General features: G+C 54.8%; 17 protein-coding genes across 40 annotated transcripts; 9 read left to right on the top strand and 8 right to left on the bottom strand.

Moving 5' to 3' along the window:
* The first annotated feature begins 5,629 nt into the window (after positions 1 to 5,629).
* DNAJB2 (DnaJ heat shock protein family (Hsp40) member B2) lies at positions 5,630 to 11,362 on the top strand. 6 transcript variants are annotated; one of them, XM_075756887.1, is made up of 10 exons: positions 6,135 to 6,244; positions 7,246 to 7,335; positions 8,314 to 8,423; positions 8,812 to 8,886; positions 9,042 to 9,158; positions 9,341 to 9,430; positions 9,512 to 9,617; positions 9,748 to 9,818; positions 10,083 to 10,304; positions 11,220 to 11,362. In XM_075756887.1, exons 2-10 carry the CDS (start codon positions 7,271 to 7,273, stop codon positions 11,228 to 11,230), a joined length of 867 nt encoding a protein of 288 aa, XP_075613002.1. In that variant the 5' UTR covers positions 6,135 to 6,244; positions 7,246 to 7,270; the 3' UTR covers positions 11,231 to 11,362. The 6 variants fall into 6 exon arrangements, with proteins under 6 accessions (XP_075612998.1, XP_075613004.1, XP_075613002.1 ...); XM_075756886.1 differs by having other exon boundaries at positions 9,039 to 9,158; XM_075756883.1 differs by lacking the exons at positions 6,135 to 6,244; positions 11,220 to 11,362 and adding an exon at positions 5,630 to 5,704 and having other exon boundaries at positions 8,833 to 8,886; positions 9,039 to 9,158; positions 10,083 to 10,526.
* Positions 11,363 to 11,844: 482 nt separating this feature from the next.
* Positions 11,845 to 24,164, bottom strand: PTPRN (protein tyrosine phosphatase receptor type N). The gene is made up of 22 exons (XM_075756882.1): positions 24,001 to 24,164; positions 22,234 to 22,284; positions 21,939 to 22,052; positions 21,570 to 21,675; positions 21,239 to 21,437; positions 20,772 to 21,096; positions 20,269 to 20,576; positions 19,905 to 20,191; positions 19,334 to 19,420; positions 19,104 to 19,183; positions 18,804 to 18,868; positions 15,622 to 15,834; positions 15,285 to 15,494; positions 15,048 to 15,195; positions 14,858 to 14,931; positions 14,493 to 14,570; positions 14,240 to 14,359; positions 13,965 to 14,131; positions 12,930 to 12,983; positions 12,750 to 12,814; positions 12,574 to 12,647; positions 11,845 to 12,476 (listed from the first exon to the last, which is right to left on the bottom strand). The coding sequence occupies exons 1-22, from the start codon at positions 24,101 to 24,103 to the stop codon at positions 12,405 to 12,407; spliced, it is 3,000 nt and encodes a 999-aa protein (XP_075612997.1). The 5' UTR covers positions 24,104 to 24,164; the 3' UTR covers positions 11,845 to 12,404.
* Positions 24,165 to 24,977: 813 nt separating this feature from the next.
* DNPEP (aspartyl aminopeptidase) lies at positions 24,978 to 30,210 on the bottom strand. Its single transcript, XM_075756881.1, has 15 exons — positions 30,153 to 30,210; positions 29,933 to 30,020; positions 29,758 to 29,846; positions 29,568 to 29,681; positions 29,122 to 29,247; positions 28,855 to 28,985; positions 28,432 to 28,516; positions 27,852 to 27,959; positions 27,535 to 27,612; positions 27,128 to 27,211; positions 26,686 to 26,846; positions 26,492 to 26,531; positions 26,003 to 26,104; positions 25,500 to 25,667; positions 24,978 to 25,093 (listed from the first exon to the last, which is right to left on the bottom strand). The coding sequence occupies exons 1-15, from the start codon at positions 30,156 to 30,158 to the stop codon at positions 25,043 to 25,045; spliced, it is 1,431 nt and encodes a 476-aa protein (XP_075612996.1). The 5' UTR covers positions 30,159 to 30,210; the 3' UTR covers positions 24,978 to 25,042.
* A 6,384-nt stretch (positions 30,211 to 36,594) lies between these two features.
* DES (desmin) lies at positions 36,595 to 42,339 on the top strand. The gene is made up of 9 exons (XM_075756880.1): positions 36,595 to 37,237; positions 38,949 to 39,009; positions 39,200 to 39,295; positions 39,385 to 39,546; positions 39,636 to 39,761; positions 40,475 to 40,695; positions 40,835 to 40,884; positions 41,134 to 41,216; positions 41,350 to 42,339. Exons 1-9 carry the CDS (start codon positions 36,684 to 36,686, stop codon positions 41,389 to 41,391), a joined length of 1,395 nt encoding a protein of 464 aa, XP_075612995.1. The 5' UTR covers positions 36,595 to 36,683; the 3' UTR covers positions 41,392 to 42,339.
* Positions 42,340 to 44,438: 2,099 nt separating this feature from the next.
* Positions 44,439 to 84,158, top strand: SPEG (striated muscle enriched protein kinase). Of its 5 annotated transcripts, none has more exons than XM_075756875.1 (43): positions 44,439 to 45,268; positions 56,320 to 56,359; positions 57,686 to 57,720; positions 58,098 to 58,187; positions 58,451 to 58,646; positions 59,936 to 61,461; positions 62,451 to 62,594; positions 63,279 to 63,461; positions 65,105 to 65,316; positions 65,593 to 65,681; positions 65,882 to 66,063; positions 68,164 to 68,424; positions 69,696 to 69,854; positions 69,998 to 70,187; positions 70,334 to 70,563; positions 70,744 to 70,863; positions 71,292 to 71,396; positions 71,490 to 71,696; positions 71,824 to 71,947; positions 72,351 to 72,523; positions 73,342 to 73,454; positions 73,661 to 73,829; positions 73,912 to 74,005; positions 74,367 to 74,567; positions 74,728 to 74,788; positions 74,987 to 75,064; positions 75,226 to 75,398; positions 75,503 to 75,529; positions 75,771 to 75,923; positions 76,107 to 76,149; positions 76,245 to 76,313; positions 76,447 to 78,631; positions 78,743 to 78,895; positions 78,975 to 79,091; positions 79,178 to 79,345; positions 79,620 to 79,742; positions 79,941 to 80,105; positions 80,297 to 80,987; positions 81,086 to 81,325; positions 81,398 to 81,621; positions 82,001 to 82,076; positions 82,327 to 82,476; positions 82,773 to 84,158. In XM_075756875.1, the coding sequence occupies exons 1-43, from the start codon at positions 44,860 to 44,862 to the stop codon at positions 82,978 to 82,980; spliced, it is 10,356 nt and encodes a 3,451-aa protein (XP_075612990.1). In that variant the 5' UTR covers positions 44,439 to 44,859; the 3' UTR covers positions 82,981 to 84,158. The 5 variants fall into 5 exon arrangements, with proteins under 5 accessions (XP_075612990.1, XP_075612989.1, XP_075612991.1 ...); XM_075756876.1 differs by lacking the exon at positions 44,439 to 45,268 and adding an exon at positions 49,808 to 53,055 and having other exon boundaries at positions 57,691 to 57,720; positions 58,451 to 58,832; XM_075756877.1 differs by lacking the exons at positions 44,439 to 45,268; positions 57,686 to 57,720 and adding an exon at positions 49,808 to 53,055 and having other exon boundaries at positions 58,451 to 58,832.
* A 1,110-nt stretch (positions 84,159 to 85,268) lies between these two features.
* On the top strand, positions 85,269 to 90,118 carry GMPPA (GDP-mannose pyrophosphorylase A). 2 transcript variants are annotated; one of them, XM_075756872.1, is made up of 13 exons: positions 85,269 to 85,404; positions 85,473 to 85,570; positions 85,645 to 85,748; positions 86,137 to 86,329; positions 86,500 to 86,559; positions 86,709 to 86,839; positions 87,579 to 87,713; positions 87,888 to 87,985; positions 88,122 to 88,168; positions 88,259 to 88,351; positions 88,445 to 88,613; positions 88,706 to 88,802; positions 89,024 to 90,118. In XM_075756872.1, exons 1-13 carry the CDS (start codon positions 85,362 to 85,364, stop codon positions 89,049 to 89,051), a joined length of 1,296 nt encoding a protein of 431 aa, XP_075612987.1. In that variant the 5' UTR covers positions 85,269 to 85,361; the 3' UTR covers positions 89,052 to 90,118. The 2 variants fall into 2 exon arrangements, with proteins under 2 accessions (XP_075612987.1, XP_075612988.1); XM_075756873.1 differs by lacking the exon at positions 89,024 to 90,118 and having other exon boundaries at positions 88,706 to 88,998.
* Positions 90,119 to 91,039: 921 nt separating this feature from the next.
* On the bottom strand, positions 91,040 to 95,730 carry LOC104643322 (rac GTPase-activating protein 1-like). Its single transcript, XM_075755758.1, has 16 exons — positions 95,646 to 95,730; positions 95,318 to 95,520; positions 95,097 to 95,233; positions 94,792 to 94,870; positions 94,533 to 94,586; positions 93,830 to 93,907; positions 93,361 to 93,481; positions 92,932 to 93,092; positions 92,551 to 92,712; positions 92,316 to 92,411; positions 92,042 to 92,243; positions 91,859 to 91,964; positions 91,576 to 91,708; positions 91,401 to 91,500; positions 91,167 to 91,284; positions 91,040 to 91,091 (listed from the first exon to the last, which is right to left on the bottom strand). Exons 1-16 carry the CDS (start codon positions 95,728 to 95,730, stop codon positions 91,040 to 91,042), a joined length of 1,887 nt encoding a protein of 628 aa, XP_075611873.1.
* Positions 95,731 to 103,828: 8,098 nt separating this feature from the next.
* On the top strand, positions 103,829 to 168,971 carry ASIC4 (acid sensing ion channel subunit family member 4). Of its 2 annotated transcripts, none has more exons than XM_075755756.1 (10): positions 103,829 to 104,482; positions 163,793 to 163,937; positions 164,116 to 164,243; positions 164,334 to 164,493; positions 164,838 to 164,894; positions 165,000 to 165,153; positions 165,564 to 165,655; positions 165,969 to 166,048; positions 166,415 to 166,519; positions 166,802 to 168,971. In XM_075755756.1, the coding sequence occupies exons 1-10, from the start codon at positions 103,829 to 103,831 to the stop codon at positions 166,919 to 166,921; spliced, it is 1,695 nt and encodes a 564-aa protein (XP_075611871.1). In that variant the 3' UTR covers positions 166,922 to 168,971. The 2 variants fall into 2 exon arrangements, with proteins under 2 accessions (XP_075611871.1, XP_075611872.1); XM_075755757.1 differs by lacking the exon at positions 103,829 to 104,482 and adding an exon at positions 138,814 to 140,089.
* A 4,775-nt stretch (positions 168,972 to 173,746) lies between these two features.
* On the bottom strand, positions 173,747 to 179,048 carry CHPF (chondroitin polymerizing factor). The gene is made up of 4 exons (XM_075756868.1): positions 178,638 to 179,048; positions 176,809 to 177,373; positions 176,430 to 176,612; positions 173,747 to 175,949 (listed from the first exon to the last, which is right to left on the bottom strand). The coding sequence occupies exons 1-4, from the start codon at positions 178,946 to 178,948 to the stop codon at positions 174,687 to 174,689; spliced, it is 2,322 nt and encodes a 773-aa protein (XP_075612983.1). The 5' UTR covers positions 178,949 to 179,048; the 3' UTR covers positions 173,747 to 174,686.
* A 3,077-nt stretch (positions 179,049 to 182,125) lies between these two features.
* On the top strand, positions 182,126 to 187,475 carry TMEM198 (transmembrane protein 198). 2 transcript variants are annotated; one of them, XM_075756871.1, is made up of 5 exons: positions 182,126 to 182,282; positions 184,329 to 184,579; positions 184,687 to 185,262; positions 185,485 to 185,675; positions 186,127 to 187,475. In XM_075756871.1, the coding sequence occupies exons 2-5, from the start codon at positions 184,390 to 184,392 to the stop codon at positions 186,271 to 186,273; spliced, it is 1,104 nt and encodes a 367-aa protein (XP_075612986.1). In that variant the 5' UTR covers positions 182,126 to 182,282; positions 184,329 to 184,389; the 3' UTR covers positions 186,274 to 187,475. The 2 variants fall into 2 exon arrangements, with proteins under 2 accessions (XP_075612986.1, XP_075612985.1); XM_075756870.1 differs by having other exon boundaries at positions 185,485 to 185,693.
* Positions 187,476 to 187,517: 42 nt separating this feature from the next.
* OBSL1 (obscurin like cytoskeletal adaptor 1) lies at positions 187,518 to 204,284 on the bottom strand. 5 transcript variants are annotated; one of them, XM_075756863.1, is made up of 27 exons: positions 204,191 to 204,284; positions 201,873 to 202,970; positions 200,871 to 201,140; positions 200,399 to 200,659; positions 199,735 to 200,040; positions 199,340 to 199,621; positions 198,982 to 199,257; positions 198,573 to 198,845; positions 195,839 to 196,111; positions 195,175 to 195,450; positions 194,820 to 195,092; positions 194,204 to 194,479; positions 193,700 to 193,975; positions 193,335 to 193,610; positions 192,785 to 193,066; positions 191,719 to 191,994; positions 191,303 to 191,578; positions 190,948 to 191,214; positions 190,520 to 190,789; positions 190,171 to 190,437; positions 189,656 to 189,922; positions 189,220 to 189,332; positions 188,901 to 189,054; positions 188,638 to 188,799; positions 188,381 to 188,485; positions 187,985 to 188,251; positions 187,518 to 187,793 (listed from the first exon to the last, which is right to left on the bottom strand). In XM_075756863.1, the coding sequence occupies exons 2-27, from the start codon at positions 202,909 to 202,911 to the stop codon at positions 187,786 to 187,788; spliced, it is 7,071 nt and encodes a 2,356-aa protein (XP_075612978.1). In that variant the 5' UTR covers positions 202,912 to 202,970; positions 204,191 to 204,284; the 3' UTR covers positions 187,518 to 187,785. The 5 variants fall into 5 exon arrangements, with proteins under 5 accessions (XP_075612978.1, XP_075612981.1, XP_075612980.1 ...); XM_075756866.1 differs by lacking the exon at positions 192,785 to 193,066; XM_075756865.1 differs by lacking the exon at positions 193,335 to 193,610.
* Positions 204,285 to 205,720: 1,436 nt separating this feature from the next.
* INHA (inhibin subunit alpha) lies at positions 205,721 to 207,786 on the top strand. Its single transcript, XM_075755755.1, has 2 exons — positions 205,721 to 206,054; positions 206,741 to 207,786. Exons 1-2 carry the CDS (start codon positions 205,790 to 205,792, stop codon positions 207,472 to 207,474), a joined length of 999 nt encoding a protein of 332 aa, XP_075611870.1. The 5' UTR covers positions 205,721 to 205,789; the 3' UTR covers positions 207,475 to 207,786.
* A 764-nt stretch (positions 207,787 to 208,550) lies between these two features.
* On the bottom strand, positions 208,551 to 213,298 carry LOC142602373 (gap junction gamma-1 protein-like). The gene is made up of 3 exons (XM_075756862.1): positions 213,161 to 213,298; positions 209,680 to 210,887; positions 208,551 to 209,560 (listed from the first exon to the last, which is right to left on the bottom strand). Exons 2-3 carry the CDS (start codon positions 210,860 to 210,862, stop codon positions 209,553 to 209,555), a joined length of 1,191 nt encoding a protein of 396 aa, XP_075612977.1. The 5' UTR covers positions 210,863 to 210,887; positions 213,161 to 213,298; the 3' UTR covers positions 208,551 to 209,552.
* A 6,619-nt stretch (positions 213,299 to 219,917) lies between these two features.
* STK11IP (serine/threonine kinase 11 interacting protein) lies at positions 219,918 to 240,047 on the bottom strand. Its single transcript, XM_075756861.1, is given in 26 exon segments — positions 219,918 to 220,885; positions 221,209 to 221,435; positions 222,923 to 222,999; positions 223,476 to 223,560; positions 223,815 to 223,993; positions 224,185 to 224,282; positions 224,474 to 224,589; positions 226,010 to 226,504; positions 227,985 to 228,180; positions 228,963 to 229,073; positions 230,388 to 230,578; positions 230,760 to 231,125; positions 231,234 to 231,315; positions 231,618 to 231,785; positions 232,292 to 232,333; positions 233,443 to 233,532; positions 234,165 to 234,268; positions 234,453 to 234,582; positions 235,548 to 235,619; positions 235,821 to 235,928; positions 236,878 to 236,973; positions 237,280 to 237,354; positions 239,451 to 239,653; positions 239,763 to 239,830; positions 239,832 to 239,905; positions 239,907 to 240,047. Coding segments are annotated over 26 exon segments (3,720 nt in total). The 5' UTR covers positions 240,033 to 240,047; the 3' UTR covers positions 219,918 to 220,744.
* On the top strand, positions 240,047 to 273,957 carry SLC4A3 (solute carrier family 4 member 3). 4 transcript variants are annotated; one of them, XM_075756857.1, is made up of 23 exons: positions 240,047 to 240,147; positions 245,589 to 245,729; positions 246,972 to 247,128; positions 250,574 to 250,908; positions 251,368 to 251,510; positions 252,090 to 252,301; positions 257,632 to 257,783; positions 258,422 to 258,602; positions 259,162 to 259,297; positions 259,401 to 259,575; positions 260,000 to 260,099; positions 261,866 to 262,050; positions 264,171 to 264,384; positions 264,711 to 264,932; positions 265,263 to 265,411; positions 266,725 to 266,919; positions 267,367 to 267,573; positions 268,172 to 268,261; positions 269,850 to 270,016; positions 270,402 to 270,655; positions 270,971 to 271,140; positions 271,263 to 271,436; positions 272,212 to 273,957. In XM_075756857.1, the coding sequence occupies exons 2-23, from the start codon at positions 245,676 to 245,678 to the stop codon at positions 272,287 to 272,289; spliced, it is 3,750 nt and encodes a 1,249-aa protein (XP_075612972.1). In that variant the 5' UTR covers positions 240,047 to 240,147; positions 245,589 to 245,675; the 3' UTR covers positions 272,290 to 273,957. The 4 variants fall into 4 exon arrangements, with proteins under 4 accessions (XP_075612972.1, XP_075612973.1, XP_075612974.1 ...); XM_075756858.1 differs by lacking the exon at positions 240,047 to 240,147 and adding an exon at positions 240,247 to 240,337 and having other exon boundaries at positions 260,003 to 260,099; XM_075756859.1 differs by lacking the exon at positions 240,047 to 240,147 and adding an exon at positions 240,247 to 240,337 and having other exon boundaries at positions 265,323 to 265,411.
* A 10,286-nt stretch (positions 273,958 to 284,243) lies between these two features.
* On the top strand, positions 284,244 to 381,548 carry LOC104633459 (unconventional myosin-X-like). 5 transcript variants are annotated; one of them, XM_075756851.1, is made up of 40 exons: positions 284,244 to 284,395; positions 298,317 to 298,415; positions 303,067 to 303,225; positions 308,545 to 308,732; positions 308,976 to 309,110; positions 313,875 to 313,993; positions 315,964 to 316,068; positions 317,704 to 317,807; positions 318,724 to 318,853; positions 319,709 to 319,827; positions 323,538 to 323,684; positions 324,410 to 324,510; positions 327,403 to 327,469; positions 327,930 to 328,022; positions 331,643 to 331,711; positions 332,616 to 332,698; positions 334,257 to 334,365; positions 335,043 to 335,123; positions 336,143 to 336,267; positions 337,074 to 337,188; positions 343,080 to 343,186; positions 347,489 to 347,794; positions 355,562 to 355,601; positions 357,105 to 357,896; positions 359,979 to 360,102; positions 360,602 to 360,845; positions 361,684 to 361,779; positions 363,406 to 363,499; positions 364,141 to 364,196; positions 365,876 to 366,018; positions 367,597 to 367,791; positions 368,475 to 368,632; positions 369,873 to 369,996; positions 371,927 to 372,224; positions 373,464 to 373,671; positions 374,479 to 374,615; positions 375,504 to 375,627; positions 377,177 to 377,626; positions 378,460 to 378,651; positions 379,219 to 381,548. In XM_075756851.1, the coding sequence occupies exons 1-40, from the start codon at positions 284,375 to 284,377 to the stop codon at positions 379,330 to 379,332; spliced, it is 6,171 nt and encodes a 2,056-aa protein (XP_075612966.1). In that variant the 5' UTR covers positions 284,244 to 284,374; the 3' UTR covers positions 379,333 to 381,548. The 5 variants fall into 5 exon arrangements, with proteins under 5 accessions (XP_075612966.1, XP_075612969.1, XP_075612967.1 ...); XM_075756854.1 differs by lacking the exon at positions 323,538 to 323,684; XM_075756852.1 differs by lacking the exon at positions 298,317 to 298,415 and having other exon boundaries at positions 284,290 to 284,395.
* Positions 381,549 to 386,932: 5,384 nt separating this feature from the next.
* On the bottom strand, positions 386,933 to 434,992 carry LY75 (lymphocyte antigen 75). Its single transcript, XM_075756849.1, has 35 exons — positions 434,810 to 434,992; positions 432,136 to 432,510; positions 430,979 to 431,152; positions 430,541 to 430,705; positions 429,828 to 429,938; positions 427,828 to 427,968; positions 426,461 to 426,649; positions 425,664 to 425,821; positions 424,697 to 424,807; positions 423,394 to 423,482; positions 422,866 to 423,038; positions 422,487 to 422,683; positions 420,945 to 421,087; positions 414,297 to 414,378; positions 413,643 to 413,714; positions 412,108 to 412,231; positions 411,191 to 411,226; positions 410,752 to 410,927; positions 409,596 to 409,660; positions 408,450 to 408,526; positions 407,214 to 407,350; positions 406,051 to 406,156; positions 403,920 to 404,080; positions 403,131 to 403,260; positions 400,403 to 400,635; positions 398,404 to 398,572; positions 397,012 to 397,173; positions 395,927 to 396,049; positions 395,300 to 395,494; positions 394,687 to 394,907; positions 393,404 to 393,578; positions 392,742 to 392,909; positions 391,366 to 391,488; positions 390,737 to 390,904; positions 386,933 to 389,750 (listed from the first exon to the last, which is right to left on the bottom strand). Exons 1-35 carry the CDS (start codon positions 434,892 to 434,894, stop codon positions 389,575 to 389,577), a joined length of 5,190 nt encoding a protein of 1,729 aa, XP_075612964.1. The 5' UTR covers positions 434,895 to 434,992; the 3' UTR covers positions 386,933 to 389,574.
* Positions 434,993 to 449,789: the final 14,797 nt, after the last annotated feature.

The raw sequence follows: 449,789 nt of genomic DNA, 5'->3' as shown, positions 1-449,789 counted from the left end.
CTACCATGGAAAACGCACCTTCCCAAACAAGCCTGGTTACATTTCTTGAGATGACAAGCCTGCTCAAGGGAAAGGCAGAGATGTAACCCACTTGTAGTGCAGAGGGTGCCCCAGGGAATGAGCAGCAGTGTCAGTGTGGTGCCTGGCGAGGCAGCCTGGGGTACCCAAGTGCTGGTTGGCGATGGTGAATCAGTCATCAGCAAGGGGCTGCCAGGCTTCCGCAGGATCCCTGCCAGGTTCCGCCAGCTTCAGCGCTTTAATCAATGGTCTTGAAATCAATCCCTGATTACTGCTGATGAAGTTTGAGAGTAGCAAGTGGATGTGCAGAGTAATAAGTGACAAGACTGCTCCTTCCTCCCAATTCCCAAATGAATTACTTTGCATTTCACCATGCTAAAGCAAATTTTGCTGCATTAAAGCAAATTTTGCTGCAATGTGGCCTTTTAATCAGGCAATTCTGACCATCCTAATAGTTAATTGTCCCCTTCACTAGCTACTACCCCATCAAGCTTAGCATTATCCCAAATTTTTCTTAGTAAACATTTCTTAGCACTGTGGGCCTTGCACCCACCCCTGGGGATCCCTGCCACAAAGGCCCTCGGCAGTAAGTATAGCTCCTGGCTAACAAGCGCACCTTTGCTGTTGGTGCATCTGGTGTGTCCTTAGCAATGCAGGAACATAAACAGGCTGGCTTGGCATGCTGAGATAAATATTCTGGGGCAACACAAAAAGTAGATCTGGCAAGACCTTTGGCAGCAGCTATGAGCCTCCTTCTTCCATGGTGTGCTGGTTTTTGGCTGGGATAGAGTCAATTTTCTTCATAGTAGCTAGTATGGGGCTGTGTTTTGGATTTGTGCTGAAAACAGTGTTGATAATATAGAGATGTTTTCATTATTGCTGAGCAGTGCTTACACAGAGTCAAGGCCATTTCTGCTTCTCACCCCACCCCACCAGTGAGTAGGCTGGGGGTGCACAAGGAATTGGGAGGGGACACAGCCAACATGGCTGACCCAGGGTGGCTAAAGGGATATTCCATACCATATGACATCATGCTTTGTATGTAAGTGGGGAAGCTAGCCGAGAGGCGGGATTGTGGCTTGGGAACTAACTGAGCATTGGCTTCAGTTGGTGAGAAATTGTGCTGTGATCACTTGTATATTATTATTATTATTATTATTATTATTATCGTCACATCATCATTATCCTCTTCCTTTTCTGTCCTATTAAACTGTCTTTATCTCAACCCATGAGTTTTAATTTTTTTTTTCCTTTTTGATTCCCTGCCCCATCCCACTACCAGGGTGGGGGGAAGGAGTGAGCGAACGGCTGTGTGGTTGTTTTAGCTGCCTGCTGGGTTAAACCACAACACGTGGACACAGAAAACAGATTATTCCATCCCTCTTTGCGGCAATATCATGATTTATGCAAATGCTGTTATCATTATCTCCTGCCAGCTTCCAAGTAAGGATGTCATGCCAGCGGTGTCGATCTGAATCAGCCAGACATGTAATCGTGCTGAAAGGTGTCAACAAGTTTGCATAACAATACCTGCCTTCTCTGAGACAAGGCTGATCAGTACTAAATGCATTTTTCAGTCTTTAGTTCTCTGCTAACAGAATCAAAAATAATTCTGGGGGCTTTTTTCTGGTATTATCAGTAATCTAGATTTTTCTGGGTCAACCAGTTTATTTTCTTAACAACTGGAGTGATTTCTGTCCTTCCGTCCTTTGGAATTACCCCAGTTTTCCTAGCTCTGTTAAAAATTACCATCAGCAGCTCAGTAAGACCCTAAGTTAGGTCCATTAATACTCTTAGTGTGGGCTTGTTGAGTTGAAAATGTCAGTTTTAGCAGGTGATGCTTTATACTCCGGTTTGTTACAGATGGCATCCAAATTACAGCCTTCTCCATTGCATTTACAGAGTTGCACTGGTATTTAGACACCAACGGCTATGGAAAACAGCAGAAGGCTGCTTGCAGGCATCCTTTTGTGCTTTTTTCTTGTTTTCTTCTAATGCAAATATATTCACCCCATCTCCTTTTTTATTTCACCCTGCTTGGCTTGGTTTTTGCCTTTGAGCCATGCCTAGCATGAAGGCAGTGGGCCAAGGTTGGGCACATAGCTGGAGGGCACGGTGAGGACCAGACAGCCGGCGACCCCAGTCCTACCAGGCATTGCCAAGCCAGCTGGACACGAGGGTCTCGGTGCTAGGGAGCGCGTGGGCATGAGCATGTTGGTGTGCGTAAGTGAAATCAGGTTTTGCTGCACAGTAAAATCCCTTCCTGTCCTGTGTCAGCCGCAGCTTCTGCTCCCCTCCGCGGCTGAAGGGTTGCCCAGCATTTGGAGGGGGTGTGTGGTATCAGTCTTTTCATCGCCCCCAATCTCCCTTCCCTTGGGGTCAGATGCAGACCATGCAGCCCCCAGCCTCCCCTGTGGGTGGGTGTGGGGTGCCCACCTCCTGTCCATCACAGGATTATCCAGGCTCTGTAGCCCACCCTGTTCCCAACCACATGCCGGGGCCAGGAGCGAAACCCCATGCCGCCGTGAAGCTCAGCTGCTCCCTGAGCCCATGCATGTGCTTGTCATGGATAACCTTTTTAGTCATGGGCTCCTGCCACCTCCGCCAGCTTCTGACTCTGTTGATATAAAATCTGCAAGCACCTCGGTTTTGCCTGGGTTTCGGCTGGGGCAGCAGCCCCCGCGTCAGCGCAGGCGAGCACTCCCGTGGGTGGTGCCCAGGATGCACAGCCTGTGTCTGTCACATCACTAAATCTGACCCAAAGTCATTGCCCTGCTTGAATGAAAGTCACTCTGACTTTGCTGGTTTTCACTTCTCTGTCCTGCTACGCTGACTTCTCCTAAAAGCACCCAGATGACTTTGCCACCCTGGATACCCCCCAGCTCCTAGAAGGTGCGATTCTAGAAAAGCCAGCAGGGATGAGAACAGAGTGGGTTAGGAAAGAGACAAGCAGGTGGCTGAGAGCACAGCCGTCGAGACAAACACAAGAAGCATCAAAAACATGAGGGTGTGGAGAAACTGGTTGTGCAGGGAAGCCAGGGTTGCTGGGCAGGGCTGTTGGGATGAGGCAGCAGTACTGGGGATGAAAGAATGAACGTGGGTTTTAAAAATTGATGCCCCTCTTAAGTGATGTCCCCAGCTGTCACCAGCCCTCTGCACTTGGGGGTCCCCACCCTGGCATATCCTTTCCAGGGGTGACCAAACCCACCAGTGCCCCCTTTTCAGGAGGCTGCTCCAAGCTGGTCGCTGTGCCCAGAGATGGGGAGCATGGCCATGGCCGCTGCCGTTGTCTCTCCTGGGAGCGGGCAGGCAGAGGAAAGTGACATGGAAATGGCACCCAGAAGCCTGCCCTTGCTCTGCTCAACCACTTCTCACCCCATCCCACTGGCTCCGGCTCCCGCTCCCTCCCTGCTGCATCTCCACACAGCTGCCCCGGAGCAGGGACTTTCCCTCGGGGAGGGGGAGAAGGGGAGGGGAGGCGGCTGTGTGCGACAAGAGGAGCAGTGGGCACAAGACTCACCGAGCACATCACTCCACAGCTCAAAAATTGCCAAGAATATGATATTTCAGTGTGTAATTGCCAGTTTTGATGAGGCTGTGAAAGGGTTTGTGTTCTCTTGAGGAAATCTAAAGCTGAAATGTGGCACAGCACTGAAAAAAAATCTCTCTTAATATGTGGTTTGCATAATAATATAGCATGAGTTTATGATGCAATTCAGTTGGCTTCCTAAATGGTGGGGTCCTGCTTGGCTCACCCAAAAGCTCTTTTCTCAGAAAGCCTTGAGAATATTTCATGAGCATTTGTGCGACCCTGGAAAGTTAAAATCAGGGTTGCAACACAGCAGTCCCCAGAATCTGTAAAGAAATTAGGATCTTCTTGAGACACACTCAAGATGCCTGTGCTGGGTTCAAAGCTGGTGTGAGCCAGGCTGGCAGGTACGTGCATCAGGACTTCAGACAGACCTAGGAAGACAGGGCAGGGAAAAGGGAGTGCTGTAGCTGAAGGCGTGCACCATGTGAGGCACCAGCGGGTGATGGGCTGCTTCTCTTCGGCTGCTGCGACATGGCTGGCTTTGCTGGTGGGAGTAGGGGAGTGATTGTGGCAGCTCTGGGGCATGGTGTGGTTGGCACAGCATCCTCTCTCCCACCAGCACCGTGGTGGGCTAGTGCTCAATTCCGCATGGCCTCCCTAAGGACATCAGGGAGGTGTACGTCCTTCTTACTGCACATCCTGATCTTGTAGGTGAGGGACATATGTGCCATGAAGGCAGCACCGATGTGTTCCCCTGACTCCAGAGGTACCAGCATGCAGGTTCCTCTCCTTTCCCAGCACGGAGGCCTCCCTGTCCGACGGGCACAGAGTAGGCTGAGACCTGGCAGCTTTGGGGCCTCCTTGTCCCCACATCAGCTGCAAAAGCCCTGGAAAGGAAAGCAAGGTGCTGAGACACAGCTAGGTCCTGGTGGCATCTTCACTTCCTAGCCAGCAGGATGGGGTCCCTGTGAAGCAGCCTGTGGCTCCATCTAGTGCCTGTGCCAGCCCGGCCCGGGCCAGCCCTGCACCCATTGCTGGGCAGATGGGTCAAATCCGAGCCCCTGGCAGCCAGTGAGGGTACCCTGGCCAGGGGCAGCCACCCCGGAGAGCCCGCTCCCTGCTCCTGGGCAGGCAGGTACAGGATGGCAGCACCGCAATGGCATCCAGGAAAAAAATCCCCAACAACAGGGAATACTCCAAGCAGTCACTCAAGGAAATCATCAAGTGCTGTCTGATGGACAGGTCTTCCATCCCCTGGAGAGGAGATGCTCCTTGGCACAGGAGATGCCCTTGGCATTTCACCCGTCCCAGTGCTCACTCAGGCCCACTGCTCATCACTGAGGAGGGCTCTTCATGGGGATGGCTGTACTGAAACTGGTCCCTGAGGAGTACTGGGAATGGCCTGTCTCAACGCCTGGGCCTCCCCAGCCTGCCAGGTAAAGCAGCACTGGGAAAGTTTGCCAGACTTCCCAGCTAGGGGTTTACAGGAGGTGAGGAAGATATCCCAGCTGCAGTGCAGGGGTGGCAGGGGGGTCCAAAAGGCTGCAGAGAGACCAGATCTCTCCTTCTCCCATCCAGGCAGCAAGAGGAAATAGTATGACCTCTGTGGCCAGGACAGGTATCACGGGTACAGGTGAGTGGCTTTGAGTCTGTCCACGACCCTCAGGATGGGTGGAGAGAAGCCCCTCTGCAGGGGGGCTGCCCAGGCAGGGGCCATGCAGAAGAAAAGTCCTCATCAAAGCCCCCAGTGTGTGGCTGTCCCCCAAGCCTTGGTGATCCAGGCGCCTGGTCACCCTGGTGCTCGGGGTGGCTCGCTGCTCCTGGCTCCCCTCTGCCTGAGCAAGGCTGGGGAAGGGCGCAGGGCTGGTGATGCTCTGCCGGAGCCATAGCGGGGCCAGGCAGCCCGGGTTCCTGGCAGGGACCTGTGCCCGCCAGCCTGGCAGGCTGCACCCCTTCATCCTCTCCACCGGCAGCACTGCCTGGGCAAAGCGCTGAGTCACCCCAGCTGTCCCCTCCCGCTGTCCCCTCCCGCCGGCCTTTCCGGCAGGGACCGGCCAGGCAGCTGACTCTGCAGCGGGCCAGGGGCAAGCGGAGCCCGCGGGCTGCCCGGGCGTGTTCGCAGCACTGGCTTCACCACGGGGGCCAGCGAGCGAGGTCAGTGCCCCCCCCCCCCTTGCCGGTGCTGTCCCCGGGCACACACACAGCCCCTGGGAGCGGGGGGAGCCGGAGCCGAGCTCTGGGTCCCAGCGCGCAGCCAGAGGCACGCAGACCCTGCCGGGCGCTCCCACCGCAGCCTGGTTTCCCGCAGCGCCCTGGTGGGACCCCACGCAACCCACCCAAGCCCGCCCCCCCGCCCCCGGGAGGCTGCACGGCATGGCGGGGGTTGGCGGGGCGCAGGGGGGCCAGACACCCCGGCCGGTTCTCTCCCGGGCTGCGGGGACGGGGACTGGGAACAGGGCCGAGTAACAACGAAACCCCGCTCTGCGCTCAAACACACCTCCCTATGACCTCACCCGCCTGAAAGGCGAGCGCGTGACGTCACAAGGCGACGGCGCCGCGGTTGGCTGTCACCGCCGTTCGTCAGCTAGCGGAGCCCGCCTCCAGGCCCCGCGGCGTCCCGGGCGGGGGGGGTACGCGCGACGCCGGCCGCGGGCGGCCCGGGGCGGGCGGGGAGGGCTCGGCTGCGGCACTCAGGTGGGCACCGGATCGGGGGGGTGTGAGGGGGGCAGCTTGCGGGGGAGCGCATCGCACGGGAGCACCGGGGGACCGTGGCGCACCGGCGGAAGCGGCGCGCACAGGGGGAGCGGAGCGCACGGGGGGGGGGGGGAGCGGGGCCGGTCCAGTGCGGTCCTTCCCGTGCTGCCGCCCCCGCCCCTCCCGGTGGCCTAGATCCGCTGGCCGCAGCCCAGGGCTGCCCGCCGTCGGCGGCGGAGGTGTGTGGGGGGGAACAGAAACTTCCAGCAGCCGTGCCGAGCAGTCCCGGGAACGCCGTGTTTACAGCCGGGCCGAGGGGGGGGGGGCGGTCCCCGGCGGCGCCGCCCCGCCGCGCTCCCAGTGCCGTACTGGTGCCGGTGCCAGCGCCGCCCTCCCCGTCAGCTGATGCGCCCGGGCAACGCGGGCGGGGGGCGAGTACGGGGGGTTTGGGGGTTCGGCACCCCGGGGGCGGGGGGTGCCGGAGCGGCAGCATCCCGCTCCCGTCCCCGATCGGAGCGGGGCGGTCGGCTGAAGTGCCCCGGGGTGCCCGGGGTCGGGGAGGGTCCCCGCTGAGCCCTTAATCCGCTCCGGCCGCTAAGCACCTTAGCGGGCTGCTCCCACTGCCTCCCCCCCTGCTCCAGGACAGAGCCCCCCGGGGGGGGACGGGAGGGGAGCTGGGGGAGAGAGCGGGGCAGACCGGCGGGGCCGGCAGCGGGGATCCCCGTCCCCTTGCTTGGGCAAGTTGGGGTGATGCATGTGGGGGGTGGCGCGGCAGCACGAGGGGTCCCCGGCTGGGGCTGTGCGTGCGTCCAGGTGGCCGAGGCGCAGGCAGGGTGCTGGGGAGCCGGGTGTGGTGCTGAGCCATTTTCGGGGGGACCTGTGGGGTGGCCGGGGCGCCGGGGGAGGGCAAGGCAGCCCGCCCGTGCTCTCTCGCACCCGGCGCTGCCAGGCTGTGCCTGCGGACCCCCTGATGTTGTCTCCCTCCCCCCCCCCCCCCGCAGTGACCCATCGGGACAGCCGCACGTCATGGTGGACTACTACGAAGCTCTGGGGGTGAGCCGCAATGCCACCGCCGAGGACATCAAGAAGGCGTAAGTGCGTGGCAGGTGTCCCCCCGCCCGCTGGGCAGAGCAGCCCAAGCCACCCCCACCCCCATCCGTCCCCCCCCTCCCCCGGCGCCAGCGAGGCGAGGGCTCCCTGCAGGGCCGGTGGGGACAGAGCCCAGCTCCAGAGGTGACAATCCAGCCTTTGTTTCCTTTGTGCGGAGGCCAGAGCGGGGCCGGGCTTCGCTGCCGCACAAAGGCGTCTCTTGGTGGGGTTTGGTCCCTTTGTCCGCGCTCTCAGCCCGGGGCTGGGGATGGAGGCGGGAGGTGGGTCGCGCTGGTGTTTGGGGACATCCCCTCTCTCTGCCCGAGGGCGCGGGCATGGCAGAGGGCCTGGCGTCTCTGCTGCCATCAGGGTCAGGGGGCTGGAGCTCCCGGGGTGGGGACGAGCAGCGTGTCCCCTGTCACGGGGACCGGGCCCGTGTGCGGGTCCCGTGCTGTGCCCCGGGCACCGCGGGGGGAGCTCCGGGGGCAGAGAGAGCCTCTCGAATCTCCTGCCTGGCAGACCCTGGGGAGAGGCATCCCCCCGGGGGGAATAGGTGCGGACTGGCGGCCTGCCCCAGGGACGGAGGTTCCTAATACAGTGGGTGAGAGAAGCTGGGCAGCCTGGGTTAAGCCCAGCTAGCTGCGGGTGGGAGGAATGGGCTGCTTGTGCTCACCTGGCCCTAGGAGCACCCCAGCAACCAGAGCAAACCTGTGAGCGTTGTCCAGAGCCTCTGCTGAGGGCAGCTGGGGTGGGCACAGGCTGCGCTGCTGGGATCATGCTGCAAATATTTGCTTGGGAAGCAGAACAAGTCCAGGAAGCTCCCGTTTGATGCCTGAGGCTGTAGGGCACTGAGTGAAGTGGGCTTGGGGTGCCCTTGCCATAGGGTCGGAGGTGTGCACTTGGGGGGGGGGGCTGTCACTGGTGCAGGAGCCCCCACTGCCCGAGGGCTGCTGCGCACCCATTGTTGCCCGTCTGTGCAGGTACAGGAAGGCCGCGCTGAAATGGCACCCGGATAAAAACCCAGACAACAAGGAATACGCTGAGCAGAGGTTCAAGGAGATTGCCGAGGCATACGAAGTGCTGTCAGACAGTAAGAGGCCATGGTGCTGTTTCCTAGGTCCCCCCTGCCCTTGGGTCTGCTCACCCTGGGGTGTCCTGCTGCTGAGCTCACCCAGGTGGCATCCCTGGGTCCCTCCAGGTTTACCGCCCGTCTTGTGGGACTTGGTTACCCTCCCAAGTATCCCCTGAAACAGCTATTGGGAGAGATGCTGGGGTGCTGGTGTCTGGGATGAGGTCCCCCCAGCAGGGCTGAGCCTTGCACATCCTCACCTGATGCCCCAACTTGAGTTTGGGAGTGGTGCTGGTGCAGCTGGGGCTTGGGCCACCCCCCTCCTCTTGCTCCCTGCTGTTCTGCACCTCCCTTGGCCGGGGAAGGAGTCGGTGATCCTGCCCACGCCTGGTGACTGGCTTCCCCGCAGCCCCCTCTCTTCTCCTTCCAGAGCAGAAGCGTGATGTCTACGACCGTTATGGCAAGGATGGACTCATGGGGGCAGGTGAGTGGGCGAGCGAGGCCATGGGGGTTTAGTGCAGCTCTGGATATGGCCCCATCTGAAGACCCAGTGTGGGTCTGCACTCACTGGTTCTCCCTGCCCTTTGGGGGGTTCCCACCCAGGGCTCCACTTAACTCTGAGCCTCTTCCCTCCAGCAGGACCAGGGGGCTCCAGGGCCGATGCCGGGGCCCCCGAATTCACCTTCACCTTCCGCAGTGCTCACGACGTCTTCCGGGAGTTCTTTGGCGGGCGAGACCCCTTTGCTGACTTCTTTGGTGGGTGTGGGGCATTGGAGGGCTGGGGGCCAGCTCTGGGGCACCTCTCTGACCCTGGGGCAGCCACTGGGCTTGGGGACGGGGTGCACGGCCAGCCCTGGGGGGGGTCACCATGGCAGTGCCCTGCTCCTGGCTCGCCAAGCTGCGGGGACAATAGTGACGGGGGGCTCCCTGCTTTCCAGACGAGATGCTGCCCTTCTCTGAGCTGCGAGGACCTGGTCCACGGCACCATGGAGGGGGGCACTTCTTTTCCCCCTTCCCAGGATCCTCAGGTAGGAGACACTGCCAGGCCCTACCCCCTGCCTTCCTCATGTCCTCCACCCTGGCACCAATCTTGTCGCTCCCTTCTCCAGATTTCTTCGCCTCATCCTTCAGCTCCGGCGCCGATGCAGGGCTGGGCTTCCGCTCCGTCTCCACCTCCACCACCTTCGTTAACGGCAGGCGCATCACCACCAAGCGGTGAGGGCAGTGCCGGTCCCCCTCGCCCCCGGGGGGACCCCCCCCCTCATCGGCGGTCCTTGGACCCTGCAGCTTGCCACTGCGATGCTCTGGCTGCCTGGCCCTTGACCATCCGTCCGTCTGTCTGCAGGATTATCGAGAATGGGCGGGAGCGGGTGGAAGTGGAGGAGGACGGGGAGCTGAAGTCAATCCACATTGATGGTGAGAAGTGGCACCGCAAACCAACTTGTTGGGGACTGGCAGTGACAGCTCCCAGCGCCCTTTCCCTTTGGGGACCCCTCTCCTCCTTTGGGGCGGCTGGGGGATGCTGCACACAGGCTTGGTTTTGGGCTGAGCCCTGATCAGCCCTGGTTTGGGGCTCTGCTACGGAGGACTGGTGGGGTGGGCAGGAGCTGCTCGGGCCCCATGCCAGCTCTGGGGAGCTGGAGCGGACACGACCCCCGTCCCCTGCCCCTGTCCCCACAGGTGTCCCTGATGACATGGCGCTGGGGCTGGAGCTGAGCCGACGGGAGCAGCAAGCCTTCCCCAGCCCACGGCCCCCTTCGCCCCCACCGCCTGCCCCGCACCGGCCCCCGAGCTCCTCGCCCGTCTGCCTCTACACAGACAGCGAGGACGAGGACGAGGACTTGCAGCTGGCCATGGCCTACAGCCTCTCCGAGATGGAGGCCGCAGGGCACCACCGAGCAGGTGGGCATGGCCCTGGCACCCCGCCGGCACCGGGGGGCAGCCCCAGCACCCCATCCTCTGCCCGCAGAGCCCGTGGTCCCCGGGGGGGGCCGGAGCGGGAGCCGCTGGGGGCTGGCAGCCCCGACACAGTGGGGCACGAGCCTGCCCCCAAAGCAAAGCAGTGGCACTGCCCCCTGCTCTGAGTGTGGGGTTGGGGTTGTGTGTCCCTGTGGGGCACGGGGAGGAAAGAGGGGCTGGGGGCTCGCTGCCTGGGGCTTGGCCCCTGCGTCCCCCAGCAAGGGAGGGGGTCTCTCCTGCCCTGCCTTGCTGTTCCTCATGTGGGTGGGTGGCTGGAGGGGCCTCGGTGTTGGGGGGCTGCCTGGGTTGGGAGATCTTGGCTAGAAGAGGGGCCCTTGGTGGGGTACCAGGAAGAGGGGCAGCTCCCTGCCCCGGCTCCTGGGGGCACAGGGTACCTGCAGGCTCTGCCTGCTCCTCTCTCCTTGCTTGCCCTGCAGACGGGCAGGGACTCCAACCGGTGCCTCCCTGATTGCTGCCTGCCCCTGCCCAGGCTGGGGGTCCTGGGTCGGGCTTTCCCTCCTTGCAAAGAGGGGGTGGGTGCCTGGGATCTGCTTGGTGCCTTGTGTGTCTCTTCCCCTCTGGATGCTGTCGCTCCTGCCTGTACCCCCTCCTCCTCCATCCCCACCACCGCAGACCCTGCCTGCCCCCTTTCCCCCGCAGGGCACCATCCCTCCATGCTTCCTGCAGCAGCAGTGACCCTCAGTGATGCTCACAGGCATTCCCACCCTTGCCATTGCCAGTGGTCCTGCCTTGGCTCTCCTCCTTCTCCTGGGACCTTCCTCCCTGCCCCTCCCCAGCCCTGGGCCGAGGAGGGTTTCACGGGTGCTGTTGTGTCCCCCCCTCCGCTTGTCTCCCCAGGTGTGTTCTGAGGCTGCTGCGCCCAGGGACCGTGCACACCCGCTCGCCCACGGAGGCTCTCCCAGTCAGGACTCCGCTTTGTCCCTGCACGGCCACCCCCTGCCACCCCCTTCCCCAGCACCCTCTGGCTCCATGGGATGTGGTGGGGGACACAACAGGGCTTATGGCCAAGCAATACCTGGTGGCTGAGGGGGTGCCCAGAGGGAGATGCCCCGGGCAGCATGAGGTGGTAGGGAGGGTGATGATGATGGGGGGGGGGGGGGAAGCGGGCTGGAGGGGGGCTACCTTAGATTAGGCTGCTGGAGGGGGGTGCTGGCAGCAGGCAGCAGCAGGGCCAAGCTCTGCCCCCTCCTTGCTGCAGCCCCCCCTCCTCCCTGACCCCCCTTCTGCTAACAGCGTCAATAAACCTGTTTGCAGTAGCTGCTGCCTGCAGGGTGTCTCTGGGCTGGGGGCTGCAGGGTCGCCCCCAATCCTTGCCTGCAGGTGGTGGTGGGGGGTGTGCTCAGTCCCAGTTGCACTTGTCTGGTGGTTGTGGGGTACAGGCTGTGCTCCTGCAAGAATGGGGAGGGTTGGGGGAGACCCTGTGCCCCCCCCCACACACACACAGTCAGAGGCCAGGCCTGGCTGCAGCTGCACGAACGCGACACGAGAACTTTATTCACATCAAAATACAAAATTATATTTCTCTAGAAATTTCTCTTCTGCTCAAGTGACGAGGCGGGGAGCACACAGAGGGGACCCAGGGCTGGGCCAGGCCCCCCTGCACCCAGTGCTCCCCCACTGTAGTGGGCCCCTGCCTGCTCCCACCCCCTGCTCTGGTGCAGAGAGGGAAGGGGCTGGTGCAGGACCACCAGGCTGGGGTGCAGGAGGGGCTGGGGGAGCCCCACAGCCAACTCCCAACAGCATCACCTGGTCCCCTCTTGCACAGGGGATGGGGGACACAAGCCCAGTCCCCTCTGTGGTGGCAGCAGATGTGACAGGGCTCTGTGCCCTGCACACAGAGGGGCTGAGCAGTGTATCCTCAGGGAGATGGGGAGAGCGAGGGGAGGGGGCTGAAGAGGGGACAAAACAGAGCCAGCAGCACAGACAGCATTTTACGGGGGAAGCAGCCCCATGGGCAGGGCAAGGAGAGCGCGCGAAGCTGGGAGGGCATGGAGGGAGACGAGAGGGAAGGGCTCCTTGCCATCACTGCGGCAGCGCCTTCAGGATGGCGTTCACTTCCTCGGCCACGGCTGTCAGTGCAAACTCAAACTGGTCCTAGGGAAGGCAGAGGAGGAGGCATGTGGGTCACTCCCAGCCCTGGGGGCTGCGTGCACTCAGGGAGGGAGGGAATCCCCAGTTTGGGGGGGGGTACCTTGGTTTGCACCATGCCAGGTCGCTGGTCTCGGATGTGCTCCAGGGTAGCAGCTATGTCTATTTCCTTCACCCCTAGGGCAGAGGGGGAGGAGGGCACTGAGAGAGGGTCCACAGGCCGAGCACAGCACCCTGCATCCCCCAGCCAGGGGAGAAGCAGTGCTGCCCCATGCCTACCTTTGGCCATTCGGTTCAGGACCATGTCGATGAGGATGTACGTCCCAGTCCTGCCTGCACCATCGCTGCAAGATGCAGATGGTTGGACCAGGGGGATAGGCTCCAGGGCCTGGGCTTGGCCAGCAGGTCCCAGCCTTGCAGCCATCCCAGCCTGTCCCCCCCTTCCACCCCCAGCAGTACCTGCAGTGCACGATAATAGGGCAGGAGCGACCCCGGTAGCACTTGTTCACCTTCCTGCAAGGACAAGAGGGAGCAGGTCAATGCCCCGCCATGCCGAGGACAAGGCTGCGATAGGTGCCCCTTGTTGTGCCAAGCGGGGGGGGGCAGTCGGCACCCCCCACAATGTGGTCCTAGGGGGTCTGGCACACAGCTCCTCCTGCCTCTGCAGCAGTGCCGGGCACAGGACAGGGACCACAGGTGGGAAGGGGCCAGGGCAGGGAGAGGAGACTGGCTCCCTGGGTGCCCAACCCGGGGAGGGGAGCAGCAGCAGGACCCCCGAGGGAGCAGCTCTGGTCCGGTGGGGCGCGAAGCTGGGGGCCAGGTGCCAGCGGGGCTCCCGGCATGCTCCATGCAGCAGGCACGGCTGCCAACGATCACTTTTGTGACTATGCAACTGGAGCCAGATTACTAGCTGCAAATCACAAAAATGACGCCGGCAGCTGCGAGAGGGAGACAGAGACAGACAGAGAGACAGAGAGAGCGTGAGCGGGCTGGTGAGGAGGGCGATGTGCTTAGGGACCCCCTGCTGCCCTAAGCAGGGTCACTGGCCCCACACAGCCCTGGCCCCTCTCCCCGGAGCTAACTGGGGACCTGCTGCTGGCTATAGGGCATGGGGAGCAACGGGCCACTGCTGTTCAAGGCTGGCTCCGGGGTTTCTTCTTGCACCCATGGCTGAGGAGGGTACCAGGCGACGCCATCCCCCATCCCAGCTCCCACGAGGAGCACTTTCCCACCCTCCCCATGAAGGCTGGAGAGCCCTGGCAACCTCAACTGGAGGCTTCTTGCCCACCGTGCTCCACCAAGCCTCATCCCAAGCCGGCCAGAGCCTGGTGGTTCTGCTCCTCCCAAGCACGGCACCCCCCTGTTCCCTCAGCCAGTCCATGCCACGGCCCTGACCCTCGTCACACCAGCACTGATGTCCTCACCCATCACTCCCCTGCGGTCGGGGGCCACCGCCGGCTCCCGAGGGCTGGCACAGCACCGGTGGGCGCTCACCTGCGAAAGTCGAGGAGGGGCCGGGTGGTGGTGGGGATGCCCTCGGCCGGCCAGCTGAGGAAGTGGAACTGCGTCAGGGTGCGGGTCTCCTGTGACTGCACGTTCTTCAGGTAGAAGCTGCGCACCAGGAAATCCTCACACCAGATGTGCTCCGACACCAAGTTCACCTGCCCGAGAGAGGCAGCTGGTGGCATCAGCGCTGGGCAGGGGGGCTGCTCTCACAGGGGATGGGGGCTGGAGGATGCTCCGTGCCACAGGCTACCAGCCACACTTGCCTCATAGATGTGGTAGAGAGAGGAGCCTTCATCCGGCCAGTAGCGGTCACACTGCTTGATGCTGTCCTCAGCCAGTGGGCTCAGCATGACGATGACGGTACAGCCGTGCTCCCACACCATCTGCAGGCAAAGCATGGTGGGTGTCACCCCCAAGTGACAGCCCAGGCAGGAGGGCGGCTGAGCCGCTGCGACCCATCTGGTGAGCAGTACCCGGAGGGACCCCAACACGCTGGCACAGCCGGGTGACGCTCACCTGCCAGAAGTCAGCGATGGTGTGGGACAGCGGCCCCTGTGTGGCAATGTATGCTGGCATCCGTGGGTCATGCTCGATCTGGAGTGGGAAAGGGGGTGTCAGACTGCGAGCTCTCAGGGCAGAGGTTGGTGATGCTGGGAGGAAAAGGGGGATACTCCAGGGGGGTGGGAGGGCTGGGGAAAGAGCTTCAGGTGCCACAGACAGGAGGAACATGGATTTTAACCACGTCTGAGCAATGGGGCAGGCACATCGCTCACATCCATAGCCCACAGGGATGCGAGTTCCATCTGGCTTCACCCCAGAGAGGGAGCCTCGCCCGGGCTGAGCACACCATGGAGGGGGTGGCAGGGCAGGTGATCACTCACAATCGGACTGGCGTTGATGAAGTCACTGCGGGATGGGTTGCTCTCGGCTTTCAGTTTGATCCGCGCATGGTCATCTGGGGAAACAGAGACCAGGGGAGACAGTCAGCATCTGGGGAAGCTGGGGGCAGAGCTGCACCACAGCCCGCCTTGGCCCCAAGCATCCCTGTGCCCCAGGGGCTGGGATGCTCACAGGGCACATAGTCAGGGTTGCGGTTCTTCTTCAGGTTGGCTTCGCTCTGGGCAATAGAGCAGATGCTGGGCTCAGCCTGGTAGGTGCAGAGAGCCTGCCACTCCTTGGCCAGCCGGTCCCGGTTGCGGAGATGGTCCTCCATGTAGGCCTGGGGCAGAGAGGTGGGGGTCAGCCTGGCAGCCAGGGGGTACATGGGGGGCTGGGTCGGGGGGCTGCCACCCTACCAGGCTGGCTCACCAGGATCATGTGTCCAGTGGAGATGTCCATGTTGGACTGGACAGGCTCCTCGCACCAGGAGGGTGTGCTGCTGTGGGAGCTGGGGCTGGGCTGCGGGGCATCGCTGAACTGGGACGAGACACTGCTGACCCGTGAGGTCTCTGCCGGAGCCACCGGTGCCTCGGCGCGGCCGAAGAGCGACTTGGCAGCCATGTGCTGGCGGCACAGCTCCTGGGGGACCCCAGCAAGAGCCCTGTCCCGAGGCTGCAGCACTACCAGGGGCAGCCCTGTGCACCCCGAGTAATGCCAATGTGGTGGTGCCTCATCCCGCAGGGTCCCACATCCCACGGGATCCTACCTGGTACTCAAAGGTGGTGTCAGCAGCACCCTCCGGCCCCAGGGCAGCCAGGCGCTCCTTCTCCCGCTGCTTGGCATGGCGCCGGAGGCAGAAGGCTGCAGCAGCCGCGATGGCAATGCCTGCCACGCAGGCCAGCGCGATGAAGGTCAGCAGCACCGAGTGGAAGCCATCCCCGAAGCGGGATGGGCGCGAGTAGGCAGCAGCCTCATTTCGCTGGGGGCAAAGCCAAGCAAGGGTTAGCGGGGGACATCTGCATGGGGCTGGTGGAGCAGAGAACCCATTCACAGAATCACAAATTGTTTAGGCTGGCAAAAGACCTTTAAGATCATCAAGTTCAACCATTAACCTAGCACTACCAAGTCCACCATTAAACCATGTCCCTAAGCACCACATCGACACATCTTTTAAATACCTCCAGGGATGGTGACTCAATCACTTCCCTGGGCAGCCTGTTCCAGTGCTTGACAACCCTTTCGGTGAAGAAATTTTTCCTAATACTCAATCTAAACCTCCCCTGGCACAACTTGAGGCCATTTCCTCTTGTCCTATCACTTGTTACTTCAGAGAAGAGACCAACCCCCACCTGGCTACAACCTCCTTTCAGGTAGTTGTAGACAGAGAGGTCTCCCCTCAGCCTCCTTTTCTCCAGGCTAAACAATCCCAGTTCCCATAAGAGTCTTCTCATAAGACTTGTGCTCTAGACTCTTCACCAGCTTCATTGCCCTTCTCTGGACACACTCCAGCGCCTCAACGTCTTTCCTGTAGTGAGGGGCCCAAAACTGAACACAGTACTTGAGGTGCACCCTCACCAGTGCCGAGTAGAGGGGGACGATCACTTCCCTAGTCCTGCTGTGCCACATTTGTGGTTGTTGGGGGCTAAAACAGAGCAAGGGCACTCAGTGCTGTGCTGATTCTCCCAGCTCCCTGAGATGGGGCAGAGCTGGTGTCACTGGGGTGCTGGGTGTCACTGGGGTGAGGCTCGGTGCACCCACCTGCACATCATGTGGGGCATCGCTCACACTGGTGTCCCAGGGGCTGCAGGATGGGGCAGAGCCTGGCCAAGCCCAGGCAGCAACAACCTGCTGCTCCCCTGTTCCCAGTAGCCAGGGCCGCTTGCCAGGGCACCCCCAGCCCAGACTGCCCTCCTCCAGGGCAGGCAGTAGTCCCTTGGAACCCAGGTTCAATGAGCTCCTGCTCAGCTGGAGGTCAACAAGGGCCAGATTCAGCCCAAGGGGTTAATGGCAAAGGATGGGCCACTGCAACACTGGGTCCAGGGCAACAGTTGCTGCTCCCAGGGGACTTCCCCAAAGGGGGCTTCGCTCTCCCCTGTGGTCACTGCTCCATGGCAGGACACCGGGGGATGTGCTGGCACTACCAAAGGGCTGATGCTATCCCAGCTTCAGTGGCTGGGGGACAGGTCGTCCCCGTCACTCTCCTTGAGGACACAGGGCAGCCCCTGCCACGCTGCAGGCAGTGCCTCTGGGGCTCCTTCTCTATGGCTGGGGCAGGATGGCCAAATCCATGCCAATCCCATGCTGGGACGGGAAGGTGCTGAGCCCTTGCTGGATGAGACCCCCTCAAGGCCAACCCCCCCCCCCCAGGGCCCTGTCCCAGAGCCACTGGTGATCAGGAGGCTGCAACCCCGACAGCCAGGTCCTGGGACAGCACCGGGATGGTGGAGCATCACCACCACCAACTACGCTGTACCCAATGAGGTGCCAGAGCCAGCATTACCTCACTGCCACAGCCTCCCATTGGCCATGAGCCTGATGAGGTTACCGAGGGAACACTGCGTCATCATCACCTACGTTGTCAGCATCATTGCCTGGCAATCCTGGAGATACCCCAGCCCCACTGGCCCCCCAGCCTTGTCAGCCCCAGCACCTGGGGCTCAGCCTGACTGCTGCCAGGGCTCAGCTAGCCCTGCAGCCAGGGGTACCCGCCATGGCCAGCACCTCCCAGCTCCCCAGGGCACCCAAGCAGGAGCAGCCCTGCAGCCTCTGGAGGTGCCAGAAGGTCTGGAGACATCAGCAGGGCTGGTGGGGACAGAAGGGACCTCTCTCCCAAGGCCTGCCTGGGCCCTGCTGTCCCCCCACCTCTCTACATCCCTCCGTCCTCAAATCTTGCACAGTCCCTCTGAGTTCAGAGCCTGAAGAAGGGGGATGAAGGAAAACCACAAGCTGATCTGGACCGGGGAGGTCCATGCAGAAGAGGGCTGGCAAAGCTGTTTCAGCCTCCTCTGAGCTCAAGCTCCGTCATCTCTGCCATCTCTCCCAGCTCCTGCCACTTGTCACATCAAAAGACATTGCCATAGCGACACTCCACATGTTGCTGATGGAGACAGGTTGCCTCCGTGGCCAGGCCACCCCTTCTCCATGGTCTCTTCCTCCAAGGTCCTCCCTTCCTTCCTCCCTGCCCACAGCTACAGCCACAGGGACCCCGGGTTGAGGACATGCTGTACCACTTCCCCTTCCCAGGCTGTAAACATGGGAGCCAGGCTCAGTCCTACTTCTCCAGCCCCTGCCCCCCCCCCCAGGAGACTGTTCCTGGGAGTCCCCAGGGGAGCACGGGGAGGGGGTGTGCCCCTCCAAGCAGATGGCTCCTGCTCCATCCCTGTCTTCAGCTGCTCTGTTGCTCCCTGGGGGCACAATGGCATTTTGCCTGCCTAGCTGCGGTCTCTGGGGCTCTCAGGGAACAGCCTGGCACTGGGGTACTCAAGCCACAGCCAGGATGGGGTGTGTAGGCTGGAGGGAGGCAAGGGTGGGGATGAGCCCTGAGGGGTGCAGCCTGCAGCCCCCCTGTCTTGGACGGAGAGGGAAAAGCCTCTGGGAGACCCTCTAAAATTGCCTTCAAACCCTGCTGAGCTTTTGTTTTAGAAAGAGCCGAGCACACTGGGAGTGCAGGCAGCTGAGCAGCATCACGCTGCCAGGTGGAAGGGGGTCACCAGAGCTCTGACCCATCCCAGATAACCCAGGTCCATCCCCAGCACAGCAGCCTGAACGCTGCCTAGATCCCTCTGCTCCCCAGCTGCCCCACAGACTCATGGGGATGGCTTGCTCATGAAGACCCCCACCCCTGGGCAGGGGCACAACGTGCTTCCCAGCTTGTACCCAGCAGCAGCACCCCCACTGCCCTGTCCCCAGCCGCCCCAGCCCCACAGGACAGGCACGCCTTGCTCCTACCTCTCCCACTCCTGTTTGCACAATCTTCAGGCCCAGCTCTGCCTCCAGCTCTGCCTTCGCTTGCTCTGTGGATGGAGAGGAGATGGTCAGAAGGGTGCTCTCCCTCCACCCAAGAGACGCCCGCCAGAGACAGAGCCAAGGGATAGCCCCCACAGCTGCCCACCCCATGCCAGATCTCCAGTTCAGCCAGCGACACTGGGATGTATGGTGGGAGCCCACTCTTCCCAGCTATGGAGCCCACCCCCCAGCTAGAGAGGGAAGAAAGGGGGACAGGACCAGGGGGACCCCTGCCCAACTCACCAGCCTGGCTGGCCACATCCGCCAGCGAGAGGTTCTGGGGGTTCTGCTGGATACGGAAGGTAAGTGCGGGGCCCACGACACTGCCGGGGAGGGGGACACAGCGTGAGACCAGGGAATGCAGACCCCCTCCCCATCCCTGCAGCTGCTCGGTTCCTCCTGGCCCCCCAGCCTGCGTAGCTGCACATGGCCGGGGCTGCGACCGCAGCACCCCGTGGCCCCGCTCCCCTCACCTGATGTTGATGAAGCTAGCTGTGGAGAGGTGGAGGCGCTTGGCGAGGAGCTCCAACAGCCGCACGCCGGCGGCCAGCCCCAGGGGCCTGCGGGGACAGTGGCAGGGTGAGGAGCAAGCAGCGGGGGCGAGGGGAGAGCCCACGCTCCCCATGGCTGAGGAAGGGGGAACAGGCAGGCTTGGGGAGTCCCACACACGGAATGAGGGCTGTGCCGGCTGCAGGGGTGTCAGGGTGAGCAGGAGGTAAAGCAGAGCACAGGGACGCATGGTGACGGGGATGAGCTGACACACACCCGCCTGCACGTGAGCATGCACGGAGGCAGTTGCGCGCACACACTTGGCTGAGCCCGTCCCACCCTCCCGTCCTGCAGCAGTGAGCTCTAGCCTTGGCATGGGCTGAGAGGAATGTTTTGGAGTGGGACAAGGGTTGCAGGTGGAGAGGGGATGGGGGAGCTGACCCCACCAGAGACCCAAAGAAGCTCAGCTGAGCACGTGGAGCCGTGACAGCCAGTGGGGGTGGGATACAGCCCCTCCACACATGCACACCCCCTCACCCATCCCCCAGCTCTCACTTCTGGTCCGTGATGATGTAGCTATACTCATCCGGCGGCTGCGTGCCCCGCTGCGACCCACCATCCTTTGCTTCCATGTAGCTCTTCTTCTCCACTGTGATCTGCTTCCCGGGGCTGAGCGTGTCCCCACCACGTCCCTGCTGTGGCTCAGCCTGGGGGGCTGGTAAAGATACTGCCCTGCCCCTCAGCCCGTCCCCTGGGGAGCTGCTGGATAGGATTTTGGCGGGTGGCACTGTGGAGGAAGGGGGCACTGGCTCCTCTCCGTGCTGCATGTCTCCCTCCGTTGCCTGGAGGGAGGGAAAGGAGGAGCTGGAACCCCCAAGGAGAGCCCTGGGGGGCTGCCCCCCCTCCACACACACCCCACCTGTGGTGTGGCATGTCCTCCAGCACCACCCTGCTGCAAACCCACACGTTTCACTGTTGCTGGCCCTGAAGGAGAGAGACAGAGGTCCTGCGGCACCTGCCCCAAAAACCAACAGCCCCTACCCCAAAGCAGGGTGTGCTGGCACCCATCGCTGCCAGTCCCTGCCTGCCCTGTCCCTGCGCCCTGCTCACCAGAGCTCTGGAGCAGCTGGAGGAGGGTGGAGAGGCTGCTCAGCTGCTGGGGGCTCAGCTCTGGCAGCCCCAGGCCGTAGCTGGCCAGGAGGGAGGCCAGTCTCTTCAGGGCAGCGTCTGCAAGAGGATGCAGCATCGGGCCAGATGCCCTGCATCTGCATGGGGACCGCAGGCCAGGGATGCAGCGGGTGGGGCAGGTGGGGTCAGAGGGATATGCTGGCCACAGGCATGAGGCCAAAGAGGAGGAGGTCTGAGCTGTGAGGAACACGGCTGTGGGGATGAGGGCTGGTGCCTGGCTGGAGGACACGGTACCTGTCTGTGCAGGGGGTGGCTGGGCGGTCAGGGGCACTGGCTTCTCCCTCTCTTCCATGTCCCTGTGGTCACTGGGGAGCCGTAAGCTGTGCTGGAGCCTGGTGCCAGCAGGGTCCAGGCGGCCAGCTTTCTCTCTTGGCAGGGAAAGCATGCCCAAGTCCTGGAAGAGATGCCCCCCATCCGTTCCTGGCTGCCCGCCATAGGAGGGCACAGGGCCAGCCCCAAAAAGGGCCTGGGCAGGGACCCGGCCCAGCAGCGAGGAGGTCTCAGGGTTCTGCCTGGCTGAGCTGCTGGGGAGCTGGTGAGCACCATCCTGGTAGCCGAACTGCAACCAAAACACAGAGCCGCCACGGTCAAACCTCACAGGGCCCCTGCTACCCCATGGCAGGGCACCCCAAGCCTGGGACACCCTACCCATCTCTACCTTTCTGCCCAGAAGAGGGGGGGGCCTCGCCCTTGTCATTTACCTTGTGGTAGGAGTAGGGGTTGAGCAGAGCCTCCTCGTAGCCCAGCTGGGGCAGGGTGGGCAGCAGGAGATGCTCCAGGTACCGCTGCACCAGGGGGGAGGGCAGCAGCGGCGGGGGCTGCCCCAGATGCTGAGCCACTGGCAGGCCGGGGTCCGCAGGGAGTGTGGCTCGCCGGGAGGAGCTGCGGAGGGGCAGGAACCTCGGAGGCAAACAGTGCTGCGGTGACTCACCTGGGTATGGGGGATGTACCCCCCAAAATCCCATTTTGGGAGCAAAGTCCTCACTGCCCTGCCAGGCTTGGCTCGCAGGCTGGCAGCTGGCACTGTCCTACCTGTCCCGGGCCGCCGGCTCCAGTGAGGGCAGCGGGCGGAGGCGGGGGATGCGCTCCATCTCCTGCGAGATCACATACTGGGTGATGCCGTCCTGCCACGAAAGCCCTGCCACGGAAAGAGGGCTGTGAGACACAGAAGAGGCCTGGAGACCACGGGGTGAGTGCACAGGAGGCCGCCCTGCTGTCCTGACCCTGTGTCCCATGGCCTGGGTTTGGCCCCGCTCCTCCCAAAATCAGCTGCATCCCTCCTCAGCCCACCCTGGCCCCTGCACCAGCAGGATCTCAGACAGCCCTGGTGCCACTAGGCAATGCTGCCTCACACACTCTCCCCCCCAGGCCACAGTGACTCCCATGTGGTCCCCCCTTCACCTTGTGCCATGAGATGCCGCAAGACATCCTGCAGGCGCTGGAGCACAGGAGAGGTGACCTGGAAGTAGGGTCTGTCCTGCACGGAGCCCACCTGGCACTGCCCAAACAGCCCATCTGCAAGAGAGGGGAGGCGGCAGGGTGGGACAGATGAATGCCCTGAGGTGAGGGTCTCTGGGCACAGCCCCACATTTTTCCCCCCACACCACACCCCAAGTTCCCCTGCAAGGCAGCCCTACACCCTCCACACCCCCTTGGGAAGGAAGAAGGGATGCCCGCACCCCCTCTAGCCACTTACCTTGCACACACACCTCCTGGGGGGAGCACAGCCTCCGGTCAAACAGGCAGCCTGGGATGGACAGACAGACAGAGCCAGGCCAGTCAGCACAGCTTCCAAGTGGGGGGCCCAGCTGCTTGGGGACCCCCACTCTCCAGGAAAGCACCACAGGGGTGCAATATGGTGATAGGGACGGGGGGGGTGGGGGGGGTGGCACAGACTATTAGCCCAGGGCAGACCCTCAGTGCAAGCCTTTGGCCCCTCAAAGGCAAGACCTGGACTGTGTACAGAGCCTGCCCCAGGCTCTGGGGAGCAGGTGGAGGCCTGGAGCTTTTTGGGGTGCTGCAACTAGGAAGGGAAGGCTGAGGGAAGAAGATACCTGGAAGACCATGTCTGTTGCCCTCCCACACGTGGCACTACGAGGCAGGGACACGGCCCTGCACCCTCTGACACCGGGAACCCACTCTCCTGGCGAGGGGGACCCCAAAGCACGCATGCAGCAGGGGGCGGGGGGGGGGGGGGGAAGAGCGTTGTGCCTCTCTCCACCCCTTCGGGGGGCAGCACTTGGGCAGGGGGTAGCTTCCCCCTTCCTCTGCCCCCCCATCTCGGTCCAAGACCGTCAGCAGCGAGACGGCAGCAGGCGATGACTCAGCCCCGGATGGCGAGGAAGGAACGAGAAAACAACCGGGGGGAGGGGAGGGAGGGGCCCGCCGAGCCCGCCGCGGGGGAAAGGGGCAAGTGGGAATGGGGGTCTCCGAAACCCGGGCACCCACGGGCCCGCTCCTCCCGGGGCGGGGGCCAGCGCAGGTGCGGGGCACAGGACCCCGCTGCCGAGGGGCGACAGCCGAGGGGCGGCGGGAGCGGGGGGGGCCGGGCCAGGGCGGCGGGGCCGGCCGGGCGCTGTCCGCGGTGCTGAACCGGCGCGACCGCCTCCCGCCGGGACTCCCCGATCAGCCGGGAGGGGCAGCGGCACCGGCCCCGGGAGCCTTCCCCCGGGCAGGATGGAGCTCGGCCTCAGCCGCTCCGGCACTGTCCCCGCCTGCTCCGAGAGACGGCGGGGCCCCCGAGGTGCGGCCGGACCCGTCCCGGCGCTCCCGGGATCACCGGAGGACGAGGGACGCAGCAGCCTCGGGCACCCGGTAGTGAGTCAGCGGCCGCCAGGGCCGTCCCATGCGGGGGGCGGGGGGGGGGGGGGGGGACGGGGGACTGCAGCCCCGCTACCGGCAGCGGCACCCGGGTCCCCGAGAGCCCCGGGCAGGGGCCACACGGACCGAGCTAGAGAAAAGCAGGTGCACCGGCCAGCCTTCCCGTCCCGGGCCGCGCTTACCAGCAGAGCACGGCTAAAAAGGGTCCCGGGGTCCCGGAGGGAGCCGCCACTCAGGGCCGCTGCCCCGGACTCCCCATCCCTGCAGCAGCCCCAAGCACCGGCTTTGCCCCGGGCAGGGTCTCTGAACGAGCGCCGTGTTGCTGCCGTCCCATCCAAGCGGCCCCGGGGGAGGCAGCAACTCTCCAGCCGGCGGGGTGCCCCGAGGCCAGCACCACCGGCAGCCCCAGGAGAGAGGCGCCCCCCGGTGCCAGCGACGCACCCGCAGTACCGGTACCAGGCTGCCCTCTCCCGCTCTCCGCCGGGGGCCAAGCCTGCCGCTGCGCACCGTGACAGCGCCCACGGCGACGCTGATAGCGCCGGCCGCAGAGCCCCCTACCCTGCCGCTCCCCGGGAAAGCACAGCGCCGCCCCCAGCCCCCGCGCTGCCCAGGGCGCCGCCCTGCCCCGGGGGCCCAGTCTCACCGTGCGCGGCGGTAGCCGTAGCGGAGGCGCCGCCGTCCCGCAGCAGCCCGCGGCCGGCCAGGAGGAGGAGGCAGAGGAGCGCCCGGAGGAGCCGCCGCCCCATGCTCCGCTCACGGCCGCACCATGGCGCACCCGCCGGCCGCGCCCCCGCCGCCGCCGCCAACCCGCGCCCCGCCGCGCCGCGCGCCCCGCCCACCATCGCCTACCCGCCAATGGCGCACGGCTCACTGCTGCCGCGCCACGCCCCCTTGCGCCGCAGCCAATCAGAAATCCGTGCTTCTTTCCCCCCACGTCGGGCTCACGCCCCCCTGTTATCGAGCGAGGCCAATTACGTCGAGCCCCCGGGGGGAAGACGGCCGAGCACCGCGCCAATCGCAGCCTCCCTGGAGGCGAGCCACGCCCCCGGGGGTGTGACACCGCGCCGGCAGCGCCTCCGCCTATCACCGCCTGCCCCTTCCCAGCCCTGCGGCCCTACTGGCTCCCGCGCGGGCCACACCCCTGAGAAGAGCCCAATGAGCGGCGAGCGCTGGGCCACACCCTCACGCCTCCACACCGGCACCGGCAGCGCTGCGGGACGGGCGCGGCAGCCCCTGGTGCGGGCAGGGGACACCCCCACCCCGAGCAGCTTTGGGGCTTGTAGGGGGCTGGCAGAGCCAGGCAGGACCCAACAGCACGCCCCTGGCCGTGGCAGGGTGGGCTCAGGCCCCCCCCCTCGCTCCCCTGGGGACAGGGGCAGCCCCAGCGCTGCAGGGGACATCCTCCCCCTGGCTCTCCCTGCGGGGGGAGGGAGCTGCATCCTGCCCGTTAGCTGGGACCCCCGGCACCCCCCACCCAACACAGCACTGAAGGGGCTGCTGTGAGTGGGTGAACAGGTCCCACTCCTGACGCAGGGGAAAGCACGGGTGGGAGCCACAGGGAGTCCCCAGGGGGCCCCGAGTCTGTCACCCCCACCCCAGCCCCACTCATGGACCACTCGCTGGTGAGACAGAGATGCTTTAATGGCCCCAGGGCTGAACCCACAGCTGCTCACTCCCCGCCGCGCTCAGTCGACCACCAGGCTGCTGCTGACCGCTGGCAGGAGCTCGAAGAAGGCCTGGAAGGAGACAGGCCATCAGGGTGGGCCAGGAAAGGCAGCGTGGGGTGGGGGGACAGGCAGCGGGGGCTGGCAGCGGCTCCCCGTTGGGTTACGCACAAGGCGTCATAGCAGGCAGCCACTCGCAGAGAGCAGGACCACGTCGCCATAGTAACCCACCACTGACTCAAGGCTAGTACTGGTTGCCATAGGAACCATTTGGGGATGGCAGTCACCGGGGAAGGCTGGGATGTGAGGGGGCACCTCCGGAAGCAGCCGGTACCTGCGCTGCTCCAGACGGGCGGGGAGCCCAGGGGGATGGGCAGGCTCAGCCCCAGGGCGGGGGCTCGATGGGGACATGGGGACGCGGGAGATGTGGAGCAGCAGGGAGAGGGCTATGGCACAGGACGGGGGACACGGGGCTCACCTTGAAGAGGGTGATGCTCTGGAGCACCCCCGAGGTGCAGCACATCTCCCGGATGGAGTGCATGGCTAGCTGCGGGCAGCCGATGTCCAGCACGCGCAGCCCCAGGCGGGAAGCCAGAATAGGACCGATGGTGGTGCCGCAGGGTGTGTCATTACGCACCATGAACTCCTGAACGGGGACACGGCCTCAGCAGCTCCCTACGCTGCCCCATGGCCTCCCACACGGGCCCCAGGGCCTCAAAGGAGGCAACCTGAGATGAGGAAGCAGCACCATCCCCAAGCCAGCGTGCAAAATGCCCCCAAGATGCGACATTCTCAGCCAGGTCCTCCCTCCTGTTCCAGAGCTGGAACCCCAGAGCAGCAGGCAGCCCAGACCCCAGCAGGGATGGACACTGTAACTGAGGGGTGGGGGGTGTCTGGCACAGGCCCCCTCTCCTGAACACAGACACAGGGCTGCAGCCCAAGCTGGTAACGTTCACCAAGGGCTTGCCCAGCCCTGCTCACCTGCAGAGGGACACCCACACGGGCGGCAATGTCCCGGATGACTGCCTCGGTGACAGCCGTGGAGGCATAGCGCTGGTTGCTGTTCACTTTGATGACGGGGCCCTGCACAAGGGAAGGCACCACGGGTCCCGCTATTGGCACCAGGGATAGATGGTGGGTCTGGAAACACCCGTGCCCAGGCAGAGACCCACAGGATTCAACGCTGTCCTGTCCCAACCCACTGGTCCTTTCTCCCCTTCCTGGGCAATCCATGGGGATGGGGACAGCCCCAGCTCAGAGCAGGGAAGGGCTCCAGGGCTAAGGCTGTGGTCCCAAATGATTAATGCCAGACATGTGCACAGCCAAATCACACTAGGGACAATGTCCCCTGTTTGAGTGCTGTTGAGCTGCACCCCAGGACTGTGCTCCAGGGATCGGCTGGGCGTTTCACAGCACCGCAGGACAGATGGACAGTGCCCATCCCAGCACAAAGCAGAGGGCTGCCCTCACCTTGTGGAAGGCAGGTCGATGATTCTCCTCATGCTTGTCCCTGTAAAAGAGAAGCAGAAGTTTCATGCTACAGCCCTCCCTCCCTGCTGCAACAAGGACTGTCCTGCCTGTTCTCCCTGGGGAATGACGGGGCTGCATCCCCCCAGCCAGCAGGGCAGGCTGCCCCGGCCTGCGGCACTGCTCAGACTACTCACACGTAGTTAGGGTGCACAGCGTGGGCCATATCGGCGCTGATCATGTAGGACTTGGCCACGGCCTCCTCGAAAGCTGTCAGGTTTTGTGGCGATGCCGAAATCCGGCGCAGCACCAGCTCCGTCAGCAAGGACTCTGCGCCCTGCGCGCTCTCCGACCCTACCTGCCAGGGACCACCATCAGCACGGCCCACACGGCGCAACCTTCCAGCACCCCAGGGGCTGGCTGAGTGACAGGCGGCTCCCCAAAGCCAGCGGAGCAGCTTCCAACTACACCAGTGCTTCCCAGCCCCTGCCTGGGCCATCCTCCACAGGGGGATAAGCAAACCTTCCCTTGCCCCACTAGGGCCTGGGATCCATCTCCTGCTAGGCACGGCTGGGGGACAGCAAAGAACATGGAGCCCCTCCCTGTGCCAGGCACCCCACAGTTGTGCCCCTCACTCACCTCCTCATTGTCGTAGAGTGCGATGAGACGCACGTTGGGCTCCTGGGAGAGTGATGAGGGTGCTGCACATGAGTCAATCAAGGCCTGCAGGGATAGAGGAGAAAGGACACCAGCCTGAGTGCCACCCCGTCCCAGGAAGCTCAGCACAGAGCTGGCAGGAATTTCCCCAGGAGAGCCCAAAGCACCGAGGAAGGGAGCTGTGGGGACACACATTGCCCAGCGAGAGCAGGAGTCACCCCTGGGAGCTGCTGGGAACCCCACATGCCCAGCAAAGGGAGCAGCCCCCATCCAACCCCAGATCCTCCAACCACCCAGACCCATGCCATAGGAACACGGTGCCACTAAGCCAAGCCGGGGCTCACAGGGACCATGCAGTGACCCAAGGCTTCTTTCCCCCTCCCACTCACCTGCAGGGCACAGTAGCAGCTGTGCAGGTTGTCCAGGCGTGGGGAGAAGATGAACTCGTCGAAGGCACCACCCAACGTCTGCAGGCAGAGAGCCAGGAGGAGCAGGACACAGGCTTTGGGTCACCAAAAAGTACGTGCCACTGGGTCCCCATCCCAGTCCCCTCACCTCTGCCCCTCAGGAGCTGCTTCCTCTCATTCTGCTCAGCTCCCAGCCCTGGCACGCCCCAGGCAGAAAAAGCGTGCCGAGCAAAACCTGCGCAGTGCCAGCCCGCAGGCATGCTGCGTGCAGGCAGAGGCAGGTTCCTGCCCTTACTTACCGCTGGCTGTGTATCCGCCAGGCATAGTTCCAGCTCCACAATCTGCTCCGGTTTCACCCCCAGCTGGGGGCAAAGCAGGGAAAGCAGGACAGGGCTGTGCCGCTCTGCCTGGGAAGAAAGCAGAGCTGCGGGTAGGGTAGGCGGTGGATGACAGTGGAAACTCCCCGCTCCCCCTTGCAGAGCCATCCCACACCCCACTCACCTTTGCACAGTCCCCCCTTCTTCTAACACATGCTGTGTCCAAGCCCCCACCCCACACAGGACACTAGGGCTGTTCACAGGGCCCAGCAAGGGGGTCTCTGCCCCTGTGCAACCTCCCCTCCCTGCCCTGCCTCTCCAGGGAGACTGTGACGGCTCTATGGGGGCTGCACTCCTTTCTTTGTGATGGCTGCAGGCTAGGGTCGGAACACAGCAACACCTGAATACAGGTGTTATGTACACAGCTCTGGAGTGGAAGGTTACCAGCAGTAAACAGGAAGGAAAAAGGGAACCTGCTGGCAGGCCCCTGAGGACTGGAGATCAAAGGTGATAAGTGTGAGGCCCTAGCAAGTGCCCTGCTAGTCCTTGCCACTCAGCTCACCTGGGCCGCAGCATCACAAGGAGGGGCCTCCATAAGGACCTCCTTTTCCAGCTCCTCCTGCACAGCAGTGGCCAGAATGGGAACCCTGTGGGGAGATGATGCCATTAGCTCCCAGGGCTTTGCTCACCTCTCCTGCTTTGGTCACACAGAACCAACCCTTCCTGGGGTGCCTGCCTTGCTCCTCCAGGGAGTGATTGCCATGAGGAATGGAGCAAGGACACACAACACTTTAACACAGATCTGTTGTGCCACTCAGTGCCCAGCATCTCCTGGAGGACTCTATGGGGCTGAGAAAAGCCTTTGCAGACCACCCCACCATGATGAGGTGCTGCCAAAGGGAGTGAGCTGAGGCTGGGCACCGCTCCAGCTGGGTCCTAGCCCTCCCAAGGGCTGGCCAGCAGTCAGGGCCGAGCCAGGCCTTACAGGTGGTGCTCGGTGTTGGGTCCGAAGTTCTCATTGATGCTGCGCTGCAGATGGATGGCCAGGTGGGGAATGCGGAGGACGGGTCGCTCCACACGTACCAGGTGCTGCTCCAGGCGCCCTGTGGCCGGGTCCTGAAACACAAGAAGGACTGCTGGGGCCAGGCCTGCAGGGCTGAGACTGCAGTAGGTGCCACTCTGGGTGGGAGTCACAGACCCAAAGCAGGGGGCACACAGCTAGGTCACCGTGCCCGTCCCAAGCCAAGCTCACCTTTATGATCACCCTCCCGGCCACAGTCAGGTCACGGTCAAACCAGGTGTTCCAGATGCCCCCTCCGTAGGTCTCCACGCCGACCTGCACCATGCCCACCTGCCCCCGCTTAGAGCGCCGCTTCACCTGGGCGAGAGCAGAGGTGTCACGGCTGGCACCGCAAAGCCCCAGGGACTGGGTAACTGGTGGGGACTGGGCAGAGCACCCCCAGAGTCTCATCGCTGATCCTGTCAGCGCAGGGTGCTGTGAGGTGCTTTGTGGGACAGGGGACACAGAGGCGGTAACAGCAGGTGGAGCAATGCAGGGGGTCAGCATGGGCTGCTCTGGGTGGCAGGTTTGGGAGGTGCAGAGACCCAGCTGTGGGGCACTGGGGGAGTCAGGGCAGTTTTTGCTTGTGGAGTGAAACTGGAGGGCACCAGAGAAGGCGCCAGGCCGGCAGGCCTTACCCTGAGGCAGGGGCTGTCGGTGTGGGCCCCCAGCAGGCTGAACCCATTCCCGGGCTGGAACTGGCCGCCGACGGCGAAGGCGATGAGGGTGGAATAGTTCCTGGTGACGAAGTACTGGGGGCAGAGGGGCCGGGGTGAGGGCCGGCCACCGCCACCGCCTCCCCGCCGCCCTGCCCCCGGCCGGGCCCACCTTCTGCGCCGGCCGCACTTCCCAGTGCTCCGACTCCTTCAGCTCCTGGAACCCGGCCTGCAGCAGCCGGCTGCGGCACTCGGCCACCACTGCGGGGGAGAAGAGCCATCAGGGGGGCCGCACCGAGGGGAGGGGAGGGGAAGGGGAAGGGGAAGGGGGCCGGGCGGCTCCTCACCGTGGTAGGGCGAAGGACTCCGGTTCACGAACTTCACCAGCTCCTGCGCCGCCGCCTGCGCGGCCTGCTTCGAGCCCTGCGCCGCCGCCTGCGGGCACCGCCATCACCGGAGAGGGCCGACACCATCCCCACCCCAGGCCGGGACCCCCCGAGGGCCCGAGGACGCCCCCCAGCCCCGAGCAAGACCCGACCCCGGCCCCGCTCCCCGCCCGCCCGGTACCTGCATGGCCGCCGCCGCCCCGCCGCCCCGCCCCGCGCGCCCCCTGCTGGCGCGGAGGAACACGCCCCGGCGGCCGGAGAGCGCGCGCCCCGCAGCCTGCACCCCACCATCTGCACCCTGCACCCTGCAAATCCACACCCGCAATCCACGCCCTGCACCCTGCAAATCCACACCCTGCAACCCACACCGTGCACCCTGTACCACTGCACCCCACACCATGCAATCCGTACCATGCAGTATGTACCCTGCACCCCGCACCCTGCACCCTGGCCCGGGGCCAGGCAAACCCGGCATCTGCCAAAGCCAAGGCAGAGCTGGGAGCTGGGTGGGTGGAAGCTGGGCACAGCCAGGAGGGGCTGGGATGGGAGCCAAGGGGCAGGGGTGGGCTCCCCAGGGATGGTCACCCAGCACTGCCCCCAGGGCACTGGGTGAGTAGTGGCCACCCCAAAACAGAGCTTGGCCTGCCTGCAGCTGTCCCTGCAGTGCCCAGGGGTGCTCAGGGGAACACACACATCCTGAAGGCTGGGTGTCTTTGGGGTGAGTCACTAGTGCAAGCCAAGCTGCAGCCCCCCCCCCCCCCCCCCCCCCCCCAGTCATTGCTGCTCCCCTGCCTTGGCACTGCCTGGCCCTCTCAGAAAACAAGGCACAAGCCCTTGGTGCCATGTTGGGGACTGACGCCCCCGAGTGACAGCGATGCACAGGGGTGCTGGCAGGTGGCATGGTGGTAGGATGGGCCCCAGTTGCCTGCCAGCCCCAGGAGGGGCACAGCCTGAGCGCATCCAGGGCATGGGATCCCTGGGCCTGCCACGGATTGGGGTGGCTCGTGCCCTTGGCAGTGACCCTGCATGGGCTGGGTGTAGCAGTGGGGTTTTGGGTTTCCATCAGTGCTTGTGCATAATTTCCCAGCAGGCCTATGCCTTTCCAGCAACGGGTGTGTGGCCTTAGGAGGGATGTGGCAGCCCGTGAGCAGTGCATGGGGCCCAGGTGCTCAGCGCCAGCCGGATTCCCAGCTCCTGAGTCACAAGTGTGGGCACCCTCTTAGCCAGAGACGCTGTCCTTGTCCTGGGGACTGGAAACTGGTGGTCCTGCTGCCCCTGACCCCGGGACCTGCCGTGCCGGGAGCTCACGACAACCCTGGATTTATGCTCTCAGCCCCCAGCACCTGCTGCTCCCCCCCTAAAAGGGAACAAGCACCCCCACCGCCTGGCACCCCGCAAGCAGACAGCTGGAGGGTCTCCATGTCAACCAAAGCCACCACAGAAAAACAGAGGGCCAGCACCCCACCAAGACAGGACCAAGCTGGGAGCAGGCAGCCAGCACCCCGGCTCAGAGCTGGGTCACATGCACCCCCTGCCCTGCACCCTCCTGCTGAAGGGACATGGGTGCCAGGCAGCCGTCGCCCTGCTCCTCCTGACAGCATCACCCCCCCAACTGCTGCAGGCACCCAGCCCAGGACTGGGTGCTGCCGGGTGGTCCCCAGGACATGCCTGGGGGACATCTGGGGACACTTGCAGCACGGGTGCCTGGATCCCATGGCCCTCCCCCCAGCCGGTGGCTGCCCGGAGTGCATGGGTGCCTAGAGGATGCGGGTGCCTGGGGCAGATGGGTCCCAGGGGGTGTGGGTGCAGGAGAGGGGGGTGCCCGGATCTGGGGTGGCCGGAGCAGGAGCTGGGGGTGAGTGGCAGGGCCGGGTGTGGCCCTTGCCCAGCCCTGCAGGCGCGAGCAAAGGGCAGTGCCTTGGCATGCCGCAGCTATTCCCGGAGCAGCGGGGCTTCCAGAAAAAGCTCCCGCTGGCTATTTCCGGGTGGGCTCTGACTCACCCCTGGCTGGATGCCGGGGGCTGCACAGCACCTGCCACGGCCGCCCCCCACCCCGTCACCGTGCTCCTGGGAAGGCACTGCTCCTGTCCCCATCCCTCTCTGCCCCATGGACCCCCTGCTGCAGCAGGGAGCCCCAGGCAACTCCACTACCCCCCCCCCCCCCCGCCAGCTCCTCCTTGTGGTGCTTACACCCCACTGCTGAACTCACGCCTGTGCCATGGGGCGCCTTGCCGGGGCAGGACCGGTGGGAACCGGGCACCGTGCCCCTTTCCACATCACCCGGCAGCCCAGGGTGGAGTGCCGTGCAGGCTTCACTCCGGGAGCGTTCCCTGGGACGGTGGGTGGTTCTAGGGATGGGCAGCTGGAGCTGAGCCCCACTGGAAGCGGTTAACAGAGACATGGCCCAGGACAGAGCCTGTAAACACAGCTGGAGGTCCAAGGAGGTGCCGCCCCCTTCTCTCGAAGCCTGCCAGGCTGCCTGTATCCCCTCCCTGCCCGCCCTTGCAGGATGAGCGCAGGGATGGCACCCATCGAGGCAGTCCCCCCCATTCCGACCCACGTGTCTGAGCATGGGAAAGTGAAATCACTGCCTGGGCATTGCTGGAGGCTGAGCGAATGGCCACCATGCCTTACATAAGCCGCCAATGACGCAGAGGGTAACTGCTACCTCATCTCACTGGCATGGGTGATGCTATTGAGGCCTGCAGGAGGGCAGACAGACACCCCAGCATCCTCATGGACCACAAGGGCAGCCAGTAATCCCTACACCCACACTGGATTGTGGGGGCAGCTGGGCACCTCCAGCATCCCCATGGCCACAGGGCAGGTGAATGTACCCGTGGATCATGAGGGCAAGTGGACATCCACAACCGGCTCATGGGCTGTGGGATGGGTGAACACTCCCAGCATCCCCACAGATCGCAGGGCTAGCTGGAGATGAGTGATGGGAGCAGGCATATGCCTCAAGCATCTGCAGAGACATGGAGGTAGCTGGTCTCCAGCGTCTACATGGCACTGGGGGCAACAGGTCACCCCCAGCATCCTCGTGGACCACGGAGGCAACAACTCACCCCAAGGACCTACATAGACCCAGAGGGGCAAGCAAACACCCCCCAGCATCCATACAGGTTGCAGGGGATAGCTGGACACCCCCAGCATCCACGCATGCTGCAGGGCAAGCCACATGCTCCCAGTATCCCTGTGCCACTCGGAGACAGGCCATCGTCCCCAGCATTCCCATCACCTGGGGACACAGGGGTGGGGACCATGGGCAGCCAGATGGGCTGTGCGCCCACTCTGCTGGCCCCAAGCCCTGGCGGGGGGTGAAGGTATGGGGGCAGCTGGGGTGAGCAGCAGGTGGGGGGCTGCAGCCTACAGGGCACCCACCACCTCCTGGGACCCCGATGGGCCAGGGTGGACTGTGGTCCAGGCAGGGAAGGAGAACCATCTCCTATTTAGACAATAGCACGCGCTCTGGGTCCGTCAGCGCCGGGGAATGGGCCGCACGGTCCTTCCCTCTTAGGGTAAAGGCGCCTGGGAGGCTCATGGCTGTAAAAGGAGCGGGACGGAGGGAGACAGCCAGGGGCCAGGAGGGAGGGGGATGGATGCCCTCGCTGCTTCATTCCCATCCCTCTGCTCACCCCTGAGCCAGGGCCAGGCATGAGGAGGGTGCGGGGGCCCCGGTTGGCAGGGTATGGGGCCGAGGAGAGGCCGGAACCCCATCCCCGCATCCTCCCCAGCTCCAAGCCCTGAGATGCCCACAGCCCGGGGAGGCTGTACCCGGCTCCCCAGGCGGCTTAAATCCTGGGGGAGCAGCGGGGAGGGAGGGCCAGGGAGGAGGGGCAGCTGCGGGATGCAGCTGGCTTCACTCACAGGGATGTCATGACCAGAGGGAGTTGTTTGACATTCCAGCTCCCGACGCCTTCCTGGCAGCAGCCTTCTCCGAGGGCCTGGCGGGAGCTGGGTCCAGGCCAGCGCGGAGGCTTGGGGGCTGCTTCCCAGGCTCTGGCGGTCTGGGTCAGCCCGGCCTGGAATGGAGCTGCGGGGAGGCTGAACAGCGCTTTACAGGACAGGAGGCAGCATCCCTTCTGTTGCCTCCCCGCACTGCACCCCTGCACCAGTGCTCTATGGTTTTCCAAGTTCCTAAGGATTCAGCTGGCACGGAGTGCTTGGGGCCATGTCCTTGGGAAGGGACTTTGGCAGGGTCCCCAGATCCTGCTCCTCGCCCCCTGCTTCCCGTGCTGCCGGGTCCCGTGTGCGAACAGGGGCTTTCCTAAGAGGCTGTGGAAAGTCCGAGGCGTCTGTCTGCCCTCTGCCAGCCGTGGGGCCCCTGCCTGCACGGAGTCATTCCGGAAGGCTGTCATGGCAGCCGAGGAAAGGCCACTTCAAACAGTTTGTCCTAGAGCGGGGTCAGGAGGATGCTCCTGGTTAACTGCTCTGAGCCACTTGCAGCGCCCAAGAATGCATTTCCCCTCCCCGGGGCACCCCAACCCTGCAAGACCCCTGTTCTATGGGATGGGGATGGGGACAAGGGCTCTCCGGGCCTGGGGAGGGCTCTGCAGTGGGGTCATGGGAAGGGACAGGCTGAACACTACAGCTAGCACAGTCCTGGCCCAGACCCCTGGGGTCCCCCGTGCTGGTGTGGGCACCCACCTGCCCCCCTGCACCCCAGCCAAGGGCTGGCATGCCACCCTGCTGGCACTCAAGGCGGCATGGGGCAGGCAGGGCGTGCGTGGCTCAGGGATGTGCAGGGCACGCTCGGAGCAGGGCCAGGAGGAGGAAGGATGCTGTCTGTTTTTCCATCTTCTTTCCCCCACCCCCCAAACCCCCCCTTCCCTCCATCCTCCCCCCTGCGCTGGGATGAAACAACTACATTTGGAAATACCTTCCCTTTTAAAGGCAGTCTCCGCCAGGCAGCGCGCACCCTCCGGGAAGCCGCCGCATTACGCTGCATCTAGGCAGTCAGGAGGGGATCAGAGGATGGAAGGCTCGGGGGGGGGGGCAGCCTGGATGCAGGGCCCAGACCTTTGCTGGCCCCCCAGGTGGCAGAGGGCTGGCAGGGAGCAGACGGGAGTGCCTGCTGGAGCCAGAGCAGTTGAGGATGCTGCTGAGACCAAGCCCAAGCCTTTGCCATGCCGATGCCGCCACGGGCGAGCGCTGGCACTGCTTGGCATCTGCGTTGCAGCCGGGACGGGGGGCCGGGAGATGCGAGGCTGGGCAGGGCTGAGCGCTGCTCCTGCTGCTGAGTCACCCGGTGGCCGGTGGCACAGCAGTCCCCTCTGCCAGGGCCTCTGGGGACAGAGGCGCTGGGGCCGTGCCAGCTGATGTCAGCCAAAACACCCCAGCTTGGGCAAGGTTGGGGGTCACCAGGTGTTCTGGGGGGGGCCTGGGGAGGAGGGGGTGCTGCCCAGGCACAGCCCCCCTCAGTGAGAATGTCCTTTTTAACTGGCATGGGTTTGTGCATGGCCCCAGGAGTCCCTGCCCTGACCCACCACCTGTCCAGGAGGTGGGAAGCTGCAGTGGGGTGAACCGGGTTATTCCCCATTCTGGGAAGATTTGGGGAGCTGGGCTGGGCTTTCTGTTCCCCAAAGCACTGCCAGGCCAAGGGAGAGGCTGAGGAGACAGGGCAGAGCTTGCAACACCCTGGGATGACCTGGGGACCTTGTCCTGCTCTCCGGGTGACAGAGACCAGGGAGGGGCTGGGGCTGCTCCAGGCAGGGTCCCCATCCAGCCATGCTCTCCATACACCTGGCGCAAGAAGGGTTAACAGGGTACCTCCCCTGGCTATAAATACCACGTATGTCCCACGGGTATGAGCTCGGGAGGCTATTTTGGTTGGGTGCTTGCTGCTTCGGGAATGTACCAGAGTGAGAACCCAGGGAGGGGGGTGACATCATTGGGGCAGCTTGGACCCAGCACCTGCTCGGGGTCACTCAGCAGCACCCTGAAAGCGCCCAGCCCTGGACCAGTGCTCAGCCCCCCGTATCAGAAAGGTGGGGTTTGGGTGGTGGGTCAGCACAAGCATGCTCAGGGCAGGGGTCCCCCCACATGACCCCCTCCCCAAGGCCCTCCCTTGCCCTCTCTCTCGGGGGGGGTGGCTGGAGTCTGGCCCCACATGGAGAGCTGAGCCTGGTGCTTTTGCTGTGGGGTGGGTCAGGGCACTGTCAGGGGCATTCTGGGGTGCTCAAGGCCAATTTGGGGAATGGGGCCACCAGGGCATGGGGTCTGGCTCAAGCTGGGGCAAGCGATAGCATTTCAGGGCTGATTCCCCTTCTTTGCCCCCCAGCCCAGCCCATCCATCTGTCCAGGCCCCACCGTGGATGGCTCTGTGCCGCAGTGGGGGTCTGGGCAGTGCTGGGGGGCTCACCCCCCGTACCCCCAGGGACAGGGCAGCGCAGTGGGGGACAGAGGGGAGGCTGATACACTGGTGGGGTCTGGGCGTGCCCAGGGGTCTACGAGCATCGTCGTGTCCACCCAGGGGTGCGCAGCCCGGTGGTGTGGGCAGGTGAGGGGCGGTGGGCGGGGGCTGGCAGCCATCCACCCCCCCGCAGCAGCATCCCCCAGCTGCCCGGCAGCAGGAGGGGCGGGTGATGTCAGCAGGATACAAATAGCGGCGCCGCGGGTCCCCTCCCAACGCCTCGCTGAGCTGCCGGCCGCTCGCCAGTCCCGCTGCCTGCTCCCTGCTCCGGCCTCGCTGCCCCACGCCGCCACCATGAGCCAGTCCTACTCCTCCAGCCAGCGGGTCTCTTCCTACCGCCGCACCTTCGGCGGTGGCTCCCCGGTCTTCTCCCGCGCCTCTTTTGGGGGCAAGGGCAGCAGCGGCAGCTCCGTCACCTCCCGTGTCTACCAGGTGTCCCGCACCTCGGCCGTCCCCAGCCTGTCCAGCTTCCGCACCACCCGCGTGACGCCCCTGCGCTCCTACCAAAGTGCCTACCAAGGTGCCGGCGAGCTGCTGGACTTCAGCCTGGCCGATGCCATGAACCAGGAGTTCCTCCAGACCCGCACCAACGAGAAGGTGGAACTGCAGGAGCTCAATGACCGCTTCGCCAACTACATTGAGAAGGTGCGTTTCTTGGAGCAGCAGAATGCCCTCATGGTGGCCGAGGTGAACCGCCTGCGGGGCAAGGAGCCCACCCGCGTGGCCGAGATGTACGAGGAGGAGCTGCGGGAGCTCCGGCGCCAGGTGGACCTGCTCACCAGCCAGCGGGCCCGCGTCGAGGTTGAGCGTGACAACCTGCTCGATGACCTGCAGAAGCTCAAGCAGAGGTGAGAGGGGGGCCCTGGCGTGTCTTTGTGGGCGTCCATCCCTAGGGATCGGCGGTGGCAGAGCTCACCCTGGCAGCCCCTCAGGTACTCACTGCTGTCCTTGTGCCCCATGCCCAGAGCCTGTCGCTCCTCTGTTCCCTTCACCCCGGCCATGCCTCTCGCTGGCTGCACCTACCTGTGGGGCACTTTGCAGGGTGCCAGGACCTGGCATGTGGGCTGTGAGTTTTGGGAGGGAGAAGGGCACCCATGACCCACTACACCAGTGCTGGGTGCTCCCTGTCCCACGGCGTGGGGCAGGCATGGGGGAGCTGGCCCAGAAGCGTGGGGCAGGGCAAAGGAGGTGCCCACAGCCTGGGCATTGCAGCAGGGCACTCTGGATGGTTGCTGCCAGTCCTCTCCAGGCACCCAGGCAGCACCCAGCAGGCAGGACGGCTCCGGCAGCAGGGGTGTCCTCTGCACCCTCCCTTGCAGTGGTGCTGAGGCCGGGCTGTGATGCCATGGGACCTCCAAAGCTGGGGGATCAGAGTGCCCCCATCCCCACTCAGACCAGGGAGGGCTGGCCAGCCCATGGGTGCACTGAGCCCTGCTGGATGAACAGACAGACAGAGCCAGCCAGGCAGGCGGAAGCGGGGGTTGAGGATGACCTGGGGGGGGGGGTGCTCCGCCAGCTCCGGAGGCGAAGGAGGGAGGGGAGGAAGCGGACGCACTTCTGCAGGCCAGGGATGCTCCAGGCCTGTCGTGGGTGTTCACAGTGCCCTGGAAGCAGCGGGGACCCCCCAAGGATGCCATGGGCCTGGGTGGTGCTGGGGACGGGGCTGTAGCCACGGGGGGAATAGCCACAGGGGTGGCTGGGCTGAGTGACACCCCAGGGATCGACCAGTGCGGGGGCACCTGGCAGCAGAGGTGGATGCTCTGTGGGACCTGCTTGTTCTGATGCTGGTTTGTGCCTTCCCTCCTGGCCTCTGTGCCCCAGGGAAGCCGAGTCCCCATCTCCTAGGGGTGACACAGCCTGCTGCCTCCCCCTCACAGCCACAGCCTCCGCTCCAGACGGCCAGCGCTGGGGTGCTGGTGGGGCAGACCCCCCGATGCTGGGAGGCTGGGGGTGGCGCATGGAGGAGCTCTGAATGTCAGGGGAGGAGCAGGGCCAGGAACAAACAGGTGTCAGGTTCCTGCCACCCCATTTGCCAGCACCACCCGGGCACCTCCATCTCCTCCCTGCTGCCTTCCCCCTGACCGGCAGCCTATGGCACTGCCCCCTCCCCGGCACACCCCGGCTCCCCAGCCCTGACCTTGGGCTCACACCCCAGCAGTCCCCACTCCATACCCCCGTCCCACAGCATCGCTGAGACCCGCCTGTCCTCCTGCTCTCCCTGGGACGGCTCAGCCGGTGGCCATCCCTTGGGCACCCCGCGCCAGATCCTGCACCCCGTCCCCCCGGCTGCCGGCCACTCTCCCCTATAAGGGCCGGGGCAGCGCGCGTGGCACCGAGCTGACCTCATGCCTTTGTGCTCTCTCCGGCATTGACTATAATAGGGAATGGGAGGAAGAGCCTCTGGCCCCCCGCCAGCCCTCCCGCCGCCCGCCGGGAATGCAGGACAATCCACCGTCTTCCCACTGGGCCACGCTGGGCTCAGGGACAGCTCAGGGGGACATTGCCACCTGGGGACAGGGCTTCCTCCGGGTCCCCCTGACCTCCCCTCTCTGTCCCCAGGCTGCAAGAGGAGATCCAGCTGAAGGAGGAGGCTGAGAACAACCTGGCTGCTTTCAGAGCCGTGAGTACTGTCCCCTTCATGTGGCATGGGAGCTCGCCTCCCCCTCCCACTCCCATCTCCCCCCAGCAGCCCAGTCCCAGCACCAGAGCATGACCCTGGGTGCAGCTTTGCACCTTCCAGCCCCCTGTGCATGGTCTCCACGCTCCCTCTGCACCCATCCTGCTAACCCTTCCTCTCCGTGTTCCCCCAGGACGTGGACGCAGCCACGCTGGCACGCATCGACCTGGAAAGACGCATCGAATCCCTGCAGGAGGAGATCGCCTTCCTCAAGAAGGTGCACGAAGAGGTAGGTCAGGAGTGGTCCCCTTTCCCATGGGCACCCATGGGGCCAGGGGATGGAGTGGGTGCCCTGAGGTGTCACCTTGCCCCCCCCAGGAAATCCGGGAGCTGCAGGCTCAGCTGCAGGAGCAGCACATCCAGGTGGAGATGGACATCTCCAAGCCCGACCTGACGGCTGCACTGCGGGACATCCGTGCCCAGTACGAGAGCATCGCTGCCAAGAACATCGCCGAGGCTGAGGAGTGGTACAAGTCCAAGGTGCAGGAGGTGGCGGGCTCCAGGCTGGCCCTGGCGTGGTAGGTCACCCATCCCGGTGGCCATTCCCGCTGACCCTGCTCTCTCCCCAGGTGTCTGACCTGACACAGGCGGCCAACAAGAACAACGATGCGCTACGGCAGGCAAAACAGGAGATGCTGGAGTACCGGCACCAGATCCAGTCCTACACCTGCGAGATCGATGCCCTCAAGGGCACGGTGAGCTGCGGGCAGTATTGGGGTGGCCCCCAGATTTTCCTGCAGGGACCTGCTGCTCTAGGACCTCTCTGGGATGTGGGGCTCTTCCCAGCTCTCGGAGTTGCTGCCATGGGGGGACTCATACCCCTAATTTGGGCTGCGCCTCCCCCGGTGGCAGTCTGGGCCTCCGTGAGGTTTTGGCAGGGCCCTGGGGTCAAAGCGCAGATTGCAAAAGGTGCTCCAGCATGGGAGGCTCCAGGCAGGCGGGCGCAGGGCTCGGGGTGTCTGGTTGCAGGCTGGGAAGGTGGTTGCAAACAATCAGGGCACAACAGTCCTGCTTTGGCACGGTCACGGTCACATGAGCCAGCCAGCAGCCACCAGCATGGCAGTGCCACCCCGGGGCAGCCATCTAGTGCTCCTGCACCTCTCCGTGCCCTCCTGCCGGCGTAGGATGGCTTTGCTGGGCAGCCTGGGCACCCGGGCAGAGGGTGCTGGGGTTGCCCAGCACCTGCCCAGCTTGCCCCTTGCCAGACCCTTCTGCCCAGCACTGGGTAGATGGAGAGTGCCAGGCACCTATCACAGTCCCACATCAGCTGGACCCAGCCCAGGGCTGACCGCAGCTCTCCTCAGGTCCCTGGCTCTCCCCTAGGACTCCCCAGCATCCCGAGCTCCCACTCCAGGTGACCCCTGATCCCTCCGGGTCCCCCGTTTGCTGAGCTCCCCTGTCCCCCCAGAACGACTCGCTGATGCGCCAGATGCGGGAGATGGAGGAGCGCTTCGCGGGGGAGGCAGGTGGGTACCAGGACACCATTGCCCGTCTGGAGGAGGAGATCCGGCACCTGAAGGACGAGATGGCCCGGCACCTGCGTGAGTACCAGGACCTGCTCAACGTCAAGATGGCCCTGGACGTGGAGATCGCTACATACCGCAAGCTGCTGGAGGGCGAGGAGAACCGGTGAGGGGGGGGGGGGGGGGGGCAGGACAAGGTGGGGGGACCAGCAGGATCAGCTGTTTTTTGGGGCTCCCACCCTGTGAGCAGCTGCCCGAGGGCTGGGGCTGGCTGGCGCTGAGCTCTGCCCTCTGTGTCCCTACAGGATCAGCATCCCCATGCACCAGACCTTCGCCTCTGCACTCAATTTCCGAGGTGAGCATCACCCTGTGAGGAGGGGGATCTGTGACGAGTCCCCGAGGGTCCCCAGTGTGGGGGCAAATCTCCCTCCTGTGGGGCTGCAGCTAGGCTGGCAGGTTGGGTAGCCACGGGTGTGGGTGCACTCGGTTGGGTGCTGCCATGACCTGAGGGGGGGGTTAAGCCAGGGCTCCTGAAGCCCCTCCGTGGCCCCAGCCCCATCTACACGTTCCCGCGGTCCCACACCCTGTGTCCTCCCACCCGCAGAGACCAGCCCAGAGCAGCGCGGCTCCGAGGTGCACACCAAAAAGACCGTGATGATCAAAACCATCGAAACCCGCGACGGGGAGGTGAGCGCAAGGAGACACCGGGGGGTGGTGGGGTGCCGGGGGGGTTGGGGGGGGGAGGCCGAGCACGGTGCCTGTCCCCGCGGTGGGGGCTCCGGTCCCGGCACGGCGTCTCACGGTGCCTCTCTCCCGGCAGGTGGTGAGCGAGGCGACCCAGCAGCAGCATGAAGTGCTGTAGAGGAGCCCGCCCCGGCTGCCCAACGGCACCTTCTGTCCCTGACTCCGTCCCGCCGCCAAGCCCCCCTCCTGCCCCCCCACCTCGCCCCCCCGGCGCTCCCCCGGCACTGCCCGAGGGGTCTCCCCCGCGCAGCCGCCTCCGGGCCCCCCGCACCCCCCGGGCTCTCTCCTTCGGCTTCGAAAGGCTCGCTCTGCTTTCGCAGCTTCGCAGCAGCAACGCCAGCGTCAGGATCAGGCCCGGGCCGGGGCCGGGGGCGGGGGGGCGGCAGGAAGGAGGGAGGGAGGGAGGGAGGAAGGGGACAGGCAGGAGGGGCTGGGGGGAGCAGGTGGTGGCCTGGCACAGCTCCCTGGAGAGCCGGACGGTCCCAGCAGCGGGTTCTGGATCCCCCCGCAGCCCCCTCCCCGCGCTGGGCACGGGCTCGGGGTTCGTCCCGCTGGAGCGGGGACCCGCCCCCGCCCCCGCCGGCACCGCCGGCCTCCCCGGAGCTGGCACTTCTCCGGGTGCGTGGTGGCGATGCCAGGGATGGGGAGAAGCGGGGTCCGGGCCGATCCCCCCGTTCTCCACCCGGCTCGGAGCCAGGGTGCTCCCAACCTGCGTGTCCCCCCCCGACCCCGGCCCTGGGGGGCTGGGGACCCTGCGCTCCCTCCGGCCCGAGAGGCAGCCCTGTGGGGCAGAGGAGGGCAGCGCCCGCCCCCCCCCCCCCCCATCGCGGGGACCCCCAGCAGCAGGAGGCTGCGCGGGGCCAGGCTTATGAGCTGAGAGGGTACCGGTAGGTGGACACAGGAGAGAGGAGGAGTGAGTGAGTGGGAGAGAGGGGGGAGAGAAGGAGAGGAGCCGGAGAGAGGCCTGGGGGCCAGGGCAGGCGCCCCCACCCCTCACCCCACTGCACCCCCACCCCACCGCGTCTACGTGTCTCTTCAGGCGGCTGAAATAAACAGTGGAGCATCACCCCTTCCTCCCAGTGCATCTCTGGGGCAGAGATGGGATGGGGTGGTGGGAGGCAACACCTGGGGGGGAATCATACGGGCCCCCAGGGCTGGGCTGGATGGGGTGGCCAGCATGCCCCCAAGATGTCTCTTCCCTAGGCTGCTGGTCCCCCCAAAACTTGTGTCTCTCACACTGAAGGTGCCCCAGAGCATTTTGCTGTCTGTGGTGATGTGTTTCCCAGTTGCACTGGATGGGGGAGCCCTGCTGAGTCTGGGGCCAGTGGCAGATGAGGCTTGAGCAGGTTTGGAGCGGCTCTGTGTGACCGTCCCCTGTCCCCTCCATACACTTAGGGCCTCACACCATGGCCCTGTGGCTCTCAGCCCCACAGCTGCCCCCTTTCTGCCCTCACCCGGGCCAGACCTGCCCAGACCCACACCTGCCCAGGACCTCTCCTAGCCCCCCCCATTGCTACCAACCTGCAAGCAGAGCCCCCTTCATCCCAAATCTACCTCCTCCCCGGCACCCCATGGGCATCAGCCCCACCACCCCATGGCTCAACCTGCCCTATGCCCTCACCCCTCCAACACATGTGCCCCCCTCCCCAGAGTCAGGCTGTGGGTGTCTTGGCTTCAGCTCCTTCATCCCAGCGATGGGGGATGCAGCAGGGGAACCCGGGGTCAAGCATCCCACAGAGAGAGATTCAGGGTCGCTCTGCCCCAGGAGGTGTAGGAGGGTCTGCCCCCCCTGCCAGGCAGCAGAGTCGTGGGAGGGCAGTGGGCTGGGGAGGTGATGGTGTTTTAGGGACAAGGCAGGTGCTGCTGCCAGCAGTGGGGATGGGGCTGGTGGGTCTCTGCTGGAGAGGCCAGCATGGTGAACCCCAGTTTTGGCTGTGTGGCCGGCAAGGGCTGGGGGGGGGATGTCTGATCTCAAGGGCTGTCTCCAGCAGGTGGCCCTGTGACATCGAGGACAGTCCCCAGGGCTGCCTGGAGGGAGGGGGGATGACACCTCCCTCCCTGCCCAGCCCAGGTTGGGGCTCCCCTGGGGCTGGGGGGGACAGGCAGGGAACAGAGCAGCCCTTTGCCCACAGGGCAGCACAGGCAGAGAAGAGCCCCCCAAGCCTCTCGCAGGCTTCTCCTCCAGCCCCCAGAGACCCTGGGGCTTACTCAGCTGCTCTGCAGCCGGGCCATGGGTCTAGCAGGGCATCCCGCTCCAGCGTGCCGCAGCCACCCAAGCCGGGGGGGGGGATCCTGGGATCTTCTCCTTGCCGGTGATGCTCCACTGATGCTGGCGCTCTTGGACTGGTGGCAACGGGCTGTGGCAAAGCCAGTGGGACTGGTCCGCAGCAGGGAAGCAGCATGCCGTGTCGCTCGTATCCTGCTCACCCAGATTTATAGCCCCCCGCGAGGGCGGCCGGGGCCGGGTGCCGAGATGTATGCCATTGCGCCAGGAGCCGGGGAAGCCCTGCCTTGCCCGGGGGTGGCAAGGCAGCGTGCGGCACAGGCAGTCCCTGGTCACTTGCTGCCTGGAGCGCAGCATGTGGAAGCTCTCATGGGGCACCCCAAGCTTGAACAGCGGGGTGCTCCTTCTCTGAGCAAGGCTTGAATGGGGGGCTGGCTGGGACTGACACTGCCCAGGGCAGCAAGGCAGGGGCTTGGTGAGAGAAATGGGGTTTTGTTGTGTTTGCAGCCTCTCGGCAGTGTGGATTTGGGGCGAGCAGGGATGTAGGGATTCCCCCTCTCAGCTGCCTGCTGGGGATGGGGCAAAGGGGCCCCACGCGGCTGGGTCCTGCCCAAGGTCTCGCGTTGCAGGAAGCATGAGGGTGTCCTTTCCCTCCACATGCCACCAGGGTCTCTCTGTCCCGATTCGGTGACACCGCCAGAGAAGGGGAAGGGGGGGGGAGGAAGGCTGGATCCCTCCGAGCCTCACTGCTAATATGGAAAGGCGCTGGCCCCTTTCTATCTTTGCAAGCGGAGCTGGGCTGCAGGGCCGGGGTGGCGGGTGCTGAGAGGGGGAGCCCGGCCAAGGAATGTGACATATCAGAGGCAGCTGCCACTTCGGGAGAGGGGGCAGAGGGAGCGCAGCTCGCCGGAGGCCGTGCGGGACGGGACGGGCGAGGGGGGGGACGCCACGGCCCCAGCGCCAGGACGGCTCAGCGAGCGGCCGGCAACCGTGGGACTCACACCCAGGCCGGCGGAGGAGCAGGTGCCGAGGCGCTGGGCAGGCTCGGGGTCGCAGCGGAGCATGGGCTGTGGATGCCACACTGCACCGGGCGCTCGGTGAGTGGTGGCTTGGAGAGCAGCAACCTGAGCCCCTGCCTAAAAATAGCCCCTCGCTTGCCCACGGCCCTGCGACCTTCGGGGCTGCGGCCGGCGGGGGGGAGGCACCGAACCAGACAGCACCTGAACCGGGGGGCTGCCTCTGCCTCGGCACCCCTGGCAGGCACCCAGCACCCCCGGGCTGCAGGCAGGGGAAGAAGACGGGCACGGCGCTGCCGGCTCAGGGCAGTGGGGGTCGCGGGAGTGGGCAGGAGAGCTGCAGACCATGCACAGAGCGCAGGGACGCGACAGCACGACTAGGGCCGGTGGGGAGCCCCGGGCGGCCCCGCCGAGCCCCGGCATTCCCCCAAAGCGTGCCAAGGTCACGGCAGAGCCAGGGGCACCTGAGGAGGGCCCAGCTCGCCTGGCGGCACCATTTTTTGCACGGAAGCTGAAGAATGCAGCGATCGGCACCGGCTGCGACATCCGGCTGCGGGTGGTGGCGGTGGGCAACCCCCAGCCCAGCCTCCGCTGGTACCGAAATGAGGAACTGCTGGCCCCACGCGAGGAGGAGTACGGCACCCTATGGATCCGGGACAGCAAAAAAGAAGATGCCGGTGTATACACCTGCATTGCCGAGAATGAGCGGGGAGAGGCCATGACCAGCGCCGTGCTGGCCATCATTGACATGGAAGGTAAGGGCGGCATGGCTGCTCGCACCACCGTGCTGGCACAGCTGTGGGCACGGGTTTGCTGAGGGTGACAGCTGTGCTTTGCAGGATCATGCTGCCGTGCATGCCTGGGGTTAGCCAGGGTTGAGCTTCACTGTGCCCACCCTGCTGCAGGCTGGGGTGCCCGGGTACCGGCAGCACCGGGGCAGCTCTCTGGGCTGGAGCGAGCATGTGGCTGCGGTACCTGCTGCCAGGCCGGGCAGGGTGCCAGGGCCGGGCACGGACGTGTTGGGAGCATGTGATGCCAGGCCTGATCGGGGCAGGAGGAGAGAGAGAGAGAGAGACGACTCGGGTGCACGGCACCGGTGGTGCCACCCTCTGCAGCCGCTAGCAGGGTCCCTGGCACCCCGCGGCGCCCCTGCGCGAGTCACCCCCGTGCACCAGCTGCCCGCGGGCAGAGCTGCCTGTGGCATCACCATCACAGCTGTACCAGGCACTGGGGCTGCACTGGGAGCACTGGGACCCTCTGTGGGGCCGGGGGAGGGGCCTAACGCTGCAGGAGGTGGGGCTGTTGAGTGGGTGGAGCCTGTGCCATGTAGTGGGCGGGGCCTGATGGTTAATTAGCAGGGGTGGAGGTGGTTTTTGCTGGCTCCCTAGAGCCCTGTGGCAGTTCCTCTGCTTGTCATCTCTAGACACAGGGCATGCTCCTCTGGTGCACAGGGAGTGCATGGGGGTTGGTGTGGGCCCTTGCACGGGTGGGCCTCATCCTGCAAAGAGGCTGAGCAGGTTTGGGGCTCAGCCCCCTCTGCCCCAGGATGGATGTCACCTCTCTGGGACATTGCAGATCTGGGTATTGGGGAGTGTGCGGTGCTGGCCAGTGTGTGTTGCTCTGAGATGTGAGCTGTGCTGTCTGCACGGGGACAGCAAGGGCAGGGAGCAAGGGAAGTGGTGCTGAGCCCCAAGGCTCTGGAAAAGGAGCTGCACCTGGGGCTTTTCAGCAAGGGACGTGTGCTGGAAATGCTGCACCTTGGGGGACACACCGGGTGACAGTGGGAAGGCAGAAGGAGCATTCACAGTGCTGAAGGGGAGCAATGGGGGAAGAGGAGGAGTTGTTCTGTTTGGGCTGGGGAGCTGGAGGAGCGGTGTTTGGAGGAAGGTGTACGTGCTGCTTGTGGGCCTGGTGGGGGAACAGGGGGAGCACAGAAGTGTGCAGGAGGGGTCCTGCCCTGCAGTGGGTCTGTGTGGGGTCACTGTGCATTGCACCTTTGGGGGCTGTGGCACTGCGTGGTCAGATGTGTGGTGCTGTGTGTGCAGACAGAATGGGAGATGTGCACTCTCCCACAGGGCAGGAGCAGCCTGTCCCGGGGGGACAAAGGAGGGGGTGTCACCCTGTTCTTACACTCTGGTGTACATTTGCACCTCTCCACGGCACCCCTGGCCCAGGTTCCCCTGCCTCTGCCCAGCAGCACGGCACCGCCTGATTTCCCCAGGTGCCCGTTCCCGTTGTGCTGACGCACTCGTCCCTGCTCCCGATTCCCAGCCGCTGGCCCTTGCTGCCGCCTTTCTGGAGCAGCTGAGGGAGGGACGGAGCAGCCAAGATGATTGCCTAATGCATGGGGTGAATGTCACCCTGCCCTGGGCGCTTGGCTGTGGGTGCGCTGCCTTCAAGCAAACAGCCGGCCCCGGGGGCAGAGACGCCTCTGGAGCCGTGCAGGCTTCGGGGCATCGGGCTGGGCCATAAGCGTGGCAGCCCCCAGTGTGGCTTTGTCCCTTCCCTGGGGCAGAATGGTCTCCGCGGTGTGCTGCAGCAGTGCCCAAGGAGCACCGTGTCCTGATGAGTGCTGGTGTCGAGGTGATGGGGGGGTCCAGCCTGGTCCCCTCGCAGGGCACTGGCACCGAGCGCATTGTTCCCTCGAGGCCATTTTCTCCATGCCGGGAGCCGAGGGGTGAGACAGGTCACCATGTGAAATGGAGGAGCCGTGCCACTGCTCTGCACCCACGTGTCCTGACACCCTGCCAGGAGGTGTGCTGTGGCTTGACAGCCTCTGGCATGGAGGACCCGGCTGCTCAGAGGCTCTCCATGCTCCTTGCCGAGACCCAGCTCTCTGGGGACTGTGGAAGTTCCACTGGCGGCTGCACCGTCCCTGTGCTGGGCAGGGACACCCAGTCCTTGTTACCTGGGGGCGCTGTGAGCTGGGTCATCAGCGAGTTACAGGGCAAAGGGCAGGATGATGTCTTTGAGCTTGGGGTCCTGGCCCCATCATGTATGGAGGTATTGGGGTGCCCTTGCTCCATTCACCCCTGCTGGGTCATGGTCTCCGGTGAGCGCAGAGCCTTGTCCTTTACTTTCTCTCCCTGGTGTGCTGGCCAGGCTGCAGCTCTCTGCAGGGTCAGCATCAGCTCTCCCCAAGGTGGCTCAGGTCACTGCTGGTGGTGTGGGGGGGCTCTGTGCTGCCCAGCTCCGCACTCTGCCCCAGCAGTTTCTTCTGCACCAGCTCAGCATTCTCCCTTGCTCACACAAGCCTGATTTAGCTCCTCTAATCCCTTGCCCTGAATCTGTCGCTCCACCCCACTAATGATTTTCTCCTGCTCTTCTCCCAGGTCCCCTGAGTGCGTCAGTGCCCAGCATGGGGAGCGGGAAGCACACATGTGGGGGTGGCTGGACAGCCAGGCATGGGGGCTCCTGGGGGCACACCATTCCTGCTGTGTCCCGCTGCTCTGCCCCTCTCCTGCTGCAGGTTCTCCCTCGTGCCCCAGCTGCAGGAGTGCATGTGGGGTGTGTTGACCCTTCTCACACCACCACCAGCCCCTGGTCAAGGGGCTTCCCAGGTCCATCCAGGGACCCTCTAGACCCTTCCAGCCAGCCCTGGTCCCCACCGTAACTCCATCACCCCCAGGCTCACTGAAGCCTATATCACCTCTCAGCTGCATCTCCTGAATTTTTTCCCCCGTAAACTGGATTAAATCACCTCTTAATAAGCAGACCTAATCTTTTAGAGCCCAGCCCTCCCTTGCGGTGCCAGCGCTGCCTGATCCTCCCCACCGGGGCTGTTTCAAGGTTGGATGTGTCTGTCTTGGGCTCTCAGTGCAAGGGTCTTGCTCCACTCGCCTCCACCTGCACTCAGCAATCAAACCGCCTTGGAACCTTTCCTCTGCCCAGGGAACAGCCTGCACCCGCCTGGATTTGGGGGCAGGGAAGGGGGCAGGACCTGCCTGTGTGCAGTAGCCCTGCTTGGCCCATTCCTGTCCATCCCAGAGTTACAGTGGGGCAGCGTGGGCATGCTTTTGTGTCTGGTGGTGCATGGCAATGGGACCCTGGTGGGGATGGCAGCACTGACAGTGTCCCTGGTGGTTCAGCACCTCTGGCCATTTATGTCAGTGCCTAACTTTAGTCCCTTTGCAGTGCTGTGCCCATGTTTAATGCCAACTGCCCCTTCCCTCTGGAGCCCCTGCCAGCCCTGACCAGGGACCAAAACAGGACCTAAAGCCTTCCTTTGCCATCTTCCTCTCATGGGACTCTCTGGGGCTGCCTCAGTTTCCCCTTGCTCTCCCCCCCAGCCCCAGGGCACAGCAGCATATTGGAGGAGCCCGGGATGCAGCCGGGCTCCAGCCCAGGCTGCTGTGCCCTGCTGTGGGGTGGGCACCATGCCCGGCTGTGCCAGTGCAGGGGCTGCCTCTCCAGAACTGCTTGGCTGGTGTCACCCCGGGGTGCTGGTCTCAGCTGGTGCAGGGACAGGTCCCCAGGATTGGGCAGTGCAGGGGGGATGGGGCTGGACCTGGCCCTCGGGATGCCCACAGCCAGCAGGGCCGGCGGGTGGACCGGCTGTGCAGCTGCCAGTCCCCAAGTACAGCCACGCGCCCTGGGGCTGTGCCCGTTCCTTGGCCCCAGGGGTGGCACCGGGACCAGCCCACGGGCAGCTCCCGGAGACCCACCTGGGCAGGGGGCTGGAATGGTGGCCACACATGCCGTGGGATGCACGCCATCCAGGGGCGCTGCGGACCAGGAGGGCTGCTCCTCGGCGAGCAGAGCGGTGGGTACAGCTGTCCAGTCAGTCACCTCCACCCCTGCCCTCTTGCCTGCTGCCGGGGGGTTATTTTTGCTGAGGAATGTGCCGTCCCCTTGGATTCTGGCGGGCTGCAGGGCTTGTGTTACAGGCGAGAGGCTGAGACCCGGGCCTGCAGGCGAGTAAATATAGCACTGCTGCTCAGGGCTGCATGATGGAGCGACAACCTCTTCCTCCTCCCGGGGCTGCCCAGCGCTCCCTGTGCGCCTCCTGCCTCCCCACACCGGGTTGCTGGCTTGTGCCCTGGCACGGTGGCACTGGGAAGGGGCTAGCTGCTTCTACCCTGCTGCCTGCTCGCAGCCCCTCAGCCCCAAGCAGGGGGGATGTCAGGAGTGGGGCTGGCAGGGCAGGGACAAAATGCCTCCTGCCATCCCACTCTGTGCCCAGGCGCTCAGAGCCAAGGTTGTGTTGCTGTCCTGTGGCCCCGTGTCCTCTGCCTGCAGCGGGCACCGTGTGCTTGGGCATCCTTCTAGCAGCAGCAAGGGGAGGTGATGCTGGGGAGGGCACCTGGGGTGTCCCTAGCTCTTGGGAGAGGTGTCACAGCAGAAAACTGCTCTTCCATAGGGCTAGAAAGCTGCTGCAGTGCTGCCCTGCCCCATGATGAGGGCCATCCCGCTGCATTTATTTCCCCCTGGGGACAGGGCTGGGGACGGTCCCCACCTCTCCAGTCTCCCAGCACATCCACATCTCCCGCAGACTGTCCCCAGCAGCTCTGGGAGGCACAAACACATGAAAGATTCATGCCCAGACCTCCTACCCGAGACGGCTGCATGCACCCGCCACCATCAATTATTCAAGCACCGAGACAAGGGGGCTGATGGCCAGGGCTGGGCGGCTGGTGCCCGGCCGGTGCTGAGGTGCAGGAGTAGGGTCTGTGCAGAGCTGCTGGGGAGGCCCAGCGAGGCGTGGGGAGCCGCAGCTCTGAGCCGCATAATTAATGCTGCATTTTGAGTAAGCGTTTGCTATCTGCTTTGCTCGGGGCTGGTGTGTGTCCAGCAGGAGAAGCTGGAGCTGGGTGGCAATGGGGCCACCTGCTCCAGATCTGCCCCTTGGCCATGCCATGACCGCACTGGCCCCTGGCCCCTGCCCCATGTCCCTGTCCTGCAGAGGAGCAGGGCAGTGCCAGGGCTACACCTTCCGCAGGTACTCCAGCTTTGCCCTTGCAGGGGGATCTGCAGGTGCTGCTGCCTCTGGAAAGGACTTTGGGACCCCACAGCAGGCACAGCCCCTCAGAGGTGACCCAGCAGCTCTCAGGGGTGCAGCATCCCTGGGCAGCCCAGAGCCGCTCATGGGGCTTTTGCTGAGGGATGGCGGAGGGGCAGAGACGCAGTCGCAGGGAAGGGCTGCGTGCCTGGCCAGCCGGGAGCCGTGGCAAATGGGACAGCGGACGTGGCAGTCGGAGGATACTCGAATGACTGTGTTTTGGCTGGGCACATGTGGTGCCTCCCTGGGGCTGTCCCTGCAGTGCTGTGGTGGCAGCACCCTTGCCTTGACACTGCCGTGTGCCAAGCCCAAGCCTTGGTGCTCCTTGCTGGCATCCCTGACCAGGGTTTTACCCCACCTTGAGTGTGAAAAAAAGCACAGGCTGGTGCAGGTCTGTGACAGGACCACAGGCATGCACAGCCTGGGTGAGAGCACCTTGCAGAGAGACCTTGGCTACAGGGACCCTGCTGGACATGAGCCCCACAGGCCACCCCTTTACCCAGCCCTGGCTCAGGGGTACCCATCTCTGCCCCCACCCAGGGCTGGGGGGCCCAGCAGAGTCCTCTGGCTCCAACAGGAGATTCCCTTAGTGCCAGCTCTGGCATTCGTGGGACTCGCCTGACGTGCGGGGTCTCCACGGAAACCCCGCAGCATCATTCGAATTGTGGGACTGTCAGAAATGTTGTATAAACAGCTCCTTTTGTACTGGGTAATTTGCAAGTTATTATGGAGCCATGAAAAGCCTCACGTTGGGAGTCATAGGCTGGGAGGGGAAGCAGAGAAAAGCTGCCAGAGCTGCCAGGCGTCGTGGGGAGCGTGATGCCTGTGTGCAGCCCTGCGTGGGGCAGCCGGCTCCCCAGGGGACAGGTGAGCAGCACGGGGACAAGTGCTGGGTGGGGAGGCCTCCAGCAGCATCTCCATGGATGCTCTGCAGTGGGAGGGGGCAGTGCGGACAGCCGGTGGGGCTGGGACCTCAGCAGCCTCTTGAAGAGCCTGAAAAGGGGGCTGGTGGGTGCTGCGGGGCTCAACGGCTTGGTGAGCTGATGATGCAGGGCACCGAGAGCTGTGGGGGACACAGCAGGCAGGAAAGGCCCCGCTGAGGCTGTGGGGCTGGGACTGCCCCTCTGGCTTATTTGCAGTGTCACCCAGAGAAGAGGCCAGCAGAGCTGGGGAGGCTCAGCTGGGGAAGGCATGCCGGGGTTGTGCCAGCACCCCAGGAACACTAAGAGGTCTTAATGGCCCTGGCCAGCCTTGCCAGGGACCCCCACACACAGCTTCTGCCCACACCCCGGGATCTACATTGCAGCTCAGTCCTGGGCACTCAGTCGTGCCCTGAGCTGTGCCATGGGTCCTCACCCCAGCAGGAGGGGAGGTCTCATGTGGACAGGGCCAACAGCCTACCTCACTGTGTCAAGCTTGCATCCCCACCAGCCATAAAGCAGTGATGCAAGCCCTGGGGTGAGCAGTCCAGCCCTGCCATCCTGCGTGGGTCCTGAAGCACCCGGGGGGGCAGGGTGCAAGGTCTGCCTTAAGAGCGCTGGGTGCCTGGGGATGGAGGCCGTGTGGTTTGCAAGGGGGGACTCGTACTGTGGTGTGGGCAGTGCCGGGCCAGGGGGGTTGCTGTGAAGGACCGTGGCCATATTAGCTCTCGTTCATGTGCTAGCAGGTCAGCAGTGCTGGGACCCACGCACATGTCTTGTTAAGGGGACCTTTCTGTATCGCCAGTGGCTGGAGGATGTGGAGGACTGAGCAGAGGCTGGCAGAGTGATGGTGAGCCTGGATCTTGGCTGGGCAGTGCTGTGGCACACTGTGGTTGTGCTGCTGTGCGCAGGGTTGTGGCAGCTGTGGCAGAGGAGCTGCCCTGTTTGGGGGCACTTTGGGGGCAGCACGGGGAGAGCTGTCGCGTGTAGCGCTGGCACAGTGTCTTGTGTTATTCTCGTGTGTTGTGTTATTCTTGTCCCCGTCGGGGGGTGTGTGGGAGCTGTGGTGGTGCGCTGTGCCCCATGGTGCTGAGCACAGAAAAGAAGAGCAGCCCCTGCCCCGGGTGGTGGGGCAGGATGGACCGATGGCAGGGGACAGTGGTACAGCCGCATGGCTCGGCAGGGGGCTCGGACCCCTGGGTGCCGTGGAGCCAAAGCCAGCGGGGGGTAGGACGTGTGGCCCCGCGGCTACGCTCGCCCCCCCCTCCCCCGCCACCTGTGCCCTGCCTGTCCCCCGCCACTGTCACTGTGTGCCAGGGCTGGCGGGGAGGCGGAGGCGGAGGCAGGCGGGGGAAGGATGGAGGGAGGAGCACTCCAGTGATGCTTCATGCTCACAGCTCCAGCCCTCCCGAGAGCCCAACCTGGCGAGCCCCTTTCTCTCCCTCCGCCGTCCCCGGCTGCCGGCGGTGGAGGATGCTCGGAGCATCGCTTGCCCTCCCGGCGTGCTGACAGCGGGGACCCCGCCGGGAGCGGGCTGGCATCCTGCCGGGCCTGAGCCGGTGTTACCGGGCCAGCCGGGCTCTGCAGAAGCATGAAGAAGATCTGGGTGAAGAAGCGTTTCCAGGTAAGGGCTCCGGGCTGCCGCGCCGGCGGGTGCCGGGAGGAGGGAGCAGTACAGGGGAGCGGGAGCGTATCGGGATGGGGATGGGGGTGTCCCTCCGGCCCTGCCGCTGCCACCCGAGGCACCCCAGGGCTTCGCCCATCACCGGCTCTAATCCTGGTTGCAGAGCTGCCAGCTGCCCGCCTGTCCTCGCCAGCCCGGGCAGGAGGAGCAGAGGGCAGGTGCTCAGCACCGCCTGTGCCGGCAGTGGGGCTGGGACCCCCGCTGAGGGTTCCCCCCCCCCCCCCCTTTCCCCTCTCTGCCCTCCGGAGCCGGGGCAGCAAATGGAGGCTGGTTCATGGCTCCCCCCAGCCCTGCTGCCGGTGGTCACGGAGCTGGAGACGAGGCTTTGCATGCGTCATCCCCTCCGCGTCAGGAGCATGCCTGGCACAGGCAAGGCTCCTCCGCGGGCCCCGCCGCACGCTCTGCTGCCGAGCAAGGAACAAGGACGTCACTTGGCCTCGGTGGGGGGTGGAAGATGGAGGGCATTCTTCCAGGAAGCCCCCTCGCCCCCGGCTCCCCCGGGGCACACAAGCCCACCCCGCTGCTCCACCCAACGCAGGCGTGTGGCCTCCCCGCTGTCACCCTGCCTGGTGGCCCAGCAGCAGCTGGGGAGGGGCTGTCACCCACAGCCCCTTCCCAGGGGTGCGGGATGTGCCGTGGGACACAGGTACCCAGGGATGGTGGGAACCAGGTGGATTGGTCCCTCTGGCATAGGGTGGCTGGCACTGCCCGGCTGCCCCAGCTGTCCTTGGGGGCAACAAGCCCAGGGGCTTGCCTGTATGGCGGGGCAGGGTCCTGCTCTACTAGCTGAGCATGGGGGGTATCGGGACACCCACAGTGGCTGTCCCTCCGCACCAGGCAAGCCACCCACTGCCTCCCCACCTCACCCCATCCCTGCTCCCCATCTGCCTGTCTTGCACCAGTGGCACCAGTGCTGTGTCGTGCTGGGCTCCACATGCCAGGCGGTGTCAGGCTGCACGGGCTGTACTCCATGGCTCCAGCAGCCCCTTCTCCCCGCTGACTCCCCTTGGCCCATGGCTAGGGATGCCCCATGCCAGAGCCAAGGCAGGACCCCATTTGCCTGGATGGGGGAAGGAGGCAACGCCAGGTCTCACCCAGCTGCCCTGTGGAGCAGGGCTGAAGCCAGGTGCTGATCCCAGCCAGTCCTTTTCCCCAGCCTGGGCTGGGTGGGCACAGAGCAGGCTCCTGGGGCTCCCCCTCCCCTTTTCCCAGGGTGCAAATGAAATCCCAGGCAGGGAGCACACCCCTCAATCTCTGGCTGGTCCCTTTGCCCAGGTCCCAGCCCCACAGCGAGCTCTGAGCTGCTCTTGCCCCCTTTCCAGCTCCTTGCTCAGAGGTGACCCTGCATCACCCAGCACTCGCTCTCTGCCGAGCTGCGGGTGGGTCCTGTGCCCGAGGAGGGTCCAGGCTGCAGGGGTGGACCTGTTGCGGGGCAGAGGGGAGGGGGCTCAGCCACCCCGTAGCTCTGGGCGATGGAGCCCAGCCCGGGCCCTCTGGGGATGGGGAGCTGATGGCGCCAGTCCCTGGGGAAGCCACAAGAGCACCCGATAATGGCATTCAATTGCATTTTCATTTTTTAATGGGGGAATTATCCGCCGATGGTGCAGTTAATCACTCATCTATCTTTCCCTGGCCTGGAAGACGGGCTGCCAGCCAGAACCAGCACAGTCAGACGAGGAGGGGAGGTGAAGCCTGGCTCAGCCTGAATACAAATGTGTCTCGTGCAGCCGCTGCCCTCTGGCCAGCACCACATGCAGGCAGGGGGCTGGTGGGAGCCCCCAAGTCCTGCCCATGAGCAGAGGCTGCTGCTGCAGTGGCAGCAGCTTTGGGGTGTGCAAAATTAGCCTGCTGCCCTTCCAAGGGCAACTAGCTGCTGGCCATGCTTGGCTAGCTGCCCCGGGGGTTGTCTGTCCCTGGGGGCCGTCTGTCCCTGACCCTGCTTGGGAGCTGTGGGGAGGCAGGAGGGGCTGGCAGAGCAAAGGGCTTCAAGAAAGCTGGGTGTCCAGCCCTGGGTTCCGTGCTGGAGAGACAGGTCACGGGGCGTCAGTGTCCTGGGGAGACCCCGTCACCCAGACTGGCTGGGAAGGATGCTCAGTCCTGGCAGCCCAACCCTGCCTGTCTGCACGCCACATCCCCACTCCAGCCTACCTTGGAGATCACCCCATCCCTCTGCTTCCCTGGGAGACAGTGTTGGTGCACGTTGGGCCTGGCAGCTGGGTCACCCTCGGCTAGTCCCTCCCTTGGCAAACGGGTGCCTGGCCCTGGGCTGTGGCGCAGAGGGCGGCCGAGCTGGCAGGGAGCTCCTGGCACCTCCACCCCGTGCTCGGATCCCGCCTGCCAGCCCAGACGGTGCGGGCGAGCGTGGCTCCCACGCCTCCAGCCCCACGCAGACGGACCGGTCCCATGTCACTTGTGCCAGGCAGCCTCTCTCACAGCTGGCACGGCCTCTGCTGGGGATGGAGGGTGCTGTCCCACCGCGCTGGGCCAGTGCCCGTGGTGGCGTCTGGGCCAGCGCCTGAAAGACACTTTGCTGGACCAGTCCCCACACTGGCGGTGCCTTCAAAGGGTCTGCGGAGCATTTGGGCACCCACCCAGGCAAAGACCTTGCTGCAGGTGGTGCTGGCTGCAGGCAGTGGTGCTGGGGCAGCTGTGCTGCCCAGGTCTGGTGCTGCCCAGGTCCAGGCCACGGCGCAGGGCTGGGGTGCACAGTGTCACCCCACCACGCACAGGCAGCAGTGCAGGGCTGGGTGTGCTTGTCACCCCCTGGACACGAGCAGTGGTGCAGAGCTGGGGTGCACAGTGCCATCAACAAGGGATATGTGTGTGTGTTTGTGTGTGTGTGCGTGTGTGTGTGCATGGCTGGGCATGCTTTACACATGTCCACCTACACCCATCCATGGCTGTGAGTGCGGGGGTGTGTGCCTGGGGGTGCGTGCCTGTGGGTACCCTGTGGGCGTGCAGCCGGGGCTGTGTGCGTGAGTGTGCGAGCAGTGCCTGGTGTGCCCTGCCAGTGGGAGGGTGAGTGGCACCACGTTTGCTGTGCCAGCGTGTGTGTGTGTGAGCGATTGTGGGTGTGAGTGGTGCCGCATGTGCTATGATGAGGTGTGCGCATGCGGGTGTGCCGTGCCAGCAGTATGCGTGCATGCGTGAGCAGGTACGTGGCACTGTGCCATGGGTAACGCTCTCTTCTCTTTTCCTTTGCAGAAGACCGGCCACTCGCGGCGCTTCGGGCGCTTCACGCATGGTGCGTTGAGTTACCAGGACCCGGCTCCCCCCACCACCCTGAGTGTGCCTGGATGGGGTCCAGCCCCACCTCCATGCTGCAGGGGGGCAGCAAGCGGAGGCTGGGCAGGGATGGGCTGCAGCTCGCCAGTCCCAAAACAGGGTCCTGGTCAGCCGGGGCTTCCTGGTGCCCTCCACAAGGCCAGGCTGCTCCTGGCTCCACAGCTCCGGTTCCTTGGGGGCTGCCAGGCTGTTGTGGCTGGGCTGGGGAGCCTGGTCCAGTGGCAGCACACGGGGCAGCTGGCGATGTGCCGGGCTGCAGAGGGATGGCTTGGAGTGGGGGAGCAGCGTGGCCCCCCTACTGTGCTGTGGCAGTGCAGTGGAGGGAAGCGGTGGTGGGGCAAGGGAGATGTCCCTTGCCACCGGGGGTCTGTTGCGGCAGCTGGTGAGGTCTCGGGCAGTGGTGGGGAGGAAAGGCTGGCCCTCCCTGGCTGCAAGGTGTCGGCTTTCCTGGGACAGGACGTTAGAGTGGCGCTGATCTGGCTTGGCTGCATCTTACCCATGGGGAGGCTGTCGCTGATGCTCCACCCCGAGCATCCCTGCTTTATCAACCCAGGGCCGTACTGTGGAGCATTGGCCGTATTGTGCAGCACTTGCCACTGGTGGGGCAGGGGATGCAGATGTATGTGCCAGAGGGAGGGTGCTTGCACATGGACACACATGTCCGTGTGCCCCAGCACCCCTGGGAGTGCCCAGCTAGGGCACGGGCTGGGGGTCTGGCCTGAAGGTGTGGTGGCCTGCAGGGCACAGGGATGTGCAGGTGCTGCGGTGGCGAGGCCAGCCCACAGGGCAGCTCCAGCAGCTCCGGACACAGGAGGTGGCTGTCCTGCCATGCAGGACGTGGCCGTGGCATGGGGATGGGATGGTGCCGTGCACTGCGCAAGCAGGGTCTGTGTGCAAGCAGGGTCTGTGTGTGAGGAGGGTCTGTGTGCAGTGCCGGAGCGGCGTGCAGTGAACGTGGGTGGAGAGTGGAGACATGGAGGGGAAGTCTGGGGGAGCCAGACCTGTTTCCATGCCCCATGGGCATCTGGCCTCTGCCATAGGGCCAGGCAGGGCACAGGGTGCTCCTTGTGGGATCCTGAGACGGGCAAATGCCCAGTCCTGGCACCATCCCCGGACCTTTGACCTGGGATGGCCCATCCAGGCACTGCCCCGGCAGGTCACTGCCCCACGGCAGCATGGGGAGATGCTGGGGACAAGGTCCCTCCCCGCTGCCCCCCGCGTCTCCGCAGGCTGGGCCGATAACCGGGTGTTGATGTCTCTCTCTCTCTTGCTGCCCCTATGGAAGCGAAGTTTTCCGCTCCTGCAGGAAACAAAGCTACGGTAGGAAGACCCCTGCCCGATGCCAGCCCTGCCCCATTACTGCCACTTGTGCCCCTGCCCTGCCTCCCTGTCCCCACGCTGCCTTCAGCAGCCCCATTCCCACCGCTGGCACGGTCTCCCTTCCTCCCATCATCTAACGCTGCTCCTGCTCGCTTTGCCTGCCCTCCCCTGCCCTGATGGACTTTCCCACCCCTGGTCCTGCCTTTCCCTGCTGGCAGCTTGTCCTTGAAGGTCACAGTCATGCCCCCTGCCCTGGAACTGCCCAGGCACTGCTTTCCTGCCCCTGGAGCCGGTGGGTCTGCAAGGGACAGCACCAGCCTGGCCTGCTGTCCCTGTGTCCCCTCACCCCATGTTCTCTCCCCACCCCCCCCCCCCAGACTCGGAGACGGGTGAGGATGAGCCCAGCGACCCCCAGGTGACGCAGCGCAGTGAGCTCCAGGATGAGACGGCCTTCAGCACCCCCACGGGTGAGCAGGGGGCACCCGACTGGCACCGAGCCTCGACACTGGCTGCCGGGCATGGCCCCCCCACAAGGGGTCTACTGGCCCAGCTTTGGGGGGGTCTCCATGGGGGTGGAGCTGTGGTCCACCCATGCAAAGGGGAGAGAGAGGGCTTGGGGCAGCCTGCTTGGGACACCCTGGGACACCCCGTGGCAGGTCAGCCCTCTCTGAGCAGGGTGCTGGGCTCATCCCCACGGGCACCTGGTGTCGGCTCACTCCTCTCCTTCCAGGTGGGTCCGACACCCTTGTGGACGCCTCCATGAACACGACGCCGACCTCAGTGCTGGCCCTGTCGCAAGCGGAGGAACGCTCCAGCTGGTCGGGCAGCCAGCAGACCGTGGTGGAGAAGGAGACGGATGCCAACCTCCCCGTGCGGGGACCCTACCTCCGCCCCGCTGCCTGGCAGCAGCCGCAGGGAACCCCAAGGCAAGCAAACGCGCCGGCCCCGCGCGGCGCCGAGGTCCGGCACCTGGGCGTGGAGCCGCTGGTGCGGGCATCACGGGCTAATCTGGTGGGCACGAGCTGGGGGTCGGAGGATAGCCTTTCGGTGGCCAGCGACCCGTACGGCAGCGCCTTCAGCCTGTACCGAGGACGGGCGCTCTCACTCCACGTGTAAGTAGTCAGGGGATGCACGCGGAGGGGACATCGCGCTGGGGCCATCTCCTTCCAACCCCTGCAGCCATCTCCTCCCCTCCGCCTGGGCTTTCTTTGCCTTCACCATGCCCGAATGAGGAACGGGGGCTCTGAGCGGTAGGCAGCCTGTTCCTGGTGAGGAGGTGGGAGCAACCTGGGCTAGGGGGGTACAGGCCCCTGGGTGAGGATGGGAGATGTGGGGGGTCCCTTTCTGCTGTGGCCAGGTTGGGGCTGGGGGTAAGCCCTGCGCTGCTGCACAAGCCGCAGCATCCCACCCGCAGGCTGTGCCGTGGGTGTCCCCCCGTCCTGCCCAGCCGCAGAGGCTCTGCGCAGTCTGGGGTGCAGGGACCTGGGGTGCTCGGCAGCCTGGGACACTCACCAGCAAGGCTGTGTCACCTGCAGTCCCCACCCCACAGGTGTGGCAGCAGGGGCCAGGGACATGCTGCCTCCGCAGGACCTGCTGACGTGCTCAGAGCCCCCCTCCCTCCCTGCCGCCTTTGGTCCCCATCCCTGCAGGCCTGCTACATCCTACCCCTTTTTTTGTTCAAGGCTGCTTCTTCTACCAGAACCTCATCTCCACCTTATGATTTCTGCACCACAATCGCCAAGCCCACTCAGGGGCAGTGGGGTGGGGGGATGTGCCCGCAGCAGCATGTGTGTGGGTGGGGGGCTTGTAGCCTTGGGGATCCCCTCTGCCTCGCAGAAGAGCTGTCCTGTGCCGCACTGCCCCAGCAAGCCGGGGCACCCCAGCCAGGGCACCCCCTGGCCCTCTCTGCACGGTGGCCCTGGGGAAGGGGACTTGCTGGGTATCCCAACATCACCCCATGGGTACCCCTGGGCAAGGGGACACTGCTGTGTCACAGCAGCCCAGGACTGCAATCCAACCCAGCCAGCTCCCAGTGGTCTCGGTGGCCGGATTCACTTGCTGGGGCCCCTCAAGGCTCCCCGGTCCGGGGGCTGCCCTGGCCACCTGCTCCCCTTGCCGTGCCCCATTGGGCACTGTGGTGCGGGCTGGGAGCGGGGATGCAGCCAGGCGGTGAGGGTGGGCTCTGAACCGTACTCCTCTGTCTCTCCCCTTGCAGCAGCATCCCCCAAGGGGGCTACCGGAGAGATGATCCCCACAGCGGCCCTGTCTCTCCAAAGCCTGGTGCTGAGCCTCCGAGGTCCCCCGCTGCCCTGCCGCTGACTGCCAAACCACCCATCCTCCGCTCGCCGTCTCCCCGTGCCGGCCCGTGCCTGCCGCCGCCCACCGGCACTGCATCCCAGCCTGCCACCCGTGGCCCTGGCGTCCCCTCCTTCACGCCCGTCACCCCCCGCAAGAAGTCCACGGTGCCAGCCGAGTACCAGGACACCGTCCCTGAGGAGTATGAGGAGAAGATCAAGAAGCCCAAGTCCTCGGGGTACTCGCAGGGCAGCACACAAGAGTCCCGTCCCCAGACACCCATGAGCGACGCCTCCGGTCGTGTCTCTGTCCGGGCATCCCCCAAGCTGGTGCGTGCCGGCTCCAAGATCTTCGAGAGGCTGCAGTACTTTGAGGAGCGGCGGAGGAGCCTGGAGCAGGCAGATAGCCCCTTCCCCGCACACCTGCCCCTGCGCAAGACACGTTCCTTCGACCAGCCTGGCTCCGGCTCGCGCCGTGCCGGCACGCTGGGTGGCTCGCGGGAGGACATGAGGGAAGGTGGCCAATGGGAGCCAGGCAGCACGGCGGCGTGCCGGCGTTTGGCCTTCCGACAGAAAGCTGCATCTTTCGATGAGCGGGGCAAGTTCGCCGGCCGTGTCTATGCCATCGAGCACAAATTTGCGGAGGAGCTGACCCGTATCAAGCGGACGGTCTCTAAGCAGCAGCTGCGGCGCTCCCAGGAGCTGTGCAAAGCTGGGCTGCCCCCAGCACCCTCACCCCCTGCGGCCGGCGAGCCCTCCACCCCACGCGCCCCCCGCACCCCCTCCTCACAGGGCACCAGTGGGCGCAAGGCATTGCCACCAAAGACCTTCCCACCGGTGGAGAGCACACACGTCATCCAGCACCTGGCACTTTCCAGTGTGGCGCTGGTGGGACCTGATGCGGAGCCGGAGCCGGGGGGGCAGCGCGGGAGGAAAGCCCTGGTACGGGGCGGCGCAGCGGCCCGTCAGCCCACCGAGGCGGAGGATGCGGGTGCCAGGAAGGGTCTGCAGCAAGAAGGCACTGGGGAAGTGAAGAAGAAGGAGCAGTGGCCGTTAGCGCAAGCCACCCCCCAGGGACGGGCGGCCCTTTTGCAGGCGGGTCCCGCCGAAGGCAGCCTGTGCCCGGACGGGGGCCCTGCCAGTGGAGCCCGTGCCCCCGGGGTGGTGAGCGAAGCCCTGGCTGCCCGGCTGGCCGTGCCCCACGGGCTGTACCGGCGGCCAGAGGCGCCCGTGGAAGTGCGGTTCCTGCCCTGGGCAAAGCCGGGGATGGAGCAGGAGGCTCGCCTGGAGAGAAGCTGGGCAGGGCAGCACGGCACAGGCAGGGAGGTGGAGAGAAGGCAAATGAAAGTGTCAGAGAAGAAAGAGAGTGGCCGGATGGCTCAAGAAGGCAGGAGCACGCGGAGCAAGGGGAAGGGGCGCCGAGCCAGGCCCACCTCTCCGGAGCTAGGTAGGCACATGGCTTTCTGCCCTCCTGTGGGCACAGAGGTGGCCCAGACAGCCCCTGAGCAGGATGGGGGACCCCCAGCTAGCCCCTGGGAGGTGTGGGGAGCCCAGGCTGTGCCAGAGAGAACGGGTGGGGCAGGGGGACATGGCTTTGCAGTTTGGGATATTGGCACCAACCAGTGCCATAAGACAGACCAGCCTGGGTACCAGTTTGCTGGGTCTTGAGGGCATGACACTTGCTGACATCTCCATCCCTCCTGCCTGGCATGGGAAGGACGCAGGGTGCTGACCTCTGGCACTCAGCCCTGGGCTGCTCCAGCCTCCCGGGGCACAGGGCACCCATTGCAACTCGTCCTGGCTGGACTGTGCTCGGTGCTCCAGGCAGGGCGTGCAGCCCAAGCATCCCCAGGGGATGTTGTGGTGGCTTGGCTGGGGCAGAGGCGCCCTGCCTGTCCCAGCACACAGGGGTGAGACCAGACTGCACCCGGGCCAGGAGCTCCTTCCAGGCTCTGCTCTGGGTCCTGGCACAGCCCCAGGACCTTTGCCTGCATGCTGGGGCCATGGGAGGGGAGGGAATCGGGAGGCTGATGCTGATGTGGTGGGGACAGAGCAGTCAGCACCCTGTGGGGGGCTGGGGAGGGCATGGAGCGGAGACTGCAGTGGCTGTACAACCCTCCTCCTTCCACACCGCACTGTCGCCTCACATCCCTTATGCTGTATGGGGATGTACAGCAGGCTGTACACTCCCTGCCCCTTGGTCCCCTGCCTCATCCCACTGCAGGCACTGTGTCATGGTGGCCTCTGATGTGGCCCTTTCCTCCACTGCGTGGCCCAGGGACCTGCTAATGCCCCAGTGAGAGTGTGGGGCACATGGTGGCAGGGATGAGTGGGGGGTTGCAAGGCTCCTGCTCTGCCTGCACGCAGCCTGGTGCAGCACAGGACCCACTTGCTCCACCCCACTGACAGCCACAGTGCTCATTTCTCCCTGTCCAGAGTCCTCTGACGACTCCTACGTCTCAGCGGGTGAAGACCCCCTGGAAGCCCCCATCTTTGAGATCCCCATCCAGGACATGGCAGTGGCGGTGGGGGCAGAGGTGCTGCTCAAGTGCATTGTCACAGCCAACCCCCAGCCAGAAGGTGAGTGACTGTGGAGTTGGAGGGGCTGGGGGTGTGAGCGCGGCAGAGGGGCTCTCTGCATGTCCACGTCCCACCCACCGAACTGTCCCTTGGGGCCACCTGAGCTGTGCTGAGTGGGACATGCAGCCCTGAGCTGGGTATCTCAGGGAGGTGATGTGCCCACCCCGGCAGCACCCCTTTTGCGTGAAGTGCACTTGCCAGGGCAGGATGCAGAGGGCAGGGTGCAGGCAGCGTGTCTGCTGTTCCCGCCATGGCCTGGGCTGTTGGGGGAGCGGGAGAAGGGCCGCTGAGCACTGCGTGGGCAGGGACGGGTGATGCTCTGGGCTGCTGTTGGGACAGCTCAGGTGGTTTCCCGGGGGCAGAGCCCGGCTGCCCGGCTCAGGGCTGATGGGTTCCGGGCACGCTGTAACCAGGACGTGGGCAGGGGCAGCTGGGCAGCCAGAGCCGGTACCAGCTGACAGAGCCGGGCAGAAGCGAAGCGGCTTTGATTCCCTCCTCCAGCCTCCACTGGAGGGCAGGAGGGTGCCAGGAATCAGGGGCCGTGGGAACCCGGGGCTGCTCCCCACACCACCAAGGGGTCCCCAGGCCAGGCAGGGGAGCGCCTGGCCTCACCGGCACCCTGCACAGACCCCCGGGGGAGCCTGGGCTCTCCTGCCCGCGACTGACCCTCGCCTCTGCCGGCAGTGTCCTGGAGGAAGGACGGGGTGCCGCTGCGGAGCAGCACGACGCGGCCCATCAAGGCGGAGGGCGAGCGTCATACCCTGCTGGTCAGGAGCGCCCGGGTAGCCGACGCCGGCCTCTACACCGTCACCGCGGCCAACGAGGTGGGGGCGACCTGCTGCAGTGCCATCCTCAGCGTGCGGCCCGGTGAGTGCCGGCGGCCGGGCGGCGGGAGGGCGGCCGGCGGTGGGAGGGCCGGCGCCGCGGCAGGCTGGCTGCCAGCTCGGCCGCTGCTGTCACTGGGAAGAAACCGGCTTCCTTACCCTACAAGGCTCGGTCTGAACCAAAGCAGCTGACGTGCTCCCGGCAAGCACGGAGGGATCCTGCCGTGGGGGGGAGCGGGGTCAGGCTGTGAGCATCTCCTGGCGCCCAGCGAGCAGCCCAGTGTCCGGCCTCCCCCATACCTGCCCTGCGCCCCGCTAGCCATGGGGGTACCCCAGCCCGCCCTCCAACCTGCAAATTGTGGGGATACCCCTGCCTCCAACCTGCAAACCATGGGGATACCGCTGCCCCACAAGCTGTTAGCTGTGGATATACCCGGCCTGCCACCAAGCTGCCAGCCCAGGGCGTACCCAGCCTGCCCTCCACCCCGCTAGCTGGGGGGTACCCAGCCTGCTGCAGCCCCAAGGTGCTCCCCATCCCGAGAGTGTCCCTGGGGAGCGTGTAGAGGCTCAGAGCTGCCCAGGGGGCTGGAAGCGCCCGGAAAACCACCCGCTCCATGGCGCAGTGGGGCTGTACACCCAGGAGCAGCACCGGCCGGGCAGGGCCAGCCGGGGGCACAGCGGCGGGGGGGCGGGAAGGGGCCCGGCAGCCCCGGGCCCCGCGGCGGGCCCTCCCCCGCGCTGGTGGCCCAGCCCCGGGGGCCGGGCGGCGCTGGGGCGGGGAGGGCTGAGCGGCCCGGCGGCGCTGCGGGCTGGAGGCGCGCCCGGCACCGCCGCACCGGCCCCGGCCCCGGCAGCGGCGGCTCGGCGGCCCGGCCCGACGCGGCTCGGCTCGGGGCGGGGGCTGCCGGGGCCGCGCCCTCCCGGTGAGTGCGAGGACCGGCGGGGTCTGCGGGAGGGCCGGCGGGGGGGAGCCGAGGGTCGGGGCCCCCGAGCTCTTCGCCTTGGGGCTGTCCGCGGGCATCGCGGCGGGGGGGGGGGGGGGCACAGCCCTCGCCCTGCACAGGGCAGCCCGCCCGCCTGCCCCCGGTAAGGGGCGGGAGGGTGAGAGCGCTCCGGCAGCCGGGCTGGAGAGGGGCCAGCACCCCCGGCGCAGCGGTCGGGCTTTGCCAGCACCCCGCGCCGGTCGCTGGTCCCCACCCCGCGCCCCCCTCCCCCGGCCCCCGCACGCACCCCGCACCTCGCGGGTCCCCCATCCGATCCCGGCCCCGGGTGGGCTCCCCACGCAGGCTGCTCCGGCCCCACGGGGAGCGGGCGGGCGGGCGGGCTGCTGGGGGAGCGCAGCTGCCAATGTCACCTTCAGCCCTCGCCGGCTCGGGGCCGGGACAGCCATCCCGGGAATCCGGGCGGCTTAAGGATGAGAGCGCGGGCTGCTGCGTAAGAGCCACTTGAGCCCTGCTGTCGCCTTGCGGGATATCGCGTCCCCTTATCGTCCCGTGGAGTGCTTCTCACTCCCTCCCCCTGGGCGGCCCCGCACCCCTTCGCTGCTGGCTGCGGCCGAGCTGGGATGTGCCGTGGGATGAGTGTCCCCGGGCACCCCTGGGGTGCAGGGTGGTGGAAATGGGTGCCCTGACCCTCCTGCCCGGCTCTGGCTGCTCCCAGCTCCTTATGCGGCCTCTCCTGTGCTAGCCCCCGCCGTGGAGCGGCATGGGAACTTGGCACCCCCCCTCGGCCAGGCCAGCCCCATCACCTCGGATGAGGAGTACCTGAGCCCCCTGGAAGAGTTCCCCGAGTCCGGCACCCCCCAGCATCGACCGGCCATGAAGCTGCAGCCTAGAGCTGAGCATGGGGCTGCCCACGGCTCCCCGGAGAGCACCTTCAAGGCTGCACCCACTTTTGAGGTGAGCCGACAACCCCCCCCCGGGACCTGGCTGAGGAGGAGCAGTGCCCTGTGACCGCAGCCCTGTGGTCCCCAGTGCCAGGAGGTGCCCGGTCAGGCCTTCCTGCCCCCTGATCTGGGGTGCTCCTGGCACCTGGACAGCCTCCACTCCACCAGCTCCCTGGTTCACCAGGGCTGCTGTTGTGATGGGGAATACATAGCCCTGGGTGCAGTGGTGGGGATGCACAGCCCTGGGTGCAGGTGGGTGCTTGCTGCTCTCTGATCCCTACTTCCCCAGGTGTCCCTGTTGGACCAGTCGGTGCTGGAGGGGCAGGATGTCAGCATGAGCGTCCGCGTCCGCGGGGAGCCCAAGCCCATCATTTACTGGTGAGTCCCGGTGCATGAGGGGTCACGGCTGGGCAGGGAAGGAGGGAACAGACATGGTGACCTCCCCATTTGGGGACAGCCAGCTCAGAACTCTGGTCCCGAGCAGGGTTGGGGGTGGAGGAGGGTGGTCTTTTGGGGACAGCCAGGCTGGGCATGCAGGGCCAAGCGTGACTGTGCCGCTCTGCCCGTGTCCCGAGCAGGCTGAGGAACCGGCAGCCGGTGAAGTACGGCCGCCGGCACCATGCAGAGGAAGTGGAGGGGGCGCGGGGGCTCTTCACGCTGCACATCCTGGCGGCAGAGCGCACTGACACCGGCTTCTACACCTGCAAGGCCGTCAACGAGTATGGCACCAAGCAGTGCGAGGCCAAGCTGGAGGTCAGAGGTAAAGCTCCCTGAGCATTTTCCCCCCGGCCCCAAGGGGCCAGCTGGCTCCAGTGCCCTGCATGAGCTGTGTGAGGAAAGGGCCATTGCAGACCCCCCCCCTTGGTGGTGCTGCAGGAGAAGGGGATGAGCCAGCCTGCCCTTCCCTGCCGCAGCACAGGCAGGTGCAAGCTGGGAGCAGGAAAGTGGAGCTGCGTGCCTGGGGCTGCCCACAGCGGCTGGCCCTGCAGCAGAGGGCAGGCTGTCCTGCTGCCCCATCCAGATGTGCGGCCCCATGGCCCTGGGTCGCACTGCTCAGCTGTGCCAGCTGTGCCCACCCAGAGCCCGCTGTTCCCCACAGCCCAGCTTCACTCCCGTATCCCCCACATACCCACTGCTGGGGCTGGGTGCTGCCCTCAGCTACACAGGGAGGGCTTTTGCCCTTGGTGGCCCTGCAGGGGACGTCTCCCCCAGCCCTGCCGTGCTGACAGCTCCCGCCGTCCCTGCCCCGGGCAGTCTGTGAGCTGTGTGCCAGGCACAGGGCAGCTTGGAGAGGTTTCCCCCTGCCCGTTTCCAGCAATAGCCTGTATGCACAGGACTGGGCTGTCCAGCCCCCTTCCCTTGCTGTCCCTCCTCAGCCCTGCTGTGGTCCTCCTAGGATCCGAATATATGTACGCAAATGGGGTGGGGGGTGCTTGGGACTGAGGGCCAGGCTCTGCCTGGCATCCCCCGAGGCCAGGGAAGGAGCCTGCGGGGACGAGTGATGCTGCCTCCCTCCTCTTGCCCTTTGCTGTGTGTGCCTTGCTCCCCCCAGCCCTCCCTGCTGACGGCTGCCTGAGCCCCCCGGGCTGCGCCCATCCCACCCCGGCCTTGGCTGCACTGCTTGTACCCTGCCGGGACCCCGCTCCCAGCCTCCGGCAAAGCGCAGCGGCACCGGGGTGGGAGCGGGAGCCAGCCCCGTGCCCCACGGCTGGCATGAGCCAGGCTGTGGGGGTGACGGCCCAAGGCCCGGCCCCTCGTGGGGGGCTCAGCGGGTGGCTCCACGTGCTCGCACCCCTCGTGCCGGTGGTGGCATGTGTGTGCGTGCGTGCTGGCCCCGTTGCTGCTGCACTAACCCTTCCGCTTGCTGACTGCGGTTTTTGTCTGTACGCAGGGGGAGTACGATAAGGGGGTGCATCTCTCAGAGCCGCGGCCGCGGGGCTCTTAGTTGGACACCTCTTAGGCAGTGGACCTCACCTTGTGTTATTACCTTCTGCTCCATCCGCCGCCTCGTCCTGGACGCACCGCGGGGATGCGCGGGCCGTCGACCGTGGGCAGGGGCTCGCAGGATGGCTGGGGGAGGCGTAACCGAGGCGGGGTGGGGGAGCGGCGGGGGAGCACCAGGCACCCCCTCAGCTGGGCCAGGGCGGCTGTATGATGCTGTCTTGTCTCTTGCTCCGTCCATTTGTCCCTGTCTGCGTGTCCTGCCACTCCTCGCTGCCCAGGGAAGGGGAGCAGGGAGCTGAGCCCACAGTAGCCACCGTGCCGGCCAGGGCTGTAGGGAAGGGGCTGCGGCACAGTGGCAGGTCTGTAACGGTAACCTTGGAGCGTGGGGGACAGGAGACCCTGGGGACCCCCACAGGGGAGCACCCTGCCCCAGCCGCAGTGGGGAGGGAGAGCATTGGCCCCTTTGGCTTCGCGGTGGACACCCAGGCACCTACCTGGCCACCACAAGACATCCCTCACAGCCCCAGGGCTTGGGGTCTGCCCAGAGCACCCTCTGGCTCTGGGTTTCTTCTCCCCGGGGAGGGGGCTCGGTGGGGTGGGGGCGGGCTGCGAGGCCGTGACCCTTTTTTTTGTAGCTCTAATAAAATCTGTTTGGTAAAGCGCTGTGTGGTGTGTTCCTGGCACGGACACCTCCCCTCACCCCCAGCCCCCTCCCCAGCTCAGCTCCGCTTTCCACATCTTGCCCCCTCCTCCCACCCTTCCCCGCTGCACCCCCTGCCCACCACGCTGGGCCCCCTCCCCGCATGCTCCCCCCTGCCCTGCACGTTCCCCTCCATCCCCGCCACCTCTCATGGTTGCTTTTCAGTTGCTGAGACGCGTCTTTCTTTCTTTCTCTCTCTCCCCCCTTCCTGGGCAGCTCGCCCTGAGTGCCAGTCCCTGGCCATCGTGGTTCCCCTGCAGGACGTGGTGGTCGGGGCGGGGGAGCTGGCGCTCTTTGAGTGCCTGGTGGCTGGCCCGCCAGACATGGACGTGGACTGGCTGTCCCGGGGCCGGCTGCTCCAGCCCGCCCTGCTCAAATGCAAGATGCATTTTGATGGGCGCAAGTGCAAGCTGCTGCTCACCTCCGTGCACGAGGACGACAGCGGGATCTACACCTGCAAGCTCAGCACCGCCAAAGGTAAGCGGCGGTCATGCAACTCAACGAGGGGAGGTGGGGGGGGGGTCTCGCTCGGGGCTTGGTTCTGGAGGGGTGCTGGGGGTGGACAACCCCCCCTCACCCCTGGGTTTGGGGCTCTGGTCTCCCTGGCATGTAGCTATGAGTGCTGGAGGTGGGGGACAGGGGGACAGGGAGTGGTCCAGCACCCAGAGCCCTGCAGCCCCCGTCCCACCCGACTCAGCTCCTCTCTGGTGTTTGTGCAGCGTCCCGGAAACACAGGGAGGTGCATTTGCAGCTTGGCTGTACTGGCTGGGTGCAGCCCTGGTGCCCGGCTGTCCCCATCCCCTGGCTCCAGAGCCTCTGGGTACCTGGCTGCAGTACCAACCTGGCTCTGCTGGCCTGGGAGGTGGCAGAGGGACAGGGGGTCAGGGCCGCCCAGCCTTTCCCACCAAGCTGTCACTGGTGGCAGCTGAGGAAGAGCTGCAGGACCCAGCTTCTGTCCCATGGCTCCAACATCCCCTGTGCCTGTGCGTGCTGCACAGAGCCGCTGTCCCCTGCAGTGGGGCAGGGACAAGGGTCCCTTTCCCATTCCCCAGCCTGCCCAGCAGCCCCTCAGCAGTAACACAGGCTGTGGGGGGTGCAGGGTGCAGCTCCAGTCCCAGCCCCCTGCGGCTGGTGCCCGTGCATCCATCCCTCCATGGAGGAGGCTGTATGCCTGCAGGGATTTGAGGGCAGCAGCAGTTTTGGGTGCAGGGAGTTGAGGCTGTGCCTGAGTATGGTGTCAGTCCCAGCCCAGGGGGAGCAACACCACCATCATTGCAAAGTGGTCCCTGCTGCAAACCCCCTCATCTGGATCATCCAGCCTGTGCCCATCCCCATGCTGCCCCCGGGCACTGCCTGTGCTGGCGCTGCCTGCTTCAGCATCACCACCCTGTCCCTAAGGGACTAGGCCAGCTGTGACCCCCTGCCCCATGGGGACGATAGGGTAACCTCCCACCTCACCTTGCTGCTGGCATCTGTACTGCTGTGAGGGGAGGAAAGAGGCGCCCTGCTGCCGGCAGAGCCCCAGCCCTGGGCACGGGGACCTTGCACACACTTGTACACCTGCTGCCCCATGCAAAGACAGAGCCTGGCACCCAGCACACCCGGGCTGAGCCCCCACTGGGCATGGGGTGCACTCAGCTACAACCGCGTTAGCTGCTGGGGCTGCAGCTGGGGGGGGTCGCAGGCTCCCTCCTGCCCTGCACACACGTGTGCAGCATGGGGTTCACCCCTACCTGCTCTCCTTGCAGATGAGCTTACCTGCAGCGCCCGGCTGACGGTGCAGCCCTCCGTGCAGCCGCTCTTCACCCGCAAGCTGGAGGATGTGGACGTGGTGGAAGGGCGGACGGCGCGTTTCGACTGCATGATCAGTGGGACTCCCCCCCCAGCAGTCACCTGGACCCATTTTGGTAACTCCCAAGCCCAGAGAGCTTGCCCAGGGCCCTGCAGGGACACCTCTCCCCATCCCCTTGGGGGCCGCACCCAGGGCTTGTTCCCAGCTGGGGTTGTGAGGGGTGCTGGTGCTGGTGCTGATGCTGGTGTCTCCATGCAGGCCAGCCGGTGCAGGAGGGTGAGAACGTGCGGATTCAGCGGGACGGGGGGCTGCACTCGCTGGTCATCGTGCACGTGGGCAGCGAGGATGAGGGGCAGTATGCGGTGACCGCCAGGAATGCCCATGGCCATGTGGAGTGCTCTGCTGAGCTCTACGTGGAGGAGCCACGACCGTCTGCTGCCTCCCAGATGTAAGAGTCGGGAGTCTCCGGGACCTGCATCCCCCCTGCTTGCTTTCCCCTGGGATTTGGTGGACAATGACCTTGTGCAAAGCCGGGGGTCAGGGCTGGGCTGGGGGCACTGTGTTCCAGCTGTGAATGTGTGGGGGCTCTTGCAGCTCCAAGCTGGAGAAGATGCCATCTATCCCGGAGGAGCCAGAACAGGCGGAGACGGAGGCAGAGTGCTTCACCATGCCTGATTTCCTGAAGCCACTGCACAACCTGGATGTGGTGGAGTCGAAGGAGGCTGTGCTGGAGTGCCAGGTGGCCGGGTTGCCCTACCCCTCCATCACCTGGTTCCACAATGGCACCCGCATCGACAGCACTGACGACCGCAAGATGATGCAGTGTAGGGCTCCCCGCTGCCCTTCCAGCCCCCTTGGGGTCCCTCTGCCCAGGGCAGAGGAAGCGCGGACACCCCGGGAGGAGGCATCACCCCCCAGACCTTCACGCCCCATGAGGCAGGGAGGGGAGCTCTGCGCTGCTTGGCTGGCAGGGTCTTACCTGTATCCTCCTGTTTCCCCCCCAGATAAGGATGTCCATCGCCTGGTGTTCACAGCTGTCAGCCACGCGCATGCCGGTGTCTATAAAAGCGTCATCGCCAACAAAGTGGGGAAAGCCACATGTTACGCGCACCTCTACGTCACCGGTAAGCAGCAGTGGGCACCACCGGGGATGTGCGGCCACTCACTGCCACCCTGTCAGGCTGTGCCCTGGGGTTGGGGGTCGGTGGCCCTGTAGCGAGGTCCTGGGGTGATAGGATCACAGGGTAGTTCAAGTTGGAGGGGACCTCAGGAGGTCTCTAATCCAACCTAAAAGTGTGGTCAGCTGTGCAGTCCTCACCTTGTGGGGTCAGGACCCATCCCTGGACCCCCAGGTCCCACACGGGACTTGCTGGCAGCACCAGTCCCACAGGGTTGCCAGGCTGAGCCCCTGACAGGGACCAGTGAGGGTCACTGGCCCCATCTGTCCCCTCCAGCCTGCGTCTCCCCAGCCCATAAGGCAGATGCCCCAAGGAGCTGTGGCAGTGGCCGTGCTCACACCCCTGCTCACATCTCTGCCTGACTCCCCATGCAGACATAGTGCCGACCCCCCCGGATGGGCCCCCCACCGTGGCCTCAGTGACCGGCAGAGCCATCACGCTCATCTGGAACAAGCCCAAGTGGCTGGACACCGCCATAGGTGAGGGTGCCGGGGCTGGGCAGGGGGTGGGCAATGCCATGATGGGGTGCACGGGCTAGCCAAGGGCTCTGTGCTGACCCTTTCCCCTTGCAGATCCCAACTCGGTGACCTACGTGGTGCAAATGCAAGTGCTGGGCACGATTCAGTGGCTGGTGCTGGTGTCTGGCGTGCGGGACACCACCTACACGGTGCACAGGCTGACCAAGGGTGCCCAGTACCTCTTCCGTGTCATCACAGCCACCCCCAAGACCAACAGCAAGCCCTCCCCGCCTGTGGGGCCCGTGCAGCTCCTGGACCGGGGTGAGAGGGGCAGTGGGGAGGAGATGGGTGGCTGGGGTGGAGGGGTCTCTGTCCTTGGTGGGGTGGTAAGCTGGCCAGGCCTGGGCAATGTGGGGTCCAGAGGTGATGGTGATGATGCATGTGGCAGGTCCCTACCTGGAAGAGGCCCCGGTCATCCTGGACAAGCCAGATGTGGTGTACGTGGTGGAGGGTCAGCCAGCCTCCATCACCATCACTATCAACCACGTGGAGGCCACTGTCACCTGGAAGAGGTAGGACATGGTGCTGTGCCTGTTGCCTGCCCTATGCCCAGCATGGGGTGTACAATATGGGGCTCCCGCACCAGCTCCCCGCGCAGCCCGTGGTGGATTGGGGGTCCTTCCCTGGGGCTGGGCTGGGCGTGCACCCAAGGGTGATGTCCAGGGCTGTGCAGAGCTGCATGGGGGGTGGCTTTTTTTGGGGGGGATGGTGTCTGTGGGGTGCTAAGGGTTGAGAGCCATTCAGGAGGCAGAGCTAACAACAGGGTGCGAGCTGTTTGTGGGCCCTGCGGGGTGGGAGCCAGGGCTGTCTGTGGGTCAGGAGGTGGCCATGGAGCTGTGGGGTGGGAGCTATTGATGGGCCAGTGGGTCTAGGGCTGCCTGTGGGGCTGTGATGTGGCAGCTGGTGTGTCTGCAGGGGTGAGCAGGTGCTGGTGGAGCAGGAGGGCACATGCGAGGTGATGATGCCAGACGACGACCAGCACTGCCTGCGGCTCCTGTGTGTGGGCCGGGGGGCTGCGGGGCCACTGACCTGCGAGGTGAGCAACCGCCACGGCACTGCCTGCTGCACCCTCCGCCTCTGCCTCGCAGGTAGGTGCCCCTGTGCCAGGGGGCATTGCCCCTCTGCCGGGGGGGTGGCATCGCCCTATGGTGCTCCAAACCCATGTGCCATGGGCAGGGGGGTCATTGCCCCGCAGGGTGGCACTGCTCCATGCCCATGTGCCATGAGGGCACTGCTCCATAGCGTGAAACTGCTCCTCAGTGCTCCATGCTCATATGCCATGGGGATGCTGCTCTACAGGGTGGCAATGCCCCATGGGGCTGAAAATCCTTGAACCATGTGTCGGTACTGCTGCCCAGTGTCCTATACCCGTATCTGACTTGGGTAGAAGTGTCCCATGTGCCCCATGACCATGTGCACGGGGTGGCAGTGCTCCATGGTGTCCCATGGCCATGTGCCATGGGTGGCACCACTGCAGGGTGTCTCATACCTGTGTATAATGGGGTGGCACCACCCCCTGATGCCCTATAGCCAAGAGCTATAGGGGACATATCCACAATGCCCCACAGAGGTGTCACGAGTGGCACTGCACCACAGTACTCCACATCCATATGTAATGGGAGATGCAGTACCACGGTGTCCCATGCCCACATGCCATGAGTGGCACTGCCTCATGGTGCCTCACACTGATGGGTGACTGCCCCACGGAGCTGAAGGCAGATGCTATTGGTGGCCTGCCCCATAGTGTCCCACTCCTGTTTGCATTTGGGTGGTACTGCCCCATGGTGCTCCATGCCCCTACACCATGGGCTGGTGCTTCCTTGCAGTGCCCAGCAAGCGTACACCCCATGCCAGTGGCAAGGGAGTGGCACTGCTCCGTGGTGCCCCATGCCCCGTCTCTCGGCAGAGGCACCGCGCTTTGAGTCCATCACGGAGGACATCGATGCCCAGGAAGGGGAGACGCCGCGCTTCGCCGTGGTGGTGGAGGGGAAACCACTGCCAGACATTATGTGGTACAAGGTGAGCTGGGACCCCACCACCTCCTTCCTCATCCACAGCTACCCCCAGACCCACACTCTCCACTGCCTTACCTGGGTCGCTGTGCTGGGGCTTTGGGGTTGTGTTCACCCCTGGTGATGCAGGATGTGGCCCATGCCCCATCCATGGGGAAAGGGTGGTGGGAGCTGTTTGGGGATGGAACCCCCTGATGCCCCTGCCACCCCCAGGATGGGGAGCTGTTGGAAGAGAGCAGCCACCTGAGCTTCGTGTACGAAGACAATGAGTGCTCGCTGGTGGTGCTGGGTGCCGCTGAGCCTGACAGCGGTGTCTACACCTGCACGGCAAAGAACCTGGCTGGGGAGGTCTCCTGCAAGGCGGAGCTGGTGGTGCGGGCAGGTATGGCCAGTTGTCTCCCGGCCCTGGGGGGCAGAGCCTGGGTGCCTGGCTTGCCCCCCACCAGTGCCTTTCCTTCCCCCAGCCCAGCCTGCTGCTGATGCCACCATGGAGGAGGATGCACTGCACAAGGCACGACGCCTCACTGACTACTACGACGTGCACGAGGAGATCGGGAGGTACAGGGCCACTGCCATGGGGTGGAGCGGGACACCAGGGCACCACAGGGTCAGGGGTGCTGGAGCCAAGCTGCATGCTGGGGCTCTGTCCCCAGGGACTGAGCTCCATGGTACACCAGATCCCTGATGTGCTGGGGCAGCTCTCAGCCACCAGTGGGTGCCCGGGTGCTGGCTCAGGGTGGGGAGCTGGGGTAGCTGGAGCGAAGCCAAGCCTGGGGTCTCTCCATGGGTGGTCCTGGAGGGCTGCTGGGGCTGTGGGCAGCTCCCTGCAGAGTGGGCACATGCTCCAGCTTCTTGGGGAAGGGGAGGTCTGCTGCTCCCCCATTTTCTTATCCCCCTTGCCCCCATTGCCACGTTACAGGGGAGCTTTCTCCTACCTGCGGAGGGTGACGGAAAAAAGCAGCCGTCTGGACTTTGCCGCCAAGTTCGTCCCTGGGAGGACCAAGGCCAAGCAGTCGGCACGCCGGGAGCTGCACATCCTTTCGCAGCTGGACCATGAGCGCATTGTCTTCTTCCATGACGCCTTCGAGAAGAAGAATGCCGTCATCATGGTCATGGAACTGTATCCTCTGAGCACTGCTCCAGGACTGCGTAGCGTGGGGGATGAGGGGAGGCTTTTGGGGAAGGCAGGTGGGCAGAGGGGGTGTGGAGGAGCTGGGTGCCTAGGATGGTGGAGGGCACGGTGGGGCACGGTGTTTCTGTGCTCCTTGACCAGGACCCAGCTGCGCTGAGGAAGAGCTGTTGGACAGGATGGCAAGGAAGCCCTCAGTGTGCGAGTCCGAGGTGGGCGAACCCTGGGGGAAAAAGGCGATGGGGGCGGGAGGGAGCCTGGGAACACTGGGGTCTGTCCCAGCCCAGGGACGTGCAACGCTCATTATATCAGGCTACAAAAGGGGCTACAGCCCACACCCTCCCCTGCACAGGGCCAGCGTGGGGCCGACCCATGCTCAGGGCGCCTGCCCTCCCCCTGCTCTCTCACAGGTCCGGTCCTACATGCGGCAGGTCCTGGAGGGGATCTGCTACCTGCACCAGCACCACGTCCTGCACCTGGACATCAAAGTGAGTGTGGGGCTCTCCCACTCCCTCCCGCCCTGCATCTGCACAGACGGGCTCGCGCCACGCTGCGGGAGGGCTCGGTCCTGCTGATGGGGGACATCCCTTCCCTTGGGGGGAGCCCCTGCCTCCTACCAAGCTCCCCTCTGCCCTGCGCCGTCTTGTAGCCAGAAAACCTACTGATGGCGGATTCAAGCAGCGAGCAGGTCCGGATCTGCGACTTCGGCAACGCGCAGGAGCTGATGCCTGATGAGCCGCAGTACTGCAAGTATGGCACCCCCGAGTTTGTGGGCCCCGAGATCGTCAACCAGAGCCCTGTCTCCAGCGTCACCGACATCTGGTAAGGGTGGCCCTGGGGTGGACAGTGGGCTCCCTGCTGTGCCGGAGGGACTGGGTGCCCCAGAGGGCTCGTGCTGTGCAGTAATCGCACTCTCCTCTCCGCAGGCCCGTGGGAGTCATCGCCTACCTCTGGTAAGTGCCTCGGTGGGCCCCCACGGGAGGGACCCCCTTCCTGCCCCCTTGCCAGTTGTGGTTCTGGGGCCGTGACCATGCACATCGCTCCTTGCAGACTTAGCCTCCTCCTGCTGCTCCTGCCTCTGCCCTCCCCATGGCACCAGGGCTGGGGATCGGGGTCCCGTCCTCTGTCTCCCTGTACTTGCCATGCTGTTCCCCATGTCCCCCCAGCCCAATGACAGTGTCCCCTCCTCGGCAGCCTGACAGGGATCTCCCCCTTTGTGGGGGAGAATGACAAGACGACGCTGATGAACATCCGCAACTACAACGTGGCCTTTGAGGAGAGGATGTTCCAGGGGCTCACCCGGGAAGCCAAGGGCTTCGTCATCAAAGTGCTGGTCAATGACAGGCTGTGAGTGCTGCGGCGTCACTGGCCCCCACCCCTCTGGCGTGAGCCTTGTGCTCAAGGGAGGGTGGGGACCTCCATGCATCGGGGTGCTCGAGGGCAGGCTTTGGCCAGACCCTCCTGCCCTTCCCTGGGCTGGCCAAACCCCCCCGGCCTGGGGGGTTCTCACCTGGTGGTGTTGGTTCACAGGAGACCCAATGCAGAGCAGACCCTGGAGCATCCCTGGTTCAAGGTGAGCCTGGACAGGGAGCCAGCACCTGGCGGCAGCGGGGTTCCCCTGAGCCTGCTGTAGGCTCTGTGGGACACTGCTGTCCCCTCGCCCTGCAGACGCTGGCCAAGGGGAAGGTCATCAGCACCGACCACCTGAAGCTCTTCCTCTCCCGTCGGAAATGGCAGGTGAAGGCAGGAGCTGGGGCAGGAGGGGGGCAGGCAGAGCTGTGTGCTGGGCAGAATGGAGTGATGTGTGCTGGGCAGGATGATGCCATGCCACCTGCCTGGGTCTGATCCAGCCCTCTCCCGCCGGCTGCAGCGCTCGCAGATCAGCTACAAGTGCAACATGGTGCTGCGGCCAATCCCAGAGCTACTGGAGGACACGTCCAACCACCTCTCCATCGCCGTGCCCCGGCACCTCAAGGAGTCACCAGCACTGTCGTCCTCCTCAGACTCGGATGACCTGGACGAGCTGCCCTTTATCCCCATGCCACACCAGGTGGAGTTCTCTGGCTCCCGCATGTCGCTCAATGAGATCCCCACGGATGACGAGGCCATTGGGCCATCTGAGGGGCCATGGCTGGAGGGGGTCACGCCGGGGGATGTCTCCGCCATGGAGTGGCAGAGCCAGAGTGTGGGGAAGCCCGGAGTGGCCCTGGGAAAGCGGCCGAGGGGTGTCGGGCCGTGGCGGCCATGCACAGAGGCGGAGGCGCCCGGCTCCTCTGACGAAGAAGCTCCTGAAGCCCAGAAGCGGCCAGAGTACCCCCGCAAAGCCATGAGAAAGGGCTCCAGCCTGGAGTCCCCAGGGAGTGCCCGGCGGGGAGAGCTGAAGAGGGGCGGCTCTGCCGACAGTGCCCTGCTGCTCCATCAGCCCCTGGGGACCGAGGAAGGGGCTGAGGTGGGCCGGGACACCCGCCGGGCCTTGGCTAAGGCGGCCTCCATGGAGCTGCCATGGCGGAAGGGGACCTGGGGGGAGGACGATCATGCCCAGCGCCTGGAGCTGATGCGCCAGTGGCTTCTGCGGGGCGGCCCTGGGGACGGCAAGGTCAGTGGCCTGCGGGGTCCCCTCTTGGAGACCCTGGGGGTCGGCCCTGACAAGAAGGTCCCACGGCCGACCCGGTTGGAGCCACCGGCGCCAGTGGTGCCGCGGCTGGTGCGGGCAGCCTCCAGCGAGGCCACCTCACCACGCCTCCTCCCTCCTGAGCATCGGCTGCAGAAGAGCAGTTCTTTCAGCCATGGGGACACCGAGCCCGTTGTCCGGCACCGCCGTTCCGGCGCACCCCTGGAGATCCCAGTGGCCTGCCTGGAGGCCCAGCGGCTTAAGGAGTCCCCATCACTCTCAGCCCTCTCTGATGCCCGGCCCCCAGCGCCGCCAGATGCCCCTGGCCTGCCGACACTCCCCATGGTGGAGACCGCCATACCCCCAGCCCCCGCCACCAAGGCTGCCCTGGGGATGAGGAGCATCCCCGAGAAGCGCAGCCAGTCCGGGGCCAGCCCGGCTGCCACCACCACGGGGAAGAAGCCCACGGCCAGAGGGCAGGAGGAGACAACACCCACCAAGGCCCCTGGAGCCAGCAGGGAGGGGGCTGCCAGGATGGGAACGCCCACCCCACCACAACCCCCTACTCCCGACACCCAAGCCCCCAAAACATCTTCCTATGCGAAGGTCATGCAAGCCATGGGAGCCGTGCGAGGTGGGGAGCCAGCCACTGAAGAAGTCCCCCAGCCCCCACCGGCCACCCCTGCCGAGCCCCCCGCGCCAGCACCAGCACCGGCATCGAGGAGGGAGGCGAAGCCCACTGGCTCCTCCAACTCCCTGCTCATCCAGGACATCGACTCGGAGGAGGTCTTCGAGGCCAAGTTCAAACGGGGCCGGGAGTCATCGCTCAGCCGGGGGCTGAAGCTCCTCACTCGCTCCCGCTCCGAGGACCGGCACCTGGCTGGTCCCCCAGCCCCTGACGAGGGCATCTACCGTCCCACACCGGCCGGCGTGCCCCTGGAGCTGCGCAGGGACCGGCCCACCGGGCTGGCAGCCAAGTCCAAGTCAGTGCAGGACCTGCATGAGGTGGAGAAGGACAGGAGCTTCCTCCGGAGGATGTCCGTGCTCCTCAAGCGGACCCCGCCTGCCGAACGAAAGAAGAGCAGGGGGGAAGATGGGGGCGGCGAGACCCCATCCAGCGGGCGCCGCTTCTCCTGGAGCCTGTCCCTGGGTGGCTCCAAGGAGCGGAGGGACTCGGAGAGCCTCAGGTCTGAGCCGGGGGGCGGCGGGGAGAGCGAGTCGCCGGCGGGGGCCGTGCGGAGGAAGATCAGCACCACGGTGGAGCGGGTCTCGGCGCGGCTGCGCAGCCTCTCGGACGAGCGGCCGGAGGGCGAGGGGCCCGGGGGGCTCCGCCGCGCCAGCTCCGAGGGGGAGAGCCTGCGGCCGGGGCCCCCCCCGGCACCCGCACCCTCCTCCGAGTCACTGCGCTCGGAGGGCAGCACCCGCTCCTCCGCCTCCGCCAAAGGTGAGCGGCGAGGGGGGGTCCCGCCGGCACCCCCTGCCCCGGCCGTCCTGGGTGCGGCGGGCACGGCCGCCCCGGCTCGGCCCCGCTCTGAGCCGCCCCGGGTGTCCGCAGGTGGGGGTGAGAGCCAGAAGCGGTCCCGCTGGGAGCGCTGGGGGCTCTCGCGGGGCAAGAAGGAGAAGGTGGCCTCGCAGCCCAGCATCCCCTCCATCCTGCTGCGGGAGGAGGGACCCGCCGCCGGCCGGCCGCACGCACCCAGCGAGTCGGGTAGGTGCAGCCCCCGGACGGGATGGCGGGTGCCCATCGCTGCCCCCCGGCCCGGCCTGACACCCCTTCTGCTTTCCAGATTTCCCCCCCGTTTTCCACATCAAGCTGAAGGACCAGGTGCTGCTGGAGGGCGAGGCGCTGACCCTCTGCTGCCTGCCCGCCGGCAGCCCGACCCCCAGGATCGTCTGGATGAAAGGTGGGGGCTGCCTGCGCTGCCTCGGTGGGCGGGCGCCAGGGTGGGGGGCACTGTAGCATCACTCCCCTCTGCTTCCCCCCCTGCAGACAAGAGGTCCCTGCAGCCGGACAACACACTGAATGTCGTCTCCTGCAAGGATGGCCGGCAGATGCTCACCATCACCAAGGTCTCCAGGAAGGATGCGGGGCTGTATGAGTGTGCAGCCGCCAATGCCCTGGGCACGGCCATCAGCTCCTGCACGCTGGCTGTGGCACGTAAGGATGCGAGGGGTGACCTCAGGGGACAGAGTTGCTGCCCCATGGGGAGAGAGCACGTGCCAGGCACGCATCCTGTGGCTGGGGACCGGTCAGAGCAGCCCACTTGAGCTCCCCTCTGCATCTGTGAAAGAGACTTTTGAGGAGGGACAGGCTGGTTTTGCGCGGGCATCTCCAGCATCTCTGAGCCCACATGTTGTGCTGCCCTCACCTCGCAGCAGCTCTGCCCTACCCCTGGCTGGGCACCTGGCCCACCCTGTCTGTCCCCTCGCAGGGCTCCCTGGGAGGCCGGGCACCCCGGAGATCCCCCAGAAGTACAAGAACACGGTGCTGGTGCTGTGGAAGCCTGCAGAGAGCAAAGCCCCCTGCACCTACACACTGGAGCGCAGGCTGGAAGGTACGGGGGGGCTCCCTCTCGTTCCCTAGGGATGCAGCCGGAAAAACGGGCTCACATGGGAGCACCAAGCCAGGACAAAAGCGCCCAATGTCCTTGCTGTCCCCTGGCACTTGGCAGGGTTCTGGGTTAGGGATGAGGGACAGGAAGCTGCCCCTGCCTCCAGTCTGCCCCCACCTCACCTTGCCCCCATGCCGGCAGGGGAGCACGAGTGGAAGATCATCAGCACAGGCATCGCTGACTGCTACTTCAATGTGACGGAGCTGCCTCCTGGGAGCGCTGCCAAATTTCGGGTGGCCTGTGTCAACAAGGCCGGGCAAGGGCCCTACAGCACCCCCTCAGGGAAGGTGCACCTTGAGGCAGCAGGTGAGCCAGCCCTGTCCCACAGGGCATGGGGCAGCCATGGGGCCTGCTGTGGGGCTGTGGCATCTGGGATGCTCTGGGGGCCCTTGAGTCCCAGGAGATCTTCTCCCCAGGGTTTTGGGGAATGGGGCACTGCTTGCACCCCGCTTCTGGCTTACCCCTGCCTGGCTCATACCTCCCTTTGCTCCCCGCAGATGCCCAAGCTGCCCCAGCCAAGGACATTGCCATCCCTGTCCCTGTCCCCGAGAAGGTGGCTTCCAGCCGGTCGACCCAGACACCTGTGGGACAGCTGGAGCCACCGGCCACAGGGGCCCCCCCTATCACGCCACCCCGCAAGCACAAAGGAGCGGTGCAGAAGGCAGATGGGGCAGCACAGGCGGATGTCTCGCCAGGGGTCCTCCAGCCCCCTGCGCCCCACGAGGAGGGGCTGCGGCCGGACCCCGAGCTCCCACCCGACATCACGATCTGTGTGCCCCCAGAGCTGATGTTCACCCCCCCTCGGACTGTCACCTCACCCCATACAGACACCCCCACCCAGGGGTCCCCCACGCCCCCCACGGACATGTCCCCCCCACCTCAGGCTCCATCCCCTTCCAAGTTGTCCCCCATTTCCCCAGTGTCGACGACCCCCAGCTCAGCTCCCACGCCATCTCCCACGCTGTCTCCCACCCCCAACGCTGTGCCCGTGCGAAAGATGCCCCCCTACATGGTCACGTCCTTCGTCTCCATGCCCCCCACGTCACCCCCAACGCAGGAACCCTCCCCCACTGCCCTGTCCTCCAAGGAGCCCCCAGCCGAGAGCGGGGTCTTGGGGGCTAAGGACGGCACGGCGCTGCGGCAGGGCGTCCCCCAGAAGCCATACACCTTTCTGGATGAGAAGGCGAGGTGAGTGGCACCTAGTGGGTCAGGATGCTCTGCAGGGGATGTCCCCCACCCCCCCAGCACCCCACACGGGGGATGCTGAATACCACTCTGTGCCACAGGGGCCGTTTCGGGGTGATCCGGCTGTGCAAGGAAAACGCCACGGGGAAGCACTTCATGGCCAAGATTGTGCCCTATGAGGCAGAGAGGAAGCAGAGTGTGCTGCAGGAGTATGAGATCCTCAAGGCCCTGCACCATGAGCGCATCATGGCCCTGCACGAGGCGTACATCACCCCCCGCTACCTGGTGCTCATCTGTGAGAACTGTGCTGGCAAGGAGATCCTCTACAGCATCGTGGACAGGTACGGGTGGGCACCGGGCTGCCTGCAACAGCCGCTGGCACGGGGCCACCTGCTGATGCCACTTGCCCCCAGGTTTCGCTACTCAGAGGACGACGTGGTGAGCTACGTGCTGCAGCTCCTGCAGGGCCTCGAGTACCTGCACAGCCGCCGCATCGTGCACCTCGACATCAAGCCGGACAACATCGTCATCTCGGGGATGAATGCCCTCAAGATCATTGATTTTGGCAGCGCCCAGACCTACAATCCCCTCGTGCTGCGGCAGCTGGGGCGGCGTGTTGGCACCCTGGAGTACATGTGTGAGTGGGGCACCGAGGGTGCGGTGGCATTGAGATGGGGGTGGGTGCCCGAGGTGTGCATGTGTGCCCATGTACTGGGGTGGCTCGGGACTGGGGGCAGCGGAGGTGTTCTTGGGTAAGTTGGGGAGTCTTTGGGGTGCTGGGGGTGTCTACTGAGGGATTCTGCAGGGTTGCTGGGCTCAGTGGGAGAGTTTGCATGCTGTGGGGCTGTTGGGGTATCCTTGGAGGTGCTGGGCTCTGTCAGGGCATTGCGGTGTCAGGGAGGAGTGTAGGAGGGTGTCATGGTGGGGTGCTGTGGGTGTTGGGGATGCTGTGGGTGCTGCAGGTGCCGGGGCTGGCCCCCTTGGTGCGTATGACAGTCCTTCTCCCCTGCCTGCAGCGCCGGAGGTGGTAAAGGGTGACCCGGTGGGCTCCGCAGCAGATGTCTGGGGTGTTGGCGTCCTCACCTACATCATGTAAGAGAAGAGGCTGGGGGGGGCGAGCACCCTGAGGTGTAGTCAGCCCCACCCAGGGCTCAGTGCCATGGGGCATACCAGGCTGGTGGGCTGGAGGATGCTGTAGCCCTGCAGACCCTTCCCAGCTGGACACAGGGACTGAGACCCGGGGCAGCTGTGGCTGTTCCAAACCAGGGATGGGTGGGTAGGGGGTCCTGGGTGCCCTCCCATCACTGCCCCCCAGCCTGTGACACCCCCTTCACCCTCGCAGGCTCAGCGGGCGGTCGCCATTCTTCGAACTGGACCCCATTGAGACGGAGAACCGCATCCTGGCAGGGCGCTTTGATGCCTTCAAGCTGTACCCCAACGTCTCGCAGAGCGCTGCCCTCTTCATCCGGAAGGTCCTCACTGTCCACCCCTGGTGAGTCCCCAGCCCAGTCAGCGGGGACACGTGGCCCCAGACTGCGTCCATGGCCAGGGGCAGCTTCCTGCCCCACAGAGACCCTCCAGACCTCATCAGTGGGACCCTGGGGTCCATCCCTGTTCCTGGAGAGGGCTGGGATCTCCTGAGTCCAGGACCCTGGGGTCAATCCCTGCTCTTGGAAAGGGCTGGGATCCCCTGGGTGTTGCAGGGCATGGGTGGTGGCTGGGTTTGGGGGCGGGGGGAGCGGCAGTGAACACCTCATGGCCCCTGACTCAGTGTCACCCCTGCCCCAGGAGCCGCCCCACAGTGAAGGACTGCTTTGCCAATGCCTGGCTCCAGGATGCATACCTGATGAAGCTGCGCCGCCAGACCCTGACCTTCACCACCAACCGCCTCAAGGAGTTCCTGGTGGAGCACCAGCGGCGCCGCGGCGAGGCTGTCACCAAGCACAAGGTCTTACTCCGCTCTTACCAGGGTGGCCAGCCGCCAGGGCCGCAGTAGCCAGCGCCTCAGCCGCGGCCACGAGGGGCCGGGGAGCCAGAGGAACATTCCAGGGGCCGCGGGATGAGGCGGCCGAGAAGGAGCCAGGACGTGCCAGGATGAGCCCACGGACTTCACGTGCCAGCGCCGGGGATGCTGGCGGCCAGCATCATTTTGGTGGTGCCAAGGGAAAGGGGAGGTGCTGCACCAGCCAGCCCAGTGGTGGGGTCTGGCAGCAGGCAGGCAGCGGGAAGCTTTGCTGGGAGGAACGGAGAATGTGGCAGAGGGTTGGGGGAAGGATGGGATGGGGGCCAAGGGAAGCCCCGGGCGGGAGCGGGAGAGCCATCACCATGCCAGCCAGCCCTGGCCCCGCGGGTCCCGTCAGCCGTGTGCCTTATGTTGCAGCGTGCAGCTGCCCCCGGCCACGGCGCAGGAGTCCCTGCGCTCCCCCTGGTTTGCACGCCAGCGCCCGAGGACTGAGGCTGCTCCAGTGGTTCCTGCAGAGAGGGGCCCACTTGCAGCCCCCCACTCCCCTGCAGCCCCCCGCCAGCAGCCACAGTCTGGGTCCTCATGGCTGGGAGTGGGGGCTGCCAGCCCCCCACCTTCTGCTCCTCCCAGCCCCGGTCCTGGTAAGTGGGTTTGCAGCCCCAGGACCGATGCCGGTGCCTTCCCCAGGGCTGTCGGCTGCACCCCACACCAGGGGGGGCCTGGCCGGGCAGCCCCCCTCCTTTGCAAGGGGGCACCCACATGCCACACACACCTCCTGCACCTGCTCAGGCCCATGCTGCTCACGCTCTGCCTGCCCAGCTCCGGCCCTCGCCCTGTGCCCGGCCGCCAGTCCGCCTGCCTGTCCCCAGACCCCTCCATGCACCCCTCCGTGCCAACTCCATCCCCGACCCCCCGGTGCCACGGCACAGCCCCGAAGGTGCCTTGCTGAGCCCCACGCCCCTTCCCCGGCTGGCGGCAGGATGCTCCAGCATGGCCGGGATGCCCTGGGCAGGGAGATGGGGGCAGCGGTTGGGCGCCCACCTTCCAGATGCTGCTGTAGCGATAGAGCTTTATTTATTGACTTTGGGGAGAAGGCGTCTGCCCCATCCCTGTCCCTGTCCCCTCCTCTCTGCTGGGCTCCGGAGCTGCCAAAGTCCCCGTGGTTTGGAGCAAGCAACGTGCCAGAGCAGCAATAAAGATCCTGAGCAGCCGGTCCAGTCTCCTGCCTTGCTGGGAGGGGACGGGGGGGTGTGGGCAGAGCAGCCCCCGGCACCTCGGGAGGGGGACCCAAAGCCAGGAAGGCTTCCAGGTGGGGCCGGGCTGGGAAGGGTGTCGGAAACTTGGGGAAGGAGCCAGGAAAGCAGCGAAGCGCCTGGGCAGGCATGGAAGGGTTGGCGGGTGCGGGGCGGGGGGGTGCACTGGCTCACGGGGCGCTCGCGTCATGGAGCGAAAATACCGGGTGCCGGAGGGCCCGGCGGCGGCACAGCCAGACCCGGGCTCCTGCTGCGGGCACGGCGGGTGCAGGTGAGGGGCGCCCCGCCGCAGGGACCCGCCGCCCCGCTATAAATACCCACTGCCCATATGAGGCCGGGCCGGCTGCGCCAGCTGCTCCCGTTACAGCCCGGCCTGACACCCCCCCCACCCCGACGGCACCCACCGGCCCCTCGGTGCACACGCACACCCACTCGTGTGTCCCCCGCGCCTGTCACTCATACACGTCTGCATTTGTGGGCGTGGGCACACAGGTAAGGGCTTGTGCCGACGGACTGTCACACTCTGACCCTGACACGCACGCATACACATGCTCACGCGCCCATGCACGCACACAGGCCCACGGCACCGTGCCGCCCGTCACGCATCCCTGTGCCCAAGCACGTACGACAGTGGGTGGTGTCCCCACCCTGCACACCAACGCACACTGCCTCTCTGGCACACTCGTGCTTGCACTCCCCAGGGCACACACACATACATGGCGGTTGTCTTGTACGCTCGCATTGACCCCTCCATGTGCACGCCCGGGTACGCAGCCGCTCCCTTGCACCTGCACGTGTAAAGCCAGTCCCTTGCACACGCGCTGCTGCTCCCTGGCGCGCGCGCAGCTGCCGCTGTACACGCGCACAGCCGCTCGGCTGCCCACGCACAAAGCCGTCCCCCCGCACACGCGCAGCGCTCCCTCCCACGCCCACGGCCCACCCCCTTGCACACACGCGCAGGCGCAGCTCCCTCCTCCTACCGCCGCGGCGCCCCCTGGCGGTCGGCGGGGCGTCCTCGGCAGCACCGCCCAGCGCAGTGACGCAAGGCGAGGGCCGGGGCCCTGCGCGCTGACGTGTCACAGCCACGTGTGCGGAAGCGGCGGGCGGGCCGGGGGGAGGCGGGAGCGGCGGTGTTGCGGGGGCCGCCGGAGCGGAGCGGAGATGCCGTTGAAGGCGGTGATCCTCATCGGGGGCCCGCAGAAGGGTAAGTGCGCCGGGCCCGCGGGGCGTCCCGCCGGCTCGGGGCCCCGCCGATCCCTCTCTGCTCCGCAGGGACCCGGTTCCGGCCGCTGTCCTTCGAGGTGCCCAAGCCGCTCTTCCCTGTGGCCGGTGTGCCCATGGTGCAGCACCACATCGAGGCCTGCGCCAAGGTACGGGGCGGGGGCACCGGGGCTGGGGTGCCGGGGCCGGAGCTGCCCTCCCCACTCTGCCCCCGCCCCCCCAGGTGCCCGGCATGAAGGAGATCCTGCTGATGGGCTTCTACCAGCCCCACGAGGCCCTCAGCCGCTTCCTGGTGTCAGCACAGCAGGAGTTCAAGATCCCCATCAGGTGGGCAGGAGCCTTCCCGGGGTACCCATGGTGGCACAGCCCGGCTCGGCCCCTCACCCGCCTCCCCCGGGATGGCAGCCCCCAGCCAGCGCCCGGACATTGGGCAAGCGGGCAGTGGCCCGGTGTGGGTGGGCACAGCTGGCCTCCCTTGTTAGTTCTGCCAAATCTCCCTCGTCCTGGGCTCTGCCCTGGCGGGTTCCTGCTCCAAAGCTGCCTCTCCAGCACAGGTCCAAGCTGCCGCTGCCTCCTTCCCATGGCCAAGGTCCACGTGAGCCCAGTCGTTGCATGGCAGGATTATGTCCATCCAGCCCTTCCCTGCCTCGCTGCTGGGCTGTGCCACCTGACCCCCACTTCCCTAAGCCCTCGCTTTTCCCTGCTTGGCTCGCAGGTATCTCCAGGAGTACGCGGCGCTGGGCACGGGTGGTGGCATCTATCACTTCCGAGACCAGATCCTGTCGGGTGGTGCTGAGGCCTTCTTTGTCCTCAACGCGGATGTGTGCTCAGAGTTCCCCTTGCAGGAGATGCTGGAGTTCCGGCAGCAGCACGGGGATGCGCACAGCTTTGTCATTCTGGGTACCACAGTGAGTGGCAGTGCTGGGGAGCAGAGGAGCAGCAGTTCTCTGCTGTGGGCTTGTCTAGAAGCTAGTGGCTCCTGCAGTAGATGGGTCCCTGGGTGTGAGCTCCAGGTCTCATCTGCTCTGCGTCTGCATGCCCACTACTCCACCACTGTTGACATGTCCTTGCCCCACAGGCCAACAGGACGCAGGCGCTGAATTACGGCTGTATTGTGGCAAACACGGACACGCAGGAGGTACCGGAGGGCCTCGGGGAGCCACGCACAGCCTGGGCAGTGGGTGCTGCGCTGTCCCCGTGGGCATGTGTTCCTGGTGTGCCAGAGCGGGTGTGATGCCAGGCACAGGGGCTGCCTCCTGAGACTCATGTCTCTTCCCTCCCCTCCAGGTCCAGCACTACGTGGAGAAGCCCAGCACGTTTGTCAGTGAGATCATTAACTGTGGCATCTACCTGTTCACACCTGCCATCTTCCAGCACATTGGCGAGGTCTTCCAGAGGAACCAGCAGGAGCTAATGCTGTGAGTGCCCCTCTCTGCCCCATGTCCCTCCCACCCTACTGCTTCCCAGGGCTGCAGCAGCACGCTCATCTTCCATTCTTTGTCTATCTTCTCTCCTCCTCTGCCATCACTCACTTGTTTCCTGGTCCTGCACCAGCTGTCCTTACCTTGGGTAAGTCTCCCTTTGTGTCCGCACTGGCTGCTCTCTGGGCTGGATCGTCCTTAGCAATAACGCATGCTTTCCTCCCTGCTCTAGGCTGCTCTGCAAGGCTTTGCTCCCTCTGCTCCCTTTCTGGCCAGCTTGAGACTCCCTCTCTCACATCCTCTCTTCCCACCCCATCCTCATCCAGCTCCGGACAAGGGGCTGAGCGAGCCTTTCACCTGGGAACGCTCTGCTCCTGCCTCCAGCTCTCTACACCAGCCAGACTGTCACCTGGCATCTCTGCCACCACCCAAGCAAAAACCCAGCTGCGCAGGGCTCTGGAGCAGGGGCAGGATCCATCGTGTACACCTGCCTGGACTGGGTGGGGCTCTTGCACCATCACCTGTCTGAGAGCTTGTTTCAGCTGGCAGAGCCCCCTCCCTCTGCTGCTCTGGGGCTCAGCCTGACAGCTGGGGCTGTCCCCACCTTTGGGGAGAAATGCATGGCTAGGAAGGAGTCCAGGGTCACTGGAGCCCCCAGATTTGGGGAGGGTAGCTGCTGGGGTCACTGGCTGAGACTGTGACTGGGGTGGGTGTCTAATGGGCATCTCACTTGCAGAGAGGAGAGCTCCAATGGCTGGCAGCGTGCAGAAGTGATCCGGCTAGAGCAGGATGTTTTCACGGCGTTGGCTGGGAGCGGCAAACTCTACGTCTACAAAACCGATGGCTTCTGGAGCCAGATCAAATCAGCTGGGTAAGTGCTGGAGCTAGAGCTGGCACAGCAGGAGCATCGGGCAGTCCGTACTAGAGCTGGGAGAGGAGGGTACCCAAGCAGAGCCTTGGAGGCGGGTGGGGATTGCTGAATTCAGACCTTCCTCTAGCCTGATAGTGCCAGAGGCGTAATAATCGTTTGCTTTTCCTCCCCCAGCTCTGCTATCTATGCTAGCCGCCTTTACCTGAACCAGTATAGCAAAAGCCACCCAGAGAGGCTGGCCCAGAACAAGCCTGGAGGCCCAATCATCCGAGGTACTCCTCCAACACCCTCTGCTGCTTTGGGGGCTGCCTGGGGAGGCAGTGGGACCTGCAGGCAGGACCTCCCCTGCTCTGAGAGGCAGGTGCTCCTGCGAGCTGCCTCCCCTGACGCAGCTGCCTTGTTTTGCAGGGAACGTGTACATCCACCCAACGGCCTCCATTGATAGCACTGCGGTGGTGAGTGCATGCCTGGGGGGCCCTGCAGCAGGGTGGTGCTTGGGGTGGGGTTGTTGTCCTCAATCTCATCACCTCCCTCTGTCCTCACAGCTGGGCCCCAACGTCTCCATTGGGGAGGGGGTAACAGTGGGAGCTGGTGTGCGTGTGCGTGAGTCCATCGTCCTGCACGGCGCCTCACTCCATGTAAGTAGGGTTTGCCCCAGGGTGTGGGTGTCAGCCCCTACCCCTTGCAGGGAGGCAGCAGCGCCCTTCATCCCCTTTTCTGCTTCACCCCAGGACCACACCTGTGTTCTCAATACCATTGTGGGCTGGGACAGCACCATTGGGCGCTGGGCCCGGGTTGAAGGAACACCCAGTGACCCCAACCCCAATGATCCCTATGCCAAGATTGACAGCGAGACCCTCTTCCGGGATGGGCGCCTCACACCATCCATCACAATCCTAGGTACATCCCACCCACACCCAGCCCCCCCCCAGCCCTATGCAGTGGGGCAGAGCCTCTCCCCTCTTGCTAACCCCCTCATGTTCTCCCCGCAGGCTGCAGTGTCACCATCCCTGCTGAGGTGGTTATTCTCAACTCCATTGTCCTTCCTCACAAGGAGCTGAGCCGCAGCTACAAGAACCAGATTATCCTGTGAGTCAGCTGCTTGCTGGGTTGGGGGGGGCCCAGTGCCAGCCCCCCACTCCCTGCTGTGCCCCACAGTAAGAGCCTGTGCTGGGACTTTATGTCCTGGGAGGTTCCCAGCACCCCCAGAGGGGTAGGTGCAGGTCAGGAGCCCTGCAAGTGCCTGATTCCTACTCCAGACAGACATTAAAGCCAGTGAGCATCAGCTTCGTGTGCTGCTTCTCTTGCAGCCCAGGGACCAGCCCTGGGGCAGGGTGAAGGCTTCAGGGACAGCACGTGGCCCTGGCACCAGGCTGCATGTGTCTGCAGAGAGCCCTGGGCTGAGGCTGTTGAAGGAGCACTTGCTGCCTGCAGCGTCTCAGGTCCTGAGCTGTGGGCGTTTCTCCACCCAAGGGCACCACCAGCACAGTCTTGTTATCCCTCACCAGGCTCTCCCCGCAGCAGTTGCTGTCTGCAACTCCCTGGAAGGTCTTGGCCCCTCTCAGAGTCTGGGGAGCTTTGAATGTGCCTGTCCTGTGTAGGCAGCTCACCCTGCAGGAGCTGGCTGTGAGGATCCTAATTTCAGCAGCATGATTGCAACAGCCTGAGCTGGGAAGACAGCAGCACCAGGCTGGCCTAAGGCACTGGCATGCAAAGCCTGGGTTGGACAAGCACGCTGCTGGCCATGGAGGGAGCTGCCAAGAGCACCCCCTCCCCCAGTACCACCTCCACTCCCCAGGGCTCCATATGGGCCAGGAGAGCTGCCAGCCCTGCCGAGCTTGCTCCTGTCAGGCTGAGGCCTGCGCAGGCTGCCTAGGCAGGGCTCAGGGGGATGGCAGCAGGCCCCTGCCGCCCCGGTGGGCCAACAGCCTCTGCACCAGCATGGGCGTAGCTTGGGGGGCTTGCTGCATGTCTCCCCTCGCACCAGCCACGTCCACAGGGCACCAGAGCAATCAAACTTACACATGGGCAGGTGGCAGAGACCTACCGCCTTGCTCTGTCTCAAAAAAACCTGTTTTTATTGAAGGCAGCTCCCTGCTGGTCCTGGCACAGTCTGTCTGCAGTAATCAACACTGCATTTATCCACTTAGCTCCCTGTCTTTGGTTCTGGAGTTCTGTGCTAAAGCCCTGCGCTCTGCTGAGGGCCCCATCACACCCCTTGCCTTCAGTGAGGCACTGCATTAGGGATTCTCCATCCATCCAGTACCACCCCAGCTCAATGGATTTGCAGTAAATCCTTGCTCCCAGCCCTGTGCCTTCCCATGCCAGTTCTCCCATAGTCCTGGGTGGAGGATTAGCTGTTCCCTGGCTTTAAGCACATTAAACTCCTTCAGTTTTGCCTCTGCCTTGGATGTGCTAATTTCCTTGCCCACTGGTGAACACCCCTGCGCTGGGGGAAACTGAGCCAAAAGTACTTACTTTTAGGATCGTACATGAATTTTCTACTGTGTCCTACATCTGGCCTGGCTTTCAGTAGTGACAAAGGTTGTTCAGCTGCTGGATGTGGCCCTAGGGCAGTTCTCAGCCCAGTTGTGTAATGCCCCTTTTCTTTAAGCTCCCCCTGGAGTGGCTGTTCCTTGTGCAGAGTGATCTGGGGACAAGTTCTTCCTGGGCCCTTGCCCCATTACAGCCTCATCCAGCTTCCCCTTCTTGGGGAGGAGAGCACAGTTGCAACCCAGCCCTGCTTGGGCTTTGCAGCTCCAGTGCCGGGGCTGGAGGGGAAGAAGGAGTTAAAGAGGCCTCCGCTGAGGTGCCAGGAAGTCTGGAAACGCTTTAAGATTGTCCTGCCCTGAGCAGCAGCAGCTCTGATTACTTGAGGCCAACATCTGGGCTCAAGAAGGGGCCTCCCACATCCTGGGCTCCAGGGCAGGGAGAGGAGGGCTTCAACTAGGGCAGGAGGGGGCTCTGCCTGCCCTCCCACCCAGTAAAAGCAGGGGTTTTGGGGAGCACTGCTCACCCTTGCTGCCCAGCCAGGCTCCATCATACCAGTGAGCCCCAAACCCTGGTAGCTGCAAGGAGGGACAGACAGCAGCCACAGCCAGGCTTGTTTTGCTGCAAAAATTTAATACAAATCAGGTCCTAAGTACAGCACTGGGGCAGCGTCCCCACCACCGTGGCTGGGCAGAGCCAGCCCTGGGATCCCAATCCCTGGGGAGGCAGAGCAGGGCTTGGAGCTGGGCACCACCAGCCCACAGGCAGCTGCCTGGTCCTGCAGGCTTCACTCCTCTGGTGCCAGCTCCGTGCCCCCAGGGAGCCACTGCTGTCTGCTACACAGGAGAAGGGAAGAACCGTCCCACCTTCCTCGGGGCCGGTCCCTGCCTGTGTGGGGAGAGATGAGTCAGGGGTGCAAAGTAAGCTCCCTTGGGCCCCCCCCCCACCCCCAGCAGCACTCACAGGGGCCGGGCAGCCGTGCCCACGCAGCTCCGCAGGGTGCTGGGGAGGCAGCAGGTGCCGGCTGGGCTGAGCTGGCCTGGTTTGGGCTCCGGGGAGGTGATGGGGTGGAAGAACAGCTCTGCAGGACAGATGGGAGGGACAGCTATTGCACCCCAGCCCAGCTGCAGGCAACCCAGGACCCTTCAGCAGCCACAGGGCAAGGGCAGGGAGGGGCCCGGGACTCCTGTGCCTCACCGCGTTCACCCCCCAGGGCTGGCGTTGGCACCAGGTTCTGCTCCTTCCCCACGAAGCCTCTCCAGAAGTCAGGTGGCAGTGAGAGGAGCCGAGCCACCACCTGGGTAGGGAGGGATAGAAGATGGGGATGCTGGCAGCGCCCAGGGTACATCCTGTGCCTCAGGCATCCCCTCACCTTGCACTGCCGTGGTGTGTCCTCCATGATGGCAAGGGGTGTGGGGTTGGCTGAGCCATGTCCCACCAGTGTGGGACCAAACACACGGGACAGGTTGAGCACATCCATCTTGCAGTCGGGGCTGTGTGACACCCTGCGAGGGGGGATGGACAGTGTGAGCATGCTGCCCAGCCAAGGCACTCCTCAAGAGGCATGCTCCAAGGGGCATGGAGGGGGGGGTGGGGGGAGAGAGCCAGGAGATGGGGACAGACCCACAGGAGCCGTACCAGGATGAGCCCCTCACCTAAGTAGGTGCAGCATGAGGAAGGCCAGGGTGTCCCTGTTGGCTGGGGGCAGCTTGCTCACCACATGGCGCAGGGCCGTGCCGCAGGCAGCATCATCCGGGATGTCTGTGGTGGCACCGGGGACCAGTGTTAGGGGAGGAGCAGCCCCTTTCCCCCCCCACACTTCAGGGCCCCCCGCTCACCGGCAGCCTGCAGGAAGGCAGGGTGAAGGCTGAAGGTGACCAGCGGCTCCTTGAGCCCCCGCAGAAAGTCCTTGAGCACACCACACACCACATGGATGTCAGCCACACTGCCAAGGGTGGGCAGCACACCTCCAGCCCGCAGCAGCCTCCGCTTCCACTCCCGCACCAGCTGCTCTGCGCCTGGCACCCGGTACAGCCCTGTCTGGGGTGCAGGGAGAGGGGCTCAGCCCCATGGGGACCGCAGCATTGCCACCCCCACCACCCCGGCCCCTACCTCTGTCAAGCCTCGCGTCTCCACCTCAGTCACACACTGCACCACCAGTGCGGGTACCAGGGGCGGCGTGGGGGGGGCGAAGTCAGCCAGCACGCCCTGGGGAGGACAATGCCGACCAGCTCTGTGCCAGCTCTACAGCCGGGGCAGGCAGAGCCCCAGCATCCCAGGGCCAACAGCCTGGCAGCCCCACGGGGACACGGAGCAGCCCCCAAGCACGGCCGTGCACCCCCCTCACCTCATGGGGCCAGGCGTGGTGGTGAGGCTGGGGCGCACAGGGGCTGGGGCACTGCTCCCGGCACTTGGGGTGCAGCAGCAGCTGGCACTGGCGGCACTTGACAGCAGCCTTCCCAAAACGGATGCGCGAGCCGCAGACACTGCACGGCTCAGGGCGGATCACCTGGTAAGGGGGAGCAGAGTCAGGACTCCCCTTCTTGCATGTACCCAGTACCACACCTCCATTCCCCCCTAGACCAGCCCCCACCACCTCCATCCATCCCCTGTGCAGGCAGAGCTGGGGGGGGATGGAAGACAGCTTTGCCCCCTCCAGACCCGCTCGCTCTGTCCAGCTCCCTTCTCCATAGCGGCCAAGAGGAGGGAGAGAGGCTGGGGCACACACCGTTTTGGAGGTGAACTGGTGCTGGAGCGGTGGGAGGCCCTGTGGAGGCAAGGGGAATGGGGCTGGCGCTGGCTGCCCTGCAGAGCTGCCCTTGGTGTGGTTCTCCTGCCCCGGGGCATGGCAGCCTGGATCCTCGCTGGTGCCCCACACTGTGGTCAGCTCTGCAAAGAGAGAAGGCAGTGGAGGGGTCCCCAAAAGGCAAACCACCCCAGCTCCAGCTGGGATGTGGGGAGGCTTCCCACTTCCCAGAGAGCCCCTGCAGCATCCCAGCTGCTCTGGGACAGTGGCATTTGGCACATCTAGAGGATGCCAGTACCCCGCTATGGGGACAAGCATCCCCCAGAAGATCCCCTCCCTCCCCTGTGATAGCAGGACCCCGAGGCTGGTCCCGCAACACCCATGAACCCCCTTCCCAGCCCCTCCCATGACCTGCACGCATGGAGACACAGTGTCCCTGGCGAGAGCGGCGTCGTGGCACCAGAGCAGCAGGCAGGAGGCTGCTGGCAGGGCCTGGGACCTCAGCAGGAGGGGGCACCGGGGGGACACTCACCTGCCGAGATAAGGGCAGTGAGAATGTGCCTGGCTGCAGCCCCATGGTACTCCAACATCTCCCCATGAGCTCTGCTCCACCTGCTCCCCATCCCTGCGGTCCTGCACAGCCCAGGATGCTGTCACCGTGGGTACTGGGGGATACAGGCTGCAGAGCACTGGTCTAGCACAGCCAGGGATGCTGTCCCCACTGGGACCAGGGAGATATAGGCTGCAGGGCACAGGCACCCAGAGGGGACAGCTGAGCACCCACAGGCCTGCAGGACTGAAGGTTTCAGTGTTGCCTTCTGGCACCAGGGCAGCCCACGCACCCTATCCTTGCCCACAGCACACCAGGGTCCGTACTCACAGTGTTGTGGGGTGCCACAGAAGACCGGTGCCGCTTTGCCACCACCACAGGGCCGATCTGAGGAGCCAGGGACACACGCTGGGGACAGAGCAGATGGGGTGAAGGGTAGGCAGGGACTCCCTCCTGACTCTGCCCCCCCCCCCTCCCCCCAGGCACCCAAGCCAAATGGTCTCAGCCCCACTAAAAGTCTTGGTCTCACCCTGTCCCTGGGCATTGCCTGCCCCACACCAGGCACCACGGGGACCCAGGCCCCCCACCTGGGTCGGAGCCATCCCTGGGGCTGAAGGAGCCAGGCCAGGCCTGCAATGCAGAGGTGTGAGTGGAGCGGGGTGTGGGATACCCGCACGTGGGGATGAATTATTGAGGAGCCCGGCTGGGCCACGGTGGAGGGTAATGGAGTTTCTATTGATTGCAGGAGGCTTGCTGAGACACAACACTCCCAACCCAGCATCAATAAATTAAACCCCCTGCCAGGCTCCTTGCAGCCTACTGTGCTGGGATGGAGAAGCACCTGGGTGCCCTAACAGTGAGTGGCCCAGGGCCAGCACCCCAGCCTGGGCTGCTGACCTGTGTGGGCAGAGGGTCCCAGGGGCACGGCACAGGAGAGCAGATCAGACCCAGGAGATCCTCACCCATGCAGGGTGCAGACTGCACCTCAGCACCAGCCCCCACAGACTGCTGCATCCCTGCATTTCCCTCGTACCTGTCTCTCCTGTGCTTTGCGCTTCAGGGTCCGCACGACCGTCATATCAACATCCTGAAAGGCAACGGGGAGGCTGGCAGGGCTGCATGGCACCAGGGGCACCCCCAGCATTCATGCTCCGACTCCAATGGCAGCCCAGGGCAGCCTGCCCCTAACCACTGCTAATGCAAAGTGGCTGCCCCACTGTGGGAGTGGGGCAAAACCACCCCCTCACTGCTGGGGAGGTGAATCCTGGGACTCACAGCAGGTCACTCCTTACCACATCATCCTCAGTGCGGTCATAGCTGATGTCCGAATGGGACAGGAGGGACTGGCATGACTCGTCCACTGCAGATGACCTACAGAGTGAGTTGGGGGTCAGCCCAGCCTGGGCACACCCCCCCCCCCCAGCCAGCACCTACTTGTACAGCCATTCCTGGGAGCCCAGAGCTGACACCTCTGCAGAGCCTGAGTGTCCCTGTGCCCACCCAGCCCTTCAAGCCCAGCAGAGGTGAGGGGGAGAGGGGCACAGCCAAGCCCAGGGCTGCCTGGGGGGCTGGGGCAAGGGGCCCCAGCTCTGCTCACCTCTTGCCTGGCACCAGGGCCACCCCGAGGCGCCGGCCAGCCAGGGCACTGAGGACAGAGCACTGCTCCCCACTCAGCACCCCGCTGCCCCATGGCTCCCGCATCAGGGACTCAAACACCAGCTGAAGTTTGCGCTCCTGCAAGTGAAACAGGGCGACAGTGAGCAGGCTGGGGTCCCCACAGCCAGCACTACAGGGTACCCCTGCAGCCAGCCCCCCAACCTGCTTTTCCAACTCAGCCTCCGCCCGATGCCGCTTCTTCATCTCCACCTCCACCTGGTTGCGGGCGTGCTTGAGCTTCACCTCCAGCGCTGCCCGCTCAGCCTCCACACGGGCCAGTTGCTCCCGGGCCTGCCGCCCATCCTGCTCCAGACGGCAGCATCTCTGGCGTGTCGCCTCGAAGCACTGAGCAATCTGGATGTAGTCTGGGGATAACACAAAAGGGCGGCCAGCCGGGATGGGGGGGGCGGCTCCCAGCTCCCCCAGCCCCCACTGGCAGCAGAGCCAGGGGTCCCGGGGAGCCCCGGCCCGAGGGGCTGCATACACCCACCTTCCTCCACGCTGCCGCCGAGCTCCAGCAGCTGCAGCGCCCGCTCCAGACGGGCCAGGAGCCGCCCGCAGCGCTGCCGCAGCATCCCGCCACCCTGGGACGGGACGGGACCGGACCCCCCGCAGCCAGGCAGCACGGCCCTCCCTTCCCACCCCTCCTGGGGGTCCCCCCACAACTCCTGCCCCACGCTCTCCACGAACCGCCGGGGTCCACCGTGCGCCCCCGAGACGGCGCAAGCTCCGGGGCGAGGGGCCCTCTCGGCCGGCCTATGTGGGCCGGGGGCCGGGGTGGAGCCCGTCCCGGCTCCGCCTCCGCCTCCCGCCACCACCGGGGCCCGACCCGCCGCCCCGACGGCTCCCGGCGCGGGGGAGCCCTCCCGGGAGGGCGTGGGGTGCCCCGGGGTGCGGGGCGGCGGCGGTGCTGGCTGCAGCGGTGCAGGGCAGGAGCCCGGGGCAGGATGAGGATGCTAGGTGGGGGTCGCCTTTGGGGGTAGGGTGCTCAGACACCCGGGGTACCTGATAAGAGCAGTTGAGGGGGGGCGGGCACAGTGGGTGCGGGGTGCTCTGGGGGTGCAGGGGCGTCGGGCGGGAGGACCGGGCGCAGGGTACGGCTGGGGGGGTGAAGAGGTGCGGGAGAGGGGCTGGCTGCCGGCACCGCTTCCCCCAGCTCCGCTTCCCGGGAGCAGCGTGGGTGGGAGCCGGAGGAGCCGGTGTCCTTGTCCGCTGTCCCCCACCGCTGTGCCCCGCATGCAAAGCGGCTGGCGGCGGGCGGGGGCGGCGGAGACCCCCAGCACCGGGGCTCCCGGCCGGGGCCGTGTCCTGCAGATGGAGCCACCTCCCCGCCTCAAAGCCCAGCCGCTGCCCGGCGCTGTGAGGGTGCTGTGCCCCCCGGGGTCCCCTGCCCAGGGGCTCCCCGGCGCAGCGCGCAGCCCCGAGCCGCTTCCCTGCCGCAGCCCCCAGGTCCTGTGGCCCTGCGTTCCCGCGGGGGCTCCGGGCGATGTTGCGGGGCGGGAGGGGGGGGCGGTGAACGGCAGCTCCCCCTCCTCTGTGCCTGTCCCGACCTGCTGCGAATACCGGGAATAGCAGTGGGGCTGGCAGCAGGGCTGGGCGTGCAAGCCCTTGCACGCACACAGACGCGCGCAGGCCCTTCACCTGCCTTCACATCTCCCCAGCTGCCTCTGACCTGGAGAAGGGGTTTTGCACCCCGTGGGCACACGGCAGTGGGTCCCCCCTGCGCCCCGGTGCCTCTCGGGGACACCCATGGGTTCAACAGGCTCCTCTCCCGGTGCCAGTCCTGCACGGGGCCCAGGCAGTGACAAGCGAGGGACATGGGTGAGCACCCCCAAATCCTAGGGACATGTCTGAGGCACGTGGTGAGAAAATAGCCTGGGTTCATCCTGGGCTATAGGGTCCAGGCGGCACAGACCCCACCCCAAGGACTGAACCTCATCAGGGTCACTGGGGACACCAGTGGGGACGCTGCCTGACGGGGGGCTGCTGCCCCGAGCCCCAGGCAGTCCCAGGGCAGGGTGCCCCTTGGGGACAGAGCCTGGCAGGGGGCTGGGCAGGTCTGGCAGCACCCCGGCAGGGCTGAGCTCCACACTGTGCGTGTGCACGGGGAGCAGAGGGTGTTTCTCAGAGAAGCTCCTTCCTCCCAAGGTTGAATATGAGTCAGGTTTTGGAGCGACTTTAATTACTGCTGGATCGATAGGCTCGGCACGGCCAAGCAAAATCCAATCGTAGCCCCGGGGGCCTGCCTGCTTGGCCCTCCGCTGCCGGCTCAGCCCTCCGCTGCCTGCTCAGCCCTTCCTGCCTGCTCAGCCCTCCCTGCCTGCCTTCAAGAAGGAATGTGCTCCCCAGCTGCGGGTGCTCCCCAGCACCTGCCAGCCCAGCACCCAGCCCCAGGAGGTGGGACCCCATCCCGCATACAGAGCCAGCACCCCGCTTGCTCAGCCCTAGCAGGGGACACACGTCCCCCGGGGCAGGGCGGCAGATAGAGATGCCCCAGCCCTGCAGGGGATGGCCAGCGCTGCCCCGGGGACCCCACGTGCCCCTGAGCCCCTTCCCTCACCCAGTGCATGGAGCAGGTCTGTGGTCCCCAGACCTGCCCTGCACCCTGGGCACAAGCCCAGGAGCCCCCAGGAGGGCAGAGCGGCTCTGGCAGCATGCAGGCAGCCCCTCTCATGCCCAGGGACGGGAGGGGGGCACTTGCCACCCACCCTGTGGCCCCCCCCATCTGCTCCCCCCCCTCAAGTCACCCTGGCTTGGCCAGGCACTGCATAAATAGCTGTTTGTGTCTCAGCTCGGCCCCTGCATGGGAAATAATATCGGCTGATGGAACATAATGCCCTGCTTCACATGTTCAATTTTATCATTTTCCGAGGCAGGCAATCTTCGTTTAAAGCTGAATGGGCTGGGGAATGTTAATGAAGCGCCGGCGCTGCTCTGCACCGCGCTTTATCTCTTGGAGAATAATTTGGGTGAGCTCGGAAATAGAGTTCCCAGTCCCAATTCAAGCGGCGGCAGCACCGCGTGCCGATAAAAGTGTAATTCCTGGCCAGCGCGTGGCCCTGAATACATGACAACTTAACCCTTTGGGCCCTGCCATGATGGTGCTTCCCGCAGCTGCCTGCCTGCCTGCCTGCCTGCATCGGGCCCAGCTGCCCTGTGTGCCCAGCACTCAGCCCAGGCAGGATGGGGTCTATCGCTCCCTCTTACCAGGGCCACGGACTGAGGTGTGCAAGCCAGGGAGGAGAGATAAGAGGGCAGGAGCAGAGCTGGAGGAAATCAGTCTCCCTGGACAGACAGGACCCCACAGGCAGATCTGCAGCAGCACTAGCCTGCAGGGTGCCCAGGAATGGAGGCTCTCCTGGGAAAGGGATGCCCCAGGTCCAGGGATGCTCAGACACTGGATTCAGGGAGGGATAGGGAGCGGTGAGGAGCCGGGGAAGGGGTTAGAGGCTGGGGGAGCAGGCTGGAGGGAGAGGGCAGGGGAGATGGGCTCAAGGGAGCAGCCCCACGTGTGAGCATCCCATCCTGGAGAGACTGGCAGAGCAGGGCGGGCACTCACAGGCCGAGGGCACACGCCTGCTCTGACAGCTGGGTGAGGGGCTCCCCCAGGAAGGGCCCTGGGCTCTGGTGCTGACAGAGGGTAGCGAGATGAATTTGCAGGAGGTGTTTGCTGGTCCACAGAAGGAGAAGTGCAGGTTAGCAGGAGCAGGCAGCTTGGACCCCAAGGAGAAAGCCTTTGGTGGTCTGCCTGGTCCTGCCCTGAGCCTGGCCACAGGGTTGGCTCCAGCTCCCACCAGCCATGCTCTGGCAGCACGTCCCTGCACAGGGTGACCCTGGGGATCTGCCCTCCCCATCCTCTGTGCAGCTCCCTTGGGCTCCACATCCAGCAGATCACTGTGCCTGGGACAGCACAGCACCCTCCAAGTGACAATCCCCACATCCTGGGCCATCCCACCCTGAAGATGCTGGGCAAGGGATGCCTTGGCCCAGCAAGGGGTCAGCAGAGCTCCTCAGGCACCAGCCTGGGCCACCTCTGGTGGGACAGCAAGTGGGTGCTGGGATGGACCTTCCCCTGGGAACGAGCGGGGCAGGCAGATTTCCAGCACCGTTAATCAGGGCTGCGAGAGCCGGGATTAATGCGCACTCCAAGGCTCTCCAGTCCCAGCTGTGATCCAGCCCTCTGCTCTCAGCCAGAGCCGCCTCCACGCACTGAATTATCAGCCTGAGTAATTAAGTGGAGAGCTTTGTTTTAATGCAGACATCTGATGCCTTCGCACCAAGGAGCACAACAACTGTCGCGGGTGTTTATGCTCCATGCAACACATCTGGCTCACAGGGAGAAAATCCATCTCCACCGCTGTGTGAGATTAAAGGGAACGCAGCCTGGGTGTGGAGAGAGGAGAGACGGCTCGGCAGCCAGCATGGCGGGCAGGATTTGTCCCAGAGCATCGCCCCACCACCTTCTTGAACCCCACCAACACAAGGCTGTGGCCCAGGGCTGCCCAGCAAAGCACGCGTCCCCTCCGTCTCTCAGTGCGCAAGGCAGCACAACGTGTTGTGAGATGAGAGATAATTATGGGCTCAGAGATAAATGGAAATAGGACAAAATAAAACATGGGTTTATCGGAGGTAGATGGTGCCTGCCTCACCTGCTACCTGCTGCTGATAAGAGAGCTGGCTTTCAGGTAGGAGGGATGCAGATCTCAAACCAGCCGCTGTGCCATGCAGAAAATTGTTGCTTTGCACAGATTAAGGGATTAGCAGCAGCGCAAGGAGCTGGAAAGAGGCTGGTGCAGGAAGAAGCCAGGCTGCAGGGAAAGAGGAGATACCAGGAAGGGGAGAGGCTCCTGCTGGGATTGCTGCAGACACACCTCATTTAGTAGCTTCCTCTGTCACCCCAAAAGTGGGTGGTGCAGGGGGACTCTGCTGATGCCACAAAAACATAGGTCTTTACTCTCTGCCTGGCCCCTGAAGCACTGGTGCTTTGCCCATCACACCCACTTGGGATGTCTGAATGGTCTCGTGGATATTTAGTGCCTTTCTTATGGAGCAGCTTGGCTGGCCAGGCACCGGGGTGAGCTGTGCCTTCGCAAGCCCCTTCTCCGCCAGCTTCCCCCAGCATCTCGTGGCTCCCAGGGACCCCATCACTTTGTGGGCACCGGCAGAAGGACTCCCTCGCTCGCTGCCCCTAGGCAGAGCTGTTTCCATGAGAGAGCCTGCCATCGCCTCCGGCACCGCCAGCCCCCGGCCCCTTGGCATGGCTGGGATAGGGGAAGGGGCTGTCAGGGCTGAAGGGGACTCCTTGGTGAGGGGAAAGGAGGCTCCAGCCAGGAGTGTAACTAACTGCTGTGTGTGGTGCTCCCAGTGTGAGCATCAAAAGAACCCCATCAGGAGAAACTCGGAGAAACGCTCCAGGTGGTTTCCAGCAAAACCCACACTCTGGGCTGCTCCCCCGCTGAGAAAAACATGTCAAAATTTGGCCTGGGACCTCTGACCCTGTGCTGATCTGGCTGAGGAGCAAATGCCGTTGCGCTTGAGCGAAATTGCCTTGCCGAGGCTCGTCTGGCTCCCTGTGGCGTCAAGCAGCCGGGGCTGGCACAGCTCTGCTCCCCGGCAGGGCCGCCCGCGGGGACCGGGCGCTGGGAGATGCCGCTCTGGGACACGGGGACGCTTTGGTAAAATCTGGCAACAGAAACGGAGCTGGGGGAGTTCAGATGAGCGGCACAAAACCAGCCGGCTCTCAGGCAGCGCGGGGTAATTTGAGACTGGGAAATTTGAGCTGAAGCAGCAGGGGCCACACAGCCACCTCCGGGCAAGCAGGCTGATTTATTGCCTGTACGAGCTGAAATTGCCGCCCATGCTGGGCAGAGAGGCAGGACCAGATCCCCCGCCTGGAGACGCTCATGGCAGAAGATCAGAAATGCCGTGCAAAGGAGACACACGGGAACGGCTTGAGACATCCCAGCCAGTCGCGCCTGGCTGGGCATGACCGCTGCCCACGCTCAATGCCGCTTCCCAGCCAGAGCGCTACAGGCAGAGCCCATGGCCGGAGCAGAAGAGTCCTGAGGCTGCAGGACAGCCCTGGGTATGCAGAGGTGGTGGCCCCGAATGAGTGCAGTGGGGGTACTGGGCTGGCTAAGGGCACTGCCCCATGGGGACTGGGCATGGGATGCAGCTTGTCCGGATGCAGCTCTGGTGCTCTTGGCACAGCCACCCCGGGAGCCAGGTCACAGAGCTGAAGCATGTTCACCCGGGGTGGGAGAAGAGGGGCTGTCCTCGCAAGCGCTGCGTACACCGGTGTCACAGGATGCCACCACGGGGCCGCCCCCATCACCCTCACCTCCTCGGCTGCACCCAGCCCAGGCTGTCCCCACCAACTGAAATTAATTCCCTGAGATGTTATATCAAATGCTTTAATAAAAGCCTGATATATCACACCTCTTGTCTCCTCTCCATCGATTCATTTAGCAATTTTACCCAAAAAAGGCAATGAAGTTGGACTGGGCAGATTTATTCTGTGTGAGCTCCAAGCACATCTTTATTGTTCCCCATTCCCCTGCCCTCGAGGTCCTCAGAAGCATTTTTCTCATAATATTTGTTCTATTATTTTACTAGGGATGAAGTTGTGTTGATAGGCAGTAATTGCCTGGACTGCCCTGCCTTCCTGTGATGAAGATTGGTACCTTACCAGCAGCTGCCTCCTGCTATCCTGCTCTTCTATCCTTCCTCAGCAACATTATTGACTAGCAAAGTTCATTAACAAGCCCCTTAATGACTGCAGCTGGTCCAACCCATCCCACAACACTAACCTGTCCCATGGTTTTGCTTGGTAGCTGCTTGCAGGAGGAGACTTCTCAGGATGTTTTCTGTATCTCCAGCACAGTGTGGGTGCCTGAGCTGCTTCTAAAACCCTGCTGGCTCCCCTCACCGGTGGATGCTGTCCCTGCACGGGCTCTCATCCCCACCCCACCCCCGTTTTTGGGGACCAACCCCTGTGGGCAGGCTGTGTTGGGCAGGCAGTGCAGGCGAGGTCTAGGTCACCAGTGGTGGAAAGCTTTTAAGGGTTCCTGGCAGGGCTCCCCTGTGCCGGTGTTTGCTCTGCTGCCTGCCGTCCCAGCGCCGACAGCCTTACATGAGCCAGGCTGGCGCCGAGCCAAGCGCGATGCCGGGATTAGGCACTGCCTCCTACAAATGAGCTGTTAATTATCATAATCTGGTAATTGAGAAAAATCTAATTATGCAAAGCTAATGGATTTAGAGCTGTGCTGGGGAGCACAGGCCAGGGGAGTGCAGGTGGGCAGGGCCAGCATCACCGGCCCGTGGCTGCAGACACTGTGGGACCTTGCAGTGCCTTTCACTCCACTCCAGGCCCCGCTGGGTGCCCGGCCAGGTCTGAGCATCTGCAGGACAGAGCCCGTCCCTCTCGCCCTCCTCCAGCCCCACTGGACCTGGGGGTCACCTCCTCCCTCTGCCTGGGCATCCTCACCTCTTGTTTCCCCATCTTCCCTCCCAGAAGGCTCCTGTGCCTGGTGTGGGCAGCAGGGTGGGGGAATGCAGCCCCCCCTCCCAGCTCGGGCATCCTCCCCAGTCCCAACCTGGCCCCACAGACATGGCTCTGCTCTGCGTGTCCACTCTGCTCCCACTGCCAGCAAAACACCTACGTGGGTGCATGCATGGTGAGCCCAGTAGGGAAAGGCGGTATCTTCTACTAGACCAACTGAGATAGTTCAGAAAGGGAGATGAGCTTTTGGGCACACTGATGCTTCTCAGCTATATCACTGACCTCATAAAAGATTTTACCTCTTCCTGCACATCTCGAGGGCAAGGGATGCTGAGCCATGCTGGCCCCAGCACCACGCCAGAGGTCCCAGCCTCAAGGTAGTGCCACGCCAGAGAGCCTGGCAGCATTCCCGTGATGGCATGCAGGTGGTACCAACGCCCCATGCTCCCCTGGGACCTGTGTCACTGCTCCCCCAAGTGCCCTGACACCCCACACCCTTGCCCTGTGCTTGCAGGAGCCTGACCCTTCGCAGCTTTTGGGGAGCCCAGAGGAGGTGCTCGAGCCCAAGGGTGCAGGACCTGCGACAAAAGTAGCACTCAGCATCTCGGCTCCTTGGCCAGCCCGATGTCTCAGAGCTGTGCTCCTGCAAGGCTGGTGCAGAGGTTGAGGTCCTCTCACATCCCCACGGCCAAAGAACTGTTGCCCCCAAGACACGCTTGCCCATGCACCTCTCCTGACCTGGGGCCTGGGCGGCTCTTACATGTCCTGGCAGGGGAGTGTGAGGAGTTTGCCTGCCTCTCCCTCCACGGGGAGCCCACGCTAAGTGCATGGAGATGCTGTAAGTGAGCAGGACTCCAGCTAATTGCCTGCACCCCCAAGGGACAGGTGGTGAGAGCGGCCCGAGCTTTCCAGGACGTTTCAGCCTCTGGCTCCGGTTCCTGCAGGATGAGTCGATTGCTAAGTATGTCTGTGGTCTCGGCACTCAGCGAGCTTCCGGCTCAGGGCAGGGTGCAGGCAGCACCACGCCGCACCGGTCCCACCCCGGCACTGGCGCATGCTGCCTGCTGCACAGCCCAGACCGACCGACTGCCCGTCGCCGTGCTGGTCATCCACTCCTCAAACCTCCTCCAGCACCTGGGGCTCAGCGGGGAGAGGCAGAGCTGGGTGGGAGGATGTGGCTGGAGGAAGCCCAAAGGCCCCCCCCACGCCCCTGGGGTCCCCCCCAGCCCTCGGCAGCCCTTCCCATGGGGGGCTGCCCCACCAGGCACCCGGCATGCGACGCCCCAGCCCCGCAGCAGCGCCCGTGCAGCCTGGAGGAGTTTGCCGGCCGCTCCACCCTCCACGGCATCCAGCACATCTTCCGGCACCAGCGCTACACCACCCGCAACCTGCTGTGGCTGCTGGCTTTCCTGGGCTCGCTGGGCCTCCTTGTCCATGCCTACGCCAAGTGTGTGGGCTTGTACTTCCAGTACCCCCACAGCACCCAGCTGGAAGAGGAGACGGCGCGCAACAAGACCTTCCCCGCTGTCACGCTCTGCAACCTCAACTCTGCCCGCTTCTCGCAGCTCTCTGGCCATGACCTGTACTGGGCAGGGGAGATGCTGGGTCTCTTGGATGGGGCTGGCCGGCCCCTGGTGCTGGAGAGTGCAGAGAGGAGCAGGCTGGAAGCTCTGCTGGGGACACTGGCCATAAGCGAGGAGGAGAAGAACCACCCCTTCGACCTGGAGGAGTTTTATGGGCGTGTGGGCCACCAGCTGGACCTGGGCGAGATGCTTGTCCACTGCACGTTCGGCAGTGAGGAGTGCAATGGCAGCGACTTCCAGACAGTGAGTGCTTGGTGGCAGGACGTCCCGGGGGGCAGGGAGGGCTGGGCATGACCCCTGTGCCAGCACCCACAACCTAGGGCACTGCTGGGGCACTGACGAGGGGATCCTGGCCCTCCGTGACTGGGGATCGGGGAAAGGGAAAGCTGCCAGGGGCCAGTTTTTGCAGGCTGTAAGGCTGCCTGGTTTGATGAGGGGTTTGTCGGGGCTGGGGCAGAGCCCTGTGCAGAGCGGGGCTGCGCTGGGCTGGGGATGCTCCGGCAGGGCTTGTGCCGTGAAGCCAAGCTGAGAGGCACAGGAAAAGGACAGGATGGGGAGCCCAGCCCTGGGACTCGCCCAGCTAAGGCAGGCTGTGACCCGCAGCCTTGCTCCAGGCAGACCGGGAAGCCTGGCTTCTTACCCCGGGACAGCCTGGGAAGGAGGGAAGGCAAATCCCTGCCTGGAGGGCTGTGGAAGGGCACACCCCGTCCTAGCAGAGCAGGGTCCGGTGGATGGGCTGCATCCAAGCAGTAGCATAAGTGGGCAGAGGGAGGCACAATCCTGCCCTCCCAGCCAGTGTGGGGATATATATGGCTGCGGGCATTGGCACAGGGAGGTGGCTGAGCTCTAGTGTTATGAGAGCTGGAAGAATTAAAAAAGCTCAGGAAAAGTCCCGGTGATGGATGCCACACAAGCCCTCTTGCCTCAGATGCTCGGCCCATGATTTGCATGATCCCAGCTCGGACAAGGGTGAGGGAGAGCTGCAGCCCTGGCACAGGGGTCCCGGGAACCACCCATGCCCCACTGCGGGGGGGAGAGCCAACGCACAGGGGCAGGGGCAGGCAGGGCCGTGCAAGGGGAGCACCCCACAACAGGAGCCAGCACCCCAGCCCTGCCATGCCGCTGGCTGGTGGGCAGCCTGGGGGGCTGCCTATCCCTTTCTGCAGCCTCCCTGGGGCACTGAGCGGGTGCCCACCACCACTGTGCCGGGCTCTCCTGGCTGGCAGCCACTGCTGGCTTGGCAGATGCAGAGCTGCGAATGGGGAGGGTCCCTAATTTAGCGTGACGGCTCCGCTCATCGCACTAATGAGAAGGAAACGGGGCTGCTGCATGGAGCCCTGCGACCAGGTGTCAGGCAGCTGGCGGGAGGCACAGCCGCGCTGGGAGAGCACCGCCAGTGAGGGGGAACCCGCATCCGCCTGTGTGGGCCAGCTCATGCAGGGCGGTGGCCGCTGCCACAGTCAGGCTTGGGCCACTGTGCCACCCTCCATCATCTCCCCACCGGCCACAGAGACGCCAGTGCCCAGCCGGGTGCTGCAGGGCTTGGGTATGTGTCAGCCCGGTGAGCTGGAGCCAGGCGGGCATTGTGCGGGGATGCAGGCAGGGCAGAGGCGATGCCTGGGGTTGCAGGCAGGGCAGAAGCGATGGCCAAGAGGGATCCACCTTTTCCCTCCTCTCATCTTTGCTCCTGAGTCAACAGCTGAGGATTACGGGGCTGTAAACAAGGGGATCAATGGTGCTGATGGGAACATTTCCTGGTAATAGCTCTGGCCTGTAAAACACAGTGCAGGGGGAGGAAGGGGAGGCTCTGCTCTCACAGCTGTTAACCCTTTCCAGCCACAGCCGTGTGCTGGCCTCTTGGTGCTGATGGCTTGGGCTCAGGCTGGCTGGGGCCAGGCTGGGTGCCCCAGGCCAGGTGAGGGCTGGGTGCAGCTGTGCCCCAGGGACAGAAGTGCCAGCAGGGCTATTGCAGCACTGGGGACCTGGGCGACCGGCTGTGGGCCAGACCGCTGTGCCCCAGCTTGGGCAGGCACCCTGAGCTGTTGGGCACCCAGCAACGTCAAGAGGTGCTCAGTGGTGAGATGCCAAGCCATTGATGCCGGAGGAGGTGTCCTGACCTCTGTGGCTGCAGAGCGGCTGGCCTGTGCTTCTTGGAGATGGCTGTGAAGAGGCAAGTGTCGTCCCAAGGAGGAGTTGCCAGCACTGATGGGAAATGTTAATGCCATCGTAGAAGGATGCTCAGCCCTGGCCCATGATGTATTGGAAGACAGAGGCTGCTGTGGGCAGACAGAGAGGTGGGAGGAGCTGCTGTGGCATCCCCTGGCTCCTGAGCAGAGCAGAGCGTGCCTCCAGCCTTTCTCAGCAGCCCAGGCTGCAGGGCATCTCCCAGGGCACCTCTGCCAGGGATCCCAGCCCTGCCTGTTCTTGTCACTACCATGTCCCTAGGAGGAACAAGTACTGCAGCAGGCTCCAGGCTCAGGCACCAGTTCTGTCCCGAGCTTACCCCCTGCCCATGCCACAGCTGCCCACCTCTCTGCCAGCCACCTTGCTGCCCACATCCACGCACAGGCAGCCCTGAGCACACCACAGCCCTGGCACACATGTCTGGCTATCCCACCGCCCCACCATCGATGCCTGTGTGTGCTGTGCACGTGTCCCTGCTTCGGCAGGGCTCCCGATCACTGGTGCTGCCCCAGGGCACTGCCCTGCACATGCACAGCCACACCGACACATGCTGTACACTGTCCCTACAGCCTGAGCAGGAGAGCCGGGCTGTGAGTGCCTGGCACTCGAGCAGATGCCTGCATCCCTCGGTGGACACAGCCTGGCCACGGTGCCCTCCACCCGCCCTGCTTGGGGCTGGCAGGTGAATGTCAGCCTATTTTTATCTGCTCCCCCACGGGGCGGCTGTTCCTTCCATTCGGATGAAGAGATGTACCTCCATTTCCCAACCTGCTGGGGACCAGAGTTAATCTCCCTGAAATTCACCTTCCCTGCTTCCCAGAGCTGCCCTCCCCAGGGCTGGGCAGCAGGGGATCATAGACTAATCCTCCCGAAATGAGCCGGGCTGCATCGGGCTCTCGGTGTCACAGTGTGGCGGCTCCTGAGAGCATCACCTGCGGCTGGGGGAGGTCAGCTCCCCGCTGCAGTCTGGCAGGGGCTGCCTCCTGCCCGCAGCTGAGCCAGGCTGGCTGCGGAGGATGGAGAAGGCACTGGGGTGGAGCGGGGATGTGCCACGGGTGCTGGCTCACTGTGGGGCTTGAGACACGGGGCTCGGAGTATGACCCAGGCAGCACTGAACAGCACCAGTGCAATGTGTAGCCAGCAGCACAGGTAACGGGGCTGCAGCCGAAACATCCCCAGTGGGCCCTGTGTTATGTAATTATACCTGTTTCCAGTGGTTTTCCCGGCCGGCGCAGTCCAAGGCACTGCCGAGGGGCTGGCGTGGCAGCCGCGGCCAGGTGCTGAGTGACAGTGTGTGTAATAGCAGGGCTGGCAGGTAATAGCAGCCTTGGAGTCCATCAATAACCCCGCTCCCTGATGGATGCTGCCCTCCCCTCTCCTGGCACAGCTGGCGATTAGTTACAGCAACGCCTGCCACTCTCCCCACCACACCAGCACCGGTAGCACTGGGGTTTTTGGCAGGACTGGGGGTTGCTGTGCAGGTCATCCAGGCACCCTCACCTTCACTTCCACCTTCGCACCTCAGGCGAGAGCGGATATTTTAATGTCCTATTAATAGTATTACCTCCTTAAATTATTGATCCAAATTTACAGCCAGAGCTGCCAGCTTAACAACAGGCTTTCTCAGGAATCAATCTGGGATCTGGCACAGGAGATTGGGGGGGGCAGAGGGGAGCGTGGGGGGAGAGCTGGGCAGGCTGGGTGCACGGCGCAGGGCTGGGTGCGGGGGGTTCGTGGTCCAGGGCTCCCTGGGTACCCTGCTTACCTCCCACCTCTGCTGAGTTGTCTCAGAACGATGCTCTCAGTGCTTTTCCTCCATGAACGCCAAGCCCAGGTCCTTCCTTCTTGGCTAGCAGGTGGCAGCGGGCCCTGGGCAGCCGGCAGGGACGGCACTGCTATCTCTGCCACCCAGCCGCTGCCTGGCTGCTCGCACCCAGCTGCCTGCGGGAGCATCTGTGCTCAAGCTCACCTCTGTGAATTATTTAAAGCTTCCTCGGGTGCCATGGGAAGATGATAACGTCGGAACTGGGGACGGATGGGGAGCTGGGCATGCAGGGCAGCTGGTGGGGAGCTGTGCCTGCCTGCGCTCGGGGTCTGTGCCACCCACCGGACGGGTCCCTCTGCAGGCGGGCTGGCTTTTGGGACAGGGCTGACCACTCCAGAGGAGCTGGCATCAGGCTGCATCCCTGGAGCTAGCAGGGGAGATGTCCCCAACACAGGAGAGGAGTGTGTTACCCCTCCTGCAAGCATCCAGGATTGTCCCCAAGGGTGCAAGCAGGCGGGTCGCTCCGGCGGGCAGGGAGCTGAGGCAGGCAGAGGCGGCAGGGCCAGGCAAGGTGCCCCAGCGTGGGGGTGGCATGATGGCAGGGAGGTCGGGAGGGGGGCACGCAGGTGGGGGAGCTCCGGGCCCTCTCAAGGCTGATTGCGGATCCGCCTGGCAGGGGATGCGGAACCTGCCGAAATAGCGGATTTAATTATCTCCGCGGAGCAGCGGGAAACCAGCAAGCAGGGAGGGGGCGCGGGTACATGGGGATGGGGCGTCTTGGAGAGGGGGGCAGCGAGGGCTTGACCTAGCAGGGCTGTGCCCCCCACAGCCTCCAGCCCTATGGCAGCCACCCTCCCACCTCCGCTCCAGGAGAGGCACAGCCACATGCTGAGGAGCAGCCCCCACAGTCAGGGTCCTCATGCGGTGCTGCAGATCCCCTCGGCCATGCACCCCCCGGCAGCCCCCTCCCCAGCCCCAGCCCCTGCTCAGTATGCTGCACACTCCCTCTGGGCACTGGGCAGGAACTCTTCATTTCACACATCGTTTCCTGCTGCTGCTGCAGAGCCACGCGCAGTCCCTGTCCCCCCTCGGCTGCCCCTGTCCCCATCCCCTCTGCACCAGTCCCTTGGCTGGCCCCGGACTGCTGTGCATGTGCCCTTGGCACTGCCTGTGGCCATCACACGCTGTCCCCTGGGCACCGTCCCCGTGTCACCACCTGCCATCCCTGTACACTCAGCACTAATCCCTGGCGCCGTGCCCCATCGCCTCTGCGCTGTCACCTTATCACTGTCTGCCACCACGTCCCCTTGGCCACACCAGCCACCTCCCTGCCCACAGCTCTTCTCCTCCCGCCTCCCCCTGCCCCCTTGGCCCCTCTCCTTGCCAAGGGGTGCTCCCCACTGCCAACCCAGCCAAACCACCCCTGCTTTGCTCTGAGCCTCGGCTGAGGAAAACACTGCTCTTTTCCTAAGAGATGGACCCTAGCATCCTGCGTTCTCTGGTCTCCGCTCATTCCTCATCAGAGGGGTTTCTGGTGTCCCAGGTCCCACCTGCCAGATCCCAGCCTTGGCGTTTTACAGCGCCCACCAACACTGGCGCTGGCCTGGCCCAGCTCCGGTCCCCCTGCTCCGCTGCCAGCCTTGCCCCGGTGCCCAGGTCCTTCCCACAGAGCCCTCCCTGCGAGGGAGCCTGGCGAGAGGAGTCCCTACCAGCCAGCCTGGACCTGGGGTGCTCCTTATTGCCCCGGCTGCTGCAGCACAGAGGGGTACCCAGCCCCAGGGGACCCCAGGTCTGGAAGAGTTAACAAGCAGGGCTGGCTTGCCCGCCTCGCCAGGAGGGGCTGGGAGGTGAGGGAGCAGCAGGAGGAGTGATCAATACTGTGTGCTGGAGCCTCGCACAAATCGCAGCTCGGAGCCATAAATCTCCCTCCGTCACACGTGATGAGGATGAGCGGGGAGCTTATCTCCCGGCTGCGGCGCTGCCAGCCGCTCCTCCCACACGCACCCAGCCGCACGACGCCGTGGGACCGTGCCAAACCCGGCTGGGAGCTGCAGCCTCCCACCTCACTGGGCACCCCACAGCCTCCGCAGGGCGGGTGGTGGGTCAGCGATGGGGAGGCCGGCAGCTCCTGGGCACAGCTATGGCCAGGCTGTGCCCATGGGGAGTGCCTTCGTGAGAGCAGGCATGTTGTTCAGCCAAGGGCTGGTGGCCAGGGTGATGGGCTGGCTCCAGGCGAGGCATCCCGGCATGGCTGAATCCACCTTGGCTCTCTGGCAGCTCCTGCCAGCCGCCTGGGATGAATCATCCAGGGCGAGTGAGTCACCTGCAGCTCCCCCCGCACGCCCCCCCCCCGCCTTGGTGGCAGGGCTCCGCAGCAGCATCTGTTGCTTTTCCTCAGCCATCCCTCGGCACAGCAGTAGGGCTGTCGTTGCTCAGCTTTCTGCAAGGGAAGAGCAGCATGCGGAATGTCCAAGGGCTTGGGGAGGCACAGACAGCACCGGGGGCTCAGCAGGGTCCCCAAGAGTGACTCCAGTGCTCTGTGTGTCCCTTCCCAAGCCAGATGCTGGCTGACCCCTGTCCAAGCATCAAATGCTCTGGGCAGGCTTGAACCACAGGCACGTGGCAAGCTGCCTGCTGCTGGTGTCTGGCTGGGATCAGTTTAATCTGCCCAGCCTGAGGAAATCCAGCTCATCCACTTCTGGAGAGCACCAGCACCCAGAGCAGCAGGCAGGCAGGCAGGCAGGCCCGGTACAGCATGGCTGGTCGTTCACAGGAGTTGAGGTGAGGCCAGGGCTGCTCTGGCTGCATCCAGTTCACCGCCGGCTCTGTGCCACCGGACTGCTACCCAGAGCATCCCCAAACTGAGCCAGCCAACGTCCCTGCACCCAGAGGAGGGCACACGCGCTCCTGCTTGCACTGCTGCATGTGAGCTCGGGGGCTCCTGCCAGACAAAAGCCAGCCCTGCGCAGGCACAGCTGGGCAGCGGTGCCTCGGCCAGAGGAGAATCAGGACACGTCGCTGGGCACTGCCCAGACCCAAGCAGGAGGCTGTCCTGGCTGCCAAGGGCTGGCAACTGCCGCCATCGTGCCCAAGAGCTTGGGCTGGTATTAGTGACATGTCACTAGCATGGCATCAACCATGAGCTGAGCCCCCAAAGCAGGCAGGGGTGGATGTGGGGACCCTGTGCCTCCTCAGGATCTCCCAACCAAACCTGCTCCGGAGCAAAGGGCTGTGCAGTCAGCAGCTGAGCCGGGATTGATTTTATTGATCCAGCATCCATAGGGGTGGAAGCTGGGAGGGGCTTGGGCTTTGATCAGCCTCCCGCAGATGAGGCAGACATCAAAGGCTGGTGCGTGGGCAGCGGTGGCCTCTTTCCGGGACAGTGAGGAAATCCAGCTGCTGTCCTGCTGGGCATGGCCTGGGCTGGGGGCCAGGCTGCCCACGGGGACATGGGGCTGGGCTTGGGCAGTCAGAAATGGCACCTCCACCCTTTCTTGTGGTTCTGGGGTGGGGGGAAAGGGCTGGCAGGGGCTGGGGAATCCCTGGATGAAACTTATCCCTAGGAAGGATGGGCAGCCAGGCTCCATCTCTGTGCTGCTAGCACTGGGGCATCCGCCATCCCTGGGAGAAGCAGCAGACTGGGCTGCAGCTGTGTCCCAGGGGGTGAGGGGCAGTGGCATGGGGCAGCGTGGGCCCCACAGCTGTGCCCAGCTCTGCCCCGAAGGTGGAGGAACGGGAGAGGTGAAGGGAGCAGGGCAGATGTTAGTGCAGCTGCTAAGCAGGGGTGACAGGTGGGATAAACGAGCCCGGGCTCTCCAGGGGCCAGTAAATTAGAATCAATAGGAAGCAGGAATAATTTATTTGTTTGATATCACCTGTTAATTAACTGGGCTGATGTGTGTGATGGGGAGTGGCAGGAACCCCTCCACCTGCTCAGCTGGTGCCTCTCTGTGGGGGCTGGGAATGGCGTGGGGGAGTCCCGTCCCCACCAGCGCAGCATCTGTCCCCACTCTCAGGAGCAGGGCAGGAGAGGGACAGGAGAGGATGGCATGCGAGAGCTCCCCGCAGGGCACAAGGCGGGGAAGGGGCATGCACGGGGACAACGAGTGGCCAGAGGGCCAGCAGTGTGCACAGTCCCCTGGCTCAGCATCTCCTTCCTGCCCGGGGAGGCTGCGGGGAGCAGGGGCTTGGGGCTGTGGGCACTGCCAGACCTTGGCTCCTGCACCTCCCTGGCTGCTGCGGCACCGGTGTGGGCCATGTGCCCACTCTGCCAGCCGAATGTGCCTCCGACCAGGGCCACCTCTGCAGGCTGCCTCCACTCCTCCCGCATCTGCTCTGTCCCCAGAGCAGCCGGTGGCCGCCTCGGCAGGGCAGCTGGCTGGACGCTCGCGCACGTGTCGCCCACGCTCCCAGCACACGTCCTTGGCCCTGCTGTGGCTGCATCCTGCCGGGCTCGCACGCATCCTTGGCAGCTCCAGCAGGACGGCTGCAGGTGAAGAGCCATCCCCAGGCCCCCGCTGGTGGGGTGCTGTGCTGACCCTGCTGCACAGCCCTGCCTCAGCCCCCCAGCCCCAGGCAGCACCATCACCTCCCTCTGTTTTTTTTTTAAAGAATAACATTTCTGCTAAATACTTTAATCAGATTAGTAGCAGTGTGTCTGCAGTGCTGTTAAATCAATGCTCCCCAACACATCTCGGCGGCTAGAAATCAATTACTGTTTAAGCCGTGCCTTGGTCCCTGGCCTGCGATCAATATGGGAGATGTATTACTCTCCCGGAGTCTTTCCCACTAAAAACCTCTCATTTGTATAACACAGGAGCTCAGGAGAAGTGTCGGTGCCCTCCCCTCCTGCCTGCTCCCCAGGAATTAGACAGCCCCATCCCAGTCCCACGCTGGGATTAGCTTGACTCAGGGGCTGCATGCCAGCCAGGTTAGGATAGTCCCTGCTCCATTGGGAGACATGCAAAGTCGGGCCAGAACAAAGGGGTCCCACACACACTGGGGTGGCAGGTTAGAGACCCATGGGCAGGGGTGCCTGGAGCCCCCGGGGCTGCCTGGCCCCTGCTCCCGCATGGCTGGATCCCGTGCCTGCCCCAGTGCTCGCTGCCCCGGCTCCTGCCCATCACTGCATCCCCTACCAGGGCACTGCCAGGGCCAGGTACCCTGCATGGAGGGTACCACTGCCCCCACTTGTGCCCCTGCCCCAGAGCTTTCCCCCTCTGCAGCCCCCTCTCCCCAGAGCTTTTTCCCCCCCTCCTCCATCCTTGTCCCATAATTTGGAGAGTGAGCAGCATTATTCATGATAAGGATCTTTAATTAGCTGTGAATATTAATGATTTACTCTGTAATTAATCATGCTTTGCATGCTGGGGAGGGGGTAGCTCCCACCACCACTGTGGCTAAACACGAGTGGGGAGACCCGCTCCGGCAGTGGGGGCGGCCCTGGGGTCTCACCCCTTCCTGGGTGAGATGCGGGGCTGGGGAGAGGCTGCATGGGGGGCTGAGCTGAGACCCTGCGTGTGAGACAGGTGCTGCCAGCCTGTCCTACTGCTTTGGGCTCAGCACCCCTACCTACTCCATGTGATGATGGGGAGAAACTGTCTGGCTCTCCATAAACATGTTGGCAGCTTCCCAGATGGGGGTCCAACCTCCTGCCCCCAGGCTGGGGCTGAGGGGTGCTGCGAGGCACAGCGGGGTGCTGCTCTCCCCCTGCTCCCTGCCCCAGTCCTGCTTCAGGAGCTGAGCCTGGGCTGTGCTGGGATCATATGCCCCCCATACCCAGCTCCTGGGGGTGCCTAGCGAGGGATTAAAAGTGCCTTTCAAGGCATCACATCCTCTTCTGCCCCATGCAATGGGCTCTGGGCTGGGTCCTGCCTGGGGGCTGCCAGGCCAAAGCACCTGCCTGTGCAGGGCAGGTCTGCATTAGCCACATCCCAGTCTTGCCCTTACGCAGCTGCGGGTGCCCTGCCTGAACCAGGTAGAGCATCATCCTGCCCGCAGCTCCCTGTGCTCTCTGCCCACCTGCCTGCACATCAGCTCTCGGGTCCTGCTGGCAGAGACTTTGCACAGTCCCAAATCCCGCCTGGTCACTCCAAATGTGGCTCTCACCTTCCCTGTGCCAAGGGGAAACTGAGGCACTGGGGACAGCAGTGCAGGGAGAGCCCCCATGCTGGTGTCACATGCCCGTCCCCATCCTGGCACGACGGGGACCTCCTGGTGCCGGGCGGGTGTGCCAGGGCCAGGTGCCACAGCTGTCCCGGTGGTGGGTGGCAAGCGGAGGCACCCGCTGCCCGCCAGAGTCCCTTGCCTGCCCGCGCCAAGTGCTCCCGTGAGGGCAGAGTTTGCTTAAACAGAGACAGATTTAACTATTTCCATTACAGCTAAATGATGAGGCCCATAAACTTTATGGCTCCGTGCGCGCAAGAGCGGCTCTAATGGCCTTCGCCATCTGGAGGAGACGGCTCCATGGGGGACCTGCCGCCTGCCCGCCTGCCCGCCCGCTGCCAGGACCGCCCGCCGAGCCAGCACCTTCCCGGCACCAGCACCGGCGCGGGGCTGCCAGCTCTCTGTGCGCCGGCTGTGTTTGAGCCCAGCGTCATCCTGCCATGGAGCAGATGAGCTGGACATGGAGGTGGCCCGGCTAACACTGGTGCTTGCAGGGGTCCACAGCCCTGCCTGCACCCACATTGCAGCAGGGTGATGGGAGGGCACCCCTGGGTGCCTCTTCCCCTGCCCCCTGCTCTACTGCTCCTCAGGAGTGGGCTGGGGGTAGGTACTCGCTTTGGTCCTGCCTGCGCCTCCAAACGCCATGGCCTCCAGCACGCTCCCCACCACTTCTCTGCCAGTGCCGTGCTGCAGGATCCGTCCCTGGCGGGAGCAGGCAGGCTGCCCAGTGAGGCCGTGCTCTGCACGCCTGACCGCCCCTGAATAGCCCCTGCCTGATGCCTGCTGGTTGCTGATTGTGGCTGAGACGCGGGGGGGCCATGGGGCGCAGGCACCAATTAGCCCCTACAATGGGCTGTTGGTGGTATCACTGCGATCCGTGCAGGGATGCTGCTGGGCTGGCGGTCCGGGCAGGATGCTGCAGGCACAGCCCTCTCCTCTGGATAGGTGGAGGGACGGATGGGTGCAGGTGAGGATGCACAAGCCATCACCTCCACGCTGCTAACCCCTGCTCTTTTGTGGCTCCCATGGTGCAGAGCATCCCCCGCCATGGGCCAGGCTTGCCATGGGGAAGCAGGAGCAGTGGGCGTGTGGCTGCGTGGCCACTGCTGGCCAGGGCAGGAGGGCTCTGGGGTTGCCAGCTGCGGGCCTCGTGCTGCGAGTGAGGGCTGCCGGCAGGGTGCTGCAGCAGAGGATTAGGTTTGGTGCAGGGGAGCCAGGCGAGATGCTTTGAAGTCTCATGAATATGAATCAGTGGCTTGGGGCAGGAGTGGAAGGTCTATGGCTAATCTCTCCTTTGCCATGGTGACAGGTGTGACAAACAGCGTGGGGGCCGGGAGGAGAGGGCAGGGAGCAGGCTGGGCACAGGGGATGGGGTTGCCCTGCTGACATGAAGGGCAGCCCTGGCGAACGGGGGCAGGTGGCTGGAGCGTGCTGGGGTGCTGCACCCAGGGGTCTGCAGTGCACCCCGAGACTCTCCCCCATCCTTGCGCCCACCTCAGCTCCTCACGACCCTACCCCAGCAGGGTGCTGTCCCCGTGGCTGCTGGCACCCCGGCGGGCTGGCCCCAGGGCAGAGGTGGCGGCACAGCCACTGGCAGTGCCCGGCTGCCATGGCACTGAGGGGGACTGAGCTCGCTGCCAGAGGCAGAGCCAGGAGTGCAACATGGGCAGGATGTGGCCCCTCAGGGCCAGTCATGTGGGCAGCGTGCAGCTGCCTCCGCTCAACCCGGCTGGGTGCTGGGGCAGGGGTGCAGGCACAGCTGGGGCCAGGGGACCACAGCTGGAGAAGGCACCCACCCCTGTCCCCAGCTCATCCCACCGCCAGCCCAGCCCCTGTACGAGCTGTTAGAGCCCCTGCAGGGCCCGGCTGAGTCCCATCGATCCAGGCCCTAGTGCCATCTGCTCGGTGGCACTGTGGCCCTGCCTGCCGTACCCCGGGCTCCATGGAGATGTCATGTTTGGGTCTGCTCCTCCTGTGACAGCCTGAAGCCCTCGGTGCTCTCCTAGGAGACAGTAACTAGAGCGGACGCTTGCTCCTAGCAGGACGTGACTGGGGCTTGCAGAAGAGTCTCTGAGATCAATTTGGAGGTTGTTTTGATGTTCTCCTGGTTGCAGGATGGCGATGGCAGCTGCTTGCTCAGCCCAGGGGACTGCGCATGGACAAGCACTGGCTGGCAATATACAGTGCGGCTCAGCAAAACTGTTTGGGCTCGTATGAGCCACAGGGCAAGCTGTCAGGTTTGCAGCCCCACGAAGGCTGTAGGTGCTGGCAGTGAAGGTGCTGTTCGTTCTGAGGGGTGCCTGGAGCTGTCTCTCCCAGCACTCATGGCCTGGGATGCTGTGCCTCTGGGCTGGGGCGGCAGTGAGCAGGGGATGCCATCCCGGTCCCGAGTGCTTTGTGGCAGGAAGACAGACAAATGCAGAGCAGATGTTTAATTATCAGCACAGTGTTCTCAGATCCCTGGAAATCTCTGCATCCAAATGTAGATATTTTACGAGAGCATAGGATTCTGCTGAGAGCTGGAGCTGTAACACAGTGCCCACAAGCCGGTGGCTCCACCTTCCCATGGACGATGTATCTGTGGGGCCAGCACAGTTTGCCTCTGCTGTGGATGGGGCACCCATGGGGCTGGAGCTGGGCAGGGGAGAGCCACCGGGAACTGTGTGCAGTTCTTAGGAACGTAACTCTGCTGCAGGCTCGCAGCCCCAGAGGCATGGGTCTCTGTCCATCCTGCTGCATCCCGCGCTGCAGGGACACCCTGGGACGCAGTGGCTGGCCCCAGTGCCCAGCTGGGAGCCTGGCCAAGCACAGGGGCTGGAAACTGCCTTCTCCTTACATCCACCGCCTCTCACGGCTGGTCCCTACTGGCCCAGGCAACTTGTAGATATTTCTTAAAGTCCTTTGAGACCCTTGAGATCTCTGTTTTATACTGTAAGAATTGTTGGGTGTAGGCGTGTGCGTCATCCCTGCAGACAGGCTGTCTCTCCCATATCTTATATCCTTCTCGTGGCCCTTGCCTGTTCTCCAGCACGCCTGGGGCAGGTGGAGGGCTCTGCCATTGGCAGAGTGGGAGTTGGGGGAGGCACAGGCAGGGCAGGCAGCGGAGCCACCCAGGGCTCTGAGCTGGCCCGATCTTTGCGCACCGCTTGCCTCTGGGCTGCTGGAGGAGTGGGAGAGACAGCCTTCCCTGCCACAGGCCATGTGCCGCTGTAGGTCACTCAAGACAGGGATGTGTTGTAGGTCCCTTGATACACCCCAGCTTGAGGCTGCAGCCAGATACGGGGCTTGTGTCCAGCACAGGACCCAATGCCGTGTCTCTGTAGTAGCATCATCCGGGCAGGGGCTGAGGGCAGCCCCAGTGCCCCTGCCTGGGCACGTGGCCACGGCAAACCCACCTGTGCTGAATAAAGGAGTCAGCAAGAAGAAACGTGTACAGGCTGGTCCTCACCCACAGGCAGGAGTGAGGGCCACTGGGGCAGAAAGCACTGAAGCCCCTTCGCTGGCATCACTGCGGGACACCTCTGCAGCCCGGGGGAGCCCCCACGCCAGGGCTTTGCCGCAGGACCGGGTTTGGCACGGGGGCACTGGGCTTCCCTGAGTCTCCCCCGCCAGTCCCGCAGAGCTGCTGGGGAGATGCCTGCGCCGAGGGAGGGATTTCCAACAGTATATCAGGGATGTCAGCGGTCTCTCTCGCCGGTGTGGCCGGCTCATCCCAGGCAGCCCAGCCTGCCTTCCCTGCTCTGCAGTCGCCGCGTCCCCTGAGGCTGTAAACATTTTGGATTCCCTGCCTCGCCTGCTCAGGCACCTTGCAGATTCAGGGCATGTTGCTGTCTTAAAACCTATCAGGTTTCCTGTCACCTCCCGGGGCCCACGAATCTGCGGTTAGTGGCAGAGCTGGGACTGAAATGACCCTGCAGGGGAACTGCTCTGCGCACCCCCCTGCACCACCTCCAGTGCCCCTCAGCCTGCAGATTTATAATTGTCCCCAACCCATGGGAAACAGCTCCAGCCCTGCAGAGGGGAGAGCAGTCCCTGGTACGCTGGAACTGGCTGCTTTTCCCTGGCTCAGCCAGAGCTCCCAGGGACATCCCAGGCATCGGGTACCACCTCCAGCCATGCCTGGTGCCATGCCCTGGCTGCCAGCTCTGCCCGCGGGCTCAGAGCTGGGGCAGGCAAAGGACCTGTCACTCCTGCCAGCCTAATAAGCCAGGACTTAGAGGCCGGGACGTTTTTCTTGCCGCTGTCACACTGCTTGGACATGCTGGCTGTATCCCTGCCCCCGGGGAGGGGGGAATTAGCGATGCTGTGAGTGCCGGAGCCCCACTGGGCAGTGGTGAACACGGGCTACACGCGCAACCGACAGTCCCAAACCCTCATAAATCTCTCTCGCATGGCCCGTGGCTCACCTAAGTAGATTTGATTTGTCAAATATTAAAATTAATTTAGGATTGAGTGGTGGCCTGTGTGCGTGCCGTGCTCTCCCGCCTTCCCCCTGCCGCCACCTCTGCTCCTGCCCAATGCATCATCCCCGGCCCCGCGCTCTCGCCCCAGCTGGGGTGCCAGGAGCCGGGATAAATCATCCTGCTGCCGTGCTCAAAGACGAGCCGATTGCTTGCTCGGCGGCAGGGGATCACAGGGGAAATCACACCGCGTGCCGCCCGCTCCGTGCCGGGGGCGGGGGAGACGCCACGCTTAGGCAGAGATTTATTTATTTGATTTTACTGGGCTGGGATTTTTTTTTTTTTTTCATCTCTCAAACGCCCGCCAGGGAATTGCAGCCCCTGGAATATTAATGCCACGCAGGACGCCGGCTCGTTAAAATGTCACCTGGCTGTAATTTCTCCTGTGCTTATTATTCCCCAGGGAGCACGAGCTCCCATCCCTCCCTACCCGTGGCGGTCCCAGCACACGGGGCAGCCCTGCCCGTCCCCTTTGCTGCAGCACGAGCGCTGCTCCATCACATCGCCCGAAATGTTCCTGGCCCTCTTCCACCACCGCAGCAGTGGGCTGCACCGCCTCCAGCATCTCCTGCTGAGCTGAACCCCCGGGACCGACGCTGGGAGAGCCCCGTGCCACCAGCCAGCACCAGCGTGGTGCAAACCCAGCCTGGCCAGCACGAGGGACGAGGGGTGCCGGCGTGGGCAGGGGTGGGCCGGGCAGGGGGTTGGCCAGCGGGCAGTGCCGGCACGGGCTGGGGGCAGGGTGGCACAGGGAACAGCTGCCTTAAGGAAACTTTGGCTCAGTTCCTGCAAATTAATGTTTTTTTCCCAAACAGTTTCCCGGCGCTAAGCGCGACGCGGGGAGCAATTATCTTTAGTGTCGATGTTATTACCATAAAAATTGCATTGAGGACTTTTCTCCTCCGATTAGAAAGTTAACGATCATCACTGCCTTCATTGTTCCCCGCACCGTGCTCGCTCTAATAAAGAGTCTGTGCACTTTACTTTTCACTTAGCATGAAAATTACCCAGCTGCTGCTGTGTGCGGCTGTGCAGCCCCCGCGCTCGCCTCCTGGTGACGGGCCCCTGGCAGGTACCGGTGGGGACCAGCCGCTGGCACACCAGGGACGAACGGGCAGACCTATGGGCTTCCCTGCGCGGCGTGTGCCGGGGGTCAGCTCAGGGCAGGAGACGCCGGCATCGGGGTTGCCCGCCCCACGTGTGTGCCGTGGGAATACCTGAGGGAAGCTTTTCCAGGTGCTCACCTCCAGGGATGTGCCATCAGAGGTCCCTGCCCATCCACTGGACATCCCCAGCCCCCCAAAACCCACATCCATGGGGGATTGCCCCTGGTCACCTCGCCGAGAGCTTGGGGTGGCTGGGATGGGTCCAGCCTCGCCGTGGCAGCTGTACACCCGGAGTGAGCCTCTACCACATCTCTCCATCTGTGGCCGAGCTGGGGGTCCCTCCTGGCCACACTCCCGTTACGTCTCGTGAGCAGGGGAGGAGGGGTGAGCCCTGCCGCTGCCAGCTGTTTGCCTGCCCCAGCGCGCAGGCAGCGCAGCATCACTGCTCACAGCGAGCCGGCGCTGTGCCTGCCTGCGGACATCCAGGCTCCCGCACTCGCTGTCGGTCCCAATGCCTGTGATTTTCACAGGGAATATTTTTATTGTTTCGCTTGATACCAGCATAGCTCTTTAAATTCTCCAAGTGCTGTAAAAATCTTAGCTAATCTTCAGAGAGCTTTTTTTTTTCCAAAGCTCTTCATTACTCCCTAATTGTTCAAACTTCTCTTCTTTTCCTTCTGATTAAAAGCAGATTTTAAAAGTGCAGTTCAGTTTCTCAGCTATTTTCAAGTCAAATGGATTCCATCCCCCTCTCCATGTATTAATAACCTGTTCTCGTGCATCCCCCAGTGAGCCAGTAAAAGCCCTTCTGAGCAGAGACAAGGTGACAGCAGCGCTCCGGAGGGAGCGATTGGAAGGGGGTTACAGCTTAGAGGGAGAGAGATCCATCCATCCAGCTATCTATCATCCACCCCACTATCATCCATCTACCGGAGAAATAACATTTGCAATTCCGCTTTAGCTCTTCCTAATAATCATTAATTTTTTTATTTTTTTTTTTACCTTCCCAATCAGTAGCAGGAGACGCAGGGGTTTGGGGTGCGGGCAGTGCCGCCAGGTTTGGGAGGTGTGGGTGGGAGGGGGGGTACGGTGGGGTAGTAGGATGGGGTGCGGAGGTTGGCGTGTCTGTGTCCTGGTGTGCGGGATGGCTGCGCTGCCGAGGAGCTGGATGAGGGGAAAGCGGGAAACCCGGTGCTGGTGCCCGCCATACCCTGCAGCAGGAGGAAGCGTGTGCTGGGCTGGAGAAGCGTCTTTCCAAGGGGATTGGGGGATGCGGGGACTCTGGGGGTGAAAAGCAGGCATGGTGCGGTTCTGTGCTCTGCCCCTGCCTGGCGGGGTGAGACTGGCACCAACCCCGGGTGCAAATGGTGCAGCGTGGTCACAGATGGCACCCAAGGGTGCAGCGTGCATCTCCCTCTCACCATCCGCTGGGACCCGCCCTGAGGAGCCCCGCTCCCTCTGGCTGCTAACACCAGACCCCCCCGCAGAGCCCTGTCCCCCAGCTCGGCTGGGCTGCCGCGGGAGACAGGACAGTGATGGATTGCAGCACTTACACATCTTCCCAGGGAGGAAATGCCAGGTACTGCAGGGCTCTGTCAGCTGTTGGCTGCGGGCAGGGCAGGACCACGGCCGTGCTGGGAAGCGGGTGCCGATTTCAATGAGTGATGCAGAGGGCAGGAGGGGGAATCCCTGGTGCCACCGCCCAGCCCAAGCACTTTTTTCCTCTCTTGGGCACCTTCCCTCCTTTTAGTTACCACCACCACACAACCCGCCTTGGCCAGGGGCAATGGCCCTGTGAAGCACTGGTGCTTGTCTGGAGGTGCCTGGAGGAGACCCCAGCACAGCTCAGGGGATGAGCCACTGCAAGTAATGGTCCCGCTCTCCAGGAGGCTTCAGACCTATCCCTAGGTTGGTTTGCACCATCTTCAAGCCACTTGCTACTCTTAGACATCACCTGCCAGTGCCAGTGATGAGAAAAGTTTCAGAGCTTGTGAGCCATCTCTTCGGTCACCAGGGATCCTCAGACCCAGGCTAAGACACTCCTCTGCAGCTCTGAGCTTCGGTGCCCTCCTGCAGCAGCCCTGGACTCCTGGGCATATCCATGGCAAGTTCAAGATGTCCTCTGTGCCTCACTGGAGGGATCTCTTCTTAAAAGGTCTCCTCATTCCTCTGGATGGCTCAAGACACCCATCACGCTTCCCATGGAGCATCATAGGGCAACAACAGGGAGCTGATAGGGCTGGGAGGTGGGAGAGCCAGGAGAGGTACCAGCTGCGGGCACCTGGGAGAGATCACAGGGAGGGTCCCCCACACCAGGTTCAAACCTTCAGGAGATGCCGGCAGGCTCATGGCTGTGGCCATGCCATGGGTGGAGGGATGCTGGTAGCCCACGCACGGGGAGAGCACTGTGTGCCAGGGTGGCGGCGTCCCCTCGGCCGGCCTGTCCCGGCAGATGGCAGCAGGGACACGCCGCAGCCTGGCAGCGTGTGGGGACCTGCCTTGGGCCCCGACCTTGGAATAATCTTCAGTAGGATTAAGAGCTTAAACGTATCCGTGTAATTGCCAGGCCCCTGCTGAGCTGAGAGAGTGTGAGTGCCAGCACAGGGAGGCAGTGCCCAGGTGTGCCTAGCTCCCTCCTGCTGCCTGCTGCTGCCTGCTGCCACCGCCACTGGGAGCCACCGGCACCACCAGGAGCCACCACCCTGAGCATGGATGGCTGGATGCAGGTGGCCAGAGAGGAGAGGGTGCTCAGCATGGAAAGGACTGGTGCCCAGGCACCGCCAGGGAATGGGCCCTGCAGTGGGCTCCTGCCCCGGGGGGAGCAGGGTGTGTGGCTGGCAGTGTCTGGATCTGTGGGGTGCTCGGTGTGGGTTTTCAGCACCCATCAGCAATCAGAAGATATTCAGGGTTGGCAGAGGTGCCAGGGGGTGTCAGACACCCCCAAGGAGCACCCAGGCACTGGGCTAGGGGCACCCAAAGCACCAGCATGGCCCCTGCCCAGCCATGCCAGGGGGGTGCTAACACCCTGGTCCTGGCCCGTCCGGCTGGCGTAGGGCTTGGCACGGAGCGGGGAGCTGCCGTCCCAGCCCCCTCCCTGTCTGCCTAATGGTCCCTGACATTTAAATGAGATTTAGTGCTCAGCCCGATGCTGAATATTCATGAGCCCATGCGGCCCTGACAGCCCGGCTGGGGCTGCTCTCATGATTAATAATTTGTTTTTCCCTTTACTGTAAACCTCACCTGCACTCGCTGCTTGCTCTGGCACCACCAGCCCTGTCGCTGCCAGGGACCACCCATGCCCTCACCCAGCGGGCCCTTCACCTCCCTGCCTGCTGTGGGGCACCCACTGCAGGGCCGGGCAGCCCCCCAGAGACCCAGCCAGGGGTGAGTGGCATCTGCCAAGAACCAGGAACCTCTTCATTGCTCCGAGTGGGCCAAGCCCTGTGCAAGCGGATCGAGCATCCTGCCTGCTCCTGATGCAAAGGCCGTCCTGGATGCCCGGCCTCTGCAAAGGAGACCGGGGGATCCTGCGTGGGCCACCCCAGGGAAGGGTCTGCAGCCCACAGCACTGCTGTCCCTTGCCCCTCCCTGTGCCCCAGGTTGGGTGCTGGCACAAGCCCGTGGCGGTGGGTCCAATTCCAGTTGTCCCCAGACAGAGACACCCTGGAGAGATGTGACCAAGTCCTCCTGCTGCTTGTGTGCTGGGCTCCATGTCTGTTGGCACCAGCCCAGGCGGTGTCGGGGCTGCCGGGCTCTCCCAGGTGGACAGGCAGCGGGCAGGCAGCCTCCAGCTGTAGCACGGCCAGCAGCCCACGAGCCCAGCATCTGGGACCTGCTTCTGGTGTTATTTGCGTGGTTGGTGGCTGGTGCAGATGTTCCCACTGCAAACCCAGCACAGCGGTGCCCAGCCCCACCTTGGACACCCTGCCCTGCCTTGCATCCATCCCCAAGGTCGCTGCTCCCAGGACACTCGTTTCCCATCTCGCTGCCTGCCGGCTGCGGTATGGAGGTGTGTGCAGCGGCACAGCCAAGCAGGACCAGCCCTGGGGAGGTCCCATGGGACCTGGGGGGAGCCAGGGGGCCAGGCTGCCGTCTCCCCTCAGGCTTGGCAGCTTGGCTCCGGCAGCTCTGCACAAATTGCATAAATATTCATGGCAAACCAAGGGAAATGTGACTGTCCCGGCTGATTACACGCGCCCATCCTGAAGGCTGAGGCTGCTCCCCAGGTACTGCTGGCCGAGAGCTTGCCTCATGGTGAGAGGCGGTGAGGGCATCCCGTGCTGCCCACCTGCAGCGTGGCGTGGGGCACAAACATGCTGGGACCCCGCACAGGGCTGGAACAAGGGCTGCGGGTTTGGGACACACTTGTCCTCAGCCCTTCTGCAAGCTCAAGGCAAGGATGAGGCTTTTCCAGAGAAGATCCCAAGACACCCGGGGCTTTTCACCACTGGGCTTAGAGACTGTCCTGAGTGCAGTCATGGGATGCCTGCTCCCCAGTGATGTCACAGCCACTTTGGTGACCCTGGCATGTTCTGCACTGCCTCTGTTCCCCAGTGCTTTGGGCAGACGTGGGCAGGGAGTGGGACAGAGCTCTCGGGAGGAGCCCAGGGAGGCAACCCGGCTGGGATCCCCGCACGCTGCAGAGATTAATCCCCTGCAGACCTGAGCAAGGTGCTGGGCTAATAGCCTGATTTATTCCTTCCCGTCTCTCCGGAGCACGCGAGGTTCCCCACTGTGTCCTGAACGACCTCATGCATAATACCATGCACAATCCTATTAACGCCGCCCCGCCACGCGCTCCCTGCTTAGCGCCGCCACTCGCCAATGCAATTTCCCCATGATATATGGGAAAAATAATTGAACTATATTTGAAAATATATTGAGAATTATGGCTCGCACCCGGCGGGATTTATAGGGGCCATATTTCACAAAACCACAGCCCTGCACACCAAGGCGCCCGGTGCTCCCGGGGAGAGACCCGTGGTCACGGTGGGTGTGTGCCCAGGGCAGGCAGTGGGAGAACGGGTCCTACTGCCTTCGTGGGGCTCAGTGTGTGCCCATGGGAGTCAGCGCAGGGCACAAGGGGGTCAGGGCAAAGAGCTGGTGGTGGGTGCAGCAGGCACAGAGCACCCAGCTGTGCAAGGAGCTGAGGCAGCAGCTGCAGCTGTGGGTGCAGCCGTGTGGGCATGGCCGCTGCCAGCCAGAGCCGGGCTGAGCTTAATCCCCTCACGGCAGGCGGGAGGAAACGCTCCTGGCATCACTGCTGCCTGCTCAGCTGTACAGCTCTGCTCACCGTGCCAGGCAGCCAGTTAGCCAGGCGCTGGTGTCCCCTGCCCTGCCGTGGGGTGTCCCCTCCAGGGGCTGGTGGCTCCCTGGCCAGGCCAGCCCCCATGCTGAAGGAGGCAGGGAAGGGGCTGGGGGCTCTGTGCAGAGCTTCAAGAGCTATGACCCTCAGCAGCCACCTCTCTAGCCCCTTCGGCCCGGCGCTGCCCTGCCTGCTGGGTGGCATTTCCCTGCCTGGCTCTGGATGCCCAATGCTGTGACGGTGGCTCAGTGCCCAGGGGACACGTCTCTTCCCTGCTCATCCCCACCTCTGCCTCCCACACAGCTCCCCTGGGCACCCCCATGCCCCGGGCACCCCTGCCCCAGCTCCCCCAGCCTGGGTTGCCATGCTGGGCACGTCCTCGGCACCGTGGGTGCTGCTGGCACAGGTGCCGCAGGGAACATTAATCTTTAATTTCCTGTCAAAGCCTTTTGCCGGAGAGAGCAGTGCCTGGCACGGGGGTGCAGCAGTTGCCCACTGCGATGGGGGGGGGGGGGGGCGGGGAGGCAGGCTGCCCTGGGGCATGGGGGACTCAGCTGGGGCACCCAGCCCTCCGCTGCATCCTCCAGCTGCGCAGCCCTGTGCCTGAGGTGGGCAGGACAGCAGCGGCAGCAGATGTGCGCCTGCCTGTGGGGAGGAAGAGGAGGGAGGCAGCGATGCTGCCCAGATGGAGAAGCTCCCCCAGGGCCACCGGCTGCCTGGGCTGGGCAGGGACCTGACCCCGGGGCAGGGGGATCCCACCCTGGGAGCCCACCATGTCCCCAGCCCTGGCTGAGCCGGCTGCCCTCATAGCTGCCCCTGCAAGGGGAGCAACGCAGGGATGGGGCATCTTTGCAAGCAGCTCCCAGGGCCGCGGGGCCAGAGAGCCTTCATCCCTGCATCCCGTTGGAGGGATCCCAGGGCATCTCTGTCTGGAGGAAACTCCCGGCGTGCCCTGGGAAGGAGAGCTATAAATAGCCACCCAGTGCAGGGTGGAGGGGCGGAGGGGGACTGTTTGGGAAGCCGCTTTGTGATCAGGACAAAGAAGAGGCGTCTTTGCACTTGCTCTTCATTAGCTGCCTTCCTCTGGCTGGCCGGGCCAGGATGCGCTCGCATCGAACGACAGCAGGATGTAGCTGCCGGTGTCAAGGACGCGAACAATAAGGGCTTTAAATAGCAGCGCTGCCTTTGAAACCCACTCGCCTGCGCCGCAGACAGAGCCCGGGAAAATTGTGCGGTGCGAGAAACCGGGGGACATGAGAGCGGGGGTGCCCTCGCCCCCAGGAAGAGCCCCCCCCAGTGCCACAGCTGCTGCCCGTGGGCAGGCAGTGCTGTGGCTGCGACATGTGGACTCTTGCCCAGGAGCGGTCCGGGATGCCCGCACGGATCCATCCCAGCCCCTCTGGCAGCTCCCGGAGCGGCAGAGTTCAAAGCTCCCCCTGCACGTTTCCCTGCAGCCCTGGGCGTGCGGTTAATTAGCAGCACCTCCCCACACTGCCAGAAAGGTGCCCCTCGGTTGCCTACTGCTTTCCTCTCCCTCTGGCTCCAGGGCTCTGATCTCCTCCCGCCTTCCTCCAGGAGATGAAAGAGCCCAGTGGGGGCCGCCAGCAGTCCCCCCACCATGCCGGGTGTGGAGGCACCTCTTCACCCCAGCCAGGATGAGCCAAACAGCCGAGCGGTGTCCGGCGGTGCCAGCAGGAATTTGGTGGCACGTGAGATGGAGAAATAAGGTGCTCTGCTGTCTCAGTGAGCCCAGCTCCATGCTGTGCCGGTGCAGGACGGCCCCGGCCCCGGGCTGGACGTGGGGTTGGGCGTCCAGGAGTTGCACATCAGGCTGATGGAGAGAGATCGGAGCCGGCGAGCCACGTGCAGGCACGTGCATGTGCACGGGGGGGCCCGGTTGCGCGTATTAGCAGGCCCTTAAATCAACACAGCACTTCAGACAGGAAGGAAATAGGCTTTGCCGACGGCAGGAGCGGCACTTGCTTTGTGCACATTACAGAACATCAGGAAAATGTCAAATTTACATAAAAATGATACAAACTCATTGGAAGAAACATGCATCCAATTATCGGCCCCAGCGCTGGCACGGCTCCGCAGCCAGAGGCTGGCCAGCCGGCTGGCTGCAAGGGACCCAGCCCCGGGGCAAGCATTTCATCTCTGAGTGTTTAACATCAAACCAACAAACAGCCTGGGCTCTGCCGGCTGCCCTGCTCGCCTGCTCCCTCCTGCCAGCTGCCCGCCGCACCTCTGCTGCTGCCGCACAGCCCGGGTACCGGGTGGCAGTGCCCGACTGCGCCTGGGTGGGAGTTTGGTCCTGCTCCTGCCAGGGCACGGTGGGGAAAGGACCGTGCAGCTGCAGCACCCCAGTATGGCAGGGGCATTGGGGAAAGGTGGGGGCACTGCTGAGCAGCCTGGAGCAGCAGGGATGGAGAGCTTGCTTGTGCACAACCCCTTGGAGATTTTGCCGGTGCTAGGTTGGGACCCCGTTCCTGGCTCTGCGCCAGGCTGTCCCAGTGGTCCCTTCCTTCCTTCCTGGTCTCGACTTTCTCAGAGAATGGCCACCAGCATCCCCAGGGCTGGGAGAAGCCACATCTGACATGTCCCTCCTGCCGTGGCCACACAGCCGGGCAGCGTGGGCTGGGCACAACAGCCTGTGTGTGCCCTGTGGCTCGGGGCACCCAGGGAGACAGGGGCTGGACACGGGGGCATGGGCAGGGGTGTCCCCAGTGCGTGCCCTCCAGCTGTGCCCGCTCCCTGCCCGTGCTGGCATCCCATGCCTCTGCCCAGGATTGATGGCCCGTCCTGCATCCCCTTCCCGGCACGCTGAACACTACGTTTCTATCCCTGCCGCCCGCCGGGATTGATGTCTCACTGAGCACAGGCAGCAGCCGTAACTCACGCCCAGGAGCCGGGCTCCTGGCTCGTTACTCACTGGGCACCGTCACCCCATGAGTTACGGCTCTACCTCGCACCGGGACACCTCAGCAGCGAGGGATCAGGATGGGGGCGGACATGGCTGAGGCTGGGCTGGGACAGGGGACAAAGCTCTCTCTCCAAGCATCCCGTGGGCTGGCGACCCTGGCGCACCCATGTGCCACCCGCCGGCTGCCTCCATTCCCGGCAGCAGGGTGGGAGGTGGGCACACGCGGGCCCCGAGGAGGGGTGCTGGGGTTCCGGGCGGGGGCGGAGGGTGGCACCGCAGCTGGGATTCCCCGCGTCGCACCCGCGGCTGGTGCCCAGGCTGCAGCGCGTGGGGGAGGCTGACGAGCTGTTAATTACAGGTGCTGCTTGGCTGGTGCAGCGCGTCTCTGCTGCTCGGCTGGCAGAGCCGTGCGGCGGGTGACACACTCCATGATAAATTGATATCCCGTTTAGCATCAATTTTCCCTTCTCTGGTGGCAGACAGCTGTGCTAATGGGATGGGACAAGTGAAAATGAAATAACAGGCCCTGAGCACACCGGCACGCGCCGCACCACCAGCCCTCCTGCATGGCTGTCGCTCTGGGAGAGACAGGCAGGACCCCACACACCCTGGGGTGGGGGAGCCGTGGGGCCGGCAGCCTGCGGGCAGGGCTGCCTTCATCCCCCCGGCAGCACGCTCAGCACCAGCTGCAAGCTGCTTGCTGGGTTGCTGTTGCACACCCAGGGCAGGTTTGTGACACGCGGTGTGCTAGCGCTTGGTGCCGTCGCCGAGTCTGGTGTTTGCAGAGCGCGTGGTGCCTGGGGGGAGCTGCTCTTTGCAGCGGGCTTTGAGGCGGGCGTTGGAAGAAGACTGGTTGCAGCGTGCCCAGCTGTCGGTGGTCAGCATGGGGGTGCCTGCATCTGCTTGGTGTTTGCAATGCATTTAGGTGGTGCCTTGGCACGTTTCCTATTTATAGCACAGCATGTAACAGGGAGCCAGAAAAGCGTTTGGTGGGCATTCAGTGCCCACGCTATGTTGGGTGTTTGCAACACACACATTGCCCGAGCTGATGTACGCAGCATCCCCAGTGCCCGTGCCAGGTTTGGTGTGTGCTGTGGCCCATGGCACTCTGTACCCACACTCGCACAGCTCTTTTCAGCGTGCTCAGCACCAGCCGCATGCTTGTTATCAGGAGTGTATTTGTCAAATTGGTGCCTGCAGTGTGTTTGCGGTCATGGTGTATGCAGCGCTCGATGCCCACGGTTTGCTTGATAATTGCTGAGTGCTCAGCACTTAATACCTGTGGTATCGTTGTTATTTGCACAGTGCTCGTACTCAGTGTCTGCAGCGCTCGGCACACGCGGTGTGCTCGGGGTGTGGGACCCGCCGCTGCTGATGTTTGCAGCGCCTTCAGCCTTTGGTGTCAGCTGTGGTTTCATGTTTGCCAAGCACTCAGCAATCCCCACAGGCAGCATTTCGTATTCAAGGTGTGCCCGGTGCCTGTTAGATTTGGCATTCGCAAGGTAGTCAGTGCTCACACCGGCCTGCTCTCTGCGGTGTGCTCAGTGTTTTAGTCCTCGTGGTGCGATCAGTGTTCACAGCAGACTTCTGGCACTGTGGCCGGTGCTCAGCGCCAGTGCTGCGTGCAGTGCTTGCAGTGGGCTCCCACTGCCCGCACACTCCCCGCTCACTCTCACAGGTGTGCGTGCTCGCTGCTTGCCCTGCATCCAGCCCCCAGTGCCTGACGTGCTGCTCGCTTGCTGCATGCTCTGTGATCGCAGCCCATGGTGTGGTTGGTACAAGCTTCCTGTTGCTTTTTCTATTTACAGAGCTTGCTGCACAGCACTAGTGTTTCTGCTATTTAGCCTGTGCTTGGTGCCAGATGCCAGCCCGCTTCGGAGTGGCAGCATGCTCTGTGCGCGCTGCTAGTGCCAGCTCTCGCATTAGCACTGCCATCAGCCCATGCTTTCCCTGCTGAGGCTTGCTCTGCAGCGTACTCAGCGCTCACAGCCCGCCGTGCAGCCCGTGTTCACAGCGCGGTTTTCAGTGACCGTGGCACACGTGGCACCAGTAGTGCCCTCAGCGCTCGGCATCAGCCCCCTGTTTGCGGGGAGCTGGAGCCTGGTGCCTGAAGGCGTCGCGTTTGCAATGGTCCGACTCACGTTTGGGGTTGATTTCCAGGATGGAAATCATTTCCAGGATGCTCGGCGGTTGGATGCTTTCCCTATTTGCAGCACGCTCAGGATGAAGCCCAACGAGGTTTTTGGCATTTGCGGTGTGCTCCACACTTGGTGCCAGCAGCGTGCCCAGGGTTTGCAGCACATGGGGTGCTGAGGGCGCCCAGCTCCGCAGTGCCTGGCACAGCACACATGGCGTGTTTGCTGTTAGCCATGTGCTTCGCAGCAGGCGGTACCCGCCGTGCCATCAATGCTCACAGCCCATGCTGGGGCTGATTGATGCGGTGTGCTCGGCGGCCAGCAGCACACTGTGCCCATGGTGTGCCCACCTTTGGGGCCTGCTCCGAGCCAAATCCCAGCCCCAGGAGCTGGGCTGTGGAGCTCAGAGCATCGGGACTTCCCGGCGGCCTCCTCCGAATTACTGCTCCCCCCTGCAGACCCGGTTTGGCCACCGCCTCTCCATCAGCCAGCGAGACGCAGGGGCAGTCCCGGGCTTGGCTCCCAGCCTCTTCGCCCGGCAGCCCGGGGGGGGCGCAGGCAGGGTGCCCCCACCGCACATGCTGTTGGTGGGGCCGTGGCATTAAGGTTGAGGTTTTAATCACACAGATGTCAGGAAAAGGGGAGCGATGGTTCCCATGGTAACGCTAACTCTGCCCCTTGCCCGCGGCACAGCGGCTGTGCACGCACCGGGCTATCATGGGCACCACGCTGCTGAGCTACGGCTGCTTGGGGACCCATAACTTCCAATCTCCTGACTTGGGTGCATTTAAAACCTCAGCCCTATTGCTGCGCTGAGGCAGCTCTGCTGGAGGTTTATGGCTCTGTTGTTTTTAGGAAAGGCAAGCTGGAGGCAGCAGCCGCCTGGGCGAAGTGCTGCGGATGGGGCAGGAGGCACGGTCCAGGGCCGGGAGGAGCAGGAGGGTGCTGCCCTGGCACTGGGTGCCAGTGGATGCAGGGGACGGGGCAGGACAGGGCCTGCGGGCACAGCCAAGCATGAGGCAGCAGCTGAGCGATGTCTCTTGGAGCATGAAGAGTGGATCCGCACGCTCCGCTGGCTGGGTACACTCCCATCCGGCTCCTCGCATCCCTTGGGGCCAGGGCCGAGACGGAGGAGCTGCGGTGGGTGGATACCAGCCCTGCTGCCCAGTGCAGGTGCTGCTGGAGTGCCAGCATTACCTGTGCCCTGCACTGGGGCTACTCACAGGCTGCACCTCTCCAGAGGTGCCTAGACAGCCTGGCAATGGGCTCCCTGCCGCTGCTATGCTGGGCTCCAGCCCTGCAGCATCCATCACCCTTCTGCTTCCATGACAGTGCAGGAGAGACCTGCTCCCTAGAGCAGGATCGTGGCTGTTCGGGGTGGGATGGGGCTCTCATCCTCCCTGCGCACCACAGCAAGGCTGCACCCATCTGCACCCTGCCCCTCTGGCGTGGCATAGCTCTGGGCATGCCCCTTTGACTATGAGATGCCCTCGCAGCTGTGCCAGCTGTGCCCATACAGCTGTGTTCAGCAGCTCCCTTACCTATGCGTGCAGCTGTGTGCGCTGGCATGCCAGCCCTGATGGGTTGAGGCAGGACACGGATGCCCAGTGCTTGGGGCTGCACACGGTGGCCAGGGCTCACCCCAGCAAGGAGCCCAGTGCTGTGGGGGCCTCCCATTGCTAGAAGCAGGGTGGTCCCTCAGGCTCAGCCCAGTTCATCCGTCTGAGTGTCCTCTGCCCATTAGACAGAACCTGCTGGTAGGCTGCCATAGGGGCTCAGGCTCCCCCCAACTCCTTTTCCCCTGGAGGTCTCCTGGCCTGGCTTATGATCAGGGAGGGCTGTGACCAAGGTGGGCTGCCCGCCCTCCAGTCACCTTTGCTCAGTTGTCACTTGGGAGGGAGCGAAGCAGGGGGTGCCCCGCTCATGGCAGGGCCAGGGGAGGCTTGACTGTCCCAGCATTTCCCAGCCCCGATGCTGCCCTCCCTGCCTAACTGCTGCAACTCCCATAATGTATTCATCCCAGGGTGCCTCGGTGCAGCTGCAATATCATTATTGGAGTTTATTACACCATTAGCTTTAAAGTTTTATAAACCACCAGGCAGGTGACAAGTGGTGTGGGCGGGGGGGTTTCACGCTGCGGGCAGAGGGGCTGTGCAGGGACAGCACTGGGGACCGTCCCAGCAGGGTGCTGAACCCAGTTTCCCTGCCGTGCTGGTGCTTTCACTAGCGGTGCGAGCCCAGCGGCACCCCAGGCACGTGCCTTGCTGCTGAGCTGCTCGGCACAGCGCAGCCACGTGCCAGCCTGCCCGGCTGCCCTCCTCAAGATGGCAGAGACCAGGGAGGATCAACCAGCTGCAGCAATAAAAGGCTATAAAACCGAACGAGTGTCTCTGCACGCTGTAGCGATGGCTCCCAGGACGCCTTCCCCTTCCTAACAGTGCCGAGGGCAGGAGGAACCGTGCTCACCCCAGCGCCCCGTGCTCAGAGCCGGGGCTCCTGCTGCCACGCAACCACTCTCTGGTCACGTCTGCGACGCCTTTCCAGCCGCGGGGGATGCTCTGAGGGCAGTGAGGCCGTTTCCTCCACTCCTCCTGCTCGGGACTGGAGGGCAGCATTAGCTGAGCCTGACCTCCTGCCGGTCACGGGGCAGCGAGCACCGCCAGACCTGCAGCCTGGAGATAGGTGCTGGGCTGAGCATCCTCCTGGGGATGCTGAACACCCTCTGTGCTGAAACGTGTGTTCATCCTGCTGGGAAGGGGGCTCTGCTTTGCTCTTCCCCATGGGATTGGGAGGCTTTTAGGTGTGTTTTTTCTCAGTGAGGATGTTTGTGTGGTGCGATGAAGTGGCTGGCTCAGTTTGGGGGTGGTTCGTACTGATGGGGTCAGAGCAGAACACGGATATGGGATGCTGGTCGCTGCGGCTCCTCGTCCTTTCTGTGCAGGACTGTGGCATGTCGGGTGTCTCAGATGGAGACCAGGAGCGGGGGCTGCTGTGCATGGGTGGGCAGTCCACAGCAGCCGCTGCCTGCTGCCTCTCCCCAGGCATGGGGGCAGGGGCTGGCTGGGATGGGGGCACGGCTGAGCATCTCTGGGTGGAGGAAGTCAGGAGGGCAATCAGCAAGATCTTAGCAGCTCCCCAGGGTTAAATACCATGGAGTCAGCCTGGGCCCAGCACAGACCCTTTTCTCCTATGCGCCGGGCTGGGATTTGACCCATTATCCCATTGAGAATCCATGGGATCTGCCCCAGCTCTGATGTGCGCAGACATCGTCCTCTCAGCCATGGCGGATGCTCCTACACCCAGATCCTACTGAAACCCATTCCTTAAAGTCCTGGAGGCAGGACCCCAAAAGCCACATAAACCCAGTGTTGTTTTTCTGGCAACGGCAAAAGATGTCCAGGGCACCTTGTGCAAGCTCATGCTCACAGCTTATAAAGGAGACTTTGTAATTGAGGTTTTACGCCTAATGAAGGAATAAATTGAATGGGAGTGTTGTCCTTAATTGGGGTGTTGCATTAATTAACGTATTGCACTTAATTGGGGTAAAGCATTTAATAAGGTATTGTGTTTAATGGGGGTAGTTTATGTAAATGGGGTCGGTGCGTTAATGGGGTGCTGCATCGCCAATGCATCTGCCGGCCCTGGCAGGCATGTCATCTGCCACTGTGGGCTAAACCGAGGAGCGGTTCCTTGCACGTGGGAGAGCCCAGCCCAGCCACCACCTGCCCAGGGGACTGGGACCACCAGTGAGGCTGGTCTGCAACGCCGGAGCCATCCTCCCCATCCCAGCACCACGCGGCTGATAACGGTGTTCGTAGTGATGGCTCTGCTCCCCACTCTGGTACGTACAGCTCCCTCCCACCGTTCCCAGCCCTGCTGCTCCCCACAGGCACAGGAGGATGGTGTGGAGGTTTTGGTGAGTGGGGTGCAAGCAGCATTACTGCTCCTGTGGCTACCCCACGGTCGGCTCCACGGCAGGCGGTGATGCCTGACATGCTCATCACACCGTCACCAGCCCTGCTCTCCTGTAATTGGAGTGGACATCTTGTCATCCCACATCTCCCCACAGCTGAGGTGCTCGCCGCAGAGCCCGACCTGCCGGGCGGTCGCCGGCAGTGTGCCGGGGAGGCCGGGGGAGGAGGCTGTGCTTGTTAAGCCGACGTGTTTGCAAGGGTCTCGGAGGATCTGACCGGCGCGAGGCAGAGCCGAGCGCTGTGGCCAGCTGGGCTCTGCAGTCACGTTTCCTTCAATTAGATCAAAATTAATGATCGCCCCAGATCCACTTCCCTCAGGGCGCAGGGCTGCGGCCAGTGCTGGCTCTGGAGCGTGTGGAGCTGGCAAGGAGGACATGGCAGCCGGCTCACGGGCTTGGGCTGGTGGCAGAAGTGCCCAGCAAGCAGGATCCGCATCCCAGCCAGCTCAGACTAGCAGGGTATCAGGAGGGGGCTGCCTGCTGGGGGTCTCCCCTGCAGCAGGTGCCCACTGCCTGTCACCTGTGTCCCCCACCCACCCTTCGGTCCCCCGGGCTGATCCCCTGTGCCGGTGCTGAGGAGGGTGGCCAGGAGGGTGGGCTCACTGCAGTGGAACAGCACCAGTGCCGGAGTGTGGTGGGAGGTCGGGTGCTGGTACAGCAAAAAGTCAATCCGTTGGCTCGGTGACAAGACAGGGAAATCACAGCCCAGCCCTCATTCAGGTTGGCCTAAGAATAGAAACGGACAGTGTCTGTGTCTTGGGGGGGGGGATGAATCATCACGAGGGTGCTGGAGGGCACCACAGCAGGATCAGTCCCACCAAGCACCCCTCCAGGCCGTGGGCCAGCTTCTCCCATGTGGAGACTCCACCTAACTCCTGTTACCTTCTATGGTGTGTCAGGGCCCCGATGCTCAAGAAAGCCCCCTCCTTCTGTGCTCACAGCAGTTACTTTATCTATGGATGCCTCCTCTGCCCTCACCCAAACCCCCAGTGCCTCCAGCTGGTCTCCAGTGCTTCTCTCTGTTATTGCCATCCTCTCTGCTCTTTGCAATTATTTTGGATTTTTGTTGACGTGTGGTCCTGGACCAGGCACAGGGCCTTGCCGCCAGCAAGTGCTTCAGATGCCTTGCAAATGATGCTCTTTCTCACACAGCCCTAAGCAACACCCTCCCTTCCACTGAGCTCAGTGCAGTTGCAGGGCAGCCAGACATCCCATATTAAACTGGCAGATCCCATATCCCAAATGAACAAGGCTTCTCCTGGTTTTTTTCCCAGCTCTCGGCTGCTTTTCCAAGCAGCTGCCTGACTGCTGGGCATCTGGAAACACAGCTTCTGCATGCACAGATAACTGCACCTGCACTGTGCGTCCTGCCTGGGGGTCCAACCCTCTGCACGCCTTGTTTATCCACCTTGGACTGTCCTGGGTGTCAGTGTTAAACTTGGACAAGCCAACACTGCTGCCCGGTGCCAAGCTGGGGCTCTGCCCTGCCCTCCTGCCCGCTCAGCAGCCCTGTCCTCCGGCTGCTCGTCCTCCGCTCACTGGGCAGATTTGCTTCCCGCCCCAGCCCAGCTCTTGGCGCTTGTCCTTTTGAATTGTATCTGATTGTTTTCAGGCCATTTCTCCGATTTGTCAACATCATTTCGAATTCCAGTCCTGTCTTCCCCGGCGCTCGCAGCCTCCCCCCCGTCATCTGAGCGCAGAGCGTGGGCCCTGCGCCAAGCCCCCGCCGCTCAGCATTCCCCCGGGCTGGGGGGCGCAGGGGCCGGCAGGGGGGACCCCCCTTTCCCAATCTGCCTTTGAGCCCTCAGCTGGCTTTCACATCCTGTCGGCTCACTTGCACGGTGGCTAGTGAAGTCGGCACTTCAGAGCCCGGGGCATTGGTGTCCTCCCGGCTGTTAGCATCAAACCTAAGGGCTGGATATGGGAGCATCAGTGGGCAGACAGGCTCTGCAGCTGCTCGTGGCCGGGTGGAGGGACAGACGAGCCCTGCTGCACACCGCAGAGTCCCTCCTCATGGCCTCATGCCCCCCACGCACGGGTGTGCGGTGCTCAGCCACAGGTGGGTGGCTCTGGTGCAGAACCGTGAGCTGCAGACACGCTGCCAAGTGCAGCACCGACCGTTCCCAGCGGGTGCTGTGCTCGCTGCCTTGTCTGGTCCCAGGAGAAAGCAGTCCCTGAGCCCTGCTGCCTCCCCTCTCAGCTGTGCTGCTTGCCCGTGCCCTGCCCCTCATCTCTCCTGGCGTGCCCTCTCCACGAGTGCTGGTGACCGCAAAGCCACAGCCCTCCCCACAGCCTGGAGCCGCAGCTGGGGACGGGACCTGTGCCTGGGTGCCACTCACTTGGGCACAGCTTGATCCCGACCCAGCCTGGCTGCACTTCAGCCCCGTGCCTTGGGTCATCCCATTTGCCCCTGCCAGGTGGCCAGGCAGGACCAGGACACAGCAGAAGAGGAGAGGCAGGAGAGGAGGGAGCAGAGGACACATCTCTTTGGCCACACAGGAGGGGATTATGCTGTGGGGAGCATGTTGAAAGGTGTCCCCAGCCCAGGTGGCAGTTGCTAATGGACCAGAAGATGCCCAGAGAGAGCAGGGGTCTGTGGTGCCCATGGTGTCAGGGCCGGGGCTATGCAGGGAGCTGAGACACAGTCCTGCTCCCATGTCATGGCTGTCCAGCACACAGAGGACGCCGGGCTCCTGCCGGTCTCACACTCACGAACCTCCCCTGTACCTCAGGATCTGTGCTTACGGGGTGGATCTGCCTGGCAGATCCACCATGCCATTGTGCCCCTCGCCACCATGGCACTGAGAGACGCAGGCAGGGACTCCACAGTGGACTTTGCAGACCAAAAAGCCAATGCTGGCCGTTGCCTTGCATGGCAGAATCTCCTCACCACAGGAACAGACCTTTGCTGCCCGCAGTCTTTGCAGGGCCAAGCATCCCCCCAGCCCTGCGGAAGCAGCGTGAGACTTGCGGTTGTGTGGCTGGGGCCACCTGTGGCGGTGGCAGTGCTCGGGCCGCCTGCCCAGCCCAATCCCCACCGTGCGTCTCCGAGCTGGGGACGCGGGGCTGGCATGTGCGTGCTGCATCCCCTGGGCAGGGTGAAGTGGGCGGCTGGGGCTGTGCGTGCTCCCTGCCGGAGGCAGCCTATCATGCCGTATTGACCCGCACAGAGGCAGGAACATGTGTGCCATGCACAGATCGATGGGAAGATTGAAGATGTGTGTGCGCTTGCCGGACGACTGGGGAAAGCTTTGCCGTTGGCATCAGCAGCACAGTGAAGGTCATGCTGACCTGCGGCGCAGTCCCTGAGGAGAGGCGAGGCGTCTTGTCGAGCTCATGGGCGGCTGTCTCATCGCTTGTCCTCCAGGGACCCCAGCTTCTCAGCCAGGCATGCACGTCCCCAGCAGAGCTATGTCTCCTGAGGAGGGTACCCAGTGCTGGGCTGCTTCTGGAGGCAGGGAGCTGGTGTTTCCCTCACCACTGTGCTGCTAGGCAGTCACAGAGGGTTGCTTGACTTGTGGGTAAGGGGTCCAGCTCAGCCTTTCTAGCAGAGCTAACTTTCCATCACCAGCTGGGGAAACTGAGGCAGGAAGCTGGGCGAGATTGTGACTTGCTGGCAGAAGGTGCTGTGCATTGGGAGCAGCCAGATCCAGGCACCATGTGGCTCTCTGGTTGGTGCTGCTGAGTGAATCCATAACCTCATCACAGCTCTGACCTCACTGAGCGATGCAGGCTGAGCCCCACTGCTGTGGGCAGGATGGAGCAGGAGCACACCGTTTCCCCCGCGTGTGGGGCAGTGCTGCCACGGGAGCTGGGTCCTACGTGGGGCTCTGCATGGGGGTGGACGATAGTGTGCCATGGAGGGAGCAGAACCAGACCTGAGGAAGGACAGGGGCTCAGCAGAGCAGGGGAGGGGGAGGGCGACCCCGGCTCAGCCTTTCTAACAGACCCGGTCACTGACTGCCGTACCCCCCCCCCCCCCCTTCTTGTGCACTGCTGTGGGGAAATGGGGAGCCCAGCGTGCAGCACGAAGAGGGGTGGGGGGCAGAAATGAAGTTGGGGGAGCCCAGCAAGCGCAGTGGGGAAGGGGGTGGCAGACATGGGGGGTGGGTGACGGTGTTGCCGCCCGCCCGGCTCCGGGGCACCGAGGAGCACGGGTGGGGGTGGGTGTGGGGGGGTGTGGGTGTGGGGGGGGTGTGTGTGCATCCCCGGCGCCCCGTCTTCTGTCCCGCTTCGGCGGCGGCTTGCCGGCCGGATCTCGGTGGGGCCGGGGCCGGGACCAGAACCGACGGGGCTCGGCGCCCGCCGACTTGGGGCGCGGCGGGCCGTGGCAGGGAGGCGGTTAACGGCCAGGGAGCCGCCGAGGCAGGAGGAGTCCGCAAGCGGGCGAGCAGGAGGGGGCCGCCGGGCGAGCTGCCCGCAGGCTGCCCGCCCCCGCCGAGCCGCGCCGAGCCGAGCCGCGCCGCGCTCTGCCCCGGGGCGCACGGGCCGGCGGGGCACGGCGGGGCGAGGCGGCGAGCGCGGCGGCGGCGGCGGCGGCGGCGGCGGGGGGCAGGCTCCGTGCCCCGCCCGCCTCGGCACGGCACGGCACGGCTCGGCATCGCACGGCGCGGAGCGGCGCGGCTCGGCATCGCACGGCACGGCGCGGCATCGCACGGCTCGGTTCCGCTCGGCACGGCTCGGCACGGCACGGCTCGGCACGGCTCCGGCAGCTCCCGAGCCATTCAAACAAGTGGCTCCGGCAGCACTTCGGAGCCGGGGCTGGGGAGAGGGCGCAGAGCGGCTCCCTGCCCCGGAGGCGCCGGGCCCTTCACACTGCCTCTTTTCTCTGGCGCTCGCTCTTTATTTGACGATGAAATAATGTTGACATGTCTTGAATTATTAAGTATTCCCTGGATTTTATTAGCACATGATGCCTAAATGCTGCCTGTATCTGCTGGGGTCTTAACCAGAGAGGAGCGAAGGAGAGAGGCAGAGAGACAGAGCGAGGGAGAGGAGAGAGAGGGGTTTTTGACAGCTGTATTTGTGCTGATAAGCGAAGGCACAAGGAGACGATCGACTAGTGAGACAAGAGGGAAGCGGCGGCTCGGAGCTGCTGAGAGGGGCTGCACTTCCCTCCCGAGACGGCTCGGCCCTCCCGGCACCGTGCTGGGGCTTGGGGGGGACCCGAGCCCCCTCCCAGTGCCTGGCCGGGCTCTCGGCCGGTGCCCGTGCCGGGGGGCAGCTCGCTGGCTGGGCACGCCGCCCGCACGGGGCAGATGCCGATTGAGATCGTGTGTAAAATCAAATTTGCCGAGGAGGATGAGAAGCAGAAGGAGAAAGAAGAAGGGGATAAGGAGAGCCTGATTGAGGAGCCCGCCCGGCCCCGCTCCCGGGACCTGGCCACCTTCGCCAGCGCCAGCACGCTGCATGGCCTGGGACACATCTGCCGGTCGGGGCAGCTGGGTGTGCGCCAGACCCTCTGGGCATTCGCCTTTCTGGCCTCGCTCGCCTTCTTCCTCTACCAGGCGGCCAAGTCAGCGCTGCTCTACCTGGAGCACCCCCACGTCATGGCCCTGGACGAGGAGGCCATCCGCGAGATGGTCTTCCCTGCCATCACCATCTGCAACATCAACCGCTACCGCCACTCGGCGCTCACCGACGCTGACATCTTCCACTTGGCTAACATGACCGGGCTACCGCCCAAAGACCGGGATGGCCACAAGGCCACAGACCTGCTCTACCCCGACCCTGACATGGCTGACATCGTCAACCGCACCGGCCACCAGCTTGACGACATGCTCAAGAGCTGCAACTTCAGCGGTGAGAACTGCTCATCCCGCGATTTCACTGTGGTGAGTGCACATCTGGCTCAGCTTCCCTGGGGTCCCCCACCGGCATGGGGGGCACCCACCCATCCGCAGCTCACCAGAACAGGGCTCCCTGGCTTGTTCTGGCTGCTGAAGTTTCCATCTCTCTCTGTTTGAGTTTCCCTCCAAGTTTCTCATAGAGAGAAAGAGAGGATCCTGCATGGGAGTTCTTGGTAGGGCTCTGCACCGCAGGACTGGACTGCTGGCAGGTCCGTGCCAGAGGGGCTCACAGGCAGGAGCCGCGGTGGGCGGGAGCGGGGCTCAGCGGTCCCCAGGGTGAGCGTACAGTGGGCAGGGGGAAAGCTGTGGTGTAGAGCCCCACTCCAGCCTCCGCTTCCCCGGGGTTGAAGTGCTCTGCCGCAGGGTGCTTTGCACAGCGAGAGTGGTCGGGGCGCGGGCAGAGACCCCTTTGCACACAGGGGAGCCTTCCTGCGTTTTGGCAGGGTGGGGGGGGAATTGCACTGTGCTGTGTGCGAATCTTGAGACTACCAGCATTGCACACGCACGTGTGCGCACACACACACACACACACACGCACGCCGAGCAGCTCCGCTCCGGAGGCACGGCTACAGCTGGGCGAGCGGGGGGCTGCCCGGGGTTGCCCACTCTCTGCCCGGGGCTTGCCGGCAGGGCCTCCACCCGGCAGTGCCCTGCCTGCCCAGGCAGCGAGCTCCCGGCCGGGAGCCGCCAGCCTGCAGCTCTCGCTAATATTGAGCCTGGAATCGCAAATCCCCGCTGTGGTTTGGGAAAATAAATGTGCTGAACGGGCGGAATACCTGATGGGACCCTTTTCAGATCGTAATGACTCTGGAAATGAGCCGCCTCTCCCCCACGGCTGCCAGGGGCTACTGCTCGGCTGGCTTGCTGCGCTCCCGGGAGCAGCGCTGCCAGCCGGAGCCCGCTCCGAGCCGGGGAGGGGGATGCGATGCCACGGGCTGTGCGGGATGCTGGGTGGGGGAGAGGAGGCTCCGTGGGGCTGGAAATAGCTGATGCAGCATGTCCTGTTTCACTTCGTGCCCGTCGGTACAACGCCTGCTCGCTGCGCGGGGTGATGCTGTTCCCCAGGAAAGCGCCGTTTCGGGGCGAGGGGGCTGCACTGTGTGTGTGGGGGGGTGGCATGGGGTACTGCAGTGGAGTGGGAAGGAGCAGAGGGCAGCGGGGGGGCAGCCTCACTCCTCCCGGGGTTTTGCTGGGCTCTGTGCCTGCTCTACCCCAGCTGCCTGAGTTTGCCGGGGAGAAGTGCGGTTCAGCGGGGCTGGGAGCAGGGAGCTCTGGTGCTGGCCGGTCCTGCACAGGGCTCGGCCATGCTGGCTCCAGCCCCGGGGTCCTCCTGGGGGATCCTGCACAGCTTTGGCTTGTGGGGCAGGCAGCGAGCCCAGCCTTGTGCCGGGCAGTTGCACGGCGTGGCAATGGGATTTGGCGTGTGCTGAACCGCGCTGTAAGGCTGGCAGGACAGAGCTCAGGCGGATGGGGCTGGGTACAAGCTTCCCACGGTGTGGACATGGTGCGTGGTGTGTGTAGTGCTGCGTGGCAGCAGAGGGTGACCGCCAGGACAGTAACTGGGGCACGGTTTCTCAGCTGGTGGCCGTGCAAGACCAGCTGGCTTGCCTGTCTCACCTGCTTACGGGTCTGCCCTGGGGATGCCCGGGCAGCCAGGCTCTGGTGTGCCAGCACCTTGCACTGGAGCAGGCTTCAGGCATGAGGACAGTTAGTGCCAGCCGACTAAAGAAGGGGAGCCCAGGGCTCCCACAGCCTCCACCTGCATGTCCCCAGCTCAGCCCTCCTGCCCAGCCTTTGAGACATCAGGTCTGTCAGCAGAAAGGGGTGTCCCTGTCACCTCTCACTTGCCTGGAGCAAAGAGGTGAACCTGGGGCAGGAGAGGCTGCAGGGCATGGACGTGAGAAGGGATGGGGGAAGACGTGACCTCTCTCTGCCATATACCGTGTCCCACAGCCTTGCCAGGCAGCAGTGGGACCTGTCGAGGCATCACACCATTTGCAGCTGGAGCCTCCTACTCCCGTTCCCCAAGCCGAATCAGTCCCTCGTGCCTCCTGGGAATGACTGAAACACAGCATGAGCTGCTTGGCAGGAATGGTGAGTCCCAGCTGTGATGTGTGGGCTTGGGCGCTCCCATGCCTCCCAGCTGTGGCCCTGACACGGGGGCACCCGGGCTGCCCTGCACCCAGCCATCATGCAGCAGGGAGCTCCAGGCTTCATCGGTCCCGGTCCTGGGTCCTCATGTGTGCCTTTATGTTCGGAAAGCTCTTGTACCCCCGCTGCAGTGGGCGGATACGTGAGTCACAGCATGTCCCAGCAGTGATGGAGGGCGCTCAGACTGCAGTGCATTCAAGTGGGGCAAACGGCCTCGGGTCCCAGGGTGCCCAGTCCATGGCAAGCAGCCCCCAGAGCAGAGGTCGCATCCCCAGGGATGCTGGAGAAGGGAAGGAGCTTTTCCTGCAGCCATGCTTGCAGGAGTGCTGGAGTCCTTCCTTCCCTCTGGGCATGAGGTGGACTTCATCCAGAGGCTGGAAGTTTTACAGCACGAGGGTGGCCAAGCCGTGGGGCCGCCGCCGGCTGGCTGCCTGTTCGGGAGCAGGAGCAGCGCTGAGGCTGGAGCGTGTCCCCTTGTGCTGCCGCTTGCAGCCTGTGCTCACACAATAAATAACTCGTGCGGATCCTTTAAGTAAGAGCCGTGAGTGGTAAATGATCTTCCCCTATTTAACGTCACAAATCCACATTCTTTATGGGATAGCAAATTAAGAAACTATGGGGAAAAAAAAAAAAAATCCCCAGCGTAAGCATCTTCCGTGTAATAAAGCCCGGCTGGGCTGTAAATCTCCCCAGGCGGCAGGGACAGCCCTGAGCCGCATCAAGGCTCCCCTGCAGCCCCGCTGACAAATGTGCCCCCTGCGTCTGCTGCCAGAGTGCTGTGCCAGAACCCTGGCAAAACCTCCTCCGACCCCCCCCGAGCCATGTGATGCTCTGCAGCCCCCCGATCCTCGCTCTGCCCAGGGGTGTGGGGCTGGGCTGCCCCTGCCACTGCCCAGTGCCCGCTGGCACGCTGCCCGGTGCCTTGGTGAGGGCAGTGGGTGCGGAGCACTGCCGGCTGGGTGAACGCAGCTGCGGTGCCGAGGGTGCAAAGCGTGCAGCGCCAGAAATCAATAGCGCTCTTTACGTGCCATTAAGCAGGAGGTTGGGAAGCGTCCCCATGGGGCTGGGGCTCAGCTGCGGCAGGTGGCCCGCTCCTGCCCTCATCCCCGTGCCTGGCACCCCGGTACGGCCACAGCCCAAGGCCGGTGCTGGCCATGTTGGGGGGCACTGTGGGAAGGGAGAGCCCTCCCAGCGGTGCTTTGGGGATGGGGGGACAGGCAGTGGGGGTGGGCAGGGGCCTGGGGGCTGGGGGAGGAGGTGTGTGGAGGTGGGTTCCCCCCGGCTGGCAGCAGCGGCTGCGGCAGGAGGCTCTGCTCGTGGCCAGGCGGGAGCCCGGTGCCTTTCTCAAAACCACATCCTTTGTCAAAAGCCTTTTGTTTCTGATCTGTAGCTGCCGAAGCCAACCTTGCCAGGGCTGGAGGTGGGGGGGAGTGAGGAGGTTGCCGAGAGCTGGCAGCGACTCTCAGGGCTGGCACGGGCCCCAGGTCTCCAGGCAAGGCCTCCTGCCTGCCTGGGACATGGGTGGTGCGGGGGTCTCCCCAGCCCTCTGTGCGGACCCCAGCAGGGAAGCCCCTGTGCCAAGACAAGGGGAGCATCCTTGGTTGCACCCCATGTGCACCCTGAGAGATCCCAGCTGGGGCCGTGGGATGGGCAGGGGGCAGCAGGCTGTCACCCCTGCCTCCTCCCAGCAAGGCTCTGCCACCCTCCCCTCTGCAACCATGCTGCTCCCAACGCAGGGACTCTTCTCTGACCTTTCCGCCAGAATCACACTTAATGTCACATTTTCAGCCTATTTTTACGCTGGGTAAAAGAGCTGAACTCATTGCGCCTCACCTGCCCTGCCCTGCCTGGTGCCTGCTCAGTTCCTGGTGTTCTCCCACCCCGTTCTCCCTCTCCCCATGCGCAGGGCTGAGTGTGCCCCGGGGTGCAGGGGGGCTCACCAAGGGCCCCTCAGCCGCTCGCTGGGCTCCAGGCACTGCAGGACCTGCCCTGGCCGGGGCACAGGGGGGCTCTGGGGCCAGGCAGTGCCATGCGGGTCCCAACACAGCGTCATCCCCCACTGGAGGGTGGCGTGGCTGAGGCTGTGGTGGGTGTCCTGCCGTGCCCAGGCTGGGCTGGCAGCGTCGATACTCGAGACAGTCTGCAACATCCCTCGCCGATCCCGTGCCTGTGAGCTGCTCAGCCGAGCCCAGCCATGCCCATCTGGGTCACCACGCTCCGCTCACCAGATCCACATCCTGCAGCCCCAGCCCAGTGCCTGAGCCACCTCCCTGGGCTCCACAGTGGGCTGTGCACCACCTCGCAGCCCATCCGGAGCCCGCTGTCCTCACAGCCTGACCACCGTGCTTCTGCATCCCCAGGTCTGTGTCCTGGGTGGTGCAGACATGCCGCGGGTTGGTTGCGCTCCTGTCCGGAGCGGCAGCCTCTCCAGCACTGTTACACATGAGCCACCCAGGCACGGCTCGAGGCGCTGCTTGTGCCAGAAAACGGGGGACTTTTTAATGCAATTCGTTGCCATTTAATTTTACACAATTCCTGCTGCTTAATCCACTGAGAAATGCTAATTTATACAATTCACGTCTAAAAATAAATGTCAGTCCAGCAGCTCCCAGCAGCGGGTAACTGCTCCCACCAGCCCTTGCCGGAGCCTTGTGTGGGGACCCCATCCCGGAGCCCACCCCACTCCCTGCCAGCCAGGCTGCTGCTCCTTGCCCCGCAGTGCCTGGGCTGTGGCAGCACAAGGGTGGATACAGGGCTGATGAAGATTTGGGGTACGGAGGTGGGACAGCTGGCTGAACCTAGGGGTGTCACCACAGAGCCCCTCAGCACAGCGAATCTTGGGGCAGCATGGCAAAGCGACACCGGGTGTCCTAGCTATCCAGCTCTCTTTTGGATAGCTGAGGAGGTGTGAGGGACATGGGGCTCCCACAGTGTCTTTTGGGATCCCCGCTGCCCCATGGTTTCCCCCAGGGAAGACAGGCTCAGCCTCACGTGCAGCTGTACCCTGGGCTGCGGCTGGGGGTGCACGGGGAGAGCAGGGGTGCCCTGGTGCAAAGGGCTGGTGTGGGGCCACCTGGGCTGCGTGTGAGGGGTCCGGCTGTGGGCTGGGGCAGCCTGACTGGCAGGTATTAATTGGTTGCAAAGCAGCATTAATGAATGTGGGAGAAGAGGGAAGCGCACACCCCGCCTGCCTGGGGAGCGGGGATGCATCATTAGGTCCCTAAGGAGACTGCTCTGCAGGGGACAGGGAGGGGGTCGGACCCTGCAGGGAAGTGAACCCATGGCTGAAACAGCCCATGCTCAGCTCCCCAGCCCCCCTGGCTCTTGCCCCAGAACATCTCCATACCTCGCTCCCCTCCTCCCCAACCCCACCAGCCCTTACAGCTCGCCCCCATCACCTCCCCTCTCCCACCCCTTTGCTGGGCAGACCCCCATGCCACCCCCATTCGAGTGGGCTGGCGCTGGCACCAGTAGCGACTCCAGGAGGGGGTGCTGGAGCAGCGGGGCGGGCAGCGAGGGCCGTGGCCATGGGTGCCGGCTCCCTGCGGGTGGGGGCCAAGGCGGGGGAGCAGGGGGGTGCGGAGGCGACGCGGCGGGGGAGCGGAGATGCTGGAGGAGCCGGCGGCTTTCCCACCGTCTCCCTGATTGAGATCGGATCACTGTGAGCATAAAAAAGCTCTCTTCATAATTATATTTAATGAATTGACTTTAAAAGCTCTTACGCTCTTATCTGGGTAATTTAATATCACACACTTAATAAGCCTGTCTCCGATACAGGGGGGAGCCAGCGGCCAGGACGCCCGCGCCTGGTGTGGCTCCCCGGGGATGCGGGACGTGCCACAAGGCCAGTCCCACGTGCTGGGCTGGGCGGATCGGGGGCACTGCCGTCCCCTGGGACCAGGCCACCCGTGGGAGTCTGTGAGGCAGTGCCCCCCCAGCACTGCTGGCTGCAGAGAGGGGTGGGCACCTTGGGCAGCTGTGGGAAGGATGAGGCCGGGGCACCCACAGGGGCTTGGCCCCGGGAGCGGGTGCTTGCTGGTGCATGGGACCACAGGCTGTGGGTCAATGGGGCAGTGGGGACACAGTGCTGTGGGGCTGACAGGGTGCAGGGTGACTGGCTGGGGGGCAGGGGGTGTTCATGGAGTGCAGTGTGGCTTGCTGGGCATGGGGGCTCTGGGCATGGGGCAAGGTTGGCTGGGGTGCAGGTGCCCTGTGCCAGCGGTGTGGTTAGATGCCACGTGCACCGTGGCTGGCAGGGCATTGCTGTGACCCCGTCCTTGGTGCCAGTGGCACCTGTGGCGGGGGTCCCATGGCCAGGGGGCACTGGGGGCAGCCACTGGTCAGGGCGCGCCGCAGGTCCCAGTGCCACAACGCTGGTGGCTCCCTGTGTCCCTCTGGCTCTGGCCACCTGCCCACCTGGGGTAGTCAGCTGGGGTGGCACAGGGGCAAATGAAGGCTTGTCACCACAGTCTCTGCACTTTTCCCCCCCCAGCTCCTGCACTGCCAGCCAGGGTGCCAGCTGCCTCCCTGCAGGCAGGCATTGCTGCAGCCCCAGCAGGAATCCCCAGCCCCCCCCCCCCGACCCATCGGTGCATGCATGCGGGAGCCTGCGGCAAGCTGGAGGGGCAGGCTCTGCCATATGGAGCCAGGGCCCTGGGGACCGTGGGAGCCTGTGCGTGGGCTGGGACCTGTGCCCCTTGGCTGCGGGGGCAGCCCCTGGCGTCCTTCACACCAGGCGCTCACCGGACAGTGGGGTGGAAAGCCACTGGCCGGGCTCATGTCCCCTGCATGTCAGAGCCAGAGCTGCTGGGAGCCGCAGACTGGCACCACGTCCCCGGTCACCCTGTGTCCTTGGATCCCTGATTCCCAAGTGATGGAGGATGGAGTGGCACCTCCCAGCATCCCTGCCTGCGCTGCCCCAGGACCCATGGCAGGGACAGGGAGGGTGACAAGGGCAGAGTGCATGGTGCTGACCCGCAGGCGGCCATCCCCAGGCACCGGGGTGCCTGGCAGTGCCGGCTGCCGTGCCGGTGCTCTGTGCCAAGGCTGGATTGATGGGAGGCGCGTGCCAAGGCGGAGGGGCGGGCAGACGAGGACACAGCTGCCACCTGGCCCTGTAGAGGGGGGAGCAGCCCCGGGTGGAGCGGGGACCCCGGGCTCCCCGCCGGCAGTGCAGGGCACAGGGCAGCCGTGTCGGGTCTCCCTCTGCGGGGGAGCGGCTGGAGCAGGAGGTTTACGGAGCTGCACTAAGTGACGCAAATGGTTTGAAGCCCATAAAGAGAGACGGTTTTATGTAAGACGACTATATAAAGCTCTGCTGTTCTGCCATTGATGAGATATAGGCCTTTATTTATAGAAGGCAATGTTTGCGGTGCGAGCACTGAAAGCCAGCCAGGGACCCGCAGATAGTGCGTCGAGTCATTTCACATGCAGCTGCCGTCGACACTGTTCACACATTAAAGAAAAAAATTAACAAGTTTGCAGCCAGTCAGGTGGAAAAAACAATAATTGTCGAAAACCGTATTTCCCCCTTTTTCCAATAACAAATAGCTGGAACACTGCTGGAGAGGCTTGGGCTTGCTCTGGGAAAGGATGGGCTGAGGCTCCAGCCAGACTGGGGGATGGAGCGGGCAGGGGGAGGCAGCCAGGGGCAGGAGGAGAGCTCAGGCGGGGGATGCAGGGCTGCTGCCAGCATCCAGGCAGCTGGCAGGGAGCGGACACCCCTGTCTGGGCATTTATATGGCCGGTAGGCAGGGGTGATGGTGCTGGCAGAGCGGCAGGGTAGTGTGCGTGCTGCAGGGCGGGGGGGCGGGGGGCAGCAAACAGCAAGAGCATATGGCTGAAGGTGCTCGCTGCACGGGGGGCTGTGGACCAAGCCCCGCCGGGGTTTCCTGCCTGGCCCGGCGTTGCCTCCCCACCTGCGCACACAGGGATGCTCTGAGGTTATTTCTTTGCCAGATGTGGCTGCGATTTTACTGGAGAGCAAGCAGTGAGTCCCTGTGGTCAGAGCGCCCTGCCAAATTTTGTTTCATGCACGAAAGGAGGAAAAACTTCTCATGATTAATTGCGCAGTAGGGGAGAACATGCATCTCTCTAACCTGCTCCTTGCCGATCGCTGGCCTTTTTGTCCAGGCGCTGCCCCGACATGCAGCCAGGGAAGAGGTGGTGAGCTCGTCCCCAGAGCACGCTCCCTGCGCGGGCTGTGAGGTGAGGGTGTGAGGGCAGGAGGGTGCTGACACCTGTGCCACATCCTAACTCTGCAAGGGGCTGTGAAGGGGAGGAAAGTCAGCCAGGGCTTGACAGCAGGGGAGCAGAGTCAGCCTTGTGCTTGAGCAGCTTACCTGCAGCTCCTCGGGCAGTTCTGCGGGCGGCTGTCCCCTGCTTACACTGCAAAACCTTCCCTCTGTGCTCTGAGCTGTGCCCCAGTATGCTGCACCAGCAGCACTTACAGGCAGGGCGCTGCCAGCCCTGTCCGCCCACAGCTCCATGGCCATGCCGGCAGCAAGCGGGAGGTGAGGACGCCCCGCCACTGAGCCAGAGTACATCGCACCATGCTGCTGGCCTTGGGTGGGGGGGTTGGACCTGCACCCCAAGCTGCTGGGACTTGGGGCTCCAGCATGTGCCTGCCCTGTCCCTGGGAGACATCGCTGCCTGCACACCCAGTCTTCCCCAGCCACCCTCGCACAGGTGGGGAAGACCCCTTGGCAGAGGCACCCCCAGCTCGCCGTGCCCCTCTCTGGGCGCAGATGCAAGCGGGAGCACACTTTGCACCTGAACAGCTGTTAAGCACTGGCTAAGCTCGGCTGTACTCAACAGGTTTTCTTCCAGCAGAACAAAAGGTTCCCTCCTGACTGCAGCCTGGGAAAGGCGAGCACAGGAGGAGGGGGTAGGTAGGAAAGCCAGAGGCTGGGAGGACCTGCGGGTGCTGTGTTCCAGTGGCACGAGGGTTGGGGACCCCTATCTGTGTCAGGGAGCTCAACTGGGCTGGAGACCTGGGCTGGCCCCTGCCCACAGTGGCTGGGCAGGCAGGGAGCAGGGGCTGGGGGGACCCATTGGCCCGCTGCTGGCCACCAGCCCCTGGGATGTGCAGAGCGGGAGGGGAGAGGAGGCACACACCTCATCAGAGCAGAGCCCCTGATTAATCACTAACTGCCGGCCTCCCAGCCAGCAGCTCATTAGCAGTTTAATTCCTGGTGCCCGGTGCACTGGAGGGCCACGTGGCTCTGATTGAGCTGGCCGCACTCATCTGGGCAGCTGCAATCAGGCCAGGGCCCCCCCACCCCGGTCACAGGCACAATTAGTAGCCATGTCCGCCATGCCCCCGGGGTGGGCTGGGCAGCACCCGGGTGCTGCAGGTACTGTGGGTGCTGCAAGTGCTGCAGATGCTGCAAGTACTGTGGGTGATGCAGGCACTGTGGATACTGCGGTCAAGCACGGGTGAGACACATCGGTGACAGTGGCTGTGGAGGGCTGGCGGGCATCCCCGGGGCAGGAGATGTGCCCGTGTCTCCTCCTGTATCCGGCTGTACCCTGGCTGTGCCTGGAGCGTCACGGTCCCCGCAGCGTCACAGGGCCAGGAGCAGCTGTCAGCGGTGTCAGCAGCCATGGCGAGGTGCTGCACTTGGCTGCACAGAGGTATCTCACCAGTCTGTCATCCTCAGGGGGCAGTGGCACCCTGCACATCCCCATGCTGTCCCATCCCTCCATCGCTTGCACCTGCACCCACAGAGCGGCAAAGAAAGCGGCACCCATGTCCCTGCCTGCGCCCCAGTGTCCCAGCCACCATCCCAGGTTCTTTCCTGCCCTGGCTCTTCTTCCTCCCAGGCTGGGGCTCAGCCTGGGAGACCCCTCCAGGGATGGGCTGGGGGTGCTCACCTGGGCCAGGGGAGCAGGGCAGGGGCAGGAGGGAGCTGGGTGCCCCAGGAGAGCAGGCACCAGCCGTGGATGCTGCCCATGGACCTCGTACCCCATCCTGGGCATGCAGAGGTGGGCACCAACATGCCTCCCAGTTGCAAGGGAGTGTTTGCAGCTCGGCTGCCCCCCTTTGCCCTCCAAATCCTGCTGTGCCCTTCACTCCTGAGCTGCTATCCCCGCAATTTCTTTGTAGCACAAGGAGGGAGAGAGGGAGGGACCGTGCGACAGAGGGAAGCATCTCCATCTGTCTTCAACGCTCCAGTGGCTGGAGCAGGCAGGGCAGGGGCCTTCGGGTGTCCCTGCTGAGGGGGGCGGTGGGGCGAGCTGGGATGGGGTGCACGTGGGGGAAAGCCAGGGGCCATGCTGGGGCTGTGACCCCTGTGGAGGAGGCAGGGCCAACATGGCTTCTGCTGCTGCTGCCCCCAGGAAGGGCACGGAGCATCCCACCTTCCTGGGCACCATGGGACAGAGGGCACTATGCAAATCCAGCCTAGATTGATGCAAGTATTAATTATGTCCTAGCAGCTTAGCTCCCACCCGGTCAAGCAGGGTGCCGGGTGCCGCGGCTGCTCGCACAGGAGAGATGGGTTTGCACTGGCAGTGTGTCCCCTACGCCTGTCCCCCCATCCCCAGCCTGCTCACACCGCCCCGCTGCACACCGTGCTGTGCTGTACCAGGCCAGCCCTTCTCGCCCAGCCCCGTGGCACTGCCTGGCCCAGGGGGAAAAGCCGTCACCGAGCAGGGAGGTGAACAGTCTGAGGCAGGAGCAGTGCAAGTGCTGTCAAGAAACCTGGCATGCCCAACTCTGAGGTCCTGCTAATCAGAGAGTGTCTGCAATTACATGTGCTAATTACGGGCAGAGGTTCACAGCGATTCCTGCCCTGCCGGCACGGTGCTGGTCTCACTGGGGTGCGCTGCTCCTGCGCAAGGACAGGAGCAGATAACCAGGGCTGCTCAGCCGGCTCTCCCTGCCCAGGCACAGTGTATCACAGCCAGGCCCCCTGCCCAGCCCTATCCCACCCCCATTCCCATCCCCATCCCCATCCCGACTGGACATAGGTCCAGCATGTGCGGTGCTGTCCTTGGAGCCCCTGCGCATGTGGCTGTGACAGCCGCTCCATCCCCGGGTCCTGACTGATCAAATCTCAGTGGAGTTGCTTTTCAGAGGGAGTTTTTCAGGCTCTGACCCCCCTGCGCTGCTGCAGCTCTGACATCCTGTTTCCTTATCGCCTGACATGACCTTAATTAACTCCCGGGGCTGATAACACTCTGGGCTTCTCCTCCAGGAGCTGTATCGCGGCATCATGTCCTGCCTCACCTGCTCAGAGACCGCTGCAGAGACTGCACAGGCAGCCTGGAGCGAGGGAGAGGGGGGGCTGCGTGGTGCAGGCAGGGCAGGGCAGTGATAGCTGGGGACACTGGGGTGACAGGGAGGGGATGGGTCGGTACTGGAGGGGGTGGGTTGGTGCTGCACTGAAAGTTGCAGGGGAGGTGCTGGTCGGGTGGAGATGGCTGTCCTGGTGCAGAGGTGGGGGTGAGGGCAGGAGGGGGGGCTGTGCTGATGCCTGGGGCACGGTGGCGAGGGCAGCCATGCCAGGCAGGCAGAGGTGCTGTGCAGCAGCACGGAGAGGTCCTGACTCTCCTCGCACTGCTGCAGGCAGGGCACAGGGGCTGCTTGGTCAGAAGCCGGGGTGGGGGGGGCTTGGGGGGCTGAGCTGTCTGGGCCCTGCCACCTCGGGGGGCTGCCAGCCTGCCTGGCTGGTCCTCCGCTGCCAGCCTGGGTGGATTGAAATGCTGGCACTGATGACTTTTGTAGCCACTTTATCTCCCGCACTCGGCAAATATTGGCGGAGGGGAGATGATTCAATAGCAAGGTTTGCAGATGGGAATCTCGGTGTGTGATCCCGCCAGCTCTGTGCCGTGCAGCTGCAGCAGCTGCCGCTAGCCGGGGGGCCGAGCCTGGCAGGGGCACAGCCCGGGGCCTGCAGGGCTACTCCCAGGACCTTCTTCCCACAGAAGTTCCCACAGACTGGTTCCCAGCAAGGCAGCGGTCTGAGCTTCACTGTGTTGCAGCTTGTGTTGTCTGTTCCGGCACAGGCAGCTCAGGCCCTGGAGCAGGGTCCCCGCTCGGGGGTCCTGTCACTCAAATGCCCCCAGACCTGTAGGCAGCTCTGCCCTGGCAGCATCCGGGATGATGCTGTGAGCCCTGCAGAAAGCAAAGGGTGCAAAATGCTCTCAGCCGGCCTCCTCCTGGCTTGCAGCCACAGAACCCTCCCCTCCTCCCCACAGCTCCTAGTCCCCCAAACCCTGCACATCTCAGGTGCTCAGCTCCCATCCCCAGGTCCCAGCCCAGGCAGCGGGTAGGGTGGGGAGCCAGCTGTTCCTGAGGCATCTGTGGGCAGGGTGAGGTTGTCCCCTCTGCTAATGCCTGCAGACGCGGCGGGAATTACATTTTCCTGAAGCTGGGCATGCAGTGGAGACCACGGGCATTATGAAAAGTGTGTACAGATACTGCTGCTCACAGCACGTGATGTATGGGCTGCTGCAGGCAGCATACAGTCCTGGGAACGCGGCACTGGCTCCGAGCAAGGGGAAGGGGAGACGGTCTGAAGGACAGAGGAGGTGGGAGCTGCCAGTGCTGCTCCTCAGTGTGTGGAAGGCAAAGGGGGCATGCTGAGGTGCTGCAGGGGCAGGTTGTCCCATCCCATCCCTGCCAGCACATGTCCCTGCTCCCATAGCAAGCCCTGGGAACCAGGAGGAGCTGGGGAAGGACGGACCGGGAAGCTCCTGCAGACGCCGAGGACCAACACAAAGTCAATGTGGCCCAAGTGTCCAGGAGGGGCAGACACCCTGGGAGTCCTGAGACCCCTCAGCCCATCACTGCCTGCATGGCGAGCAGAGGATGGGGATGCAGGGATACAGGGATGCAGGGATATGGGCTGCGGGGTTGTCTGTGCTCACTGGTGCCCGCGCCTCCTCCCCTGCCTGGCAGCCCCAAGGAGGGAGCCCCTGCCAGCGCCGGGGTGCGGGGGCTCTGTCGATCAGCCCCTCCGCCCGGGAGCGCGCAGGCTGGGGAAAGCCAACCCCTATCATGTTTGTTCCATTGATTTAGTGCCGCGGAGAGGGTTTAATCAGCCTTTAGCCTGCACGCTCCAGCATTAAGAACAAATCCATTAGCCACGAGATAACCACAAAGGGTTGCGCTGAGGCTGGATGAGGTCCCAGCGCCTTCAAGATGCAAATTGGCAATCAAAGATCAAAGCTGCGCAGCTCCCTAATCTCTACTAAAAGGGCTCAGCTATTAACGAGCCCTTTCCTGCTGGGCTGTGATCACCCCACTTCACTCGGGCTCCCGATGTGCTGGTGGGTTACACCATCACCCCGACCGGCCCCCCTGGCCCCCGTGGCCCCCCGAGCTGGCCCTGGGGAGGAGGGTGCAGCCAGGGCTTGGGCTGGTTGCATGTTGTTTCCTTCAGTTCTGGCATGCTGGGGTCAAATTCGTGTTGGTGGAGAGCCCAGAGCCCCCAGCATCATCGGGGAGTCAGCAGCTGGAGGGGAGGAGAAGGGGAAGAGGCAGGAGCCAAGATGGAGCAGGGTGGTGGGGTAGCCGTGTAGGGCTTATGCGGTGACTTTGGGGGGGGGGGGGGGATGCTGGCAGGCAGCTGCCCCTCCTGCTGCTTGGGGATTTAGCCTGGTTCAGCCCCTGCCTCGCTGCACCAGGTGGCTCAGGGCAATCCCTGCTGGCCCCAGGGAAATCAGTGCTGGGGACTGCAGCGGGGGGGTCGGGGGGGTAGGCAGCAGTGTGTGGGTGAGGGACCAGGTCTGAGCAGGGTGCCTTGGAGCCAATTTCCCCTTTTTGGGGTATTCCTGCCCACCCCATGTCGCCCTGGGGCAGGGGGTACACAAGGGCCTGGCTCCCACAGCCACCCTGCTGGCTCCTGTGTGGTGCTGGGGTCAGGCTGCAGGCTGGGGGGCTTCCCCCTGCTCCCTGCCCAGGCCATCCTGCCTGCAGTGGCTCCTTGCACGGCTGCCCCAGCAGCCCCGCGAGTCCCGGCTGCCCACACAGGAGAACTGTGAAGCCACCGAGCTGTGACAGGAGCAGTGCTGCCAGCACTGTCAGCAAATCTCTGGCAGCACAGATGTGTTCTTTGCTCAGCCTGGTCGAGCTCAGGGACCCGCATTCCCCCGCATCCCACTGTGTTGGTGGGAGGTGGGGTGAGGCACTCTGGGATGGACAGGCAGGGGACCCATCAGCCCTGGCAGTGGGGAGCAGAGGGTCATGCTTGGCTCTCCTGCATCTGTGGACCCGTTCTACCGGCGGCCGCTTGGCGAGCTGCCACTCGTGACTCTCACGGCACCCCCAGGCAGACAGCACAGCCTTGCAAGATGAGCAGGCAGTGAGGCACTGGCAGCACCTCAGCCAGGGTGACAATAAATCTTATCAGTGTAAACCCATCCGTAGGCAGCAGGATAACCCCTGTGACAACCCGGCTAGTGCAGAGGCTTCATCTGCACGGTGTCAGTGCTGTGGATTTACAGATAAATGCCACGGCTGGAGGGACCGTGTTGGTGCCAGCACCTGACGGCTCCTGGGAGGTGACACCCCCCCCCGCCCACCCCTGCCCTGCAGCGGCAGGAGCTGCCATGGCCAGGACGGGGGCGACCCAACGACACTGGCCATGGTGTACCTGGTGCGACAAGTAGAGCAGGACTGGTCTGACACCCGGCAGGGGAGCACCTGGATAGGTGAGGATGGAGGGAGCGGGACACGCAGAACAAAGCGGCATTGCCCTGCCTGCTGTCCTGGCCCTGCTGTGTCCTCCGTACACCATCCCACAGAGTCCTGCATCCTCCATCCGCCCATGGGGGCACGGGCATCGCGCAGGCTGGACCACCAGCGCACGGTGTGCACGGTCAAAGACCAGGAAATATGTGTGTGTGCGGTGTGACACTGGCAGCGTGTCCCCTAGGCTGTGTGACAGCGCCAGGCGTGAGCGGCACCACGTGTGAGACAGCACGCTCCGCGGGTTCAGTCTGTGCGCACATCCCTCTGTGTGCGTGCGTGTGTGTGTGTGTGGATGCGTGTCCCCGTGTGGCCGCCCCGCTCCGGCTGGGCAGCGGGGGGGGATGCGTGTGTGCCAGGCGTGGGGTGCGGGCGTGTGCCCGCCAGCGCAGCGGGCCCGGCGGAGGCTGCCGAGCGAGGCGGGCTGGCAGCAGCCGCTGCCCCCGGCCGGCGCGCCCCGGCTCAGCTCTTACATCTCCTGGCGGCGCAGCCGCGGGAGCAGTAATGAGATGGAGCAGCAGAAGGACGGCGAGATAAGGCTGCCTGCGCTGCCCCAGCAGATTAAACGCTGGGATTAAGCAGGCGGTGCCAGCTCTGCTGCCTTTTTATCTCGCTGCTTCTCCCCTCTTATTCTCCCGCAGTCGATAGTGAACGGTCTCCGAGCTGTCAGCAAAGGAAATTGCTTGTTAACCCTTTGGGGACGGGAGACGCAGCACTCCCTGCACGGCTGCTTTCAAAGGGAAGCGGTCCCCAGGGACGGCGCTGCCTGGAGAGCTCTGCCTGCGCCGGGCGGGAGAGCAGCGGGGACTGCGGTGCTGCGCGCTGCCCCCCCGCAGTGCCCCGGCACGGGAAGGGGGGCAAGGCAGGGCCCGCGGCACCCAGGATCTGCCGCCGTCTCTCAGCCAAAAGCCACCAGCATCCAACCGGCACCGTGCAGAGGCACTGGTGTACCTGCAGGGCGGGGGACGTTCTGCAGCGCTGCGGTCCCTTCGGGGTGACAGCAGCCAGAGAGCAGAGGCTGCCTGAGCTCTGCAAAGGAGCCCCGGGGACACTGCGTACCCCACTTTCGGGTATCCTTAGTGTTCCCTGCTTCCTCCAGCCTGCAGGATGGATGGGCTCGGCACTACGTCTCTGCGTGAAACTACAGCACTGGGGATCCTTCCCTGGTCCTGGGGCCAAGTGACACAGACGAGCCGTGTTTGCACAGCACTGTGCACGGTGCTGGGTCTCCTCCAGCTGCCGAGAGGAACCTGCTACCCAAAACCATAATTATTGCTCTCTGTTTATGTGTGTGTTTTGTTGGGTTTGCAGCAGCGAGACTGAGCTGCAGCCTATCCCAGAGCTTATCCGTAGCATGCTGTGCTGTGCTGTGCGCCTGGGGGTGGCGAGCCAGACGTGGGGGTGTCTGAGGATGGAAGCTGGCTGGAGAGTGCCAGAGGATGCATAGAGTGATGACAGGATTGCTGCTCCAAACCCAGGCCAGGGAGCATGTTAGCAGCTCGGCAAGCTCACTCTGGCATGTTTGGGGGTGCAGCTTTGGTGCACCTTTCCCATGGGGACACTGAGTGCCTCCTGGCTCTGCCCCACGGCTTTCCCCATCTCTGTCCCAGGGGACGCAGGAGGCAGAAACATCCTGCAGCCCCTGACCCACGTGCTTAGGGCAAGACCAGGGTAAGTAGGTGGCATGCTCAGCATCTCAGAGAGGATTGCTGGCTGCCAGCAGCCTGAAGTGGGCTTCTCCAGCTCCCGCTCCTCTGCCTCTCTGCACCCCTGTCCTGCCCGGCAGCACACCTCCTCCCTCTGCTAGCAGCCCCAGCACCTCATCTTCTGCAATTCCCTTGGTGTTGGCTCCTTCACCTGCCCAGGTGACCCTTTTGGTGGATGCTTTAAAGTGCTTAGTGTAAGCAAATCATATGAAAGCACAAGCCACTGCGAGATCTGCAAGGGAGCATGTTGGCCCCGGCCAGGGCAGTGGTCCCGACCTGGGTGGGATGCTGCCCCACGGCCACTGTGGGATGGAGAAGGCAGAGTCATGCATTTGCATGAGCCGGGGACCTTGCCGGAGCAGCATACTAGCCCTGGGTAGCCGGAGCTGAGGAAGCTGCTGGGGAGCTGGAGCAGATGCCGTGCCAGGCAGCCGGGCTGAGCAGACGAGCAGAGCCTGAATTGGGAGAGGAAACCAGGAACGATTGGCACGTGCGGGCTGGCAGGCTGGAGGCTGCGAGGGAATGGGATTGCTGTTTATAAATACATCAAGGGAGTAAACACAAGGGAGGGAAGAGAGCTATTTAAGCTAAGGGACAATGCTGGCATGAGAACAAATGGTACAAACTGGCCATGAATAAATTTAGGTTGGAAATGAGGAGCTGAGTGAGATTCTGGGATGAATTCCCCCCAGGAGCAGCAGGAGGGGAAAGCACAACTTTGTGATGGCACTTGCTCTGCTACCAGAGACAGCTGTGTGCTGCCATGCCTGCACAGCGGGGTCAAGATACGAGCACCTGGGGTCCCCAGCCTCTCGCCTCTGTGTCACGGCCACCCTGGCTCCGTGTGGCACTGGCAGCAGTGACCCCTCCAGCTCCTGGCTTGGCTGGTGCAGGACTCCTGGGGCAATGGCTTGCAGGGAGAGCTCCTTCCCTGGCGCATGAGTTTGGGTGTGCCATCATAGATGCTGTTCCTGAAAGCGGGATGGTGCCAATGTCCTCCTGCTTTACTGATGTCACTGGCAGCACTGGGGCAGATGTGCAAGCTGTCATTGCCTGTGTGTGCGGTGCATCCCTCTGCCATACGTTGCATCCCTGTGCTCCTTACCCACCAGGAGCAGGGAGCCCTGGCCTGGATCCTGCCTGTTCCTGGGAGGCACTGGGCTGCATGCTGGCCCTGATGCAGCAGCTTGGCAGTGACCTGTTCACCCTGCCTGTCGCTGGGGCTCGGGTGCCTCCTGCCGCTCTGCCCGGCTGGCGGTGCAGCCCACGGCACAGCTGAACACTTGGTATTCCGGCAGCGAGCCTGCTTGGCATGAGAGGGGCTCTGCCAGCCCCACACACCCATGTCTCTGCTGCTGGCTCAGGCCCCCCCAGGGGGGCTCAGCTGGCACAGGCTGGCCTGTGGCACAGAGAGAGGAACATCTGTGGTGGCAGGAGGGGTCCCAGCCCCTCCGGGATGTGCCTGCAGCATCCCCCAGCCCCTCTGCCACCAGCTGCTCTCCCTCCTCCCAGGGAAGCGGATCGGGGTGCTGCAGAGGATGCTCCAGAGCTTGACCCTTCACAGGACAAGGGGAAGCAAGGAGCCCGGCCCAGTGCTGGTGTGCCCTGCTGGGGGCCGAAGGTGCCCTGCTCTGCCAGGACGGAGGCTGCAGAGCCCAGTGCCCCATGGAGGTGGGAGCCCTGGCCCCACAAGCAGGGCTGCAACCTGCAGAAGCCATCCCGACTGCTCTGCGTGGGGCAGGGGGCTGCGCTGAGAGGCTGCCAGTGTGGGGGATGGTGGTGCTGCCACCGAGCTGGGGTCAAACCAAACTGGCACCGTTCCCCAACCCCTCCTGGGAGCAGGGAAGGGAAATGGTGCAACTGTGCGTGAGAGGGGGGACGTTTGCAGAGGCGAAAACATCCCACTGGCTCAGAAAATTGCTGCAGAATCGGGCTTGAAATGAGTTGAAATTGCTGAATCCAAGCGGATCTCATATCCCGGGCAGTTGCAATGCTGGCGTCAGCGCTGCAGCTTCCCTCCCGGGGCACCCAGGCGGGGCCTGGCCGTGCTATGTGGGGGGAGCGGGCTGCTGGGGATGCAGTGGGGGGCTGCCATGGGGAGACTGGGGATATGGTGAGGGGCTCTGGCAGAGCTGGGATGGCTGCAGTGGGGGGCAGGAGCAGAGCAGAATGGGGCAGCATGTGTGGGTGTGTCTTTGCCCCAGCTCTACCGGTGTCACCCCAGTTTGGCTGCAGCTCCTGTGCCATGTCTCCTGGCCAGGGGCATCCCTGTTCCTCCAGCTGCCTGCGCTCACTCAGAAAGCAGCATTTCCAGTTTTGGAGGCTGCTTTTCTTTACACCACAGCCCATGCTGATTTGCTCTCTGGGCTGGGGTACCTGGAGATGACCCTCAGGTTTACCCCTGTCTGGCATCCCACCAAGCCCAGGGTGGGCAGCACTCCCATGTCTTCACATCCCTGTCCCCATCCCTATCATGCCCCAGTGATGACTGTTCTCAGGGGTGTCTCTGTGTTGGGGTGCTTGGTCCTGCATGGTGTTGCCCACACCCAGGGCCTGCCTGCCATCTGCGTGTCCCAGCAGGGATGTGGGAGCAGGGCTGTGTGTCCCAGTGGGGATGTGGGAGCAGGGCTGGGTGCCGCAGGCATGCAGGAGCAGGACCCACCAGTACTGCACGTGCTGCAGCTCGTTTCCCTCGCACGAAAACATTTGGCTGGAAGCTTAGTGCGGCCTCTTGTCTCCTCGGAGCAATCAGGATTTGTCGCTGCTTGCAATGTTTAACGTTGTCTTCCAGAGGCTAAATACTGTGGGGAGCCGTGTAAGCCGCAGAAATACCTGCATGAGCTGGGATCAGCTGGAGGCTGGCACAATGGGCTGAGAGCAGCAGGGATGGGGGACTGGGAGTGCATGGGGCTGGTCCTTGTACCCCCCAGTGCTCACGGGTGGGCTGGCGTAAGCTGGGTTGAGGATGCTGGGGGCCAGCACCTTGTTCCCGTGGGGCTCCTTGCAGCGGGGGGGCAAGACAGTGAGACCCAGGAGGGTGGAGGGGAATGGGGGGCTGGAGCTGTGTTGGGTGGGGAGGAGGATTCCAGGACCCTCAGCGATCTCTGGCTGGGATCCGCCTGCTGAGGCACAAGCAGCTATTTCTGTCAAGGTCAGCATGTCTCCACAGCAGAGAGCAGGGAAATGAGGAATCGTGTCGAGAAATTACCTCCCTAATGGGGTCTCCCCTGCACGTGAGCGCAGCATGGGGATGCCAGCATGCAGCAACTGAGTAGGGACACTGGCACACAGCGCAGAAATCCTGCTGCCCCAGCCCGGAGGCTGCAGCACCCATGGGTGCCCAGCAAGCGGAGCAGGGTGCCTGGGGCATGGCAGCGTCCCCAGCTGGACATGTGTGCTCCAGCCCTGCAAGGCACTTTTCTGGGTCAGCTGCGGGGAGGAAATCATGTTCCCGGTGCAGGCAGGCTCTCCTCTACCCTTCCTCGTCCGCCTCCTCCTCCTCCTCACATGCTCCCTGTTATCTAATTGGGTTTGTCATGCTGGAAAGGCAAAGCCCTTCAGGACTGTGCTGTGCTCTCGCCAGTGCAATTTCACAGCTGGCCTCGGCACCCTGGCAGCCGACAAGTGAGTAACTCAGCTGGGCGCCATGGGCACCCTTGCCCTCCCCACGCGCCCCTGAAGCTCTGCCTGCCTGCCTGGGGCTGCAGGGGACAGGCAACAAGGCCACCACCACTGTTGGACCTTCTCCTCCAGCCCAGCCCAACAGCGGTCCCCAGGCGGCCTGTCCCCACACGCCCCAGTCTCTGCATCCTGTCCCCATCCCTCGCCCCGCTCCAGGGTGATTGCGATGCTGCCTGGAGATGTCTGAACCAACACGAGATGGAAGCGTTCAGAGAAATGACATTTCCTCCAGCCTGGGAAGCTCATCCTCCGTTTAAAGAAAACTAATATAAAAGCTGCCCTGGTGTGCAAGGGGCTGATGGTATCAGGCTGGCAGCCTCCGGCTCTCAGAGCCACAATAAATCTCAGCAAGGAGCCGAGCCAGCTCGAGTAGTCCCACGCAGATGCGGCGGCACGGGGGGAGGGGGAGGGTGCTGAGCCGTGTGCCAGGGCTGGTGCAGGGACGCACAGGCTGGAAGGGACAGCTCAGTGTGGGGTGGGGTGACCCACGGGGCTGGTCCCGAGAGCGCACGGAGCCCGCGCAGTGCTCCTGCTCACCCCCGGCACTGTGCCGTGGCGGGGACGGTGTCAGGACCGGTGACAGCTCTGGGGCGTGGGGCCATGTGGGTGGCGAGGGCTGCTCCACAGCCTTGCCTCTGTGTCCCCGGGGAGCTGAGCTCTGTCCCAGGGAAGCACTGCGGCCCCGCAAGAGCGTTTGCTCCTCCGGCAAAGCAACCAGCAGCGCTGGCATCCCGTGGCGGGTGGGATGGGGACCGTCCTTCCCCCGGGCACGCCGTGCCGTGGGGTCGGCTGCTCCCCACCGCTGCCTGCCCAGCGCTGCCTTGGCGGGGCTGGGATGCTGCCCTCCCCTGCCCTGCGCCGTGCCGCGGCAGCACCCGAAGCCGGGATTACGATGGGAACCAGGGAGCGCAGCGGGGAGCGGGGGGGCGGCTAATCCTGCCTGGCCTGGCTCTGCCCCCGGGACGGCGGTGCCAGGCCAGGCCGGGCTGGGCCGGGCGAAGGGGTGCTGGGCGGGGGGGGGGTGCCCGGCGGGGCCGGCGCTGCCCACCCGCTGCAGCCCAAATGTGGGGCCCTGCTGCCCCCTGCCGGAGCCCGGCCCCTCCGGGCCGCGCACCCACCGCCCGCCCTGCGGCTGCCGGGGGCCGGGGGGCCGGGGAGCCGGGGGGCCGGGGAGCTGGGGAGCCGGGGTGCCGGGGTGCCAGGGAGCCGGGTCCTGGCCCTGGCCAGAGCCAGCAAGGGCCAGAGCTGGCACACTGGGTGCCCTTTGGGCTGGACTGGATGTGCAATAGAAGTGGGGTGGGACGGAAGTGCCCTGCCACCCCTGGGAACCAGAGATGCTGCCCGCTGCCTCTGCTCACCTCCCTCAGCCCCCGAGGCCAAACACTGTCCCTGACCTGGTGTCCTCCTGTGCCTGTCACCAAGTTGACAGCTTGGATCCTGGCCGGGTCCCCGGGATGGCTATGGAGTCACGCCTTGCTCATGCAGCCAGGCTGGCAGCATGGATCGTGCTGGGAGTCACTGCTGAGGCGAGAAGGAACGCCCCTCTTTCCAGTCCCCTCTTTTACCGCTGCCCTCCTCCTGCCCAGCTGCCATAGAACAGCAGGGATGCTGCCCTTCACGGGCGGCACGGCAGCCCTGGCTCATCCCAGGGCTGTGGAGGCTGCAGGAACCCCCCCAGGGCCAGCCCACACCTCGGCAGGGCCGGTGCCCAAGGTGGGTGCCTGGGAGCGGTGGCAGCGGGAGATGAGAGGCTGCTGGGGAACGTGGTGCTGAGCTTTGAAGCACCCTGACAAGCTGTCGGGGCCCTGCCAGCCACACTGACAGCCTGGTGCAGAGACACCCCCCCCCGCTGCCGCTGCCATGCTCTGATCACAGCCTTGCCGTCACTTCAAAGCGCCCGCTGGGCTCAGGTGGGTTCCCACGCAGCATCCTGCCGCACAACTCTACTTCTTCTGCCCCACAGCCCCGCTTCTCCCACCCCACAGGTCCCAGATCCACTGGGATCCCCAGCTCCAGGGTGGGGGGATACTAGGGTACAGCTTCGGGGACCAAGGTACACATGTGGTCCCGAGCAGCGTTGCAGGAGGCAATGGCCCCCCAGACCTGGCACTGTCCTGCCTCTGTGGGGCAGGGCCCCCAGCCCCAGAGCAGACATGGGTGGAGACCCTGAGGGTCTACGCAGGGATCCAGGAGGGGCTGCAGTGCCAGGGCAGGGGACGATGGGGATGAGCTGGGGAGCAGCATCCCTAGGTACAGGGCTCACACAGCATAGCTGGGACAGGGCATGACTGTCCAGACGTGGGTGCCCACCATGCTGGGTCACTGGGTGCTGCCAGGTCACCCTGCCTGAGGTAACGCAACACACCTCTCCCCGTCCCAGCCTGGCTCGGGGAGGAATTTTCCATTCCCGAATGGAGGTTGGGGGAAGGCGTGTGTTTGCAGCAGCCCCCTCCTCTCCCTCCCCTCGCCCGTCACCTGAGCAGCTTGGGAAGGCGCCTGCCACGTTTGTCTCCAGGAAGGTACAGAGCAAAAGCCTCCCGGGAGGGAGAGCTCCCTGGAGGGGACCAGGGACCCCGGGCAGCCTCAGTGGCAGCCTGCACCCCACTTTCCAGAGGAGCCACCCTGCTTGCAGCCATGCCGCTGCCCTTTGCCTGCTGCCAGGATGGGGAAGCCCTGGCAGCAGCTCAGGATGGCGATGCTGCCCAGCTCACCGTCGGCATCCTGCGAGCCACCAGGATCCCTGGGCTGCACTACATGTGCACCCGGCCGCAGTCCCGCCTGCGCCGCCTGCTCTGGAGCCTGGCCTTCCTGGCCTCCGCCGGGCTGCTGGCCACCGGCACAGCCGACCGCCTGCACCACCTGCTGTCACACCCCGTGCACACCCGGGCACGCCTCGCCTGGGCCCCCCAGCTCCGCTTCCCAGCCGTCACCCTCTGCAACCCCAACCGGGCACGCTTCCTGCGCCTCACCAAGCCCGACCTCTATTCGGTGGGGCAGTGGCTGGGGCTGGCCCAGGAGAATCGCTCGCTGGTGCCCGAGGTGCTGGCCGTGCTGGGGGAGGACCGGCGCGCGTGGCTGATGCGTCTCGCCAACTACTCACGCTTCTTGCCGCCCCGCCGCTCAGAACGCACCATGCAGAGCTTCTTCCACCGCCTGGGCCACCAGATTGAGGACATGCTGGTGGAGTGCCGCTTTCAGGGAGAACGCTGCGGCCCTCAGCACTTCACCCCCGTGAGTCCCCTCCTGGCAGGGGCAGGACAGCTGGGCTGCCCCATGGATGCTGCGAGTGATGCTTCATCCCTCCTAGCAAGGGCGGAGGGATAGCAAGACTGTTACCCCCCCTTTCAGCACCTCCATGGGATTTGAAAGGGGTCCCTGGACCTCATCCTGCTTGCAGAACACCCTGCCAGATACCTGCCTGCTCCCTCACTCTCTCCCTTTTGCCATCCCTAGGTCTACACACGCTACGGTAAGTGCTACACCTTCAATGGGGACCGGAGGAACCCGCGAGTGACCCGCCAGGGTGGCATGGGCAACGGGCTGGAGATCATGCTGGACATCCAGCAGGAAGAATACCTGCCCATCTGGAGAGAGACCAGTGAGTGGGACTGAGGCACGGCCAGGGCATGGGTGAGGGGTGCTGGGAGGAAGGGCTGCTGGGCAAGCAGGGCACCCCAGGGGGCATGGAGCAAGCAGGACACCGGAGGGGTGCTGGGCCCCAGCGTGCAGGTGCTGGGTGGGTGCAGACATGCAGACACTCTGTCCTTCTCCCACAGATGAGACGTCATTTGAAGCTGGCATCCGGGTCCAGATCCACAGCCAGGATGAGCCACCCTACATCCATCAGCTGGGCTTCGGTGTCTCACCCGGCTTCCAGACCTTCGTGTCCTGCCAGGAGCAGCGGGTAAGGCAGGATGCCCCACACTCCCTGGGAGGTGCCGGCGGGCACCCAGCCCGACGCAGCCCTGCAGCGATGCCCCTTTCTCCCCTGTAGCTCACGTACCTGCCGCAGCCCTGGGGGAACTGCCGGGCCAGCGTGCAGGGGGAGCAGATGCTGCCCGGCTATGACACCTACAGCATCGCTGCCTGCCGCCTGCAGTGCGAGAAGGAGGCTGTGGTGCGGAGCTGCCACTGCCGCATGGTCCACATGCCAGGTGAGGGGCACGCGTGATGGTATAGGGACACCCCGCTGCCCTGACGGTCCCGCCTGGGGCTGCCCCGGCCCCCTACAGCCTGCACACAAAGATCACCCCTGTCCCATCCCTCTGCACGCAGGGACCACCCTGTCCTCTCCGCACGCTGGGTCAGCCCCTGTCCTACCCTCCTTACACCCCAGGTCAGCCCCTTCCCTGTCTGCCTTGTACCTGGAGGCCACCCCTGCCCCAATTAACTTGCACCCAAGGGCCACTCCTGCCCCACTGCCTTTAGGCGAGCGAGTCGAGGGTGGGGGGCAGAAGCGGGCCAGACTCCCACCCCCCAAACAGCTGCTTTTCCACAGGCAATGAGTCCATCTGCTCCCCCAACGTGTACATCGAGTGTGCTGACCACACGCTGGGTAGGTGCAGCGGCAGGCGGGTGGCTGGGACCCAGATGGGTCTCCCCAGGGAGGGGGGGCGGGGGGGGTTGCAGCCACGCCATGCCGACGGGTGCGTGCCCCCAGATGCGGCAGTGGAGGACAGCCAGGAGCGCTGCAGCTGCCCCACGCCATGCAACCTGACACGCTACGGCAAGGAGATCTCCATGGTGCGCATCCCCAACAAGGGCTCGGCGCGCTACCTCGCCCGCAAGTACAACAAGAACGAGACCTACATCCGGTGAGCTGCCAGTGCCAGGGTGTACTGGGGGGGTGGGCAGGGGCTGGGGACACTGGGAACCTGGGGGATCCCCACCCCACTCCTGGCAGTGTGTGGGGAGCGGGTCCTGGCACATGTGGTCCCTGCTCAGGGGTGGCTGTGACTAGAGCATCTCCCAGACCCATCTGTGTCCTCCCAGCCCTCCTGCAGGCATCTCCACACCTCACGGTCCCTCCCGACCTGGGACATGTCCCTTCCATGTCCCCACTGCACCAGCCCGAACAACGCACCAGGGCCCTGGGAGCACCTGGGAGCACCTGGGAGCACCTGGGAGCACCTGGAAGCTGGGGTCTGGGGGATAGGGTTGTGAGGTTTGGGGCGCAGTGGGGGTGGGAAGGTTGGTGATCAGCCCCCCTACGGTGTCCCCACAGGGAGAACTTCCTGGTGCTGGACATCTTCTTTGAGGCACTCAACTACGAAGCCATTGAGCAGAAGAAAGCCTACGACCTTGCCGGGCTTCTCGGTGACTCCCCCCACTTTCCCCTGAGACCCTGAGGCGCGGAGCTCTGGGTCCCAGCCCAGAAGAGTATAAGGCTGGTTGGGGAGGGACTGCATGGGGCGGGAGCTGGCCACAGCTTGGCGGAGGGGTGGCATGCTGCTGGCCGTGCCCTGTCCTACGTGTCCCCTGCTCCCTCTGTCCTGCTGCCCCTGTCCCCGTCACAGTGCTGTCCCCCTTGTCCAGCAGCCCTGGCACTGCCCGCAGCTCCGCTGGCCCACTCTGGGGTCCCAGCAGACTGCACAGCAGCTCCCGGTGACCTCCTCCTCCTCCATCCCAGGGGACATCGGGGGACAGATGGGCCTGTTCATCGGTGCCAGCATCCTCACCGTCCTGGAGATCCTGGACTATGTCTACGAGGTGCACTGAGCCCTCGGGGCTGTGGCTTGGTGGTGGGAGAGGGGCCATTGCATGCAGGCGAGGTGCAGAGTGGGGACTGGCCACCCCAGGGAGGGGGTGCTGTGTGTGGCCACCCCAGAGGGCTACCTACAGCCCCCAAATTGGGGAACTCCCAGCAGGAGGCAGTGGGAGGAGGACGGGTCCCCCAGCACCCCTCTGTGGCCTGGGGACTGGGGCAGGCAGCGGGCAGAGGTGCTGTCCCCACTGTCACCCCCGTGTCCCCCAGGCAGGCAGGGGAGTGGGAGGCAGGTCCGTGCAGACCGGAGCGCCCACAAACAGGGTGCTGTCTGCATGTGGGTTTAGAGGTGACCCCCCATCTGCATCCAGGTGATCCGGGACAGGGTGAGCCGGGTCCTGCGCCGCTCCAAACCGCCCCTGAAGAAGCCCTCAGGCAGCATCGCCACACTGGGACTGGAGGAGCTTAAGGACCAGGTACCCCCGGGGAGGGGGTGGTGGGCAGCTGCCTGGGGGGCTGTAAGGGCAGTGGGCAGTGTCCGCCCTCGCCCCAGGAGGAAGGGATATCATCCCAAGAGCGAGGGACAGCACTGCTCTGTGTTTGGTGACCTCAGGCTGCAGAGCCAGGGCAGCCCCGGGGTGGCAGGGAGCTGGGTGGCTCTGTGGGGAGGGCTCCTGGGACAGGCTGTGCTGGGTGGATCTGGGGGAGGACAGGGTGCATGGGGTCAGCACCCACCCCACTGACTGCCATCCCCGCAGAGCCCCTGTGAGACGCTGGGTCGGCATGTGGAGGGCGCCTACAACGCAGGCATCCTGCCCAACCACCACCACCGCCACCACTACCCTCACCAGGGCGTCTTTGAGGACTTCGCCTGCTAGGCCAGCTCGGGACCGGGGGGGGGCAGGCCCCTGCCACCCCCCTCCCCACCATCCGCATGGAGAGGAACTGCAGCACCGGGTGCAGCGGTCACAGGTCCCCGCCTCCCCCACCCCACCACAGGGACGGGCCGCATGGTTCACCCCCAGCGATGCTGCTGGAGCTGCCTCGGCACCGGCACCGGAGCAGCCCCCCAGCCCTTTTGCCCGTCCCCTCCGCTTGCCCCCAGCACGTGGGCTCAGCCTCATCTCAAGCACACAGTGTGGAGGGGGATGGGCACACTGGGGGGGCTTGGGGGAGCAGTGGGGTGCAGGGCAGAGGGGCCCTGGCAATGCAGAGCATGCAGGGGGTAAGCTGGGGTTTCTGCGAGCCCCTCCAAGCCCTCCCCTGCTGACCACTCCTGGGTGGGGGTCTCTGCCCTGTATGGTCCCCCTCCAGGAGAGAGACGTGTCTGGAACAGCTTCTGCCCACCCCAGGGACCACCCCCCCCACACCTTCCTGCTGTGGGGCAGGGCAGCGTTGCAGGGCACCCCTCTGAGCAGCACGGCCCCCCGGCCAGCCCAGGGACACCCCACCTGCAGCCACACCTGCATGGCACCACCCTGACCCCTGGCACCACCACCACTGTGACACCCCTCTAAACATCTGCCCACCCTTCCCCGGCCTCATGCAGCCTGTCAGGGCTGCAGCCCCCCCATTGCTGTTCCCAGCCAGACCCCTGCACTGTGACTCCCCTCCACTCCAGCGTTGGCCCTCGATAGCCCCCAGTCATTGCAGCACTGCAAACCTACTGCCTTCCCCCTCTCCTCCCCCCAGTCCACCATGCCCCCCCCCCATCCTCTCCTTGCCCCAGGTACTGCCCAAAGTGGCTCGTTCCTTGGTGCACCGGCCCGGCACAGCCCAGGCGGCACGAGGAGGTCCTGCCCTCGTTCCCCTGCCTGTCACCGCTCTTTTGCACCGTGCACGTACCCCTTGCCACACTCCCACCCCCAGGTGCTGAGCACCCGCTGTGCCTCCCCCAGACTGTACACGGTTAGGAGGGTGCCCCGTGCCCAGCACTGCCCGGACAGCCACAGCCCGACCCGCCAGCCGGAGCCTTGGCCAGGACCGGCACCCACAGCCCTCCTGCCTGCCCTGCGATGGCAGGACCCACGGCAGGACCCACGGCAGGACCCACAGCGCTCCCCCTGTCCTGTCGGACATTGCCTCCTCCCCCTCCACTGTAGCAGACACCAGCGCAGGGCAAACTGCCCCAAAATATCTCAGGAGGGGGGGTGGGCTGGCAAAGCCCCCCTCGACACACACGCGCAGTAGAGAGGGGGACCCCGGAGCAGGAATTTGGGACCTCTGGAGAAGGCTGGGGTGGAGCCAGGTGGCCTCTGGCCCTGCCAGTTTGGTGCCCGCCCCCGGTGCCCGCAGACAGAACATGGCCGTTCCGCGCCGTGGCCAAAGCCATAGATGCAGGAGGAGCCATCATCCTTGCAGCCCCCCAGGCCCCACACATGGGAGGCGCAGGGCAGAGACTGGAGCACTGGTGACATGCTTGGCAGCCCTGGCTCTGGGTACCCACAGCCCAACAGTCGCCCAAAATATGCACCTGCATGGAAATGTATTCCCCATCAGTGCAAGCAGCTGGCTGCACAGTGTCCCGTGTACCCCAGCATGGGGGGGGACACAGCAAGCATACCAGTGGGGCAGGCACAGTGCTGCTCCCCGGGGAGCCCCTCCAGAGCACCCCATGCCAGCTCCCCACAGGGTCCCCGCACACCCACCACCCAGGCGCAAGCAGGGGTGCCCCTGGAGGGGTGCCAGGCGTTAGCCCGGGGCCGTGCCACGGCCGTGCCAGCCAGCCCTACACCAAGGTCTCCTGCAGTGGGTGGGGCGCGTAGGATGTGGCCCCCTCCTTGCCAGTGGGAGCAATGAGGCCTGAGTGGTGTGGGCACGGGCACCGTGGCGGGAGGGCCGGCACGAATGCCCTCGTGCTGGTTAACGTGAGAGATGTGTGTCACTGTTTTATAAATGTACAAATGCTCCCTAATAAAGAGGCACAAGTAGGTCTGGAGTTGCCTCTGAGGGGCTGGGGGCAGCGGGCAGGGTTGGGGGGGGCAGAGAGGTGAAGGAGCCAGTCCCACCCAGGGAGGAGGTGGCAATGGGACACAGGGAGCACTTTACAGCCCTGCAGCCATGTGCTGGAAACCGCAAGAGCCAGCATGCCGGGTTGCCTGAAGGCGAGCATCTCTGCATCGCTGCCCACGGAGAGCCTTGCCTGCTGCCCGGCTCTCTGAGCCCCAGCTTGTGCAGAGGTACGGCAGTTGCTGGCTGGGAGCCAGCTGTAGGAAGTTCCAGAGCTGTACCCCGGCCCTCAAATCACTCCCCGGGGCAGGGCGGGCACCCCACCAGCGCCCCGCTGGGCTCTATCAGCCCCAGGCAGGCAGTGCGGTGGGGAGGATGGGCTCCTGCCCCCCCAGGGGGCTGCTGCAGGGCGGGGGGCAGATGTGAGGGCAGAAACATGGGCTGGGGGTGCTTTGGGAGGTGGTCCATGGACACCCCATCCTAGAGTGGCACCCTGCACCCCTGCAAACACCCAGACCCCATGCAGGACCCACTTGCCCGGGGGGTTCCCCCCTGTGGTAGCCATGGCCCCCCTGCTTCCACGCCTGTTACCAGCGCCAGGCACAGCCCCTGTTGGTTTCAGGCTGGTGCTTACCCTGGCACTGCCGGCACACTGGATCGCCAGCACGGTGCTGGCTCCTCCGGCACCTGCTGCGGGCCACAGGTCCTGTCCCCTCAGCAGGGGGGCACAACGCAGGTGAGAAGCCATGGTCACCATCGGCTGTCCCACGGTGGGACCTCCTGCAGGAGCCCTATGGGTGCTGTGGGCAAGGAGTGTGGGGTGAAACCGAAACGGGGGAGGCGGAGGATGGGGACAACCCAGATTTAGCAGCCCAGGGCCAGCCCCAAACCCCAGCGCTGTGGCCCCCAGGTGCCCCCTCCCATGCTGTGCCTGTCCAAGGGCCACCAGGGGTCTGGTCCTCCCAGGGACGGGGCCACTGCCACTCGGGGCTCACCAGGCTGCAAAGCACCATCAGCCCAGCTCAGCGCTGCTTGAATTGCCTGTAATGAGGCACATGAAATAGCTGGGGCATAATTAGAAGGGGATCCACTATAGTGAAACAGGCCCTTAATCTTAATGAGTGCAGCCCTCTGGACAAACGCCAGGCACCTGATCGCGGCAGGACTGGCTGCACTGGCGACGGCTCCTGTCGCTGTGGAGGTGACAACCTCGGCAGACTCAGCTCCTGCAGGATACGGTGCTGGCCTGAGGGAGCGGGCGAGGAGCCCTTCTGCCCACGGGATGGGCATCTACTTGGGCACTTCCCACCATGCTTCTACTGCCATGCACCACAATTACAGCTGTTCCCAGAGAAAAGCCACATTTCAAAGAAAACAAACCACTGGCTTGGGAGCGGAAGGGCTGGAAGTGAGCCTCAGAGTACAACGGGGCACACGGCCTCCCTGCTGTCACCTCCTCCCCATCGCCTCCTGCCCGCAGGTGCTGGTGGTGACAGGCAACACCTGGAGAAAGCAGAGACCCTCAGCATCTCCTGATGACCTGAGCGTGCCAAACTTACCGCTTTGCTCCTGGCCATTTCCCCATGACCAACTTGCTGGGAAAATGCAGTGGTGGTGCCTGTCGGCAGGGCCAGGCAGGGGACACATGGGCACCGCTTTCCTGACACTGCGCACAGCACAGCTTTCCAGCGCTTGGCCCCTGCAGCGGGCACGCAGGCTGGAAAAACCAAGGAGGCAATTCAAACCTAAATCCAACGGAGCCGCCTGCCTCTCCCTCCACCCCTGAAGCTTCGGGCTCCTGCAGTCTGCCCATGCCAGGGCTGTGTGTCCCTGGAGGGGACATCCCCAGGCACAGCTGGGGTGTGCTGACACCCCGGTGCAGGGAAAGCCCTGCGGGCAGGCACATCCCCGCAGCAGCCCTGCCTGCACTTACAGCTAACAGCTGTTTCCTCTTCATCTAAAGGCTCTGATTTCCCCGAGCTTGGCTAGTAAAGCCCCTAGCCGAACCCCCCGGCTCCCCACACCCTCTGGAGCAGCACGTCAGGCTGTGATCCGGGGCATCGGGCGCAGGCAAAGCCCAACATCTCCCTGCCTGCTCCTCCTTAAGCAGCACGGCTTCTCCTGCCTTTGCTTGCAGCCAGCCGGAAATGTTTGCCAGGGTTGGGTCCTGCTCTACGGCTCGTAGAGCTGCTCCTGCGGGACAGGCAGCAAAGGCACGGCTGGCCCCTTCCCAAGGCAAGCACAGGGATGAAAGGGCACTGTGCTACCCATTGCCCTCCAGCCCTCCCCTGGCACAGCCTCGCTTCCTACCTCCTCCCGACGGTCACTATCGAGCAGATTAACATTGCCGGAGCTGAAGTAACTCTGCCGCAGGGTTTAGCGCAGCCAGAAGTGACCCAAGCAGGACTAGAGAAGCAGACTTTGCCTTCCCCGCTTGCAGGCTCATGGAGGCATTTGCAAAGAGGCACCTGCATGACCGCACTGGGGGACCAAATCTGGGGGTGGGGAGCAGCAGCAGCAGCTTGGGTTTTCCCCAGTTTAAGTCCTTGCCATGGTGCAGGAAGGAGAGGGGAGGCAGGTGCCTGCCCAGCCCGGGTGTGCCCAGCCGGTCCCTCTTGTGCTTCAGAGTGCTTTGCTCCCAATCGGCCCTTCACACCCTCTTCCAAAAAGCTCCCCAAGGGGAACTTGCGTTGCTCTTCTCAAAGGCTGTGGTGAGCCAGTAACACTTCTAGATAATTTTCTTGAGGTAAGCAGAAGTCTACAGGCAGCAGACACGTTTTCTCCTGCCCTGTTGGGAAAATTGCCCTTTCACCGCTCTGCCTCTGCAAACACGTCTGTGCAAACATCTGCACATTGTACAGAAGTACCGGTCAAACCTGAACAGGCATTGCAGAAAGTCCCTGTCTGCTCAGCTGCCCCTATCAGCACCCGGGGCCGCTCCTCCCTGCCTCTTTCAAGGGTGTCACCGTCCCGGTCTAGCGCCCTGCCCGCACCTGCCAGCCCTGAGCAACCGGGAGCGGGGTTTCAGCACGCTGCAACGCTGCATGTAACTTGGCAAACACCGAAGCAGCTTCAAACACTGCCAGCTCCCTTTGAAAAGGGAGCAATAACTGTGCTGGGAGTGCCCCGGGGACTGTCATTTGCTCGTAGGTAGGCTGGCGCGGGGCAGGCTTCGCTGGTGTCGATAGTGCAGAGCAAATAGCTCTAACTCCATCTGGGCAAACAGTAAAGAGGAGACGAGAAACTCTAGACCATCTTGCGACAATCAAATGACAATTCAGCATTTCTTTTTGCAGCCCACTTGATTTGAAGACAGTTTGCTTTATTACCATTTGGATACTCTTCTTACACCTAATCACATCCAACTCCTAGGTCTGCTTTTCAAAGCAGAAATGTATCCGTAACGCACCAGCATTCACCTCGCTTCCTTCTGTCCCAGATTCACATTTAAAGGGAATTAAGGATGCGCTCAGGGAAGATCAAAAATAGAAAAATTCAGAGCAAGCTAACGGTTATCGTCTGAAATATAATAAAATTATATTTAAACATATACACTCCTACGCTGTGGATATGAAGACTGGTGCAGGAATATATGAGGCATCTTTGCGGAAGGCATGCCACGCAGCCCAGGGCCTTTCCATGAGTTTCGCTGGGCACCAACAGCCTGGTTAACTAACAGCAAGTAGGTTCAGTTAATTTTCTTGGGGATGTCTCTTTGATACGGGTGTTTAATGAACAAGTAAAATGTGATGACCAGAGGACTGGTGGGAAGGGCATGCGGAGCCAGGAAAATCATGCCTGGAGCAGGCAGCACGGGCAGGGGACACAGTCCCCAGTCCGGGGCAGGACCACGGTCCTCTGCTCAACTCAGCATCATGGCAGCAGAGATCTGGAAACCACAAGATGCTGAGAAGCCCTGAGATGCAAAACAGCCCGTAAAAGGGTAAAACCAACGCAGAGAGGGCAGGTCCAGCCCTAATGATTCAACACAGTGCTCGGGTGCAGTTTCTAGCCCAGGAATTTTCCTTCAGAGCTGATCCCAGATTCTGGAGGGCAGAACTCACCCTGCTTGGGCACCTGGCCTCTGCTCTGATGTGGGCCAGGGGTCCCCCATTACTCACCTACAGCCCACACAGGCTGTTATGGGGACAGCGCATGTGGGAGGACACACGGCCGCACCAGCCCCTCACCACAGTGCTTTTCCACCCGCAGTCGGGGCCGAGGAGGGCTGGAACCCTGATCAGCAGGATCATGAATTTGCAGCACCAGGAAAGACAGGGCATTGCCCAGAGCTCCGTATGCTGCACCAGGGCTTCCCGTGGCAATGGGCTCCGTATCCTGCTGCACCACCAGCGAGTGGTAGCACATGGCAACAGCAGGGTGGATGGCCCTGCAGACGGTGGGCATCTGAGGAGGTACAGGACTCCTGCTGTGAGCCCCCAGGGTTTTCAAGCTGGTATTTCCAAGTGTCTGTCAGCCTGTCCCTAAGCCGACAGACTCCCCCTGGCCTCACTAAGGAGAGGCAGCCATCTCCCAGCTCAGGCAGAGGATGCTGCAGGCGGCTTGGGAAAAGCAGCATCTCTGCGAGGAAGCAGTCCAGCCAGCTGCAGCCAGGTTTTATACAAGCAGCCAGCACCTACCACCATGCAGACCCCCGCCATGGGACACCCAGAGATGCCCTGGGGAAGAATCAGCCAGACTCACCGGTTCATCTCTCTGTTTTATTAGTGTAAACGCACCCCACCCTCCCACCCCTCCCCACTATTAAATACAAACCAGGAGCAGAGAGCGGCTCCTCAGTCGCTTTCTCCTTAGGAGATGCGCAGCCAAACCCTCTGCCGTGCCCACCAAGCTGGGCACCAGGTCCCCCGCCCCCGAGGGCGGTCCCGCGGCAGGGAGGGCTCCCACCTCTGTCGGGAGGCTTTCGTCTGAGGGCTGCAACCTCCGACGTCCTATTGATACTGCGAAGGCCAAAGCGGCCTGGGTCACGGTTCCCATGGGGAGCAGCTCACGGTACGTGAATACAGCAGGATCCCCTCTGGCACCCCCTGTGCCCACTGGCCTCGGGGGCCAGGACCCCCCACCCCGACCCACCGGGAGTGCTCCAGCTCATTGCCAAGTGGCAAAACCCTGAAACCAACCTCTTTATTGCTTTTTTTGGAGTGGGACATGCCCCATCCTGCTGTCCCTGCACAACCAGGCTGATGCACCAAAGGAGCAGGGGGCACAGGCCTGTCCCGGGGCGCTGGGGGAACTGCGCGGGATCACCCCCAGCCCCACATCAGTCACAGCCCTGCAGCAAGGGGGGCCTTGGGCTCTGTGTGCCCCTGGTTAAGGGGACAGCAAGGGACAAGGTAGCCCATTGCCTACCTGCTGGGCAGCGATGCCAGGACAGAGGGATGGGGCCGGTGGCCAGCAGCTCTGGGGTGAGGAGCCAGGCGTTCCAGCTCACAACTCAGCGACTCCGACCCCACCTCACCCCGGGGTCTGCACAGCCACGGCTGCTCCGGAAGGACCCGGGCATCCCGGGCTAGCAGACCCCAGCCCGGGCAGCCCCAGTGGGGCAAGTCACGAGCTCGGGCACTGGCGATCCCTGCAGACGCCAGGAGGAGGAAGACAGATTTGGGCAGCAGAAGAGTTGGGGTGGGCAGGCAGGCACAGCAGGGCAGGGCCAGCCCCTCCGCATCCTGGGGTTCAGGTGCTGTTCCCCTGCTCTTGCTCAAAAAGCACCATGGCCAGCTGGGAGCGAGAGCCTACACCCTCCAGGCTGCTCTGCACGCAGCGGTGGTAGATCTCCTCGCTGAGCCGGGGGTTGCAGGCCTGGTGCCGGTAGCGCTGCAGCAGGGCAGGCTCCACGGCCCGGAAGACATGGAGGTTGGAGTACTTGATGAACATGTCATAGATGTCCAGGGTCTCCAGGATGTCCTCGTTCTCCTGCACATCACTTGCCATGCGGGTGCGTGCTGCCATATAGTCGGCATTGTAGAAGCAGGCTTCATGGAAGACGTTGCGGTCGAAGCGCCCTGCATCCCGCAGCAGGTCCAGCATGGTGGGCGGCACCTGGTTGTGGTAAGCGATAGCGGGGTTGTAGCCCTGGAAGTGAATGGGGAAGAAGACCTGCCAGTTGTTGATGGTGTTCATCCGGCAGCGGTTCAGGAAGTCAACAGTGACCTCCGTCCCCACGCCGGCCACAAAGAAAAGTGTGTCCACGGGGTGCTTCTTGGAGATGATGTCCATGACCTTGATTTGGGATGGTGCATCTGTCTTAACACTGATCCATGGGATCTTCACCTCTGCATACTTGCGCTCATACTCGGTGATCTGGGCCTTCACGGGGGCGAAGATGTCATTCTGGGTGACCTGCTGGGCCTCGAAGGGATCATAGATGAAGAGGAAGGTGAGCACTGCGTTCTCACTGCTCTCAAAGGCAGTCGCTGCATAAGCCTCCAAAAAGCGGGCAGCGTGGTCCCGGTCATGGGCTGTCAGCGGCAGGATGACATTGATGCGGCTGGCCTCTGTCACGTAGGGCATGGGGATGATCTCCACCTCGCTGAGGGGCCGCACCAGGTGCACGCGCTTGGTGACGGAGCGGCTGTGCCCCTTCTGGGTGACCACCTCCACCTGGAGGTCCAGTGTGTACTCCATGCCACGTGTGGGATCGAAGCGCCGGTAGCCGTTCACCAGCTGCTGCTTGCGGACGTGGAGCACCGGCTGGTATTTGCGGTTCAGCTCCTCCATGGCTGTAGCCACCACGTCGGCCATGTCCGCCAGATCCGCACCGCGCAGCTCGCACTTGGGGGAGCCATCCACACAGGCGTAGACCTGCTCCTCTGTGAAGTAGTCCCAGCGCAGCACCTCGAAGCGGGTTTTGGGCTGGAAGGGGGGCGGGATGCCAATGGGCCATGTGGCACCGTGGTCCCCGTCAATGGACAGGCTGCTGGCATTCTGGATCTCCAGCTGCAAGAGGAGAGATGGAGGAGTTAGAGCCAAGGCGGACACAAGTAGGTCTTCCAGCTTTGGCTGCAGGCCAGCTGACTCCCGATACTCAGATCAACCACTCCTGGCCAAAAGAGCAGTGCCAGAGCAACTCTGCCTTCAGCCTGACTCCTGAACAGCACCCCGAATATGGCACGCCACCTCCATTGGCAGGATCCATGTCCTCTCTCTCCCTGCCTGGCCTTTGCTGGTGGACCTCAGCACCCTTCTGGCTCCATCACCCTGAACCACGACCACAGCTCCAGGACCCATCTGGGTCTAAAGATGCTCTCCAGCCAGCACCGCTGCCCTTGCAACCACAGGGGCTCAGTTGATCCCATCCCACAGCAGGTTTAGGTGAAAAAGCCTCATATTAGAGTGGAGAGGTGACACAGAGCAACGAGAAAGCCCACAGGGATGACAAAAGGAGCCCAGACTCTCCCAGTCAAGGCCAGGTCTCACCTGAAGCTGCTGGATCTCCTGGTAGGTCCTCTCAAGCTCCACCTGCGCAAAATACTTGTGCAGCCGGTACATCTGGACGGGATCCAGCACAGGGTGGACAGTGAAGGCGCTCTGGAAACGGAGGTCGGTCTCCCGCTCGGGGTCTGCATTCTTCCCCAGCTCAAAATAGTGGTAACGCAGGCCCTGCACCAGCCAGAGGAGACGGGTCACAGCCCGCCCCAACTCGCACTCCCACCCCACCGGCCGCCAGCACAGCAAGCTCAAAAGGTGACAGAGTGCAAGGGCTGGTCCCCCCAGGACCTGGGAGCCCACGGGAAGGCAGGAAAACACCCCAGGCCAGGATCAGGCTCTCAGAGACCATCTCTGCTGCAGGACCTACCTCATGCTCCTCAACACAGTTGATGGCTGTGTAGTCAATGATGCAGCGGCCCAGCCACTCGTCAGGCCGGGCACTGAGGATGTCATTGCGGCAGCTCTCCAGGTGCTGCTGCAGGAGCAGGAGGAGGCTGCGGGACAGCAGGTAGCCAAACCCCCCATAGCAGTAGCGTCCCTCGGTGTCCCCACCGATGAACTCTTCAGGACGGCCCAGGTAGAGGTGGGTGTCAATGCTGAGGTGGGCAACCAGGCGACTGATGCGGTGTGCCTCCGTGTAGGTATCATCTTGCACCAGGAAGAACCAGTCGAAGTCGTTCACGTAGTGGTCCAGAAGGTACCTGACAGTCTGGTACATGTTCCAGATGGGCCGCTCGTCACTGTGCGTCACCACTGTCATGCCGTGGGGCACCTTGCGGCCCCGTGTGCCTGTGAAGTACACCAGGCGCTCCAGGCGGTGGGCCAGCGTGCGGTTGACAGCCACCCCCAGCGTGTTCAGCGTGCTCTTGGAGGTCAGCACACCCACGAAGAGCCGCTGCCGCATCCCCAGCTCTGTACTGATGTACCGGGTCCTGCAGGAGGGAGAGAACATCTGGCCCTGGGGCACTGCACCCACCTTGCCCTGCACCTTCCCTGTCCCCCCCAACGGCACCAACCTCAATTCCTCTGCAGGAACTGCTCCCAGGCTTCAGCCACACGCACAAGACACGACCCCAGTGGCACTGGCTGCCACTACGCCTGGGCCAGAGGCTCAGCAGAGCACTCTGCTGAGCTCCCCCTCAACCTGAGACCACAGGGGACCCTCCCTTCCCGTGAGCTGGCCAGCCTGGCTCAAAGCAGAAGTTTGCAAAAGGCTGAGCACAGCTAAGAGAGGGAAAGAGGGGTGCACGCCCCAGCTCTAGCGTGGATGCGACCCACCAGGCACCCCACCTTCACGCCACCCCTGCCAGACACATTGCTCTTGAGCAGGCAGGCAGGCGAGCCCGTGCTGCCCTCCCTGGGGAACCCAGGCCCCGCTGGGGTGGCTGAAGCCAGCATGGGGCCGGCTGCATCCCCCTCTGCACCACAGCCCCCAGCTGCCCCACTCACAATGACTTTCAGGTTCAATTCTCCCAGCCCACTGCAGCAGCAGGAAGCGACCCCCCCTCGGCCCCCAGCCACGGCCTGGCACACACTGGCTCCATTCAGCCCCCTCCATCCGCCCACCGCCTCGCTGGGACAAGGAGGCCCTTTCACTGCCTGCTCCCTGTCATCCCAGGGCTGCCAGGACACGCTGCAGCCGGCCCTGGAGCAGGCTGGAGTTCGCACTGTTCGGTGGGATGTGCCACCGCAGGAGGGGTCCCTGCTAGGGCAGGGCCGGAGAGTGGCCGGGGCAGGGTGCCTGGCAGCACGTGCTGCAGCAGGCAGCCTTTGCACAGCGGGCAGCAGCGAGGGCACGGGGCTCTTCCGGGCACCACCGAAGCAGGCAGGGGGGTAGAGATGAGGGGGAAGGCAGAGGGGAGGAAAGGGAGCAGCAGAGAAAGGCGCCTGCAGTGAGAAAAATCCATCCGCAGCCCTGGGTGGCTGCAGGGGGACAGAAGCACGACACCGGGTCACCCGTAAAGCCCCCCAGCACCAGCCCAGCAGACGGACAGCCCCCCCCAGCACCGGCCCGGCAGGCAGGGGCAGGCAGGCAGCCCCCCAGCACCGGCCCGGCAGACACACACCCACACCCGGGCAGCCCGGGCTCGGCCGCAGCTACTCCCATCTAAAGCCCGGTTCGTGCCGGCAGCCCGTCCTCCGCCGGTGCCGCGGGGGCCCAGCTCCCCTAGCCCGTCCCGGCCCGGCCCCCCGCACCTGACGGCCTTCTTGGCGGCCCTGCCGGGGCTGGGCGGGCGGTAGGGCACGACGCGGGGCTCCCAGCTGTCGGCGCCCAGCCCGGCGGGCACGGCGTTGGGCTTGCGCGCCGCGTTGCCGTTGGTGTTACCGGGGCCGGGGGGCGGCGCGGGGCCGCCGTCGGGGCGCGGACGGACGGCGGGGTGCGGCGGCGGCCCGCAGGGCTCCTCCACCCAGGTGACGCTGAGCAGGCTGAGGGTGAAGCCCAGCGAGACGCCGATGGCCACCGGCCCGGCGGGCCGCAGCACCGACAGCACCAGCGACAGCCGCATGGCCGGGACGGGACCGAGGACGGGGGGACGGGACCCGGGGGCGGCTCCGGCTGCCGCTCCCGCTGGCGGCGCCGCCGTCCGACGTGTCACCCCCTGGCCCCGCCCCGCCGCGCGTCACCGCGGGCGGCCCGACTCGGCCAATGGGCCGCGCTCCCACCGTCGCGTCACGGGGCGGTGCGGGGAGAAGCCGGGGGGGAGCAGGGGGCGGCGTGGAGGCGGGGCGAGGTTGCTAGGAGACCGCGCGGCCGGCTCTCCCTCTCCTCCCCCCCCTCCACACACCCCCTGGCCGACCCTTCCCTGTGGGGCCGGGGCCGGGCCCGGGCCCGGGCCGTGGGGCGGGCAGGGGAGCGGGACCCCCCGCGCCGCTCCCCTCCGAGGCCCAGGAGACGTCGCTGCGGGGCTGCCCGGTGCCCGGCGCCCAGTACCTGGCACCGGCCGGGCCACGGCGTTCGCCCCCGACAGCCGGCGCTGCGGGGCGGCAGGGCAGCGCCCCCGGCCCCGGCTGCCCGCTCAGAAAGCGCCCTCCGGCTCAGAAAGCACATCTGCCCGGGCCGCGGCCTGGCTGGCGCCGGGACACGGCGCCTGAGCCGGCTTAAGGCGGATTTCCCCCGGCGGGTGCCGCGGGGCTGGGCCACAGCCGGCCCTTTGTTCCCGGGGCTGGGGGGGACGCCGCAGGGCCGGCCGGGCAGAGCCGTAGCGTCCCCTCCCCGGGACAGCCCCTCCCGCCAGGCTGGTGAACTTGTGGTGGTCTTGAAGCGCCACGTTCCCCTTCTCAAATCGCTGCCTGGCGCCTTCCTGAAAGCACGGGCAGCAGCACTGGATGCTACCTGGGCATCCCCGGGAGGTGGCCGGTGGCCACGGGTGGGTGTGGTGGACGGGTCCGAGGCCAGGAGGAGCAAAGCACGGAGCAGGGGCTGCAGAAGGCAGCTGGGCATGCCACGTGCCTGGGGAGCAGGCGTGCAGGAGGGCAAGCGGCGGCTGGGAGACCTTTGGACGCAGAGCAGCAAACCGTGCCGGGGCAGAAGGAGCGCAGGCAGAGCAGCAGGAGATCTCAGCGGCAGCACCAGGGACCCCTCGGTGGCTGCGAGTGAAAATGGGACCAAAGAGGTGGGCTCCCTCAGCTGGGGCCAGGCCACTGTCCCTGCGAGTGAAAACGGGACCAAAGAGGTGGGCTCCCTCAGCTGGGGCCAGGCCACTGTCCCACTACGAGCTGTCTGCAGTGCAGAGCCACCATCCCGCCGGCCGCCGGAGAGGGTCCCCGGGCAGACAGAGCTGGAGGAACCGGCTGGGGGCAGAGTTTGCCACATACACGCAGCCTCCGGCACGGGAATAATCCAAGCCAGAAGCTGCAAGGCCAGCAGCCCTACACGGCCACTCGGCGCCAGGCATTACTGAATAAGGACAAGGAGGAGGATCCAGCCTTTCTGCCCATTCACCGCCCGTGGCTCCACTTCCAGCAGCCTCGCAGCCATTGAGGCTCCCAAATGCCCCTGGATTTACGCTGGCTGGTGGGGAGTCCATCCCGCCCTCCCCAGGAAACACATCCCGCCTGCCCCAGGGAGCGCTGGCGGCCGCAGAGTGCGGCGGGGCACCGAGGGCAGGCGGGAACCCGCTTGGCTCAAGGGTCTCTTTCATTTTCTGGAACAAAGCAGCCTGTTTTCATCAGGAAGCGGTTGGCAGCATCCCCCCCCCCCCCCCCCGAGATACAGGACCATCATCCAAGCTCGGCTCATTTTCATAGGCCTTTTTCTCCTGAATAGGCCAAGAGAAGCAATAAGCAATAAGGGTGGTCACGTGGACGGCAGTTTAATGAAGAACATATAAAAACTAGAAACAGAGGGAAACGCAATGGGACAAGGAGATGCCAGAAGGGAAAAGATGCAGAAGTAAGAAATGAGCAGAGATTTTCCATGGACGAAGGCCAAGGAACAGGCGTGATCATAAACAACCAAAGTTGCCTGTTTTCAGCACAAAGAGAAACGTGTTAGATATATTTGATTTCCTTCACTGGTTGGAATATTTAGTTTTGGTCACCTTATACAAACCCAGATGATTTTACATGTGTTACAAGAGAGATTTCATCTGAAATGACCCTGTCGATCTGAGCTTGTATTTAGACAGAGGTGCAAATTGGAGAAAGCACTGACGTTTTCAGAAATAAGACTCTGAACTCAGGAAAACTGCATGGAGATGAAGCTGTGGGCAGAGCAAATGTCTTCCAAGGCTCACTGGGGCAGTGGCCGAGCCCAGGGCCCCCGTGCCCACCCCCGGAGGATCCCGCGGGGGAAGCAGCCAGCGGGCACAGCGCCGTTCCTCCGGCAGCCCCTTCGCAGCCCCCCGCCAGCTGCAGCTCCCGCCTTTGTCTCCCCGTGCTGGCATGGGGCTGGGAAGGGGCTGCCAGGGGAACGGCCGCCGCTGCCAAGAGACTTTTCCCTGCCAGGATTTCCCGGGGGTCTCTGGGCACTGCAGCCAGGAGGTGCCAGTTCCAGAGAGCTCTGCCTCTGCAGAGCTCCATGTCCTCCCACCTCCTGCCATGCCTGCAGCTCCCGGCCGCTTGCAGGGGGATGGCTGAGTGGCCTCTATAGCTGCCCGCTACGTGCACACCTGCCCCCTCCAAAGGCAGGCGCTGCAGAGCCCACGGCCCTGGCACAGGCCCCTTGCAAAGCCCGTGGCCCTCTGCGTGCTGTCAGGTGTGCACCAGCAGCACGACCCTGCGCGCACCCGATACGAGGCTCTCCTGCCGTTTTCACACCCGCACCCCTGCGCCCAACAACACTCTGTCCCCTTTGCACTGTGCCTCGGGGCCTGCAGCCCTTGCAGCCACTGCACGCCAAGCGCACCCCACGCACGGCACGTGCTGTGCCATGCCGTGCACACACACACACACACACACACACACACACAGAGAGCCTTGTTCAGACACCCCATTGCATGGTGTGGTGCACGCCACGCTGCCCTGGTGCGCGCACCTCAGTTGCACGCGCCATTGCACGGCCTGGCGCACCCCCCAATGCACACGGTGGCGCACACCCCAGTGCGCAAACCACTGCACGGTCTGGTGCACGCGCCGGCACACACCCCGTGCCCTGGGTACACACCTAGTGCACCCGACGGCCCGGTGCAGGCCACGCCCCCGAGAAGCCACGCCCCCTCACACAGAGAGACCCCGCCCCCGGCCGGCGCGGTGACGCAGCGCGGTGACGTCAGGCGGAGCTGTCCGCTCAGCACCGCGCGGCGGGCCGTGCCGCCAGCATGCGCGGGGGCCGGGGCCGGGGCCGGGGCCGGGAGCGCCGGGCGCCGCGGGGCCGCCGCCGCTGCGGGGCCGGGAGCGCAGGTGGGAGCGGGCGGGGCGGCGGTGCAGGGGGTGAGGGCAGCACATGGGGGGTCCGGCAGGCGGGGGGCGCTCCAGGCCCCTCGGGGGAAGGGCTCGGGCACCAGGGTCCCGGCCCCCCCGTCCCGGGGAGAGAGCGCGGTGCCCGGGATGGGCGTGCGGGGCCCGGCGGGGCGCCCCCGGGACCCCCGCCCCGAACAAAGAGAGGGGCGGAGCGGCCCCGCGCCCCGGCGGCCATTGCGGCCGTCGCTTAGCAACGCCGCGCCCGCCCCGCCGGCCCGGGGCCCGGCAGTACGGCGGGGGGCAGCGGGGGCCGGCCGGGGGGGGGGCGCGCCGCGGCCGGGCCGGGCCGGGCTGGGCCCCGAACGCTGTTCCCGGGCCCCCGGCACGCTGTGCTCGGGAGGGCAGGGAGGGGAGGGCGGGGGGCCCGGGGCAAGCCGCGGCGGGGAGCCCGGGGCTGCGGGGAGGGCGGCAGCAGGTGGGTAAGTCCCGGCGCCAATGAGCAGGCGCTGGGCTCCCCTAGCAACAGTGCCCGCGCCAATGGGCGCCGGGAGCTGCCTGCAACGCTGCCTGCAACCCTGCCTGCAACCCTGTCGGAGACGGGTTTTCCCCGGCGACCCTTCCCCGCTGCCCTGGCCCCGGCCTGGCGTGGGTTGAGGGGCAGAGAGCAGCGCCTCGCTGCCCTCCCTCTGCCCTGCCAGCTGTGCCGTGCCGTGCCCCATCCCCGGGCCCCTGGGCACAGCCGGCCGGCGGAGCCCTGCTTTCACCCCGCACGGCATCGCCCATCCCCGCCGAGGCAGCGGGGGCCGGCGCGTTGCTCCCGGGCTCCGCGGTTAAAGTCCAATCCTGCTTAGCATCCCCCGGGGGCTCAGGCGGGGCGGGCAGGGGCCCAGCGCTCCGCTGCCTGCTCCGTGCCCGCCTGCTGCCCCGGGATTAGGCGCCGCACTCGGCTTCTCTGGGGGGATTTGCCCTGGCCGGTGTTCCCCTCTCCAGCCGGAGGGAGGGAGGGAGGAGGCCGGCGGTGGGGGAAGAGGTGCCGGTGGAGCCCGGCCCGGGCAGCAGCGAGCTGCTGGGCAATAGAGAGGCGTGACTGCAGCCTCTGCCCTCTCCCCTGGGCCTTCTCGGTGCTCTGGTTTTGTGAGGCATCCTGAGCCAGCTGCCTGAACGTGGCACTTGGAAGGACCGGTGCTGGTGGGGGGACAACCGGTGACAATAAACCCATCCTAAACCAGCTGAGCCCGGAAAGGTGCCAGGGGAGCAAAGGGATGCTGGAACTGGCTCCAGGTGGGAGTGGGCAGACGGACACCGTAATTAGGTTTAAGCTGGAGCTGGATCAGTCTTCGCGGGGGATTATGACCCCTCCGTCTGCGTAGGCACTGCGGGGGGCCCGGTGACAGCTTGCTCAGCGTCCCAGCACGGCCACGGCATTATGGGCGAGCCCTCGGGTAAGGGGCAGCGCCAGCCAGGGTCAGGCCCCCTCCGGCCCTGGGGGTCAGCGTGGGAGGGCTGGATCCAGCACGGGGGGCTGCTTTGTTTTTACAAGGACACTAGGAGCTGGAGTAGGGATGAAAAATAGCCAGAAATATGATTAGAGGATTGGAGAAAATGCCTTGGAGTACAAGCTTTAAGAGCTCAATCTGTTTAGCCTATAAAAATAGAAGACTGAGGGGTGACTTAATTACCAAGCATAATTACTTCACAGGCAGAAAATACCAGGTAGTGGAAGTCTCCCTTTAATCGAGCAGGGAAAGGGCGCCGGAGAGCCAGGGGCAGGAAATTGAAGCCGCAGACAAATTATAAAGTGCCACATCCTGGCAGCCAAACTCACTGGGGGTGCGGACAGGCTCCCAAGGACAGCGCATCCCTGCAGCCATGCTGTGGGTGATGGCCTGTGTCCCCGCTGACCCCCAGGCCGGGGCAGATCAGGCTGTTCCCCCATTCCCTTCCTTCCCACCTGGGTAGCGAGGGGCCAGAGCGGGTTTTTCAGCAGCTGGGTGCCTTGGGGTGGGCATCACCAATGGTGCCTCCATCCCTCTTCTCTCTCACCAGCTGAAGCGGGTGCGGTGGCGCAGCTTTGCCAGCGAGCCATGGGGCAGGAGCGCAGATTTTGATGCCTCTCCCGGGAGTCCCCAGAGCCATGACTGCAACTGTGCAGACACTGCGGTTCAAACTGCTGCCGCACGAGCCGGGCCAGGAGTGGGGGCACAGCTGCCAGCAGGAAATCGAGCGTCGCTACCAGGTGGTGCCCTCAGTGGTGTGCGCCATGTGCTGCCTCTTCGGCATCATCTACTGCTTCTTTGGTGAGCCAGGCCAGCCTGGCGGCTGGCGGGGCAAGCAGGGAGAAGGGCAGGGGGGAGCTAGGGGAATGCTGGCCATCCACCCCCTGACTGCGGTGGTCTCTCTGCAGGCTACCGCTGCTTCAAGGCCGTCATGTTCCTGACAGGGCTGATGTTCGGCTCCATCATCATCTTCATGTTGTGCTACAAGGAGCGGGTGCTGGACACGCAGCTGAGCGTGGAGGCCTCGGTGGGCATCGGGCTGGGCATCGGGGTCCTGTGTGGGCTGGTCACCATGCTGGTGCGCAGCGTTGGCCTCTTCATGGTGGGGCTGCTCCTGGGGCTGCTGCTGGCAGTGGCCACGCTGGTGGTGATGGAGCAGTTCTACCACCCGCCAACGGTGTGGATCCCCATCGCGCTGCTACTGGGCGTGGGGATGCTCTTCGCCGTCCTCACCCTGCAGTGGCAGCGCTTCTTCACCACACTCTCCACCGCCGTTTTCGGCAGCGCCATCATGACCGTCACCATTGACTACTTCATCGAGCTCTTCCTCCTGGTGCAGTACATCTACGAGCGCATCAAGGTGGCCCCTGCTCGCCCTGTGTGCTGGTACAGCTGGGTCATCCTGGGCGTTTGGCCACTCCTCACCACGCTGGGTGTCCTGGTCCAGTGGAAGGTCACGGCCGAGGGCTACTCCCACACCGAAGGTGTGTGGGGGCTGGGGGAGATGGGCGTGGGGTGAGTGCAGGAGTTGGGGGGCTGGGGTGGGGGTTCCCATTGCCGGGTTTGCATGCACAGATAAGGGGTTTGGGACTCTGCGGGGACATGCCATGGCAAGGGGAGGTCTGGGTGTGCAAAGCCAGGGTTGGTTTGGGTGCAGGGAGGATTTTGGGGTGCTCACAGTGCTCACAGGCCCCTCTGCCCCACAGTGATCATCAGCCGGCAGCAGCGCCGCGTGCAGCTGATGCGCATCAAGCAGCGGGAGGACCGAAAGGAGAAGAAGAAGAAGCGGAGACCACACCACCCGCCTCCCCACCAGCACAAAGCCCACCCACCCGAGCCCGCCTACCGCCGCAAGCCCAACCCTGTGCGCCGCTTCGACGGGGACGTGCTCTCCCCCGTGAGTCCCACACCCAGGGTAGAGATCTCCCCTGGCCTCTGTGGCCCTTCCTTCTCCAACCGGGTGGGCTGGGGCGCGGGGAGGGGAGAGGTGCCTGAGTGCCAGCCTGAGGGACGAGGGATCCCCGGGGGCTGGGCAGCTCAGGAAGGGCTGGGCTGGGACATGCCCACCACGGAGCACTTCAGCCTTTGCAAGCAAATGTAAACGGGTGGCCAAAAGCGCTGTGGCCGCAGTAGAAACAGGCAGTGGGCAAGGTGTGAAGCGTGTGTCCAAGGAATGGACGGGGCTGTGCAGCCTGCTGCGGCCAGCCCCCGGAGGGCCCGACTACTGGGGTGGGTGGGATTACACAGGGCAGTTTCTGGGGGGGCGGCTGCAGAGCTTAGGGTGGGGTGGGATGGAGTGGGCCAGGAGCAGAGCCCCCCTCACTTCCTGTCCACCCTTTCTCGAGCAGAGCTACATCCAGAGTTTCCGAGAGCGGCAGACAGGGCCATCTCTGAACAGCCTCATCGCCAGCTCCCACGCCGTGGTGGACCTGGACTATGACTGCAGCTCCACTGTGCCCCTCACCACGGGCTCCGGCCCCGCCGTGCGGGTATAAGCCAACCCAGTGACCTCAAGCGACACCAGCATCCCAGCCTGCTCCGACAGACCCCCTGGGACAGGCGGGGCTGTGCCCTTGGCCCCGGGCGGCCACGCGCGCCCTGGGGCTGCGGATGGACACCCTGGGGACACGTGGGACTTGGCTGGGTGAGCCCCAGCTGCCCATGGGGCCCGGAGGCACTGGGGGAGCCCTCCGGCAGGGACTTGGCCCAAGGACCGGGGACACCAGCACCCATGGACTCATGGTGCAAGCGGCTCTGCGTGTTTCTCCATGGCCTGGGCACGCTCATCCTGCATCCCAACATCTCACTCTCCGTGTTTGAGCCCCCCTTTCTCAAGAGCAGCTCCCCATGCCTGCCCCCACCCCATCGCTCCCCCAGCAACTCCCCAAGTGCCTGTACCCCACATCCCTTCCTCAAAGAGCAGGTCCACCAGCCCTCGCCCTCCCAGGGACTCCCCCAAGCATGTGTGCCCCATCCCACCCTGGCCCCAAGAGCAGCTCCCAGGCAGCGCTTCCCAAACCCTGTCTCCTCAGAAGGTCCCCTTGCCCTAGACACCCTCCCTGCCCCCCAGAGCAGTTTGCTTCCCCCCCCTTTTCCTGAGCTGGACCCAGGGTGGTCCTAGGGCAGAGGCTGCCAGGGCCAGGCAGTTTCTCTGAGGATGCTGCCCTGGGGTGATGCCACGTGCACCCCCCAAAATGTTTCGATGGGAGACAGGACACTGAATCCAGCCTTTGGGCAGAGGCTGGGCTGCCTCAGGGACGTGGGGACCCCCACGGCGTCAGAGGCCGTCGCTGTTTTGCTGGCGACTGGATTTTATAGTGGCCGGGGGGGCCCTGGGGTCGGGCCGAGCCTCCGGCTGGGGCAGGGCAGGAGCCCCAGAGCACCGCTGCTGGCAGAGGCTCCCGCCTTGTATATATTTCTCTTGCTGTGATTTGTATTAATTTATTACGGAGCGAGCCAGGACTTCCCCATGGCCAGGCAGGCAGGATGGCGGGCAAGACTGGACTGGGGCACCCCCCCTGCTTTGGGAGCCCCCCCCCCAGCCCAGCCCAGCTGGCCCCGCTGCCCCAGGAACTGCATGTTTCTGCCAGGCACCCCCATTCCCACAGCGCCGTGCCACCGTCCCCCTTTTCAGTCTCTTTTGTAAATGTGCCAAACGCTGCTGAGGCCATGGCCGCACAGTAAAGAGCCTTTCGGAGCTGTTGTGTGGGGCCGGGGGCTATGCCGGGGGGCAGGGGCGAGGGGGGGGCCCCGAGGGCCGGGTTCCCCAGGGCTGATGGGCAGGATTCAGGGTGGTGCCACCACCCCTTCTCCTAATTAGGACCGGGGCTCGCTGGGGGAGAAGAAGCCATGTCAGAAAAAAATGCCGTTTAATGCAGAACCCTGAGACCCGAGCAGGCTGGGGATAGTGTCTGTGTGTCCGTACATCCCAGGGGAAGCATGACCTCATCTCCCAGCAGCAAGGTCCCTCTGTCTGTGTGCAGCCCTTGGGTGCCACATCCTGGGTCCTAGCTCCCTGCGGGGACAATGGGAGTCAACGGGAGAGCTGCAGCATCCCCAGAGCTGGTGGGGCACCCAAAAGGGGTGTCCCAGCAAAGGGGGGCACAAAACCCTTCCACCCCAGCGCACAGACCCCTGGTGTCCCTCTGCTGCGAGGCACAGTGGCACCACCAGCCCCCAGTGGTGCCCCCCCGGGTGCCCCCTCACCCTCCACAAGGAGCCGGGCAGTGGAGCGGTCGTCGAAGGCGTCGCAGGTGTACGAGTCCTCATCCTCGGGGCCCACGCAGTGGATGATGAGCGTGCGGTAGCAGTCCAGGTTGCAAATCTCGTACTTGTCACCAGCGAAGATCTCGGTTTCCCCGCGGAGCCAGCGCACCCGGCCCCGGGCATGGGACACGGTGCACTCCAGCGTCGCCTTGTGCCGCGCCAGCACCGTCTTGTCCCGCAGCGGCTTCACGATCCGGATGGGCAGCACTGGCGGGCGGGGGAGAGCTGTCAGCATCGTGGGGCGAGCGGGCTCCCGTGGGGACCCCACGAGCTGGCCCTGGTGCGCCCCAGCCCCGGTGCTGGAGCTCGGCCAGCCCTCGCACCCCACGCCAGTACCTTCCACCCGCAGGCTGGCCTCCGAGACGACCATCCCGGCCACGAAGCGGATGAGTCCCGCGTCCTCAGGGCGCACACCACAGAGCAGCAGGAAATGCCGGGTCCCTGGGGAGGGAGAGGCCGGCTCAAGGGGATGGTGACGGGCACCCACGGCAGGCGGGAGGCATGGTCCCCCCCCTTTGTCCAGACAAACTCCCCTTGCTTGAATTCGCTCCCTCCCAGCCCCAAAGTGGGCATGGGGCTGCCTGCACCCCCACCTTCTTGCCGTATCTTCACCATACTGGAGACCTTGATTTTCTCCCCATCCCGGAACCACTCGCCCTTCACGTCCCCGTGTGAAGCCTCGCAGGTGAAGACGGCATTGTCACCCTCCCGCACCTGGGCGTCCTGCAGTTCCTGCACGATGCGGACCTGGCGCTCTGTGGGCGAGGGGCAGGGTGCCAGGGCAGCCAAGGGCCAGGGGGTGCGGGTGGCGCAGGGTTTGGGGGTGCGCGTGCTCCCAAATGAGAGGTGGCCGTACCCTGGACGTGCAGCGTGGCAGAGGCCTGGCAGTCACCTGCATCGCAGGTGTAGATGCCGGCGTCGGCCAGCTCACAGCGGTTCAGCTGCAGGACACGGCGCCGACCCGCGGAGTAGATGCGACATTTGGGCCCCGGCCGCAGCTCCTGCCCGTCCTGCCCAGGGAGCGTGTGCTCAGGGGTGCAAGCAGGCAGCACTCCACTGCTTCACACCCCCCCTCCCCTGCCCGCAGCCCTGGCAGGGAGGGCAGCAGCCAGGGGGCAAAGCAGGGGGGAGGATGCGGCCAGGCACTGCTGGAGGGGATCAAGGCAAACCCTCACCTTGAACCACTTCACCTCCATGCTGGGGCGAGATAGCTCACACTCGAAGCTGGCGACCCCTGTCTCCGGGACCCCCAGGTCCCGTGGGACCCTCACCATAGTGACTGGAGGCTCTGAGGGGAGAGAACACAGGGCGGGAAGGTTTGGTAGGGGAAAGACATGCCCAGAGCATCTCAGCATGGTGTGATGGTGGCGCTTCCTGGGGCACCGCCATGGGCGAACACTCATCGCCGGTGTCCCAGATGGGTCTAGACCCAAACCCTGGCCAGGGGGTCCCCACTGCTGAGCTCGCATCTCCCTGGAGACAGGGGGACACCTGCCAGATTATGCCTGGAGAGGCCCAGCTCAGCCCTGGCATCTCCCCCAGCACGGAACGGCTGCAGGATGGGCAGCGCCGGTGCCACGTGCTCCCCGGTGCCTGCCCCAGTGACTGTACCGCGCACAAGCAGGCGGGCACTGCAACGCAGCATGTCAGCAGTGAAGGTGACGGTGCCCGAGTCCTCCAGCGCCAGCCCCTCCAGCGTCAGGCTGTGCCCGCAGCCTGTGGCACTGATCCGGCACGTGCTGCTGGGCTTCACCCGGATGCCATCCCGTGTCCAGACCCCAGGCACGTCAGGGTGAGACAGCTCCAGGTGGAATGTGGCCGTCTCCTTCTCAAAGGTCTCCACATCTGCCAGTGGCGTCCGGATCGACACCTTCCGGGCTGCAAGGGACCTGTGTCCACAAGCGGGTGCCGCTCCATCCCAGACCCCACCTCCCCAGTCTGTGCTTGACGGACCAATCCCCTAAATCCTGTCCTTTTTACTAAACACCCACCTCTGCCCATCCGTGATGCCCACGCTCACCTCCCTGCTTGACCATTCCTTCCAGCTCTGCCCACACTCCCTCCTCCAGCCTGCAGCATCCTTGCAGCAGGCTGGTGCTCTGCCCATTCCCGTGAGCAGTACTCACGCTCCACGCAGAGCCTGGCCTGCGTGCGGTCATGCAGGCTCTCACAGCGGTAGGTGCCACGGTCGGCAGGGACAAGGCAGCGGATGGTGAGGATGCGCCGGCGCCCCAACTCCTGCAGCTGGTACTTGCTGCCCGGCTGGAGGAGGACGCCCTGCTTCAGCCACTGCACCTCGGCAGCCTCGTGGCTCACCTCCACCTCCAGGCACGCGTCCCCCTGCTCCTCTGCCACCACATCCCGCAGCTTCCGCACGAACAGCACCTGTGCCTCTGCACGGCCCAAGCGCCGAGTCAGCGTCCAGCGCCAGGGCTGTGCCCAGGGCTGTGCCCCAGCCGGCTCCTTCCCCCTCACCTTGCACGCTCAGCCGGGCCATGCTCACCAGCCCCTCGGCATTGGCCGTCACGGTGGCCGCGTTGCCTGGCTGGCAGTGCCGGAGGGTGAGGCTGTGGCACAGCCCACTCCTTGTCACCAGCAGCTGCTCGCTGGGGACCACGGGCTGGCCGTTCAGCTGCCAAGTCACGGCCACGTCCTCGGGGGACACCAGGCATTTGAAGGTGGCATCCTCCCCCTCCAGCACCGTCAGGCTCTGCAGCTCCGTGATGATCTCCACCACCCTGGGGACTACAGCTGGGGCATCAGGGCACGGCACCGGGAACCCCCCGTCCTGCAGAGCCACCGAGTATCCCCACACCCCCTGTGCCATTGCCATGTCCAGCTTCCCCATCGCCCCATGGCACCAGAGTCCGCGGGTTGGTGGCCAAGCCTCGGGCACAGCTCACCCTGCACTGTCAGCGTCGCCAGCGTACGGTCGTCGTTGGACTCGCAGCAGTACTCGCCCGCGTCCTCAGGCTCCACAGGGCTCAGCACCAGCGAGCGCTCTCGCCCCTCCGCCATGATCTGCTGGCGGGGGCCAGGTGCCAGCGCCCGCCCGTCCTTCCGCCACACCACGTCACCCCGCGCCTTGCAGAGCTCACACCACAGCACCGCCCGCTCGCCCTGCCGGGCACGCACGTCCGACAGCCCACGCAGGAACTTCACCTGCAGCTCTGCACGGCCAAACCCCCCCGCGTTGGCACCTGCTGCTGTCGCCGCAGGGGGGTCCCCGGGCACCCCCACCGCCCCACCACCGCCCACCTCGGACGCTCACGTCGAACTGCATCTGGTCATGAGGGGAGAGGCAGGTGTAGACGCCGGCGTCCTCCTTGGCCACGTTGCAGAGGACGAGGCTGTGCACGCGGCCATCCTGCCGCAGCTCGCAGCGCTCGCCAGCCACCGCCGCCTGCCGCGGGCCCAGCCAGGTGACGTCAGCTCGCTCCGTAGAGGCGATGGCAGAGAGCACGGCGCTGCCACCTTCCAGCACCAGCAGCTTCTCCCGCTCCTCCCGTTTGTTCACGAACAGCACGGGTGCCTCTGTGCCGGGGGAGCATCGGGCTTAGCCGTGTCCCCACTGGCGGCACCGGCGTGGGATGGGGGCATAAAGCGTCCCGGTGCGGGGCAGGGGACTGCTGCTGCCCCCTGGCATGGGTGAAGAGGGACACCTCCAGGCTCACCTTTCACATGCAGCGTGAAATTCACCTCGTCATCACCGGCATCGCAGAGGAAGATGCCACTGTCACCCAGCTCCACTTGCTTGATGGTGAGGCTGCGCGCGGGGCCCTCGCTGCACACCAGCAGCCGCCCACCTGAGCGCAGCATCTGTCCGTCTTTCTGCCACTGTGCCGCCGCTGTCTCCGGAGACAGCCGGGCCACCAGCGTCACACTGTCCCCTTCCAGCACCTCCAGTGGGCTCTGCACCTCCTCCTTGTTGACAATGCGCACGGGCTGGGCTGGGGGGCACAGGGGACAAGGTAGGGATCAGTCCCCGTGGCGTGGGGCAGTGCAGGCATGGGACTGCTGTGAGCGGAGAGGCAGCGATGCCCACAGCGAGTCACTGTGGGGCCAGAGGGCTGTGGGGCTGACAGGGGTCATGGTGCATCCAGCTGTGGGATGCTGTGAGTGGCTGGGGGTTGCTGTGGGGCTTGGCTGGGGGGCACAGTGGGACCAGCCAGGGGTCCTGGTGGGGCAGATGTGCAGGCTGGCAGGGCCTGGCAGCTCAGGGTCCCCTCAGGGAAGGGGCCCCAGGCAGGGACCACAGCAGACCCCATCGCTCCTGCATCCCTCCCTGCACAGGCAGCTCAGCTGCCAGGTTGGGGCCATTAATTTCAGTGTGTCCCCCATCCCGAGGGCCTTGCTGGGGCACCGGGACACCTGCCTGTGCCAGGCCTTCTCCCATCCTGCCCAGCCCTCCATCTCCTGCTGATAAGGGTCAGGGCTGAGCTCAGCCCTTGGCAGCCAAAGCAGGAGGAGCGGCGCCTGGGAGCCGGCCAAGGCTAAATTTAACCAGCCCCTGGCTGCTGGAGGCGGGAGGGACGTGTCTCGCCGCGACCCTGACATGCCCCTTCCTGGCCGACAGATCCTGCAGGGTTGGGGACAGGGCTTTTGCCCTCCCTTGCCACGCTGCTGCACTGGTCCCCCCCATCAGTGGAGTCACAGAGGCTTCCCCTCCCCTCGCCCAGGGCTGCAGCATGATCCCACCGTGCTGGGGGTCCCCAGGGCGCTGAGCTCCTGCCGGCTCACCTGACACCTCCACACTCATCACTGCACGGTCACTGGCAACGTCGCAGATGTAGCACCCTGCGTCGCCGGGCTGCACCCCATGGATGGTGAGCTGCCGCAGCACCCCACGGACCTCAACCTGCACCCGCTCACCTGGCTGCACCTCCTGGCCATCCCGGAGCCAGCGCACGGTGGCGTCAGGCTGGGAGAGCTCATAAGCCAGCACCAGGTCCTCCCCGGCCACCAGGCAGCAACGTTCTACAGCACCTGTGCTGCCCACAATGGTCACCGGTGGCTCTGGGACTGGAGAGATGGGCTGTCACCATGGGAGCAGCAGCCTGTGCCGGGTGCTGCAATGGTTGGATCCTCTCCAGACCTCCTCTGGCTGCAGCTGGGCAGCACAAGGGGTTCCACAGAGCCCCTGCGTGGGTACAGCCCACTCCCTGTGTCCCCCCCACCAGCCTACTCATGCTTGTTGCCACCCAGCCCAGCCCCACACCAGTCTGGCAGCAGCCAGGGACCCACCTCGGTCCTTGCCCCACTGGCCATCCCCTCGAGACCTCCCTCTCACCTTCCACAGTGACAAAGAAAACGATGCTGTCATCCCCAGTGTCGCAGAGATACTCCCCCGCATCGCTGCCCGTGGTGCCCAGGATGACTAGTGAGCGGCGTGCCCCATCCTCCTCCAGCCGCACGCGCCCCGTGTCCTGCAGCTTCTCCCCATCCTTGTACCACTTCACCTCCCCATGGGCATGCGACAGGTGCACCTCCAGCACCAGGTCCTCCATGGCCCGGCAGTGCTGGCGGGTCGGCAGGACATCCCTCTCCAGGATCCTGACCAGTGGGTCTGCAGCACCCAACACCAACAGAGCTGGGGTCTCCGTGGTCCATGCACCCAGCACATCCCGCCAGGCTCTCCCCTAGCCTCTTGCTCACCTGAAACTTGGACAGTGAAGGTCACTGTGTCATCGGCAGCGTCACAGACATATTTTCCAGAGTGCTCCGCTCGGGCCGCAGGGATGAGCAGGCGGCGGTGGGCACCCTCCTCCTCCAGCACCAGGCTGCCCCCAGCCTCCAGCCTGACGCCCTCCTTGGCCCAGTGCACGAGCGCATCCGCACGGGACAGCTCACAGCCCAGCGTCACCGTTTCCCCTGGGGCCACCGTCACGACAGGGGGAGGTCTGCGGGGCTGCAGGATCCTCACTGGTGGCTCTGCAAGGGTGGCGTGGCCATGATGCAAAGCAGTGCAGGGACCACGCAGTCCTGGGGATGCCTCTGCTGCCAGCCCCAGGCGAGCACCCATGCTGGGTAGACCAGCACCCAGGTGGGCATCCACTGGCTCCATCACTACAGAGGAGCTGGTCTCCCTCACCCAGGCTGGTAAAGACCCTGCGGGCTGGAGTCCCATCAGCACCTCCCTGGTCCCGGGTCCCCACTGACCTGACACCTTGACATCGAAGGAGACAGCCTCATCCTTGCTCTCACAGATGTACTCGCCCGCATCCTCTGTGCTGCTCCTGGGGATGAGGAGGCAGCGCCAGGCCCCCTCCACCAGCAGCAGCAGGTTGTCAGTCTCGTCCACCTCCAGCCCATCCTTGAACCAGCACACGGGAGCGTCCGGCACAGAGAGCTCGCACCGCAGCTCCACACGCCCCGGCGCCTGCACTGGCAGCTCCAGTGAGCGCTGTGGAGGGTGCAGGATCCTCACTGGCGGCTCTGCCGGGGACGCAGAGGAAGGGTGTGAGACCCGCTCTCTGCACCGCATCTGGCTCCGCCATCCCTACTTACTGTCACTTGCGTCCCTGTCCCCATGGGGCTGCGCAGATGCTACAGCCTCTCGCCCCAATGCAAAGGGGCAGGAGCTGCTCCAGGGCAGAGGCGGCTGGCATGCCATGCCAGCCCAGCACGGCTGCAGGGGGGCACCCACCAGCCCCTAGATGATGCAGCTGCATCCCCCCCTCTGCGATGCTGAGGGCAGGCAGCAGCACTGCAGACCCCACAGCACAGAGCCGGGGCAGCGCTGCCCTTCCCAGGACATCCCTGCTGTGCCACCAACCTGCCACTGAGATGTGGTAGGAGACAGACACGTCCCCGACATCACAGATGAACTCCCCCGTGTCCTGCGGCCGGGCACAGGGCAGCACCAGCCGGCGCCGCGGCCCCTCCTGCTCCAGCACCAGGCTCTCGCCCTCCTCCACCTCCTCCCCATCCTTGTACCAGCGCACCAGGGCCGCCGGACGGGACAGCTGGCACCACAGCTCCACGCGTTGCCCAGCTGTGTAGGTGTGGGGGGCCTCCTCGTTGGAGCTGACAATCCTCACTGGTGCCTCTGCCGGGGAGCACATGGTGGGGGCTCAGCCATGGTGGCAGGTGAGCCCCACAGGAGGACGGGCACCCCCAGGGCATCTCACCGCTCACGGTCACCGTGAAGCTGGTGGCATCGTCCCCAGCATTGCAGGTGTACATCCCAGAGTCAGACAGCACGGCTGCAGGGATGTGTAGCTTCCGCGAGCATCCCTCTGAGCAAATGGCCAGGACCTCGGTTGGGACCACAGCCTCGCCATCCTTCAGCCAGCGGACGGGGGCATCCGGAGGGGACACCTGGCACTTCAGCACCACGGGCAGCCCTGCCAGCACCTCCTGGAGCTGCTGTGCCTTGGGGACCGGGGTGATGCGGACCTGGGGGGCTGAGAGGACCAAGACCCTGTGTCACTTGGCCTCCATCCTACCTGCCCTGGGGCCAGCAGCCAGGGCTGTCCCAGCCCTGTGGCACTGGCAGCTGAAGGCGGAAGGAGCACCAGGGCTGGGGTGCAAGGTGGGAAAACCCACGGGCAGGCGGCACGGCTGTGCCCTGGGGTGCGGAGAGACAGTGTGGCACAGGGCTCTGGGAGGAGACAGAGCAGCCCACTTGCCCCTGCTCACATCCCCATCCAGCCCAGGGGCATGGGCAAGGAGCTGCTCACGAGGAGCCGAGGGGCAGCCGAGATGCTGCAGCTCCCGTGGGACAACAGCATGAGCAGGGAGCCGGGGCAGAGGGAGGAGAGGGAGAGGGCTGTAGCTGTGCATCACACCGACCTGCCACAGTGATGGTGTAGAAGACGGAGTCCCCGCCGGCATCACAGACAAACTCCCCCGTGTCCTGCAGCCGGGCACAGGGCAGCACCAGCCGGTGCCACGGCCCCTCCTGCTCCAGCACCAGGCTCTCGCCCTCCTCCACCTCCTCCCCGTCCTTGTACCAGCGCACCGGGGCCGCCGGACGGGACAGCTGACACCACAGCTCCACGCGCTGCCCAGCTGTGTAGGTGTGGGGGGCCTCCTCGTTGGAGCCAACGATCCTCACTGGTGCCTCTGCCGGGGAGAGACATGGGGCTTGGCTGGGATATAAAGACCAGAGGGGGTGATGGTGGCAGTCATGGCCCTGCGTGGAGCAGTGGCTTCACCAGCTCATTGGGTTTAAGGCTGGAACGGCATCCTGCATAGCACAAGCAGCTGGGCTGCCCTGCCCAGAGCTCCTTCTGCTCCGCACCAAGGAGGAGCACCCAGCTTCCAGCCTGGCTGTAAATCACTGCCGTGCCCTGGCTCCTGTGGTATCTGCCCTGCTCTGCCCAGAGACAGAGCTGAGGGACAGGGAGGGGAAATGTAGATAGGCAAGTGCCTCCTTAGCAAGCCCCAGCACTGCTAATTGCCGTCTGTGGTACCAGCATCAACCCCTGTGGCTGCCCTGCCGGCGGCTGCCCACCCCTTCACCTCTCTCCCTATTTTGGAGGCCACCAGCTCCTGCCTGGTGTTTCTGTCTCAGCTCAGCCCTTGGCATTTGCTCACACCGCAGCACAGGCGTGTGGCTCACTTGCAGCCAGAATCCCCATCCCTCTGGCTCACCAGGACCTGGGACACCATGCCAGATGGCAGTGCTCGCTGAACGCCACCATTAATGGGTTACACATGAAATGTGTGCCACTGCTCACATCTCCCCGCTGACTTGAGCCAGACCTCTAAAGCCAGAGAGTCCCCAGTACAAGCATGAAGTGACCAGCCCCCCTCCCTCCTGGGAGGAGGTCAGGATGTGGCCCCTGCCTGCAGCAGCCAACACCACCTGCCCGGCCACTGTAGCTGGTCCAGACTGTGCCGTGGTGCTCAGCCAGCCCACAGTTCCGTGCGGGCGCAGGGCACAGCCAACACCAGAGCACGCTGGCAGCCAAGCAGTGACCTGCCCCGTGCTGGGCATCCGGGCTGCAAACTTCCCAGACAGTTTCCAGCTGCGAGGCCCAGGCTCAGCAGCGCACCGCAGCCCCGCAGCGCGTGAGAACGTCGCGGCGCCGGTTTGCAGCATTCAACCTGCACCACGCTGAGCCTGCATCCGCCCGGCTCCCTGATCAAACAGTCAGCTGCTGCCTGTCTCCCTGGGCCTGCTAAAAGCAATCACATCGCTGAAGTGCAGCTGGAGAAGTTGAACAGCACCGAAATGAGGAAGGGGCGATGTGCCAGCCCTCGGGGGGCAGCACTGCTCTGGCCCCAGCCCCGCCGCCAGCTCTCAGGGAACCCCGGCGCTCGGCAGCTGCTGGAAAACCAGGAGGCATGCAGGGGTGGCTGGGCTTGAGGCAGGCGGGCTCTGTGCCACAGCAGCCCCTGGGGGATAGCTGGGATGCCTCGGGGAAACCCAAGCGTGCCACAGCAATGCTGACTGTAGCAGCCAGCCTGGCACTCGTGCCAGTGGGGTGCTAGCCTGAGCCTCCTGGCACACGCACCGAGCCCCACTGATGACACCGATGGCCAAATCCTGATCAAACCGAGCCAACCTCTCTAAGAGCCTTCCATCTAAGTTATGCAAAGCTGCTCAGCTGAAAGGCTGAGCCTCAGCAGACGGTGTTTCCCCCTCCCACCCTGGGGAAGCTGAGCTCTCCATGCCCCACACCCCTGCGGGGTGGACAATGCCTTCTGCCTCTGCCCAGAGCACACGCTGCCTGTCCTTCCTGCTGGTGATTTTGCCTAAACCCCTCATTTCTTCACCCTCCTGGTGGTCACTTTACTGACTCTTCCAGCATTTCTCATCACTCATCCCATCTTCACTCCTACATCCTCTGCCACCAGCTTCGGCACTTTGCCACGCATTAACACCATGGAGAGGTTTTACTGCTGCGATCACGGAGCCTTTTAACCAGGCTTTAGTTCTGCTCCCGGTCACCTTCCTGTGGTTGCGAGATTGTGGGTTTCGGGGCCAGCAAGGGGAAGTCTTTCACTCGCTTTCAGCTTTCATTATCCTCCACCAGCCGGCGACGCCAGCAGCCGCTCCATGGCCGGGGCAGCCGCCGCAGGATTCTGCCCCCAGCTCGCACCCAGCAAACACCACCCAATCATCGGTATCCAGGCAACCTCTAATTTTCAGGTCAGCAATTAACACTGTCTGTCAGAGCGATGTCCAACCAGGAGTCACCCCACACCAGGTGTCGAGTGCTTGTACCCACTATTTTTAGGACCTGGGAGGAGGGCTTGGTTACTGGCCATGGGAGAGGTCCGGCAAACACCCCAGCCTGAGGGTCCTGGGCACCAGCCCTTGGGCACCCAAGCGTTTTGGACTGGCAGAGCAAGATGTCCCCTTTGCCAGTCAGTCTCATTGATTTTACACACCAAAGCTGCCGCAAAGACCCCTGCCCAACAAACGAACTGACCTGCTGGTGAGGACCTGGCAAGAGCATCGCTGATGAGCATCCCCAGAGCAGCAAGTGACAGGGACGCCAGCAGCAACCTGTGCTGCAGCACCCTGCAGCCCCCCTGAGAGGTGACCCCGCCAGCCCGCCTGCATCGCACTGACCTGCCACGGTGACGGTGTAGAAGACGGAGTCCCCGCCAGCATCACAGACAAACTCCCCCGTGTCCTGCGGCCGGGCACAGGGCAGCACCAGCCGGCGCCGCGGCCCCTCCTGCTCCAGCACCAGGCTCTCGCCCTCCTCCACCTCCTCCCCGTCCTTGTACCAGCGCACCGGGGCTGCCGGACGGGACAGCTGGCACCACAGCTCCACGCGCTGCCCGGCCGTGTAGGCGTGGGGGGCCTCCTCGTTGGAGCTGACAATCCTCACTGGTGCCTCTGCCGGGGATGACGTGGGGTTCAGCACAGGCACCCAACTGATGGCAGCTTTCAGCCCCATCGTGGGGGCAAGAAGAAGGGCAGGAGCACCGTCAAAAGGTGGGGTCCAGGCTCCCACATGTGGTCCCCAGCTCACCGGTCACGGTCACCACAAAGCTCACAGCATCGTCCCCGGCGTCGCAGGTATACACGCCGGTGTCTGAGGGACCTGCTGAGCGGAGGAGCAGCCTCCGCACGCAGCCCTCCACCTGCACTGCAATAACGTCGTCCAAGGGCACGGCCTCGCCGTCCTTCAGCCAGCGAACAGGGGCAGCCGGGGGGGACACCTGGCACTCCAGCAGCACAGGGAGCCCTGCTGGCACCTCCCTGAGCCGCTCAGCTTCAGGAACCAGAGTGATGCGGACCTGCGGGGCTGAGAGACATCGCGGAGGGGTGAGCAGTATCCTCCAGCATGAGAGCTGCTGCTGCTCTTCCCCCAGGCCAATGCTGCTCACCTTGCACATGCAGCATGGCCGAGTTCTGCACGCTACCAGACACAAAGGTCACCTGGGCACCGCTGTCGGCCAGCCGCACTTCCCGGATCAGCAACGAGTGCTCCGTCCCACGGTGCTGCACACAGCACCGGCCACTCGCAGCCTCCCCCTCCTCGCCCAGCCTAGCGCCATTGAAGAACCAGGTGCCATGCACTGCCGCTGACAGCTCCAGGGAGAACCGTGCATCCTCGCCATCCCGCACCTGCACGTCCTGCAGACCCCTCTCCAGGCGAGCTGCCGGAGCTGAAGCATAGCTAGACTCAGCCCTGGCACTGGCCAGCAGCACCGCAACATCCTGGCTGGCCCCTGGGGAGAGCAGGGTCCTGGGGGGGGGGTCCCCAGCTCGGCACACTCACCGAGGTGCACAGAGCCAGGGAACTCCACGGGGCTGCTCCTGCCGTGCTCATTGGTGGCACAGATGCGGAAGCAGTAGTCGGCCTCACGGGGCACGCTGTCGCCCAGCACCCGCACACAACCGGGCAGGTCAGTGGTGAGGCACTGCACCCACTCACCCCCCGCTGCCTCCCGCCGCTCCAGCAGGTAGCAGCCGGGGGGGCGGAGGTGGGCGTCGGGTGCAGGGCACCACGTCAGTAAGGCCACGTTGCTCTCTGCCGCGCTCATCTCAGCCGCCACCGGCGCACTCGGGGGGTCACGCTTCACACCTGTAAGTCACAGCATGTGTTGCCTGCTTGGGGACGGGCAGCAAGGCTCCTGGTGGGGTGGCAGAAGGGCTGAGTGGGGCTACACAGCCTGTTTCTCTGGGAATCCTCTCTCTGATGGAGAGGATGGAGAACATGGAGAGGATCGTCTTGCTCCCATGTAGCACGGTGCTGGTTACAAAGGTTTGTGAGTGCCAGAGAGACTGGGGCCCTGGAACCCTGCTAAAAGCCCCCTTCCCCAAAAAGCCATCACAGCATCATGTCCCCAGCACAGTGGGTGCCCAACCTGTCTCTTCCCCATGTCACCCACTGTGAATGGGCAGGATGGAGGACCTGGGGCACCTCCGAGCCTGGGGCTTACACTTGACCCGGAGCTGGGAGGATGTCTGTGACTCCCCGACGGCGAAGGAGATGATGCCCGCATCCTGGCGAGTGACGTGCACCAGTACCAGGAGGTGCGTCCTGCCGAAGCTCTTCAGCACTGTGCGGGGTGACTCCCGCAGCTCCAGCCCATCCCGGCTCCAGCAGATCCCCTCCAATGCCTCCCGCGTCTCCACGCAGAAAACCGCGTTCTCCCCCTCCATCACATCCAGCTTCCGTGGCAGCCGCTTTGTGATCACCCCTACGGGAAGAGATGCGTGAGGGCTGGGGAGGGATGCTGAAGAGTGGGCTGGGCTCCCCAGGGTGGGACAGAGGAGGAGGAGAAGGTCCAGGAGAGGCAGCAGCAGGCACCACAGCCAAATAGTGGGAAGGTAGATGCAGGGGCAGTGGGGACCCTGGCAAGGAGGAGGATAGGAAGGCAAAGCCATACTGCTGGAGATTTGCCCCCGCACCTCGGACAGAAACTTCGGCAATGCTGCGCCCCTTGTCCTTCATCTGGCAGAGGTAGATGCCGTCGTCATCGGTGCGGGCATCACGGATGGTCAGGCGCCGCAGCACGCCTTGCTCCTCCATCACGTACTTGTGGCTGGGCTGCAGCTCCCTGTCCTCCAGGTACCAGGCGGTGGGGATGGTCTCCAGCGGCACCTGGCACTCCAGCACAGCGTCCTCCCGCTCTGCCACTTCCACATCTGCCAGCTGCACCTGGAACCGCAGCCGGTGCTCTGCCACCAGGAGAGACAGACGCTGAGGGGGTGCGGAGGGCACGGCACCCACTGACAGCCCTTTGGCTCTCCCAGTTCACAAATGGTGCCAAGCTCTTGGCCCTTCTCTGCTGCTCCCATCTTCGGCCAGCGTGCGATGGGCACTGCCCTGGGAAGCACATCCCCCAGAGCAGGGGGAACCAGGGCACGGGCTGGGGACACCCAGCGATGCCCCAGCCCCTCAGCAGGGAGTTTTGGGGGGCACAGGAGCTTGCGCACCAGCAGACCAAAGCAGACGTCTCAGCGGAGGGGAGCAGCAGGGTGCAGGCAGGAGATGCACCAGGTGCCAGGTCACCCCAGCTGTGGGCTGTCCCCAGCTGGTAGGGCGGCACCGGGGGATGGGGCTGCCGCCGGTGCAGATGCTTGGAGCCGTGCCCTGCAGGGCTGCCTGCCAAAACCACTCAGGACTTCCAAAGGAATTTGTCACCAAGGCACTGTCCCCCGTCCCCGCAGGGGACACACGCAGCCCTCCAGAGACACCACCTCCGTGCTTGCAAGGAGAGAGGGGCACAGAGGGTGAGACAGCTCCCCGGGGGAGCCCAGCATCCCCTGCTTCCAACCCGGAGGACTCTGGGGTGACGCTGGCTGCACAGGGCAGGAGGGAGCCCAGGGATGCTGGGCTCACACAGACACATCCCTGCCAGACCCCCACAGTGCCTGGCCGCCCCTGGCAGCGCTTGGCCACACTCCTACCTTTCACCTGGAGCTGAACCGCGCTGAGGGTCTGGCCAGCGCTGTTGGACGCGGTGCAGACATACAGCCCCTGGTCCTGGGGTTTGCAGTACAGCACCTTGAGGATGAAGTAGCCCTCCCGGTCCTCGTAGACGAGGTGCCTGCGGCCAAGGACGAGGGGCTCACCGTCCTTCTGCCAGATGATCTCCGGTTTGGGCTTGCCGGTGACATAGCAGCGAAATTTGGCATGCTTTCCCGCACTCACGGCGAATGCCTTGGCCCCTGGCACTGTGGCCGGCACCATGCCGTTGGGCACCTGGGGGTCCAGTCCTGCATGCCGTCCCGCCATGTGCCGCCGCCGCCGCCGTTGCCGCTCTGCCAGCAGCTCGGGGCCATCAGCAGGAGAGCCATTAGGGAGCCTGTCCGGCAGCGCCCGGGGTTCGACCAGGAGCACGGCAGCAGCCAGGGCCTCCTGGGAGCCACTGCGTGCCCGGCACACGTACACCCCCCCGTCTGGGGGTCGGGCGCCAAATAGCTTCAGAAAATGCCAGTCCTCTGGCTCCTGCCCCACCGCGAAGTGGCTGCTCTCAAAGATGTCGGAGAGCTTGCGTCCATCCTTCTCCCACTCCAGCACAGGGCAGGGCTGCCCGAACACCCTGCAGGCGAACATCACGTCCTCCCCCCGGCACACCCGTGTGGATGAGGGGGCAACAAGGAAGGTGGGCACCTCACCACCTGAGCATCCCTCTTCCTGGGGCTCCCCCACCTCCACCTTGAGCGTGGCAGCAGCATAGGTCTCACCAACACTGTTCTTGGCCTTGCAGACATAGAGCCCGCTGTCCTGGGGAGTGGCACAGGACACCAGCAGGCTGTACAGGTCCCCCTTGGCCTCCACGTGGAAGCGGTCTGAAGGCTCGATCGGGGTCTTGTCTTTCTCCCAGAGGATGCTTGGCCGGGGGTTGCCCGTGATCTGGCAGCTCAGGACTGCGTCAGCGCCACTTTGCACCATGAAGGCACGTGGGTAGGCCAGGAACCTGGGGGCTCCCCCAAACCCCTCCATCGCTACCTTCCTGGGGTCACGGCAGGTGGCTGGCCAGGGCAGCAGCGGGGATCATCAGCCTGGGGGGATGTACAGACCAACAGTGGCGGGGGCTCAGGCTTCAGCAAAGGGACTGGTGTGGAGCACCACCAGGAGGGACCCCCGCCCGGAGTGAAGCCCCCAACACCGAGCCTGTGCCACAGGAGCATCACCCTTGCTCTGAGCACCTCAGTCCTGCTGGATGTGTTCCTGCCCCGAATCACCCATTTCCCAGCCCAGCGGCAACAGAAGAGGTGACAAGAGGGGCTCTTTGCACCCCAAGAGGCCAGCGTGCCCACAGCCCAGGCTGCCTGCCCCAGGGTCTCAGACGGGACCCCAGCTCCAGGGGTGGGGGACCCCTGCCTAGACGGGGAGCGCAGGCAGCTGCTGGCTGGGTGCTGGGGACGGGGATGGCAGAGGCAAGACGGCCCCAGCCCGCCCCTTCCCCACCCGCCGGGCATTCCTGCAGTATCGGGTGGTGGCAGGGCCGCATTCCTGCAGCATCTGGGCTGGCTCAGCAGGCAGGTGCTGATACGGGGCTGTCGCGGGCGGGCGGGAGGCCCCCGGCCGGATCCGGGCGCTTCCTCCCGGGCTCGGAGGGGCAAGGGACCCCCCTGCACCCGGCAGTCCCCCAGGGACCTGCCCCGGGGAAAAGGGGGGCTCCCCCGGGCGCAGATTCCCCTCCAGAGATCCAGCCCTTTGGTATCGAAAGCCCCGGTTAGAAAGAATCGGTCGCTCAAGCCCCAGGGGGCAGAGGGGGGGTCTGGGGGACGGGTCCTGCCGTCGGAGGGCACTGCCTGCAGCCCAGCGCTGCGGGTAACCCTGCCCATCGTCAGGGACGGGAGTGGGGCAGGGTGCTCCGTGCCTCCCCTGGGTGAGCGCACCCCAGCCTCTGCCCACACCATGGCCGGGGCTGGGACAGAGGCGTCTCTGCCTCCCTTGGGTGGGGGGAAGAGAAACCAAAATACTCCCTGAATGAGCCAGAGGGAGCGGTGGGAGAGGGCAGGTGCCCAAGTAGTGGCAGGGACCAAGGCCAACTTCTCCTCCCAGACCCCTACCCCTGGGATGGTACATCCATTAAGAGCCACCTCCCCGGCCACACACTTCCCAGACCCACAGGCCACCCCACAGCAGCTTCTGCAGACGCACACACACATAGCCTCAATGGCTCAGCTGCCCTACTGCCCGTTCAACCACCCCCTTCCCCAATCACGCTGCCCCATGCAACCCCACAGCCCAGTCCCCTGCCCCATGCACACACCTCACTCTGCCACCTCTCCCCCGTGTCTCCCAGTGCCGGCAGCAGATCCTGCTGCTTGCCCCAGCTCCACTCCCGGGTGTCAGCACACAGGGACCAAACGTTACAAATGCCTGCAGCTGCTGTCCCCAAAAATACCCTCTGATGACACACTGGGTTGATAAGACTGAGCCTGCTCCATTCAGCGCCTCGCTGGGGCAGGGCTGGCCTATGTATAGCATCCCGATGGGACAGCCACCCGGCCCAGAGCGGGCAGGCAGCGCTCCACCTCCGGGGTCCTGGTGCGCTGCAAACCCAGCCGTGCCTTGGTGCTGGGTCAGCCTGCGGCAGGAGGCAACACACTGTGTGGGGCGCATGGCATAGGGTGCATGGCGTGGGGTGCATGGTGTGGGATGCACAGTTTGGCACGCACAGCATGGGGTGCATGTCATGGGACACCAGGCTGCAGCGGGATGAGACGTGCCACGCAGGACATGCTGCATGGGGTGGGACGTGCCACACTGGATGCCGCACAAGATGCTAGGCTGCGCAGGATGGGACGTGCTGCACAGCCATGCTGTGTGGGGCACTGGGCTGTAGGAGTGGTGGGCATGCAAAGGCTGCCCATGCCCCTGCAGACAGGGCTGCTGGATAGGGGGCACATGGCGCTGTCCCCATTAGGCAGGGGCAGGAGGAATGGCAGGACATGTTGGGTTCCCTCACAGCCTGCGCCCCTCCTGTAGCTCCTGCCCCAGGAGCTAGCCCACAGCCAGCCAATCCAAAGGGCACCATGGGATCCTTCTCCCAGCACTGCTGTGGGGTCTCCAACTGCCCTGGCTCTGCCTTGCCTCTTCCTTCTCCTCCCCCTGAGGCTGGACCAGCCTTCCCCAGCCCCAGGCAGTGAGAGGACCTCTTGACATCCTTGCTTCAGGTCCCCAGGACCTCACCAGCCTCCAGGATGCCCTGGAGGTGCCACAGCTCCCCCACCTCAGCCTGCCCTCCCCAGGGCCCTCTCCTCATGACCTGGCTCCCCTGTGAACTTGGGGCATCCCAGCCATCCCTGGCATGAAAGGGCCCAGCCTGTCACCCCCCAACATACCCCCCCACCCTGGGGCCTTGCAGGGCTCTGGTCCCCATTAGGCCCTGCCCAGATGCCCCTGCTGTGCACAGCCACTGCTATCTCCCACTGTCCCCCCCAGAAGCCCCAAATCTGCAGCTCCTCCAGCACAGGGGGCACCCAGCTCTGGCAGCTGCAAAGCTTGCCCAGGGTACCCCCTCTATCCCTGACAGCGCAGGAAAGCCTTCATGGCAGCACCCTGCCTGCAGCCCGGTCTCCCCAGCCCCACGCACCCACTGTCCTGGCAGCATCCATCCCCACCCCCCCCACCCCGCCCAGGCGCCGTCCCCCCCCAGACCACACTGTCCTTGCAGTCCTCACATTCCAGACGTCTCAGCGCTTTCGCTGCCCAGAGATAATATTCACTACGAGCAGACATTTGCGTCAGTGTCAGATAGGTCTCAATGCCACCCTGCCCTGGGGGGAGCACAGTGGGCAGACGGGCTGGGCAGGCAGGCAGGAGCCCGTGGCAGAGCTCCCCAAGCCGCCGGCCTGCTGTGTCCCCCATGGTCATGCTGCTCCTCCTGCACCTGCTGCCTGCCATGCTGCCCACCGCTGCCCTGGCCAGCTGCACCGGCGCTGGTGCCGACCGGCAGCTCATCCTGGCCAAGGTGCGGACGCGGGTGCTGGAGCATCTGAGCCCCCCGCTTCTCCAGGAGGAGCCCCAGAAGGACGCGAGGAGGGTGCACCGGAGAGATGTCCTTGAAAACACTGAAGTTGAGCCCGAGGAGCTGGAGGACACCTCCCAGGTGATCCTCTTCCCTTCCACAGGTGAGAACGTCCTGGTGGGATGGAGAGGGGGGAGAGGTGAAGCAGGGTGAGGGCTTGGACAGTGGGAATGTGACAGGATAGAGGAGCTGCTGTGGGGTTCTGCAGGAGAAGAGAAAGAGGGTACGCCAGGCTGGGGTACAGGTGAGGTATGATGGAGAGTCAGGAGGTGGAAAGGGATGGCAGGCAGGGACAGGCAGAGCAGCCTAGGACACAGGCAGGGAGAGGGGCCAGCAGCACAAGAGAGTGCCCAGAGGCTGGGCCAGGTGTGATGTGGAGGGATGGGGAGGGCTGAGGAGCAGGCACGGTGGAATAGGGTGGGATGCTAGGGAATGGGGCAGGGTGCTGGAGGATGGGATGCTAAGGGACAGGGCAGGATGCTGGGGGAATGGAGCAGGATGCCCAGCTATGGGGCAGGACATTTGGAGATGGGGCAGGATGCTGGGGGATGGGGGCAGCAGTAACAGACCAGCCTAGGGCACAGCGGGGCTCGGCTGCAGGCACAGTGCGGTGGCTGCTGCATAGCACCAGTCATCAGCTCCCCCGCACCGTGCCGCAGCCTGCACCGGCAGCCGGGCACCCTGCCAGCACCCTGGGGACCCTCTGCAACGTCCCACCTCCCATCCAGCATCAGGAACCCTCCCTGAGTTTGGGTGTGCACCCTGAGCATCTTTCCCCCCTCCCCACAGATGTGCCCTGCGAGCCCATGCAGCCGGACAAGCTGCTGGAGGAAGAAGGGATTTTCACCTACCTCTTCCAGCCCTCGGCGCACACCCTGAGCCGTGTGATGACCTCTGCCCAGCTCTGGTTTTACACCGGTCCCTCGGCTGCCCCAAACCACTCGGCCCCTGACGTGCTGACCCTGTCGCCGCAGGGCCGCGTGCCGGTGGCAGCCACGGTGGTCCAGACACCCGAGCACTGGACAGTGTTTCACTTCGCCTCAGCATTGCTGCCCCAGCTCTCGCAGCCACTCTTTGTGCTCCTCGTGCGCTGCCCCAGCTGCCCCTGCCTCGCCGAGGCGGACAAGATGCCCTTCTTAGTGGCCACCACCCGTGCCAAGGGCAGTGAGAGGGCTCGCCGCTCCGCCGTGCCCTGGTCCCCGGCTGCCCTGAGCCTGCTGCAGCGCCCGTCCGAGGACCTGGCCGCCCACACCAACTGCCGCCGAGCTTCCCTCAACATCACCTTCGAGGAGCTGGGCTGGGACAAGTGGATCGTGCATCCCAGCAGCTTCGTTTTCCACTACTGCCACGGGAGCTGCGCCGAGGGCCACGGGCTGAGCCATCGCCTGGGCGTGCAGCTCTGCTGTGCCGCTCTGCCCGGCACCATGCGCTCCCTGCGCGTCCGCACCACCTCTGATGGTGGGTACTCCTTCAAATACGAGACAGTGCCCAATATCCTGGCCCAGGATTGCACCTGTGTCTAGGACATCCTGCAGCCTGGCCCTGGATCGTGATCCCACCCAGGAGCAGTCGCTTGCCCAGGGGAACCCCAGCCCTGCGCTGCAGGGACCAAAGAGAGGGACCCAGCGGGGAGGTCTGGGCTGTGCCACCCTCTCCTGCACAAGCTGGAGTTTTGGGCTGCCCTGGGTACAGTCACGCTGTCAGACCTGCCCCGGGGCCGTCCCCAGCCCAGAACGAGCCAGGCACGGCGGGGCTGGGGCAGGCACAGCCTCCGGTGGAGGTACCAACTCCCTCCCGAAGCCAGCCTGCTGTCTGCAACCAGCTCAGCCCCCGTTTCTCCCCACCCGCTCCCCCTCAAGCATTTTTTCCCCCCCATAAAAAGGCTGGGGTCCCACTCCTGCTCAGAGTTCAACAGCCTCCTGGTGCACCCAGGCAGGGCCAGGCTGCCGTGGCAGGGATCGGTACGTGCCAGGGCGAGCCCACGCCAGGACCTCGCACTGGTGGCGCGGCTGGCGGCACAGCCTCTTGGAAAGTTTAACGGGAGGAGTGAAATAAACCTGTTCCCTTTACCAAAACAGCCTGGAAACACCAGCTTCCATCAGAGGCAGCCATGGAGGTGGAACGTGGTTGTACAGCGGGGTGCAAGCTCCATGGGGACTTTTGGCTGGAGGAGGGAGGGGACGGGTGAGCACTGCGAGAGGTGTCTGGCTACGACCCGGGATCCCAGAGAGGGGACTGGGGTGTGCTGGCCAAAATGGGGGCATGGTGTAGCTGGGTTTGATCCAGCCACGGGGCAGGGGAGCGTCGGGCAGGACAGCATCCCTTCAGCTCCTGGCTGCAGCGGGATGGGGAGGTGTGGGGAAGCCCTTCGCAGGGCCTCTCGCCGGCGACGGAACCGCGCTGGAATGCGGCCGGAGCAATCCCACTCGAGGGCTGATGCAGGCTGCCCCGGCCGCAGCCGCCTCCGCGCCACAGGAACGACTGAGTCAGCCCGGGGCAGCGGGGAGGGCCCAAGGCAGGCGGGAGGTGCTGCCCGCCCCAGCCCATCTGCGCAGGATTCCCTTCCCACCCCTTCCTCCCAAAGGACCGGATGCAGCAGTTCAGTACAAAACGTCTCCAGGCTTTACTAATATAGATATTAAAAAAAAAAAAAAAAAAAAAGAAGAAGAAAAAACAGAGTGACAATCATTTCTGAGTAAAAAGTAACGCTACAAAAATCCCCGTGTGACCCAGGCTGAGATGATCAGAAACACCCTGCTGGCGCCTGGCTGAGCCTGGCTCAGGGCACCACATCCCCCCGCCATGGGACCCAGGTCTGGCCCTGCGCAGGGGGTCCCAGCCCCACGACCAGAGCAGGAGGGGATGGGCTTTGGTCCGAGGGCGGCCGGCCAGGAGCGAGGCGGAGGTGGCGGGAAGGACAGCCCCTGCCCTCTGCACAGACATTTCTGAGCAGGCCAGCCCCGCAGCTCACAACCCCGTGCCAGGGCACTGCACAGCATGGCCCCCCGGCCATATCGGCACTTTCCAGCAGCGGTGCCGCCAGGACCCCTTCTGTCCCCTCCGCTTCAAGCATAATGCCAGCCCAGCACCCTGCCCCATGGTTTGGCCCAGCCAGCCGGACCCCAGGCTCGGCTCCCCAAAACCCCCACACCACGGGGGCAATGCCAGCATCACCAGCATGGCTTGCACGTGCACAGCACCAGCCGGCACAGCGGTGGGTGGCAGCGGGCATGGGAGGGCACGGGGAGGTGTGAGGAAAAGATGCTGTGGGAAATGGGTGTGGGTGACGAAAAGGGGGTGAAACACGAGACAGAGGGGCACCGGGCCAGAGCAGAGATCGGGAGCAGAGTATAAAAATGCCAGGGTGCACACGCTGACGAGTTTATAAAAATGTATAAAAATAAGATTCCCTTTTTGAAAATTAAGTAGGAATGTCACCCAAGGCCCCCTGGCCCACTGCTGCCCAGTGGGTCAGGGCTGCCTGGCCAGCCCTGCCGGGCAGGCGCGTGTCACCCTTCACCCCGAGCTCCTGGCAGGCTGGCTGTCCTGTAGTGGCGGTGGCAGCCGTTCCGGCAGACACCGCTGTCGTCCCTGATGGCATTCACAGCCCTGCAGAGAACAAGAGGCAGGTTAGCACTCATACCAGGGGAATGGCATCCCCTCCCTGGGGGCAGCTCCCCATAGCCCCCCACCCCAGTCAGCCAGACCCATCCCCCTCCCAGGCTCACCCGTGGTCCTCTCGCAGGCAGTGGTCCCCTTCTCGTGGGCGAGGTTGAGGCGGTTCTGCTCAACGGCAATGCCGTTGGCCTCGGGGCTGCTGCTGCGGGCAGGGCTGGGGGGCCGTGGGGGGGGCTGGAGGTGGAAGGCCACCTCCAGGTGCTCCTGGGCCAGGCGCAGGTGCTCACGCAGCCGGTCCAGCTCATGCGCCGGGGGAGCCCCGGCCAAGGCGAAGCGCCCCGCTGCCGCTGCCTGGGCCAGGCTCTCCCGGTAGTCCAGCTTGCCGTCGGGCAGCGGGGTTCGCAGCGGCTCCTTCTTCAGCGAGTGGTAGGTGGGGGGTGCGCTGGGGGCTTTCTTGGGGTACTGTGGCGCAGGGCTGCCACCAGCCGGGACCGGGGGGCCATCAGGCTGGCTCAGGGCGTCGCGGATGCGCCCCACGCCAAGGTGCACGAGCTCACAGAGGTTGAGGAAGAGGCAGAGCCCGCTCACGGCATACATGACAAGGAGGAAGATGGTCTTCTCGGTGGGGCGGGAGACAAAGCAGTCGACGGTATGCGGGCAGGGGCTGCGGCTGCAGACGTAGGAGGGGCTCACCTCGAAGCGGTACAGCAGGTACTGCCCGAAGAGGAAAGCCATCTCCAGCAGCGAGCGGCACAGCAAGTGCAGGACGTAGGCGCGCATCAGCCCGTCCTGCTTGATGCGGCGCCGGCCATCATGCTTCTCTCCACCCTCCGGGCTCTTCTCCTTCTCCACCTCAATCTCCTCAAAGATCATGGGGTCTTCTTCGTTATCATCCTCCGCCTCCTCGTAGTCCCGCCCGGCTCCCCGGCGCACCACTGGCATGCGTGCCCGCCGGGCTGCCGGCGCCCGGCGCCGCAAGGACTCAGGCATGCGGGCGATGCGGTGCATGGCAAAGCCCAGGTAGAGCACCGATGGCGTGGCCACCATGATGATCTGGAAGATCCAGAAGCGGACGTGGGAGAGTGGGGCAAAGGCATCGTAGCAGACGTTCTCACAGCCGGGCTGCTGCGTGTTGCAGACAAACTTGCTCTGCTCATCGTAGTAGATGGACTCACCCCCCACGGCTGTCAGCACAATGCGGAAGACAATGAGGACGGTCAGCCAAATCTTGCCCACGAAGGTTGAGTGGTTGTTGATCTCCTCCAGGAGCCGTGTCAGGAAACTCCAGCTCATCCTGGCCAGGCAGTGAGCTCAGATCCTGCAGGGAAGGGGCAGGCAATCAGGCACTGAGCAAACTCGCGTGTGTCTCACCAAGCCCCCCCAAACCACCACTTGGCACCCTGCCCTGCCCCTCTCCCAGCAATGACATCTCTTCCCTTACCCACCAGACCCATAAACACAGCCCTGCGTGGGCATCCATCTCCCCAAAACTGCGTCCCCCTCCCAGTGCCTCCTCCCTGCATTCCCATTCACATCCTGCTCCCGCCCCACCGCCAGCCAGGTGGGCAAAGGGGACCTGGGGAGCAGGGGAAAGGCTGTGATGTTCACCCGTTCCCTGCAGGACACATCTGGGGGAAGAGTCAGCGCAGCCGCAGCCAGGCTAAACACGGCAGCACTGGGCAGCGCCAGCTGGGGATTGTCAGGGAACAGGCAGGGGTCAGACACAGCGTCCTCTGCCCCAGTGCCACAGCACCCGTCTGCCACCTGGTCCTGGGCAGCTCCCCAACCAGTGCCGTACCCTGCGCCAGCACCCACACCCTCCCATGGGGGTCCACAGGCCCCTGGAGGAAGACAACAGGCAGGCAGCACAGCAGGGTCCGCTGCAGCTGCCAGCCCCGAGCCCCAGCCAAGGGGGGCTCCTCCAAACAATGTCCCCCTCCACATGCCCGTGAGCCAGGTCCTCTGCACCCCGCAGAGCTCTCCCTCAAGGGCTGGCTGTGACACAGCATCACTTTGCCCCACCAAATCTCCACATTGTGCCCTCCCTCCTGCAGGACCCCAAGCCCCAATCCTTACGAGCCCTCGAAGCCTGTGGTGGCTGGTGCTCAGAACACCCCCCAGCAGAGCAGGAGGCAGGAGAGCAATGGCGGGGGGCAGCATGGGGCAGCCAAGAAATCGCACAAAGTCCTGGTGAAGCAGCTGACACCGGAGGTCGGGGAGGAAATTACAAGGACTGTGCTGCAGCTCCCAGCCAAAGGAGAAGACACAAGGGGAGGCACGCCCCACCACCCTCAGTTTCGGCAGCTTGCTCATGAGCTGATGCCAGGGCAGCAGGTGGCAGGGCTGCCCGGGATAAGCAGAGGGGATGTGTCCCCACAGAGCCCCCAGCCTTCCCCACACCTCGCCTACTCTCCGGCCAGCCCCATCCCGTTGCCTCCAGCCAGGACACATCCCTGCGGATGACGGCTCCCACTGCACTCACGCCACTATTGTCCAGAGTAAGAGGATCTTTTGGGCTTAGCTCAGCCTGCTTCCCAGCAACCTCATCTAAACAGAAAGGCCCCTCCAAGCACAAGCACCTGCACCCAGGACATGCTCTCGCTGACAGCCTGATGCTCAGCGGAGCCTGCTGAGCCGCAGGAGGTGGCACGAGCTGGCAGCAGGGACCACAACCCAACCCATTAGGGCCACCATCCTCCTGTGGCTGGGCACCCCACAAGGTCTCGCTGGTGCTCCATCTCCCCAGCGTGAGGCCTTATCCCCCAGGACCCCATGGGAAGGGGGATGCTTTTTGTCAGCCTGTAGCCCTTGTCTGGCAGCAGCACACCACCCTGGCCCCAGGGTGAGGGGCTGGAGCAGGGGACAAGACAAGGGGACCGGGCAGGAGGGCAGCCCTGGGAGCTGGCAAGCCCAGGGAAAGCAAAAGCACACACGTGGGCACTGCCGTGGTGGCCAAGAAGGGGTGACACAGGGACGGACCACAGCGTGAGTCAGGAGCTGCAGTGGGCACAGCACAGAGCTCCCTGCACCCTCTCCCCCCGCCCAGGGCAGGTAGCCAGAGCCCAGCTCTCTGCGGCAGGGGCCAAGCCACCCGCTGCCTCATGGCCATGCCGTGAGTCAGGACCAACGCCACGTGCCTTGGCCAGGCCCTACACCTACAGCCCCAGCCCTACCGGCCCCCAGTGCCCCTGCCCGGGGCCCCCCGTCCTCTCCGCCCCAACCTGCCCTGTCTAGAGACCCCACCTCTCCACCCACATCGGGGCCTCCTGCACCCCAGCACTGGGCAGCCCACCCCGGGGCTCGCCAGCCTCTACCCGCCCAGGGGCCCCCGTCCCGCTGACCCCGTCCCGCTCACGCTGGGACCTACTGACCCCTGCCAGCCTGGAGACACAGCCCCCCCGACCCCAGCCTTCCCGGGGTTCCCAGCCCACCGGCAGCCTCCAGCCCTGCTGACCCTAGCCCCCCCGATCCCCCCTGCCCGCGGCCCCAGCCTCCCTGCCCGCAGCTCCCGCCCCCAGCCCTCCCGGGGAACCGACGCCTGCCCCACCTGCCTACCTCAGCCCCCCCGCCCCGTTCCCCGGCCCCACTCACGGCGCGCCGGGACGAGCGGCTCCCGCCGGCGGCGGCGGACAAAGCGGCGGGGCGGCGCGCCGCCGCCTCCCGCCGAACAAAGGGGCCCGGGGCCGCCCCGCCCCGCCCCGCTCCCGCCCGCCGGTGCGCACCGACCACCCCGCACCGAGCCGTGCCACTTGCCGCGGAGCTACCGCCCCGCTCCGACCCGTCCCGCGCCCTCTGGGTGACTCAGCCGCTGGGCGGGGCGCTGCCGCCCCCGGCCCCCGACCCCGGCCCCGGCCCCGGCCGCGGCTCGGGAGGCCGCGCAGCGCTGCGGGCAGGGGCCGACCCCGGCCGAAACTCAGCCGAGCATCGTGTCTGTCGGCGACATCAGCCGCGGCACACCCCGCTTTACAGGCAGCCGCCGAAACCCACCCATCGCCCGGAGGCTGCTCCCGGCCCACGGTGGACTGGCTCTGCCCCTCCGCCCTTTGCCTCCGGGGAGCTCGCTGGCTCCTGGGATGCCGCCACCGCCGAGGTGCGAAGCTGAGGCTTCCTGCTCGCCGTAGGGAAACGCTCCGGACCCCGTTGGTGCAGCAGCAGCTCCGGGGCCCCTGGCTCAGCCTGCAGGATGAGCAACACCTTCCGAAGGAGCACTGGGAAGCCTGGCCGCAGGGGGAGAGGAGGGAGCCAGCGCTCCAGCTGTGAGACTCTCCTGCACAATAACCTCCTGCACCCCGTAACACCAAATTCTTCCTCTCCCAGTGAAGAGAATGAGAGAGGATGGAAGAAAGGAGGGACCTGGTGGCACCATAGGACAGGCAGTCCCAGGCACATTGGGAACGTGGAGCAAAATGTGCCTGTATGGTGGGAATGTGCTTCAAATCTTTTGAAGCCTGCGCTGCTTCAGGGACCCCAGGTCAGGTCCCTGTAGCAGGACCAGGGCTGAGCACGCAGCGTCCCTAGTGCCCTTAGAGAGTCACCACTGCTCTTCCTGGGCAAAATCACCGCTCTCCCAAGGCCAGAGCAATGGCAGCAGTGGCTTTGAGCCACCACCAGCCATGGGCAGTCCCTCTGCCAGAACATCCTGGCCAGTCGCTTTCTGCGCTGCTAAAATTGGCTCTGAAGGTTTTTGTCGGGGCTGAGTCCCTGTGCTGGGCCAACCATGCCCATGATGTCCTGGGCAGAGCACCTTGCCCTCATGCCCTTGTGTGGGGACGGGGAGGGACGTTGGGCTCCCTTGTGCAATGCAAATAGCTGGGGGGAAGCTGGTGTCTGCGTAAGGTCGTGAAACGCTGCTTCTCCCCACTGAAGCACGTGCTCCCTCCTGCAATAGCGTTTCCATGAACAGGCACTGATGGGTGCAGCACCTCCACCCACTTCTTCCCTCCACCTCCCTGGGTCAGCTGCCGGAGAGCTGAGGCCAGGCGGCTGGGGCAAGGAGCAGGGTGGGAAGCGTGGCCACTGTGTCCAGCGTGGGTTTTTGGTTACTCTGGGCACACTGAGTAACGGCAGCCCTGCGGCTTCCTCATGTCAGTAAGAGCCGCCATGGCGCTGTCCCAGCACCCGCCTTGGGGCTCTCATGCAAGAGGATGACTGGAGCTCCCCTGGAGTGGCATGCTGCACCCCAACATGGGCACAGGTGTGTGCACAAGGGGAAAAGGGCCCTACTTTGGGCTCTTTTGTTCAATCCTTCCTCCCTCCGTGCTCATGGATGGGCCCTTTCCAGGTGACAGCTTCAGCTGTATGGAGGGAAGGCTGTGGTGGAAGGAACGGGTCTAACCTGGCCATAAAGAAACACCTTTTGTTGAATCCCCCATGCACACGACTGTGGCATTAATGTTTCTGGAAAGGCAAATGCCTGTTGCAGATACAGCAACAGACGCTCTAGGAGCAACCCCTGGGCACAGTCTCCATCCCAGGCCAGGAGCCACAGGTGGAGGTGGGTATGGGGAGGCAGCACACCAAGCACAGAAATTCAAGCTTTTGGAAGGATGCAGGGAAGCATTCAGGGTCAAGGAGGGGGCCAGGGGCTGCAGCCTGGCATAGAGGGTGGGAGTGGGGTCTGCAGAACGGGGAACTGCCAGCACGAGGGCCACATCCCAGTGGGCTGAGGAGGACGTTCCGGGAGGGCAGCATGCAGCCTATGTTGAAACTCCTGCTCTTGCCAGGTGGTTGAAGTGGCTTCAGGTTTTCTTTCCCCACAGTCACCACTAGTTTTCAAGCGCTCCCAGGTCTCGCCTCCAGCCTGGCTTCACCCCCAGGCAGCTGAGCAGTTTGCCAGGGGTAAGGGACCTACATGACCCTTTGACTCAGGTGCTCAGCGTGTTAAGAACAAGCCCCTGTAGCATCAGCATCACATTAAGCTGAGGAGCTTGACCCGCTGAGGCAACTGCAAACTGAGGCTGTTGCACCCAGAACGAAGCTGCTTGTTGGGCTGGGGCCAGGTACAGCTGCTGCAGCAGCAGCATTTTCGCACAGCACAGCTCAGCTCGTGCCTGGGCTGCAGGGCAGACCTTGCTTTGGGAGGCCAGGCCCAGGAGCTGGTGTTGAAGGTGCCCCGTGGACAGGCGTTACTGCGCTTGCCAGCATCCGGCATTGGCGTCAGAGCCCTCCGGTTTCCCTCGCAACAGTGCCCCGTGTGTTCCTGGGCTTTACCCTCATCTTGAGCTTGCGACATCCCAGTGCCTGCAGAGGCATCGCCCTTTCAGCCTGGGGCAAAGGGCAAACCCGCAACAGCCAGGAAAGGAAGGCGGTGGGCGAAGGGTGTTGCCCACCCTCATCCCTTCCCACATCAGCTGAGGCTGACGGAGCTCCAGCCCACTGTGGGCAGGAAGGATATGCAAGACCAGCAGCTTTGCGGGGTCTGGCTCAGAGGCGAACTTTGTAGAGGAAACAGGGCCATCGTCACCAACCGCAAAACCCAGCATCAGCCCCAAACCACGAAGTCTGTGGGGCATAGCCCAGAGCTGGAGCAAGTGTGTGGAGCATGGCAGGCGGCTGCATGGCCTGGCAAGAGCAAGGGGAGCGTGTAATTGAGGAGATAGTGGCTGAGGGGGAGTTAAGCACAGGGAAAAGGAGAACATCCATTTCTGGGACAAGCACTACAGCTCAGTAGGGACACGGCGAGAGCTCCCGCAAGCAGTCCTTCCTTGTTGCTCAGCCACGGTGCCATGATGGAGGCACCCTCTGGGACTCCACCACCAGATCCTACCTTGGCTGCCAGACACAGGGTGCCATGGTCAGCATAGGGCCCAGCACAGCTCTCGATAGCAGCCTCAGTTCCTGCTCTGATCAATAGGGCAGGACGGGCTGGGCCCTGCTACGGCTGCCTCTGCCTCTGGGGATGGTGTCAGTGCAGCAAATGGTGGGGCTGGGTGTCCCAAGCGTGTTTGCTCCGTAGTGGGGCAAGGAAGGGGCAAGGAAGCCACCTCCACCCTCCTGGAGCAGGGCCACAGGCGGGCAGCACTGCAGGTGGGCAGTGCACGTCCTCAGCAGCAAACATGCTTTGCCCAGATTAAACAACTTGGCTGGCATGGGGACAGGGAGCAGATGGCTCTGTTAAGGACTGTTTGTCCTGATACAGGACAGCTCCACGACTAGCTTACTAACCTTCTGACAACAGGCGGAGGCACGCTTCGTCACAGGACCGCAAAGGGCAATGACCCTCCCCAATAACAGGCCGAGAGAAGGCTGTGACGGCTTCAAAATAAAGTCCCCTTCCCTTTCACCCCCCTGCTTGATTATACAGCACAGTGGGGGTACACTGCACAGCCCCTGCCCACCTCCCTCCTGCTAGGCTCTCCTTCCCTGTTCGTGGGTGCTGACTTCTGCTGGCACCCCAGTACCGCACGTGGCACTCAAGCCCAGCCTGCGTTGGCTGCTGGAGGGCAGCCCGCGGAGAAGGGCTTTACACGGCCCCGGGCCGTTGCTCTGTAAACTGGGTAAGGAGCGTTGGCACCTGCAGGAGGGATGAAGCTGGCCAGGCAGGTCCGTGTGCCCTTTGCTGCTACATCTCCAGTCCCCTAGAGATGAGGCCAGCAGGCATATTCTGCTAGAAGTAAACAACCAGTCCCTCCATTCACCCAGTCTGATTAGAAACAAGGCTTCGTTAGTTAGACATAGTGCAAGGGGACTGACAGCTAACCCACAGGCTACGTATGCTCAAGGCAGTACTGCTTTAGAGGGCAGAGACACACAGCAGGAAGCACTGAAATAGCCAAACCCGTGACTGAGGCGTTATTTTCATCAATGAGTTGAACAGCAAAGTAAGGCAGGGCTGGTATGTGCCTGTGGAAGAGTGGTGGTAGCTTCAGGCTTATGGCAATGGCCAGCCTGAAGCCTGAGCCCACGGCTGCCTGCTGCCTATCTCCAGAGCCCTGTGGCCACCCCAGGACTGGGCATGCCTCCAGCTACATGCACCTCAAGAAGAGCCTGCTCCAGGCAGATGCAGGCAGGGAAATGCTGAGATTCAGACCAGCCTTGCTGCGTGCTAGCAACTGAGTGCACCCAGAAAAGGAAACGGGAAGAAGGGGGAAAGTCGAGAGTGTCTAAGAGCACAGCTGGGGGACTGCATACTCAAAACTGTGACAGGCAGAAGACATCTGCAGCTGGTTCAACAGATGTCACACCTTTTTGGAAATCCTGGCTCTCCTACGCAGCCCCTGTTCCTGCACAGCCATCAGTCAGGGCTGCCTGCAGTGCTGGAGTGGAGAGGCGTGTCAGGGAAGCCCTTGCACACACCCAGCTGATGCAATGAGGCCAGTTAATCCTATCGCTGCGCCTAGTGCAAGGAGCCCCACAGCAAAGCATTCATGATCACGAATTAACCACAAAAGGGTTAACCTGGTAACAACCAGGACAAAACCCTAAGGGAAAACAAAGCAAGTGGTTCATGAAGAGACAGGAGACAGGCTGTGGCAGTGCGTGTGAGCTTCCCTGCCAGTGGTCAGAGGAAGGCAGAAGAGCAGGGAGCTGTTAATGGGACCAAGAGGCTAGTGCTGAGCTGAGGGCACAGACCTGCAGAGATGCGGCAAGGAGCAGAAGCAAATGAGTAGTCACTTCTGCAGTAAAAACGGGGAAGAGCTTGAGAAGGGCTATGGCCAGGCACACAGCTGAAACCTTTGGTTCTGGCAGTCCACACTTTGTCAGGCCTCTCAACACATACACAGACAATGGCACAGCAGAGCAAAGGTGCAGCTCAGACAAGATGGAAAAAACAACCTCCAGGCATGGGCTTTCTCAACGCATCAGCTTATGCAGAAGAGACATCAATGAGCTGATCCTTTGACTCCAATTTTGACTCTTGCCCTTTGTGAAAAACACAGCTATAGAAGGTGAAGACAGAACTTATGCAAGCTCCTTAAATGGCAAGATGAAGACAAAAAAGCCTTACTGGTCTTTACTGGCTCAGCTCTCTCCAACTCCCTCCCCCGGACAGAGCGCTAGGTGCTGGCAGCGCTTCCACTGAGCTCACTCCTGTTTGCGATCTGAGATCACTCCAAAGAAATGGAGAGCAGTGGCCATATGCCCATTTAGGAAAAGGGGAGAAAGTGAAATATGTTGTGACATCTGCTTCAAGACAGTATAGATCTTGTCAATCAAGTCTCTAGAAGGGTAGATAAAAATATCGGCCACTGCAGGCCTTCAGCAACTCAGCTGCTTCTGGAAGTGACAGGAGAAAGTCTAATAGCACTGTGATTCCAAGAAGGTGTCCAATGTGCTGCAAAGTGGCCTTCAGACTACTACAAAGTATGGAAACTGAACTTCCCGCTCTCCTAAGGCTATAGGGATGGCATAGCTGGGTTTGAGCAGGGAGGGAAACTATTTTATCTGCCCAGGTGAGACTGGAGCAGGGGGACACTGTGGAACCCAGTCACCGCTGTTTTCCAGATGACAGAAACAGAAGACACAGACACCAACTTTAGGTTTGTGGAAAATTTGGGTGTTGTAGAGACTGTTACAAAGAGCTGCTGTACTCAGTATCCAAAGAAAAATGGGCATCAGGTCACTGAATGACAAATACATGTCTGTAAAGAAATCAAGATCACCTCGACATAAGATGGAGGTTTTGTCCCTGAGGATTCAGCAGTGGGAAAACTTGCCCTGAAACCATGGGTTGAACACTCGTAGCAAGACAGAGACACTGCTTTGGGAAAAGCAGCCATCAGCAAAGGTCCCTGCTTGGGGTATCAGATCCCACCTGGTAGCACCTTAATCTAACAGGTCCATTTCTGCTCACCCCACATGGAGCTGCGACTGCATCAAAACACCACACGCAGCACCTCCACTTGCTCTTCCCTGGACAGGTGACACAGCAAGCCCAGGCCAGGCAGCAGCATTTTTTTGAGCTGTAATTAACTCTGTGCAGGAGAAGCTGAGACAAGGCATAGCCTGGTACAGGGAAGAACCTGGGGTCAGGTACTCCTGCAGCCACAGCAGCAACAGCTCCTGAGGCGTGCCTCTGAGGGCCGGTACAGCCAGTAAGCGACTTGCTAGGGCTGGAAGCCCACAGGACGCTCACCTGAAGGCAACTGTCACAGGAGAACAACACAACTAGTACCTGCTGTGAGTCTAATCCTGTTTGGACTTTGTTCCTTGGTTGCTGCTTGGGAACCAGGCAGGTGGAGAAGATTGGTCTAGCAGCCCATCAGCACCCACCCTGAACAGGAGAGGGAAAACGGCTCAAACCCTGCGAGATGTTGGGGAACCCTTGAGGGTGCTGCAAAGCTAGTATGTGAGACCTTACAAAGACATTACAGCAGTGCAAGAGGATGAAACAAAGAAAATGTGACAATTCAATAAATATAAGCTTTTATTACAATAGAAAATAGTAAAACTCATGTTAAAATAGACTCTTGCTTTTGGACTGCTCAGAAAAGCCTAAGCCTCACTTTTACCTGCCAGTGCCCACCAGGGTCCTGACCCCTAAGCGATGAGCAACGGATTTCTGTGCTAAGAGCCTCACAGCTCCTCCCTCCCCAGTGATAGCGAAAGACTACAGCAGCAGAGCCGTGCCCCACCAGGCAGGTGGGTAAGGGCTCTCTGTGGGGTTATTAGTGCAACACGCCTCGTCCCCTTGTGCAATTGGGCTCCTGTATGAAGCAGGCAGCTTTAGGGAAGCCGTGGACAAGAGGGAGGGGGAAGAAAAAAAAAAAAAAATCAGCAGCAGATAACAGCAGCTGTTCTGAGACAGCTAGGAAGGCAGCAAATACACCTCCTAGAAAGACCGCAGCACCCAGCTGGCCTGCTGTTTGCCTAGTACCACTGCATGTCCCACTAAACATGCCCTGGCCTGGCTTCCCTTTTCCTTCAGTGACATTCCATAGGACCCCGAAGGAGACTAGCAGACACTGCCAAGTTAAAACTCTGTGTACCTTATGCAGTATTACAGGAAACACCCTCCACCTCCTCCCTCGGCCAGCCCAGTGAAAGTGAGTGACTGTTCAGTCTGGACCATTGTGTGCTTCCCTCCTCCTCACCAAAAAGGGCCAGGGCAAGAGCAGAGTAGAAAGCAGAGGCCACAGGACAGCAAGGTCAGATGGGAGTGAGAGACACTTGTGCACCATTGCCAGCACATCAGCACTCTTGACTCCGAGTCCTGCCTGCCTATAGCTGGCAAGCTCACTCCATTCCCTCATACACAGCCTTGCGTAGCTCAATGGAGAACATCTCCTCCCAGGGCCTGCGGATCCACTCCACCAGCTCTGCCAGGAGCTCAGGGCACTCTGTGCGGATGTGCCAAGTGCTCTCCACCTTCAGCACCTGGGAGGGAGGAAAGAGAGGGAGGTGGATGAGCAGGTCTAACCTCAAAGGCACTGATCAGCCCGGCGCCGCTATTCCCCAGGGCAGCTGCCGGCTTCTCCCAATTCCTAAGTGACATCCTCCTCCCCCTCTGCTGCCAGCCCTGGAAGTGTCCCTGCGTGACTTTCGTACAGCAGCAATTTGCTGTGCTCCCCAGCCTCCGTGGAGCAAGGCCCTAGGTTAGGATGGGAGGTGACAGCCCCAAGACACTCTTGGCAGGAACAGGATCTGAGCATAATCCAGCCCCCAGCATCTGGTGTGCCCCATGACCACCTCCTGGTTACCTCATCATAAAGCATCAGCTTGATATCACAAGGACAGAGGCGATAGGTTATGACATTGCTAATACTGCTGATCGGCTGCTTCTCCTTCAACTGGACATTGCTCCTAGGAGGTGTTTCTGCCTCATGGTCTTCATCCAAGGAGGGATGCACCTGCCACTGGTGATTCTCCTCCAGCAGAAACAGCATGCTTCGGGTGCTCAGCAGGGTCACAGGGAAAGCAGATGCCCCTAAAAGGGATACAAGGGAATATGAGAGGCTTTGCTGTCAGCCTGAGTCACCACAGAATCAGCTTTGCTTTCCATTCCTCCCCTAGGGAAATCCTTTCCAGCAACAGTAACTCGGTGAACAGCCTTATCCAGCCTCCTGGCTGAAGAGGGGGAGCAGGGTAGCTAAATGTGTCTGGGCTTAACCAGCTTATCCAAGCTTGTTGCAAGAACACACATAGGAAAGACCACTGCCCAGCAAGCCTTGTCCAGCCTATGTCCTCATGTGAGGCAGGAAAAGACACTTGAGTTCTTTGACCTCTTAAATATCACTTGACTACTTAAAAGTCAGCAGCTCCAGCTAAAATGATGCTGTTTTCTGGCCTGAATTAATGTGGCTGCAGATATCTGATGGTTGGAACAGAGAGCACGCACCTAAGTTCAATACCAAGTTGTGATGCATCATAAGTATGGCAGGAAGCAAAGTAGTTTTGATAAACAGCTGATTTCAGTGGATGCAAATGAAAAGCACTACAGCTTGGGAATAAGTCAGATGTGCAGAAATAGGGAACCACTAGCAGAACTGGCTGAGGTCATAGGGGATTACAAGCTGCTACAGCAACATGTTGCTTTTCTCGTCACATGTCACTCTTGGGAATTAGCAGGAATGTCAGAAATGGAATGTATAATTAGTCCTGTCTTTTTGGCAATGAGGCCTCAGTTGGAACTGTGTCCAGTTTTGGGCAGCATAGTCTAAAAAAGCAGAAAACTGTAGAGTAAGAAAAATGCACTTCACATTCTCCCTCCACAGGCTATATGTTCAGCTTGAGGAGACCAATAAACATCCTTCCCACAGATTCCTTCTGATTCTCATTCCCTCATACCTCCCCAATGGTGAACAAGGGTGCAGGAGCAGTAACAAATTGGTCAGAATGTGATTAAAAGCTAGGTTGCTTTTTACAGCGTCCCAAGCTAAGACGACACTGGAATTGTTCAGTGAAGACTCAAATCCCAGGTTTAGCACATTTGGCCCTCAGCAAGCGCTGCAACAGAACTTGATGGGCTCCAGCAGTCTGCTCCTGTCCCACCATCTCAGGTTTCGGACACCTGCTTCTGTTGTCCCAAACAGAGGAGCCTTTCAGCTCCTCACACAAGCCAGCTGTGTGTATGACCCCTCAGCTTTCCCTCAGCTCTGGGCAATGATCCAGCCCTTAGAATGGCTTCTGAGAAGCTGGAGATTATCTGAGTTGTCACCAAGCCTGGTGTGCAAGACCAGCTGGTGCCTAGAGCCTGGACTTCCATGCAAGAAAAGGGCTGGGAGGCTCACTGGATATACAGGAAGAAGGATGCTGCTGTCCTACACAACACTAAAAAAAGAGCCCTCACCCCAACCCCATCTCGCTGCTGGAGCAATGGCCCAGCTGTTTTCCCACAGACTGTACACTAAAAACACAAGCATGTAAGCAGACGGCTCAAGGTGTGGGACACCTGGCCATTGAGATCTCCTGTACCTTGGATCAGGTAGGCCAGCAGGTAGAAGAAACAAGTGTCATCTGCAGAATCTGTGGTCTTGGAGTCCAGCAGAGGCCTGGAGGAGATACAACAGCAGGCTGATCAAGGAAGCACTGATTCCAGTCTAGGCTTGCTGTGAGCTAGCTTCTGTTCACTGTCCCCTTGGGAGAGGGAGGGACCCATCTCTTCCAGATGTTGCAAAATTCCTCTCTCTCTCCTGTTACTCTGCCTACCACATTGTCACCCAGGAACCAAACACTCCGTGCGAGGGAGGAGGCTGCCCTATGCCTCCCCCTTTTCCCCCCTCCATCATCTTCTGCTCAGGCTCCTCCAGGAGAGCCAGAGTTGCTCTGCCTGGCTCAGTCCATGACACCCCTTTGCCTGCTCAGTCCCTGTGCAGCAGGCACCTGAGCCAGCTGCCTTAAACCTGTAACGTAGGCCTGGCTGCCACTCCAGTGGGACGTCCTCCTGTGCTGCCCTCTTTTGAGGGCCACTGGACAAGTGGACACCCTCTTCTATCCGAACCCCCAACCTCTCAGAAGCTGTTCTTACCATAGCCAATGTTGTGGATTCATTTCCACAGTGGAGATTTCCTTCACCTTACTCCTGTGCTTAGCAGGCAGCTCTTGCATGAGATCTAAAGAGGGGAAGAAGGCAGGCATCTTTTATTGCAAGCCCAAGGGCAGTACATAACTGCTCAGAATGGTTCTTTAGTCTACAGAGAGGCACTGAAAGTTATGATGCCATTGGGGTTCCCCGCACAACTTTTTTCTGAGCTGGCAGGAAGTGAATTTCCAACATACATCCAACTACAGCTTGCCTGGTAGCTGTCCAAGAGCAAATCCTTGATATCCTCTCCCCTCCCCACCCCCACTACAGCTCTACTCTTACATGTCAGGGTCTGCAGAAACTGGTCGCAGCAGCTTTGGTTCCGGATCAGCAGATTGTAGGAGGCTTTTGGGTTCTCAAACTCCATTCGCAAACTCTGGTGGCAGAGTCCCACTTCCAGATGGGAAATATCAGCCAGGTAGTGAGAGTCATTCTTCTTCAGCCAGTCTGCAGGTTGTCCCCTAATCACAAAGCACAGCCCTCAGCTGCAGCAGGCTGCCCCATCTCCTCTCCCACATCAGATTACAGCAGGGGGTTTTGCCAGAAGAGCCTTTGCATGTCACCACACCTCCAGGGTAAGGCTAGCACAGGCTGGCACTACCCAGCACTCACAGCCTTGCTGCAGGGTCTCACTTGCCACCATTCTCCTCACCTGATAACACCAGTGACTTCCAGCACATAAATCTTGAGATCAGAGGCAACCAGGATTGAGAGAAACTCTCCTTGTCGGCCAAACTTCACCATGACCACCTAGAGCACAGAGATGGCGGGTCACAGCACTGGCCTGCCCCTTGCCAGCCCACCCATGGAAAGGACTGACTCAAACACACTTCAGCTCCCTTCACACCTCACAGTCTCTGGGATGCCACCCCAGAGCAAAACTTGCGGGGTGGCTAGAAGGATAGCCAAGGAGCTGTAGAGGTGGTGCTGCAGGAGCTCACCTTGAGGAAGCACTGGAACTCCTCAGCATTCTCCTCAAAAACCTCCATATCCAAGTACAGCTTCAGGCGATGATCCACAGAACGGAAGTCCCTTGTGTTCAGGATGCCATTTACAGCTGAGGAGAACAAAGGGTAGGATTGACACTCTGCCCACTGACCAGGGGTTGCCCAAGTATGCAGACTGGCACCAAGGCAGCATTGTCACCCCCTCTGCACACCTGCTTCCACCAGGTCTCTTCTCAAGACAAAGGGCCAAAGCGAGGGCTTTTCCAGGCACAGGTCTCAATGTGGAGACACGAGGGGACTCCATTACTCCAACACTTGCTTTTTCAGATATACAAAGCTTTGGTCTAACCCATCTTCAACCTACGCTCAGCTTAGTCGCTAGAGGACACTTTGCTGTCAGAGCTAGAAAGACATTTCTCATTTCAGCTAATGTCAGCTCAGGTCAACTTTCTAAACTCTGACTTTGACTGTAGTAAGGCTAAAGGGGACTGAGGAAGACACCAATAAAACTGCATAAGAACATAAGTAGGTTTGTCATGCAATTGTATGACCAAATAATTTATACAATAGCTAGAGAGTACACACTTCCCAGTGGAGCCTGTTCTCCACCAGAAACACTAATCAACTTCTCCTCAGCAGGAACTTTTTAATGGGCTTAGTTTTAAATTGGGACCTTGTGAATTGACCCAAAACAAGAGACTGCTTTACTTCTCACACTTCAAGTGTACAAGATTGAAAATGGCAATCATAAACACTGGTCCTATACCAAGTCATCTTCAGAGGCACAGCAGTCTTGAAAGGCTGGGGGAGATCTCTATCAAGAAGCTGATGGGTTTGAAAATGAAGACTAGACTGCAGTTGCAGTAGTCATTTGGTGGGCTGGACCATATAACCTCCATAGCTCCTTTCCAACTTCAGTTACTCTGTAAATTGCAAGCTGATGCCCAAGCAAAAGCAGCCCGCTACATCAGAAATCCAAGGCCCTTGTGGATCTCCCAGTAACTGCTATCTTGCACAATAGCACTCACGCAGCCAGCACGCAGTCTCTTTTTTTGGACAGGCTTTGTCATCTGAAGCTCACAAAGACTACTGAGGAAACCACAAGTAACTGTGGATCCACTAACCAGAAACACCAGCCTCACACTGCACTTCAGTCAGAGGATAAGACAGAGAAATTGTGCATGCTGTTTCTCCAAAGGTAATGCTCTAGTTGGTAGCTCACTGGTGCCACAGGAAGCCAGTATGTCTGTAACTGAGCAGTGCAGCTCCCAGAACAAGACCCTGTTACTCAGAGTCTGAGCAATACCGGGGATTAGGAGCTAACTCAGTTTTTCCTCCCTTCAGGCATGAAGATTGAACAGAGAGGGGCATGAAAAACTCTCCTCACAAGAACCATGGTCACTGCTGCTTGTGCTTGATGATCCCCCTTCCCCATTAAACAGGAAGCAGAGCACCCTGCGAGCACCAGTGATGAAGTCCCACACCAAGGTGTGCACACCTCTAAATCCTGCACAGCTCCTACATACTCACAGGGACTGAGATTCCACGTTTCCTCAGACTCGGAGTTCAAAGAAAGCTGGGAAGGAGTAGGCCCACGAGAACCACTGTAACGGTAGCTCCCCATCAAGCTGCCCCCATTGATGTCTGTGTGGCTGAGGGACAAGTACTGGCTCTTTGTGCTCAGCTCCTTCTTCCCGCAACCCCCATCTGAGCTGCGGGAGCTGGAATGGAGAGTGCCGTCATGCTCGCCACTCAGCTCCGGGGTCCTGGTGCTATTGCTGGTATCCATCTCTGAGCTGTCCTCCCCGCCGATGTAGAACTTCCCACTCTCACTGGCCAGGGCAGGTGCTTCCTCTGGGCCCTCTTGCTGGCTGCCTCCCTCCAGGACAGAGTCTGACAGGTCCTCACTCATGCTGTCAGGGCCAGCTGGCAAAGGTGTGCTGAAGCACACCTCTGAGGGCAGAATGACCACATGGTCACTGGAACAACTGGGACAGGCTATGGGCTCACCGGCTGCTGCAGCACCTGTAGGAGATTTTATCAGGGATAAAGAAAAAGCAGAACAGCTCTCTCCCAACAAGATTTTACCTTCCCCCCGCCTCCCACAAACCGGGAACCATCCCTTTCAAAGTAGGCCATAGTTATAGCCCAACTCGAGCAGCTTGTTGAGCAACTCTGTTCAGAATCACATCCTACACACCTCCCCTCCCACATCAACAAGAAATTCTGGATCAGTGCCAACATCCACCTAAAATAGCTCTGTTCAGATTTAGGGTGACCAGTGCATGCTGTAGTTGCAACTGAAACTGCATCAGGGCTTTGGCTCATGCCTTTCCTGCACTTCATGTCCACAAGTGCTCACATAGTCTTCGAGGCCCAAACTCATGACCAATCAATCCAACCTTCCTTAGCCACCTCCATCCCCAGCTTCGTTTATCCTCCAGCCAGCCAAACCACAAGCATGCTGTGCCCCTTCTCCAGCTGTCCTCATCCCTCCTGACCCCAATTCCTGATGCTTCACACACACCACAGCAGACTTCTGGCTGGATCTTGGGACTCCTACTACCCTTGCAGGGGAGAGAAAGTCTCCCAGGGTGGAAGAAAGTGCTGCAGCCAGGATAGCACCTCTGCCCTCACTACAGTTCTTCCATCCCAGGATGCTTCGTCAAATAAGCAGCATCTTCCAAGCTAAGGCTGGGCGCTCCCCAGATATAAATTGATCTTTGAAAAATTCAGTAATCAGGAGATGCCTATTTAGTACTAGCCATGCCTCAGCCAAAATACCACATCTAGTTTCAGACACCCAAAGAAAAATGTGGACAAAAAAGGGAAAGAGTACAAAGGAGACCAGCAAGAATAACTGCATTGTATGAGATGACTGACAAGCAAATTATCTAGGGAGTTGAGCTTATTAGTCTAGAGGACAGAAGACAGGACTAGTTGCAGGGGGAGAACAATGGCCCTCAAGTACAAGGAAAGGAATAAATCATTCCCCATAAGGGAAGCAAGAGTGGGCTTAAGATCACAGCCAGGGAGACTTAGGTTAGGGTTGTGGTTGTTTTTCTGATGTCTGACAGCCAAAGTTTTACCTGAGATACCGGAGAAGATTCCCCAGAAATCTCTGTTAGCAAATATGCTTTAGAACAAAGCGGTCTCTGTGGCAGAACTGACCACAGTTTCAACAGGATGAGAGACTATATGACCTTTAAGGCCTCTCCCAGACCAGATTTCTGTAGACTGTCTGCACCCCTATGTTCTCCCAAACCCCAGGCCACCCACAACAGGGGTGCTGTTTGCTTAACCTTAACACAGTGGCTTATTCCTGCTAGTGAACAAGGCAGGCTCGTCCCGGTCCAAGTGAGAGTACACCTCACAACAGGTTTTAATTCCAGTACAGCCAAGGCATCACCCTCTCCTATACTTTCCATGCTCTGCACCACAGCTGCCATCCTGGCAGTCTGCCTGGGCCTTAGCAAGCATCCTTTTTCCGGACACTACGTCCTACCTTGATTTGAGGCAACTAGGGTTTCCAGGATTTTGGCATCTCCAACCTCTGAAGGATAGGGGTCTTGCTGCCAGGGAGCCAGGGACTGTGAGAACTCCTGCTTACATTTCAGGCACTGGAGCTTTGTGGATCCCTTCTCCTGGTCCTTATTTTGCCGATTCTCCTCAACAGCTGGGGTCAACACTTCAAGGACACACTAAAAGTAGAAGCACAGGGAAAAGAGTGCTAGCAGGCAGCTATAACCATCCTAATAAAAGCAAGCCTCTGACATCAGCAAGTCTCCTCACATGCCTCATTACAGCATTTCAGAGTGCATGGCATGCAGGGCCATCCCCCAGCTAACAGAGTACAACAGCCAGTCTATGCAAGACTTCTCAAGGGCATGGAGCTTCACTGCAGAAGACACAGAGAACCTGTTTTTGCAGGTCTGTGCCTCATATCTACATATTGACAGGCTCTCCCTGGAACTCTGGTCTCAAAGGTCCCATCTATTTGTGCCTTCTCTGTAAAAACTTGTTTAAATCTACTTAAACAACAATACCTCCAGAAAAATACTTGGATTTGAGACCAGAGTCCCTACAGGAGCTGTGTAGACCAGAGCTGGTATAGCACTGATAGGGCAGTACAGGCTAGTGCATTGCTTGGCACCCAGGAAACATTATGTTGCACAACACGTAAGGATCACTAACGTTACTAACTTTTCTCCCCAAGAGGGAGAAAACAGCAAGGTTTTTTCTGTGAGAGTACCCTTTACGCTCCAGGAGCTCCACAGCCCATGGCCATCCTCACAGGGCGCTCCACAGGTCATTTGTGCAGCAGGAGAAATCCTGAGCTTACAAGCCAGATGTGGGCTGCCACAGGGCAGCAGATGTGCTTGTGCTCTGAGAACAGGGACCCGGTGCTGGCTGGCTTGAAGAGTTCAGCGTCTTCCAGTCCCACCACCCCCCTCTCCAGGCTTCTCCCTCCAGCCTCCCCTACCTGTAGACACTGCTCCGGGCAGTCATCGAGCACCACGTATTTGCGCTTCTGCCGGTCCTTGCGAATGTAGCTGAAATGCAATGTGAGGACAGGGAAAACTTGCTCCATGTCCTGCAGGAGACAGAAAACACCAATTCCAGAAAGAGGGAGGAGTATCCAATATACAGACTACATTTGTTTGCAACTGGCTGAAACATGGCCATGCAAGCCCTTTATTTAGTAAGCCCTCAGCAGCCATCCACAGCTGATAGCATTTGGGAGCCTGGTAAAATGAGCATAAATAAAGCTCACAAGTGCTGAGGAAAACAGTAAGTTTCAAGGTCCAGAACAAAGCATTTCAAAACAAAACACCTTTTCATGAAGGTCTTTCAGAAGAACATCAAGTCACAAAGATTCAAGAGGTACAAGGGCAGGAAGGAGAAAAAAAAAAAAAAAGAAGAGTTGGAGCTTTTGGAGAAAACAGTATTAGAAAAGCTTATGAACATGTCCATGCACACACTGAATGTTGAAATCCTACCATGAGGAAAAGAGATTTCCAAACTCCCTTTCTAAAGAACCACAAAAGCAAAATAGGGCTGGTAGTGCTAAATCATGCACCTAGAGAAGTATAACTGCTACCGGTAGCTTTCTAAACATCACACTAGGCTCAGTGCTGCACTGTCTAAGAAAAGTGCAATCCACAAACAGTCCTCCAAGGCCAGTGAGGAATGGATGGGAAGGAGGTCTCCATTTCATTTAGACTCCTCTGGAGAAGTCTCTCCTTCCTGTGCACTGGAACAAGTCCAGCCATTGTCTTTTTAACTGCAGCTTTGGAACAGAATTGGTGCTTGCTTCAGCTGTGCTAATCACAGGTACTCTAAACAATGCAGATGCTGCTAGATACACATGCATTAGGTGGAAGTCATGCTCAATCAATCAGGCTTTGCAGGAGCTAGGAAAAGACCTGCAGGGTACTCTGACAGAATCCCAAATCCAAAATGCTGGCCCACTGAAGGAGTAAGATGCCGACATGGTTCAGCCCCAGTCGGCAGCTGAGCACCACGTGCCGCTCACTCACCCCTCCCCTGGCGGGATGGGGAGGAGAATGGAAAAACAAAGGCAAAGCCTGGTGGGTTGGGGTAAGGACAGGTTACTGGGACAGCAAGGGAGAGGGAGACAATCAACAACAGTGCTGATAACAGATAGTCACAGTGGGTGAAAGCAATTTACCGATGGACTGGACACTCAGCCTGCCCAGCCTGTCCCGGAGCCTCATGAAACCCGCCCCTCCCCAAATAGCCCCCTTTTATGGTGAGCATGACATCATATAGTATGGAATAGCCCCTAGCCAGCTTGGCTCACCTGTCGTGGCTCCTTGTGGAAATTAACTCTATCCTAGCCAGAACCAGGACAGATGCCAAGGGCTCACACAGAGGCATAACTCACCATCCTCTTCCAGTTCATCTTGGAGGTCTCCACCTTCTGCAGGCATTTCAGCTCCAGCTTGTGGAGGACTCTGGCAGCCTTCAGTTCCACCTCAATCACATGCTTAGCTGTGACTCGCAGGAAGATCCAGTCTGGCTCTGGGTCCCCTTCACCTTCTATTTGGCTCACCAGTACCGGCTGGCAGAGGTCCACTGCCAAACAAGACACCATACAGGTCAGTACACACAGCAGGCCTTCAGACCTGCTTGGCCCAATTTCTTAGAATTCCCATAATACTGGGCAGCACGATAAAGCTTCAGGGATATCACATTTGATCCACTTATTCTGTCATCACCCAAGCCCTCAAACACAGCAGTAAAAGGACCTGTTTACCTTCTGGCTTCTCCTCTTCTTCCTCCCCCAGCATTAGCTCATCTGCCTCCTCTTCTCCTCTCTGTTCTCCCTCCTCAGGCTCATCCAGCTGTACTTCAGGCTCTTCCTCCTTCTCAGTATCATCCAGAGGAAGAGAGGATTCTTTCTGGGATACTTGGGGTCTTCCTCGCTCTGAGTCAGAGCTCCCACTCTGCAAGTCCATTGCAGCAGCTCTACCTGCTATCTCATCCGCAGAACGGCTACGGCAGATGACAGGTACTTGGTCATGCTCCTCCAGGTGTCTCTTGTACTGCAGCCAGTCAACACCAAAGCGATCTCTGAAGCTGTCCAAGCGCTTCATCTCCTTCTGATGCTGTAGAACCAGGCCTGCAGAGAGAAAACTCAGGAAGTATGAAAACAGTCACCAGGCCAGAGCACTCCTCTGACTGTGGGCAGGTCAGCTGCTGTGTTACTGAGGAAGAAGATGAGCCTCACCAGCAGAAAGAGGTAAAGTCTGGGGCTCATGTTCTGTGTCACTGGGCTCCGAAATGCTTGCTCTGCGCACTTTGACTTTTCCCTGGAACAAATGGGATAAGAATAGTTGGGAGGCACCAGAACAACCAAACCAGCATCTGAGGAGGGGCTCTGCCACGCTGCAGGGTTCATAGCTGTTACAGTGCAGAAGAACACACAAAACATTTGTCACAGTACATCAAGACTGATGTTAAGCCCAAGTCCTCCTAACACGCAGCAGCACAGAGGCTCAGTACCACGCAGTCAGTACAAGACCACATCCCACAGAACAAGGCTTTCACGCAGAGGCAGCCCCTTCGCCCAACATGCCAGCATCTTATCCACGTAGCTATCTCAGTCCCAGACCTTGCTTTTCTTCCGAGGGAGCCTGACAGCCATGTTCTCTGCTGGGGACTGACTGTCGCTGAAGTCTGCAGCACAGGAACTGTCCAGAGCACTGCGGTCCAGTGCCGTCTTCTCTGAGGTAGAAGTGTGGATGGACTGAGACACACTTTGCACAAGTCTTGGAAGGTGCTAAAGTGAAAAGAAGAGAATGCTGCCTGCTGAGTGTGAAGGGGAGACAAAGTAACCAAGCCACAACTCAGGCTGACAGCTTCACCACCCCTCACCCCAAACTTTCACTCTCTCAGTCAAAGTTATGACAACAGATCCTGCCTGGTTGACTGGATTGTTTATCACGACCACTCCGATTTAACTCAATCTCTGCCTTTCTTAAAAACAGCAGATGGGAAACCGGTAACTGTTTGTTTTGCTGACATGTAATTCAAACGTCAAGTACCAGATAGTACCTGAAAAGGAAAGGGGCAAGGGTCCCAAGTTCTGTCAGGCTGCATAGGACAGAACAAGGTACACCGGCCAGTCCCAAAAATCACTAGGAATCAGCATAGACTGAGTCAAAATGAATTTTGTCAGAGAGTAAAGGCAGTCCACAGAGATTTAACGGGACACATGACATGCAAAAACCTGTCAGAGTCCCCACTCCGAAAGCCAGTAAATCAGTTTACAGCAATTGTACTTACCATTAGGTCCGAGGAAGAGAGTGGCTCCCCGTCCAAGAGGAACTGTAATTAGAGACCCATTTGCAGTCAGATTCCATTTGGCTGGCACATACTCAGGACAACATCTGCTGACTCCTATTCCCCTTCAGGCCACCCTAGGGTTGGGATCCCTGGCACAAAACTGGAAAGACTACCAGAAACAACCCTGTTCCTGCCTATCCATCACTCCTTTAGTTGCAGCTACCTGACCTAATAGCATATAAGGCCAGGAGGGACCATTGTGCTTTTCCTGTTTACAGACTTTACAACTCCCAGAAACATATCCAAGACAGTTCACGGAAGAGAGACAATAGATTATTCTGCAGCAACTGTTTTGAGAGATACTCACTTTTCACTCTCCTTCTACCCTGAGTCTATCTAGCTTCCGGTAACTTGAGCTCAGCACAAGCTTGTTCCAAGATGCAGTTTGAAGACAATGAATCCAGCCATTTGCCACTAATATGAAGGGCAGACCAGCTCTGAAACACCTCTGACCCTTAGCAAGCAAGTTTACTTTGCTAAATTGCCAGAACGCTATCTTTGCCGGCTTCTTTATTTAAAATCAGATTACCAAGAATTGACCCAAGCACCAGAGTGCAAGTGAAACAGCAATGGCACCTAGCTGAGAGTAGAGCGATGGGGAGAAAGAAAGAGGTGGACATGGCTGCCAAAGGAGTATGTAATTAGGCAAGGTGTGCCAAGATGGTGAGTTCCTTCTTTGCAAAGTCCAGCTACACAGTCACTATCTAGCAGGAACCGAGTTAAGTTTTAGGACCATCAGTAAGCAAAACCGATGAAGTAGACAGCGAAGACATATTAAGATCTGAGGTCTTGCAAACCTGACATCAGTATTCAACTCTGTCTGCCCCAGCCAGCACACCACATAACAATTTAAGGATATACTACTCTACCTGAAAAAAAAAAAAAAATCCAAAACCAAACCAACCAACCGAAAACCCCTAACACCCCCCCCCCAAACCCAAACAAAACCCAAACCCACACAAAACAATCACCACTGTTACACCACTGGACTAAGTTTTCAAGTTTATGAGATTCTTTCCCCTCATTTGCCTGTGAACAGAACACCCTACACCTTCAACAGCAGGGGCAGAAGACACGTGGCTAATACTCACATTGGAGGAGGCTGCCCTGGGAGACAGATGTACAAGGGTTGCCGATCGGTGGTTTTGATGGAACCATAACGGGTTTCCCTCTAAATACAACTGGGTGGGGGAAAATGGAGAAATTATTATTAGAAGCAATATTCTATACCCGGCCTAATCTGCCTGCAGGCTTCAGACTTTCTCTCTGCCTCAGGAAATATCCTTGCAGTGGAACAGTGATCAAGTAGAGGACTAAGCTTTTACAGTGCTTCCTGAAATTTGTTTGGCAAATAGAGAAGGAAATTTAAAGTACTTCCTACTCATGCCCCTAAATCATTAGGGACTTTTTCAGTACTGACTCTGAGAAGTGTTGAGAGAACAGTCCTTTGCAGGCTATCTTCCTTCACAAGCACTATAGCGCAGTTATCTGACTTCAGACTTCTCTGAACACACAAATCCACAACAGGATTAGGGGAGGATCTTTACTGAACTTGACAGTGTTAAAATCAGAAAAGGGGAGCAAGGAGGTAAGGATGAATATATGGAAAAAGGTTAGCTTGAGCAGGGTTACCAAAAAATGAAGGCTGACATACAGATGTCTCTCCAAGGCTCCCCCATCAGCTTCCCACATTAAAATTAAATGCTCAAGAGTTGAATTCATCTTTCAAAACTCTCTTCTTACCACAGTCTCCACCTTGCACCCCCTCACCATGGCGTCTCTAATCTACCAACCCATCAGGCTTTGTGCTTACTTTTTTTACACAGTGCAGAGTGGACAATGGTGCCAACTGGGCATGTTCCAGCAGCAGGTTATAGGCCACATCCAGGTGCTGCAGATTCACTAGCTGTTCAACCCCTGCAAATGAAGCAAGAAGCCATCAGCACACTAGAAGATATAACTTAAGAACCTCCTGCCCACCCCTCTCCCCCAAAATTGAACACTATTAAAAATAGCTGTGCCCAAGACTTCAAGTTCTGTTCCTCCTCGAGGAAGAGAGAAAGGCCTCAAACTCAGAAACGCTCCTCCCTTGCGGGCTCACCATTAATGCTGTCAAGCTCATTGTTGCGCAAGATCAGAGTCACCAGCTTGGATCGGCTGAAGATGCCAAGGTTTGGCACCTTGGACAGGAAGTTGTAAGCCAGATTGAGGTACTCTAGTTCTGTAAGGGTCTGTTCAGAGAGAAGAGCAGGATCGGGTCAATTGGGACCTTAGCTCAAAGCCTGATTCTGGACTCAAGACAGGGCACTAGCCCCTACCATTCTCTCCATCCCACTATCACCTAACAAGTGAGTTTCTCAAGGCCATTTCTGCAACAAGACTTCAACATTCACATTTGGAGTGGTTTGTCTAGTGGCACTCAGCATGATCTAACTGCTGGACAAAATTTGCTAGAAGCAGCTTTCTTCTTCCTCATCAATGGAGCACAGGAAGGGACTGGACCCCCACCTCAGCAAAAGGACTGAACTACCAAAAGAAGACCTTTCTTACCTTTGCAAAGATGATGGTGAATTATACACTGTAAGACCCACTAACTCCACGAAAAGCTGTTTCATAGCTTCTCTCAAAAGAAACAGATCTAGCCCAGTAGAGCATGGACTTCATTGCCATTCCCCACAGACGCACATGCCACTGTGATGGATTACCGCCTTTCTAAAGTAACTGACAGGAGATTTCTGAGAGCAAGAAGGAAATGCTACTGGCAATGCGAACAAACCGAATAGCAAATCTCTACAGCCCATACCTGTCTACGTAATTCCCACCTACTGCACAGATTACAGCAAAGTCTCGGGCACAATGGAGTGCACACTGCATGTGCGACTGTATGTATCGCTGTATTTATTACTTGGCCACACTGGAGTGCCAAGCAATACATACAGTGATACGTGCAGCTAACTTTCCTGTCTTAGAGCGGATGAGGAACATCACCTTCTCTGCCTCAGTGGCACAGGGGCTGCACATACAGGACAACAGCTTCAAGGCTACAAGCACTAGCTCTAAATCACATCCCTGCTGGGCTATGTCTCCAATTTCTTCTGTTATACTTCACCTAGCCAGCACATGGTCAATGATTACAGCACTTTAGCAATGTCCTCTCCACACGAGGAAACTCTGGTGCTCAGTCCAAGATACTCACCGTTAAATAATGCTCACAATCCTGGATCTTGTTGTGACTCAAATCCAGGACTCTCAGAGCATTCAATAATTGCTGAAGGACAAAAAGATACTAGATCAGATCCTACAAACGTCTCCATTGCAGCATGGAAACCCCGTCCTGCTGGGAGAGGGCAGCAAAATTAACACTGCCCTCCCACCCACCCAGACCCAGGAGCATCAGTAAAGGAGTGCCCAGTTCTTGGCTATGATCATCTCTCTTTCCCTCAGTCATGCAGGAAGGATGCCCACTCACCAGCGAGTCATCCAATGTAGTGATTGAGTTATAGCTGAAGTTCACAGTCTGCAATTCCAACCACGGGAGAGCACAGCTCAGATCTCCACCACATGCTGAAATGATTTCCTAGGAAGAAGTGAGAAGCCGTTCCTTGCTAAGTACTAGCTGTTACAGTAACAGCAGATGAACACAGGAGAACAGCCAGTCTAGAACAAGGCTGGCATATTGTGCTTTACACACCCTGCCTTGCCTAGAGTGACAATGACTTATGTCACCAGTTCATGTATTTGGAAGTGGTGGGAATTCCATGGCTAGATACTTACAAAGAATGGGAAATGCTTTTGCTTCCTACACTTGGAACAGTGGCATCAGTTAACCTAACACGTTACAATTCGTAGGTTCTGAGCACAAAGATTCATGCTAACAAAACCTTTTTCAGCCCTCCATCAAAGCAGAAGATACACACGCCCTGGCCAAACAACTTGTGCTCTGGCAGACAAAAGAAGCTCGCAAAGCACTCCCTACCAGCAGCCCCTGTTCCCCAGCAGGCAGCAGCTTTTGTGCCACAGACAGAAGCCCAGAGCCCCACAGCTACCACAGGCCATGCAACTCAGTTCTCTGTGGCTGGAGCTTGCCTTCACGTCTCAGAAACCTGCTGGGCACCAGTGCAGATAAGACACTGGGGCACTACATTCCCTCTGACAATCAGCTCTAATTTAAGTCTGGTGAGATACAATGAAATAAACCTTGATCAGCTGCAGGCCTTTGAACATGGAAACAGCCCGGCACACAGAACAGTCAGACCTAACCAATACGAATATCGACCAGAGCCAGAAATTCTCAAGCAGCTAAAAAGGAGACTACAAAGCACACGTGTATCCAACCAGGGGATACTTAAACACTGTTAGAGTCAGGAGTTGGACCCCAGAACAGGGAAGGGAGAAAAAGCCACATACAACATGGATTGATAAAGATGGTTAACCCTGTCTCCTATATCTTCCTTGTGGGAAGGGCTGTAGGGTCAAGACATCCTTCCTCCTGCAATTTTCCCCACAAGCTGTGTAGAGACACTCACCTCCAGTGTACTGATACATTTGCAACAGGTTAGAGATTCCAGCTGAGAATAGACAAATCGCAGTCCCAGGAGGCAGTGTGGAGGGACAGACCTCAACTGCAGCAGTGAAGAGAAAGTAAGGACAACATCAAAATATTACAGTGTAAGAGCAGCTGCCATCCCAGGCCTATCTCTGCAAAGGATCTGCCATTTCCATGCTGGAGCCTCCCTCCTTAACACTCCAGCCTTTGCTCATTTCCAAACTTCACCCCAATGAAGTGTTGCAGGAGTTTAGACGTAGCCTTCTAGGGAAGCCACAAAAGCCTACCCAGTTTTTAGGGGTGAAGGCACTCTGCAACCACAAACTAAGCCAAGAAAAGCCAAACAGCAAGACTCAAAGCCAGTTCTGCCTCTTATACCTACCTCCAGATGCCGGAGGGACTTGAAAGGGAAGATCTTCACAGCAGATTGCAAAACACAGTTTGGAACATGAACGAGCTAGAGAAATCAGAAAAGAAGTCTCATGTCAAGCTTGATTTGTGCTGCAGTACTGCCTTCCTGATGCACCAACTGCAGCACCTTGAACACCCTCTCCAGCTCAGGTGTTCACTAACAAGCTCTCCCCCAGTGCTGGTATCAGCACTGTCTCCTGGCCCCACAGTTCAACAGGGGTCAAAGAGAAAAGCACGTTAGCTAGCACAACAACCACGGTCTGCCAGACCAGGGAGCTCCTTTTCTTCTCCCCTGCCCACACAGCTTCACCACTTTCAGAACAACAGGGAAGTCTGGTAGCTGGATTCCCTCCCCATCAGCCACCACTAACAAATCTACTGAATAAAGACAAATCTAATTGTTGGAGCTATGTTTATTGAGCAACTGAGCTGAACTAGCACACTGGTGGGCTGCATGCTTGTGCATTTCACTAGAACAGGCCAAATAAGGCAAATCACAAGCAGATACAATGGAAAACAGAGTTGGTCTCCAAGACACTTAACATTAGATTGAGGTACCTGCAAACCTCCTCTTTGCATTCTGTAGTGCAGCCACAGGCTCTTTCACCACAGGATGCTTAGGCTGTGCTCATGTACCACAAGGCAGCTTATTAAATCCAACTTCCTATGCTTTCTACGCACAGTGCATAAACAGTATTTCAGACAAAGAGAGTAATAAAGTAGCTAACGTTTCCACTGCAGACACCACAGTACAACTGGAGAGACCATCTCTGCCAGCTACATCCACATTCACGCAGAAGTGACTCATCAGGTGCAGAACAGACATCCCAAGGCCTCGTCACCACTACTGCTTCCACAATTACAGCCCTGACAGCAATGAATCACTGCCCACTGCCTGCCAGCACTAATGCGGCATGTTGAACAGGACCATTTGTAGGGGAAGCTTGCACTGGGAGGCTCTGATGATCAGTTTTAGCAGTCTATTTCAGGTGCCATCCTTGCTCTCTGTCCTGACTGTCCCCTCTCCCTCCACTGTCTTAAGAAACCGATCAGGCTGATATAAATGATTAGTTTTTCCACACCACGATGGATAGCTTCCCCTTCCTTACAGGCTTGTTACAGAAGGAACCCATTTTTTGGTTAACACAAGCACTCACCACAACATCCTCCTGACTGCAGCGTCCCTCCCCACCTCCTCCTGCCAGGGGACCCGTGTTTCTCCACAGGCTCTGAGCCCCACTCCAATCTCCACCCTCAGCACACTGCTACAAAACCCTCCCAACAACACTCAGATAATCTCTCCAATCTGTCTCATATGGAAAACACTTTTAAAGACATCACAAGCTATTGTGCTCAGCCACAACACCTCCTGAGCACCACTGTGGAACCTAAGAATAGCTGTTAATTGCCCTTCCCCTTTCAGGCCCATTTCACTTCTACTGCCCTCCTAGCAGTTCTCCAGTGCCAAATATAATCATATGCAGCCTCGTAACCCATGCCAACTTTCAAAACGCCCTCTGACGAATCCCTAGCTCCGTACTTTTATCTTTATTACGGCCTTCTTAAAATTAATGAGGACGCATTACTAGCAATGCCCCATACCGTGAAACAGATCAACCAGAACCACTGCCTGGGCAGGCGCATGTAAAATTCAGAAATAACGAGCAGAAGAGCTCAGTGTAGTGGATGTATACAAATTCTAACTACTCTGCTCAAACACCCTGGCTCTGCTGCCTCGTGCAGAGCAACCATCACTCAGGGAGCACTCAGCTGTGCTCGGCTGCTAGATACTGCCTGAATTGCTCAAGCATTTCAGGAAATAATCATTTTCCCAACAACGTCAACACCTTACCAAGGTCAGAACATAATTAACCCCTGCTGCCCCTGTTCTTCACTCTGAAAAACTTTCCGCTTAGTTGCACGGTTGATCCTAGATGAAGTAGCTACACACTATCATGCTGAACTACAACTCCCTGCAGCAGCCCTGCGAGAGCTACCCGACCCATGTAGCATGCGCATAAGACGGGGTCAATGGGCACCATGAGAGGCCGGTCTGAAGCAGGCAGCTGTGCCTGCCCCCTCCACTGGCCGGCCTTGCAGTACCCCTGGCTCCTCACATCCCCAGCCACGGTAGGTACAGACCTTCAGGGAGTGAGTCTTCTGCAGGACGTCGAAGAGGAACTGTGCCTGGAGGATGGCGGCGGTCTCGGCAGGGTGTGAGGGCAGGGCCACGAAGCCCCGGTTCTGGTTGCGGGAGCCCAGGTGCTGCTCGAAGACCTGCGTGAGGTGCTGCAGGGTCGGGGTGAGCAGCGTCAGCGTGCTGGAGCCGTCCAAGATGAGGTCTCCTGCAGGAAAGGGGAAGGCCGGGCCGGGACGTGAGCGCTGCGGCTCCCACACCGGAGCCATCACACGGCCAGGCCCGGGCCAGCGGAGCCCGCGGCGGCCGCCACTCACCCGCGTCCTGCAGCAGCCGCGCCAGGCCGCGCACCAGCGTCTCCGCCGCCGCCATCTGCGGTGGAGGAGGCCGAGGCGGCGGAGGCCGAAGTGACCGCGGCCCGGCCCGGCCCGGCACGGCACGGCAGAGCCTGGCACGGCACGGCCCGGCTCCTCCCGCGCCGCCACCGGCCCCTGGCACTTCCGCGTTACCACAGAGACGCGCCCTTCCGCCTCACCAGCGAGGCAGCCGCCGCAGCTAGAGCGCCGCCGCTTACATCCGGTTGCCATGGAGCCCGCCCCAGCGTCCCCCTCCCGCCCGGCGGGGCCCGCGCCCCCCGGCCCCCGCCCCGCCGCCCCGCGCCGCCGGGGGAGCGCCCCGCGCCGCCGCCCCGCAGCCCCACCGGTAAGCGGGGGCGGCGGGCGGCACGAAGCGGGGCGGCGGGCCCGCGCCGTGCCTTGCGCAGGGCCGGCGGGAGGCCGGGGCCGCAGCGCCGCCCGCCGCCGGCGCGGCGCGGCACGTGTCGGGCGGAGCGCGGTGGCGGGGCCGGGGCGCGGCGCGGCGGCGGGCGGCTCTGCTTCTCCGGCGGTGCGAGGTACGGGCCGGGCGGGGGCCGGGGGGGGGGGGGCGGGTCCTGGCGCTTGCCCCTCTGCTGCCCCGGCTGCGGCAGCCCACGGGCCCCGCGGACACGCGTGGCGGGCGCCGCTGCCCCGCAGAGCCCGGGCAGCCCGCCTGGCCGCCCTCCCCCGGCCCCTTGTGCGGGGCGCGGCGTGCACAGGGCGCTCAGCTGCTGCACGGTGCACGGCACGGCTGCACGGTGCGTGGCACGGCGCGGTGCAGGTTGCTGCACCGTGCGCGGTACGGTGCAGGGATTGCATGGTGCATGGCATGGCATGGTGCAGGGCGGCGCATGGCATGGGGCATGCTGCACGGCACAGCACCGCAGCACAGTCCCGGCCACGGCGCGGTGCCCGGTGCTGGACGCTGCACGGCGTGGTGTGCGGCGTGGTGTGGTCCCGCGCACCGCACCGTACAGGTTGCACGGCGGCACGGCACGGTGCGTGGTGCAGTGCATCCCCAGTGCCTGCCTACATCCCTTCACTCCCCTGGCTGTACGTGTGTCTGTCAGAGCCGTCTGTATGTCCGGTGGAGGGGTGTCTCCTTATCACTGTCTGGTGCTGGTACTTCGTTCTGGAGCGGGTTTTGTTCCCGTGTGTTTGTGTATGTGTCTGTCGGCTGTGCGAGCTCCGTCCTGTCCGGTACCTGTATGAAGGGAGAGTCAGGGAACGGAGCAGGTGCTTCAGAACTGAATGGCGATGGTGGTTTATCCAGGCTAGTTCAGCAGGGTATAGGATTCATTGAAATATTGAAGCCTTATAAAATACTTCTGTATTCTTAGTTTCAGTGTAGCCATGTGGCAGAGAGAGCCACAGGTTAAACCCTTCATGCCTGAAAACTTTGTGTGTTTACTGTCTTATGTGTTGCCTTTACATTCTGGTGTGTGTGTCCCCGTTCCTCCGCCGTGGCAGGGGAGAAGTAGGGGCTGCGCAGCCCCTTCCTGTTTCATTCGGCTTTGAGACTGTGACTGTCACAGCAGCATCCGGATGCTTCGGTGTACACAGCAGCACCCCTCCTGCTCCTCTCCTCCATGGACAGGCTCATCAGTATGTCTTCCCAGGAAAATCTTCCCGGGCCTCTAATCCTTCTCCTTTTTGAGCTCTTCCAATCTGTGTCTATCAGCCAGAATCTCTTCTCCTCCTCGATCCCCAAACCAGCTTTGCCCTTGTGGCTTTATCCCTATCTTAACATCCACTCCTTGTCTAGACACCCCATGGCTAAATTATTCTCAGCCCGATGGCCAGGGGATTAGGGAAGAGCTGAGGAGAGGGATGCGGGGCCTGATGGCCGTCTCCATGCAGCCCCTTGCCCACGGAGCGGGTGCAGCCTGCTGTAGCCCTCCCGGCTCATCTTTATTGCAAAGGGGCACCGTGAACGGCTTGCCTCTGCCCCTCGAAGACGTGCCAGATGTGTTTTTTCTCAGCAAAACAGGAAACCTCCTGCACTGGCACTGTGAAGCAGCCTTTGGGGGTCGGGGGAAGCCCCGCTGGAGTCCCTGTTAGGAACATGTGGGAGATGCCGTAGCTGCCAGCATCGCAGGGGCATGCCTGCTCGCTTTCCTCCAGCGTTCGTTTAGCCTAGATTGTCGGTCGGGGTACAGTGATTTAGGTGAGCCAGTTCTGTTTACTGATGTGCTTGCGGAGAGAGCAGGGAGGTGTGAGTGCGCACAGGTTGGCAGGCTGTGGATTTTTCTGGCCTCCCTTCGAATCTGGCCTGCTGGCATGATGCTTCTATTACTGAAAATTACTTCTAGCGGGAATGCTGAATCACGTACTCCCGACAACCAGGAGATACAGTAGGATGAAGGTATCATTCATTCAGTTTTCTTTACTGTTTTGTTGTGGTTTTTTTCTTTCCCCTTTTGTCTTGTGTTCTTCTTATGGCAGCCCAGGCAGTGATGCCAGCAGGCTGGGTGCTTCAACGGATTTCTCCCTGATACTAATTTTAAGTTTCTTTTTTAAATTTTAACCCCTTTCTAAGTCTCTTTGTGCAGGGCTGCCTGAAAAAAAAAATAATCTTTAGTTGTGTTTTACACCCTTGAGATCTTTCCAGACTGCTGGCTTGTCCCCTCCCCATCTTAGTCATCCCATATTGCGCTAGACAAATTTAGCTCCTAACCTTTCCTTATAAATCAATCCCTCTGGCCTACTGGCAATTTTTTGTTGCTCTTCTCTGAACTCCGTCTGTTGTGGGTAATAGAAAAAGCCAGGCCAGATCCGAGTAGGTGTCCATCCAGCCTTTCTCCCAGAGGTTGCACAGAGTAAGGGGCAAGTGGCCTCTAGTGGCCAGCCATCAATTAACGCACCGAGAGGGAGCACCAGTGCTCCCAGGCCATGGGCTCTCCCATCTGGAGAAGGCAGGAGAGCCGGTGGGGTTGGGGTCGCCCCTCTCTCGGCCCCAAAGCGGCAGCCTCCCCCCCCGGCAGCTCGGCCCCTAAGCCCCACCAGCTCGGGGTGCCCACGCATCGCGTCCTGCCTGCGCAGGGTGATGAGCGGGGGATTGATGGAAACCCCGCGGGCACCTCGCGGTCCCTCTGAAATTTCAAAGCAAGTCCCAAGAGCTCTCTTACTTTACTGCTAGTACAACTGCTTTTAGCTGTTCAGCAGCATCATATTTTCGGCATATTTCAGAATACGCTGCTTCGGTGGGTAAAGAAAGACTAAGTGCTGGATTTCCCCTCCTTTTTAACTTCGTTCAGGCAGTCAGGCTGTAGTTTTAAACACCGTGTAACATCTTGCAGAGCTGGAACCAGCAGAGTTCGTGGCATCCAGAAGTTCTCCCGGCCGTGGGTTTCCTCCCGCCGGGAGCACGGATGCCCCAGCGAGCCTCTGCCTTGCTCCAGACAAACCTGAGCTTGACCTGAAACAAAGCACATTGTTTTCCTGACAGTTTGCAGTTTCCTTTGGAGGCCCCGCAAGGGCTATTAGTGGCACAGAGGTGGAGCTAAGCATTAGCAGGTTTTTTTTGTTAAATTACCTTTACCATTTTTCTAGTTTTTAAGGATTCTGCCGCTACAAGAGCTGCCGTCCAAAGCCCCATGGTCATTTTATTCCCTGAAGTAGCAGTGCCTGCAACATGTTTTTGCAGGCAGGCTGTGGCTGTGGATGTTATGTTCCTTATGAATACCCAACCCTCTCTTTAACAGGCGTGATGCCGTGGCCCTGCAGGACTGCAGAGCCAGGTTCCCCTCCCCAGCTCTTCCCGCTGGAATAAAGCGTTCCCTGACTTCAGTTTCAAATGTGCTGCTGTTTGCTTTCATGGAATGATACCCTCTTCGTGAGTTAAATGCGAAAGGAAGTAAAAGCCTTGTATTACCTTTTTCTCTGATGTCTCCTACTAAAAAGCAGCTGAGTCTCTGCTTACAGATGATTTCCAGACCTTTCTCCTCTTTTTTCTCCTTTCTCTCTCGGAACCCTTTTGCTCTATCTTTCTTGGGAAACAGGGTGTGAAGTTCAAGATCACAGCTTAAGACCTACAGAGTGGATTGGGTATTTTCATTGTTTTCTGTCCTGTTCCTTATGGCCTAGACTCTACATTTGCTTTTTAGATGTCTGTCTTGGCAGCATATTTCTCTTGAGATGTTCAGGTCTCATAGAGGGATTCAATTATTGAAGAATCCAATGAGGTGTTTTTAAGGGGTTTCTTCCATTAAGTTTTGCCTTGTTCCTGATAATTAGGAGGGTGGACGAAGGGACCATACTTCAGCAGTGGTCAGATTAGCTCCTCTAAAACTTGCCTTACAGATGGCCCCGGGATTTTTGGTTTGAATAAGCTAATTCTTTGTTTGAATAAGCTCTTCAGGTAAGCAGAATAAGCAGAGACTGTAGTAGCACCTTCTGGAGATCTTCAAAGATAAAAGGAAGGATGCTGAAGTGGCCTTATGGGTGTCACCTGTAGACCATCTGATTTAGCGTTTTAGTGGCCTGTCTTGACAGTGGCCCATACTAGATACTTCAGGTGAGATAGTAAGAAACCCCTCAGCAGATCACTGGGATATAACCTATAATACTTCTTCCAAAGCTTTCATAGCTGGATAATAGCTTGTTCTGAAAGATGGGTTTAACTTCTCTTAATTTTCTTTGTCATAAATATGACAACTTGTTACTCAGCCAGCCAGCCAAGCTATACTCTGACTTTGCAGTTTTTTCCTCCTCGATGACATCACTGAAAAAAAGTTTCTTTTTGCCAATTTTGAATTGATTTGTATTCTACCCTTGTAGTTTTAACAAATGTCCCTTTTCTTGTGCTGTGAGATGAGAACACTTAGCTTATCCCTGTGTCCAAAGCACTGTGCATGTACTTACATCTTCTCTCCTTCTCTGTATGATTTCAGATGGGTTTTTGGAGGTCGGTATCTTCCCAGTGCCAGCCTCTGTGCCATCTCCAATTCTTCCTGGGGTGCAGCCCATGCTGAGCTCAGCCTGCACTGTTGCTGTAGATGATATGACTACAGCTGTTTCCCTGTTAGTCTCCATCCCACTCCTTGTCAACTGCGGCACCTCATTGCCGCTGTCACTTTCAGCTACGTATTGAGCAGAGTGCTCCCTCGAGCTGCCCGTGGGGTCTTCTGCATCCCTCACCCACACTGGTGAGACAGGGCATGGATCTGTAGTCTGAAGGTTGGCCTCTTCCCCTGTAACATGTGTTGCTTTGTGTTTGGTGTTTGAATGCTGAACTGTTTGTCCTTGTGCCATCTGAACAGATCTCTCTGAGGTTCCTCCTGGCCATTTTGGGTTCTGCCCAATTAAAGCTAGGTGGCACACGACCACTCCGCTGCCTGCTCCTGGCATGCCCTCCCAGCACCTGATCTCTCCAACTTTATCCTTCCCCGTCAGTCAGTCATGGCTCAGCTTTGTACAGATGTGCTGGTGGAGGGGTGGCTGAGCAGGAAGCCTCGACCTCTCTTGCACAGCCTGTGCAGGAGCCACGCGTAGCCGCTGTCTCGGTCGACCCCTGCACAGGGGATGACCTGCACAGCAGCAGGTCGTTCGGAGGAGGACAGGGTCCCACCTGCCCTTGAACTGTCGGAGCCGGTGCACAAAGCAGCGCAGGCTGGGCCATCCTCGCCCCCTTGCTGCATTGTGCCAGGGGACAGCCCTGTCCTACTGATGCTGGGGAGGTTCCCTGAGGGCTGGTGAGGTGACCTCTCAGGGTTAGGAGCCAGGGGGGTTGAGGGCAGTGGCCAGCAGTCTCCCACGACATTCCCTTGTCCTGCCCTCTCTCCACAGGTTATGCCACTCTCCAGGTTTGCTGGGTGCCTGCCGGTGAAAGAGAAGGGTTGATATTTTGCCCAGGCCCTTAGGTCCTGAACCAAAATGGCAGCTGGAGAGTCCCCTCTCGTAGGAGATGTCTTCATCGACCTGCAGCAGGTGAGGTGGGAATCCAGCAGCAGCGGGTCTGTCTTCTGCCAGGCTGAGTGTGGGACCTGTGTCCTGGCAGCCTGCTGCAGTAGGACACACAGGGGAGAGGTCTGTGCGAAGGGTGCCCCAAGGCTGCCCACGAGCCCACATCCGCTCTCCGTGCAGGCAGCAAACTGGGGTCCAGAAAAGGCCAGAGGATCTGTGGGGTCCCTGTGCCTTCACATGCCGTTGGGTGGGGTAGGCAAGTGGCAGGAGGAGCTGGGCAGCTTGCAATTAGACTCTCCTCATTTAGGCTGGGCTTGGGACATCCAGGGTAAGGTGAGAGGAGGAGCAGTCTCACCCACAGACACAAAGCCACTCTCCCAGCACTCAGCCTGGCCATGGTGCCATGGGAGTTCCAGCGGCTTTGCTGGAGCACAGCTGGGAACAGCTGGGGGATGCGGGGAGAGGCACAACTCGGCTAAAGCCGCCTTGCTCCCTCTTTCCGCCCAGCACAGACAGATTTGTCACAGTTGGGCCTCCTCCTGTTTCCATGGAAACACGGGAGTCCACAACAGCTCCGCACTGGCATTTCAGCTATATTGACGGAAAATTTTACCAGCTGCAGCTGCTTGGGAGGCAGAAAGGACAGGAGTCACCTGGTGATGCTCTTCTCGGAGCATCTCCACTGGCAAAAGGCAGGGAAGCACCCATAGCGTGAAACAGGAGGCAAACGGGCAGAAAAGCCTGAAGAAGGCATGCCAAGGGGAGCAGGGGGCCCCGGGAGTGCGGAGGGGAGGTGGGAATGCACAGGGTGGTCACTGACCCAAGGACAGCTCACCAGAGCAGGGATGCTGTTTCCCGGGGGGAAATACGGAGGAGGTCTACGAAAGGGAAGGGTGGCAGACTGGGCAAAGGGAAGGCCAGAAGGCAGCAGTTAGATGTGAGGTAAGAGAATTCCAGCTAAACAGAAGGTGCTCATCTCCGCTGTTAGGAAAGGCAGGCACTGATATAGTCCTTTGATACCTGCCACTCAGGATAGCGTGGAGGACCACTAAGGTATCTCTGCAGAGTGCGGCTTGCAGGCTTGCTGATCTGTTCTGGCTCTTGGTTTTGAGCGGAGCTGTGCCTCTAAGTGAGAAACTATGCCCCAGTCCTGTCATGTGGAGCCTGCTGCTCCTCAGCAAGCCCAGCACCATTTGGAGGGCATGAGGCTCCAGAGGGCTACAGGGGTCTGCAGTGTTTGATTCTCGTCTGGCGATTTCTGTGCAGGGCAGAGATCATGCAGAGAAAGCCTCTCCTGGTGCCGAGGACGATGAGGACTTGGATAAGACTTTGTCAATCGAGAGATTTGGGGACCTGATAAGCAAGTCAGCATCAAGCAATCTGGAGAAGCAAAGACGCAGCTACAGTGAGAGAGATTTTGAATGTATGTAGGTTTGAACCATTGTACCCACTTCCACCCTCGCTGCCAACCCTCGCTCAGCCCCACGTGCTCTGCAGCCTTGTGCCGGGACCCTGCAGATTGTGTTAGCCCGCTATTCACTTCCTCCCTTCAGAGCATTTCCAAAGTGCTATGTACACTCGGTTTAGCACCAGTGCCCACGGCCTCTTCCCCGTCTGTTCCCTGTTTGCCCTGTCCCCACAGACATAGCTACTGCCCAGCCCATGCAGCAGCATAGTTCAGCCCAGAGTGTTCACTCACCTCCTCACCCAGTGTTGGGGACCTCTACAGCCGCTTCCCCCACGTTGAAATTTCCAGTTTGAAACTATTTTTCTTCCATATGGCTGCAAAGAAACATCCAAATATGGCCAGAAGCCAGGCTGTCCTCCCCTGTCTGAAAGCAGATGGCTCCAGTCAGACATGCCTGTGTATTTCTAAATAGCAACCATGAAACCGTCAGGCTTATCTGCTCAAAGAAAGGACTGCAAAATAAAAATGGGGTGTGAATTAAAAATGCTGTAGCTATCTCACCTGAACGCCTCTGATTAGCGTATTTATTCCTCTAAGTGCCCTTCCATGATGAAGGCAACCAATCTGCCCAAAGTCAGTCTGGCTGTCAGATGAGAGTGTGCACACAAGAGTGGCCATAAGCTATTGCCTGGTGTAGGTGGGTCGCATTAGCTTGTAGCAGCAGTGAAGGGCAGGAAGAAGAGTCCCCCAGCCCAGCAGCCTGCTTGTGTGGCAGACAAGTAGCAATGGTTAGGAGAGTTTCCCACTCTCTGGCTCTCCACAGTCAGAGAGTGCTTATTTTCCAGCTTAGCTTTGATGGGAACATTATGTTCCAAGTATCTCACCAGGCTGTTTTCTGCTTGGCCACTCATTTCCAATGGCTGTTGTAAAAGTTTGCCGGTAAAAGTCTTTTACTGTAGTGCACCCCGGCTGCTACTTTCTGCTTGTGTCATTTCTCTACAGAGGCTCCATTCGAATAACACTTTCCACCTGAGCACACAGTCACTCACGCACATGGCTGCTAATAGCTTTGCTGTGGGTGGAATACCTGTCCTGTGCTGGTAGGACTTACCTGCTCAGAAGCTCTGCCTGTGTGCATAGGTGTGTGGGTTGGCTTGGAGGACATGGATGATCTGCTTGAGCATGCATGGCAGAAGCTTCTTTGAAAATTTGACTAGAGATTTGTACTGTTTGGGGGTTTTTTTCTTCTTAATAGGAGAGTCCTCCTTTCGTTGTCAGAATCAAGCTTGTTTTCCTCTGAGGTCCTGATGTATCCCTGTTATCTAGGACTATGCTAACCCTGGTTATCAGAAGTTTTATGCAGTTCATATTCATAAAGCTGGAAGATCTGGTTAGGTCATTAGACTTTGAAAGATAACATACCAGTCCATGGAGGTGAATGCTCTCTGGGTTTAGAAATGTTTCCTGCCCTACTCAAAGCCAAGATTTCCTAATATGTAGGCTCTTCCTTCTGGGCTCCGTATCCAAATTATTTTTTCATATCTCTTGTATCAAGTTCACTGAGAAGTGTAATCAAACATCTAGGGCACTGGTTTGGCAATAACTTTCCATACAGGCAGGCAGTGCAAGGAAGGGAGCAGGAAGGAGGGCAGGGGCTGGGTACCCAGGAGTTGCAGCAGGACAGGGAGAAAGAAGAGGGAGGCATGAAGACTTTTGTGTTTGGGAGAGGTATTTTTTTTCCACCTCCAGGCCACGTCTGTGGAGACCTGATCTGTTGACACAAGGAGTGCTGAGTGCAGGGGTAAAGAGTGGTGCTGCTCTCTTCTGTGCCAGATCAGCCACTTACCATCACTGCCCTTCCCTGCAGCCCGAGGCTTCGGATTCCTTCTGATCCAAAATGCAAATGTTTCCGCCTTGGGCTGATGTGAACAAGCCAGAAGGGAAAGATGGGCTGTGTCCTCACCGGCAGCTTTGTGCTGTAGAAGGAGCAACGTGTGTACAGTTGTGGCCTTCCTTGCTTCTTCTGACATTAGAAATTCATGCCTGACCTATCTGTGGCATGCAGAGCAGTGCTATGGGAGCGCAGCAGTGGGGCCGGAGGGCCTTGGTGCCAAAACCTGAGTCAAATAGGGTACATCTAGTTAAGTCAAAGAACTAGAGAACACTTTGGAGGGAAAAGTTTATAAAAAATCCCAAACTGTTTCCAATTTGCAGATGTCTGATCATTCCCAATCTCCTCTAATCTTGCCACAAGCCTCTCCTGTTGAACCGGGGGGTGTGTGAAATATCCCTGCTGTTCCCAAGGGTGGAAACAAGGGAGAAAAGACTTGAGAAACCAAAGGAAAGGAAACATGACAGCAGAACAATGAACCTGCCTGGCTCTCCCAGGGAGAAGGTTACAGCTTCCATTGAAAATGTCCTTTGAAGGTAGTTTTCACTATAAACAGATTTTGCTGCCATGTCACAGGAAAGCTGGGAAGGAACCAAATCAAAACAGACTGGAAACAATTCCTCAGGAAGAGCTGCTGAGCAAAGCCCCCTTGCAAAGTGGCTGGTGCCCCCATCATTTCAGCTGCTCCGGGTGCAGCCCCAGGATCTGTGCATCCTGCAGACTGGCTATAGGAGGCTTTGTGCCTGCAGATAGACCTGGCAGAAATGGCTTTCTTCTCTCTCGCAGGGAGATGCTGAGCTTACCCTGTTCCCTGCATGGTGCATTATCATTGTTTTTGAGTGAAGGCTCAGAAATGCCATTAATTTCTTCTCACTCCGTAATTCCCACGACACCCAGGTCAAGCCTGTATGAATTTCTCTTTGTAGATTAGTTTAAAGAGAAGTCCTTCTGCCCTGTTTTTTACCCTGGTTTTTAAAAGACAGCCTCCTAATTGAACCTGCATTTCAAGAGCATGGTAGGCACAAGCCCTCGCAGTACCTGGGATGTGGACTTAGGTTTCATCTGCACTAAAAGGCTTGGTCTGTGGTTCCTGTGGGTATGCAGGAGGGACTTTCTGTCAAAGCCTGGGGGATAAATAGGGCACACCTATTTAACTCAAAGAACACTATGCAGGAAAGAAACGTTTGTAAAGGGCCCAAATCGTGCTTGTTTTAGAATGTGAGAAGCATTTCCCTGTGTAGGGAGGGGATGGTGCCTCTGGCAGGCTACTGCAGCTCCATGTAGCCATGTAAATGGCTTTTGGCAGCGCTGGGAGAGGAGTTCTGCCTTCCCCGGGGCAGTGGAGCTGCCTTGGGGTGGTTTCACACTGCATGGGGGCTGCCTCCCCAGCCACCCCAGGCTGGACACAGCCTGCCACATCACTGAAAGAGCTTTGCTATGTCCCTGAGGGCTGGTGGCTCTCCTTGCCCTTCCTGGCCCTTGATCTCCAGACCATGCTGTTTCCTGGAGGGGCGCCTGGCAGGTTCCTCCCAGCCTCTTCCTGCCCCTGACTCTCTTTTTCTCTCTCAGTCCACCGCCAAACCTCGCACCACATCCATCATCCCCTTTCCACTCACCTCCCTTCTGCCCTCAAGTTCCAAAAGAGGCCCCCCCGTGCCAGCAGGAGGAAAAAAAGGAGGAGGAAAAAGAAGAAAACCTCAGTACCCCCCTCGGAGGTGACCCCCACCATCCAGGAAGAGGACGAGGAAGGGGGAGAAGAGGAGGAAGAAGAGGAAGAAGAAGAAGAGGAAGAAGGAGAGTCTGAGGCAGAGGAGGCCCAGGAGAAAGAGATCTCTGCAGAGTCTGAGGGCGAAGCTCGTGGGAAGGACACGTCCCCTAAGCTGGAGCCCCCAAGCAAACCAAAGGCAAGGCTAGGGCATCCCTACCCGGACAGGGCTCGGAGGCTGGGGGGAGGTGGAGGGAGGGGCGATGCCGGGAGGGTGCCAGAGCGCATGGTCAAGGGAGTGCTTGGGGGGAAGAGGTTGTGTCTCTGCAGTATTGTGGGAAGAGCAGTTTTGTCCCTGCCTAGCAGAGACGGGTGCTGGAGGGTGGTGAGAGATAAGCCATTGCCCAGGGTGGATGCTGGGGAGAGTGTGCATGACCATTTTGGTTTGTAAGACACGTGGGGAAGATCAATGCGGCTGTTCTTAGAGTGTGTAGGATACGGAAAGGCTTAATGTGGCCAGTCCCAGGGTATGGGGCACATGGGGGAAGTCAGCATGGCCCGTTCTAGGAGGTGGGGACATGGGGAGGATCTCCGTGTCAGGGACTGGGGCGAAGGCTACCTGCCCCGGCTCTTGCTGTCAGGACTGTTGTCTCTACAGTTCACCATCGGCAGTGATGAGGAGGAGTCCGGCAGCGCTCTGGCCCCTGCGCAGTTCCACGTGGAGGAGGAGTGTGGCATCCTGTCCCCCGTGCCACGCTTCACCGACCTGCTGCAGGACAAGGGCTCTGCGTCCCTCTGCAGGTAGGCAAAAGTGTGCCGAGCCGCCTGCCGCTCTCCCTGGCTCGGGGTCGCTGCACAGACCCTGTCCCCGGGGGTAGCAGCTGTGCCCAGCCTGAACTTGCCTGCTGAGCCAGAGGGGACATGTGGCCCGGAGGGAGAGCGGCTGTGAGCCGCACGGCTGCTCTCTGGTGGGACAGTCACTCCCTGGGATTCCTGTGACCTCCTTGGGTCCATGGGATCCCCAGGGTGCGGGTTTGAGGGTACTGGGCTGCGCGTGTGGAATACCCTCCCTCCCTCCCAGCTAACTTGCGCTGTTGTGCTGACCTGCAGGCTGGGAAGCCTCAGGAGGCTCGGCTGAGTCAGGGAACCATGAGGCCATTGACTCAGAGGTGGGTCCCTGACACTGACCACAAGCTGATCCCGCTTTGCAGTGCAGAAAGAAGGAGCACCTTTAGGTGTTGGAACAGCCAAGTCCTGGCTCTCTTTCTTCTCAGGGACTTGTTGGTCATGGCTGGGCCAAGGGACGTCAGCCCTTGAGAGGGGCCAGTGCCCATCCTCACTCACCTCATTTACTACCTTAGGTCTTTTTGGTTCCCACAGCCTCCCCGGGCCTCGGGAGCGTTTGTCTCGCGGGTGGGAGAAGCGCAAGCCCTGGGGCCAGGTGGCAAGCGGACAACGAGTTACCTATGACTTGAAAGAGAGGATGTGCATCGGCAGCATGACCACGCTGGAGAGTGCGGCGTACCAGCGCGTCCCCACAGATGAGGCCGAAGCCCAGATGCTGGCTTCTGCTGACTTGGATGGCATGAAAAGTGAGGCTTTGCGACACTACTTATGCTACTAGTGCGCGTGTCCCTTGCTTCTCCCTGCTTTGCCCTCTTCTCTAGCAGCTCCAGGCATGGTCTTCAGCCTGCCCCGAGGACCTGGTCCTCACCTCCCTGTCCCCCAGCCCCTGCTTTTCCAGCCCTGGCTCCTCTCTGTCAGCTTTGCAGTGTCCACAGCGCCAGTCCCCATGTTTTCAGCACCTCTACTCACACCCAGCCCACGGATGCTTGCTCCTCCACCCGCCCCACTGCTCTCTCCAGTTCAGGGCTCTCTGCATTTCCCTAAGACCCAGCTCTCTCCTCTCCTGACACACTTTCCCAGCGATCAGCCCTCTGTGTGACATGCCAGCTCTGGCATTGCAGAAAACCTGAGGTTAGGAGCTTCCCCTCTCCTCCGCTCTCCTGGCGGAGAGGCAGCTGCCTCCTCCGGAGCGACTCGGAGGGGGACTGCCCCTGCGCGCGGCGTGAGGGCAGACAGAAGAGACGTCATGGAAATGCACGCTCCGGGCCCGAGGACATGGAGAATTCAATAGGTTGCTCTGCAGGCTGGAGAGGGAGGGAGACACCAGAGGGGAGCGAGGGAGAGAAGCGGTGCTGCACACGCAGCCTGGCTGTCCCCAGGCCACGGGCACCGTGTCCCTGGGCAGCCGGCACGAGACCCTGTGGCAGAGCGAGGATCCTGCTCCCGAGGAGCTGGTGGGGCAGCCCCCCACGGAAGCATCCCTGGGAGGAGCCAGCCTTCCCGGGACCCCGTCAGTGCCCAGGGGCTGCTGCAGCCGGCACCTTCATGCCCAGTGAGGAGGGGAGCGAGGCACCAGGGCTGGCCCCGGGGCTGTGGTGAAGCCCCCCCAGGGGCAGCTTGCTTTCCGCACTCAGCCTGGCTACCCCGGCCCCTCCTCTGAAGGTGAGTGACTCATGGCACCTGACCCCTGACCTTCATAAGGACAAAATGACAACCCTTCGAGAGAGAGAGGAGGCAGCGAAGGAATCGGAGGGGGGCAGCAGCCCGGAGGTAGCGATAAGCACCTGCATTCGCAACTCACTCGGCTATGAAGACTTTGATGAATTTGCCTTCAATTTTGAAGACTATGATTTATGGGAGGCCATCAGAAACCATCTGGGCTACCCAGGCGGGGAGCCCACCTGTAAGTACCGGAGCAGTGACCCCATGGTTGCAGCTGTAGCTCAGAGCCCCCAGCTAAAGCACGTATCCCCCACCCTGTGTTTGCTGCCTGCACCCTCTCTGTGTCAGGCTGGTCTCCGGGGTTAGAGGAGGTACAGTCTGCCCCGCCATGTGCCTGGGGACGCCAGAGGAGCTGCCTGGTGTCTGTGTGTCTGTCCAAGGTTCTTGTACAGATCTGTGTTGTAGTGCTGAGGTGCTTCCCTGTGTGTGTTTCGCTCGAGCAGCTCCAGAGGCAGCTGCATCTTGCTGTTTGTGATTATCAGGATGTGGCCCGTTCCATGGCCAGAGAAAAAGCAGCTGCTCCAAGGTGTGTATAAGGACAGACACATTTCCCCTTCCATCTGTGGCACAAGGTGACAGTGTGCCGCTGCTCTCTGTTTGCTGGAATTCGAGCCGAGCTGCGGATCCAACAGCAGCGATGGGTATCAGGTTTTCAGATCTGCACTGTAGCCTAATGCCTGGAGGAAAAAATAACCTAGTCCCTGTGTCTGCAGGCTTCAGTGTGGCTGTGAAACTAGGTAATGGCAGGCTGGCTGGGGTGCCTGGAAGGGGAAAAGGAGGAAGGAAGCAAGGGTGGGAAAAGCAGGGAAGGAGACAGTAGTAATCCCGAGAGCGAAGAATGTCTTTCTGTTCTCCACATCTGTTTCCGTACCCATGCATCCCTTGCGGAGAGCTGGGTCTCTGAGCCGTCCCGGGGACTGCGCAGAAACTGGAGCCTTGCTCCCACCTCGCGCAGGCGGTCCTTCCTCGGCGGGTGGTGATAACTCACAGTTAAAAGGTGGCTTTTTGTGTCACCTTGGGAGTGACACTGTTCATAGCCATAGCTCTGTGGTGGCTGCTCAAACATCCTCGTCCGGATCATGATCTAATTTTTTAAGGGATTTTAGGAGCGCACACAGGAGGGTGATGTGGCCCCAGAACTCACCTGCTTACCGGCTTTGCACGCAGGAGCGGGGAGGCAGAGTGCTTGCAACAGGGACTCGGGATGCCTTGGTTCAGCTTCTGGCTCTGTCACAGGTTCTCTGTGTGATCTCAGGCAAAATGCTTAACGTCCACTGCCTCCCAGTCCCAGCATCATGTTCTCTTTCTCAGCTGGCCCGTCTTTACAAGCCTTTGGGGAAGAAATGTCTGCCAATGTCCTTCTCCAGGGACCAGCAAGTGGGGATTTGCTTCTGGCTGGGTCTGCTACTTGTTACTGTAAATTGATAGACAGTATAATAGCAGCAAAGTTAAAAATAGAAACCTGGAGCAAATTGGCTCCATCACCTGTCCCCAGCTGAGCAAACTGTACATTAAAAGTGTGAGAAATTGCCCCAAGTTCACCTGGAAAAGGATGGCTATTCTTGGGAAAGTAGAAGGGGCAGATCGCTTCTGCAAGGTGTAATATGCATCACTTATAAAGTAGGGAAGATTGGCTTGCTAACAGCACATTCGTTGATTGCTACAGCTAATACTGCAGATGCTTGAAATAGGATGTGCTGTACAGTCAACTCTTAATTATTTCTGCACAATGAATCCACAGTGTGGATCAATCCTGCAGAGAGGTATGGCGGAGACACCAGAATCAGTTCTGTGCAGAGCCAGCTCACATCCAGCCAGTGCCACTTGCTCAGCTATTTACTCCATGGCAATACCTCTTCCAGGACCAACTTAGATCCAGGAGGAATTTAATGGCTTTTGAGCAGAGTCAAGTCTTCACTGGACCTGAGCTGGTCTCCTTGCTCTCCTCTCAGTGTTCAGAGCATGGGGAGTGCTGTGCAGGGACACCTGGATGGCAGCAGGGATGAGCTGGGAGGATCTAGCTGGCTCTATCACATTGAACTCAGCATCAGCTAGGAGAGACTTAGGCTGTGCGCGGGGCAGGGCAGTAGCTTTTGCAGAAGCCAGCATAGGGTTGTGACTTACTGTATGTCGATTAGCATTTTGTTTTATCTAATTTGGAATATTCCAAGAGATGGGGTTTCAATCTCCTTTTCCTTGCTTTTATTTGAGAGAAGCACTAATCTGGTGGGGACACTGAAAGGCTCTCTGTAGAGCAGCCTGGATCACCTCAGCTGGGCTCTGCATGGGACTCCCAAAGCCAAAATTAAGCCCATGTGTCCACCCTGCTCCTATGAGTTGCCTTCTCCAACTGGCGTCCCAGTGGCCACAGGCACTGCCAAGGGAGAGCAGCAAGTGGATCGCCTCTTTCTTCTATAGGGCTGCGGAGGTGTGCATTCACCGGCTCGCTCTGAGCCTGCAGCACTCCAGCTCTTGTCCCTGTCAGCAAGTGTGGGAGTCGCTGGAGATGCTGGCAGTAAACTTGGCTCCTTTCGTTTTATCTGTCCTCCAGCCATTTGGTGGCTGAGGCCAAACGCCTGTGTGTGCTTTCTAGGGCTGTTGCTGAAGAGCGCTGCATGGCAGGTTGGCATCGCCGTGGGGAGGCTTGCCGTGCTCTGGGTGAACGCTGCGGCTGGCTGGGCAGAGCATCCTCTGGCCCTGTTCTTCTAGGAACACAGTGAGAATGAGGCCCAAGGTGCATAGGAGACTCAGAAGCTGTAGGGATTGGGGCGAAGGTGCCAGATATCAAGATCACCTGGTGACCTGTTTGTTTATGCACGAATCCACACCAAGTGCAACAAAGTGGCTGCCGTGCACACGGGAATTGAGAAATCCATGCAAAAGTCCAGGGAAGCCCCACACGTGCATGTCTCCCAGAAATGTTTGTGGCGGTGGGCAGTTATTGGCTCCTATCGACATTGCAGCGCAGTAAGTGGAGCGGGGAGGAGTCTGGCTGTCGGCAGGACGTGCATCAGCAAGGCAGCCAATGGGGGAAAATGCCCTGAGGTTCAGTATTGATTCATTTTATAGTTAATTTAGCGACCCAGATTTCCAAGGAGCAAGGCTGTGGTATGCCTGGCGTGATGCTGGGCTGTGTCTTTCCATGCCAGAGACGCATGGATATTTTCCTGCAACATCAAAGAGATCTCTTGGCCTTCAAGCCCAATGCTTTTCGCTACCTCTTTTGCCCTGAGAGCTTAAAGAGGCCTTGAAGCCAAGTGCAGAAAGGTACGTGGAACCTGAACATTCATCCCAACCAATGGAGGACTGCATTTGGTTCCCCAGGGAGAAGAACTTGGCTTTGCCTCACAAGCAAGGCCAGCAAGCCTTGATGGACCAAAGCTGAGTAAGACCCCTGACTCCATGATCTACCTGGGGGGGGCTGCCCATCCTGGAGCAGGGCTCTGAGGCCATCCGCATGGATGTCTGTGCTGAGGAAAATATGCTTGCTGTCTCTGGGCAGTGTCCAGGGAATCTACTCTCCTTGGCAGGCTGTTGACCAGGTGCTCTTTCTCTGGCGTTGCACATGGGGCTGGCACAGTTGTGGCCAGGTTTTGGTGGGCACTGGTTAGCCAACAGCACTGGTAGCTTGGTGGTGGGTCTGTAATGAAGCATCAACAGCCTCTCTAGAGGTTTCAGGAGGCTTTGATTCAGCCAGCCAAACTCCATAACGCAGACCTTTCAGAGGGCATTACAGCGGCACTGTGGATCATCTAGACACAGTGATGGCTGGAGTTAACTGCCCAGCCTCCATGCCAGCACCAGTCTGCACTGTTATCCTACAGTCTCATCGCACAATTAAATAAAACAGCCATTGATATTTCCGTGTGTCTCCCAGACCAGCAGCTAAATATCCTTCCCCTTCACTGCCCTTTATGCTTGCTGAGCACCAGGCCTTCCTCCAGCGGGAGAAACGAGCCCCAGCCAGGTGCCTGCCTGTGCTGTCTGGGTGCAGAGCTGTGCAGACAAGGCTTCAGGTTGCTTTTCGCTGAGGGAGTATGGGAAGGGTTCATGCCTCACTTATTCATGTCCCATGAATAAAAGCTTTTGCAATGATGTTCCAGTGTATGCACAGTCGGGGAGGAAGCCTTCTTCTTGAAGGAATTAGTTGTCAGATGTCTGGAAGAGCTGAAAGTAGGCAGATGAGGCAGGAAGGATCTTCAAAGGTCTGGAGGATGATGGTGAGTGCTCCAGCTGCCAGGGCTTTGCTAGCATAAGCTAATGAGAGAAGAGTGGGCTTGGATGTGTGTCCCTACCAGACAGTGTGTTTCCACTAGACACACTGGTGGTCTTTTTTCCTTTCCCATGCCTTCAGGCCACCGTTTTGAAGATAACCCTGGTGTGAGGAGGCATCTGATGAAAAAACCATCTCGGAGTCAGATCACCAGGACAAGCAAAAAATTAGCATCAACTCCATCTGTAAAGAAAAAGAAGAAGAAGAAAAAGTTGGATAGAAAGCCCCATGAGGTATCCATGTGCTGTCCTCCCACACTTGTTCAGAAACCATAAATCAGGACTAGAAACAGGCACTTTATAAAGTGATAAATGTGGTTTTAATATAATTAATTCTTTACATGACCTTGGGGGTAAAATTTCAAGCCTTTATCCATTATCTTGAGGGCTGAAAGTACACTTTTTTCGATAAAAGCAGAGGTTTCTCTGAAATCACAAAGCTTCGACCTTAGGAAAGACGTTAAAAGGTCACAGAAATGTTAGTGCTGTTGTGGAAGTTGGCAGCACAATAACATCACCATCTCTGGTAAGTGTGGGAAATTTTGGGGAAACCCAGGAAGCAGTCAGAGGACAAAGTTATCCCAGTTTGGTAGAAGCATGCAGCGTTGCATCATTCTCTCTCCTCTGCCCATGCCATCTGACTTGGAGCTTTCTGGTGCTCCATGTGCTGATGGAAGCTCCTGCCAGGCTGCCAGTGATATTTGTCCTGGCTACTTCTGTTCACCAAACCTCTGATTAGCTAAGGCAAGTTTGCTCAAGCAGTGCTTTAGACCAAGTGGTACCTTGAGAACAAATGTGAGGCTTTCCATGTATTTTTGATAGAGCTGTGTGCATCAGGGGAAGTCTCATGTCCTCACTGTAATTTGCCCTAGGTGTTTGTGGAGCTGAACGAGCTGGTGGTGGATAAGAACCAGGAGATGCACTGGAGGGAGACAGCCCGCTGGATCAAGTTTGAGGAGGACGTGGAGGAGGACACAGCAAGGTGGGGGAAACCCCACGTGGCTTCACTGTCCTTCCGCAGCCTGTTGGAGCTCAGGAAGACGATTGCCCACGGTGAGTCAGGAGCTGTGGGCTAGGGTTTGTATCTTGCTCTGGGAAAGGTTTTGCTGGACAGCTTCTGTCACTGTTTGGCCCCTCACTGGAGATACTCCAACAGGGTCCGTGTCCAGGCTCCATGTATGGTCTGCAGAGACAGACCATCCTGCAGCTCGTTTGCCAGGGTTTGCGTTAGCCCACGGGTGCCTGCATTGGTTTCTTGCTCTGCTTTGCTGCTCTCAGGCACGTGGCAGCTGTGACACCCAGCTGCGCTTGGGCCAGCAGGTTCTTTGACCCATCTTTGGTGTGAGAGGGCAAGTTCAGTCAGGGTGGGAGACCAAAACTAGAGGGAGGTACCAGAGCTACTAGTGTATCTTGGAGCTTTTGAGTTCTCTTGGGACAAGGGTTTAACAGAGGACATGGGCCACCTGGACTTGGGGCATTTCTCAACTGAGAAAATCTGTACCCCATCCAAAGCTTTACTCCTGGCTCCTGTGGGACGGCTGTGTCCCTAGAGCGTGCATGCGGCGGGGAGTGCTGCACACTAGGAGCAGGGCTCTTCCCCTCCTGCTGGCAGGTGCCGTCCTCCTTGACCTGGAGCAGACCACTCTGCCCGGCATTGCCCACCTCATGGTGGAGACCATGATCATCTCTGACCAGATCAGAGCAGAAGACCGAGCCAACGTGCTGCGTGCCCTGCTGCTGAAGCACAGGTGGGTGACGTGTGGCTGAGGGCTGCCAGGGCTCGGGGGTTATCTGTAAGCCCCGAGTGGCAAGGGAGGTGGGTCCCCTCATGGCCACCACTCTCCCCCTCAGCCACCCCAATGATGAGAAAGAGGGCTTCTTCCCGAGGAACCACTCCAGCTCCAGCATGAACTCCATCGTGGGGAACCACCACCACAACCACACCACCGACACATGCGTGCCCCTCATGGGGGAAGAGCGCATTGAGATGGCTGACCCCAAGGCCAATGAGACCGAGTGCAAGGAGGTGAGGGTGACATGGGTGACATGGGCGATTACTGATTCTTTTTTCCACACCCTGGGGACAGCTGTCGGCCAGCAGCAGCCCTTGATGCCCCCCTCTGGGAACCTTCATGGGGGGCCTTATACTTGCAAGGGCTGAGCTCCCCTGGATCACTTGGAGCACTGGAAATCAGGTCGCTGCATTATGATTTCAGGACCTAATTTTAGCCTCACGTTGTACGCAAATGTCTGCTTGAGCACGAAATGGCAGCAGTGGTCCAGGGGCTTGCAGGGTGGCCATTTGCTGTGAGGTTGCCTTGCCCGTGAAGCAGGGTGGTGGGCGTGCAGCTGAGTCAAGCCGGGCTGCGGATATGCCAGTGGGGCGCAAGGCTGTGTAGGGAGACCGAGGCATGGGGACTCCGTCCTTACTTGTTTGTATTCTTCCCCGGCAGAAAAACCTGCATCTCCATAACTCTGAGGGCCACCGTAAATACCTGAAGCTGATGGAGAAGATCCCTGAAGATGCAGAGGCCACAGTCGTTCTTGTGGGTAAGAAGAGGTGGCATGTGGAGACCCCCAGGGCCAAAAGACATCTTGATCTGACCCAGCTGTCTGTGCCCTCCCTCCTGAGGGGTATTTGGACCTTTTACATGTTCCCAAAGTCCAACTGGGCAGGGAGCATCGTACTCTCTCTCCTTTGGTGATGGCACACATTTTGTCTGTCTGTAGTAAACTTAAGGAGTGCTGGGGTAGTTATTTTCTTAAATGAAGAAGTACTGAATGTGAAGAGGTTGATAGATGCTGGGAGCTGGGGTGCAGTTTAGAGGAGAAAGTCCCACCAGCCTCACCAAAACATCCCATTTTGCAGCTGAGAAGTGGGTCAGTGGTGCCCGAGGGACCGCTGGCCAGGCACTGACTACTAACGGGCCTCGTGCTGTCCTCTGACCATCACTGCCCTCCGCCCGGTCTTTTCACATCTTGCCAGCAGCTGGGCCCTGTCCTGGCCAGTATTGGTTTCCGGCTGTGTGTGCCGAGGGGCTTTGAGTTTATGGAGCAGGACCTTGCTGGTGGCAAGATCTCGGGTATCGGCCATAGCACTGCCAGTAGATATTTCTCTGTACAGGAAAATGGGCAGGCAGGTTCAAGCATCAGTGGGCTTGGTGCCTTCTGACCACAAGAGTGGTCCTTCTCAGCACTTTGCTTGGCAAATGTAGCTACACTACAAGCAAAGTAAATGTCATTGCCTATCCAGTAGATGAAAAGCTCGGGCAAAGAGGCTTGGCAGCTCAACCAAGCTGATGCTTAACCACAATGAGGCCAAATCAGCTTCATAAATGCACTTTGAATGCTTGGATAACTTAACGCTGGCCATTTCTAAGGTAAGGCTGTGTCCTGGGATTCGCTTGGCCACTCGGATGGCCCAGCTTTGCCAGTCTAACACAGAACACGGCTCTTTGCTGGATGCAGATGACAGAAAGATCATTAATAATGCCAGAGGAATACAAGCGTTCAACAAACACTTGTGTTCAGGATGGGAGGGAAGCGGCTGGTGTGCTGGAGGATGTATGAGTACTTCCCAATCTGTTAGGAATTGAGGAGGCTGCCAAGCATTGATGAGATGCGGACATTGTAAAACAAACTGTGCAGTTTGCACCTATGAATGTTTAGAGAACTGGCTCATTTTCATCTGAAAAAAAAAAAGTCTAGGAATACAGGGAACATACGAGAAAAACAGAAGAAAGCTCATAGCATCAGTGCTCAAGAAGGAAAGGACAGTGATCCAGGACCTATAGGTTGTTTAACCTGACATCCTTCCCAGCCAAAATAATGGCAGAGCTAATATGGGATTCAATTAATACAGAGCTAAAGGATAAGAATGTAATTATTGCCAAGCAGTGAGGTTTATGGGAAATAGGTCACGTCAAGCAAACCTGATTTCATTCTTTGATGAGATTAGAAGTTTGTTTGATAAAAGTAACATGTAAGAGACTTCCTTCCATAAGGCACTGGCTAAGTGGAAAACAATCTTCTGATTCAAAATTAGCCCCTTATAGTGTCAGTAGAGCCGGTGCATAAGAGATTAAGAACAGGCTAACTGGGAGAGCTAAAGAAAGTAGCACTGCTTGGGAACCATCAGTGAACAGAGGACTTGGAGCAGTCCTCAGCATGAAGCTCAAGGCCGTGTTAGTGGTCTGGGGACAAGTACAGGACTGCGGGGCTCGTGGGAATCCTGAAAATCCCTGTTTCCACTGTTAAAGGCAGCCCAGTACAGCTCACCCCAGTGATTAACTGCTCAAAACATTGCCTCCTGGTAGGTTGTGTGCAGTTCTTGGAGCAGCCAACTATGGCCTTCGTCCGACTAAATGAGGCCGTCTTCCTGGAATCTGTCTTGGAGGTCCCGATTCCTGTCAGATTCATCTTTGTGCTGCTGGGACCGAGCCAGGCCAACATGGACTACCACGAAATTGGCCGCTCAATCTCCACCCTCATGTCCGACAAGGTGAGGAGCTGACAGGCGGTAATGCTGGGGCAGGCGAGGGAGCTTCAGTAGCTCCACAGAAGTCAGTCCCGGGATGAGAGCGCTGAGAGATGCTGTGCTAACACTCAGGTAGGGCAGGCAGGCATGAGCATCTGGGATTTTTAAGATCAGCCTGGCTCAACCATGTTAGGATGCTACCGTACAGAGGGAAGAGTATGACAGACACTTGACTGGGACAGAGGGTGCTAGCCTGGGTGAAGACGAGGGCTGTACATAAAAGCAGGAGCAAAGGACTGCCCAAGGTTAGAGGAGTTGTGCTCAGTTCATGTTTCACAAACAGAGATGAGAGGAGGCTGAGCGGTGCCTGTCACCATGATGTCTGGCCCAGGCCACACTGATGAGAAGATCCAGCAGTGCCTGGGGACTGTTGTTCAGGAGTTTGGATGAAGCTTTCTAGCTGAGTCCCATGGCTGGGGCGTCCATGCAGAGGAGCACATCCATGCAGGAGGAGAAATGAGGAGGCAGAAAGGTTTTTCAGCCAAGTGTGTGCACTGCTAGAAGTCCCCCATCTGGCTAAATGGCTGGAAAGTGAAATTCATTATCCTGGTAAGGAATTACAGGCAAAGAAAAGCCAATCTGAACATCTGCTGTGTACATCCAGGAGAGGAGAATCAGGGGTTCACAGGGTCCTCCTGGCTGGTGCCATGTAACTATAACTGAGTAACAAACCTGCCTGTCCTGCCACCAGTGCACAGCTCTCCCTGAACTAAGGACTAAAAGGTCCACTCAGAGCAGGTGGGTTGTGGACAGTGAGGGCTCCCAACTGAAAGATCCCTTCCCAGGAGCTGCACAGGGCTCAGATGAGACCGTGTTTTGAGCTAGAAGAAGTGAGGTGCCATATTCCAGCTTCAGCGCTGTGTTTGTGGGCTGATCTCGCTCATTTGAGCCTCTGCTCCTTTGTTGCTGGAAGTAGGGAGCCAGCCACCGCAGCCGGGGCTGGCCATAGCAAGGTTACACAGTGGCTGGCGCCGTGAGGAGAGTACAGTATCATTTACAGCTTGAAGCTGTGGCTCCAGGGAGTCTGTGTGCTGCAGGGACCGTAGCTGTCCCCTACCTGCTTTACAGGCTGTTCACTTGTTCATCTTCCTCCAGCCCTTTCTCTGCAGTCACGTTCCAGAGGCAATGCAGCACTTCCACCCGTTTGCCAGCAACTCCCTGCCTATCTGCAGTAGTCCTGTCCCCTCATGGTCTCCTTGGAGTCCTTCTTCGTCATCTTGCCCTTGCTGTCAGGAGTATCTTCCCTTTTCTGCCTAGTTTCCCTTGCATAGCTTCCCTCATGCTGTAGACTCCTATTTTCCCTCCCTCTCCCATGTGAAGACTCCCAAGAGTCTCTTATGCTCCTTGCTCAGGTCCTGGTTCTTGTGCTTTATCTGCAGTGCTTTAGGGCTCCACCAGCTTCTCCCTCAAAACAAACCCAAGACCAGACTAGGAGGACATCAGTCTGTTGTTGCAGAGTCCTAATTTTGAGTTGCAGGGACAGAAAAAGTCTGTCACCTCTGTGGTGCCTGGCTTCTGGTACATCTCTGAGCTGGGCTCTAAAGAAGAGCCCTGCAGGACCAAGCACTGGCACGCAGGGCTTGTAAGGAGAAGGATCTTGGCCTGATGCAACCACGGTGATCTGGTGTGAACAGAGGCACAGGCTGGCCAGGTGTAGCATCTAGCCTAGGGAAAGAGAGGCACCACGCTAGCTGGGAAGCACAGATCTAATGTTGTTTGGTGGAGAGTTCCCACGAGGGGCGCCCTGTGGTCTGGTGGAGCATGCAGCTGGCAGAGATGCTGCAGGAGCATGGTCCTGGGCAAGTGCAGTGAGGCTTGAGGGAGAAAAGCAGGAGCAAGGAGGTCACTGGAAAGGAAGGATAGACGAGGGAGGACAGACATGGGATTGGGTGTGACATCGGATAGTTGGACAGGAGGAATTTAGGAGTGTGGATCATAGAGTGGCAGTAGTGAGACAAGTAGTGGGCTGAGGGAGCAGGATGTTACTGTATGGTCACAGCAAGTGTTGTGTTTCCAGGCTGTAGATAGCTGGGTGCGGTCGCAATCTGAGCATTCTTCCTCTCTCTTTTCCCTGTCACTCTCAGCACTTCCATGAGGCTGCATACATGGCAGATGACCGTCAAGACCTCCTCAATGCAATCAACGAGTTCTTGGACTGCAGCATTGTCATCCCCCCATCGGAGGTGGAGGGGAAAGACTTGCTCAAATCCATTGCCACCTTCCAGAAGTTGCTGCTGAGGAAGAGGAAGGAGAGGGAGCAGAAGTCCATGAAGGAGGGGGCTGTCCAGGAAGCCAAAGGTCTCTCTACTCCCATTTGGGCAAAAGAGTTTGTGCCTATTGCCCTGCATGCCCCAGCGGGCCCTCCCCTCACAGAGCCTGGCAGAGGGGTGAGCGGGGCCTGGCTCCTGCAGCGGGCAGTGGGGAGGGGGGCGAGGGGAGGCAGGACAGTGGCTGTGGGCAGCTCTGGCAGCTGGGCGCAGCTGGAGGCAGTGGGATGTGCAGTCGCAGGGTGCCCACCAGGTTAACGCCGCTGGAGGAAGCTCTCCATGGGTATGGGGGAGTGGGACAGCCCCAGGGCAGATCTGTGTTCCCCTGCTCAAGCCCTGCCCTCTCTGCACCTCCAGAGCTGTGTGAAGTGAAAGCTGAGGAAGAAGAGGAGGAAGCTGAGGACGACCCTTTGAAGCGGACCGGGATATTTTTTGGAGGTCTGGTTCGGGACATAAAGCGCAGGTACCCCAAATACCTCAGTGACATCAGAGACGCCTTGCACAGCCAGTGTCTCGCGGCCGTTCTCTTCATCTACTTTGCTGCTCTCTCTCCTGCCATCACCTTCGGGGGACTCCTAGGTAATGGGCCTGCTTTCTGGTCTGCTCTTTGCACGCTGGGACACTGGCTGTGTCTGTGTGATGCTGTGCCGGGGTGGGCTTCGGTGCCGCTCCCTTGGGGAGAGCGGTGGCACTGCACATCGGCTGCTGCCTTGTCCCCTCCCTGCCGCTTGGCCTCTCCAGCCTCGGCTCCCCGGGCTCCCTCTGTGCTCCCTGCCCAACACAGGGGACCTCTGACTGATGGGACGGGGACCTGCCTCCTCCCTCTGGAGCTGTGTCTGCAGCCTGTCTGCCTGCGGTGATGGTGCCTGTGTCTGGGCTGTGACACTCACACATTGTTCTCTTTCCCAGGAGAGAAAACCGAGGGTCTCATGGGGGTCTCCGAGCTGATAATCTCCACCTCAGTTTTAGGGATCCTCTTCTCCCTGCTTGGAGCCCAGCCGCTCCTGGTCATTGGCTTCTCAGGGCCTCTGCTGGTGTTTGAAGAAGCTTTTTACAAGGTACATGTGAGGCAGTGTCCATGCTTGGCACCCGCTCGCTTTGCCCTCCTGCTGGGGAGGGCAGCTGGCGTTTCTCAGCTCTTCGAAGGAACTGTGGTGGTGTGGACTCCTTGGGTCCCACCAGGCTGCCCTCAGCTTGGCCGGGGCTGGCACTGGTATTAGCACTCCTCTGCCTGCTGACTGTGAGGGGAGCATCGTCCCCAGCCCTGTGCTGCGCCCATCCTGGCACAATGAGCCCTTGTAGCTGCATCCTAAAATACTGGTCCCTAATACTTTCTTGTTCTTGGGACTCCCTTTGAAGACAGTTTCACAGCTTTTACCTGTGTCCAGATTTCCTATGGGAACCCAACAACGTTCAGCGTGCCACCCATTTGGGTTGTCCCACGTACATTACTCTCACCTCTCAGGATGAGCCCAAGGGTGTGTGTGGAGATATCCTGGCCACCCAGGATGGACATGTTTCTTTCTCAAGTAGCATGACTCCTTCCCTGTTAAAAGCATCCCTGTGTCACCGTACCTCCAAGCAGTGGGTCTAATCTTTCTCCTTTTTTCTGACTCTTAGCATGTCTGGGCTTTTAAAGCATGGTTTTTCCTACAGCTAGATTTTCAACTTGGCGTGTCAGGACTTTGGAGCTGGTGATGCCATTGCACAGCGGGAAGTTCTCTGCTCTCCTGTGACCCCACTTCTCACTGACTGCTTTAGCTTTGCCCAGGCATGGCATACAAAGGTGTACCTCTGCCCTGTGCGAGGGCACAGTCTGCAGTGGTACCGAGGATGGTAGGGATGTAGGGATGTGATTTGTGCTGGAAGTAGTTGGTGTTTCTGCCTGTAGATGAGCAGTGGAGATAGTCTGTTCTGTGCTGACAGCTGGGGGGCTTTTCTCCACACAAATACAGCAGGGCACTGTCTGGGATCATGCCTTTATGCAGCGGGACCTAGCAGGCTGCTCAGGCTCTCCTTGGCAGGGAGCAGGCTTGTGCTGTTGAATGCATGGAGCAGTGGAGAGCTGTGTTTGAGTAATGGCACCTCCACATGGGTGGGGTGGGGAACATCATGCATGGGATGGCTTCAGCGGAGAGCGAAGGAGGTTCTGTTACAAAGACTGGAGCGGTAAAGACCTGCTTGGTGTGAGCTGGCTGGTGTTAATGCAAAGTCCGCAATTTTACCTGTGACTCCAGCCCTGAGTTCACTCTGCTGGATGCCCAAGCAGATATGGATGCTTTTTTCCAGGAGAGTCTGTGATCTTAATGGGGAGGACATGCGGGAGGCAACCTGAGGAGCCATAAGTAACTCCTTCCCCTTTCCATTTCAGTTCTGCCAGACACAAGGCATTGAGTATCTGACAGGCAGAGTGTGGATTGGTTTGTGGCTCATCGTCTTCATCTTCATTATCGTGGCAGCTGAGGGAAGCTTCTTGGTGCGCTACATCTCGCCTTTCACCCAGGAGATCTTTGCTTTCCTCATCTCCCTCATCTTTATCTACGAGACCTTCTACAAACTGTACAAGGTGAACCTTCCCCAGGGAGATGGGCCGCCGCATCTCTCAGTCCCCCAGGAACCTGCTGCTTTAGCGTACAGGAGGCAGGGGAACAGGGCCAGCACAGCCACAGCTTTCCTAGGCGTTCTGCAGAGCAGTTCTTTGCTGGCCTCTCACGCCCCAGCCCAGCTGGCCCCTGTGCCACCACAGAGGCTGGCAGGACGAGCCCTAATGACTGTCTCCCCTTCTCTTCCTGCAGGAGGCATTAAAGAGGGGCCACTTTTCTCTCCCCAGCCCTCTCCAGCTGGGTAGGTTGCGAGGCGAGGTGACGGATGCTGGGATTGTCCGCGCCCACCATCTACCGCCCTCACCTCTCCACAGAGCAGGACACCTCCGCATCCCCCTGCCCCCAGTAGTGACAGTGCCCCCTGCCCCTCCTTGCAGTGACGGTGCCCACTGCTTCTCTCACCTGCCCAGGTGTTTGCAGAACATCCTCTGCTGAAGTTTTACCCACCGAACGTGCAGAGTGGCCTGAATGCCAGCATGCTCTCTGCGGATGCGATGTCACTGGGAATCAGGATGCAGCCCAACACCGCTCTCCTCTCCCTCATCCTCATGCTAGGCACCTTCTTCATTGCCTTCTTCATGCGCAAGTTCAAGAACAGCCGTTTCTTAGGAGGAAAGGTGAGAAATTTGTGGGACCCAGATGTTAAGGCCAAGGGACATGCCAACCGAATAATGCTTCTTGCTACAGCCCTTTTGTTCTCCAGAGCATTTGGACTGTCCCCCAAAGAAACACCAGCAATCCCCCAAATACCATGCAGAAGGGAAGGTAGCCTGACCTAGGCTGCAGACCAGAGCAGCTGTATCTGCACTGTCCTCCTCCAGTGAGCTTTGCTAAAAAGTCCCCTGGGCCTTGGGAAACCTCCTTTGGCTGGATAAAAATCTGTTAAACTAGAATATAGGAGGGAGAGCTTACAACTTGTTCCCTTTGGACATCTCTGTGCATGCAAGTCATCTGTGTAATACCTGGAGCACCATCCGTATAGGCCAGTTGGACCAATTAGCCAGTCATTTAAGCGTGGCTGGAGAACTGTTTGTTGGGCAGTGGGGTGTGCCGTGGGTCTGGGCTGGGTTCCCTTGCCCTGCTCATCAGCAGTGCTCAGGTTTGCAGCGGTGCCTGGCCCCGTCTGGGGCTTCGCTTTGCCGTAGGCTCCCTGTAGCGGGGTGGGTGCCCAGACCCGGCCCGTTCCCTTTGCCAGCGAGGGTGTTTGTTCTGCAGGCTCGGCGGATCATTGGAGACTTCGGGATCCCCATCTCCATTCTGGTCATGGTGCTGGTGGATTACACCATCACTGACACGTACACACAGGTAGGTGCCAGCGCCGCCCTCAGAGCCCCTTCTGCAGCCCAGCAGTGATCCCTGCGGCACCGTGGCCTGCTCTTGTGCAATGGGGGGTTTGTGTTTCCTGCCCCTTTAGTCATAACAGCGCAAAGCAAACAGACGCTCCCCTTGTCCTCACTCCCACGTTGAAGGGCAGCTCCAAGGGTCTCACTGAGGTGGAGACCAGAGCTGCAGGAACTGGAGTGCCCTGGTATCTCTCTGATATTCCAGCTGATAGTAGGGGAGGCTTTAGGGGACCGGAGAGATTCAGTGCAGTTAATTCCTTGGGTTTAATTCTAAAAACCTGCAGTCAATCAACACAACATAAACTGGTCATTCACACTGAAGAGGCTGGCATATAGAGTGGTTTCAGTGGGGTACTCAGTCGTGGGTTTAGTACTTAAAATATTTATACTCTCCTTGACTATAGACTACTAAATATTTTGATCACTTGATCTCAAACACAATGATCTCTTTCCCAGTTTATGTACAAACTTAAATGTTTTCAAACAAACCCATCTCACAGGTTTCCTTCTTTTCCCCCTTTTTAGTAGATGCATAGTTATATCTTTTTGGGTTGGTATTTCTTTCCACTAACACCAGGGAGAAGGTGACAGGCAGTTCCTGTTCAGCATACAAGGTTTTTATCAAGACAGCCCAAAGCTTAATGGCATCCAAATGCATTTTTATTCATTTAAATTTCAATGAAAAATCTGGCTTTATCAGACGTTAGTAAAATCATGCACTTTGTTATACCCTTTTCATACCCTTCTACACTTCTGCGATTAATATCAAAAGCATTATCATTTCAGTATTAACTCAGCATATGTACAAAGCTTTCCGAGAAAATGGTACTTAGTTACACAGCTTAGCTCAAGCACAAGCATTCCAGGAATATTATTCATACTTGTGCTGATTAACATAAATGCAAATCATAAACTATCCCTGCAGTCCTCACGCAGGCAGATAGCAAGAACTGCTGTAGAGCAGCGCAGAGCCAAGAGTTCAAATGCTGATGAACGCAGGGTCAGGACGATGTACAGCTAGGAGTTTGTGTGGTCTCTGATGGGAGCACAAACAAGATACTCCCTCTGAACATGATCAGAGTGAGGTCATTTCCAGAGAATGTGGCCAGTTCTGGGGTCCACGCTGCAAAAACAATATTGGAAAAATGTCTCAGAAAAGGCTTGGGAAGTCTGGAAGGCCACCTCAGAGAAGCGTGGGCAGTTCCGGACAATTGGTTTGTCCGAGCAGAGGTCAAGGAGCATTTTAACCATGCAAGCACTGACATGGGGGTGAGGTTCCTGAGGGAAGATACTTTCTTGGTCTCTTGGACAAAACTCATGGGAATTCCAATAGCTGAAAGAGGAAATGAGACAGGCTCATGTTAGGCGATATGGGAATTTTTGCACTGAAGGGAATTATCTACGAGAAAGTCCCACTCAGGTCAGTGTGGCTGTCTCATCATCTGAGGTGTTCAGACCAGGGATACCAGGAGGATTGAGACTAGACCTGTGTGAGGCTGTGGACACGTGTATTGATGAATAACTGCTGGGGTTTGTGGCTACACCACCAGAAGCTGAATGTCCCCTCTGGCCTGTCGGTGACATCTCCTCACAAGCGTGGCTGGTTCATTCACCCCATGGGCAGCAGTGGCACCTTTCCGATGTGGATGATGTTTGCCTCTGCCATCCCTGCCCTCCTGGTCTTCATTCTTATCTTCATGGAGACACAGATCACAACGTGAGTACCTTCCCTGCCAACACCAACCATCACTATCCCCCGGGTGGGTGGGGCTGGGACGGGTGCTGGTGGCATATGTGTGGAGATCCACTGGCATGCCAGCGGGACAGCAAGGGCAAGATCCTGGCCATTTTGGACCGTACCTTCTTGGGTTCTCCCATCATCTCTTGGCTCCCCTCCTGCACCACAGTGTGGTGGAGACTTGCCTCTGCCAAGCACAGGAGGAAACCTCTAACCTGAGATTGACAGCCACCATCCCTCTCCTCAGCCATCTCCTTGTCCCCATGTGTGCCCTCCCCAGGGAGTGAATGTTGTCACCAGTCACAGTGCTGTCCCTGGACACTGGGGTGGGCCTGATACCGACCCGGGCTCTTTTTCCTCCCAGGCTGATTGTGAGCAAGAAGGAGAGGAAGCTGCTGAAAGGCTCTGGCTTCCACCTGGACCTGCTGCTCATTGGCACTATGGGAGGACTTTGTGCGCTCTTCGGGCTGCCATGGCTGACTGCAGCAACGGTACGCTCCGTTACCCACGTCAATGCCCTGACGGTCATGAGCAAGGCCATTGCGCCAGGAGAGAAGCCCAAGATCGAGGAGGTGAAGGAGCAGCGTGTGACCGGAGTGCTTATTGCTGCCCTCGTCGGTGAGCCTCTGCTCGGGTCAAGGAGTGAGGGGGGAGGTCAGGGCTGACCACTCGAATCTCCCTCCTGGTGGCATCCCTTCCCCACTGCACTGCCTGCTTGCTGCAGGACTGCCCCCACCTACACACACACCAGCTCTCCTCTGGCAGCCCCTCAGGGTCAGTCCTCTGCAACCTCCAGCTACCTAGACCCCTCTTGAGCTTTCTTTCCCTGTACCCCAGGACAGACACAGAGGAGGCGGGAGAGGGATGGAGGCCGGGGTGCCTCGCAGAGGGGCTGGTGTGGGACACACCATGCTCTGAGCTCTGTCTGTGCAGGTCTGTCCATTGTGATGGGGAACATGCTGCGGCAGATCCCGCTGGCTGTGCTTTTCGGCATCTTCCTCTACATGGGGGTTACGTCGCTCACTGGCATCCAGCTCTACGAGCGGCTGCTCCTGATCTTCATGCCATCCAAGCACCACCCTGACCACATCTATGTTGTTAAGGTGAGCGAAGGCACGTGGCGGGGAACCACGTAATGAGGAGCAGAGGAAGAAGAGGCAGGTGGGGGGAGGATGGTGGATCTCTGGAAGGATAATGTGTTCTTTGACTGGATTTACCTCCCTAGGTGAAGACCTGGAGAATGAATCTCTTCACCTGCATTCAACTGGCCTGCATTGTGCTGCTCTGGGTGGTGAAATCTACGGTGGCATCCTTGGCCTTCCCCTTTGTCCTGATCATGACAGTGCCATTGCGACGCTTCGTGCTTCCCCGCTTCTTCCATGACAGGGAGCTCAAAGCGGTAAGCAGATAACTCCTCACAGTCTAGCTTGCAACACTGGAGTGAGGTTGAGGAGATTTGGCAGATGAAAGGCTGGGTGATCCTCCCAGGCTGGGAGACAGCAAAGCCTTGGCTTTCCATGCTGTTTTCTGGGGCTCTTTGTTCAACAGCAGTAGGTGGGTCAATGGCTTCCTCAGAGCTTGCAGCCCTGGGAGCGCGATGTGGGATGGATGGGCAGCCTAGGGCAAGGAGACAGAGGATCCTGCCTGCAGAGGCCTGGAATAAGGATTTCCTCTTCCATCCCTGTCTCCATTTGTGGTTGCTTCATCAAGAGACACCCCATTTCCCCACTGCGACAGCAGCAAGGACAGCCCAGCAGCACACCGGGGCCTGTGGCTGTTTGGCACAGGAGCATGAAACCACAGTGCCAGGGTGCTGGCAGCTTCTCCGCTGATGCCGACATCCTGAGCTCCTGTTGGAGAGCAGCCTGGAGCAGCACCCAGCAGTGGGTGCTGCCAGCAGAGGAGGAGGGAGGAGCTGCTGTGCTGGACCGAAGCCCCAGTGATGGGGCACTGTCAGACAAGAACACTTACAGGAAAGGGCATGGGGCTGGGGAAGCATGGACGGCAGGAGGGGCAAAAAAAGGGTCCAGTTGGGAGAGGAAGGAGCAAGAGCTTTGCTCTTCCCCGCGTAGCCCAGCTGCCTGGCTCGCTGCATGCTGATCCCTCAGTGCCAGGCGGGACCCTGCTCTGGGGGTGGCTGTGGCCTTCAGAGCCCGATCTCTGCCTCTCCCCAGTTGGACTCGGAGGATGCGGAGCCGAACTTTGACGAGGACGGCCGGGATGAGTACAACGAGCTGCACATGCCTGTGTGAGCTGGGACATGCCCTCCCCACTCACAGGACAGGCCACTCACGCCTGCTCACCCCTCCCAAGGACTAACTGGAGACTTGTTGTGAGTCACACAATCTCTCGCCTGGACCAACGAATGGCTGTTCCATAGCCCCGCAGGAGGCAGCCCTGGCTCCTGCTGCCCCGTCGCTCGCTCAGCAGAGGCTGTGAGTCTCTCTCCTCTTGGACCTGGTGGGCTGAGAGATGCCTCTCACATCCTGAAGCTGCGTGGGTCCGGAGTGCCCGTGGGTCAGGGGTCTGCCCCATCCCTGCTGGAGGCCGCTTGTGTCTGGTCTCCAGGTGGTGAAGGGGAGCCATGCCAGCTGGTGCCACTGTGTCCCCCTCTGCTACCATGAAGCTTGGGCATCTCAGCACCACGTGCCACCAAGCAGTCACACGGATAGGCTGGATGCTGCCTGCAGATGGCCAGTGGGCCCCTCCCAGGCCAGCAGCCTCCTTGGCCTTGCTTCTGCTCCCTCTGCCCCCTTCCAGGACTGCTCACACTGGGCTTGTGCCACAACCTGTGGCCCACGGGGCTGCTGCAGCCTGGCAGGTGGGCAAAAACAGACCAGCACTCTGGCCTTGTCCTCCAGACCATCATCTGCCCAGTCACTCTCCCACAAGACTGGTTTCTGCTCTTGCTCGGCATGGGGGAAGCTGTTTGCTTCCTCCCAATTTTCCCAACCCTCTTCCCAAAGGAAAAGCACATGGGGAGGGGAGGCTGGGGACAAGCAGGTATTCTGAAGCCTCGGTGCTTGCCCTTTTGCAGGGACTAAGAGGAGTCCTGTGCCATTCTGCACCTCCACAAAGGTTGCAGGGGTAAAAACTCATCACAGGTCTACGTCACAGTTCCTGATCTCCATGTTCTCGTTCCTGAGAACAAACCATATTTAAAGGAGATGTAGTGCCGGAGCACAAAACAGTCCTTTGGGTCCCCTCCCTTCCCCTGGTCTGGCTCCCTGCAGCCCTGCAAGGAAGTCACTGAAACCTTCAGCCCCAATTCTGCTGCCATACCAGGGTGACCTTTCATGTCCAGGGGTGCCCTCCTACTGGGAAGGAGCAGCATTCAGCATGCCCAGCACTCAGCCCCCATCACCTCTGGGCACCTCGGAACACCTTTGCTGGCAGGGTTGTCTCCTGGGGTCTCCCCAGGCCAGCAGCCCCCATTCAGAGCTGCCTCAGAAACCACTGACGGTGCTCTTTGCTGCCCACATGGCTCTGAGGGTAGTGCCGGAGGAGACGGGCACCCCAGCCTCTCCCTGATGGTCAGAGCTAGAGTGGCCTTGCGGAGGAGGCTGGGGTGCTCGCTCTACCATTGGAGTTGGGACAAGCTGCTGCCCCGCTTCCCACTTATCAGCCTGGCTCCTCCGAGAGATGGTGGGCGCTTCGTTACTGGGAAGGTCTGACGCCTTTCCCAGGAGGCTGCAGGAATATCCCGCCAGAGAGAGAAACCTCCCCCCGTGGCAGGTTCCTGCCCCACAGCCCGGCTCCCCGCAGGGCCCGGGGCGGAGAGACCAGTGTCTCTGTGTGTCTGTGGCCATGTGTGTCCTGTCCTCCCCGTGTAGTGTAGGAGGCCTGTTGTCGCTGTGCATTGTGACTCCTCTGACTGTAGTGGAAACAGCTACACCAATAAACTCTTCACAGGAACTGTGTCTGGCTCTCCGCTTTTGTTTGTTAATTGGCAATAAATTGATTGAAATTCCCCGACACAAAACTGTTTCTTGCCCACAGCAGCAGCCAGTGATGAAGCAAACCCCAGCTGGAGTGGGGACTGTCACCTTGTCACCCACTACCAGCACAGAGGTGGGCTGCCCATCACCATCACCGTGCTGGCTGCTGTCTGTACCTGTGCGCTCAGCAGCGCTCAGTGCCCTTACCCAGCCTGCAGCCAGGGCCGTGGGCTGAGCACAGAGGAAACATCTCATTAAACACACATTCCCTCCACACTTTCTTCCCAGGCAGGAGCTGAGCCAGGTACCCATGAGCTGCTGGCTGCCTGCGGCCCACACGGTGACGCATTGGATGTCCTCCACTTGTGCTCTCCTGGGTGTCGCTGCTGGGAGTAGGCAGTGGTCCTACCTCTGGTGGTCAGGGTCGCTGGCTGCTCCTGGGGCTGGTCGCTGCCATGGGACAGATGGTGGCCGTCCCGCTTCTGAGCCAGGCGTGCTGTGAGGCAGGCAGAGCTTGGCCTCGCAGCATCCTCTCCAGGTCCCGGCAGCGCTGCTGAACCTGCGGGAGAGGAGGCAGCACGGGTGCCCGGCTCCTGAGCATGCAGGTGGGCTGGATGGGAGCATCCACAAATGCTTCTTGCAGGCTGCTCTGCCACATTAGGAAACACTCCCTCTCCTATTCCTGACTCCACAGCTCTTTCTCACACGTGAATACCCAGGGCTGCCCAATGGACTGGCAAGGTTGTGGCTCTACCTAGTCTCACAAGATCCATGTCTCCACCTGGATGTCCAGCCCTTTCCATGCAGCTCCCCTGCCTGTGGCAGTGCCCCTGCTCTCGCCCCGGGACATGGGGCAGAGAGCACAAGCAGAGCCAGCACATGCCCCTTACCACATCAATCCTCCGGATGAGGATGGGCCTGACCTCCAGCTCCAGCAGCCAGTCAGCTTCCAGGATGCTGTGGTGGTACTCCTCCAGCTCCAGGCTCTTCTGTAGCTCCTCAGCCCTGGCAGCCTGGTGCCAGTGACCCCCTGTCCCTGTACCTGGGCTCTGCTGGGGCCGGGCCAGCTCGATCCCCTTGCCTCGCTGCTGCAGGCGCAGGGCATGGATGCGCCGGGCAATGTGATGGACCTGGGCACGCAGGGTGGCCGCCCGCTCCCCGCGGCGCAGCAGGGCCAGCAGCTCCTCCTGGCTCTCCCGCAGCTGCGCTCGCAACACACCGGTGCTGCTGCCTGCGCTCGAGGGCTGCAGCGGGACCAAGAGGTCGGGCAAGCCCAGGGGAGAGCCGGGCTGCTGGGGTGCCCTGCTGCACAGTAGGAGCTGCACAGTGCTGGGAGCCAGCCCTGCTCTGCCCTGTGCTGGTGGCTGCTGTGGCAGTGGTGGTGGTGGTGATGGTGATGATGGCTGGGAGAGGCTGTACCTGCTCCTATGCAGACAGACCCACTGCCGGGCAAGCTCCGCTGCGGTCAAGCTCTGGTGAAAGACATCAGGGACCAGCCGCAAGACCTTCACAAAGGGGCTCACACCAGCAAAACCTTGCAGGTCGTGCAGGCTCTGGGGGCTGAAAATCTGCTCGCTGAGGGTGCCCCCTCGCAGCAGCAGCCCCCAGTTACGCCGGCGGGCGAAGAGCTGTGCAGCCAGGCCCGGGATGGAGGCCGGGGGGGACCACCGGGCAGGGTGGGGGGCCGGCTCCTCATGCACGTACAGGTTCTCGCAGAGTGGGACCACCACCCTGGCATCAAACCTCTCCTTCAGCACGCTTAGGTGCTGCAGGTAGGAGGCCAGCCAGTCCACATAGCCAGCGATGTCAGGGCTGGCTGAGCCAGGTTGGCGCTGAGCGAGCCTCTGCAGGTGCTGCCAGCTCTCCACCTGCCCCGAGGGGCTCTGCGGCAGCACCAGCAGCAGCACCTGGTACAGGCTGTGCAGGTCAAAGCCCTGCTGGCACCACTGCACGTGCCCCACAAAGGCGCCGATCTCCCCTTCGAGGGCAGAGTAGAGGGCCTCCATGGGCGGCTGCGGTGATGGAGAGGAGGCAGCCGGGATTGCGACTCACCCACACAGTCCTGGGCCCTGGATGTGCTGGAAAATGCACTGCACCAGGATGCAATATGTGGGCTGGTGCAGGCAGGATTGCTGTGGGGCTCTGGTTTGGGTCACACGCGTGGGCTCAGCCAGCAAACGGTGCTACCAAAGGCTGGTGTCGTGCTTCGAAGGATGGGACATCTGGCCAATTTGGATGAGTTGGTCCCGGTTGCCTGCTGGAGAGTGAAGGATGGGTGGGTGGGGAGGAGAGCAACAGGGATGGGCTGGGGTGGGAGGAGTGAGTGAGCTGCAAGGGGTGAGCTCAGAGGGGTCCCCCCACTTTTGTGGGACCAGAGAAGGGAGATGCTGCTGGGTGCTGCCACACCAGGAGCACGCTGGACCGCAAAAAGCTATTGTAGGGCCAGGAGAGTGATGGAGAGGCTGCCTGCAGCCCCAGAGGATGCTGCTGCGGGTGGTGGGAGAGTACCCTGGGTGCCTGCAGCCCCCGCTGCCCGGGGCATGCTTTGGGATGGGGCAAGTGTCCTCCTGCTCCCTGGAAGGGGACTCAGTCATGCCAGACCAGGACTGTGCTCTGACCAGCAGTTTCTCCCACCTCTTTGCTGTTTGAGAAGAGGTTTGTCTTTACAAAAGTAAATAGTCACCCTTGCCTGCCTGGAGAACTAAAAATAGGAGGTCTGTTCCCAAAACTATCAACTGTGTGTTTAGGTAAATTATTTGGGTTTCTATTTCTGCCACCCGGGTTTAAGTAGACTCAAGCTATCTTCTCCGGCTATTTTTATTCTCCGCAGCCAGGAGGGGCTGGCACATCTCTGTTGTGAGATACCACTGGTGCCCATCCACATGGCTGTGCTGCTGGGAAGTTAAGGGAATTGCTGGCTAAGACCATCCCCACGACAAAACTGGGAACCAGTGCCACTGGCAAAGTTTCCCCTTTCCCCTGTGTACCAGGAGGTCCTTCCCTGGGCTCTGGTGTCTGCTTTCCAGGCACTCAAACTTAATTAAAATAAATTAAAACCTAATTTTTCCTCTTCCTGGTGAGGAGGGAGTTGCAAGCCCAGGGGGGCAGGTAGAAATGCAGGAGCCAGCAGCGCAGTACGTGTGCAGGCTGGAGGGGGCGGGAGCAGCTTCGGTTGCATTTGCCTTCCCCAAAAAGTAACTGCAAGTGGGTTTGTTTCAATGTGAGTCGCACCAGTTTGGGGAGACCTGCTGCTGAGGGGAAAGGTGCCTGCACGTGAAGCCCCAGAGACCAGCTAAAGAGCAGCCCCAGCTCACGGGGGCCAGGGTCTTGCTCGCTGTCGTTGATGCTGATGCTGAGGACCGCCAGCGAGTCCTGCTGAGCACTGTGAGCGCAGCCTGGCCTCGGCAGAGCCCCACACATCCCTACCACAGCACCAGCCCCAAGCTCTCTGCCCCCTTCTGCCCTCCATCCACCTCCCCTCTGCATTGAAAGAAGGGACTCACCAGCCCCAGGAGATGCACCAGGGAGAGGAGAAGGGGCTGAGCTGGGCCCTGCTGCCTGCCAGGGGAGGAACCTGCCCTCCTCAGGCACGGACACAAACCTTCCTCCCATGGGAACGGCAGGTTCGGACTTGTCCCTGGCGCCAGTGCCAGGCTTCCCCAGAGCCGGTTGCCAGCCCCGTGGACGTTGGTTGCCACAGAGCTACAGGGCAGAGGCACAGCTCCCTCCAGCCCCTCTCCCTCGCGCAGGTCTTTGCAAAGGACGCTTCTCTTGCAGGGATGCCTGAATCCTGGGCGTGGGCTGGGACTGCACGTTTCTTCGATACAAGTGAGTACTCCTGTGCACAGCCCTGCATTTGTCCCAAAGGCTTGTCTGGCCTTGGCAAGAGGGAGGCTCCTTAGCCTTGGGCAGCTCACTGCCTGCCTGCTGCCTTGTGCCCCTGCCCTGTCCCTCCCAGCATGTCCACCTCCAGGGCTCTTCAGCCCTCTAGCTCTCTGAGGTGCTTGTGCTGGAACTGCTCCCCAAAGGGACTCTTAATTAAATAGTCTCTCGAGGGAGTGAGAATGAGGAATGGGAGCAAAGCCTCTGTTAGAAACCTCTGGCAGGGACAGCATCCCTGGATACCGCGCTCTGACCCTGACAGTTCCCCTCACACCTCCACCTGGCTACCCATGGGAGCAGAGCCCTGACCGCCATGTCTCAGCGCGCTGGGCGAGCAAGTCCTGCCTGCTCGGGGAGCTGGCCGGGGCTGTGCCCAGCCCTCCTGCCCGGTGGCAGGACCCCGTGGGGAGGGAGCCAGGGGCCTCTGGCTGGGAGCTCTTTGCTGGGGGCTACGCTGGGACACTTCTCCTGACCCTATACAAGGTTCCCCTGTCTGGGTGCATGCTTTTGGCTGGGGTGCTCCTACCTGCGAGCTGCCATGTCTCACTGTGCGGAGGTGGCTCACATGAGCTCCCCTGCAGAGAGGGGCAATGCTGCTGTAAGGCCAGGACGGGGAAGGCTCAGCCTGAGCTCTGAAATGTGGCTGCCAAAGCTTTTCTCTGCAGAGAGCAGGAGGGCGGTGGGCTGGCATCCATGGGTGTCCTGCCTCCCTCAGAGGGGGCCATGCAGGAACTGGAGCAAGGAGAAGTGCTGAGCACCAGTGCTGCACAGCATCCCCCATCGCTCCTGCCATATTGCTCTGACCTCCTGGGCCACGGGCTGCCAGATGTGACCTTGCCACTGAGCAAGTCGGACAGGTAATTCCTCTCTCGTGACTTCTGCAGAGAGCCGGGACCTTGTGGTCCCTGCTGTGGGAGCCCAGCTGGATGATTGCCTTCATCTATCAGCCCAGTGTCCCTGGAGGATGTCCCCCCCCTCCAGCACGTGGGGTATGGACACGTTCACTGGGGGTGGGAGAGGCTGGGGAGCGGCTGGCTCCTGCTGTGACAGGCTCCCATCCTCAGCAAGGACAGATGGCCAGATGCTGGGTCTGGTTCCTGGTGCTCTGAACTGGGGTTGCACTCGCTTTTCAGCCCAGAAAAGGACTGCAAAACTGGGTGCTCTTGCAGACAGGAGGCAGTGGCCTTTGAAAGAGGAAAGATGGAGCTGGGGTACCTCCAGCCTCCCATGCTCCCTGGGTTTGCTCACACTCACTAGCCCAGCATTGCAAGTGGCCTCCTGGGGACTTACAAGGGACACTCACACCAAAACAGGGCAGGGATTGGCATCGTTCTGGCTGCAGGCACACAGGGAGGAGAAGAGCTCTGTCCTTGAGCATAGAAATGATTTTGCAGGCTGAAGCTGCACAGGCAAGATCAGGAAGAGGAAATGCCCTGAGCTCCGGCTCCCAGCACCCGTCAGCCAACCTTGGCCATGGCCGGGGGTAGTGATATGACACCATTTAACCTCCTCGGTTGCTCCCCTGGGTTTACCATGCAGCCAGAGACAAAGACAGAGAGCTACCCGTGTCTGGTAAAACAGCCCAGTCTGGGAAGCGGCTGCACCACAGCTGGCTGACACACTTTCTACAGCGTGAATCCCACAGTAATGGTATCTGTGAGCAAAGCCCTGCTTATACACTCAGTTAAGCAGAATCCGTAAGGCTGTTTGTAACAGAGCCATCTGTGACCTCCACAGCATCATGCCATTAATAGCAAGGCTTGGTCTGGGTCAAACAAAAGCAGGGCAGGCTTAATAAGAGAGGAAATTAGGTGGATGTGCTTGGCTGGCCTCATCCCCGCATGTTCCTACTGTAATTATAGCCTTGTGCAGCTCAGCTCTCTTATTCAGCAATCTCGCCGCCAGGACTGCATTTCTCATGACCAAGGTGTAAAAGCCACATGCGGATACATTTTGGCCCCAAGCAAACCTGCAGCAGCAGGAAGGGAGCGGTGGCAGGGAACCTCATCTCGTCACTGCCGGGAGCTGGATGTGTGGCCTGGGATAAGGGAGGGAAGGGTCAGGCTGAGGGAACAAGACCAGGGCCACTATCTGCAGAGAAAGCTGGAGATACCTGATCATGGGTTTGGTCTATCCAGCATGGCCAAGTGCAGATGGGGCTGATAGAAAGTGACAGCTAGTGCCAGCCCCAGTGGTGCACCTAGGGAGGATTAAGGCCAAGGGGTGGCACAGGGTGACAGTGGGGTGGACCTTCCCAGCATCTGTCCTCTGTGCCGATCTGCTCCAGCCCTCTGCTCTTGTGCTCAGGCCGAAAATGAAGATGACATCCTGTTTTCCTGACCTGTGGAGAAAGGGCAGCCCTGGAGGGCATTCCTGTGCCTGGCTGGGGTAAAAACCTTCTCCCGCTGTGGTCAGACTAAGCAGGGCTGCAGCCGCCCTTAGCCTGAGCTCTGTAGCGTGCAAAGGCAACACTCTGCACTGCGGTGAGACGGGCTCGCTGCTGCTGCTGCCTGAAGTGAGATGGGGGCCAGTGGGGTGCCGAGGACACATAAACACTTCCCCACCCCATCTTGTTCCCCCTTGCAAGGAGGGTTGCCCCTCACATTCCCACTCTCGAGGGGAGCAGGTGCCACAGTGCTTGGTGTGACCCTGTGAAAGCGTCACCAGGCGGCCTTAATCACATTCCTCTGCAGCAGGGACACATCTGGTACAAATATGATCGTGTCCCCAAGGAGCCTCGGCTAATTCCTGCTGCAGTGCCCCAGAGCAGCCCCAGGCAGGGAGAGCTTCGGCACGGCTTTGCTCGCCGCCATCCTCACCTTGCAGGGATGGGGCTGGCTTGCGAGCAGCAGGGTGGGAGGGGACATCCACAGCTTCACCCTGAGTTGGGGCAGTCTGAGCCCTCAGCTGGCCTGGTCAGACCCTGCCCCGGCCTGAGCTGTGGCCGAGCTCCCTGCAGGCTGGGAATGGGAGAAGGGAGGAGCTGGCCTTTTTTTAGCCACTTTCAAGCAACTGTGAAACTGAAGTGGGGAGGGGGCCAGGGCTGCAGGGACAGTGTGTCCTGCTGTGTGTCCCCTTCCCCTCACGTGCATATGGTCTGTGTAAGGAGAGCACCTTGGTGTCTGGTGCTCTGCCAGGGTCAGGCCACTCCTGCAAGGGGACACACGATTTTTGGCCACTACTTCTCAGTAATTCTCCCCCTTTGGAGAATTCTCTCTTGGCTGCCCTGTACTTTGGGCAAGGGGGGGATTTGGTGGCCCTGAAAAAGCAGCAGGGCCTGCCAGTGGGGGTTGCGATGGTGGTGATGCATGGCAGAGCGTGGGTGTCCTCCTCCCATGTCCGTCCCTCCCCACGCCCCTGGCTGGGTCCCCCTGCGCAACGTATCCTGCCTCTGCCGCCGCTCTCCAGAGTGAGATCATCCCGGGGATGACGGCAGAGGAGATCAGTTCCCCACCCTACGAGCATGGCTCCAAGAAGCCAGCGGGAAGGTGGCACCCGCGGCCGAGGTGTCACAGTTTGTTCCCTCGCAGGCGATGGGAGAGCAAGGCTGGCAGACGCTCACTGCCCGCGGCAGGGGCACGCCAGCCTGCCTGCCTCCCAGCCGTGTGCCAGACCCGTGGCAGAGGAGGAAATTGGGATATTGTCTGCTTTCCAGGAGGAATTCCTGCCTCAGCTTGTTCCTGCCAGTCCTCCACCGACCTTCCCTCGGTGTGGAAAGCCCAGCAGGAAGCTGACTCACTGTCTGCCACTGCTGCCACGGCTGGGTGCGGGGCTGTGCTGCCTGCAGCACTGGAGGGCTGCTCCTTTCACGGATGCAGGAATAACTCATCGCCCAGACCCACCGGCACCCGCGCGGCCTGCTCTCCTCTGCCAGAGCCTGGCTCTCTGCTGACAAGCAGAGAGGAGAATAGCTGTGGCACCCTGGCTTCTGTGCCATCTGCAGCTGGGCTGGCAGGAGGGCTGCCACCGTGCCAGGCTCCGGGCAGGAAGCCGCCCCAAGGCAGGGATGGGGGCTGATGGGCTGGAGAGGGGTCCTGGGCTCGTCCTGCGCAGAGGGGCCCATCCCAGCCCTCGTTGACTGCTTTGTGTTCATTGCATTGCTGATGTGGCAGCCAGCCCTGGAGCTGCCAGGGTGGCAGAGCTGAGGTACCAGACACATGGTGGTGGCAGCATCCGGGCGGCTTGCAATGGCAAGTCAGCACTCGCCTGCTTATTGGAGCTCTGTGAAGCAGCAGACTGTGGCAGCCACCCCTTCCCAGCGAGCAGCACCTAAAGAGATTTAGGAGATAGTTCAGCCATCCCCAGTTCCAGCTAGATCAATGTAGGACTAACAATTTAATCCTGCAACAGAAAGGAGCAAATATCAGGCATAAGTTTCTTATCACGATTCTTGCTACCTTTCCTACCAGGCAGATGGAGCACAGGGCTGACAGCTTCAGTCATTGCTGCTGTGTTTGGGGAATCCAATGTTTATTGCCTGGATGGTTTGGAAAGCTACTTTGTTCTGAGGACTGGGTCAAGCCCCTTCTTCCCTCCTAGAAGGTGTCACTTGACAGTAGTCTTAATACTAAAAAAACTTGCCTTTTGAAAGGCTGTTTCCTTACCTCGCCCTGGCCTTTCCAAGCCCTGCTAGACCCCTGGCTGTGAGCTGCAGGGACATCTGTCAGGCTGGAACAGCGACTGCTCCCTTACAGCCAGCAATACGTGTGCTGCACCACTGTCACCGTGCTGAAAACTGCAGCAGGTGTGGCTTAGAAATTTTTTTCATGGCGTGTGTCGAAATTTCTTCCACGATGTGTGTCTGGGAGCTGACGAACAGGAAAGGGACAGGCAGCTTACAAGGACCCTGCAAAACAAGGTTAAGTCCCCAAGTTTATGATGAGTGCACTGAGGTCTCTTGGTGTGTTTGCTGGGAATAGGTTCACTGCTCGCTTGCCACTTCGTTGTCAGATCTCCCTTGACATGCAGCTGTGAGGGTCGCGCCTTGACGGGCAACCCAGCCCTGGATGACAGGAACCATGGCCAAAGTTTCTCCACTGGAGAAATCCAGGAGGACATATCTGGTGCTGGAGATGCCTGCCGCTAGAGACCCTTGGCAGGCAGGCATAAGCGATAAAGGAGAAGTCTGCTCCTCAGCTTTCCCGTGGCTGTGAGGACGTCCACAGTCCCCTGGTGATCACCCAGAAGGGAGAAGCTGGACAGCCAAAATGGTCTGCAGAAGGAGCAGTAGAGGAACAGGAACTGTCCTCCCATGGGGAGAAAGCTGGCTGTGGCAGAAACAGCCTGATGACAAACGCGTGGCTGCAGAACGGACCGTCAAGGACAAACCAGTGTTGAGTTGATTTAATCCCCTTTGCTAACCGGGTAATTGGCCTTGCGGATAGAAGTATTAGATGGGAGATAAGGACTGTAGTTAGTCTTCGGGCGCCGTCTTGCATGATGTTTTCATAAGACAGGGAAAGTGGTGTAGATTAAACTAATCCAATGCAAGTACAAAAGGGCTTGGATAGTCATGTCCAGGGTGGCTCTCAGTGACTTGGTATCAAAACACAAGGACACACTGACAGTAACTCACGTGTTAGGAAACCTTACTGAAAGGTCCAGATAGTGAAGGTGGAAGAGGCTGGTGGGGTGGTCATTGCAGGTTAGACAGTAGCCTAGGTATGACTCTGTCGTGTGGCAGAGGTTGGACAAGATACTGCCATCTCCCTCAGAACCCTGTGTTTTAAGTAGTTAAAAAAGTACACTATTCACAAAAATAACAAATCCAAAAAACTTTTGTGTGTCCCTCCTCCTCCGTTAGATCTCCTTTCTTTCAGAATAAACAAATAATTTCTTACTCCTGCAGGAAACACCTTCCAGTGTAGGCACTCGGGAACTATGATGTGGCCACACTTTTTTGACAAACTTCACCCAGCCTCTTGCTCTATGCCAGCTGTTCCAGATCTCAGAGACAGAATTCTGAAGCACTCTCAGGATTCCTACTAACATTATCTCTCACTGTATCGTGCTATGATGACCTGCTGATGCGACCCCAAACCCAAACTGCTTGCTATTCCAGACAACATCAGTTGTCCTTCCACAGCCCGCACTTGGCTGCTGTGGCTGTACCACGGAGGCGGTCCCTCTTCCCCGCTGCATGTCCGTGCGTGGCACCGGCTGTTCGGGCTCAGCCGCGACTCCCGCACCCCAAACCCCTTCCAGCATCCCCCTCTCGAGATGCCGGCTCCTTCCCAGCCAGAGTGACCAGCTCCCCCGCCCCTAAACGCTCAAGCACACGCCAAGCCGGCCAGCCCCGCCACAGCCGCACGGGCTCAGCGGCCGCGCTCCCCGCGCCCCGGGGCGGAGCGGGGCGGAGCGGGGCGGAGCGGAGCGGGGCGGCCCGGCCGCTCCCCGCTGCCCGCGGCCGGCGAGGCGGAGCCAGGGCGGCGCGGGGCCGGCGAGTCGTGCCTGCCCGGCCGCGGCGATGCGGCGCTGAGAGCCGGCCGGCAGCGCTCCGTGCGCGGCGAGACCGCTGATGGACGCCTCTCTCCGCCAGGTGGGCAGCGGCGGCGGACGGGGGCGCGGCGGCGGCGGACGGGGGCTGCGGGGCTGCCCGCCCGCCTGCTCGCCCCTGCCCGGGGGCTGGGGGAGGCGGGGGGAGTCGGGCGGAGGCCGGCCGGCAGGGTCAGATCCCGGGGTGGGACGAGCATTGGGGTGCCGTGCCCACTCTCGGGGCCGCCGGGCGGTGCCCCGGGCCGGGTGCGCCCCTTGAGCGGCGGGATGCTGCGCTCCCCGCGGGGCTCGCCGCGCCCCCGCTGCCCCCTCGCCTGGGCGGTCCCGGTTGCACTTTTTCTTGAGCGCTGAGACGCGGCGGGTTTTGTCCCCGAGCGCTCCCCAGGCCCAGCGCGACACCGGCCAGCCCTTGTGAGGAGCTGAACGGGTTATGGGAGCCAGAGCCCGAGTGATGTGCGGTTCCAGCAATTCAGGCTGAGGGCTGCTTGCAGGCGGAGAGGATTTGTCGCATGATAGTCATGGCTGCCCAGAGACGGCTCGCATGCTGCTTTAAGCCCCTGGAGCGACTTAAGGGTCCGGAGCCTGCTCCTGCCTGTGCCTGCATGTCACGGCTCGGCTCGCCGTACGTGGCACCGGGCCAGGGCCGAGCCGGTGAGGAGCCGGGAAGCATGCAGCGGGAAGGGAGCGTTTGCCTCGGTACTCTGCCTCCTCGGTGCCTCTGCCCAGTCACCTTCAAGCTGGCGGGCAGAACGGGCTCCTCCGGAGCCAGGCTCGTACCTGTTAGATGTGGGCTCTGGCCCCGCGCCTGCCTGCAGCCCCCTTTCCCTGGGGGTTTACAACAGCCGTGTGGGGCAGGGCGGGAAGTGATGTGCAGCCTTAATGCACGTGGCCTGGTGCTGTACACACCCCAGACACCCCGAAATTCTCTCTGCCTCTTTCCTCACCCGAGCATACACAGGTTTCCAGCCCAGCCTGATGCTGCCTTTGGTGCAAGGCGGGGGCAGCCCTTGCTGGCCCCATGGGCGACAGCGGGTGCCCATGGCACTTGGCAATGGGCACGGCAGGCACTGTGGGATGACAGGGCCATCCTGAAGTCTGTGCCTGTGCTCTGAAAGTCTCATGTTTGGGGCCAGGGGCATCAGACATTTCCCCCTTCCAACCCCCGATTGGTTTCCAGGCCATTAAACCCAGTGTCTGGCCCTTGCCGTATCCTGGGTGCGGTGGGGGAACTGGCAGCCCCCCCACAAGAGCAGCCTGTGTTCGGTGGGCTCGAGCAGCTGGCGGGCTGGGGCTGCCCCCTCCCTGGTGAAGCGCTTTCTTTATCAGAACAGATGTTTTCCCAGATCTGGCCCCAGCGAGGAAGGAGTGGCTGCCCCGGGGGCTGCGCGGCTGGGGCTGCCCCGCGGCATGCGCAGCACATCACCCAGGATCCTTTCGGCCATTAACTGATTAACCTGCTGCTCCTGGAGGCCTGGGCTGCCTGTATCTAATCAGATGGAGGCCAGGGTTTCCGAAAGGGCCATTTCACCAGAGCCTTTATGCCCACCCCTCTGTCACAAGGAACCTCCTGGCCTCTTGCAACAGGAGTAGCCACCAAGGAACCTGAAGCACCCAATGGGAATGGGAGGCTGGAGAGGGGATGCCCAGAGGTGTGTGTCTCAGCAAGAAGCACCCCGGAGAGAACTGCTTGTTTTGTCCAGCTCCGCTTGTCCAGGTGTGATTCTGCCATTATCTGGAGAAACAGGGATTTCCAGAGAAGGGCTGAGGGGCAGTCCTGAAGTCGTAGACTCTCTAGGAGTCTTATGTCTCTTGTAAATCACGGGTGTAAACCTTGGTGAAGCAAGGTGGCCAAGGCTGGAGAACTGGGGCGAGCGTGTGTGGGAAAGCATCAAGCTTTGCTTTGCAGGAAAGGCAGTGGGGGTGGGAGAGAGGGAACGTGGCTTCCCCGGAGCGGGAATGTTTGGCATTTGCTGCACCCCGGCCACTCTTCCTCCTTCTCCATGGGGGGTTCTTGGTGGGAGGGCAATGCCTGAGCAGAAGGGAGTTGCTCCACCTCTTTCTGCTGCAGCAGAAGCCAAGCTTGTCCCAGGGGATGCATGTCATCCCTTACAATGAATAGCTTAAACTCCCGCGTGTTGTTGGCCTTGCCTTAGCAGGCTCCATGCTGTGCTTGCAGTATTTAGATACCACACTCAGCAATGTGGTCAATGTCTGGGGTTAGGTAGGGATGCCGTGGGTCTTCCCAGTTTCCCTGGTTCCTCCCTCGGCATGCTGGAGACCAAAGGAGTTCCTATTCTTTGAAGTTTATCTATGCTATGATAAGTGGCTTAGTGCTCGCTTCAACCTACTTATCATCCTGGATCTGCCAAGGGGGGAACAGTTTTGGCTGGTTGTGCCAGCTTGACACTGCTGAAGGGCTTCCCATGTGCCGTGCCATGCCCTCCTCTGACTGCTGACCCCGGGGATGGTGAGCTGGCGGGTTGTGTGCTGCCACCACTCTTCCCCTGCAGCGTCCCAAGCAGGCCAGATTAGAAAACCTTCGTCCTCAGCAAGTGGTAATGCATGAAGATGTGTGCCTCTGCCGTCTGAGATCTGCTGTGCAGCGTGGCTCAGAGCTGTGACGGATGACGCCTTTGCTCCAGTCGGGTATGAGTAGAGGAGCTGTGATGGTTTGTGCGCTCTGCCGTCTCCTTTCTTGGCTGCTGCAGCGAGTCCTGTGCCCAGACTGGGAGGAGGGGCCCTGGAGGCCAGGGCTGTGGCATGGTGACAGATTATGGTTTCCCTGCGTGTCTGGAGTGTGGGCAGGATGTAGGGTGACACAGAGGATGTGACTCGCTCTCCAATTCCCCCCAAGGAGCAGGAATGTCATGGCCAGGGTTAAAGGAGACACTTCTCCCATCCTGTCCCTCTCTGCTCTCCAGTTGGAGTGACCAGCCAGCACAGCCCCACGGTCAGCCTGCACTGAGCAGCATCATCCAGTGGAGTCACAAGATGCCGTTTTCCTTCTGCTCATGTGCCACTGGCCTAGAAATGCTGGCATTTGAAGCGTTAAACGGTTTTTCTCATTGCTCTTTTGGTGAAACGCAACACTTTTCATCTCTGTTGTAAAACAAATCCCCCAAAGTCCTTAAGCTTTCTGACATGGGAAGAGGAAGGCAGGGGGGTCCTGTGCTCATGTCCAGCGCAGCTGTGGAGGTCTGAGCTGTCTTCCCTACAGCTGGCCTGGTCTTCACATACTGTCGTCCATCCTCCCCTGGCTACAGCCTGTCTCTTCTTTGTGCCCTGGGGCATCTGCCGTGGAGGTGGGGAGAGGAGCCACTTCCACCAGGGACATACGCAGACCAGTGGGGAGTCTCAGGGTCAAGTCCTTGGAGGAGTACAAGGGCTGCCTGAGATGGCACCACGCATCCATATGAGCTGCTCTCTTGGCCCCAAACTGAGGCATCATGGCAGAGAGCAAGCAGCTCTGCCAGGTTTCTTTTGCCCTGGCAGCTTTGCCCTGGCTGCTGCGCCGGTGTGCTGACTGCTTGATGCAACTGGGAAGTGTCTGCTCCACAAAGCCATCAGCTGGTCTGCAGAGTAGGGCCCTTTGCTGGCCACGTGATGCTCAGCTGTACACACTGTTCTCCAGGCATCTGATGGCTCCTTACTCCTGGTGTAAACTCATGTGCGTAAGCATTCGCAGAGTATGTGGGTAAGGAGAAGAGCTGAAGGGATTTGTCTGCAAATGCATCTTTGCAGTGTGGAGCCTGCCTTATTCATGGGTGCAGCAGGTACATGACAGGTCTGATTTTTGGTTGCACACGACACGTGATTCTCACCAGCTTTGAGCTCTCGGTGGAAGCTGCCTGGCTGCATTGTTAAGGGAGCCTCAGCTTGTGCTGGGTGTCCTCAGGGAGCCTAGCTTGTGCTGGGTGGGGAGGGCTCGTACGTGGCATCCTGGATTAGGTTTCTCAACAGCCTGGTTTGCCTTCCCCATGCTCCCTGCAGTTGGGAGAAGGTGGAGTTCCTGTGAGAGAGGAGTGTGGCCGGATGTCCTGAAGAATCCTTCCAGAGGCATTTGTCTGAGACGAGGGAAATGGTTCAGCTGACTTGGATGACGCTGACCATGAGTGATGTGCTGTCTTTCCAGATAACAGTGAGCTGAGTGCCTGTGTGTTAACAACCCTTGGCTTAGGAAAATGCCATCTTGGAAAGAAATAGTAGATAGAGCATTGTCTTCATCAGCAGTGGGACTGCTCCATGAAGGAGCATTCCCACCAAGCCTCTCTCGTCCCCTGAGGAACATGTGCTTTGCTGTCTTTCCTTGACGACCTCCCCTTAGTTTACTGAGAATATTGTGACCTCTTAGAAAAGAGGATCTGGAGAGATTAGGAAGAGACAGGGAAATGCTGACTATTACATCCATGCTGTGTATGTAAAGCTCTCTGAGTCAATATAAAACCGAGCCACCCCTCTCTGGTTAATTAGTCCGTGCAGTTCAGCTAAAGAGAAGTACCACTGTCCTTGAAGATATCCATGGGGCTAGTGTAGCATGGATGTTTCTACTTGCAGAGTCCTCCATCCCAGCTGCATCTGCCCAAAACCGTTCAGGTGATCGGAGGCAGATGTAGGGCAAAAGGGCTCGGCTGCCCTGTTCTGGAGCAGCAATTGTGAACAAGAAAGCTCTTGTGCCAAAGGTGACATGAAGAAGTGTCTGGCAGAAGAGAGGGAGTCCTGTTAGCTCCGTCCTTAGGGCATTTGTCTGGAGCCAGGCTGCGTGAGCTGCGACCTTGTCAGATCCTATCAGCGGCACGAGGGTGGGCTGGTGCAGGCGCTGGGTGGGAGCCCCCACGTGAAGGGAAGCCAGGTCTCCCCAAGCCAGCCTGCAGCTGCCCCATTGCTGCCTCCAAAACCACCTCATATTGCTCTGGTTTCACTTCGTGCTTCACTTTTTTTTTAACATAATAATCACAAATGTTTCGCAATTTCTTATTTCCCATTTTGCTTTAAGGACAATGTGTGAGCTATTTAAATGCGATCATTAAGACTGAAACTTCTGCAAGTCTAGGTTTCCTGGTTATCCTCCAGTTACCCTAAGCTCTGTGGTTCTTCCTCCTCGTTTCCATCCGAGATTGCACACAGTTCAGCAGTGCTGTAGAGCCGAGTCCCAGGAAAAACACCTACAGTGGGCCTGTCTGCCATGCACCGCTTGGCACAGCATCCAGGGACTCGGGTCCTGTCATTATAAACGCAATAATTATCGTAATAACTGAACCAGTGGCAGGGTCTTGCAGTTACAGTGATCAGCATATTTGATGAGAAGGGGGGGAAATTCAGGTTAGGACCAGGTCTGTGTATTTATTCCTGCTACCTCCGTCTTGAGCCAATGATTAAGATTTGGCTGAATCACACTTTCTGGAAAGGCTTCTTATTTCTGTAGGATCCCTCGCTTTTTGCAGTTTCTTCAAGTGGTTACACAACCTTGTTTTAAAATAAATCCTGCTTCATTTCTAAAGTGTCTGGCAGATCCATCCATTCTTGGGTCCTACTTTTCCTCTGCTTCATGAGAGTTGTTTCGTCCCAAATAACTTCTCTGTCTGCAAGAACTTATTCTCTGGCAACGAGTTGCTGACAAAGGTGAGACAGCAGGTAGCAGAGCAGTGGTCTCAGTACTGCTGGCAGCCGTGTCCTCTCAGCAGGGTGTAGTTAGTTGAGTATGCGAGGACCGAGGTGAGGTTTGCAGCCCACGCTGGGCCACATGCTGCTGTGATCCCCATGCTATCAGTGTCTAGGCTAGATAGCGCAGCCCTAGCTCTGGCAAATCTACATAATGACATTAACATTTTCGCAAGTACTTTTGCATTACAAGGGAACCTTCTGAATAGCAAAAATGATGGAGTTTTTTAGATTTTCTCTGGAAGACTTCTTTCTCACACCTTGAAGCATAAGTAAGCAGTAAACTTCCTTACTCCTGTTTATATATCCCAGACATGCATCGTCTCTTGTTGCAACCAAATGTCCCGGAAGTTTCTGTTCAGCAATTTGCAATCCTCTTTGGGTCTGTGACTTTCCAGAAGACATTCTTCCCTTTGAAGTGCTCCTTGCATTCCTTCTCCTCTGAAGCTGACCTTTCAGTTTGGCTGTATTTTAATCCCGTTTTGTTCAAACAAGAGGACTGTGGAATCCACGCTGCTCTGATGGTCGCATCCTTGTGGGTACTTACTGATCTACCAGATGTTGGCATCTGCCAGTACTGTCAGCACGACATTTGATTTTAGGTCCTTGATAAGAATACAGAATACTATGGACCAAGTCTCTGCAGAGTTTTGTTAGAAACTCCCTCAATTAGTCATGATTTTCCCCATTCATAACAACTGTTTTGAGATCCCTTTGCAGCTGTTTGCTCCTCAAGGACTGAGTTTTATCAGAATACTGTGTTCTACATGAATAATGCCATGAGAGTCTATTACTATCCTGTTTATCTCCTATGCTTGGATGCTAATCAAAGCACAAAGAAATCTTTTTGACTAGACTTCTTTCCACACGTTGGCTGGCACTGGATAATGATTAAAACTAGAGTATCTTTAAGTTGGAAAAGCTGAAGGCAAAACTGTATTTTTCCTGGGGTTGTCAGACTAACAACCCACAGTTACTTGGGATAATCCTGCTATCACCCTCATTTAGGCTCTGACCCTTCCAGTCTCTTGGAATTTCCTCAGCATTACCAGGCTTATCAAAAATGAGTATCAGCTGGTGAGAAACTTTATTGAACAGATCTCTGGGAACTCTTCGACCTGTTGATTTTTAAAGATGCTTTACATCCTTTCCATTTACTAATATATGGGAAAGCACTTCAGCATCTCATTGTGATGCAAGAGGGGTACTTTCCAGTGATGTTTATTAAAAACTTCTGCGTGTCTCCATCATTATTCACAATGCTATCAATCATCCCCATCTAGCAGTTGGATGCTGCTGCTAGCACATGTCTTTGTCTCCAATGATTTTAGAAGAGAAAATAGCGAAATATGGACTCTATGGTCTTTACTGTTCCCCAACTCCTTACTTGCGTGGGCTGTTTCCCCCTTTTTCCCCGTGTTCACTCTTATTTCAGACTGGCTGACAGTGCATCCCAGCTCAGAGACATTCCACTTGCTTTCTGTGTGGTGTTTGAGGGAAGGACGTTGAGGACGATCAAACACCAGGAAAATTTCTCATGTGAAGAGTTTAAAAACCCTGAGAATACTTTATTAGTGAAATGACAAATAGGGGGAGACATGGCAAAAGAGCAGAAAATAATGGATGAGACAGAGAAGGTGGATTGGATTCCTCTGTTCCTCCCCCTCTGACTGTGAGAAAAAGAGATTTTCTGCTTCACAGAGATGAGACTGATTAAAAAGTGTACGTTTCCATATAATGTGTGAGTAGATGATAGAACTCTACATGGCAGGGAATTACTGAAGTCAAGGACACGGCAAGATGCAAAAAGGTATCGGACATAATCCCAAATTATGCGTACTAAACATTGCAGAAGAAATACTGTTTCAGGGCTCTCATCTGAGATTTTTACAAAATGCATTGCACAGTGGCTGCTTGGAGGCAGGACGCTGGGGCTGGCATCTTTTTGATAGACTGCTGTATCCTGGTGGCTTCCTGAGGCCCTGAGATCTTCTCTGTGGACCTTGATTGCCACTCAGCTGTCCATCAGCCCAGCTTCAGCCTTGAAGCCATTGGCTGAATTGGACGGAGGGAGGGAGCTGCGAGGAAGCTGTCTCACTATATATTTGGTGGCAAGAGGGAGGAGGCCCAAAGCAATGTCCAAGTTGAGGGAAAGATGGGGATGACTCTTTGCTTGCTCAGTTTGCAGCAACTGGTTGGTGAAAGCTTTGCTGGGGCCAGGCTAGGATTTTGCATTTGTGATGTTGTCTCCTTCTTCTCAGGGTTTCTACAGAGATGATGTGGGAAAGCTGACATTGCTGAGGTGTATTGGGAATGTTCAGACAAGGAATATGCATCTGTAGGTATCCAGGCTCTCTAAGTAATGTATCCTATGGAATGACTTGTTTTAATTCAAGTTTTAGGTAGAGAAGAGAAAGTAGAGAAGGCGTGGAAGTGGTGCTGGGCAGCTCCACTGGCTCTTGTGGACTGAATGTTGGCATGTGTTTTCAAGGTTGAGAAGAAGTTCCATGGTGGTTGCAATCTCTGTAGAACTGTTGCTTCACCTGAGGAGAGCAGCGACCCTCGATGGATTGCAGGGGGCAGCTCATCTCAAACTGGGCCTGGAGAGAGCTTGCAGTGAAGTCTGGAAGGATGCACACCTGCCTCCTCTTCTTCCTCTCTGTGCACCTCGTGCTCTGGCAAAGGGCAGCCTTGAAGCATGTGGAAACAGTTGGGGGTTCACTCCCTCTGCTCCCAAGGTGAGGAGCTGGTGTGGTTGCTGTAGTGGGTAGTTGCTCCTTTTGAGAGGAGTGAGAATTACCTTTGAGGACCAGGCGTTTCCTGTGGGATATCTGAAGTTGGGAGATGTGCAGGAGAGTGGGGAGAAGAGAAGCTGTGCAGCAGCCAAACTGGGGGAGGAGAGAGGAACAGAACAGATGGGAGGGGGAGGCGAAAGAGGGGTGGGAAGCAGTGCACATACATCAGTGACCAGAAGTGACAAACTGCTCTTAGATTAGATGATTTAAAATGCACAAACCTTTTCCTGATACCGCTCTTCTGTGGAGCTGCTGGCAGACAGGGCTTTGCTCCTTAATTAGTAAGGAATGGAGCCGCTAATTGGCGGAACTAGTCTGAGTCATGGGCTCAGCCTGGGCTGCAGCTCCGGAGCAGCAGGACCCATGGCTGCTGCTTGGTGCTCAGCTCCGAGTTGTGCGGGCTTGCAGAGTCTGCCTGCGCTCAGCAGGCTACTGTGTGGGGAGCACAGGACCTTCCCAGGTGCAATCCAGACCCTTCTAGCTCTGCACTGTGTCATCCTTGTGCCTTACAAGTATATTTTTGTTTCTGTTATCCCTGCTGCTGTTGCAGGTATTGTCCCTCTTTTCAGCTGCTCTGTGCTGGCTCCTGCCAGCTCAGCTGTTCTTACTTCTGTCTCTCTCCTTACCTGTGGCCTCCTGGGCTGCCCTCTCCCTCCCAGCAGCTGGTCTGGGGTTTGCTGATCAGATATAACCCAGGGACTGGCAGTATGACTTCATTTCAGCCTGACATCAGAAAAACAGCAAGGTTGCATTCCTTCCCATATGGGTCTAGGGTGTCAGGGACTCCCCCTCCCCACCAATCTTGTATCCATTAGCTAAGTCTCTTTATATCTGTCCTATCACTTATTCATGATCATCTAGATCAATCTGTTGAAAAGTGCATTTATTGAAACCTGATCCTGGCTCTGTCTGGATTGCATGGGCCTTTCTAGCCCAATCTCTGCTGTGTGGCTTACAACCACAAAGCCCATTGATGCTGGGAAGAGAGCTGGCTTAGCACAATGCTGCTTTCAAGCCCAGGAGCATATGGATCCATCACTAGGAAAAACACAAAGTTTGGATGCCTAATACCCATTAAACAGACTTGGTGTGTCAGGAGGACAAAGGTATGTATATAGGCAGTACTTATAGCTGGAAAACTTACAGCACCCATAGAGATTTTTGACTTGGACTTACAGTGGAGCTAGGTCCATTTTTGAGACATCCCTGCCCCTTGCAGAATGGCTGCAGCAGTGATTGGGGATAGTTACCCAAACCAAGGCACTGCAAGAGCCTCTTGTAGTATTGTGCTTGCAGGTTGATCTGGAGCCTGAGAACTGTGTTCCCTCACAAAGAAAACATCACAAAAACCTCCCATAATGGGAAGAGGGTGGACAATTGTGTGCATGTTTCACACACTGGAAGGTGTCTTCCAAACAAAAGCACTTTTCCTCTCTGAATAACTCCTGGAAAAAAAGATGCACCCATTGTGGCTGTTGCCCCTGCCAAGCATGTTACTTCTGGGAGTTGTGCAGGTTTGTGCACAAGAAGGAATGGGACATGTGAGTGCCCTTAGAGGCAGCACTGCTGCCTGTCTCCTCAAATCCTGTACAGCTGGGGCAGCTCATTCTTGCTTGCACCTGGGAAGAAGCCATTTCCACAAAAGAGAAGGTCCTGAGGAGACGTGAAGATTCAAGGGTAGTCCAGACTGCGCAAAAAGAGGAGAGCACGGTATGATGACTTGTTTCTGAAGTGTGGTACAGTTGCAGAGCAGTGGCTTGCTCATGTCAATCCCTGAACGTGTCTCCTGCTGGGCTGGGAGGTTGTGGAGAGGCAAAGGCACCTGCAGGTACAGAGTTCTGCGTCTCTCCTCTGGACCATATTTTGCCTTCACTAGCTGGATGAGGAGGGTACACCTGCTGGTAGCTACACACTCTATTTTGATACACGGCTGCTTTGTTTTGCAGTCAGTGCACTGCTTGTCTGCCTCTGCACCCTATCCCTGGTGTACAGCGTACCAGATCTCCCTTATCCTTTCCCTGCTGACATGGCATACTGCATCTGTCAAGATGCAGATACAGGCGTGTGAATGCAAGAGAGCTCCTGGTATCAGTCACCCTAAAAAAGGCACAGGAGGCCAAAGAAATCTGTGGCTTCAATTGATTTTTTGCTGTCATGGATACCAAGAAATGTTATTTATTTCCAAGTCTAGGACCCCAAAATGCCAGGTGTTATGTGAACAGAGAGAAATGATATCTTAGAGTTTACTGTCCATGGTGAAAGACATCATGGTGTGAGAATGAGGCAGTACTGATGAAACAGTGCTCTTGGTATGCAAGCAACTTTATTTTTTAAATTATAAACCCATGTTATGGGATCAGTTTTCAGGATTGTGCTTTGCTATGCACTTTGTGGCAAGGCCAGTTCATGGATGGATTGTCACTGAGGCCATTGGAATGAGGATGCTTGTTTCTGAGAGTTCCTTTACCAAGGGTAGGTCACTCAGATGTTACAGGAACTCTGGTTCATTACTACTTTATTCTTTCCTTCAGTAGCTGCTGTTGTTGCTGCACTTAAACAAACAAAAGCCTCTAAAACTCCAACAACCCCCATAATAAACTCCTAATTAAAAGAAGAATTGGGAAGGGATGAGCTATTCTCATTATATAAGGACATCGAGTTAACTGTATTGTCAATATTCAGCCAGCTTTATTTGGTGGAAAGCAGTTACACAAAATCATAGCTCTGCTGTTCCTTAGCTTTTATCAAATCAGTGATTGCTTCTTGCGTCATTTTGTTAAACTGTTCTGTCTCTGGATGCAGGTGAGCACTTCTGTATCCCAGTTTGAAAATCAAGGGGTTGTTACTCTCGTGCTTGGAGAGCAGGGCTTTTCCCATTGTCTGTGGTGCCTGTGGGAGCTGGGACTCCCCGGAGCTGGTGGGTCAGTGCTCTGCTGAGCTCTGCTTTGCTGCCCTTGCTTCTCCCATGGAAGTTCAGCCTTGCTGCCTGGCAATTCTTGGAAGCTTTCTGCTCAATTTAATCCTTTCAACTGATCAATGAAATGTGTGGTATTGGGGTGAGGGGAGTGATGTGAGGGCAGTTTCTTTGGTGTCACCATCTGTTTCTGTATTTAGTCAAGGCTCCTTGGGGAATTTCATGTTTAGAAAAAAGGGCTGATGGAAGGAGATGCACTAAAGCAAACTCGGCCTTTCAGGAAATGGGGGCTATGCTGGGCAGAAGTTACAATAATTATTTACTCTGTGGTTCCTATTCTGGCTGTCTCAGCATGATGTTCCTTTTGGAAACAACATAAATGGGTGCAGTTATTCTACTGGGCAGAGGCAATTGCTGTTGTAAAAACAGCCACAACATCAAAGTAAACCGAAGTAAGCAGTTCTGGGCAGCCGAAGTGCCACAGTGCCTGGGTGTTTCATCATGCTGCCTTCTACTCCTTAGCAGCACGAGAAGGATCTGCCATAAGTTTGTAGGAAATGGTGCAATATTGTACAAAAGAACCAGGTCTCCTTTTGGGAGTATTTGTTACTACTTTTGCACGTGCATTTCTGCTGGGAAAGGGGTCTGGGTCAGCCTGGACTTGCCAGACTTGCCTGCAGGCTCTCGTCTATTTGCTCTTGGGTTGCTGGTGTCTGAAGGCATTGAAATGCACTGTTGGGAACGAGTGGTTATGATAAGTGTATTAGAAAAGGTTTCCCACTGTTGGGAACTCCAGGCACAACTTTGCTGTTTTCTGACTCTTTGCTCCTGATACTGTGATGGTAGTAGGAGCCTTTGGTGAAAACAGTATAAAGATCTTCTACTAATGCATGTTGCCATGCATGTTTATGCAGAATAGCATGTGATTTGGGAAATGGATTTCTCAACAGCAACATCTTGCCCAGATGCCTTAGGACATTTTGTCTCAAGCATCAAGAGTTTCAGAAAATGTAAGAGGATGTCATGAAGACCTCTGTATCGTTCCTCAAAATCTCTGTTCAGTGCATTGCTTACCAGCTCTCTAGGATCTTGAAACTTGAATCTGCAACATAAGACGACGTTTCTTTCAATTGCTTGCTGGCCATGAGGGTGATCTTCGCCCACTATCCTTGGGTTTAGGTACTGATCTGATGCACTAGTGCTTTTCATTCACTCGGTGAGGGGAAATTAATCTCCCTGCTGTGAAAACTCTAGAGCAGAACATAGCAGCAAAGTTAGAATTATGTAGGCCTTTTTTAATGTTGTTAAAACCAGTTCCTCTATTGGGAGGACTGGAGATTGGAATTATCATCTACAATAAGGAATATTCAGGATACTAAAGTGTTTAAAGTGACTAAAGTAGTTTAAAAAAAAACCAACCCACCTAAATCAAAATAAATCATTAAAAATAGAATTAGTGTTCCACATTCTGTATAATGTAATATAGAAATACTATTGTATCTCTTCAAACATAATAAGCCTATAAGCAAAGAGCTAATGGTGCTGACGGGTTTAAGAGGATAGTAAGGGCTTCTATAATCAATAACTCAAGGGAAGAAAGTAGGTCTATGAATCGATGAAAAGCAGGATGCCTTAATGTTACTCAACAGTTCAGCACTTTGGCTTTTTCTCAATACTTACGTAAACAGAGTTTATGTGATTTCTATGGGAAGATATGGAACAGATTAGTTTGCAATAACTGAAATGCAGTGTGACGTTATGCCTAATTCTGCGTAACTGCAGGTCACGTTCTCCCTGATTTGCCTTTGTGCTCCTGCTCTTTCCCGCGTACCAGGTCCCAAAGTCGGGCAGGGCAGAAACGGCCAATCCACCAAACTGCTTTCCCCAGCACTTTTTTTGGTAGGTGAGGTATGAGGTCTGCTCGCACTGCAGATCCCTGCATACGTGTTACCAGAAGTCTGCCTTCATGTTCAGGGTTGTCTTGAGAGACACTGAGCAGTTTAAGATGTTGTAGTGTGTTTGAAACTGTATATATGATGGCCCTGATGTATATACATCAGAAACACTCAAGTCATGTAATTTATCCAAGGAAACTCTTGCAGGAGAGGAAAACAAAGCTCTGTGAAGTCTACTTAGCTGTTGCTGATGACTTCTGGAAACGTTTTGACTTACAATAATGTGTGGGTGTATGAAACTGTAAACATGCTTTACTTTTTCTATTATTATTATTATAGCATGACTTTTAATGACCAGCTATTCTAAGTTTGAAAATATTTAGACAATCGAACCCACTATTCTGCATGTTTGTATCTTTCCATGACTCTTCCTATAAAAAAATGGATGTTTCCTTATGCTGGTTTCCACATGAAGCTGATCAAAACTGCTTTTTCTTCCTCTCGTGTTACATTAAAAAAGTCAAAACCAGTTTCCCTGAAAATGTAAGTAAGACTTGCTTAAAATTTTTAAGCAGCTGTAGGTCAGAAGTAGCCTCTGAACACCACAGCTCCCCCCAGCTTTCCTTGGATGTTTGCACCCCTGGGGTGGATCTTGCAGGCTCTAGTTCTTTCTAACAGAAGATCTTCTGGGGTTTTTTTCAGGGTGCCAGGGTATGGCTGCGGGAGCAGGACCAGCTGCAGCCATGCACTGTTGGCTCATGTGCCGATGGAAACATGCTCTTCACCTCAGATTATGGCACGGTAAGTGAAGTTTGCATGAAGCTGTAGCCTGTGCCACGTTGCACTTCTTGGTCTTGCATGACCTTCACGTTAAAAGGAAATTTATCAATTGAAATGCTGTGGTTCTGTCTGAAAAGTGGCCCGGCTCTGCTACAAACCATGCGAAAGGTCTAACAAAGGTTAAAAAGAGAAGATTGTTCTCTTTTCCTGGTTATTTGTCTGCCCACCTCATTCTGTGTGATTTTTCTTGTGTGATCTTTGAAAGAATTGCATTAACGGCAAAACAATTATATTGGCCAAATGCACCCAGGAAGGAGGCAGCTCTACGAACTCAGCAGCCTTTTCTGCTAGGACGTGCTTCTTGCAAGCCGTGCTGCTGTAGGGGCTGTCATGCTCACCACTGTCTGCTTCAGCAGCTTTTGCCATCAGTCCTTTGGGTCAGGGGCACGTGGAAGTGAGCTCCCTGTGTCAGTTGGCAGTCTAAGTGCAGCAGCTACACATAGGACAGTTCAACAAGGCAGCTGAGCTCCTCTGAGAGCAAAGCTCGCTGCCAGCAATAGCCATCAGGTCTTTTCCCTGACTTATTTCCAGCCCTGTGTTCCTTGTGGTTCCCTGGCGTGCCTGCTGCTGTGTTCATGGAGTAATAGTGGTAGGAAGAGACATCTGGGGATCATCCAAGTCCTCAGTGAGTCAGCTCGGCTCCCTAACCCTGGGAAAACTATTCACTGCCTTCACTGATGTTCTTGGTGAGTCAAACTCATGCCTGGGCTGTGAGGAGCATGGGGAGATGGGCAGGACTGTGCCTTCCAGCAGTGAGCAATTAGATCTGCTCCGCTGTTTTGGTGAACAGTGCTCTGCAGGCAGCTTCTTTGTTACAGAAAATTGAATGGATTTTTTTTTTTTTCAGCCTCTTACCTGGCAAAAAAAGGAGGGTGCAGGGAGAAAGGGGCTTTAGGACTCCAGCTTGTGGAGAGTCAGTGGTAGGACTGTCATATTTTTTTAGTCTTGGTTTGAAAGGGCTAGATTTCAAATAATTCCTTTTTAAAGAGCCTGATTTGTTTCTCAGAGACAGAAACTTACCTAGCAGACACATAGGTTTTCCATCTGGTTACTCTAGTCTCTCAAATCCTTTCTTTGAGGAGTTGCCTTGTTTTGGGAGTGCTGGATAGTCACTAACTCATTTTAAGAGATCAGAGGGGCATTCATCGCAGGTAATGCAGTAGCCTGCAGAGGGTCAACAAATGGTGAGTACTTCTGTAACTCTCCCAGACTTGCTCCTGTCTCATCTGATATGCTGCTGTGGCCTTGGAAACCCCTCCAAATGCACGTGGCACCTCTGAAAGGATGTCAGAAATTGCACCATAGAGCCAATTGAGTGGGTGCACCCACTGCCAGCCTGTGCCCATGCTAGAAAATGTGCACAGGATAATGCTGGGTCTTAAAAAGCCACAGGTCTTTAAAAAAAAAAAAAAAAAAAGCTGGATTTGGGTGTTTACCTCCATGAAAGAATAAACCACTAGGCTGAAGGAGCATGTGCCTTATGCGGGAAAAAGTACATGGTGATCACCAAAAGGCTTTCTTTATTAGTGCCCTCCGCAATAGCTGTCCTATGCGCTTCATTGATTCATAACTGCAGAAGGGACTGGCTGTCCTACCCCACGTGAAAACTCAGATGAAAACATCTTCACTTTACTTTGGGTTGGATAGGCCGGTTGATCCTTCTGATTTTAGGATCCCTAAATCTAGTGTCCTTATGTTTGCTGTGGCCCAGCATTCCTGCAGCTCTGAGGTAAGAAGTCCAGTCATGCTTCAGAGCTTTTGCCATTTGTTTCCACTTCCTTAAAAACACCTCAGCAACAAATCCATCAGAAGTGTGACTTCCTGGGAGGAAAGGAGGAGCCGACACTTATGAAACACAAGATTAGAAACCACAGTCCAGACAGATCAGCTAAAAGGTTTATGGACAAACATAACTTAGATGCCAGGTGGGAGCTTTGCTTATGTGCTCAGGGTTGCACTAATGGATGGATTTGAGTTTGAGAAGGAAACATTTCTCCCTTGCTCAGCCTTGTGAGCAGGCTTGGCAATCTTCATCTTGGCTTGTCTGCTGGCCAGGTTTTGCTTTATTCCTGACCATTGCAGGGCCTCGGAGAGAATCCTGGTCATCTTGTTCTGACTGTGGGCTAAAGCTGAGACAAAATCAGTGTAGCATTGGGGAGAAAGTAGAAATCTTTGCTTGTGTTGTAAGATGCTTGTGTGGTATTTGATGGCTTATTTGTAGCTAGACTGAATAAACCCAATCAGGTGGCTCACAAGTTTAACAGGTGATGATCTAATCCTTACTAATCATTTACTTGTACATTTAGGGTCACTGTTGTTCTTCAGGGTCCCATTTTCTCCTGTGTTGTCTACAAGAGCAAGTAAACAAGCTCTGACCCATCACATAATTATTTTTCGTGCATAGCAGCCTCTTGGCACAGGTGCTGCCAACCTCCTGGTATCTTTTGGGACACTTGTCCACTCAGCTTTTTCCCTAGATGTTTTCTTAATGTTTCTCTTCTGGCCCAAATAGCCATGAATGCTGACAACGCAGTGGTAAATGCGTAAGTGTGAGACAGATGTAAGGAAAGATGACATAATACCATTTTGGACTTGTCCCCTTCCAAAATTTGTCCAACTCAGCAGCGAAGGGAGAGCCAGGGTGGTTTGCTGCCTCATGGTTGAAGGTGCTGTAGTGGTTTTGCTCCTGACAGAGTCTGGTTTACATTGTGCATCTGCAACTTGTATTCTCCCCTGAATTTAGTTGTCCTATTTTCCCTTCCTGCTCCCTCAGTTCCCTTGTGGAAGTGCCTGAGGCCTCTACTCTGAAGAAAAAAGCCAAGTGTGTGGTTTTCTTGGACCATGCTTGCAGAGTGGGGGGTCCTGCTGCTGGCAGGGCACCCAGGTCCAGAAGTGGTGTGGGAAAGACCAGAGAGGCCTGGAGAGAGCCTGTGTGCTGGAGTGGGCTTCGTTCTAAGCTGTTCATGAACATGGACTATATATTTTTGAAAGCATCCTGGCTGACGAGAAAATTGGGCTGTGGGGCAGTCTCCCAGTGGAAGAGACCGAGTCCTTGTTTCATTAGGTGTGACTGGGCAGACCTGGGGTGAACACATCTGGGAAATGAGCCTGCTTCTCCTCCCCAGCTCCCTCCAGGAACAGAGCTGCTGGTTTTACTGTGCAGGCTTTTGGAGGCATCGTGGGGGTCTTGTAAAGGGATCCTGTGCCAGGTTATTCCTTCCCGGTGCTGGCAAGGGTGCAGCCCTGAGCTGAGAAGGGGTGCTCGCTGGGCACCTGCAATGCGCTGCAGCAGTGAGTGCCCTGCAAGGGACTCGCTGGAGGGGGCAGGGTGACCTCATTCTGTCTTCAGCCTGCAGCTGCATGGCTGGCCTCTCCCTAGCAGTTACAGCAGCCCAAGGACTCCAGGAAAGCAGGCAGGAGAAACCAGTTAGATCAATGCTTTAGATAATGGAGTCCATCAGTTTCTTGCTGGCGCCTGGGAGGGCTGACAAGCAGGGGTGGAAAGGAGGTAGAGACTAGAGCCCTGGAAAGGAAGGAAACCCCCAAGTTTCTTTGGAAGGGTTACTCTGGGCCAGTTTGCTTCTCCAGGCTGCCTGTATGAAGTCTCCCATCTTTCTGTTGTGGGTCTTACCATCTAGCGCAGCTTGGGATGCTGGATGGGAGATGGCACATGGTTGAATCCAAGAGTGGGAAGCAACTGAAATAACTTTTGTGAAATGCCAGCATCGTGCTTGAGGAGGAGGAAAGGAGGGCTGGGATGTGGCTATGGTGAAGGCGAACAGTCACGTAATCTCAGCTATGTTGAAAGGGGGTGAAGAAGATGACCTGAAGAGTGGGTTATTGAGGAGGAAGCTCTAGCAGGAAGAAGGATGCAGCAATTGAGGATGCAGCAAAAGAGTGCAACCACATAGAGAGGGAAGAGGGCACTTCCCAGGGCAGTGATAAAAGTTAATAGCTGTCATTGTACAAACACTTTGAAAGCTGCATCAGATACATACATGCCAGCATGCACACAGGATGTCACTACTATATTTGGCTTCTCATCTGCTTTGCTTTCCTTTGCTCTTGACATGACAACCTTTCCCAGATACTCTCTGGCTGCTCCTATAGAGAGTGCAGGGCCAAACCTGGAAGGTGAATAAACTTTTCCTCAGCCTCCCCACAGTCAGACATGACCCCACCTGTGTTTTTGTGAAAGACTGTTCCTGGTCTCTTGGGAGCAGCTGCCATCATTATTCACAGTCATGAGTGCAGTGTGTAATACTTGACCAGCTAGTGCAGCTGGAAGCTGGTGCCCTGCTCCTGCTTAGGGGACTTTGGTAAAAATCAAGTAACCTTGCATTGATCTGTCCGTGTCACTAGTGAAGGTGAGAGATTGACTCTGTAGCAAAAGAAGGGAGTGTGCTGTATGATTTCTGGCCAGAGAACTCAAATAGGTATGAACAGGAACAGAAGAAAATGACTATAAAAATAGGGAGCATATCTGTGCCTCATTCATTTCCTTTTCCAGTGCTGAAGTATAAAGCTGTGGAAAGGGGCATGTTTCTGGTAGGAAATCAGACCACGTGCCCAGATGTCATGAGCTTATTTGTCCTCCTCCCCATTCTTCCAGGTATTCCAGTACCCCAAGGCCTCCCTCTCCAGAGAAAAGGTCTTGCCGATGCACCAGACCAGCGTTGATGGGGTAGAAGACATGTCCATGCTGGGAGATCTGCATGAAGCTGCCATTCTGCTTAACCTGCACCAGCGCTATCAACAGGGTAACATCTATGTAAGTGCTCAAGCTGGCCAACATCCCTTCTGGCTAATGATTTTTGTTTAGCTTCAGGGCTGCCACTTTGCATGTGAAATACTGATTTTTAGCGTTGTTTCCTGAGCATCGTTTCATGTGGATAGAAATGGAGGTTTTTTCTTCCATGCCAGTTCCATTAGCCCTGTGAGATCCTACCCCTACCAGAGGGGCCTCTTTGCATCTATAGAAGAACGTCTTCCAAAACATGAACGTTCACCTCTAGACTTTGTGGTAATTGTGCAGCTCTGTATCCTCCATGACCATCTGTGTTTTACAAGCTGGCATTCACATTCCCCAGGTTCCCCATTATTGCTGTTCAGAGGATTATATGGCCAAGCAAACTGGAAAGTGCAGTGTACACAGGTTGTTGTTGAGTATCCCTCCTGATCCAGATGAAGCTACTGCTCAGCAAAACTAGGAAAGCAAAACTCTTGCCTAATTCTTCTGCTTTTACATGCAGTTGTGCATTTTTTGAGTTGTTTTGCTCTCTTTGCACAGATAAATACTCAAAGCACCTCCTGATTTCCCTCTCAGGCCCTCAGGAAGGAGGCAAGCATCAGGAAAGGGACTCATGAGGGAAAACACACCTGGGATGAGGCATCCCTGGAGTGGTGGGATGGCAGCATGCTCTGCTGAGACTTGGAGAGGACAAGGAGGATATATTACAAAGAGTGCCTTACCTTGCTTTACTCTTACCTTGCTTGTCCATGCTATGTGCACACAGGGTTTTTCGGATTATGACAGGAAAATGTAAATCTCTATCTGTTGCATAGCAACTGTTACCAAGGCAACCAAACCATATGCACCTGTATTCCAGGAAATGATCAATAAAGTGACCCCGTTTCTGAGCCATCTCCTGCACCAGGATGCAGAGGAGACTGCAAATTCTCTTTTTTGTTGCTGTAGACCCCCTTGCCTGTTGTCTAACAATATAGCCTTGTGACCTTGTGGCAGTACCCATGCGCACACACCCTTTTGATGGCTGTTGTCCTTGCTGCTCTTCCTGACCTCTGTTTGACATGTCCTATGTGGTCGTAGAGCAATTTGCCCATTTGAGTATATTCCTCCTGTTTCCTCTTCCTCACACCTCAAAATGTGAGGCAGGATTCTCTCCCTTTTCAGTCTGTGCCTTGCACTAGAACTGCCACAATGCCAGTACTGTGACAGTGTCACAGCAGCTGTATCTCCTTAAGCCTTTTCTCTAGCTCTGATGTCATTCCTTCTCCTATTCAGCATCCGTTCTGTGCTGTCTCCACCCATGTGTAAAAGTGTTAAAGTTTAAATACGATGTCGTCTTTTGCCTGTGCATAGTGCATGAGTGTCAGCTGTGCACCTCAGATCTGAATTTTTTGAGATTTATGAAGAGGCCTGATTTCTGTAACATGCTCAGCCCTGGGAAGAACCTTTCAGTGAAGGATTGCAAGCTCCTCCTTGAGTGTGTCTGCATATGTCTGTGTGCAATGCCTGACCCAGAGGACACCAAACCATACAAGTGCTATTTTGCATTACTGCAGTGCAGACATTAATATTGCAGTTACCTTATCACTAACTATCAGGTTTTGCCACAGCCCAGATGCATATAGTTTTCAGTTAAGCAGAAATTGAGTGTCAGCTGTAGTGCCACCTAATGACTTGCAGTGATCTGTGAATGAATGTTACAGGGCTTGAGTTCATTTTAATATTATCCTCAACGGTGCCCACAGATAGAACATAGTAGGCTGAGGTTGCAGGTGAAGCTGTACTGAGAGGAGTTATGCCTATCAGTCAGGGTCAAAAATATTTGGAAAGAAATCAGAGAGATTAGAAGCACGTGAGAAATATCATTTTCTGGAAAACAAATTCACTTAAGGAATGGGTAACCTGGAATACTGGAAACTAGTATTAAAACTAATAATAAATAATTAATGAGAGGATGGAAAACTGAGAATGCAAAGTGGACAAGTGCTGTGAAAAAGGGCAGTGTGGTTCTGAGCTGTATACCTGGAGGCACCCTACCATGAACTCCTAGAGAGAAACATCCTTTTGATGTGTTATGGTCTACTCAAGTGGCCCATGTGGTGGGTGGGGAACTGGCTGACAGGCGCATCCAGAGGGTGGTGGCAAATAGCTCTTTTTCAAACTGGCAACCTGTCACAAGCGGGGTCCCCCAGGGATTGATATTGAGCCCAACTCTGTTTAACACCTTCTTAAATGATCTGGATGATAGGATCAAGTGCACCCTGATGAAGTTTGCAGATGATACCAAACTGAGAGGGGAAGTGGACACTTTGGGAGAGCCACCCTGCAGGAAGACCTGGATAGGCTGGAAGAATGGGCTAACAAGAACCTTATGAAGTTCAACAAGGACAAGTGTAAGGTCTTGCACCTCGGAAACATAATCCGGGAGTGCAGCACAGACTGGGATCCACCTGGCTGGGGAGCAGCTCTGTGGAAAGGGACCTGGGAGTCCTGGTAGACAACAAGCTCAATGTGAGTGAACAGTGTGCTGCTGTGGCAAAGCCAACACGATGCTGGGTTGTATTAAGAAGGGCATCACCAGCAAGGATAAAGAAGTCGTTTTCCTACTCTACTCAGCACTTGTTTGGCCACACCTGGAATACTGTCCTCAGTTTTGGTCCCCACTATACAAAAGAGATGTGCACAGCCTGGAGAGGGTCCAGAGAATGGCCATGAAGATGATCAAAGGACTGGGAAGCGTGCCATATGAGGAAAGGCTGAGAGAATTGGGTTTGTTTAGCCTTGGGGGAAAAAAAAGGCTTGGGGAGACCTCATCACCATGTTCCAGTACTTAAAGTGTGGCTACAAAGGTGGAGTCTCCCTTTTTACAAGGAGTCATGTGGAAAAGATGAGGGTTAATGGGCACAAGTTACTCCTGGGGAGATTCTGATTGGACACAATTTTTCACAATGAGAACAAACAGCCATTGGAATAACCTCTCCTGGGAAGTGGTGGATTCCCCAACATTGGACACTTTTAAGATTCAGCTGGACGGGGTGCTGGGCCATCTTGTCTAGACAGAGTTTTTTCCAAAAAAGGTTGGACCAGATGATCCTTGAGGTCCCTTCCAATCTGGTATTCTATGATTGATCCTTTCTGGTCAGGGAGTGTAGGTGGCAGTATATCTAGACTGGTGTGGTACCCATAATTAATTTGCTACAGGAATACTGGCAATCTCAACAGTACCTTTGATAGTATTTCTTTGGAAAACAAAGCTCTACCATACTGTTTAAGGAAATTATGTGAGCACAGCAGCAGCCGCCTGCAGCTTTTAGTAGTGTATCTTCCACCTTCATTCCTGCAATTCCTGTATCCCTTAATGAAAGTAGACTCAACATAATGTGAGTAATGTATAAATGAGCCAGGGGCTGTATTACTGTATTTTGTGCTGTCCCTAGCTCTGCCATGCCTAACCACCCAAGTAGGATCTACTGTCTTGAGAAGTAGACATGTCACGCGTGGCTTGTCCTGCTCTACAGACTTCTCTGGGGACAATCATTCCTTGCTAATAGAGTGGCTGGTATGTACATGGTTGCACAAATGCTACTGCTATTAAAAATTGTGGATAGAAATTATCTAAAGGGACTGTAGGATATGAGGAGGCTGCAACTGGGAGATGGAAAAGCTTCTTAAAAACACGTTAGAAAGAAATGGCCATAGTGGAAGAAGTTCTGAAAAGACCTCTATTCCTTGGGAGAGCTGAAACTAGAGTGGGAAATGCAGAATGAAACATCTGAGACACAAAAAATGCTGTGAAGGTCTGGGAGAAGTGTTAGGATGGACATATGTCTTGCAGTCTCTGGACGATGTCTGTTGCTCAGCTGCTTATACAGTGCTTTTTCCTGATCCATGTTTTCTCTCTGTGCTTTCCTATTTCCTCCCACCTGTGTTGCCAAAGATCATTTGCTTGCTTATTGCTTTCATCACCAATGAATTATATTTCTGCCCACAAAAGTCCATGTCAGAGGATCTTCAGGACTTGTTCCATGCTGGCCTGTTCATACTGATAATGTGATTAGGCTGAGGTGATGGGGGTTTTTCCCCTGATGATCCCTGACTGCTGCTTTAATAAATGGGTCTTAAATATTTTTGTGATTACAGCATCTTATCAGTCTGGCTTCAGAGCTTGGCATTGCAGTATGGCCCCAGATTTCATTTGGCAGGGAGAAAGCATGTGTCTGTCTTGTCACCAAGTGTTTCATTTACAGCTTCTCCAATGGATGCATGCAATTCTTTGTGTGTGTGTGTGTGGTGACTCGTAGTTCATGGTTTGGAAATAATACTAGATGTTGTCCCTGGCCACAAAGCTTGGCACCTGCTGCAGTAATCTCAGTGTTTCCTCTGTCACCCCTGCTGAGAATGGATACTCCTGGAGTAAAGCAGCCCAAGATGTCCCTGTGGAGGATGCCACCGTACCAGCAGCAGAATTTAAGCTGGATGTTGACCACATTACAAAGCCATTGTTAGGAGAGAGGTGGCACCATTGCTCTGAACTGCAGCTCTGAGAATAACTGGATTTGAGCTGCTTGGCTGAACCGAAAAAGTCATGCCCCAAAAAACAAAATTAATTTCCTTCTGACTTCACAAAAGACTATGTTTGAAATCCAATATTAGGCTTTGGGTATTTTATTTGAAACCTTACTAACTCTTGAACTGTGAGATTTTCAAAATAAATATTTTCAAAATAAAATGTTTATAAAATGTAGAAATGTTTTGACTTGAAATCCTGAGCTTCATCTTCAGCTGTCAATTTTGATTTGGCTTACCAAATGACTTAAGCTGCTCCAAACAGTATTTTTTCAGCAGAAGAAAAATGATACGCTTTAGTGACTCTTTGCACGTGTGTGTGTTTTTGTCTCCCACCTCTTCGTTCGGGAGGTGCTTGAACCCTGCCAAGCCCCCTCTGTTTAAGACTGTGGCTAGGGACATTGAAGGTATCTCCTGACTCTCCTTCAGTCCTGGCTCTGCTTTGCAGCTTCAAACACACTGCAAGGTAGCTGGGTATGAAGATAGCTTCATGTTTTTAAATTACGTCAGCTTAATTTAGCAAAGACAACAGACTATGAACATTTTATTGTAAAGCAGCAAAATTCACACTGTCCCATCCATACCCAGTTGTGCAGCCCCCTGCCCTGGGGTTTGATATTCTTTGCCAAACTGGGGAGCTCTCTGCTGAAGCCAAACTTCCTTATTCAGGCTTTGACCCTTAACCATGAGTTATTTCAGGGTCCAGGTTTGTTGTGATTTTTTTATTTTTCCAGGAGTTTTATTTCCTTGCTGTGTTTTGTTTTCTCCCCCTAGACAAACATTGGTTCCATCTTGGCATCAGTAAATCCCTACAAACCCATCCCTGGTCTGTACAGTGTGGATGCCATAGACCTGTACAGACAGCACCGCCTGGGTGAGCTGCCTCCCCATATCTTCGCCACCGCTAATGAGTGCTACTGCTGCTTGTGGAAGCGTCATGACAGCCAGTGTGTTCTGATAAGGTTAGAAATGGGAGAACCGGCTACTCCCTGACTGCATTACATGCCTTGCTCCTGCTGCTTTGTTTGCAATGACATCTGCCTAAATATCCACACCATCCTCCCTACCCTTTGCCTGCTTCCTGCTTGCCAGAGCGGAGATGCTACATGTTTATTCCTGGAGATCACTCCTCTGCCGTGGGTGGGATTATTGTTAGCTCTTTTTGTCCTGGATTTGTGAATGAAATGTAGGGTTTTTCTTAACAGTGGAGAAAGTGGAGCTGGAAAGACTGAGAGCACCAAGTTGTTGCTGAAATTTCTGTCAGCCATGAGCCAGACCTCCCTTGGGGCCCCTGCATCTGAGAAGACCACCCACGTGGAAGAAGCCATCCTGGAAAGCAGGTACGGTCACCCTCATGGGTGCACAGGGCCCTATCCCCACGGACACCAGTGTGCTGGGGCAGCCTGCCTTTGGTGGGGACACTGCCTTCTGGGCAGCCGGGCCGTGGATGGAGCCGAACCTGGGCGGTGAGGATCATGCAGCTGAATGATGTCACGTCAGGGAAATGCGGAGGTCGCAGTCTTGCCAGGACACCTGATGTTGGCTGCTCTCCCAGCTGCCTGTGGATGAATTAGGCTTCTTTCCAAAAGCAGTGTGGGGTGTGCATGGCAGCTGGAGAATTAATGTTCTAGCCAAGGCTGGGATTTCTCCTTCCCTCAGTAACTCATCCCCCGTGCCTACCTGGCTGACCCTTGAGCTCACCCACACATCACTGCACTGTTCCTCTTTCCGGCTCTACGTCTCTTGTGGCAGTGGCTGGAGGGGACGTGGGTAACGTCCCTCCCTGGCTGTCAGGTCGTCCCCATCTCCCACAGCTCTCGGTTGTGGCTGTGCTTGCAGTGAGTCTCCATCATGCTCTGACTCTTGGTCTCCTCCTCTAGCCATCACTCTCCCTTGGCCTCTATTTGTTTCAGGCCACCAGCATGCCTTGCCCTCAGAGGTCCTGTGGGTCACCTTGCAGCTCGCTTGCTGTCCAGGCAGGCAATTTCACAGAGAAACATCCATGGGAGCTGTGAGGGGCACAAGCGAGGAGGTTTGCTGGGGGCTGTGGCAGGTTGTGTGTGGGAGGAGGCTCTGGGCTGGTCAGAGCTGGTCCCGGCACCCACCAAAACATAGCCAGGCGTCAGGCCAGGAAGCGTATGGTGCCTGGGTCAAACGTGTTTGGGAAAGAAACCGGTAGACATGAGGGGATGGAAACATGCTCTGGGGGGATCATTCCTGCCACCTCTGAGGGACCATGACCCATGCTAGGGCAAGGACACCACTGAGGGACCATGGCCCATGGGTGACTCACACTGGAACAGGGACACCAAGGAAAAAAGTGTTAGGAAAACCTGAAGAAGCAAAGTGCAGCAGAGGACAACCGGTAAGAGGCAAAGAGCAGCAGAAAAAATGAGGAAGCAAAGTGTGATAGAAAGAAACTGTTAGGTGTGTGACCTCCTGTGCTGCCCGCTGCCTTGTGGGGGGAGTTGCGAGGGACTGGTTGTAACCTGAGGTAAAAATGGAAGCTGAGGCTGAGAAAAGGAGGTCAATCGGTGTTTGACTTTCAGGTAAGCCTTGGAAAGAGTGAGGAAAGCTGTTTACTTAAGTATCTGTTTCATTGTTTGTGTTCTCCTTTTTCTTAACACCTGATTTCTATTTAATAAATTAAACATTTCTTAACACAAGACTATCTTGCCTGTGCCTGGAGGACCTTGCTGGGGTCTTGCAGTTTGGTACTGTCAAGGGCGAGGCTGCAGCTTGGTCCCAGTTAGAGCCTGTGATAGTTGCAGAAACCTCCAGAGGAGCAAATCAGATGTCTGCACAGGATCTAGTTGTGTAATAAAGTGGACTCCCTTGAACCATCTATGTAAAGTGACCCTCATGCAAGTGGCATATCTGAGGGCCCAGAGAGTAGAGAGAAGGAATGTTTCCTAGAAGATGGTGACTCAAAAAGTTACTAGCAACTGTGGTGAAAATAGCCTAAGCAGACATGCAGCATTTAATGTGGCAGCTGCAAGAGCATTGCAGTTTTTACACTCCTTATAAGCAGAGCAGCATTGAGCAGAAGAGTTGCTGCCTTTGGACCTGGTGCTCGAGAGACCGTTGTTGGATGCTTTATCCTTTGCAGGTGCAGATTTTACCAGGAACATTGGCAAATTGGAAAAAGCTCTTAAGCGCGATACAGTCACGACTCAAGATCTGCAAAATCTGCTTTAAGGCAAGCAGCTTAGAAGGCTCAAGCCTGCTTAGTGGTTAAGTGGTAACTTGACTGTGATCCAGAAAGCTTACAATGGTAGGTAGGTGATTCCTGAGTCTGCAAGATCCCACAGCTGTGAGGTGGAGTAAGAGCTTGCAACCCGTTTTGTGTACGTCTCTAGTGCGACGTGAGCTATTGCAATGCAAGTGCAAGAGAATTTGATTTTCTTTTCTTCTTTTCTCTGAAGAAGAGAAGCTGAGGACCTGGCCCAGATCCAGAAGCTGCTGCCATTCCTAATGAGTCTACCTCACACGTTTGCAGTTCAGCTTCACTTGCTCTGCCAGTGGCCCTCCTTGGGTTAGCTTATGGCAGATTTTCATCCTGGTACCCCAGCACGTACCCAGGAACAATGCTGGATTCTTTCTCCATTTTAGACAGTAATGCAAACAAAGCGTTATGTCAGCTTTCTATCATTTGCTTGTGTGTTGTATCATTCACGCTTGGTGTATTTCTCAGAAATCAGGCTCTGAAAACTCCCTTGGCACCGCTGATTTGGTCTATTTTCCCTGGAAATATCCATCAGTCCATTAAAGATGCTGCTCACTTTCCTCTTAGCTTTTTTTCTTGCTTGCTTGACTCTGAATCTCCCTTCTCCATGTTGGGTGGCACTGCTGACAGCATAGCCACCTCTCCTTTTATTCATCCTTCTAATCTTTGAATCTTCATTTTTGTGTTCAGCTATGCATCTGAATCCTGGAGCTGCATATGTTGCAATATTTGATTCTAATTTCAAGACCAGGTTGGATGAGGCTTTGGGCAACCTGGTCTATTGAAGGGTGTCCCTGCTCATGGCAGGGGGGTTGGAACTTGATGATCTTTGAGGTCCCTTCCAACCCAAACCATTCTATGATTCTGTGATTTCTAAAACGCAGGTGTCACTTTCTGCTGCCCTGCTGAAGCTGGTTCCCATCATTTTGAGTCTTGCAACACACCCGGCCTGCAGCCAGCATCACCTTCCTTATGCACCGCTCCGCACAGTTCACTGCTGCATCAAATGCCATGTTGTGACGTGCCTGCTGGCGCGGGCAGTTTGCTTGGCCCAGGCACCTGCCCTCATTCCTGGCTGTGCCAGCTCACCCACCCTCCTGCCTTGCAGCTGCCACCAGCCTCAAACCCCCACGTGCCTATTTCCTCCCCCATGCACGAAAGACTTTCGCACTCATGTGCACGAGCCCATTGCTGAAGTAAACTATAAAGATACTTCCTTGTGCTTTGCTTATCTAATTTGATATGATTTAGAGCCATAAAGATTGGCTGGCTGGTTACTGCACTCTCACTGCAGCTGTGGTGGTCATATAACATAAGCCTGTCCTCCCTTTTCTGGTTGTCCCCATTAATTTTTGTTGATTCATGGCGTTGGTGCGCTCACTGGGATATTCCTGTGCAATGTCCTTATTTACATACTTGTTTCAGAGGCGTAGGTCTTGGAGTTCAAATTCTCCAGGGCAAGGAATTTACCTCCTGATCTGTGCACAAAGACATCTATGACTGAGATTTCTATGGTTGTAACATATTATAACAGAGCAATTTCATTTCTATGCTTTTGTTGCTTTAAAGTGATATTTTCAAGAGAAAAATTGGGAAAACACTGCCTGAAGTTTCCTGAAGGTTTCTGGGCCTTTCCCACAACCACAGCTCTCACTTAGCTAACACTTGCAAGGCCTGAAGCCTTCGGCAAACTCCAGTGGTATCTGTAGTTGTGATTATTTGTCATGTTATAATTATTAACTTGTGAATAATCCTGTATCTGCCCATCTCTGCACAGTAGATTGATGGAGATGTTCAAAAAGCCAGTATTTCTCAGGGTAATAACAGCAATAATTTTTGTTAAAACCTATGTAAGTTTTAAAATTAAATATGATCACATAGAGGCTGTTCTCGTAGCATCTCTGTGACTCCTTGCTTTTCAGGCCTTCAGATTATTTTAGAATTGGCTAAATTGCAAAAATGAATATTTTAATCCTGGATTCAGTGTGTCAGTTTGAATGGTTTAGGCTTTTCCCTTGTACCATTCTGTGGAGCAAAAACGAAGCTGCATTTCCTCTCACCATTTTCCATGTTACATGAACCTCTTGAAGACAGGACGGTGACCAGGAGACAAAATTCTTCAGTTCATCACCCATCTGAAGTTTGGTGATAGGGGCTTTTTGCAACCTTTTTTTTTCCTGAAGTGGATGATGTGGCACTCTCAGAATGAAGTTTTCAAATCTATAATGTGTGGATATTCCCTCTGCTTGGAAACGTGTGGCTTGTATCAACCTCAGCAAGTTTTAAGTAACAACAAGGGTTTCTGTGTTCTGGTATCAAATTTCAGTACCAAACAAATCAGTTTAGTACTATGTTTGTGTGTTAGCTTGGAAATATTTACCAGTAAGTTTAAGAGATGGTTTATAGTGTCTTCTCTTTCAAAGGTAGAAACAGAAACAAAGAAGTATGTGGTTTAAAGCTACAGAGTGTTTCCCCTATATGTCTGATGCTTCTGAAAATCCGGAAAAAAACGCCACGCCCATTTCATGGGATGCTGCTGTGTTAAGCACACAACCTGACTGGGTCTTTCCACCTTTCATTTCCTGAAGCCACGTTGGTGGGGAATGCCCTCGACAGCGTGAACGCCAGCTGCCCATACTGATTGGAGAGTGATTTAATTAACTCCAATCCCAAAGGTTTTAAATTTATCTAGCAGTGTGTTAAATTGCTCTTGCCATTCTTCCTTGCCCTTGAGCTCTTCCTGCTTGTCCAGTCTGGTGCTGTAACAAATTAATCTCACATGGCAGTGCACGCTGTGCAAATGGCAAAAGGCTGGGCACACGCTTTGTTGTAATGGTATCAAATCACCAGTGATATCTTCATTGCCTTCTTTCCGCAGCCCCATTCTGGAGGCCTTTGGAAATGCCAAGACAGTTTACAACAACAACTCCAGCCGCTTTGGCAAGTTCATCCAGCTGCACTTCTCTCAACATGGACACATCCAGGGAGGACGAGTAACTGACTGTATCCTTTTCTTCAGTGGACCAGAAATGGATGGAGTGAACAAAGATGAGGAGGAGCTCAGAGTGGGTCAGGAAATCCCTCATCACAGTTTCTTAAAGCCAGCTTATATCTGTGGGCAAATTTGCAACTTAGAGGGAAGAAGTGTTTGATTTGTAGCTCTGCAGCACCTAACTCTGGAAACCTTCTATCTAAGTACTACATTAGGTAGGGACATCATTTCACTTTTCACTTTGGCAATCATAACACTTGATACTTAAATCTCTAGAATTTGCTACCTGGGAAGATCCCTCATGTTGATTGCATCCCATTTTTCCCAGAATATTGTTCCCTTATGTTAGCTCTGCCAATGAATTAATGATTTAGAAAAGTGACACCAAGCTAAGAATCAATACATTCTGCACAATATTTGGATGCAGAGGACCAATTATGACTCCCTGTTTTGGGCTGCCCATTCCAGTGAACTTTGGAACCCTAATCAGAGAATCACAGAATACCTCGAGTTGGAAGGGACGCATAAGGATCATTGAGTCCAACTCCTTGCTCCTTGCAGGACTCCCTGAAACTAAATCATATGACTAAGAGCATTGTCCAGACACTCCTTGAACACTGACAGTCTTGGTGCTGTGACCACTTCCCTGGGGAGCCTGTTCCAGTGACAAGGACAGGGACGACTGGATATAGTTGAATTATGTTGTGCCGTGACCACTTCCTTCCCTGTGTGCCCACGTACCCCTCTCCCAAAGGCTTTGACGTATCTTTTGTCTACGTGAGGCAGCTGCGCTGACTACATTTCTTGATGTTCAGAGCTGCTGATGACTGCAAACCACACCAATTTCCACTGGAGTAGCAGCCAGATGATTTTACTACTGTTGTAAATAACAGGCTTGGATTGTTTAGTCTCTTTGTGCTGTCGGTAGATTAAAGATAGTGGTCTCTTGCAGAAGCAATGAGAACTGATGCAAGACTTGCTGTGTGCAATACAGACTTTCAGATTAGAGTGGCCTGTCTAATCTTTCTAGGTGTCCCTATTGTGGCTCATCCTTTGTTAGGTTACCTCACCATTGTGAAAGTTCTATGCTCTATCTGACCCTGCCCTTTTAAATATCTCTATGGCACATAATACCTCCTTGGATGAAGGAGTAGTGAGGAGGATCCGAGGTGATGTTTGGGACTGCTCTTTGTCCAGTTTCCAAGGTTGTCAGTTATTTAATGATTTGTTGCATGTTACAGGGTTCATCCCAGTGTGTCTAAAAGATTCTTTGCCAGTTGTCAGGAGATCTGTTCATATGCGATTTGAATGTTTTCTCCTTAACATGCTGTTCAGATTTACTGGAAAAGGTAGGTATTGCCTCTGCCGGCTGCTGGGTGAGCCCTCTCCTCATGTTATGCTGGGGCAGTGCCAGATCTCCTGGATGATGCTGCCTCTGTCACAGCACATAGCTATTAACTCTTTAGGTGTTACTGCTGCAACTGTCCCAACTGAGGAAGAGGATGGTGGAGGAACAATGTTTGTTCTGTATTTGTCAGAGCCTGTTCTCCTGTATTTGATAAACACTATGCATTACAGAGAGACTCCAAGAAAAAGGTGTTTACCAAGGGGAAAGAGAGATAGAACAAGTACCTGGAGACTCAATTCCATAGAGAGGAATATGGGGGTACAAACTCCAAATGCAGATATCTCTGCTCTGATGTACTTTACTATGAACTCAGGAACTCGCTGAGGAGCAGGGCCAGAACTGACAAGGTTCGGTTTGTCCATGCGTGCAGTCTCTGATTTCAGAGAAGTCTGTACATGCTTAGTTGGACAGCCACACATGACAAGATCTTCATGTAGAGCTTATTTAGATAACACCATCGCTAAACTGGCAGAAGTCCTTCTTGTTCATTGGCCCTGGAGGTTTACCTGTATCCTGGTCCTTTCATTGCCTTTGCAAACACAAGTGTGATCTCTTTCTACTGGCTACTTTTGTATTCTTTGTTTCAGAACAGAGTGGTACACCAGAACCCTGGAGAGAGGAATTACCACATCTTTTATGCTCTGCTAGCTGGTGTGAGCGGAGAGGAGAAAGGTAATTTCATTTTCTGGGATATGGCTCTGTCCTCTTTCCAGTCCAGCATGTGAAGCAGGTGTAAGTCAACTAGAGCATGGATAGTTCAGGTACTTGATATATAACTTTTTCTTGAAGGCCATATAGTGATTTCTTGGGAAACAGAAAGGGGAGTTGCGAGAAGGAGGTTGAGGATGACAGAAATGCTATATGAGAAAAGATACTTCAAGTGTTCTGAGCTGGAGGGAAAAGTCTGTGAAAAGTGAAGGGAAAAAATTAAACTGACTAGAGGCAAAGGAAGGGTAAAGAGTCTTGATTCAGGTGCTGATGGGAGCTGTTCAAGGAGTTTAAAGGTTGGGCTGACAGACATCTACAACAAACCTTCAGTACAGGTAATAGGAGAGATAAGAATTAGAAAGACCAGCGATGTAGTGGCAGGACTAGAGTCAAAGCATGCCAGGTATCTGAACAAAGGGTTTATAGCCCTGTTCATGGGGAAGGGGAGAGGTGCGTCTGGAAGAGGGCATGCAAAGAAAGCAGCAGCTGCAGGCTGTGGAACAATCCTCTTTGTAGTGCAGCACCCCCTGAACAATGTTTGTGTGCACTTGCCCCGGGCACTGCTGAGCACTGATGGTCTTGCTGAAGAGGTCAGACAGGCGGGCAGGAACACGTTACAGTTGCACTTTGGTTTTGAGGGACTGGGAAATTTCTTTATGCCTTTGTTCTGTGTGTGTTAGAATAATCAGACGGAAGAATTGGGCCTGACACAGAGTGGAAGGAAGTAGGGCTTCAGCTCTAAGGAGTTCATGCAGGAATGACCATGTGGGTCAATTCAGAGATCCATCTGAAGCCAAGGGAAACAGTGAGGACCATGGTTATCAGCAAGTACTTGGGGAAAGCATACAAACCAGATTATTTTCTTCAGCACAACTCCGCTATTCTTCCTCATCTCCCTTTCCAAGCAGGTTGCTTCGCTTCCCCCATCCATAATGTTTTTCTGTCTCTGGAGCATCCTTATCTCCTTTCTCTATAGATCTTTTAGTTCTCCTCTGTCCTTTTCAAAATGGGGGATCATACCTGCAGATAGTATTTAAGATGTGGTTGTGCTACAGATATGTACAGAGATCTAATTCTGGTTTTATGTTTAGTTCTGTGTTCTTTCTAAAACTGAAGGAAATGAATTGAGTTCAGTTTTTGACTGCTGCTCAGCACTGAGGTGATGTCTTCAAAAATCTTACTGTGATTCTCTGAATTGTGGCTCCAGTGGTGATACCTAATTTAGAACTCATTACTGTATGTGCATAGTTAAGACTATTTTTCTGTAAACTTTGAGATTGAATTTCATCTTATATTTGTTTTTTTTTTTTCCTGAGTCAATTCAGTATTGAAATATTCTTCTGCAACTCTGCAGCTTGGGATCTGACTGTTCTACATCATTTTGCATACCATCCACAAGCTTCGTTACTGCACACCCTTATCTTCCCCTTCCCCAGTGCGTTCACTGTCTAGGTGTGGCTTTTGAGGGATATGGAATCTATTGAGGTGAACTCTCCCTATGGTAAACATACACACTGGTTTTGGGGATCAAGATCATAGAATGAAAAGGCTGATCGCTAAATACGTTATTGTCTTTCTCCTCTTTTTCATCTGTTGCAGAGAGCCTCTCCCTCTCTGAGCCAGAGACTTACCGCTACTTGAACCAGTCTGGTTGTGTGACTGATGAGAACTTGAATGACGTAGAGATGTTCAGTAAGGTTATGGTGAGTCCTGCCCTAACTTCTCCCAAACTTCTAGGCACAATCTCGTGGGCTAAACATGCTGCAGGGTCTAGATCTCACAGGCAGAATTTATTTGCACTAAGCCAAAATTTGGTGTTCAAAGAGTCTGAAACTCAACTCTACCTGTTTATGGTAAAAACAAGTCTCAAAGAGTGGTTTTAGTGTACAGAAATGGGGGAGTTTGGGAAACGGTCCAGGATGAATAATAATTTAGAATGATGGAGACTTTGGGGAGCATGAACCCCACCTCCCACCCCGTAATGGTTCCTGGGAGCCCCTCTAGATAGCCTGATGCAGGAAACCTCACACTGACCATTAGAAGGGGAACAGTTTCATCTGAAGGTAGTGTTCTCCAGAAATGTTTTGGCAAAGTTGTATCACCTGTGCAAATGGCATACTCTGAAATACCACACAGATTTCAATAGACATCTGTAACTTTACCAGAGGTTATGGGTTTGGCACGATGAATATGCAATTCATGTTTTGTTTGATAAGTGGTTATCAACCTGAGGGCTTTAATAATGTAGGTGAAACCAGATAGGCAAGGTGAGAGGGGTCAGCTTAGGCTTTAAATAGCTCCTGTTTAGGTGTGACTTAAGGGAAGGAAATGTCTCCTGTACAGCAGAGGTTTCAGTGGTGACATAGTGTTTATACTTCAGCTGATGAGAGGCCTGGAGGAAAGAAGGGAACTAGAACCCTGACAGGGTGAATGCATGAAAACTAGGTCCTACCTCTCAAAGTCAATTTATGCCCAAGAACCCTGGATCACATGCACGCACTATATGCACACATGATGACTATAATTCTGACTTTTACATTTTCTATGGACATGGGTGTGGTGGTTGCATTGTACTGTGGCTGTACGTACAGCCAACATTAGCTGTATGGTTTTGCATAGACTGCCATGAAGGTGGTGGACTTCAGCACTGAAGAAATCAGAGACATCTTCAAACTTCTTTCTGGCACACTTCATCTGGGAAACGTTGAATTCATGACAGCTGGAGGGGCCCAGGTTACAACGAAAGCCGGTAAGTGGGACCCTAGCAACTTGGTAGACCATGCAAAGCCCCACAAGGCCCCCAACAAAGCTCATTCCCTTGTCCTTTCTCCCTCTGCTGTGCTGGTCTGCAGTGCCTTTGCCAGCAGATTCCCTGCAGTTTAACCCTGCAAAAGCATTGCCACGGGATGCATGGCTCCAGAGTACCAGTATGACTTGGTTGTGCTGTGGCCCTGTGATCCATTTTATTCTCCTGGATACTCTCAGACTGAGTCCACAGTCTCACAGTTTCTCATATGCGTTGAAAGAGCAGGAAGAAATAGGAACAGGGAGGAGTCTGAGATAAAAGTAGCCTGTTACAGACTTTCCCACATCTTCCTTTGAAGCATCTGCTAGTGTGTGCTCTGTTACAGCTGAGCTCCAATCTGAGCTGGTGTGATAAAGTGAATCCCTAAACAGACAGAAGCAATAAATATATATCACAAGTGCTTCAAGTCTTAAGTTAATTGCCTGTCTTCTTGACATCCAAGTTTAGCAATCCCATGCTCAGACTGCACTATTGTGCCTTTAGGAAACCGCATCTTCTCATTCAATAAATATTTTGCTGGTGCTGAGCTTTACGCAGTGCTTTGCTCTTCCTGTTGTCAGCAGGAAGGCTGACTCGTATGAGTGGCCCATAACGGGTGCTGACCCTGCCTCAGACTGGATATGTGAGCTTACAGCCTTGGGTATACATAGAGAATTAAGTAAAGGGAGTGCGTTTTGTGCTGGGGCTTAGTCTCTTGCCTTATCCCTGGGATTTCCTCACTGAGCTGCAGAATACGGATCCCTCATGAGTGATGGGGATCCATGCAGGAGAAAAAAGTGCGTCCTCTTTTGTTATTAGTGCTGAACATTGCCAGTGACCTCCTGGGCTTAGACGCCTTCCAGCTTTCTGAAGTACTGACGCAGAGGTCCATGATTCTGCGTGGGGAAGAGATCAGCTCCCCTCTCACTGTGGAGCAGGTAAGTGTCCAAGTATATGCTACTACTTCTGCCACTTCTGCATTTCCAGGCCCTCTGCCTCCCTCTTGTATCATCCATTCAGGTTTAGGGATTCCTCTTACACCTTCTAGGTGCTCAGCTGTGTCCTCAAGTATTTTGCCCTTATTGGTAGTTCAGGTCCCAATGTTGCCTCTGCTTTTTAGGCTTTACAGAGGAGTTCATCAAATGGCAATGCACAACACTGGCTTTAAGTCACCTTCACTCACCAGGAATCGGTCATGCTTGTGTCATGCAGAAGGTACATCAGATGCTTTGTGGTAATTGCATGTGTGCATGATTTTACCTTGCACAACTCCCAGGTTATGCTGCATTTACTGGAAGATAAAAGCTTACACACAGTTACCACGAAACATCCAACAGATGGTAGGTTGTTACCTCACGGCAGCTTCTTTGTGTATCCATACAACAGCAAAGGAGGACCAAATAAACTGATATGTCGTTCTCATGTTCTGAACCTGTACCGTGTGCTGGAGCCAGTCCTGCTTATCTATTACATTTCTCTGGTTTGTGACAGTGTTGTGCCTACTAACTTTAACTTGTGGTGTTGCTGATCACTTGAGGGCACTCTTGGTGTTTTGGGTCCATGTGCTGTAGAAAATCTTCTGTCATTAAGAAAATGCAAAACACTGGGAAACAAGGAATAATATTACTAGGATGGAATAAGCATTGTGTTATAGCAAAATGAACATCTGTAATGGAAATCTTGTGCTGGCACGGATTGCAGAGTGTTATCAATCCAACCCCTACGTTAGCAGAGAAACCAGAATTAGTAGGCTCTCTCTGACAGATGTCTGTCTAACTTTTCTTCAGATTTCCCATGGAAGGAATTTCACAGCCTCTTTAAGTAGTATCCTGCTCTAGCTGCAGTAGAGTCTGGAGCTGAAAAGATTTTCCTCATATTTAGATTATCTTTGACATTCCAGCTGTTCACCTTACAAACTTCCACTTCTGTGAAGTTTTTCATGTGGTGTTCTCTTTTCTAAGCTAAACAATCCAGTTCCTTCAAAGTTTCCTTGTAAGTAATTTTCTAAATCTCTTCTTTTTCTGTCTCTGTTTTCCCATGTCTTTCAAGAAGTGGAGTGCCTATAACTGGACACCTTATTCAAGCTGAAGTCTCAGCAGTATTTATTTCAGCAGAGTAGACGTTTCTTCCTGGTAACACACCTGCTGATTTAGCACAAACCAAGCTTTGCCTTTAAGAAATGGTATCTTTTTTTCATAGTCTGTGACCTTTCTTTGCAATGAAATTGTGTGACAATTATTTTTCAACCTATAGTCTGTAGTCTCAGTATCCAGTACCACAATTCCTCTTCTCAGTTGTCTGTCCTAAACAAGCTACACCTTTCTATATGAGTGCACAAGAATGGATAACAAATAATGCCAGAGACAATCCATGCAGCCCAGAGCAACGGTGCACAGTTGTATGATTGACTAGAGTCTCCCCGAACAGAGCTTTCCCCGCCTGTATAGCTATTCCTGACATTGGCGCATGTTGGACCCCACACTTACTGCTTGAAGCCCAGTGAAGTACTAAGACTGCAAGAAAATTGTTATAGCAAGTGGATGCTGCTCCTTAGCTGCCTTCATTAAGTGAGCCTGTGGCACTGAACGCTGCGCCTGTAAAGACTGTTCCCGCCTGAGCCCTCATGTGCTGTGCCCACCTATTCCCACTCGTCGTTGCGGGAACACATTGATAGAGCTGTCGGGGATTTCTCATTGTGCAATGGGCTCGTTGCCCATCTGAGCTTTGACATTTCAGTGGACTGAATGGATGAACTGGCCTGAAGGCGGGCAAAGCTGGGAGGATGAAAGGAGCCTTTGAGCCTCTCATTTGAGCCATACTGTGGGGAAAGCGGCTTTGCTTACAGCTGGACGGGGAGGTCCTGTTCCTGGAAAATGAGTCCAACTTACTGTGTAGCCACAGACGCTACAGAGGCATGGCCTTGAAGGCATTCTCAGTCCCAACTAATAAGACAGACCATCTGACGGAGAGAAGAAATACCCAGAAAAGGCATGTGTGCCCATGCTCTGAAATGTTCTCTGTGGAGAAGGGAGGTTGCTGTGTGTCCTAGGCTTTGGGCTGCTGGAGAGGAGATACTACCCAGGAAAAGAAAGGAAGAGAAGACCAGTGACATATTGGGTAGAAAGGACGATCTTGCAGACTGGGCGTCAAGAGCTTGCTGAGAGGGGCTGGGAGGATTCAGAGGCAGTTGGCCTGCGCCAGTAGCAAAGCAGAACAGGAAAGGTCATGTTATTCAGGCTTGCAAAGCTGAAGAGGATGAGGATGCATTTAGAAGATCTCTGTCATTGCTGGTCAGGCCTACTGAAGGAATTACCCTGGTGTCACAGGCGAGACAGATTAAACAACCTGTAATTGATGTAGATGCTGCAGTTTGTTTATGAAATGATAAGATATAGCTTTTATCCTACTTGATTATTTCACATACTTGCTTACTCACCCCTCAGCATTATGTTCATTAGATGTCAACTTTTTTCCCAGTAGGGAGATTGCTGCTTGTCCAGGAGAGTCAGGCAGAAAGTTTTGTGGGTTCATGTTGTGTAGCTCCTTGCAGTTACCACTCTCAGGAACTACCAGCCAAAGTCCTTGGGCATACCCATTTGTCTCCACATGTCTCTGATCTCCAAGATCTTTCCCCACTTCCAGCATCTTTCTTCCAGTCAAGAGCTTTGCTGCCTTCTTTCCTGGCCCCTTTTTCTACTCGCTGAGATCATGTCTTCTGTATGGGAACACTTACTTTTGGCCGCCTCTTCTTTCCAGAACCCTAAGCCTTGGTTTCCCATAGTGCAGAAGGACAGCATCTGATCAGCCTCATCTGTCTCATGTCTCTTTATTTATTGGAGGATTTGGGGTGTGCCACTTTTGTTTAGCCCAAGTGTTATCAAAACTTACAACCAGCCCATTCCTGTTACAGCTATCAAGTAGCAGGCTTTTGCTTGAGATTTCAGAAGTTGAATTTTGGACATTCATCCACACACTTACATACACCCAATTATCTACTGCCTGTTACTGATCACAATTTAAGTGTTTTTTTTCCACCTCTGACACTTGGTTATGTCACTGCATGGGATGTTGGGTCAGCTCCAGAAAGGTCTCTCAACCCATAGTCTCCTGGGGCTTGTGTCCTGGCTGTTGGCCGGCCTACCCTGGCTTCCAGTAAGATAATGTTGTTTGCAGGAAAGTTTTGGAGAAGGTATTTTTAAGGCTAACTTGGTGACAGAATACTCTATGAAATCCTGCCCTACCAGTTTTTGAAAAACTGAGCAGACACCCATTTGACAGCTCTACTAGGAGTACTGAACTGAGATACCTTGCCTGTCACTGCAAATGACTGTTGTGGGCTTAGTCAAGAGGTATTTTGCCACTTTTTGTGCCCCAGCACTTGTTCCAAAAGATGTCAGTGATATTGCTACTTCCTTCAGCCTCTCAAGTTCAGTTACCCAAAGGTGATACATGGTACATCTGTGTGTGGCTGGGCTATCTGCAAACTTGGATGTTGACCTGTACATATAAATACTGCACCATGCACAACCAATACAGAGGCTGAGACATCTGAAGAGCAGCAGAGGAACCTGAAATCCCATAGAGATTCATGGTGCCCCTTATGCCTTTCCTTCTCCTGTGACGCATTTTCTCCTCTCTGCATTTACAGGCAGCTGACTCCAGGGACTCCCTCTCTATGGCACTGTATTCCCAGTGTTTTTCATGGCTCATTAGCAAGATTAATACGAAGATCAAAGGCAAGGAAAACTTTAAGTCTGTGGGCATCCTGGATATCTTTGGCTTCGAGAACTTTCAGGTCAGGATTTTGTCTTTTGCAGGGTGGGTTGGTTTTGGAGATGTCAGTGCACATAGGAAGGAATTTTGGTAGGTTTCTATCCTGTTTAGGTTAGCATAGGGTATTCTGGGATTTTTCCACTACCACTTCCCTCTGGGAGCAGCAAGGTATATTTAGCTGTCCATTTTTGCCACCTGTATTGATGCAGGCTGATGTTCAAGGTCTGGTTTGTGACACAGACCCTAAGCAGATGGGCTGTGATAGGTAATACTGAATGTTTGACTTGTATACAAATTAAATGTCCAACTCCTGCGTGCACATTGTTTGTTTACATCTGTTTTGCCTTGTGTTGAGAATCCTGTGTGTAATGGTCCTGATTGCAACTGATGAGGGATGTATGTTGAGCAGCCATATAGTGACTGCTCAGATATTTCACAGAAGAGAAAGCCCAGTGACCTAACACTTAGGGAATTATATTTATTTCTTCCTAAGAGGACAAGGAATGTGATAGTCTTTAGCATTGTTTACTACCATTTAGGCCTACTGAATTAACCTTGCATGAGCTACAAAAGCTGTTCTCCTAGTGGGCTTCCCCATACTGTCTTCCTCATGTCCATCTGACACCCCTTGTCTCTATGATCTCTGGCTTTATCCCAGGCCTGGCACCTTCCTCATCGCTGTTGTAGATTCTTTTAGAGCCCAGAGACAAGAATGTTAAGTTTTATAATCTTTGTTTCTTCTTACAGGTGAATCGTTTTGAGCAGTTTAACATTAACTATGCAAATGAGAAACTCCAGGAATATTTCAACAAACACATCTTCTCCTTGGAGCAGCTGGAGTACAACAGGTGACAAATGGAGGCCGTGGCCCCCTGTTACTTTCATGGGTGGTAGAATGGAGGACGTCATTCCTCCTCTGTGCTGTCCAGTCCCTACTGCTAAGGCTGGAGAGGCAGCTGGGCCTTAGTGCAACCCTGACTGTGGATGTGTCTCTGTAAGCACTGTCCATGTGCTTTGGCAGCATAGGTCGCCTGTCTCCAAGCAAAAGCTTTCTCCCTTGTAGTATTTAGAAAGTCCAGATTCCCTTCTGTCTCTCAGTTGAATGGGAAGATTTTGGGCTTTAACCCGTCAGAACCCATGGTCACTGGCCTTATTACTGACTTGAATAATGATTTACCTAAGGTAGTGGTGGTGTTATGCAGGTGGAATCTTGGTGTGCAAAAAGTAAAGTCCCTAAACGTAAATGGACAGATACCTGACAGCTCTTTCTGTCCTAGAGATTCCTATGCTGTGAAAAGGGCTCTTTTCCTCAGCAAGGAGATTTAAATTAGGCAGTTTCCTAAGCTTAAAGAGCATGGGGCCTTCTGCACAGCTGTTTCTCTTCTGTAGGATTCATATTGGATTGTATTTTGTGAAGTACCTGGGATGTTCTAGAGTATTTCTGCTTCTAGAGAAGGGTGCTAGACAAATACTTCAGTTCTTGCTCTGAAACAGAAGCCTTTATGTTTGTGAATGAAGCAATTGAATAGGGTCAGTGGGGGCAAATGAGAGCAGACTTGTAAAGGGAGACAGTTGAATAGGCAATTCATGAAATTCTAAAGATTGCAAAACTGCAAGGCTATTTATGCACTCACTTCTCAGGCTAGTTCCACCATTGCAGGAAGCTTGTGTTAAGAATTGTATCAGCGTGACAAAAGATTTTTTTCCGGATGATTACATAGGAGTTTAAGTTCTGTGGCTGAACTTTGGAAAGAATAAGAAAATTTTATTATTGACTACTCATCAAGTTATTCTAGGGGGATGTGATGAAAGCTCATCTTTCACAGTATCAGCTCTGCTTCCTCAGGTTTAGTAAGTAGCTTCGTGTATTTCATCATTTGATTAGACAAGAAGTCTGTGGCAGTAGACACAACTTGATTCATTTATGATTTGATTTGTTTCAGAAAACTCTGCTCTCTTCCATTCTGGAAGGACTTCTTGCTCTTAGAAAGAATCCAAGTGGTCTTTTTGTAACAATGTGTGGCACCTCTCTCACCCATTGTTGCAAAAATCTGAAACACTGTGAACTGATATTTTTTTTGTCATTAAGTTGATAAGATATTCTGTTTCCTGTGGGGGATAGATAGGTCTTTCCATTCTTCAATACTTGGGGGTATTGATTGATGAGAAGCTCAACATGAGCCAGCAGTGTGCACTTGCAGCCCAGAAAGCCAACCGTGTCCTGGGCTGCATCAAAAGAGGTGTGACCAGCAGGTCAAGGGAGGTGATCCTGCCCCCCTACTCCGCTCTTGTGAGACCCCACCTGGAGTACTGCGTCCAGCTCTGGGGGCCCCAGTACAGGAGAAACACGGATCTGTTGGAGCAAGTCCAGAGGAGGCCACGAAGCTGATCAGAGGGATGGAGCACCTCTCCTATGAGGACAGGCTGGGAGAGTTGGGATTGTTCAGCCTGGAGAAAAGGCAGCTCCAGGGAGATCTAATTGCAGCTTACCAGTACCTGAAGGAAGCCTACAGGAAAGATGGTGAGGGACTGTTTATCAGGGAGTGTAGTGACAGGACAAGGGGTAATGGGTTTAAGCTGAAGGAGGGTCGATTTAGATTAGATGTTAGAAAGGAATTCTTTACTGTTAGAGTGGTGAGGCACTGGAACAGGTTGCCCAGAGAGGTTGTGGAGGCCCCATCCCTGGAAGTGTTTAAGACCAGGCTGGATGAGGCTTTGGGCAATGTGGTCTAGTGGAGGGTGTCCCTGCCTGCAGCAGGGGGGTTGGAACTAGATGATCTTTAAGGTCCCTTCCAACCCAAACCATTCTATGATTCTGTGATTCAGAAATTATTCCAGTTGTTTGCTTCCAATTGTTGCCCACAGGTTTCTGAATGCTTTGAACCTGAAAGTATGAAGCCTAGGCTGAAGGGTTTGCAGACAACAACTTCACTATCTTCAAAACGTTAGCCTTCACCTGAAAGGTGTCTGTATCAGAATGTCAATAAGTAGCTTCACTCATTGCCTGTAGTCTTCCTTGGGTTCCTGAGCAAGAGTGATTCCCAGGCTTCTCTGAATTCTGAAAACAGAAACGGCCTGTATTATGGGAGCATAAGAAGGTGGTAAGAGGGGACCACATTCAGCACAGATTTGCAGAATTTCAAGGATGATTTTCAAAGCACACTTGTTGCACTGTTGTACCTACATCAGCTCCCATTCTGAAAGATGCAGGGCCACCCTGTAGGTCCCCTGCATGTCAGGCCAAAGCTTATCTGTGTCATCCTCTTCAAAACTCTCTCTGAAAAGTTGCTCCTGTCTCTTCTGGTAGACCTACGAACTGTGGTTCACTCTTCTGTCAGTTGTGCCTCAGGCCTGCTTTCCACATTGGTGGATCAGTAGTTGACTCTTGAAGCTGTAGCAAACTGTCCATTATCACCACCACTTGGGCTGATGCTCATCACTCCTGAAAGAGGAACTGAGAGCAACTATGATTTCTCAGTGCTTGGAATTTGTTCAATGAGCACGAGCATCAGTCTCAGTCACTGGGATGGATAAGAAAGGCTGTCTCCTACTTCCATCTCCTTGTGTTAGCAGTGCATTGTGTGTCCTATTCTTTTTTCTCAGCAATGGCAAAGCCTAATTCCTGCAAATCGTCTTGAGTCCTGGGACAGCTGCCATGCTCAGCTACTTCTGTTCTCCTGTACCTCAGGGCGTTGGATCTTGCATTTCACATCTTTGTTCTGTTTGTTCTTGACTGTCAGGGAAGGGATAAACTGGGAAGCCATTGACTGGATGGATAATGCAGAATGCCTGGACCTCATCGAGAAGGTGAGCAGTTACCTGTGACACTCTCCAGGGATGACAGTGGGGACGGCTGATTGTCTTGAGACCTTCCCCGGGGTTTCCTGGTTTTAAAAACAGGTAGTTGCTTAGATCCTCTTCCCATCGTGGCCTGGCAAAAGTATGAGCTGTTTCTAGCCATAGTCCTGGCTCAAGAAAGCAGATCTCTGTTCATTGTTGAGAGCAAGCTTAGGGAGAGTGTTATAGTTTTAGTCAGGGAGCAGTGTTTAAGTAAAACCTTAATGTGTATTTTTTATAAATAATCTCCACTTATGTTCTGCTTGCTGAATGCATTGACTGGCCAGAATTCTGCTTTCAGCTCGAGCTTTGCTGGGTATAAGTCAGGGGTTATTGCTCAATGTGTTGTCCAGATCTCCAGTTCTTGGCTTGGTGCTGTGTAGTTAGAGCTTTTGCTGATTGTAAAAGCCCGTTTCTTGTTTGGCTGTAGAAACTGGGTCTCCTGGCTTTGGTGAATGAAGAAAGTCGATTCCCCAAAGGCACAGACAACACCCTTCTGGAAAAGCTTCACAGCCAGCATATGGTAAGTAAGAAAATAACCCAGCAGGCAAATGATCAGTATGTTAGCCCCATCAGCATTTCAAAACTGAAAGTGAAGGTTTTGTTGATGTAAAATATGTGCTTTGTGCAGGAAATTTAAAATGCCTTAGGCCTGAACCTGCAAGCGTTTAATAAAGCTGCACTGAACAGAAGTGATATGTGAAGAAACCTGCAAATGGTCTCTTGTGCACATAGAGAGGGGGACTGTGCCTTCCACAGGCTGTGGGTAGAGGAGATATGAACTTGTAGCATGGTATGGAGGTCAGGTTCTGGTGGTCTGCGACAGGACATGAGGCAGCACCCCAGGCACAGGATGCGGCTGCACAGTGTGCATGGGTTTCTCCTGCCAGCTGACTCATAGGAGTCTGCTCCAGAGCACGTCAAATTTCTGTCTCCTGGGGCTGGGGACAGCTTTTGCCTCATGACTTTTAATGAAAGCTCTCTTATTGTTCCTAATTAATTGAATTCTTTCCTCCTCTTGTATTCTGGACACAGGAGTAGAAGGGCTTTTTCATGCAGGTCAGAAAGTTATCCTGGGGACACAGAACCCACAATGAGATCACTGTAGCAATATCTTACCCTGTCTCTGGTACAGCCAACACTGTGTTCTTCTTAATAGCAAATAGACTGAAAACAAAGCAAATTAAACACTGTAGCATGGACTTATGGAATAATTTACTACTTTAGCAAGAACATTGTCAGCTAATATGTTTCCTAGTCCTCTAATTCAGGCTTCGTCCAAACCTGAAAACATACAAATTTGTATCCTTTATCTGCCTTTTTTTTTTAATTTGGCATAGATACAGATATTCTCATTTTTCATATTTGCATCTAACTCTGCTAGTAATACTCATGGCTACAAATTGGATACAATAGCAATGACTTCTAGTTGGCTACTTATGCATAGTTTTGTGGAAATATTTTCTTTCTTTAGGCTTAAACTGATGCCTTCAATCTAGTCCGCTGTGGCTTTCCCTTGTATTAGAGGTCAAGATATATGAGAATGCCTGATTTACCTTTTTTATTGTTGTTGGTATTTTGTTAACTTTTAATATAGAATTTATGAATATTTTTAATGAACTGTCCCAGCCTCTCCAGTTTGTCTCCAAATGGAGACATTTCAAAGCTCCTCTTTCTTTCTGCTGTTTCTGAATTCCTCTACAGCTTTTCTCTATTCTTTTCTGAGATAAATAATCAGACCAGAATGCAGTTCCCTTGGTAAGAAGGTACCTATGGTTTATTGTACAGCAGCATGAGACTGTCAGTATTATTTTGCATTCCTTTATGCCCCACAACATTTTGGTTGCTATTTTTGGTGATTTCTGTGCATTGAGTAGTCTTTTCATTAAGCAGTTCATAGCGTCACCTCTGTCTGCTCTGAGAGGACAGCAGTTAATGTGGAACCCTAGGGAGCTTACGAGAGACGGAAGAGGCTGAGGAGTTGGAGTACAGGGAGGAATGATGAAGTAGATAGTGCTCTAGGGTTAGCATTTTTTTTGAAGGTGAAAGTGTTTTTTGTACTAGTTAAAGTCTCTAGTGCTGGCTGGAAGAGCACTGGAAGGCATCCAGGCAGTTTTACTGGAAAGCCTCAAGGACCTTATAAGAGAACTAGCCCTCTTCTCTGTGTTTTCTGTGGATTGCAATAGGCTTAAGGAGGAAGAACAGAGCTGAGATTTAAGAGAATATGACCTCTGATACAGCTATGAAGAGGAGCAACAGGGAAGATGGGAGAACGAACTAGAAGTGATGTAGGCATGCATGAAATACAAGGGCTTGGTAAAGAGGGAGAGAAGAGGAGGGTGCCAATCCACAAGAGAGAGTCAGTAACAGTCAGGTTTGGAGTGGAAGAGAGGGAAGTTTCTGGCTGGAAAAAGATGACTGGATTAGGGAAAGGGAAGAGCAAAGAAATGGGATCAATATGAAAAGGAAAAAAGGCAATGAAAAAGTTTTCAATAGCACTAACAACTTACCGGGGTCAGAAGCCATCCTCCCAGTAGTGCTAAGAGAACTTGAAGATGAAAGAGCTGAATTACTAACAGTATTGTGCAACATCTTATTTAAAAGTTTCTTAGTACTTGTATCTGAGAAGGTGGGAAATTATTTTAATTTTTAGAAAGTATTCTAGGAAATCATAGGCCTGTAATCCTTATTTCACTATTGGGCAAATTCACAGTTACCTCAGTGGAGGGAGGCCAGTAAGATTCCGTCTCATACGAGCACTGAGGTGGCAGTTTTCTGATGGTTCATGGGGCAAGGCTGGACTTTGAGGGGCCTTATGAGACTGATTAGGTTGTAAAATGAAGATAAAAAGTGTAGATAAATGTAAAATGGTGTGCCTGAAGGAAAACAGTCCCAGTTTCACATTTGAAATGATGGGCCCTGAGCTGATTGCTGCTCTTCAGGAGCAAGACTCGAGGCTGTGATGTATAGTTCCTTGGAGACTTCAGCACAGTGCTCAGTAGTAGTAAAAAACCCAGATCAAGTATTAGAAATTCCTAGGAAATAAACAGAATAAAATCAGAAAACATTGTTATGGCACTGTATAATCCAAGCATCACCTGCACTTTGAAGAGCCTACAGCACTGGGCCCTTCCACTCAGGAAGGAGTTGTTATATCAGATCTGGTAAACAATAGGTCTGGGACAGCTTCAGTGTTATGGAAAACTGTGTTGAAGGGACCCTGCAGTGTGGAGAAAAGATGAGTTAGAGGAGATGTGATGGGTTTAAAAGTCACACAAGGCCCAAAGATGACAAATGGCACTAATGGGAGCCAGGCTTAAAACCAAGCAGCTGTAGTTCCCTGTGCGGCTCCCTGGGAAAGGACACTCTGGATGCAGGAAGTCTGCAGGGTGCAGGTGTGGAATGGGCAAGTATTTTAAAGAGAAATCCACTTGTGGTTACTAGTTAGGCAGAACTCATGAAAATAATTGGAGTTTGAGAGAGTAATAGGATGAAAGTATCATTTACTTGCCTTGTTCTTACTCTACCATACATAGCCACTGCTGGAGGCAGAATACTCAGCTGGATGGACCGTTGGTCTCAAGCAGCACGGGCTGTTCTTACATAGCTAATGGTTTTCATAGAACAAAGAAAGGAGGGGAAAAATGAGAGAATAGAACAGCTAGTAAGAGAAAGAAAAAATGAATATTGAAAAAGGGGAAGAGAGGTGCAAAGAAAAGTGAAATATAGAAGGTAGGAGAATGGTATTTTTCCTTTGACAAAGAAAAGAAGTGTAGGTGTTCTGCAAAGCTGCCATTTTCCCTGCATCTTGATCCCGTGTCCTGCACCACACGGTTTGTGTGGAGCCCAGCCTCCTCAGGTGTCAGACACACAAGAATTAACATTTCATCCATGGCATGCCTACCCAACCTTGATTCTGCAAGCCCTTGCTCACACGAGGAATGCCTTGAAGGGCTCGATTTTTCCATCTTATTGGAGTAATGTATTTGTAGCTGTAGGTAACTGGAGCAGATGTGGGTAGGCTCTGCAACAGCAAAGGTCCTTGCCCATCCAAGCATTGTCATAGTCACGGCAGAGTTCCTGACTGAGCCGCTTTATTCTCACATTGGCATTATAGGAAGACTTTTTTTTCTTTCATTTCAGAGCAACCACTACTATGTGAAGCCTCGGGTAACAGACCATCAGTTTGGCATAAGACATTATGCTGGGGAGGTAGGTGTTCATGGTGTATCCATGACATGCTTACACTTGGGCTTGAGGTCCTGGATTTTAGATTCCAAAAATCAAGAATATCTCTCACAGCTGTGTGTTTCTGCACAGTTAGTGCCCTGTACCAGAGCGGAGGGAGTGTGATGGGCTTATAATAGCATGCCATTCTCCAGTACTACATTCTCCAGCTTGGATGTTTGTTTGAGTTTCTCAGGTAACTTTTGGTTTGGTGGATAAACTTCTCCTTAATTTTGTTATTCATGTTGTTCTTTCCTGGACATTCATGAACAGACAAAACCCAAAGGAAAATTTGCCTTTTGGTGAGAAGGAGAAATAGCTAAATACCTATTGTAAAAAGGAAAAGGTCTCCAAGCCTTCAAGACTAAATGCTGCTCTTTGTTGGGGAGAGACATGGAGCAGATGGAGGTGCGTCAAAGCAGAGCATCTGCACACTAAAGCAGGGCTAACCTCCTCCTAGAATTGTATCTGCTGAGCACTAGTGGCTGGGAGGCCAGGGCACTGGGTGGCACAGTTAGCATTTCCTGAAGTGAACGGCGTACCTCACGCCTTGCAGAGGATTTCCCCACACACACCCCCCAGGAAAATCTCTGCAGCTGTTTCACTTGGCTCCTGTTTTTGAGCCAAGTGTTTTGTTTCTTTGGGGGTGGGGTGTGTTGGGGTTTTTTTAGTTGGTTTGGTTTTTTTTTTTTTTAAATTGATGGCTAAAAGCCACTTTCATGCCAGTAACTGCAGAGCGCTGGAGCTCTTTGACCCTAAAAGTTTGGATCTTGGCACATGCCTGCAGTTACTGTGTAGCTCTGCTGGAGGTCTTGTACATTGGTGTGTTAATGTTGAAGTGCTTATTGATTTGTACTGCACTGTTCTAGTGGCTCTGTTGGTGTTGCAGGTGCTATACGATGTGAGAGGCTTTCTGGAGAAGAACAGAGACACCTTTCGAGATGACATTTTAAACATGCTGAAAGACAGCAGGTATGTCCCCTTTATGCTTGTGAGGAGGCCACATCTATTGAAGTAAGCCATGTAATAACCAGACCAAGGAAATACATATATTCATGTAATAACCAGGCCAAAGAAAGCAGTTGCTTTTGTCTGAGCATCAGGCATCATTCTTCATCATTCTCTTCTTTGTGCTTAAGTGCCCTGGCAAAAGAAAGGAGAGCTGGAGAAGTCAGATGAGGCACAGATTTAATCAGTATTCTTGTTGTCCCAGTTTTGAAAAGAGCTATAAAAGCATAACAGAAATGCCTCCAAGGCAATGCTGGTTTTCTCCCTCCTCCCTTCTCCCTTTCCTCTTCTTCCTCTTACCTCCCTGTCCCAACAATGGTAAATTTGCCCCAAATGAGTCAAGGCTCTTTGCCATGCTGTCAAATGCCAGCCTTTTTACAGAGGCTGCTTGTTTCCCAGCCTGCTTGTTATTGGAGAGCTTCTGTCCTTATCCCGAGCCAGACCGAGCCGTCGCTGTGGAACCAGGCATTGGCTCCTAATATTATATTGTAGTGCTGCAACGTGACCCTAGAGAAATAATCTGACTTTGACCTTGAGCAAGGTCTGGAAGACAGAGGTAGGTCCTAGTAGGAGGAGAGAGGCATTTAATAGCATGGCGGCCATAGAAGTTTTTGAGTAGCAATTCTACCACGTGCCTCTTACCACAGTCCATGTATTGCCTTTGGGCTCCTGCCCGATGAGACTGTTTCAGAATTGCATCTTCTCTGAAGCCTGTTGCAGAGTTTGCATTGTGAGCAGCCTTGAAACAACCTGAGGGAGCTGAGAGTATGAGCTGCTCGTAGCTGCCTTACTTAGGGCAGTGGCATCTGGGGAACATTTTACACAGGGCTTGAAGCCAGAATCTTGGTCATCATTGTCCAGCATAATAGAAGAACTCAGTTTTTTTCAACAATCCAGAAAGGGAAATTCTGCTAGAAGCAGTCATAACAATGAACTGGCACTAGAAGTGCTGGAGAACTTTGTGCCATTTCGTAAGAACCAGCACGGCTGTCTAAGGAGCGGCAAAACAGTGGAAGATTCCCCAGAGGTGACCTGCGCTGAGGGTAGCTCTAGAAGTCTTCTGGCCACAGAAGGGCTGTGCTTGCAATTGCGTGAGCATGTCATGGGTGCTAGCCAGGAGAGCTAGGTCAGGAGGGGTGGGACAGCACACAGTCTAGCTGGAATACCTTCAAGGTAGTTTTGCCTGAGGGCATATAGCTCGAGGGAGGTGTCCTAGCCAGTGCAGAATGGAGATCTTCCTTTATGTAATATCCTCCTTGACAGTGTGGGATGGGGTTTCTGGCTTTGCAGCCAAGTGTGGCGTACAGGGCAGCCCATGGGGTCTGGACAGACAAATGGAAAGTATTAATTTCCTCCCTGAAGTGCCCAGCTGAACTGCCTCCTGCAGCCACTCTGTGGCACAGCAGGAATAAAAATGAGGCATTTCACACTGGGACAGGGCAGTAGCTAAGAATGAGAGCCATCTTCTCACAGGTGGTGGGTGTCTTGCATCTTCTTTTAATTCTTTTTAATTCTCCCTTAGGCTGGACTTCATCTATGACCTTTTTGAAAGAGTCTGCAGTCGTTGCAATGAAGAGACGCTGAAGATGGGCACCCAGAGGCGCAGACCGACTGTCAGTTCCCAGTTCAGGGTAGGATGTTTTCCAAGAGAGCAGCAGGCTTCTGGGGAGGAGCAGATGGGTAAAGCAAGGCCTGCAGCCAAGAGGAGTCATGTGTTTTGTGTCCAGCACTGAAAATGTGCAGGAATGTTATAGCACTAAAAAAAGACAGTGCCACTGCCCCGAGGATTTCTGTCTGGTGTAAAATATGAGAGGTTAAGACTGAGCAGCGTGGCAGAGGAAAAGACTACTTTGCTAAGTGTATGAAGTTCTTCAAGTTCTTTGATCTTTTGTGTTGGTTTGGTGTTTCAGCTATGTGTATGTGTCCTTTTAGGCCACATCTTTTACAGGTATAGTGGCAATTCCAATAAAACCTTGTTGGGGGAACTTGCAAGTGTGAATCTGGGCCCCCTAGATTGTCTGCAAACCTTCTGTTAGTTTCACAGTTTTAGTTTCCTGTATTTAAAATTTGAGAGACTTGTAAAAGTCACTCACGTTGGCTATACAGCTCTGTATATGGCCATGTAAGCAGTGTTAGAGTAAACTAACTATGTGGGTATGTTCTGGACAGGAAGGAATCTCCTGGGTTTTGGTAGGCAGAGTAGGACATTAGGAGTGGGAGGGCTGCATGAAGACCCTATTGCATCAAACGTAGCCCCTTTCCCTCCTGTAGTGACTGATTCTTTGGATTTTGTCTTGCTGCTTTTTAGGATTCTCTCCATTCCCTGATGGCCACGCTTAGTACTTCCAACCCATTCTTCATCCGCTGCATCAAACCAAATACAGAAAAGGCAAGTCTGTCTTTCAGCAAAATGTCTGCATGCGACACAGGCCTCCATGAGCACTCACTTGCACAAACACCTGACAGGGTGCCTCTGTCAGGGTCCAGACTGAGGATAAGAGTGGTTCCCCCACACCTGCAGTTCCCCCACACCTTCCCTTTTTCCTTCTAGTTGTTTTATAGTTGAGGAAAAAGACCCCCTCCTCCTGGTAATCAGATGAAAAGATTGCATGCTAAGTATGATATGATATAGCCATTCCCATCTCTTTCTGTGCTTACGAAGCCTGGAAGATGAATCAGGCTTGTGCAGAGCCCAGAGCTGTGGTAGAAGAAGCAATCGCTCCTGTTCCTGGTGCCTGTAGACAATTTGTTCTGGAATGCAGGGTTGTGCAGTAGGAAGCGTCTCCCGCAGATCCCTGGCTCTGGGGCGGAGGAGGTGGATGCCTCATGAGCAAGTCACAGTGCTTAGACACAGGCTGGCTCTCGCTTGTATTGTGAACTGTGACAGGGGGATATGCTGCTAACTAGATTGGGTGGGTTGCTCTGAACCCATCGTTTTCTTTGTGTGTTTTGAAGCTGCGTATGATATGGCAGAGGAAAGCCTGTTGGGGGTTTTACGCCAGAAAAGAATTCTGCAGTTTGGCTCCAGTTTGACTGGAGAGAGACTGCAAAGAGAACTGAGTCAGAGTTCTGCATTTTGTATGTGTTAGTGCATTATATCATTGCTTTACTGCCATGATCAGATTATGACGGCAGTCTGCAGACTGTTTTTTTCCAGGATCTGCCCAATCCCCTTTCATTCCTTCTTCTGCACCATGCAGTGTTCTGAGGTTGCTTTCCCCTTGACCCAAACTTCCCCACTTTCACCTGGCATGCCCAAATATGTGGGGTTAACTTTCGACAGAGAAATGGCTATACAGCCCATGACTCTTTGTGCTCAGAGAGACAGCTGAAGTCAGCAAAGATGTAATACCAGGATCGACACTTACTCTGTCTCTCTTTGTTTTTTAATCTGGGATCATCATGTAGGCGCCGAACCTCTTCAATCCAGATGTGGTGCTAAATCAGCTCCGGTACTCAGGGATGCTGGAGACAGTGAAAGTTCGGAGAGCAGGTTTCCCTATACGCCGCCTTTTCCAAGACTTTCTCAGCAGGTAATTGCTGTCATTGTACCAGATGCTGTAACAGTCCCAAGGTATACGATCCTATATGTTTGTTCCCTCTATAACTGCTGTTACTGATGTGAATCATTTGTGGGATGTTTTTCTAACCATGGCCTTATTGCCCATATCATAGTCTGATTTGACAATCCTTTTGGAGACTTGCCTTTAGAGTAAAAGTCAGGATGGAAAAAATAGCCAGAAAGTCCATTTTTAATTTTTTTTTTTTTTTGTAGCTTTGCCACAGATTTGCTTGTGTGATGCTGTGAAACTCAGCTGGTCATAATATGCAAAAAGAAAATACCATAGTTAAAACCTTTAATCTGGCAGGCTGAAGCAAATTTTAATGGACAGTATAGTTGATGATTAATATTGGAAAGAGTGATTATTTCTTTTAATTTCCTACATCAAAAGGATTTCTTGAAGTTTAAGGCTAGAAGGGACCATTGAACATTGCTTCCTTTGTCTCTTGGAGCACTAAATGCCACCCCTATACTGAACAAAGTAACTTGTGTCCAATGAAAGCACGTGTTTCAGAAAGACAGTTGTTCTTTACTGAAAAATGCTGTTGAGTTTGTATTTTATTACTGGGATTGCAACAATAATTGCCAGTGTGGTAGGAACAGATAAAGGTTTGGGGGTGGAAATTTCCAAATTGGAAGGCAAATGTGAAGGAGGGAGGTCCCAGAGGAAGGAGGACTAATGGGAGGAGGATAATTAGAGTTAAAAGATTGGGGGGGGGGGGGGGGGGGGCAGGTTACTGTCATACATAATCTCATGAGGTTTTGTTTGGTTCTTAGGTACAAGATGCTTGTGAAGGGGCCAAGTTTCTCAGACAACAGCAAAGCTGTATGTGCAGGCTTTCTTCAGACCTATGACAGCAGCAAGAAAGAATGGCAGTTGGGTAAAACCAAGGTACTTGAGCAGTGTGGGGCAGGGTATGGCTTTGTTCCAGCTGCAAGGGTACGCGATTGCGTCTGCTGAGATTCAAGCCAGTAGAAAAGGCAAAGTAACAATGGGCCTTTAAATACATTGGACTATGCCACTGACCTGTAGCATCTCAAATATTTCCCATATTATGTACCTAGAGATGTAGAAGGCTTTTTGATTTTGTCTTAACTCCTTCTCATTGACCAAGCCAGACTGATTTTGTTGTGTCTGATCCAAGGAGAACAAGCATGGGTGTCACTGTATGCAATGTGTGCCATTAACTCTTGCTTCTTATGCCAAGTATTTTGCTCTGCTTGACTAACTGAAATTCTTGCAGGAGGCAGTAAGCTGCTGCTTGGTATATATCGAAACTATGGATTGGTAGTTAGATCACCAGATGTGTGACAGCCTTCTGCTGTGGAAGCTCAGCTGATGGTTTGTGCAGTTAGCCCAGATGCTAGCATATATTTTCTAAGAAAAGGCATCCAAATGCTTCTCCCCACTTGCATAATACAGATTTTGCTTCTGTTTTGGTGAATGTTTAACACTTCTCTTGCCTGGTATAGTCTGGATTTTTTTTGGGGGGTGATGGTGGTGGTTGTTTTTTTCTCCAGACATCCAGCTGAAAATGTACCATTGTCTTTCATTTAATGGGGAGGGAGCTGGGTGTTTCAGTCTGAATTTTTTCAAGCTTTGAGACAGTTTCACACAGAAATAGATGTGAGTGTTGTGAAGTATATTGCTATAGAAATCTGGGAGTGGGAAACTGTCTCTATCACAACTTTCCACATACTCCAGTAAATTCTTCACTATTCCAAGATGGATGGTGGCCAGTAGAGACAGCATTTCTAAGTAGTGGGTATGCAGTCCATATCCAAAGCAGATGGTGATCCATCAAAGCAACTTTTCTTCCATTTTTTGCCCTTAAGCCTTAAAAAAAGTAGTTCAGAGTATTTCCAGGGTCACAACGGAACTGCAAAGTGATTCTAGTGAATGTTCACGTTTAATTTGTCCAGGAGATCAAATAATGATATTTGTTACTTTGAGCAATTAGTTCTTAATGAGTGGATAGACTATGTTTCTTAGAGATCGAGATCTCTCTCCCCCCTTCTTAGAGGAGTGGTGGTAGCCCAGTTGGTAGCCTGGACTATGAACTCTGTGTGACAACCAAGGAAACCGGCAATTGCTGTGGGAAGGAGATGTGTTAACCTGAAGTTTCTAAGGCCTTCCTTCACATGCCTCTGCTGATGTTCAAGAAAGAAGGTTTTATCACTTAGCTGTATTTCTGCTCTATTATTAAAGTGTTCCCCATGTTTGGTTTGGGAATCTGGTGTCTCCTCACTGATCCCTGCAAACCAGGAACCATTTCGGTCATTCTTGTCCCTGGATAACCCACACTGCTTGGGTGGCTGCCAGTCTCACAACATTTTAGTGTTAAAGCCTGTAAGGAGTGCGTGTGTCTTGCAGAGCTACTTGTGCCTGCGAAGCTTTAGAAAAGGGTTAGAGCCGGTAAACATTGGTTTGAACTTTCTTTCTAGCATGACAAGAGATGGAAGATTGCTGGGCTACAGGAAAGGCAGCAGGGAAATGGACATGAGGACCAAACTCAGATGCACATACTCACCTTTTAGAGTATAAAAGGTTATAAGCTATATAGCTATATAATCCAGGGACTACAACAGACTGATGACAAGCAGGAATCCAGGCTGCTTTCAGCCCCTGGCAGCAATAGGATCCCTTTTCAGTCCCTGTTGTGCATCCTGAAGGACTGAGTCCATCTGTCTGTGTTTGCTCACTCCTTGATCTGCACAAACAAATTGTTTTGGAAAAACAATATAGGTGGTAAATTGTGGCAAACAAAATTTGTTTGTATTTTACCAAAGCATTGGATTTAGTCTAATGTAAATTTTTTGAACAATTCTGTCCAATAAACTAAAACTTGGCTGAAGAGCTGTATATGGCATGTTGGTAAACAGCAGTCTCTCTGCTAGGGCACTGGTTGCTGTTGGGTCTGAATATTGTGGGAACAAAGAAATGAGTAAGAATGGCAGTCTTTGTATCTCTCTATTTCTTTGTGACTGAGAAGGAAAATTGAAAGAGGTTGGGAAGCAGCTGAGCCACCTTGTTTAGTTGTAGAAGTTATTTTATATTCAGCATGTTTTGGATTAGAGAAGTGTGTCCTGGTAGAGGGGAGCAGTTCTATTTATTCCAAAGAATATATCACTCCAAGGCTGTCCTGGCCTGTTCCACCCTTGCTGCCATGCCGAATGGCTGGCCAGCCCCTGGTTGCTCCAAGGTGCTGTCACCATTGCCCTGCCATTTCATTCTTCAGATGAGTTGCTTGACATTCTCTCCCACGCTCAGATGGTGGCAAAGCCATTTGATTGCTCCCTCGGAAACCCCTCTTGCAACTCTGCTTTGTGACAGTGCCTCCAGAAAGCCTGCCCCTAGGAAAGCAGATGCCAAGATGAGGTTGTGCAGAGCAGTGGAGCTTCCCAGTAGTTCCTTCCCTGCTGCCCCAGCTGTTGCGTCTTGTCTTTGGATTACAAAGTGCTTTGCGTTCATGTTTTAGCTGGTGCTAGGTAACACAGGCCTGGAATACTTGGGTTGATGAAGAAAAGAGACCTGATTTTTCCAGAGGCTTTCAGGTAAGGGTGAAGTGAAGCTACCAGCAAAGGGGCACAGAGTGTTGGTCATTGTCCTGGAGAGGAAGTCCCCTGTGTGCCCTTGCTGCCACTTTTGCTGCTCCAGGTGCAGCCCTGGGTACTCAGTGATTCCCAGAACTAACTTTGGCTTCTGGAGTCAGGAGTAGCTACTGAAAAAGGTGTGACAAGCCAATGGGGATGTAACCTAGGAAGAAGTATAAGGGGTGGGTGAAGAGCAAGGCTTATAGAAGGGGGAATACTTCCTGCAAAATGAATGGAAGGATAATTATATCCCTAGCAATTGTTTGGAGGAGGAAGGAAAGGACTCTGTGAATTAGTGCAGGGGATTGTGAAGCTTGGGAAAGGAAATGGAGGAGGAAGGGCAGGATGATCTTTGTGTTTTTCATTAAGAATAGAGCAGCTGCTGTGCTAGCAATTGTCAAATTAATGTTTATAAGAGGTATTAATGTATATAAGACAGGTTTTATCCGGTGGCATGGCAGAGATGAAGGCTTGGATGCAAGCAAGCAGTGTGATGATGGAAGAGCTTGTGCTAAGGTGCCCTTGTCTGCACTGGGGAAGTGCTGGGATGGAGCAGCAGCTTCTGTGCCCCCTTCCTCAGTGCACCTGGACTTTCTCCCATACTTGCCCATACCCACAATGCAGATTTCCCAAGGTTGTTGAACACGGTAATCCTTGCTGTTTGAAAGTATTCGCTTCCACATTTCAGTCTGCTGTTTTGCAGGGCCTTTTTGAAGGAGGAGATTTCTGTAGACTATTTGGCATCCAGGTCACAGTGACCCGCTTCCTGCTTTCCTAGTGTTGTCCCCAAGAACCGTATGATCCCACTTATGTACACATGGGTGCACATGCAGTTACATTTGTGTCTGCTTACCTACACGTAACCTTAACATATTCACTATCGCACTGACGGTGCATGCCAGCATCGAGGTTGTGTGAGGAGGGCTGTGGTGCTGCGCTGTGGTTTAAAACCTGGCCAGTGTCTAACAGGAGCTGATATGCTAGAAGTAACCTTGTATGTTTTGTTTAATCATTCCTTCCTCAGATGAAAGTGATGATCTCATGTTTTCAGAAAGTGACTATGAATTATGACAAAGAAACGGCCACTTTCTAAGTTATTTCCACAAGGCATCAATGTATTTCTGGATTTGAATACATTTTATTCTTCCTTGTCATCTACTGGAGTGTAAAAAAACCCTTCAAAATGCCAATAGTTTATAACTAGATATTGTTATGTTATTTGAGATTAACACTTCACTCTCAAGCATAAATAGAAAACCCTAAAGGATTAGGGTTGGGTCTTCTTGACCTCTGCATGCCTCAAAGTTAGGTTTTTTCCTCTCCTTGCTGGCACAGCTAAGTCTATGTTTGCTAGAAAAATACTGATGGACTGAATATTTTTGCAATTTGATGAAGATAATGGACTGAGACTGTTTTGCTGGTTACATTCTTGAAATGGGTGACTGCTGCTTGGTTCTGGAATGTAATGAAAAGAGCAATCCCTGCCTCAAAGAAGTCTTTAAAATATTGTTAGTTGACAGAGGGAGTGGATGTACAACTTGCAGGGAAGGATGCCAGCTTCATGGTTGGCAGTACCTTGATAATGAACCTTCTTTTAAGGCTACCCATGGTTACTTAGTCATTACAAACCAGCTCACTTCTTAAGGCCATCTTAATGGAAATGGCTCTCCAGGAGAAATTTGAGTCCAGGGAAGCCACTGGCAATGGGTGCTAACTCAGGGAGAGGTTTCAGTACATGGTGGTCATTGCAGAGGGGAAAAAAAGAGCCTAAATAAGTGATGAGGCCAAAAGCAGTGATAGAAAGGAAGGTATACAAAGACATAGGGGAGGTGAGTGGGGAGAGGGAGAGTTTAAGCAGAACACTGGACTAAATGACTGTTCAAATCTCTGAATGTCCCTCTGGCCTCTCAGCACAGCCACATGGATCCAATCAATCTGTAAGGAGTTTTTACTGATTAATGTAGTTCTGCAGATTGATACGTCAGCTCACAGCCTGTGTTCATGGCAGTGCTTTAACAAGTGGGGCAGCACTTTCCTGGTGTAGTCCGTTCTGCTGCCGGCCCTGGCAGTGATTTAGCCGATGTCAGGCAGCAGGTCACACGAGCATGGCCATATGGCAGTTGCTGCTGTGCCTGCAGCCTGTATGGACATACCCTAGCCAACTTTAATCTAGGTTGGGTACTGCTAGCAGTGTACCCACAGCGCTGTGGAGCTCCATGCAGGCTGCAGTCCATCTCAAAAAGCATAGCATTTATTTCAGCAATTTGTTCTGAACTCTGTGCTAACATAATGCCAGCCAGCTGATTTAAAGTAGCTCAGATATGTCATCGCAATTCCTGTAAACATGCCTTTATCTTGCTTGTATCTCAGTCCTTTTGTCTCTAAGATAGCACTGTCATCCCTCACGCAAGCATTTAGCACTGAGCAGAGGTTTGAAATACAGGTGATGGAAGATGCTTGAGAATTAAAATACTGGACACTGAAGTGCAATCAGTAGTATCTGGAGACGTCTCCCATTGGGGCTCAGTTCCCCCTAATGCATGCTGCACTGCTGAACCTTTTCAATAAGGAAACAGCTCCACCTCAGAGTTTCTGGAGGTTGGTGAATGGCTTCAGCTTCCACCCAGAGCCGGTGGACACTCAGCTTTGCACCTCGACAGGGCTTTTAGCTTTCAACTGTCTTCCATTATTAGGATTGCTGCTAAGATTGCGTCCTGGAGTCTAGAAACCTAAATGTTCCTCCCTTTTCTTGAAATGCGGAGGAGTTTCTTTGCAAAATATTTAATCACCCAAGTAGGTATCAGCGCCGGCTGCGGGGAGGCACTGGATTGTGCAGGGAAAGCTGTTAGCTGGGAAAGAGTTAATCACAGGCGCAAGCACAGGCTCTCCTCCTCCTCCCTCCTCTTTCCCTCCTTCCTCTGCTCCCTCCCTCTCTCTCTCTTTTAAGTCTTGACCACAGAGTCAGGGAGGCGGGGGTTGGGCACAGAGTTTGGCTCGTGTCGCTGCAAAACTTTTTCCTGGTGCTGTGAGTACGGGCACCCCGGGGCGAGGCGGCGAGGCTGGCGCTGGAGCGCCCGGAGGCAGAGCGAGCTCTGCGCTGGTCACCCGGGGATGAAATCCCCCGGCTCTCCCGGGGACTGACTTCTTTCCTCTCTTTGTGTTTATTGAAACTCCTCCCCGTGGCGTCAGGTTTTCCTGAAGGAAGCTCTTGAGCAGAAGCTGGAGAAGGATCGGGAAGAGGAGTTGAGGAAAGCAGCTATAGTCATCCGGGCCCACGTCTTGGGCTACATGGCAAGGTTAGTGCTGGGGGCTGCCCCACCATCCCTGTGCTTGCGTGCCTGGGTTGTCCCGACCCCCTGCTTTGCTCTCTAGTCCCCTCGCATCCCTCTATTCTTCCCCTCCTGTATTCTAAGGGCGAGCTGCAGTATCTGCCCTCCCTGCCGGCATCAGTTCTGCTGAAAGCTTTCTGCTCCTTTGCCACCACTTCTTGAATTCTGTGCATGCTTGCACCCTCCCTCAACGCTGCTCAGCAGGCTTCTGCAGGGACCTCTGTACCCATTGCTTGCCTCCGATGACACCTTTTCCTTGCCTTCAGGGCTCTCCTGGCTGGGCCCCACCTACGCTTTGGGTCCCCTCCTTTTCCTTATGCCTGTCAACTCTGTTTTCTGCTCCCCCTGCAAATCGCTTCTTCATCACTTGCAGCTCTGCCTTTGCTCACCCTCTTTCCTTGCCCTGCCTGTTTGCCTCGTGATCTCCCTCTCCTTTTAATTAACTCGTAAGAATTGGTTTTTGGCCAGTTTTGCACCAGTAATCTCCTCTTGCCGCTCCCTTTTGCACCTGACCAGAGGAGGGTTGGGAGAACCAACTGCAGACAAACCGCCCCTCCTCTGCCCCTCGCAGTCAGTGTAACAGCTGACTCCTTAATGGCTGTGGCATGCACGCTTAATCCCAGTAAGATGCTCTTTCCTGGCTGGTCTCTGCTCCAGACACCTGTCAGTCAGGGCTGTGAGGAGGTGAAGTCCCTGGCCAGCGGAGCTGTTCCAGCAGGCACTCTTCTTAGAGCTCCAGTTACACCAGGTAGCTCGTTTTGCACTGGGAAATGTGTGCAAGGCTTGTACCCTACCTTGCCAATGTGGAATATCAGCAAAATACACATTTGGTCTCAGGGGCTTTTATTATTTATTTATTTCCCTCTAGGAAGACAAATGAGCTAGCTCTATTGTTTGTGCATGAGATTGCAAGTTCTTTGTGTCAGGGCCTCTGGTCTGTTTTACTTTGTGCTGAGCATTTGGAGAGAATGGTAGGGATTAGCACAGGAAAATTGATTTTTCTGGGAAACATCACTACAGGCAAACTAGATTACTGCTTTTCTGAGTTCCTGGGAAAGTAGCTGCTGCCCTGCAGGGCTGTGATGGACACAGTGTTGCAATAGTGTGCCTCTTGGCTAGAAATCTGTGGTCCTCCAGTCTCCACAGATCTGAATTCCTCATCCCACGTGTTTCTCTTCCAAGTCTCATCTTTAAGAACAAGCCAGAGTAGAAATCCTCACAAGCAGCTGGAGGTAACTGGACTTTGCAGGGGAGGAGAGCAGGGAGTGAGGAAAGAGCTAGAGAGGGAGACTGGAAAATTTTTCTGTGAGGAGTTTCCAGTTGCACTGCACCTGTATTGGAGAAGGTCCAGCAAGAGGGAGTTCATCTGGGCAAGTGGTGAATGGTCTGTGCAGAGTTGGGCAGGGGTCAGGAGTACCAGTGTGCGCTGCCTTAAGCTTAATACCATTTCTCTTAGTTTTGCATGGACAAGTATATTTAATTTGGTCTCATGCAAAGTACGTTGGCGAAGAAGGGTACATATTGCCATAGGAAGGATTTTACTGGTTATTTCCCCTTTCTGAACTTGTTCTGTGAGCCTGGAGAACCAGTCCTAAGGGTGAGAACGTTTTCTTTGCTCTCAATCCCTCCAGCCTAGTATCTCTGACTGATCACTAAAATGTAAGACAAGAAAATTGAGCCCATTCAAATGACCCCGTTTTTCGTAGGTAATCTGTGTAACTCTGAGCTGCAGGTAACAGCTTCACCAGCTAAAATATACATTAACTGTTCCCAAGCTTGCAGGATCCATGTACAAATTTGGCTGTGTCCCTGGATTCTGCAAGACCCTATTGCTCAGGGGAAAAGACAGTAAGAAATTATTCCATAGCCCTGTGTTCTCTAGTCCTTGGAGGCATAAATGCTAACTACAACTCATCAACAGAATAATTAACTTAATTCCAAATGCAGCATTGGAGCCTTGCAGCCACCCCACCTTCTCTTGTGATATATGGTCAGGATGTTTCCCAACTCCTTGGTATGGTCTGCAGGTTGAATTTCTCTGGCCAGTGCAAGAGGGTGAGTGGAAGGCTGAACAAGGGGAATGAAATTCACGGCCTGCGTGCAGCAATTCCAGCTGAAGGGCGTCTGCAAGCTTGGCTGCGGTCATGAGGAATGAGGGGGCACTTCAGCCTGGCAGATTAGCATGCAGAGCCGGCCTGTAGCTGGGCAGGGCTTGGCACATGTTGCACTTGAGAGTTTCTGGCAGATGCATTTTGTAAAAGTCAGAGTGCCCTTTTTGATGCACTTCTGTCTGCCTTGGCAGAGGGCGCGTGTGCAGCTGTTCACACCCTGTGTGCAGGGCACAGGGAGGACACAGGGAGCGGGGGTGAGGGGACTGCAGCCCAGGAGTAATTAATCTAAAACCTCCCAGTTCTTATCACCTCTTCCCTTTCCTCTTCTCTGTGCTTCCTCCCTTTGATTTAATACTTATGGAAAGGAACGTGACCTCTGCACAGTACTGCTATTAGCATCCCTCTCCTGATTTTCTTGACTAGGCTGACGTACCTGATGTGCAGGGAGATGGCAAGCTGTCAGCATGGGTCCTGTTGCCATTTGAAGGGGGTGTTTGATTGCCAGGAAGGGGATTTTGAGGTGTGCCTTTTCCTTGGGGGGTTGCAGAAGGTCTGTGGGAAGGATATGTGAGAATACTGTGCTATTTCCAGGGTGCTTTCTAGGACTGTAAGACCTCACAGGATTACTGTAGCCTGCTGGCCCAAGATCCTGTTAACAGCCCCATAGAATTTCCTTCTGCAAATTCTGGCTTGGAGTAAAGAATGTTTTGATTTGAATAGTACCAATGATCATTTCCCTACCGCAAGATATTAAGGTGTCTAAATATATTCAATTACTTTTAAAAATGTCTGCTTATTTCCATCCTGAATAGACTTCAGCTTCAAGTCAGTTACATCTTGTTATGTCCCTTGTTCGATAAATAGAAATGCCACCCAGAAATCTGGGTACTTTGACTGGGACCAAGCCTTTCCTTAGCCTTCTCTTTCTTAAGGTCACAGAGCAAGTGCTCTCTTTCTATAAGCCAGATTTTCTGTTTCCAATCCTGTTTCCTCAGAAATCACTTGAGGATCTAACATTATTCTTGAAATGGAGGTGCTAACGCTGAACACAGGATTAGCAGTGCAGTCCCTTTCTACGCAGTATTTCTGCTTGCAAGTATAGGGATCCCAAGAGTATTTTTTATAGCATTGTGATGGGAGTTTGCCTTCACTTGATGATCCCTGTGGCCCCAAAATCCTTTTTTGACTTGCTGCTTCCTAATATAGTGCCACATCAGGTGTGTTTGGCCTTTGATTCTTCAGTACAAGACCTTATGTTTGGCTCTTGTGGACTGTTAAATGTTTGCTTGAATCTATCTTACAAATTGATCCAGATTACTGTGTAATAGTAGCTCTTTTGTTATTTGCCCTGTTTGTTTATCATGCACAAACTCCTACCAGTGACTTTTTTTCAGGTCCTTGATAAAAATAGCCTGTAATGCAGAGGCAAGAACTGACTTTTCTATAACTTCACTAGACTACAGAAATACTGAATGATGATTCTTTTCTTTTGGGGCCCTACCATGTCTTTTGGTTTTAAAGTGCTGCAGAGTTTATTTTGATATCATCATTGTTTAAGCAAAATGTTGTACAATGTAAGTATATTTTTATGGCAGCCTATTACAATGTTACTTTCAGCTATCAATATTGTAGTATCACCGCTCTTCCCCCAAACAACAGGAGATGAATGTGACCAGATTTATTTTTGCCCTGTTTTTGCTTTTCCTGGAGTAATTTGCTTTTGGCCACTTAAAAGATGGGGCAATATGGGACTTTATTCTCTCATAGTAAGGCTATTTGTGTGTTTTCATCATAATAAATCCACACTGAGGGATTATGCTAATTGCACACCAAATGTGTCTACGTGCAGTGCAAGGAGACTTTGGGCCAGCGGACCTTCTCTTTCTATGTGCCACATATCTGTCTGTCATCCTCTGAGCGTCTTCACAAAAGTAGGTGCCCATGGAAACAAACCAGTGGTAGAGGAGTGAAAACGGTGAGGAGAATATGATTTATGGGTAGTGGCAGTAGAGGAACAGAAATTGTGTCATTTCTGCACAATAATTTTTCCAAATTCATTTTTCTGTGGATGTGGTAAGATTGGTCAATATAACAGGGCATGAGAAATGCAAAGCATGTATTACTTCATGGCGCATTAACTCTCTGGTTCTGTTTTTAGGAAGAAGTATCAAAAGGTGCTAGCCAGTGTTGTTATAATCCAAAAGAACTACCGAGCATATTTCTGGAAGAAGAGCCTGCTGCGACTGAAGGCCTCTGCAGTCACCCTGCAGAAGCACTGGCGTGGCCGCCTGGCTCGCAGCCTCTACCAGCACCTGCTGCAGCAGGAACTCAGGCGGAAGCAGGAAGTGGAGGAGAGAAGGAGGCAAGAAGAGGAAGAACAGATCAGAAGAGAGGAAGAGGAAAGACAATGGCAAGAAGAGGAGGAGCGTAGGAGGAAACAGGAAGAGGAAGAGGTGAAGGAAAGGTACAAGATGGTATCTTGCACTCATAGCTCCCTAGCACTAAAGCTACTGACGTGTAAAAGCGGGTCTGGGGCATTGGCATGATGGTAACACTGGAACAGCAGTTGCATGAGTCAGTGTCCCAGTGCCGAGGGCAGAGTGGTGTGGGCTGTGGGCAGCTCAGTATAGAAAAGCAGAGTGAAAAAGGAATGTCCTTCTTCCTTTAGGAAAGCTAATTCTGGTGTATTTCTACCTCTGCTTAGTGTTTCTCTGCTTTGGAATGTACATGAAAGGAGGCAGTTTCACTGACTGGGCAGAGATGTATAATTTTTGCGTTGCCTTTGCAGTCGTAAAGGAAGTTTTCTGCAGTCTTCCAAAATCTGGAGGGATTAGCAGTGTGAGAAGATACCAGAGTTCCTGGGTCTTGTTGTGTCCAGTTAGCTGGGTCAGAGAGCGAGATGGGCAGCACACTTGTGCTGCTACTGCAGTTCTTACACTCATGAGAATCATAAAACCATAGAATCGCTCAGGTTGGGAAAAATCTTTAAGATCATCAAGTCCAACCATTAACCTAGCACTGCCAAGTCCACCGCTACACCTTACCTAAGCACCACATCTACAGGTCTTTTAAATACGTCCAGGGATGGTGACTCAACCACTTCCCTGGGCAGCCTGTTCCAATGATTGACAACCCTTTCGGTGAAGAAATTTTTCCTAATATCCAGTCTAAACCTCCTCTGGCACAACTTGAGGCCATTTCCTCTCATCCTATCGCTTGTTAATTGGGAGAAGAGACCAACCCCTACCTCACTACAACCTCTTTTCAGGTAGTTGGAGAGAGCGATAACATCTCCCCTCAGCCCCCTTTTCTCCAAGCTAAACAGCCCCAGTTCCCTCAGTCGCTCCTCATCAGACTTGTTCTCTAGACACTTCACCAGCTTCGTTGTCCTTCTTTGGACATGCTCCAGCACCTCAGTGACTTTCTTGTAGTGAGGGGCTCAAAACTGAACACAGTACTTGAGGTGCAGCCTCACCAGTGCCGAGTCGCTTCCCTAGTCCTGCTGGCCACACTATTTCTGATACAAGCCAGGATGCTGTTGGCCTTCTTGGCCACCTGGGCACACTGCTGGCTCATATTCAGCTGGCTGTTGACCAGCACTCCCAGGTCCTTTCCCACTGGGCAGCTTTCCAGCCACTCTTCCCCAAGCCTGTAGCATTGCATGGGGTTGTTGTGACCCAAGTGCAGGACCGGCACTGAGCCTTATTAAACCTCATACAATTGGCCTCTGCCCATTGACCCAGCCTGTCCAGATCCCTCTGTAGAGCCTTCCTACCCTCAAGCAGATCAACACTCCCGCCCAGCTGGTGTCATCTGCAAACTGACTGAGGGTGCACTCAATCCCCCCATCCAGATCATTGATAAAGATATTAAAGAGAACTGGCTCCAATACTGAGCCCTGGGGAACACTACTCGTGACCAGCTGCCAACTGGATGTAATTCCATTCACTACAACTCTTTGGGCGCAGCCATCCAGCCAGTTTTTTTACCCAGCGAGGAGTACACCTAACCAAGCCATGAGCAGCCAGTTTCTTCCAGAGAATGCTGTGGGAAATGATGTCAAAGGCTTTACTAAAGTCCAGGTAGACAACATCCACAGCCTTTTCCTCATCCAGTAAGTGGGTCACCTTGTTAAAGAAGGAGATCAGGTTAGTCAAGCAGGACCTGCCTTTTATAAACCCATGCTGATTGGGCCTGATCACCTGGTTGTCCTGCATGTGCTGCGTGATAGCACTCAAGATGATCTGCTCCATAATGTTCCTCAGCACCAAGGTCAGACTGACAGGCCTTATAGTTCCTTGGATCCTCCTTCCATCCTTTCTTGTAGATGGGCGTCATATTTGCTAACTTCCAGTCAACTGGGACTTCCCTGGTTAGCCAGGACTGCTGATAAATGATGGAAAGTGGCTTGGTGAGCACTTCCACCAGCTCCCTCGGTACCCTTGAGTGGCTCCCATCTGGCCCCATAGACCTGTGTGTGTCCATGTCCCCTTGGATTATGGGGGCTTCATTCTGCTCCCCTTCCTTGTCTTCCAGCTCAGGGGGCTGGGTACCTGGAGAACAACTGGTCTTACTATTAAAGACTGAGGCAAAAGCAGCATTAAGTACCTCAGCCTTTTCCTCAGCCTTTGTCACTATGTTTCCCCCCTCAGCCAATAAATGATGGAGATTCTCCTTAGCTCTCCTTTTGTTGCTAATGTATTTATAGAAACATATTTTATTGTTTTTTATGATAGTAGCCAGATTAAGTTCTAGTTGGGCTTTGGCCCTTCTAATTTTCTCCCTGGATAACCTCATGACATCCTTATAGTCCTCCTGAGTTGTCTGCTCCTTCTTCCAAAGGTCATAAACTTTCCTTTTTTTCCTAAGTTCTAGCTAAAGCTCTGTGTTCAGCCAGGCCAGTCTTCTTTCCCGCCAGCTCGTCTGTCAGCACATGGGGCTGGCCTGCTCCTGCGCCTTTAAGATTTCCTTCTTGAAGAATGTCCAGCCTTCCTGGACTCCTTTGCCCTTCAGCACTGCCTCCCAAGGGACTCTGTCAACCAGTCTCCTAAACAGGCCAAAGTCTGCCCTCCAGAAGTCCAAGGTAGCAGTTCTGCTGAACCCCCTCCTTACTTCTCCAAGAATCCAAAGCTGTATCATTTCATGATTGCTATGCCCAAGATGGCCTCTAACCATCACATCACCCACAAGTCCTTCTCTGTTCACAAACAACAGGTCCAGCGGGGTGCCTTCCCTAGTCTCACTCACCAGCTGTGTCAGGAAGTTATCTTCCACCCACTCCAGGAACCTCCTGGACTGTTTCCTCTCTGCTCTATTGTGTTTCCAGAAGGCATCTGGTAAGTTGAAGTCCCCCACGAGAACAAGGGCTAGTGATTGTGAGACTTCTCGCAGCTGCTTATAGAATATTTTGTCTGCCTCATCATCCTGGTTGGGTAGTCTGTAACAGCATCCCACCATGATATCTGCCTTGTTAGCCTTCCCCCTGATTCTTACTCATAAACGCTCAACCCTATTGTCACCATCGTCAAGCTCTAGACAATCAAAACACTCCCTAACACACAGGGCCACCCCACTGCCTCTCCCTCTTTGCATATCTCTTCTGAAGAGTTTATAGCCATCCAGAGTTTGCAGCACTCCAGTTCTGCGAGTCATCCCACCATGCTTCCATGATGGCAACTATTATCATAGTTTTCCCGCTGCACAATGGCTTCCAGCTCCTCCTGTTTGTTGCCCATGCTGCGTTCATTGGTGTAGATGCACTTCAGTTGGGCTATTGATCCCACCCCCTTTTTTGTAGGGAAGACCTAATTCCTACATGACCATTCTCAGGTGCTTCCATGGTTTCTAACACATCAATAACCCTTGCGTCTTTGCTGCTGCATGGATCTCCATCCCCTACCTCTGCTAAGATGGCAGACTGAAGGACCTCGCTAGAACACTGTCCCTCAAACGTTGGTGTGCTGCCCCCAGGCTTACCTCTAGCAAGCCTGGTTTTATCTCTTTCCTCCTTCAAATCTAGTTTAAAGCTCTTTCAGTGAGCCCTGCTAACTCCTGTGCAAAGATCCTTCTCCCTCTTTGAGACAGATGTACCCTGTCTGTTGCCAGCAGGCCTGGTATTGTGTAGACTGACAAAATTTTGCCTGTGACACCTGGCTCTGAGCCAGGTATTGATCTGCTGGGTCATCCTGTTTCTCCCCTCATCATTCCCTGCAACTGGAGGAATAGAGGAGCACGCTACTTGTGCTCCTGATCCCTTAACCAGTCATCCCAAGGCCCTTGATTGCCCTCAGACTTCTCGTTGCAACTTTGTCGCTGCCTACCTGAAAAATCAATAATGGATAATAATCTGAAGGGCCGTACCAGGGTAGGAAGTTTTCTCTTCACATCTTTAACCTGGGCCACAGGGAGGCAGCAGACTTCCCCCTAAGAAGTGGGACTGGTGTGCATATTGGGCCTTCTGTTCCCTTCAGAAGGGAGTCTCCTATGACAATGACTTGTCTTTTTTTTCTTTATGGAAGCAGTTTTGACACGTAGGGCCTCTTAACCTTGGCGACACGTCCAAAGTAGATGAACCATCATCCTCATTATTGTTCGGTTCCACAATATAAGAACATGTGTGCTCTCCCTGTTCCTACTGCTGTGTATCTCTCATCAGGGATATGGATGTGTCAAGAGACCAATAGGGAAAAGGAAAAGCTGATGTGACCAAAAGAGGCAATCTGTGAGCAGCCTATTGAGAATCCCGCACATCATGCCTCATTTACTGTTCAGTCCGTGGTTACCTACATCTTATCCAATCTGTGTGTCTCTCTTGATAATCTTTTTTTTTAAAAAGCATAAAACTTCAACTATGAGATTATTATATAAGTTTGAACAAATAATCCAGTGACATTTTAAGTTTTTCATAAATAGTTGGTTATGTTGCTTATAGGCTTTTGTTACGTACTTGTCCTGAAGTTGGATCTTGGCTGACTAAGATGTGTGACAAGCATCAGAAAATTCTAAGGTTAGAAGCAGGTCACAAGGAAAAGAGATTGCGTGCAGTTTCACTGGAGACAGGGTCATGTATCTGCTGGGACAAGTCAGTGACACCAATGATAAACAGTTTGGTCAAGGAATTTGTTGAAAACACTGAAGGCTCCATTTTATCAATGGGTCAATTTTCAACAACAGCCTCATCAGCAACATGAAGCTGTACAAGTTCAGAATGTCAATAACCAGTTGGCAAGTATCAAATACCACAGATGCTCTCAGGTCTGAAGTCCTCGTTGTACTAGGTAGAGCTTGTCCCTACATAGTTTTAAATAAAAGACCTATTTAGCTTATTCGTTCTAGTGTGTTTCTGCCTCTGCCCTCTAGTTCCTAGCCCATGGAAGATATATTGAACCCAGCATCACTGTAAAGAAGTGTCAGTGTTTCTAGGAATGAGATGAACTGCTCATTTTGCTTTAATTTTCTACTTGATGTCAAATGTCTTTGAGTGAGTAGCCAAGGTACTAGCACACCAACTTGAACTTTCATTTGACCTCAAAAATGAGGTGGAAGTCCACAGAAATTGCAAATCAGCATATCTAAGAACAAGCAGAAAAACCCAACACACATGCAGAGATAAAATGAGAAGGACCAAGATGCAAACTGAGCTATAACTAACTAAAAGTTGGCATGCAGTTATTGTGAATACACTGTTAGTAAAAGGGAGACATGGAGCAATTTAGTCTACTGTTCAACAGGAAGAAAAAATCACAATGTTGAGAAAGCTGAGATATTTGATGCTATTTTTATTTGTCTTTGCCAGAATGCTTAGCTGTTGGACACTAAATACAATTAGCACAGATGTGCAAGAATTCAGAACCTGGCAGGGAAAGAAGAGGTTAGAGAATGCTTAGATAAATCAGATTACAAAGAAGTCATCCGGACTTGGTGAAATTAATGTTTGGTTACTTAGAGAATCAGCTGAAGCAGTTTGAATCAGTAGCTATTCTCTTTCTCCTCCTTTGTGGATAGCAATGGGGTTTCCATGAAACTGGAAGATTCCAAATACTATGACCCCCTTTTAAAATGGGAAAAGGAAGAACAAGGGAATTGTGGACCAGTCAGCCTAATCTCAATTTCAGGAAGATAGTGAAACAAATAAACAGTTGTAAATGCTTGATAAAGGAGCTAAGAGCCAATGTGGATTTCTAAAGAACAAACAGCATTAAAGTTATCTGTTTCCTTCTGTGATAGCTTATGGCATGCCTTGTGGATAGGGAAAAGCCACAGAGGGTAGGTAACTTGACTTTGGGTAGCTGGAGGGTAGGTAAGGACTTTGACATGTTATGACAATACTCTAAGACACTATAAGGAATGTGGTTTGGAAAAAAGCAGATGAAACAAGACTAGGATTTGTGTTTTTACTGCATTGTATTATTGCACTTTAATTAGTAAACACTAGTAGTTTTTTTGTTAAATAGGAGAAAACTCTTTAATGGGATTTTGCTATGGTCTGTGCTGGATATGGTACTAGTGCAACATTTTCATACTAAGTTGGCTGAGAAAATAAGAGTATCCTTATTAAATTTGCAGATAAAACCATCTGGTGAGGGGCTGTAAGTGTATAGCTAGACAGGATTACAATTCAAATAATTTTGGCAATTTAAAGAAATGGTCTGGAAAATGTAGGATAACATGCAATACAGACATACGCAGATCTGCAGTTAGGAATAATCAAATGCATAGAGTGAAAAGGAGGAATGCCTACTTCAACAGCAGGAAGAAGGTCTGGAGGCGAAGCTGAGCATTAGTCACCAGTATCATGCTGTGTGAGAGCAGAAAGCAAATGCTATCCATAAACAGGATTCTTTCTGTAAGATGTGGGGCAATTCTTCTGTTCTGCTTGGCACTGGTAAGGCTTCAGTTGGAGTACTGTCCCTAGTTTTGGGTATCACATTTCAGGAAGAGTGTGGATTAGTTGGAGATGGATGGAAAGCAGCAAGAAATATCGCAGGTCTAAAAAATGTGAGGAATAGTTGCAGTGTGTAGATTGTAGGTAGTATTCCTGATGTGTTTTAAAATGGCTCTGCTTCTTGGACCCTCAGGTCATTTAAGGCAGTTTAACTCATAACTACTGTTAGAGATCTTTCAGTAGAGTTGGAATCATCTGGATCTCACTTATGTCAGCTTTCATTTATAAGCATTTCCTGGATTTTTTTTTTTTTTTTTTTTGAGAGAGAGAGTGCGTAAGAGTGAGAGCTTTAAGGATTTTGTGACTCGCAGCTGCAATTTAGAATTTGGCTGGGAAAGCTGCAGGGCCTGGGAAATAAATATTGTTGCCCTCTTGTTCTGCCTGAGGTTGAATTATAGATTTGAAAGTTACCACTGCCAGTCTGAATTTAGCTGCACAGTGGCTGCTACAGGCAGACTCTTCCATCCAGCCACATGCTATCCTTGCTCCCTATGCATGACCCTGACATTTGTCTGTCTACTAGTTCAGTTGCTGGTAGCGTGCTCACTATGGAGAAATGGGCCATAGTGACAGCTTTCCCTTGGAGTATGACCTCTTTGATCTGAGCGGAGATGCAGCACCGTGGGATAGTTTTTTCCTCTACTCGTGTTTACTAATAAAGTTTTGACTCCTACAGCCTTGACTAGTAAACTAGGTTTTGCATGCCACTGAGAAGTTATGCAAGCTCAAGCACCCAGGGTTTCAGAATAGAAAGTCCTCAGATTTGTCATTTAACAAAGTATGAAAATTTTATATTTTTGAGGGGGGCTTTAATATAGTAAAAGCAAAACAAAACATAAATTCAATGCTGGTATTGCAATAATTCTGTTCTATTTTAAAAAGAAGCAAAGACAATTTCCTGATACCTGTCAATTATGCATGTACAACCTCATTTAATATCCATGGATGTATAGTACTTCAGAAGATTCTGCTTACGTTTATCATGAGTCTAACAGATCTGTCTGTCTGCTGCTGTTTCCAATGTCCTTCCTAGTGTGTTCCAACTAATCCAATTTCCTGACTGATCTGAAAGTTAAGTGCATGGGGAAAATCTGTTGTATCTTCAAAGGTCATGCCAACCACAAAAAATTGGATTTTTAATAAATTGCCAAAGCTTTTTAAATCAGTCTTACAACAGGTACTTTATTTTAACCTTATCCATGGAGGGATGATGTGTCCATGTAATTCTAAAAGCCTCATGTAAGACAAGTGGGTCTGTCTCTTACTATCATGTATTTTTTTTTACAGAGAAAAGGAGCAACTGAATGTGCTACTCCAGGTGGCTCAAGTAAGTTTAACAGTTACTCTTTTCATATATTCTCTCCAAGTATCTGTGAAGGGTCCTTCATTGCCTACGCTTCGCCTAGAGCTAGTATTGTTATTGTGGCAACAGTATTTAAAAAATGGGCTTTGTTCACTCAAAACCTGCAGGTGTTTGGCTTTGGCAGAGGTGCATAGAGTTAACAAGGTGTTTTTTCAAGGCTCATGTACCAGCTTGCATAGTTCCTATTTGAAAATTTCTGTATTGAACATGCAGCATCCTTTTTTATCTCTAGTGCTTGAGCTTATTACATGACCTTGTGATGTGCTACACTGTGACACAGTCTGTTTTGCTGGATTGTTGCCTGTAACAGCCAAAATAAGAGTGCAGATGGCTGCTACCCTGGCTAAAATAAACCCCTTGTAACTGATCTAATTGTTTGTTGGTACTTGATATATCAAAGAGCAGACCACCTACCCTGAGGTGTGTGAAAACAGCTGTGTATCTTCTTATTTCTTTTCCCAAACCACTTGTTCCCCAGTTTCAGGCCAGCTCTGTTCAGGAGAGATGAGAGATTATAGAAATGCATTTGTCCACATGTAAGAGTCAAGTAGAGAACAAGCAACAGGGTAACTGTAAATAAAACACAAAATGTGGCTTAAATGAGCCAGTTCATTGGCTATATTGTCATATTTCTATCAGGAAGTACATTAAATCCTTTTGGAATTTATTTTTGATTTTTCTTGTGTGTGTATGTTTTCAACATCCTCTGTGGAGGGGAAAGTGACTTTATCTTACAGCTAAAAGTCAGTGAAAGTTACCAGTATCTTCCGTCTTCTAATTATTGTGTACTTGCTAGACATTTCCTGTTACTTTAATGTGGAGAATACAGGAAGACAGAGTCTTCAGCAGCCAGCCAGCCAGCCATCATCCATCCAGTGATGCTAAAGAATGCCAAGAAATTCTGGGTGGAGTTTTGGTGGCATGGGCCTGGAGTGGATACAATCCTGCTTCAGTGCAAATATCCCTTTCAGACCTAGGTTCTGATGGTCAGACCCCCCCAACTTGGGAAACAACGAAATCCCCAAATTTTTTAGCAGTCTGTGCATATATGTAGTCATATATAGTTGCTTTCTGCTATATGTGTGTATGTGTGTAAGATAGTTCAAAAAGGGAGGACAGACTTTCAGAATGCTTTTATCCAAATTGTAGTGTACAAAGGGCAGTAACATGAGCAGCAGAGAAGCTCTTCTAAAAATTCACTGATCCCAGTGACCTACTTTGTACAATTCAGAAAGAAGGCAGGCTGCTGGAAAAAAGGAGGCACCTGAAGATCCAGTAGTTATACCTTTAGCTTTTACACCATGGATGATTGCAGATGCAAATTGGAAAAGGAGAGGATGCTTAGAGTCATCTTTTTGCAGATGGGAATTACAGGGCAAGCACAGGAGATAGGAAGAATGAAAGGTCTGGGCAAGGAACACATAAAGGTTGAAGGAACTGCTTTAACACTGTTTTAAATTCTTTAAGGTGGAAGCAGTAAACACTGAGGAGGTAGATATTCCCCTGCAAGAAGAAGAGAGACGTCAGATGGAGGAGATCTTAAGACTGGAGAAGGAGATCGAGAAGTTGCAGCAGCAGAAAAAGGATCACATGTCTATCATCTGTGAAAACACCAGGAATGAAATCAATCGGCAGCGAGAAGAAGAGATCCAGAGGCTGGAAAAGGAGGCATCTAGGGTTGCCCAGGAGTTCTTGGACCTGCTGGATTTTGGCAATCTGGATGAAAGTGTGCAGAACTTGGAGCGCTCACTTTCTAGTGAGGGGACACTCAACATGGACTGCAGCCTGGTGGCACCACTGGCTGAAGAAGAAGTGGATGAGGGTTTTCATGCTGATGATGAAGGACGGCCAACTTCCAGTTTGGTGGTCTTGAATCAGCACAGCACAAGAAACAGCGATAACTACACAGAGGAAAGTGTGGACACAAGCCTTTCACTTCTCCAAAGGGGACTGGGAGAGGTTGTCCCTGCTCAAGGACAACCTGCAGAAAGAACCACTGGCCCCAAGGAGCAGAGAGCTCTATCTGACCCAGCAGAAAGCATTTACAGCGCTGTCTCAGATACGCAGAGGAGTAACAGTGGAGAGGTGGGAGAGCCGATTTACACTCCCCCCGCCGATGTGGAGTCTGACTACGACCATGAGGAGTTTGATGGCTGTGGAGATGCAGGTAGCGCCTCAGCTGAGCCTCTGAACGGTGAGGAAGATCTGAGACACTCCCACGGTACCAGCCTGGACTCCAACCGTGGCAGCCTGGACTCGGTAAGAATCCCTCCCTTCACCTTTTACGGACATCAGCGTGACTTTGTTGATTTTTATAACATCCTCACCTTCTTACTGTATGCCTGCTTGCTCTGGGTATTGCCACTACTATATAACTCTCTCTTACATCAAGAATCAGCTTGAAAAAAAGAGTCATAGATGGGCTGAAGGCCAGAGGGCTTGTGACTGTCCAGTGTTACTGGTACACAAGCTAGCACATGTGTACGTAGGTTATTTTAGATTGTTTCCATCACCATCTTTTAGTGTAACACCCTTTAGGAAAACTGAAAGTGGGCAACTAGTATCTTGTAGGTCTATGTTCTGCCTTAGAGAGGTTTCACAGAAGTAGCCTCAGCTTCCAGTGGACAATCACAAGAGGAAATCTGAAAGGCTGGGGTTTGATTTGTTTCCATCACTAAAACTTCTCTTGTTTTAGTCCTGTTACAGTTCAGAGTCAAGGGTTTATTTTCAGCCACCATGTACAAGTTAAATTGTTCTAAGGCTAGAAGAAATTACTATGCTGATCCAGGCTGGGTCCCGGTGCACACAACCAAGACCACTGAACCTTTTCATTCCTACCGCAGGCAGAGTGACAGGGTAGTAAAGCTGAGCTATTTGCCTCGCACTCGAAGCATCTCAGCTTAGATCCCACACTAGGCTCTGGGCTTCCTGAGTGCCCTCAGGCTAGCTGCTTAATAATGCAACCATAAATCCCCTTACAGAACAGGATGTCAGATAAGCCCACGTAAGATTGTGAGGAGTCCAGGTGTGAAGCCAATGACAGCTATAAAAATACTTCAGATAAAAGATGTCCCTGAGAATAGAGACCTGAACTATAAAATATCTTTTAGAAAATGATTTTTTTCTCTTTTAAGGAATTCAATTTACTTCCTTTGCTATTGTTTTCCAATGGCAGATTGTGATCCTTCTTAAAAGGATGCATGATTTTTCCCATTTGCATTTCCCTAATGTCAGCTGCCAGCCATCAGAACTTTTTATGATGTCATCTGCTTAAGTAAAGGTACCTTCTCTGTGGGCAGATACTCACAGATCACTGTCAGGTAATCTTCAAGTCATGCATCATTCTGTCATAGCCTAGGTGAGTTTCTACAATTCTTAAAATGTAAACAGAAGTGGAGGGTTATTGGGCTACTCAGTGAGTAAGACTCATGAAAAATCCGGTTCATACTATGTCATGGCATGAGCCACAGGAAGAGATAACAGCAGCTTGGGTCAAGATGCCATCAGTAGCTGCTGATCCAAGAGTACCTGTGTTTTGAAACTTAATGGCAAGAGAGGGAGAATGAATGAGGAACAGGAATGAGACAAAACTGGAGCACAAAGGGGTCACAGATTGAGGGCAGAAAGGAGAAGTGAAAAGAAGCAACATGCATTTGAGGAAGGAAATGGTCTAAGGAGATGCCTTCATTAGTATTAAATTAATAAAGCTGATCAAAGGAAGTTGTATTTAAGGTAAAGGAAATTATAGCGTAATTTGGGATTTTGTGTGTGAAGTACTTTCTTATGGCTGAGGGCCATTATCCAGTTTGAGAACAGGAATGAGTAAATACAGTACTATTAGTTCAGTAGTCTAGATCTTTCTTTTTAGGGTTCATTCCACATCCTGGAATGTGGTTTTTTTTTTCCTAATCAACCCAAAACAAGACATTCCCTTGTTGGGGTTAGATTAGTACTCCATCTTGTCCATCATCCTGACCTGTCTGCCAGAAAAATCCTCCAAAATGAAAAATTCTCTCTTAATCCCATTAAATTATATTTCGGACTGTGGGCTCTGCCTTGAAACAGGAAGGTTTGTTACTGCAGGTAAGTGGAGTTTCTAGCCATGTCCACTGCTGAATGTAACTCTCCTTTCTGGTATGAAAATTCCATGCTCTGGAGACTTGCTTTAGGCATTAATGGGTAAGCTGCCTCTAGTTTTACTGCACTGGGTTTTTTTAATAAAGGGAGTATACGCAGTTTTGCACCTTCTGATCATGTGACTTCTCTAGCCGCGTTACTTTGTTCTGATCCTCCTGCGACGAGGAGAACCCAAGTAGCCTGTATTTCTTCTTTTCTTTTTAGTTTCTGGACAGTGAAGAAGAAGTGGATGTTTACATTGATACAGATGAAGAGTTTTGTAATGGACGGGTCACGATCTTCAATGGCTCAGGACCACCCTATTTTCACAGCTATCTCTACATGAAGGGTAAGCGGCTTTAGCCAAAACCATGGAAGGATGGAATCCAGGAAACCCGCTTTCCTCTTCTGTTTCTCCAGAATCACCATCTTCATCTGCTCTTAGTTCTCTGTTAACTTTCTCTTTTTTTTTTTCTTCTTTTATTTAAAACAAGCAACTAAACCAAAGAGCTAGGAGGTGGGTGTCAGGGAATTAGACTGGATATCTTTGCCACTGAAACCTAATAGTGCCCACTTGATATGGGCTTAAATGACTCATTCTGAGCTACAAAACTGAAGACAATATAAAAATATTTGAGTAATGCATATATTTCTGTATTTTCTGTTTGTTTCAGTAGTTTGTTCGGTTTTCCTCTGTCCAAACTTAATCATAACCTCGTTTCTCTCCCTCAGCTTCTTTGTTTCATGTAGGAACTGAAGTGGCAACTTAAGTGCCCATGAAACAGGATCAGAATGGAAACATGGCTCTTGTTGCATGTCTGATGAAATCTTGCTCCCTCGCTTTGCAGGAGGTCTCATGAACCCATGGAGGCGGCGCTGGTGTGTTCTGAAGAACGAGGCCTTCATGTGGTTCCGCACCAAGCAAGAGGCACTGAAGTCAGGCTGGCTCTATAAAAAAGGTGGAGGCATGTCAACACTTTCACGCCGCAACTGGAAACGCCGTTGGTTTGTGCTTCGAGAATCCAAGCTGATGTACTTTGAGAATGATAGTGAGGAAAAGCTGAAGGGGACAATTGATATCAGAAGGGCAAAGTGAGTGATGAAATAAATCCTTCTGATCCCTAGTATTCACTCTCTAAATCAATAATGACGTGTCCAGTGCTGCCAGTTCATTGGCCTGTGTATCCCCCATAGGGCTAAGAGAATCACAAACACAAGGGAAGGAAAAGACAATTAGAGCTAGTTTTACTCTGGAGGGAGTCTGGAATTACTTGGTAGTTCTTTTTCTAGTCTTGCATTTCATAATCTGCAGAAGCTCTTTCCAAGCCATAGATGGAGCCAGACCAAGAGGGGCTAATTAAGTACATACCCCATGCATTCTCCACTACCCTGACTCCATCTGTTTCCTGGCTTCTCCAGGCATTTCACAGAGGTGGTATGAAGCTCACAGTGGGATCTGAATCTGGCAGCACGTACTATGCCTTTTCCTGAGCCCTCAATGCTCTTTTTGCTGCCACAGCCAATTCCTCAGCTCCTGCTGCTGTAAGAAATGAGAATAGTTGCCTTATTAGCATTATGTGGGCCTGTAAAGAGCTCAAAAGAGTGGCACACCCCACTTTGTAAACAGCCTTCTTTATCAACCCCCCTGTTATCTCTTCTTCCATCTAGTCTGCTGGTGTCTTGAAGAAAATCCATTTAACGCCTTAAGCTCTGCTTTTGTAATAGATTAAACGTACAGATCTTTTTAAGGGGACCCTAAAAGTCTTAATGTGTATTAGAGGAATTTTGTATTTCTGTCAGAGTTAGAAGCCATCTGCACCAGTGATTTCCCTTCTGTATGGGGAAGGGTGTGATGTGAAAAAATGGCCAGATGGAATTTATGCCTGTGAAAGGTTTTCAGTTTTGGCTCTTGTGATTTGCTGTGTTCCAGGGAGATTGTGGACATTCATGAAAAGGAGAATGCCTTGGACATTGTGACAGAAGACAGAGTGTATCACATTGTCGCGGAGTCACCAGAGGATGCCAGGTATAAGAGGGAATTTTGTTAGGTTTCTTCATTCAGTGCAGGTCTGACCCAACTACTCGTGGGAGAGCTCGGGAAACATAATCACTTCCATTTTGCTGGAGAAAAGAGGGGATTTGTTCCAGAGTGTCATTTTGTGCTTACTGGGAGGTACCACACCTACTTTGGGGACTCTTTGTTGCAGCTACTGAGATGGAGGTTCAGCCTATCGGTCAGTCACGGGACTGTCACCTTCTTATGTGGCTGTGAGCATGCTGAATTTGAGGGTTATTTCAGGAGACACACAAAACTTTAATATAAACTGGAACATCTAATAGCTGATTTATTTATTAAATGGAATCTTGAATCAAACAAAAAGTCTATTCATGTTGTCTGTAAATGATTGCAAGAGCAGCTGGGTTTTATCCAGGAGACAGAGAAAAGGCTGCAGCTTATCAGAGTCTGTAGTGTCATCTGATAAAATCTTCCCAGTGCAAAGCAAACAAATGACTCATGTCCTTCCTTCTTGGCGTCCTGGCCAGGCAGTGGGAATCAGTTGTTTAAGGGCAGGTTGGACAACCTGTTCTGGCTATGCAAAGCATGCTCATGTCTTCCTACTTTTCCCACTCTTACCAAGGCTTCTGCTCTCTCAGCCCAGCCAGTGTAACTGTTTCTCTGATCTACTTTAATCTGATTCTGTGAAGTTATTTAGGGACTGCTGTTGTTTCATTTGGGTGAAGGGAGAGGAAAGGGGAAAGTGTTTGGATGCAAATAAATTAACAGAAATAGACTAAAGAACAACCACATGAACAAGGAACAGGCAAATTCAAGGGGCAGTAGCTGAGTAAATTCTTAACTCAGAACTTCCACAACTGGAATAGGCATGTCCTAAGATAACATTGCAGAATTGCTAGAGCAAGCGTAAACCAAATGTGGCCTCTGTCAATGCCGTATCAGTCTCTGTTCTCAGGGAGAAGCAAGCACCAACACTTGCACTAGCAAAGGGCAGATCAGCAGATGTCGTAGAGTATTCAGTTTGAGAATCCTCCATGAAGTCTAGATGTTTGTTGATCTCACTGGAAGTTGCAGATAAGAATCTGCTTGTTCTGCAGCAGAAATTAGCCTCCAGATATGTCTGTAACAAGAAGTCCTTTCACAGGCAAATAACTCCAAATTAACTTATAAAAAAACCCCATGATTAATTGACAGCCATATGACTTTCAAGTTTATGAGCGGCTCAGAGACACACTAGTTAAGAAGGCTCCCAGACGTCTCTAGGACTCTAGTCCAGGAAGATTCCCAACTGACCCTGTCTTTACAACTGCAGAATGCTCTTCTCAGTCTGCTGACATGTGCTCCCTGGTAAGGCCACTGCCTGCTTACAGTTCCTTGAATAGCAAGTAGAAGACTGGATTTTGCAGGAGCAGCTGTCAGTGGGTTGGAGAACGTGCACAGAATTTTCATGGATAAATGAGGAAGGAAGACATTAGAGGCTGGTATGATCAGCCCAAGAGGTATTTTGTAGCATAGTCTTCAGGAAATAGTGAATGAAGAAATTTTTCCACAGGCAGCTTTCCAGGTTCCTTGATCATATTCTAGAGCTAGCTTCCCAACTCAAATCTTAACTTAGCGTCTTGTTTTGATTGCCAGCGGTTGGTTTAATGTCCTGAGCCGAGTACACAGCGCTACAGCGCAGCAGCTGAGGGAAATGCAAGATGAACAGGCCAATCCAAAGAATGCTGTGGTAAGTTACTGTGCAACCAGTCTGTGGGCATATTTAGAGCCCTCTGTGTTTAACTGTTTTGTGCATGTTTTTCCAGCACTTGCAGTGCTGTAGTTCATGAGCAGTATAAGAAAGTTGGGTGATTTTTATAAAGAAACAGCAAAGCTGACAGAAAAGAGGGTAAGCAGTGGGGAACACAGTGGTCGCAGTGGGTGGGTCAGTTTGATCACCAGTGGCTCTCCTCTTTGGTTTGGAGGGGAGAGGGCACTGCCTCATGCAGATAAAATGTCTTTGGATGCGATTATGGGACTAGTCTGGATCACAGTTATTCCGGACAGAAGACACGCAGTTGGGAAGAACAGGGTATTTGTGTGGTTTGCTAGTACTGAGATGTGGAGGCAGAGGTTGTTTTAGACCTTCATAATGATCTCTGGAAATTTGTAGCTCTTTTTTTTCCTCCAGTCCTGTGGAGCCCTTGCCCATCTTCTCCTGCTGTTTAGGGAGCAAAGATGACTCACTCATGCCTTTCTCATATGTTCATTTCTACTGAAGCTATTAGAATTCAGAAGAATGTTTTCAGTTCCGATCCTATTCATGAAGGAGAATGTCTGTAATTTCAGATGCAAGCAATTCCTGTTATCTATGTCTCTCTCACTGTACAGGGAACCCTGGATGTTGGGCTTATTGACTCTGTCTGTGCCTCAGACAATCCTGATAGGTAGGTACAGCAATCTCACCATCTCTTAGATTAGAAACTCTCTGACATAGTTTTGTGGGTAGCTTCAGGTTTTGATCGGGGTTTGCATTTGTTTAAACTCATAAGAATTTATCTCCAACCAAATAAACTCAACTGAAGTCTTCAGGTTGTTTCAAGCTATGCACTTCACAGCATGAAGTGCACAAGTATATTTTCTTCAGTGAAAATTTAGATACTCCTTTCCATCTTAAAAGTGGGAACAGCATAATCTCAATGTCAAGAAATTATAGTTTAACCTATTATTAACACTGAGCAAAAATGTCCAGCAAAAGCAGTACTTCCAGTTTTTCAGCGGTGTAATTTCAACTCAATCTTGTAAGTTTAGGGAAAACAACAACAACATTGTGGAAGAATAATGGATGAATTAAAAAAAAAATCTGTACTCTTCTTGAAATCTTTGCAATGCAACAGAGCACAGACCTTTAGTTCACAGATTGGTTAGTTTCAGAGAAGAGATTATGGGACATTTCATATCACTTTACATTAACATGTAATTATTCGCTACAGTGTTAACAGGTTCAGCCAGGGCAAAGCTTCTCACTACAGCGCTGAAGTAAAATGTTAGCTATTAAGTTATTTACTCTGTGGTCTGGTATTTTCTCACACAGGTTGCCGAGACTTTGGGATTACTAGTTTAGAAAATGCATATCTTGGTAGCAAACTAAGATTTCGTTCATCAAAATGTTTTAACCAGTTCTCAGCCTGGACTCTTTATAGTTAATCTGTGTCCCAGTAAAAAGCTAGGCACAAGTAATAAGCTGAACAGACAAAATTTATCCATGCATCTGCTGAGATACACTATTCTGGAGTATCAATGTTTGAATCAATGTTAAACAAATTCTGAGGAAAATGCTTATTTTTCAGCCAAGGTTTTTATGCAGTTTATTTTTATATTCCATAGGTTTATGCACTGGCTTGATTTGTACCTTTTACCTTTTGCTTCACACTTGCATTCCACTTTTCATCTTCTCTTGTTTTGTCATAGAAATCCATGATTACTTTCAAAGCTTTCTGAGTCTATCCTCTTGGAACTGGTCATACTTTTATTTTTCTATTTTCCTGTAAAGCATCAATGCTGTGCAGAATTGTGACTTTTCTTTTGGTAGGACACATTTGTCTGTTGCAAGAGAAGGGCAAATTCATCTAGGAGCAATGTAATAGTTTTTCCTCTGTTTTATCAGGACCAGCTCATTCTTTTTAAAACCAATCTCCAACCAATTTTAGCTGACCCTGCTGGGACCTACATTTGCTACTGCATCACTAGTTTTAATAAGTACGAGAATGGCTGTACTAGCTCAGCCCAGTGGTACTAGCACTAGTTCAGTCCAATCAGAGGGTGGAACAAAGTCCTTTGCTCGTGAACTCAGGACATTTTACAGCTGGTCATTAGCTAATTAGTGTTTTCTAGTCTTGGAAATAGCTTTTGAAATATGTTTAATTCCATTTATCTGGTCTCTGCATTCACCAGTTTGCAGACCAGCTGCACTGAAGATGCTCTTAAGTGTTTCTACACTTCTCTGTAGTTTGTATTCAGAGAACCTTTCTGCATTATTTATGGGAAGGGAGATGACATGGCTCTGGGTGTGCTGTGAGTTATTTATATGGTTACGACCAATTTTAATGCTTTTATTTTCTGGCAGACCAAATTCTTTTGTGATCATCACAGCAAATCGAGTGATTCACTGCAACAGTGACACCCCTGAAGAGATGCATCACTGGATCTCCCTGCTGCAGAAACCAAAAGGCGAATCTAAGGTTGATGGCCAGGAATTCCTTGTGAGAGGTAAAAGGAAATGCATGAGGTTACGGCATGTGAAACTTGTCTTCCATTTATAATCTGAGGGGGAGGTTTGATTGTAGCTAATCCAATCTAGGGTTTAGCTGCTCTCTCAGAACAATCATTCTCTGCCCCTTTCCACGTTCCTGCCTGCTGCTTGCCACGTCCTGTGTTGTGCTGGCACTGGCTCTTACCTAATTCCCTGGCAAGTGGATTCAGAAAGCTAAAGCTGGAAAAAAATAAGTCTTTACACATTTAGTTTTCTGATGTTAGTTCCATAGGCTACTTCAGCATGTCCAGCAAATGCTGTCAGGGAGTAGGAGGAAGCATGGCTGCTGTGTACGAGCAGCTGGTTTAGACTGATTATAACATGACACTGCAGCTTTTGTTTTCAGAAAGTTCTGTTCTTCTGACACCTGTCATGTAGAGAGGGAGGGAGAGAGATCTTTGTGGGATTGCTGCTATCCTCAGCTAAACAAACTAACCTGAGTCTAGCAGACATAATAAGGTGAGAATAATTCTTTGAGGTTGAGCCCATGGGTGAGCAAATTGCCTCACATCTTCTAGAAAGTATCTATGAGGGAATAAAGGTCTGAGAGTGGTCACGGTAGGGCAGAACGACAGGAAGAAAAGGGTCACTAAAAAATGGCATAAGCCTTCCATCCTAGTCTTAAACATTTCCAGGAGATCGAATGATATAAAGCAGATTATCAGACAATAGTTTGAGTACCTTAAATTAAAAATATTTAATTGCAAGGCAACAGTTTCTTTTATCTCATATTGTTCATTAGTTAAAGAAAAAAAGGAATGCTTCTTTGCAAAGTCAATGTATGCTCTGCACTTCACAGTAAGACATCTGTGTGACAGTAGGGGAGCCACAAAGGCATGTATTCAGGAAGGTCTGTGTCTCTATCTTTTCTTTATATGGAACCTCTGGGCTCAGTCCCACATTCTTTGAAGTTTTTGCCTTGTGGGTGGACATTGCTTTTTACAGCTCCGAATAGAAAATTGTCTTTCTGACAGCTTTAGCAACACAGACTGTCCTTCTTTCTTTTATAGTATTGAGTTTTCTTTTTTTTTTTTCTTTTTTTGTTCTTCTGTGAGGAATCTAAAATGAGAAAGAAATTATTTTTCCTGACCATGGGAGGAAGAGATGCATGTAATGCTTACAGATCTTTCTACTAGAAGACGTGTATCGCCAAACCTCTTCCACTTAGGTTTGGATAGGTATTTGGCATCTCTTTGGAAGAACGAATTGTAAATTATTTATTCAGATGCTTGTGACTCGTGAGGGAAGCATCCTGAATAGAAGATGCCCTCATGGTTATAGCAAACTGCAGATCATTGATAAAAAATACATAGAGCTGAAGGATAGAACAGCTCTGTGGAAAATTTTGGGCTAATTTCTTACAGTGACTGTGCAGGATACTGCTATGGCCAGTAAAGCAGAGCTGGTAGGTCCCAGCATGAGCCTTTTGCAGAGAAGTGGAGTTCTGGTCCCAGATTTAGAGCGCCACAAGGCAAGAGACAGGATTGCTGTGGCGGTGAAAGACAACCATTGACATGTTTGTGTTCCTGTGCTAGGCTGGCTTCATAAAGAGGTTCAGAGCAGCAACAAGATGTCCTCTCTGAAGATGAAGAAACGCTGGTTTGTTCTGACAAACACTGCCCTTGATTATTACAAGTCATCTGAGCGCACAGCTGCCAAGCTTGGCACACTTGTGCTCAATAGTCTCTGCTCCGTAGTGCAGCCCGACGAGAGGGTCTTCAAAGACACAGGTAAGAAGGGGAAGAAAGCACTAGTGAGCAGTCTTCCCATGTGTGGAGTTGCCTGAAGAGGGGACAGTGCAGGAATGTAATGGTGTGGCATGTTGAGAAGGTAGTCCTGATGTTATCTGAGGCTGTGCCTGGCTGCAAACATCTTTCCCCACAGAAACTGTAAGAGACTTGCAAAGGGCCAGAGAGTAGTGAGCAAGGGACATTAAGTCCCTCACTCTTGATGGAGATACTCTTGCCTTTAGCAGAGTGAATTGTCATTGCCCTGACCTGTTCTCTCAGTTTATGTCAAACACATTATTTTTAAAAGTTAGGAGAATTGATTTGGCAATCTAATCGGGTGCTGTGTTTAGAGTGGTCATTTTCTGAGTGATTAATAGGACAGTGTAGCCCAAACCCTGTCTCTGAAAGCGAGCAGCCTGGTTGGTAGGGAAGTATTCATGTTACACTGCAAGATACTCCTATCTTGGAAAGGTGTCCTTGTACCAAAACCTGAATTGGGACCTTCCTGCTGATAAGTATGTTTTGGGAATGGGGGACGTTACTGTCTACCTCGTCACTTTTAAGCAGACACACCATATGTTGCTGTCAAAGCAGCAAGGGTTTTCCTCAGCCACATGCTACAGACAGAAAGAGAAGTAACATGGAAGCAAGTTTCACCTTCCAGCTTCTTTGTGTCTCCACAGGCTATTGGAACATAATTGTCCATGGGCGGAAGCACTCCTACAGACTGTACACGAAGCTGTTGAATGAAGCTATGCGCTGGGCTTCTGCCATTCAAGGTGTCATTGACAGCAAAGTTCCCATAGAAACACCTACACAGCAACTAATTCGTGACATCAGGGTAGGTGGCATCATGCTAATTCCCAAGGGAGCTGGGAGCAGCCAGATCACCACTGGCCTTACCCAGTCATTGCGGAGGATGTGGCAAGAAACGGCATTACAGTCTTAGAGGGGGAATAAAAAAGAGGAAAAAAAAAAAGAAACCTAAATGACTGTGCAACTAAATAACCAAATCTTATGTGAATTTTATTTTGAATTAGCATGTTAACTGATCTGCATAGGTCTAGGCTACAACTATGTGCAATTACAAATTGCATGCAGATGACACCATCAAGCATTTGCAAGTCCCTGCTTCATCCTTTCCTCTCCTAAGCATCCTCCAGACACAAATAGAGAAACTGCCATTCCTACCAGCCATGTGCCTCTGCTGTACCCTGAATTCCTCTTTGTACCTTAGGCTGGTGTGGTTAAAGGGCAGAGTAAAGTGGGGAAAGAAAATGTCCTTCAAAATAGCAGAAATTTTGCCACTGTAGCAGGAGTAATTTTTGAAAAGGCGTCTTTCCAGAAACTGTGGCAAATTAAACCATATTAAAGACACACCAAAGCATATTTCAGAAGAAATGTATATGTAAAACATATATATTGTGATGAACTCTAAAGCAGATGCAATTAGACAGTAACTATTCAGGAAGAAAGAGCTAGGAGTGACTGTAGAGAATCTTGGAAAACTTCAGGTCAGGGTTCAAGGACAAATGGAATGTTAAGTATTGTTAAGGAAGGAATATAGGACAAAATGTGGAAGAATGTGATGCCAGTGTGTGTGATAGTGACAGGCTCAGATTTTGAACACCATGTCCATTTTGATTGCCCATTCTGTAAACACATGTAGTACAACTAGACAAATTCAGGGAGGACAGACTCATTATTTAATAAACATAGTGGATCTGTGGTCAGAAAGTCCATTAGCCATTTACTGTTGAAAGTTTGAAGGATATACTGGGGAGGAATCATGCTATACATGCTACTTTATATGCATTAGGTATCGGCCGCAAGCCACATTTGAAGTCAAGATCCTGTGCTTGGTGACCTTTGGTATGACCCAGCATAGCTATTCTTATGTATAATTTTCAGAAATAATGTACAGAGTAATTTTTATATGTGAATTATGCTTTGGTCACCTAGTTCCTCTATGGACCTCCAGAAACGTACATAAAGGTGGTGGTTGAGCTCGAACCTAAATGAAAAGACTGTGAAAGACTGTCCTCACTTGAGGATAATACTTTTTTTTTTCTTTTTTTCAGGAAAACAGCATGAACTTTGAAGTTGTGGAACAGACATATAGGAGGAACCCAATCTTGCGATATACCCAGCACCCTTTGCATTCCCCATTGCTTCCACTACCGTATGGAGATGTTAGTGTCAACTGTAAGTATTTTACCCAAGTGACAGAATCCGCTCACATTTTGAGGATCAGTGTGGAGCCTGAGCAGCACAAAAGTGGTCTGGAAGGTCTCTCTGTGCAGATGAAGTCCAGCTGGGGCAGTGAAGCCCAAAGGGTTCAGAGAGAGGGAGCAGTCCCTTTCTCTACCCATAATGTGTTCTGTGTCCACTGCTTCATATCTTAAGAACACTGAATCTTAACGTAAATGGGGGCAGACAGCTTATCATCCATCCGGGGGATGTGCAGCCTGTCATCCTTGAGCTGCAACTGGGTTGCAAATGGTTTCAGTGGGAATCCTGCAACAGGATTACATCATGCAACTGGCAGAGGGATAGTATTCATACAAAAGCTGCTGTAAAACCAGATTAAAGGAATCCTTTCTTCAAATGCCTCAGGAACACGAAAGAGAGCTAGACTCTTTGATGGGCCACCAGAAAATCAAAGTGATTTGCTGATGATTCCAGCCTGGCATACGAAAACAAAAGTGCTGCTGAATTCCTTTAGAAGAATCTCTAATGTGGAGTGACTGGGCCACAAAATCTTTTCAGAAATGAATTTCAATCTGGATATGCAATGTATATGGGAAAAACAGTCTGCCACATAGGCAGCAGTGGGTCTGAGTGATCTAGTTCTGCTTAGGAAAGTGAACACAAATTTACATAGCTTTATGAAAATGTCAACTCTTCTGCTGAGCACAGAAACAAAACAGCTAATGCAATGTTTTGAAAGCTTAGAAAAGGAAAAAGGAAGTCTTTGTGTGGCTGTATTAATGTATCATGCACCTGCATCTTGAATATGAGATGCAGCTTGGCCTTCCACATCTTAACAAAGATACGGGAGAAATAAAAACCTACCCAAAGATGATCAAAGGCATAGAAAGCCTTGCCTACAATTAAGAGACTAAATAAAGCAGGACTCTTCAGCTTTGAAAATAAGTTTTTAAGGCTAGAGGACTGTCATGGAGAAAGTGAAAGAAGAGTAACTGCTCACTGTTTCTCATGATACAAGGATTAAATTAAGTGTAAGAGTAAAAGCACAGAAAAAACAAATTCTGACGTACAGAAAAATTACAGAGCAACTACTTACACCATGGAACTTATTGCCACAGGGCTGTGTATTTGTATTGTACAATTAACACGTGGCCACTGGGGAAGCAATGGCTGTATAGGAGATTCAGAAGGACCTACAGCCCCAGAGACACGCAAAGGAGACTGCAAGCCTGCAGCAGTATGGTAATGTCACATCCTTCTGAGCAATTCAAAGGAGGCATTTAGGTGATTAAAAGACATTACCAGTGTTGGTGTAGGCATTTGAAATCTAAGCAATAGGTAAAAGCTGCATCTGTGGTGCAGCAATCTGCCAAAATTCTGTGTTGGCTCAGGGATCAAAGCTAATACACAACACAGAATTTTGGAAGTACGTGAGCCAGGCTTCGGTGTCTGCATTCAGGCACCTAAAGCCTTAACTGCATTAGTGACCCTCTGCCTTATAGGTGCTCTCAGGTGAGGAGACAGTTTATACAGAGATGACTTTCTGCCACCCCTTCACCTCTGTCTGCAGATGAGGTGCCAAAAGCTGTCTCTTGGTATCTCATCTGCAGACACTGAAGCCTGAACTAGATTTCTATGCTAGTTTCCCTTAAAAACATTACTCTTCTTTTCTGCATAGCATTTCCAAAAATGGATTCACAGTGATGACAAATTAGATGTTGGCAAATACTAATGAAAACTCCATTTGCATATTTAAAGGGGAAGCATTCGTGAATTTTGAGCATAAATTTAAGTTCAGGAGATGAGCTAATGCTCAGGTTGCTGTTCTTCCGTGACAGACTAGTACAGTTACTAGTAGTGTTGCTAGGCCAGTAGAAAATGAAGGAGATGCTCACCTCTTGTCACCTTTGTGATCATTCCCCAGTGCAACAGGAGAAGGGTTACAGCAGCTTACAGGATGAAGCAGTGAAGATCTTTAACTCCCTTCAAGAAATCGAGACAGTGTCTGACCCCATACCCATTATCCAAGGCATTCTGCAGACCTGCCATGATTTAAAGCCCCTTCGTGATGAAGTGTACTGTCAGCTAATCAAGCAAACTAATCACATGCCGCATCCCAACAGTACTGGGAACCTGCACCACTGGCAGCTGATGTCATGCATGAGCTGCACTTTCCTGCCCAGTAGAGGGATTCTGCGCTACCTCAAGTTCCACCTTAGAAGGTACACGTCCTTTTCATTTGCAGCCTGTTTCCTTCCTCTCTGCTTATCTTCCACTGCCTGGTGTACTTATCTGTCCTGCCCTCCTCCTGTGCAAACGTCTTCCTGTGGTGTTGCAACCTCCTTGCTTTGTGCACAATTCTTGCTACCAGTTGTTATGTTGTATTCAAAATCCCCCCTGTGCCCACCCATCTGTTGTGTCGAAAGGATGTGGAAAGTAGGGCTACCCAAACAGACTGCCATGAGACTGTGTTAGAAGTGGATTTACAGCTGATTACCTACTGCTTGCTAATGTCCGCATAAACATTCTCAACCTGCAGGAAAGGTGAGGACCATACTTTCATATACATTGAAAAATGTATGACCTTGCAACTGCCAGAAGGAAAATGGGTGCTGCGGAGTAGCAGATATACTGTAAATCCAGTTTATGATTTTTGAATATTTGTTTGCTTAACTAAGCACGTAATGCTTACTATTTGTGTTTCTAATCAGCTTTAACCTCCAGTTTTCATGAATTAAATCATTTACATTTCTTCCCAATTCATGTTCAGCATCTAATGCACTTTCCAAAGCAGTCTGCATTGGGGCTGAGCTGCGGCCGTGTAGCCTCACTCCATTCATTAATGATGAGAAAGATCGATAAAATCTATTTGATTCCTTCCAAGCTAGGAAAGAGTGAGGTGAAATTTGTGCCAATACACCAAGTAGCTACATCCAGGGCCTGATTCTAAGAGATGCTGAGGAATACTCCATGTTGCCATTTCATGTTTTTATCACTGGAGTTGCAGATGATGTTATACTTAGAACTGCTGGCCTTGAAGGGAAGAGAAGCGTGTACAAGCATCTACTTTCTACCTTCTTGATTCTGGAAAATACTGGAAAAGTGGCTCAAGCACAGCCAGCACGTTAAAAAAAAAAAAAAAGAAAAAAACACTTTACATTTGATTTTGTTGTTGTTAATCGAGATAGTTAATCTTGCTCTCTTCAGCTGGTGCTACACTCCTGAAAGTCTGAGCTGCTTATTTCCTATGTTGCTGAGAAATGCCACTGAAGATACTTTAGAATGACTAGTAAAAGCAGCTTGTATGGTTTAGGAAATAAGCAGGGTCATTCTTCCTGTGGTTGCACTTGACATCACTATCTCTACTGAACTCTTTACGTACGCTAGTCCAAGTTATATGGTAATGTGCGTGTTTTCTGGTTCACTGTGTAATGGGTTTTTTTGCTTCTCTTTACAATTAGGGTAAAAGACCTCTTTCCAGGCTCAGAAATAGACAGGTATGCACAATTCATAAGTGATTCCCTGAAGAGAACAAAGACAAGGGAGTTTGTGCCCTCCCAGGAGGAAATACAGGCTCTTCTCACCCGTGAAGAAATGACCACAACAGTGTACTGCCATGGCGGTGGCTCCTGTAAAATAACCATTAATTCCCACACGAGCGCTGGGGAGGTAATTCATTAGTAGCATTAACCAGATGTATGCACACCTCTGTGTCTGGAAACTGGGTCTGTTGAAGGGACTCCTTTTTCCCATTCATCTCAAATATTTTTGTTTGTTTGTTCAATTTTTTTTTTTTTTTTTTTTGCTGTATCCATAAAGTCTGTAGGGAAAGCTCAGCTTATTCTGCAGGTTCAGAATTATGCAAGGCCTATGTCCGGGATGTAGAATATCACTTAACAATTGTCTTGCAAAATCTAAACACATTTGGTGTTCTGCCCATTGGAAAGGTAATAATTCTGAAGACTTGCTAAACACAGTTTTCTGGACAAGTTGAAATTCCAGTTCATAATGTAATCCTTCTGGAAGGGATATGCTACCAGTAACATAATCGTTAGCAGGTCAGAAGCAAAATTCTAGCTTATAATAGGCACGTCTGTGAAAACATTGGTGCTACACAGAGGTAAAAATAGTAGTAGAGTGGTATTGTTACTAGAGGAACCAAGAATATCATCATGACATCTAAATCCATTCTGTGCCTCTATCTTGTCCAGAGTTCTAATTCCCCCATCTCCAAAAGGGTAGTGGAGATTGAAAAAGTTCAGAGAAGAACAGCAAGGATGATCAAATATAAGTAATGACTTCCTTGCAGGGAATGATCTTTTAGGGTTAGATTTCTTTAACCTGAAAATGAGATCAACAAGGGAGAAATGTGATAGAGGTGTATGAAATTATAAGAGTCCTGAAGAGGAACCGATTCTTTGTTGTGAAGGTGTATGTAATACCTACTCTGTGATCTGTCTCTCTCTGATTTCGCAGGTGGTTGAAAAGCTGATCCGAGGTTTAGCAATGGAGGACAGCCGTAACATGTTTGCGCTCTTTGAACATAATCAGCAGGTGGACCGTGCTGTTGAGAGTCGGGTGATTGTGGCTGATATCTTGGCCAAGTTTGAGAGGTAGAAGAATGTTTCATAAAATCTTTAACTCCTAGCTGGATGTAACACTGGATTAAGTGATAATACAGTCAGGTAGTTTTATCCAGAGCAGCCACAGTGATTCAACCATTCGCTCTGGTTAGTACTTCCCTTTGGTAAGGTTCAAGTGCTCTTTCTCACTGCGTAGAAAACAGTGTTCACATCTATTTTGGTGACAAAGAAGCACTCCTTATCAGGCTCATCAGGACAAAATTAGTAGTGCCTTTATCAAAGAGTAATGGTTTATTAGCAGAGCTCAGGGAAGGTTTGCTTAAGTCTGATAATGGTCTTGTCAGTTTACATCATAACAGCTGTATCAGAAGAGAGAGCAGAGATTCGGGCATAGAAATGCAGTTCTAATTTCCTACTGTGGACTGTGATTTTGTGGCCAGACATACAAAGAAAGCAAGAATTGTGAAAGAAGTTAACAATGCCATTGTCTATTTTATATCTGTTCTAAAGACAAAAATAAAATTGTTCCAAATGGTGGCAAGGCTGATGCTTTTCTGAGTCACAAGATTACATGGAAACAGTATCTTGAAAATGGGGAATACTTTGTGTCCCACCCTAACTCTTGGACTTACCTAGAACCATTGATCTAATTCTTTTATCAAGTATATCTGATAAGAACTTTGTGTCCTTCTGAATCAAAATTTCATGTGACTCAGAGGGGAAAAATGGAAGTTACTAGAAAATCTGCTGCGCTGAGATTGTCTTGGTCAATTAGGTAGCTCTGTATGCTCTCTGTTTCAGAAATCCAGGGGTACCTTCATATTGTGAGTTGCACTGTGGACATCCCAGTACCGTGGTGCTTCTGCTTACTGGTTTGTTGGGTTTTTTTCCCCTCTCATTCTCTTTCCTATCTTACAGACTTGCTGGCTCTGAAGAAGAAGAGGAGGAAGGACAGTGGCAGCTGTATTTTAAGCTTTATTGCTTCTTGGATATTGAGAATGTTCCCAAAGATGGGGTGGAGTTTGCCTTCATGTTTGAGCAGGTAAGCTCCCTCTGGGAGAATGATTTGGTTTCCAAGGTGGCGGAAGCACACAAGAGTATACAGAAAACTGGCTTACCTTTGCATTAGAAGTGGGAATGCTGGTTGGAACAGAAGAATTTAGTGTGTTGGATTTTTGCCTGGAATCTACTAAGCAGCTATACTGCAACGTTCTCTAGGGATTAGGAAGCAATACTAGAACAAAAGCAAGAAAAATGAACAAGGGCTTCAAAAAACTGGAAGACCAATGATGATAAAATACTTTTAAAATTTATCTTTAAATTTAAGATACAGAGATTTGGATAATGACTCAAGAAGAATCATTAAAAGTAGCTGCTTGCAGAACATAGGCATAAAGAAAAATGGAAAATCTAGGTATCTGCACATCGGCTTACAAGAACAGCACATCCTTGGAGCGTTACAGGAATTGGCTAAAAAACCCTATCTTTTGGGCAATTTCTTTTGATTAACAGAGAGGTACTAGAAGAGTACTACAGAAAAAGGAAAAGAGAATGTAGTTGACAATATTTATCTGCTGAGTAATTTATTTTAAGTCACTATACTCCATAGCATGGTGATGCTGGTTAGGCCAGAGATCACAATGGTATGAAATAACTTTGCAATTAGGGATGCAAAACTAAACTGACTGGAGTCAGCTGTGTGATTCATCTCATCTTTCTTACTTCTAATGAACACTTTGATCTTGCCTCAGAAAATTATAGCTGTTGAAAATTAATTAATATGTGTTAAAGGGGGTCGGTGTCACGAAGACTGAAAGTCACTGACAGTCAGATGGATGGCACGTACATCACTCAGACAGTGACTCTGTAAGAGGGCTTTCTTGAAATGAAGATTATGTATTGTTAACTACAGAATGCCTAGAAAGTGGTCAGGAACAAGACATTACAGTATTCTGTGGAAACTCAATTGTTCCAAACTCCCGGTGACAAGGCTGTCAGTCTACACAGCTTTCACTAGCAGAGAGTGGTGGAAGAGAAGTAACAGTAGGAGAGTAGATGTTATCCAGACATTAGATGGATGTAGCAAAAAAACTCATAAATAGATTTCATAGAAAAGCAGGCAAGGGGAAGCAAGAAGATTGGGGGAAGCATCAAGTGAAGGAGGAGGTGGGAGGTGCTGGTCTGCAATGAGGCGGAGGTTGAGAGTCTTGAGTTTATTACATCTAACTCTCTGGTGTTGAATATAATCTCCACACAGGGGCTGTAGTTGGCACAGCGCAACACAAATTGCCTCAATTCTCGTCGCTCACATCCATTCCAGACCTAAAAAGCCCTCATTGTAAGACTTTCAGTACAGGATAGGGGCTCTCAGAGATCTCTCTCCTGTCCAGGCTTACAGAAAGAGGTCTTCCCCCCGTGTCAACCAGTTGCAGACTTTGACTTCTTTATTATAATGTCTGCTCTGACCTCCTGAATTATGTCTTTCCTGCTGGGATGGGCAGATGCCATAGGAATCTGTACACAGACCCAGCTGCAGATAAAGTGTGCTTCTGCTTTCTAATGAGTTTGGGGGACTTTTTGTTTCTTTGTAGGCTCATGAAAGCCTCATAGATGGTCATTTTCCTGCACCAGAGGACACTCTGCAGCGCCTAGCAGCTCTACGGCTGCAGTACCTTCATGGAGATTATTCTAAAATAAGTTGGACCCTTGATGGAATCTACCCAGTTAACAGACTAAAATCCAAAATACTGCACTCAACAAAGAGCAGCGGCACTACCAGTCATACTCTGGAGAGGAGACGGACCAGCTTCCTTGAAGGGACGTTGAAACGTAGCTTCAAGACAGGCTCTGTAAAGAAGCAGAAGGTAGAAGAGGAGCAGATGATGGAGATGTGGGTAAAGGAAGAGCTTTCAGCTGCTCGGGCAAGCATAGCGCAGAAATGGACCAAGCTGCAGGGACTCTCTCAGCATCAGGCCATGGTGAAATACATGTCCATTGTAAAGGAGTGGCCGGGTTATGGGTCAACCCTCTTTGATGTTGAGGTGAGCAATGTATTAACTCATGTAACTACTGCCCAGGAGAGGCATCAGTCTGGAGAACAGATACAGCTGTGTGTATTACATTGCTCAGCAGCAGAAGGGAATTTCAGGAACTGCCTGGATTTTGCCTTACTAAGGTCACCTAATCCAACCCCCCTGCAATGATCAGGGACATCTTCAACTAGATCAGGTTGCTGTTTCCAGGGATGGGGCATCCACCACCTCTCTGCACAATCTGTTCCAGTGTTTCACCACCCGAAATCAAGGGAGACAATGAATTCCCACTTCATTAGAGGAGCAATAGAATTTGGGAAACTTTTCTGAGCTTAAGAAGGCAATGGCCAGCAAAAGCAGAAGTAAAATGAAGCTCTGTTGTACTTACTGGCAAAAAGTTCAATACGGTTCTGCAGCAGTACAACAGAATCCGCTCAGACTGGGTCAGTGAGACGGCTGTGCTAAGACAGAGTAGGAATCCAGAGTTCCAGTTTTGTTGCTGCCTAGGTGTATTACCATGGGAAGTTGCTTGCCCTCACTATATTATCCGTAAAATAATGAGGGGAATATTGACTTCGTAAATCACTTAGAAATCCGATGAGAATCATTAGGTATTACAGTTATTTATTACTCAACTAGTATTTGACTCAGCCATGTTACTTCTAAATCTTTGCAATAGGAGTGCCTACAAAATTCCTTCTGCAGACATCAGGGTTTTTTCTATTGGGGTTAAAAGTTGAAATATCTTACAGGAGCCAGAAATGGAGGGCTTTTCCTTGAATCATAGAGGATTTGATCCTCCACTGCATTCATGCAAAAATTTCATGTTTCTCTTACTGCAGTGCAAGGAGGGTGGATTTCCAAATGATCTTTGGCTTGGAGTCAGCACAGAGAATGTGTCTGTCTACAAACGAGGGGATCCTAAGCCACTAGAAACTTTCCAGTATGAGCACATTGTTTTCTTCGGAGCACCACAGCCTAACACCTTCAAAATTACAGTGGATGAGAGAGAAATGTTCTTTGAAACAACCCAGGTATGTGAAAGCACAAGCCTTCTTGTATGTACAGTTTAACTAGCGCTTCAGTAAAGCTCTAATTTCCGTGGACAAGACAAATTTATATGTAAGAAGTCTTGCTGAATGAACTGGACAGTCAAGGAAAAAAATCAAGGGAGCTTACACCTAAAGTGCCATGAATACAGGGACAAACAGAAAAAAAATTATGCTGGTTAGAAAGTGAAGGAGGTTGAATGGTCTTCCAATGCACTGGGAATTTCAAATTTTGGGTGCTCATGAGTGTTCTTGGTTTTTTCATTCCCTTCTGGTATACAAATGGGGAGTTCACAAACTGGGGAAAAAAAGTTTAGTAGCATTAACGTTGCTTTTCTTTGAGCTACAAGCCTTTTAAGTGTCACTACCACAGAGCACAAGCTTGTCAAGCATTTCTTTCCCTACTGTCATGTTCACTTTTAGTATCCCATGCAAAATTTGTAGTGCCATGACTTTGGATAAGGGGGATCTTTTTCTGCAAAATCTCTGGTCTGCTTCAATGGAAATAGGTTTTTAACATGCTTATCCTCTGTTACTGTGTTCTCTCTCTAGGTGGGCGAGATAATAAAGATCATGAAAGCATACATCAACATGATTGTGAAGAAACGCTGCAGCGTCAAATCAGCCACCAGTGTGGACAGTCACGCTAGCATCTGGACTAGGTGATACGACTGAGCTGCCATGAGACGGGGCAGTTGTTTAACAATTGGTGTTTGCAACTTGCCAGCACAAGTGTAGCAAAGATGTTTTTTAAGAACTCCACTTGACTGACTACTGTATTTAAAAACTGAAGTGACATCTACAGTACCATAGGATTTGCACCTCTGCCCAAAGACATTAAACAGCAACAACTGATGTTTAATACTAATGACCCAAAACTTGTTTCCCCCTTGCTTGTTTGATGAACAGTGTACCTTAAAGAAGCAAAGTCAGAAGCATCCTCCTCCTCCTCCTGCCTGTCTTCTCTGCTGCTTTCACCATTACCTGTCATGCTGGCAGAAAAATTCACAGGAATCATTTCTGCACTAGAGGAGGCAGACTTAAGCTTCCTTATGAATTTCCAACATGCAGACACCTGAGATCATGGGATCGCAGCATGGTCTGCTAAAAGAGTATTTGGGTTTTTATTTATTTTGCAAGGCATTCTAAAATATAAGTCATTGTGGGTTTTTCTTCAGGAAAGATCTACTAATGATCTGATCTGGTTTTAAAAGAAAATGCCTTTTTATAATTGAAGCGAAGTGGTCCAACTGAGAGGTCAAACCCTACACGCGAGAGCATTAAGCAAAGAAATAAAAAAACCCAAGGTGATTCTTCACCTTCCAATAGAAGTTCACAGGTACACAACTATAAAAAGCAGCACTTTAAGTTAAAATTCTAAATACTCCAAGATAGGAAAAAGTCTCTGGGACTAGTGCCACTGAAATAGGTGCCATTCCGGGTACATTCCAAACAGCACCTGTTGCCTAAAAATTAATGACTGCCTTTCCCCTGTACAGCCCCAGAGATGAGATTGATTTAGTTGCATTTCCAGAAGAGCTGTTCTTCACAAACTCCAGCTTTTAGATGGACGTCAGGGGGGTTATGGTGAGCAGCCTGCCTGCGTTAAGTTCCTTCTTTCTCTGTGTGGGATTTTAGGATGACTGAGATCCCTGAACTTTAGTTTTAAGTGAACTGTTTCCTACTGAGTGAATAGGTGCCTAGATAAATGGTTACAGGCAAGAATTTCACTTCCTCTGTACTACTGTAAGCAGATGCCAAACCCTTCATCCTCCTCCAAATTCTAATTGGAACTGCTCCCATCCCCAAATCCCCTTCCAGTCTCTTCTAGGTCCCTAGTCATCAGCAAAACTTGAAAACAATGCTGTTTTGCCAAAACAACTGCTTATGGGAGGTTTTTATAGCTACTTGCAATTTGAAGATGCAAATTTTATTTTATTCTCAGTGAAAGATGACAGTCATCTTCAGTTTCTTGACTTCAGAAAGTTGATTTCATTATTTAAAACAATATTCAGTATCACTCACATCATAAACGGGTTGCATTAGCAATCAAGAAACCCAGCGGCTAGCCGTTTTCTATGGCCCTTGTCTAGGCTTGGGATCCCAGAATGCAAAGGCCCATTCAGTTTCTTAATGAAACTGAAGAGCTGTACGTAATGCGGGCCTCGCTGCATGTTTGTTTAAAGTCAGATTTCTCCACTTCTGAAGCAGCAGCAGCAGCTAAGGCCTTTGAGCTATGAAATAGATATTTCATAGAAAAGAAAACTAGGAGTCAGTATGCAACAGGCTCCGTTCTAATTCATCATCAGATTGTGCCACGTCACTGATGCTGTGTCACAGAACACTGTAGCTTTGAGGTTGACAGTACAAGAAAAAACACTGTACATAATCCATGCTTGACTCTCATTTCCACTGCACTGCCACAGTGCAAACACTGTCCACTTGCCACACAACCAGCCTAAGAGGATGGCCACTACTGTGTGTCATGCGTTCAACTGGAGTTTTGCCTTAAATAGCTTTACCGAAGGATCCTACGAACACCCCTTTTTGTCACAAAGAATAAAAAGATGAGCAGGTCACGAGTGAGAGAGAACAGGAATGCAGAGGCAACCTGAGAAGCAACACTCTGTATCGGTCTGTACACTGACTAAATCTCTTTATGTATCAGAACAGCCTTGATAGCCCTGTCCTAACTCGGCACTAGCTCTGCATTCTGGCTCTTGGGTTGCTGCAGGCAGCTTGAACCCACTTGGGAATGTAACTCCCGTTACTATTTGTTGTAATTTTGCTCATTTCTATTACAGAATTCCTTCTGCTGTCTTTTTTAATTTGTAACTGGCTTTACAAGATGAAAGTTTAATAAATTATTGGATTGCACAGGCTGTATTTGCTCACAGACATTGTGTGCTCATGTTAAGACGTTTACGTGGAGATCTAACACTCGGAATTTGTAAGTGAAAAATAGGCATGTGGCATGAGGAGACACAGCCCTTCCTCTCAAAAGCAAATTTTGCATTTGTGGTAAATTACAGAAAACAGTTTGCCACTACAATGGGGAAGGTTTGTTTCCAACTTCTGCCGCTCAGTCCGGGGCCAGGTCGCACCTTTATCCCATGCAATTTGAAGGGACCGGTTCCGAGATGGTTGCTGTGGTGAAAGCAGAGCAGGGAATGACACATCTGCACAGGCCCAGCCTGCCGGGTTGGCTCTGTCCCTGCTCTTCGGCACCACCAAAGTCACTAATAACAGAAACTCACTTCCAGCTCAAATGGGTGGCCAGCTGCACCTCTCCTACAGTAGCATGACCCAGGCATGGCGTTCACCTAACAGCATGTGTCACCAAAGTGGTGAATCTGGTGTGGGGGCAGCTGAGCTGTCAGCAACAAAGACTCTCCTCTAGCAGACAAAAAAGTTCCCTCAATACATGCACAGGTACGGAAACCAAGCAATGATGCGTAATCCCCTCTAATGTGCTCTCATATATCCCTTGGTCAGATGCTCTGAGCGCATTGGGACCCTGGAGAGACGTTTATGCAACTTCATCTCCAACTGTTCTCAGATCTTCCTCATCCTTATCATCTTCCATAGTTGTTCCAGGTCTTTAGTTGAGGCTGGAACTGCCTCCGCTTACTTCAGCAATTGCTTTTCTTTCCTCAGCCGTCACATTGCTTTTGTGCACTTCTACAACCACATCATCTCAGCCGCCTTTCTGCTTAGGAAGCCTGAAGTCACACACAGGGTGAGTGTCACACATTTGGGTGGAGCCACGTGTCAAAACCAAAGACAGGCTGCTTGGCTGACACGTTTCCTGAACAGCCTCTTACAATAAACCCTCCCCGCCACAGCAGGGTCTGGCGTGGCACAGCTCCCCACTCGCTTCCTGCCAGCTGCGACCAGCTGAAGCTGCACTTCGTCTTGGTGGCAAACACAGAGGCCAGCCCCAATGGCCAGGGGTGAAAGCAGGAGGTAGCCAGCCAGTCTGTCTCCCTTGCTTGCAGCTGTTGAATTTCAAACTCCACTTGCTTCATGTACTGTATCACCATCACAACAACAAACGTGCACTGCTGCAGTTCCAGCACAAATATGACAACATGCACAAATTCATTTACGACTGGTTGCAGTGAATCACCACCCACGGCGATGGCTGACTAACGGCATTCTCCCACTCCTGTTTTATCACCCTGTCAGTGTGACGTGCAGGCCCTTCTGGCCTCCGCTCCAGTATTTCTCTAATAGTTAATTCAAGTTTGCAGGTTCTAACATTTCTTTTATATGGAACGGTTCCACGCCAATGGGTGTTAGCATTAGGCTTTGGCACAGGGTACAATTTATAATCAGCACCTACACAGTATACAAATCTAAGCAAATCTCTCACACATAAATTCCAGCCCCCACTGTAAATTGTAAAATAAATAAATAAGCTCCTAAATCTGTGGATTGCAAGTTTGCTAAGTGCTTCTCTGCATTTTACACCAGAGATTCCTAACGCTACAATTGGCAATCACAGAGGTGACTACCGAGAACTCACTTGAAGGGCAACTCACATCTCTGCCTGCCCGTGAAGTGCTGCTCATCAAGCGGGGCCGTACACTGGGCAGCCCCCTCACACCTCAGCAGCGAGGATGCCATCTCACAGCGCACCTGGACTCTGCGCCAGACAAACCCTGGCGCAACCAAGAGCCAGCGTGTGATGTTGGGTGATTCCTGTGGAGCCCAGCTGGCTGAAGGGAGCCCGGCTCCAGCTCCTCCTAACCCTGCACCCAGGCACTACCTCCCTGGCATGGCAGTGCCTCAGGCCTTCCCTGCAATGCTGTGACAACTCAGGATTAATGACCAAAACGTGTGTCCCTCCTGTAAAAGCAAGCACCAGTAAACCCTATGCAACACTTAATCAAAAAGTGACAGCCTGTCAGCATCAAGTGTTTCCGTAACAGGTTCTGTACCAGGTTAGGCATTGGGCACAGTTTTTGCAAGGCCAGTAACAGAGCAGCTTACCTGTCTTGCTTGTTTCCCCTGCTGCAGCTCCAAGCTGAGAGGCACCTCAGCTGTCCCTGGTTGTGCCTTGTCAGGGTGTGCCCAGGGGCACAGCAGTATTTAAACCAGGAGCCTTCCCCTCCCAGCTCCCCTAGGACAGCTGGTCATCCTCTCTGACCAAAGCAGCGCAGAGGAGGCCTGTGCTTAAACACTCAGCAGCAGAGCTGGTCCTGCAAGGTGAGGCTGGTGCAGGGTGTAAAGGTGCTGAGTACCTGTGGTAGGAGAAGCCCTGGTTGCAGAAGAGGGGAGGGGTGGAGGGAGTCCTGCAGGGCTGGAAGATGGGAGCACTGGCTGTTACCCACAACAAATTGGTTCTTGTTGCATTCTGAGTGCCTGGGCCAGGGTCAAGAGAGCTGCTCCCTCCCTGGGTGTTGGAGGTTTATTGCTCACAGAGGAGGGGAGCAGACCCACCCCTCTGGGGCCATGGTGTTATGGGATGTTCTGGCTGTCTACACTGGCTGCTCTGACCCTTTTCCAGCACCCTGTGCTGGTGTGGTGGGGCTGCTGGCAGGGCTCATCCATGCCTTTCAGGCTGGGGGTGCTGCTCTTTGGGAAGTGGTGCTTTCTGGTCTCCTTTCCAGCAGCTTATGCGGGCGTGAGGCTGCCTGGTTGGCTCCTGTGTCGGTGGTGGCATCTTCATCATTTGGTGAAATGATGCATCTGAAGTTTTCTGGTAGCTTATCAGTCAGTGCTGCCAAGGTGGCGTGAGGCAGAACAGGTAGAGGGCAGAACAGCGGCCACAGGAGACAATATAAGATGGAAATTTCAGGAACCCACCCCTTTTCCTCAAGGTAGCACACAACCCAAGCCCTGGGTAAATGCACCCTCCTATTATCCATGTGCATATATAATTCATACTCTCACTTGACACAAGATGCTCTTTAAATACCCAGATCATGGTTATGAAAATAAAGACATTTCAATGAAACAGAAAGCAGTTTGGTTGCTAATGGGGATGACATTCAGTCATGCATGTTTGTGAAATCATCTCAACCAACTACTTTGTAAGTCTAATTTGAATATGCATACAAGGCTTGCTAGTTTTTTACAGAGTATAAGCACTACATTTTTGTAAATTATCTGCTCTGTATCATCTGTTAAAAGGGGAACTGTGACACATGATATTTGAAAAGAGAAGCTTAACAGAAAGCAGGAGTAGAAGGTTTACTACTCATATGAGTGTCCTGAGATTCAGCGAGCAGAAAAAGATCTTTGTTCTCATTTGTTCTAATAAAAAATGTGCACATAAGGGGCCAGCATCATGAAGGAAGCACATTTTGCAATAATTACTTTGTATTGCTGAAATTTCACTTTCTTAAAAACCACCTTGGAGTAAATTACTCTATGCTGAAAAGGAGCAAGACTAACAAACAACTGTTGTTCTCTTTATAATTATAGTCCCTTCTGCATTGGCAAATAGAAATCCAGAAGGACCTACAGTCTGTGTTGCATTACTGTGTAATCACAATAAAAACCTCATCTGGTATCCTTTCCTACTCCCTCAAATCTGTTAAAAATCTTAGTTACTACTGGCAGGTATTATGATAGAGCACACAGGATTTTTCACTGTGAAAATACCATAAAGGAATAAACCCAAGATAACAGCATTTTATACTGGCGCTTATGCTATGCACCATTTGCAAGTTCATTTGCTATCAAGAGAAAATTACCTTCTCTAGTGCTTTGTCAACTAGCATCTTAAACCTCTTCAGAACTAAATGGGAAAGGTCTATCAGAGTGACAATTGCATCTTTTTTCTCTCCAGTAGCTAATCTCCTGTTTTTCCTAAGCTTAGATCTTTATATTGCTCATAGTTCTCGCTTTAAAACTGTGCAGTCTGTTTAATTTGGTCAATAAGAACTTTACATGCTTCTTGACAACAGAATGAATTCCACTAACTTTTATGAACCTGGGTGTTATGCATCCCACTGTGCTCCACACAGCAACAGCAGATGCATAAAGGGTACAAATTGTAATTCTTTTAGCAACTAAAATTCTAACGTTTGGTCTTTTTTGGTGTGGTTGCAAATAAACAAAAATATCACTGACAGGCCCTGCAGTTTACTTCCTCCTTTCAGAAACGTTTAGCTGTGTAACGTATGAGCAGATGGTGTATTTGGCTTAAAGAAAAAGGAGAAAATGAGAAGGAATACAACAAACACATCAGGCCCAAATGGTGTTCGTGCATAAGCACTTGTGGTTGATTTCTGTGTCAATTAAGCTATTGATGCAGAAACAGAGTTAAAATAAAAATGCTGGCTGGTCCAGTGGTGGATGCGAATTCACCTTTCCATGACAGAGACCTCAGTCTGCGCCAAATTCAGGCAGAGGACCCAAAGCCCGTGCTGCACTCTCACCCCAGGAGAAACTGTTCCCACAAGAGTGAGCTCTGCCCTAGCAAGAGGGAGCCCAATGAGACAGAGCTGTCTCACTCATTAAGTTGTAAGTGTGCAAAAACCTTTGTGCATTTGTTTACCTGTAGTTGGGCAGTTTTGTCCAGCAGTCGGTCTGTGCTCTGAGATGCCGAAGTTTCAGGATGTCTTCCTGACTCCATTGCTCTGTGCCCTGGGAAAAGCACTCCATTCTGTGCTTCTATTTCCCTGCTCTTCATCTTCAGTTTTTCAGATTAATGTTTTTGAAGCAGATGACCTTGCTGATCGTCTTGCACGCAAGGATGTTTCTCCCAGCAAGCAGAGCAAGCTGTTGCTGTAGCTAAAAATAACACTGCCCTTGACCAGCAGTTGCAGATTGTGGAGGTCTGGAATTCAGAGTTCATATGATAATTAAGTGAATACATCCCATGCTTTAATTGCAAATGTTATATGGCTGGAAGTAATTTAACTTTGCCCGTATTTTAAGAGTTGTGTTGGGAGCACTTCTAAACTGCTTTGGAGCTAAGCTGGGCTGTGAGGTGCTAACGAGCTACACCTTCATTAAAATAAAAGGTGGAGAGTAAAGTTCCCTTTCTTGCAAACCCAGGAGCAGTGTGATAAAAGCTCGGTATAACCATGTTCCATGATAAAGTATGTTTTCAACTGCAAAGTTATTGGCATTCTTTTCAAATACATCAAAGATTTTGATTACCTCTAAAGTTTTCTTATCACGGTAGCATGCACTAATCTGACCTAAGTGTGATCACAGTCCCTGTGCTACCGGCCTTTCACCCAGTGATTAACGAGCTGCACCTCAGCCATGATAACTGCTTCCACTGAAATAAAACTAGTGTAAGCAGTTTAGTGTTTTATTTAACTTTATTCTTTCAATAACAATACTGCTAAATAATCTTTCTGTGTATTTCAAATAAAGTGGGTTATTCACCTGCACTCAGGCAGTGGTGCTTACTCAAATAGGAATTACCAGTGATTAGACAACCTGGGTATGATGAAACAAACATGAGAAATGGGGCCTTACAAAATTATTTACATCATTCATAAGAATAAAATATACATTTTTTATAAAAGTATTTATTCATGTGTGGAGAATTAGGATTTTACTACTAATTTCCATTTTCAATTCCAGATTCACACCTAAAAATGCTCGAAGTAGAAACATCTATAAAACTAGTAAGTCTCAAAAGATGAGAATTTGTAAATAATTTTCCCCACTTACTTATTACTGTTGTTAGAAAAGGACAACAACCAACACCCTTTTTAGTCCATTAAGTCATTTGGAAAGCACTTTGGCAAATAAGCTAAACCAGAAGATGGCAGGAACCCAGGAACCAGGGGTCTGTCACGTTTCAAACACTTCTCATACCGACGTAAGTTTAAGAGGCGGGTGAGGGTCATTTTCATTACATCGTTACTAGCATCGTAACTAATTTTTCTACAAGTTACCTCAGGAAAGAAGAAAGAAAACTTTTACAATTGTGCCCAAAGTACCAAACAAACAACAAAAGTGCTTACTTCCTTGATCAGAAAGCTAACACAGTGGTTCCTTTACTGCGCCCCTGCAGGCTGCTGTTTTAACAGGCTCTGACGAGGTACCTAAACCAAGTTCTCTACTTATCAATACAAATGATAAACACTTGCTTATCAGAATAGTGCAAACAGGAAGAAAGAAAAGTGCTGTCAATGTAAGTAAACTGCAGGGGGAAAAAAGGCAGTTGAACATCATGACCTCACAACCATTGCTTCAGAGAAATCAGTAGTACTTTTCTCAGCATGTCAGACCAAGCGTGTTCCTATTTATCATGTCACATCACCATGCACGGGGAATGGATTTGGTCTTGTACATAGCCTCCTTCATAAAAGTAAATGTGCCTGCTCTTGGTGCTGTATATAAAAAAAAGTCTAAAGACCTTTTCAAAACATTAACTGATCAAATGATTAGAGTAATTAATAGATACAATTCTGCCTTCCCTTTTCCCCTTTATAGCTTTCTGTGGAGTGCATAGAAAAGGCCATAGTGACACATCACATACAAAAATCAAGTTTAAGTTTTATGTCAAATACTCAAGTATTTTTCGCATTTATGTACACAAGTTTATTTACCATACATTCTTTCTTACTCTTTCCTCAGATATACCTTTATCTTGTTTCTTGGACAGATGACACATTTCACCTTTGAGTTAGGCATTTAAACCTACTATAAATAAGACTATTAGGGGAAGTAAATGTGAGCAGGACCTCATTAGAGAATGAGGAACACTGTCACTGCGACGCTCTGTGTGACAGATCACACAGACAAGGGAGCAGGTCTTTTCTGTGTTTTCAGCTACAAGAAAATCACTCGGGTCTAATTTCAAAGTAGTTTGCAGACATAGGTAGAATGTGGTACGTCTTTCTCCAAATACTACTCTAAGTGCAGGGGTTTTAATCTTAATTAAAGTTTAGGTTTAGGTCTAGATACCGATTTTCACTGTAAACATTCCTGCTATTTGTGCTTTCAAAACTGAACCATTTACTTGAACAGTTATGTCACAAGATAAAACTCATGCCTTTGCTTTTATAGGGCCAAGGCTTTTATTCTATCTTGAGTTCTGCTTGTGTTTGCAGTTAGCCCTTAATGGGTATTTTTGTTAGCCCTACTACCATCTTCAGGGGATAAGAACAGTGATCTGCCAGCTCGTCACAGCCTCAGGCTTCAACTATTCTATGTTTATTTAATTTACTCCTAGCTGGCATGGTTTTAGTTCAGCGTATTCCCCATAATCTCTATTCAAAGTGTACATTCTACATTCTAAGGAAGATTCTTCTCTCACCACTATAGTGTGGTTTTTTTTGTGTGTGTATCTTTGGGGGGAAAAAACAATCAAAATATGATCTTCTTCCACTGCAACAAGAAAACTGGAATTCTAGTTGGGTGGGAATGAATACTTAGTTGTCTGGTAACTCCCCTGCTAAACAAATTTATAACTGCTTATTACAGAAGCTGCTACACAAAACCAGTTTGTCTCCTATTTATTGTCTTTGTGTTAGCTTCTATGGGGTAACCCAATCCTAGCAGCAAAACCCTTATAGCATATCAAAATGGTTATGTTATTTGGCATGAAGTTACTGGTGGATAACTGTTCAAAGTTACGGAATTCATGTGGCAATTTTAAGTGCATTAAGGTGATGTTGCAGGAAGTACTGTTGGCATTAATTATTCCATCAAAAACTCTTTCCAGTAAAGGGAGAAAATACTGTAAATTAAAAAATATCACAGAACTCCAGGAACCTTGCACCTTAAATGGCTGGGGCCAGATGTAAATAATTACCATGGACTTGAATAAAAATTGCACTTGTATAAAACCCCAAAATTTAGCCCCCATTAATAACCTTCTTATTACTTTTCCAAAAAGAAGTAATAAAACATCAAGTAGTTCATTCCTTATGGCTTCACACAGTGAAGTTCACGCTAAATTGCCCAGAAGGAACAGTTTCTCAATACTTATTTCGTGAACACATCATCAGTTTCATCATCATTCATTCCTCTTTGATAGCGTACTGAAGAGAAGGCAGGCCAGTAAAGACGCTTCTTTTTATAGAGATACCACACTAATCCGGCAATGAACATTAACAGAATTAGCAGGGCAAATGCTACAGCCACCCCAGTATGATTAGAACCTGTAACAGAACAAAACAAAAATAGTTATTCTTCAAGAGTTTTGGTAAGAATATTTTGCCGTAGGTTTGATACTTACGTAGTGCAACACAATAATATTGCGCACATCTAGTTGAAGTTAAGGCAAACTGCTTCATCATATTAATAGTCTTCACTTCAGTGGGAAGTTAGGTTCCCATATCAGTCAGCACCTACTAGCTTATTTTGATCATCTGTTGTTAATTTCCCAATCATATTTAGGTTAGAAGGGACCCCTGGAGGTCAAAAACCCTACTAGTAAATGCTGCCCTCATTTCAAGGTTTGTATACTTCAGAAATCTAATGACTGTCTTGGAGCGGAAGGGAATTGCTTGCCTTGGACTGAGAAGACCTTGTTGAGGTCTTCCTTAGCAGCATGAAGTTAAATCTATTCCTGTACTTCCACTTCAGTGAAGATGTACATAAAATCAGAAAGATTCCACTGCTTCTCAGGAACTTGCTTGCTTACTTGTCAGGTAACTGCTTTCTTTCCTGGACACAGCAGAGCATGAGGAAGTGATGTGAGGCCCAAGTCTTTTGAGACTGCAGGACGTCTTTTTCAGAAGCCTCGTCAAGACTGAACCACAATCTGCAGTACCCGCTTACCTGGCATTTCTTGCAAGCAACAGTCTTTCTGTTCCCACCTACACAGACTCACCCATGAGAGAGACCCTGTGGTAAGAAGCAACAGCAACTACTCCATGCTCTCTTTTAAGTGGAAATTTCAGTTGTCTCCCTTATACCCTTTAAGTAAGTGGATGCTGAAAGCCCGAAGTTAGTTCCTGAAGAATTTGATCCTGAATGCAATTTTATGGGAAAACAGCCACAGAAAGCTCTTGCTTAGGCAGAGGTACTTGACAGGTTCTTTTGTGAACTGCACTTTCATTATTTCAACACAGACTTTCCCTACCAAAATCCTGAATATAGTCACTACAGAATTAAGTCTCTGCTAACATCAATGCTTCCGTACCTAAAGGAGCTTTACAAACCACTCTGCTTTGACTACGACTGCAGTCAACTTTGGACCAGGTGCCAGTTGTGGACAGGATAACACTGCATTTTTCACTGACTTCTGCAGTTTTATTTTCCCAGTTGGCATAATTAACTGATGAGCCATCAAGCCAGTTCAGGGACTGATCTGTTGGGGAAAAAAAAAATTGCTTAGTTTAGATGACCAAAACATGCTGTGATGCTACACAATGTCATTCACAATCTACTGATTTCTTTACATTGCTAAAAGAAACAGAGCTGACTATCCCATGTATTAAAAGCAATAAATATAAACACATCACTTTTAGCCACACTTCTTCTCCTGATCTTTAGCATTTGATGCATTTGTAGCTTAACCATTAGGCACCACTGACGGTGCTGGGGAAATGGAATTTCAGCGCCTCCTGATTATCTCAAGTGTGCAACAGGAAGAGACTTAAGCTACAATGAAGTCCAAAGGGCTTTATAATGCTAAAGGAGGGATTCCAACCTCAGGCAGGAGTTACTGTTGGCTATCAACACTGCAAAACTGTATTCTTATGTGAGAATTTATGCATTTTTATTTACCACGTGAAACACTCATGCTCAGACACAGTTGCTACCTCTTACCCTTAGAACTCTGAGCTAGGCCAAGCCACACGTTCTTGGTGATGAGATCGTTTTCCTTTATGTGTGTGCTCACAAATGCATTTTCTTCAGCATCCACTATAGTCAGAAGGGTTGCTGAAGGATCTAAAGGGAAGAGAAAACTGGTCAGAATTGCAAATCAGAGATTTTTCATTATGCTTGTACACTGAGTTTTCTGTGCAAACAATTACTATGGGAAAAGATTTGCTGATCTGGGCTTGTGATACTAGCTTGAAGTAACCAGCAGAATGAAGACACAAATCCCCCATTTCCTCAAACACAGCATGTTATACAAGATGGCCTCAGGTGACAGGTTATTCAAGCAGATCATACAAAATAAAATGGGAGTAAAGTTACTGCAGCTGTGGACTACGTACATGGAAGATAGCAAAAGACACGCCACATTCAGAATTACTAGTGTTGTCCAAGTAATAAGCCCTTTTCAAAACTATAACTGAACAAAAGTTCAGCATTTTGTTGAGGCAACTGAACTACTTACTCAATCCCTTGTTTCCACAGGTTTTTATCTACAGTATTATAGCAATTAAGGAATAAGAGGCAGGAAAGAGTACACTGGAGACAGGCTCAGAATATACCCATTCTTTACAGGTATATGCAAATATAAGCCAGAAGCTGAATTTAGAGAAAGATCACTTTCTCTTTCAACTACCAGGCCAGGTAGGACTCAATAGAAAACTGCATCTAGGACTTGCACCTTTTCTTTTTCATCTTACATAGTGAGTTCAAAGTTATGACAGTCACTAGATTCTAAGATAAGAAGGCAATTAAAAATTCTGTACACAAGACTGCTTAACATCATCTTCTGCAATACAGTTCCCCACATAGCTTATCAAAGAAGAGAGAAAATCCTTCAATTTGACATAAAATTAGGTATTTTAGTGATATTAAGTGCCTTAATAATATCTATGAAGTAAAGTACATGCTTCGAACCATTTGATAGATTAGCCAGCTCCCTATTAACAAGCAGCTAATGCAGGGATATAGTAAGAAAACACTGCTAATATAGCACAGATTTTATTTATAATAAAGTTAACTGTATGCAAATGAAATGGTTTCCTCCCAGCTGTAAGCCTTACATTTCTGAATCCTCTGTCAATGGCTATCTGCATTTTACTTGCAGATATCCATGTGCCAAACAGTCAGCACCCTGCAGAGTTTTATCAAGAAAGAACCTTAATCAGATGCTCAAAGATAAAGCTTGCTATTACTTTTCCTAAACTAAAGCAGCATAAAAGCTGACATATAGCCAAGGTAGGTTTTTTGGGTGGTTGGGGTTTTTTTCTTTTCAAATAATGGACTAGTTAGAAGTTGTAATGTGATAAAGAGACTAAACATACTCAGTTTCTGGCAGATTTTCTTAGCATCTTCCACATTATATACTGAAAAATTGTAGAACGCCATGTCAAATGCGTAACAGTGATCCTTATACTGGATCCACTGTAGGGTACCACCAATTTGTGGGCATCCTGAGGCTCTGCTCCCTTGCTTTGGCTCCAGTTGTCTCTCTGCAAAGACAAAAAAATTTGACGACATTTTTGCTGCAGAAGTTTGTGCATAGTCTCTTTGTAGTAACGGGACAGTAAATATTAACAAGGACTACTTGTCCTACCAACAGTAAGTTTACTTTCCTTCTTCATGTGTCATAGATGAATTTATTTGAAAATGAGCATAAGACAAGTCCCAAAGGGTTGGGAACCATTTTTAATTGCCTTTTAGGGGGTTTTCAAGTTTGGTATATGTGTTTGATACAGATTTCAATTCAGAAAAGATACATACAGTTTGATATTCATATTGACCAGGATTGCTTTAGATTTTTCAGCACTGGAATGGAGAAAAATAATGTCCCTTAAGTATTAAAAGTGTTTTATTGTTCCTGACAGACAACCCTTCTTAAAGAGGGAATCACATGTAGTACTTGAGCCTTCACTTCTAGTTCTAAATACAACACGTAAAGATATATTATATGACGGCTACACAAAATATTCAAAATAACACTTACTGTTTGGAGGGCTATAGCAAATGGCACCTTCAGCAACATTTGTACATTTTGTACGGTTCCAAGATCCTTTAGTATCCAACAGAATACAGTTCTCAGTGGTATTTGAGTTTTCTAATTCCCAAGGATAGTAGTCAAAGTCGCTTCCATCTGACCATTCAAAATTAGCTTTACTGCCCTAATTAAAGAAAAAACCCACAACTTTTAAACCACAGTATATGGTTGTGGTTTAAATCTTGTTGGTCATTAGTAAGTCATGTAGCAATACTTATCCCTTGTAGAGTGAGAAATTAAAATGCAGGTGGCCTCATTCTATAAATCCATACTAAATAAACATACAACATAGTTCGCATTTTCCAATCAATTCTTAACATAGAAATCTTATCTGCTTATTTGTGGGAACTGAGAAAGAGTGGCATGTTTTTACGTTTAAACCTGCAATGTGCCTTGTTTTATTCTATGGGAAACATTTTACTTAATTTCATCCTTCTGTTTCATTTAAGCAGTCAGTCTTACTTGCTATGAACATTGTTAGGTATGTCGCAAACTGCTAAACTGTGGAGATGGCCTGACTGAGTAAAGCTGGCCAGCTCAGGAATGGTTCACTGTACTAGCTCCTACTTCAGATACACTGCTGGAAGCCCATGAGAATGAAAGGTCAAGCTGTGTGAAGTGGAGGGAGCCATTCAGACCGAGCGAGGCAGAGGTAGCAAAGGCATGCACAGAAATCGCACACCTCTCTCTGCAGAGGGGTGTTTTTGCCAATTAACTGCCATGGCCACATCTGGGGAGCAGTGTGGGGAGCAAGGTCGGGGCCACAGGCTTTTGGCTCCAAGGTTAAGCTGACAGAGTAGGAGGAAGATCTGCAGCTGCCTCTTGCTATGCCTCCTGGGAGAAGGGACACTTAACTTGCTAGACAGCTGATCCTGACCTGGACTAAACAGGCTCCATACAGCCTTGTCTGATTGTATTTGCTGATGGAATCTGATCTCACAGAGCGCCATAAATCTGGAGCCTCTACAGTTACCACAGGGCATGATATGGGACCTTTATATTATTTTAAAATTTCAAGGATTTGGAAAAATATCTCAGTGTGGCTACACACACTAAAATTTAATATACTTTAACTTATGTTATGTGGGGTTGAAAAAGTAGGTAATTTACTACGTGGAACAGAAATTCCAAGAAACTGGGAAAAGGCATCAGAAAATATTCAATATCCTGTGCAGAAAATTATTTACAAGCTCTGTTTCTGAGGTTACCAACATATACCAACATATACTTACATCATGAACTGACAACCCAAGCCACAGAGGATAGCCGTCCTGCTTGACAATATCTTCTAGAAATAACTGTTGTGACTCACTGTGTACACTTGCTAAATCACTCCTATTTTGTTTGCATTCTCTCAGTGCCTCATACCATGTTAACTTTTTCTGAAGGATCCTGTACGTTCTGTTTCCATGTGGAATAGACTCAGGCAATGGAGGCTTGCGCTCTTGGGGTCCTATTTCAAAGAGTAAGACAACACAAGTTCCATGCACTTCATTCATGTTACAAGGAACATACAGAAAGCAGTAAAATCTGTCTGTATCAGTGTAATTCAAGCATTAAAGCGTTCAGTACAAGCCACTTATATCAAGTAAGTTATCTTTTGCTACTTTGAACACTGTGAGCAGTTGATGGAGGAGTACAGCAAACACATTCCTCCTGATCAGAGTATTACAGCAGTGATGCACAGACTGACCACATAAGCCAGAAGCTCAGGACAGCTGTGCCATGCATTTCACTGGGAGCAAACCCAAAGCCTTATGTAGCAGGGTACTGCAGAACCAGGACTTAAATTATGACCCTCATCCAACACATCAGTACTACATATAAATTTTCTCTGCTACTTACCCCTTTCGATTTTACAGGCAAGAATACTGTACACATTATAGTGATGAGCATGCCAACTTTGAGAATAACTATAAATATCCCAAAACCCATCAAGATTTACACCAGCAAAAAAACTGTTCTTCTTTATGTTAGGTCTTCCCAGCCTCCAGTTGTTGTAGGTCAGATGAGTTTCATCATACCACTTGAGAACTTTATCTGTGGAAAACATTGCATATTTATTAAATCATTGGCATTATATGTAGAAATACCATTTAACTTTGAATATATTCAAGGACATTAACAGATATTCACTTTGGAAAAAATGCAGTGATACTCTAAGTTACTGTAAATCGGTTTCATATACAATGCTAAATATGTTAGCATTAGTCATCCAGACCCTTTTAAGTCCTGCTTTCCAGGGAAATCAAATCTAGACTAAACAGGACATATTGGATCTAATTATTACTCGAACAGAAAGCATGTCCAGTTATTTTCTTCTAGAAGATAAATACAAATGTAAAGCATTATTATAGGTTTGCATTCAGTTTAGGTTTAGTTGTATACTGAAACATGCAAGAAACATGCACTTAAAATACTGCACACTTTGTCTCTAAACCAGTTATTGTGAAAAAAACCCTTAAATCTTACCACTGTCATCATAAATCACTCCCAGCCAGACCCACATAGCCAGACCGCTGAATGAATGAAGCTGCTCAGTAACAAAGTTATTCTCTTCTTCATCTCGAACGCTCAGAACATATGCTTCTGGGTCTGTTGAAAATTTTCTTAAATTACTTTCTTACAAATTCACCTTTCAGTTACAAAATAAATTAGACATTTTTTTGCTATTATTGTTAATAATTATTACAGATAGGTCAAGAATGTCTAAAGGCTAGACCTTTATAACATAATGACTAAACAAACAGTGCGAAAACAATTTTCAAAGCTATTTTCAACAGTGCTTTGCCTGGTTTTGTGGATAAACAAAAGGCATCAGCTCCAGAGGTATTTGTGGGTTCTCTGTCACATCAAGTTCTATGTAGTAAAAGTTCTCTGCACAGAATATAAAACTATCAGCAATCTTTCCTGATTTTCTTGAACTGCCTAGTAGAGAAACAGTATTAAGAAAAAGACTCAACTGAAATCAATTCATGAAAAATAAAAACACTTTCTGGAAAGATGTATGTCTGAAGTGCCATGAGCAATGGTTTTATATAGGAGGGAAGCTGTTCCTAAACTTACACAGTGCTCAGGATGGACAGGAAAAGCCCACATGCTTTTCTGAATTCTGACTATTCTCAGTCTGTTTATTTTGTTCACCTAAGTGTTCCACACAGCAAAAGGGGAAGAAAAAAAACAAACCATGAAGTAAATGTGACTGTAAAGCCAAAATGTTACCAAGGGAATAACAATTACCCAACCTAATTAAAATATGCATATTATAAAGAGGAAAAAACCCACCACAACGTTCTGATTTTTCAGAGATCTCAGAATTCAACAGTTCCTAGCCACCTCTCTCAAAATCTCCTACCCATGTGCTGGCATTTTTTATCAGAGTAGTGCAAGGGCAAACAGCATTAGGCAGTGCAACATTAATGCACGTTTCCAAATGCTACAACCTTTCTCAATGCTCACTTTGCTGTCATTTAAGACAGTGACTCAGATCTAAAACTCATCTTCCTCAAGCTAATATAAGTCCATAAATACCTGTAATATGACAAAGAAGTACTTACTCATTTTCTTGCACAAATGATGAGCTTCTTGAGGCTTCAGTTCTCTCCATCTATTTTTTGTTATCATAAAAGTGTAACAATTGTTTTTAAATGATATCCAGGGTGTATTTTTAATCTTATGTGGGCACTTAACTTGTGTAACTTCTTCTTTTTCAATCTTCTCTAAGGAAGGGAAAGAATACATTCAGGACATGACTTATTAATAGCAACACTTAACCTTACACACCACAAACCACTTTCAGGTGCCATTTAAAAATATGCAGGACAAATTAAGTGCCATCCTCTAAACGTGTAATACATTGTTGCTTTCAGTTTCCTCACAATGCTGAATTTTAAAGTAACAAAACCAGCAGTAAGCATTACTGAAGAATACAGATGCTTACAACTTTTCATAATTGTTATATTCTATAGGTTTAAGAATAAAATCCCTACATAAAAGTGCTAAGTGTGGACCCATAACTAAAAGCTCTTCTTGCCTCTTGTATGAAGGCAGATCATCAAAACAAATAAACTATATCACACCTGGCAACGTATCTCAGTTCTGTGGCTTTATCTAATACCTGAGAAGTGAGAAATACTCTTCCTGCAGTTGCTCAGACTGCAAGCACAAAATAGTTAAGGATGCCATAATGCCAAGTATACACTTTACTGTGACTCAGTATGTACAACATGGCTTAAGAGTGTACTCTCAAGGAAAGAAACAAACCCAAACCCAAACAAATTATAATGGTCTCACGGGGAAGAAATCTGTGACAATCTCTCTGAAAGACCTCTTTTATTTTTCAGAAAAGGGCTGTGCTACTTATGTATCCCCTCCCCAGAGGATGTCCTGCTATATCCCTACCTGTCTTACTATAATTGGTATATATTTAAAAGGGTTTTGTGAACTGCAGGTGACTTTAATTTACACCTTTCAATTCAGCATCTACCTGTTATCTTTCTTCTCCATGTAGTCATGTATGTCCTCCCTGTATAGACTTCCATGTCTGAAGGGATTTCAGGAGGTCCCAATATTAAGATATAAATAGTACAGATGTGGCTGAATTTTCTTCCACATGCAAGTGGGAGAGATTAGTATGCAACAATCTTACAGAAACAGTGCAAAGGTAGAATCAGTGCAAATGTAGAATCAGTTGACAATACAAAGGGTACAGTCTGGCTCAAAGCACCCATGCCAAATTCATTTGTAAGGAACATGTGGATTTAGAGCAACAGGTGCATGCTGCGCTATCTGAAGTTTGTTTCTTTTTTTCCTGGCATGCAAATCATCCCGTCTGAGGAAATGTAAGTTAAAAAAAGTTGTAATTTTGAACTCATTATCTGCAATTACCAACTATGCTTCATAATAAAACAAAATTCAGCCTCTTGTAAGTATTATGCTAGGACACATACTTTCTGATGCGTAGCAAATGGCACCTTGATTTTCAGAGGAACAGTCAGAAGTTTTCCAGAAGCCATCAGTATCCAAAACCACACATTCTTCGCTTGTTTCTTCATCATCTTCAGACCAGCGACTAAAACTAACATGTTTCCCATCCAGCCAGCCATAATGTTTTCCACCCTAGCATTGTATAAGTAAAAGGCATGAGCTTACATAGTAAAAAATAGTAGGCAGAGAAAATGACATGATAATATATTTACACTGGCTAGATATTTAAGGTGTCTGTGGTGAGAGACATGTCTTCCACTGCCCTCACAATTTGATCTGCTGCTCACAATATAACAAGCTTTGTTATTTTAAGTTTTGCAGTTGCAAAAATATGAGTTAGCTGAAGTGGATGGCTAATTATCAAATGTTGATGTTTAACTACTGTGCTTATGGAGGAAGGCCTGGCAATGAGATGTCCAAAGTACATCATTTGCACCTGCAAATCAATGGTGGACATCATTATCTGGTCTTGGAAAACTAATAATATCTGAAAATAAGGCCCAGTCTCAGTTACTCCACACTGAGTTGAAAGTAATCTATGAAACACTTAACTGATTTAATAAATCAGATGTGTTCCTGCCCTGGAGGATGCAGGAGGAGTAAGAAAAACCCACATACAACAAGCACGCCATCCTTTAAGAATCTTACATGTAAAGTTTTCTTCAGGAAATCCCCCTGCTGCTTTGTAATTTAATTTATCTTGTATCTTTCTTTCGCGTCTATGATTCCAGCACTAGAGTAACAAGTTCTGTTGACCAGTATCATTATAATTTCCTTTCATGTGACTTTTTAATTGTGCCCAAACAACAAAGTGTTGCAATAGTGAAAAGCTAGTGCATGCCTCAGTTGTATGCAGCAAAATGAATCATTTGATCTTCACTTTCAGATAAAGATTCAAAAGAGGAGGGAAAATAGGTTGTTCTGGTTTCCCCACCTTCACTAAGATTAAATGCCTGTTTCCTTTTAAATATGTTCTCCATAAAGTATATACTAAAATTTCTATTTTTCCCCCCTACTTTGCCTAGAATACTACTGACATAGGAAGAGCATAACACCACAGATGCTGAGTGAGCACTATCAGCCTTTGTAGGTCAAGCACTTCTCAAATAAATTTTAACTTTTTTCTTGCAATTATCTCAAGACTCATGTGCTTGACAGAAGAAATAAACCCTGCAAGCAAGCCCAATCCATTTCATTAACAGCTGAGAAACCTCTCAATCCACAAAGAAGATCTTCAAGAGGTCCTCTGGCTAGTAAAGGCATGCAGTACCTCCTGCAGTGACTTTTCCAAAGACAAAACAAGCATAAGAAAAACTCACTAACCTGTCTCAGACATTTCTCCCTCTAACTTAAAACATGAATTAACAACAGTCTCAGTTAAGCTTTAGAAACGTATTTCCAGAAGTGTTCAATGATTCACTTTGGATTTTATTTGCCACTTCTAGTTTCTCCGTTTTAAAACAGATTTTGGGTTGTCTTTCTAGAGTGGTACTGTAAACAGTGGCAATGACATTAAATGGCAACACTAATCACTCATTCATTAACAAAAGAGACAAAGATGATTCAGCAATCTATGCTGCTGCTACCCTACAATATATCCCTTAATCCTATAATCTTTAAAAAGAATCGTCTCCTGATCATCAGTCCATCCAGTGGAGTTCAACACCTACGTAACTCAGAGAACTGCAGATTTAGAATGTTAATCTTGCGACCTTCCAGATGGTTACCCCCTAAATAAAAACAGTTACCCTAGAAATTCATTTTACATTGCATTCATAGAATCGTAGAATGGTTTGGGTTGGAAGGGACCTCAAAGATCATCTAGTTCCAACCCCTCTTCTGCGGGCAGGGACACCCTCCACTAGACCACGTTGCCCATTTGCATTTCTTTATCCCAGTTTCTGTTTCACACAACTCTAAAAATTACCTTAAGCCACTGTCTGAGGGGAAAACAGAACTTACATCTCTGCTGAAGAGTCCAATCCACAGTGGGTAATTACGAAGGGCAGCCTGAACAGCGAGAAAAGCCTGCTGGAACTGATCTGTGATGCTAACCAGCTGCATTTTGTTATTTATGCATGCAGCCACTGCATCATTCCAGGACAAATTCTTCAGAATGACCATGTATCGAACGTTTTGATAGCTCAATGTTTCATTAAGAACTTGCTCTGTCTGGTTATCAGCAGTTCCTATACCTAAGAAAGAAATCCAGTTATTAGGTGGTTAAACACTGGAATACATTTTAAACTCCCAATTGCTCTGTAACAAACAGAAAAATTGTTTTAACTCCCCCTTGGAAAAAAAAAAAAATTAAAAAAATCTTAGATGATTATGCTAATGATTATTGTTAGAAGCAAATATCTTTGACACTTTAGATAGAAAATACATAAAAGAAAAAAAAAAGGGGGATTCTTTTCAGCCAATCCATTTTTATATATCTCTCTCAACTTAGGTTGACCATCTTTTTGTATTTGCTATTTTTAACGAATTGCTAAATAATGTTAAGAATTCTATTTATTGAATTACAAACATATTCTAGAACTTTAATTAAATACAAGAATGGGAAAAAGCAACTGCTCTCTGCTGCAAGGTAGCAACAGCTAAACTTGACTCATTTATCTCTGTGGAGCCTGTGGATTTATGCTTATGCGAATCTAATAGGCCACAAAACTTTTCTATGCAGACCTGACAGTATACAGCACAGTCCCAAAATTCCTTACTGCCATCCATGGGTATAGTGGGGATTGATTTTGCCTCCACATGTGCTTAACTAATTGCAGAAAATCCACCTTGCATAGGGAAGGGATCTGTGCTCTAAGCACTAAGCGTTATCACAGTTATCAGCATCACACTGAAGGCATACAGCTCAGCGATGCATAGCAACTGCCATCAATAAAAGATGCAAACATTCCCAGGGGTGGTAAATTAAAGCATGCAAACCTGGTAACCCCCAAAATTTTATACACAACCAAAAATAAATTTGCTTTCTAAAAGGGAATAAAACCCTGACATTTAAAATATCTCAAGCAGAAAAAGGCTCACTGGAGAAGGGGAAAGAAAAAAATCATCACTCTATAAATAACAGGATATAAATGGCTGATTGAAGGCTGACAGGGCCATTTTCCAAAATACAAGATGGCAGAAACATAACATTAATTTGATATTTATATGCAATTTACAGCTTTCAATAGATCAGAAAAGTGACAAGGCTGAAACAGATTGTTTGAAGTGGTTTGTGTCTGCTGCCAAATGCTTTCACTTAGTAAACAGCTACAAAAGAGAACCATGGAACCAAGGGTGCCATCACACATCAAGGGGTACCAAACTGGAAACAAGGTGGTAAGGAAAGTGTCCATTTCTGAAAGAAGTAATTGTCGATTATTAACATCTGAAGAAGTTCTGCAAATCACAATTGTGTCAAGATTTCCAAGGAAGCCAAATCGTCTTTTTCCCTAGGATAAAGCCTTGGGCAACCTGGACTCTAGCTGTCTCTGCACCCTGATGAGGTCCCTTCCAACTTGAATTATCCTTAGATGCCTAATACAATGATGACATAAGACCAGACCGTACCAGGCCACATTCTCTGGAAGTCCAAACTCCCTTCTCACTACACCTTCTACAGCTATGGCTAGGAAAAAGTGCTTAGTATTTTAGTCAGTCCAGACTACTAATATACTGATCTATACAGAGATATTGTTGACCTCCTATTAATAAAAATCCCCTTTTTGAATTTTTATGACTACATCTTTTCCATTCAGATTTCTAATCTGGACACTTGGAACTTCTGAAGTATTTGGCACTGAAATAAAGAAGATTTTTTTGCGTTAAATGGCGGGGGGGGGGGTTGTCTCTTTGAGAATGAAGAAGGTAGGCATATTCTTGGGTGTTTTGCACACCTGCTTTTTTTTTAGACAACAGCATGTTAGTTATTTAAAAGGATTATTTACATAGAGGAACATACTCAGAAGTAGGTATGCTGAACACATTATCCCATAGCAGTAATTAAATGCACGTAATAGCTGTAATAGCTGTATGTGTTTGATCTGATTCCATTAATTGGTGTCAACCAACCCACATGGCTACATCAGAATATTATTTTTAGTTCAGATTAAGAAAACTCACTCACACCAACAGATCTGTATGAAGCTAGGGAAAGCTGCATCACTCCAAATTATCATTCTCCATGTACGTCCTCAAGGTTTGCTCTGGGGAGACCTATTTCAACGTTAAGAGTGTATAATACCTCACATTCTGATAGTGCTAAAAACCACAGGATATGTTTAAGGAGGATGGAAATATTGTGAGATTCCTTCCCAGGGCTTCTCACTTCCACGGTTCTGAAGAGGAAGTCATCGCTTGTTCCAGCCCTTGATGTACATGACCTCTATACCCAGAGAACATTAAAACCCAGTCTGCAGAAGTATGGTTCCACTGAAACCACACAGAGTCTCTCAGGAAAAGAGATTCCCTCTGAACTGGGCTATGAAAAATGAAAGGAAAAATCCTGAATGGCTGATAAAATAAGCCCCAGATCATCCTCTGCATTCCACTTTTCCAAAATTTACCTGCTCAGTCTCCATAAGAATCTTGCTCTTCAAGTGCAAAAATTTACATGCATTAAAAGGTGTCCTGGCACACACATCTTAACTGCAAACTCTGGCTGTAATTTATTTTGACTCTTCAGACTTACCTATAGGCCGCTGGCATATACCCAAGAAGTGCCTGTCAGCACAAGCAGTGAAATTCCATGTTCCAACATACTGTGATTTGGGATCATTGAGGATTACACCGCACTGATTGTTAAATTCTTCATCAAAAAACTGAAAACCAGAAATATGCTTATCAGATTCAAATAAGGCATAAACATACTTGTGTAGAGAAGGTGAAGTAACATGAGGCTAGGAGAACCTGAGCTGTCTGAACTTGTTTAAAAAGTTTCAAAGGAGTGATGCAATACAGCTTACCTATTTTACAAACACTACCAGGTGCTTGTACTCAAAAAGAAATTGTAATTAAATACAGGGGAGAATATTTAATGAAATTATTTAATGCTTAAAATAAATCTTGTTTGTATGTGTGATTCGATTACATTTATTATGCTTCACCCTGGGTACAATGTACAATGGTTTACAGATGCATTCTAAGTGTAACTGAGCCAAGAATTATTGATGACATCTTTCTGATGACTGTTTTCATGTAGTCTTTAAATTGCAAATAGAAGTTCCAGAAGAATCATTAAACAGTTATTTCAGCTTTTTTCCTTCACACTTCAGTGCTTCATATCTTGGTTCAGAAGTTGTCATCCAAATAAAGGTAAACAGAAGTCCATTACTGTCAGTCACCTTGCTTGCCAATTAAAACCACTAACTGGGGATGGGCTCTGTTACATATTTTTTTGGCTTTTTTTTTTTCCCTCATACAATCAATATTCCAAATTTCATTACTCAATAGTCAAGAGAAGTCTAAAGTCAGAACTTACATCCAGTGGAATTTTCCTTAATCTTCCTGTCAGGAGTGGGTGAAAGTTACTATACAACAGCCTACTCTCATCTATCCATTTGTTTTCCCTTGTACTGAACAGGAACTGCAAACCAATCCAAATATCTTTCGGCATACCAGGAAGCAAAGATGTTATATAATCTGTTGGGCAGAACAGTAAATGTACACATTGTGGTTCAGACAACAAAAGTCAACATCTGAAAAAACACTCCACATAAATAAGATAATGCAACTCCTGTTCGTACAAACTTCATTTTCCCAGCTCTTTACGACTTCCAAATGCTTATCACCCCTTCCTTTCATAAGATAACACCTTTCATGTTGATTTTATCTGAAAGGAGTAGATTATTGGTATTTGTCCTCCAAATTCTCCTCTCAGGAGCAGATAGTGGATTTAACCTATTTCTCTGCCCACTACTTTGTATTCTTGCACTTATGTCCAAATTTCAGAAGCTGCTTTTCCACAGGTCTGCAGAATCTTCTATTGTCTCCCTGCAGAGCTCCCTCCTGCCCTCTCTGAATTGGCGGAGGAAGTCTTATTTCCCATCTTCCTCTCCCACTGATGTATACCATAAATCAGAACTGTTTCTTGGATTCTGGCAGAGTTTGCCCACCCCACCATCAGAAAGGAGGACAGGACAAAGGAAGTCAGGTTTAGTTGGAAAAAAATCAGCCAAGAAAACCTTAAATCAGACCCCTCTTAGTGAACATTATGGCATGAAACAATGGGCTTCAGTAACCCCCCAGGCACCAAAGGCGTTCACTGAGCTTGTCTAGATTAGGAAGACATATTGAAGCTACCTAATTAGCTACTGCTGAAGTGTCTTAATTATCAGCCATGTGCCAGACTAGCCACAGCCTATTTTCTGAGCTACACAGAGGCATTGAAGATTTACATGTTGGAGCTAGCCACCCGCCTAATGCCACTGAGTAAAAGCAGCCTACAGAAAGAAGCATGCTTCTTTAAGAGGACTGTGCCTTCTTTCCATATAGGTGACCTCCATTACAAGGGGGGGAAGAAAAACAAACAAGAAACAATAACAAACATTTCCATATGCACCAAATCAGACAAAAGATCCTGCTATGTAATGTTTCAGAATGGCTATGCTTTTGCAATGTTAAAAGCATCCAAAACCAAGCAGGTCTCAGAAATGTCTATTCCTGTATGGTTACAACTCTATTCCTCCCCAGTAACAGCAGTAAAAAAAAATGACCATTCAGCTGCTGCCTGCAGGTACACTAGTAGCCTCCCTAGTCCACTTTCCATATTCCATTTGGCAAGAGGTATTTACTCATAAAGAAACTATGTACTATGCACACTGCAGAATTCAAATGAGCTACTTCAGATATACCTACAGAGAACTGTTAGTTATCCACAAGAATACAGATGCAAATACAGCTGTCTCATTCAGCTGTTTATCACTGAACATTACCTGCAGCCAATGTGAACGCACTTCTTCCTCACTGCATTTACCTCAATGACTCTAGTTTATGTGACAGCTGAGAGGCAGGTCCCAAAGGTGGAACAACTCTGTGTTTTGCAGTCCCCTTGCCTTCCACCCTCCCATCAGTGTCCTGGAGAGCTTGCAGGTAGTGGGTTTAGACACACTGCCACGTTAAGCTGCAGCACGCTTACACACAGAGTCCTATGTGCTCCAGCAGGCATTGTGTTTGCAATTTTGTCCGCACACAGACAGCAGAGCTTGGCTTGGAAGCAGCTCCTAAGGTGGTTTTCACAGTGCAAAGTCTACAGTCTTGCTTATGTTTTAACTTGCAAAGCAAAACACAGGAATTCTTTATTCAGTGGTGACCCTTCTATCTTCAACACTTAATGCAAGGTTTTACAATTTTTTCTTTTTGTAACAGGTTAAGATCACACAGAGAAGCTGCTCTTCGAACTGGCTCAAATGTTTGCTGACTGCATTTCCATGTCATGTTTCCAGTGATGCAAACAACAATAGACAACACATTTTTAACTGGTCTTGGATTTTTAGAATGCTCCCAGTATGCCTGTAGATAACTAAGTGATTTTATGCTCAAGTTCTTAAGCAGCACTATACTGAATTTGGAAGAGAAGCTACATGCTATGTGCCCCCAGTTCACCATCGTACCTTGCTCAGCTTGATTTGAGATAGATGGAAGAGAGCCTCCAAAAGTTACACACTTTTCATTAGCTGCATTAAATGTTAAATTTTCGGGTTTCATCTTTAGAAAACACTGCAAAATAAACATAATGAAACTGATTTTCATCAAACCATTGCTTCCTAAATAACTCATAAGAAAAGGTTCTTAAAGCAGCCCTAAAAACTCACTTCTTGTTTCCTGCAATAAAATACAATTATTTTTCGCAGAAAGCAAGGGAACTGATACTAGCTGCATGCATTTCTTATTAGATTCAACAGAACACAGCTAAATATAAGTGATGAATAATCCCACTGAATAACCCCTCATTCACTGAACATTAGAATTCAATAATTTTTAATTGGCTACATCAGGATCACGTACTGTTTCAAGAATGAAAATTCATACGTGAACTCTAGAGTCAGACAGGGTTGGGCCAGGAACCTGTATTGTAACACGTTAATTTTTGGGAGAAACTACATGGGAACTCAAAAGCTGTATTCTGCAATGACATGAAGTAAATTTGCAAATGGTGGCACAATGTTACGTGCAGATTTGATGCAAGCTCCTTCTTAGGATTCTACAGAATAACGGAGGGCCAAATAACAGGAAGCAGTCTCACCAAGACTTTAGGAGACTGCCTTAAAACATAGCACTGAAATATACTATAGTATGGCTTCTGACCTCTGTTGGTTCTTCTTAAAAGCTGCTTCTAATTCTTAAGTGAGTTAAGTCCTTAAGGCAACTTAGGAAACAAGAGCATCTGGCCAGCTTGCTGCCAGTCTACGATTAGTCAAGAATCAAGACACTTCTGCCACAGAAACCTCATCCTCTCCCTTTCTAACCCTTCTCTTACTTCAAAGCAGAGCCCAAGATTAGACAATACAACCAACATTCTTGGACCTAAATGGGTGGCAATAGGAAAGCAAAAAACCTGAAAATTACTGCTTTGAAATTAAGAAACCATCAATCCTGAGTAAGGGACAGAGAACTGGGGGAGATGATTTTCATCACTGTATGTAATTTTCAAAAGCCACCTCCCAGTTCACTCCTGAACACAGAGGCTACTTCCTCACCTCTTTCAGCAGGGCACTCCAGCTTACAAGACTACAAAAAATAGGTAAGGATGATTGATCTTGTATTAAGTCTGTACCTTATTCCGGAACTGATGCCAACCTTTAGGGCAACCTCCTCTGACTGGGCGGTAACTGGGATCGTGTTTCTCTAGTAAGGAGGCATTGTTTTTTTCACAGATGAAGGGCAGTTTCACATTACAGTTAACTGGGTAGTCTGCAGAAATGTAAGTTTTAAAAACCAGTTATGGTAATGCCTATCACACTCCAATTGCCATCCACACTTTATAACATGATAAAGACCAATCTGAAGTAAAGTCCATTTCAGTGCACCCACAATGAAGTACTATGCAATCTAAAGCATTAAAAGTAACAGCAGAGCAAAAGACAAACGTAAATTATTTATATCAGACAGTAAAATAATGTTCCTAAAGATCCGGAGTCTGATCCCTTAGTTCCAGTACTAACACTTCATATAGGCAGAGATAACTTAAAACAGAAAAACATTAAATAAGATTTTTAATATGAGGACTAATCTCATATTCTGGCATAGAGGGTGTGTGACCTAAGGGTCGTTAAAACCAGAAGGAATCCTTTAACATCCATATGGAGAGCATCTGGCCTGTACTGCTTTACATAACTCCTACAGTAACTGGACTGGCTTCCTAGTCAAGAGCAATTTTTGGCTAAGAGGGATGAAAATGGGTCAGCAGCATAAAACAGAATAATGTGCTTTAAAGTGGAAATAGTAGTAGACAGTAGGAACTATTTGTTCTCCAGGGGTTATACGTTTTCCTCAATAGAAAACAATGTTTGAAAAAGGAAATAAGAAGCTTCAAGTACCATCGGGTGGCATTTCCATTACTTTGTGTGCCTCTTCCAGCATGACTCCACTACTTAATGAAATTTGCATCTCCAGATGCACATGCAGTTCCAAGTATTCAGTCAAACTGCTCTAACACAACTCTAAGACTTAATTTCCAGAGCTCAGAGTATGTAGCATAAACACAAAAAGGTAACCACCAAAACCAGATTTCACCTAATCAGTTTATGTTGCAGAAAAAGTGACAATCAAACACAAAAAATTGTCATCTGAACTCAGGTTTGCCTCAGGTCATCAAGAAATATTACATGGCTTCTACTATAAAGATGAAATAAATGATTTGAAATTCAGTCAGAGTATCATCAAGAAGCCATACACTCCTAATTCAATATAAATTTGCATTCAATATAAGAATTTGGGCAGAACAGTAATTACCTTTTTTTTTTAAAATATAATTATGAGGGGTGAAAAAAAAAACCAAAACCAACCTTACCTCTATACCAGTTCTTTCTAGAAACATACCAGCAATCCCTCAGGAATCGATCATGGAAGCGTGAAAATAACTGTAAACTGGATACAAACATTTCAGAGTCAATCTCCAATCCAATGTGATCTTCAAGTGGAAACTCTGATAGCAACAGACCCAATGCAAACAAAAATTTGGACTGGTAACTGTTTCTAGGAGATGCCCTACACCACTGGAAAGGACAGAGGGGGGAAAAACTACACTAGGAACAAATATACGGTAGGTTCAGCAGTTATGTACCTTGCCCAAATTAACTGTTGAGGATACATGCAGAACGAGGGTAGGAGGTTATTTATCACCATGCTGCAATCACCAGCACATCGTCAGGACAAGTGAGTAAAATGGGCAATAGTCCCTGTTTTATTTTCTAAGTAGTATATTGCTACAGTATTTTGGCAAGTGAAGAATTTTCCTTGTAGGAAGCCCATGATCCTTTGCTGCAGCCATGAACGGCACAATGCAAGGTTTGCTATGAGTCATCTCAGCCCTACAGGGCTATACAATAAACCCTCCAAGACTTTGATGTTACCTAACTGGAAGACTGATGTCTTAAACCAATTTCACATTCCCTGTTCTCAAGTATTTCTCAGATACCCTCAGAGACAGGTTTTTTTCACAATTTTTTTTTTCAGTTCCCCAATTATTGACAGAAGATAGAAATGGGCTTAAAAATCCCATAAAACATCTTAAAGATCAGTGGAATACATTAGCTATTAGGACCACAGATTTCAAGGATTCACATGACAAACCTAAAATGTCAAAGCCCAACAACCTGAAATCTAGAGGGTCCGACAGACACACAAGAAATAGATTATGAATTCAGTTATTATTAAGTTATTATGAATGAAATTTTTGATGTTGATAATGCTTGTATTGGGAACAGAGCTCAGAATTTGGCAGCTAATTAAAATACTTCAACAATGTTTTGAAGTTTTCTAGCTTAGTTCAAATTATTTACCTTACTTCTTTGGGATGATACAGAAGAAGTAACTTTTTACAAATTTTTACAAATTTACAAATATTTTCCTTTGGAAACTACTCTAGTTAACTATATTCCTAAGCAGCACATCAAAAAAAGCTTATAATAAAGAATTCCATAATTATTCTACATACGGTGAATGATAACTGTAGCCATAATCGATAAACTTCAGCCACCACTTCTGTTCGCTGTTTGATAACTGTGGAAATAAATAACAAAAACCCCTGTATTTTACAACCCATAGAGAAAGAGCTCCAGACTCTACCAAGGATAAACCAATGACAAAATTAATTTTGATTTTAAATGTTTCTAAAATGTGCAGGAATTATTATTCTTCAGCAAGAGGAAAGGATACAGTTTGAGACTGATATGCCAAGCAGATGGATCCCTGCACCTATCAGAAAAAAAAGCCCACATTTTCCACTGTGCTGCATAAAGCTATAGGAAATCTTGCAGCATTGTCTTAAGTGTGTGCTAGATACATCATTCCCACAAAATTCATAGCAGGAAGTCTACTGGACAACCAGGGCATAGCTGCAAGCTGCCTAAAGCTAATGTGGTTCCACAGGACCTTCCTCCCTTCCTCAGAATAATCCTGGTCTTCCAGCAGATAGCCTAACAACAAATACTTCATGAAAAGGCTAGAGATTTAGCAAGTCAAATCCTCAATTTCTCCTGCCTTGTAATTTCTCCTTCCAGGTAACTTCTTGTCAGGAGAAATTTCATGATGAGAGCTTGCAATTTCAGAAAGCATTGCTGTCTCACAAGCAGTAGCACTGAAGAAAGGTACTAACAGAGGTGCGGAAACTTGAAATGTTTTGCTAAGATTTCTTAAAAGAATGTACTTTCATGCTACAAACACCACAAATCCCTTTCAGTAAAGGCTATCAGATCATCATGCATTTCTAATTAAATTCTCTCATCAGGTAAAAAATGATGTACTCTCCTGTGCATAAAATTAAGAACCAGCACAACTGTTAGTGAAGTATTTGCAGACAATGGGATGTTTACATGGTGATCCTGTTAGGATACTTTCTCTCCATTTGGAGGTGGGGTTTTGCCCCATGTTGTTAAGACTACTTTTAAATTAAAAAAAAATAAAATTTACAAGACTGACATTAAAATAATTCTCTTACAACTCATCTTTTCCTTTTAAGTACAATTGAAAACTCTTAAGGGCAACAGGAAAAAGAAATTAATTAAGGATTAACATTTTCTTATATTGAAAAAACTGGAAAGAAAAATTCCCTATAGTGGAAAGAATCTGTTAGACAGTTTATGCCTCCTCACCTTTTCTATTTGAGATAGTATTGTCCTGAGTTTTGGGTAAGACTCCACAGAGGCTAAATCACTATCATTTTTTTGACAGTAGAAAAGGGCTTCCTGGAAGCTCAGGTTTTTATCTGGTACAAACCACAGCTCTGCTCCATCAACAACAAGTGGGGCTCCATGAATTCCAATTTCATCTATGCAGAAGAAATATCACACATGTAAGAAATAAATTCTGAAAAACTCATCCTTTCTTCTTCTGAATGTAGTAAGAAATTTCAGTTTGACACTGGGAAGAGGCAACACACCATCTTGCATTCTGAGCTCTCTCAGAATCAAATTCTGCTAGTCATGACCTTTGCTGATATAAAACAGGTATTTCAGGAGTAATAAAACAAAAGTAGTAAAAGATATAGAGTATTAATGACTATATGCAAGAATACGCAAGAAGTCCATTTACCTGGTATGTACCACTCAGGTGTCTTTGGAGTGCTACCTGTCCAGAAGAAAAAAAGGAATAGTCACTTCAAGTTCACCTTCTAACAAGACTGTGGTCACCAATAATGCAAGTGATGTATTATACTCATGCTTCTCAGTATGCACGATGGAAAAAATAAAAGCAGAAAGAAATCATACACAGGTTTAATAGTTTAAAATAAGCTGACATAAAATTAATGGCAGTTTTGCATACCTGAGTCTTAAACAACTGTGGCTTTTTTTCTCCCAAACACAACACAACGCAAGCATCAAAGCAGTATATCTACCTGTATTTCCCCACAACAAAAAAGTTTCATCCCCTGAAATGCCTTTTAATGACCAGCCAAAATGTAAAAGCCTACTGGATTACAGCACTTTTCATACTGCATGGAAAAATGTGGATCTGTGGAGATATGCTATGCCATTCTTTTGTATTCCCACTCCTCTCACTACTGCGAGGAGCTAGTACACCAGTTTTATGAGAAGAAGGCTAATTCACCTAAGGATGAAGCAAACTGTACACCCAAGATGTCTGTGGTCATTTAGTTACAAACATCACTAAGAAGGATTAAGTAAATTCCACAAATACTGCAACTTGGTGGCTTATATCACCTCACCTAATAAGAAGGCACTTCTCACTTCATGGGACAAGAAAGAATGTGGGAGCAGTGCTACTGTATCCTCCTCATGGCCACTGTATCCTCCTCATGGCCACTGTCTCATATATCTTTGAATATTCTAAAGTGCATGTCTGTTTGTATGTGACTTAGGTGAGACATCGCACATACTGACCTCTTAACAGTTCAGAAAAATGCTGTTCGCAAAGTTTCTGTTATTGGGCAATAATGACAGTGGTAATAAACTCTTTTATAGGAATAAATGGATGTAACTGCAGTTTACCTTTTGTTATCTGGCAGACCCATTCAAGCTTAGCTTCACAATCAAAAGGCTTGAAGTAAAATTCCAGGTCCCTGCCTTCATGGAAATAAAATCTCCAAAATGATCTCCGTGAAAACTGAGAGGTCTGTATAAAAGCAGAAACAGAGAATTGAGTTAATATGGCACAGGCCTCTGAAATGTGAGATGAAACTGTATTAAAAAGGTACTTTGGCAAAATCAGTATATTTTACTGTGGGTTTAGTCCCACAGCTTATTTTGCAAAAAATGAGCAGATATACAATTATTAACTCTTCAACAATAATTCTGCATGCTAGCCAAGTCTGTGAAGCCATTAGGTAAAGGACTTAACATCAGTCTACATACAAAAGTCTCTTCATGTAATACTGCTCCTTTGGTTTCTTGTAGTGCACAGGATCTCATCCTCCATGCTTATTATTGAATTATCTGTTGTGACTTGCTGCCCTGGAATGATTCTCATTTCTGCTCAAAAGAAGCAACTATCTGAACTGGCACAGAAATAACCTTTCTTATTTAAGATTATTTCTTACAATCAAGCTTAAAATCTGATTTTACTCTTGCTGATCTCTCCAGTAATGAGAATTTTTTATCATTTAGTGAAAGAAAATGTCTATATCTAGCAGGTAGGGAAGGGAGGTTACTATATTCACAGTGTCTCCTTCAAACTGCTCTCCTCTTGTCTAAAATTTTTAGCAGCTTAATGGTGACAGCTTCTTGGCCTGTGGCCATGAACACGGAAGAGAATGAGGGGAAATGGCTGTGAACAGAAGCAAAGGGATACAACTATCCTTTCCTTCAGTAAATCCTAAAAGCAGAGGTGGTTTAATAAGGTTAAAATAAGGGATGGTATTGGAATGATCTTACAAGTCAGGTGATGCTTCAGGAAAGTTAAAGGCCATTTTAAAACTCATGCCATCAAGACAAAATTAAGCAACGAAGAACATATTAGGAATTAAGTAGAGGCCTGACATTTTGAATCAGAAACTGACAGAGCACTTACAGTCTATTTCACAAGTAAACAAGGAAATATACACAATAAACACAAACACACGCTCTATCCTGGCTACAGCATTCCGTTACTTTAGGTTTCAAACATTTTCTTAATCTGCAGTTCAGAAAAACTAATCTAGATTTTAAAAGTTACTGGTAGGGCTCTGTTTCCTTTTTTGTTTTAGACTCCACGTTACTTCCTTAAGTGTTATGTGTAATATAGAAGAGATACATAGTATGGCATTATGCAATAGAGAATAGCATCGTTATTAAAATATTTTGTAGTTCAAAAGAAGTCTTATGAAAGGTTATCATTAGCACAGCGCTTTGTTCATAAAAAACTGCTTGAATAAGGGAAAATTTCTAATAGGTGCAGACTGATAAAGGGAACACAAGCAACTTTTTCATTATGCAAAGAAAACATCTCCGCAGTCAACCTAAATTTAATATACGGCTGACAAAAGTATTTTTTCTAAGTAGTTCCATGTAAAAATACGCATGCTGTTATTAAAAACCTTGAAACTAACCTTTAATGCAGCACAGTCTCTTGTATCATATTCATCTTCCAGATAATCAAGTGGCATAACAACACTAGTTACCTACAGGATGGACAGGATGAAAGAATCATTACTTTACAATATTTTTGCCACGGTAATCCCCAGAGATAACCATTCAAACCTGTGATCCCATTATGTTTACCACTCTTAAAGTATGTGTTAAAGGGCAGTTACTGGATCAGTTTTGAGTCTGCATACCTGTTGTCATGGAGGGGCATGGAGAGGGAAAGAATTCACAATTTCAGGCAAATAAATCAGTTACAGTGAGGAAGATATTTTTTGAGAAGTCTGACATATGAAGGAGATTAAACTCATAAACCCTCCCCTCTGTAGTGGCATGAAGACATCTTTTTCTCTCCACCAGTTCTTAGATGTTCAGTACTATATTTCTGCTAAAATATTTTAATGTAGTAGAGACAGAAATCAGGTTACTCTTATTAAAGTTATGTTTTTAATTGGAAATCTGCCTGGATGGCAGCTCTTAAGTGCACAATCTTGTTCTGAATTATTCATATGTTGAAGGATCTGCCATATTTTAATTAAAATATTTATCAATTTACTTTCAATCCAGTCCAAGCTAAAACAAATCAGGACATGACATTTCCTCTTTAAAAGTTAACTTACGGGTTTATCATCACTCCATTGCCAGGTTCCCAAAGAATCTGGACTCCTCTTATTCATTCCAATCCATACCCATCTGTCATTGCTGTAAACAAACAAGATAAAATCTTGAGCCAAGTATATGGTTCAGGTCACTTAATAAAAGACTGACCTATCTCATGGCATAACCTAGGATCAAGGAGCAAAACTAAAGCTTTACTACTGCAAGTTGTAGCAGTTCAAAGAGAAAACAGACATAAGGACTAGGATCTCTTCTGCACTTTTCTTTAAGATGATCTGTAGGTTGTCTTTCCCTGATCACAGAGAAAACTAACTAAATCAGGTAATTCCTTTGTTCACTGCATCACCACTTCAACAGTTGTCCCTTGATATAAAGATATCTTTTCTACACTTTTCTTCCAGAATCAAACACACAGTGTTTATTTGGCTTGCTTCTCTTTCTCTTGTCCATCTCAGATCATCTCTCTCTACACCATCAGCTCAAATGTACTCTTCCTCAAACCACACAAAAACTTCTACTCATATAGAATAACTGGCTTCATATTTCCCTTAAGTTTGTCAGGGTTATAAACAAACCAAGCATGGGAACATATTTCAATTATGCACCTTCATAAGAGAGGCACAGACATAAATGAGCACATCACACCACTGACTCCAATGTTTGCCTAAAAGAATGGCAATAAAAATTTTACTCTGTTTTACAGGATTACAGTCAGAACTTCTTTTTTTCTTCCTAGATTTTTCTTTTTCATAAGCAGGGAATGCTTAAATTCAAAATTTCAGCTATGCTCCAAGATACAAAGTTGCCCCAAAACCCCAGGTTTACAATGTAAATACTTAAATCTGCAGTAACAGCCTTTACCATACTCTTCAATATTACTTATGGATCTAAAGATACCACAATGAAGTAAAGATACTACAATGTGAAGTTCAACAAGGCCGAGTGCAAGGTCCTGCACGTGGTTCGGGGCAATCCCAAGCACATTTATTTAAAGGCTGGGCAGAGAATGGATTGAGAGCAGCCCTGAGGAGAAGGACTTGGGGGTTGTTGGTGGATAAGGAGCTCAACATGACCTGGCAATGTGCGCCTGGAGCCCAGAAAGCCAACCGTATCCTGGGCTGCATCCAAAGAACCATGACCAGCAGGTCGAGGGAGGGGATTCTGCCCATCTACTCCACCCTCCTGAGATCCCAGCTGGAGTACTGCATCTGGCTCTGGGACCCCCAACGTAAGAAGGACATGGACCTGTTGGAGCTAGTCCAGATGAGGCCACGAAGATAATCAGAAGGCTGGAGCACCTCTCCTGTGAGGACAGGCTGAGACAGTTGGGGTTGTTCTGCCCAGAGAAGAGAAGGCTCTGGGGAGACCTTAGAGCAGCCTTCCAGTACCCGAATGGCATGGAGTGACAGGATGAGGGATAAAGGCTTTAAACTGAAGGAGGGTAGATTTAGATTAGATATTAGGAAGAAATTCTTCACTGTGAGGGTGGTGAGGCACTGGAACAGGTTGCCTAGAGAAGTTGTGGATTTCCCCTCCCTGGAAGTGTTCAAGGCCAGGTTGGATGGGGCTTTGGGCAACCTGGTCTAGTAGAGGGTGTCCCTGCCCGTGGTAGGGGGGGTGGAACTAGATGAGCTTTAAGGTCCCTTCACACTCAAACCATTATGTGATAGCAAAATGAAATATGCGCTAGTCAAACCGCAAGGTTAGTTTTGCACTGCAACCTTTACTTCTCAAGGTATCAGTTTTGTGCTAGGTACTGATGTTTATGATAATTTACTCCAATCCACTACCCTGCCCAAGAAAGGCAACAGAAACTTTTCTGAATGATGGTATCAGCTGGAAGCAGCAGAGGGGAGAAAGACCATGAGTTTTCAATGAAGTCACAGGCTACGTGAAACCCTACTGCAACAGAGCGGTGGAAAATGCACTCTCATCAAGGTGGTCTGACAGCAATAGTAAAGTATTGATGCCGCAGTACAGAGCTCTTGTAAAACTGCATCAGGAGTACTATTCCATAAATTTGTGTTGTACCAAATACAGAAAAGGAATACAGGATATTTGAGGAAATGAGAGTTTAGGTTACTAACAAGAATTAAGGATTTTCTTGTCTAGCCTTGACAGACAGGAAAAGGATGTAATTATTCTTTACAATATATTAGGAGACTAAACCCCCAAGAAGAGGAGCTATTTGAGAAAAAAGAACATTGAGTCTGAAGGAACCACAACTCGGAAATAAATTTAGGCTCAAAATCGGAAAGAGATGTCTGACCAGCAGAGGTCAGAGTTTGGAAAAGGCTCCCAAAATAGTAGTGCTGACAAAGTGATTTTAAGACAGAACTTGCAAAGTTTATGGAAATAACTTTATTACATGGAGGGATGGACTCAGACCCAGGATTACCTGCATAAGCAATGTTATGAAATCATGGGGCAACGTTAAGAAATTCTTTGGTAAGACTGTACCACTACCTTTCTGCACATATCACCATAAAGACGGTAAATTGAGCCTGAAATGACTGACAGTGCAAGATCAACAAACAGCAGCTTAGCCCAGAGTACGTGGGCTAAGTCCATGAAATCCAAGAAGGGCAACAACATTTTATTTGGTAGAGTTCCCGTTAGAAGAAAAAGCATCGGCCACCAATAAGTCTCATTTTTATTTTTTTCTCAACTCCAGTATTAATTTTCTGACATTGGTGTGATAGTGTGATCACACTAGTGCAATCTTATCATACTGAATAGTCTTTAGTGTTTTAATGATATCACTAAGGAGCCTTTAAAGAGCCTAAATGCCCTATATCACTCCAGAGGGAAAACTGTGAGCCAAACATTCACAGCTGTCAAGCAGCTAAGTGGCTTTTGGCAATTTGCATTTAGGATTTTATTTTTCTGTGATTGTTCTTTCCAATTATGAATCAGACATTGCTTAACCCTCCTCTCCTAATCACCACCACAGGCTTAGTGCAGTTTAAGCAATTGATCATCAGAGGAATATCTACTAAAAAGAAAATTTGAGACACTCATTTTCAAAGGATCTGCAGTTATTACCTGAGGAACTAGAGTAATTTTTCAAAGTCTTTCAACTTGTATTTGGCTTTTATGTAATAAATAAATTAAAAAAAAAAAAAGTGTGCCAGGTCAAGAATTTCTCCTGCTTATCTGCCAAATCACAATTACTGACCTGCAAACATAACAATGTTTTCCAGCTGATTAGGCACTTAACACATTAATGTACATTTTTCTTCTTCTTTTGGAATTGTTCAGACATGACCATGAGTAATTCCGTAACTGCTACACTACCCTTGACAGCACTTTTCAGCTTAAGTAAAGCTTTTTGATAGCCCTCTGAAATTATACTATCACCTCATCACAGAAAAGAATTGCACCAACTATTTAAGACAAATATGAGTTAAGACCCTCTATTGCAACTAAGCTTGTAACAAGGAATTTGCTTGTATTTTAGGTACCTAATCTGTCTCCTCATTGCAAAGCATTTAAAATTCATCCTATGGACTGGTATCAAAATGGATTTATCAGTGCCAGAGTATTCTTACGGCTACATTCCTAGAATTGTCTCCAAAACCTAGATCATCCTGATTTTTAACCTAAAAGCATGTGCAATTTGTGCTTTACAATGGACTCCACACTGATCAACAATGATAGACCCTAAATCTCCAGCAATCCCTGCAGAACACCAGTGGCTTTTCACTCACAGAACTAAAACTTCATAAAATTCAACATTGTGCAGGAGTGGATAAATACAGTTTAAATCAATGTGAAGGGAATACACACCAGTAATTTTTCTACTGTCGTGTTCTAGCTGCTGTAACAGAAAAAGGATTTTTTCTGTCCCTTATGTCAGCTCTGACACAAGATTAAGAGCCTAAGTGAAGTTACTGTGGCTTGTAGTTCAGCCTAGTTCTCGACAAGAGGTAACACGTGGACATGTAGGCCAGCTCCCTAATAGTGCAATTTAAGGCATCATTTAATTTTAGGCAGTGCTGGCCTAAAAGTATATGTGAAGCCCATTTGACTCCATGCTCTTCCCTCTGTAACAGGCTGCTGCCACTAGCTGAATTCCCATCATGCTAATCACCTACTCTTTAGTGGAATAAAAGAGAAACTCCATTAATGCAATTACCACAACTCGCAACTCAGCTTTATTGCCCTTCTATTGCTGTTTTGGCCAATGTGTTGAGAATAAAATCAATTTTTTCTTGCAAACTGAAGTGTTAGTGAGGCTTTCTAGATTCAGAACAATTACAGCAGCAGAGCTGTGCATATGAAAGGTAGCCAATTTCTTTCCAGTAAGGTGTCCGCATTGAAATGTTATTTCTAACCAATCCAAGCTGTTACTCTCCTTGCATCCAGCGTTGCTGCCAACTATAAGCTGCAGAATGCTCACAAAAACAATCCTAAATGAATGGAAGTAACTGAACCAGATCTGTTCTGCCTGTATCATGTCCCTCAAAGGAAAAGAGGTTATCTCTGATTTCTTTCAGACAGGGGAAGGTTGGCAGGCAGATTTTATTTTCCTTTCCAATGGCAATCGCCTGACTTGGCTGGAGCAATTCTAGCTCATATTTGCCTCTAAGGTGGAACCCGAGAAAAGAACAGAATGGACTAGGCAAGCTGCCCTCTTCCCGGTGAACCAAACTGACTTTTGCTAACATTTGAAAACAAACAGTTCTCAATGAGTCACCGGAGAACTGTGCAAGGGGAAAAAAAAAACCTGAAACCAAAAAAGCCAAGGTGTGGCTCTTCCCCAAGCTGAAATGAGTGCACTGAATGAATGTTTAGGTCAGAGTTTGCACTGAGTAAGTGCAGAGAACACGGACAAGCTGCATGCCAGTGCACTCCAGCAGCTGATCACATCTAACAGTATCTTAGGATGATTTCTCCCAGTTACCTCAATTATTTGTTCTTCGTGAAATAATTCACTTGGTTTCTTCTCTCCTTTCTCACATGTGTTTATTTTCAGACAAGCCACCCTTCACTCTTGATCTCCAAAACACTTTATATAATCACCACCTCTGAGTAATTTAAAAGCATAACTAACTTAAACACTAATTACATCATCTAAACAAAACAAACATTATTTAAAAGACTTCAGGCAACATCATATACGTAGTATTTCTGTTCAGGGAGTTCTGCAGTGCTTGAAAAGGGGTTAACCCAGATGCAAATACTGTGGTTTGGGTTATATTTGACACATGCAATTATTGCAACACTGACTGTAAAGTCAGTTTATACTGGGCTCAATATATTGCCCCTTACTTAAGTTCTGGTAGATAATACTGAAGTACTGGGACTTTCCTTTTTCCAGGCTAAGTTCGAGCTTTCTTAAATATTGGAACTGCAGCAGTATTGTGTGTCGGCTGATTTTCTGGAAAGACAGGGAAAGTCTCCACCTTTAAACTCCTAACAAAAAATGGCTCTTAGCTATAATTAACACCTCAGATGGCCTGCAGGCTGAAAAGTAGTTCCAAGTACTTGTAAGAAAATAAAATAAAAGTTACTTCTCTATTCATGTTTCATAGCAGATTAGGTACACTAAAACAAAATTTGCAATTGCAAAAAATTATCATAAGATCTATAGCTAAAAATAATTTGTGCACTAATTTTTATTTCAGGGACTATAGTCACTTCAGCGAAGGAGTCACGAGTGGCTTTTATACAAGCTAAACCATCTATATATAGAGCATACAAGTTTGTTTTTGTCTCTTATTAACATAAACATTGAGTAATTTTCATGATTTGTGCACTTCTAAAAAAAGTTCACTGGGTTTTCAAGAAGGCATCTCTTCAGTCATCAACTTTTAAGATTTAATCACAGTGTTGTACATTGGCAGCTTCTGAAATAATCCCAATTTAGCTTTTTGATGACAAAATTTAGATCATATAACTGGCAGCATTTGAGTTTAAGCTGGCAAAAGTTCTGAAAAACCAAGCTGCCAATCAAAAACAAAATATTACACAAGGATCTGACATCGCACCAATGCCTAATAAAGCTTTGCAGTGACAGTTCCTTTGATTAAAAATAGAACCTTAGACTCATAAATTATGTAGCATTTAATTTGTTGATACCAGAAAAATCAACACACCCATCTAATGCTCATATAGTGTTATTGCAGTTATGCCAAATAGGATCCGTGCCAACCAGATTGCTGGACACTACATTATTCACATTTTCAAAAAATAGCACCCAGTTTAGTCAGGAAGCATTTCATGAATACAGATGAGACCTATCTGAAAAACTGAAATAATAACTTATCTCTAAAAAAAAATGTATCAGTAAAGAATAGGAACAACTATCACCCAGTTGTGCCAAAATTCAACATAAAGAAGCAAACACTTATTATAACACCACAGACTTAAATTCATGTAATGGCAGATGCTCAAAGCAAAACTCCCTTTTTCCTGCGCTCCCTCTAGCAATGTGAAACATTTGCCCAAGCTGTACTCCCTTGACATTTTCCAGGAAGGCAGTGGCATGACCAGCAGTTCAAATGCCACATCCAGCCGTTTTTACTGTGGGAAACACAGTCACCGTTCACTATCTCATACTTGCCATTTGGGGTCAGCAGCAGCATTTGCTATCTACTGCAGAATGCGACTGAAATAAAAATTTTATCCCATGGCTAGTTTGTTACCTGATTATTTTTCTCAGGATAGAATGAAGCGCCTTGATTTCTTCTGAGTGACTAAAACTAGGCAGATGGCCTCCGAGCGCTTCACAGAACCTTTCTGCCTCTTCCCAGGTCCTGGTTCGCAGCACTCTTTCACTGTGGAAGAGCTTCACAACAGCCAAACATCAGAGTAGAAAGTAACACAAGTGACAGCATTTTTAAAACACTCCTGTATTACTCAAGTGTGACCACCCTAGGTAAGAAAAAATAATTAGTATTTCCATAGGTAGAGAGTTTGACTTCTTAACAATTTTTTTTTTCAGTTTGTGTGACAGCAGCCAGACTCTGAAGTTTAGCTGACAAAATTTGTTTCAAATGCAACGTATTCCATATGGCAGGCTTTCTCTGTTTTTCTTTACCAGAAAGATTTTACAAAACAACACCCAACTCACTCCAAAACTGCAAGCCAAATTTTGGGTTGTAAGGGATGCTGTTCTTCCAAGTTTATGGTGAACTGCAAAGACCAATTTTCACTGAAACCAGGCCTGTTTGGGTGCTGCAGGTGAAGAAAGTTCTTTGGCAGACCCTTTGCTACCTGCGTGTATCAAGAGCTGCATTCCTGACTCATACACCTCAACTAACACGTCCACTTGATCTCCTTGACTTCTGTCCAAGCCAATTCCCGCCATCTGGATCTCTCTGCACAGGCATGCTGCACTTGGTCAACAAGAGTTTTGGAGAAACTGCCAGGGCCAGTTGTCACATCCCATCAGCTATGCGACATCTATGCTGCACATCAGCTACACCCATCCCTTCGGGATCCTTGCCCACAGCCTTGTTATTCACGCTGGGTTTCCCCACTTTGCCACATGAGCTGTTTACAAGACACAGTTCATTGCAGACACAGAGTCCAGAAATAATGAATAAATAATCCAATAAACAGCCTCAGTTTTAACTTGATTTGACTGTTAACAGGAGGAGAAAAACCTGCATTTCTCAATACAGACTTGTTTAAGCCCTTCCAGCTAACAGCATGGCTGCTTACTTCCAGTATTTACTTCAAAACCAGTAAAATATGATTGAGACTGCACTTTTTTGATACCCATTTTCAAACTAGAGAAAATCCCACCTCTCCTATCTACACTCTGAGTATAGAAAGGAAAAGGACAAGGGAAGGTGATACAAAGCGCTCTCCTTCTCTATTGAGGTGTCTCTGCATGCCAGATGTCAGGCAGGCTAGGATACAGACACAGCACCCTCCGTCACCACCAGGCTCCTGAGACGGCAGCATGGGGCGAATGCTGTCGCCCAACTCAGCTCCGATGTGCAGAGCTGGTCACAGAAAGGGCAAGGAAAGGCACGCCACATCTGTCGGGAATTGGCAGAGGATGATGCAGGAGAACATCTGGAGGCAGTCAACCTGAATCAACGTGAATTCCTTCTCCTCCCAGCGTAAAACATCTTTGAAACACCCTTCACAGCAGCTATGAGCCACAAAAGGGCTAATCACACACTTGCTGCAAGACAGTAACAAACAATTAACATCTAATAGGAATAACACTTTACCTTGTAGCAGGCAAGGCCGGATCCATTGTGCCACCCAGGGGGACAGGGATCAGTTGGCTTTGGGAGCACTTCTGGCTCCTTGGGCAGTCCAATATATTCTTTGCAGACAGAAAATGCTTTAGTGGTTTTACAGTCTTTAGTTTCCCACTTTCCAAGAGATTTTCCACTGGGCATGGCCACACATCCTCCTGAAAATGCTAAGATTTAAGCCACCAGAGAGATATTTAAAACTATTGTCTCGTTTAAAAAACAAAAAAAATCCATAGATTTCTGAATGACTATTTTATTTCATCCTTGGAGTTCTGTAACACGGTACTCCAATGCTCGCTCAATGTAAAATGGTAGTATTTTTACATATTTTCTAAATTGTTAAATTTACCTGGTTGCAAGGAATTCCAGTTAGTGTATGTCACAGCTTCAGTTTTTTCCCCATCCACTGTACCCCAGGAATATATTCCCGATTGACTAATATCCTGCAAACCGGTCCAGAAGTATTTTTCTTCAACTTTGGTGTTTTTTTGAATTAGACTGTTTATAAATTCTTGCTCAAATCTGAAAATTCACATATTAATTTGAGTCAGTATTTGGAAGATATCTGAAACTATTGAGTCAATCTGAAAACCAGGCATATTATTACATGAGTTAGTTCAAGCGGTTGTCCAGGCAGTCCTGTATTCAACATAGGGTCAGCAGACTGGGAATTCACATACTTCCAAGAAGGTTTTACACTGTAGGTTTACCATTATCGTAACATGAAAAACATGGTTTGCTAGGTCTCTGCAAAAGCAATTTTATCTCTATTTTTAATTTATAAAGCACTACTTAGCATACATAGGTTTTAATCTCTGACTGTATCTCCAGGATTATACTGTAACACATGCCCGTAAATTATAGAGATGTGCTTTACCTGTTCATTACTGTAAGATTGCACTGTGCTCCAAATGAAACTTCCGTTTTATAAATCTTGTAACAGTAGTTTCCATGTCTCTCCCATCCCTGGTTAGAGAATGAAAAACACGTTTACACATAACAGCCTAATTTAGGCATTACCTACAGGAGAAAGTAAATCATTGCTAACATTGGTTGGTGCCCACAAGCTGGCACAGCATATAAAAGAAAGAAATGCAGTGCATCACATACAAGGTCCAGTATTATCAACTCTCCGATTCACAGTTCTAAGAAATAATGCAACCACGGGGATAAAATACACCACTGTTTTAGCTCAACTGTGCAGTCTTCTGACTACTATGTGCATTTAGAGAGAGAAACACAAGGGTGACAGCCTAGCCTTATACAAAACAATAGGCATTTTCATGCTGTTCCACCAACACCAGGATTCAAACAGAGGAATAATAAGAGTGCACTACTAGTCTTTACTTCTGAAAAAAATATTTTATACTGAAAATTTGTGAATTTACAAAATTTCTTGATTATTCAAATCTTTTCCCCTATATTTACACTGAAATTTCAAGGAATGTTAACTCATTACCACTTTGCTAGCCTACCAATGCCACTGGTGTCTGAACAGCACAGAAAGGTAAAAATACCCCAAGGTTGTGCAGAAAGAAAGATAAGGCGTAAACATGTTTCCTGTTGCAGGCAATATGCCACACAAAACTGAACCAAAGACCTGTGAAGTAGCAAGTAATACCTTCCCAAGATTGTTCAAAACAGAAAAGACTTATTTTCAAGCCTTATTTATGCAGTAACATGTCATACTGAAAAAAAAAAAAACAAAACCAAAACAAAAGCCAACTAAACATGTCCCACCTTTATTCAAGTCAAGGAACAAAAATGAGTCAAGTGAAGCATAACAGAAACCTGATCTCATTTATCAACCTCTGCATATCTTTATGTTGCAATGTGCTTATCGTAATTTTTAAAACATATTTAAAGCAAAAACCACAGAACAAATGGCATTAGCAGTAACATATCTAGTAAAGGCAATTTTTTTTTCTTCAAACAAATAAATAAAACATGACATCTCCTGGGTCCAAGCTCATAATGCTTCCAACAATAGAGTGGTAATACATCCAGAGCTTAGGAGAATCTGAAATTTAGCTCATGCTACACAAATGTTCTTTTTCAGCTAAAATGTTCCATAGACTTTATTGTATGGGCAAGAAGGAAATGGGAAGCAGAGGAAATCAGTAATTTTATGCAGGTTTCTGAACCAAGTGAAAATAAAAGAAATAAAGACTCCCTATTACCTCTTCCAATGAACAACTTTTATCTGATTTTGTTTCATTCAAAATCTCTCCTTTTTTCTTACACACATATTTCAATTGTTCTTCACAGGATTTGACTCTCCACTGTCCCAACTGTGAGAAAGAGAGGAGAAAAAAAAAAAGTATTTAAGATTTTAAAATATTTCCATTTCCATAGCACAGGAGCTGAGTTTTCATAAGAGGGAAAGCCAAAATGCCCCTAGGAAAAATATCAGGGGTGGGATGCCCTGGATTACATGCATACGTGCATGTTTGGAAGGGATAGAGAAAGCTGACAAATGTGGAGACAGGAGGATTCTGGATCACATCTGAAAAGGGAAGAAAAGGCCAGGGTGGTGCAAACTCTCTCTGGGCTGGGCACACGAGCTCCACTGCCAGCCTGACAGCACAGGAGGCAGACGCTTGCCCCAGTTTCCTACTGAATGTGGGAGATGGGACACAGCCTGCTTCCCTCTCCACTCATCTTTGTGATCTCCTTCCCCCACCCACCCCTTGCTTCTTCTGTACTGTATCCTCCCTGTGTTTGTCCTCTCCTCTTCTCTTACCGAGTTACCTCACTACCCATCCCCCAGACTGGTCCTGAAGATGACTGAACCCAGCTTTTCCTTCCCAATAGTTCAGCCCACCTCCTTCCTAGCTCTCTGCCACAGACATGCAAGAATACGGTAACCCAAAATACAGAGTGACAAGGACAACTGCCTGGCCAACAGCAGAGGCAGTCTCAGAGCTGTGAGCAATTTCTCCCATTCTTTGCAGTACACAGCTACCAAGTGTCAGCTAAATAATTTTAAGAAATTTGCCTGTAGAAAAATTATTATCTGTATTTTAAAGATTATTCCAGAAATAAAATCAATTAACTGCTTTATCCTCCCCTTGACTTTCACACATAGCAGTGTTGCCTCTGTTATGATGGAAAATAAAACCAAACACCCCAACACTGTATCCCTACCTTGCCTGCATATGACACACAGTTAGGAGTGCTGTTAAAAGGAACTTTTGGTTCATTCTGATCCCAATATGTAAAATCCACAGCTGAGCGATCTGACCATTTGAACAAGGTTGGTACATCTTCATTCCTGAGACCCATCCACATTTCTTCTTTGGCATCTGCAATTTAAAATTAGCATAACACCATAGTTTCAAAATAATATTCAAACTAATTGGAAAGGAATGTGAAAACAGCAATATTAGATTTTTATACTGAACAGCATAAATGCCACAATTTTTTTTCTTACAGTAAGAAAGGGGATTTGAGACAAGTACAGTGTTTCTTAACATACTCATGAATGTGAACAAGTTTCACAGAGAAGGTAACAAACAGAAAAAAACCCAGAAATAATGGACACTCGAGTAAAAAAAGTTCAACCAAACTTAATTTTTAAACTGCATACAAAAAAAATATAAGATCACAGAATACAGATACTATTTATTAGTTTAGTAGTCAAATATTGACCCAACTATCCACAATTTCTCTTTGAATGAGAAAATTAAACACAAGGTATTAGGCAACTAGAAGTAGGTTAGGCCACTAAATAAATAAAATAAAATAAAATCAAAACAAGAGCTAATACAGACAGAGTGGACCCAAACAGCAACACTCAGCACTAGCCTGGGTACAAGCTCAGCATTAGCATCGTCATTTAAAAGCCAGAGGTTATGATAATCATATTCTAGAACATGGAAAGCACTTTGTAATTTATGGCACGCAGCACTTGACGCTTGACCTTTACAAGTATCCCAACTCACCATTGTGAAGCTTTGTAACAACCAGTTCAACATCTGCTAATGAGTGTATGCTGATGAGGTTACTCTTATTCGCTTTGCACAACTCATCCGCCATGCTCCAAGGTGCCTGGTTGTTTACCAGCATGTAGCAAAAACCATTGTGGGGAAGCCAGCCCAAATCACAGCGAGTATCCAAGTGTCTCCAAAACTCTAACAGTGAAGAGAAACGGAATTAAGAAGCTTTTGTTTTACATTGGCTAGCACAATGGGTTGACATTTTCTTCGTGTTTTAAATACAGCAGTACCTTGAAAACAGCCAGAAAGCAGCAATCAGAATGTGTTCACGTCTCATATTTTAAAAAACGGTCACAATTTAGTCAAGCAAATAGACTTGACTGAGCAGCATTATAGGGATTGAACCATTTTAGTTAAACTGCTTACTAATCTTTTTCCTCAAAGGCACACATCTCCCCCATGGGAATCAGAGAGAACATGCTTAGCCAGTAACACTCCATGACGTTTTCCACCTTCAGGACACTGCTTCATCCCTCTTATCCCCTAGTCCTCCCCCTCATCCAAGGACAATCATCTCCCTGTGAAAGTTTTCCCATGAGAGCTCCACAAGTATGAGCCATGGAAACTGGGTAAGGCCAAAGCACACGTGGAAGAACAGGCCACGGATATGGAAAGGGTTGGACACCCCAGTGTAGGTAAATGGCCAAAAACATGGAAGCAGTTATACATCACAGGTTGGCACTGTAAAAACTGCAGGTCTGCATGTGTAGGGAGGAGAGAATAAAGCTTTAAACTGTTCTGATTTTCCTACTGTATTATTTACTTTTGTCTTGTAAGAGCTGCTGTGGATCCAGTGAAGACTATACCCTGGGCAAGCTACCAACTCTTGCACTCTGATTTCTAGTGCTGGGCCTGGTTTCAAAGGATAGTAGGATCATTTAACTACTTCTATTTGAATTCGACAGAGTTTGATCCAAGTGTCAGGTAGATCCCATTTTATGTCAATACACATCAAGAGTGAGAGAAATGGGCTTAAAGTAGAGATGGAAAGGTTTGAAGTGCAACTGTCAGTTCCAGACTTTCAGTAGGACATGAAAGAAGGCACAAGCCATGGAGGAAAACGTGATGAAAAGGGCAGGAGTGTGCTGGGAAATGCTTTACATGTGAATGAGAAAGCTGCGAAAAATGAAATTGTTTGTGATGCATCATCTTGACACTGAAGATACAGAGTTTGCTTCTGCAATCCTAAAAAACCCAAAGCTATTGTGAAAGTGTTTTGGCAGAGATGCCCAAGAAGACTTGGGGAGGGAAAAAAGACTCCACAAGTGAACATCACACTCAACATACAGAAACAAAAATGCGAGTTGTCCTACCTGGAAGGCGTGAAACATTATTGAGTGACTTCTTGCAAATATATGGAAGTGGAGTTCCACAATGGTAACTCTGCCACTGACCTGAGGCAGCATTCATCACCACACAGCTAGTCCCATCCAACGGGGACAAACTCTGCATATCTATAGACAGGAACAAAAAAAAAAAATAAATAGAAGAGCACAAGTTATGAAACAGTAAGGTGGCGATTACTTCTTTTTTCTATTGCTTTTCAATACAATAATATACTTTGCATAGTACAGCACCTTGCATTTGAAGAATGTAACTGCTTTGAATGAAGGCACCTGTCCTACCGTAGGTCCCACAGAAAGTTTTTTCTAAGAAAGTTTCAGAATCAAGGAATCTGGACTTCTTTTCCAATGTTTAATCATAGAACCAGGAGGAATGTTCTATTTACAATACAACAAACCCTTGGCTGAACACTTTCCCAGACTAGAAATATCTCAGGGGAGAGCCCTTTTTGCAGCCCTCAGTTGCCTTTGGCAGCCCCTTTCCAGCCCTACTCGAAACACAGCTCTGTACTCTTTCTCTCAACACTAACCATAACCCTTACCTTAACAGAAACCTGAGATGAGGCCCCAGATTAAAAATATCACAGTAGACAACTCTTTTTTGCTGTCCCAAGCTTCCCTTGGAGATCTTAGTTCTTCATAGAAAAGCATTATGGAGACAAGGCCAGGCTCTTTTCAGAGGTGTACAGTGAAAGGACAAGAAGTAAAGGGCACAACTTGCAGCTAGCAAAATTCCTGTTAGATACCACTATTTTTCACAAGAACATTAGTAAGTCTGCCATGACTGTAGCCTAGTCTCTAGCTCTGCATTACAGTCCTACAGTGGTATCACAGTTCCAGAAGAAGGTGCAGCTAGTATTACAAGCATCAGAAAAGTCCTTAACCTTTCTAAAAGAAAGGTCACATTTAGAAAATCTCACAGAAATTTCTTAGTAAAGCTTTCAGAGAAGAGAAACCAAAACCACTTATCTTTTCACAGAATGCATGTTGCAGCACTATTCTAGAAACTGAGGGAAAGAGAGAATTCCACTTTTAAAAGGTCAAATTCAGCTTGAATGACAGAACAATATTAGCTTCAGTATTTCTGATTGTTATTCCTCCAGGATTCTCATATATACATATCCATGGCATATTTGTGAGACTATTACAAATACATGCTGAAAATTTCAAACAAACAAGACTCTCACCAATTCTACTAGGAACATGTGAGTAATTAAAATAGGTTTTTCAAAGGTTTTATACTTCTTCCATCTTTACCTCAAAAGAAATTTTAGCAATCTTGAAGTTTAAAAACACAAGTTAGGCTTCTAAGTAGTGTCAGTTCTTGCACATACATCAATAATTGTAATATCTGAGGGAAGTCAATGCCATCCTGTCAGTGGGAGGAGAAATTTAGCAGCTAGGGAAGCTGTAGCTTCTTTAGTAAAATGGACCTCAAATATACTATTTAAGTTTTACCTAATCATCCATAAGTACAGAATGAGTGCAGAAAGATTCACTGGCTAGGAGGACAAGATGCTTCCAAACATGGAACAATGATTGTTTTGATGAAGTCTGATCATAGAATGGTTTGGGTGTGAAGGGACCTTAGTTCCAACCCCCCTGCCATGGGCAGGCACACCCTCCACTAGACCAGGTTGCCCAAAGCCCCATCCAACCTGGCCTTGAACACTGCCAGGGATGGGGCATCCACAACTTCTCTGGGCAACCTGTTCCTGTGCCTCACCACCCTCCCAGTTAAGAATTTCTTCCTAATATCTGATGTAAATCTACCCTCCTTCAGTTTAAACCCATTACCCCTTGCCCTATCACTCCATGCCATTGTAAATAGTCCCTCTCCAGCTTGGAGAAGGGTTAAAAAAAACCAAAAAAACCAAAAAACCCCACATAAAAAATAAAAGGGAAAAAAGGCAAAGCAAAACACTAGTTTGTGTTTTGAATATTTTTAATACCACCAGAAACATCATTACCTGGATGCCAGTTGAGAAAATTCAAAGGTTTGTGATCTGACCACTGCCAACCTCCAGAAACATCCAGTTGATTTAAGCCAATCCAAAAGATCTCGGCGATGTCATCCTTACCTGGAGGTAAATTTACGTTTTTGTTGGGTTTTTTTAAGAAAACAATTAGTATAAAATTCTCATCCTTTATCGGTCTCCTTTAGATTAAAACTGTGATCTGAAAGGGCATGCATTTGAGGAAAGCAAGATTGCTGCTATAATCAGACATGCAACATTTCTTGAACTGAGAAGAAATTCACCCACACAAGTCTTCCCTCCCAATGCCTTCAGACGTTTGTCCTTTGGTTTTATATTCCCAAAGGGACACTGATAATTCCTCCAGGCCAAGCCTGAACAGCGGTGAGGATGATTTCACGACAATGAGTAGGTAACAAGCTGCTAAAACATCAACTGCCGCTCTGGCGCATATTTGAGATTTTGGGGGCATTCCTCATTATAAATATGAGCAATAGGCAGCCACTACAATGAAATCACACAGACAAATCAAAAACTCTAAATTAAGATTAGCAGCTTATTTTTGCTACACAAATGAAAGTACCAATGCATTTTAAGTACAATCAAGTTTTAACCCAGAATTTTAAGGCAGAAACTAAAATGCTGTCTTTACTTTATGTTAATTTGTGAAGATTTCCTGATATTCGTATGTGAATAATTACACCTACCTTGTATGTAGATTAATTCCGATGCATCCTGGATGCTAAGTAAATCTCCCCCCTGCCTTTGACATGAAATATAAGCTTCCTTCCAAGGAAGGGCAGACTGTGTATTAAACTGGTAGCAACTTTCGGATCCCGGATCATGTTCCCAGATATCATGACAACCATCCTCTGTTTAAAGGAAGCAGAAGGTACTTGTAACTACAACTATACTGAAACATCATGAACATTTCAAAAGAAAAATTAGAATACTGAAGGTCTATTGATTTTTATACTGGTGATCACATATACTGCAGAGTAAGTGTGCGCTGATCATCCTGTCAACACTGCAATAAAAAAAAGGGACCTGCTTTTACCCAGCTTAACCGCAATGTGCAGCACCACAGCGTACATACGTGAAGTGACAGAATACTTTTAGGATATCTATTTAGAAACCCAACGTGCCTGGTTGTAAGCAGATTCCCCATTTTCCATCATGTGTATAATCTTCAGATGTGGCACACCATTTCCCACCCATATGCGTTTCATCCTGAATGCAGTCGTGATGCCATGTCTTATTATACAGAAAGGGAAACTCACATGGTTTTCCATAGGAGTTCCCATCTTTGGTATAAACCTCTGCAAGGAAAAAAAAAAAAAAAAAAGTAGATACAAGTTGTCTAGGGGAGGAAAGGACAGCAGATCAATGCTACTGCTTGTACAGACATAGTTAACTTAAAAGCATGGAAATCACACTTGTGGTCTTAAAACACCGTTATCTTGTTGTTACAGAAAATATACAGCAATGCCACAACTGAAAGAAATGAGAGGAAAGTATTTTTCTGCACTTTTTCTTCTGAGTGAGGCATAACACAGCAGAAACTTGTTTCCCCCTTCCTGGAAAGTTAGGCATAAAATACATTGTCCTGTTGAAATCCCAGTGGTGTGCATAGAGTACTATAGAACAAGGCTCTAGGAATCAATACATGCGGGAGAGGGAAAACATTTCAAAACGGGCTCTTCAGATTGGCCACTTTGAACAATTCAAATACAAAGAAAATTCTGCTCTTAAATATGGTAAAGCAAGTTTTCACCACTTATTTCAGCAAGCATGAGATTGCAGATGAGACTTGCTTCCGTGATAAGTGGACAAACTACCAGACCAAAGCAAACGGATGGTTCCTGACAGTCCAACAGGCTGCGAGCTAGCAGCATGCACTGAATTTGATTGTACAGCCTACCAGCAAAGAAAATATCCTCAAACTACGCTAACAGCAAAATTCCCATCACTGTGAAGAGGGCAGTGTCAGTTCTGATAGAAGGTAGTTGATATTTCATAATTAAATAGGCTCTCGCTAATGTATGGGGGGAAGGATTTAAGCATGCTAAGCAAGCCACTCAATAACACAACTTCTGCAGTTGTGCATATTTATTTTTTATTAAAAAGGTTAAAGTTTCATAGTTGAATATCAGTATCTCCCTACAGCAAAACATTCTATTGCTTTACTGATCAGCCTTTTCATATGATTAATTCTAAGAATTTATTGGCATAGACATACAGCAAAAAGCCCTTAACAAAACAAAACAAAAAAATCCTCCTCCAAACCCTTGCGCAAACTTACCATGATAAGGATAGTGACATATATCATCAGAGGAACCGTTCCTTCTCCACCGGTCTGTTGCATTTATGCTTGCAGTTACATAGGTAGCCTTGATAGTCAATTTGTACTGAGATGCACCAAAGATGGAAGCATCAGCACATCGCCACCACAGCATTAGTTCTGAGTTACAATCAACCATTTTCAGGCGAGACAGTGATTTGGTGAATATATCAAGTCCCAGGCACTGCTTGGACCCCAAATGAAAGAGGCGATTCTGGGATACCCATTTCCATAAAGCTTCACTTGTGTCCTTGCAGTCATCTATCACTATCAATGAATTTTTCACTTGTATGCACTTGTTTAGTGTGTCATGGCGAATGGTAAAAGCATCATTGCCTGTATAACAACAAACAAATATCCACATGTTGGTATGATACAGTATCATTTCCACAGGAAGTTCATTTTTAAAAGTATAATCACATTCTCAGATGTGCTACCAGAAAAGTACAGCAACTGCTGTTTGTACAGTATACTATCTCTTTTGTATAACCCACATTAAGTACATTTGCCTGCTCTTTAGTGAGTATTCTTTACTTCTGGGGGGGGGGGGGAATATCTCTTTCAAAGTTGTTATAAAATGAGGGGAGATAAAATAAGGCTGTTTTCTAAGTTCAATTCTATCAATAACAATTCTTCCTTTAACACATACTGATTGGATCAACCCCTGATTAATTTGCAAGCCCACTCAGTAAAGAATCTCATCTTCACATCTATCTGCAAATGCAGTAACACACAGTACATACCATAAAATATAATTAAGAATAATCTTCACTTAGTAAGCTTTTTTTAAAAAAAAACAAACCTGTGTATTATAAATGATATACAGCACGACAGGCTCATACGTGAGCCAGTTTGTGGATGCAACTGCAGTATTACTAAAATATCAGACACTGCTTTCGGGAAAGAGTTTTAGAATGAATACCCCACCAAAGATTACAAGTATCATTTTCAAAATGATACACGAACCCAAGTTTCATTTTCAGCTGTGACCTAGCTTGTCATTAAAAAGAAAAAAAAAAGTTGACAAAGCATAGTATACAATTTTAAAAACACATGGATCACCCTGCTGATACAAGCTGACACCTCTGACAGTACAAGAACATCTCTATGACAAGTAGCAGTAGGTTTAAGATAACCAAGAAAAAAAGGCCCTAAAACTATTTCTACGCCACAATAAAGATGGCCCCCACAGTATAAAACTTTCACTAACCAGGCTGAAACGGACCTTGGCTGTCTCAGACCTACAAGGCTACTACTCTGCTGTTTAAATGAGGAATCTGCTGAGTAGTGTATTGTATTTAATAGCAATGAACTGTCAATCACATTCCTACTGCGTTTTTTTTAATGTGACTTAATAATAGGTTTGGCTGAACAGCAAGGAAAATATTCAGTGATATTATGCAGTGAATTTTACCACTACTTCCCAGTATACTCGTGAATTTTCCACTGTGTAAGTGCCAAGTAGTATCTAAATAGTACTGAGCTGGTCAAACTATGAAGAAGAATCTCTAAGTAAGTCAGCCACATACTGAAGTGACTTTCTCTAAATAGCACATTTCAACCAACCATCTCTTTCACCCTCTCTCTTAACTAAACAAGAAATTTTAACAACCAATTCTGCTTTTCTGGCATCTTTTTACCCTGTGCTTTTTCAGCACTATATCTGTTTTTTGCTTTTTATTTTCCCCTCCAGACTTTCTTCTTCTTTCCAATTTCTTGTAGCATGTTCTCTGTCTTTTCTCAGATCATCCCTTTCCTCATTCTTTTTTTCACTTTTTCCAGCAAAACCCTTATTCTGAAGAAGAAAGCCACTTTTTTAAAATTTCCCAAGGAAAACGCCTGACACTGTCTCACCATACCCCTCTTCACAGCAATTTATTAATACCGGTGCTCAATTACTCCAGTTCAACACTCTGGCCATGAAATTTTACCTGACATCTTTAGCTTAAAACCCGAGCCTGTTACTGTCAAAGGATATAAAAATACCTGAGGCGCAACTATTTAGCAAAGAGATCAACTTGCTTCCCAACAGTTCTCACCAAGCTAGCAGCTTTGGCTTCCAAGAATTTGCCCAACATGAAACTTCTCCACCTGCTTTCTGAAAGACAGGGTAAGCCTCCTTCCTCTCTCTGCGCAAAAAGCTGCGAATAAAAAAACGAAGGCTCGACGCCCTGCCGGCGACCTGCCTGAGCTCGGGTTATTTCCCCTCCCGAGGTAACAGGCCAAAGGCGCGCCTTCCCTCTCACCGCTCCGCGCCGCCGGCCCAGCGCTGCCCCGGCTCGGGGGCGGCCCCCGGCACCGCGGGGGGAACGTGGCACCCGGGGACGGCGGGGCAGCGGCTGGCTTCGCGACGCCCCAAGCGAAGCGCACGAGCCGGAGAGACGTTTGGGTTTTTTTTTTTTTCTTCCCTTTTCACTGCTCCTTGTAAGTTTCCCACGTTGTTTCCACGCAGTTGGACTTTGCCACCCAGCGCAACGCCCGGAGGTGCCGGGAAGCTTCGGGGTAGAAGGCCCGTCACCGCGCCGCCTTTCCCCCTCAGGCGCCCGCCGGGGCGGAAAAGGGCCTTCCGCGCCCCTTGCGCTGCGGCGCACCCGCGCAGCGCCTTTCCCCCTCGCAAGGTGGGCGCCCGGCTTACCTGAGGAGTCCCGGCGGGCCGCGCAGCAGACGAGGAGCCAGGCGAGGCCGCAGGCGGCCAGACAGGGCCCCGCCGCCCGCGCCATCCTCCCGCGGCGCGCAAGCTGCGCGGAGCGGGCGCGCTGCCGGGCTCGCTCTGCCGGAGCGTCGCGCCCGCCGCCGGCTGGCCGGGACAGCGAGCAACCGACCGGATTGGCCCGCCCCAGGAAGCGTCACTTGTTGCCAGGAGAAGAGCGGCCCCGAGGTTGCGGCGAGGGGCGGGGCGGGGCCGGGCCTGGGCGGTGGCCGGGTGTGAGGGGTCCAGGCGGCGGCCCCGGCGAAAGCGAGGTTACAACTGAGGGGAGGCAACACAGGGAAGGGGAAGGGAATCGGAAGTGAAAAAGAAGGGTGCAGATGATGAAAACATGGGAGAAGTGAAGGGAAAATGAGGAGAGACAAAAAAAAAATAAAGAGGAAAAGTGAAGGGAAGAAAGGAAGGAGAAAAAAAATAGGAAAACCTGAAGAAATATTAAGGAAAAAATAGAAAAGCAGACCTAAGTATTGCATAGTAATTAAAGTTAAAACTAAAAAAAAGTTTTTAAAAGTTCAGTTGGGAAAGGGAAAACATAAGTGCTAAAACTGAAGAAAAAGCAAAAATTGAATATAAACCAAAAATAAGAAATAATAGCAGACACTGAAGAAAATACCTAAAACCGGGTTAAATAGTACATTTCTAACCATTACCCTGTGATCCTCCCCCCAGTGTGAGGGTGCTGCGTGTGAGGGCCGGGCCACCATCCCAGGGCCGTGGGGCGGGCAGCCATCCCCACAGGGCACAGCCATCCCCACAGGGCACAGCCATGCCCACAGGCCCTGCCCTGCCGGGGAGGTGGCCAAGGTGGCCTGGCCTCACCGTAGGGTCCCTCCGTGCCGCAGCAGCGCTTGCGTCGGGGAGTCGCCGGCAGCAGGCACCTGGCAGGGGCCACAGCCCTCACCACCGCGGGGAGTGTTGGGGACCCCATGGCCAGGCCTCATAGTCCTCCCCTCCCTCCCCATTACAGACCTGCCTGGGCATATTTGCCCGCAGGGGCTAGCTGGACCTGTGCGAAGCTGGGCGGGCAGCTTTGCCACACTTTCTAAGAGTTCTCTGGTAGCCAGAAGCTAAAATTGCAATTGTCTGATCTGTTTCTGCCAGGGAAGGGGAAGGAAGGGATGAGATCGGGAGCATTTGAAATTACTCTTGCTGAGAAAATTATGAGGCTGGCTACAGGAAGAAACCAAAAATAAAAACACAAAGACACAGAGAACCAGTTGGCCTGAATGAGGAAAAGAGAAAGAAGGGAAACTGACGGAAAGTATGTAAAATAAAATCATGTCTGTTTATAGCTGCATGTTGGGTGATTCAGTGCTGACCTGGAAAGGCTGTATAGCTCGAACCCCAGCTGTGCAAGAAAGCGCTTGCAAAGTTGCAAGAACAAAAATTTTTGGCTAGGAAAATCTATTTTGATTAGACTTGGAGGAGCAGTCATTCAGGGAAAGAAATACTAGATTTTCATAAAGATGGGAAGCACAACGTGCAGTCTGTTTTATGCATTTCAAATGTGCCCATCGTGTAGGAATGTGGACACCCGGGGAACACAGAAGTTGAGGGTGTGCCGGGCTGGGAATTGAGCGGAAAGACAGTGAACAAAACCAGGCATCTGTAAGCGAGCAAATGTTCTCTCCTAATGGAAACCACAGAGCAAGACCTGGCTGCCAAGGCAGGAGCATTTTGAAAAATCAGAAATCAGGTTCAGGCAGAGACGGTCCATAGCTGCAGCAAAATCAAAGCTCTGATTCCAGAAAAAGTTTGTTTTCTTGAAGAGCAAAGCTTAAAAGTCTCCACGCAGAGAGTGGGAGGAAGAAATTCCCCACTGATGAGCCTGATACAAAAGCAAGCTATTGAAACTAAAATTAAATACATGGTAGGATGGTGTGTCTCTTTTTAAATAAAACATCATAGCAAGAAGCAGTAGGTGTGAACTCTGCATCCCCAAGAACCTTTCTGAATGTTTGCTATTTTTAATGTACTAACTGACTGTCCCAGTTTTGGTATGGAGAGTAGTAAAGAGTTTAACTTTGACACTAATAGGGTGCAGTGCATATTTAATGAACATACACCAGTAATTCTGAAATTGACAGCATCCCATTTACAGAATATGTATCAGCAAATACGCATATGAACAGAGGGGAGGTTCTCTTAAGGTGTCTTAACATATATAATATATGCTCTCCGACATGGACTTCCAATTTGAAGTCCTATTTCGCTTATCTTTTTATAAAATACTAGATAGCATGCTAGATAACACAGGATCAAACTCTGATCCTGACTCAAAAATTAAAAATGCCCAAGCATGGGAAAGATCGCTGTTGTCACTGATGCCTCTTAGTTTCAGTTTTGTGTGCATGTGTGTGCCCTACACTTAAACTCGGTCATATGTTAATGTAAGAGGAGATAAACAATGTACAGCCCTGGTGAGCCCACCAAAATACATCCCTTCCCTCTGCCCCAACAGCAGACACGTAAAGAGTATATAGACTCACCTGTGCAACTGTTTGGTTAAAGTGCTTCACACATAAAACAAGAAATCAGTGTTTTGATGACAGAGTTTAAAAAATAGGAAGTTATTGAAAATCACGTGTAACCAGTAGTTTTACTGCTTATATATATCAAGAGCATTGGAAAAAAAAAAAGCCCGAACACAAATACTTATTTTTGGTTTGTTTTTTCTTTCTTTTTTTGTCTTAAGATAAAATAAGTTGCGGTACAATGTTTTGTGGTCTGTGAAAATGATCAATTAAAAGCTAACATGCAAGTTGTGCTTGTTAACACTTCAGTGGTCTTGCACAGTGCCTCTGTGGCTAACCAAATTTTGTGCACTCCCCCACTAAGGCAAAGGAGTGTCAGTCTACCCGGCAGCCTGTGCAGGGTAAACCCACGGTGACAGCACTGGTCTCTGTAGGGGACACTGATGCACAGACCAGTGCTACAGGAGTTAGAGGGATCTGGGCACTGGAAAATATCCTTCGGTTAGAGCAAATATTCCTTGCAGAAGGATGTTCCCAAAGGCCAGTTGTATTCCAAGAGCTCAACCAGAAATCCACAGACTGTACCCAGAAACACCAGCCCCCATGTCCATTACAAGACTGAACATTTCTCACACATCTCTTCCTAACGGAGCCAGCTTTCACAGGCAGAGTCTCAACCTCTCCTCTGCTGGTTTGCTGATCCTCTGATCTAAGCAGTGTGCCTCTCTCCTGTGGAAGACTACTGTCCTCTTCTTGTCATTCAGGTTTTAATTGTGCCAGATTTAAAAAAGGAGGATTCAAGATATTTCCTGAAGGTAGATGGTTGTAAAGGGAGCAATCACTCTGCAAACAAACAAAACAAACAAACAAACAAATATTTTGGAAAGAACAGTGCAGGACAAATCAAAATCAGTGTATGTCGTGTGCTAACTTATGAAAATCTGATACAGCTTTCTGTTAACTCAAAAAGTGCTTCTGTACTAAAGCTTATCAAACTCATAACAATGCCAAAGCCTACTTCTTAAAAGATTTATCCTAGCGTTATCAATGAGGCTTCTGCATTTAATGTGAGCTGCACAGCAGCATTACTCACAGCATAATCGGCAAACAATTTCTGTATTGCAAATCACAAACGTTATCACATCCCCATAAATACCTACCACTCATTGCAAAGCAGCACTAATAGCAGAGCAAACTTCAACCATGCCTGCAGAGATAACTAAATACAGAATTGCAGATACAGGAGGGACTCCACCACAGAGCTGACAGTAATGCACAGCAGCCTTTTCTCTTGCTTCCAAGCAGATTACTTTGCCTTTCCAGTCAAAAAAGCCTTTAAAGGTGCCAACATCATGACTAAGAGCCTTGTACTTCTAGCAAGAATCTTTCTTACTCATCAACAGATAACTTCTTTGCTTTTGTGCCCATATGTTTATAACAATAGCATTACCTGCAGAAAGTGTCAACACCTGTCTATCCATAAACCTCCACCCCATCTCTCTCCTGCTCGCCACATGAAACAGATACTTTGCATGAACAACCTTCCTCCCTCTTTTACAATTAACACATTGTAATCCAGTTTTTCTGGCTAGGTTGAGCACATCCACATGCCAGGGAGCACAAAGGGAATGCTGGAAAAGGATTTGCTACCTCCAGCACCTCCCAAGAGTGGGAAGACGCTCTGGATATGGTAATTTCTGCTCTTCTCTGCTCCCCCTAGCAGTGATTTTGAAACTGCGACATCTGAACAGGGAACACTAGTTGTTTATTACTTTCTCCATCTTGCGACATTGGTGCTTGCAATACCCCGGCCGTTACAAAAAATTTACAAACCCAACTCAACCAACCAACCAAAAACCCCACCAAACAAATAAGGCCTTATAAGAGCTGCAGGAGCAGAGTTATTTCCTGAGGCAGAAGACTTTCTCTAAGAAAATCATGGTGCCCACAAAGCAGCCAGCAAAGATTTCAGTCCTACCTAGACTCTGCTGCTAAGTTTAATATTAGAACACGGCTCTGGTTTCAGTAAAGTGTCTGCCAACCATTTAAAATATCAGCCCTGGACAGATTTAAAGATAGTTTAATGAAACAGAAAGCTGGACAATTGCCACTTTTACCATAAGGGTGGCTAAAAGTCAAATGATTCTTTTTTGACATATACCCAAGTTTGGTTTGATTGAGTTAATCCCATACAGAGCCATGAAAAAAAAAAAATCACTAAAATTCAAAGAGGAGGTGACAAGCATCCAGCAACTGATTTGGATACAGAGAGATCATATCTAGAGAAGTCTTTAAGCAATGACTTGGACTTGTTTTTGCACTAACTCCACCTGGATGGTCTCTTCTTCATGGACACTTACTTTATTTGCTGGCTTGCTTTTTTAACTGGACGTTGAGGACTTGATTATTTTTAAACATTTCACTTTTAGCAAAAAGGGAACACAAAGGAAAATGGCTTTTCTCTGTTGTTGCTTAAGATTTCCTGTTTCAGTGGCAGAGCCTAACCTTTTAGCACATTATGAAACTCTTGTATTGCACAGCAAACTTAAGATGAAATCACGCACTCTCTCAGCTGAATTTTTATGTATTTCTTACATCTCTTTAACAATCTCTATATGAATCTTTGGCATGAATTCCAAGGTTTTGAGTTTTTCATTGCATTTGAAGGGTTTATTGTTGTTAGGGATCCTTACATTTAACTCTCTTAAAGTGTCATCATTCAGAATAAATAGGCTAGATGTTATTGTAGCAATTCAAAGACTGTTCTGTTTCTCCTGCTACATAGAAACGTGGTAGGTGACTTCCAGAAATAATAAAAGGAATTACAAACCTTTATTCTAATACCAACCTCCTTTTCTACTCAAATGCGACAGTGCCAGCTTCTGTAGTGCTGCCTCTGGCTCTGTCCTACCGCGTATTCCAACTCAGGTTAGACAAGGGCTATTGAAATACGAGAAACTGGTTTGAGAAATAAGACAAAGGAGTGTGGACGCATCCACCTGCATCTTTGTCTGTTGATAGCAGGGAATGTCTTCCTCTATGTGTTGGTTTGACTTTGACTCCTGCTAGGATCTCTGTGTGCTCCTGGAACAACAACAAAATAATACAAGCAGTACTTTAACATTCAGAGAACCTCTTAAAATCGTAAAGTAAGTAAGTGGTAAATTATATTCTTTTGTAGCACTTTAAAAAAGGGTCTCTGACACCTGTACTGTGCAATTTTAATGGAAATTGTGCCTCAGTGTAGTAGTTCTACTGGCAGCGTTAATATGCTCAATCTCCTCAAAGCTGTTTTCCGTTGTTACTCTGCCAGTGAAGGATTATTACTCAAATTATGATTGTGGGAGCTGGCAACTCAGATTTCGTACCACATTACATTTGTTGCATGTTTTTAAGCAAATAAAAATTGATTCAGGTGGAAGAGCTTTTAAATTTAAATGAAAAAGCTTTTTTTCTACTTTAAAGATGCAAAGCAGAGCAGTTCCCTAAAAGTGCTGAAGTTCCTGTGGTTTGGAGTCTCACATGTTCTGGAGGCAAAGTTTTGCTTGTTGGAGGGAAGATGAAGATAAGAGCCTCTCCAACGGCACTCCCCAAAATGCCCCCTGTGCCTTATGTGTGACCAGAAAGAGGCAAACTTTCAATGTGCAGCTGAGAGGATGGTGTAAAGAGCAAAATTTCAGATTGATCTGGACTTGGGAGCACTTCTGAAATAAAAAGAGCCTGTGTGGAAAGGATGGACTCATTGGGGGCTAACTTCTGGCATTTAAAGGTTGTGATTGATTCAGCTATAAACTGAGCAGCAGGTGTGGGGAACACACAGTTCAGTAGTATGCCATCAGCAAAGGCTTAGAAATTGTGCCTTTCTGAGTGCAGGAGAGGCCAGAGAGCAGAAATAAGGAATGGAAAACAAACAGAGTGCCTTTCAAATGGGAGATGAAGAAGGAAACAAACACTGCAACAACACATACTTTTACACAAATGCTAAAAATCCAATTAATAAATTGAAGGAAATCAAATGCCTAGTCTTATGCAAAGACAATGACATGCTAGACACGTGTAGGACATCGCAGTACCAGAACATAAAGTATACAGAAAAGATAAGAGTCACCTCTGCTGGTGATGGGGTAGTGAAATTCATTAGCGAGATCTTATAATCAAATCAAATGAACAAAGTAAGGACCCAGCAGGTGACACGGAATCTGCATGGACCGAAACACCAGCTTTAAGCATGTATAGTATAGAGTCTGCAGACTGCCTTCCTGAGCAGGACAGAGAGGGTATGCTGAGAGAGATCAGGTGGTCAAAGATGGTGGGAAATACAACCGAAACTGTACTTCAGGTAACCCCTGTGTTGTCTGGACACTGCAGCATTGGAATATTACACAGATTGAATTAGACTCCATCAATACTGCTCCACCGAGCAGTTGGAGAGGGAAGCCATGGAAGAGATGTAGCCCTTCATTTGGTCCTCAGTAATGCACAAGATCTTGTCCTACATCTTCAGCTCACGGTTGCTGTTCCCATGCTTATATTCAAAATTCCCCAAGGCTTGACAAAGGCCAGGCATTCACAGCAGTTGCACTCAGTTTCAAAAGAGACATAGAAGTGAGAAAGCTTGTGAAGAGAAGCAAATAGGAGCAGCTAGGAACAGTAAATTTTTGCAGGTGGAGCTGAATTTCCTGAAGGATGCACAGCACAGCGTCAGTGTATGCCATCTACTAAAGACTTGAGAACCAGTAAAAGGAAGTGGGCACAGCTAATCTCACCAGAGGGCAGATTATTAGAAACAAGAAGTTGAAGTCATCTGCAGATGAAAAACACAGAAAGGATTGTAAACCGACACGTTAAAGGAAAAGCACAGTGAAGCAACAATAAAAAAGTGTGAGCAGCAGCTAGCAAAAGGAATCCAAGCTAATATTAAATCTTTCCTTAGACACATCAAGACCAAGAAACCCACTGGAGTCTGACGGATCAAATGACAACTGCAGAGTAAAAATGAGGGGAGGCCAAAACATTTCCAGAGAAGCTAAATGATATATGTGCATGTGTTCACTGGAATAAGCAGATGATACTCATACTTGAATCCTTCTTTCTGAGGGAGTTGGCAGAGACTCTGCCTGAAAGTGTGCTAACTGGGAAAGGCTGTAACCCAAAGTACGCAGCGTAACAAATGCCCAGGCACTTGAGCTTTCTAAGGGAGTGTGGATAAGAAATAGCAGATCTGCTAATGGACCTATCTTTCCCTTCAAGCTTTGTCTGTGCCTGGAGACGGGGGGGGGGTGGCAATGTGACACTAAGCTCTGAAAAAGATTCCAGGGAGGAAATGAGGGGACAGGAGAGACAATACTAAAGGCTGGGCAGCCTAACATCAGTGCCAGGAAAAGCAGTAGAAACTGCAATAAAGAATAGAATTAGTGTGCACCTGGATAAATGTGATCTATTTATCGCAGATCCCAACCCATCTTCTCTACATGTAGTATTTACCATCGAGGCCTCTAGACAGGTTTTTGACGAGGTCAGCAAGCATGCAGACAAGAGTGATCTGGCTGATACGGTCCACTGGCAATTTCTTGATCTGGATGAAAGTTCCTACTGGGTGAACAAATCAGCAGGCATTCCTAACTGGAATTTGCTGTTCGCATGTTTCTATTGATTTGAAGGGTGTTTGTCATAAAGAAATTATTTGTACCTTACTCTAATTATTTCTGAGAGTGAGCTTTTGTTATTACCCACAGCTTACATGAAGCTGAGACTTGAACAAGAACTACCTGTCTGTGACTCAACACTCACAACTCAAGATAAAGTTTGTGGGTGGACAGTGCATACAAATGAGTTTATAGAACTTCTGTCTGTGGTTGACACCATGGGTAAATCAGGGAGAGACTACTGCTATCAGCTTTTCATCAGTGCACAAGTACTGCTGCTGAGCTGGTTCCATGTGCTTGACGCAGAGTATACAAGGGAGAATGTAGAAGACGAAGATAGTACAGAACAGCATAGATCCCTTATGACTCAGATCTGCAGTGCTCTGCACATGCACTAACCATTAATAAGCTTCTAGACGAAACTTCTGAGTAGATTTTAAGCTATAAAGCCTTCAGGGTTTGGTCACTTCAGAGATCACCTCTCTGTATGACATACTCCCACTGCAGAGATCATCAGTCGTGTCCAAGCTGAACCCATTCCTGGCTTTCATTCTGAGCCCGCTCTCTTTCCTTTGCTGAGGCTGTCATGGAGTAAGCCTACTCTTTATGGTATCTTATGGAAGACTTACTTTACAACACTGCATGAGTACCTGCAGTTATATTTTTAAATGAAAAAAAAAAAGGAAAAAGATAGTAATACTATATAATCACAAAAATAACTAAACAGTTCTATTATCACTTTTTGACTTGTATATGGCTTTATTCTCAACACACCTAAATAAATCACAAAATTCTAAACAAAAAAAAAATTGGAGAATTAACAAAAGGTGATAATACTGAAGAAAATGCAACTGCATGTAGAGTTCTAGTTAGCAATCTATTTAATTCATGCTTAATTAAATAGCCCTATTTCTTTGAGGAGCACATCTACATTTCTTTTTCTTTTTTGGGGGCAACAATATGCCCATAGTACTAAAACATCAATTATTACATATCTTCTATTAAACAGCAGCACTTCATTCTATGAAGTCCCTAAATTTCTTAAGGTTTGTGTGTATTTCACAATGCTGAAACAGTTTAGCCATGCAGAATAACGTGGGGCTGAATCTACCATAGGCAGTATTTAAATGCTTCAGTAGGAACCTGTGGCCCATATTTAGGTTCTATGGGCATGCACAAACTTTGGAAACATCAGAAATCTCTTTACAACCAGTGAACCTGGAAGAAATACTCAGATGCTGTTGAAATGAATCCAAGTAACTGAGTCAAAGAATCACAGGATCTCTAGAGATTGCCTAGTGCATCCCCGTGCTCAGAGCAGGGTCAGCTAGAGCAGATTTCCCAGGGCTGTGTCCAGTTGCATTTTGAATATCTCTATGGATGGAGACTCCACAACCTCTCTGGGCAGTCTGCTCCAGCGTTTGACCACCACCACAGTAAAAAAAAACAACCCTTTTTCTTCTGTTTAAAAATAATTTCTTGTATGTCAGTTTGTGCCTGTTGCCTCTTGTCCCTTCACTGGATGCCACTGAGAAGAGTCTGGCTCCATCTACTTTTCTCTCCCTAACTTTAGGTATTTAGATACATTGATAAGATCTCCCTGAACCTACTCTCCAGCTCTCAGCCACTCCTCATATGACAAATACTCCAGTCCCTTAATCATCTTTGTGGTTTTTTGCTGGATTTGCTCCAGTAAACCATATCTTTCCTACACTGGGAACTCCAGAACTGGATGCAGCACTCCAGAGGTGTTTCAGCAGTGCTGAGTAGGGGAAAATGATCACCCACCTTGACCTGCTGGCAATGCTCCTCCTAATGCAGTCCAGGATATTGCTGGCCACCTTTGCCACAAGGGCACATTGCTGGCTCATGTTCAGGCTAGTGTTCACCAGGACTCTCAGGTCCTTTTCTGTAAACCTACTTCCCAGCCAGTTGGTCCCCAGCCCCTAGTAATGTGTGGGGATATTACTCACCAGGTGCAGGATTTGGCATTTCCCTTTTTCAAACTCTATGAGATTCCTCTTGGCCAATCTTTCCAGCTTGCCAAGATCCCTCTGAATGGCAGCACAACCGTCTGGTGTATCAGGCATTCCTCCCAGTCTTCAACTCTCTGCAAACTTGCTGAGGGTGCACTCTGTCCAATCATCTCGGATTATTAATGAGGTTGTTAAAAAATATCGGCCCCAGTGTTGACCCCAGAAGTACACCATTAGTGACTGGCCTCCAGCTGGACTTTGTGCCACTGAATATAATCTTTTGAGCCTGGCATTTCAGCCAATTTTCAATCCACTTCACTGTCCCCTTGTCTAGTCAGCAGTTGTTAATGAGGATACTATCACCGTCAGTGAAGAAAGCCTTGCTAAAGTTAAGATGATTCAGCCTCAAGAAGAGAAGGCTCAGGGGAGACCTTCCAGTACCTAAAGTGGCCTACAAGAAAGCTGGAGAAGGAAAGTTTACAAGGGCATGGAGTGATAGGACAAGGGGTAACAGCTTTAAACTTACGGAGGGGAGATTTAGATTAGATATAAGGGAAAAAATCTTCACTGTGAGGGTGGTGACGCACTGGACAGGTTGCCCAGAGAAGCTGTGGATTTTCCCTCCCTGGAAGTGTTCAAGGCCAGGTTGGACGGGGCTTTGGGCAACCTGGTCTAGTGGAGGGTGTCCCTGCCCATGGCAGGGGGGTTGGAACTAGATGAGCTTTAAGGTCCCTTCACACCCAAACCATTCTATGATTCTACGATTAACATCCTCTCTGCTCTCTCCTCATCCACCAAGCTAGTCATTTCATCATAGGCAGCTATCAGGGTGGTCAGGCATGATTTTCCCTTTGTAAATCCATACTGATGAATCTCAGTCCTCTTCATGTCCTTATATATTTGGAAATGGTTTCCAGAATTATTTGCTCCACCACCTTCCTGGGCATTGAGATAAGGCTGACTGGCCTGCAGTTCCCCACATACTCCCTCCTTTTCTTCTTGAAGCTAGGCATGACATTTGTGTTGAGCTTCCAGTCCTCCTCTGATCACTGTGACCTTTCAAAGATACTTGAGACTGGCCTTGCAATGACATCTGCCAGCTCCCTCAGCACTTGTGGATGCAGCCCATTGGGTCCCATGGACTCATCTGTGTCCAGTTTGTTTAAATGGTTTGATCTTCTTTACTGAGAGTAAGTCTCCATAGCTCCAGATGCTCCCACTGGTCTCAGAGGCCTGGGATTCCTGAAAGCAAATCTGACTAGTAAAGACAGAGGTGAAGAAGGCATTGAGTACCTCTGCCTTTTCCATGTCCTTTGCTACCACCACCCTACTCAGCAGCAGGCCCACATTTTCCCTACTCTTCCTTTTGCTGCCAATACACTTGCTGGAGTCTTGACAGTGCAGAGCTATTCAGCTGCTCACTTTTCTCTAAACTTTGTCAGTGGACTGATCCACTCGGAAAGTTCCCAGACAAAGAGAAGATGCTGTTGTCCCCTTTAAAACAAATACATGGACAGTTTGGGCATCTTTGCTATGAAAGGCTCAAATGCAATCCCATTTTCTAAAAGAAATCTGAAGCCACGTTGATCCAGATTAATTCAGTAACTACCAGGCTAAAGCAAGTTCTCAGTGCCTCCTTTTGGACCTGATCCACTTTATTCAAAGCACTGAAATATTTATTAGAGCACAAAGCTGAATTTACTCCTCGCTCTTCTCTTTCCCCACAAATGAGTACTGCTACCACTGGAGCAGAGTCTCACTTGTATTCTCTTTGTGACCTGTTGAACATTTACTTATTAGTATAAAGTCCAATGGTTAGACTGTTCCCCTTATGAATCTAGCCCTTGAACTGACAACCTGACATCTTCAGAAAGACAAAGTGCTAAAAGTATATTGATTTTAACTTTAATTCAGGCACGGATATGGAATGCAATTGTAATCCTATCTTAAAAATAGAATGATCCAACCACTAACTTCAGAAGTGAATCCTTATGGCAACAACAACTGTATTTGTTAAATCTAGCATTTATCTCTAACCTTTACTCCCACACGCTTTTACAGCCACGAGTCCTGCCAGAGAGGACATGACAGACACGGCAAAGCAGGAACAAGCAAAAGGGAAGCCAAGAGTCTTGACTTTAAAAGCGAAAGTTAGTGGAGAAACCAAGTCAGAGTATATTTTATTCATCTAACAAAACATGTTTAAACACAAATGTTGGACACAAAAAGAAAGCATGAGCAAACACAAGCACAGTGCTAGAGATCATTTTAAACAGAAGTTGCCTTCAATTAATTTATTTTTATAAACAATATCATGGGTTTTGAAAGATTGCTAATGCTGTAATATAACACCATAACAATGTTGTAAGGAAACAAGTTTGGGATGGTAATCTCACATTTTTAACCCAATACATGACTGAAAATAGACTTGGTTTATCCATTTCATTACACTGTCATTTTAACTCCTTCCTGTTTTAGCCTGAATTGAGAGCAAAAGTTACTTCAAGTCTAGTTGGAAAAAGGAACTTTGAAATTAAATTTTAGCAACAATTTTCTGGCAAAGCACGTGTCTATCATCTGGCCTCAGAAGCAGTCTGGAAATGGGAACAAGGTACTTCACGCTGTTCCTGGAAGGGGGTTTCCCCTTAGTACGAAGATGCTGGTTTTGCAACCCGCGTGGTACTTGGCAATCATTCTCCCTAGAAGACCACCAAAGAATAATTTCTTCCCCCCCCCCCCATTTTATATGTGGAAAGCAAAAAATAGGTGATTTGTCCAAGAGGACATAGTGGTAGTAGTAGAGCCAGGAAACAGAGCCTGGACCTCCTCAGCTCCCAGCATCAGGCAAATCCTTTTGCCTGTACCTGCCACCAAACAGCACAACAGTAAAATGCACAGATTTTCCTTCTCTTGGGCCAGTTTTTCTCTGAAATAGAGAAATAAAGACTGGTTGATTCATGGACTCAATGACTGACCATTGCTCTGATGTCATTTGGCTACTTGTTTGTTATTAGTATTGTAACTGCCCAAGCAAAGAAACAGCGATGCATGCTCACGTACCTTGAATATTCCACCTGTTGGATTTGTTTCCTTGGAGGGAGGTTTGCTTTTTTCTCACAAGGGCAGGATAAAAGCAGCAGGACCCTCAGTCTAAGGCATCTCATACAACTGGCACTTCCCCAGCGGGAGTCAGGGTTGGGTCCCTTTTGCATTAATTCCTGGGCAAATGTAGGGACTTCCCCTCTAATCTTGAAGTGTACCAACATACTAAGACTTTCATTCATGATCACTCTGGGATGCTTGAGCTTAATACTTTCTGTCAAAAATACTATAAGTGTTCACTTTACATAACCAGTTGCAATTTAAATCAGTCCTGGCAGGGACAGGGACCATTGCAGCATTCTGGAAATGGCACGCTTTATAATTACTCCAGTTCGTCATTGTAATAGCTGTCAGTAGACACACACACGAGTTCTATCAAAGCAACTAAAGAGAGTTGCAAATAATCAGAGACTGGACAAGTTCAGAAGGTACTTTGCTGGCTACTGTATTGCCTACTGGATAGGACTTTAGCTAAGCTTGTACTACCATTAAAAGCTTTAAAAAGTCAAAAATATGCACATCTCTGGTATTAAATTAATGGTCAAGCAATTCAACTTTACAAAGCTTGCCTAACAAGAATAAGATTTTTTTCTCTAACAATCTGACACTTAAAATGACTACACACTGAATTATGGGGAAGAAAACAAAAATCAGTTCAGCTTCCCACATGATCTATTTGTTTTAAACAATAATGCATTCTGCTACTTCTATTTTGGCACTTACTTGCTAACAGCAGATGTCTCTGTGCTGCAACCAATGTATCAAGCAGGAAAAGAGCTCCAATGGTAAGCAAATGGTGAAAGTTGTTCCTAAATTTGTTTTCTTCTCCCATCTTTCGTTTGTTTGGTTGGGTTTTTTTAAAAAAAAACAGGATTTTTTTTTTCCTTTAATCTCTTTTTTTTTCCTGTTTCCATTTCATGCTATAATTATAGCTAAGAATGGCCAGCAGTTAAACACTGAACTGCACTGGAATTTGGTGTAGTGCCCGTATCTACCTTTTCCTTTCTTCTATCCCTGAAACATCTGAAATGGGGGGAAAAATACCTGCACATACTATATAGACACCTCTCTATAGTTGTAGAGGAAGGATTAGAGCATCCAGATAGAGTGAGATGTAAATATGTCACAGCAGAGCCTACTGTCCAAAGACTATTCTGCTCTTTTTTTCTTTTTCCTTTTTGTTATTTATATTTTTTACATTAGGTACCTGAATATTTATCACAGTAGCTTTGGAATAATATTTTCTAATGCACAGCGTGCAATTTGATGCTCTTCTCTTTACAGCTTTTAAAATCCCCCCTTTCCTTATTGCAAAGCGGTCAAGAGGCTGACAACAGTCTTTTTTCCCCCCATCTATGATTTATATCACAATAAATGTATAACTTCTCTTCATTCCCCAAAGTCATTTCTTAATGTTAGACTTATTTCAACCTCAGCACTGCTGAATCATACTACAGGGAGAAAATGAGTCTAAGACTGGATTGTCAAGATGGATTGATCCATCTTGAGGAATTCAGTCAAATTGTCTCCTCCCTTTCTGCTAAAAATACAAGCCACAGTGTAAGTATTTCTTTTCTAGAGAGATCTACATGATTTTTAAAATTTTCTCAGAATGTTTCATATGCACATTTCCAAGTCCATCTTTTCCCTAGAGGGTTAATAATTAGCAAACTGACTTCCCCAGCTGCTTTTGTTCAAAGTGCCGTCATCC

This window comes from Balearica regulorum, chromosome 6 (assembly GCF_011004875.1).
Source record: "Balearica regulorum gibbericeps isolate bBalReg1 chromosome 6, bBalReg1.pri, whole genome shotgun sequence".
NCBI lineage: Eukaryota > Metazoa > Chordata > Aves > Gruiformes > Gruidae > Balearica > Balearica regulorum.
Note: the sequence above shows the minus strand (reverse complement) of the source record. Positions and strands in the feature narration are given on the sequence as shown.

Bases quoted from the DNA above. Each gene is read 5' to 3' on its own strand.
- DNAJB2 (XM_075756883.1), top strand. From the start codon at position 7,271: ATGGTGGACTACTACGAAGCTCTGGGGGTGAGCCGCAATGCCACCGCC. The intron at 8,424-8,832 runs GTAAGAGGCCAT...TTCTCCTTCCAG, and splicing joins ATACGAAGTGCTGTCAGACA to AGCAGAAGCGTGATGTCTAC. The intron at 9,159-9,340 runs GTGGGTGTGGGG...CCTGCTTTCCAG, and splicing joins CCCCTTTGCTGACTTCTTTG to ACGAGATGCTGCCCTTCTCT.
- PTPRN (XM_075756882.1), bottom strand. From the start codon at position 24,103: ATGGGGCGGCGGCTCCTCCGGGCGCTCCTCTGCCTCCTCCTCCTGGCC. The intron at 21,438-21,569 runs GTAGGACAGTGC...TTTGCCTCCGAG, and splicing joins GAGCCGGCGGCCCGGGACAG to GTTCCTGCCCCTCCGCAGCT. The intron at 15,196-15,284 runs GTGAGCCAGCCT...TCTCTGCCCCAG, and splicing joins CCACTGGACACATGATCCTG to GCCTACATGGAGGACCATCT.
- DNPEP (XM_075756881.1), bottom strand. The intron at 26,847-27,127 runs GTGAGTGAGGGG...GGTCCCTGGCAG, and splicing joins CACTCTACGACAATGAGGAG to GTAGGGTCGGAGAGCGCGCA. The intron at 25,094-25,499 runs GTGAGCCCCGTG...GTCTCCTTCCAG, and splicing joins AGAGCATCACCCTCTTCAAG to GCCTTCTTCGAGCTCCTGCC.
- DES (XM_075756880.1), top strand. From the start codon at position 36,684: ATGAGCCAGTCCTACTCCTCCAGCCAGCGGGTCTCTTCCTACCGCCGC. The intron at 39,296-39,384 runs GTAGGTCAGGAG...TGCCCCCCCCAG, and splicing joins TCAAGAAGGTGCACGAAGAG to GAAATCCGGGAGCTGCAGGC. The intron at 39,547-39,635 runs GTGCAGGAGGTG...CTCTCTCCCCAG, and splicing joins AGGAGTGGTACAAGTCCAAG to GTGTCTGACCTGACACAGGC.
- SPEG (XM_075756874.1), top strand. From the start codon at position 44,860: ATGCACAGAGCGCAGGGACGCGACAGCACGACTAGGGCCGGTGGGGAG. The intron at 66,064-68,163 runs GTAAAGCTCCCT...CTTCCTGGGCAG, and splicing joins GGCCAAGCTGGAGGTCAGAG to CTCGCCCTGAGTGCCAGTCC. The intron at 74,568-74,727 runs GTATCCTCTGAG...ACCAGGACCCAG, and splicing joins GTCATCATGGTCATGGAACT to CTGCGCTGAGGAAGAGCTGT.
- GMPPA (XM_075756872.1), top strand. From the start codon at position 85,362: ATGCCGTTGAAGGCGGTGATCCTCATCGGGGGCCCGCAGAAGG. The intron at 87,986-88,121 runs GTACTCCTCCAA...CTTGTTTTGCAG, and splicing joins TGGAGGCCCAATCATCCGAG to GGAACGTGTACATCCACCCA. The intron at 88,352-88,444 runs GTAAGTAGGGTT...GCTTCACCCCAG, and splicing joins TGCACGGCGCCTCACTCCAT to GACCACACCTGTGTTCTCAA.
- LOC104643322 (XM_075755758.1), bottom strand. From the start codon at position 95,730: ATGCTGCGGCAGCGCTGCGGGCGGCTCCTGGCCCGTCTGGAGCGGGCG. The intron at 95,234-95,317 runs GTTGGGGGGCTG...TTTCACTTGCAG, and splicing joins AGGCTGAGTTGGAAAAGCAG to GAGCGCAAACTTCAGCTGGT. The intron at 94,587-94,791 runs GTAAGGAGTGAC...GTTGCCTTTCAG, and splicing joins ACCGCACTGAGGATGATGTG to GATGTTGATATGACGGTCGT.
- ASIC4 (XM_075755756.1), top strand. From the start codon at position 103,829: ATGTGGCTGGAGGAAGCCCAAAGGCCCCCCCCACGCCCCTGGGGTCCC. The intron at 165,154-165,563 runs GTGAGCTGCCAG...GTGTCCCCACAG, and splicing joins AAGAACGAGACCTACATCCG to GGAGAACTTCCTGGTGCTGG. The intron at 165,656-165,968 runs GTGACTCCCCCC...CCTCCATCCCAG, and splicing joins CGACCTTGCCGGGCTTCTCG to GGGACATCGGGGGACAGATG.
- CHPF (XM_075756868.1), bottom strand. From the start codon at position 178,948: ATGCGGCTGTCGCTGGTGCTGTCGGTGCTGCGGCCCGCCGGGCCGGTG. The intron at 177,374-178,637 runs GTGCGGGGGGCC...TCCCTCCTGCAG, and splicing joins GCCGCCAAGAAGGCCGTCAG to GACCCGGTACATCAGTACAG. The intron at 175,950-176,429 runs GTGAGACCTGGC...CTCCTCTTGCAG, and splicing joins AGGAGATCCAGCAGCTTCAG to CTGGAGATCCAGAATGCCAG.
- TMEM198 (XM_075756870.1), top strand. From the start codon at position 184,390: ATGCCTCTCCCGGGAGTCCCCAGAGCCATGACTGCAACTGTGCAGACA. The intron at 184,580-184,686 runs GTGAGCCAGGCC...GTCTCTCTGCAG, and splicing joins CATCATCTACTGCTTCTTTG to GCTACCGCTGCTTCAAGGCC. The intron at 185,263-185,484 runs GTGTGTGGGGGC...TCTGCCCCACAG, and splicing joins GGGCTACTCCCACACCGAAG to TGATCATCAGCCGGCAGCAG.
- OBSL1 (XM_075756863.1), bottom strand. From the start codon at position 202,911: ATGGAGGGGTTTGGGGGAGCCCCCAGGTTCCTGGCCTACCCACGTGCC. The intron at 189,055-189,219 runs GTGAGGGTTTGC...CTCCCTGGGCAG, and splicing joins TGGAGGTGAAGTGGTTCAAG to GACGGGCAGGAGCTGCGGCC. The intron at 188,252-188,380 runs GTACTGGCGTGG...CCCGCCCGCCAG, and splicing joins GGCCAGCCTGCGGGTGGAAG to TGCTGCCCATCCGGATCGTG.
- INHA (XM_075755755.1), top strand. From the start codon at position 205,790: ATGGTCATGCTGCTCCTCCTGCACCTGCTGCCTGCCATGCTGCCCACC. The intron at 206,055-206,740 runs GTGAGAACGTCC...CCCTCCCCACAG, and splicing joins GATCCTCTTCCCTTCCACAG to ATGTGCCCTGCGAGCCCATG.
- LOC142602373 (XM_075756862.1), bottom strand. From the start codon at position 210,862: ATGAGCTGGAGTTTCCTGACACGGCTCCTGGAGGAGATCAACAACCAC.
- SLC4A3 (XM_075756857.1), top strand. From the start codon at position 245,676: ATGGCAGCTGGAGAGTCCCCTCTCGTAGGAGATGTCTTCATCGACCTG. The intron at 259,298-259,400 runs GTGGGTGACGTG...TCTCCCCCTCAG, and splicing joins GCCCTGCTGCTGAAGCACAG to CCACCCCAATGATGAGAAAG. The intron at 271,437-272,211 runs GTAAGCAGATAA...GCCTCTCCCCAG, and splicing joins ATGACAGGGAGCTCAAAGCG to TTGGACTCGGAGGATGCGGA.
- LOC104633459 (XM_075756851.1), top strand. From the start codon at position 284,375: ATGGACGCCTCTCTCCGCCAG. The intron at 327,470-327,929 runs GTGAGCAGTTAC...GTTTGGCTGTAG, and splicing joins GCCTGGACCTCATCGAGAAG to AAACTGGGTCTCCTGGCTTT. The intron at 368,633-369,872 runs GTAGGTGGCATC...TCTTTTTTTCAG, and splicing joins AACTAATTCGTGACATCAGG to GAAAACAGCATGAACTTTGA.
- LY75 (XM_075756849.1), bottom strand. From the start codon at position 434,894: ATGGCGCGGGCGGCGGGGCCCTGTCTGGCCGCCTGCGGCCTCGCCTGG. The intron at 425,822-426,460 runs GTGAGTTGGGAT...TTTAAATTGCAG, and splicing joins TGTTACAAAGCTTCACAATG to ATGCCAAAGAAGAAATGTGG. The intron at 411,227-412,107 runs GTAAACTGCAGT...TCTTCTGGACAG, and splicing joins GGTCTGCCAGATAACAAAAG to GTAGCACTCCAAAGACACCT.